The sequence below is a fragment of the Hylaeus anthracinus genome, unplaced genomic scaffold, assembly GCF_026225885.1.
Source record: "Hylaeus anthracinus isolate JK02 unplaced genomic scaffold, UHH_iyHylAnth1.0_haploid 11997, whole genome shotgun sequence".
Taxonomy (NCBI): domain Eukaryota; kingdom Metazoa; phylum Arthropoda; class Insecta; order Hymenoptera; family Colletidae; genus Hylaeus; species Hylaeus anthracinus.
The window spans coordinates 7,262,952-7,751,987 of NW_026534344.1; the positions used below are offsets into that span (position 1 = coordinate 7,262,952).

At 36.2% G+C, this 489,036-nt stretch overlaps 13 protein-coding genes and 3 non-coding genes across 38 annotated transcripts in view; 5 read left to right on the plus strand and 11 right to left on the minus strand.

Annotated features, from left to right (window-relative positions):
- Positions 1 to 5,135, minus strand: part of LOC128889695 (uncharacterized) — a 16,759-nt gene extending 11,624 nt beyond the window's left edge. The window contains exons 1-8 of the mRNA XM_054147551.1: positions 4,931 to 5,135; positions 4,223 to 4,464; positions 3,899 to 3,982; positions 3,698 to 3,814; positions 3,425 to 3,565; positions 3,212 to 3,335; positions 725 to 917; positions 125 to 368 (exon numbers count right to left, since the gene is read on the minus strand). Coding sequence (XP_054003526.1) covers positions 125 to 368; positions 725 to 917; positions 3,212 to 3,335; positions 3,425 to 3,565; positions 3,698 to 3,814; positions 3,899 to 3,982; positions 4,223 to 4,464; positions 4,931 to 5,135 — 1,350 coding nt within the window. The remainder of the gene's footprint in view (positions 1 to 124; positions 369 to 724; positions 918 to 3,211; positions 3,336 to 3,424; positions 3,566 to 3,697; positions 3,815 to 3,898; positions 3,983 to 4,222; positions 4,465 to 4,930) is intronic.
- An 8,086-nt stretch (positions 5,136 to 13,221) lies between these two features.
- LOC128889696 (cadherin-23) lies at positions 13,222 to 36,099 on the minus strand. The gene is made up of 26 exons (XM_054147552.1): positions 35,878 to 36,099; positions 34,695 to 35,277; positions 25,586 to 25,904; positions 25,116 to 25,267; positions 23,673 to 24,053; positions 23,062 to 23,191; positions 22,097 to 22,464; positions 21,545 to 21,683; positions 21,185 to 21,440; positions 20,548 to 20,822; positions 20,070 to 20,395; positions 19,448 to 19,759; positions 19,077 to 19,350; positions 18,633 to 18,933; positions 18,246 to 18,441; positions 17,902 to 18,059; positions 17,542 to 17,723; positions 17,206 to 17,429; positions 16,881 to 17,069; positions 16,284 to 16,577; positions 15,827 to 16,069; positions 15,570 to 15,755; positions 15,227 to 15,363; positions 14,738 to 15,129; positions 14,174 to 14,438; positions 13,222 to 13,742 (listed from the first exon to the last, which is right to left on the minus strand). The coding sequence occupies exons 3-26, from the start codon at positions 25,800 to 25,802 to the stop codon at positions 13,628 to 13,630; spliced, it is 5,712 nt and encodes a 1,903-aa protein (XP_054003527.1). The 5' UTR covers positions 25,803 to 25,904; positions 34,695 to 35,277; positions 35,878 to 36,099; the 3' UTR covers positions 13,222 to 13,627.
- A 10,730-nt stretch (positions 36,100 to 46,829) lies between these two features.
- On the plus strand, positions 46,830 to 243,926 carry LOC128889700 (EGFR adapter protein-like). Of its 13 annotated transcripts, none has more exons than XM_054147564.1 (11): positions 46,830 to 47,095; positions 47,346 to 47,869; positions 66,095 to 66,175; positions 158,822 to 158,896; positions 190,901 to 191,047; positions 231,732 to 231,878; positions 233,507 to 233,695; positions 236,599 to 237,038; positions 237,364 to 237,582; positions 238,396 to 238,567; positions 240,576 to 243,926. In XM_054147564.1, the coding sequence occupies exons 2-11, from the start codon at positions 47,831 to 47,833 to the stop codon at positions 240,783 to 240,785; spliced, it is 1,719 nt and encodes a 572-aa protein (XP_054003539.1). In that variant the 5' UTR covers positions 46,830 to 47,095; positions 47,346 to 47,830; the 3' UTR covers positions 240,786 to 243,926. The 13 variants fall into 13 exon arrangements, with proteins under 13 accessions (XP_054003539.1, XP_054003533.1, XP_054003535.1 ...); XM_054147558.1 differs by having other exon boundaries at positions 158,827 to 158,896; XM_054147560.1 differs by having other exon boundaries at positions 47,361 to 47,869; positions 158,827 to 158,896.
- A 392-nt stretch (positions 243,927 to 244,318) lies between these two features.
- LOC128889777 (DDB1- and CUL4-associated factor 13) lies at positions 244,319 to 246,423 on the minus strand. Its single transcript, XM_054147747.1, has 7 exons — positions 246,247 to 246,423; positions 245,707 to 246,104; positions 245,461 to 245,629; positions 245,231 to 245,378; positions 244,859 to 245,159; positions 244,611 to 244,774; positions 244,319 to 244,516 (listed from the first exon to the last, which is right to left on the minus strand). Exons 1-7 carry the CDS (start codon positions 246,314 to 246,316, stop codon positions 244,429 to 244,431), a joined length of 1,338 nt encoding a protein of 445 aa, XP_054003722.1. The 5' UTR covers positions 246,317 to 246,423; the 3' UTR covers positions 244,319 to 244,428.
- A 1,362-nt stretch (positions 246,424 to 247,785) lies between these two features.
- On the plus strand, positions 247,786 to 249,606 carry LOC128889748 (protein FAM162A-like). Its single transcript, XM_054147684.1, has 4 exons — positions 247,786 to 247,862; positions 248,589 to 248,737; positions 248,812 to 248,905; positions 249,064 to 249,606. Exons 2-4 carry the CDS (start codon positions 248,590 to 248,592, stop codon positions 249,284 to 249,286), a joined length of 465 nt encoding a protein of 154 aa, XP_054003659.1. The 5' UTR covers positions 247,786 to 247,862; position 248,589; the 3' UTR covers positions 249,287 to 249,606.
- Positions 249,607 to 249,716: 110 nt separating this feature from the next.
- Positions 249,717 to 250,967, minus strand: LOC128889749 (protein MIX23). Of its 3 annotated transcripts, none has more exons than XM_054147685.1 (2): positions 250,789 to 250,967; positions 249,717 to 250,289 (listed from the first exon to the last, which is right to left on the minus strand). In XM_054147685.1, exons 1-2 carry the CDS (start codon positions 250,831 to 250,833, stop codon positions 249,903 to 249,905), a joined length of 432 nt encoding a protein of 143 aa, XP_054003660.1. In that variant the 5' UTR covers positions 250,834 to 250,967; the 3' UTR covers positions 249,717 to 249,902. The 3 variants fall into 3 exon arrangements, with proteins under 3 accessions (XP_054003660.1, XP_054003661.1, XP_054003662.1); XM_054147686.1 differs by lacking the exon at positions 250,789 to 250,967 and adding an exon at positions 250,637 to 250,775; XM_054147687.1 differs by lacking the exon at positions 250,789 to 250,967 and adding an exon at positions 250,714 to 250,737.
- A 1,013-nt stretch (positions 250,968 to 251,980) lies between these two features.
- Positions 251,981 to 255,247, minus strand: LOC128889823 (N-acetylneuraminate lyase-like). Its single transcript, XM_054147825.1, has 8 exons — positions 254,989 to 255,247; positions 254,366 to 254,427; positions 254,167 to 254,243; positions 253,833 to 253,978; positions 253,505 to 253,673; positions 253,243 to 253,388; positions 252,382 to 252,553; positions 251,981 to 252,215 (listed from the first exon to the last, which is right to left on the minus strand). Exons 1-8 carry the CDS (start codon positions 255,178 to 255,180, stop codon positions 252,064 to 252,066), a joined length of 1,116 nt encoding a protein of 371 aa, XP_054003800.1. The 5' UTR covers positions 255,181 to 255,247; the 3' UTR covers positions 251,981 to 252,063.
- A 9,852-nt stretch (positions 255,248 to 265,099) lies between these two features.
- LOC128889672 (1-phosphatidylinositol 4,5-bisphosphate phosphodiesterase epsilon-1-like) lies at positions 265,100 to 381,081 on the minus strand. 3 transcript variants are annotated; one of them, XM_054147508.1, is made up of 22 exons: positions 379,257 to 381,081; positions 361,081 to 361,126; positions 348,336 to 348,376; positions 323,592 to 323,671; positions 301,590 to 301,883; positions 296,590 to 296,921; positions 294,916 to 295,061; positions 291,170 to 291,365; positions 284,930 to 285,148; positions 279,765 to 279,992; positions 276,244 to 276,701; positions 274,680 to 274,968; positions 274,174 to 274,382; positions 272,957 to 273,252; positions 271,617 to 271,843; positions 270,772 to 270,999; positions 269,847 to 270,071; positions 269,284 to 269,587; positions 268,441 to 268,795; positions 267,949 to 268,272; positions 266,366 to 267,630; positions 265,100 to 266,296 (listed from the first exon to the last, which is right to left on the minus strand). In XM_054147508.1, the coding sequence occupies exons 7-22, from the start codon at positions 294,936 to 294,938 to the stop codon at positions 266,127 to 266,129; spliced, it is 5,016 nt and encodes a 1,671-aa protein (XP_054003483.1). In that variant the 5' UTR covers positions 294,939 to 295,061; positions 296,590 to 296,921; positions 301,590 to 301,883; positions 323,592 to 323,671; positions 348,336 to 348,376; positions 361,081 to 361,126; positions 379,257 to 381,081; the 3' UTR covers positions 265,100 to 266,126. The 3 variants fall into 3 exon arrangements, with proteins under 3 accessions (XP_054003483.1, XP_054003481.1, XP_054003482.1); XM_054147506.1 differs by having other exon boundaries at positions 265,100 to 267,630; positions 379,257 to 381,080; XM_054147507.1 differs by lacking the exon at positions 379,257 to 381,081 and adding an exon at positions 378,756 to 379,250 and having other exon boundaries at positions 265,100 to 267,630.
- A 15,628-nt stretch (positions 381,082 to 396,709) lies between these two features.
- Positions 396,710 to 415,814, minus strand: LOC128889675 (glycoprotein 3-alpha-L-fucosyltransferase A). 4 transcript variants are annotated; one of them, XM_054147515.1, is made up of 8 exons: positions 415,698 to 415,814; positions 415,465 to 415,598; positions 404,537 to 404,780; positions 401,293 to 401,484; positions 400,882 to 401,100; positions 400,344 to 400,532; positions 399,783 to 400,018; positions 396,710 to 399,454 (listed from the first exon to the last, which is right to left on the minus strand). In XM_054147515.1, exons 3-8 carry the CDS (start codon positions 404,696 to 404,698, stop codon positions 399,106 to 399,108), a joined length of 1,347 nt encoding a protein of 448 aa, XP_054003490.1. In that variant the 5' UTR covers positions 404,699 to 404,780; positions 415,465 to 415,598; positions 415,698 to 415,814; the 3' UTR covers positions 396,710 to 399,105. The 4 variants fall into 4 exon arrangements, with proteins under 4 accessions (XP_054003490.1, XP_054003489.1, XP_054003492.1 ...); XM_054147514.1 differs by lacking the exon at positions 415,698 to 415,814 and having other exon boundaries at positions 415,465 to 415,663; XM_054147517.1 differs by lacking the exon at positions 415,698 to 415,814 and having other exon boundaries at positions 415,560 to 415,661.
- A 2,322-nt stretch (positions 415,815 to 418,136) lies between these two features.
- Positions 418,137 to 419,098, plus strand: LOC128889676 (protein NDUFAF4 homolog). Its single transcript, XM_054147518.1, has 4 exons — positions 418,137 to 418,289; positions 418,403 to 418,494; positions 418,609 to 418,828; positions 418,924 to 419,098. The coding sequence occupies exons 1-4, from the start codon at positions 418,145 to 418,147 to the stop codon at positions 419,001 to 419,003; spliced, it is 537 nt and encodes a 178-aa protein (XP_054003493.1). The 5' UTR covers positions 418,137 to 418,144; the 3' UTR covers positions 419,004 to 419,098.
- Positions 419,099 to 419,149: 51 nt separating this feature from the next.
- Positions 419,150 to 460,715, minus strand: LOC128889673 (xaa-Pro aminopeptidase 1-like). 3 transcript variants are annotated; one of them, XM_054147509.1, is made up of 14 exons: positions 460,251 to 460,715; positions 459,282 to 460,145; positions 426,859 to 427,082; positions 426,575 to 426,616; positions 425,956 to 426,135; positions 424,604 to 424,721; positions 423,932 to 424,310; positions 423,704 to 423,824; positions 421,931 to 422,294; positions 421,252 to 421,485; positions 420,709 to 420,875; positions 420,525 to 420,617; positions 419,835 to 420,066; positions 419,150 to 419,762 (listed from the first exon to the last, which is right to left on the minus strand). In XM_054147509.1, the coding sequence occupies exons 2-14, from the start codon at positions 459,328 to 459,330 to the stop codon at positions 419,740 to 419,742; spliced, it is 2,226 nt and encodes a 741-aa protein (XP_054003484.1). In that variant the 5' UTR covers positions 459,331 to 460,145; positions 460,251 to 460,715; the 3' UTR covers positions 419,150 to 419,739. The 3 variants fall into 3 exon arrangements, with proteins under 3 accessions (XP_054003484.1, XP_054003486.1, XP_054003487.1); XM_054147511.1 differs by having other exon boundaries at positions 459,282 to 459,374; positions 459,470 to 460,715; XM_054147512.1 differs by lacking the exon at positions 426,575 to 426,616 and having other exon boundaries at positions 459,282 to 460,714.
- LOC128889908 (small nucleolar RNA U3) lies at positions 425,165 to 425,379 on the minus strand. The gene has a single exon (XR_008460514.1). It is a non-coding gene; the product is annotated as a small nucleolar RNA U3 (small nucleolar RNA).
- Trnaa-agc (transfer RNA alanine (anticodon AGC)) lies at positions 427,664 to 427,736 on the minus strand. The gene has a single exon. It is a non-coding gene; the product is annotated as a tRNA-Ala (tRNA).
- Positions 430,134 to 434,246, plus strand: LOC128889674 (esterase FE4-like). Its single transcript, XM_054147513.1, has 9 exons — positions 430,134 to 430,359; positions 431,156 to 431,444; positions 431,614 to 431,799; positions 432,268 to 432,467; positions 432,548 to 432,716; positions 433,144 to 433,310; positions 433,370 to 433,514; positions 433,680 to 433,812; positions 433,959 to 434,246. The coding sequence occupies exons 1-9, from the start codon at positions 430,168 to 430,170 to the stop codon at positions 434,119 to 434,121; spliced, it is 1,644 nt and encodes a 547-aa protein (XP_054003488.1). The 5' UTR covers positions 430,134 to 430,167; the 3' UTR covers positions 434,122 to 434,246.
- Trnaa-agc (transfer RNA alanine (anticodon AGC)) lies at positions 449,518 to 449,590 on the minus strand. The gene has a single exon. It is a non-coding gene; the product is annotated as a tRNA-Ala (tRNA).
- A 9,571-nt stretch (positions 460,716 to 470,286) lies between the features above and the next one.
- Positions 470,287 to 487,151, plus strand: LOC128889475 (calcium uptake protein 1 homolog, mitochondrial). Of its 2 annotated transcripts, none has more exons than XM_054147143.1 (11): positions 470,287 to 470,805; positions 471,768 to 471,918; positions 477,936 to 478,095; positions 480,543 to 480,580; positions 481,156 to 481,270; positions 481,416 to 481,576; positions 483,008 to 483,124; positions 484,111 to 484,235; positions 484,973 to 485,100; positions 485,978 to 486,067; positions 486,253 to 487,151. In XM_054147143.1, the coding sequence occupies exons 1-11, from the start codon at positions 470,579 to 470,581 to the stop codon at positions 486,405 to 486,407; spliced, it is 1,467 nt and encodes a 488-aa protein (XP_054003118.1). In that variant the 5' UTR covers positions 470,287 to 470,578; the 3' UTR covers positions 486,408 to 487,151. The 2 variants fall into 2 exon arrangements, with proteins under 2 accessions (XP_054003118.1, XP_054003117.1); XM_054147142.1 differs by lacking the exon at positions 477,936 to 478,095 and adding an exon at positions 473,303 to 473,462 and having other exon boundaries at positions 470,288 to 470,805; positions 486,253 to 487,149.
- The last annotated feature ends 1,885 nt before the right edge of the window (positions 487,152 to 489,036 follow it).

The following is a 489,036-nucleotide window of genomic DNA, read 5'->3' on the forward strand; positions in this document are numbered from 1 at the left end:
ATAAAAAATAATTAAATATAACGAATTATAGATCGGTTTGAAAAATGTGTATGCAGTAGCCCATTCTGTTCGAAGTGGACAACAGTACTACAGACATCACATGATTTTATACTGTCGTGTTTACCTTAAACGATAAAGTTTTGTGTAATTCATAATCAATGAGCGTGTTGTCTCGGACGATAATTACGAAGTCTGCAGTTCGTTCTGCAACCGTTGGGTTTATTTCGAAGGTGCCATTATTATTTTCCAACTTTAACGCAAATACCCCCGCTTTTCCAATATCTTCGTCCTTCACTTTGGTCGAGTATTGCTCGCCAAAGTTGATCACGGTGCCTGGTTCCAAATTCTCATTGACCGTAGCAAGGTAACTGCAACGACAGAATATCATTTCAAATTTATTTAGAAGTAGTAATAATAAAAGTATGAAAATAGTTATTATAGATCTTTTATTACAAATCAATTAATTCACAATTCTGTAAATATTATATTTTTACTGTGTAACGTTATAATATCTTTTTCTATTTCTGTCACACAAGGATTTCCATTTTTACTTTTATAAATTTCAATGAAGATATCATTTTTATTTGCACCTTTACTTTGAAGATATTGTGAGAACTTTTATTACAAAAATATCTGGTTCCAAGTGTTTAATCTGGAGAATGTTGAAATCATTCGTTTCGATACAAAATTCATTCGAATAGGAAATTGTGTCTCAGGTACCAACTTATCGCTTTCGAAATAGGGTGGAGTGTTGCCTGGTTCCCCGAGGAGGAAGCCAACGTCGACGATCGTAGCCTGCGCCGGAGGCTCGTCTCTGCTTCTTCGTATCTCTTCAGCAACCACTGTAAGCACCACCGGTGCACCGACGTGTGTAATTTGCGTCAATTCCTCCAAAGGTCTAGCAAGAACGATTTCACCTGGCAATCAAACAGGAACTTCCAGAATTTCTAATCCTTACTTATCAGTTTTTATTAATCAGAAGAATTTATTTTCTTTTTAATAATATTCCTCTATTTCCGTAATATTATTCTATTAATAATATTCATTTTAATTTTCTTTCATTCTATATTCACTATTCCCCGGTATCAAATTATTTTTATTATGAATAAAACATTTCGGTCAACGCTCTCTCTCTTCGTGCAGACATACTAACCACGCATGTCCGGTGGTGGAAATTTTGCATAGTACATCACGAAATGAAACTCGACATACAGATTGCTTCTATTAGCGTATCCTTGTTATGTACCCAATGAAATTTTGCATTATATAACATTTACTTCGCTTAATACTCATTTCTTAGCTTTGCTGTAATTCAAATAATTATCGAGCCTTAGAAAATAACGGTGTTTCGAATGAAAAGCCGTTTGTCCTAAATGGCGAATACTAATTTCTCAATAAATGTAAATTCTGTAGCCGCGATTAAAAAGTTAAAGTTGTCCTTATCGCACTCTTCGCCGTGTTATCGCTCAAAGTTATCGCCGACTGTTAATATTCCTCGACGATAATACGGCCAAAAGTAGACGCGTTTATCTCCTTTATTCCTTCTGGCCCTGCTCGTTCCTTTTTACCGTTTCTCCACGGTGGCTACATTTGCACATACACACACCTGCGAGGAGGTCGCATGCTTCACGTCACGAAATGATAAGCATCGCAGCCTGAAAAGCAGATACTGACCCCTAAGGACGATCGATACTCCGCCGTAGACCGTCAAGACCTCACTCTGACCACTTCTATTCTGGCCACTTCCTCGGCTGACTCATTTTCGGTTCCGCGAAAAAAATCGGTATCACCGATCTGAGACGCCGGATAACACGCCGGAGCCGTAATTGCACGCAAACAAGCGCGTAACGGTTGACCCCCTTCGTGGTTCACGGACCCTTACGTAAACTTTTATTTTTCCAAGAACATGAAATCCTGATTTTAGGAAACGCGAAGCGATAAAGACGGATATTTTATCGGTATCAAATATAACGTCAGCCTTGAAAGAATTTTTTTTGACCGTAGAAAACATTAAATAAAATACAGTAACGTCTTGAATGATGTGCGTTAATTGCACGGATGAAGGAAAATAATAAAAGGAAGCAAATATTCATCCGAAGATCACTAAATATGTAATCTCAAACTTTCGTGAATATTTATTTAATCAATGAATATTAAATGGAATGCTCTATGAATATCAAATTTCATTTGATATTATCGTGGATCAATAATATTTTGAATGTTTCTATATTTCAACCGTTTCTGGAATGGTTAATAGATCCAACCATAACGTGGTTCGCATGTAAAAATGGTTTCAGTTACGTCGCGTCAGATTGAAGTGGCAAAGGTAATTATCTTTTATGTATCGATTTGGTACGTGACAAGAAAACATGAATCATTCCATGGCGTTTCACTGCTAGAAGCGGAGATTAAAGAAGCAGTAAATTAATTTAAAAGGTTAGCGGTCTACTTGATCATTCTTGGAGAACCAGATTGTACATTGACGTGTATAAGTGTGTATGGTTGTGTACCTTCAGCTAATTTATTTACTCACGCCAACGCTGTGAGCTATAATTATTCTGCCTGTAATACATTGGCACATCCAATGTGGCGACAGTAGTGTTTAGGTTTATTATTGTTCCATGAAGAATGTAAAATCGCGTAGATCGTAGATAAATGCAGACTGAACTCTTAACGTTTCGAATGTATGTGTTTAATAGTTATCGATAGAAAAAATTTAGTTAATTAATTAAAGTAATTATCATTATTCATTAATGACAGTATATAATATTCCACGACATTTTTAAACACATTTACTTGGCTCCTAATACTTCTGCCTAAAGTACAACCATACCTTTATCGATGTAGTACTTTTAGAACACATTTTACCGAGCACAATAATCACTATTAATCAAAATATTTCGAAAAATTATTTTCAATTCACCGTGATAAAGAGTGTTAGCGACCTTTATTGATTGCAGTATTCCGTGTAACACAAGTTTATGTAGGAACTAATTGCAACCTTTCGTGTAAAACCATATGCACTAGGAAAGTATAAACTATAAAAAGCAATGCGTGATTAATAAGCATTACTACAATTCTCTGCGGCATAAGCAACAAAACCTCATGAATATTATTTCAATAAATGTTTCAATTCATGACTACTATTAAAATTTATTTAATATAATTCTAAATCATATTAATAAAATAAATATTTAGCATAATTCCTTACCACTTGTCTCCGAAACATTAAAAAATGGGGTGAAAGGATTGCCCTCGGATACGAGGCCGTACACGATTTCTCGTGGAACCCCCTTATCCCCGTCTTCTGCATGAACTCGTAAAACTATATCGCCCTAAGATTAATACATGAACAGTCTGTATCTTAAATAAAATTAACACCTTGGAGATCGAAACAGGTAATGCTCAGACAAAATACACTTACTGGCTGTACAGAATTATTAATTCTAGTGAGGGGTGGTGCTAACGTAAAAATCGGTGGGACATCTTGAACGTCCTGAACTATCACCACCAGGTTCAAGCCTGCAATATTTCTAGTATCTTTTCCAGGCTCGGTGTACGGATCCTAGCAAACGAAGTATTCGATTTGAAGACGTTTTAAATATTATGTGAAACTAAGTTTAATATTAAATTAAATCGAATAGTAAGCTCTTTGTAACGACTATCGTTTAAAAGCAATCGTCTAAATATTTCGTACCGTAGCGTACATGGTGAGCGTGTACACAGATTGTGTCTCGAAATCTAATTCTCCTATCAAAGTAATTACTCCACGTGTCTGAGTGGGCGTTTGTCGCTGCCTTATAGTGAACAGTTCCTTCGGTTGCTGAAACAATGGTATCCAGTTGCTATAACTATTTTCAAATAGATAAATAAAAATCACTATACATGTAAAACGCACCCAGAGTTCGATGTAAACTGGTTTTCCACTCCACGAATTGGCTCTTACTAGAAGATAATCCAATTCCTTTCCTGGCTTGGTATCCTAAATAAGTAAGCAATCGACCAATTCATCTTACCTAATTAAAAAGGTGAATATTGTAAAGAGTTTCGTTTATTTGAACGATAAATGCAATCTGTCGTATGACAGATTAGTTTCACCACCCCGCACCATATTGTATTTCACCTGGTAGGGGTAGATCCGTTTCTCGCGACGAACGTGATAAAATTGCTGATGATTCGAATGGACGTGCTAATCGATTTAATTTGGCTAATAAATAATTACCTCAGGTACCATTATGAGGGATGGTATGTGCGGGAATATTTTATCGCGCGGAGTCGTGGCGTTTGTAACAGAAATAGTAGCTTGCATCGAGTTCGAATCACCCTTCGTGTCCCTAACCCTCACAGCAAAATCGTGAAGACGGCCGGCGACTAGTCGTTTCGTTAGAATCACATTAGCCTGACACACTTTGTTGTACAACGTGCACGGCAGATTGTCGATCCTTACAACAGGTGTGATTGTAGCTAAACAAACAAAAATAAAAATACCTGTATTTAATTCAACGTTAAACAAGTAGACACTTCTACAATTAAATTTTAATTTGTTGGCATTGATATTTGCACAAGTAAGAAAATTTTGTTTTTTGATAATAAAATACGTCTATCAGCATTGTCATGGTGGAAATTTAATTATAATCCTGTGTGCTTTCATTTAAAACTAAAAATGGATATATTCTAATACCATTTAAAATATATTTAAACTAATATCGACTATTCAGAAAACCAATTATTAATAAACTGCGTATTCTATGTATTTATGTGATATACAAATATGAAAAACATGAGCTAAACATATACAGAACGTATACACTTCTGAGAAATTAAATCATATCCTTATTAAATTATTTTATACACATTTAATTTACGTTTTGATATCACTATATTTCACAAATATATAAAATCCTCAGTCTGATTATAAACAAAAGATTACCAGTTATTTCAAAAACAAGTGGAAAATCTGCATCCTGATCAGTCGCACGAAGACGAAAAATGACTGAATCTACTTCCGCATCCGAAGGGACCAGAACTAAACCCATGTCAGTGGAAGTATCAAAACGTGGACGAGCCCCCTTCGTCCATGCAAAAACGAATCCGAAATAAATCCATATTTTGCACCATGCTCCTGAAAAGGGCATTCTGGAAAGAGAATATTATTTGCTCCAGTGTTTTGTTCCACTCGATTACAATAATAAATTTATCTGCAGACGATGTGGAAAAGTAAAGTCCATACGGGAAGAGAAACTAATATTTAATATGTTTACTCAATCGCTGAGAAAATTTAGTAATAATTTATTTCGTAATCGATAATCGTCCAATGTTACCGGTTACGTCGCGTTGATGATAAAATCGATACCTCGTTATACGGGCTCCCCTGTTTCTTTTCTAAATATTACAGGGATAATCGAATGAGTTCAAACCTTCTCAACTGACTTACAACCACTCCACTTATCGAGCCAGTAATTATTTAGGAAGATCGGTAGTCATTCCTCTAGACCGCGTGATAGGGCGTACATCCATCCCTTCTGTGGATGGTAAACTTAATTTACTCACGATTGATTCTACAGTACATAGTTTCTCTAGATGTACTTTGTTTAATACTTTCTTGGTCTCCTTAAAAATAATTTCAGAAATATCTTCCTAAACTATTTCCTCGTTTTAGGCATTTAAAATTTAGTTTACCACACATTTAGGTGGTTCAATGATATAGTGTTAAAAAGTACATCTTTCACTGCTAAAGTATTCGAGCAACACCAGAGATCGAACAATATTATAACATTTCTCTTCGACTGAACCGCAAAAAGAATTTGTGTCAAGGGTCTAATGTATTGCGGCACAAGTTGACGGAATAGGAACAATTCGCGAAATTTATGCCCGATTCGGCGATAAAATTGATAATTCTATCACCGTTACTAGTGAGCAATTTATATTAACAGCAAAGAAATTCTCACTTTTGATTAAATCGCAATATCGATTTTATGATCAAGAAACGGGGTCGTGACCATTGCTGGCGATTACAACATATTGTACATCGTACAGAGTTCGTCGAGTCATCGGTCAGTTCTACACGTCACCTGTAAATTTCACTGGGCTTCTTCGAAAATCGAATAGATACGAGGAAAATCGCATACATACACACTTTGATATACATCAGTCAGTTAGATGCTAATAAAATGAATGTCGAATGACATAGTTTCCTATTTTGAATTTATTATTTTTTTTTTTCAGTTTAAGTTTCATGCTTCGATGTCCTCTTTTCTATGTACCTCTTATATTTTTCTTTGTTGTAAATTAGTGAAGAAATGTTTTAGAAGAACCACGTGTAATAAATTAAATTTCGAGTACCTGTATTCTATGTATTCTATAGACATTATTATATTTTTAATTCAACGTGTGTCTCATCTTTATAATCTATTATCTTGATAAGATTTGTAATAAATGTTACTATATATGATACAGAATATAATTCTGAGACATTTAGAAATAAACCCTTCGCTTGAATTTAATCCATCCCTTCCATTTTGAGAAGTAATTTAATTCCGTGATTTGATAGTGAGCTGAGAACAAACGACTCATTTAGGTCAATGGAAATTGAAATTAGTGATTGACTTCAGAAGTCATGTTCCCATGATTCTTAGAAGCATCCTGCAATTACCATGAATGGAGCATCAATTCAATGCGATTAATGTTTGCCTTCTCGCTTTTGTTTAAAAGTGCTGAAATAATTGAACTATTAAGTACAGCTGTCATCACGAGCCACTTTTCCTATGGCGATGTAGTAGTTTACGTACTTCCCTTTGACATACTCCTGCCACGTGCCGGTGACATCACTAATTTATTAGAATGGGGAATACAAGATATCGCGTATAGTATGCGCAAATGTAGGTTATCGACTGTTATCAGGAAATGGACAACAATTTTTCAGATGAATCGTTGAAAAATATTTCCCTAGATATCGAGAATATTTTCTAGCATCAGTCCTATACAATGACCTTTTGACATTCTAAAGAATAAGTTGTTTAGATTATTCGAAAAATATTGTACAGCACGAGATTTTACTTTCGATAAACGTTTCAACTATTTATGTAATATTCTATATCTTACACTATGTAGACTGAACTTTATTTAAAATGCTTAAGTAACTGGTATGACAAAGTTTACTTAGAATACCTAACTCAGACCTAACTCAGGCCTAATTCAAAATTAACTGGAATCATCTGTTTCTTTAAAGTTTATTAGTTATATCTATTGTTTCAAAATTTGAGAATATCATTGTCACTCAAAAGACAGTTAATTTCGAAACAAAACAATTACATCAACGAACCGAATATGGTTAAAGTTTCGAAGTTGAAACTTAAGCAATAGCTTCGCATCTGTATTAATAATAAATGTAGTAAGAGTTGTGATAGTCCTTTCCCTTAGAGTTCAAAGAACCCTAATGAAACATCCACCAATCATACGGTTCGAAGCACCGTTATTAACAATTCACATCTCATTAAAATTGTACTGCTTGTTTCGCGAGCATCGGAAACGTTGGATAAATATTTAAAGATTCTAGTTTCACGTTAATATAAAAACGCGGATGCACGTCCCTGAAGACGAGCTTGAACTCTTCTATCGTGTATAAGAGTTTAATGATATCGCTGCCGGTCAATGTCCACTCTAGATGGATCGATTTGCCTTTCTTTTTTCCCTTGGCGTTTAACACGCACCTGTATTATCAAATACTCGCGTATAACCCGCGTTTGCACAAACCACGGTCAGAATATAAAATTTCTTAAGATCGACAAACGTGTCGTTACTATAGATTGTGCATGCTCTACCATTGACATTTGTATCAAAGTGATCGAAGAAGGGTAACTTTTAAGATGAATGAGTGACTTGTCACATTGGCGACATTTTTGAACAATGGAGTTTGCATCGATTAATAATATATATGAATATATAGGTGTTAAATACATCGAACATTGAAATTAAAAAGTTAACAATTACTGCGAATATTGATAGATTTTCTTATAGCATCCATTTACAATGGACAATGTACAGTAAAGTAACTTCTTACAAAGAATTATAAAGTCCAATTTGAATGAAACGTAATGGATAAAAATTGTCAACGGTTATTTATTCGCAACGTTTATTCGATTTAATAGTTACTCAGATAAGCTTGTATTCGTTCAGCATAAATATAACTGTAACGAGTTTCAAAATGATTATCATGAATTTCATTGAAAAGCTGTTAACCATGTTGAAAAATTATTGTGAATATTAGTTTAACTAATTTTATATATAGTTAATTACAAATAAAAAGTATTAAATTATTAATTTCTATTCGTCAGGCTCATTTGAATCCAACATATAACAGAATGAGAAGATCATGAACTCTTGTAATTCTCTAATTACAGCGATGTAATTATATATACAAAACTGTGATTTATCATGTAAAGAATCATATAGAGAAATGTAATTAAAACAAAACTAATTGAAGTGAATCGTGTGGTGGAGTTAATTTCGGTGGGACAGGATGTGTATCATTAATTAATCAAACGATTAGACACCCTTTGCGTTACCAAATGTGGGACGATCAAATAACTTTGTCAGTGGGAAACGCAATGTCGTGTCGGCATGCTACAAGGTACACGATACGTGTCAAGTAAAGCATTTAGTTTGTGTCTGTCGTACTCATTAGATAAACTTATCGAAAATTCAGATCAAACGAAAAAGAAGGTAATCGAACATAGCAATAAAATACAACTACTTTACAATATTTGTAATTCTTATCAAATTTAATGATGATAAATTTAAACTGCCTGTAGGTATAAAAATAAAAACAGTATCCAACAGTAATTTTCAAAGGTTTAAAATTAATACTTCACTTCCCCTTGTAATACTTCAATTTTTAATACGTCTACAACATATAGTTTTTATTTATCATTTAAAATATTATTTAATTAATCAAATTAAACAAAACATAAACTGTCAATTAATTATATTAACATCTGAAAAAGATGTTCGAGCAACACTTACCTGATCGTAGAATCATTCAACACCTCAAAACCGTGAAGCAATGCATGTTCCCATCGACATCCATCGACCGTTCGTTTAACGCATCCTTCAAGGATACATTTCCCGCGCAAAATGATTCATGCACTCCGCAATACGCACTTTCGCCGGATCATTCCCTTTTCTACCTCGAGAACTGTTTCTCTCAAAAATAACAATGACCCACCTCTCGAAGTTTCAGGAAGATAACGAATTAAATTGTCGTAGCAAGAAAATACTGTTAACATCTTGTCGGAACGAGTAACTTTGTCACTTGACACTGAAACGATAGGTTAACAACACTCGTCACTTGGAATTTCCATTGTTGTTTCTCTTTTTGCGATCTTTGACTCTGGACACCACTTAGGCTCTGTCGATTAATATCGTTTCGTCGCGTTGCGGTTTACCCTCTTGGTTGAAAGCCCGGCGTCCGCTTCGGAAATCAACCGTGGTCGAGGGTCGACATTTTCGAGGGTTGTGGAAGAACGCAACACTTCACGTGGCCGCGAACGTCGCGCATGTGAAGGGGTTCACCCGTTCAACCCCCGACACCAACGTCGTGCGTTGGTGTTACGTACTCGCCGCGTCACACAAACCATCCCCTCCACAGGATGCTGAAAGTGCATCTACCTTTCCTCCTTATAGTATCATTCCTCCTTAGAGGAAAAGTAGATGCAAATACGGTTTTTATTTTAGGTCTTGCCACCATGATTTCTATTCCCAACGAAGAACGAAATTCTTTCTCTCGGGGGAAAATAATCAGAGTCCGCACGCTTTTTATATTAAAGTAACAGTAGAGAAAGCCTCGAGTTCTAAAAACAGTCTTACTTTAATCAAATGCATGAACTAGGAGCCCATTACAAGAAAAGGAAAGTATTTCATTGAGGATCTTTTATATGGTAGAAAATTTTCAGAACGTTTATTTTCTTTTCAACTGGAACTCTTATCTTGGACTGCTTTGGAGATGGATATTTTGTAAAAAATTCTGTCATTGTCAGAAAAATACTTACTATTTTTGATATATAGAATTTATAAAACATATTCTATTTATTACTAATAGTTACTCTATTACAATAAAAGAAACTTATGTATTAAAGCGTGTATAATGTACAATGGAACTGGCAGCTATCGATGTAATACCAAAAGGTAGCATAACGTTGATGAGTCAGGACTTGAGAAGTCGGGGTATCAGTACGCACACAACCCCTAATAAGAAGGGTTCACTAACGCAGGGGTTGCGTGATTGATTCGAAACGGAGTACAAATTTCAGCAATTGATGTCTTACACCCATTTTTTGTTGTTAATCACCAGTCCTGAACGAGATAAGGATTATCTAATTATACATGTTGATAAATAATGTCGATAGTAATACGAGTGAGATTTAATTACAGTGTAGATATAGTACTTACACGTCACAGTATTAATATTTAATAGATCGCGAGATCCACATCGATCGAAGGACCCGCGAAGAATAAATCCTCACCCCTCGGAGTCCTGTGACGGTTGCTTATACCTGGCGAAGAAGAGGAGAAGACTGAACAGTAATCGCTTGACGGTTGATTTGAGCGATACTGGAAACATTAACTTTACAGCAAAATCATATTTCCCATAATCGTTTAAACTATAAGAATTAATTTAAATATTGTCATAAATTAGTTTTTAGTTGTTCTAATCAATAGATATCAATATATAGAAAAAATTCTCATGATTAATGTCTTCGATGAATACTTATTCTGAACTGTGATTGTTATACATTATAAATGTTTAATTAATTCGGAGATGTTAATTTTAATTCCATCACGAAGCGCCAGATTGTTATTCCAATGTTTATTAAAAGAGTAACATTCTCGAACATGAGTAAAATTAATTGAGCAAAAACTGATTTGACGATTTCAAAAATTTCGTCCACTTTACGTTGGGCTTCTAACTTCGTTCCGTTACTGATTTCTGATATATGTACGTGTTGACATTCTAAGGGCGAATATGTGCGCCCTTCGTGGTCAAAGGGTTAATCCTACGCTTTATACAATTTAGTTTGACAGTTTCAAGAGTTTGCACCGGTAGAAGTGGGCAAGGAATTTTGCGATTAACGATTCTAACGGAATGAGGACGTTTGGGGAACTGTTATGGCGTGTCGAGCTTGCGGTACGTACACATAAAGAGCCATGTATGCAAATCGCGCGTAGAATGAATGCATCGCCGTGTGTGTCCGTAGTGGTGTTGTACAGGATCGGGACTAGCAACAGCATTGCCCTAGGAAATAACGATTATTTATCATTTACTCGAACATACTGCGTAAGAAATTGCAGGTTCTTAGTATACGAGTACAGATGGGACACTCTTTAGTGGTAAGATTAAGAACTTGATCCATATTCGAAGGATAATCCTGACGCAACACGCGCACAAGTCATAAACAACGGCTAATCTGAATTTATTGTTTACTCTTCGGAGAGAAACTGCATAGCACATAACTACGAAATAGAATTTAATAATAAAAATGTTTGTGGTTTAATTGTATTATATTATTATACAGGTAATGTATCAGTAAGATTGCTTTGGAATTTTCAAAGGAATAATGTAAATGCTTTTTCACCATTCGCAAGATTTAGAGTATACCTTCCAAATGCTAACTCATAACCATATCATTAAAGAAACAGATTCACCTAATTGGTATCTATTCATTCCAACCCGTTGATGATATCTACTTGTCTCTGAAGCATAAGATAAAGGTGTTGAACACACAAAAGGGTTCATCCACCTCAAAGGACTGCGAAACCTATTGAGCACAACCACCAAAAGGAATTCTACGTTAATAAATATAATGGAAATGCAGATTATAATTTTTTGTACGATGTCATAAAATCTTTATATCGTAATTTTAATTTTTTAGTTGAGTATTTCTATTCATTAAATATTGCTACGCTACTGATTTCTGCTGGAAACGCCACTAGGTTACTCCGCAAGGCAGTCTCGGTCAGTGAAGGATTGAAAAGGAGCGGTGCAGGGGAGTGACTCGAACATTGACCAGTCGCTTATATAGCTACCCGAAGATTAGCATAAAGTTACACGCGAGGCTGACGTTCAGGAACACGATAAGGGAGTACGTGCCCTGTTTCCACGACTCCTTACCTTTCAACCTACAACCAACTGTGCGTATTCCTTCGATCATAATTCTGGCTTGCTCATTTTCCGTCTTATACACTTGGCATTCGACGGAAACTTTAAACATATACATACTTGTATGAAATTAATTTTATAGGCTAAATTAATATTCACTATTATCCTTAAGATTGATATTTTGAATATTTATGAACTTATTTGTATCGTACTCCTTAGGTCTTTTGTCTTAACTTGCATTTTTTAATAGCTGAGAGAAATAAAGTTTTATTCTTTTTTTTTGCCACCTTTATTGTCCTCCCATAAAATAAGAAGAATGTTACATGAAATTACTTGTAATTACATTCTTTTCTATGTAATTCAAAGTGAGGAGGAACTATGTGCCTGCGTGGTAAATGTGTTTTAAATCACAAAAGTAGAAGGTATGTGTGTATGTGTGTGTCTCCAATGCGCAATGCATTGTTAAGACTAGTAGAAATGGTAAGAATAGCACCCCTTTATGGTTATCAGGATAATGTATGGGGAGAGTCTTTCCACGCGTATTTTTCGTTCACGCGTGTGTGTATATGTCTCGCCGTAGAGGCAACCCCTTGACATTTAACCCCTTGTCACATGGCGTGCCAACATTTTTATTCCAATTTCCAACCTTCATTATTCAAAGACACTTTAGTGCACGGTTGGATAAATATCTGTCGTATAGACGAATGGTGAACGAACTTGTTATGTTATCAAGATATATTAAAAGCTTATTTCAGAATTTTGTGCAAAAATTCTTACAAAACATCGTTAAATAGCAGTCAATTGTGGTCACGTAGTACTTATGATTTTAATAGATTATTTTACGTTGAAAATAAATGTTAAAGTAAATGAATTCCAGTAAAATTGATCCACGGGTTTGACTTCATTATAGTATATACTAGCTCAAACTACTTGTATTAATTTTCAGCAAGTCAGCGTCATGAGACGCTCTATACTCGATTCGAGGTAGTATAAGTAAGGTGAAGCTGAAGAATACACAACAATGTGGCCTGGTATTACTTATATTATTCACTTACAAAAATTTGAAGTATTATGAAATTATTTTTTATTCCTCAGAAAAATATACAAAGGTGTAGAAAATGTTCTAACTTGGGAGTTAACGTGCAGAGATCATTAGTACACATTCGTTTCATGGATTGACTTGAGTCAACCTTTATGCACCTAAAACATGAGATTCGTTGGAATAATCATTTGGCTTTATTCTAGATTCGATGTAGAGCATGAGTTATGGATAATAAGATTCTGACGGTGTAAAAGTATTCGCTAATGTCGCGTTTAAAATTATTATAAAATAAATATTAAATATTTCTATCGTTTGTACGAGGTGTGACTATTTACACGATCACTTCTAAATTTACAGTTCTCTTGCGAAGTGTTTATATATTAGCACTTAAAGAAACGTATTTATTGGAAGTGTTGCCCATCCTCATTCGATTACAACTCCGTTGTCTCGATTTTCTTGCCCAGTGGATTAACAATCGTGTTGTGAGCTCGGTGCAGCGACGAGGTTTGATGGAAATTGTTTGGTATGTTTGCTATACTTTCCAGGCTACAAAGATAATCTCTGTTAACGAATACGGAAAACAAAATTTCGTATTAAAAAATATCGGTGAACATGATAAGCTTCTGTCAATGCAATGCAAAAAATTTCAAGAGGTATCATAATTTTGCAAATTCGTAATTATACTTCAAAACATGATGCAAATTTGTTGTGATATCGTAAATATTATACTGAAATAAATTGCAACATAAATTGAAAAATAAATGATTTTTTTGTAATTTACTATTTACCAATATAATTAATATTTAATAGTTGATCTTTGTTGTATACTTAATTTGCAAAATAAAATCTTAAGATAAGAGGAAACATAAAAGTGATGAATGTATTTCCTTTCAAATGTGCCTGATTTTGAATATATTATTAATATATACATTTTTACGGTTGGTCGCTTTATTTATGAAAAAAAAAAACGCATTTACCTTGAAATAGAAGAGACCCTAGGCTCGATATAGTACGGTTTATCTTCGTGTCTTTGGTTTGTGTTCACTTCGTTCATTAATTCTTCGTTGTTCAGTGCATTCTCGTCAAGAGAATCTCTCTCGGATGTGTGGCTCACGGATTCGTCGCTTTTGAACCATTCGTTCTCGTAAGCATGCATCCATATCGGATTAGAACCTTCCACGCTATGTTTATTCGTGTTTGGAACGCGGCCAGGTCCTCTGATAAATTCTGCATCTGATGTACCTTAACGAAAACAACGTATTTATTAATTAAAGGTGTACAATTTATGAGTGTTTTAGTTTTTATAACTGTTATTACAGCCTCCTTTTAGAATAAAATACACGATACGTGAAAAATATGTAATGTCTTCAAGATTCCTAAATAATATAAGAAAAGAGAAAGAAAACTGTATCAAGACTTTGTTGTAAGAATAGAAATTTAAAAAGGAACCTATAAAAACAAACAAGTTCTATATTAAAAATATTCAAAACCCAGAAACTACCTGAACAACCCCTTATATAATCATTGCGATTGACACTTACCGAAAGGAGACGCGTTAGCTGCCTTCAATTGCCTTCGAAACGAGGCCCTCTGCGAAAGGCACAGTGCGATGCACAAAATTAGCAATGCGCCCAGAAACAAGGTCAAAGTCAATAGCCAAAAAGTCGTCCCTGCTTGTTCGTACTGAACAATTGGCTGATACTGCGCCGCTTGCGTGTCGAGCACGTTGAATTCCTTGAACAGGGTATCGAGTTTCTCGATGTTTCTATCGACTAATTCGAGAACCTCGGATACTTCCAAAATGGAGTTGTCGCGGCGATTCACGAGATGCAAATATAGATCCGTTTTCGTTCGATCGACCGAACCGTCGTGATTCTCGTGGATTTTGTACTCGTCGATATTGACTATCGCGCCAGTCACGTTGCCTAGCGTCCTGAAAGTTTAGTATCGTTAACGCTAGGTTTACAGAGCACGCTCCCAATTTTGACATTTTTTCTGCTCATTTTACAACTACAATTGTTCATATTTACTCTCTAAACGTTTCTATTCGGTTGCGAATTTCCGGTGGATGTTGCCGCAATACAAAACGAACTCTCTGATCCTCCCGTAACAAATATATGAACACCCTTGCTGAATCTTGAAGATCTTGCGTATCGTTGGCTATGACCTGTTTAAATCAATCAACAGATGTCAATTATTATTATTAATAACATATTCTGAAATCATACTTATAGGTATATTATAAGAACTCATCAAATGACCAAGAAAGCATGTGGAACAAAGTCGGCATTAAATAATTATTAATTACAAACTGCTACTATTTGTTTAAATAAATATTATGATGTCCATTTTATTAAAGTCGATCAAACGTACCATGAAATCGAAATACCCTTTCATTCCTCTCTGGGGATCGAAATTTAGGCTGACTACACCAGTGAGTTTGTTAACGAGGAATGGTTGTAACTGAATATCGTCCAGACCCTCCGTTAAAGTCATGTGAATCTTGCCAACTTGGTAATAATTAATCATTGCATTCTCGCCTGCATCCAAATCGATCGCCTAGAACAATCGTGCAACTTTTATATGTACTTATTTTCTCTATGAATTTCATTCAGATGATATTGCGTTACCTGCACGCGCATAAATTGAGTGCCAAAGTCAGCATCCGTGGTAACGCCTCCCGTGAATATTTTGCTAACAAACTTTGGCGGATTATCGTTTACGTCAATTACATCTATAATAACTTTTAAAGTAGTGTCGTCGGTGGTCTCGTCGTAAAAACTCTCGTTTGCTGGAACCGTATTGCAATCCTCCGTAGCTTTTATAATTAACAAGTGTTGCTGCTGTTGCTCTCGATCCAACTGTTTCGCAGTCTGAAATAATTATTTTTAAATTATTTTTAATAATTCTTTCAATCATCGAGCCAGAATTTACACCAGAGCGGAGTATAGATTGCAAAAATTCTTTTTCATAGTAGGTAATTAGAATTCAGAATATCAGAAATGTGATATAAAATTAGAATTTTAATTAATAGTAGCTAATTTCTACATAGTAAACATTGTTTATGTCACACTTATCGAAACTTACGGTCAATTCGTGCTTATAAATATCGAGAGTGAATAAACCATCATCGTTCCCACCAACTATGAAATAACAGACTTGAACAGGAGGATCATCGAGATCATCGACTTCGTCTCGATCGACAGTCTGTGGAAGTAAGACCATTTCCGATCCAGGAAGTTGCTCTTCGGTGAAGTTGGTATTGAAAATGTCCAGTAAGAATTGCGGCTCGTAGTCGTTGATGTTCCTAACGTAAATTATTAGATCCAGATCCGAACTGAGAGGAGTCGGGGTACCTAAATCGTATGCTTCCACTCTGATCTGTGTATGAAATATAACTTCCATCACTTTGTGGTAAATTTAATCGACATTCGATACAACATGTTAAATACTACAATAAATTTATCTCTTTTATTGTAATATTAATTATTTTGAACATCATTTATTCAATTATGAACAACATTTCAAAGAATTTTTATTATATCTGATACATCTATATTTTAATAATAAATTTATTCTTTCTGTTGGAGCCAAAATCGTTTTAATCTTAATTCATTGTTACATTAATATTTTAATTTGATCGTTTAAAATCTTCAGTTTGTTATTTCTGTACATTTACAGTACCTCGTACAGTTTTTGTGTTTCTCTGTCCAATGGAAGTTTCAATGAAATAATTCCACTTATGTCGTCGATGTGAAAGGTCCTCCAATGGCCAGCCAAATCTTGCTTCAAACGAAAATGAACGTCACCGTTTGGACCAGTGTCGGCATCGTGGGCTTCAATTTGAATAATTTGCGTTCCAACTGTTACATTCTGCAAATTGTTGCATTTCCAATGTTATATTAACGAAGGTATCGTAATTAGAACGTGTTTCTTTTTTTCTTTTCTATTTAAAAGTTTAACGTTGCATTAACTGCACTTAATTCCGGTATAAATGATGGATAATCACCTCTGGCACACGAATCGTTGTATTATGTTGCGGACTAATAAACATCGGAGGATTGTCGTTGTAATCAGTAACGCAAATATTTAGGATAGACGTGTCTTTGTTAGAAGGGCTGCCAAGATCTCGTACTTCCACGACCAGAGAATAATTTCCGAACTTCCCTCGAAGTGAATGAGCCGCTTTTAGATTTGCTGCCCAATGATCCGTCTGCTCTAGGATGAATAAACCTAAAATATTAATTTTACATTATCTATTCGCGGAATTTGTATACCAGAAGTTTTTTCATAATCATTTTATAATTTAATCGTGGATATATTTGTCAAAATTGCTTGTACAAACCTAACTCGTTCCCAGAAAGAATTCTAATCTTCACACGGCCATTAGGTGTCGTTGGATCGTCGGCATCTTTCGCTTTAATGACAAAAATTAAGTCTTTGACGTCGTGAAACTCCGATATAGTGATGCACGATGCTGGTATGTCCATTTTCGGTGGATTGTCATTAACATCTGTTACTGTCACTCTTTAAAAATGAGATTTTTATTTTCTGTTCAATTCGCTTCTGAATGTATTCACCAGTTTAATTATTGATGATATTATTAATGAAAGTTAGTAATTTTCGCATAGAAAACAGTAATATAATATCAATTACTTTTTCTCGTTTACTTTAATCAGGTAATTACGACAGCAATACAACTTACTGAATTTGCTTGAACGCGTTTCTGGATTCTCCAGCTGTGTAACCGAACTGATAATTATCCCACGCCTCTATGACTAGAACATAATTTTGTTTAGTTTCCCAATCGATGGAATCAGCTACAGTCAAAGCACCACATTCGGGATGAATAGCAAAAGCACCCTGTATCGAAAAATGTTTTTTGAATTATTGCTTTATTTAATTTAATGATTCAATGTATCGCTCTTTTTCATTGAAATTCGCAATAAAAGCTCGAGAGAGTAATTATACATGTCAGAGTTAAATAAGAAAACGTGGTTCGAGTTATTTATTAATATTCCAATGAGAAAGAATAATTTTACTGCATACTTGGGACGACATTCTGTCCAGTAAATACGTGATTTTTCCATAATCACCGCTGTCAGAATCTTTTGCTTGAATAACAGCGATCTCTGTACCAATCTTAGCATTCTCCATGACAGTCAAATTGCTGATATCGGTCACAAAATATGGATTGTTGTCATTTTCATCCAGTACCTGAACGTATACTTCGGAGAGACTTGATCTGCAAATGTTATTCGTTCATCATACGACGTAATAATTTTGTTTGAATTATAAAAATAACTGTAGTAACAGAAACAATCATTTAAGAACAGTTCTTTATTAGGAACTTTCTTCTTAAAGAAAATTGTACAAGTCGTAATAATGAAAGTGAAAAGGTAAGTAGTTTTCCGAAAATTGCAAACGTAATTTTACCTTGGCGGTATTCCCGAGTCGGTGGCCCTAACTGTTAGATTGAGCCAGGAATATTGCTCCCTATCAATTTTATTCGCCACGACCATTTCGCCAGTTTCAGAATCAAGATGTACTAAATCCGTTAATTCCTTCGGACTTTCCAATGAATACGTAATGCTGCGATTCTTATCAGCGTCATCAGCCACGATACTGGCGATATTGACGCCATTTTTACTGTTCTCCGTCACCGACCGCCTGTAAAATGGCCTTCGAAACCTTGGGTTGTTATCATTTTCATCCTCGATTATTATGTTTAGGGTAGCTGAAATTTAAGGCGAAATCTAAATGAAATAGTTGCGTTGGAATTTTATATTATGAGGACGTTTGTATGTGAATTGTATTAATGTAGAATGAGTTTCAGAGCTTTTTAAATACCACTCGTTCATGTAGATAATGTGTACTAACCGAATGCAGTTTGTACGCCTTTAATTGCGGCTAAATCTTCAACAACGAGACCCAACCTTATCGTCTCTACTCTTTCCCTGTCTATCAGTTTGACTACTCGAAGCAATCCATCGAGTGCGTTTAATTCTAAAGCAGATAAATAATCGTATTCCTGAATTTTAATTAGCGTTCCTTCCTCGTTTCTTGCCTCGGATGAGTTTGGATCGATGCGGTAGCGCAAAATTGGTGCGATATCTGGATCATTGGCGACTACACGATGCACGTACGCCCCAACCTGATGAATAACCAATTAAATACACATATTATAGATGTTTTAGCTCTATATTCTTTGAATGCAATCTCCATGAGATAATATCAATTATTTTACGCACCTGAGTATTTTCGCGAATAGTAACTGTACCGGGCTCGATGAAAATAGGTGGTTTATTGTTAACATCCACGATGGTGATATTGACGAGAACTTCAGCGGTTCTTTGAATTTCCGTCCCACTGTCTATCGCGAGAACGTTCAAGCTGTACCTCGTAGTCTTTGGCGAAGTGAGATCTGGATCTAAATTAGAGCCAGGAGCGACTCGAATTACTCCTGTCTCCGGACTGATGACGAATTTATCGCCTGCGCCACTTTGAATTCGGTAAACCAATTTGTTGTTTGGCGATGATAAGTCTTTGTCCCAAGCTTTCACCTGTAATAAGAATTTTCTTCTTTCTATATCGTTACCATCTGTATTTTTTTTAAATAAAGATAATTAAATTCTACCTAATGAAGTTCTGTAATTTTTCCCCCTATCTTCTATAATAAAAAACAATTTCATGAAATTCTAGATTTTCGCGTATTCTATCTATTTATTTTTTATTTATTTATTTTGTCTTGTTAATTCTTGTTTATGTTTCTTTGAAAATTTTTCTCAAATTAATAACACAAAAATACAAGGCCTCTGGTGTTAAACCGTAAGAGCATTTAATAAACGATCATAAAACAATAATTGACGTTACCTGAACTACGCTGGTACCGCCAGCCAAGTCTTCGGTAATGCTTCTCTTGTACAGTGTTCTCTCGAAGGCAGGCGCGTTGTCGTTAATATCCTTTAAGTAAATAATTAATGGCGCGTCGGAGCTCAAGCTCGGCGTGCCCGCGTCTCTGGCTCGTACTGTCAATCTCAACGGACGTACAGATGTTTCTTTATGCCCTTGGCTGATAGGTAATGCTTCATAATCCAACGGTCTTGCTGGAACGATTATACCGCGCTTCGGATCGATACTGAAGTTCCGCGAAAATTCACCTGACACTATAGCATACACCACTTCGCTATTTTTAGTACCTGTGAAAGAGTGAACGTAATTAATTTTTGAAAATAAGTTTTTAACCAATGACACTTGTTATATAAAGGGAGGAACTGTGATATTTTAATCTGTGAATTTGATCTTATAATTTAGTAAGAAGTCGAATGAAAAGATTTTCTATTTATCGTACCATTCAAGTCGATGTCGAAGGCTTCGATGATCAGCGGTGATTCGAAATGATCCTCGTTCTCCAAAAGTACAGCCTCGTATTTGTTGTGCAGAAATACAGGCGCGTTATCGTTGACATCGTTCACGTTCACAATTAATTGAACTGTGTTTTGGTTACCTTTTCCGAGATCGTCTCTCGCTTCGATCGTTAAATAATGCCGGGATACTAGTTCTCGATCAAAACTCGGACCCGCCATTTTAACTGTGATCACGCCAGTCAGGGAATCCATTAATAGTCTAGAATTAAAGAAACAAATGTAAACAAATGCTACAACTCTCGTTATTTACTGTATCTCTGTTATTATCAATACTTCTCGACATCTGTTGAGATTCTTTTTTGTAACGGGGGAAAGAAAAATCAAAATAAATTGAGAGGATTTCATAAACGATTAATAACCCCTAAATTATACACCGAGTCAAACAAATTTTACCGATTAATAGCAGTTTTATTATCCTAAATTTGTATTGTGTCCAATGAATATATTGACTCGTTTGTTTTCAAATGTTTTGACTTGATACATAGAAAGCTGAAAATGTTACTTCAAGTAGTTACTTTTTATTTTCACTTAAAATATGGTACTTGAGATTTTGTAGCTTACGCGTGCGCAATACTGCCTCCCAAATGTGTGTATCTGATTCCACGAGTTCCAAAATTGCCACTGTCCTCGTCCAATGCCTGAACCCATGCTACCGTAGTTCCAACAGCACAATTTTCTGGTATCGATACCTCGTATATGTTTTGAGTGAACTCTGGATAATTGTCGTTTTGATCTTTAATAAAAACGGTCACTGGTACCATGCTATACTTCGGCGCCACTGATACGACTTCTTTCGCGATTAATGTAAAATTTATCTCTGAAAATGTGAATTATAAATCATCTCATGTTTGAAATCATATATGTACGTATGAAATAATCAAAAGTTTTTGAACTGTGGACACAATTAAAAAATATGAATACCTGATTTCACTTCAAAATCGAGTTTGCTGGAATTCTTGACTCTGATTAAAAATGGAGCTTCATTGATTCCTCTAAACGGTGTCACATCGAACATTCCATCATCACCTTCGATGAATATTCGGAAAGTACCATTAGATCCCTGAAAAATTGTTCTCTATTAAAAGAACAGTATTTGTTTGAACTCTAATTTCAGAAATCTGTATTATATAATAAGTTTCTGAATGATATAATGTATATACCTACTAATTACTTTTATATAAAGTAAATATTAACTACAAGAATACATTATGTGGATGTGTTTCCTACTTCTACACTTCTTTACTTATAATAAAATTACTTTTTTAAACGAAAATCGAGTACAACGTTTTCTCTATTTATTGAATGCACTCTTATTTCAACGATAATATTATCCCCTCAAAGTTAATAATAGTAATTTCATAACAACAATATGTTCCTGCTCTGCATACACGGAGAGTTTCATAAAAATCGATGTCGAACACTTGAATATGTTTTGCAATCGTCTCACGAAATTCTTTAGCGTCAGTTTCTCACCAAGTCATGATCGTACACTTCCGGTATCGCATCCCCGATGAAATTAACCGGCGTATTGTGCGGCGCATTTTCATTTATCTCGGCTCGGTATCTCGTACTTCGGAACTTGGGAGTCTCATCGTTAACGTCCGTAAGAATAATAGTGACTTCGGTCGATACCGACGGCGCAGGCACTATTTTCGACACTTCCCTCACGGTAATTTCCAAGACAAAGGCGCCTTCCGCGTTTTCTTCCGCTTCCCTGTCGAGTTGCGCCCTGGTAAACACCAAGCCAGATGTTGCGTCAATGTCGAACAGGTATCTCGGCCCTCGCGTAATGCTGTACGTGACTTTGTTATTTATCCCTTTGTCGCCGTCAACTGCGCGAACTGTAAGACATTCGAAACGATTTTTGAAAAATTACAACGATTTCTGTATCATGAAACTTCGTATCGATCGAGAAGACTTATTCGATCACTGACTAATAAATCTAAGATGAGATTTACTGAAGGCTGTCAATTTGTTGGACTTATAGGCTATACTACTAGGAACAATATATGCAAAGTGTATGGAGAATATTTGTACTTGTGTAAAATAAAATGTTGTCATATTAACTTTTGATATTTATTTTGTATAAATATGAATTATCACACATTTTGAACGTGTTATGTATCGGTATATGCCAAAAATGCATTAAATTCATAATTTAATGATGATAAATGTTTTCGATCATGAGTCTTCCACTGTAAATCGAAAGTATTCATTATGACCAATTAATAAATAAAGCTTATCAGACCATACAATATATCATTTTTTATAACCATTAAAGCGAAGATTTCAAATTCGTTTCATGAATTATTTACTTTTTTTTAATGAATTAGTCCTCTAATTATTTGTATCAGTTTTGCAATAGGAAGTTGATTAGAATTTATTGTTTCCATACTAAAAAACATCTATGTTGTATTAGTAGCAGTGATTAGACAGACCTTGAAGAACGGACGTGCCGATCCGAGCATTTTCACTGATCCTAGCAACAGGCGTCATGGTTATGAATTCCGGCGGTTGATCCTCGACGTCTTGAACCTTAACGAGTATCGCGGTTGTTCCTGTATTTACCTGTAATAATTACCAACGAATCTGAAGATAAGCTAAAAATATTTACAGAGATTTCAATCCTTAAATTGCTTACAATGCGTTTCAATTACACGACACTCGTTAAAAATCTATTTATTGTAACATTTGAATTTAATGCCATATTATTCCGAACTTGTTCATTGCTTTCAGAATATCTCACAATTTTCCACCATAGAGATAACTATTGTAGCGGATGGGGGTTCTATCTTGACTAGAATGCAAATAGTACCCTTATATTTACGTTAACAAAGATATATTCAAAATGGAGAATTTTAATTGATAGTTGCCTGTAGATAACTTGTGCGAAATAGTTGAACTCTGAACTTCATTTTAATACAAATAAAACAAGAAGTTTTGTGAAATAAAAATGTCAAAATATTAACTTTATTTGATACCTATTTATAAATTTTATATGTTCATACAATCCGCTGTTGCATGAAGTACTCCAAATCTAGAAACTAACCTTTTCATTGATCGCTCGATCGATTGCCAATATCCTCAGTTGGTACAAATATTTTCTTTCGTAGTCCAAACGACCAACCAAGCGGATGACACCTTTCCCATTGATGGTTGTGACGCTGAACACGTCATTTTCTCCGTCCAGTTCCTGCAGATAGTAAACCACCTGTCCGTGTACTCCCAGATCCGCATCATACGCTTCGACCGTCGTTAAAACACCAGGTCCAGAGTCCTCTCGTATCGTCAAAGATGTTGGATGTGGCCGAAAAATTGGCACGTTGTCGTTAACATCTTCCACCAGTAGCAGTAAACTTTGCGTGAGGAAATTACCCTCTCCGAGCCTTCCATCCGTCAGAGTCAGCACCAACGCATACTCATCCCTGGTCTAGGGATACATCAACAACTTAGACTCTACAAAAATTTATTTAAATACCGTTTTGTGCTGTTTCAAAAGATTTCCATATGAATGAAAATTTATAATATTTCTGCAGGAGATCTCATACTCTTACGCATCCCTTGTTAAATCAAATTATCGTTTCATGAATGATACCAGAGGGTTATTAAATATTAATATTTCTGACACAAGGTGATTTTTCTATATTCATATTAAAGTATCAATTCTTCTTACTAAATTTCATCAAGTAACAATGCTTCGACTTTTTTGCTTCCTAATTATTTTTAATATACCAAAATCCATTCTTAATCAAATAAAATTGACCTTCACCCTCTAAACGAAAGAAAATGGTTCTATTCCGAAACAATGCAAGTCAAACTTAAAAATGAATTGAATGCGCTATATATTTAGAGAATCTAGGTTACACGCGTGTGATTTTGTTGCTCAGAAAATGAGATCGTCGTCTCAATTTTACAAAACCATCCCAATAATCTGTGTCACGATACACGAGGCACCAAACTAGTAATTTTGAGAACTGGCGTATCCTTTAGCAGGAAATTAACTCGCACGCTAACGGTCACGTTTAAAGGAGATGATGATGACAAAATAACGACTTCCACAAGCGATGATCCACCCTGGATCGTTATTTCCATGTTTCTTATGCTCGGTACTCGTTCCCGAGTTTCTCTTTTGCGTTCGACACCGCTGTTACCATGATCAGACACGTTCTGCGTGGAAGTATTCAAGAATTTAGGATTACTCGTGCGAGATGCAAAAGAAACACAATACCGGTGAAATGATCGTAGAAATTAGTTTCTTCTGCTGACTGTTGTGCAAAGTAAGCCAAGGGAAACATGTTTTTCAAGGGTTTCTTACAGGTTTAACGAAATGGAAACCTTTTTGTTTAAACTATGTCTTCAATTAAAATTAAAAACAATTTAATCGGTCACAAGCAAATGTATATCGTAGACGTTTCAACTATTGTATTAGAGATTCGACGGGCGATCGAGCGGAATCATTGGAACGAAATGGATCATCACGTAGCTGAATTACCTCTCTGTCCAGCAATTTGTTCAGGTAAATATTGGCCTCGTTTGGGCTGAAATTCTCGACCCGAATCACGTCGCTGCCAGGTTGATCTCTAACGCCGAACGTCAGGCTGTCACCGTCAGGATCGACGCCGCGAAGCCTGTAAATTAAACTGCCTGCAACAGAAACCAGCCAACACGAATGGCAACACGATGCGTCAGCGAATAAAAGGTGTAATTAATTTAAATGCGCAGAAGCGCTGATTATACTGTACATATTGCGAGTGGCTATGCGACTACCGAAAGAATGTTAACTGTTTACTTTTTAACAACTGACAGATGGATGAAAAGTAATCAGATTAGTTACTTTACATTCGCAAAATATAGCATGATTTATTCTTAATGATCCTTTATATTTTTTGCTAAATGCTTTGCAAGTTCTCGAAAGCTGTCCAATTATTTTCGAAGCAGTACGAGTTCTTCATGTATTCTTACCGACTGGTGTATCAGGTCCTTCCTTGAGTCTGAGAATAATTTCCGTTTGGCCATCGGTGAGAAAACGAGGTGGATTGTTCCTAGCCGAACAGCTCGACAGAAAACAGATGAATACGAACACAAGCCACCCAGACTTAAATCTGCGTCTCTTGTAACATCTTAACAGCCACGAAATTGTGGTGATCGGTTTCGTGGAGATCATCTTGACGGCGAGCATCCCCTAATTGACATGATTGCTACCATCCCCCAACGAATGGTTGTTTGCACGGTACAAATCACCGTTACGTTTCTGATTGGCTACCTGGTGGTGTTCTCGATGCTGAAATAAAAACAATTCATTACTTGACTATTGCGTTCCAAAACTGAAATTATCATAGTGTTACTATATCCCTACATTGTTTTGAAAAGATACAATATATATGAATCTTAATACACAAAAAATGGAGGAATAGAAAGATAGCATATATTTATGATCGTGAAACTAATATCTCTCGTGTATATTCGATTAAGTTAATTTAAATAATAAATATTATAACCAGATAAAAATTTCCCTGGTTCATCCACTGAGAACTTTTTAACACTTTCGAGTTTGCATTGGAGAAGAACGAACCTGAATGTATCATCTTCTCCGAAGAATTTTCTTATTAAAAGCATCTAAATGAATTACATATTATGTCTTGCGCACCACTTTCGCACACATGTTACTTTCACGCTCGTATTAATTCGCCGACGTGTGATTTTCCTTGGTGAAACTGTGTTCGAAGCATTGTAACGAGACTCGACTCGAGAAGTCCAACGATAATTAACCCAACCGTGCAACATTAGAGCCATGTCTTCTCGGAGCGCGATAATTGGCGGCGAGGAGAAAACACGGAGGGAAGATCGGGAACCGAGCCAAAGCGCATTGCACCCCACTGTAAAGGTAACTCGGGCAGAAGGAAAGTACAAATAAACCGGTTACGAGAAGAAAAATGTTATGGATTTTCTCGTGGCACGCGACTGATTTCTCTAGAATAGAGAAAATTCATCTGTGGATCACTGGGGTACTCCAAAGTTGCCTATACATGCGATTCGTTATACTTTAGTCATTATTCCCCATGTTAACTTTCCCTTCCTCTTCATTGTCACGTAATAGTATTAAGTCTATACATTTTTTTATTAGATCAGGTGGCAGTATTGCAAAACTGCAGAATTTCCATAAGAAAATCATATTTTGAGAAAAATAGACTTCAATTTAAATTTAGATTAGATATAAACATATTGTAAACACTCTTGTTGCTACAATATGAAATTTATATGCTTTGCAGCATTTGTTATGAAACAAACTTCACTTACACGGAATAGTCTGATAATGCAGCAATAATACCTTCAGCATCCCGTTAGCAACTCGCTTCGTTTGCTTCAGTGAGTAATCATTTTCTACTTGCTAATCATCTGTTCAACTACGTTAACGTATAATTAATTCGATATACATGATAATAACTGTATACCTGGATACTATAAAGTTAATTCTACTGTAACAATTAAATGTAAGTGATTGCTAAATAGATAATTTTATATCATGATCATGATCAATAATTAGCTCAGACTAGCATCTACTATTTAATTACTCTAAAAAATTTTTAATCAGAAATAAACAAATGAGAAAATAAAATTCTTTTAACTTTCAGTTCAATTTTATATCTAGGTTGCAAGAACGGAATTTCTACGTAATTACATATTACATACAGAACGATACACATGATACACAATGATATACAGTTATGAATTCATTAAAATGTAACAAAGTGTAAATGTAAATCTAAAATCCATAAATTAAGATATCTTATAATTTGCATCAATATCTCTTCATAAAACATATGATTTATTTGCTCAGGCGTTAATAACCGAAACAGTAGTAGAATTAAGATAAACATTTCTATTACCAATTCACATATGCATTAATTAATACGTCAAGGGTTGATATATCGAATCTCGAGTAAATTATTCATGTCTACTCGTTTTACAACTTCCGATTCGGTATTATAATTCAACCCTACTCAAAGAAAAATTCATCTGCAGATATCTTTAATTAAAATTTGTTTAAATGAAAATAAAAGACCAGAAATGATTCGTTATTTAAAATTAGCTGTACCTTGGCAGAAATGTCAACATTCGGTTCTTGAAATGACATTCAGCTTCTTCGAGTAACAAAGCTGACTCGTTGCCAATTGTCTCTGTAACCGTTACGTTTAATTCGACAACTGACAAACGGGGATCCGAATGCTTTCTCTCTGCCACGACCTGTTCTTCGTTCAATGTCAAGATTGTCAAGCGCTCCGAGCAACCATAAGGACAATTAACCGAAGTGAAAGCTCGCCGGAAGTCGCAGTTGGTTTCCCACGATCTCGGTATTATACCACATAACCGTAATACAAGCGTGAAAAGTAAAGCGAATTCTCGTTCCTTGGGAAGCTGTGCCTAATAACACAGATCGTTTGCTTCGCGTTCATTGAATTTTCATTAGAAGTAATTACTTCGAAGATGTCTCCTTCCGCCTATTACAGTTCATTAGTCTCTACTTCGTTCAGTTTTTTCTGTTTTTATTGATTAATATTATTAAAGGTACCTCTATGAACCTGATCCAACACATTTCTAGATTATCTATAATTTAATAGTATGATTAATAAAGGAGGTAGAATATGTAGAAATTAATTTGAAGATGATTTGAAAAATTACTGTCGGAAGAAAGTACATATATCTTACTGAACCGAGTAACATAAATGTTTATCATTTTGTAATCAGTAATTTAATTTTCGCACTAATCTTTCTAAGGACTTTTCAACATGCCCAGTGCATTAAATCTAATTAATTTTAATTATTAATTTATTGTTCAAGGACCTCGTACGGCAACACTAGCAATTATTCTGGTTAGGGTTTCGAAGAAATTACTTTCATTCGTGGTGCATAAGGTTAAACAAGGTGGTCCGAGAAACAATGCTAGAAACGACTGTTTCATTTCTAATGTAAGTCAAACCGGAACTTGGCATCAGAAGAACTTTCTACTATACTTAAAGTAGATTCAGATTTATAAGGAACGTTATCTAATACTTTGATGCGGTTGAAACTCTTTGAGCAGCAATTTTGTAACAAATGCAGATACATATTTCATAGTTGTTTTCCTTTGTTTCGATTAGAAACTCTATAGCTGAAAGTTGATCTTTTCCGGAATTGCGAATGAAGCAACCGCAGATAGCTCTACTTTCAAGCATGCACACCGGCGCTTATTGGACCATGAATGAAACTGATTTTACTGAAATTGAAATCTAAACAATAGAGAAGGGAAACATAAAATACGTAAGCTCATATATAACAATCTTATATTATAGAATAATTCTAAATATTTCTAGTTGATATAAAAATTGTCCCATTTAATATACGCGATAAATATTCCGTTATTGTTTGAATTTATATAAAATATATGTCTATTAAATTACACTTTGTAATCTAAACACTTTTATTCGCTTAAAATGACAAATCAAAGCAATTCCATATCACTCCATTACCTTACTTGTCTAGCTCGACACGTGATCAGATCTGAATCACGCAACTTCAACAATGTTTTCGACAGGTAATCAAAATCTTTCGTTCTTGCTGCATGTATGCAACGTCACAGTCAGACTTTAACTTTGCAGTTGAAATTTTCATGCATGCCCATCAATAAGTTTGACAAATATTTCTCGATCTATTTTTAGAAGAAAGTGAACTTACTATGAATTAATAACTTACAATGAATTAATATTTCACGATAGTACCATTTATAATAGATGTTGACCAAGAATAATTTACAATCAATTTTTAGTCTATTATTACCTCGGAAGGAAGAAAATATAATAAATTTTTCATCTACTTCCTGGTGTAAATACAGTTCCGTTCAGGTTGTACCATATAATGCACAACATCCTGTGTAGTTGATTTGTTAGTTAGCTGACTAATTAGTAGCGGTACAGGTTATTAGAGTAACTTCAAATAACAGTTTCAAATTCCTTCGATCACGAAAAGTATTGTTAATTTTTCTGATAATAACAGCTGATTGCAGGATACCGCACCGGGATCGTTAAAGCCTTGTTCAACGGCTCCTTCTCGGTAGTTATTCATTCTCGCTCTTTGTAGACAAGAGCATCCGGCCGTGGTCAGTGGTCTGCAAGGCCGATTCCCGGAAACCAGATAGTTCAACGAGATTACAAAACATCATTAATTCAGTCTTCAAGAGCATCTTGATTACGGAAGAAGTCGTGACCGAGATGACCAGTTCGTTTTTCAAATTATGCTTCACACTCGACCACTTCTCCTATCGCATATCCTATCGTATAATAATTACATCGAAGAGAGAGTGGGCCATGTCTTTGATATTTGATAACAAGGGCTTAAGTGAAAATAACATCTCTCTTCGAAGAAGTAAATGTATATTTTATAAAATGTAAATCCTGTAATATGTGTATTAATATGCAAATAATAACATTTTGTTTCTTGTATGAAACTAGGTGTCTGCAGAGTGACGAGAAGAGTTACCTACTTCTCATTGTCTGATATCACAATTATTTCACCTTACTTTCTTCGTTATCAAAATATTCAAATTTAAATTTTAAAAGAAAAGAAGGGACAGAATTTTACAGAAACTTTCTCAGAGGAAATCATGTTTGCGATGGCGATAAATTTCGATAGTTGTTAAGTATTCATTGTTTATATAAATCTCACTTTCTATAGTACTGTATTTAAATTCTGTGTCAAGGTTACTCCAGTCTCAATTCGGCACAGCAAAATGTTGATGGGAGGAAGTGTGTGGCAACAACGAAGTGTCTCCGAACGATGCAACAAACGATTAAGGTAATAATAGCTGGTTTGAATGCACGTGTCGAGATGTTCCTTTTGGATAGCACGACACTTCAGGAAGACTTGGAGTTGTATGCCCAGTGGTGTTCTTCTTGCCAACAGAGTGTGTCGGCTACGCTCTTGACTTTTAAGTCTGGTTAATAGGAGACCATTCTGAAGGTTCGCCATTTTCAGGTGGCCCCAAAAGGGAAACGTAACAACTGGGGCGATAATACGTTGATTATGCTGTACAGTTACTTTTTTTATTGAGACTCTTTTACAGAAAAATCTTCTACGTCCAGCGAACCTTTGCCTCCATCTTTTTTAATTATTTGTAAGATTGAAGAGAGCAATATCGAAATCGACAGGAAGAAAACCGTTAATAAAACATAACTTAAAAAAAGAGAAGTTATATGGTTATCAAACATTAGAAATTCATATTTCTTAGAGAAATTAACGATAGAATGGAACTTCTGCTAAGAATCCGCTTGCTTAGTTTATCGAACTAATAAATCAATATAAAGTGAAGTTTTAAGAACTCACCTAATTCCATCGAGGCAAACTAATTTTTAAACGAAATTGTGTAGTTGTTTCTGTTCCAAGGTTCTTCAAAGTTAATGTCAGGGATTCGTTATAGTGGAAACAAAGTTTAAAGTTTAAATACTATCAAAATCAGAAGAGAAATTAAGTCTTCAACTCAAGGACTTAGTCTACCACAAAACTTTGTTGAAGGCACTACGAAAAGGCAACCACTTACGAAAGCTTAATCATTATTAGGGCGGTCCAGAAGTTTCTGCGCCTTTAGAACCTAGTATTATTTTTGCATAGTGCTTTTAATCGACAAAACATATATTATTTCCCATTCTACTCTTAATTTATTACTAGTGCGTTGACTTAAATAGAAGACGAATGAAACTAATAATTAATACAAAGTATTAGGTCGTCCTAAAAGTTCGTGCCATTTATACTTCTATTTCTTAAATTAATATGTGAAACATACTCTTAAGTGTCATAGGAAAAGATAATCTGTCTCATTTCACAATAGTTTCTCACCTCTCTCAGATAGTCATTATACCGTTACTAGAAAATTTCTGTGATTTTTTTATTAAATTTCGACACAGTCTTCGGCACGAACTTATGGGACGACCTAATATAATTTATTAGTTATTTCATTTGCAATATGTCTCAATCGCCATAAATTCATCATATATTATAGAATATTATAAGTTATGACGACTTTGTAATTGTTTAACAGTAACTTCGTGTCGTTAATAAAAATTAAAAATACAAACAAACGGAAGAACATCATCGGTACGTATCTCACAGCGAAGAAACATACAGCAATTGCCAATTAACAATGGCAGAATAAACCAACCAACAATCGTCCTTAAAGGGGACAAACGAAAGTTCCCATTTTAATTTCTAACCAGTCTCGCAATTATAGTACGCGGCGTTGTTAGTCCAGAAGGCAAGGATATCCTTTGTTGCGTTTCACATGGGTAGACCAGAGGAAGTTTTTATGCATGGTGGTCCGACGAAAACAGACAGTAAGGTCGAGTTTCGAACGGGTATACTCCGAGGTGCGTGACGTCACTTCCTACACCTGCCATGCATGCTTCCGAATGATAACACCGCACGGGGTATTGACACACCCCATACCACCGTCTGCTGCTCTTGCTCACCCCATACTGAAAATCGTTGCGTGACGTATCCCTTCCACTTTCCCGGTGTGGTGCACGCACGGTCGTCCACCTAACGTGGCGCACATGCACCAGCGATACCTTGCCATTTACGATGATAATTATTTGAGCTTGTGCCAAGTGACTTCAGAAATTTCCATTTTCATGCCGTGGTACAGTTACCTGCATCGCTTTTCGTTGCGTTAGAATCATCTTTATAACACTTAAGTGTTTAGTGTTTAATTAGTTGAATTAATTAATTCGCTAACGTCAAATAGAATCTCAACTGTTCTGAATACACTGCTGGTCAAAAGTTCTGGAAAAGTTTAATGACAAAAAAAAAGAAATGAAAGATAAATTAGATTTGCTGTATTATTAAGTATCAATAATAAAACCATTTTGGTTAACGAATGAATAAATAATTAAGAAGGAAGGGGCTTTCTAAGAGCATATTTAATTGAGGACAATACTTCAAAAATTCTTATATAGAATGTTAAATTTATACAAATGCTTTCGATATATGTATTATTAGATAAAATTCGTTAAAATTGATGATTGTTAACTTAATGGAGCCTTCTTTTATTAATTTACTTTTTAAGAAAAGAATATATGAAAAATAACAAAGTGAAATCTTCCCTGAGGCGTAATGCCTTGCAGTAAACGGTAGTAGTTTCTAATGAAATTATATTTCTTTCGAGAAACTTTTGAGCGGTAGTGTACGCGTGTACCGATGCATTTGCTCGGGATAATTTATCGCTTCGAATACGATCTATAGTTTGGAAAATTTATACGAGTACTCAGAGTGTACAAGTTCCGGGTATGAAAAATATTATCAATAATGAATAATTCGGATTACTTCCTCATTTTTGCTGGAGGATAATTTCAAAGAATTAACTCTACTTAATGTTAAAACCAAATGAATTATTCCAAAACAACTACCATTTTGATCGTATATTCTAAATGAGATAATAGATGATCTTTAGTTTCAAGCATGAGAGTACAGGAATTTAGTTTCCCCGCACTTCCGCAGTCACTTCACTTTTCAGAAGTAGTCATTTTACATGGAAGGTTCGTGCAATCAGGCGCTTTTTTCCATTTAAATGGAGCATTGTTGGAAAGATAGATGAGAACAGGATAAATTATTAACTATGAAATTTTGCCTCAGACTTTATTTAGAAGGCATGACAATGTTGAAGTTGAATATTTTATTTATACTGTTCCTTGAAATTGTCTTTTATATGAGAGAGATTCATATTGAAGATGTTCTCTTACGCGGTAATAAAACCAGAATATTCCCACGCTAATTAGAAACTCGCGATAATTGTACATATAGCGTATGTCATAGAAACCAATGGGCGAGCGGGAATGGTGGACGATTTTCAGTGTGAGCGACTGCGTAATCCATTCATCCGTGCTCGCGAAGATATCAATTGCACCATCTCCATTGCACCGATCGTGTTACACACTTCAAGAAGACCCTCCTGCGACAAGTTACTTAATGTGAAATGTGCATATACTTGTATGCAGATACACATTTCATATTTTGTCACATACATTCAGTCCCATTAGTATCTGTACTTTCTATGTCCATTGCTTTAAACAAAATATGAGTTATGTGTTTATAGAAAATATTTACTCTTACAAGACACAAAAATTGACATCCAATTGTTATTCAATATAACTGGTTATTTTCAAGTAAATAACTTTACGAAAGTCGTGACGAAACATTGTACATGAACAATCGCCCAACTCCTGTTTAATTAAGTATTAATTTGTTTTGAATATTAATATAAAAGAAAATTGTAATATATTGATGTTTTATTTGTAATGGGAATGTGTGTGGACCAGAAAATTCCTTCCACGTTCCCGTTACTGTCATGTAGCACTTGGCATTGTTTTCAATTCGAAGTAGGTATTCAAATAAAAATGGAGCAATCACATGATTCGGAGGAACGAGGTGTTCCATGTGAGAACGAATTCACGTATGAAACAATACTCTCGCACAAATAATTCTAACACAATTTTTTTGCAGTTAATGAAAAAGAGAAATGAGATTACGTAATGTCATTGTGTTAAGTGGCACAGGAGAAAAGTGATTACAATGACATCCTTACGCAGCATTCAAATTGCATCACGATTATTAGTAGCCGATTATTAAAGAAATTGAGGACATCGGTAATCGCAATCGGTGCCCGCAGTGTCTGTTGTATCGTAATTTTCATTTTACGTCAACCAAAAAATGAAAAATGTACAAAGTGCAAATAATAACTGTGTTTGTTACTTTTGTTAAATTTTTCATGTAAGTAATTATGATATTTGATGAACCAATTTTTCATGGAAACGTATTTATTACAATCTTCTAAATAAATTTAAACGCTGATTTAACGTGGCAAATTTGAATTGCCTTTCATCGAATTTACGTTCCACTCGTATACTGTGTAGAACACGTCCGCGTGGTACTAGTTTCAGTCACAGTTTAAAAGAGTTAGCCATCTTTCAAAAAATTACTGACAGCCAAGAATTAGAAACTTTATGGTGAAAGCATGCAGATTAATAGACTTTGATTGACTGGTACTTACGATTTCCATAAAACTCATATAGAGGATGCATTAACTCTTCTCTTGCTCTTCGTTAATTTCCTGCCTCACACTAAGCCATATTCCTCTTTCATTTTCTAATACCAGGACATTTCGGTGTCTCAGTTCAATAGTTTCCTCGTTCGTAGACCCTTCAACATCACTGTGCAACAAAGTATTTTATATTTCCATTGATAACACGTCACTTCGCCCAAAATTCACGTATTTCTTTCACTCCCGTTTTTGTTTAGAAACTTATTCTCGCACCGAGAGTCAAATATGATGTTTCTTATTAACGATGATGCATTATGTCGAAGACTATTTGTCGAGTTCGCCACACGAGAAACGCGAGAGTTTATTTGAGCAGCGTCGTTCCACGGGTCCGTGCGGACTGTCAGCACGTTACTGATAAACTGCTGAGCACACGAGCATGTTCACCTACCCAGGTAAGCTCTCGGCGTTACATGGAACATACGCTTACGGCGATAAACTTGATTTTACCCACGATAGTCGATCATCCTCTTCACTTTCTTTACAGGTGCCGCAAGTTTCGCACAGTCCTAAAGAATTATTCGAATTCTAGCCTCTGTTTTTAGGCAAAAGTTCCATCATATTTAAAAGGACCTCTTAAAAATTTGTGAAAATTCAATTTATTTTTAAGATTTATTTTTTCGAAGGTAATAAATAGTATGGATTAAGAAAATTGATTGATTCCTATTTGAACTGAATTGAAGATAATTGAAAATAATACATTTTGCAGAAACGCTGATGGCAATTATAATTAAATTAAATTGTCGTATATCTTGTAGTTTATTATTCGATAATGATGGTTAACTATAAAAGTGTGTGATCGTGAAATTATTTAAATACTAAAGAGATTTTTGATTAACCCGTAAATAAGTAAACAAAGTGGTGTCTGCATCGTCGTACAGAGACGCTTATATTTTCTATAAATATTAATATCTTTTTACGAAACTCTTCAGGAATATTGTTCAACTATGGATGTTTATGTGTATGAAATATTTATATTAGTCATTTAGTATCGTCAGACAACGGATTTTATTTCCATATTACCATGCACTATAAATAAATAAAACCCAAAATCCATTGATTATGACAAGCAAAAAGAAAACGGCTCAACTTTTACATTTCTTTTTTCGTTAGCACAGGTGACAATTATAATTACGTTTGCGGCGAGTAATCGAGATTTTTAAGAGATCGACTTGTCCTAGGCGTTGTGAACAATAATAGCATGAAGATCGAAGTTTCAGCGTCTAACGATCGACGATGAAACGCCGAGAGCGAGGTTTATCGAACGATCGAGTCGGTCACCTGTTCAGGTGTGCTCACGACAGCAAACTGAAGCCAGAGTCGAGACAGCCGCGCAGAGATCGGTGCCTGGTGTTCGTTCTGCGGCGTGAGCACTAACCGTACACAGAACACCACAAAACGTACGGTTGTCGGAGTTAAATTCAACCCATCGTGTTCCCCGAGGCGTGCACCGATGGATTTCCCCTCTTCGCATCCTCTGGTCACCTGTGCTTCGACACCCTTCCACCTATACTTTTCATTACTCTCTTCAGGGTCACTGGCGCGTATGTGTATGTTCAGCTTCTTTTTATAATTAAGCTATTTAAGTGGAAAAGAATTTTTAATTTGTTGGAGAACTATCAATTATAGAAACTCTCGACAATCAAATAAATAGCCAAAACTAATGAATTCTCAAAGTAGTAAATAATTCTTATAGTATAACAATATAATGTATGATATATTATAATATAATACATACAAATAATGTAATAATTAATGCCAGTAAATCTTTGAGGAACACGATTTAAAATCAAAATAAATCTCAGGCTTCACCCAAGGAGATAGTTAACAACTTATTAATGTGTCTTGACTTGTATAAATTTCTATCCTCATTTATTTAATATTTAACGATAGTTATGTAATTGCATAATTGAAAGTTGGAGCAATTTTTAAACTACTTAACTTCAACATGTCGATAGAAATTTAAAAAATAAAACAAGTAGAAAGGTTGTTCTTTAGAAATGAAACAATTAAAAATATAGCTTTGTATATTTGCTTTTTCATAAATGTATTGATATTTTTTTTTTATTTTTCAGTTGTATTTTACTTTATTTTTCATTTAAATAAATAAAAGAAACGAAGTAACTTTCACGTAAATCGGGGTAAAGGTATATCTATAATTACAGACGCAAACCTGCTTCACATTCCAGTTTATGTAGGACGAAGGTAAACCAGTTTGGTTCTCGAACCATGAAATTTCCTGCTTTATCGTGCGCAGATGTTATCCACAAACGAGATAACATACCGACAATTCTTTTACCATGGACGTGGTTGCGTGTCTGCATAGAAGACATGGAAGATTATTTACAACAGGTTTGTGGTAAAAGAGTGGAGTAAGCGTGTCACGTTACATGTACATGCATGTAGACGATTTTATCAGCTTCTAATCCTGTTAGCTTGCATCCTCGTACCTACAGTTACTCAGGATCACCGTCTTGGCTAGAAAGTGAACGACATTTCACGAGTTTCTCTCAGATGTCGCGTATTGTATTTGCCTAGCATTTCAATCTAAGCGCGAAAGAATGTTTAAATAAAAGATATACAATATTCCCAATATTTCCAACAAACATCAACATATAAATACTTATTTTACTTTATTGTTTAGCATTGTTTCTGTCTAACACATGCCAGAAGATTCGTAATTAGTTCCTTCTATGTAAGAAATAATTAAAAATAAACAACTGTATTTTAAACCTAATTAGCAAGGCAACAACGGAATTTATACTTATTTACTCAAATAAAATGCTGAGAATCCAACGTTCCATAATTAAACTCCATAATAAAACACTTTCATAATAAAAAATATACAAAATGGACTGGGATAGAACAGAATCGTCTGGACAGAATTGTCAGTAGTGGTACCACTTCGAGTGGAATGACCTCGATAGTTATCCAAGCAGTACTGACAATCGGAACGCGAAGGGTTAATTTATTTATCAATCATCCCCCAGGTTTGAATTTTGACGATCACCTCGTCCAAATGAAAATTGAACGTCTGACGAAAGATGAAATCTTTTCCCTTTGATGAAGCTCAGGTCTGTCGAAGGAGGAATACAGGAATTAAAGGGTCTCGTCACGTCTGCTATTTCAATTGCTCGTTAATGCATAGTATTCTTCGGTGAGTCAGAGGATCGGACTTCACGGTCACACATACGCACACGTGTGTCTAGCTCCAGGATAGCGAGCAGATTTTATTTAAGGAAGACAGGTCTTTCTTCTCGCAGGACTTGTTCCCTGCTCAAGCGTTACGTGACGTTACTGTAAGTGCTTCCTCGGTCAAAAACTACGTGCATGTGAATTCCAAGAGGGTTGACCTTCCGTGTCCTTTTACGTACTTGAAGATGAGGTAACTGTACGGGCTTTTTATTTGTACCATGTTCACAATGGATTTCCTGTGTACCGATCCTTCTTGAACGTAACGTGTATGCGCATTCATCTTGAAAGCTGAATTCTCGTTTGCGAGTACAGTAGAGCGCCGATCATTCGAAGGGCCATTGCGTATCTGTGCTTGGATTCATATATGCATAATTTAATTACTTATACATTGTACAAGTTTCTTCTTGATCTTCTTGATAACTGTAACATAATTACAAAATCATGTAACCATGCCTATTTTTGAAATTATATAATTACACGTGTACTTTTAAAATTATAAAATTATATGATGATTATGAAATAATACAACGATCCATTTGGGCAAATAAAACAGTCTTAACTATGTTTCACTTGTTACTTCCACGTCACGCTCCCTTATTACAAAAAGGTGGAAGAGAAGCATATTTGGTCCAAGAAGTGGTTTCGCCGCTGGCTTCTCCGGAATAGAGTAATTTCCATTTGACATTCGAGTTATTTCAACGACATACGTATTCCGCTCGGGTACAGATATGTGCTCGTATTTGCGATTTTCTTTTCCATTATCCAATTCTTCGCAGTAATCTGTGGATAGCAACGAGATCTTCCCGATCGTGAAATGCAACCCGTAAACCTTGGTTACTCTTATATAGAATGCCAAGCATAAGAAAGTATCCGAGAAATTCAATGATATTCACCTAGAGAAGAAACTCGTTTCCGTGGGCGGAATGAATGAAATGTCAAGGATGAACCGAAGAAAAAGATTTCTAAAGTCTTCTAAAGTCTATTTATTAGCGGAAGTTAATTTATGACAATGTAATTGAAATTATTTTAAAATGATATTTCTGAAGTATTCTTTTCTTGACTCTTCTACTTGTAACATCGAGGCAGGCCTTTGTTCCTTATTCCCTTTTGATTCAATATTCCTATTTTTATATTGTAACCTTCCATTTCTTACTTATTAGCACCATTAGGTTTTTAATTATCTCCTTTATATTTTAATTAATATTAACCACACATTGGCCAAAAGTGTTCTTATTTTTCATTACAGTTTTATCATCTGATACGTGGTTGGTTGGTTGACGTAACTATAAACAATTGATATATAAGAAAAAAAAATAACATTATACAAGAAAGTCATTCAAATGCATTACTAAATGAAAATGTATAATTGCTTTAACAGAAGGTATAGACAGGTCACTTTGACTCATTCTGAATTTTACAAGGAAAGTTACACAAATCATTTGCATTTGTCGTCAACCACTTATGCTGACTTCTGTCCACAAGCATACGTTTAAAGTACTTCAGTAACATGGTCAAAAAGTTTCTAGAGAGTAAACGTCAAATACAAGCCAATGCAGCAAAAATACTTCCACCCAAGAGAGCATGAAATGATCAATTAAAATTCATCATACAATATCCACATATTATCTTCCTAAAGATTGTCAAACAAATATCAAACGCAATTCCTTTTGAGCGAAAACCGCGACGAAAAAGAGCAAACGGTGGGAACCGTGCTCCTTGGCGGGCGACAGGAAACCTCCTTGCAACTTTTGCTCCTTAGCAGTATCTTTCTTTGTATCTTCTTTTGCATACATAGCTGGTCCACGTATCGCCGATCGGGCATTACTATCCCTCCGCAACCGCGCATCATTTCTCTGAAAACATCTCCAATTAGTCGCCTGCACGGTGCAACCATAATTCGTTCCTCATATTCCCCATTTATCCAGTTTCGCGAGCTTTCGTTCCACGGCTGCCCGCTGAAACAAAAAGTGAAAGATGAACGTTACCAAAAAGAGCTCGTTGGTACCACCAGAAGGAGTAGCGGGTCGGATGAAGGAAAATAAAAAAAAAAAAAGAAAGGAAAAAAAAGAGAAAAAAAGAAAAAGGAAAGAAAGAAGGAATGACGCTGGACGTCCTTTCTTCCAATGCATAAGCGTGCCTTGGTACAGGTATTAACCTCTCCCTCTCATCCCCTCTTTCTCGCTCCCTCGCGTGTGCACTCTGACTATAGTCATCGGATTCTCTTTTAGGCACCGTGTTAAGACTGCCAGATGAAAGTATATAACCGGTTCGCAGCTGCAGCCAGACTGGAGACTGGGCATCGGCCGGCAACCAACAACCACACACCATGGCGCCAGGGGCGGATTCATCGCTTCGGTTACGTACGAACCGTGTGCATTTCGAAACTTTAATCCCCCATCGACCTTTGGAGACGGATCGGTCGAACCTTGATAAGATATGGGACCGTGAGAGATGAAATGCGACGTTCCTCGTTAAACGTTTCGGATGATGTCCGGCCGAGAGTGACCCCTTGGGGTTGCACTGCCACGAATCTAACGATGGACAGGGCTGGGCTAAATTTAGGTCCTGTAACGTATGGGAATTTTTAATCGACTTGTGAATCAGTTCCTCTAATTACGTTTCAGTTGAATAATCAGTAACTTGGAGGTCATCGAAAGAATTTTTTAAGATATTTGCTTCTAGAAATTCGTTCTCAGCCAACTCATTGTAAACGTGCGTCACATTTTTATGAAAGGTAATAAGCAGATTGGAAAGTAAAACGAAAATAGAAATATTGAAAAAATTACACTACTGCTCGTGATAAACCAAACCAACAACTTTGAGGGTAGTTTTCATCCCTTAAACAAGATGCCCTAGTAAATGTGTATGTAATATTTTTTTACGACCTACATGTGTGCCAAGTTTGATCAAAATTGAAGATTCATGGTAAACATTGTAATTTACTTTAGCTCTTGGGTTTGCTCTAAAAGTATAGAAAGCTGAACCCCTTCATCTTTTTGGCATCTAAGAAACTAAGCACAATTTTTTAATACTATGAACACTTCTATCCAACCATCCGTTCGATTTTTTATTGTTTCAGTGATGTTTTATACTCTCCTTGAATGATTTCGTTAGATCCTTGGGAAGATTGCTGAAATACTTTCTGGAACGTGAAAGTTTATTACATAATACAGTTCCAAGCATTAATGCAAACAAGGAGAAGGAAATATTGCTAAATATGTTACGTCCCGTTGGTCATTTCAATGTACCGATGTTATCGGCGATTAATTGCCTCGTTTCGGGTATATGCTTTCGCATCGTGCTTACTTTGCAACGTTATTGAATACTTGGTTTCTTTAGACCATTCCAACTGTGTAGCACAAACTGGACAATCAACTTTTTGCGGTGATAAAAAGGACGGCAGAAATGAGCGAAGCGTTTGGTAAACGTGCGCGGGTCAAACTTCGGGAATGCCTTTGCGGTATAGTTCTTCGTGATTCCGAAAGTTACGTGAGAAATGAAAACGAGGCGAAGGTTAAACGTATCCCGTTCTAAGCGGATTCGAGTTAGAATCTGGCCGAATCGAGGCTATTTTTGCGTGCAGCAAACCCAGATGAAATATACAAAGTTTGTACAAGTAACACGATACTTTTATTTATAAAAATCAAAGTTCTTGTAAACACAGAGAATGAAAGCTATTCAATTATCGACATGTGCTTAACTTAGAATTTCTATTTGAATTATGTATATTAATCTTATGAACATAGAAACAATTGAATTTCTCTAATTTTCGTAATTTCTTCATTTTGTCGTTTCATCGACTAATAACCTTATGGAACTAAACATTATTTAACTAGGCCTGTTATACTTTCTCCTCTGTTCTTTTTAACTATGAATGAAACAATTTTGTAGAAAATAAAACCGTATTTTCCTGAGTCGCACAAAACAAGTAAACTGAAATTAGGAGAAACTTGCTTGAAATGGTTCCTTTGTAAAATTGCACAGCGTTGAATTAAATAAAAACATTCTACAAACACTATATTATACAATTATATAGTTTACATTCAAAAGTGTACTCCCATCGCGGAATCATGAAAGATTCGTGTATCTACTTTATTATGCAACCAACAATAAAAAATACTTGATTTATTAATATACTTTAAGAATTATAGACAATTTATGAATCGACTTAACAGATTAATACGAGGAAATATGTACAATTTTTACTCACCGCAGATAAAGAGTAAAAAGTTTGGAGTAGCCGTCGAAGGACTCGAAAGCCATAGTCCATCAACCGAACTTTGCAGATGTGCTCGTTACGAAACCGATTGCGATAAACGCGTACAACGTTGTAAGTGGCGAAGGACACGAGAATGCATGGTGGTTATCATCGACACATTAACATGCTCGCTTACAAAGATAATGATGCGTGGTGGTTCTCGTATCCTTATGTTTAATGGTCGACGCGAACCAAACAAGCATGGTCCTCGATGATGGAACGAGAGGCAAAGACCAGCGAAACGTTATATCAACATTCGAGAAACGGTCGAATAATCGTCACTCATCATTTTTCTCTACTCATAAAATTCATTAAAGCTGTGCACTTTAACGTGCGGTATGTAAATCGTTGAAAATTGAAAGATCACTCTGCAAGAAATGCGAGTTTCCAGTTGAAAATGCAGAAAAGTTTGTATAAACTTCTCGCTATTCAGAACGCTCAAATATTTATGTAAAATTAGCGGACATACTGATAATACCTATTTGCTAAAAAGGCACGCGATAAAATTTAAAGAAATTATAAATTTATAATTCTTCTATTCTCGAATCAATTTTATTCTTTATTTACCCTCAAATATTTCATGTGTTAATGATGTTTTAAAATTAATAATTATTGTAATATAGAATACAAATATATTCTCACATGTGAGTTATGACCAAACTGTTTAAAAAAATTATTACTCAACGAAATTTCTCTTAAAAATTACATCTAAATTTCAATTGCGAAAAAATGAATCCCCTTCATTCTACCACGTCAATAATTAAAATAAAATAATGCGATTAAAAAGCAGCATTTATATACGCTATGTTTTCTTTGAACTTTGCTTCAATTGATTCATCATCCTGTTTTCTTACCAAACATTAACCGAAACATCAAAGGGACGTTGTCTGAACTGTTGTATTGTATTTCATACATAAATATTATCCGAAGTACGAGCGAAAAGTATTGCGACAATAACCTGTTGAATACGTTTCGTACAAATGGCGCGAGTGAATGTACGTCCCTGTTTTAGTACCGGGGCCGATTAGGGTACACGGATCGCGACAGTGAACATTTTAGTGCTTCTTAATACTCTTCGTGTCGGACAGATATTAAATTGATAAAAGATTTTATTGGGCTATATTAACGGTGATGGCGGACGTAAAAAGTCAGCAACGTATCCCGGCCTCGACTTTTACAGTGTCATTCAGCTTTGTAACCTTCAACATTGTAACTCGACTGTCTTTGATAAAATCGCGATAATGTTCAGCGAATGGGTAAATTATCTTACTGTGATGATTTCTTTTCGGTAACTTTATGACTTTAAGGATGGATGGAATACATGAGAAATGTTTGCACGTTACAGAAGCACGATCGAATAGTACTGATTCACTGCAGAAGATCTAACGAAATATCTAATTAAGGGTACCAGTGAATAGTGGAATTATCAACGGGGTAACTAATTTAACATGAAATATAAATTTAGCCAATTATAAATTGAACCAGGATTGAACATTTTTAGTTTAGACACGCATACCTGATGACTGGACTGTTGATCTTATTTAGGACATACAATAATCTATATCAAAGCTGAATGACACTGTAAAAGTCGAGGCCGGGATACGTTGCTGACTTTTTATGTCCGCCATCACCGTTAATATAGCCCAATAAAATCTTTTAGAAAATACACGTAGAATATACTCAACATGCATTACGTATATTTTATAATTAATATTTTGTATTCTACACGACGTGTATACACGTAACCCGCACCGCAGTAGAGATTTAGTCCGACGTGTATACACAATCTCCCTCGTCACTTCACTCACAGTAATATTTTTTACTCCGAATAATGTCCCCCTAATGTACCAAACATCTTTCGTAAAACCATTTCTCTGTGTATCCAACCACGAAGAAAATATACGATATAAAATTACCGACATCGTCGCAAGATAAATAGCACGTTTCCCGGAGTGAAGCCTTTCCAGAAATCAGGAAGCGTTTGGAACCCCGCACGAGGCGGCTCACGAACGAAAGGGACCACGTTAGGGCACCGAGAACAGCACACGAGAGAGCAGTCGTGGAAGAGGTGAGGAGGTAGTGTCGCCCAGGTGCCCGACCAGCCTTTGCCGAACTCACCTCCACCTCTTTCACCAGTCCGAGTTCTCTCCTCGCCCATTCTCTCTCCAGGGCACGCTCCTCTGGCTGTTTCTTGCTCGCTAGCTTCGTTCGCTCCCTCAGTTCATCTTTCTCCATCCCGGCAGCTTCTTCCTAACCTCTCGACGCTCTCGTCTTTTCCTCTTATCCGTGCCATTGGCCATTAGCGATTGCCGTCCACCGTATCATCAGGCCCCGCAGTAATGGGACCTCTTACGATCCTCCGGGCCCAGTCGTTCGTCGCGCGTTCGCCGAGGCTTTCCCGCGTCCTGGTCATCCGTGGACCGCCACCGTCGCTCCTGCCACGTGATTTAGCGGATTATGTTTAACCGTTCGCGACCTTCCGTTTGTCGGATCAGCATCGTCGATAACCCGGTCACCGCGGAGTTCACCGATCCGTCTGGCCAGTTTGGCTCGTGCCTAAGGTCGGACGAGCCGCCCGGGACCGTACCGCCGTCGGATTCGTCGCGTTCTACCTGGTGTCGCGAGTTTTTCTGGCATCGACGTTTCACCGTGACTCGAGGATGGCCCGTGAGTGATCACCCAGCGAGCATACGCGGTCTCTGCTTCTTACCGCCGCTCCCGGTGTCCAGTTGATGGAAATCGTCGTACCAACGCCTTTCTTGCCGCGGAGTGATAGCGTCGCGATGTGGCTCGGGTTTCTTCGTCGACGGAACGCGGGCTTGTGAACGGTGATAGTGCAAGTGTCCTGTGGAGAACGCGGCCGAAGGTGCGGCGTTTGTTTAGTGGGAGGAGATATAGTTTCGTGGGAGTTTCCGTTGTTAGACAATTTAACGGTTTGGGTGATTTATGGATCTCTTTTTGGGGGGTGAAAGATGCTATTGAAGGGAGCAGTTAAATATTTTGTCGAATATATCGGGAGTGTACAGTATTAAGTCTAGGGGAAATAGAACGTGTAGGTATTTTTGGTGGATATAAATGAGAGAATATGGAGTATGGGCAAAGAGTATACGACTGTAACTGTAATTGTACCGGAGTTGTGTACTGAAAAATTTAGGAAGAACTGAATGGAATATCGATTAAATTAGAACGAAGACTAGTGAAGGTGTTCCATATTAATAATACCGATACAAGTTAAAGAATCGCGCGACGCGTACCGCAGGTTGTTTTAATTTACGTTGATTAGTTAATTAACCATGGAAATAATTTCGAATCGAGCTGTCGGTAAAAAGCTTCCGAGCGCTGCCTCCGCGAGCATTTTCATCAATCAATCTCGCGTCTTGGCACGCCCGCCAGTCATATTAGCGTGAGAACACTCCGGATTTCAATTTGCATAAACGCAGGCACGCTCGAGTTTCTCTTATTCTGGCTCGCGAACGTGTTTACGGAATAACGCAAAACGGAAACCCGTTCCACGGTAGGCGCGGGTCTAACAACGCTTGCTGACACTGGCTAATTGATCGCATGATCGATAGCAGGACTGCCAGAGGTTTAGCTCTTATCACTCGTAGGGTATCGTTTCATTTAAATTGGCTATCGAAGATGTTTGTACTACTCGGGTCGTCGAGAGTTGAACGCTTCGATTTCTCGGTAGAGGATGACTTTTCAAGTCCCGTTCAAACGGATGACATTCCCGTCGCACGTGTCACGGTGATTTAATGATGGTTGACCCAGAATGGCGATAGCTTGTGTCGACTGACTTCTCACTTCGACTGGTCGCGGATGAACAGTTGACCTTGGCCGGTGAACAGTTCGACAGGTTCGACAGCATTCTGCGTTTTCCAACGTTCACTTTTAGGTTCTAGTGTTTTGACACGTTCTGTATTTCTGGTAGCGATTGTGTTTTCTCGGGATTGCTTGTCTCTCGAGATTTGGAAATTTCCAAATTCCAATGGTTTTACTGATTGGGCCTTCGGAATCCCGTCTGAAAATTGTAGGAAATTTTTTAAGTGATATGTTGATTGAAATTAAAATTACGGAGGAAAATGACACATTGAACATTGAATTCTCCAAGAAACAGTTGACATACCGTTGTTGAATTTTTTGGGACATTTCGTAGTTGAAATAAAATTTATCGCTCGAGTGGATTCTTATATTTGCATACAAATATTCCAGAACCGAAAAAATTTCTTACGTTTCGTGCCGACATCAGTTTTATCAAAAATAATGCATTTCTCAACATTTAATTTGCCTCTTGATTCATAAATATTTATTTCTTTGGTCAATAGTCCAAAGTCATTATCGATTGGTTTTTTGTTGGCATAGGCGTGTATAGTAATTCATAGTGGCATGTGTAGAATAGAAAGATTTCTAAAATTCTCGAGTTTGCGAGGAATTTGAAAATTGATGACAGATAGTTTAAATATTTAAACAAAGTGTAATTAAATGTTTCCCCACATAGATGTGTACTTAGTCCGTGTTGCTGTTTCAATATTCGAAACGAAAGCGTCCTTGTTGGATATAATGGAACGGAACAAACAAATCTCTAGCCGTGCGTATTTAAGCATGTTGTTATTGTCGCATTCAATATTCGAGCAGGTATCTAGACCGTTGATGGTTCAGTATCTTCGTGTCCGCCGCGACGTATGAACGTTCTGTGAACAATTACGGTCTGTCGTTATGTTTAGATTTTATTTTCGTGCAATGTAATATTAAAATTCACGTGCACAATTATTAAACTAAAATAAATAATTCGTATTCGATTAAATATATCTGCACTAGCTTTCATCTTTGAATCTAATAAAAAAAATAATTGAAAGGCACATGTGTTAGAATACTTTTTGCAAATATTAAACAAGATAAGGTAAATTAAAAATTAAACAGATCGTGTTCTATAACAAGATTATTGGAGATATTTATTATCCTGAAAATATAGAATCGTAAAGTAAATAAATGTCAATCGTGACAACGTAAGAATCGTGTTTGAAAATCTTTTTTCATCCGTCAACCGAGAAATCTTCCTTCGTCGGCCAATAAATCTAAATGAAATATTTCCCTCTGACAATGTAACGCGCGAGTCGAAAGAAATTAATATTTGCAAAAATGATTTACAGGACGCGTTTGAAAAGTTTATAGTTCTTCCAAGGTTTCAGCTAACAGTGATTTATTTCGTACCTTTCATACAATTGAAAAAATTCAAGAATCGGTGACGTCGAGCGTGATCGGTTTATGCGCACTCCAGGGATCTTTGGGGGTGGCACTCTTTCACACAAAGAATCTGAAAAATAATTCATAGGATTTTCATCCGCTTTATTTAGAAAAATCGATATTCCCGATCGAACAGTCTCGATTTCAAGTAAGTGCAGATGCGGAGTTAAAGTTCCATCAAAGTGCTACGTGAAACCAGGATATATAGTGAAACGTGGGAGTAATTCTGAACATCGTTACAAATAGTGTGGAAAGTTTGGACTTCGATTAAGTGATGCAGTGTTGTGCAACGAGTGGGCAAAAGACTTTGGAAAGTGTGTAACGTGATCGACGTTTTTGTGAAAAATATCGGAAACAGTGACGATCAGATGGGAAGTGATGTCTACCTATTATGGCAGAACCGTTCTCAAAGAGATTCATCACAGCTAAGGTAAGCTTAATTTTGCACAAACAATTTTCGTTTTTGAAGTTCTGATCAATAGGTTTAGAGTACACTTCAAAAATTAATGTTTACAGGAATAGTTTTGGAATTTGTTTTTTTTTATATTTGATAACGAAGGTCTCTCACTTCATATAGTAAAAATAGAATTTAATCATCATATTTCAAAAATGTATTTTACATGAAAATTTCAAGGCATTCCATTTGCCAAATAAATTATTTTCATGTGTATTCTTCGTTAAAATGTTATCCTTTCATGAAAATTAAAATTATCGACCCCCCTTTAGAATTCTCCATAAATTTCCATAGCTACACAAAAATACTAAATTAGATGCAAATATTCATATTGCAATCGCGACTGGCATTATATAAACTATCGTTGGAATCTAAAAATCCTGGTGTCTTTAATAATTGCGCAGATTTAACAAAATATTCCGTGTATAATTTAAACAATTTCAAATAGAAGAACATAACACGAGAAGAATTTTATTCAGCATTTATTCTAAGTATTTATTCTTATCTCTTGCAGGATGATTTCATCTCCAAACGAGTTTAGCTTGTTACAGCGAACCGCCACAAAGTTGAGACTCGATCATTTACAATCATCGAAGAAATTAGTTGGAGTGCAACGTAGTTTTATTCGATTTACATTAAATGGTCAATATAATAACAGGATTCAAAACTGACATTAAGATGGGTAATGTCCTTTCGATTTTTTTTTTTAAATACTTGTAGTACAAAATTGTAATCATTCATCGTTCTGCTCATGTTTTACTGGAAAACCTTGAAATGGTTTACGTTCCAAGAATTTTAGATCCTGAAAACAGATACACAACACGCATATCTGAAAGTGTTCATATTAAATTAGATCCTTGCTCTATTTTACAAAATTGGTACACGTATGGTAAAACCGGTTAAATATTATGCTAACATTTTAAAACTGTGGTAAATATCGATGGTAACCGTATGTAACAGATCATTTCTTATGCATATCGTTGGAAATCCCTGTGATTAAGAGTCCCCAACACATTTATCTACATTGAAGCCACTGTCGCAAACTCTCTTATTGATTCGCAGTCGAACTCCACCAGTCGATCAGCCAGTGTGTTCAGCATTTTTATACAATGTTAAATTAAACTTTCGCAAAAAGATTATAAAATGATGTAAAGCGCAAATATTGGTCTTTTACTTTTTTCTATAATTCAGGAAATATTAATAACTTGATTATTGTTGCTTGTCGACTCTAGAGCTTTTCACAGCGATACGTGATCGACACCGTGAGCTGGTGCTATTTATCTGCAAAAAATTAATTACACAGGGCCCAAGGTCTCACTTGAAGGTAACTTTTTACGTCGATGGTTCGACAGCAGTGGCACCGGAGAACAATTTTTACTTAAACCACGCGGGTTACGAAATATCACGGACCTGGCATTGACGTATGCGAAGCTTTTAGCTGCCTGGTTATACGTTCGAGGGCTTTTAAGTGCAGGTCCCAAAGAGTATGTAATTTTCATGTACGAATCCCTTCCTCCCCTTTACCTCCCCAAAGCCTTTTCTTCTTTTTCCGAATGGTCCGAGCGAAACGATCAAGTACGCGGCCACGAGCACGTGATCCTGAATTTACGCTTAAATTTACGCGTTTGCATGAATCGTCGCGCGTATGTATACGTGAGTCTGCAAATTGAATGGCTCGGCGCGCCCAAAGGTTTCCCTTCTTTCAAATCCTTCTCGTTTTCCGGTGTTCGAAAATGAAAAGGGAATAAATTTGAGGATTTGCGTAATTGCCAACTTAGTCCGGCGTAAACGATCCTTTTCCTCCATCTTCGTCCTCCTCCCTTCTCTTTGTTTTCGAAGACGGTCTTATCGGATAATCTACAATTCACATCGAGCTCCGAGATTGGAGAATTACGAAATACTTTGACCAGACGATTTTTCCTGTAGCTTCTGCTCGGGTGGTGTTTCGCGAAGCAAAGGAATAATTTCTTGCTCGAAAAGTGAAGGACGATTCGTGCGCAAGGGGGGTGTAATTGCCTCTTACGTCTTGAAGTGTTTTCTTTGAATAAATAACGGGTATATTTGTATAACTTTAATTTTAATCTTCGCTAAATGTATTTTTTTATTCTTATGAATCAACTACTATTCATTATTGTCACTTCAAAGGACAATGAACTGCACTGGGTATTTTTTTAAATTTATCGCACGCATTAAACTCGATTATGTCCTGTATAAAATTCATGTAAACGTCGCTTGTTTTATGCATTACTATTCCGCGTTCAACATGCCGAATAGAAAATCATGTTTCGTTCAGTGAAACGAGACGTGCATATTTAATTGCTGATGCTTGGGCAGACGTTGTACCTTTGTAGGTAGAATGCGGTAGTAAATAGCATTTAGGTACTGGCTCCAGCAGTAGCTTACATTAACCGTTAAGTGCAACCAGTAATTACAACGGTTTTCGATATTTCATTTTCACGGTACTTTTAGCAGATTTCAATTCTTATGCAACGATCATTGCATACTAATTGCTCGAAATGGAGATTTAAAGCCTCTTCAAGATAGTCACGTTTTAAAAGTAGTACGATTTACAAAATAGCTACAATGAAGTTTTAAAGATAAGAAATAATCTTTGTAAAAAGAATGATAATTCTTTTTTGGATATATTTTGATATACTAAATCATTTCATTTTCTATAGATTCATTAATTTATTAAGTGATTAATTGCAATACTAACGTTATTTTAACCTACACTACTGAAGAAAATCCAAAACAACAAAATTGAACTCTGTTTACAATAAAAACCACAATAATGCTTTGAGGAGACTCTCTACTTAGAAGATTATTTTTGAAAAATGACTGGAAAACCAGAATATTATGTAGTATTACTAATTGTAACTTCAACGTAAAATTATACAAAAATTCAGATGAGGATGTCTTCGTTGCATTAATTCCGTTCATTTTCGCAATAGGTTTAATTTCACGTTAAAATATTCGACTCTCCGCTGATACGCTATCCGCACGAGAGATTTGACTTCGACTTCCTTAACCTCTTGGCGAAGACTCTTCCTCGCCCACGCGAGTACATTTGAATTCCCTGCGCGTGAACAGCCAGTTACGTCCTCGCGTCTACATTTCGTGCTGAGAGTATGTTCTTTTTTCTTTTTTTTCTTCCTTTCAGCTTGTGTGCCGTTGAGATTAATGAGGAACTCTTTTCCTTTTTCACGTAAGTTGTTCACATCAGCCTTGGACACAGCGATCCCATAACAACGTAGCATACGCTGCTTTCAGCAGAAATTCTGTCGCGGGTCCGACTTCGACCCACGATCATTTGGGGCTTTCAACTGGATCTGTGCCCTTTCGGATCAGCTTACATCAGTGGTGCACAACCTATGAATATAAAAAGTATTAAGAAGTCAGTTTTTGTGTAATTTTAACAGAAGACTTTTTGAACAGACAACCATAGAACTATTTTAAACATAACTAACAGGTATTTAATATAACTTTCTGTATGTGGATTTATGTTTACATTAATTTAAACCGTGTCCACATTGAAATATAGAAGTTGAGTGACAGCTATTCGGTATAATTTTCTGTACGCGCAGTTGTATTTGCATAGAATGGTCCTTATTTCACGTTCATTTCTCGCAATAATTTATCTTTTACTTTCAATTAAAGTCACACCCTTAAGTACTGCAATTTGAAAGGTAACTAATAGCTGCGCAATACAGCTTTTCATACTTACAATTTTATTTAGACTGTTCCTAATTTTACCATCACTTTTCCTCGATAATTTATCCTTTACTTCCAATTATCGTCAGACCCATGAATACCGCCAATTCGAGAGATAACTAATAGCTCTTTAACATAACTTTTAATATTCACAGTTTTATTTAGATAATTCCAAGTGTGACTATCACCAAACCTCGATAATTCATCTTTGACTTTCAATTTACGTTACACCTATAAAAATTCAATTTTAAATATTAATCAACAACTGTTCAACAAAACTATTTAAAATTCCTTATGTTAACTTAATTTTCTCCCTATAATTTATTTTTTATTTTCATTTCATGTTATAAACATTTACTGTACATTTAGCTGAATAATTATTCACTTTTACTCGAAGCCATAAATATTGCTTGAAGTTTCTTAATGTTAATCAGAATTTGCGATGGATGCTCACGAATTTACGCGAAAATTTTTCATAAAATTGAGTATATTCCATCGGAACTAGTGTGCGTGTGGCAACATGCGCCGACGACCAGCCAATTCTGTCTTTTTTCGGGACATAAAAATTCTCATGCGGCAACTTCTTCGTTCCTCCACTTCAAAGAATGCGTGTACGGTAAATCTTGCCGCAGCTCCACAGCGGGGAATGTAATTGATTTCACTGTACACGACTGCTAAATGAGAATAGATGCTCGACGTACATGCTACAGCTATTGCATGCTTTCGCAAGTTCCGAAGACGCATGCGACCGATTACCATAGATATGTTTTCGATTTCCTAGTGTGTAGACGCAACAGTTGAAAACCACTCCAAAACAGAGTAAACAAAAGTCAAACTTGAACTGACTGCAGAACTAACTGATGTTAACTCAGTGGTGCAAGACTGTCTCCATCACTGGGACAGATGACATAAGATAGAATCAAATTATACCTAATCATTCGTTGACATTTACTACTAGCTCGTGTAAATGTCAAGATAGGGATGATTTTAGGAGCCTATGCAGTAGTAAAATTATGAAAGGTACGTTAATTGTAGATTGAATTCTTGTTATTTTTGTTCAATTGACAATTTCTTAGTCATCTAAAATGTATATCAAACAAGATAAAAGGGAGGCAATACAAAAATGCTGAATGATATATTTAAAAACAACTAGAGAAAAGAAGAGCAAGAAGGTGAGGAAACAATAATGAAATTCTTAGAGAAAATGACTTTGTACGTTTACTATTGAAATGTAGAAATATACCATGTGTTAGGACAACAGAAACTCCACAAGTTTTTGTAAGATGAATTCCTTTGAAGATCAACGTTGTTGAAGATAATTCGTTTTTACAAAGTAAAGAAGGATATAAATATATTTAGGACGTATTAGAACTCTTGTATTAAATTAATTGACAAAATACTCGAAATTTATTGTGCAATAAATTAAATGGAAATTTTGAATTATAATTCAGGTAATAAGATTATATCAGTATATTCCGAACACATTTCACAATGTGTTTCTCCATTTATTGACATGTCATAACAGGTTTCACCTATGTTAGATATAAATTACACCTCGACATGCTCTACCCGCACAAGCATCCTCAGTCTATTAGTAACAGGTGCGAATACGAGGTTTCCTCGCCCGTTTCCAAGCCTCTCAACACCAATTTCCGCTCGTTCATGCTCGATCTTTAATCTGCATCGCAATCGTAGATAAAGCACAGTTACAAATAATTGGCGTTGCCTTCGTTCCTTTTCGCATTCCTCATCCTAGACTTTGAACTGCATTCCACGGAGGTGCTCGAACACCCGAGACCGAACACCAATCAATTTCCTTTCCGCGTTATTCAGGCGACTCGAGGCGCCTCCAATAAACTATTTTTACGTGTCTGAAACATTCGTCTAGCCCGCGCGAGTCGCGATACGCACCGGTAGTTACCCACGCGAACTCTCCTATTTGCATATATGCAAATCATATTTTCAAAGGCTGTGACTCGTGACAGGCGGCCCCTTCCACCCATTCCCTTATTTTTCAGAGGCTAATGAATGCCGATCATTAGAGGACTGGATGGTAACTAATAAGTGTGCTCTGCCATGCTTTGTAGGAAAATATGTGCTGGCTGCTGTTAACATGAATTGCTGTTGAAATGAGTTGCCACGTAATCTTACGCATAATTGCTTCGAATAGAGTATCACGTGATTACGCTTCAAGTTCGGTGAACGACAAGAAAATTATTTTATTATGTTTTTGTTTATCACAGTAGGAAACGAGTAGTAGTGAAACGAGTTTTAGGTTTAAAGAAGACCATAGGACCTAATTAAATAGATAATTTGTTGAGAAGATTGATGGTTTGCATAAAGCGATTGTAGTAATATATCTATTAATTCAAATAAATTCAGAAATTTTAATATCCTTGCTATACTGGCCAAATATTTATTATGCTTTTGAAAGAATTATTCGTAATATTAAAGATGTTAATATTTATATGAAGTATAATAATTCATATAATTGCAGCTGTTACATACTTTATCTGTATATGTATAGATTGACTGAGCAATTTAATATCACTCATTTAAATTTATTCATGTATGATATATTAGCGTATAAGTTATAAATACACAATAACTGTGCGTATTAAACACATGTAATATGTGTATATTTAATTTTTATTGCTTTTAGAATTTATGACAACATCGTAAATATGTAAAGTCACGCGACGTTATTAATAATTAACATCAATTATCTTGCTTTGTTCACACATATTTTAATATTACTATATTGTAACATACTCACCACATTTCTTTTATTATGTAAATATTATGGAACATACGAAAATATTCTGCAATTATAAAGTACGTTGAATTTAAAGCATGGATTCACGCACCACACATAAATTTTATTCATATAAGGTACAAGCATTTAATCGATAAATTTATATTATAATTAATTTCAATTAAATTTCCAATAGAAAATTCTCAGTATTACCAACAGTATTAAAAGTCAGTAACGTAATTTCTTAAACAACTTTTCAACATAATTTATCGTCTGTTTTCAAGATTCAATTCAATTTTACGTTCAATTGACTTTCTGCCAAAGTTATTTGCTAAACTTTCATCATTGTTGTGAGCATTATTGCGTTCATGGCAGAGATATATTCACCATTATTCTGGTAATTCCCGACATACGGACAGCACATTGTTCTTGTACAATGTCCGCGTAATTTAACACTTCTCGATGAGCATCATTCAGAATAAAAGCTGCTCTCGAACCATTCAACTATTCCAGTTACGCAAATGTTCTTCCTTCCCTCTGTTGCTGTTTTCTATTGTTCGAGCGATGGTAATTTCTAATTTTCACTTTATTTTTACTAACGAGTACATCACGATAAATATACAGCGTCATTGTTAACAGATAAAACGAAGATAGAAGCATTTTTATTATCAACTACGTTAAGTAACTATTTTCCGTTGGATTTTATTGGTGCCTGATATTAAATTCATTTAAGCTGTTTTATAGAAGTGAGAGTAAAGTTGTGAAATTTTGTAAGAATATTTATGCAGCTTAGAACAATGAAATGTCATGTACAAGGTGTCCCATTTTAATTGACCAAGATGAATTCGTTGAAATTAGGAATGATGTCTAGAAATAATTCGAATGACAGTTAAACAATGGACTATTCCAAAGTAAAAATATACGTTCAACCTTATATTTTCATGAAAAATTACACCCTTTCCGACTTTGCTAGAATTATCAAGACACCACGTAGATTAGAGTGCTTGGTGAAGGGAGTATAGCCTCAGTAGATGAGTCAGACAGACAATGTGAGAATGTAGACTTTTCATTTGTTCATAGATTTGTTTGTGAGCCTATAATATTCTTCGATAAAAGTAATCATACATTAATAAACACATATCTTGTACAATAACTATCCAAAATCGGTTATCACAAATTTCCAAGGTACCAAAAACCAAACCACCCCCAGCTACAACTATATCTTCATAATTAAAAGCAGAAAGAGAAAACAAATTTCTCAATTGATTTAAGACTTCGTTACAATAATTGCCTTCGAAATCTATACAAAACACATTGCCAACAATCGAGTAACCTTACAAAAACTTTTAAAGTACCCCGATTAAAATAACCAATTTAATAGTTTTCATCACTAATTACCTAAACGAATAAAATATACGAAATTTTTGACCGTCGCTGCACGCCGATATCCTCGATTGGATCAGAAAACCGAGCAAGGAGATCCCCTCCTCGCGCGCGATTCAGAAACGTTCGTATTTCAGCGCTATTGGGCCCCGTGCTGGCGACAGAGTGGGAGAAAAAGGGCCCAGCGGTCAGGAAAGTAGGATGATTGAAGTAATGGTGGTGGGAGTCATGGGAGCTCCGACGGGGACGACCTTGCTGAGCGTGTGTGACGTATATGAGAGCGGCCAACCACACGGTTGTACGCGGGGGTTTCGAAGCGGGACGCTGCGGACCCGTCGACTGTCCCCATAGTACTCCGCTGAGACGGCCCTGTGCAAGAGCACCGGTTAGGTCTGGGCTGCAGTCTCTTATTACGCACGTTGCAGCGCTTACTGCGCGCGGGAGTGCATGGACGCGCGTGCTCTGAGAGCGATAACGCGGTTCCTCAGGGAAACGCAACGCGCGCGATGCAGAATGCACCCGTGACGCGCGTATTTCCGTGACGCGCGCGCACGCCCCGCACCGGATTTCTCGATGGGTGAACGTTCGAAGGCTGTTCGTCGGCAAACGAATCGGGATTCGTGGAACGGGACCAACGTCTCGAAACGAGAGGAATTCTTTTCCTTTCGCGCGTTTATGCAACGATTGCCGCGAGGCTCGCGGGTTGGATCGTTTGCTCCGGAAACACATGCGCACCAGCTAAACAGATGAGAATATCACGTGTCAATCACTTCGTATGTCTTCCTCTTTCGCTTGAACGAACTTTGTCGTCTTTCTTCCGGGACAGCTGAAGTTTTTACATGTACAGAAGTAGGTACGATTCTGGTGTAACGAATGTAAATAACGATTATGGGAAAAGTGTAGAAAATGCACAGTGGTCTAAACTGAATTTCATCACGAAACATTGATAAAAGGACAACACTTTAACAGTGGCAATTATTAGAGAAGCTACACATTCCTATGTATCGAGTTTATCGTCTGACTATCTAATCGCGAAACTACTTATATTTTCAAACGAGACGTGCAGAAACAAATTAATCGATTATGACAATTATCCGTACGTCGTTAGATGGATTTGATAAAAGAGCAGAGAAACATTTCTCGGTTTGTTTGCCGGTGAAAGGCAGCGTGCATTGCAAAATTGACAGAGTTGTTTCCCTCGACAATGCGTGCATGCCTGTATTTCTGAATGAGTAGACAATCGAGTGACGTTCGCGCATATTTAATAAAAGGATCGGATAATCTTGATTAATGGCGGTGGAGTGAAGTGTGTGTAACTCGATCGGAGGAGAATTCCTTTATTTTGATGAGGATAAGTGATGAAATGTATTATTATGCAGTGTGTGTTATAATGTTAAACGTTACCATTTTTTTGCTAGAGTCCGCGCATGTCCGACGGGATTCCTTGATAAGTGGATAATTAACTCTCGTTCGTGGACGTATACGGACGTAATTATTCCATCCTCATTAATCGATACGGAGTAATTGTGTGATCCCGACTTAAAAAGAAAAAAACGTGCAATTGTGATCTTCATGTTTAATAGAATAATTACCGTAGTGGCACTATGCAGGGTACCGATACACCAGAAAGAAAATAAACTGATTTTACTACCTAAACAAAAGTTTAATAACTCGATTAAAAAAATTAGTTTATTAAATTCGATTAAAGAAATTGAATTTCAACGAGGAATTGGAAATCTTTGCGTCTCGGAGGTAATCGGACACGTTCTCGTCTATAAGCTTTCTATTCGGTTTGCGACTGAGGTACCTGAAATGCCGTGATATCTGCATCATAATTCGCTAGGAAAGTGTTTACCGAATGGGATGCAAATGCACCGTTCATACGCAATGTGTCTTCTTTCCTTCGTGTGCGCTTTCCATTCGAAAGTGAAACTAATCTCGGAATCAGACTGGACGAGAATGAAACGCCCTGAAATCGATGGGGTCGCAGTTTTTGTTCGACATCAAATACAAAAAGTAACGTCAGCAAAAGAAGTACGATAGATTTCATCGTTACAATTATTCAAAAAATTCAATTTATATCAACTTTATTTTAATTACGTATTAATTAAATTATGATAAGTAATAAACAAGTTAATGATGATTACTGTATCAGCAAAGAATAAAGTTCAATGTGAAACGAGAAAGGACGCCTTTGCAACTGTGTTCGCTTCATAAAAATTTATTAATTCAAAATAGTAATGAATTTTCACCCAATTTTGCACGCAACGTGCATTTTATACCTTTGCGCTCCTTAATTCGATGCCAAAATTTAATGCTCGGGTTTTCGTAAACGCACAATTAAGAACAGATTAAAAGTTCGTTGTAAGATGGTTTTAAGGAACGTATTTAACGATCCTTCGAGAGAAGATATTAGCGATTGTTAGATTAAACCGTGGCTGATTTCGTCGAAATAATTGAAATTGCCTCACCGCGAGAAATTTAAAATAGGATCGTCGGGCCATTATTAATATTACCAGAGATCGCATTCGAATTGAACGCTGGTTGTAATTAAAGCGCATACCATAATCCAATGAAACGTGTGCAACGCACATACATAATTAGATGAATGACAATTAATTAAACCAGGGAAGTGTACGTGATTGTACGAGTGTCGATTAATTAAAACGATCCTCGTGAATATTTGCGTGTGATACGATTTGACTTTCGCATTAAAAATCATCGCTCGCGTGATCACGATAATAACAGGTATTTCGTTGATAGATGTTTTGCTTATTAATTGCTTCTGTTGAGGATCAATTACAAGCTACCGTACGAACTCGAAATTGATTTTACAGAGCCCTCCGTGTCGACGATACTTGACGTGCAAACTTTCGGTGCTATGGAAAGTTAATTAACCCATGGCAAATGAAATTGCTTGCGGTTATTCAAGATTTAGTGTTATATACGTAAGAACCAAATATTTAGTTAATCTTTATTTATAATTTCCTTAAACTATGATATTTTTAAAAACAATCTTCTGCATGTGAAAAGGGCTTCCTGTCGCAAGTTTCACTATATTATTCTGCTAAATGTAATTTTGGAGTCATTGGAGCCATTAACATGATACATCCCTTAATTACTTTATCCTTCAGCATTAACAGAGTTATTAAGAGAGATGTTAAAAAAAATTCGTGCCTACCGACCTCGGTCACGTTGCAACCGTTGACATTTTCGAGTATCCCATTCTGGCGGTCGTGACGAAGAATCTCCAGGGAGAAGAGTCGGTATGTTGCGCAAAACGTGAACAGCATTTAGGCTAGGCTGGATGCATTGCGCAACGAAAGATCCGCGGCTAGCGTCAATGAGGTCGCGATGCTCGATCCCTAGGTATTTCGGTCAGCTTGCAGAGATTTTAAAAATGCAATAATCGAACCGTTCATTATGAAACTGGTATAAGTTCATCTTCCTACATGAAATACATAAACCTTAGAGTTTAATAGTACATATTCCTCAGTTATATTGACAAAATAAATATTGTACAGTGTTCGAATATTAAAGTTAGTCTTTGTAAGTAGCCCACACTTTGGGGATGCAATTTCACCTGTAATAACCTGGCGAACGCACCGGCCTGAAGGAAACACGCGTACTTTTGCTCGATTACAACACCTACCGCTAATAATCTGGAGCGTGTCGGACCATTTTCGAACGTGATTCATTGCTTCGTTGGCCTCTCGACGTTGGTACAAGTGTATCGCTTCACTGGGGCTTTCACTTCCTCTTCGATATCGCTTGCAACGATTACCACGAAACTTGATAGCCTAATTAAACGTATAGATTTCGAAAAGGTGTCTGCGTTGAAGTATCCGAGCAGAAATTATTTCCAGAGAAGCGCGCATGCCAAGGAGAGTTCATTGTGCAATAAGGTTTCGGATCGCTTCTTTCGCGCTCTCATCGGCTGAGAAATATAATGTAGCAATGAACCTTCTATATGGAAACTAACATACATCTTCTCGTTTATTAATGGACTTATTAATTTTAATCTTCAAATTTTTTCGAATTTGTTTTGAATTATTTTTATTTTCTCATTTCTTAATTGGTTAGTAAATCTATCTGAGTAAATCTATCTTATTATACAGATTTGTTCCTTTTTGATCGAATTCTGTATAATTTTTGGATTTTTTCTGGAATAATTTCAACTTTGTTTCACTTTTCAGACTAGGATTCGTATCACGATAAATCAATACTTTTTAATAACCATAAAAACTGTATATGAGATACTTAAATACATCAATAATCTAAATAATCTATATGATCTAGAGATCGTATCCCAGAATCTAGATTCAGTTTCCTAGATTCAGCTAATTTTGATCAATTAAGGCTTAAACAATTATCGTCGAATTCTACCCACTTTGGATATCTAGCTATATGGAAACTTAAATAGCGTTAAATTGCCTGTAAACTGATTAGTACCGTCGTTCGACAATTTTAAACATCACGTTGGTTGCTTTACACTCGTGCCGCCTTTATAATTATTCTACGATCAAGTCCACTTGCGAAACGCTTCAACGAGTTTCTCGAAACTAGTTTTCGTGGTCAGTAGGATTAATGACGCACAAGTGATCACGTAGATCTGCACAGAGAATGTAGCATTGAACGGAACGTTTGTCAAACGTGTTTAGGCGAGAGTGACAGTGATTAGTGATCGCCGCGTGCATATCTCGGTGCGCTCGCAATAGGACAATTTCAAAAAAATGTCATTTTTCACATTTGATAGATAGAAATCGGAATAGTTTTTGTACTAAATGTAGCTCACTACGATACGTCTAGAAACAAGAATGTAATTGCATTGGTCTTAACTAGATTGCGAACGTTTAATGAATTTATGGTAATTGATAATATGGAGAAATGTGAGCCATGGTTTCGAGAAAACTGAGCTAAGAAAGGATTTGAGTTTGCACGTTTATCTGAGAAAGGAATGGCTTGCTCGTTTCTTTGACAATAAGTGTGCAATATAATATTGTATACTAATAATGTTAATATTCTTGCTTTAATTTTCAGTTACAAAGGTTGTGTAACTCTCTTCAGGATAAACTTTATATGTATATATACTTTATAATATTTACAAATTAAACCTATTAATACACAAATATTATCAACTCTAGCTCGAAGAGCACAAGCTTATAGTTAAACCGTAGAACAAATGAACAAAAGAAACCAAGAACACGTTCATTCCTCTTATTATCCTCCATATCACGTAACCAAAGGAACAAAAAAATTAAAATTTAAATATGTACATTTCTCCTCTGTATACGAATCCAACAGAGATATCCGGATATTCTGTTACAAGTGACTCTCCATGCGCAACTTCTACAAAGTACAACAGTGAAATATCTCGTGTTCAGTGTTCATAAAATATGAAAAATGTGGTGACAAATATTCCGTGATTGAAGAACCTGAAACTGTTCGGTGTACCAGTGAGACACGAGTCGAAACATTCGAATCGACTTAAGGGATCGACTATCGGCGCTTGATCGCAACAATGAGAGACCGGAAGAAGAATGAGCACTTCCGCTCGACACGTCCACCCCACCACGTCGATCGCTGGCGAACGAGACGCCGGGATTTAACGAAATATACAATTAAAAAACAGATAACCGAGGATAATTAAAATATCCATGGGTGGAAAGGAGGGAGAGAAGGCCGGGGACGTAGCCAACAAAATGCCGGAGGCCAGTCTGAAAATATTCAACAGTGTACAGGTAGGCATTTCCGCGATTCCCTTTCCCAGAAAAAAAAATCCAATTTAATTCGGCAAATTGCGAGCGCGTCGATTTTAGGGAGCATTCCAAATTCGTTTACGCGAACATTTTTCTCTTTAATTGATTCGAGCCGCTTTTACGTTCTAATTCCCTGTTCGTATGAGTACGCGGCACTATGAGAAAAACTGTATCTTTTAATGGAATTGTACCCTTTGTCTGTTCCTTTGAAAATGTATTGAAATTGTAAATAATATTTGATTAAAAATTTAATTCAAATTTCGAACGACGTTTTCGACCAATGGGTGTATAGCTTTTAATTTAACGTTGTTTGTGTAAAAATGTAGTAAAAGAGCGTAGTAACGAGGAGCGTGAAATTTTATTTATGTTTTTTTAACAATTTAATCATATTCGGTCTAACTCTAAACTCTAAATTCTAAACTCAATAGCTTATAAATATTTGAGAAAGAAGAGTGTTTCCTAAAAGCAAATATTTAAATCTTCGAAATTAATTTAATTCAATTTAATTTTTAATTTAATTTTTATTAACAAATTTTTTAAAAAAACCTTTAGTATTAATTTTTGTTTCAATAATAATAATGTAACCTTAACCTACAGCGAGAGAGTAACATTTATATTGCATTTTAAAATTAATTCATGCAATAATTCCCAATTCAACCGATACCAAAGTAAAGGTTATTCGAAATGAAGCTTAAATTTAAGTCGCACTGTCTAGTTATTAATAACTGCATATAAAAAATGGATGTGCATCATATCTTCAAATAGTGAATTGTGAGGAAGGGATATCTCTGAAGGGAGACCAGAAGGTGTACCTATAAGCTATATATAAGTCATAATGCATACGTATTCTGAAGGTATGTCGTAAGTCATGCGTAATAGCTTCTTTCTATTCTCTGACACTTTCTATTGCACGTCATCTTTTTTCGTTTATCGTTCTTCTCATCTTGCCTGTCTAATATTATGGGCAGTTCTGCATTCTCTTCTTTTACTGCTCATCAGTTTTTGCCATCGTTCCCCTTATTTTATTTTGCCCACCGAGTTCTCAGATTCGCTAAATGGAAATTGTCCGCAATTCACGAGAGCTCTGGCGAATATCTTATTTACATTAACGCGATGCGTAAGTTGATTGATGACAACCACGAACGAGCAACATTTCTTCACACGCAATTGTGTACAAGCTTCTCCTTCGTTTGCAATTTTATGCGACGAAAAAAAAGTCGAATACAGAAGAGTAATGTTTCTTTTACTCGTCAGTATAATTAAATCATTCTGTTGTGCAGTTTCTTCTCTTTTTTTTATACTATTTTGAGAGCCAATTCATTACGATGCGATTATTGTCCTCTTTTTAATCTAATATTTCTACATTATTTATGCTTTATTTAGGAATAATTAATTATTTAAAAGTATTAAAGAATAAGATCTCTGTATTCATTAACAAGGATGTTATACAAACTTCTATTCCTTCTAAGAAGCTTTTCAGTAACTTGAAATCCTATTAAATTATAAGTAACCTGGTATTAATTAATAAAAATGGAATATGTGTCATTAATAACAATTCTTATTTTTGAATGGGAGTTCTTCAATCATAATAAATTTGTACACTTCAAGCGTTTACCTGGTTTAAATAACGAAGGAATGTAATGAATACCTATCTAACATTTAGAATTTCTTATGAAATATAAGATTTCACCCTTAAGAATGTAAAACACTTTAAACCTCACTAGATTGAAATACCACTTTCACATTTTTTAAATATTTAATGAAATGGGAAATTTATGCATCAAGCATTTGCACGTTTAGAATAACGAGGTGAAAAAATGTTATGGATATCGATTTGACATATAAAAGTTTCCATGGAGATAGTTTCAGTCTGAACGATTCACTGCATTTTATACTTTACCAGTTGGAAATATCTACACTTTTACATTCTTCGAATATTAGTATCATTTGCATCCGTTGCCATGTTAATTACGCAATTCAATTTCCAGCAAACAAATTTCCTTTTTCCTTTTAAATGAAATTATGCAACTCTTACGCAAGGGAGAATATTCACTCCTACAATTCTGACACACTGTAGAATCGTATTCACGTTAAGATCTGCATAGTATAAATACAGCAGTATTTACATTCACGTCCTTTGACGTCATGGTACAAAGAGGAGAATACATGAATCGTTACTCTTCCGAGAAGCTCCGATAATTTCAAGAAGAGCTATCCTCACAAAGGAATGACCTAATCACTTAATAATACCAATCATGTAATCGCCAAGCTTTGGTTGGCGCAACGATATTATTCCACCCCTTAATTCGTTACGATTACTCTTAAATTGACATTTACCAAGAACTTTTCATTCATTCTTAACTATATTAGCGCCTCTTTCATATTATGCTATACTGAAAATTCGAAAAATAATTGTGGGAACTACTTATATGTGCTTTCAATGATGTCTAGACATGTTCCATTCAAGAGAGTTGGACGTGATCGTAAGGTTAACATTAATAGATTTCTATCTACGTGTTTTACATAGTAGTGGTGGGTATGCTGGTATGCTGGACCTCGTATGTGAGATGTGCAGTAGCGGTCGATATTGAACAAGAGGGAAAGTCTCTGGCTTTCACATTAGCGTATATTTTTTTTAGGATTCTTGGAAATCTGTTAAAGCTAATTGGTTGAATAACCCATGCTTGCATGAGTCAAGAACATGGAGTGTAGTTGTAAACGAATCCCCTATTAAGAGTACCATAGTTAATAAAACGGTTGACTAAGAGCAACAGTCTTCGTGGCCTTAGCATACCAGCTTGTGTAAAGATGTACCAAAACGATTACGACTATCGTTAAACGTGTATTAATGGAAAATTAATGGTTGCTATTAATTTATAAATATTTTGACTTCTCAGGTTACATACGTGTAAGCTTAGAATTTCCAAAATAAATCTAAACTAAATCAAATTGACGAAATTTCTGGGGAAGAGCAAAAAAAAACTGAATAATAAATTGTATAAAATAAAATATAAAATAAATTACTTTCATTCGAATAAATCAAAATTCAACTCGATTAACTCATAATGTCTATTGGTACTACTTATACTGCTTTAATTTCAAAATGCTGTTAATTTTGTGTGGTGTAATATGTAAGTTGATCAACTATAATCAATACTATTTTTCATAATTGACTATTTGAATAATTTGTATTGCTCTTCCATTAAAAAGCTGCCAATTTAAATAAATCAAGGTTCTCACGTGTAATTTCACTACACTTTCTGTCGAGTAACTAATCCCAATGCTGGATGAATAAAATAATAAAGAATATGCTTCCGGTCTGGCGCTGTATACGTTTCGAACTTTCGATATTACAGGGAATTTTGCGAGATTGTTTCCGCTGCGCGTAGAGAGGTATAATATTTCTGGAAAATCCCTGTGATTCCGCGAGGAGATCCTCCCAGAGAGAATTTCGATGAAACAACAATGAGAATCATACGGGTGGGGGGGAGGGGATTAAAGCGGGGATTATTTTGTGGCACGAGTATCTGAATCGAAATGACGCCTGGAGAAAAGATTTTCAGACATGAAAACAGGGATTGAAGCACAAATTATATGTACACTGGGCGTATAAAGCACTCGGGCAACGACTAATATCAACAAAAACTATGTGCAATTCCGTGAAATGAATAATGTATTACCTGGAATAATTAGACGGGGCATTTTATGCATTTACGTCGAATGCTACTATGAAAGGGAACATACGACGCGTGCGCAGATAAATATTTCATAAATTGTTATAATGATATTAATATTTTATTTGTAAAATATTTGCATGTTTTTTTAGATGTTTTACGTGTTTGCAAAATATTTACAGTTATGTGTTACATAACTGTGTACGACAGAAGTGGCGTTCGAATTATCAAGAACAGACCACAGACACATAATTGCATTAGATACCGTAATTTATCGTGCTCTGGATTTTATCCCCTTCCCGCCCTGGATGCTTTTATTTATTGTCGTTCCGAGAGGGGTCGCTATTTTTATCGGCCATATAATCATGAGGCGTCGTGTTTAACCGAGGAAGAGGGAAGCCTCCGAAACTCTTCGGAACTTCGCTGGTATGCCGGCCACACGTTTCGTCAGCCCCTTCAGCCCTTTATTAAAGGTGGAGAAATATTTGATACAATTTGGGGACGGACATTCTTGAGAGTGTCAATATCTGATCCACGTAATAAATTAATCAGCGATTCATCTTGAAAGTTTTGGTACTTAACGTATGGGTTGTTAAAACATTATATCGAGTTAGGTTCGAAAGCAGCCTTCAATTTAACCACTCACACCTATCAGTCAAAATGCTAAATAATTAGATAATTCAAGGATACAGTTTTCGGCATTTGAACTTCATGATACTGATTAAAAAATAGTATTAATAATATTTTTCTAATATTTTATCATCTTGATAACAGCGACTCAAATTCTGTAAATGGCAACAACACATTGAATTCAGCTACATGTCTAATGTGTAAATATCGTTTGCACAATTACAAACATCATAATAACTTCGAAAAGTATGCATAAATATTGAACTAAACGAAATTTTTATTTTTGCAGTACATGGGTTCGTTTCCCGTGGCGATTCCCGACATTGCCAGCCGTGCTGAGTACGTGCGCACCCAATTGGAGACTCTCAGAGTGAGTACCGAATAAAATTTAGTTTTCCAATAAAATTTCGCCCCTCGAAGATAACCGTTTCGGAAGGAAAATAAGTATCGCGTGATGGAAATATTTGTCGATTTGAAACTCGTTGCTTGTCACTAAAATGACACGACTTCGAATACTGAGATTTTTAGGGGAGGAGACAAATTATAATATCGGTAACAAAACTGAGAAGTAACTTTTATTTTTATAGCAATTTTGTATCGTCACATCAGCCACTTTATAGGGTTATTCGTTACTTGAAGAAAGCTACTTGATTAGAAGTTAGAATTTATGGAAGAATTGGATTCGCTTGAAAAACTTGAGGGGTTGAAATAAATTGGAGCGCTTGAAATTATATTTAATCGGAAGAATAGTCTATGACTGCCTCTCGTGGCGATGATACGGTACAGAGAAAGGTAGATTATTCTGGTACGCCTCGTCGCATAATAAGAATCAATAAGATAGCAGCATAATGACCTGACATGTCCCAGGCCCTATTTTAAGTCTGTTTATTTTCCGGTTTTGCATGCATGATGAATCGCGAGTTTTATATTCAAATCAAAGCAAACGACTAAAGTTACGCAACACCCGTTATTTCTTCACTGACAGCGAAAGTGGCATATCGAAAGGCATGCTTAAAGGTTGTTAGAATTTTCATAAAACTGTCGAACGGAATTGTGCAAAATGAATTTTTATTCCCGCTGAACTCTCCGGCGAATCTGCATATCATGTGCTCGTTTGTTTGTTCTGATTAAGCAGCTTCAGCAACGAAGCATGTGTTTGCGGGTGAAATAGTGGAATAGTTGCTTATGATAAACGTAGGTTGGAATCCAACTATCGGAAACAGGAAGTTTAAATCTGTACATACTGTGCACTCGACGATTATTGTTTATGAATTAATTATGATTAAAATAAATAAAAATAAATTATGAATTAATTAATTAAATTACTATTTTCATGTTTTGACATTATATCGCTTTAGACTATTACTAACGCTTTAACTATCGATCTGCTTAAAAAGAATCTGCACCGTAGAAGTGAATTTACTACATTATTAATCTAGGCTGATAATAACTCTCGTACATTGTTATTAGGAATAGCAAAAGCCTTAGCTATTTCGAACAATTAAGCACCGTAATATATATAATCACTATATATAATCCACAACAGGATTATCAGGTGCTAGACAGGTGACTGTGGAGTTAACAAGTCTATAAATAATCTTCCAGTAGATGAAATGAAAAGTTACTTACGGTTCGTGAAATCGCAAGTGAGTAACGCGTAATACCGTAACGTCTCGTTAAGCAATCCTGGAATGAAGCTTATCGAAACGTGTAAACCATGCTATCTTCGGTGTTACCCTTTCGCATGAAAGGAAGCGAGACGGTAACAGTGGGCTGGAATCGCGGAGTGTATTCATGGAAATCTGTCCATCAGGCTCTAATGGAATACCACCACGACGAAAAGTGCCACGAGATGTTCTTTAATGCCTTCATAAAATTCAGGTTCATAATACCCGTTTCACAGTCAAGAACACGCTTCACACAGGCGCCGGCAGACGCGTGCGTACACACGCGTAAAAGATTAGACCGACAACTCTCTGGCACGAGTTGCTCTCGCTTCCAGGCAAATATTCAACTCCGATGAAACTCCGTACCGAAATTCTGCTGATCCCTTCAGGGTCGGTAGTCATTACTAGGTTTACAGTAATAACGCGGCTTACAATAATAAGCCTGGCGAACGAAGTTCATTTCGAGCCGCAAATCTGTTGTTTGATTCCCTTGGTACGTGATTACCAAGCCGGGTAAGTTCAGGCTAATTAGTCGAAGGAATGTTCTCAACGTTAATTGCGTCACGAGGCGCGCAGCGACAGACAATTTGCTCGTTTAGAAAAGGCTGCCGAAGTGAGCGATACTTGCGGCCGTTTCGGGGGTATTGTGCGTTACGGATTTTTTCTTTTGGTCAGGGTTTCTTTACTTTGAGTAGATCTGATGCATCCATATTCGATATACAACGTAGATGATTTAAATTGTGACACTTACTATTTAACCCATTCATTGCAATAGCCATACTAGTTTGGATTGGGTGTAATTGGTCAGGGAAGAAGTTTATAGCCATTTGAGTTAGGAATTATGAATATCACTGTCAATATTTAAAATCTGTAACTTTTGTTCAGATCGTTACCATTGGGTGATCGAGTTGACTTCTGAGAAACCGTTTTATCGTTCCCTAAGCGTCCACTTGAATTATTTCCATGAGGTAAATTTCGATGAATTTGAAACCCAATCTCCCCTGTGTCAAATGAAATCTAAAATTTCATCGAAGAATTTAGTGGGAGGCATAAACTACACTCGCCAAAATATATAGTTTGGATATAGGAAATTTATTTCCTTTGTTTCGATAACAATAATTTATCGAACATTTTATTAAACACTACCGTTGCAATACGACACGATTTTGATAGAAATGCTTCTATCGAGCAAGTCCTTAAACCTAGAAGAGGCTACTTTTATTGGCAGAACTGTCGTTTATTGTTGCGTTTCACGGTGAACGTCGAAAGGAAATCGTTATCGTGGGAAGCTGTTATGTGTTTGCAGAGGTACGTAATATTTGGCTGCATATTCAACGACGAAAGTTATTTACCGTTAGTCTACGTTTTCCAGGGTTCATAGATGCCCTCCACGAAGATCCGACATGTAAAACCGTGCTTAATGTAAGCGCACTGCGAATGTACACTACTGGTCAAAAGTTTCACATCGACGACTAATTTTTACTAAAATTTACTTTCATTGAAGTTATGATACTCATTTGGATTCCTTCAGATTGTAATTGTTTAATATAAAAAATTTTCTAATCGTGACTTTAGATTTTTTTTCTGTTGAAACAACATCATCTTTCAGATTTCGTTGCAATGTTAATTTATTTTAAACCCTTCGAGTCCTGAATTTGAGTCATCTTCACTATCTACAAACGAAGGGTTTTCCAAAGGGGTCTTGGAATTTTTTCTGACTTGTTCGTAACAGACTTTGAAAATTTATCCACTTGTCACAACTGGAAATATGGAAATATGTACAAGGATATGCATAAATTCAAAAATATATAAAAATATTTTATCTAAAAAGTACTTGTGTCACTGTACTCATAGTGAACAGTTAAACATCATTTTTTATACTTAATTGTGCTCACACGTACTTTTATTTAAAATGTGTAAAAAATCGTATTTATTCTATTCTATAATATTTGTGTTCTTGGTAAGGACATTTTTACGTTCCTTAACTCGCCTAGAGGTTCCAAACATTTGACTGGCAATGTATATCCATCTCATCACTCCGGCGGCGCTCATATTTTATTTGCCAGGACTAAATGAGGCGAATGGGTACAAGACGCGACGAGGATTATTCGCGGCTATCAACGTAGCAAAGTCCTCTTCTATGCATTCTATGTAAATGCTAAACCTACGAATGAAACTCGACAGGGCGAGAGATTGTGACAAGAATGGTACTACTATATTTTTATATCCAGGATTTAAATTGTACGATATTTTCGTCACAATGTTGGCTCAGTCCATCTTTTCATTTTCGACTTTATTACATCATTAAAAGGTAGGCTAGAAACAGGTATCAATCGAGCGTTAATATTTCTTCTTCAGTTTACAAGACAATACGGTGCCGGTGTTCGAATAAGGAACAAAGGATGCAAAACGAAAAGAAGAGTAAGAGACGAGTATAAATCAGACTGTTGAGTAGCCTCCGTTTGCTCCATTATTATACTGCGCAGCTTCGTGACAGGGAGTCAGAAATAACGTCCTTAGTGTATCTATGACTTCTCCATTTGTAAAGCTCAACCTTTCTTATTTATCACTTTGAATTTCCGATGAAAATGCAAAGGTATATAAATATAATGTAAATATCTCATTAGTTCATAGTACCGCCACATGAATGGAAAACTTTAAATAAAATAGTATAGCTAAGGAAAAAGGGGGATACTTTTTAAGCCACCTAACTTCAAAGAGTTAAATTAATTTAATATTTCCTGGAAGGTATACGTGCACTGTCATCTTCTAGTTCACTTTGCATTATACCCGAGAAGTATTAAAGAACTTTTCGAACGAGACTTCGTTGGCCTAAAATGACGGGATTCCGTGACGCCCCGAAATTTCATTACGGTGTCTAGAAACTTTATTGCTTCGTTCAAAAATACCATCGCGCCAGTTAGAAAGTCTATCGTAGAGTTTCGGAGTTCCACCGCGGAGCCCGAAATTTCATCGCGGAGCCCGATGTTTTTCCACGTCTCACCCTCCCAACCAATTTATGTGCTCGCCCGTCAAAGAATTCTAGGTTAACCGCTGAAGTCATTAATATCGACGGGGACCAGCTCCTATAAGTTTAAGCTGTTCTCTGGCCTCAAAGAGAACTTAAAGAGCTCCACTTTAAAGGATCACGGAGAACGGGAAACTTCTGGCTTCCGTTGCATGTGTTCGCGCTAAAACGAAAGGCAACATGCTTGGGCAAGAATAAGCTTCGTTGAACTCGTGAAACTGGGAAGACGGTGTGCCGGCGAATGTGAAGCGTAATGTAACGTGATTACATTAACTTGGGTACAAAGTGGCGCGTCTACTGGGAAATGAAAAATGACAATAAGCTAAGTGATGTATTTAATGCTACGATCTGAGCTGTTCTTTTTTAGTATTATATTATTTTATAGTATTACTGTTATGTCAGACTGTTTAATATTAATTAATAATAATAATAATAATAATTACTATATAAATTAATAATAATAATATGGGTTGAATATAAATTAATAATAATAATATGGGACTTTTGAGGCAATAGTCTTCTCCAGGCAAAATACTATTCCTTCCATAAATTAAATTTATGTATTTATTCCAACATATCCGATATTTCGTTCCAATCACGATCACAAAATGCTCGATTGAGATTCAAAGGAATTAAAATATGACATTAGTAAATCAAGCAACGTCTTTCAGTACATATCTTTTGGACAACGATTAGAAACATCTGTTCAAAGGCCATTAACTCATACGCGTAATTATTCCTTTTATCAGGCAATATAAAGCCATCGATTTGCACGCAAGCTGTCGCAGGCGCACCGTTATCATTACGAATTAGCGATCATCTTGTGGCTGGTCAATTTTCGCGGAATCCTCGCTGGTAGAACGTCATTATAGTACTCGCCGAGGTAAGGAACATATGCAAAGGCGAGGCTTGCGCAAGGTCAACGAGTTTCAGCACAAATAAGGAGCATAATTGACGAGGGTTCCGCGGGATGGTGCACAGGCCCATGCGCGTACTAAATTGTATGTCTCTGTGGCCGAGTTCGAAATTAATGAAACGCGATAAAAGACCCAGTTGTACGGAGCGTGTTTAAAATTCCAACCGTGCCGAATCTGAATTCGCGTGATTACCGAGTTTGCGTTTCGCTAAACTTCGCCGCGTTTGTGTAACGTACTGAACTACTGATGTAAACTGATTTGTTCGGCCTGGGGAAACTTTAGTTTGGAATCGTAGTATGGGAACGAAGATTCGTTTTATACCCGACACGGAAATTTGCTGAATTTTTAGAACAAAGCAAGTAATTGGTGTATTAACTCTTTTCACGAATGGTCAGTTAGAAATAAATTTTGTTTGTATTACGTTTCATCTAATCCCAAAGTGTTGATGGAAGAAAGTTTGAGATAATCATGTTGCTATTTTAAATTCTATGTTGTTACAAATATTTTGGTACTCTGTAAAAATGGATTACTGATGAGTTTTTTTTTTCAAAAGAAGCTTTAGAATTTTATTTTTTAGTAAACATAAATGAATTCGTAGTAAATACATAACTAACATCACCGTTTATGTCCTTATTTAAAACAGAATCTATATATTCGATTATCTTAAATTTGAATAATGAATTGAAATTTTATGTATAGAAAAAATATCTTAAACATGATACAATCACGATGAATAAAATAGATGGCAAGATAACAAGATAAGAAAATGGTTAACGAGGTAATGCATAAATTATAAAGAAAGGAAACTTTCAGAGATACAGTATAGGTTTTGAATGGGATTTGAACTTTCATTGGAAGTTACAATTAAACTTTAATTCGAGCTTAAACTTGTTATAAATGTTAAATCGACGACTGTACAAATTCAAATTTAATTTCCCGATAAAACACTAGCACGACCTACACCTCGTCTTTAAACTTCAGTATTGAACCTGCAACTTCCTTGTTAAACTTACAAGAAAGCATGAAAACTTTATCACTTAACGGAAACGAACCCCTTCTAAATGGATATCAAATCTACCCTATAACAGTAACTTGAAATACGTTTCTGTAATTTCTATTTGTGGTGGTTATTATGAAAGTGGTATAAATTTATCTTTGGATTTCAAATATGATTGATTCTCATTTTAAGATAGTTCTAGTGTCAACGTGGTAATTTCTCTATGAACGTATTTTGTAATTTTTGTTTTCAATTCAACATAGAAATATATTATATAATTTTTACGAACAAAATATCATGGAAAAATGCCTATCGAAAGTAATCGTAACGTCAGTGTAATTGATCATAACCAACTTTTCCTTCGTGTATTTAGCTAAAATTGTACAGGTCAATAAACAAAGTTCTTTTTGTAAATTATTACGATTCAAAGTCAACATATTATTTATGTACATATTGAAGCACTATAGACTGTAAACACACGCTGTATATAATAAATATGCTCTTTATTTGATGCTGTGTAACTAAAGACTGCAATCCCAGAAACAATATTTATTCCTTCGACCACGTTACAAGCAGCTTTCTTCTACATCCTGCGTTCATCTTTTTCGCAGTCCCTAATTTCTGTTACCCCCTACTTTCTTCTCTGTCTTGGTAATATTTCGATTTCGTCCTTTGTTCCTTTTGTTCTGTAGAATGTGCAAGGGTGGGTTGGTGTTTTGCAGAAGATAATAAAGCGTATTCTGCCCTTTTCCATTCTCCGATTTCCTCCCTGCTTCCAACAAAAACGGTACGCAGTTCCTGCCTAAAAATCCTTCGCCGCGGAACAAGGCTGAAACGTTCGCGTCATTTCTGGGTACACTCTAATTATTCACGCACAACGAATCAAATGTGGCGAAATAAAGGAGGGCTAAATATTTCCATCAAACTCGCGGCACAAGATTCTCCCTACAGAGCGTGGTAAAATCACGGGACACATTAAATAATGGTTCGTGTGGAAACTATTAACGGTAATGTTGCAATAAAATGATTTATGAAGAGACTGACGATGTTCTTCTAAATGATGTTTTTTTTTTTTAATATTGTATGTATTTTTTCATGTATGTATACTTATGCATTTTTGTATATTTACATTAGTCATAGATGCATAAATATCTACAGTATATTCATGACTTATCCGTATTATGAACAATCATGGAGAACATTTAGTATGATCATAAATTTGTCAAGATTTAAAACAAAAACTAGATGTTTCTGTTAATAATTCTGAATTGTTCCAATTTCTTTTAAATTCTATAATTCTTACATTATTCTATTTTCTTCCCTTCCGTTAATTTACGTTTTCGAGCAGTTTTATCTGAAAAACTTTTCATCCATTGTCTACGCAAAGAATTTTACTACTCCGGACATTTATGGCTAATAAAATGCTGAGAAAGAATTCGCGCACGATAATTTAGTCGATTCTGAATCGTCAGCTCTGACTCTCCGCCGGTCTTCCTCTATCTACCCCCAATCGCGAGCTTTAATCTGTCTGCACTCCTTTTCCTTCCCATCGGTTACCCTTCCCGTCCTCCTGAGGGCGAATCGAAGCAGCCGTAGTCCGATTCGAATAAACGAAACTCGATTATTATCGGTCGCTTCCGCGGGATATTACGAGTATCAATATTTGCACGGACGAAATAAAATTGTGTTTGCTAAATATTAAATGATGCCTGAATGATGGAAACGTTGAGTGGGGGATGGCCGAGGATAAATTTGACGAGTCGACTTGAAATGCGAGGAACGTAATTCGAATATTGTGATATTTACCCAACCCGCGAGATTGCGAGGATTTGTTTACCGTGCTTGTTGTTATTTCCTTTTTCTGCACGAATTGGCGCGTCTATATTAATGGCGCAACGGATCGTGTATTCTTTATTGTTGCATTTTATATTACCTAGCGAGTGTCTGACTTGAAGTTCAACATAATTATGACGTATTTTCGGATGCTGCAAAGTATAATGTTGTTAAATTATTTTACGTGACGATGTATGCAAACTCTTGTATTCAGTTTAATTCGATATTAATTTTTTTTCCTAAAAGGTCTTCCATAAAATTCCTCAATTTCTTTGAAGTTGAAACATAAAATTGATTTGATTTTTCTTTATGTTTGTTGTAATCTAATGATAGCACTACCAGATTCAGAATTATTTTGAAACAAGTGTGCTTTACACATCTTCACTACTCAGAATGCTCTCACGTTATTGGGAGATAACAGAATCGTTCGCAATTTTTTGTCCAATCTGTCATCGAGAGGCAGGCTATGGAGACCACGAAACTTGCAATCGGTGCCAAATGAAAATTCCAGGCGGAAACGACGAACGGTTCAATTTGGATCCATACACCGGGATTCGAATTAAATTACGAGCGTTTAGCACAAACGAGGGAAAAATTACGGTGTAAATTAACAGGAATTGATTCGTCGAGCTGAAATCAATCCTACGAACAATTTCGCTGGTCCCTTTAAACCGGACAAATTTCGAGCACTGCGAATAGGTTGTCAAAGCCACCTGCTGTAATTGCCAATTACATTGGCCGCTTTCACGAAGTGTCAAACGACGTTCCTCGTTTTTTTCCGAAATATCCAATTGCCGAGTACTTTGTCTGCCACCTTTAATCTCCCCGAGCTTAGCAACAGCGCATTAAACAGTGTATTAAGATCATTAAATTACATTAATCTCTTCAGAAATGATGGCACATCGTGCATATTCATTTAGCTATCCAGGCTAAGTTGTTTTCAAACTTCTTAATAAGCTTTTCCATTCAAAGTAAAGGATGTAGAAAAAGGAACTGCGTTTTATTTATTCTTATTCAAGCAAAATAAAGCCATTTTTATTGTGTTTGATGCGTTGAATGATTGGAAATGGATATTCGATATAAAAAATTATATTCTGTTGTATCGAGGCAGTTCTTTTCAATCTTTTTAATAAGCTCCCTCGTCCAAAGTGAGGGAGAATTTCCGTGTCTGAGGTATGTAGAAAAAGGAATCGTAAATACGCTTCGACGTTAATATTAGATGCAAATCAACGATCTTTGGAGCACAGCCGAACAGAAATATACGTATTCACAACAGACAGAAGGCTGAGACGAAGAAAGCCGTTTTATGCTAATGCGCCATGGCATCGTGGAATGTGTTTATTGCATTTTTCTTTCGATCGAATTGCATTCTTCCATAGTAGTACCATCGATTTGATTTTGAATTCTCATCGCAAGATCGGATTCTTCTTGAAGCTAATTTCGCTCAACTCAACGTGTTCATTCATTCAAATTCAAGTTTATATATTTCGAAGAATGCTTAATTTATAAGCTTGACTATATATTCACTTAATAATACACATACATACATACATACATAATTCCTTCAGGAGTAAAAGCCAAAACTGCATTAATTTCCTTGAAATTAATTTTCAAAACATATTTTATTCTGTGGCAATTTGACTTCAGGTCAAACTTGGTAATTACAATTAATTGTCACCGATAACTATGTCGAGGCTTGATTAGAAGAATTTCTGGATGATATTTACCACGAAATGTGTTAAATTTCGAAGCCACAACGTGGTCTAGCGACGTGAAAGCAGAATCGTGATCCCTAAACGCCGTTCGCATGCAGGCTAATCACCAGAGTGGCATGTCGACGTGCATCTCTGATGAGATTCTCCTCTTTGGATCGGGACGTAGGACAACCTGTCGCACAAGAAACTTCTGGGGGAGGCTTATGCCTCCTTTGTGCAAGACGTGGCGCAATTACACGCAATTGCAATGGAGCTGTCATTTTCCCCTCCCCTTGTCCGTCCCGCTCATTTGTCTCCTACCACTCGGTTCTACTTTATTCTTCGCTCTCTGTTTCTCTCTACTTCTCCGAACAGATCTTTTGTAGGCGTTTTTATTGCCGTGAACCTACGTATCCCTTTCCCTCTGTCCTTTTTTTTTTCTACTCCCTGTCGAATTCATCCGATTCCTCCCTCATCAAAGTCTTTCAAATTTAACAGTGGAGCGTCACAGGGCTTTAGGTATTATCGCTGTTGGGTAAGAGTGAAACACTTTACGGGAAATTGTAGTCGATCATATTTTGGCAAGTAGGATGCAACTATAAGCTTAGTTTGTACGATGTTATTTACAATATTTACTTTGTCACAGTCACTGAGGAATATGTAGCATTAAAGTCTAGTTAACAAAAGTATAAAGTTTATACATAGAATTTATAACGTTTACACTGCAGATGTTTATTTGAATTCATATTTTTGTATACCCAGATGAAGAGCAAAAACTTCAAGTGCATGTTGTCCTTTAAATATTGTAACGTGTATTTTATGTTTTATACACATTCCTGTATAATTTTCTACATTTACACTTGAGGTACAACCAGCACCATAAGTATTCATACCTCCTATGCATATTACAGAAGATTCCCTAAGTTAAATGATAAACGTGACGTCTCCAAATAAATTTTTCATTATTAATAAATACATACGTAAAGTTTATTCATATACATATTTAAAGTCAAACATTGATTTGGAAACGTCAGACCTATATACGCAGTCCAGTAATAACGTACCTAAGTGACAGGAAGCTCGGTTTTCCATTATCCGACAAACAGCAGAGATTAGATCTACGACCAAACCTTCATATTTTATTAAAAAATGATCTTTTTTATTTTATTTTTATGAGCACCCTCGTAACATGGCGCCCAGAGTCGCGCACCCCGTTCCAGTTACTCCGTTCGCGGATCAGAAGTCGAAACCTCGTTCATCCTCATTGCCGAACGCGATCCTTTTAATGGCATTACGCGTTTACGACGCAGTAAGCTCTTTACTACGTCGTTTGCGAACGAAAGCAGTCGAGGTTTAATACAACACGCTCGATTTATGACTTCCTGAACGTGCACGCCGAGCTTCTGGGAAGACAACTTCCTGATAGCCCGCCCGCTGAATTATCCGTATGAAAGTTCGCCTTTTTGCATTGTCACGAGTGCGCCAGACGTCGCTTGCGGTACACCGCTGACGTCGACATACTCAGCGATGCATCGACGCTACCTTGGGAAAGTTCCCCGTTCCAAAGTTTTCTTATTAGAAATTTCTTTGACCCGAGTCCCCGGTGTGGCCTGCCTGCGTCGCGCAATCACCCGTTTGCACTTTAAATTTGTCCCACTCTTTTAATCTTTCACGTGGAAGTCCTGCGATGGGAACTACTTTTACTTAAGTTGATGAATGGTAAGCAGCGAGTCGTTTGATGCTTGTATATAAGAAAATAGGCCGCGAAGAGAATGATGTGGTATGTGAAACAGAGTAAAGGGAAAATGACATCACACCAAATCGGGACCATTATGCAAATTTTGCGACGAGCCCCTTACAGCAAAACATTTAATTGAAGAATGTCAAGGAATAGAACACGATTGAATAGAATTGAAACTTTTAACAGAACAAGCACTTGGACGGTACTTACTCTCTTCACATCCCTAACTCTTCGTTCCTGACATCTTCAAAATGTAAAACATTTACGGAATCCCGTGCCAGCTTATCAGTCCCACGCCTCGATCGACAAGCTCGTTGCGAATTCGCAAAGTCAATTTCCTTCGAATCGCCTTTTCTGTCTCGCTTCCGGTCGTTCTTCGTTCTCCAATTCCACTGACTACCACGTCGAGTCCCAGACGAAATATTAGAATTGATTCGAATCCGATTTAGCTCCGTAAAATGAGACGAGTAGAATCCTAATCTCCTCGACGAGCGTCCCGAGCTGGGAACGGTGAAAATAAAAATCGACGGACCGTTTGACCAGCTCGCCGAATTCGAATTCCCATTGTTCGCGAAACCATTGAGGAACGGTGGAAAGTCGGAGAACCGGCTCCTCTCATCTAGACATCGGTGCAGTTTCGTAGTCGGGTTTCCCGCTACCAGACGGTCGTCATCCTCGTCGTCGTTGACGTTTACGACGTCATCTGCGTCTGATAATGCAGGTCAAGCGTGTCTTGTAGCGAGCTGGGCTGTTCTCATTAAACACCTCTAGGCTGGGTTCAATGGGTGCGGAGACTGCCATCTTTCGCACATCCATCGTCAGGTCTAGTTGTTCTCTTCCAATTTTCTCTACCTTCAGGAGGTCTCCACGCGCCCTCTCCACAGTTTTTTAGTATCTTCATTACTGTGTTCGCGCTGTTTCGTGAATCTGAATATGTCTTCGCGCCTCTTCCATCGCTTCGACGTTACCATCGTCACAGGTTTGCTTGTGTAGTATTGTTCACTTCTTGTTCCCTTCCTGCTGCAAGCGCTTTTTTTAGTGCTTCTTGGCGTATTTATCCTTAGGACAGTATTTTAAAGGGACTACTTGTGGAGAAGAAAAAGCTGTAGCATTCCAAAAAAGCGTTCTTGAAAATTAATATGTACGTATTTACATAATTGTTGTAATAAACCGGCGATGAAAAGTAGGAAAGAAAAAGTAGTAGAAATTCCGTTCTTCACTTTGAATTTTGTTTGAACCAAATCCAACGATTCCACGTTGAGCTACGACATTTTAAAGTTTTTAGTGGAGCAATAAACAAAATGATTCTTTAAAAATATCTCACACTGATAATAAGTATTTATTAGGTAGTAGAAATTCTGCTTTTTAATATGAATTTTGTTTGAATCGAATCCAACGATCCCATGCTGAGCTACGACACCTCAAAGTTTCCTATCTAATAGACAATCATGAATGAGTGACTGTTCCATGACCTACATTCTCACCCGAAAGTGCGTACGCACTATCTAGTAAAGTAGTGAAAATCGTAAACACAGGGTCTAGCGTAGCATTTCTTGGAAGAAAGGTTTAGGAATAACTTGACAACAATTCCTTTAGATTGTTTGTTTTGAATATTTAATGAACCATTTGAACGATTTTTATGAAACTTGGTATACTAGGGTTTTTGGGGTCGCTGATTCCAAATCTGAACTCAAAATGTATTAATCCAAAATGCCGGTCCGGATATAGTGGCACAAAATGTAAAAAGTGATTCGATTTTGATGAAACTTGGTATACTAGGGTTTTTGGGTGTCGCTGATTCCAAATCTGAACATAATATTTATATATTTCAAATGACAGATCCGTATTGTAAATAGAAAACCAACAATAAAAGTAACCAATTCCGTCTGTAAAACCAAATAAGAAAGGTTTGCAAGGTTACTGAGTTACAAATATTACGAAAGTTTCAGCGTTTATGGGGTTATAATTACTATCTTCCGAAGATTATAAAGAATAGCAAAGGAACTCCCTGACTCTTCAAACAAGTCAACCTCGTCTTGCTCTAGAAATAGATATATCTGCGAGCACCTTTATTCACATTTAAGCGTTTCCCCAGATCTCTGCAGCGTTTCAAAATAATAATCATCGAACAACACTTGATCGTTGCTTCTTAGACTCATCCATTTCTCTTGAAGATTTTATGCCTTTAATAAATAACTGCTAGTTTGCTATTTTCATCGGTAGTCGTTCGCCTTTCCCGAAGGGCATATTTTTCTGATTCCCGTTGCTCTAGAAATACATCTGCGAGGATCTTCGTTCACAGTTGAGCGTCTCCCCCAGGTTTCTGCGGCGCTTTGGGGGTATCCATGCATCGACACATATCCAGGCGATCTTGCACATTTGGAACGACACGTACGTAGGCTGTCGCACACCTGCACACGCGTCCCCAAACGCAGTCGCATCTACGCGATCTCCAGGCACGGTTTAAGACGGCAGTCTGCTGGTGCCCTGGCATTCCCGCGGGTCGTTGAACTTCGTGATCATGCTGGAAGCTTGTGTGAGAATATCTCCTCCCTTTCGTCTTCCTTTCTTGAACGTGCACGGCCTGGCCGTGTGCAGTGGTACACGAGCGATCCTAAGAAGATCGAATACGCGCGTCGAAGGGCCAACGTGTCAGTGTGGGAGGAGATTCAGATGTTTTGGCGCTTAGGATTGCTATGTGAAGGACTCCACGAGATTCGAACGTAATATAGTGTTTTATGAGTGTTTAACCACCGTCGCTAGTTTAAGTAGGTTTCATCTGGTTCCAGGCGTAATATAGTTGTGAGTTTTCAGGTATTAATTGCAGTGGAGCAATGTATTTGGTTTTGGGCTTATTTGTAATTTGTAAGTTGCGAGTAATTTACAAAAATGCTTTGTCGTAACAAAATCCTAAATGGCTAAGAATCAGATGAAGACTAATACTATCGTAGCAGTAAACAAAAATATTTCTCGCGCGTTACATTGCTTGTATATTACACTTTTTTGTAACTCAAGCTGAAAAGTGTTGCATTCGTCAGTATCTACCAACGTTAAACAGCATCGATCGTCGTGCAACGATGTACGAGTTCTACCATGGTTGCACTTCGTGCTGCATTTGTATTTGTATGGGTGTAAACTGATGGGCGATCGTGATCTGTATAGGGTGAAAGCCTCATCGCTGTTCCTCCTTTTTTTTTTCTGTTCCGATTGGAAGGAAGCGTTTAAAATGACTCTCTGGATGGTTGCTGACTTCACCGTTCTGATGTCGAGCGTGTAACGATCCCTGTAATGATCGGTCGCGTTGATGACGCATTTAGTTCTCGGAAATCAATCTCAGTTTACGCGAAAATGGGAGTGGATCTCTTCTCATGTTTGAATTTCTTTTTTTTCCCACGTGGAAACCGTTTTTTTCGGCGGACAAATAAATAAATTCGACAAAAAAAAAGTTGGATTGACCGGTTAATCCGTTTCCCAGTATCGCGAATGCATTTTCCGCTTGCTGCTGTTTAAATGCACACTCGCGCAGACCATTGGAGAAATAAAAGCTTTAGGGTGTATTTAACCTCTTCAGGGATGAATTGTTTCATTCGGCGAAAATAAAAATTTAAAGTGATACCGGTCCATTACATTTATTGATTCAGTGTGAATATTTATTTAAAATTTTAGTGATAACTTCCGTGATTCGATATTAAAAATATCCTTCAAGAAGAATTCAACTCACTATGTTAATTTTAATGCCAATTTCGATTTACAATTTACAATTTCAATTTTCAATTTCATTCTCTATTTTAAATTCAATTTACAATATCAATTGCAATTTATAATTTCAACTTTCAACTTCAACTCCAATTCATACTTTCAATTTCAACTTACAATTTTACTTTGACTTGACAATTTCCATTTGTCGATGTGAAGGTAACACAATACCACGAATACAGACAGCACTAAATGCTTGAACTACAAGCTGCATAATTCTGTATTTTCTTAATTTAATACCTCTTTGCAAAAGAGAATAATATTCATGCAATATTGAGTTAATATAAAAGCACATACGTCCCAATTTGACCATCAAATATTCAACATCTATTCGAATATTACCTCTTCCAATTTGATTCTGTGGTATTTACCAATCCGCAGAAAATTTTCGAAATTGATAGAGAAAGTCCTCTCGATTTTTCGATGGGGAAACTTGCAGCTTTATGTGATTTCTATAGCGCAGCGGGTTATTCGAATGGTCGGTGGAGCTCTTTGCTGGCGAAATTCAAACGGAATCGCGGCATACTGGGACATATTCCTCGCAATTTCTCGGCACACGCGTCACAGGAATATGACGCCGATCGAACGGCAATACGAAACGGCTTATCTGTCGCTCTTTTTATTACCGTCTCGGGCTCACTTTCGCGAGAACATCTCGACAGGTCTGCCTATAGAGAATCCCGCGACTAGATCTATTCCTTTTTTTCCTGGCCACAGTTATTTCACCGCCTGTACGGTGCCATAGTTTGCGAGACGCGATGTCTCCTGTCTAGTTTCTTAATCCGGATTAACAACGTGAAAAGCGGCTAACAGTACGAAACGTTTTTATACAAAACGAGGCTTCAGTTATTCCAGCCCGACGGATGAGAGCCGTGTAACGTCACTTTTTATCATACTTGGTGACGTGCAATCGCGTGCACCTCGTCGGAAACCTTTCCTACACTTTTATCCCTATCCCTATATTGCAACTGTCGCGATAAGGAACTTACGGATCTTCTTTGGTGCCTGGCTTGGACTCGTTTAAAATACTACTATTTCAAATGATTAATTTGATCTGTATTTTGTATGTAGTATAACCCAAAAATTCAGTAAATTGGCTAATAACGCACGATTATAATACGCTGAACTGTTCCAATTTTGCTTGTTATACATTTTGATACTCTTGGAAACATTCTGTCGGAATCACGATTACGAAATAATAGTAATCTAGCTAGATTTGACTATCATTGCACGGCCCGCGATCTAATTATGGTTTTTAAATGAATTTCACGGGAGAATCGCGAAATTGCTGTTTCAATATTCATACTGTACTGTCAATTTAATGCAGTTATACGACATCCGTTTGCGTATTGTCATAAATATGTTTTCGTGAATTAATTTTAGTATTTGTTATTGTCTCGTGTGTTTCACTTAAAATATACCAAATACAAAAATTATAAAACATGTATGAAATATGTAAATTCTTCTTTTTGCTGCTGTTTACAAACATACGATTGTCACCACATTATGTCTGTCTCACTTTCAAAGGTATTTCATTAACAATACCTTTTCCAGTTATTTAAAAGTAGCGGTAATATTAAAGTACTAGTTGCTAGTACAACTGTAGCTGGCCTTTACTGTTATTTAAAGAAATTGTACAAAAATTATTCCAGAGAGATGTACAATCTTATATGGCCGTCGCTTGGCATTCGAAGTCGTTCGGTATGAGAGTTGTAGGATGATTAGGAATCGTTAGAGATAGAATTCAAGTTAATTTTTCCTCCCGTACCTTGTAATTCTGGTTTCTAATGGGCTCTCTTCGAGAAACTGAAACTTGTTAGTATTTGGATGATTCCCGTCTCCGGATACAGAAATTGGATGCCTTGATTAGCAGGTTAGGAGTTGGACAAACTTCGTAATGAAGCGAAGAAGAGGAAAACCTGATAACACGGCAGGTGGAAGCGTGCGTCGAACGCACGAAAAAGGACGAAGAGTATTTGCTATCATTAGATTGCAGATGTTTACGCTAACCTATATTGAAAATTAATGGAAACTAAGAAAGTAAGCGGTGATGGGAAAAAGAATAATTAGTAGCAAATATGTGAAGTTAATTTCCTTTTAAAATTATATCTTAATATAAGGGTAATTTTCAGAGATAAAAATAAATCAAAATGAATAAAAATATCCTCAAACTTGATTAAGAAGCTGGAGAACCCACTGAACTCGAGCTTCATCAAATTCATGGCTGTTCTTCAAATATTTTAAATCATTGTTATATCCTTCACCTAAAAGTGTTATGTGTGATATACTTAAGAAAAATCGCTTCGAACAGAGAAGCAATTGCGTAGGGGCAAGTGACGTTTATAGACTTCAGTATGATCGAAAATTTCGTCAACAAGGAGAAGCAGAGGGAATACTCCCATTTTCAGAGAGACGTCAGAGGTTCCTGGTTGCCTTGTCCAACCTCGTTGGCTCAACCTGTTCATTGCGAGCAAGCTCGAGCTCCACCGGATATTTACAGTCTGCAGTCTACTCGCTGTTCCTACTTTAATATCCTGTCATTGCCTCCGACAAACGTGAAAGGAGAAACAGGAGATGAGCGGAGGACAGGGAAATTGGTAGAAAGGGAAAAAGAGAGCTGGTTTAGACAGTTGTGAAATGCTCGATTGCAAGCCTTTATAACACAGTATACATCTAGTTTCTGACGATTGACCGCTGGAGTGCTCGACTATTCAGAAAAAAAGAAAATTTCATGTTTCGTTTCCTGGGATTATTCCTGGGATTCTGTCGAAATAATAAGACTTACGATCTAACGATAGCAAATGTTTGATTATGCTTTTGTTGATTTCAATTTAGACGAAAATCTTCGTATTTTCATGGTGCTCAGAATTTGTTAGCTTCTTTGATCTTAGAGGCAAGAGCAAGGCTTTGCTAGTTTGAAATGCCAAGTAATTTAGCATGTATACAAAATGAAGATTTTTGAAATTGAATTGGGTTAATTCCTTAAACGAAGTTTATTTATAATTATACTTATATATTCTACGTGTTTCTTAATTTTATACTAACTTCTACGTTGCAGTATAGTCGTTTCATGCATATCTCACAAACGCTTTGCACTTGAACTTGGAGTATCAGACTAATCGATTGCACGGTACTCCAACTGCATGGAAATTCGCAAAGCAGGTGTTCAAATAATTGTTTGGTTAGCAGGTGTCTGTGTCACGAACAGCTTAATTCCTAAAGCGCCATTCTCTAATTACTTCTAAATGCAGTTAGCATACCAATAATTCTTTATTCATGAATTGGTGGAAGAAAGGAAGGACCAAGAAAATGGGAATACTCCAATAATATTCCTTATTATTTTTCCACAGTCTTCCTAGCACATACGAGCCATCTTGCACGAATCGATTAACTCCACTTTTTGACAAATCTGAAATTTAAATGTCAAAGCACTTGGTACAGTCACTTTGTATAGTCTTTTTTTTTTTACAATAGAATTTTTCCTATTTTGTAAGAACATTCTCCAATATATATTTGAATTTATATTATAAAAAGAGTTTTAGAAAACAATGTACATTGTTTCATCGGAATTCTCAGCTTTTTGTTTTATGGAGTTAATCGATTTGTGCGGTAAACAGCTCACAGCACAAGGGCGTGATTAACGCATTAATTTTTATTCGTGAATTGGCGTACGTATATTGAGTTAGACAGGCGAGGTGGAAAAAAAGGAGCAAAGAAATGGGAATACGATACACGCGATACAGAGTGACAGGCACGCATGCGTAAGTAGGTATGTATAATGCGATCGTGTGTATTCAGAAATGTGCAGAGACGAGTCCATGTGTGGACACACGAGAGGAGCCATCGAGAGGTCCTAGAGCAGAATAGAGATCGGGACGCGATGTCTGTGTCTGCCATCTCGGTTCCACTCCCTGCTCGTCCCCTCGTTCTCCTTCTCCGCTGCTGGACACGAGCCCATCCTTTGAAAATATCTCCGAGTATCCCGAATATTACGCTGAAACTCGCTCGCCTTCGAAGTAGCTCTCCACCCCGTGGCTCCTCTCTTTTCTTCCGGGATTCTTATTTCTCTTGCGGGTTAGACTCGAGACCGGGGCGGAAGTTGGACTTAATGTATTCAGAATAGTTTTGATGAAAACTGGAAAGACCTCCGAATATTCGCCGGCGCATAGTTTCGATAAAAACGATTATCTCGCAGCGGTAAACCGTTTTTATGGATACCTCAGACATCGTAAAAGAAGGGCGGTAGGAAACGATTCAATTTTAGGTACTTCACCCTTTGCACTCGAGGCGGTTTTTTCTGGTATCTACCAGCAACTCGCGATGCTTTCTTAGCATTCTATTGCCACGAATGCTAAGCTTAGATTGATCTCGAAGCCCGATTGTTAAATTTATTAACACTTCGAGTTTCAAAAAAATTAAACCAAAAGAAACATTATCGCTGGTAGATTTACTGCGTGAAACCTAGTGGTGACTGAGAGTCACCTCTCAGAATATTTCATGAAACATTACTGAATTAAATTCAATTTAGAGATATAAATTCTTCATATCCTTCAATTTGTGCGATTTCCTAAAACTTCATCCACCTTGAAAATGTACAAATTTTAGTTGAAACAAACACTTCATGACCTACATACGTGTACAATATTTTGAAGATTGTACTTTTTACCTCTAAAAAATTGTTTCTTTTAAGAACTAATAGATTCAATGGCAAAGTATATACAATACAAGGAAACAGTGATATTACACGAAATAAATAGGAAAGGGAAAAATGGGCGAGCCTTGCTTGTGTCGAAGTAATAAATTGCAGACCACCGAGGTTTCATAAAAATGCGAATTCCATTTTAAAATCTTGCGTTATACATATAGCCGCGCCTTCATCTCGTACCGACTTTCGTCTCCTTTGGAACATAGCGGTCTGTTCGAGCTCCAGCCGCATTACGTAACTCCACATACGTGAAACCAGTGAATACTCGCTTTAACGTAATCATAGGAAATGTTTCCACCTGGGATTTAACCCTCAGCGTCGGGCTCCTTACGTGGCACGAACTCCTGTTTCCTCACATGGATAATTACGCTACTCGACAGCAAAATCCACCCCTCAGACAATAACAGGTGTTCTGTATAGTGCTTATGCTGAATCCATATTTAGAATTAGAATTTGTTTATCACGTGCGAAACATAAGGAACCTTTTCATGCTAAGAAGTAATATTAAGAAACATTTTTATGCTTGGAACTGGAATTATTATTTGAAATATCTATTTTGAACCAGAATATCATGAGAAATAGTAAATAAAATTTTCTTCAGCAAAAATCAGAATCACCATGACACTTTTAAATGAAACCATTTATTTCTAACTTGGCAGTTTCGTAGATATATAATGTTAAATATTCACCTATTTCATATTTGATACTCTATGTGCAACGTAACCTCCAAATAATTTATACTCCTTTTATTTCACGTTCCTTTAAGCATTAAGTAAAATTACCCCCAACCACTCGTTGTTCTATTATGTGAAAATTCTCTTATCCGACCACTTTTGTCCCCCAATTGATTCACATAATGGATGTTCTACCGTGCTCCGTCCCTGAATAAGTTAAAATGCCAATTTATCCACGTATGCGGCTTCGTGCGAGTGGAATCCGATTCGAATATACAACTCCCAGCTTTCGCAATAATTCAGGGACCTTAAAAAACTGCAGCACGGCTGCGACGGTCTCCCCGGCGCACCGTCTACTTTCGTTTTCCGAGTTAATGCAAATTATAAATTCGTGTGTTTCGTCGTGGGTGGCTACGTTTAACGTAAACGAGGTACGAGCCTTTCTTGCGTTTTTATTCAGCCGCTGCTCACGGCCGTCTTGCACTTTTTCCACGGGTACACTCAGAGAGAACGATTTCATCGAAGAAAAAGGAGAATGAAAAGAGTCGGTGGGAAAGAGAGAGAAAACGAGAGAAGGTAGAATTGAATTTCGTCCTCTCGTTTGTTTCTTCTCGAATGACGCGGATTATACGGCAAAAGGACATTCGCATTTTTCTATTCGACGAGATATATAATATTAATAATTAAAATATTTCAAATAAACAGACCCGCGGATGTCAAATTAAATCGACGAGTTCTTTTTTCCATTGGCAGATATCGTCAATTTAAAGCATATATTTTCAACGTCTACAATATCGATTAATATTTTTAAACCATACTGTAGGACTTATGACAATGTATAATATACTTATAATTTAGTATACAGTTTAGTATGCAGTTTAGTATACAGTTATTATTATTAATTACAGGTTTATGCTAGAAACATAATTATAAAAGCGTACAAATTCTCAATATTTAAATTTAATACTCATTATTGCTCATTTATATACTCTTCCCAGCACGTATTATAAAAAAATGATTGAAACCATAGTTCGTATTCATTAATTGGCACAAGTTCACAAAAAGTTCGTGCCAAAATGTTAATTCTGATCAATAAATAAAAGAACTTGCAAGGTTTGAAAAAGTTTATTTAATTTATAACTTTCGTCGAACATTAATTTTCTTTTTCGTCGTGTGTGTCACTTTACGTGCGTTTCCCCCTTATGCGTAATTTCCAGACACGTGGAATACCTACAAGGTGCTCGAGAACACGTTTAATATATGTAATGTTAATACGAAGTTCGAGACTCTCCGTTTAAATGATGAAAGCGCAGCTAGCCGTTATTACGACGGGGCATTATATCAGATTTTTAATTTCTCAAGTTTATCTCCGGCAAGAAATTTTATTATAATTGCCTCAAATTATTCTCACGGCAGCCCGCGGTGTCTGTAACGTATTGCGCGTTCCTTTTTTCTCTCGTTGCTGACTTTGCGGATCATGCCACGAACATCTCGTAATCGTCGGCATTAACGAGACTCTACTAAATCAACAAAAATCGAGGCTTAATTTAGATTCGATTTATTGAAGGTAGAGAGTCCTTTCGATTATAATTACTTTCGGTATGATATTTTTGCAACTATTTTTTGTTCGAGTATATTACAATCTGAGAACGAAAATGATGCGTAGCGGAGAATAAGTAACGCGAACGCTTTTGGATTATTGTGTGTGGTAAGGAAATTCTATACTTACGGTAATGCAGAGGATATTAAACTCGCCGGACGTCAAGCTAGATTCTAATTTCGAGGATTAGAGGTTTAATTGATAAACTAAGAAAAGAACAATTAGTTTTTTCTGCCGCGTGAGTCGACGAAGCACATGGGTTTCAATTCCACGAATATTTTCGCTTTTATGATGAATTTTACGAGTAAAAAGTCTTGCTAAATGAGTAGAAACATAATACGTATACTTTAATTACATACAAACGAGAGAAATAAGAGACACAAAATATTTTATTCGTGGCTATGGAATTCTTCGTGCCTGAATCACCGATGAGTACTTGCACGGATGTTCCTTTGTTATTTCGTAAATTTAAACTACAAGCTTTTTTGTCGTTGAATATGTTGAAATAGTTGAAAACAAATAGCATCTCTTAAAAAGTGGAAAGGTTGTGGTAATTCAATAAATATATATCCAAATTCAAACTCAATCCAATATTTTCCAAATTTATTTAGAGGATATAATTAAAGTCATATCATTTTCTTCTGTAATAATAATAATAATAATAATAATAATAATAATAAATAATTGATCGATTTCGTAGTTGTTACAAAGTAGAGGTAAATAATTTCCTTTGCATGTTAAATATTCAACGAGAGAATCTCGTGATCGAAGGTCTCACAGCAAGCACGAAATTCGATTCTGGATAAGTAATTTTGCAATTTCATTGGGGGAAGCAAACAATCGAAGTATACCCGTCGAAGAAAATAATGGAACACCGAATACCGGCCTGTTATCCCGGAGGAGAGCGAAGCTCGTTTCAGTCGTGAACTCTCGGCAACGTCTGTAACAGAGCGGAGGAAGACCGAGGGAGATATAAGAAGAAGAAAGGAGTATTTACACATGAATACAGGCACTACGTGAATGGAGCCACGGGGATATATTGGTTTGACGAAGATTCGATGAAGGCGCGGCGCACGGTATCGAACTTATGTGCCCAGGGATGACGACGGGAACCGAAACGTCTGCTTGCTCCCGATATTAGAATCCAGGGATACTTTTTTGAGCTCTTATGGCACGTTACTTTATGGCGGTGCGTCGCCAACAAATTATTCCCTGGTAATAACGTCGCTGGAAAAGCGACGGCTGAAATTTTTCCCAACGAAAGTTATTTTTGATGACATCTCGTTACACGCTCCCCTCTGCCTTAATACAATATTTGTGAAAGATCGGCTTTTAGAAGAGCTCCAAATGCGACGGGTACCTGCGGATCTTTCTATTTGTTTTTTAAAATTCTGTCAAGGGAAAAGAGGCTTTCCAAGATTTTTGGTAGTAAAGGATGACAGCTGGGAGCTTAGAAGAGATGTGATGTTCTAAGGGAAGTTGTATCGTGGAAATTATAGAGAAATTATTTACAGATGAAGAAAACAAAGATGATAGTAATTAGAATAGAAGAGATGTGGTATTAGAAGAGATGGTTTAATAAGAATAATAAATAAGTGGCGTTTAACTGAGTTAAACGTAACGCCAATCTATATATGACATGATTAAATATTTTCATCGAAGAAGTTTCTTATTTATCAGAGCCTCCATCCTGTAAAAGAAATTTCAATTGTTGTTTTCTCGTGGATTAGATGTTTAATTCACCCTTCACGAAATTGCATCCACGACTTTTGTTAAAACAATCGTGAAATGGTGTACACAGAGATATTGGCGTAAATAGGAGCACTCCTGGAAATGGGTCCACGTAATTTGGGGTGACCTGTAGACCACGGTTGGGCACACAGTACTTAGGGGACGTCGAGCACTCATTGACCGTCCGGGAAGATGTCCAGGAGAGGCTGAATGATTCTATTGTTTGAAAAACTTTTACGTCCATTGTGTACTTATACACCCCTAGACGAAGGAATTATTTCGTATTCTTCTACCTTTGAAAGACGTTCGATCTTTAATATGGCTCTTCTAAGTAGTTTCGTCAAAGTGCAGCGAGAGATTCTATTCAAAGTTTCAATATCGGCCCCTTGCGTATTACGAAACTTGCCGTTTGTGGCACAATAAAGTATACAGGCATCGATCAACGATTTCATGAATAATGAACGGAACTTCGATTCGGTTAATAAAGAAGAAACTTGCCAGCGTCCGCTATTATCGTTCACGCTGTCTTAGGTGTAATCGAAATTTCTTCCACGTTGCGTAATTGCTGGGCGATATAAACGTTACTCGTAACATGCTTGTAGCTTATATATGTATTATTATAAAAGAGAAGTTTTACGTGTTCACTCTTACTTTTTTTATTTTGATTTATTAAACTGCTGTAATAACAAAATATTATACATCATCCTTCTTGAAATTATATTACTTAATAACTATTGCTCGTAAAAGATTACTAAAGAATCATTACGTTGCATCCGTGTAATTGCGCGAACGCAATTAATTGCGGGATGTGTATTTTGACATTTTTAACCGAGATTGGTATTGTAATTGAAAGCTTATATGTTTAAATAATGATACGTTCTTAATTAAATTTTATTATTTTAGAGCATTCGTGTGTTTTCCCTTGATGCAAAATTTATTAAATTTGTTTTGTACTTAAATTAGTAAACCTACGATATCTAGAAATTAGGAAATCATCGACTACAACATATTAACTAACCAGTCAAATTAAAGATAGAAGAGAATTACCATTCTAATGATAATTTATAAACTTTCCAACTCCACGCACTTGTTCATAAAGTAACCAACAGTAAAAAAAACCGTAAAAATTGATAAACATCAGAGTGGATTTTATGAAAATGTATGAATTGTATCTAATGCTTTAATGTGGCAGGATTAATTAATACGACGTCGAATTTAATTGAAAAGTAAACAAATTGGGGGTTGGAACGTACATTCACGAGGATTCCTTTGCAAACGGTAAACGAGCTACGACGATAGCAAGTTCTATGGCAAAGGCTATTCGTCCCCAAGTCACCACCATTTGTATTCATTTTCCGTCAGCGTAGTTGTTCACGGCAAAGTAATTCGGCTTTTGGTTGAGCATTTTGATTTATCGTCGCGATAAAAGCAACATTAGACCCGTCGGAACAGCCACGCCACGTAGTGTTCGAGTCCCAGGAGTGCAGCGTATTATCTACTCTTAACAACCTTCGAAAGCGAGCGGTAACGAGGTGACACACAGCAGCTGTGGTTTATACACTCTTATAATAAGGGTTTGATACAGAGATAGTAACATCATCAACTATCTAGATGGCGGCTATAATATCAGTTTTGGCATCGTAAAGGATCTCCTTTTCGTTACACGTATAAGGTAAATGGAACCATTACCGAACATGCGAGATTGTAATCGTTTGATGGAATGTATTTCTTATGATCGTGTTTGAAAAATTTGGGTGGATTATGAATAATGAAGACACGAATAAAGGTGTTCATTAAATAAAAGAAATAATGGCCTTTACTTTTCTCAAATTAAATTAAAATTTTGATTAACGGAGTAAAGCATATTGGTGACGTTTACAGAAAATTTTGCAACGTCACCAGCGAGTAGAACGTTCTCACGTTTACTCGACTACTTTCCAACCATGATTAGTCAGCATCCGAAATTTACGCGAATGCTCCTCAGGAGTGGCTTCGTGTCCGCGGCTGGTTCAATTTATTTCAGACGTGCCGCCTCCCCTCGCACTTTTATTAGTATTTACGAAGCAACGAACGGTTCACGATACGATGCGCGAGGTACGATGCGCGGAGTTAAAGCGATTGCATCGTGTTTGGCGTACGTTCAACAGCCTTGAACCGCGGCATCAACTAGGTTCGATACATTACTTCGGATTAATATTTTCTAGACGTACTACTTTCCAAGGGGTATAAATCCACGTGAAAGCAACCACGGTAATTTCCGTTTGGTTGGATCTGCCATGTCCAGTGCCAGATATTCAAAACGAAGCAAATCCGATTTCGTAAAAAAGTTAAATCCTGAAACATGTCCCGGATGTTAATCTCTTGGGCTGGTGTGATGTGTCACGTTAGAGTTTTTTGTCTCATCATTGAAAGTGACTTGCTATACGCGTTGATAGTCAGTTTGAAAAAGGAATACAGGGAAAAATAAAGATTATTACTTTTCATAATTACATAACATAGTTACGCATAGTATACCATACTTTTCGAAATTACATAATTCGCATCGTTTTAAAGTTCTGCATTCTGCAAAAGTGAATGGTAAATAGAATTATAACATGAAAAATTGAAAAATTAATAAGGAATCGTAGTTGAGTGTTAACTACACTTTAGTCTAGATAAATAATTAAAATCATTGAAGATAGTATTTACTATCTGCTAGTTGCATCCTTCAGATAGAATCGTGAATCGTATTGGATAAGACTTTTCAGTTAGCCTTGAAAGGTCTTCAACTAAGCAAAAATTGTTCGACATTGCCCACATTCGTCTTATTAGTGCTACCACATTCCCCTTGCACAGGAAACCATATTTCCAGCTTCCAGGCACAGGGTACTAATCCTTAGGACGATGTGCACGGAAATTCCGCAGGCACTTATAAATAGTTTTACAGGTTATAAATCCACGCGAGAGACGGATCTAAAATACATGTAAATGGAGTTGGATGACTTCTGCTCAGTACGTGCCTTCGTGGACATGAACATGTGAGGTACGAGCGACTAAAATTACAGGCCAAAATGCATATTCTAAAAGTTTGCATAGCTGCATCTGTTGCTTCCAGACTCCCGTATCAAATCGTGCATTTCAATTAAATACGTATAAGAAAGAGCTACATTATCTTTTGTTAAGACTCTTTCGTGACTATTATTTTTTCCGTAGTTTTTTATAGGAAGAGGGGGGGGGGAGGGTGGAGAATCTTTCAAAACTGCCATTGTGAAAGAATGGACTGCGAAATATGTTTGAGACATCTCGGTACTTCAAAAATATATTAATTGCGATAGTTTACTCGAAGAAAACAGAGGTGTAGATAAACTCGTTTAAAGAAAGGGTCTATCGAAGATGTCATGGAAGAAGAACAAAACTGCAAGAAGTTTGAAGACATCAAAATGACAACCGATGCGGTATGGTCAACACTGATCTGTCAACCGTGAACGAGATCTATTATAAGTCTATTATTCTGGTTGGAGAGCGCGTCCCTGCGATTTGAGGAGGTCGAAGTGGCTGGTTCCATCGAAGGGCGTACTTCGCGCCCCCGCTGCGAAGAAAGGGGATGATGGACGCTCGCGAACACACCGAAGAATCGCTTCCATGACCGTTGCCAGGAAAACAGTTTTGCAGGAAATGTGAATGGGGGTCGACGAAGAAAAACCGGAAGCCGGGACCACCCGCCATGGATTTTCTTTACACCGAACGACGGGGTTCCCCTTGCATGGGAGATCGAGAAGGTGGAGAAACTCGTGCGGCGAGGGTGCCAAGATCGTCGTTTTACATCGAATAAAGAGGCTGCAACGCTTGAGGTATACATATTTCTTCGTGCACATTTTTAGGTTCTGGCTGAATTCTATATTGGCTGCTGATCAAGCACTGAACTTGGGGAATGTTACCGCCATTTAAATGTCCTTTTCGCGAGACGTCTCGAGTTAAATGAAAAGTTAGAATCCGTTTCTCTTTTCTTGTAACTTCTTGCTTCCTTTCCTTTACATGAAAAACTTGGACTTGTTCTTCTTCAATTTGTAACTTCCTATTTTAGGGGAAAAAATTGGAAATGTAAGTTTCCGTTCTGTGTCGTTTTTCATGTAGTGGAAAATTATAATAAATTAAATACGCCACAGCATACGTTTAATTAACAATTGAAAAGTGACTTGTACGAGTTTGTTCTAACTGAAAACTCCCTTGGTGTTTTATCCGGCGAAACAGATGTAACAGGAAGCGTTAGACGCGAACAGATGTTCCGTTTTTTAATGAAACCCCACAATCGCGGTGCAACGGTGATATCAGTTGTGCTCTGTGCAAAATATTAGGTCACATTCAGAGAACACCTGACAATCTCCACTGTCGGTCGTTGAGAGTTTTGGGATGCGTGCCAAGTGCAAGCTTTGTGCCGAAAGCTCGAGGAGTAGGAGTTAAAAGGAGCGGAAGGAGACGCGAAAGTGAAGAAGGGAGAAGAACGAAAGAGTACGTCGGTGGTAATCGTACCTTTCTTTGTTTCCGTAGTTAAAAGCTATTACACACCGATCGAATGCACTTAAAGCGTCAGCCTTCGGTATTTTCTGTTCCGTTCGGTTCATATCTCCCTTCTTTACGAGCGCAAATTACGAACGAGTTAAAGATAAATCGACTGTAATCCCTTACACCAATTAGAAGAAGAGGAGAACGTCATTTTGCGGTACAGTTTGCAATTGCAGGATAATTTCGTCATAATAATTACTTGCAAATGTATCGCACAATTAGTATCGCCAAAAATAAATATGAAACAAATTTTAATTGAAGGTAGAAAGAGTGGTGCATAACACTGTCGGAAATTCACATTGTTTAACATGTTTTATTTACCATGAGAGAGCAAAGATGTAGGGAAAGGGAACCGGATAAGGGAGAAGGAGTTAAAGGGAAAGGCTTTAAACGAAGGTAAATAAGAGAAAAGAAGAAACGATGGAAAGAAGAAAAGAAAGAGGAAAAGATACGTGGTAGATGTACTTTCTGCCCTTTTCCGAGGTTAAAAGGTACTACATCGCGATCGAAAACGCCCACCTAAAGCGCCTGCTAAGAGCCTTTTCTAACCCATTACTACACACGCCACTGGAATGGCATGTTGCACCCTGCACAAGTTTAAAAGGTTTAAAGCACGCCTGCTCGATACACACATGGCATTTAATGATAATAGTGAAACAGTGCTCTTGTTTCGAAGGAAGAAGAGTCATATTCGACGCCTGCAATCGAAAGAACGTCTAGATCTAGAGATATAGAGAGGTATAGAGAGTTCAGTTCAATGTGTAATATTCCCAAATTTCTCGAATTTCGGCTTTAGAAGTTGAATATTTTTCACAGATCGAAAGTATCGATCATCGAGTACATTCACGGTCACATACGCTTACGAATGTCCAGTTTTTCATACCATTGTCTGACAAAAGAGGCGAACGGGGAGCTACTCTTTCACGGTTATCGTCTTATCTGACCTCTGAAAGTCTTCGCGAAGAGCAGTTATCGTGGCTCCAATTGCAGGGCGATTTCACCCCCGTCAGTCGATCTGATATTCACCAAGTTCTGGAACAAATGGGGGAGTCGGTTAACTGCGTCGTTGGCAGCAGTCAAGTTTGCCCATTCGAATTTCGACGACAACGGTCAATGACGCAGCGATCCTGTCCTCGTAAAATCGTCGATCCGTGAGACGGACATGCGAAGACGAACAGCGTTTCCGCAGAACTAATTTCCGTGAGAGAACTAGGGGAAAATGGTGGAATTAATCTTGAAAGAGAGAACTCGAGACTGCTTGATCGCTTGCCGGATCGCTTGACACTGTGTGAAAATTATTCTATGACATAATATTGTTTATTCTCGAAAGAAGAGTAGTGGTTTGTATATCTTTTTCTAGTCAATTTAACATTCTAACATTACGTATTCGTACTTTAAATATGATCATATTAAAAATATCCCATTCAAGGTAACCGGTTGCTACTGCTAACCACAAATTTTAAATTAATTTTTAAGTGCCTACTGATTTCTTCTCATTTCATTTATACGGATATTTTTAAATAATTTGTAACAATAAAAATGTGTTACGTAAAATATTTTTAACTCTGTCCTTACAGGGTTAATAATAGTAATATAGAATATATTGAGAGGATTGGGACTGAAAGATATTAGAGTTTACTTTGACCTTCTTCAAGAACAATTCAATCAGGCGTTATTTTAATTAATTATATGCATGTCTAAAATATAAACGAGTAAGATTAAATGTAAACTAATACATGAATTAACCGAAGAGGATAGTATTTAAAAAGTATTAATTAATAAATATTAATGCATCTTACATTTTGGGTAGGGCACTGTGACCAAGTGTCAACGTTAATATCACTGACTCGACCTATAATAAAATCAGTGATCCATGTAGCACGTGGGGGAAATATAGTGCTCGATCACTCTTCGGGAGACAACATAAACCAATTCTTTATTCCACATGACATTAATGTTTTAAAATGTACGAAACATGGAACATTTGTAGGGGTAACCAAGATTAGTTTACATATTCTATTTAAATCGAAATTGAAAATGTTATTCTTTAATTCCCCTGTGACATTAATATTTAAAAACGTTCAAGATGCGAAGTATCCTCTATTACATTTTTGATATTACTGGTAATATCGAAAATATTTGCACACGTCCAGCAAAACGGGATACTCTGTGTAGTGGTCAATATCAAGGGTGACCTCATCGACTTCCTCATAAAGTTCCAAAGTATCGGTCTACGATCAATTTCGGGAGCTCATTTCCGCCGGTAAAACAGGGGGATAACAGCACTTTAATCTCTTTCTTGATGCATCACAAAGATCTTCCCAAACCAATTTCTCCCTCATTTTACTGATTCTTCCGGCGATTTCGGGTAGCACTTTACGCGAATAAAGGTCAATAGAAAGGGACATATTCGATGACAAATAGAATCTCGTATGTCTTACATACGGTCTCCCATATTTCAAATATAATTAACGCTACAAGTTAGTAAAAAATTACAGAACACAACTTTATTCTTTCTTGTGCAATACTATTTTATACAAAGCATAATGGTAATAGAGCGAAACGGTTTCATAATTTCAAACCTGGAATCAACATTCATATCGTCCATTTTAAATGTTCAGCCGGGTGTAAATCGTGTTATTACACCAGGAACGTTATTGACGTTTCATGCTGCAACGAAGTGATTGATGTAGCGTGAACGATAGATTTCTTTCAAACCGTACCGTAATATATTCCCTGGTACCATATTTACGATTCTTCACGGTATTTTGATCGTTGACAACTCCACGAGCAAAATATTACACGTATTTATGGAAGCCATCGTCGGATGAAATCGCGAAATGTGCCGTGGAAGAAGCTGCGCGGGTTGGTTTTGTGTATCTTATGCGAGGATACATCCATCATCTGCACAGTTCTGCTGCTCGAATCGAGGAGGAACCAATGACAGATGAGCTTAATCGTATTAAATAAAATTTGCTGAAACTAAATGTTTGAATTATTTGAAACTGTTATCCCTTCTACTTATATTTTAAATTAGATTCGTACCGTTTAAAACTGAGAGATACAAGACAAAAAAAAGGCGTAGCTTTTTAAACAGTAACGTAGCAATAGTTATTCTATAAAAATTTGAAGGAAGATGATAGTGCGTCACGTTCCGCAATGGGAGAGCCTTTTTTTCTTGCATTTTGCAATGGTTGCTGAAGCTGCGCGTTTTAACGAGCACAGAAACATTCCACTTTTCCTCTTCCTCTCGCTCTTCCCTCCTCCCCTCCCCTTTTGTTTCTTCCTTTCGCTCGTTTCCGTTCCTTCCATCGATTTGCGGAATTTCCCGGAATATTATACCGGGGTTTCGTTTTCCGAGTTTTTCTTCTCCCTAAAGGGAGATTCTTTTCAGCCCTGTCGTCCCCTTTCTTCTGATTTCTTTTTCACCTTCATTTGCCTGACTCTTCCGTAGATCCTTGAATTGCCTGGCCGATTAATCGATCGAGGGTATTACTAATGGGTTCAAATTCCCGTGAATTGCAATAAAGCAGAAAATCGGATTGATCGAGCTCTCTCCTCTCTCTTAATACGATTTCATGAATTTGTAAAGTCGTCACTGAACAGATTCATTCGTCAAGGGGAATCGAAGACTGGTCGTAACACAGACACTATGCGACGAGCCTAAACTTTTCAAGAAAATTATTTTTTTATCTCCAACGCGTCATCTATGTACGAAACAGAATTTCTTTTTGCAACAGCAAATACGCACGAATTTGAATAATCAAATAACGTTACTAACATCGACTTAGCGGCAGACCGCAGTTCTACCATTTACTATGAAATTTCGTTCCTAATCGCGTAGTTAATGCCACGTGCCTCTTATTTCAGTCAGGGAAGACGCGTTCCTGACACGAAAGGACGCGGAGATATTAAGTCACAAAACTGGGGAAATCTTCATCTCCTTCGACTCAACCCTCACCTCTTTCCCTTCCTCTCGCTCGCCATGTTCCCGCTCTTTCGTCCTCCACCTCCATTGGAGGTTGCAGTCTGACTGAGCCCACCATCAAACTCCTTCCCAAGAACACGCTGGATGTTTACAGTTCAATTATCCGAAGCCTCGCCCGTGCCATTATTAGTATTTGCATGATTTAGTACCTGAAGAAGCATGCCCTGAGACGTCTAGAGCTATCTCTGATTCGCCAATTATCGGAATGTATTCTGACAACGGTGTAGGGCTGTGTTTATCCGACGTTTGAAACAATTAGCTGTTGAGACTATTAGGAAATTTGAGTGGGATACGAATATAATTCAGCTACGAGATTCAATTCGTTATAATAATAATTCTGCTGTAAACATGTAATGTATTATACTAAAAGATTACCAAATAACTTCATAGTCACTTATTTGCATGCTTTCCATCATTGTGTGTTTTAATTTTAAATTTAACAAAATTGCTTGGGTGGCCTCTCTTCTTTTCATTTTACAAATCGTTCAAAGATACATTTAAATTGTTTACCTGAAACGGAAACTTTGAGTCACTTTTAAAATTCTGAAAACATAATGAACACGAGGAAAATATGATTTACTAAAAGTTTTAAGCTAGACCTTAAAGCTTTAAGTTAATAGAAAATATTTCAAAGTAATTTTAAAGGGTTCGAAAATTATACTTTAACGGAATAGAGATATATTTACGAACAAAACGTTATGATTCCATAATGAACATTTGTCGCAGCAAGCAGGCAAATATACATACAGTATTTTATCCAATATTCGTACTATTGTCTCGAAGATACCAAGAAATTGAGTAGCTCATTGGTAACACTAAACTATTCCCGTCTTTAGAGGCTCAATGTACCGTCGCAAATGCAATGTCATGACAGTTTTGTTAAATGTTGGCGACAATGAATGGACGTCGGTACGAAATCCAATTTATAAATATTTCATTAACGAATCATTTCGGGGAAGGGACACATGACTATGTAACTTTGACAAAGCATCACGTGTATGCATGTTTGCGGCGGGAGGGAAAGAGAAAAGGAAATGTAGAGGCGAAGCTTAAATTAAACCACACGATTTTGAACTGGCAGAGAGACTCGTGAGTAAACTCAAAAAGCAAAAATAAACAGAAATAGAAAGCAACTATGATCGACATTGTAACAGATATTCAACAGTTTTATTGTTCCTTTGGTTGCTTTAGAATATTTCTGTGCCATTATAGAAACAATCGTTACTTTTATTTTTCTGTGTTGTATTACGTTGTATTACATTGTACTTTGACAAATATGAATAAAATACATCTAATGCAAGGCCAATTTTCCTTAAAAATAAAAGTAAAAATCTAACTGATCAGGCTTTTGTAAAGCATTCAATTAATTTTCCAGCCTTTCATTCATATTAATAATCAGAATTCAGAATTTAGAATAGTTTATATGTTATTTCGCACTGTTAAGTCTAGACCCATTAGTTCTACTTCATTACCGCTAAAATTTGGTTTCTCTTGTAAAATTATACACGTGAAATAGAAATTGGATTAATTCGAATAGTTCACGTTCCTTGTGTTGGTATAAGGTGTCCAACGCTAAAGGGGATGAGTTCGCTGACGATGAACAGTGAATCGAGTATAACGAATGCAACAATGACTTCATATACCCACCACTCTAGTGCTGTTAAAACACTCCAACAAAATAAATAAAAAAACGAACCATGAGAGGAATGTGTTGAAATTCAATGTTTGCATGATAGACCAACAATCATAGAAATTACACCACCATCAAAAATTCAGTTTTCAGAAGATCCATTCTAAATATTATAGTTTCACTAAATTGTATCATTCTAACTTAAAAAAATTCTCATGTAGCTCAGTCAACATTATCGTACCTGTTAACAATTTCGAATTGAGAACCATCGTCGGTCGTGCCATGTTTTACTCACATACCAACGATATTCACATGAAAACGTGTATTACACGCTCTATGTTAAACGGTACTGCAGTCAATCTTCACTGTTCAGAGTAGATTGTTCATCGGGTTGTGCAGAGGACAGCCGAATTCAAAGCACTGTCTGATCCCCCCTTATGAAGCCTCCGTACCAACCCACGGCATAAATAATTCTTGTAACAGCGGTTGCGACACCAACTGAAAGACAAAATTCGAGGGTCGTTCCACCGTTCATATTTGCCTCATTTGAGTTCCTACTGAGGAAACAAAGGCGCGTCTAATTAACACGCTTGAGATAGAAACGGGGCCTTTCTCGTTTCGCGTGGCTGGCCTGAATGCAGACCAGTCTCAGCGCTGCAAAAGGGTGCAGATGGTCCAGGAGATGGAAGCCAGTTGAAGGTAAAAGAAACGGACCCGATAGCCACTTTAACGACTCAGACAAGCCTCGGTAATTAGCAGCCCGCCGTGGAACCCCTAAAACACTGCACATACCTTCGCCCCTACCTTGTACCTTCCATCGAAAGGACAAGACCCGAACTAAACCAACTGTCCACGCGGATTTCGGCAGACTACCATTCGAGTAATTGCGGTGCATCCGCCTTTGGAATCGTGATCGATTCTTATATCCAGAATTCTACCGAAAAGCGTGGTGCGGCGTCTAGTAGCTTCAAAAATTTGTCGAGATACTTATTATTTTTCTTTTGTATCAGTAATTTATAGCATCAACCACTTTATAGGGGTGTTAGTGACTCGTTGAAAGCTAGGTAGTTATCAGTTACAATTTTTGGACCGTCTTCCAATTTCATGAAACATGTCCGATTGGTAAGTAAGACGTTCAGAGGGTTGATGGTTTTAGCCACGGAGTTTCCACGCGAGCTGTCCCGTACAATTCAATATATTTAGTATATGATTAATATATACACTAGAGATTAACCTCTGTCTTTTCAGGAACAATTTCTTACGAATCGCTTTAAATTTCTGGGTCTGAACAGATTCACCAACGAGCTACTGTCGATCCTTCCATTACAATAAGACATGATCCCAAGGGTAGCCATTTAGGAAATAGAATTAATACGCAATACATTTAGAGGGTTGATAAAATTCTAGCCACAATTTGAGCACAGTCTCTTACAAATCAATTTAAACTGGGTCTGGAAAAGTCCACCAACGAGCCACTGTCGATCCTTCCATTACAATAAGACGTTACCGTCGTCCCAAGCTCCCTTGGGAGCTATTTAGGAAATGGAATCAGGTAAGAAGTAAGCATCAAGCGGCAGGGATTGCATTCCATAACCAATTATCGGCCACCGAAGCCGCGGATTGCCGCTAATTACGCGTTTACCAAGAAAAGGGGGGAAAAAAAGAGTGGAAGTTCGAATCCCAGAAAGCTCTGGCAACGCGCATGATCGCAGCCCCCTCCCGATGGTTACGTCGGTGTGCGTTACGGACACGTCTGCGCTCCGTCACGCGGATGTGTGGGTTCCGTGGGGTGGTTGGAGCCCACGTGGAGCAACACGGTACTGTCAGTCGCACCCGGCGAGTCATTCGTGTATCACGGTTTCCCATAGGAGTGGATTTTTCGTCGGGCCGCAAATTTTTCGCGAGTTTCATGTGCGTTACGTCAAGATCGACGCGCGACGCCAGTGTGAGTTGGACTGCGAGCTCGTCGTTTTAATAAACGAGGTAAGGTATGGTTGTTAATCATTCTCATCGACGATATCGGGTGTGATCGACGAGTATCGTGACGGTGATTTTGGTGGAGGACAGGTTGAGGCGTACGTGACAACCTGATTTGTTTTCCATGTTGTACGTTAGGAAAATCTCATTGGGAATTTACGAGACTCGGTGAATACGCGAATAAATGTTTTTAAGATTTTTATGGATTAAGATATTTGAGGACTTCATGGTTTGGTGCTTCAGAATTTATTTTAAACGAGGCTAATCGTGTTCTGTGAGTGAGATTCTATGATGCTTCGTTAGCATTGCAGTTAGCTTCTTCGGGGATTAAGTGACATATTTATATTAGACTGGTATTAGAATATAATTGACTGTTACAATTGATTATTAGAAATAGTCTTCGACTCAGAACATGATTTACTGCATTAGTAATTATTAATCTAGGCTGACATTAATTTCTGCATATCTTTTCTAGATATATCAAAAGTCTTGTTCCTATCCTCAAACCAAGCATTGCAAGTAGATAACTAAGAACTCAGTTAATCGGTTCCTATAGATAACAAATAAAATTTAAAAGATTTTAAATAGACTCCCTGGTGAAAAAGTGTTACAATATGTTATCATAATATGAGGGTGTCCTTTGATCCTTGAAAAAGTTTTAACACAAAATATTCGAGAAAATTTCCTTCATTATAAAATCCTCATGTCCCTAAATTAATATTATCGTACCTGTTAATAATTTGAATTGTAAACCACCGTAACACGTATTGTCTCGTTCTCAATGCAACAGTTTCTACATGAAAATGTGTACCTATGATTTCGATACAAAATCAGCCGTTCGCCGCCAAAGCGGATGCTCCCTGACGCGGTTCGCCCGAACGTTGAATCGCACGAAGAACACGTTTAAAAATAGTGCAGATCCCTGTGCATGACCGGGAGCAACAAAGCCAATCAATCGTCATCAATCAACGCAGTTTTTCAAAAACCCAGCCGTTGTCGCAGCGCAAAAACGATTTTATACGCGGCGAGGATTCGCGCGGACACATAAATTACGTGCTTTTCAGCCGGTCAATGGCTTTTTTCTATCGTTAATTTCACTGTCACATTAATGAGATTCCGCCGGGGTCGAGAATTAATTAGTTTGAGTAACCCAATTAAAAATAAAAATGTCCCGTGGTCGATTGGATGGGGGACCGTACCGTTCGTTCGTTAACCCGCGACGGTGTTGCACTGTTCTTTTGCAAACTGGTGACGTCACATCCCGTAAAAATGCATCGCACTTCACCAAAACGATGAATCGTTGCTAATGATTTCGCGATGAAAAAGGCCCTCGCGCCGTTCGTTTACAAGTGCCGAATCGACGCGAGGGGGCCAATAAAAATTCATTACATTCGCTCGAACAGCCATTGGAAATAAACGGTCTCATAGTGAAAAGCGCTCGGGTTTGCGAATTTTTTAAATAACTCCGTAATGCCGTGTATGGAAAAAATGAAATCGTTGGTTTTAGTAAGCGTCAGGAATCGAACGATCGTAGTACGTTGTACATAGAGGCAATTTTTACTGTCAAGTCTTGTTACTCCTGTTTCGGTATTGTTATTTCAAAACAGAACGATATTGGTTTCTATTTTGATATTCAACCTTTCTCTGAAAACTCTAAAACCTCCAGTTCTGAATCACTCTGTGTAACTTGGTTTGAAAATATGTTACCGGAGTATCAAAAATAAGTCTTTAAGCTATATATTAATGAAGGTGTCCAATTACAACATATTGTCAATTTTGAAAATTTTTCGCATGATTCTAATTTGACAAAGAAATTGTCAATTAGTAGATAAAGTCTTTTTTACACGTTTAACACGCTTTTTAAACTGTATTGTACAAACAGAATTAGAAAAACAGTAATAGTGAACGGTTTTCAAGTTGAGCCATCGCATATACTTTGTGATCCATTTATTTCTAATCTCAACATCTTCATACGCATCAAAGTGACGCAAAAACGCGACTTTAAAGCTAGATTTTTATTATTTTTGCACTTTCCTGTTCTTTTATTTTAATTCTTTTCCATTTTCATTCATAGTGTACCTGGATCGAACGCGTGAGATGTTTCATCAAGAAAATTTGATCACGAGATATGTCGATACATAACGACTCCCAACCACATCTCATCCATCTCTAACCAAATTGAAACAAATTATAACCCATTGCAATTTACAAACATTTTTTATTCCTGATAAATAATATGATTCGAAATATTTTCGCTTCATTCCATTAAACGCTTTCTAGTATCCAAATTAATGTGAGATAAGTATTAAAATTATTTCTTTTATTCATTTAGTATTTGGTATTATGTAAGTGATCGTTTAAATATATTTATCATGTAATCTGAACTCAAAAGTGAAAACTACATACAAAACCGAAGGCAGGGTATATTTCATAAAATAATCTAATGTTATTAATATTTTATTTTGCATAATAAGCGTACACATGCTATACGCGTTCAGCATGTTATTCATATTTGCACACGCTATGAATACGTAAAGTCCCGCAGATTAATGATATGCAATTCTGTAAATATGATATAAACTGTAATTTTGATTTGTCCAATTTGAAAGGTAACGATCTTCTTCGTTCTTTTTGTTTATTTTTTCATCTTGTTTTTTATTGCGCAATTATTCTCTCTAAACATCCTCACACCTTAAAAGCGCTGATGATCATCAAAAATATTTTTTTTAAGTGCGATGAATCAAATTGAATACAGATTCGAAGATCATAAAGTATGCTCTACTACCATTCGATTGCTCGTGACACATGGGTTTAATCTATAAAATTAAAAACAATCTTTCACATCGCTATCATCCATTGCTGAAATCCTACTTAAGTGAAAGATGGTTCTGCGCAAATTATGATGGTAATAATTCTACACGAATCTCATAAGAGCTGGAGGTTCACCAGGCAGCGTAGTATTATATCAGCTTTTTAAAGCAGATCTTCCCCGTGGAGGAAATATGCTAATAACCACGTACACTGATAATACCAGGAACGAGTAAAATTTCATTCGAATAATGGATAATTTATGAAAACAACGTAAATGCAAATTATCCGTGACATTTGGTCCATTAAACAGATATTCAAACGCATTTCAATTTGTTCAGAATGTAACATAATATCTTTTTACAAATGAAAATCTTTAATTTTTATTGAAACATTAGAATCAAACTACATTTGAAAATATTTTAATAAATTAACTTAATAAATGAACTTCTTGAGTCCAAAAGGTGGATAGTCAACATTAATGAACGTTGTCTTCAGTATAAAATATAAAAATACAAATGTTAAACATTTAGGTATGCATCTAAATAAAAATTTCATTTGAAAAACTATCTTATTACCAAAAGAAAACAACTGGACGTCAAAGTTAGAAAGATACCGTTGCTGCTGTGTTATAAATCGTAGCCAACGCACTATAAATTATGACTCTATAAGGCTATGATAATACTAATTTGGACATATGGACTGCCCTGGGGCTGTGCCAAAACCCAAACAGTGAAATAATACAACGCTTCCGCAACAAAGCATTAAGAACAGCATTGGCTGCTCCATGGTACGTTAGTAACGAAACATTACACGAGGATCTCTAAGTAAATAAACACATTCAGGTTAAGTTCAGAGATAGTGATTCATCAGTAGCTCACCTCCACTGTACACTTTACCTTCTCATATGTATACCCAGGTAACATTATAAATTCAGTCTAATAAAGACGTTAAATTGATTTAAAAAAGTGCAAAATACATTCCGTTTGATAACAAATGAAAAAACACGTTATATAAAAGCGTGTTGTATAATCATCTAAACAAATTGGCAATTAAATTCAAAATAATAAGAATGGCATTAAACGACTGAAAAGACGAAAACTTTTAGCTCTAAATAGTTACGAATGAAACGAAGCCAAAGTTTCTAAATTTAAAATTGAGATAATATTCAGGTAAGTGTTATTTTTGGTTCGTATTTAATCGTCATACGCCAGAATTATTGATTTACCTAACAATAGCTTCAAATAGAATGGAAACAGAAATGGAATTAAACGACCGAAGAAAAGAAAACCTTTAACCTTAGACAGTGACGAATGGAACGAAGCTAAATAGAGTTTCTAAATTTAAAATTGAAAAAAGAACTCATGAGTTTTATTTTTGACTGGGCAAAGGCTCCAAATGGAATATCAAGTAGGAGAACTTAATTTAAATAAATGCATTGAAATACTAGATGATATTTCAGGATAATTTTTTACTCAGAGCCATTATTTTGAAAATCATTCAGATTAGGGAATTTAGGTTTTGTTGAGATTGGTCTCTGGAGATTTTAACCCTTTGTGGTCCTATGTCGATTGAGGTTCGACAAAAATATACTGAAATCAGAAAATTTGGACCGCAAAGGCTTAAGTGTATGATGTGAATTAAAGGAAGTATCGATTGATGTTATGTTAATGCAACTTGTTAAAGAATGAGTCATACGTATGCTCCTTAACCGTAATTAACGCGAAACTGGTTTTTGCAACTCGCGAATGTAATGTTGGAGTGTTCTACAGTGCCCCAGTAAAAATGGAGGGAGACACGACCTACATAGGCCAAGTACTCGCCTGACACAAGAACGGCAAAGGGAATTGTTTTGGCACGGTTTACAGCGATTCGTTCCGATACTGAAATATAAAGGCGATATATCTCACTGAGGAAACGTTGAGAGGAATCTAAGTAAATTCTTTTGATGTCCTTTTATTTTTCTAACATTTATTTGCGACTTGGTACAGGCTTTGTTATTGAGGTAATTTAATCATTTTTATACAGACAAAGGTAAATACAATTGTAAATCTTTTTGATTCATTTGTAACATTTTTGATGTCTCTCTTAATTTGCCGTTAGTTTCTTAAATTTTCTAAAGCAAATATAGCAAATAAAAAGTAAAAAGTAAAAATTAAATAAATATTAGTGAGCAATACATAGAATTCTCTACTATTCGAAAACGAATTAAATCATTTTTAAATACTGATTCCATTTTTCTCGTATCAAACAACAACCTGTATATCATAAAAATCCCAGGTAACTATTTTAACAATGACATCTAAATTCAACAACAAAATCAGTCTACCAGAATTCCAACAATTTTGCCCACTTTTTAGCTCAACGTTAAGCAAGCCAATAAATCCTCCCTCTGCGTGAAGTTTATACGCGAATCATAATTTTCTACTAGAAGAAGTGGCATTTTTTTTTATTCTTAAGAAACTTTCACAGAGAAGTCCGTGTTTATTTGATGTTATGCAAACCGCAGTCCGTTCCCGGGCGAGTTTTTTGTATCCCGTGTTTCACATTCATCCAAGTACGAATGTTAAAAGCTGCCGACTACATGATCAACTACAGAAACCGTGTTAAGCGCTTTCTTTGAAATTGAACCCAAGGCAGAAAGTTTGCATACGCGTTATTCATCGTCAATTTTCCTGGCGATTATACGTTTGAAAATAATTATACTCGCAGGATTTCCGGTCTTTTTTTTCCCCTCGAAAAACGTTCCCAGTTGCCAGAAATATTCGCGTCAATTATGCAGATTTCAAGTTTCACTTATGGAGGAGTTTCTAAAGAAAGTTTTCATTTCAAAGAAACTTCTGGTTTGTGCCTACGGAATATTGCTTCGTCATAAATTCCCATTTTAAGCTTGCGGCTGCCTCATAAATCGGATATCTGGGTCTATCATTAGCATACGGTTCTATACCGGGTGTATCAGAACTGTTGGGTAAGAGCCTAATTAGTTGGCGAAACTCGGGTGGAAAATTTGAAACGGTCGTATTAAATGTGGATTAGCAAACTGATCGCTTCCGAGGTAAACATTTTGTTTGGTAAGTAAACAAACTGCAACGCTGTGTTTATGGTTGTTCGCAAACTGCGCGGAGTGATTTGCATTTCGCGTTATCGTTTACACGAGTTTTAAATAGTTTTAAAGGGGCCTGTAATTTAAGAGAATTCGAGGGAAGTCGCTGCAGGTGGAAAAATGATAAGACGTGAAATTGGCAAGCGTAGAATCGAGATCATTTATAAGTACAGCGACCTTTTCGAATAAATTTCGACATTATCAAAGGCAAAAATGAATAAATCCATAAAGGACGTACTTATCATGAAGGCTGCTTGGTAGAGATTCATTCGCTAAACTCTCGAGATATCGATCCGTGGAACCGTGCAAAGAGCTACTAACTTGCAAACTAAACTAAAATATTAAAGCCCTCGTGATACTTGTTATGAAATTTATTAATTAATTAAGTTTACACTTGTAGTTCTGAAACACTCTGTATAACTTGACCTCTTTATAAACATTCTATCAGATATTCAAAACTATTTATGTTTTTCAGTTTGTAAGTGAAAATTACTGTAGGTTAAGTTGACTGTTAGATAAAATTACTGTAACTTTAAATTTCTGTAGATTAAAATTGCTGCAAGTCAATATAAGTATAGGTTAAAATTACTGTAGATTAAAATTACCGCGGGTTGATATGAGTGTAGTTTAAAATAATTGTAGAATATTGCAAAAAAATGTTTGCACTCGGAACCATCTCGTTGTAAAACGTGCGAACAGAAATCGTATCATAACCATATTTTGATTTTCTTTCTTGTGCCATTTGAAAGGAAAACTTAAAGGAAACTATAATTATTGAACGATTTACGTCTACCTAAATTTATCAGGGGACGTCCGAAAGCAAAGGGTCAAGAAATACACGAATTGTTCTCATTATCAAAAAAAAAAGCTACTATCTCAATTCACAATTACACCGTAATTGTGAGCGGAAACGAGGTTCCATCGATGAAATTCTCGCGAGAGAAAAATCTCAATTAATGTGGTAGTTGAATTGCACGTAATAGCTCCGCCAATTTCGCCGAATATGCAAGAGTCCGCGCGGAACCCGGGCAGGACATCAATTTGCGCTATGCAGCGTGCTCGTTCAATCTCCTTCGGAGGTCCTGCCGACGGAATCACATTCCTGGACGGCCTCGTTCCTGCCTTCAGGAAAATTCAGGGGGGCCACTGAAGGTTTTCGCTAAATTATTCAGAACCACGGCTCGACCCGTGGAAGAGCGATTTCCTTCCGGGTGATCGGTCAATTATGTCGACGACCTTCCCGAAACAATCGTGCTTTATTATCTGACGAATCCTGAATCCGTTTCATTGCGGCCATTCATCTTCCTGTGCTCTACAATCACGGAATTTAATTTTTTCGTCTCTCCCAACGTTTTCACTGTTTAAGAGAATGTTGTTTCTGTTATTATCGTGTATTGTCCTTTAATTGTAGAGTATTTTTACTAGTTAAGTACTCTTAAATATATTCAGTGAACTACTCCAAGCAAAAATGTTTTCGGTGTTTCCCGAAGAGCTTTGGAAAGTAACTTTTTGTACTCGGCTGAATTGATAGAGAACGCAGGTATTTCGCCAAAGAATAGCAGAGTTTAGAAGCTGAATGGAACGAGAATTGCGTTGAAACGGAAAAAGAAAGGAGTCGCGTTTGAAACAGATCTCGCACAGAGCAACGTTCTACGTTTACAAGTTTGGGCGAAAAATACGTTTTCACGCAAAATCACGCGGAACAAGCGGCAATTTCTGTACGGATTTTCGGAATTTGCGTAATATTTTGTTCGTTTTTCGAGCAGCAGCTCTTTGTGCACCTGCCGAGCCTTCCATTCGAGCGGGTTACACTGATTGGTTTCGTAACCATCGACCTGTGAAACAAATAGATTGCAGTGCGGAAGGAATAAAAAAGAGGAGGAAGGCAAGATCGCGTTTTGTAAAGGAATAACTAGAGGGCTGCAAAACAGCTACTTGTATCTCGAGCCTCTTAAACGGTTATGCTTGATCAAGAGAGCGAAAAAATGATTCTTCCAAAAATTTGTTTACAGAAGCTTTTCTATTTATTTTATTGAATATTTCTACATTGAATTAAGTAGATCTTTGCGTATATACTTATATTTTCTTTTTTTTACAAAAATATTAATTTTTCGAGATTCTACGAACGATTTTTGAAAGTATCTTCAAAAAAAGGTATTTTGTGGTAGTCAAGATATGTTTGTCTGTGTTTGTAATATAGTAATACAGATTTAGTTAATATAAGGTACAATTTTGTCTTTAATTAAGGAATAAGCAAAATATTACATTCGATCAAAATTTAAATATTGATATGCAATTTTATTCATCCAATAAAACAAGAAGAGCACGAACAGGAAACAGTTATCAAATATAACTCTGTATTTCAATATTCGTTTGCAGATACGTAAACATACGTAAAATCAATGACCATGAATCATTGCTGCAACGAAACAAAATGCTATGCAAATACGTGTGTTTAGTCTACTGTTGAAAATGTGAATACAATCAATATGGAAACGAAAGGAGCGTGAAATAATGGAAAAAATGATACGACGGATAAAATTTATATCTGTTCTTCAATAAACTATTGGAAAAATTGTATGCATGTCCAGCTGATAGTGTATTCAAATGAATTTCAATATGCAGCGAGAGAATAATTGAAATGAACTACAAACAAAAATATAGTAAACGATACGAATATTATTTTACACAAATTCTGCGATGCTGATAACGGCAGGATATCATTGAACATGATCTTTGTAACAAAATTGAGTATAGTAGCGGTTGGAGATACCTTGAATAAAAATTTGTTTTACTATTTCGGTATTAGATTTTACTTTCTGAAGTGTGAAATATGCAAAACAGACAATAAATTAACATTTAATAGCATCCAAGATCGATTTTTCATACAAACACGCCACGCATGCATGAAATATTTAATAAAAATGTGCACGTATTTAAATGTAATATGTTAGGCTTGCATGAAATTTACAATAAAATGGTTAACATCCTTAAATACAACCTGCTACGCATGCATGAAATATGCAAAAAATATGTGCACATGTTTAAATATAAATATGCGTAACAAGCACAGTATGCAAAATATATGCAAAATACGAAATAAATTTCTCAAACTCTTTAATTACGAAGTAGATATTTGTTAACGTTCCGTTTTATCCAGTTTTAATTTCCAACCTACGAGAGAGGAAAGTTTCGTATTTACGGAGAAGATCGAAGACTCGAAAATATTTTAAGTAGATCTCAAAGGGAATTAAGTGTAACTTACAAAATTTAAATACACATTTCCTTCATCTCGTCGAATATGAAAATTCCACCATTAGCACCGAATATACGATTTTGTTAAAATATTTATGAAAATATAGTTTAACTTAAGCAATCATTTTCCACAATTGAAATTGTAACAACACCGACAGTAAAGCCTTGATATATCCGAGAATACTAGGACTAGTGTCTCGTGTCTATTAATTTAAATACAATTTGCATTCGTATGGATACCCACAGCTCGATGGCAACGACGTTGATAAATCGTCAAAGGATTGCTTGCCCTCCATCCTGAGGGGGGGAGGGAACTTGACATATCCGTAGTTTCGCAACGTTGAACACGACAAGTTCAGTTTTCCTAGGAAGCCTGCAATCGATGAAATGATAAGAGGAGATTTAAACCGACGCCGTAGCAGCTTTCGGCATTAACTATAGACAAACGTTTGTAGTGTGTACGGGAAATGAAGCGTGCGTGGAAATGAGGGAACGAGGAGGAGGCTTCCGAGAGCAATTCTGCTTTTGATAGGCTGCCTGTGCATGACGTTTCGATAAACAGCCACCGTTTATATACTTTCGTTCTCCTGTACGTTCCTCTTCCGTTCTGCTTGTTTCGGCTTGCCGGATCATGCGAAACACGGCGTGTAACTTGTCACGGATTATCCTGCCCGTTTTTTTGTCGCTCACCATTGTACGGGAATGTCGCCAACATGCCAAACAACACGACGAAATAAACTCCCCTTGTAAATTCGGAGCTTCTAACATATAATGGAGCCTTCGATTGTGCGAATTGCTACAACGAACTCGACTCGCATTGTGCGTATGTTTAGTTTTCTTTTGTATCAGTTGTTTGTAGTCGCATCACTTTATTAGGCCTGTTAGCTAGTGAACGGTAGAATCTTTATAAATATATCGCCACTGCTATTTGGAAAGTATTCATCTCAACCGTTTAGAACAATTAAGACGCTGGTGAAACGACACAAGACACGTTGAAATTGTCACTTTAATTTTCCTAAATTCGTGATCAAAATAATTTAAAACGTCCATCTCAATACTATTACTTTTCTTGGTAATTATTCTCACGCTGTTACACGTTGATTTATACTACTTTACACATCATTGAAATATTGCTGATGAGCAACACGATGAGAATGAAGGATTAAAATATTGTATAATAGCCAAACGCATTTTTATTTTATATAGATAAACATTGTGCCCAACTTTGATTGCGAGCATATCTGTTATTTACTCTATTTTCAGCGTCCATTGTACGGATTATATTTTTACAATATTCGGAGAGAGATTTGACAGATTTCAGAGAAATTCATTATTGTGCTCCAAACGTACAATCAAATAACGAAAATTGAAGCTGCTGATTGTTTTTTAGTAAAAAATTCGGTCGTATTTCCGTGGCAATGCGAAACGGCGAACGTTTTGGCAAATTGGAAACCGTTTGGTCGAAATAGTGTCGATGGAGAAGAGACGCGTTAATCGGTTCATAATGAATATTTGAACTGGCATGACGATTAACTCATCGACCGATATAACGACCAAAGCGGAGCCAAACGCGTCGATGCTACAACAGTGTAATAATGATTTTATCTGTTTGTTAACGACGATGCATTACAAACGGAGAGAAAATTTCAGGCGTATTGCGTTCTGTATGGAAGACAATTCTGTAACGTAAAAGAAGCTGTCTGAAAACAATGATTACGTATTATAAGGTAATGCTAATCAGATGTGAGATGAACACGTGTGACTCGTAAGAGGAAGTGTTTAGTTTTATCTTACAAACATTAATATTGTATTTTTCTAAACATCACTAGAGATCGCAAGAATATACGATTACAATATTAGACAATATGTATGTCAACCAGGGTTAAAAAGACATATTATTGTTTATAAAATTACATCATAATGATAAAATTACATGCACCGTCCCATTTTCTTTTTGGTGGAGAAACTATGCAGCAAAACTGGTTAATTGTTTGGCCGCTTATTTTACAAATACCTTGTGTACCTATATTCAATCTAAAATTAATTACAAGATGGGCAAATTGCATTTGAATATTAATGCTTTCGATTTAGAATCACCAAATTACTGTATCGAATAAATTATTACAAACTGTATTGGACGCAAATCGTCCAGATAATTAGGGTGTTTCACTAATTGAATATAACTAACATATCACACTAAATGCTGTTAACAGCAATCGATATTCACCGGCAAACATAATTAAATGTAGTAGAAAGAGCTGTATTTGGTATCTATAATAAGAAGTAAATATTTGTAGCTACCTGCGACATAAATAGTGATCCAATGAAACATGTAAAAATTGTGCAACTATCATTAAATCATTGAAATCAATTTGCATTGACAAATAAATAATCGTTTTTAGGAATGAAAAGGTTTTACTTTATTTTTTTACCATATTGGGCTAAGTTCGTTTCGTTATCAAGCAGAACAATTATTATAAATTAATGTATAACAATTTCATTATGCAAAATATTATACAAATAATTAATAATAATTTCCTCTATAGATTTATCTGTACACAAATGTAGAAAATTAATAATGGATGAACAGGAAAGTCATTCTCGTTAGCCAGCGAATAATGAACAATAATGTGATTTACATATCATCTATACCTCATTAAGAACAAACAGAATTACCGAAAACGAAAATTAACTGAAAAGTGCAATCATGGAATGTTTCGTATATGTAACAATGCTTCCTGTTTGGCTTTCATTTTTCGCCTCTATGGAACACAAATACAGTAATGTTGTTACAAACTGCAAGCAAACAGTCAATATTAATGAATAAACCTCCTGTGTGCAATTGATTACAACCAGATAATTTGGCAACAGGTGAGACTATTGTTTACTTGAAATTGAATAGAAAGAACAATTTGAAATAAAATGTACGTGTCTTAATGATAGAACTCTGATAACTTATCTAAAATCGTATTTTAACAGTGATATTATTGAAACCATATTTTAACTGTGAGGAAGCTTGAACCTGTGTATTGATTTTAGAAACTTGATAAATGGTCAAAGCTTACCTGGAAAGAATAGAAAATTGCATTGTTCTCTTAAGACTGTAAATCATCGCCTGCATAATTTTCGTATTTGTTATGAAAAACAACACAACACTTCTTACGGTTTAAAGTGAACCCATTCTGCTAAGTTATATACGTTTATATTAATTAAAATTACTTAGAGCATGAAAATTGCTACATAATTCTATTTATGCATTTAATGTGCACAATGAATGATGAAGAAACACGAAAATATAACAGTTTAAGGATCAAAGTAGTTTGATTTATCGAATCCACGATCGAATATTTTTGAGCAGTACTGTACATGCGTCATAAATAATTTTTTTATATACGAGAAGAAGTGCCTGCTGGACACCAACCAGATGGGCATCAACCGAGTTGCTTAATGGACGTTGCTAAATGTCATATCAATATTTATTACACATTGCAGTCAATATTTGAGTTCCGTTAATGTAAAAACTTATTCATGGAACACACGGTTTTATGGAAATATTTGGACGAGCAGTAAAACATCCATTACAGGACCCACGTTATTTAAATATTCAAGAATGAATATTTTACTATTTAACTATAACACTAATCTCCTGCACAGATTTTACTTCTGCCAGGAATTTCACTTTCACGTAAAGTGTTTCTGCGTGTAATGCTCCAGATTAAAAGTCCGGATTAAAAGTAATAAAAACTAAGTCAAATATAAATAAAAAATTAACACACTTTTCAGTCACTAGTGTTGGTAAAGGCCCTACTGTTTTACTTACATGTTGTACTTACTTAAGAAGACTTCAATTAACAGTGTCAGCTGTACCGGTAAAGTGTCGATAAATGGTGCTCTTATCTAACTGTTAACGCACGTTAAACTACGTAAACAGAAATCTTCACGCGTATCGGTTCACCTTCGTATCGCACTTATTGGAACAGCGATTATGATAACGTCGTTATTGTACTTGGCATCGCAGTGGCCCGAAACATAGTAAACCGAATAATGAGTTTGGTTGGATACAGGAAGACTCCTCGGTGGCACCGTTTTCCTTATGTAACGATGAACCTATATAGTTGACCTTCCCGATCCCATGCACGTCGTTGATCCTATTCACCCTGTTTGCACAGCAAGTCAGCACTGTCGCTATCAAAAGCCATTGTACTGTGCAGTCTGTATTAGCATAAGATGCCTTAGGATGCTGCTACCGAGCAAATCGAGCGATCCTGATTCTCTCGTGGCGTGCACCTGCAACAGCCCAGATCTGTTTGCTCCTTCAAACGATTATGCAAATTTCCGACAGCCCACAACTTAATGAATCGATGGTAAACCACAATTCGCGTACCGATCGGCAGTTAAATTGCCATATGGTATACCTATTATTCGCTTGCGTACGCACGGAATGCGTCGAATACCGATTTCATTTGTTGATTGATTTCTGAAAATAATAAAATCAATAAATAGCCTCGGTGAGCTTCGAAACGGAACGTTTATTAAACATTTTCGACCGTTTCGTGCGACCCCCTTTGGGAGGTGAATAAATAAATTTAAATACGTACAGTTCACAGTTGGGAAGCTTAAAAAGATCATATTTTAATATATCATTTTAATATATCATTTTAATATATCATTTTAATATATCATTTTAATATACATTTCGTTTTAATAGTTTAATCATTAAAGACTGCAGAATTTAATCTCTGTAAAGACGTGTGTACGAAATGTATTTACAGAAATCGTTTTTGGAAAATATATAGCGTAGAAGCATTGTTAATCAGTTTGATTTATAAATATAATGGAGATCAGAAAATAAATTTAAATACACGTAATTGAAAATCTACGAACGAATATATATGTAATTTTATATTCTTTAATATATATTTTGCTCTATATAATCATGTTAACCGTTTACACATTAGAATTCATGAAAAAAATCTTTCTTCAAGGACAAACATTGCAGAAGTGTTGTTAATCGATTTAGCCATAGGTTATACTCTTTCGCAATCAGGCACAGTAGAAATTGAAGCGGCTGCTATGGGCACAGTGTCCCGTCAACAAGATTAAATTAAGGGAGTCAAAAGTTATCAAGAGTATTCCCGTAGCATTTATTTGCGATTACCTTGAAAACCAATAAAAACTGTTTCAATACACTCGCATCTCCTTCTTCTTTGATCGTGTCTTATTGGATTTCCTCTGTCTAGTCTCAGTTGTGGTAACTTCAGCTCCATGGTAAAAAAAAACTATTAAGAGAATATTTCATCTCGTAGTATTAATGGTGTACTACTCTGTATTTTCCAGTGCAATTTAACTGAAAGTTCTCAGCGATCCGTCTCTTCTTATAAAACGTTAACATTCTTTTTTTTCGTTTTCGAACACTTATTCGGATTGTCGCGGCAAGTCTATGGAGACCTACTGACAGAAACGATTTCCTGTAACTCGAAATATACGGTCCTGAGTCGAAGACGATCAAGGGTAGGCAATCTAATCTAGCCGCGGGGAACAGAAGGAGCTACCCTTACCTTCATTTTCTATTCGGATCGATCACTCACTCGATCATCCCACCCCGTTTTATCATCTAGTATCCCTGATGGCGTTTCACCTTCGCTCAGAGTGACCGTCGTGCGTCTGGGTCCATGTTCATCCTCCTCTTTTTCGTTCAACGACATAACCCTCGTAAAAGGGCCCATTCATGATTAACCTTACCGTTATCTTCTTCCTCCCCCGTACTCCCGACCCAATGGATAACTTTTCGGGATTATGGGTACATAAAGTAGAAACGGATTTTTAAGCGCTTGTAAACCTAACGGGGGATTAATTATAAATGAAATTCTGGAAGAGGGTTAAGAAAGTTCTTCGATAGATCCGTAATATAAAAACTAATTAAAGAACTACTTCTCAATTTTATGTTTCTGTGAACGTCGAATCTCTTCAAGTTGGTACTATTAATATGTAGTTAGTGTTCTATTTTAATTAATTTTAATATTCAGATAGGTCCACTTGTTACAATACATTTCAGGACTGTTTTTTAAAACAATGTGTTTGTATTTTGAAAAGTAGAATTAAATTTAAATGCTTGAATAATGTTTTCGAGATAAAGAAAATTCAAATAAACTTGTTATCTTCTATTACCTTATAAATAGAAGCAGCAAATACAAAAAATGTAACATCTCTAAATTACACTACAAAAAGAATCTACTTATTTTTAGTAGTAATTTTAGCTCTAGCTAACTTTGTCAGGAGAATATTAAATAAACACACGCGTTACATATAGACGACGTTTACTTCAGCAATTCTTTCCTCTGGTGACACTGTGACCGCAATTTATTTATGTGGTTCGAAGGGCTGACGTAGGAATGCCAGAACGTTAGTGGTCCAACAAAAGAGGGGAGCAGGTAATTTCAGTACAGATTTCTCGTTACCTTTTTCTACCCAAATTCGATGAAATCCCGTCCCTTGGAGAATGTCTAGCAAGCTCGTTTTCACCCCAATCGTTTCAATCACCTCGACACGGTGACAATAGCTCGGACTCTTCGTCTATTCAACGCTATCTTTCTGTTTCAGCGTTTTACCGAGGTAAAACGAGAACTAGAACCTGTTATGGAATCCAATAATGAAATATTCATGGAAGCCCTATTGTTTTTACACATTTAAAAAATTTCACATGACATGACAAATTTATGGGAACTAATAGTAATTATACAACACCCTCTTAAATAAAGTAAATAAATATTTATATCGATGTTACAACTTTTTTCTTTTATAAGAATGGTACAAGCATTTTCACTTATGTTTAAATTAAACTTCAAATGTAAATTGAAATATGTCATTCAAGAAATAAATTGATTCCGACTGATACAAACTTCAATATGCTCTATTTCGATTTTAACAATTGACACAAAATGAAATTTTTTGACGATTTTGAGGTACAAGTATACATAAATATAATTTAAATACTCGGTACAATAATTCATAATATCGATTTAATTTTCGTTACCATAACTACTTTCTATTTAGAATATATCTCATCCATGGATCCACATGATGGTTAATTAAATTGACCTAATACAGATACGGAGATTCTACTTCGGATAAAATGTCGCTTCAATTGAGATACTTGCTTGAACAACCGAACAAGTTAGCGGTTCAACTTCATATATCTTCGATAATCGGCCGGATGTTCCCGATTCAGTCGACATGAGTGATCCCATGGGCCACTCTATTCCACTTGTCCCTCTGGAGTCTTCTCTAATAGCGTGAGACCACCTTCTGATTCATACCTCATTACTCTTAGGATTTGGTATCGACTGGAAGAAATTACGCTGCGTAACATTCCCCCACATAAAAGGAGAAGCGTAGATCGAAAGTTGTCGAATCTGAAAACGGAAGTCTGACAGCTCACGAATCTAGAAACACTTGGAACTTGACAGAAATTTAGTTCATACGATAATAATAACACAAAATATTTTTTTGTTTCGGCAATCAAAGTTTGATTTTTATTTAACCAGGTAAAACTTGTTTAATTTATTCTCGTTATTCTAGATTCGCATCTAGAGAGATACTTCGCGTGTCTCTGTGTAGTTCACATTCAAAAGTAATTGTTCCTACTGCCCTTTGTAGCATTGTTCACCTTTCTTTCAATAGAGAGCCCTTTGACAGCCTGGCCGTTGGAATTTTTATACATTTTCAAACATATACAGTAGCAGAAAAACATAATACAATTAAAACACAAAAAGCAACGCTGTATTCATGTTTCTTCCTTTCATGTCTTTTCAGTCCTTTCTTAGTTTTATTTCCGTTTAAATTTTATCTTCGATTCTACGGATGTTTATCAACCCAAAGATCCCGTGTTTGTATAAGTTCACCCATAGAAGTTTTCCCTGTTCAAGGAAAAATTATTCGATGCAATAGCACGAAACGACACCCTGCGATGCCAGGTAGAAGTCATCGATATCGTCGAACGCGCACTTCTGTAATTCCTGTGCATTGTCGCCATTCTTCTTCGAAGTCTGTCCTGGATATCGAATGTTTTACGATCACCAGGGACGTGACCGCAGAAGGGGTGTCTGTTCCCGATCGTAAATCAAGTTTCTTTCGCGAGATCCACGGGGAAAGGAACGTTCAGCCACTTGGACTTTTATATCGCCACGAAATGACAAATAATGCGTGTTCTGTGATTGTTCGCTGTTGGAGAATTGGCGAATCCTCCGCTAGAGACACCGCGATTCAACGCGTGAAGGACACGTGCAGCACGCGGCCAAAAGACAGACGGATAGTATGAAAGAACTGACAGATTTTTTTGCCACCCCGATGTTCGAGTTGGCGAGTTACCATTAAGTACCGTGGTCTTCTATCATCATACTTTGGCGAGCAGATCATAAATTTAAAGACCCATTCAACACTGTCGGGCTCCTATCTTTTGTATTTTCTTGCGCTTTTCTTACGCGTGAAGTCCGCAACGATCGATTGCACCTATACGTCATTACCTCGTTGCCCTGTGTAATGTAATGTATCATCAATTATACGGGGTCATGAAACGATAACTGTAACTCATCTGTAACTAACCGATTCATGGGATTGCTCCCTTTGCTCGTAATTTGAATTTTTCACGCGGTACATTTATTTTAATCATTTTGCAGAGAAAAATTTGTTAAAGTCACACTATCAAAGATCCACCAGATCTCCGGATGATGTTAAATTAAAAACATTTTAATTAGTGTATTTTAATTGGTCATAATCTGGAATGTATTAGATTCCGATACACACAGAATAATAAAAATATGCATATTTTTCAGTCGTTTGTTTCGAAATATCGAAATTTAAAACAATTTAAAACTGTTATGTAAAAATAATTCTTAATTGTTTGTTATAAATATTATAATTTCTAAAAGTATAGAAAGTCACAATTTAAGTAATCTCCCTCGTTACTATAGAATATTGCACTAACTATATCTTGACAAAAATACAGTTCACGCACCATAATAAAGTGCTTGCTAGCGTAAGAAATCATATTACAAATTACGGTTCCGATTCGCCATAATTTGTATCCTGAATTTCTTTTATTATGTATCTGGCGATGTCTCAAAAAAACTTGCTTACGGAGAACCAACCAACTGCCATTGTACGAAATCTTCACGATCTCGTTACGGTTTAACCAGTTGAAACTCCAAGCGAATTCATAACTTTTCAAACTTGTTCAGAAATGCCCGAAGCAATAACGCGAAGTTTATGTTGTAGGTACGCGAGAGAAACCTTAACAATTTTTACCTACTCCGCGGAATTAAAGTTCGACTCGGATTTGTTGTGAACATCCTGTACGGGCGGCGCATACATTAAATTATGAAAACAGGTTCAATTTGCATAGGGCAACGGGTTCAATTCTTTAATTCCGCGTCGTACTAAATTCACCATCTCGCGTCCGTCGCGTTTCGCAGTCGGCTTTAAGATATTCGCGGAAAAGGTTTGCGCTGTAAATGCAGAAATGTTTCGAGAACAAAAGGAAACGTGGAAGACTGAAACGGTATCCGCTTTTTACGGCGTTGCGAGAAGCAACTACTAAAAGCACCTTCATTATCGTATCTCTGTACATAAAAGGTTGACGAATATACCGTGATATTTCTTCCCTGTTATGATCAAACGCTGATCGTCAGCTTTCATTGAAATTCTTCTATAATAAAATGCTAGTATTTTTAGCATTAACAAGAAATCAAATTCTTTATTTTATTACAAACATCGTAACTATTAAGCTACACTCTTTTCTGAACGTAGCCATTTTGTCCCAAAACAAAATTAATTACAAATACGTAATTGACTTTTCATCATACACCGTAATTTGTTTAAAAATGTAATTTTCTTATGTTAAGAGAAATTATCGACGAACTGTTGCTATTACGTTACCGAACGTAACTCTTCATAACTCTCCACTAAAAAACTGTAATAAATTATCCAAAGAGACGCGGAGCTACTATGGATTTGTTAGATCAACTGTTTTGTAAATGATACATAATTCGAGAGGAAAAATTGCGTTCACCATGGAGCGCCAGCACGTACAAAAGAATCGGTTCTGAAAGACGTGCGCCATTCGTGTTGACCAACACGCCAAACATACGTCGAACCGAAGTAGCTGTTTTTGGCGCGTTTCCCCCTACGGGGAACGAATTTTTGTTGCAGCTTCGGTATGGCGGAGGGTAGTAGGGGGTTGTTCACGTGAAAAAGCTCGGTTGACGTGGATCGCCTGCGGGCCTGCCAGACTGGACCGCAATGTTTTCCTCCAATTTCACCCAAACAAACAGTCCGTTATAGATTTGCAGCGACTGCTCGCTCGTCAATTTATAATGACAAGCATTGTGTAACGAGAAATGAGAATACGAGGTTGGCTGCAAGTAAATACGCAGCCCGACGGAAGGAAATGTCACGTTGAAACGTCAGGAGACCATTACTGATTCTCCTTCTATGGATTTTTGAATGTACAGAGTTCGGATATGTACCTGTTCCATTCTTGTCGATTTCCTCGAGGAGAAATTGTTTGCGAAGGAACGTCGGTGAAAGAAGCATTTTAATTTTTTCTCGTTAATTTGTTTGGCGATAGAGTAGTTGACGTTTGAGAAATTGCATTCGACAAATAAGTTAAGCACGTACGATATGGAATATCAGATTTATTAAAGCTTGACGTGTGCCGAGAAATATTCTTTGTAATGAAAGTAAAGTCAAAACGTGACGAAATTACTTAATAATATATTCAAGTATTTGAATGTTTAAACTTAACGACGAAGAAGCTAAAACCTGGCAAAATTGGTAATTTAGAAGAATGATAATATATATATATATTATCTTAGTTAAAACAAGAACAAAAAAGGGGCAAATATGTTTTTCTCGAAACAACGAAATTGTAATTCTGACTTGATTCTTGATAACGGTAGCAGTACTCTGAGAATGCTCAGATATCTAGAAAAACAAAGTTTTTTGAAACATCAAAGAACAATTAGAAAATTATATAATCGTTATTATTTTATTCCTTTTCCTTCACTTAAAATAATACAAAATACAAACCTGATACAGCTTCAAGAAAAAAGTCCGTAAACGTTTCTCTTAGAATTCTGTCCACCTAGATTGTTTTAACCTCGCTTTTATGCGCCGGTTTCGAAGTAGAGAGTACTGTTTCTTCTCATAATTGCTTCAACCTCATCGAAATTGCAGCTAAAGTGCAATGAAGGAAAGTTACGAGTCCGGTGTATTTAAGAGGCAGCTGAACGTTCGTACGCTACATTTTATTAATATGCTCTTTAGAGTGCCGGGTTAAAGAGAATGTATAAATATTCGTTCTCAAAAGATTCATCTTGGTCCTCGATCTGAAGTGAACTAGAGATTGAATTTCCAAAGACATTTCATTTCACCGAACCATCTTTACTTGGGCGCCACTTTATTTTCTTTTTTTCGATTTTCCCGTTCCCTTTCTCTTTCGCTTTCGATGAGCAGCAAAGCGCATTAGCTACTCGGAACCTTAATTGACTATAAACGCAGTGTCTTGTTTCTGAGAAATATGCCCTTGAGAGGACTGAATGTACCTTTCGACGGGGCCATTGCCGATGAAAAGAGAACGTGAAAAGGAAGTCGGAAAAGTCTCTTGCTCTTAAAGAGAGGATGGAAAACTGAAAAAGATGTTTCACTTTCCCTCGTTCTAGATGCCAGCCTATATTCGTCTTTCTCTACTTAAGTTTCTGGGTGCTCTTGTCTTCTTCCGTTCTCTCCCTTCCTGCAGACAAAAAATTAATTTATACTATCTTGGTTAACGATAAATTAGATTCTTTAATATTAAATTTATTATTAATTCAAGATAACAATTATGTTTGGAAGTCGACTTGAACCAATTGCAGAAATATGTCAAATATATTCTGGATAAAGATAAACACACAAAAATATAATCGTATATTACATATGCTCATACATATGTAGTTTTGCTTCCCTTTTAAATATTCGAAGATTTGTTAACATTGCAATGATGGATAATAAATGGATAATAAATAAAAATAGCAAAAGTGTATACTTGTGTGCAGTATATTTGTTTATTTCTAAACAATTTGGCATCTAAAACATGCATATATCATATGCATATGATAAACCAAGGTTCGTTAACCTTGCATAATGATGCATAATAAAATAAAAGTAGCAAAAGTGTGCGATATAGAAAGCCTACGTTTATTTCTGAGCAAGTCGACATCTGAAATATTCTTGTGAAGCGCCATTATTTCAGTGTGTGATTAATAGAAAATGAGGCCAATCATTTGTATTTTCCACTTGGCTCTTCTCTCTGTCTGTAAAAAATATCTCGTGTACTCGTCCCCCCTAGATCCTTAGCTTCCATCTTTCAGCTTTCCGTCGTCCGTAATGCGCGTTGGATCCCTGTCGGTGCCAACGAGTGCCTATTTGCAGGATCAGCTTATTCCTCGGCTTCGTATTATGAATATTCGCAGCTTTCGTTCTTCCTCCTTCGTCCTCCTCTTGTTCCTTTGGCCGTTCCCTCATCGTCGTCGTCTCTCTTTCGGAGCGCCCTCCACGGTTATTCTGGCTCTTCGATAGCGCCGGTTTAAAGCATATTAGACCTGCTCTCGACTCGGGTCCACTGCAAATGGGGAGGCCTAGCTGTACCCCTTCGAGGTAGGAGACTGGCCAGCCCTTGAAAAACCCCTCGGACTTTGGGCTCGGCCGAATATTCGAGCTCTCGAGTTATCGTCTGGAACAATCGCCGAATACTGCCTTTAAACGTTTAAAGTAACACGGGGTTGACGTTAATGGATTGCTTCGATGAGATTCGATATTGTTTCATCTGTCGTATCCGAGCTATTGAACCTTCTCGTTCAATCCTTTTCGCTAGGGAGTACCAGGATTTCTTTTTTCACTGAGGATTTTACATCAGTAATGCAACCTTAAATCGATGTCACTCTTTTAATTTTAGTTTGTATTTTATTATTTTATTAAAAATATTAATTCATGTATTTCAGTTCTGATACCACTTGTTGATTACTAACGCGAGATAACGTCATTCGTATCATGTTTGAAACGTTCCCGTTACCTACTTTTTCGAAGCGATCGATACAACCCCCTGAAAGATGTATCGTTCAGTACATTTTTCAGCACGAAGAATTTAAGTTTCTGACACATCGTGATTGCGTACATTGTAAACGAGAGGCGCGTAACTGTAATTTATCACAAATATTGACAATGGACATCATCTGGGTGTACATAATTAATTTTAAAAATGAAGAATGATACTAGTTTATTTGTTTCGTTGAACTTCATGAGAACACTATCAGCATTTGTTCATCTCATAAATAATTCATAATTAACTTGACGATAATTTAAATTAAATCGTTACTATTAGTAATTGATAGATTTAAAACTTATATATAAAAAATAAACAACAATCAAGGTAAAATTCCCTGCGTCGTATGGTCGTTGCTTTAATGATTCTGTGCAGCCTCTTATTGTTAAAGCATAAGACCGAGAAACGTTCCATAAAGTAGAAGAGGGTATGGTGAAGTGAGCCGCTTGCCCTTACGATGTAATGGAACCGTGTCACTGGGTGCACACACAGCAGCATTTATTTCTGCAGTATGTCTGGAATACGTCATCCGAAATGCATCTCCATTTTCTCGACAAGCTTTCCAATGTACTGCCGAAACGCTACATGGCGCCATTTAAATCCTATAACAGGTTATCGATCCAACAAACAGGTTATTATTTGGTAAAATCGATTTTTTGTGTATATATTACCTGAGTACACGCTACTATAGATTTGTCTTCATATACGATAAACAATTCCATTGGTACATTCATCCACGTCTCGTTTTATTTAAATAGTTTCCTTAATAAAACCAGTAATAAAAACCTTTCATAGTTTGCATACCGATATATAAACACGGACTATCGAGTCTGGCACGCGGGGCGTAGTTTACCTACGCAATTCTTCACTAGGAAAATTAAAACGGAGTCAATCAATTGTTATTGTCTCTCGCGCAACGCTAAGTATTTTCACTGAATCAACATTCCATCCTGCGTACCAAACAAACCGACTACGAATATTAATTTCGAGCCCGGCTCTCCCCTATATTAAAAACAATCCAAACTCTCGACAGCGGTGGAGCGAATATCAATCGTACCCTTTCGATAACAACGTTCCCATTCAGGCTTCGTAAGTGCGCAGATTGGTTTCGGTTCTTCAAAACTAAAACGGCCCCGGGACCTATCCAATCCGACGCAAGAAACTCATCGAATAATCCTTGACCAGCACAATGTGCCGCGACGACGCGACGTCCCTAGCCAACCTCGCAGGTATTTTTTGTACCCTATTAAACGGCACAAAAAGAGTCTGTACGCAGCGTGTACGCGTTCCAGACGAAGCCGATCTTTGCAGATTCAATAGAAAGTTCATATGAGAGTCGCGCCAGTCCGACGTCCCGGTTTTTTGCATGGGAAATAATGAGGGGTCGAGGAAAGGGGCTGCGCGATTATTCCTTACGACATTAACGTGTTCCTGCGTCGAACGGTTGTTATTCGACGCGGAGATCGTCTTTCATTCGACGGGAAATCGCGATCGAGGATACGTTTTCGTGCTGTGATTGTTTGCGCTCGTTAATTAACGCGATATGTTATGAGGAAACCATGGATTGGGTGAAACTTGGAGGAGGAAAGATTCAAATTTTATTTCAGTTTATAGTGTGCGCTAGGTCCAGATGTTGACAATTTTTGATAAATTGAACATTAATAATATTATTACCTTTTAATGCGCGAGTTTCCACGCTATTGATTTTCAAATTTCGAGTTCAGATTTTAAATCAGCGACCTTAAAAATCACGATATACAAAGTTTCATTCGGATCCAGTCACTTTTCGCATTTTCGTCCGAAATATTGCAGCCGCCATTTTGAATTCCGAAATTCTAAGTTCAGATTTGGAATCAGCGACCCCAAATACCCCTATATACCTAGTTTCGTCAAAATCGATGAAAAGGTAAAAAAGATGTACTTCTATCTCTTCTAAAGAACTTTGAGGGGTTGTCCATCCAGAAAATAGAGGGGTTTTGCTTCGAGAAAATACTACAATGTTTACTAGTATTTCTTGAAATTTCGTAATACGCACTTCCAGGAATTTATGTAGGCCACTGGGTCTGTCATTCGTCATATTACTATTACGTGTCGTTACTATGAAGCATTAAATAGAAACTGTCGTAACTCGATATAGAATCGTCCGATTCTAGTCTACCAAAAACCAAATTGAATGGCGGAATTTCTACTATCTATTAGACGGTTATTGTCATTGTTAAATACTCTTAAACAATTTTTTTTTTATAAAAATAAATGTGACTTTGAAGTATCATAACTCGGTGTGGAATTGTTCGATTCGGTTCAAATAAAATTCAGATTGAAGAACAAAATATCTACTATCTAATAAATAGTTACTATCGTTGTTATTATCTCCATCTCTACGAAGAGATACTCACGAGCGCAGATTCAAATCCACCAACATAAAGTTAAACGCCGCTGCCCGGATCGATGAGCGCAGGAGAAAAATTCATGTGCCCACGTTAACGACATCGTAAATAATATCTACATACGAATAATGCGAATTTCGATCGTTCTTCGTCTTTGTTGGACATCGTCCCACGTATTCCTTCCTCTCCTTTTCCCTCTCACTTGTTGCTCGAGCCGCTTCGAAGCCGTTAGTCATTCGCGACTGGTAACAACTCACTTCGAGCTCCCGTCCGTGGTGCTTCAAATAAAATTACATTCATTATGTCAATTGCTCTGCAGTGTTGTCCGATGAAGAGCTTCCGTTCGTTAAAATCATCATTCTCCTTCACTGACAGCGAGCCAATCGATCGTTATCGCGTCGATAGCGTCATTGTTTTACGCTAAAGCTTTACATTGCTCTAAAACGAAGCTTCTCGTGTTTTTGTCGCTATAAGACTTTCATAGCGCAGAAAGAAAAGTAAACCATTATTTCCTAGATGTATTACGATTTTTTGTGCATCCTTCATGAAAAAGAACATTTGTTTTTGCCATTCAATATAACAATTAAATCAATTTCTACAACAGATATTTGTAGTTGTGTCTTTTTCAACACGTATGAACTAATGATACGTGTATGCCCCATCAACATGTTGCATAATATATCTAATTAATCTTCATTTTATTTAAGCTTTGAAAGTTTCTCTTTCCCTCATCTCCAGTTTCATTGCTGGGTTCCGCAACAATGCACTTTGACGTCAATTCATTTTTCATCTTCTTATCCTCATTTCTTCTGGTTAATTAGAGCCTCGAACGCTTAAAAACACAGACACACAAAGGAACTGTCTTACGCCGACGACACTTGACCAATTGGAAAAGAAATCCTTTGAGCAGGGCTGCAAAGTAAACTTTGGTCTCCGACATGTAACTGGGGATAGTAAGCCCGGCACTGCCACAGTTGTGAAAGCGAAGATTCTTTCAGGATTCACGTTGTTTTCCAGAAACGAAATGAGAGCAGCGACGCCAACGCCTCGAGGCCCAGACAGATTACGTCGTCGACTGACTAGAGCTGAATGATCCGTCAAAGAAACGGTTCATCCACTCCATGAAGGAGTTCTTCGTCTGTAACGTCTCTCAGGATCACTTTGGAATCCTACCAAAGTTTCTTGACTGTGCATCCCGCTGTGCTCTACCTCTATTGACAATCGATTGATCTCAGTAATCTGTTATCGGGGCTTTCTTCGATTTTATATTGCGACTAACACATCTTCCGAAGCTAACTACAATTTTTGCCTGGAGTAGTTTGGTACAATTTGAACAATTCGCAACATCGTCTGCAGGAATTGTAAATGCATTTAGTCTATTATACTTTTGAATCTACAATCTTGTACATTTATAATAATTATTGATATGTGTACATAGTCGTACATTCTTATTTGTTCTTTTCTAAAGTTTAGTTTCATCAACGATTTGGATGTGTGGGAGTTATTACATCAAACGTGATTGGGATAGGAAGGCAAAAATTCCTATGTGTACGAACTCATGGATATTTACTATTTTTAAGACTTTATTGGCATCAATGTCTATCATATCAAAGTCATCGCATAATTAATCGATGAACTGAGACTGAAAGCAAAAGAGAGACCAAACACGTTCATACATACTGAATTTTTCGAAAAGTTTAATAGCATCATTGTCCCATATAAAAATATATAACAGAATACAACATGACATAACACAACAGTAAACTGTACCAGATTTTCTAATAGATTCCTCTTAAACTATAAAGCAAATCAGAGGCCATCATAAATTTACACACACAAAAGTGTAATCAACGCTTCTACTTCTCATAACACAGACTCCGAGAAACACCAACAGAAATGACGAAGAATAAATAAATTTTGATCGATAACAAAGCTTCCTTTCCATTGTCTTCGCCAACCAAGAAAGTAACAGGACAAAAACGCGTTCTCTCCACCCAGAAAATTGTCAAGTGCCCAATTCGTCCCTTCATCGAAACAAAATGATACCGGCAAATATTCCCAATCAGCGATCACGCAAGACGGTGGCGGGGGACGCGTCTTGGTGCCTCGACTTAATTGCAAAGTCCAATCGCATGCACCAAGGGAAACAGCGGCCCGATAAAAAGAGATGCCGAGCGAGCAAGGGAGGAGGGGCGGGGCGGGGCGGCGGGAGAAAAGAAGGAAAGAAGAAAACGTCAAGAGGGTGAATCAGTTGAGCGCTCCGTCGGGCACATTATTAAAGGAATCCGTCTGTCTGAGTATTTCTGCGACACAATTAAGCGCCCAGTGTACGGTGACCGTGAGCTGTCCGCCCTCTTCGTTTGCTCGCGTTCTTCTCTTTTCCCTCTGCCTACTGCCCACCCTAGTTTGACTCCTGCCTGGAGCCGAGCGTCAAGGAAACCCGGGTGCATTCTCATCCCGCGCCGCCATCTTCGATCCCCCTGTAACGTGGCCCGAAGCCACCAGTGCAATCTACCCGTTAGGACCCAATAGCGTCTCATCCCTGCGGTATTCTCTGCACGAGGACATGCTGTCCGACGGCTTTCTTTGCAACCAGTTCTATCAGTTCGAGTCGGTGCTGCGGTTCGGGGCAGAAGGGGGGGGGGCGGGGGAGGCACTGTCTGCCTTTATAATGCATCTGGACTTTCCGTTTCTCTTTGGATGTTGCCCATTTTCTCTTTTTTTTTTTCTTCTTCGTCGTCTCCCTCTCCTTGTGTTTGGGAGCTGCTTCTTCGAAACTAGCCGGCAATACTTTCCGCGTGCACTTTAGTTTCGAGTTACACGGTCCTTTGAGTCGGAAATTCGGAGCTCGTCGGGTATTAGTATTGTCTGTAGACCGACTACGCAACGCTACCCCCTTGTGCTGCAGTGTAAATTTAATGGATGGCATCCATCTTTAAATAGTTTCGCGTCTTCTCTGTGTTTTGTTGCTGTTTCATACTTTCTTCTGACTCGTTGCTTATATTCTATCTAGTGATGTATAATTAATTATCTATATACACGTTTAAAGGATTGTATTGTATTGTACGTGTGTACATAATTATATTGATATGCAATATTTATTACAAAAATATATTATACATATAGAATAAACGTAAATCGAATCCATCGATCCATGATGCATAGGAACTAGGTATCGTATTGTTAACAAATTGCATAAAAAATTTGAGACATTAGAGCGATGAGATATGAATCAAAGCTTTCGAGTATAATTTTCTGGACATCAAGCCAATCTGTTTATAATTTGTAATAGCATATAAATATTTTCTTTGGAAAGGAAGATTGTAGCACCTACCAGTCGAGACGTCAAGTAAAAGTTGGTTTAAAAATGTTCACGGAGTTAGCTGGCGGTTTTTCAGCACACTTTTCATCGCAATTGCGAGATGGTCGGGCGACGTTGCTTTCTCTTCAAATTCAATGTCAGCTTATACATGCAAGAACACGGCCCGGGGTTCCCTTTCCCTCAGTAGTATTATCAGTCTAGCTCGAACTGGTCAGACACTTGTCCGTCCCAATAAGGAAACCTGTCACTCTACTCTCTATGTCCGCCGCGTTTTCCATTTTCCTCTTTTTCGTTTACTACGATTTCATTCTCGGTCTCCTCCACTTCGTCATCTTCGTTACCTCCTTCGCCTTTTTTTATAGCATTCGACCAATGACCCTAGGAGAAGAAGAGGGTTAGACCAGACAATCACGTCGAAATGTCTTTGTCCCTGACAGCGGTTCGTCTGCAAATACCGCGTCTTTCTCGACGGTCATTCAACGAAGTACGTCATTGTCACGCGACCACATTGTTCGAGGGTTCTCTAGAACCAACCAGGAAAAAGCGGAGAAAAAGGAGCTTGTTCGTTTGTCTGTTTGTTTGGTAATTATCATGGCCAGTAACGGAGAGCTGGTCCCTGAATCGCGGACACTTGTTCTTTAAGCATTATCTAAGCATCGGGACCGTGCGACACGGTAAATATGTATTTTGAGAAATTTATTTCGGCCATTCAGCTGAGTTTTCCATTGTAGAATTTTTCTTTGAGATTTAAGAAGGCTTACTTCAACGTCGTACATATTTTTATCAGAACACATCGTCGAAACTATTAGTGATATGAATAAATGTTCTGAATGGAAGTTAGGAGATTTCAAAGTATGATTTTTAATTAAAGTATTGTATTGATGTCTACATAAATTATTTCCTCTCTGTACGTACCTAGATTTATAATATCTCTTATGAATTTTGTTTCAAGAGTATTCAAATTAGAATTGTGATTACAATTCTGTGGTTCTATAATATTTACATCAATAATTAATACTATTTACTTCTCTATAATATCTTATATTAAAGGTTTAATATACATCATCCTTGCAAAGACACGTGATGATGTCTATATTTTATTAATATATCATAACAAGCATTCTGTAGCCTCACATGAATTTTAATCTTCGCTAAAACAAGAGGGGAATGTATATTGTTAACGACACGTTGTCATTCCACAGAGATTTACCGCGGTGCAAAAGGGATACCCGTCTCCGAATTCCTTCATTAAGGCCACGCAATGCAAATGAGCAATTAGTCGCCGTTCCAAACGCAATTTAACACCGCGCCGATAACGTTTCGCTGTTCCCTTTTTTTTTCTTTTTCTTTTTTTTTTTTTTTTGTTCTTGCACCGCGCACGATCCCGTGGTTTAATAGATCGCGGGTGATAAATTCGCACCATCTTATTGTCCCGTTTCCTTCTAAGTGGCGTCTTCTTTTCTCCTCAAGTCTGGTGACTGCTTATCCAGAAAGCAATCGAATTACGCGCAGCGTAAGGACGTTATTCAATTACTGGCGGACCGGGCCGGAGGTGGAAAGTAATTTGCAGGCTCGATTCGATTACCCTTATCGCGAGTTGTTATCGGCACAACCGTTGCGTGCTAATTACTTTTCGACGACGATGCCACGTCGACGCCTCTTTCTCGCCTCCGGTACGGCGCGGGCCTATCTCGCAATCCTAGCCGTTCGCGTAATCAGCCACTCTGGGGGAACTATAAAAAGGCGGGGGTCGATGAGCATCGGGATTAATAGTTCCGAAAAGGCCATGCTGGTGGACCAAGAGTGAGCGTGATGTTGGCAAATAGGTTCGGAATAACTGCGTTAGTTGCCTAAGAAGAGAACCAAGTGGAAGAGTGAGAATACTTGTGCGATCAGTCAGGCTAAGGGATGAATTCGTGATATAAACGGTTATAACATTAATAATTTTAGAATGCTTAAAAATATAATTCGATGGAATGGTTTTAAGGATCTTAAGTAATCAGAATATTTAAAAATATCTACTTTTTGACCCAAAATAAAAGAGGGTACACTCAAGTCGTGATCCAAGCAAATTGAAAAATCACAGATCGAACCCTAATAATAATCTCAGTAAAATATTTTCGTGCTGTATCCTATTATTTATTCAAATATATTCGTTATACCGTATTTACCTAAAGTTTAATTTGATACAAAATATATCTCACATCCAGCGACGAAAAATCTCTCGTGTAATCGAGTATTTCCGAGCAGCTGCAAACACAATCGTTTAGTTATTCGATTATACGCTTCCCTGCTTTATCCCCTTCGTTCGCCTCTTCTACAGCTTCATGCTAATCTCCCAGGAAGCTGAAGAGCCAAACGAAGACAGAGGAGGGGATTGTGCCTCGACATCAAGGGCATCGGAAAATCCTTCTAGCTTTCATTATTGTTATTGCTATGTCGACGAGCGCGGTACAATATTACCATCTCCATCGTCGTCTTTGACATTGTCCTTGTCTCCGTGCTTCTCGTCGTGCTTTTCTTTACCTTGACGACAGCGTCGCCGTACGCCTGTACGTATTCGTCTACGTCATGTTTGGCCTCGGCTTTGATTTTATTCAGGCTTACCTCCATTGTGTTACCTAGGCGTTCTAATCAAAATTTCGGAGACATATTAGTGTGCATATTAAATTTAACGAGAGACTCTTGTTATCATTCGTGCAATTTTGGGTTAATTAACCCTTTAAGTCCCTATCCAAGAAATTGAATACCTGAGAGAAATACTGGGATAATCTGATGTGGTTCATTCAGGTTTGAAACGATAAATATAAAAATTTTGTTTTACGTGGCAATTACAAAATTTAAAAACAAACATTTTAAGAAATCAAGTGAAAATTGATTAACGATTTTTAAAATTGAAATTAGAATCGACACTTTACAAGTTTCTATACATACATATGTAAAATTGCATAATGAATATTCTTTTCTACGTAAAAATTATGTTAAAGTACATAAGATTTAGTGGATAAATATATTTTTAATAGTTTAAAATCGAAGTATTTGAGCATTTAACGTACATAACAAGTTTTGAAATATTTTCATAAATGTTAATGTTAACCCGTTATCCGTACCACATTGCTGTTTCGAAACGAGAATTCGACTTTTCCATGAATGCCGATACGGATTCAGAATAGATGTGGCTTTCGTGGAAATCGTAAAACTCGAGACTTTCTCCCGTATCAATATTGCCGCCGCGAACCTCATGTTTCTCAAGAGACTTATTATGTTTAGGAAAAATATTTGAATCTCGAAATTTCCGACGCGTCTGTCAAGTTGTCATCCGCGATGCTATGTATTAACATAAGTTGAAATAAGTTTGTTCTCTTCTAATCTTTATGTGCAGGAGATTTTATTACTATAACACTATATTATAGCAACTGATTACTATAACAATTCTATTTACTTCAATAATTTCCCTAAAATTTATTCTATCGATCATATCAAATCAAATCAAACTTTCCTCGTTAAAATCACGCAATAAAAGTTCGAAATTTTTAAAGGTTATTCTTGAAAACTACTTGTATCTTTTCGTTCGTGTCAAGTAATGAAACGAAGGTGGAATCGCGATGTGATAACTTCGAGCCATTAAACCACGAAATGATTACGAGGAAGAGAAGATCGGTAATTGAGGACAAAGAAAAGGAGAGAGGAAGAGAGAAGATAGAACAGGATAAAGGGAAGCCGGAGTGGCTTCATAATAAAATGACGGTAATTGAACAAGAGAGACCCACATCCTAATTAGCTGGGACGCTGACATTAAGAGTACACTGTTATTATCAATTAACCGCGCGGATTGATACACTTGATCGCCGTGGACCGGACGTAACCACGACCCGCTTTTTATAATCACGAGAAACGCCGCGATTCGACGTTATCATAGGAATTTATTTGTCCCATAATCATCCTTTATCAATATTTAATCGATATTGGATAAACTGGATCAAGAATCTAGTTTATTTTATGCAAAGCAAGAGGGTGCATCCACATAGATGCTTCACTTAGCATATGTACGCATATATTAATTTTTTCAAAAGTTATTTCACTAAACATATTTTTAATTACAATATGCCCAGTATATGGATTTACTAAATCTATCGATGAATTTGAAATATTCGCTTTTGTTATTAAAAATTAGCTGTGCATCAAACTGTACGCGACTGTGATTACTGTTAGCGCTAAAATTGATGTTTTTAGCACATATTCCATTCCGCTTGTGTTTTATTAAAAAAAGGAAATCCTAATCCTATCATTTGTCTGCGTAAAAAGTACACTTCACAGTCTACTTATATCGTAAGGTTCCTATGTTATCTTAATGTCGTAAATTTGTATAAATCGAAAGGAAGGTAACAGGATCACGAGTAACAATATTCCGAAGAATGTCTAGCCTCGCATTTATATCAAATTTCATTGTTCGAGAACAAACGACATCCAACAAAACGGGACTAGCTATAAGAGAAAACTAGAGAATGAAAAGAGATTGCACAGAATTGGCTTTGGAACACGGTTCGATTATCTATTCTCAATTCTTTCGAAACGATCCGACAGCTTGATTCTATTAAATGGGGGCGCCATTGCTATCCGTTTCTCTATGAACCCTCCAGCTCTACCATCAATAGGACACGGATTTGCGTTTGTTATCGGAAAGCTAGGCTCTTTTATAGGCGCATGTCCACCTCGAAATTGTACCCGTGCATCGGTTATTTTCGCGATACTTTTCGATTGTTTCTTTAAATTCCTCATGTTCCTTGAAATTGTTCTAGGTGTACAGAATTCTTATACAGGTTAGGGCACATTAAATATTATGACCGTATGTTGTATAAAATTCGCAAGTTCTTTTATCAAAAAGAAAATACATTTCGATAATACATATAAATACTGAAGGTAGTATAATCGATCCAGTGACCAGTATTAACAAAAGAATATCACACTATGATAATAACTAGATTACGAATTTTATGGATTTATGGCAAGTGCAAATATGGAAAACATACGTTAAATCTATACATAATATATATACTTATTCGAAACAAAATATTAATATTACTTAATTAATTTATAAAATATATTCTGTGCATTTCTTAATATACATATATTGATTTCATATTACCATACAATAAAAATATATAAAATCTGCAGTCTAATAATGACTACGAGTGCTGAACTAATTATTATTAGAACTTCCCTATAGTGTTTTACCTAAAAATATTCCACACCTCCAGCAACCATAAACAATTTTAAAACAGCATTATCGCTGTGAAGTTTCGCATTAAAAATTCAGCTAGAATGGAAACTGTCGAACCGCTTTACCCTCTTTTCGCTCCAGTATGAAAGCATAATATAAAAAGGAAATTCTGCACGTAGTCGAAGAAAGTTTTGTATTTTAAACGATTCGTGTAACGTGCATTCATCGGCCGCGATGCGTTCTTAAGTTCTGCGGAACGATCTGGAAAACATTCGATCCGGTAATGTATTCTCTTTTTCCGAGTTATCCATCCGGAATTAAATTACTTTCGATAGCTACGGAAGGATGAGCTGTTATACCACCTCGATCGATCCCGGCCGGAAATCAGATTACCAACGATTCCAAGCGATTCCGAGGGACTCGATGTCCACGAAGATGTTGGATTGCGCATTTCCCCATTCTCGATGTCGCAAGTTACTTTTTCGTTCCTTCCGCGGATTCAGAAAGCTTTTTAGAAAGTTTCAATCCACATGTTAGAAACCTCGATCACGTGAAATCTTATTGCAATGTGTTATCAATGTTTACAAAATAGAGTTTATTTAAGCCGTAATGTTCCTTACAAACAATATCTAATTTTGACGTTACTTTAATATATCGTGCAGTATGTGTTCTATATACATCTTGGGTTTTAAAGTCGGTCTCAAATTAACCCTCTATAGGGTAAATTTCAGGTTACATGCTAATATATCGATATTTTACCAAATAATTTTAACTTTCTCACAACATAACGTACTTAATAGTGAAATATAATGTCTCTCGTAACCATTAACAACATTGATGGCGGTTAACAAGACCATCAGCTTTAAATGTCAAAGTAAATGCCTTGGAAGGTGTCTGCGAAAAAAAAGTTTGATCCATAGAAGGACCAAACCGAACCTGTTAATTTTTTTTATTACGATTGTGTTCTTTTCAAAGATACTTTTAGTTTTAATTTAATATCGAAAGCGAATATTGAATTTACACCCTGTTCAGTAAAGATCAGCTCAGATTTGAAATTAACTTTGAACGCAAACAAACGTTATTTCACGGGAAATATTGCAGCAAGCCAAATGTAAATTTCGTATCGCGACGACGGATCGAAGGGATTTGCAATTAAATGGTTCCCAGGGGAAACGTAAACACGATTATTTCTTGGTTCTTTTATTAGCCGGCAAAACGGTCGGGAAAATTAATATCGCGGTTTTGTCCGGCCGCAAATCGTTGCGTACGTGACGCACAAAATAGAAGAGGCAATTAAATCCCGGCCCCACAAATGTTTGCGGGGAAGGGAAAGAGGTGTTGTCCAGATAACCTGCGGTCCTGCAGTCCACGCCTGCGTGTTACAGCGTTCAGTATTTACGGGAGTGAAATAGATAACCTCCGTAAACCTCCGCGAGCTCGTACGAAATTAGTTCCCTCTTGTCCACCGCGCCGGCCATTAAACGAAAGAAATACACATGCTGATTAAAAGCTAAGAAACAAAGGAATTACTTTGACATTTTCGTTTAAAGAGATACTCCCTTATACGTACCAGTTTCGAAGCGATATTCATGATTCTTTTTCAATCGGAGGCTATAATAAAATATTTTTCTTTTTATTACCTAAAGTATAGAATAAAACACTTCTGCGTAATGAAAATGTGTTAAAGAAAAAAATATATTATAGGACAAGAAGGAAGAATATCTAGCAAAGTAAATACACTTTTATTCTAAGGCTACGAAAGATTGATGAAGATGCAGCATTATTATTCGATCATATATTAATGTCGTCAGTTTTTTATCAAGATCTTCCCCAACTCTGATTATCCGTGGGATATTCAGGAGCGACATCCAAAAGTTGCTCTTCACGTATGCAGGCGCAATGGAGAACGCATTGAGGTAGCTCCATTAATTATACCAGCCAGTCCTGTCTAACATAAGCTCCAAAGCTTAGAAATCTTCCTCCACTGTGTCTCTGTTACAAAAGTACGGAAGCCTTGGCCGACACCGCGCCATGTGCGCGCTCCCCATATCAACGCAGCATGTAGAAGAGGATAAAGCCGTGTAAGGCGCTCCTTCTGTTGACAGTTCTGAATTACCTGTACAGCCTTGTTATTAATTCTGTTCAGAAGTGTATTCAGCTATTCGATACAAATAATAAACATCGTCTTTAACTATTCAAAATCTTGTTATTCTCTATAACATGTTATTCTTAAAAGATTGTTGAATTTAATAATTTCATCCACTTCACGCAAGGCTCCGACCTTCGTTTCGTTTCTGGACTCCAATATATAAATGTTGACTCTTTATGAATAAATGTATACGCCCCTCGCAGACAAAGGGTTAACAGGTTGAAATCGTGAAGACAGCTTATTGTTAGTTGGAGAGGGTCGAAGTCAGAGTTCCTTCCGGACGTCTCGAGGCTCTTTTTGGGTGGAAACAATGAAGCCAGCGAAATTCCGTGGCGTGTACTTTGCACGCTATTAGCGTGTAAATACTTACGAACGGTTGGAAACGCAGAGCAGTTGTTTTCGAGAAAGCCCTGAACGCGTAAAAGAGAGTTTCGAGGAAGTGTAGCTAAAACGTTGCTCCGAATATCGCTTCGAAACACGCGTGCTTTGTATCGAACCTTCATTTCATTCTCCTTCTCATTCTTCTTTTTTTTTCTCGTTCTACACGTGTGTATTATTTATTTAAATTTGTGTGTTTCAAGAGTGTTCCTTTAAATTATTATTTTATTTTAAGTATGTTGTAAACCTACAACGTCGTCTGTTTAGTTGAATAAAGTGCTTATTATTACTTATTATTTCGTAACAATAAACTTCTTACGATATGCTTCAACGAAGTGCGCGGTGCACAGGTACCAATGTCATACAAACGACGACGAAAATTCGTCGTCGTGGGAGAGGGTGAGCTTTCCAAATGCGCGCGTCAAAAGCTCGTAGAAATCCAAAAATAATTTTGCCCCGGAAGGGAATTAAGAAGAATTCATGAAAGACCTCTTCCTCATCTGAAAAGTACTCGAAAGAGCCGAAGAGGTCTCAAACGGCGGTAATGCTGGATAAAGAAAGAAAAAGAAAAAGAAAAATTCCCCGATTCAGTAATATCACGTTGTTCCTGTACCTTTCAAAGTACATTTTCAGGATCCCCTTAGCAGCGAGAATTCTTCGCGAAGGTTGATACGCGAGGTGTCCTTGTTTATCAAACAGAAAGAGAGTGACGTAGGGAAATCGCGTACAAGTTACGACGATAATTAGGCGGAAGGTAACAAAGAAGAAAACAAGTCGGGCAGAGATCAGAGGAGCGTAAGAAGCTTGGGAGAATGCCAAAATGGCGTGTACTTTACTCGAGAAAGCTTCTGAAAGGCGCCTGAAAATATAGAAGGTTCCACCGAGGAGCGAGGCTAAGAACACTATTGTGGAAGTCGCTCGTCGACATGTGTACTCGCGCCTTTACGTAGTCTGAGTCAACCCCCCCGTTTCTGCCCCTTTCTTAAAAAAAAAATCCTTTTCGCTGAAGAATATCCGGTAGACTCTCGAGGAGTGCTGCCTCCGTGTAAAGTTGCCTCGTTAAACCACCCCAGCTGCTTGCTTCAAAGAATGATCCGCGTACATCGGAATTTTTGATACCGCACTACGCACTTGCGATCTGGCCCGGTTCTCAGGGATGTGAAGAATTAATGTTTAAACGTGGAATTGAAATATTTCATTGGGTAGCGACGAATTCTTTAACTTTGAAAATCTACTTTCGAAAATCTATTGTTCCCTCGCAAGTAACGCAACACGTGAAACTTTGTACAGATATTCAATTCCAGAAACCTATTTGCTTTGTGTTCTAATATTCGCTGTTATCATAAAGTTGTTAACAGAACACCAATGTTTATTTTTTTCAGTTTTCACATCCACACCCTAACAAACCGACGCCATGTGAATGGCGTAATAAAACCGGTTTTTGTTTCTTTAAATGTTCAATAAAACGTACTGAAAATTCGAAAACATTTCATCGTATAGCTTTGATATAAAAAGTTTTTGAAAATACCTCTCGCTTTATGTGACCGTTGCCGTATTGTGTCCCCTTCATCAACGTGGACATGTGTGCCTGTAACAGGAGCAGTTTTCAAAGTTTAATCATTTTCGTGGGGGAACCCAGTCAAGCAAATTTATCGACGTAACAGGATAGGGGTTGGAACGGGCCAGCCGACAGGTCAGCGTAGTTCGCTGAATTCTTCATCGAGACCCTAAACAACTCGCGATACTGTTTTGTCCGTACCGATGAATAAATTTCGCGTGCGAATGGCTCAAACATGTTTGGTAACGTACAAGCGTTTGTGCGGGGGTGGATTGCGAACCGTCGACGAGGGTGCCACCAGAAAAGGGACGCGGATGGTTACCACGCCTCTTCCACGTATTCCCAACCACGTCTGGCGGTTTCCTTAAACAAACCGAAAGTGTGCTGGATGCTCTTTGTGCGTAGCATTGGCTTGCCTGGGTTTCGCTCACTCTAGAATGATTATCACATCGATGGCGATTTTTGACATCCTCTCATCTGAAAACTTTAGAGGGGGGCGAAAGGATGAAATTTTAGGTCTTCTTATTTTCTGATTCGAGGGTTACACAATCTTGAAGACGAAATTGCAATGCAACTAAATAAAATGGAACTAAATATACATATAATATTATAAGGCTATCATGAGAATATAATAATATAATTAGATTTGAAATGTGTGGAAAGGATGTGTTGAGTTTAATAATTTGTATTCGCCACGAAGAAGATGACGATTGGAGGGGGCCAGATAAAATAAAAGTAAAAAGTAAATAATGTCTGGAATATAATTTTGAGTTAATAAAAATATTGAACGAATTTTGCTTTCAATAATAGTCAATTATAAATTACGAATAAAATGAATTTATTTGAATCAGTTTTTATTCATACTTCGACAATTTGCAATATGCAACTGCTTAGAGACGTCATTAATAAATCTGATTTGAATAAGAGATTTATTTGCGAATAACGAATGTTTCCTCGAATAGGGTCGTTATTCGTCGTTCACTAATAATTCTTGAAACCTTGTTCGTTAGTCATTATTCGCATTAAAATTATTTCAACTTTCACGAAAGTTGAAATTTGTTGAAAATTGTAGAACGATGGAAGAAGAACTCCAAAACGTTGAAATTTATATTTAACTTACATGGTTCGCGTAATTGGTGGAGCATTGCACTCGGCAACGCTCGAATAACGTATATAACTGGCAAAACTCGTAAGACGACAAGTCGGCGAAGCGACAAGTTTTAATTTGCCGTAGACGCGTCTGTTTGTTCACAGGTGTCTTGAGTAACGGAAGCACGAAGTTTAAACTTATTTCCCTTTCGAGGAGTTTCGAAACTTTCCTCTGACCGTCTCTGATACGAAACTTCCTAGGTGGGCGCTTAAGTCACAGTATCCCTTAATAATTCGTTGGCATTCATTTTTAATTGATTCCTTCGGTCTCCTCAGACTCTGCTTATCAGCCTCCTTCTTAGCGAATGACTAGGGAACTTACCCAACCTCCATCTCGAAGATTATTACGAAGAATCTTCCGCGACTTTGTAATTGCCGCTAAGAATTGCTCATTCATTTAATTGAATCACGTGTCCGGTTTGATCAGACGACAATTACGGAAAGAGCAATCGACGCCTTCCATCGGGCAGTTAAAAGATATCTCCGTTAATTTAGAAATGAGCTTCTATTCCGTGGAGTTGGTCAAGTATGCATGTTTAAGTTTGTAGTTACCATTATAAATTATTTGCGTGCCGGTTTTGATATAATAATTCTCAAACACTCTTTTTACTTTGTCAGGTGTCGTTTAATAATTAAATGTGTGACGTTATTATGTTATAGTTTCGTTTCGTCTTTCCAGAAATTTGATGTTTCATCCTCATTTTTAAGTTCTCTTTAGAAGTATCTACATACAATTTACTTTGCATATAATAATTTGAGATATTTAAGTATAAAATGGGATGTATATTTGCAGCAATGAAAAGTCGAGTGACAATTTCGCCTGGACAAGATATAATAAACTCTGTTTCCCTCAATTTTACAAAGTGTAAAGAATTGAATGGCTCTTAACGCCTGATCAAGTGAAACTTTTCCGCGTTATCGATTACTCTAACCATGGCTCGCAGCGCGAATAAATGAACTCACATATCAGCTTTCAATCTTTTCTACGCACATGACAAATTGTTCCACTCCAATTACGGTCGTTTAAAACGATCGTTAATTAAATGTTCGTCCCCGAGGGTGTAATAACTCAGTATTATAAGCACTCTCTGGTGACACCCATTAAATCGTTCGCAAATACAAAGCACTATTTATTATTTTTTTGTGAGAGCCACTGCATTATATTATTTAAAACTGTAATGAAAAGAAAATGTTGGGCTAGATAATAGAATCGATTAACGCCAAACATGGAAGTTTCGACCGTTTCAATAGACCCGTTAGCAACAATGATGCGCTTTCATGGTTTGGCTTTATGTCTCGTGTCAACGGCTTTTTGGTTAAAACTGAAAGCAACCAAAGTTTTGCATAGAACTCGGTGCAATTGTCAGACAAATACTCACAGAAACATTCACCGATCTATAATATATTTCATGTATTTAAACAGTTACCGAGATAGAATTCAATTTAATACAAACCTTAATAATATATTGTACATTAAAAGAGAGCGGAATAAACGGGGAGAAATGTAAAGAAGAAGGGACGATGGACATCGACCACTTACTCAAACCAATGCATACGTTACACTGCGACAAGGAGGCGACTCGCTCTCGATTGTGGATTCAATTTCAGAAGCGTCCAGCCAGTACGACCATCTTCCCCCGTTCGAAGATTGCGAGGTTACGGGTCGCTGAATATGAAACATGCTCCGCTGATTATCTACGGATATTCTTACCCTTCCATGCCGTCGAACAGGGCAGTTTTCATAAACGGCAGTCTGTGACTTCAAAATCCTTGCTTGGAAATTTCAAGCAACACGGTGATACCTACCTTCAAGCAATTCGAAAGGTTTACATACATGGGAAGGCTGAAAATCATTTCATAACTTTCAAAAATTTGGCAATGCAATTTTAATCCTACATTACGGATTGATTTATTAACGCATCGCATGGTTACATTTAGTATTATTTCTCATTTACAAAACAGAATGCGTAGTATATGTATCAACCATATGTAAGGGTTGGTAAATGGCAAGGGGAGAACAATCCAACCAGCACAAAATCATTTTCCATAATATGAATCAAAGAGTGAATTTAGGAATTCAAAGTATATACTTTGAAATTTGACAGTCCTGAGAATCGCAAATTTTAAATAACTCTCGCTAATTTTTATAAATTAACCCCTTGCTGGAGAAATCCTTTAGTATGTCTCTGTAGGAAACAAGAATCGCATCGAGATACCATCTAAATAAAAGATACAACCGCAGTTTCCAACTACACGCACGTACCTAAATAGCAGTGCCATAAAAGTTTAGAGTACCCAAGACCATTCAATCCTACTTTATAAGTACCTTTTTCTCGTATCTCAAATTCCATTCCATTTCCGTAGACCACCCCACATAACTTGATAGGCTATAATACCACCTTGCATCCGCGCCACCAATGAAAATATTGCTCTACGTTGGGGACGCAATTATGTGGGTTGAAAGTTCTGACGTATAATACCGGGAGAAGTAACGTTCCACTATTATACCACTGGGTCAGTAGTATAACTTTTATGCGCGCCCGACGAGATTTTATACTCACTAGGAAATGCTTTTTTGGTGTTCGCCTCCGATTGTCTTGAAACTTTTCATGTATGTGGTGAGACTTTTCATCGAATATTTGACATTTTGGATTTCGCAGGTTTTTTGAAATTTTTGAAATTTGAGCTCAGATTTGTAATCACCGATCTTAGAAACTTTTCAATACTAATTTTCAACCAAATCGAGTCACTTTTCGTATTTTGTTCCGCCATATTGGATCAGCCATGTTGAACTTCTAAATTTTGAGTTCAGATTTAGATTCAGCATCCCTAAAATATAAAAATTTTAAAAGCAGTTGCCTAAAACGTACTTTCCTGTTGTAAAATTTTTTACACAAATAACAAACAGTAACTTTAATTATTGCAGACAATTAAAGAGACGTATGACTGCTAACTTCAATGAATGTACAATGTACATCCTTCTTACAACAAATTATGCAATGCTTTTAATTAGAACTTTCCAAATGTTTAACAATTAATTTCAATCGATCTGACGAATATTCTTCCTTAATATCAGTAAATGAAAGTTCTACCGTTAGCGACTGCATCCTTTAAGGAATGTTAACCTTAATTTCTAACGTGAACACAAACTGGAGTCGTATTTTTCCGACGTCTGTACTACCGTCAATTTTCGAAAGGCTTAGGTAGCATGCATGCATGCGTCCTTTCGTGGAACACCATTTGCTCAGTTCTCGCTCTGTAGATTTACCTTCGGTTTTCCCGTTCTCCATCGTTCGCTTTTACGATCGGCTAAGCTCCCATAGAGAAGTCGATGTTTCCATCGATGAGTACAATAGAAAGGTCTGAGACTTTCTGTTAATACTGCGTGAATTTCGTGGCAGCTGATACAAGTTGTACTGACGCAAATTAAAATAACAAAAAACATGATTTGTAAAGCATACGGTTGAAAAATGTCAAGAATAGAGTTAAAACTTGTAAATATTATACAGGCAATTTTATACAAAGCAACAAAGTCCGTAAATAAATATATCGTCCATAATATCGAGTGCTTTGCAAGTGTTCTTTTTTTTTTATATAAATCCATTCTAGGCATTACGTAGGATGAATATAATTCAAAGTATCGATACACCATTCATCGCTTTCGATTATGAATTGATTGTGCTTCTCCCCTGCTCCATCGATTGCTTCGTCTTGAGCCATTCTTCTCTCGTCCTATCCCTTACTGCGCAGACTTGTTAAAGCTCGGTTAATCGTAATAATTAAAAGGAAGGCGCAGGTAACGGTTCAAGACAGAATGACGGAGGTTGCTTCAGGCGTGCTCCACGTTTCATTATGCAAAATTTCACTTACGACGAGGGACTACGTTGACAAGAATGGTCGACGTGGAGGGTGAGCGAATGCGTGCTGTTAGCTCTCATAGTTGGCAGAGCCAATTATTTAGCAAGCAAGAAATATTAGTCGAGTGCACAACGTTTACCAATAACTAAGACGTTTGAATATTAAAGCAAGTAAAAGCATTACAAGGAAATATAATGGAGGTTGAAGATGATTTGAAATCAGTCTTTGACAACGCGTTGTATTTGAGAAAAACTCGTACCAAAATTTTATTCAAAGATTTTTAGTAAGTTTTAAAAGAGTTTAAAAATGATACGTCGAAGCCCTTAAGCCCTTAAAACAGCTAAATTGCACATCGTATAAAAAGATTTGCTTTTACGAAATTGTATTATGATCTACGGTGCATTTGTTTCAGCAGGATCCGCAAACTGATTGCAGGAATTCGTCACGACGAATTCGCCAATTACAGAACTGCATCCGTAATGTGTATTGACTGTCATGCATAATTGGCAGGACAGCCATCATGTTGGTATCACGCCATTACGGTGGTGCATAGCGCCGATACTGCTAATGATGATCTATTAGACATCGATAACCTATTCACGAATAACATTATTAGTAGTCCTAGTCGGCAATGAATATGAAGCAATATTCAACACAGAAACACTTAAACAGTCATGTATTTTAACAACTGGGCTAATCAACAACCACGTTGACTTACACAATTCATCAATACATTAGAATAATGTAATTAAATTTTTCGTGCTCTTCATCACGTCTTGATATCTTTAGGTTATCGTGTCTTCGTATCATCATAATTATACATATTTATTTCTATCACCTTGAACATTGTTACGATCATACATAATCCTCGAATGTGCAGAATCGCCCTCTCTACTCGCTTGTACCACCATTTACGAGACACCCTGTATAATATCTTCGATAACCAATAACAATATCGACGGCTGTTGACAGCACCTTCAACCTAAAATATCAAGGTAAAATATCAAGGTAAATGCCTCGCAAGTTGTTCGCAGAAGGAAAAGAATTCAACCCACAGAGGGTTGACATCTTTTACGCGCACAAATCTTCTCAGGCTAATGCCGTTTATTAAAAATTAGTAACAACAGAATGAAGGTACCAAAGGAAATTCGATTAAATGCAAAATCGTCTCCACTCCATTTCCTTAGAGATATTTTGTTCTCCCGAAATCAAGAGAAACGAAAAGAGTGACTATCGGTGATACGACGCGATCCCGATTCTCTGATCGTTACGGCAGAATGTCAGACGTCCCTCATTCGTGACGAAAGGGAAGCGGAGGAAATGGAAAAAATTTGCGCAGTGAATGGTACGTCTGTAGTCTAGCAATGAGGGTCGAATGGATGAACGAGCAAGGAACTTGTCTGGATTTCTGGTTCGGGACGAACCAGCGCCGTTTTGCGTTCGTTTCGAGGCGTGTAATTCTTACCAGTTATCGCGCAAACATTCAAATCAGCTATGCAAATTGTATACAAATCAAATACGAGGTGAATAATTACCGCAACCGTTTGCTAACTCATCGAAATAAAGTGGATGGTGAACTTATATCGTGGTTTAACACGAATCGGAGAAGCAGGGATAGTAGGTGGAATTGCAGCATAAATTAAAGATTGATAATTTAAGCGACTCTCCATTATGAATAAACGTATTTTTTAACTTTTTGTTTGTTAAGAACAACTTGCATTGTAATTGGCAATAATTGAAAAATGAGTACCTTAAATGAATTTCAGTAACTAGTAGTTGATGACGATGGCGACTACATAATCGATTAAAAATAAAGGCTCGTTATAAATTTATTTGTTTGAATTTAATGTAAAAGAAACGACATTAATTTCTGGTGGCCCTATAAAATACCAAATATGTTATTCGGTATAGAATGCAAATTTAGAGGAAATGAATCTTAAAAAAAAATTGAAAAATGTAATACAGCTGTAACTTTAAAAATGATGATTTTACATCGGAATAAACGAATTTAATTAAATAACTAACTAAAGTTTACCCATTTCGTTTTCTCTTTCAATTTACACAATTTCTGGTACGGATACTCATAAATTCGATTTACACAGTTTTTTGTGAAATCCGCTGTGTAAATCGCCGGATGGGTGTACACTTTAATTCCACACGCACGCATAATGTAGTTACGAAGCGACAACTGTGTAAACGTGTAAACGACTCCCTCCTCGAGGATGCAAATTCGCTGAAGCGTCGTGCAGCAAAAATATAAGCATCGCGAACGCGTAACCGCGCACGTGCACACACAGAATAAAAGAGTATCTTAACTCCGAGATTTCTCAAGACAGTCGAAGGCGTAATTTAATGTACTCGTAGTGGCTCGAAGGAGCCAAGAGTCCTTCTTCCTCGGGGGACGACAATAATTAGGGGACCTCCTTATAATAAGAATTCCCTATAATAAGGAACAGCAGCATCCCTCTCTCGTTCCGTTTCTCTTTCTCCAGCGTGTTTCATCTTCGCGACGCGGTCTTACGACGAGTTTCACGGAATCGCGGAAGGCGGCCATTCGCTAATGATTTCCACAAATTGTTGTAGAACGGGCTTAATTACATTTCGCAACAACATAGCCCGCCCATGGATCTCTTCCATTATCTCGGCCGGGGATTCTTACTTAACTCTCCTAATTGGTCGTTAATTCTTGTTCGCCTTTGTGTACACCGAATGCTGTTGCAACTACTGGAAGAAAACGCCATTTACTTGGGGCATTTATAATGTATCTGGGCCGCTTTGTTTCTCGTATGATGTACCCTCCCCCCGAATGAACGATCTCGCGACGAAGAATTTCCAAGAGACACTTTCGAAGAGGTTCGGAGCGGTTTAAAAGGGTTCGTCCTTATACTACCGCGGTATATTTCTTATCGTTTTAATAAAACGCTCGGTCCAAGTTTCGCGACTTCATTGTTTGCGAGAACTCCCATTCGGTTCGAGGTGCCTGGCGCTTTACAGTCGTGGAAATCGTGACCGTATAATTGTCCTGGCATCTTTCGAACGAGAAACGTGGAAGTCCCGCGTTGAATGAACTCAACGAACGTTCCCACTGAACATAAATTTCAGTGGAACACCTCCAGCTCAATACAGAATCGCGGGCTCTCTCGCAATATAATCCATCCTATTGTTCTCGCGCTAACCCCCTTGGATATAGAATCGTCGAGTCTTTTCGTTCTAACGAGAATATAGGTGAACCCCGTGATTTATAATGCGAAATTTCCAGCCCCTCGCGGTACTCTCTTCTTCGCGAGGTTTTGTCGAGTGAAACATATCCGCAGCGTTATTAAATTCTTGCCTAATATGCCGGAATAATGACTTCTCGGGGCACGGTAACTAGCCGAAATGTTGCAAGGACGCTTCTTGACGGTCCGCTTCGGGCAAGTTTAGTGAAATTTACCTGCGATCGAACGTTGTCGTAGCGTTTACAGACTGTGTAAGTGGAAATAAGTGTAATTTCATTCGTGTTGGAGGTGAAAATGGAGACGTAGGTTAAAAATAATCGAACGATAGCAAAACTGTAGAGAGATTCATTAACGTTTGTATAGAAAATAAAAATCTAAGCGATAAGTTGAATAGCAACGAATGGAAGACGAACGGGGTATATAGTCACAATAAAATTAAAATACATAGGTCTTTCATAATTTTATTCTTGTTTAGGATGGGAAAAGGGAGGATGGATTCACAAAACCTACATATAGGAAGGTTTGTCAATGTGCGCATGTGAAATAAAAATGTAAGTGATCAACGAATAAAAAAGCAACAGTGCGTATAGTCACGATAAAATAAGGAAAAAGCTTATCGCTTAACCATAACCAGTTTTGTGTATTTTTGACGATATGTTTAAAACGTGGAATGGATAGTCATATAGCGTTGGATCCAGTAGATTGAATTTCGTTAATGGATCACGCTAAAGTTACCGAAGGCGTGAGTCACGGTGGATGTTACATAAATGGTTCTGCTGTCAGCGGGGAGTCTAATACAAATATCCGGAAGTTAACAGCAGACGCAATTTCGCCACTCCTCGTACTTAAGTCCAGCATACCCATCGTCGAATGAAACGATTAATAACGTTCAGTGGTATAATTATAAAATTCTGTTTCAAGACCTCCTTTTTGTATCTTGTACGGTAATTATTTTTATGCTTCATTGTCCTTTAAACATTGTACATATATATTCGCGAAATTATTACAAACACTCTTTAAAATATTCTTTGCTTCGTTGTGTTATAGAGCTAAACATTTTCATGCAACTGAAAAGAGCCGAAATATGTTTATATTCCTAATATAATTTTAAACCAAGCAACAACTCAAGCGATTATATTTTTGTACCCTCTACTAACGTACAAGAAAGTTTATTTCAAATAATTTTCTTGAAGCTAATACAGAATCATACTTGAACGTAATACATTTTAATATTTTCGTCAGCTTCCAGTCATTATTAAAATTTAGTGGCAATTGAGAATCACCTCTCGAGTGCAAAGGGTTCATTTCCATCCTATTGTAAGTGAATTATTATATTTTGATTATTTTAATCTGTTCGTTCGTGATTTATATTTCAACATTTTCCGCATGTTCCAAGTATCGGGAAAGTTTCCACACGTTTGAAAACATAACGCCCTGACAATGAGGTCGCATCGTAAATCGATAAGATTGGAAGTATGTGGAACGATATATCTTATGGCTTAGAGTCGCCTGATATTCTACGGTAGGTAAGCGGTGCCAAGCAAATAATATTCCTGTCTGGCAAGCAGTATACAGCAAATACATCCCGATAGCGAAAAGTGAGAACGAATTGTCGACTCGCAACCACCAGAAACCCTCCGGAGTCTGTCGACGCATCAATCAGCTGATGACTGCTCCGTTACGCCCTATTACGCCGATAAATAGCCCTAACGTTTCAGCCAAAGTGCCTGTCGCTCGTTTCGATCATGTCGAACGAATGCTGCGATCGATTTCTACATCAACCCCTGATGTTCCATCGCTTCTTGTACGCGAGTGAATATTAAAAATAGAACTTTCATTTGCAAGAATATTCCTCTCCATAATTCGTCAAATGTTATCTCCTTCGCATACAGTATTTTTGTCTTCCATTAGACATTTAATCGTTCAAACCGAGCGCATGAAAAGTGATCGTAAAAATGCGACTGCAACGTTGAATGTTGCACGACAAATTTCTACGCAAAAGTCGTCGATAACAGCGTGCCCCACTGTTCAAGTGGAGGACGCTAAAGCCAATATGTACTTTGCTTGGTGAATTACACTCGACGTTCCAAGCACTGCGGAAAGAAGGAAAGAAAAACGAAACGCATAAAGATGATGCGCTTGAAATCGCAACAGTCAACGTAACATTGGACGAAACATTTCGAAACCTCGCCCCGTCATAGGACGTGGCCGTCGATGCAGAAATCCATCTCTATTAGAGGTCGCTGGCTTATTCCCATGGCAACCTTGCCTTGCCAAGCATAATTGTAAGTCCGTATATTTTCCCTGAAAATCTGCAGGACGCGTAAACACGTGTGAGCTGTCGGGCACACGAACGTGCGCTATTTCTGGTCTCGTAACGTTTAATACTTGCGGCCACGCAGCCGTGCAATATCGGATATGTCCATTAATCGGCTCTGGATCCTGGACCGCTCTGAAAGTTTCGAATTGACGACCCTACCCGACTATTACGCGTACATTGCGTGCCCTCGCGATAGAGGTAGTCCTTATTTCTTGATTTTCGACTCTGTTTTTCCTCGATTCCTAAAAATTGTGGCGCATCGTCGAGCGAAAATAATTTCTATTCAAGCTCAGCTGAAATGAGACATAGCTCTTTGAATAGGAATTGAAAGATCTCGAAACGAATGGTGGGTTTATGAAAATTCCTCAAAGATGGAAGCAAAAAACAGGGTACAACACTGAATTGAATTTTACAATTAAATAATGAATACTCAAAGTATCAAAAATTATCCTTGGGTAGGAATTGAAAAATATTGAAACAAATGGTGATCTTATGAAAATTCCTCAAAAATCACTTCTATTGATTGTCTCTTTCTACAAGTAAGTAATATTTTTTGATCACATTTTCGAGCGAATGTTCGCAGCATGTATTTTATGTTTAAAGTTACCTAGATTTTCTACGTGCTCATAGCTCTGTAATAAGCATTAGCCGACACACCCATGTAGCCAGCTATTCATTCATTTTCTTGTTTCGAAGTAGAAGAATTTCTTCCTGCTGTTCGGTAGTAATATACTTTGCTCCACCTATTCCTATTTTTAAACTATACAATATGTAGCATGAGGTGGCGCATATTCATTATGAAATAAACTTGAAGTTAGAATACTTACATATTATCTCATTACATTGTAAAAAAAAAGGAGTATACATCATTACTGTTTTCGTCTAATAATGCAAATTAATTATTTTGCATATAGACGTGTTAAGGCATGACCATCGAAAAATTCAGAAGCATTTACAATGTAAATATTCAAAAAACATTCCATTCTATGGTTATAATTTATCTTGACAATTCTCATATTAAAAGCATTTTTAAATAATGCATTTTATTAATATTCTGCAACAAGTGATTTCTTCATTCCTGAGAAAAGTTTAAAAATAATTGTGCAACAGTAATAGTTACAGACATTTCGCAACAGTCAGTAATTCGGCCAACAATAATACTACCAACCTTTTTGATTTCACAATCTTTCAATAATCACATCTACCCTAAAGATAAAATTTTATCTTTCATCGAATGTTACTAAATTACACTCGTACTTAACGCCGTCGCGCCTAAATCCGTATTTTCCACGATATTCCAGACAAATTTAATCAAAATAATTAATGCAACCGGAAGTATTTCGAACTGAAAATACAGGATACAACCGTGCACGAGGTTATAATTAGTTAATTTAAATTATAATAAATGAGACGTTCTTGTCATCGTCGTCCAACGTTCTCTCCCATTTTCCAATTATAGTCAACAGCCTCGCGTTTTCCGGCATCTCGGACGACATAACAAGCGGAAGAGTAACAATCAGAGAGTCTAGTTGTGACGGCATCAAAATAATTTCTTCGTCGCTCCGCGAGCCGTCTTCTTCATCTGAACCGGTCCGCATAATAATTATTCGCGAGTGCACGATAATTGATTTCATTTAAAAGCTCGCGCAGCGGAACAAAGCGTCGGGGATACACATAAATGTACGTACATGTATGCGGAATCTGGCTCCCATGCATCTCGAAACAAAATTAAATTCGTCTGTACCTCTGTCACTTGTCTATTTCCGTGAAACCGCGGCTACCTGAAATTCGATGCGGCGGAGGGGAAGGAGGGGGGGGGGGCAGAGGACGAATAACAATTATATCGTGGCAAGGGTGGAAAATTATTTTCTCGTAGGGACCGTTTCTGCTACCTTCCTTCCTTTCTGTTGCAATTCTTTCTTTTTTGTCTCTCTTTTCTGTCTCAGGAGGAATTACCACACTGTTATGAGAAATAATTCTACAATAAAAGGGGAAACTGAGTCGGAAAAACGGTGCTCTTCTGCGTTAAATAGGTTAATGTTTATGCTGTTCTTGGCGGAGAATTAATATAATGCTGCGTCCATGGCGTCTCTCTTTTTTGGAAGTGGAGACAGCTCTGTCCAGAAGCAGAAATGGTTGTTTACTTGCAGGCATAAAAATGAGGAGTATTTTATTGTTATGACGCGGAAAGTAAAAGTAAATTTTACAGCGTAATAATCATGGAGATGTATATAAGATATCGGAGGTATGTGGTATTGCTGAAAGTAGACTGATGCCTTATGAAATTAAGAGAGATGGATACACCAAGATACATTCCAATACAGCATCGTGTTTAGTGTTACTTCGAATATTCAGAATAGAAAACAAAAAGTAGGGAATAAAGGTAAAGTTATAAATTCCCTCTTGTATAAATTCCCTCCTGTATCCACAAATACTGAAAATAGAAAAAGGACGAGTTTCATGGAAAAATGCTTGATATAAAATGAGTAGAAATGAAAAATATTAAACAATATTACAAGAAAACATTATGAAAGCATTATGAAAAGTATTACAAATGTATATAGTTATTTAATTTGACTAATTTCGGGACCACTATTTTATTAGGACTCCAGGCAAATATTTTCTCTGCTCGCAGTATAATGCGTCAATAATTTTGATTTATTTTCGTTAGGAATAGTTAACAGTTTAAAATTATTTTAAATAACCGCGTACTGAACGAAAGAGGTGGTAGGAATGTTGAAATAAGTGGGTTTCATCTACATGTGCTGAAGAGGGCGAGGGATGGAGAACCGGAGGTGGCCGAAATCGAAGTACACGAGGAGCAGAATCGATTTAATTTCCGTCCAGCGTTTCCGATATCTGGCCAGTTCTGTCAGACGTCAGTACATTTCATAATAGTGGATTAAAACCAGTCCCACGCATACCTTCGGAGAGCTTTTCGTCATTCGTCCTCTCTGTTACAACGTTTTGCTTTTATTTCGAGCTGGATGCGTCACGCAGTCCTGTTGCATTTTTCGGAGATTTTTCTCTTTTTCATTACGCTTGTTCAACGTTGTTATTTATAAACATTTCTTGGTGTTTATAAATGATTTCGATGTTGATATCGATGGCTGGGCGTAGAATATAAAATGTGAATGTATTGGACGAATTTTATGAATTTATCATACTCATCTGGGAATATTAACATCTTCATAGTAAAAGATTTATTTATTACATTCGATTTACAGTTATTCGCGAAGTAAATTTGAACTACCGAAGGTCTAAAACTCTGCTAGCCATTAGTTGATTAGTAAATTACCGATTGGTTACTCGAGTGCTATCGCTATTCCAAACCCAGCTTTCAAAGCAGTTGTGGGTACAGTCGACTTTGAGTGTTCTGCTGTGAAAAATCATTCAAAAATCAATTGATAAAGTACATGTGGTTCAGCAATATTTTTAACGAAAATATTTTTAAAAGTTAATATATGAAAGGATTTATATTTTCTTCTCCTTGTATATGCATAATACATCTACGATCTTCATTTTTATTATTTAATGGAATTCATAATTCTCAAACATGATAATCCTTGTGTTTTCATAATAGTCTTTTTTTCCAAGCAATGCAAGATAATCTTATTTTCATTATTGCAATAACAATAATTTTCATTAAATAATAAAAATGCAGAACATATATTATGTATAGAAATATACGAATGTCCGCATATTATTTGCATAAAGTGTGAAAAGTGCGGAATCCTTATTGATGTAATACCCACAGCTTACTAAATGAATAGCCTCAATTATACTTCCCACGTAAACGTCCGACAAAAAATATTTCAATATCACCGCGATTAAAAAACGACGCGGCAAATTGTAATTGCTGCTAATAATTGCTGCTCGTGCAGCTCTCCTTTAGAAATCTGTTAATCGTTCTGAAAAAGAAAGACGACGAATGCGAAAAGGAGCATAAGAGTTCAAATCAATGTACTCCTTCTCTTTAGGCGTATTCACCCTTCGTTTTTCATGCTCGGAAGCCTCGAGTGCTCTCCTTTCTTCAGTCTTGCGATCACGAGGGGATGGTGCTTGATATGCACCCTATATGGTATGTGGACCGTATTTGTAGAAACGATTCCCCGGCTGATAAATTCATAAATCCGTGAGCAGTCGGTGTGGCAAGGCAAAGAACGATCCTTTCGAAATGCCACGTCAAGAAAACCCCAACAGCACGTTTCACCCTTGTTTCAGGCGATATTTTGAGTCACATCATGAGTCATTGACAATCGCGGTCCTCGTAACCATTCCCTTTATTACCCGTGGCAGATTTGATGGGCGACATTATCTGAACGGTAACTGTGCGTTGTTCAGTGATTCGGATGACGGAGAAAGAATCCTTGGGCTCATTTTGGAATAAACAGAACCGAGGAACAGTGTTTGCTTCGGTGATATATGTCACGATCGAAAATGAGTATGTTCATAGAATGAACTGATAAATAAACTTAGTAGTAGTTTTACATTTTTGCTCTTGTAAATATCATAGATATGTTGTAAATTGTTTAGTAATATTAAGCGGTAAGACTTGCGTTGCGAACGTTGATTATTAGGCAGGAAGTACAACCTTATCAAAAACAGTTTCATATAGAAAATAATATTTTTAATAAAAAAGAAAAGTCATCCAATACATAGAATTGACTAGAATTTAATATGATTATTAACAATTAAATCTACGTACAGAGATTGATCTTAGCCAGAAAATAAAATTGGTAAGTTTCCAATACATTTGAAAATAATTAATTTAAATATTTCAATGCGTACGAAGCATATATTTAAACTAGCTTCAGTACTTTAAATCCATTGAAATTTGATTCTACTATCGCATGAAGAACTTGATACCTTTGAAAATTCTGCTATTTCTAATTTAGGATTATCGTGAACCTTAATTTCAATGCGTACCTGGAAAGTCTGAGGTCTGCTGCAAAATGAGAAAGAGCGAGCCTGCAGACGACAAACCAATTAATTTCCAATTCCGTCTCATTCGAGGTACCGGTTCAGACACGATTCTGTGTCTTCCAATCTGTACATATGCAAATGGTGTTTGCATAGAAAACTCTGGACATTAACGAAGCGAACAAAAGCAATATAAAATATTATTATAACAGAGAATTATATAAAATGATAGACTAGTTTTCTCCTTCTTCCTCTAATTACAAAGATATGGTTGTAAAAATATAGGTATGCGCCGACTTTTACATTTTTGAAGTTAATAAACCTCAAAGAATTATAGAATTAATCCCATCGAATTACATTTACATATGCACATTTTAAGTACACTTTGTCTTTGAACTAAATTGCAGTGGTTAAAAAATATTCGTAGCAGAAGGGACTGCAATTTGTCCCATTCTCCTCTTTGATGGCGACATCGCTGGTCATTCGATAGATTAGGCGGGAACATTACAGGTGTTATCACGACTAACGGAAAACTTCAATCTGAAAGATAAGGGTTGAAGGGGCGGGTGAAATGACTACGCTCGTGGTAAATCGAGCGAGGGTAACTTCGTGTTGAGCTGAGTGAACAGGAACAGAGGTAAGAGACGCGCCCAAGGAAGAATGGGGTAAACTAAGGCAAGTAGAGGGCCGTGGAAAAATGGATGGAACCGTGGTGCACACGGTTGGATATTTAGCGTTGCAGGAAACAAAGGAAATTTAAGCACGAGGAAAATGGTGATCACGCCAAAAGCTCATCCGGGTTTGAACTTCATACATTGGTTCACACACCGAGCAACCAGTCATCCCGACCTTTCGACCCGCCCTTCCGGGGGTGCATACTCATTCGCGCACTCTGTCTCTCCCTTTCTCTGTCTACCTGCCTACCTGTCCATTTCGTCTGTCTTTTTCTCATCCACTCGTATCTCTATCCCTTTCATTTGTCTCAAATAGTCCCCGTCGCAACCACTGTCTCCTTTCGTCCTTGATCTTGCATCTTTCTTCCCACACACATCTCTTCTCTCTTCCCTACTCGTTTTTTCCTTCAACCCACATCGCACTCCATCTTTCTTCCACGGACCATCGTCTTTCTTCTCGTCACCGCGTTACTCCTTTTCCTACCCTCTTGCTTCTTTCTATCTCACCATTTTTTCCTCTATCTTTCACTTTTACCGTCCCTCTATATCTGCTTCGCTCCGTATCCTCCTGTCGGCAAGACTCACTCAGCAACTTTTTAATCACCCCCGTCGAACAAAGCTGCGGGAACCAACGGGTGTCCTCGAACGAACGTCGCACAATGTTCATCCTTGGGCTCGTCGACTGGTACGATGGTGCCTGTGGGTGACTTTGATATACCCTGCGTGGTTCGAAAGACGCGTCACTCGAGAAAGTTAGTCTTTTTACGGGGGCGAGAAAGTATTTGTGAATTCAGAGGGAAATATCTGTTGCAGCTATCGACGGCTAACTTTTGTAGTAGCTTGTTTTAAAAAGAATAATGCTATCGTCTATTGTACATTTATTAGTGGCTAAAGGAAGAATTGTTAACATTTTTTTCAATGGTACGGTACTCGAGCCAGTAGTACGTTTTTGTTTGAAAAGGAAAAATTAAATTGTCTATTTCGTATTTATTTTATGCAAAAGGGACAGCTATCATGAACCTTATTTTATCAGTTTTACGGTGAAACTGTGACTGTCACGCTTATACAAGGTGGTATGTTTTTGTTTGAAAAGGAAAAATTCAAATAGTCATTACACATTTATTATTGGCAACAGAAATAGCTACCGACAGCTACCATTATTATCAGTTGTAAAATGTTTTTCATAAATTTATTATTATATCACTCTTATAGAGGATGGTGTGCTTTTGTATGAAACATTAAAAATGTCACAGGAGCGACGAGTTCCCAAATTAATGCACTTTTGATAATTAATAGTGGACCGTTCACTGTTCAGCAAACTCATACACGATGGCACCTAACATTCTCGTTTGTCGACTTGTGTCACTTTAAATAATACATGGGCGATTTATTCTTGTGTTCGTGAGGCGATTATGCTGTCTTTGATACGTCTCGATTTGCGCGGTCATTCGTGACCGAGGGGAAAAGTGGACGAATCACTGGGTCAATGGATCTGTCTTAGGGCGAGGGTCTTCTGTTTGATGCTCTTCTATACAACAGTAACAGAATCACTATGAATCACTAAGCTTACATTAAAAACACTTAAAATAACATGCGTACACTGTCACACGATTGACAAACTTTGTCTCATAAAAAAAGCAAAGGTGCACAGCAATTACCCTTTAGAGTATCGGATAAAAATAAGGGTGAAATAATTAAGGAAATTCCCATCGTTCGTCAAATTTCCATTATTGCGTTTAATATTTATTCTACTTTCACAGCGTGAAACAATTACTTAGAGAGCAGGGAACTGAGAATGGGGGTAAGAGAACCCGACGAAGGGGAGAGTTAAAAATATTCAAGACATGCGAATATAATCTGCAAGAAATCGAGGTTTCATTAATCGCTTTCTGATGCTTTGCGGAGCATATTCGTTTGAAGTGCTTCAATAAATTAATTTTTTAATTGCTTCAATAAAACTGCTGCAATAAATTAAATTTACCGCCACCCCTTTCAGCGAGGTAGCAGGTTCGGGGATCGAGGGACAACTTTCACTCAATTTGTTGATTCGTATTTGTTTTTAATACCACTGATTGGGAACTTATATTCAACGTTAGAATTTGTTTATTCGGATAAGTAATTTTGAAACCTTGTTTCGAAAAATATTGTGCGACTCGAAATAGAATTGTGTAATAAAGTAATCGTTTACGTTTGACTAGAAACATACTTAAACATATTTATACGTTACACCAGTTACCAAAGAACGAGGTATCTCTTTAATATGTGCTTCTTATTTCGTTGGATGTGTTATATTTCACTCTTCATTTCGCTGACAAGATTGTGATGGCAAAAAGGAAAGGAAGAAAAGACTTCGCGAGTCACCCAGTATAAAAAGAATGCACTGGCGTCCGTTATCGAAAACCATCCCTTGCTTTATAGTAATTATACCGGCGATCCCCTTTCCCACTCAGGCTACGTCTAACCACCTCAGTGGGTTTTTAAGACAATGAGCCGTGTCTGCAACGGAAAATAGGGAATATTCTGCCGTTGCTAGTACCACTTTCAATCATTTCGCCCGCTTTGCCAACTTTCTTGTTGTTGTGCAGCGGCGAAAGTTCTCCAACACGCCGCGTAACTCGAAAATGGCGATTAGCCGCCTCGTCAGACTGATGTTTACCTACCTTCACCTACCATTGAAATATAAAACTCACTACAAATTGATAAAGAACAGTTATCAGTTTTCGTGAAGGTTTTTTAAATGATGCAGTTTATAAGGAAATTCCATAAATAAATTGAAGTGCAAAAATAATCTTCCCCAAATCTTAACCATTGTTGTTTTTATACACTACATTATATGATTCTGACGATGGTCAAAAACGTTAAATAATTACATATTTATCGAATGTATAAGATTCAATCTTTGGGTACCAACAAAATTGATGTTCCCTCATTATTGTTCCTGATTATTTCTCTAGCATTCTCTGTATTTTAATCGAACCCAGTCAATAACTTTAGTTATATTTTTACCTTTAAGTTTCTAGTATGTAACAAATTCGAATAATTTTCAATCGTTATATGAAAACGTCTGTTTCCTTTCAGTACAGCGATCGGTCTACGCCTGTTCTTCTGATAGTCTCGCTAGCGGGTATCAAAGTATGCAGTCCAGATGGAAAAGTGAGTATAAGTGATATATGTACGTAGACGCTATTTCATGTGCAAGGGAACGTGGTAAAGAGAACGGGAATGTGAGCGAAGAACGAAGTGGGGGAAGGGAGGAAGATCCTTTTGCATTTACATGTCCATGAGATGCAAATTAACACTGTGTGCTGTTTCGTGTGTCCCCAAAGTACGACCCACAAAGAAACTCGGTCAACGCGCCTTAAAAACGACGTTCCCTGATTGAAATATATCTACGCTGAGCCGAGCGACGCTCTTTTGCGATACCTTTTAGTTCCGACTATTTTGGTGCGAATGCTTTGTACCTCTGACGAATATTTCCCAACGAAAATGTCATGTATGTATATTAAATGCCAAGTCTTTTATAAAATACTGTCCGTCAAACGATTTTCGTGGAACATAAATGGAACAATTTCTCCCTTTAAATGTTAAATGAGTGTATTTGGACAAAGAACCACGATTATTGAGTCTCTGTTTATGTCGTTTAACGGTTTAAATTTTAACATTCGGGTAATTAATTTATTTCAAATAAATGTTTGTATCATCACTCTACCGGTAATATAGAACACTAGTTAGCTACAGATTTGATCAGTATAGTGTACAACATTATCGCCAGGGCAACCAACATTATCAACAGAATGCACTACTTTATCGACAGATTACTATACCTTATCAACTCGGCACCCATTTCCCTTTTTTTCGTGCAAAGTAACAACATTCATGAAATGAATCACCTCGCTAAATTTAACATTTCAATAACCCAAGAAAATAATATTTTACAATCATGTATATGACTCACATTTTACATCATATTAATAATTTTATAAAATTAGTGATCGTTCCTTACTTTAAATTACTGATGCAAATATTCGTACAAATGCATTCTGCTACGCATAATATTCACGAATCCGTTGGATAGTATTAATCCACTTACTTCAAATTAAATGTAAACTGTCCACTGCCAAATATTACAGAGTCTCTTCAATTATAAATGAAATAAAAACCCCATGTCTCGTCGCCAAGGAAGTTTTACGTTCATCATTTCGCTTTCCCTGGTATAAACCGGAATGCATAGGAGATCTGTACACAGCCATTTCTCATCACTTTGAGAGCCAAAGTTATCAAAAAAAAAAATTCATCCGTAATTAATTACCTCCCTTTAAAAAAGGGAAACTCTTAATAAAAAACATTGCCAATATTCGAGGTATGAAGCGTCCGAAGAGCAAATTTTTCGCCCCTATTGATTTTATTGGAGTTTATTGTTTTCTGCAGAAACCTACGCGAATTGGTTTTCGCGAGTGCACATTCAATCCACCGAAATTCTCGGCAATTAATTAGCCAATGACTGTTGAACTTTCTCATATATCGAATGATAACGTGAACGTTATATTTCAACGATATCAGTATCCAGACGGTTTAATTTCATTTACCAACGTTTCTCGTTCAAATATGAATCACAGCAACGAATCTACAATGAACGAGTGCAATACAAATATCTTTGTTTATCGTTTCGAATCGTTTGGGAAATGCTCCTGTTTGTATGTCTCGCTTCATTTTCATCGCGCTTAATTGTTTAAACGTTGCATCGCTTTGGCTACATACTTTAGCATAATATTTGTTGATCTCTGAAAACTCAAGTTCAATTTTTCTTGGCACAAATCATACCTTTTTGAAGTGTCCAAAGGCCATATCTATATTTAACAAAATATGAAAAGACTTGTTTTAATTTTATCTTCATCTATATTTTCATAATTATTATATTCACGTTTGAATTATGAGATCAATTTTTGTATGCACAATTGCACACTCTTAGAGTAATTTTTTAATAGTTGGAAAATGTAAAATAAAATTTCTGATTTAATGATTTAATTTATACCCATAGTTTCATTTGACTTGAAATGCAGAGTTTGAAGAAAATTATAATAGACCAAACCTAATTCCATTATTGTCCTGTACACAGTATACTGAACAGTGAGCTTAAGAAACAGCAGCGATCAAATTTCACCTACTTTCCTGACTAATAGCTCGCTCCAAAGAGGGCCAGTGTTTCTCAAAACCCTCTGTATCTACATCTAGCGTCGAACATACCTATCCACACGGAGTATATGCGAACGCCGTGCTAGATGACAGTGTAAAAGGAAGCCGCGAAACCTCAAACGTTCAAACCCGTGATCCTGGTTAGAACTCCAATCAGTTCTATTTGAATCTGGCAGATTGCAACTACGCTCTGGGAATTGAGCATTAACCACTTCCCTTGGAGGTGACTTGAAACCTTTGTGGATTTCAACCCAGTATCAGCCTTAGACGTGTTGCTTTGATAATGACTTGAACTCTCGTAGACCATTAGCTTTAGGCTATCCAAATGTAACCGTTTCGGATCTAGCAGATCGCAACCACATATCAGACGTGGGGAAATCAAATTTGTATTTTATCACGAGACGATTTTCAGCGGATTTTAAAGCATCTACTTGACAAGAGTAGAGGCCATGGACCGTCTCTCACGAGACATACTATCACATTTGATTATGAGACTATGTTAATTTGGCATACTTGTATAGGTATAAAATCCAGGAAAATGAGAGTAGAGCTTGCAGGGAATAAACTAAGAAAACAGTTATAGTGCAAGGGGTTAATAAAATCACTACTTATACACAATTTCGATCGGTCGTAATTTCTAAAAGATAATATTTTCAGGACAGAAATTCATTGTGGGAGTCGTGGTAGACAATAATAAATTATTCGGGAAACAACAATTTCCAATTCTGTTATTCTTTGTAACAAACCGTTGCGAGGAGTTCCCTTGATTCCTCGGGGATTTCAAAGTGCTACCGTGATAGACAGCTCGAATGAATCCATCGGACGGAGACTAATGTGGTCTAGCTCTTTTCTATATCGCTGTCATTCTGATTGATAATCCTTGTTTCTCTCTCGGTCGTCTAATGTCGTTTTTTGTTTTCGCTCTTCTCTTCTGCGAACTTTCGACTTCTCAGGCCGCCGTGTCCCGAACCTTCCGCCGTACCGTACCCACGAAAGTTTTAAGAAGTGTTTTCGTGTCGCGCGTCAAAAGAAAAATTCCACGGAAAGAAAGGAAGACACGGCCGGAAGGCCTATTTCGCTATATCTCTGGCGATGAGCGAATAAAAATTTTATTCCTCTCACCCTTTGTTTCCACGATCTCTAAACGACGTTTCGTGCCTCGTGAAACTTAGGAGGGTATTTTTTTATTTTGCGTAAAAAAGCAGATTTTTAAAGTGAGACTTTTTATCGGATGTTAGAATAAATAATACATAATAGAAAATTAATTTTATACGAAATTCATGTCAGTGTCAAGAATGGACCATTGAAAAAAAATATTTAATTCTCAATATTAAACAATATCAACGAAACAATGGAATTCGACAGTTTCTCTTCAGTGTATTATTTACAACAATTCCTGTTCACATACATAAAGTGTCAATCGATACTTGGCGGCTTTCCGTGACCATTTCGACGAACGATATCCAGGAAATGAGAAACTTCAACATCGGATGCACTATCGGCTGTTAGGTGACATTTCATGATCTATTGATTCGATTTCCGTGACTGTCCGAGACTTTTCTAATATAAGTGAATAAGAGTGTTTTGAAGGGAACCAACCCATGGCTTATGTCACTCTGTGCCACCTGTTACGCAACTTACGTGACATGAAACCCAACAGGAAATCGTGCGTGTCACTCTCATAAAGGATTCCACGAACCCCAACTGGGGTTGCGGCTCTCACCCGTGCAGATCTTAATTGGCTTTCCACGTTAATCACTTCTTTGATTCGTGATATTTACGGTAAATCCAGGGTTGGAAGTCCGTGATATAAACTTTCGTTATTAAATTAATCTGAACTAGCCTTTACCTAACAATAAGTTGACTTGGATATTTTTAGAACATAATGAGGTATTTCTAAATCAATGATCATCAACTTTAAAGAGTACGAGAGCTGTTACGTGCTTTTTACAATTTTCTGTGGGCAAGTTATCTAAATCTTACAGTTAGTATGTGTGTTTATTAGATGTTCTCGTGGGTTTTTTCTCTTCGCCTACTATGTACACTTCGCTACATCTACTCATCAACACTTTTAAACAGAGGAACTGTATTTTTATCGTACTTGGGAGAATTTGTTTAACGAGTGTACAATTTTACTGATATTTAGTAAATATGTTGCTTGTAACTTCCATTAAAAGGATCTGTTTTGACTTCGAAGAATTGATATTAAATTAACTCCAAGCTGAGTTTGGTTTTTGAATTTTTGACTTTTCTTTTCTTTTATCGTAAGACGCATGTTAGGGAGCATTACAAACCGCGATAAAGTTGGCCCGTCTGTAGTCGCACAGAAGTCCGGATTTCCCTTGGAAGCTCTCCTTTTCCCGAATCAAAGAAAGTTCCAGGTATAGCGTAGTCGTTCAGGGACGTATCAAGGCTGGCGGCAAAGACGGATTCTCTCATTCCACCTTCTGCTTAAACTGGCCCCTCGCAATGGTCGCAAGTTTTGAACAATGTACGCTACTCATCTCCATTCACCAGCCCAGTCACTGTCTTTTCTTCGGGTTTCCGCTCGGCGACCAGAGGAACCTACCTATAACTCGTCCTGCGTTTGAATCTAAAAGTTTTTAAAAGATCGCCCGACGACGCGATTTAAGATCCGAGAGGGTGGGAAGTCGATGTCACTCGAAAATCGAGAATCAGGAGTGGAAAATAATATTTATTCATAACAGAAGAATTAGAGTTGAGGTTAAAGAAAAATTTATTTAGTAGACTTCCCAATATATGATGTCAAGTGATGTCACATTTGTTTTTAAACTCACTCCATAGAGAGAATGTAACCTAAGCTAATGCTAGCCAATGTAATAACGACAACGACAATTAAAAGAAACTCCAAGTATGAATTTCAACAACGTATGAAACCAATTTCATTTAAAATGTAATTCATGAACTGTCCTAAGAATTTACAAAATCATCTTTTTCGGTACTCCATTCTTTCTGTAATAACTTTCGAGATATCTTCACAGTAAAAACACAAAGAGTTTATCGTGCCGCGTACGTATCGTTGCACAATCGTCATTTCCATATTAGAGAAATGTCTTGGGAAGATAGTTCGTCGCTTCCAGCCACAATTCCGTCCTTACGCAACTGCCAGACGAAACCACCCTCGAACGCTCCTGTTTGCGTGTAAAACTTTTTAAAAGATTGTCTGTAAACAGTCCGCATTTCATACTCCCCGACGAAAAGAAAGTGAAGTACGAGGAAGGTCCACGGAGGGATGCGTGCAATCTTCCTTTCAACTCCCTATCTGTTTGTATTGTCAACGTTTTTTTCAGCTTGAAACTCCTCGCAAAGTGATTCGGCGATAATACTTGAATAGTCATCCACGATGAATTACGATAAAGGGAACGCATTTATGTTTGATTTCACCTACGTTGAATATTCGATGATACTGCAAGCTACTTATTGAATGTTCTACGAGGTGTACAATTCGTTTTCATATTCTAGAATTGAATGATCTTTACATTTCAACAGCAATTTCAATAAAATACCTGCTTTAAGGACTTGTATGTAGTATTTTCAATCGTATGTGCAGAATTTGTAATTTTTACTGGGACAGTTACGATTATAACTAATACTTATAACTAACTAATTTAACTATAGCAAAAATGAAGTCGACATCTTCATTACCTCGCAAGAAATAGTAAAATGGTTTTGCTTCAACTTCGCACCCCATGGGGTATCGTTGCACCGAAACCTGAAAAAGATTAATCCGTCTATTTCGTCGTGTAAAACCATAACCAATCCATATTAGGATCAGTGTTGAGATACCCCATAAGGTGCTAAGTAACCCCACTATACGATATAATATTACCTTGTTAACTGTAACCGAATCGTGCCTGCTCCTTCTCAGTTATTTTAGGAAGGTAGCTGTTTTCCAAGAATCAACTTCTCTTTAATGAAATTTAACGTTTGTATACTTCTAATTGTATGTTGTAGTGGTAATTTGTAGACTATTAATGGTAATGGTAATTTGTAGACTATTTACTTTTGTCCAGTCACATGTAACTCCACATGCGATAAAAAATCCGATCGAATCTACGATCTAACAGAATTACAGATGAAGAATATTTTTGAATAACGATTAAAAATTACAATTACAGGCATTATCACGCACTGAAGATAGAAAGAGTCCCTCCACGATAGTGAAATTTAAATTGTAGTGACGTCGAGTAAAACGTTGAGCGTTATTTAGAATAAAAGAAGACTCTGTCGAAGGAAGAGCAATTAGTGCTTGTTAGCGTTGTCCACCAAGTTGAGACTCAAGGTCAGGAGGTCTTGTCAACGTTGTTCCGTCGTAACGAGAAGAGCTCCGTTGCCACTACCGCGAGGACCAACTCGTCTCCTTCATCAAGCGACAAGGGACGACGCTCTGCTCTACTCGTTCTCCCGCATGTTTCGTAATTATTTCACGTAGTCGCGGCAGCAGCTTCAATTAATTGCGAGCCGAAACGAAAGGAGCGTGGCGCGGTGCTTTAATAATGCGACATTCTCTCTCTCCTTTCCCCCAGCTGGCCATTTGCTTTTTCCGCTGTTCCTGTCGTTCTCCTACTGATGCGTGCGTACTTCTCTGACGGGCATCAGAGACGAACTTTAGAGCACAGCGTCATGGAGAGCAAATGGAGTTAACGACCGCTAAAGAATAGGAGACGTAAATGAACAGAGTCGCATATTCCAGTAACAAGACAACGGATTGTTTTCACTCGGAAGCCTTGTTTGTCGGTTAACGATCGGTTGTAGCTTTTGAATGGAGCTTTGGAACGCCGAGGAGCACTTTTATCTTACGATTACACCAAAGGAAACGCTAATAACAGATTCTAGTAAAGAAAATTATTATTTGCGCCGATGAGATACCAACTACTTCACGAAGACCTTCAACTTTAATATTCCTAATCTGTTAAATATATTCAATTTTACTAACGCGTTAGAATTATTTTGAAAATATTTGCAAGGAATTATTCCTAAAACGTGACCTAGCGTCCAAAGAGGCCAATCACTATATCAGACGAGTAACTATACTTGCTGTCATCCAAGCCTGATCACCTGATTTGCTATATACAACGGCACAAATGTTTAATATATTAATGCACACTGAAGATACAAAATGAGAAAAAAAGTAACGCGAATAAATAAACAGAATCTTTCACCTCGAAGAATAATCAGACCACGATGAAATCAGAAATATGAGATGCCCATGCAAGCATGACATTACTAAGAGTAGAGACATGTCTTTGAACGAAGTAAGCCCGTTAAAACACGTGCTGTGGAATAGTAATCAGCGGAATGCTTGGTCACATTCGCTTTACGAACTCATTGATGCGATGGAAACAGTTGCAATCAAGGTTAGAAACGTCGGATTAAAGTACGCGCCACGAGCAATGCGACAGAGCCTGGAGAGTCGAACAAGGAGAACCGACAAGCTTTAATCCTTACGCAGGATTTGGTTGGATTTAAAGTGTCTGACACACGAGTGGGAATTAACCCTCACCTGTGGCAGTGATTTTCCTGCTCATCATGCGACATCAAGTGAGCTTATGTGATTAACATGTTTAAAGCGCAGAAGGCCACCTTCTACATAGTTTCAGATTTTCCACGTACCATAAACACAGGCTGCTGAATATTATGAGAAATTCGTTGGACCTCTGTGAAACGGACTCAAAAACAGTAAACATATTACATATAAACGTATAATCTATTCGATCTCGTTCGTGAATTATTAACAAAATTTATAAATTTGTTATTATCTGAAATATTCTTTCAAAGAAATTTGTGGTCGCTTTAGATATAACATTATTTGGAATATTATGTTAAATAACATATTTTATTCTGTGATCATTTGAAATAATTGACATTGATCTTCAAAATTATATCAGGTAAATCGTAAGAACATTACGATTTCGAATGTGAAGAATGAAGATGAAATACCAAACAATTGTGATTCACGTTTCTTATCCAAACTCAAAGAGAAATCAATTTTTTTTTCGCCAATGCTAGATGGACCTGGACAGAAATTTCTTATGAATAAATTCAAATCAAGTTGTTATAAATTCTATTCTCTTCAAATAAATTCTATTCGATCCATATTATTTTGAGAATTGTATGTTTCGTTAAACAACTGAAAAAGTAACGAAGTAATTCGCTATTTGAAATAAATAAGTTCCATTATTTTAAGTGAATTGATATTATCGTCGTTCACAAATAACTATATCGAAAGTAACATTCCGAAATAAGTTATTCCAATCAGTCATTCCTTATTTTCGTTTTAATTAAAGTTTGACCAGACCTGGTTGATAATTATTTTTCTGCTATGATAATATACAACTGCTTATACTTATAGGAAGTGATTGAAGTAGCCATCTTCAGTCTGCAAGTCGTCGTGTCAAAGATTTTTTCAATCCTTCGCGAAGCCTAGGTGTCATTTGCAGCTGAGAAGAATGCCTCTGAGGGATACGCACGCTTCAAATGATTCTTTACTACCACAGATCCACGGAAGCCTTCTGCTTTCCAATTAGTAGAATGCACGTCACCAATCTGAGTCTACCAATCGGAAGCCTTAAGCCTTTCATGTATCCGCGGTAGTACGGACAGACTCGCATGAACAGAGCATACCCCTCAGAGGCATACATGTCAGTTGCTAATGATATTTGTCGGATTCGTTGGCTGACATGTATACGTTGACGAGGTATTTCAACCCTAGCAATGAATATATAACAAACAATTATATTTAAACGTCCCAAAAATGGGGAATTGAGGAATGAGCAAATCAGGCAATATCTCCTAAACCGCGTATCCATTTATCATGAAATCATTTGTTCGAGATCTGTCTGATTACTTGATTAAAATGTGCCTGTAAATTGAATGACATGACTCAACATACCGAAATAGTGATTATTAAAATGTGAATTATGTTTTATAAGAGTATAAATACTTTTCAGATTATCAATCTATTTAGAGTTTATTCAAATTTCTATTTCTGTTGATATCAATTGAAAGCTTAAGTAATAATTTCCATATTTTCATGGTGAATCGTAATAATTCTAAATAGATGAACCCAGTAACTACGTTCCAAATATGCGGGAAATATTGTTTCACATAATCGGGTTGACTCGTATTTGTTAAACAATGCAAACAGGAATAGATGGATTTCATTAAATCATGCAATATATTCCTGTGCCCAATTTGTTTCATCTTCGTTCGGAATAATACTATACCTATATAGTTGTGCCACGAAAAGCAATTACTCAGTGTGCACGAACTGTTGCACATACATATTCATCGTCAAATTGTACATTCATATTACACTTGTTATATACATTGTAATATATCTATCAAACTCCAGAGGCCTCGATTGTTTTTCCAAAAAAAAAAAAAAAAAAAAAGTTAAAGGAGGTCCAGGCTACATCTACAGGCATTTTTAAGGCTTCCTATTTAATTGTAAAAGTATAAGCATTAATATTGATCGATTCAATGATCTCACTTTTGATTAAAACCCTTCTTCATATAATCTAATAAAACTACCTGAGAGACATAATGTGATGATACAAATGCATTTCAAGTAATACAGAAGGATACAAGCATACAGAATCCAGTATGACGCTCTAGGATAGAAGCACGAGATCTCGGCAGAAGTGGAATTATCTTTTTGGAACCATCTGTATAGATGTCGAGAAGCCAAGTAGACTGTGAGGCTATAAATGATTTAAATTTCAGATTACGAATGGTTCAATCTTGTAAAGTGCGTTCTGTGGTGGCGTTAATATTGACTACCGCAAGCTGTTATGAACACATGTATCTATACTATCGCATGGTAGAGTTTCGTATTCTCTGTTTGTTCTACAGACAATGCAACTTCGTTTCAACAGAGTCGATTCAAACAGTTACGTGGAGTTTGTGGAAGTGCTGCAGTTGAGAAAATGGAGTTGTTTAACACGTTCATTGCCAGACTAATACTTCTGAAACATCTGACCCTAACGATTCGTTTTTATACAATTGGAACTTATTTGTATTGAATTTAAACTTATATTTAATTTTGCGACTTCGTCAAACTCACAACTTCTATGCAGATTTATTTTCTTTAACTCCTCATATTCAGAATTAATTTATTCAGTTCAACGTGATACTTTAGGTATTACTTTGGCTATGCGGTTGGGTGGTTTGCTGTATGTTCTCTTTGCATACTTTGATCCCAAAAAGTAGACTCGACGGATTATGCAAATGAAAAAATTTGATACAAACTAGAACAATCACCTCCGGATGATCTTGAACGCCAAAATAGTACTAAACATCTACAAAACTGTTAGGTTGGAGATCACTCTGTACAGGAGTGTATCTCTGGTGAAAGTGCAGGAAAAGTCTGATACCAGAGCGATACATTACCAATTTGGCAGGAGGATGCTCCACGACACTGGACAGCGATACCTTAATCGCGAATCGAGGGAAGCCACAGTGTCCTTTCTCCAGGACTTTAGACACCATAAAATAGCGTGATGTAGTGTCGGAGACACCACTGACAAAGATACAGCACCCAGGGGCCTGTAGAAGCTATAAGTGAGTGCTCAGCCGCAGGCACTCTCGGATTCTCTACTCCCTTACACCCTTTCCTCGCAATTTCTAGCTACTACTTTCCTCCTTCAACCCATTCGACCCCCTTCGCGCGAAGCTCTTCGACCCTTAACCCATCCTCGAAGGAGCTGGAAACCGATAGGGATCTTCGGACCATAACCCGCTCACTTCTCTGGTTATCCCATGTGAATACCAGCAGAAAAATCCTTCGCGACATAGAGCACGATTTTATGTGCCCTATCTAGAAACTGTCTCTCTCTCTTCGCGACGAGCCTTCCTTTACACGTCGATCCGTCTTCGAGGGTTATCTTTAACGTTATTGATAGATTTGCGATGAGAATATCGAATCCCGAGGGTCGGCAAATTGATACGGAAGACAACGAAGAGGTCTTTCGATTGCTGGAAATTAGAAGGGGTGCCACTCGAACGAAGTCGCGAATGTAGTTTTATACATCTCGCATAAGTGGCGAGATCTTTGAATTCGTCAAAAGAATCTTTGAAGAACGTCATTTTATGACAAGACGAAACTATTTGTATTTACCGCCGAAAATATTCATTTCAGTTGCGTCCTGAAATTTCAGATTTCCTGTTTGAAATGAAACAATTCATATAAAATCGAATTGATCTTAATACTAGTAGATAAAAAACAATGATTCTTGTATGATTTTGCATAAATTCCAAGCAGACCCATGCGTTTGGGTACAGCCTCGTTTCTAATGGAATATTGACAGCAGAACGTCGCGAGGATTAACAATATGAATTAAGTGACGTGCATCCAGTCGATAAATGTCATATGTTGCGCGGAAGGGAAAGGAATTCGTTCGTCCGAGTCTCGCAAAAGCGGCAAGCATTAGGGATTGAAGTAGACACGACTGGAGTGTGCATTAAGGGGTGATTGAGAGAGAAACGAGTGAGAGGGGGTTCGTACGAGAGGGTAAAAAGCGTGTACGTACCAAGAGGGTTGGCTGCCGGTAAAGGCGTACAGGTATACGTATAGATGCCGCGTGCCGGCAGTCTTTCCGTTTGGAAACGCAAGAACTTCTTAGAAGAGTGTCTGTCAAAGGGGTTCAACGAGTAAAAGAGTAAAGGAACACGGTTAGATAGACAGCGAGGAAAGCGGGCACCGAGAGGGAGAGAATAGAGAGCAAGGAGGGAATTCCCAAGTATTGAAAATCAAGATGAAATCGCAGTCGCATACCGAGAAGCCAAATTTTTCGCGTTCTTGAACCGGAAGTTCAATAATTCTTCCGACACATTTTCTGTCTTCCACCCTTTTAAGTCCACCATAGGATACGCGAAGCAACCCCTCCGGCCAAACGTTGTCTACCCGTACACTGACATATTACGTGACCTTACTTTTCGATACAATCTTAAACTATCTGGAAAAATATAGATTTCTGACAGTTTTGTTCCATTTTAATAATTTTATATTTTGTAACTCGAATCTTTTCTACGTTATTTAATAAACCACTGCGCCGCAGGTGTCAACAAAAATTTATAAACTTACACGAACCCCTCGTTTTCGATTATATTGTATTTTAACACAAATATTCATTATTTTAACAACTTCAAACACGACTGATATTTAAATGCCAGAAGGCTGGACATATACATTGTCTATTTCAACAGAATTATTTTCTTCACTTTCACGACTGCTCTCTAAAAGTACTAAAATGAACTGCTTTTCCAACGATGCACATGTTACGAGTAATTACGTAAAAGCTTCAGAAATAATATTGCTTTCTATTTGCAGCTTTGCGTCGCAAACAAAAGTTTGGAACTCAAGTAGAACGGACCACGTTATTTTTTTTGTTTTCCTCGAAACACGGCACAGCATTAAGGTTGCTTTCATCCTGCGCATGTATTATGCACGCGTGCATACCGTTATCTGTACTAACAGAATTAATTTCTTTATTTCCTTCGTTATTTTCTCGCAATATCATATTACGACCAACTCCTCTCCTGAAAATGTCTGTGTTAAACATCAAAGAACTTTAGAACTTCGGAACGAACCATTAATTTAATTCTAATTTAATGGTAATATTTATGTTTTGCGTTTTGTTCTACGAATTCTTTAGTTTGTGTATTATAGCAACATGAACATAAAATATGAACAACGTTCCCGCGCGATATCTCTTTACTGTTCCTCGAATTTTAATTGGGATAGAGGATACGTAATCCCCTGGCGCATCTCAGCCACTAATATTTTGAAGTCGGTTCGACATGCACCACCCTCGCGCATATATCTCTCCCCCTCGAGGCTACCCTCGCCGTTCCGTCGGTCTCTCGTTGACGAACTCTAGAGAACGCATCGATCCACCGAATTAGTGTTTTATTTCGAGGGCTTCTCCTAAGCTCTTGCTTTAATTTTCTACTCGAAAAATTTCTTACATTTATCGTCCCCTCGTCATCTCCTCGATGCAAGAATCTTAAGAGGAAATAATTCGGTCCGGGAGAAATGCACATTCCTAATTATGGTAAATTCGGTTGGTCGCTCTGCTTATAGCACGAAGCAATAGTGACAATTTTTAATTATATCAGAGACATCAAGTTTTAATTGTTCCAAACAATGGATATAGAGTTTGATTAAAACGTCAAAATACAATAAAAAATAACATCGTGATTCCAAAATTACCGAAATTCGGAAACTCCTGGCGATTTAAAGTAGCCCTCTAATTTGATTAAGGAGCGTGTACGTATTTGATAGTTGATAACGTTGCACCCGCGAAATTCAATGCAGAAACCTGAGAGTGTAAATAGGGGTTGGAGGTTAAACGTAACTCAAGGGACAGTGCACCGCTTGACCATGGAGTGGATGGAACTACGGAACCATCGTCGATTGATAGTAATTACTGTAGATTATTGCGGTCGTGATTTATACAGAAAGCTAAAATTACCCTTCAATTACAATTTGCTTCGTGCTCAATTTCGAACGGCGTTGATTAATGGCGCAGTGGATGGCTGTGCAACCATCGATGACGACGAACACGAATGAAACTATTGCGCAAAAACATCCAGAATTTACTCCAAATTACGTTACTTGGCGTCCCCGATGAACGACAATTTCAACGAAAATACCACAAACTGAGTCTGTAAAAACAAACAGAATTTATTCATCTGAAAAAATATTAGCCCTTTGTAATATTTTATCTATCATTACATCTTGAAAAACATATGTTTTTAGTATTGAGCTCTGTATTTATTATACAAGTAACTTCGTCTTGTGACTGAGAAAAATCAAATTCATGATCGCTTGAACTGATTTCGCTCCAATTGGTCTCTCCATGTTAGGAAGGGTGAATTGATTAAAACGTTGATCGAGTTGCTCCATATCTCTTGTTTGTGGGATCCTCTAAAGTCTTGTGCTGGAACCTTTCAAAAGGATTAAGGATAACTGTTGCTTGCTTCTTTGGCAAATTTATTCGTCAAAGTTTATTCCTTTTTTTTAATTAATTCCAGATGCTTTCTCTGTTCCACTGTATCGTATAGTCGTAGTAACTCCATCTAGCGATTCAGTCGTGCGGCATCTGGAAGCTTGCCGATAGGAATAAGGGATGAATGTGATATGAGAGGCTTGCCCTTCAAACGGTACAAATCGCAGACACCAGGTGTATATATCACGAATTACACCCCACCAGTGACGAATACGAAGTAGGGAGGCTACAAGGGTTGGGAGACCTCTCGCATTCACCAAACAAATACCTATTCAAGGGATTCCTTCATTAATAATTCATAAGTGTAAATATTAATTAATTGTTATTATTCTTGGGGTTGGGGTACTCGAATCCTCCAATCTTTTCACGATTACTACATGCTTCCTCCCACCTTTGAACTCTTTTACATTCGCTACTACATTGTATTTGTATACATACTATTTGCATAGATTTTATATCCACATTACAAAGGCAAGTACGTCAAGTTCAAACTTGATGTGAAAAGAAACATAATTAATCAGAAAAATCTCGTTTAATTTGGTTTTGATTTGAAATTGTGACTATTAGCCTGACTTTCAAGAGCTACGATTAGGTCTACGAGCTACCAAGAATCGTTTAATTTTGTTTTACTTGGAAGAAACATGATTTGGTCATGACTTAGGTCTAAAGGGTACCGAGAATCTCTTCGCTTGATTTGGACTTGATTCGAAGAAACATAATTGATCAGCTTTCAGGCCTTCGGGGCAGTGGTAACCTCGATCGAATTCCACTCGCGTTTAAGTTACATGAACAGCTTCCAGGCTCACGGAGTACTGGGAAACCAGGGATGGTCAACTCGTTTCCCACACGGGCAGCTTCGCTGCTCCTGATAAATAGCTTCCTGTGGACACGAAACCACACCTCCGTAGGGCAAAGATCCCATGATCGAGTACTGTACGAATGCAAAAGAGTGTATGATAGACTGTGAGACTCATTTAACTAACAGCAACCCTCTAAAATATCATATAAGCACGTGATGTAATGCCTGAACCATAGCTAAGGAACTTAAAATTGTCGAGCATAATTCTTCGAGATGATCCTGATCGTTTGTAAATCATACGGTTTCAATCATTACGCATCGAGTCACGCCTTTACAATTCCAAAGGTTTCTCATCCACGACCTGAACCGAAACAAAGGATGACATAAATTGAGTGGACGATGATATAGCGGTTGGAAAAGTAATAACACACGCATGTAACAGGGGCAGATAGTCGCTGGTGGCTGAAATTGCACATGTGTACAGCGGCTGTCAGTGTTAAGCGCGCGACGCTGCATCCCTACTACTGCACTTGATCCCCAACCGTCATTTCCTGTTGTGACGTTACTTGCTCGAAGCAATACCCGAAGCTTTGCCGTGGGGCAACGATGGGTGCCCGAGGTCGTGAGAAGCCCAGTTGGTCATATCTGGACTAGGCTGTGGTGCTTTGACTGTAAATTGAACAAGCTGTGGGCTTAAAAGGCACTGACCTTTCTGCTTTTGTTATATTACCAACAAAGCAATGTTATTTGGGATTCTCGGATGTGTAAACACCTGAAGCGTTAAGATCCTGGTCGTATAATGATTTAATAATCATTTCAGAAAACTTCGATCACTATCTGCACGTATTTAGAAGGGATAGAGAGGGATACATAGAACAGCGCCTAGCAATATTTCCCCTCGCATTCTAGAAATTCAGCAACATACTTCAGAGACCCAAACTTCGCATTGTTCGTTATGCGAGGTAAACTATAGGATTCTGGGGTGTGATTTGTTTAAATTGAACGAAGCTCTGTTTGTGCTGGTCGAATAGTTTCCCTCCACGAGGAAATAATCGACTTCCTTAATATGACCAGCTGAAATATAGGTAGATGGGAAGTTTGCCGAGCAATACCGACTGAACGCATCCGCCTAAGATGATTAAAGCAAATGGAAACTTGTTGTAGCCAGTATTAGAGTCACTGTGCTAAAGTTCGTGCCGCCGAGCCACGCTCAAGTTAATCATGCGTGGCTGGTGCGGTTCGACGAGCAGAAACAGGATCCAAGTTTTTACGGTCCAAGTTCAATCGATCAACAGATCAATTACAGTTGTTTGGTAACAGCTCGGCGATTAAACGTAATCAGAGCTGAAATAAATTCTGGGCAGTATAGTTTATTGGATTTTGGCAGATAACTTGCCACATTCATCGATAATATGTAGCTTCATATCACTCGCTGCAGACGAAACATTCGCGTAAACTTTATCCTTTAAATAGCCTCATAAGAAAACGTCGAGCAGGGTATTATCGATGAATGTGGCAAAATATCAGCTGATACAACATTAAATAACGTAGTCCTTACTTCAACGATTTCAAAAATGCTCTTTTGCGATTTGAAGTCTTCGTACATAACTGTTACCGAACAAGTTAATTTTTCACCCAAACAAACCTGTACAGTGGCTTAAACGGTGCTCCATCGCCATAGTCGTGAACATCCTTCAGAGAAATACCGTATATCATTTCGCATCGACTTCCCTTCTAGAATTTATCGATATTCCCATGAAGGCTGAGTTTACTCGAACGAGCCTAACATCAAATTATAAAGGAATAGTTGAATATAAATGAAAATGGATCGTGAATTCCTGTCGCACAAAAGTATCCCACGCTCGTACAAATAAAAATATCGCGCCTTTGCAGTCCACGACGGCGTATACACGACGTACAGCTAACAAGCAACAGGATAAACGGGGACGTTTTGCAGAGTAAATCGGAAAGAAACAGAGATACCGAGGGAAAATGATGAAGATAAAGCAGTAACAATCGTAACAAGCGAACAGATTTATATATATATATACCGGTAGAAACGTCCCTCCTTGTGCTTGTCAGACGTTTTAAGGCGAATAAAGTTACAAAGAGAAAACGAGAAGAGGAATCAAACGTGCACCCTCCAGACAGAACAGGAATTTTTCTGGTGATAACACTTTGACTGACTTTCCCCGTGTCAAAGGGATCAAGTTAGCAAAATGACATTCGCAGCGATAAAAGATGACACAATGTCTTGACGAAAGTATCAATTTAAAGTTGTTTTCTGCACCAATCCTAATTAGATTGACTTATAACTAGTTCCCGGATTTTATGCAGTTGTGATACTAGTTGATATAATAAATAACTAAAGTTAAAGCACTAAAGCAAAATAAAATAATATTACTTTCCAAAAAAGGAGAAACTTTTGAGAACATCTCGCAGTAGAATTAAATCCTGTTTCGTAGAAATAGGTACTTACGTTTCATCAAGTTGTATACAATTTCTGATCAATTTGAATGTTTTTATATTTTCCTTGAACGTTATAATTTCTCTGTAAATGGATACAGGTTTGTTGATTTTGTTGACTCTTTTGCGATCGAGTTCTGAATATTCAACGCAGGATCTAAAGAAAAGCTCACCGATACATGTCCCCTTCGAGGTTCTTCCGGCACACACGTAAACATCAAAAGCCCACTCAACGACATGAACGTTAACGTTCATAATAGAAGTCACGATCTTTGCTTCCTGCGTTTTTTTTTTCTTTTTTTGTATTTCTCGTTCCCAAGAGCGTCACATTTACCAGGAACAAGAAAGGATACCGACGTGTAAACAGCGTGGAAAAATAAAGAGAACGCGCTTTGAGATACCAGTGACGCACAGGGTTGAAACAGGCTTGATTAACGACTCGATTCTTTCATTCTCCATCTAGTAACTCGCTTGTTATGATAAGACTATATGCACCTGAACAAGTATTTGTATAAACAAAGCACGTCACTTCTAATCTATATTTTTGTGATAATTTGCGTAAAATTTAGCAAAATCATAAACCGCATCGACTCGTACAGTGTTCCAGCAAATGAGGTTACCCGCGAGTGCGATATGTCGAATTCATCGATTCCTCTTACGTAGCGTGCCTCTTTGCGGAATTCCGAACGATTCGGCAGGACCTTGAACGACGAAGGGTCAAACGAAATCCCGATTGGGAAGTCTTACTTACCGTTCGAGGAGATCATACCATCTGATGAACCTCCAGAAGGGAACGATCATCTCGAGACAACAGGGCGGCAGGTTGAATGGGAATAGACCGGGCTAGCGATAGGGGAATACAGTATCAATGAGGCACACGTGAATGCACACACGAGAAAACGAAAGAGGCTGGTACCGGGCAAACAGACGAGACGACGAAAAAGGGCGCCAACCTTTGAAAACGGCAGCGGCATAAGGGATGGCTGGTCCCGAGCAGACCTTTCCAGCCGCGATCACCGAGGGCGATGTTTACCCTCCACCTGCGGATTTACTCGTGCATACACGGAACAGCACTCCGGGATAAAATGCATCTCCCGAGCATCCAGGAACGTCGAACAGTGTCCATTCGTGGGTTGTATGCCAGATTCCGCGCCGACGATACTCCATTATTTTAGCCCCATTAAAAGATCCTTGACTCTTTCATGTGCCGGAAACTTTCTATAAACCCTTTCTTCCGCTCCTCGAAGCCACTTTCATCCAATTTTGGCATAGGCCAACGATATTTTCGGGAATTTAAAGCTCCTGTCGTCACTTACAAATCATTCAATCATTAGCCAAATCGGTAGCCCTTAAATGCCCTGAGTGTCAAATTTGATGCCGAACTTTTGAATCGAATTGTACACTTGCAATTTTGTATTTTAATATTTGGCTGTATATATCGAATCGTGTATTAGTTCTTTCAAAGGATATTCTTCTATAAGAATACTTTCTATAAGATTTTCTTAGCCCTTTGTCGTATTTACTATTGCCCAGGGCACCAAAATACCTATGCACTGCTCTATATGTACCAACAAGCTTATTGATATATTGCGTTAGCATCTTATAACGCAAGTAAACTACACGTGATCTTGTAAAGCCTATCCATGGAGTTTCGCGAAAGTTACTTCGTACGGATATACCCACCACAAGCGCTTAAAGGGCGAACATACTTGAAAAATCCAATAAAGCAGCAACTACATCTCTGCACGTATCTTGATTATAAAACCTTGATTGTTTTCCTACATTCAATTAGTAATTATAAGCATTCATCGATTTCATTTATTGTACAATTCTGAATTAAATTCCTTTTACGTACTAGGGACTCGTTGATATTAATACTTCCAATAAAGCATCAAATAACCAAACAGTATACACTTTTATTTTTCAATATTCAATGAGTAATCCTGCGGATGCATCGATTACATTCATCGTTCCGACATTTCCAATTAAATTCCTTTTAAACGCACTAAGGTTTCACCGATATCGATACATTTCAGTAAACATTTCAGTTTTTAATTTTGCTGTATTCAATCATTGATCACACGGATTCATAGATTGTATTCATCGTGCAACTCTGAATTAAATTCCTTTTAAACGTACCAGGGTTTCGCTGATATTAATACTACCAATAAAGCGTGTCGGAGAGCATTGACGTTGCTGCAATGTACGATTAACAAAAAAACAGACGAACCCACTTCGTGCCTATACTTCGCCCACGATCGTGGAATATATTTGCCCTCCACCTGCGGATTTACTCGTGCATACACGAAACAGCACTCACGCTGGAAACGCATATCTCTTTCGCATCCTGTCTTCGCTCTCCGCCATCATCGACTACTGTCCGTCTACGCTGTCTATACAATATTTGTCAAATAACTGCACAACACATGATTTGTTCTAGCTTCCCGTTTACATAACAGTGAACTGCGTGGTATTTCCACAATAGTTTGATGTAAATAAAATTGCTTTCGTCTCGTTTCATTTTTTTTGCAGTACTGAAACATGAGATAGTTCTATCGCTTCAGAGAATTTTGGATCAGTAAAATATTTGTAGAGAGTTCTATTATTTTCCAATCTTCAAATTCTTTTTAAGCGTCTTTTAAATTATTATTTGAGTGATGAAGTATCGTAACATGTGGGATACACTTTAGCAGAGATTTATTTTTGAGAAAACTTATATTTATTTATAGCTTCAGAAGTCCCACGTAATGACCGTAAAATGAAATCTACCGATATTTCAAGATTAGATTATAAAAGAATTACTCGCAGTAAACGTTGAAACATAACAATCAATTAAAACTGAAATTCGAAACAGTAAGTACAAATTTTCGTTTTCACTCACTGTTTAGTGAAACACATCGCGAAGTCGCAGAACACTGGGTTACCCTTGAAAGCTTTCAGAGCTTGAGTGCCGCTGTCGTAGTTAAGCTTTTGTTGCTTACCAAACATGAAAAGATCAAGCGGTACGTCACGCATGGGTTTCACCCCGTCGAAGGGGTTGCATGGTATCCAAAGGCACGCCGTCCCTACAAGAATCTGCACGGAGTAAACACTGTCTACGTTTAGCGACAATAAATAATTTCACTGGAGCGTTCTTTTCTACGCCAGATGTTATCTCTGTTCCATGGACCAAAGGAAGATTAGCTCTACGGCCCACAGGCGTCAGACAAAATCCAACAACTAGGGAAACGAAACGTGAACCTTGAAAGCAACATGGTTCCAGCAGTTTCTCAACTAAAAAAGGTTTTAAACGCATGTAGTAGATTCGAACATTATCGTTTAAAATAATGTAACATGTTTACCTAGTCGATTCAAGATTTTATTGCAAAATATTTTCGACCCACTAGTTATTTTCAGTACATATATTATTTTACAAAATAATTATTTAAGATTACAAGAGAACATTTATGTTCATATGTTGTTGAGTAGTAACGAAGTATTTCTTCGATATAAAACGTAATAATTAAATCGGAACCACATGCAAAATATTTATAGTTGCGTTATAAAATAATTTATAATGAAACAGCTATAAGCTAGTAAAATAATTTGATGAAATAACTAGTAATAATAATTGATTGATGAATCATATTTCAGTCTTATTTCTCCACTAAACTATGCAGGACTACGGCTAGTCAGCGTCACATATAATATACACAATGTATATTGAATATATTTTACAATTATTATAATGATATTGTTATTTCATTTTGCATAAGTGCACATACATTTTGATTACGTTTAGAATGTGTTTATTATATTAGTTTGCATCATAAATGCATAAAGTACGCAGTCTACTTGTCACCATTAGTGTAACATTTTTCACCCCTTATTTCTCTTACCTTTTCCAATTTCAAATTTTTACTTCAAATTTTTACTTTAGCTGTGCTGTAGACGTTTTCTCTATTTACATGCTCGTCACTACATCTTCGATTTAGCTGTCCAACCAGTTTCGTCTAGTGTGGACAATTCCATCAGGAGACAGCTCTTGACGCAACCCCTCGCTCGTTGCGCGAGTGCGGTGTTAGACCAAGGCGGAAAGGGCTGGTTGGATTTCAAGAAAAAGGCGAAAAGTGGTGCATTAGCCGGAGTACTGATCCTCGACCTCGTCTACGACTGTTTATCTTACTACTTGCCGATGAGTCCCGACGTGGCCGTACATGTCTAAACACACCGTAATCAACTGTAATGCAATACACGCGTTCGCAGTGCACGCACAAAGGGTGTTTATGGCGAAAGTTGTACACACGGTGACCAGACCGCCCTTAACGCACGTCCCCTTTGAGTTACGAGTCACGTTGTTGCAAATTTGTTTGCGCCCGTCTCGTTAGCGAAAGATTTCGCCCAGCACGTGTCCCTAGTTTTTCCTTCGGCGTCTGTCCTCGAGTGTCCTTCGCAAATTTTCACCGTAATTTGCTGCCCGTCGTTTGCGAGAGCCTCCGACGAAATTAACAGTTGACGGCTACTAACCTTAGAAAGACTGAACCGTCACTTTAAACGCTAAAGGGGAGCTCCTCGAACCCACTTATCCATAATTCTATGTACAAAATTATATTTTGTGAGCAATAGTAGGTTTGTATTTTTATTTGGAATGAATCAGTACGAATTGAATGGAGTGTACCAATTTTGTTAGTATTAAAGACCGTGGGCCAACAGATGTAATTGAACTGTGTAATAAAAATATAATCGTGGGGATTCAATCTCGAATTGTCGTCACTCTGCGACTATGCGAAATATGCGGAAATACGATGCGAGTAAATATTCTTCAGTTTTATAAGAACTAGCCAAGTAAAGAAACCATCTTCCATTTAAGAAAATTTGCAACATGTAATAGTTGGATCTTTCAAATCTTTTGTATATACATAACACATGAAAATCGAGCATACTTCAACACCTTAGATAAACTTACATCAATATAAATATTAATGAAAGTAAAATTAAACTCAAATATACAATCGTCAAATCCCCCATTCAGTCCACTTTCTCAAGGTGCAACTGTATAATAACAGCAAACCTCAATCGTCCATTTCGTTAATTATTCAACGCATAAGACGTTGATCAATTACTGTCGAACAGAGATGTAATAACGAATGACTCCATCGAACGTCGAAGGAATGTTGACCGTGTTCGGATACTGGCAAGAATTTGACGAAACCGTGGAAACGATCCTCTCGAAAGGGTCGTTTGTCGCACGCCAAAACCGATTGGTATCGCGCATAGTTGCCAGGACATAGTTGGTTCGTTGCTCAGCTGCCGGACACCGTTAAGAGCCCTCCACTCCACTTCGAGGACTAACAACTTGCCGAAAGTTTCCACGAGCTCGTAACTATGCACGATGTTAAGGAAATTTCAAACCAAGTGGCACGTACAGCTGCCATTGTTCCTCAAAATTGGCCAACGGGGCCGGGAACCTAATTGAAATTAACGTAATTCTCGAAATTACTGCACGCAGCTCTAACCAGCTAAAAACAATTCGAAGAGAAACTTTTAACGGACCTTGCTCGACAGTTCTGTAATTTCCGTGTTGTGATATTTATTTTTATATCGAGATACGTGTTAAAAATGTTAGCAACACTGCTTAGGAATGGTGCAATTGTAGTCCACCGTACAGAGATTGTAAATATCGTGCGGCAATTTCATATCTCGCACCTAGAACATAAATAATAATATTAGTCGTATCGTCGATATTGCGCTTTTGATAATAATCATATAATGCGAACGGTACACCATTCGATTTAATCATTTAATTAATACGACGATTAATTATTGTTACAGTAATAGCCATTAAAGGGATCGCCGTACTGGTTCAATCGAATTATAATAAATTCAGATATTAATTAAGCATGACGAAATCCTGGCAATGCACATTTGTGGCTCGAAACAATGCTACTTTTACCGTAATTGTTTCATTATTATCAGCGTAATGGGATCAAAATCCATTCGAATTAAAACCATGCGAAAATAAGGGAGGCTTCCTCATCATTATACTCTTTTCAAAATTGTTTGAAAAATCAGCTCCGCGAAATTGATGTGCTAATTTTTATTTTCACAATTGTTAAATATAGAATCGAAGGCTACAATCCTTTCTTAAAACAAAACGAAATCGAAACTTCTATGTTTAACAATTTCAGAAATTAAAATTCACTTTTGAAAACATTTTTCATGAAAATCACTGAAAACTTTAGTCTTTGAAAGTTTTGATTCTTTAACCAATTTCTAACTCGGCAAAGTGACGATGTAAACGTCCCTAACTTTCACACGAGGTGTAAATTATTTGACATTGAACAGTATCACTCGTACCGAGTTCAAGAGCGATGGGATTGGCATAAAATGGTCCGTGCACGTGGAAAAGCATCTTGAAACGCAAGAATCTCGGCGTGTTACTGTATAGTTGTCGCGATCGGCACTCGCCTAGGGCTAGGTTATCGATTTTGCCGTAATGGCGGTATACTGCACACACATTATGCAAATATCGGTGTACGTAATAATTCACTGTTTATTGAAACGCAAGCGCGGGCGGCGGCGGTTTCCCGATTATATCGCGCTAGAACACGATACTTACGCTACGTAATGTTGCACTATAACGATGGTAAATTAGGTTCACCGATCGCGAAATTAGATCGGCTAGCTGGCACGTTAACGAAATTGCACCGCGTCTCATTCTGCGTCTTGCAGTTAATAGCGGTCATTGGTGTCGCGTTCCCCTAACATTTATTATTCGTAGATTCTGTTACAGAGTTATACAAGTATTTGGCCAGAGGGATGATATTTTATTTATATCAGTTTCTAGGCTTTTTTTATAATGATTGGTTTATTTATGTACGTACGTGCAAGATTCTATTAAATTAAACCACTTTTCTGCTAAATTATTAAAATTTATCGAACACACCATGCCATTGAAAATATAAACAGAGACGATACACCTAAACTATTGTGCGTAATATATCATTTTCTAATGCAATTTTCCTTTTTCTTGTTGTTTCCTTTCTTTATACAATTCTGTAATTCTTGTTTCATCTTAGTATAATTTCTTTTTGTTATTACTCATTACCCACTTTATCGTCATAGTCTTTATTTGTTTCTCATTTGCATTGATTTCAATTCCAGTATCATTAATTTGTAATTTAATAATTATTGAACTAAAGATGACATACGACAAAAAGTTGATATGTAATTAAATGTTTATCATTAATTATAATATGGTGCATCTGTTATTCTGTGTAACGAAACTCCGTATTTATCGTTTTACAATGAAAAAAAATATAAGCCAGGGTTCAACGCGCATTCCTGTCGTCAAGGTCGATCAAGAAGCACGCAGGATGAAGAACCTTTTTCTTAGAGCTCGTTAAAAAGTTCCACGACGGAAATGGACCGCAGCGAGGTACTACGGAATTCCGGGGGATTCAGAAATCCCGAAGGAATCCCATTGCTCCCTTTACGCGAGTTTGCTGCATCGACACCTCTTTTAAAAGACAGTAATGGGCAGCCCTCGATTCTTTTTCTTTTCTTTGCTGTAAGCTCTTTGATAAGAAAATATTCTTATCCTCGCGTTCACATTATTCAGATAAAATTACACGGATCGTTAGATTTTTGTATACTTATTTCTTTGCACAATATGTGTTTCATGCCGTTTTACTCGATACAACAAACATATGAGACTTCGTTATATTACTCACAATTCTATTGTTAGGTATGTTTTCCTCATCTTTCTTCGTTCATGGTATAGGCTTTGAACAGTACTTTATTTAACACTCCTTTATTGAAAAGTCATCCTCTGCTCGATAAATTATAATGATTCTGTAACAAGTTTAACCGCCTATAACTAAACAGAGATATTTTAACGAAGAATCAAGTACATTTAAAAGATATATAGTTTAGAATAATGCATCTAACTTTGACAGAAATTGAGAAAATCAGTTGCAAATTTAACAGAATCTGGTGTAGACATATAGAAATAAACATACCAGATTTCAAATGTTCATGTCGACTACTTTGATCACAAAAAAGTCGCGACAATTGCCTCGAAGCTTTTGTATGTATTGTGACCAAAAGTGTACCCCCTTAATGAATTTCAACAGAGGCCCATCAAAATTCTCCGTACGCTCACGAATGGGCGAGGGCGATAAGGTCGCGGAACGATGCCTGAAAAACCGTATGGTGAAAGCCGGTCTGAAAAGGTACAAAGACGAAGGACAACGGCTTACCTACATAGACGATACTTCCTGTACAAACGGAACAGGCCGAGAACAGAGGGAGGAGAAGTTATTGATGGTCCTTGCTCCGTGGCATCGTTTATATCTTCCGCGCGCACAGTCACCACTTGAAGTGAATACACAGATCGCGGCTCTACCGTAAGAGATTCTCGGCAACGGAGTCCATATTTGTTCCTCCGCATCTATCATCTTCCTTCCAGTTTCTTTGGTTCTCTCCGCGACAACTCGGAGATGAGAATTGCCCACTTGTAGGGGAACGGAATTGATTCTTTCGGATTTCCTTCCGCTGTCCCAAGCAAACAATTTTTCAATGCGGCAGAAAAAAAAAAGGAAAATGAATTTAATCGATTTCATTCGGATGTCTGAATCTGTAATGTCGTTTTTGCAATTTTAGATACTTGTTTATCACTCATCAGCTGTTTGATCTGGTATTCAAAATTTGCACACTAGATGGCAAAAGGCCCATTTTTGATAATTAGAAATTTGTTTGAATTTAATGTAAAAGAAATGACATTGTTTTCGTATACTAAATTTCACTAGACATTTCTATTTAGAACCAATCGCGTTCTTTGCCCTTCATCATTGACTAGAATTTCAGCCACGTGTACAAACGAGAAATTGAACGATAAAAACACGTAGACGATGATCCCGTCGCTAAACGTTCCATCCAAAAATTTCATTGTCTTCTTTGTGCTACGCGTCGATGATACTAATAAGGATAGATTACATCTTTTCGCAAGCACGATATCGAGTTCGTGTTCGTGTTTCTATTCATGAAAATCATTCGTAACTTTCTCACGTAGAACCTTGGCGCTTGGAGCAAGCCGTGTTATGAAGATGAAAAATTCACGGGGAAAGAACGAAAAAGTGTTCCCTTCCAAAAATGACTTCTTCAAAATATTTTACTCGGAATTTAGGAACGATGCACAATGTAGTAGCAATCACTGGACAACATTCTAGAAGCTCTTCGACATCCGTGTGACCGTATGAGACTTTATTGAAATCCTAGAAAATGGTTACTGTTACTAAAAACACGTAGTAAATAAATATGTTTATTAGGTCACTTTTTAACATTGTTAGTTGCGACTTGATACTTTATACTGTTTTATATCTGTTGTTCCAATTTATTTCTGAGATTACTTTTCATAATGGAAAATTCTCATCAAGATGTGTATATCATTTTATGTATTAATATATTATGAGGAAATTGAATTTCTATAGCTGCATGGCTAAACATTGTCAATTTTAATATAGTCTCTATGTAACCATATTAATATGTGTGAGAAAGTGGCTTGGATTTTTAACATTTTTCGATTCGTTACTTTATTTGAATAATTTAATAGATTAATCCACTGCAAATTACTATACCCAGTTTTGATGAGTTTTATGTGGAACAGACTTCTTTCTAGTTCAGTTCTTTATTTCGATACGAGTGCCTACCCCACCATTTGACCCCCTTTTTAAAGCTCCATACACTTGACCTCACCATTTTCTAATTTTTTATTTAGAGTCCAGATTCAGAATTTAAAACTCAAAACTAATTGATGTGTGGATTTTCAGGAACAAAATTGAGAAGATATCGAGACATTAAAATTAATACAGATTCAAACATCAATGAATGTTATGATTCACAAGAAGTAGTGAATACTCCTCTTTAAATTTTAATAAATGCCGAAACTGATAAAAATATTCATAAATAATAGATTTTAAAAAATCCTAAAAAATTTCTGAAAAACGAATATACTTCAAATAAATTCCAATATTTTGATATCGATCACTGAGTGTAAATTTTCTATTCAAATGCCATCATGCCGCGATGAGGGTAGTACGGTGAGAAAGGGGACTTGGAAAATCGATGAAAATGTTGCTCGTCGAATAACGCGTCTAGGGAACGAGTTGTTTACGATGCGCCAGTGATAGTCGCGGAAATACAAATATTTTCCAGAGCAGGTATCCTTCGATATAAAAATATTTTATGTCGCCGCGGATACCGCTATGATGCGGATGCGCCGGCTTATAAACATTATGCATACTGAAGTGCACACGTGTATACATAGAGGGAGGCTGTGCAAAGCATACGTGACCTCACGTTTTCCGTAGGGTTCAGGTGAGAATACATCTTCCTCGTGGCAGCGTAGTGGCATAATCATAACTTTTCCCGGGGAAAGAATGCAGGGAAAAGGATCTTGGTACCTTCGCCAGGAGGTATCATTGTGGGAAGAATTCAATACGCGCTTAGTTTCGATTTATTAAATTCCAGAGGGCATATAACCAACGCCTTGATGTCGCGGAATTCTGTGGGAGAATATACGACCGAACCGAAGTGAAACGTTATGGAATTTAGCAGCTGGAAATTCCCGCTTTGAAGCCGGACTTTATTTCTCACGAGTGCAATTGTTTCTCGCCCAACGATCCGTCATACATCGGTTCCTTCTAGGATTACCGTCTTTGGGTCGCGAGGATAGATTACGCAAGACTCTTTTTAACCTCCTATCGCGGGGGTGGCAAATATATGGCACCATGGTGGCGGTACGATTTAATTGCCAAGGAGTTGAATTCTAAATAAAATTTAGTTTGTACCGTAAGCTTATGACATATATGACAATTTTTGAGCGCATCATTGGAAACTCCAAATAAATCTTTGAAAGTTTATTTCTTCAAAGAATTCTTTAATGATTTTACTACTTTTAATCATTTACTCGGCTTCTTCAGTTTAAGCAATTTCTGTACTTAAACTTTCAAGCAGTAACTTATAATTCTAATCCAAATAATTAATTAAATAAAAATTCATTTTAACAGTACTCAGCTCTGGTCTAAAGAGTGTATTAAAGTTGTTGCAGAGTCGAGCACAGTTTACTTCCGTGTAAATAGTGTTATATTAATTCCTAAACTGGTGTATGTTGCATTCGTAAATTAATTTTTTAATTGAAATCAGTATCCAGAAATAAATATTCTCGGCGAACTATGTAACGATGCAACGAGTAATAATTTAAAATGATAGGTCGTGTTAGCATTCGTAATTACAAGTCCAGGACTATTCAGTAACTCGCAACGAAGTCGAACAATATCTCGAAATCGCTTGAAACTTCGGGAGCATACTTCGCGCGGCAGGAGCGACGAACTTCCTGCCGGATTTTTCTGCGAACGGCGCACCGACGCTGTGAGCCATTAAAAGTTCCGTGGTGCTGAACGAATTCGATGAACGAAACTTCATCTCGACCCGAAGTGGCCAATAATTGTGATTTATTCGTTCCTTTTCGCCCTCACGTTAATCGACATAGCGCTATAACAATGCCTTGCCGCCGATGTAGAATTAATCGTCTAATTATCAAACTGCCCCCTCAAACGGAAATGTCAAAGGCACTTATTCTTCCATGATTCGCGAGAGAGTTGTTATTCGATAACAATATAAAGTGAAGTATATGTCTTCTTTTTATACATTGATAGTGTAGCAAAGCACTGTTTTACAACTAAAGGGAAGAGGATCTAATTATAAATTAGATAAAAGAGTACCAATAACCAACTTTCCGAGTGAAGAAATGGAATTATTATAAATATTATTTATTCGATACATGAATATTAGTTATCTTCATTTCGAACAAGATAAATGCTTCGTAGTGAACAGCGAACTCTGCCGACGATCAACGAAACTAAAACCTTTAGGGTAAAATATCTCGGCTCATATGCGTCGGTATTATAGTCACTTCCACGATAGTAAACTATTCGAATATTGCATCGCGACTTAGAAGAAACAATATATCAATTGATATATTTATAAGCAAGTTCTAAATCGTATTAATGACACTTTTTAAAACTTATAAAGTTAATTATTAAAGTATAGAAGATTTATAAACGTGAACAGTTTTGATCAAGCAAACGATACATTTTATTCCGGTTTTTTTAAAAAATATTCAATGTATCCTAAAACATCTTTAAATATTTATATACGAACCTACACAAACTTCATGCAAAATCTATAAGTACATAAATAAATGAATAAAAATTTATTTTCATTATAATAAGCACTTAATTTCTACTTATTAACTTTTGTAAACTTTTATTTCTGAAAAAATAATCGATTCGTTATTTCATATTTAACGATGTATTCTTCTCTGTTACTTTACAACATTACGCCATCTTACATGTAACTTCTCAGAAGAAAGACTCCAATTTTGATGTAAAGTATACACAAGCATCGCTGTTTCAACTTCACTTTTGTTTAAAGATTCCTTTTCTACTAGACAGTTATGTAAACTACGAAACAGACGGTAATCACTTCGTGCAATGTCTGTGGGATAACAAGTTCCCAGTTAAACTCTTTAATTTTCTGCCGCGTTGCTTGCGCAGTGTGCGTTCGTGCATTATAACAGCGGAATAAAACTTTTCCTCTGTTTGCTAATGCTGATCGTTTCTTTTTACAAAAGCTGCGTTCAATGCTTAAAGCTTACGACACTAGACTGGTGCATTTATGATTGAATTACTTTCAAACAGCGTGAAATAGATGATGTCACTTAGATAAAAGTGCTTTCTTCGAATGCAAACATCATTTCGGTGTCGCCTCCGATTCTTTATTCACGTAACTCGCCGCGTGAATAATACCACGCTCATTTTATTTAATTATCTCGTACTCAAATCTCAGCCCACACTCATCATATCAGTCTTAGAAGTAACAAGATGCGATACCTCTGGCACTTTGCTGTAGCTAAGTGATATTTATGAGTTACTCACTTTAATGAGGATGCTATTTTCTTGTGCCGTTTTAAAATAGAACTCATGCATCAGTCGTTATGCTTCGTAACGGAACTCATCGATTTAACGTTGTTTAATCATTCGATTCAGCAAGAACAAAGCGATAATGAAACAGCATTTTACCAATTCCCGCTGAGAAAATTGAAAAGGGCAGATGCTAGCATTACTCTATTATAGTAAATGATATCATTGTGTCTCTAATATACATCACACATATTCTTTCATGAATTATTGTTTCGTCGTTTAAGAAATTCATTTTATCAACATAAGTTATAGTAACGATTTTATTTGGTTACAAATTCGTCAGTATGATAATTAAATTTTCATTTATCAAGTTGATTACAGAAAGAGGTATTACAATAAAGTTAACATTTTGAAATAGAAAATTTTGATAACCTTGGCGTGCGAAATAAAATTAAACATTATTATAGTTATATAAAACATAAACAATAAAAACTGAACCGATATAATCACACGTCTTTACGTAATAAACTAAACAATTTGTTATTCAAATTTAATCGTCACGTTCATAGTCCCTAAAGAGGATTAAAAAAGCTAGATTCGAAACGTAGTAAGTAATGGTTATTTGGAGCCCAGCAAATATTGGTCCTCGGGTAGCAGAAAATTCGAATAATTTCTATATTCAAAGCAAAGGCATGCATTTTATTAGCATTACCTAGAACCGCGAGATAAACCACCGTTTGAGGTACGCTGGAGATATACCTGACTTCAAAGGCACGCGAAAGTTTGAAAACCCACGCGAAGAGGAGCCAGAGCCACGGTGGAAGCAAGCAAACGGTGAAAACTAGTAAGAACGCATAAAATCGCAAAGAGAAATTCAACGAGCCCCGCAATATATAACACAAGATAACACGCGGGAACGGTGTCGCGAGAGACGTCGCTACTTTATGCTTGAGAAATGTTCCTGGTACCTCCAGACTAAAACGTAACAAGCTGCTTTGATCTCCTGACCTTCCGTGCGTTCGGAGTGGCGGATCATTATTCGGTAGACGTTTTTATTTAGTATTCAAAAGGGCAGGAAAGCTCGCAATTACCATCTGTTTTGCAAATAGGGAGAACCCGACGTGGTAAACACGGGGAAAATTGTTTAATTTACGATCCTTGAGGACGCAACGATTACCACATGATATCAATGATTTTTGATAATATTTGAGATCGTCGGAACACTGCTGGTAAAGCATCGTGTGAACGGTATTTCTTTTTTTTCGAAAGCTAATACAATGTGTATAGTAGCAGAGTCGATGGTGAACATTATCCTAATAAATTCTTTAAAAGAAATTTTACTGTAGTACATTATTCGAGAATGTTTTCTTTAAAAATATTACAACTCCAATTTTTTAAAGCTGAGTTAATGCATTTTCGATTAAACATAGATGACAATATTTATTAAGGATCACTATAAAAGTATGAGTTTAATATGATTTGAAAATAACTTCTGTAGTTACCCGTACAAGTTTGTTTCTTTCAAAAACTCGTAGCTTCCGAATTAAAGAATTTTGTTTGCTTTCCAAACAATTGTAATTTCCTGATTTCATGTGTAAACAATACCAACCATACATGTATACTTTAAATAAAATTTTCGTAACATTTCGCCCCATTTTCGTAAGTACACGACTGTTAAAGTAGGACGTTCATTTTTATTTTTTAGTGCGTGCAAATGGCGCACGCGTTGAGGCGCATCTCGTACGCAACCTGTGAACCTCAGCACGCTCAATTCAGCTTCCTCGCTCGAGAGCCGAGAGCGCACTTCAGCATACAATATTGCCATTCTTTCATCACCGAATCTGCAGAACAGGTGAGTACACTTTCCCATTTTCCACCTGCTCCTATAACCCACAATCGCGATTGCACGTTTACAAAGTTCCCAAGAATTACAAATGTATACTATACATATAATTTTGTGTAGTGCAAGCATAAAACTCAAAATAATTAGAAAATGACTGACATTTATCGAGTTAACCAACTGTCTAATTTAATTGACTTGTCTAAAGATGTCTTACTGTATATTAGTTTGATATTTAGGGGGTTACACGATAATATAGAAGACAATAAAAGTTTGTGAAATATTTTACATAGTATATGTATACTTCTCAAAATAATTAGGAATATCTGATATTTATTGACTTATACTGACCATAGAGTTAAAAAGAATATAGTAAAGTTGTTTTCTATAGTAAAGAAAACAAGATGCACATCGAGTGAAATTATGCTCGAACATGGCCAGCTGGCGAGTGTATTTCTTTGTAGGACTTAAAGATTCGATACATGTGAACGATCTGTAAAACGACACGAGTTCTTTAGAATGGGAAAATCTTTCACGCGACACATGTCGTGGTGGGATAAAAAAAATTCCTCCACGTCCGCTTTATATCGCTGATCGACACAATCTGCGGTAACGCGTACCGGATGGAAAAAGAAAAGAGGCGGGAAAAAAGGGAGTCACAAGTTGTCCTTGGTGATATTGCAATAGTGCATCGCCATCATCCAGGATAAATTGCACCGACACACGGAAAAGACAGACGCGTGCAGGATATTACTCGTCGCACGGATCCACTATGCGAATAAATCGTGTACACACGTGTCATAAGATCTTGATGTTCCCCGTAGACACCAGCGAAATCTGTTTTAGAGCGAAGACCATTACGATTTTGACGTATTTACTTTTGCAAAATGCAAATGCGAACAGTTTGTGTTCTATTATTTATAGACCCGTGATGTTTGTATAATTCACTGAACGTAAGTGTAACTATTTTAAACAAATACGAACAAATAAATAGCATGTATTATTAATCTGGAAATCTTAATTTAAAGTTCCTGAAAAATAAGCAATGTTATAATATACATTAAAAACACTTCCATAATAACGAAAGTTGGTATTATGACTTCATTTCTAATTGCAAAGTTAATTTCAAAGTGTCGATAATTAATTCCTCCTCGGGATACTTGATCCGTGAAAATATACGAATTAATATTCCACAGTAGATGTTTCTCCGAGAGAATACGAACGCTGTTTCCTTGAATCTTAATTGGTTAATTAATTAGATAGAAGAAACTGCTTTTCGCCGAGCTAAATAAACTACCGACCGGCTGGGGTAATTGCGTTACGTCTTTCTATAAAATAAATAGATTTTTTTACAAAATTTGCGTATAAAAATCTGAAACTATTGTTTACTGCATACAAATAATACAAATTAAAGTTTGAATTATAGAATGAAATTATATTTTGTATTTATTAAGAAAAAGTGTTGTCTTGCTTATTTCTAATCAACTTCTACGCTTCCAGTTTTGCAATATTAATCGCAATATCGTGCCATATTAAATATTGATTCTCTGTTTTCATTATTTCACTATCATTATTGTATTATCGATTATTAATTTTATCTTTAGGAATATAAAAGCTTGAAGGAGACTGTTGTCAACCTAATCGTTGTCATTGTAATATTATACAAAAATTAAATTATCCTTCTCTGTTATTTAATAGAATTAATTACAGTCTTGACTTTTACATCTTTGACTTTTAGTTTCATTTTCAAATGAATTTGGGTTTGTCCATCAGCCACATTGCCATTACAATATTAACAACTTAAATTCAATGCAAAACCACAATTTACTGTAAAATTAAAACAAGTTGACTCTCTTCAACCGTTTCTACAAGGAAGCAAGACAATACATCCACTCGTATACTTTCCAATAGCATAACAAACGCGCGAGCTAATTAAACTTTTTTTTTGCATATTTCTTCATGTTTGGGGGGCACAGTATTTTCAACGCGATTTGCACGAGCTGGCAATTAGAACGAACGCGACATAACAAAACGTATCCACTATGCCATTGTGCCGTCTACGGCCGCCTTATAGAAGCGTTCGTGTAATTTCACTCCTTTCACGTACTACGGACAAATTACTTTTCACTGTGTACGCATGGGCTTAATGAAAACGTAAAGTGTGCGGGCTGCGTGCCAACTGCCACGTTTTAATTTCGCCAATTTTTCTTCTAAACTCTTCGGGCGAACACATCAATTAAAACGATCAGAATTTTTCTTTACTGGTAATACGTCCACTTTTCGTGACAATTTATCCATTTTCGAAATGGTAAACACTTCTCACACTACTGCAGTTTACACTGATTACAGTGAAAATATTTAATAACACTCGATAAGGATTGAGATACTGTAATCAAAATTTGTTTCCGATAAGAACAGAAAACTATGATAGTCCACTTGTCGTTTCACGTAACTTAGGAAAAGTGATTCAACGTGGTTCTAATTTCAAAAAGTCAAGCATTAAGTTTTACGATTTTCATCTGGTTAATGATATTGTAATATTCCACACGGATACGTCCGTGTTTTTCTGATATTCGAAAGAAAAAATGTTTGCCAAAAGTCTAATCACTGGAACATGCTCGTTTAATAGAACAGGTACCCTAGCTATTAACATGAAGAGACGGGTCTGTCACATTATCGATTTTCGAAGGCACAAGCCGACGCAGAAACCATGAGAGAGGATTACGTTATAATGAATTGGGTTCGCTAATTGGACAGTCATCAATGGTACGGGGCACGAGTTCCTCGGGCACGCAACGAAGGAAGCGAGAAGAGTAAAAGTAGAAACCGGGAGTCAGAGACCTGTTATACTGTGAGGGATTCGACTGACCGTAATCGTCCGGTCGTTGACACGTCAGTCTCTGTAGCTGGTGCAAAAATTTCGTCGATACTACTGTTTCTGTAGCGGCCTGTCCCCTCTAAAAACCAAAAACAGCTGTAGTAGGGTGCACCACTTTATTGGATTCAAAAAACCAAAAATGTTATTCGTTTGATATAAAAGCTTCAGTGTATACAATATTGTGTTAAAAGAATTTTCTCAATAATTAAAGATTTTTCATCAAAGACAGCAACATGCTCAAATTTGTACAAAAGCTGAGATACTGCTCCATTTTAATGTCCGATATCGCGTGGATTGACCCTGATAGTGTTTCCAGAAAGTGCTGCAGCTGGTACAGAAGTTGTAAATAATGCTTAGAAGAAGTGGAATTAACAGGTTTTATTTTAGGAAGTTTACGGATGCAATAATAATCCTGTAGCGATAGATTTATCATAAAATAGAATAGGGAAGACGAGTACAGAACACATTCAGAACCATTTGGTCGGAGGGAACCTAGAACAGGGAGTCATTTAGATAACGCGCATTCCAACGAATGATAACCCTGTGGATATGGTACCCAACGGCCTGAGATTCGCGAGTCATAATCGTTGCATCAAATTAATGAGAGAATTTACTCCGCTAGTTGGCGATACCAGCAGTAGTAACCATTTCAAACTCCCTTACATTGGGATATGAGAGAAGAATGATGGCGAAACGAATGGAAATTTCTTTTTCTAAATGTTGTAGTTTGTAAAAAGCGCACCGCGTCATTTACGAGGATTTTAACGTAAATATTTTGTACAATAACAAAATTAATTTTCAAAGTAAGATAAAATTTACATTTCAACGAACTGTAAACTTTTATAGGTTGATAAACAGAATTGTAAGAAAGTTACTTAAAAAATAATTGTTTAATTAAAATTAAATGTTTTATATGTATATATATTGTTTACATGGATTTAAATGAATGTCAGTCTCTCTGGATATTATCACAGCAACATCGAAAACGACCGAATCTCTTCAATCACTGTCAGATGTCTCTGTAGACAACGCACGTACCTCAGAGTATTTTGGTTAATTGGGCAACTAATAGATCCACGAAAGTGTAGCATCGCTAGGGATCTTGTCCAAAGTATTGTACGTGACCGACCTCCTCTACATCTAACGAACAACCGTAGGTTTCAAGAGGAAACTAGGACTGTGTCGTTGCTTAAAGCTGACGCATCGTTTACATTATGCGTTCTAGAAAACCTTTTCCTTGAATTTCAGTTCAAACAGTCAATGAAGAAGACTATCTTCAGTGCTTAAATAATTCTAGATTGATTTTTACTTTAAGGGAGCATTAGGGGATATTCTTAAACAATAATTTGTATTTAAAACTCTGATGTTGCGATGTTGTAGAGCATTAGAAATAACGAAATTTTGTAATTAAAAAAATGGAACAAACTTTTAGCACACTGGACAGGCTTTACTTGAGTGTGTTACACTCTAAAGACTGAACTCGGCCTTACTACTCGAGCCGTTCATTATTAAAGTAGTGGATGCCCATCTTCCCTTGTTTCTAGGAACATAATGTTGCAGAAAAAATATCCTTTTTCCAACGTAAAAAAAAAAATATAAAAAATATATTCAATCGATTCTTACACTTGTGGAATATGTTTTATTTTTCTTATGTTAGGCGTTGATTATATAAGAAATATATTTATGATTTCGTAGCTATGGAATTCGAAAGTTAAATTGAACAAAACAATCTCGTAGGTTGCCACGCTATTAACTTATATCACAGTGATTCATAGTTGGAATTAATGACAGTTCGGTATTGAGATTCCATTACACCACGGAATGCTTATCAGCTACGTCCTAGGAAACCTCAGGACCGTGCATGACGTAATTTCAGTCTACTGAAATTGGAGTATAACAAGATTTTACGGTATTTGAAATTATATTGTTATGAAAGTAAGAATTACAATTAGAACCCTGCTTTTCTAATAGTTCCGTTCATGTTATGCACTAAAAGATCAATAACCCCGTGGCATTTATTTGTAGCAAAAATGACACCGATATCTTCATTAAATTCTGAGAAAAACAGCTTGTAACTCTTCAGTACGGGACACCCTGTATATGTATGTATATGCTCCCAGTGACTTCCCATGTGTATCAATTATTCAGTTGAGTGTCTCCTTGAATAATTCATCGGCGTTTTAAAGTTATAAGTTCGGGTTGAACGGCGTCCGTAAACCGTTTACCTTCGCTTTAACGTGTAAGTTCTGAACACCGTTCCCCGTTGACGTGAAAAGATACTTTGCCTGGTCACCTATCCTTTTATTCTATACAGTTTCGGTATCAATCATCGGAAACTTTGAGTAAACGAGCCAACCAGTATTACTTAGTTGTAAATTACGTATTCTTTTTAAGTATTAATATTATACAGACACTGTACGAATTGTGGTCATTAAAGTATCGATTTGATTATTATTTTTCGTATTCAATTATACAAATTTTAAACTTGTCATCAAGATGTATCATAACTGTAAATGTAAATTATATGTATATGTCACTTCAACTGCACTCATATTTAATATGCATTTAATCAGCTGCATTTAATTATAATTACATTCGTCGTCTTTACGTATTCTTACAACTCGCAAAAACTCTGTGTATTTAAATTTCTTAAGGAACAATTTATATAAAAGTGCGACGAGTAACACGTTTAAGATTTATTAGGACAATAACACCAAAACATAAAGCCAGTATTACACGTCGTGTAATGAGACCTATTTTATTTGACACACTCTTAATGAAATACAGAAATTTGAACTCTTAGGGATATACATACGTATAACTCGATCACTCCATCTTTCATCACAGACACAGTTAGAAACCGACGAACTAAAAATTGTAGTGTCCAAACATTAAAGTTACTCACCGTAACCATATGTAACTGTAGTTTAATTGCGGATACATTACAGAACCCAAATAGCATCCTGATGGACTGATGATGACCATCGGCTGTGCTGGATTCAGTAATACGTTCGGTGTTTCCAGCCATAGGTATCCGATAATATCCACTACTTAAACGTAGCACGGAGTAATACGTAGCTTCCTTCGGACGGTCGGGATAATCGTTGATTCCCGAGCATGGGTTAACCGTGTTTAATAGTTTTACGATTATAGCTCTATAATCAATACGCATACATACATCAACCGTCTTCTCCCGAACAAGTAGAACAGGATTTGAGGAATGGTGATTGACCGTCTTCAATTATATCGGCGTCCAGCAGTTCTTGAGTTACATCCCGCTGTTGGTGCCGTTTGTAACGCGATACCTAGTACAGTCGATAGCGCGTGTATCAGCACTGAATCCATCGGGGTTATGCTCATTTTCGCCTTATTTGCTTAGTATACTTAACGTGGATTCCTGGCGAGCAGATCCTTTAATTCACCGAGCACATGCACGAGCTTCTGGGCTTATTAGGACTATTGGAATAACACTTTGTTCTCATTTGACAGACGAATGAATGGAATGAATAAGCGTAGATTAGCACAAGTCGCGATCTACAAGGAGTCAGGTAAAAATTTGTCAGGTAGCAGACTTGAAGATATTTACGTTAGTAGTTCTACTAACGAGTCGTAATGTAACAACAGAAGAGGTTCAAATTTTTGCTTGTTGACATTTATTTGAATATATCAAACCTATTATTTAATTTAGACAGATTTCTTTAATAGACATAGAAGGTACGAATATTTATAGGACTGACTGCACGTCGTTAAACATGATTAAAATTATCCTTTCCTGTTATCATTATTTTTGATCGATTAATGTTATTCTCACAAAACATGCAACAATCTGTCCGTTACATTTCACAATATACTGAACACTAGTTCAAAAATCAATCGCCTCGATCACCAGTCAGCGAAACTCGATCAGCAACCGTATTCGAATTCCAACCCTCGAAAGAGCTAAAACCCACAAAGGAACAGCTAATTTCCTTTGACCACCATCGCAGGAGCATTCAAACGCACCAGTCTGCAGCACGCGCAACCCGCGACGTAACTTTGGCTTCGCAGGAGGCGAGGAGCATCCGCCTCCGTGATCCACCCGAGGCACGATCTAAAAGCATCTTCCTGTTGTCTGAAAGATTTTGCCGCCTGCCTAAGGCTTCGGTGTCCGTTGGCAGCAAAGGAGACGGGCACGGACTCTTTTTCTTCGGGATTACTAAGAATGGCAGGAGCAACTTCTTTGGGCGAAGGCCTCCAAAGTGGCGAGTAGTAGACTTTGCACTTCGAACTTTGCGCTCGGTCTGTGCCAAGCGTTTAGTCAATCCTAATGGCACTCCTCGGATTAAACTTTAAATACCTTCCGGTGAATTAAGAACGCCGTCGTTCGTGAAACTCGTAAATGTCTAGGCATAAGAGCAACGTCTTATTCACGGGAAATGCTTTGTGAGAATGAACACACATCGGGGACGGATTAATTGGGAGATCTTAGCAGGGAGGTCTCGGGATTCGAGGGCGGATCGATTCTTGATGAGAACTCGTCAGGCTGCTGATTTACAACTATTATGTGAGCCGTTCACTTGCGTAAATCAATTAACCCCACCAGTCGCATAAAAATTGTAATTACTGACGATTAGTTTTTGGCTATTCTTTTTTATTAATTTGTATTTATGCATTCTATAATATTCGAATTTATATTATAAAGGGAATTTTTAAAAAACAATTTACATTATTTCATCGCATTCCTCAACTTTTTCTTTCATGGAGTTAATCGATTTGTGCGATGAGCGGCTCATACAGTGGTGGGCAAGATGATTGCTCATTCAACGTTTTTGGTGGTAGTTAGACAAATAATATTCAACAATGAGATGAAATCCAATACACTTGATTTCTTCCTTCAAAATAACAAGAAGATAGATTAAAATGACTACATTAAAAATGGTAGAAGTTCCATAAATATTAGATTACCACGTATTCGAAAGCTATTTCAACATTTTTAATACAAAGAACTATGCAAAGTCCGTGCCAATCGAGAAACTGTCCTTTGAAGTCCGTTTCAAATAAAACCCCATAAAATAATAGGTAGTTATCGGTGAGAGAATCGAAAGAAATTCAAAGTGGAAAAGATTAATGGACGTGTTACCCTCGTTCACCGTAATTCTTCCGTGACCCCTTGTAATACCAGCATCAAAGGGCGTAGTTCGCGTCGATCTCAGACTTCGAATTAAATTTTTCCGCGAACTTGGAAACGAGTTTTCGGATCTCATTTCCGAAGCGAATTCCAGGATCTCGGTGAAGCCTTTGCGCGTTCATTTCGTCCGTGGCACAATGCATCCTGGCCGATCTCAAGATGTTATTCGACCTCCAGAGACGAAGGGAACGATCAGCTTCATGAACTATCTTTCCTCCTCTTCTGCGTTTTCGGCTGCTGCCTCTTTCGAAAGCAGAAAAAGCGAGACAAGACCGCGAAGTTGAAGCGAGACGATCGGGATGACGGAGAAGGAAGGATGTACCAACGGAATTCGAGGTATTTTCCTGTCGCCCCGAAACGACCACGCGGCCCATTGAACCTTTTATTTACTTGGCAGCCTGCAAGAGTGGTCCGTCTTAGCAACTGATCGCTCGAAACTACTCTGACAGCTCTTAACGCGCGACACACTGACACCACGGTTGTCGAGTACCGCCGTCGTTTCGGACTTTTTTCCGATCATTAAACCTTTAATGCAGGATGATTTTACTAGAAATCGAAAAAGTATCGAGGGAAGTTGGAGCTAGAGAGAAGAGAGTTAAAGAATGGGAATAGATCGGTTAAATATAAATACACGATAAGTGATATGATGAAATAACCTGAAATATGAATAGAAAACTATTAGTGAAAATATGGAGTTATTCATCAAGTTGGCGGTTGAAATTTAATTATATCTGAAACATGAAAGGAAAAAAGTCAGTAACCTCTCTTTGGAACCGCTGTGGTCAGTGATCAATCTACGGTCACCCTCGATCCATAGATCGCCAGGAGGATCGTCGGAGACCTGTGGCGATCTCTAAACGTACCAAATTTGAAATATTTATTTCAATTACTTAGTATAGTGTTGCACGACGTCCTAAGTCATCGTAAGTTGTTCAGTTTACAATCAGCCAATTATATCGTCAGAGTGCAGCGATAAGAAAATGAGATTGTTAAAGTTTACGACAATTAACTAAAATTATGCTACAATCGCGACTTTTGTTATTGTTGGGATTTAGAGTTTGAATGATCCTTGATCTTAACGCTCTTCAAGTTTGTTATTTGCGGATAAGAAAACCCCAACTTCTAATTAAAACTTGGCGATCTTGAGGTATCTCCTTGTTTCTCGATGTAGCGATTGGGGTAGAGTGAATTCGCCAGAACGTCTGGTTTCAGACAGAAACAATGGGATTGCAGTAGAATTTTATAAATTAACCTTTTCAAGAATAAGTTAGCTCGAAATGAACGGAAATCACTCCGTTACCAAGTTAAATATTTTCGCATTCAATTCAACTATCTTTAAGACTGGAAATTGTTGGTAGATTTACTGTTAAAAATCTCAAATTGAAATGCATTTGGAACTGACATTGATGAAATGCTGTCTATGCGTTTTGCAGTCATTTTACAAATTATTAACTTTCCCTCGGCAGCAAATGCAGAATCATTTGGTTTGTATTGAAAGACGCTTCCTTTCTTTGTATGGCTCGCATAAAATGCCATTTTCTGCGCACTCAATTTTTATTCACGGTGCCAATACTATTATTGCTGTCTTATTACCAATCAGTCAAGGTACGAAACAGCTGCAGAAGATTGAAATAAAGACATAAAGGCATTGAAAGGCAGTGTGCGATGAAATGCTCGAGGTCAGCTGTATATCGCAACGTATTACAGAAATTCAGTACTAGTTTCCAGATCCAGCATCGATTAATTATTTACAGCACCACACATTTATTTCCCATTGATTTTTCTCTGTTCGAGCGTTCACATACTCCATGTGTTGAATTTGCAAGCGGTCGAATTTGTTACAGAGCTTTGTTGGCGAAAAGTTGCGAAGTTAGATAGAGTACAGTTCAATGACTTCCGTTAGAAACTTCAGAAGTTTGATTATCGAAGTTCAAAACTAATTTCATTGAAAACTCTTACATTGCGCCATGCAACCTCGTCGTATAGCTTCCTTTGATTTGCCTTTTCATCCAGATACAATCGAGAAATGTTTTGTATTCACGAAACGGACAAAGTCCATATTGGTATTCCAATCTTTCATTAGTACCCTCGTCCATAATAAAGTATCCTGCGCCTGATCTGTGATTAAACTACAAGCACACTTGGGCATTTCCCTTCGTTATCGACTTTTTAAAACAGCGAAACGTTCGATAAAGCTCCTTGGTGACTGCTGAATCAGTCTTTTTCTCCGCTCCTCTTCTTTTTCATCTTTTACGAAGACTGAAATAGTTCGGGTTTATTTCTTTTTCCTGCACGGTAGCTGGTACGATTTGTCGTGCATTTGCTCCGAGCATGCATCGGCCTAACAGTCGTCACGCCGGATTGTTTCCCCATTTCTCAACGGAAGGAAAGAAATCTGGAACGTGCAGGACGAGAGTAAAAATAATTCTGGGCTCGTCACTCAGACAATTTTGAAATGCAACACGAATATTCGGTGGAAGTGATATAGCGAACTCCTCGGGAGTCACTCCAGCCTAAAATACTCGGGACATTGTGAACATGTTTTTACCGAACTAATTTTATGCCTTATACGTTTATCAAATCGTTTGAGACAACGTTATTGTATTTTATTGAATCGTACTAGGTGTAATCAGAATATTTCTTGGTAGATATCTTAGAAAATATTTCACAATATATCAAATATTGTTACTGAGCAGAACAAAAATACATCCTATCGTAAAATTATATTTTGATACTAGAAAGATCACTGACCCAACGACACGTCGTATTGCTCTCGTTAATAATTGAGTACAACGAGAATCCGTGTAAACATTCATTAGTAAACATGCAATGGAGAATTGCAGGAAATAAGTTTGAATGAACGGAAGCCTAGATTAATGAATAGAGAAATGAAGTATAGGGCTGTATTGAAACGCGAATATTACACGCGGAAATCAACAACTAGTTTCAATGATGCTCAATGTTTCTAGCACATTTCTCTAGAGGAATATCACCGCACAATGTATAGACGGTTAATGAATAGAAATATGTTGAATGAAAAGTATTCTTTTCTCATATTGAAGACACATTTTTTTACAAATAATATAACGAGGGTTGTTTTACACCGATAACTATCCTGGATAATTTGAATGGATAAATAATTTCGAACAAATGAATAAGAATGTTAAAGCACTAAAGTACACAAACTTACAGCATTAAATTATTTCTTTTTTTAAACTGAATAACATGGAAAAATACAAATTAAACTTCCAAAATGTATGAGATTCTGAATTTAAAACTGCCATGAACTTTAATCTTTTTTTGTTGTATCCTTTTTAACAATTTTTTTGTTTTTTCATTCACACAATTAACAACTGCGAATATGACAATCCTTTTGCAAATGCAGTTTAAAAAAAAAATCCGTAATATCTGTCTGCTTTGTGTGTCTGTATACTTTAAACAATTTTGAAACCAGCGAAACGATGACATAAACCCTCCCTACTTTTGCATGGACTGCAATATACGGTACTTCAATTGGAACAAAAGTCTCGAGTTCATAAGATTTCTACGTTTCCATTTTATTATACTATATCATATATCCGAATTGCGCATCATTATTTCCAATAGCGCTCGATCCGCGCAGTTAATAGTCTATCATGCCGCGGGAGATGCTACCCTTGTCGCTTTTGAAGACGGCGAAACATTCTTCCGCATATTAACAGTCTTCCGTGTTCCGCGATGGAAGGCAATTCTGCGGTGTTTGTGGTTTTGTTTGATGTCAAAAGTGCGCAATGATAACGGTGCAACCTTAGCCAGGCTTTCATAGTAATCGTTCGGCGCTGTTCGCGATGCCAAATGCCAACACTATGCACCTGCACAAATGGCAGTTACTTTTCATAGGAACCTCTATCCGCGCCGGCCATAGCCGGGCGCGAAAGTTGAATAGAAAACCACCTGTTTCGTTCCACTATCTGTTTGCCATCGTTTCCTTTCCAACGGCGTAACACTGATGACTGTCCAGAGAACAGTACTCCACGAAGGTCAATGCTAATCAGCGTCGATTACACTTCGAACATAAAATTCTACTAATTATCTTTTACAGTCGAATCAAGCGTTCTATTTCGTCCATAAAATGGTTTCTAAAACATTTCTTACTCCTTAGTTCTACAGTCATTTTAAATTTTTACTTGACAAAAAAAAAGGACGTGAAAAGGAACACTGTAAGTATAAAGGGAAAAAATAATCGAGAAATAAGTGATGAGAAAATAAATTCGTAACTAATTCTGCAATTAGTTAATATAAAAAAGAAACATCAAAATCATCAAAACCAGTTTGATATATGTAGATACCAATTATCATATGTCTGATATGAGATATATTGTTCAAATCTTGTAATGGAAAATATTTGTAGTTATCATTTTTCATGGTGTAATCTACAGTAACTGGACTACTTGGATGAAATGCTATAGCAACACGATAGGTCTCCGGAATTTGCCACTTATATTTCTAGGAATCCGAGACTTGCTGTCCCTTATAAAGAAATACTGTGGGTAACAACCAATTAGATCGTGGACTGAAACTTTCTCTACAAATAGCAAGGATTTTTACTAGTTCTATAGGGTGTTCCTACAATTGTAATACAATCGAGAAATCGAAGTAGAATTGTTCTATTTCTCCTTTATTATCGTGAAATATCTTCGGTATGCAAGCAAGAGATTCTTCATTTTCATCACGACATAGCTCTCCGATCAAAAGTCGCTTCTATGGTATTAACTTGTCGTAAAGACAGTATAGTTGTGTTTCCACATGGTACACTGTGGTATCAGACAAAGTAACTATTACTTCAATACCCGACGACACGTAACAACTGACAGAGTTTTCAAAGAAACGTGGAGAAATGGATCTCAAAAAAAAAAAAAAATCATGAAAAATCATTGGCGCAGGTAACTTCAAGGCAGAATGATGTCAGTAAGCGGGTACATACACCGATACTTGCCACTGTTTCCTCGGAATGAGGTTGACCTTGGCATTCTCCGTACAGATAATAGTGGTATCTAGTTGGTGGCTACATACGCTCCATTCTTTTGGATGTTGGTACCCTCGTTTCGCTTCGTGCGACCTCACTCTGCAGGTACAGTGGGTAAAAGTAGTATTGCCATGCTCGCTTCTCTTTCGATACCTTTATGTATTAAAGTAGAATATTAATAGAAAATATATATTCTGGTGTTTTATGTCAAACAGAAGTGGAGAATTTTGTTCGAATTCGAGATAATGTTGTTTAAAGGAATAAGAGGATAAAGGATAATTTTTTTTTGGATGTAGTAAAGAAGATCTTCTGTGTCAAAAAATTATGAAAAAGTGAATATGTACCTGAAATTTGAAAATGTATAAATGAGTTTATTAGATTATCTGTTGCGTAGTTAGAAGATTAGAAAAGTGAAGGAACTATGTAGAAAAAGAAGTATTTGACTTAAGGGTGGAAATATTCATCTAATAACTGGAATGAAAAAGGATATAAAATATAATACTGTTTCACAACTTGAGCTCTACCAGTCGAAGACGTTCCAAAGAGTGATCGATGAAGGTGCAACAACAAAAAGTGCAAATTACATCCTCGTCATTTATGCAAGAACTGGCATTATTGAACCCAAGAAAAAATTAATCGATCATACTTACTAGAAGAGTAAGTGTGCTTGCCTTTGCTATTAACAGTGTGGACTATTTGAAGAACTGTTCAATCATAAACAGCCATAAGTTAATGTAGCGATCACGAGATAATTTCTTATTCTCAGACCAATTAAAGTACTCGTTAAAACATTTCTAATTATCAGTACTAAAAACAGTTATCCCTCTTTAACATACAAGTTCAAACTCACATTAGCTACTAATGGTTACTAGCGATTTATTATAAGTTGTCAAATATTGTTTAATAGATTAATGTCTTGAAACTAACCTGTGGATATTAATGCAAATTCATATTTTCATAGATACAGAAAAAGAATTGAATCTTAAACGGAAGTATTTCTTATCTTCTAAATGGTATAACACGTACATTATTGTCAATGTTGTATGTATTATTGCGTTTGTACAAATTCTCATAAAGAAGTATAATTAAATATTCTATTCCACTTTGAATTAATTCTACTTTTATTTAATCTTGGACAATCATTTTTAAATGACCAGTTCTTAATCTAGTCCAAGCTCATGTCCGTTCCTGTTTTTGTGTTTCGATGCTTCGATTGTTACTAGATAAGGTTTGTCAACCGAAAGAGATGAATCAAATTTCTTTTTTCGTTCTTGCTGCCGACAATTACCAGCACCTTTGGCCACGCGTAAGTCAACTTGTCCGCGACATCAAAGGTGGCATTAAACACACCGAAACCCCTCGAGGGTTCTGGCTAAATAAAGATTTGAGAGCGAGGTTCAAAGTGCATGGTGTAAGGCGTCCCAACCGGCGGAACCGTTAGGATGAACAGAACAGAGCACCGCGGACGGTTTGCAGGACACGAGTCGCGTGGAGGCGTGCGACTATGTAAGGTATGCAGCCTCGAACCTTTTTGTAACTTTTTATTAACCCTACCATGGGCATCCCCGCCGTTGCACACAACGAAAAAGACGAAGACGGCGATGTGACAAAAAGTAACATCCTCATCCTTTGCTGCGAGTTCGTATGAGAAAAAGGATTCGCTAGAGCCGTCCTAGAGGTTATTTCGTTAACGGTACCATATTCTATTTGCAATTATACACTTGTATGCAGATTGTATATAAATTTGTAGGAAAGATGCGGAAGGGCAAGATACATGCAAATATAATCAATATCGTCACTGTCATCGTCACACGTAACCATCGTCGTCGTTACTGCCATCGTTATACTAGTTACAGCCATCACCATCAACATTGGCATATGTCAATTCAGATACATGCTAATAAATTATCTTTATACATGTTTAATATACGACAACGATAAAACATTCTGTTACAGACAATGTATTCCGACTACTAAACTTTTCGAAAGAAACCAACCTCCTCCATAAATTATAACTGATGACCAAATAACTTCCCATTGAGTTGCTAATAATTCTACAAGATGCTTCACGAGACTGTAAATCACTGATAAAAAAAAATCCGATTCAATCCTAATATACGAATATCGAAAAGATGATTTTGCATATGTGTATGCTCTAATGCAACAGCATAACGATCATAAAACATGCAGTTGTTAGTTGGGATACTCTTGCATTCTGCATAATTACTCAACAAATCCAAAATATTTCCTACAGTATTATCGTAAAAGAAAGTTGATCTTATGCATGACCGAGTCAACAGTGCACAACAACCCAATGGAACAATATGCCTGAATCGTAAAACGCGCGATAAAGCGTCGAACAATTGGCTACATAAAATAACTCTCCGTAGCAATCACCCATTTCACACCCCGTCGACAGACGTTTCATGAAATAAAATTCTTCTCGGAACAATCTAATCCATCAAATTTGGTTCCGCCGTCAAACACATAAAATGCTATCGACCTTTGATCCACCGGTACGCGCGCTCGCAAGCGCATTCATTCCGCCGAGTCATAAGCGCATTCAGAATATTAATACTAGTACTAGGTACTCCTCCACGCACGATTAGCCTCTTTCGAGTCGTGGCTACGGAATCCACCTATCCAACGGTACTCGCCACTGCTTCCAGCCATCGCGACAATTACTATCGGATCGTCTCGAAACGAGTCGATCCCCTCGAATAAATTTCTTCCACCCACTTTACGACCTAAACTTTGAAGCAGTGGATATAGTTCGTAGCACGATAAAAATCGAGCAGATTTCTATTACCGAAGTAATGTTTCAGTAAGTGAAGTCGATTTACTAAAATTGAATAGGAAGCTTAAGGGTGCAATTTTGATCAATAGTCAGAAGAATGTTATTTTAATTTAGACGAAATGGACTTGGCGTAGCATAATCTTTTACTTCTACATTTATGAAGATCTACTTGCCGAAATAATCGAGTACTATTTAGGAAGTTCGAAAATTGACAAGGTTGCGTTGTCATATTGGTCATCCTACCAACACTTGACTGTTTATTACGACTCCTAATGGTGTTAATGATTACATTTAATGTTATTTAAGAGAACTACGCCAACATGAATCCCTAATTAATCGATTAGCGTTATTTTACAACAGCTCGAAAATCATAGGACCTGGAAGACTAATTCGTCTGTAAAAAGTTAAACGTACCTTATCAAAAAAGAATTCGACTTCGCAAGCTACTTACCTCTCGCCGTTTAAAAAAGAATTTTCGTCACGCTACGATTATGACCCACAGTGGCTCGTTTTCCTAAAAAGCGTCGAGAACAACCCCGGTCGAGGGTCGAAGTCGTCGACCGGCGGAGACACGAACGCCGCGAAAAATGCGCTCGATCGAAGGTTCCCTTGATCCTTGTTCGTGGATCCCTGCGACGATCGATCCTCGCCGATGACGTCGGAACGTCGCGCGTCGTGCACCGAAGTGGATTGCATCAAAAGTAACGTCCGTAGTCAGACACGAGTCCGCGATCGTGCCGGCAGGAGGTCAAAGAACGCGAATCGCAAACTCATGCGATCGGCGCGTTGCCGGCTCTCTCGAGAGTGGTGTACTCTTGGCGCGAGAGAGCCGAGCGAGGAGAGCCGGGCAGATGTCGAGGTAGGACGAGGATAGAGACAGCTGGTATTCGCCAGCTGCCGTTGAACGTGTTCAATGCCGCAGTTGGAGCAAGAAAGCGGTCGGAGAGAAGAGATCGGCCGGTCGCTCCGCTCGGTTTCGCGGTTATGGTGGGGATAGAACCGTGTGGGCCGCGACGGTGCTACCCCTGCTTCGTGTTCCTCTTCGACTTCAGTTTCTCTCTATACGTACCGGGAGGTATTGCCATTGCCAAGCGGGACTAGCATGCTCTAGGCCGCTTGACTCGCTTGATTGGACCACCACCTGGACCTGGCTTCCGTCAGGTACGACCGAAACCGAGACGTCCAGAGGTGGGGGGTTTGGAGCGAGGTTCCACCATTTCTTCTGGCAGAGCATCTCCGGTTGACAGTAGAAAGGCAGACCCGCGAAAGGCCGCTGTCGACTCCGTGAATCAATCCATAAAACGGAGATTAGCCGAGGCGACGTGACCCGTTTTGAGACTTCTCCTTCTCCCGATCGTTGTTAATTGGCTCGATCGGTTATCCCGCGAAGATAACATCGACGAAGATAGATCGAGTACGTCGGTAGTGTCCGTGAAAGATCCAGTGAAATCGTGTCTCGCGGCGAGAATCTCTCGACTCCGACACCGTTTCCATCCGCGGTGAAAATGTCGTCGAATTGAGAGCGTGTTTTCATGGTCGGTGTGGTCGGCTGCGGTTGGTATCGTTACGGTATAACGGAATCGTATCCGGCAGCGGTCGCTGCAAAAAAAAAAAGAAGGGAAAATGTGTAAAGCTAATAGCGAAGTCGAGCTTACCTTGTTCGAGTCTGGATCATTGATCCCGAGATAAGACGACACGGATATTCCGGAGCGCGGATGCGCTTAAATATTATTTCATGCGACGGTTATCATTAGCGGAGTCGCTCGAAGCCAGCTTGAAGCTTGAATGGGAATAATCCTAGCCGATTCCTGGTCACGTCAGCCGAGTTGTAAAGGTAAAACAAAACCGTGAAGGAGAGAGCGGAAGAGAGAAGTGCCGCGGACTTAACGTGCCAGTGGTGGACGCAAGTATGGTTGACAGTCGACGAGGACGAAGCGAAAGGCAGCTCCGAACTCGTTAACCGGTTTCCGCGGATCGGCATGCAGAACGACACTCGGTGAAGACTACGTACGCCACGAAGTGGAGCCCTCGATCTTCCGTGCGTGTACCACGCGTAAAGCGATCGGACCGGTCCACTGGATCGGAGACGGATGATCACCTGCCAACGATAATATATCTCGCCGCGACTGTGTTGGACCTGGATAATTCTTAAACCTCGTCCCTGATAAGCGTTAACTGGAATAAGGTATAATCGTGGTCGTCGAGTATATCTCGCTCGCGATAGCGAGGAAACTCGAGCGCCGTTTGAAAATAGAAATTATAACGTAAGCGCTCGTTGACGGGGTTGTTGTCCTAGCAGTCGTAGCACGAAGGGTAAACGAGGGGACGTCAACCCGTAACAGAAACGCGCGTGTCAATCATCGAAACGTGCCTACGTTGCGGTTCGGTGGGATATTTTTAACCGTTCGTGATCCAAGTTCCCGAGATTTCCAAGGAGACGAGCTGAAGTGATCCTGCGTCGATTTACCTTCGAAAGTGTGTTTGGAGGAATTCGTTAATGAGAGAGGCGCCAGTGATATGACGCGATTCGTCGCAGTTCTCGGCAAAGTGAATTTCTCGGGATGTGCGTTCGCTAGCTGATAAGTGAATGAAGATTCCACACGGCGGTGTTGAGTGCGTGGCTACCGGATTGAAGCCGGTATGCCATTACTATACGAATTAGAAAGTGTGTTCGGTGATGCCGTGAACAAATGGGTGCCGGTTGAAACAACGACGGATTTAGAGGGAAGCTCGCACGCCTATTGTGAACGAATTGGATTTATAGGTTTCGTGGAATATTCTAAGTGAACGACGAACGTGTACGAAGTATGAAAAATCGCGTCCAACTGCTGTGTTCGACCATCTTCGACAGTTAAAAGGGTACTCTTTTTTCTGAGTTGAATAATAGATTTTTTTTACGGTTAATATTTTTGTCTTTTAAGGTCTCTGAAATATTTCCACAAAATTATTAGTTGTAATAATTAATTCCGTGCCACTCGAAGGTGAACTCACTATTTATTTAGAAAAGAAAGAGTATGCAAGTGCTAATCTATCCTTAGTCACATAATCCAAAAGGGCACATATGACTGTAAAATCAAATCTCGAAGTAAATATTTTTGTTTAAACTGGAGTTACAAATAATTAAATGTAAAGTAATAAATAGTACTAATGAATATTATAAAAATAATGCAACTACCGAATGCACATGCACAATTGCACTTATACAAAAAAATGAACCTACAAGTATAATACTCTTTGAGCCATACATCATTTCACTTTGATATTTTTCTCTAGAGGTACTGATAACGGAATTACGACTTATCACCTTTACTTTGCCCACTCTGTATATCTAAGTGTAAATAGATCTGTCAACAAAAGTTTACGTCGAGTACTTTGACCGCATTGAAATAAAAAGAATTATCTCGGAACTGCTCCAAAAAGAAAAGTACCCACTTAACGATTTCTTTTTTAAAAGGGATTATAAACATACGCGAACGGTGCGCCATGACGGATCCATGCTCGTTTTTCGAGCCGTCAGCGAACCATGTAACGCGTCCAACTGGAACAATGATCGGTGGAACAAAGACGCGTCCGTTGTGTAACTGAAACCAGGGTTTCCGGCGTGTCGAAAAAATTTCGAAAATTCGGCGAAAGCCACGAGCCGTGCGCTTCGAATCGAGTTGGAAGACGAAGAGGTGCAACGGTCGCCGTGGCATGAGGAGGTTCACACGCAGGCGCAAAACCCTGGCCGCATTCTCTGCGATTATGGGACGCCTTGGTAAAGCCTCGCAGAGCACGACGAGGCCCATCTTCAGGGTGCAGTATCGCAAACTTGTAGACGAGTACTCGCAGCAACAAGAACAGCTGAAGTTTATGCCAGCGTTGCCCGACTACATGTCGTACTGCTGTTGTCGATGTGGTCACACTCAGAAACTCAAAGTAAGTTTTTTTTACGTCTTTCTCACCTGACGGAATATTCAGCGGTAGCGTCAAACACCTGGCGCCGCGCTAAGAAACGTCGATGACGTTAGGACTTATTCATTTCGTCGAATCTTAATCGCGGTGATTAGATAATCGTGGACGAAGAGAAAGTTGTTTTATTGATTCTATCTTCGATTAAACGGCGTGGGAAGCTAGATGTTTTAGAGCATGTACTTTTTGATCACTGTGCTGTACATGTTTGGCTGAAATAGTGGTCTATATTTGCTCTATTTGAAAGAAGCAGCAGTTTAACTAGCTGGTCCATGAATTGGATTTTATCTTCCAAACATGAAATTATTTTCTAATTACTTAAACAACTGAGCATTATTCTCAAACATAAATAATAGATGGTCGCGTATGCAAAGGCTATTAAACGTTTCTATAAATATTACTATGATTTAATAAAGATACAAAATCGAATCTGAAACAAGCACGAGTTTAACTCTCTATCGTATAAATAAAATTTACTCAAAGTATAGAATAAATAGAAAAATCTGCAGGTTTCGTAATACAGGGTTGAATATAAATATAAATATTTTTCAAATATTTACTTTTTGATAAAAGAAGCAAGTAGGACAGACAGTTTTCACGAGAGCAAACGCTGGTTGCGTCATTAAGATAGCCCTAAGGTTTCGTAACGTCAGATTTATCTCCTTTTTTATCTACCCTTTCTTTCGCAAAGCTGTCGTCGCTCGTTCTGCGCGCTTCTGAGAGTCACTGAGAACACCTTGCGATATATATTAACCAATCGCTATTAAGTTGCAGTAATACGACTCCAAACACTGCCGGTGCATATGGCAGGTAGGGCTTCACGAGAGCGAGTCCCTGTCATTTCGCCGAGAAGAAACACGCAAATTAATGTTTATCGACAAGTTTTGACGTTTTTGTTCCAACACTTTATCTACCAGCAGTTTATTTACAGGCTTTTTTATTCAAATATCTACCTGTTGGAATTTATTAACTGTGTTGTTGTAAAAGTATACAATTTTTATTGTAAATGTTTCAGAAAAATAGTATAAGTAAAAACAGTAACATTAAATAGGAAGATGGTTAAGTTCTACAGGGCCCTTGTAGAAATGTAATTGCCTTATATCAATTTCTATATCTAGATATTTATAAACTTAAGAAAATTTTGCAGTCGTAATTTAATTAATTCACCCAATTCCTAAAGGGTGCTTAAAGTACACAATTTTCTAATCAACATCATTCACTCTGTAAAGTCTAAATAAGCACGATATGCACAAATATTTTATGAATTGATATTCAAGAGACAATTTCAACAAACAACGTGGAATTTTAACGGAAGAAATATCGCGCAATGATCGCCACGTATCCAACGGAAAGCGCATAGAAACAACAACCTGTCACTTCTCGTGCTGTTTTCTACCTGTTCGACCGGTTGACGTGTTAAATAGATCCGCTATCCTAGTAAATCTTAAACGAACTGGTTAATCCAAACATGGTTACGGTGAAAAAGGCACAAGAAAATCTGGAGAGCCACGGATCGCTTTCAAGACGTACGATGCAACGAGAACCCCGTGGAAGAAGTTGGAATTCCAAGAAAGTCGAAGAAATAAATATTGTATCTAAACTGGCGAAGGAATTTCTTGCAGGAAAAAAGATTCCGTGGCATACTAAGAAACTCTCCTATCTGCTTGAAATGCATCCGAAAGGGACAGATTAAAGTTACCTTAAAGAGGCGCAGCAGAAAGTGTCTAACAGCTAATCTCTAACGCTATGAACACTTTAGACGTAAAGTGCTTTTATCAGTGAAATATATAATTACGCAGTTGTACCCTTGTTCGAGCATATTCGTCGATGACAAAAGATTGGAATTGCGTTAAGACATTAAGGGACTACATACTAAATATTGTTGCATTCTGATAGATAATAAAACGACTAAAAAGATTTTAGACAGCTGGGAAATCCCGAACACCATGATAAAAATATAGAGAAACACAGGGTTTTATATTTCAACTATTTGAGGAGGATGAAGATGACCGGGACCTTAGTTACTAGCTGAGTTGAAGATTTCTGGAAGCTGAGACTTGAACTTTGAATTGGAAAGCACGTAAGGTGTTTTTCCTGGTCAGCCAATTTGATTGGAGTATCTAAGATGATTAAATGTGCACATTTGAAGAAGTCTGGCTATCGTCGGAACTGTCTTTGACGAATCAGGGCAAATATAGATAAATGGACAACTGGACTTCGAACACATGATTTCCTAAGTTCTAACATTAAATTCCTTAACAAGTCTGTCGGAGTCCATTAAACTCCCTCTAGGTAGGGTACATCGGGATCGCTGAGCTCACACTGTAGCTATAATCAAACGTAGCTACAGACCCTGCGGGTTAACCCTTTCGGACCTGAATTAATTTTACCTGAAATAATATCGAACGGTGTTGGCCACTTTACCGATTTAATTGGCACCCGGAACAATTAGAAAGATCGACTTAGCCGCAAATAGAACGTCGGATCCGCCGATCCTGAAGAGTCCTCGATTATTCAAATCCGCACAGGAGCCTTCGAGCAGCCTAACCTTAGTGATATTGCCGTCCAGGACAGACGAGAGAGAGAAAGAGAAAGTGAGAGAGAAAAGAGAAAGAGCAAGGAGGGGATAAGCCGTGGGATCGGACGGGCACATTCCTCAGGTCCGTAAGTACTTATAGCTGCTCATGGCATCGGATGCCTATGCTTGCTGCCTCGTGCTTCTTTACCGATAGACTACCTGCATAATACATACTGATATTTCAGCAGTCTCCTTCGTGCTCTTCAAGCACACACTTATGAGAGTTCTTCGTGATCGAGAGACTCCGGTGGTGCTTGGAAACGCGACGAAATTCGGGAACCAAAGTCGGAGTAGCTCGCGAGTTTAATTCCCAAAAGTATTGACTATTTGGTTAAAGTATAATGAGGCAAAGTAAGACACATTAGAAGACCGTTTGAAACTGTTTATTCGATTAATGCTCCGTTTATAAATGATGATAAAATTAATATGCCCTCAGGTTTGAAGAAACTATTTTTATTTTCGTTTCAACTCGTCGTCAGAATTAACATAATGTGAGAGCAATATTTTAATATTTCGTATAAACTGTATGTACAATAAAATTATGTTCCGTTCTTTGTGCCATGTTACGTTCAATAAATTTTGAAAAATCTCAGAGTTACACTTCAAAATCTATTTAAATTTACAACTTAGTGTTGTCAAGGACCTACTTTGAACATGAAATTTAGTTTGTGTCAAAGTAGACATAGCTAGCTAAAAGCGGGTTAAAAGGAGAATAGAACATTGGCCAGTTTTCTTCCTATAATATGTTTACAAAAATTTGAAAAACTCAGGAGTACCCTTCGAAACCTTTCTGACTAAAAATACGCAACTTGGTGTTATCAAGTCCCTACTTTGAACATGAAATTTATCTTGCGTCAAAAAACACCGAGCTGGCTGATAGAAGGTTAACGTAGTTCACTTTTCGACGGCTCTGGCATAAGTTCGATCAACGAACGTTCCCATGCGCGGGCATAAAAATAGATAAAATAAATAAATAGCGGGGAGTGGTGCTGTTAAGGCACTTATCGCTACCGTTCATGTAAATCGTCTTCAATCCTTTTTTAGCTCCGCCCTTTAAAGTCATGCTCAGCCCAGACGCATTTATCGCGATGCGTTCGCTCTATTTCCTCCCCGTGACACTTCGTGTACACCATTCCCACACTACCGACTAGCACAATTTAGATAAACCCAGCGTAGCGGAGAGATTAAAAGGTTAGCCGAGAAAACAGAGTACGTTAATTGCCGCCACTTGAACCATGACCTTACCAGAAGTTACGAATAGACTGGGACACAACTCACGGACATAATCGGAAAGGGACCATCTTTTTTAAAAAAAAAAAAGAAAAAAAACTTATTTATTGGACATTGTTATCGATGATAGAACACAAAGAAATTTATTAGAAATGCATCGATTTAATTCTAGAAATATATTTACATTGCCTTCGAAGTAAAATGCTCGTGAAAATTATTTTCTTATTTGTACGAGCCTCCATGAATTAATTAATACACAAACTAAAAAGTAAATGGTTAATTCTGCAGAGTTATATAATTCTTGTATAACTGTTACTGTGATTTAATAAAACGCATAATTTCTATGTATGGCTACTGTCTTTTTCCTGCTATATATTTTGACACTAATAACATAATGTCAGTCTCGTGAGTATTCGTACCCCCTTTGTCTATTAAAGAAATTTGTCTAAATTAAATGATGACTTTGATGTTTCGAACTCAGGCTGAGTAAATACACCTAGTATTGCAATTTCAAAAGTTATTAAAAATAATCCAATTCGTCCAACGTTTCTCTAAAAGATAATTTGGTACGATCTCCACAGTGTATCGGTAAAAGTTCTTACAATTCTGATCTCATCTTACCCCGTCCCAGCAATTACGCAACTATCACGATTCGATGAAATGTTAGTAGGTCTCCATAAGTTGGATCGCCTCTTCACCCTGAGATTAACCGAGAGTGATAGCAAATGAAACTCCGGCATACTCTTATTCCTGTTCACGTGAGAACGTACAATCGGTATCCTTCGCGAAGAACGACTGGCTCCTTCTCCGTCTTCTCGTTGCCCAACGTGTTCGAGTGGGACGAGCGTTGCAGAATATTCTAATAAGACGAACGGATAACGACGCTTCGCCCTCGCATATTTTGCTATGAAAGAAACATCAATGCCCGCGGGCCGCTTGCATCGGGCTCTGTTATCTTTAGCTTTCGAATCAACCGTTTCCGTTGTCGTAAATTTTGCATTGTTCTGTAGACATGGAAATAATTTCAAACTTCCCCAAAATATTAATATTTCAATCATTCAAATTCTGCTATGTATTCAGTAGTGAACAAAAAGTCAAAATATTAGGTTATTCTTTTGATCATTTGAATAAATATTTATTTGAAAAGTCAGCCCCATAATTATTCGTACTCTCTTTGTCTGTTAAAGAAATTTGTCTAGATTGAATGATAGGTTTGATGCTACCAAACAAATTTTTCATTATGAGTATATGCATGCGTAAAGTTTGTTAATGTACATATTCATAATGAAAGATTTATTTGGATATATGAAACCTATCATTTAATTTAGAATCTCCAAATTGCACCCTGCCACCCAACAATCGTTCCCAATACATCATTCCCGGAGATAACGAGTTCAACAATCGTGCTTTTCTCGTAAGAATATCGAACACGTCCTCAAATGTTTCGCCTACACAAGAGATATTTTGAATGACGTCGTCAAGAGTTATTCCACCACCGTGAAGACTTCCCGTGGCTGTCGAAGCAACCCTCGGGGACCCATTGAAACGGCATTCTGGACACCCTCGCCGACGTTGACAATGGAAAGCACGAGATTGATCTCACTCCAGCGTGTCCGCAGACAAAACCCCGAAGTCTTTTAACGAGCCCTTAGATAATAGAGTCCGAATTCGATCGGGACACACGAGGCCCCCTCTAATGGATGCCTCGATGGAGTCGACAGTCTTGAAAGATCCAGGTGGGTCTAGGTAACTCGGCTCTTGTGCCACGACAATAGCATGCGGCCCGTATACGATACTCGTTTTCGTCCTCAACGTGGACCGCAGTCGAAACGTAGATATTTCAGGTTAAGAAAAGAACCAGATACCCCAGGTGAGCCAGAGGGATCGAGGGAGATAGAGCGAAAGAAACGAGGAGCACAGAGAGGGAGAGACCGAGCCCGCTTCCAGGTCGCAGACGTTACGGAATTCCTCTCGACATCAATAGAGCATCATGCACAAAGGGTGGCCCATTATTGTCGGGGCACTTCATAGGAGCCCCAGGTACAATATGAACTCTCGAGCCTTGGTGCAGGCATAAGTTACACCTGGTAGCTCCTCAATAACACATTACTTCCCCGGCAAAGAACGTAGTAATGGCTTCGTCGTGGATTCGTCGTGCCACTCGAACTCACTCGCTCATTCTCCCTTTCTCGTTTTGTTGTAGAACTGAAAGCACCTTTTTGTGGTATTTTCCTCTGCTTGGAAGCTTCTCGCCCAAGTACGAGAAACCCATGAGAATATAATTGGCGCCCCGGCACACAGGTATCCTGACCTTCGTTTCGGTCCCTGGATCCATTGGACGTTCCTATAGGAGCGATAAGTTACGCAGTCGTTGTCGTGGACCTAGGAATATAGGGACGGAGCATTTCTACAAGGGAAGGTGATAATAATGGGGGGAGGAAGGGGGGGGAGAGTATAGCGCGGCGCGGAAATATTGAATGCTACCTTTGATTGGGTGACACTTGACCAATGAACGTGTTGTAATTTAACTATAATAGACAACTATTGAAATTTATTAAGTAAGAATATATTAAGTATTCGTACTCTATACATATTGAAGAAAGTCTAAATTAAATGTCAAGTTTGATGCCTCCAAATAAATTTTTGTATGAAATATATACGTGTGTAAAGCCTGTGCATGTACATATCCATAATGAAACATTTGTTTGGAAACATCAAGACTATCATTTAATTTAGGCAAACTACTTCAATATACATAGAGGGTACGAATACTTATGGGATTGACTGTATATGTTTCAACAATTCCTTTGAATAATACGTATCTACCCTATCATGAAAAACATATGGAATATATATGCTCCATCCCCTTCCACGGTTCTCCGAACATTATCATTTCCGAAACTAATATCAATTTGAACATTTGAAATTAAATTTGAAGAATACAACTGCCCAACAAATATCCAATCCTGAGTGAATTTGAATGTCACTATGGAAGGCTAAAAGAAATTACACTTTCAAACAAATATAAGAAAGAAACGATCGATTTTCGTTGACTATCATCTTATCTTCTTTAAGAGCACAACAAAGGGGTGTCGGTGTGTACGCAGTGTGATGGGGGCGTTGGGCCGAGAAAGATTTGGTAAAGGGGCGTTGGACCGAAAAAGGCTGAGAAACGATGGTCTAGTTGCACGCTACGTGACTCCTGATCTTTATGTATTTTTATTTTTACACACTTTGGTGGCTGTAGAAATACGAGACGCAAGAAGGTTTCAAGTTTTGAAAATTCTCGAGGACGACACGACGACGGCCGTGGCTACTGTCCACTCGGGATTTCCACGATGTGTAAACAGTATGTTTAAATGCAGCACACGCCACCCTCTGCGTGCACATTACGCCACTACGTTTATCCACTTTGCTTCTTTCGAGCGGAGAACATTTTCAAACATTACTTTGCTACTTGTTGCGACCGATGTGAGTGGTGTCCCTAATTGAAGCCTTTCTTGCAACTCCCACGCTCGGCAAACACTTATTACAAAGAAAATGAAATGCTTATTAAATACTATGTTGGGGTGTGATTCTGTGTAATATTATTAAATCAGTGGTATAAAGTGCACTTTATCATTGTAACGTATGTTCCATTAATTACACATGTTCCTGTAGCTGTTGGAATATGCACGCGAATGAGAACGAAGTTGGAATTTAGTTACGAATGAAAAAATAATTATTGAGTGTTCATTATGTAAGCAGTTTAAATATTTTACTATAAATTAAATATTTTTAATATTGTCTGGTAATAACTAAAGCCAGCTTTGTTTGTGTTCAATGATATTGACTATATAAATAATTAATACAAGAAGACATTCTAATTAAATTTAGTATAAAACAGTGAGAACACAATTAATTCGAATATTTGAAATCATACTTATTTTTCATGAAGGTGTCTTCGTCTGTAAGTCTGTCCAGTTATTTGAACATTATTAAACAGAGAATGGTCGATGTTAGAAATAGAAGTGTTCTATCAGCAAAGCATTCTCTTACCCAACCACTCGTATCTTCCTATTAGTTTGAGTAATGGAGGTTCTAGCGTAATTTTTGTATTTAGTGATTGCTTGTCTGGAAAAGGAGAAGAGAAACAGTAAACCAGACTTGTCCTGGAAACAAAAATACAGTGTTTCTTTGTGGGGTAAAATGTTAGGCGGAGTGGACCCTTAGGCGAGGCATCAAGTGACTTCAGATCCTCGTAATATCCTTATACGTTTCTTGTATGAAGACATTCCACGTGTACACTGCAACCTTCCGGCGGTTTAAGTTTGCCATTCCGCGGTAACCATCGTGTCGGCACTTAACAAAAGATTTCAAGCGCATACATAACAAACTTATGGTATGGTAATGGGGCGTTTTAGCTCGTAGCGTGAGGAGTTTCAATTTTACAAGGTATTCAAAGATGTTACCGCTCTTCTTGTAAAATACAATATGTACACGCTACAATGTAGTCGCAAACACGACACAAGTATGTCCCTCGTATGGTTGATAATAAAGGAAAGTGACAGGGGAAGAAATTTAACTGTTTTATTATCAAGCGTACGACATTACTTTATCTGATATTGTGGTTATGGAAAATTGTGACTTTTCTAAGAAGAATTATTGTAATCACGTGCATTGAGTTTTTCAAATTGCTTTGTTCATAAAAAGTATTAAACATTGGAAAAATATTGGTCAAATATTTTGAAATGTCTGAACATTTTCAACGAACGACAAACATAATTGTAAAATACTTTAAAAAGTATTTCAACTTTGTTACTTTTCTTTTAACCAACACTATAGAAAGTTATTCAGAAGAATAATTACCAATCTATTCGAATCAACACCTGTTTTAAACAGCTCGATGTCTTAGTAGGAAATTCTGTGAAACCAAACAGATAAGAATAACGCTTTTCGCAACGATGGCCGTTTCCAGAAAGCTAAGTTGGGTAAGATGGAATTTTCTTCCCGTGTTTTTCGCTGTTCTGCCACAGTTCTTTCCTCCCTTCTAGAATTTATACGGTGTACGCACTCCCTTTGACAACGCCAGTGCGTGTTCCCTCTGTATGCGCAACGCACCATTACGCTTATCCACTTTACTCGAGTGCACTTCCGGTTTTGTCTCGTGGTTTCACTCCTCTCTGGGTAATAACAATTATTCATACTGACATTCACGGCCACACACAATTTCTTCCTTTTCCCGTCGCACGTTGTTAGCCCCGATACGATTGATATTTTTCTGTTCTAATAATATCATTCCACGGGAAGTCCCCGATTAGGCTCGAATAAAAATCATAAAACGAATGTTACGGTAGCCTATAAAGGCTGTTTACGACGCGAGAAGATAGGATAGCACAATTTATGATTTTTGAAGTTCAGTTCAATTGCCAGGGGAAAATGTAAAGAGCGTTTACTTAGCTTAGGTTTGTTAAATTTAAAAACTCGTTTTTATTGAAATATATGATTACGTCTATTTAGACGTTGAAGCATTTTAGGAAGAAAAATATAGGTTTTATTTAAAATTTCTTTATAGACTCAAAAGCATCGATAACATGGAAATTGATATTACTATATTATGCTACTTGATAAAAACAGCTTGGCATACATAGAAATATACACACAAATATTCTTACTTATACGTTTGTAAATAAAGTTCAAATATCAGTTTTCACTCTTACATGTTTGCAAAATCGTTAATAATATTTCAAGTAAATCCATCGTGGCTTATCTTGGCTTATCTATAGTCGACGGCCAACAAAACAAGATTGCACAGTTTATTTTCACTGATAACATTTTTTCTGTATGTTTTTGCTATTCGTAAAATAATTAAAAAATTTTAGTAGACATTTCGGAAAAGTCACTTTCCTTTCACCAATATTTGAAAATCAATAAACTAACGTAACTATAAACAATAAAAATCAACAAATAATTAATAAATTCATGCCTTCCTCGATGTCCTGATTCAGTTTCCGACACGTGAGGGCTTTCATCTGACCGCTTATGGTTATTATGCAAATTTGTCTCCCATTGCTTGGAAGAGTCTTCACGAATGCCCGCATGATTTCTAGCTAATACAACTCCTGGCTTCTTCTCATTATCCACCAGACAAGATGTTTCGTCAACAGACTCTCACAGAACGTGGTGAAAATCGGTCCTTTGCAACTGACATTTAGCATTACAAGGCATTATGGCATTATAAAGATTCATGATACCCATATACGAGTGGACCCCTATGTTATTATTGAATCAGAACGTCAGCAACGAATTTCTTTGAACGTCTGAGTGGCCGTTTTAGGCGACCAATTAATTGGACTATTTATTCTTTTGAACGAATTTGTTTCAAACACTGTATCAGACTATATCTGAACATAGTTCATCGTGTTTGGATAAAAGTGGATTGATTGGATTGTTCGGAAAATAATTTCGTTTCTCTGTTCATGCAAAACAATCATTTTCTTTTTTAATATCAAAATATTTTATTGAATTATATGTATATTGGATCCTTCTGGTGGTACCACAATTCCATGCTACCAACACGATCGACTTTTCCTATCAACAAGAAAACAATAAAACACCAAGTAGAACTTACCCATCGGCGATACAAGGTGACTGTTCGTTTTACGTGGACGAAATGATTGCAGGTCTTCGGTTTACCTCTATCTTCGCCGATTCCCCACCAATAAATTACTCCATCCATTAACTGTCAATAATCTGGCTATATTTACTCTGTGTTTACTATTAATAATCCATCAGAAGCTACTACGAGCGATAGTCTCAGAAGACAAATGCCAGCCCCTGCTGATTACGAGGCTACCAGAACGATGCATAACAGCCTACGCGCATGTTTCTGATAGACAGAGACGAGGGCAAGCTTTCTTTTATCATTATTCCGAGAATAATCAGCGACCGCTGAATTTTAGCCTCGTAGAAACTTTCACGGGTACTAACCTGGCGGTCATCGTTCTAAACATAAATACATCAAATTTCAAATTATAATTACCGAACGAGTCAACGTTCTCTAATTTTATCTAATCGCACACAAGATAATGAATACAAATGTTTCAAGCTCGTTTCACAAGAAACATCGAAGAGCATTTTTAATTTTCAAGATTAAAGAATAAGCTGCATGGAAGCATGCAGAACAAAAACACCAGAAAATGTGGAATTTCGTGAAATGTTTTTCGTCAGATTTAATTAACCCGTGACACGCATAGTGCCGTTAAGAAGGAGGGGTTAGGGGGAGCGGTTGCGACAGGAAAGAGGGGCTTAATTTCGTCAGTTATGAGTACTAATGAAACTGTAGTTTGTGTTTCGACGGGGGACCATTGTTCCTGAGTTGCCGGTATCGCCTGGGGCCACTAGAAAGGGCCAAGGTGGTGGTAGGACCATTGTCCCCCGAATACGTGGTCTAATATATGTACGAACCCTTAGGCTCTTTGCGTTGCTCGAAAACAACACAATTCTGCAAAAAACTATGCTGAACAATAACAATAACTGGGACAGTAAAAATTCTTTCCCCTTTCATGTAGCATTAATGCTAATTGCTAATTAGTCAAATGTAGAGGAAACTCGGGTAATTTCGCCATACTAAAACATTCTTTTCCTTTTTCCCGAAGAAAATAAAAGGATAAATATAACGGCGGCTAAGCTTCGGTGTTATATACACATGAGTGGCACAAGGTATATCCAGCAAGGTATACCATCATTGATATTCTTGTAATTGTGTATTTTATGACCGCACATAATTAAAATATTGTTTCTGGAGTGTGTATATTTTAATTCAAACCTTTAACAAATCTTTATCTCGATAATGTAACTTTCTATGAATTATTATTAATTTAAAATAAATGGTTGAATTTAATAAAACTCAATTGCATACTGCATTTTAGATAAAGATAGGAAGAAGTGTCGAAAATTATAGTTGCATGTATTTGAAGAAACAATAATACAGTGGAAAGAGTCCCTGTTTGAAAGCCATGTCTCAACAACAACTATCAATTTTAGAATAACTGTATATCTGTCTTCGTAGGTATAATGTATACGAATATTCTTAACTATTTTTTGGTTTCCTCAGTCATCAGTGTATTCATGGTTTGGACCCCACAAATTTGTACAATCGTTCAAACCATAAATAAATGTTTGTACGGAACCTAAAAAGTTAGTATTTAAATCTATCGTTTGTTATTCGCAAAAATCATTCCCCTTAAAACGTTTACGTTGATTGCTAGACGAAAATTGAAAGAAACTTGCGCAAGTCTAAAGTGATTCCTCAATCCTCGTGCCCTAACCGTGTCTCCCGATCTAATCTTGCTACAGCGTCTAATGCCGGCGTTACAGCCTCTGCCAGTCTCGAAGGAAAACTAGCGCAAGAAAAAAGGAACCCAAAGACGACACGTTCCATAGGTTACTATGTAGGCGACCGTGTGTTACGTAAGGAAACGCCATCTTGCACATTGGATCTCGATTGGATGCGCCAGCAGTTTGGTCCAGACGGGATTTTCTGAAAAGAATCCGGAATCGGATAGACGATATCGTGTATCGTGTATCGCTCCTATTGAACATTGGCTTCGCGAGGGGATCGCAACTAAAATAATCTGTCACGATAGCTCTGACCTTTCAACAATACTAACTAACCGTTCGACATAGCGAATTGCTAAGAACAATCATACTGGTTTACGTTACAAACGGATAGTGATAATAAATTGCACTGGAATTTCGATTTACTGTTCCAAGAAAATTAATTATTGTTTTCGGACATAAAATCTAGTCGCTTCGCTATTAAACTACGTGTGTACGTTAAGCATTGTGATATTAAAATTCTCTTTAGCGCCATCTCAAAAACAGAACATACGTTATGTATTTAAGCTAAGCAAAATTGCTTAATTCTGACTTGGCCAAATTATCAAAATCAACAAAGAATTAAACATTACAAAATTAAACTCTCTAAAGATTCGCGAAGTATTTTACTTCAAAATCCAAAACACTTAAATCTTGTTAATTTACCAAATAATCGGAACGACAATAAAGTGCACATACATTAAACGGAACAAAACGTATAAAATCGTGCATAGCATAGTTTCCAGAATAAATATATAAAAGCTCGCCACAGGCACTTTCTTATCACGAACACCCTGGCTAAGGTCGAAGAAATAAGCCCGACTCCATCGCAATTGGAACTCTGGGCAGCAATTTTCCAGAAAGCTTCGCTTCTGACTGTACTGAACAGCTCTTGGCCAACGCATTCGGAAACATGATCAATCAGAAGCGTGACCAGACTATGCTGGCGTGTGCAAGCAACTACCTACCGATATCTTGCAAAGCCCGTCAGGTGCAACGAAGGATGATGAAACAGGTGAACCATTCGATTTGCGAGGAGACTAACCAGAGGAAAATCGCTCTGGTGTCTCGAGAGAGGGTTCATCCAATGAGCATACGGAAGATCGAGCTCAGAGCTGCGAGTGGTGTTAATTGCTGATCAAAGAACCGGCTTCAACTAGAACTGGCGCCCAATCCGTACGCCTCTGTGAACTGAATCTCCCTCCACCGTGTACAGAGTGACCAGCATAAAGCGTTGTGAGCTGTTCATTCGAAAATTAAACAGAAAAGGAGTCTCTGTCTTGCTGGGCAATATCATTAGACCGTTTGCTTTCAGGTTTCCTATTGGGTCATGGGATTAAATTCGAAAAATAGCGCGTAAGACCGGCATCTACGTTGGAATACTCCCTTAACCCTTCAACCACGGGACGATTTTTGCTGGAAATTCTAAGAGGTGTGGAGGTGTCAATTTAAAAAACATATCAGCTTATAGGGAATGATAAGACGAAATTTTGTTATATATACAGTTAATTCATAGGACGTTTAGTTACAGAGATAAAAATTAAAAACTTAGAACACCTGTATCCTGAAATTCAATTTTTCCAACGAACTTCTAAATTTTCAATTTTTATCTTCGAAAGAAAGCATCCTATAAATAAACTGTAAATATAAAAAAATTTCGTCTCATTATTCCCTGTAAGATGATATTTTTTTTAAATTGCTTCTGTTCATTCGAAAATTACACAGAAAAGGAGTCTTAGGATCATTAGACCGTTTGCTTTTAGATTTCTTATTTGGTCATAGGGATAAACTCGATTTCGATGGCAAAGAACTCTCTTCCTGAATGTGGTGTTCCATATTATTAGGTCATATCGCAGATTGTGGTTAGATTTAATTAAAGAGCTTCATTTAAAAATGAAAACAAAAAGGAAGTATACCCAACGATGATACATCATTGTTTGCCACTTAATCCAGACTGTGATTAATTACGAAGTGATCAATTATGAAGGCACAGAATTGATTTCTACACACCTGATAATGCAGTAATCGAATGTTTTTGTCGGATATTTCGTTATACTCTTGCATTGTTTAGAAAAAATTCATAAGTGGGAGGGGAAGGTAAATAACATATGGATATTCCAGGCGTGGGTGATGTATGAAAAGAGTAGGCTAGAGTGCACGGTGAGAGGTGGTGGCGCTGGTGAAGAGGATGGTGTCGGTGGTGGCGATGGTACCGATGGCTGCTGGTGGGACGAGAAATCTAGAGGAATGGGAGATATGGCCGTGACCGCGTGGAATGCGTGGAATGTGGCCCGTCACGCCGGGGTAAAGCCACGGCAGCCCGCCATCCTCTCGATCCACTTCGATCCTCGTTTCCCCCGTCTTTACGCTCAGACGTCCACGTGAAATTGCGTATCAATCGAACGCAATTCCTCCACCGTGCATTTAATTCGTACTATTTAACCCTTTGCACTCGGAGCCATTTCGTTGCAGAATGTGCAAACAGCCAAACAGAAATCGCGTTCCGATAACGTAACTTATACGCCATGTAAATTATTGTAATGCTTCTGGAGCTTAATGATGAAAAAATAATCGAACTGTAACATTTCTTTAAACGAGACTTCCATGAAGCTTGTCATTAAATGAATTTATTATTTTTTATTTAATTTTCGTTTAATAATGAATTTTAATTTAAGGAGTTAACAAATTTGCATTTAATTATTATTTACTCTAACGAAATAACACTTGGTCAAAGAACATGTTACCACGGTTTGCTTGGAAAATCCTGGCTTACGCTGTACGATGACCTCTCGGCGCAGTTTACACTAGATATAATTCTCTCATTATTAAATCATGTCTTCTCGGAACCATAAATAGATCATGATGCGTAGCTGGGGTCGCCAAACTATGACTCGCTAGTCGAATTCAGCCCGCTAGTTATAATTAGGCTGCCTCCGAGCCAAGGATGAATGCTTTGGACGAAGCTTTGAATGAATTTCGTGACATAATCGTGATATTGTTTTTTCCATATCCATGCAATAGTGTTTTTTCGATTGAAAAAACTTGAAAAAAGATTGTAAACAATTGTACTCATTTTACTCCACGGATATGATAAACTTAACTCTTACTTCTTAATTCCACTGTCCAAGAATCGAGTAATACTTAATATTTGAAGTTCTACTGTACTATAAAATAAGAAGGCTAACATCGATACTGGTCATGATATACTTCCACTAAATCTAGACCGAGTTTCTCAGGAGAAAAGAACACCAGCAACTCTTAGGTTCGTACTATTTAGGTGAAGAATTCAACAACGGGAAGTCGACGTTAACCAGTGATTACTCAAAGAAACCCAAGATCTAAGAACGTTGAAGAGGGTCCGACGTCAACGCCCATAAGAAAATCGCCCTCGAATTCGTGGCAGAGAGTGGGAGCGTTCTTTTCTAGGTGAAATCTCTTTTTGGTCGGAAATCTCGAGACTTTTCCTTTGTCGGCGAACATAACTGTTCCTGCACCGCCTACAACGGGGATAAATTTTTCTCAACACAACCCGTAACCCACCGTGAAGTAATATAACCTTTGTTGCCAAAAACTTGTTCCATTTCTCTCGTTACTCTTCACGTAATTCGAGCTTGGACATCTGACCTTTCGACAACCATTAATCGTGTAAACTGACAGATAAAATCAGGCTAATCGTGAAGTATTCAGCCGGATAAATTGACCTAGAATTATTCCCACGCCAACGATTCACCGCGATAGTTCCCTTCTTTCGATCATTCTATTCACCAGACGTACGAGTAGTAAAGAGATAGCTCACAGCATAAAATTAATATTTTTTAAAATTTCCACGTGGTAGATTTATTTTCTTTTAATCTTTATAAGGAGCTTATGATCTCGATCATAATGAACGAGGGCGAATTATTTTATTCTAACAAAATTGTATGAATCAATTTGAAAATGTAATGTTGAAATTATAGTGAGGCTTATAGTGAGGTTCATTTTTATTTTATAATAATATCTGCTTGTATTACTTTTTCTAATTCATATATTCTGATGCTAGTTATAATTTATGATTTCAACCGTCACTTGTAATCAAAACATCGATACCTCTCGTCTAATAACACCCTTGACGAGTTACGTATAATAATTGTGTCTGAATGCACATTTTTTTTTTACTCAATGTTGCAAATTGAAATATTTATGTTGTCGTCCGCATAAAAATGGAGGATGTTGAAATATGAAATGTATGTCAGTTTTTACTCATATTAAAACATGTAATGACATTCAGGCGCTTACATTTAAAATAAATCGTCGTATTCCATTTGCACTATTATCAAGAGCGTTACAATTATTTTTACGCGAATATTTACGCACTGGAACGGTGCATTATCGCGTTATTAGATTGACGCAGCTCTAAATTCTAGCACGAATGTATTATTTTTTTTTAATACAATATGATATGATTTCTTATGGTTTGTATTCCTATTAAAACTGAATTATTTTGTATTTTTGAATCGAGCATGTGTACGCGTACCTATAATTGTTTTCGAATAAATTATGCGTCAGATATTCCTATTAGCCGTTCGCAATTCACTTAACGTAGCCTAGACATTTATTAATCACACAATCTTCTTTATGCTGAACTTTCATCGTTAAACAAAATAAACAGTCGACCTTAGATTTCCAATTATTAGCTTTTATTATCCGAACTAATAAAAAGAATTGAAGAAAATTTGTACCCAAGCTCTATACATAAAACTGTTCGCTTGTCCCTCGACCTGTTCAGACATCGCTATAGGTATTTCAATTAGACCGAAATCCCTGACATCGACCCCTAAAAGTGATCGATTTATCGCAATACGACCCCCTATCAATCCCTCTCGGTGAGGAATAAAAGATTTTCGTTGACCTCCGCGAAAGCGTCAGGGACCAAACGGAGATGGAAAACAGGCTCGGAGGGGTGCAGCGGTGAAAGGAAATGAAAATGTCGAGGAAAAGAATCTCGGTTGCGCGCGGCGGTGGATCTTTTTGTCGGATCCTCGGCAATGGCCGTGGCATGTCGTATGTAACGAAACGCCCTTAGTCGTACGAGAAGGAATAGAAAGAAGAAGAGTGACCAGGGTGGCGTAGAACCGACGATGGCCGCGGTGGGGTAGGGGGGGAAATGGCGTACAGCTTTCCAGCGGGGTACAGTGCAAATGCAAGCCTTGAATGTGTAATAAGCACTCACGTCGCAACCCTTGGCTAGACCAGCGGCTCGTGTCTGCGTTTAGAAAGGTCCTGGCACGCACACGCGGGCAACGGTTAGTCGTGCGCGGGATCGCGTCGACCACACGCGGATGCTTGTCCCGTGTGCATAGTTCAGAATGATACGGCACTGTCGACGCAAGTTTGATTGCGAACGGACGACGACGCCGTTGCCTGCCAGGCCGTGAGGCAAACACGCATCGCCGAGGCACCCGCGCTAGGGATGAAAACAGGGTGAAATTGCCGGTGGAGGGGCAGAACGCTATCGCTCTCTTTTCCAAAGCTCATAAAAGCCACGGTAGTGCGTATTAATGCGCGATGTTGACTGTGTGTTGCACGAGAGCCACCTAAAAGACGACGCATTGTGCGAACAGGAATGAGAGTATACCACCCTTCTACTTTTTACATTCGCCTTACCCGCTACACGGCCGCCTATACACGAGACATATTGTGCGCGATGCCGGCTCCCCATCTACCCCCTTACCGGATTTCGCGAATTCCTTTCCTGGTCTTGCTTTCTTTGCTTCCTTTTTGCGCGAGGGGGTGGGGGGGGGGGGCACAGCCACCTTTTGTGAGATTTATCGTCCATTTCTGAACGAGGATCGGCTTCAAAGGCTTCTGATGTTATGAGCGATCGTGACTCTTCTTCCAGTCGCGGTGTGGATTTTTCGAGTCATTTTTTATGTATCGAGTACCCGCAGATAGTGCGGAATTGTATATTTAAATCTCAGAAAGATCTGTGTTTAAAAACGCGAATATATTTAGAAATTGGAAGCTTTCGTTTTGTCGTCACGCTTACAGAAAAATTACTATCTCAGTAGGTAACAGGTCTCATTATTCCCTGTAAGCTGATATTTTTTAAAAATTCATTCAACGAATACAAACATTTCTCCGAACCCATTTCTCGAGAGCGTATATACATATACACCCTTCGCAGTCAAAGGATTAAGTCGCCAGTAGCCCTATAAACTGGTACATGCAACTACAGTCAGTCCGATAAACATTCGTACCCTCTGTATCTATTGAAGGAATTTGTCTAAATTAAACGATAGTTTCAATGTTTCCAAATAAATTTTCCATTATGTATATACAAGTGAGAAGTTTATCCATGTACATATTTATAATGAAACATTTATTTGAAAACATCAAAATCTATCGTTTAATTCAGACAAATTCTTTAATAGACGAAGAGGGTACGAATATTTATGAGACTGGCTGTATGCATGAACAGCTAATAGGAAAAAAGAATCCAGAATGGTCGTAGTGTCACCGTAATAGAATGTTGATTTTACACCTGCCCATGTGCGTGTTCCAATGAAACGGTAGGACTGGGCTCGTAAAACACGCGATAAAGCGTCGAACAATTGGCCGGGTAAAATAACTTTCAGTAGCGATCACCCGTTTCGACCGGCTGCCCGGCAGACGTTCCGCGGAATAAAATTCTTGTCGACGGTCGACGCGGGTCAATCCCGCGGCATCGCCTAAATCGCAAATATCAAACATGCCGTATTCTGGCCGCAGACACGTGGAATGCGCGCGTCACACCAGCGCCGGCATCGTGTTCACATTCGGTTTCCATTTCGAATATCCGGCTTAGGCAAGTGCCGACCGCAGCCTCCGGGATAGTATCGAATGCGGCTGCCGTCCCCACGCCCCTTACATCCCTTCCACCCCCTGCCATCTCCATTTCCCTTTTCCGTTGATCTGTCTTACTCCTTCCTTTTTTCAGTCACGTCTCTGCTCCCTTTATTTTTCCCCGCGTCTCGTCCTCTTTTCCGCTTTCTGGCTTGTTACCATCGTGTCTCATTTCTCTCTGCGCTTCCTCTGCGAACGCCACGGTACCGCCGCGATACGCATACACCTACGGGTTCTTTGGCGTAGTTTATTTTCCGTATCGACTCCGCTTCCGTTAGCGTCTCCTCAGCCGTGATGTATGGAATAGATATAGATTACGCCCCGGTGTCCGTTTCTCATCGTCCTTTTTTCGTTATGCATACTAGTTCGAAGATAATTCGCGCTTTCGAGTGACGACTCTCTCACTAGATTCGAGTAATAGAGACGTACCTTTCGCTTGGTAGCATAAATATTGCGTAGCGAAAGTAGACGGAGGTTAACCCAAAAGAGACTCAAGTTACACGTCGTACCCCAATATCAGCGTGTCGTTCGAAGAACGAGATACAACGCTGACGAAACGTAGAAGTAGTTTCGTCATTTGTAGGGTCCCTACTTCACTGTTGTCTCTATTAACCCTTTGCGCTCGAAATCTTTTTTTCTGGTATCTACCAGCAATAGAATTCGAGTAACAGAATCATCCCCTCCGTTCATTAGCATAGATATTAAGTAGAAAAAGTAAAAATAGGTTACATAGGGTCAACATAGGGTCTCCAATGAATTGAGGGCACGATAGTTGATACCAACTGAGAGACTTCCGTGTGTAAGCCCCGTCCTTTGAGAAAGATACTCCTGTGACACGCTAATATTGACGTGCGTCGAGTAACTTGAGTCCTTTTAACGCTAAACCTACCACGACTGGTCAAATGACCGTTTTCAAATTTTTTTATACAGTTCTTAAATGCTACATATGAATTATATACATGCATTATTCAATTTAGTTTTACGAGAAATATTTTTGCATTTCATTGAAAAAAGTGTCTCCGAGTCCTAATGTTAAGGTACCTGCGCTCATTAAACTCGAGCTTATGCCAGTACAAGAAAACTACTAATGATGTTTCGATAGTGAGACTGAATAATCAATAAATCAAGAGGATCGTGTTGCAGATAGGGCTCAAATTATATCTCGTGTCCCTACCAGTGTTGTTAGGATGTTTCAAAATTATCAAAGAAAGCGAATTGAACTAGAAGCTATAAACACGAAGTTCGATTTCTAGTCCTGATCGACCCTAGATTAGAGTTTGAAATCCATCCTTGACATGGATCGGAACGCAGAGGGGTAAAGGGTGGTTAGCGAATTAATTGAAATTCCCTGGTTCAATATTAATTAGTTCACCAGCTTGCGTTTAGGTCAATCGTTGGATCACCGTCATAAACGCAGCACCATTTCATTATATTATTAAAGTGACCGTCAAACAGATGATTTCTTCCTCTTACAATATAATAAATACATTAATATCGTTTTGTGTAACAAGACACACTTAACAAATATCTCGAGTCTGTCGAATACTCAACATTACATAACAAGATTTAACCACTTCGTACTCTCCACTCCTAACAGTCGTCAGTAATAACCATACTAAAGCTGTTGATGCGACTTTAAATCTACTGAACAAGACAGTAACGAACAATAATATTAAGTTTGAACATGTAGAATCCGAAAGTATGATAGCTGATGTTTTTAACCAAAGCTCGAACAGGAGATAAAATACGAGCAAGTATTCGATCATTAAATATGTATGAATGAATGACGCGTAGTCATCATAGGTTGTCAAACAAAGTCTACACAAAAAACAAATATATTTAAATAGTTTCTTTCTCCTTTTCTGTCGCAGGCGGAGGAGTTGAACACCCTAGTCGGCAATGCTTTTCGTATGGCATACGTGGCGCAACTTCAGCGCCAGCCGATCCTTCACGATGTGATCTCACAGCAATCAGCGCCACCCTATCGCAAGGACAAACAGGAGACTCGGTCTTCGTGGGTGCGTACCTTTTTTAATTTCCACACCTTCGTTTTCATGTTAACAGAGACCAAATAACATAATGGCTACCTCAATATCACTCGGTCGTAACGTTTGTCTAACCTGACATAACAAGCAAGGTATTTCTCCGTTCTCTGACGGAGTAAAAGTTGCGGAATGTCCGAATGCTAAAGGACCTGTGCTTTGATCGGCCTTCGTTTTGCAGCAATTTTTCACGTTCGGACGTTAGAAATGACTGGCTGTCACCAATATTTAGTGGAACAATTCCTCAAAAATAAAATTCTGTTACAACCAGACAAGGGAGCAGGAAGGAACGTGGAAATAATTTCGAAGTCCCAGCGAGATGTTCCCGTACACAGGAAATGGAATAAATTTATGCCCGTTAAGGGGAGACGTGAAAATCATAGCTATATCCAACAATTTATTTTTCGGAAGCAATTGACTTAATGAAAGATCTGTTTACTGGAGTTTATTATACATATATTCAGAGATACAAAAATAATTTTTATTGATATTTTGTAAATAAAATAGTTCGACGCTGGAGTCATTACACTTGAGAATCCTGCTAGGTCGATTAAAAAGTCATCCTTGCTCCAACATCGCTATTTTATTTAAATAATCCGAATAAAAATAATTTTTATATTATTCAATATATATAATAAATCCCAGGGAATAGAACTTTCATTAAGTCAATTGTTTTCGAAAAAAGAATTGTTACAGCTGTGATTTTCATATGTTATGGGAAGTTTCCACCTTAAAGGGAAAAAATTCGTTGTTTTTCTTCGAATACCTAAACGTTGGGAGGAAAGGAAACGACGTCTAGCGCGTTTTCATAGGGGCATCCGGCTCCAGTGGATGTGTCCCATTTACTGGCCGTGTTAATTATAAATTCGACCTGAGTCTCTTGGCCGCGTCGCGTCTCCAAGTAAACGGTCAGCTCATCGCCGCCTGTCGGCTAGTTCTACCTACGCAATTGTCCTGGAAATTGTAGGATTCTGTCGATAAACTATTCATCGGCTTCCAAGTTTCGTCGCCTACCTTCGAATGAATAGCGTTCCAACTATTCCCGAGACAAAATTGGTAAGTAAACTTCGAGACCGCCACACGATCCCTGACAGAGGTCCTGTAGAACGTGATAAATATTCAGTGCAATCCCGTTCTCACCTTTCCTTCCGGGATTCTCTGAAATGCTCGTGCTCGCTTCTGATTCTAACTTCGTTCTTTGTGGATACAATTAGGAGAAAAATGTTCTCTGTTATTTGGACGCAAAGTGTCTTCCCAGACGATTGTACGATTAACGTTAGTCTAACATTATTCTGACCTTTGTTTTAGTTGGTTTTTGGAAAATTAGGCTGCTAAAGGTTAATATATAATATTATCTTATTAATATATAAGATAAAAAATCTACAAAATATATTTCAAAAGACTGCCGGTTCCCTCTTTTCTAGAATAGCTCAATCGAAGAAATGTATTTAAAAAGAAAAAATACCATGACGATAATCTAATACACGCGACACAAGGATTGGATGTAACAAAGAGCAACTGTAACATTTTTGAAAAGTAACGACGTATAAAATAACACATTCTCGAACGTATTGTATTTAATCGATAATTTGTTTCTGTTGCAGAACCAATCGCTAGCTGGCGACAATTCGATCGCCGGTGTGGGCGGTGGTTGCAGAAATTCATCCTCGAATTCGTGGCTAAAAAGTCGAACGTCGCCCACGTCCAGAAGTGGAAGCGGTTCGTCTGTGGCGGACATGAACGTACAGCTTGGCAGTGCCGGCTCGCCCACGCTGCGACTCGCCAGCGTGAAGGTAGCTTACGCATTTTGTTCCTCCATATTTCCCCGTGATGGCTTTTTCAAGAAACATACGATGTTATTTCACGCCTCTATTCGCCACGCTTTTCGGTCTGAACTTAAATAGAGACGTTCTTGCGTCGCTTTGGTGGCGTCATTTACGCGAAATCTTGCATGATGATAACTACACTGCGGATTTTTAGACATTTTTAAGAAATTTGAATGTACGAGGAACCACGAAATGCACACAGTATGCAAGAATATAAAAAAAATATTGAAAGTCAAGTTCACATTATAATATTTGCAGAGTAAAATAAATTTCCGTTTAGATTCAATTTTCTTAGGTTCGTTTGCAAAGATTTTATTAATCCTGAAACTTTTGATTTTTTTTGTTTACGTTTTCTTAAAGTGTATAATGCTAGAAATAATCGCTGAATGTTTGAAGACAATCCGTGTAAGGTGGCGAAGATGTATGAATGTATACATAGGACACTCCAACAGGCGTTTCTTTTTATTTTTCAAACATTAATCTCTGGTAGGCGATTATTTGAATAAGAGAAAGTGTGGAGTTCCACGGAGTCCGAAGGTAGAGATCATGGTAAATTTCATATCCGAGGTCATTCAGTTTCGACAGTATCAAGCATCAGACCTTTAAATAAGTGCTGCCACGCATAAGGACTCTTTGGGAATATTTACAATTGCTTGACGGCCTGTGCCTACTATTTTGTACTTCAAAACGGTTGCGAGCCTATGTTTAAACAATTCCTTCGAAAGGTCTTCTTATTACATAATTCGTGGGTCCGTTCTATTTACCACGACGAACACGTATGGAAAGAGCACGTAAAGCTCATAGCGGACAGGTGCTGAAACCTGTCCCTCGATCATCTACTGGTATCTCATCCGGAACTCGAATCGTCCTTTTTCTCAGAAACTGGTCATCCTTGGTACGGAGGAAGATTGCTTCTCTGCAAATTTGCATCTGCGTGGCTGCAAATTTGTATTCACTGAAATGCGTGCGCCTAAATCAAACTCAACTTCTGTCTGATGAACTTGGTTGACAACGCTGCTTTATCGTTTATAATTGATCAACAACCGACAAAGAAAGAAGCTTTTAGTAGAACTTGGGATTAAAGTCACTTTGGTAGTAGTTACTTGTAATCGGTTCTCTTATCATCTTCATACGAATAGCAAATTATATTTTATTTAGTTACAGCGCTTGGGAATTAAACTCTTCTTCGTTAACGCGAGGGAAACTGCAGTATGAAGAGAAATTTTATAAGCACTTTCTAGATGGATTTACAAGCCTCTAGAGCTCTATTGCGTAACCTTGCTTCCTTCTGAAGAACACTGTTCATTAAATACATGCAGTGGAAGAGAAACTTTCCTCAAAGGAGAAGTTTAAACAGACTTTCTATGAAAATGGTCGAGATGACATGTACTAAATTTTCCAATATAATTGTCGCCACTTCCTGAATGTAAGGCAATACTGCGAACAAGTAGGGCTGGCATACTTGCTGAATTTTATATTTTATTTATTTAATATTTATTTTTATTTAATATTTTAGAGAATACCTTTGTAATATACAATATATATTTTGATATCTTTTTAACCTTAAATATTCATATCGTGTTATTTTATCGTAGATAACTGTGGATAATAATAATACATTTGTATGAATTTGTGTTTACGTGTTTTAAATTTATAAAAATTTGTTTATATACGTTCATTTCAAATTTCATGCATCTTTCTATGTAATATACATTTTTTCTTTGTTCACGATATTTGAAAATGATCGAATATATTATACCATCGTTATACATCTCGTTTAAATTAATTTTCTTTGTAATATTTATTTCATATTACTATTATGGCCATTTTGTTTTACAAAGAACACTGTTTCTGGTTTCTACCATAAAATTAAATAAAACATCCCACTGAGCACAAATAGAAAATAATGGTAATTAGAACATTATAATTCGCTGCATTAACCGGCTGACTGTATTTCATCGGTTAACCATATCGTGCGTTTATTCGGGTAACCATAATCGTATTATCCCTATACTCGAGTTCGATTTGGTTTACCGAGTACCCGGTTACCCAGATATCAAAAGCTCTGATTAAGTGATGAAACTCGATAAACAACAATGTCCAGTATAATGCAAATAACCGGTTGAAAAGATTTATCCAAGCGTGTAGAAATAATTTTCCCTTATGAAATACAGTTATTTACAAAAGTATCCACACACCCTGCATGATATTATTACTTATTTTTAAATATAAAAGTATCATATTTTACCCATTTGAACAATTTCAGTCAGAATTGCCAATTCTAATTCACTTTAATGTGAACCCTAATATACTTTAAGTAGTAAACTATTTGTAATAATTGTAACGTATTTCTACTGTTTTGCGTCAAATTTCATAAATAATGCAATCCCTCAAAAATTAATGATCGTTTACTTACATAAGAAACTAAGAACTCCAAAATGAACATTATTTTGATTGACACTGTTCTCACACTTCCCCCAAACATCATCATCATCCTTGAAATTAGCAACATTTTAAATATAACGAGGAATGTAATAATTGTCAAAAAATATTCAGTGTACCCATATATGGGTGATAGGGCTTCTCACTAAAGAAATAAATAAATCAATTCCGAACATGAAAAGTTGAGGAAAATAAATTTGCGTAGAATTCGTGAATTTTGCGAAATCGCAAAAATAAGTACAAGTTTAAATTCGATAAAAATAAGTTTCAGTCGTATAGAGACGAAGCGTTAGACTGATATTTTTCCTAATTGTTAATCCGGCTGCCAACGTGTTAAAGTTCCCGCGACCTAAGACGTTAGACGTCCCCTGAACGTCGACAAGCTGTACTATGGTAATTAATCACTTTCTCGTTTGTCCCTAAACCAGACACCGAACTCGATCCCAGGACTACGGCCGACGCACAATTTCACGAACGTTCTCGGCCCTATAACGAACGAGGACGAGCCAAAGAGTATCTCTCAGCAAAGTACACCGAGCAGCGATGAGAGCAACTCCCCGACGGAACTGAACTCGTACAAGAGGCTAACGGACAAGCCGCCTCTGATAAAGCGGCTGGCGATGGGTTTGACAGGTGGACGTGACGTTCTTGGACTAAACGGTGAGGATGACAGCTGCCCCCTCGTCAGCGGTAGCAGTACGCCGACGAGCCCATCGAATAGGCCCCATTCGGGGGGTTACATAAACGAGGCGATCATCGACTCGGAGGGCACCAGACCTACCTACAACAAAATACCCCCGTCCGAGAGTCTGGACAACACTATCAATGCCTCCATTACCGCGAAAAACTTCAACATCGAGAACAACAGGTAATTCCAAAACGGCTGATGATGACTGGTTGTCGCTTCACTGCGAATGTTTACGCAAATTTATATTTCTACAGATATACAATTAATACCGAATCTTCCAATATTTCTTTATACGAATTTTACTGTGATTTATCAAATGACTGGTCTTAAAGAGACTTCTTTCAATTTAGGTAAAAAATAAAATTTAACTCGATGATTCTTACTTGATAGAAATAGAAGGGAACGATAGTTGTTTTGAAAAATGATGAAATAATGGTGAAAATGTAAAGGGTGCAAGCACAGGTAAAAGAGAGTTGGTGATTATTAACAATTATTAAACCTTCAGGATAGGACATAACTCTCCAAGTTCGGGTACGGAAACAGAATTCAAGTCGAAGAGAAGATCCCAAATTAGTACTTCGAGCAGTTCGGTACCTGCTGACGGAAGTACTCACGGATCGACACCCACACCTCCACCCCTGCCTGAAAGAACGGATAGCTTGAACAATCGTAGCGAGGAGGCTGAATTGCGTAAAGCTCCCTGGTTCCAGGCTGGAATACCAAGGTTTTTGATTATTCTTTTAAATTATTCTAAATTTATTTGATAAGAACTCACAAAGTTCTGAATAACAACTTGGAAAAAATATCTTCTATAGAATATATTAGAATCGTGTTAAAAGAATTCAAGAAATGTACGTTTTTGCAAATTATTAACGAAAAGATTTTAATAATTGACTCACTTCCCGATGAATAATTAACATACGTAACGAGCAATCGTTTGTGTCTATGTAACGTCTCAGTATAATGTGAAATTAAGTGATGAAAGACTTGTAATATTTTTGAGGTGATAACTTTTTCTATTTGTAAATACTGTTTATCAAGAATACCCAACGATTAAAATTATAAATAAACATTATCAACATAATCTTCACCAAACATTAAAATATTTCAGTCATCGATTAATTCTCCCTCAGAATTTCTCAACATATATCTTTCTCAATTTTCCAATTATCATCTAAAACTAAATTTGTATAATTTTCGTCTCAAACTTTATCAAGCTACATCAGTTATGCTCAGCATTTCTCGTTCATGTTCCAATTCCTTGGCTCGGCCACTAAAAGAGATGAGACGTCTCTACGTATTCGCGTGATATTGCCAGATTCATAAATAATTAATTCGGTTATTTAGCCTGTACACGGTTCGCGCTCGATTCTCGTCCACGGAATTTTGCAAACAAAATAGCTACTTTTTATAGTTGCGCGATATATACGGTGTCGTTACGCAGAATTATGATCGGGGTTCCGTTGCGGTCGTTATTTTTGTCGCTTATTTATACGGATTTGCATTTTCACGGTGCGACGGTCATTTATGATTCCAGGGAAATAACGTTGGAAGTATTGAGCCAGGAGCCGGAAGGAGCCTTCATGGTGAGGGAAAGCACCAGTAAACCCGGATGTTATGCCCTCTCGCTTCGAGTACCGCGCGAATTCCAACCGAGCGGAATAGCCCATTATCTTATAATGCGTACGAACAAAGGCTACAAAATCAAGGTAAATCTTCCTGCAAGTCTTCGCGAGATGGTCGTTTCTATGAAAGGCCTTAAACACCTGTAAACTATCTATATCTTAACCGCGGTAATCGCAACTTTCGCTTGAGACTAGGCCTGTAACTATTCGAATGGCTTAACAATGCTTCCATCGAGTATACGAATACCACTGATAAAGTTCAATTACACGAGTGCTCGAAACATTCATGCTTTCGAATTTTATGCTTCGAATTTTATGTAAGATTTGACATTTTATAGCATATACAGTCAGTTCCATATATATTCGTATCCTCTGTGTCCATTGAAAAAATTTGATTAAATTAAATGACGAGTTTGATGTACCAAATAAATTTTCTGTAATAAATACGTACATAAATATATTTTACATGTACATGTATCCATAATGAAAAATTTATTTGGAAACATCAAACCTCTCATTTAATTTAAACAAACTTCTTTGATAAACACCGAGGGTACGAATATTTATAGGACTGACTGTATGTGTCCTTCAATTTTAAGTGAATAAATTTCGAATTCTATTCGATATTTTCAATGAAAAAATGTCCATATGTATTCCATTCCTAATCGTGGACACTGTTAGAGTATTTAAATACTTTGTGTATTGATCAAGTATCTGAGTATTCGTAGTGTAGAATATAAAGTTTTCTAACTTTATCGTGTATTTATTCTGTATCACATTTTCTTTACGATTATATTGTAAAAATAAGCTGTTCAAATCAGTCTCCCAATTGAAAACAGAGATAATCTAAAAAATAAAGAAACGAAGTGTTCGAATATTAAAGTTCCATTAATAGAAGTCAGCAAGAATTGCTTGAAAATAATAGCAGCAGTTTCTGGAATGACGCTAATGAAATCCGAAAATCTATCGTCCAGTTTGTATCTCTGTAATTAAACCTACACGTCCTTCATTTTATGGCTGTTCCACGAGCGTGCGGCTTTTCATAAAAATCGACGTCGAACGCTGAACGGAAGTTCGTTGGGAGTCACTTTGTGTGCGGTTATTAATCTCTACAGAGTAATGTCGCATTTATACCAGAGCTTCCAGCACCGAAAACATCATAATAGAGATACCGTGCAAGTATGAAGTTACTACGGTATTGCGAATTTTGCCGTTTGAGCATGCGTATTTAAATGATCGAACTTTCCTTGTAGGAGGATAAATTAAATGGGTCCGCGGACTTTGATAATCTCTGAAACCAGTATAAATGAGTTTCGTTGGGCCGCAGGGAAATCAAAACTCCCCCTCTCTTTTCGTCTGGGATTGCATTGCCGTAGCAACACGCCATGAGATTCGAATACCTACGACACATGATAATTTTGACGTTGGCTCATTTGATGGACAAATAATACATCGCGTGGACCCCCTAGTTACCCTGTATGACGACAGAAATAAAGAACATTGGGGATATTTCATGGCGTACACCCTTGAATTACTTTTTTACCACTATACCACTATTCATAATAAAAAATGGGGATATAATTTAGACTGTTACATTAATTTATTTGAATGTGAAATAAAATTAAATACGAATAAAAAATAGAGACACAGAAATGGAAATTGTCGAATTTGAATTGAAATGGTGTTGCATTATGATGTTGGCATCTGTGTATAAAATAATTTATAAAATCTTTAACATGTCAAAATACACTTCATAGTGGAAATAAATATAATATGGATGAATAGATATATTATGTAACGTATATATACTTCGGATCCAGGAGGAAGTAGAGGAAAAGGAGATACCCTTGAATTAATTTTACAATCATTATACAAAAATTCGAAAAGTCGATCGAGGAAAAAGATGATTAAATTTGTCAAACGATTTAAATTGAAAATTTCAAAAGGTGTCCTCTAACAACTTTTATAGAAATAATGTTAAAGAATATCGAATATTGCTCTATAAGCTCCTGCAGCCACGATAGTAAACATTATTTCTCACAATAATAATCGATACCAAACGATAATTCTGTTTCTTTCGCTTATGTTTCAGGGTTTCACGAAGGAGTTCACGACGCTCACTGCCCTAATTACTCATCACTCGGTGATGCCAGAGTTGTTGCCGTGCCCACTGTCTCTAAGCCGGTACAATCCCAGCTTCGTGAAGAGTGATTCCAACAAGGACTTTGCGGACATCGATTCGGATCCTGATTACAACACCCTGGCCGACTTCCGGAAGATGATGGCCGATTTGAACGTCTAGAATGAATCTCTGGGGAACCGAAATGACCCGGAAGGCGATTTGGAACAATCGATTCGTTCAACGACGCTTTCAAACTTCGAACAACCGTGGCAAGCTCGTTCCAAGAGACCACGCGAGACTGAATCACGCTTTGGAAAGAAAACGCGTTTACAGACACGAGGAATACGCGAAATCGAGAGGGAAAAACGCGCGTTCGCGTTGAATTCCGCGTCGATCGTGCTCGTTAAAAGGGGCATTGTGATCGATAGCGTACGAGAACAATGCGCTGTGTACTCGAAAACGAAACTGTATGTTCTCGCGGTGATAAGTATTCGTAAGTCGTCGATATCGCTAAGGTACTATTAACGAGTAAATAATAGCAAATCAAAAGTCGAAGGACGTACAGCAGGGAAACTGACTCCTTATTTTGTAGATCGATTCGCAGAGTTTTGCTATTAAATCGAGACCGTTTGATATCGACGTCGCTCGATTGAAATGCCAACGAATATATCGCGGTTGCAACGGATGTGTTCGTTGGCATGAGTCCCTTAGGAGCGTCGCTCTGTTTGCGCGTTAACATATCCTGACACCAGCTCTGCGAAGGGGAGTCCTGGAGAATAACTAGTTCGCAGCATCCTTTCGTGTGAAGTGAAGAATTACCGCAAGAATGGGATGAGTATATTTTTGAATGTTACTGTGAATGTATTTTGAATGGATTTCGTATTGAGTGGACTCTGTAAAACTGTATCGGTGTCACGATACGGTCGCGTTTAGTTTACGAATCGAAGTTTAACCGACACCATTGCGTTGACAACGATCGTTATAGGTCTGGACAAATTGGTAGCACATGTGTGTTATATGACATTTCTCGAAAACAACGTACAGTTTTTTTAATCGTGGCGCGAGGAAGAAGGAAACTTGGATTAAATCAGTTTGTGCCCACTGACTTTCACAATAAATAAGGTACACAGATAAATAACAAAGACGAAATGATAACACGCTAACTTAAATTTAATGAAATAGTTTCAATTATTCAGCAGCCTCTGGTTCAACACAGATACAGGAATCTGATTTTCAAGTAAAATATTCTCTTTAGAAAAGTTCTCTTTTGTCAAGCAACGTGTCTTCTAGATGAGGAACAATTGTTTAAAAGTGTCTAACAATGATAATAAATATTTATTAAGTAGAAGAAACTCCGCGCTTCGGTCTGCATTTCGTTAAAATCGAATGGGATGGTTCTAAACCGAGTTACAACACTTTAAAGTTTCTTATTTAACAGACACTTTAATCGTAATGTGTAAGAACGACCGACAAAAATAGTAGTAAACATTGTAGTATTTCCTGGATGGAAAACCCTTCAAGTTCTGTAGAAGAGATACGAGTATATCTTTTTTTCCTTTTGATCGCTGATTCTGAATTTGAACTCAAAATGTAGAAATTCAAAATGGCGGACCCAATATCGCGGAATATAATACGAAAGTGACTGGTTTTGAATGAAACTTTATTCAACATAGATTAATAAAACTAGAAAATTCCATGTCCAGAGATTAAATATAGCACACATGTACTATCCTTATTTCCAGTACTATAAAAATTCCACTACATCTTGTGATTCGGTGCTGGAATACTATCAGGAAAGAGCAACGCGTACAGACCGATGTATGATTTTGTATTTGTTTGAATGCGTCGACACTGCGATTATGTTTTCGTTGATTTTTCGATCGATCGTTGAGAGGTGAAAGCAACTAAACAGTGTGTTCCAAAATTAATGTACATGTGTTTATATGTATATAAATTATAATTATTGTTATACCATACTACTTATATTTAATTAAACGAACTCGGCGGTGGAGCGTTAGAAGGGGCTGTATTCCTTGGAATATCGACAAGACGTAGAATTCCGGGAGCGTCGAAGCCGATGGAGAAAATAACTTTGCAGTGGTAATTTAATCGATCGACTCACCTAGTCTTGTACAGAATTTGCGTGCGCATAGTGATTAATTAAGACGAAAGAAGGGGGAAGAATAGGGAAATTACACACGCGTTATCAACATCGACCAGCGAAACGGAGAAATGTGTGCCGCTTTTTGTACGCCCATGAGCATAGAACTGTAAGGGAACACTTCGTGCAATTCCTACTCCTCAATTTTTGTTTGTTTGTCAATATGTAACGAAACGACTTATCGAGACAACTGCCGCCCTTCTATATCCGATGATACGGAACACATCAGATCAAACTACACGAACGGCCGTCAATTTATCCTACGAAGCAACGTCGTTGAGACGTACGCTAACCGACAAACGACAAAATAATATTTTACTAAGAAGTTTACGCGCGTTCAAGTACATCTGGCAACGAAATTGTATACAACTCACTCCCTGCCATGTTAGGATTTACATATAAAAATCGATAAATGTGGTTTTACATTCATTTATTTAAATCGAATCAACCGGACGCATGTAAGCTATAATGCGGACTTCAATGAGCAAATGTAAGCAAAATCGCGAAGATAAAATTCGCTTATCGTCATCCTTCGAGAAACGAATAGGATAAAACTTCAGCGTGATTTAGTTAGTTAACGAACCATTCATTGTAACTTCGATATCGAGATTAGGGTACAGGAAAAATCTTTGTATCGCCAAATTGATTAACGTTCTGCTAAGATGAATGCGCAAAGAAAACGAAAGGAAATCAATTAATCGTTGTAATCTACGCTAAGCGAGACATTAATCACTGCTTGAAGTTTGTAACGTTTTACGAATCATTATAGCAATGCGTTGTATAATTTCAATAAAATTATTTATTAAAATAAACGATAAATAAAAATAATATAATTTAGTCTATAAACTAACGTCCGAAATAGTTTACCCACTATAATAATAATTAGCCTTCTAGGCTACAGGCAGTGAGAAGTCCACGGTAATATTTTCAAAAGGAAGAAGTGAATAAGTGAGTTTAATTTATAAGGGTGCGAAGTGATATAACATGACTATAACACCTAATGTACCAATCTTTCATTCCTTCGTTTTTTACATTCAATTCTTGCTTTACGTTACTTTGCATTTGTATAAGTAGTTTCTAAGGGTCATATGTCCCTTATAGCTCGGGTACCTCGGGATCGCTAAACCCGTACTGTAGCTACCATAGCTACAGCCCCTGAGGGCAACAAAAAGAACTGTCCACTTTCAGACAAGTTTCACATCCTGATGTCATTTTCATAAATTTCAGGAGAACAGGAATCCCAAGAATAAACGTTCCTACAATGCATAACATTGGGATTTAATAGGCGCTTTTCAAGTACACGATCTCGATAAATCAAAGACGGAAGAGCAAGTCTTCCGACTGCGGCCTTCGATAGAACATGTTCAGAATGACCTCTGAGTCTAAAAAGTATAGTCAATATTTGGCTCGGGTAGAAACTGGGGTAATTTTTCGTTATATCCAAATTTATTTAATGAAGGAAGGATTAGCTAAGCACGATGTTTGTAAAAGTATAGACTTCGCGTAGCCTATGGTTATTTATCGTATCGGGATTCGGGAAATATAGATTCAACGACTAAAGTTTATAATATTAGGTTTTATAAATTTTTATTTAGCAAGGAATAATGTTATTTTTATTATAATTGTACAAAAACTTGTAGTAATACAATAGATATTTCTTTATTAAACATCTTGGTTAACGACATGTTTTCGTCTCTCTGGAACGAAAGGTACTGTTCCAGGTTTGGAATGGGCACGCCTGTTAGCCTCCCTAAAAGAACAGATGAACATACATAGAAAAGTGCTCTATTAAGCGATATATGTATGTATATCTTATATCAGTTTTCTGTTCCAATGATACGTACTTCCGGCTACTTTTCTCGCGGATTGTGCGTAATTCGGCTTTAGCGTTATAAATATGTTTCGGAACCTGTCTATGCCGAGCGATTCTTTTAATTTGGGGATGCGCAGCGAACTTTTCTTTTAACGCTTCGCTGTAATATAAAGCTGATCTCTCTCTAGGTTTCAGCTATAGCGACATATTTCATTAATTGTTTTAATATATCAAACCATACAGAAAAAAATTACATAAGAAATTATTTCGATTACATACTACACCCAATTTTTCTGATGCTCTTGCCTTCCATATTCTAATATTCATCTCGTCGCTACCGCTAAGAATATATTTATTATCTAGAGACCATGCTGTGCATGTCAGTCTTTGCATACGTTTTGTGTGATAAACTTCTCGAGAATGACCTTTATTGGCTTCAAAAATACGAATAGATTTATCATAACTACCCGATACAAATTCTTTTCCTGTCGGTGAATAATCAACATCTATCACAGCTTCTACATGGTCCATATGCACGTTTACTGGTGTGTGTAGCTTGCGAATATCGTAAGTATATAGACTAATGAAAATATTAATAATTCATTATTAGAAATTCTTGTGCACTGAATAATACATTTTTTTAAAACATACTTATAATCTTCATTAGCACATGTAAAAGTTACAGCTTCCATGGGATTCCAAGACAGTTTATTAGTTCTTAACTTCATGAACACTTTTCTCAGGGGACCTGTTTCTCTGGCATCATACAAGATGATACTACGATCGCTTGCACAAGCAGCTACCAAGTAGAAATTTATAATATTTATAACTTTTAAATACAACACTATCCGATAGACAACACAATATTGAAAAATATTTACCAAATAAATTTGGCTGAACAGGATTATATTTAATGTCATATAAGCTATCAACACCCCATTTAAAAGTTTTAATTGGTTCATTTCGAGTTTCCTCCCATAGATTACATACTTCACCACATGTTGCAAATATGGGGTCTGTTTTATGATGAGAGATTCCAGTTATAATAGTCTATAAAATGTTCATAATGTTAAACTTGATATTTTGTACAAAATAATTTGTTTATCTTCTAATACTTCAGATCTTACTTTACTGAGAACTGTATTTATAGGTTCTTCCTCTTCACCTAATGATGGCTTTTCTACTTTCCATATTTTAATGGTTTTGTCGTCACCAACAGTAATAAAATGTTCAGCATTTACATCATACACAATTCCACGTACTGTACCATCGTGTGCCAAAATCGATCGTTCACAAGTTCTTTGAGTAATATTCCATTCCTTTACTTCACCATCAAAAGCTCCACTGAGAAGCACAGATAGTTCTTGGGGATGTTTACACAAACTGGTCACTCCATCCTTATGACCTTCCAAACATCCTATGAAAGGCTTTGCAAATACTCTTTCTAATTTCACTGCATTTAGAGCTCTAGTATATTCTCTTGCTGCTTCAAAGGGATGTAGTGCTGGATCATAATTCCTAGGAACTACATGCAGTGTAAATAATTAGTTAAGACGGTCAATAACGAATAATTTAAACCAGTCGCACATTAAAATATGAAAACGTTTATATTAACGAATATATTTGCTACTTGAAAGGTTATGTATGCGTGCTTAAATATAACTAACCTTTATGAATGTCACGTTTCGTTTCTCGTAAGTATTCATCCGGATTTCTCTTTAGAATTTTCACCTTCATTTTCACACAAAAAAACACAAGAAAGATTGAAGTCAACGAAAAATTATCAAATCACATTGAACAGCATGGACGTATGCAACACGCGCGACATATTTCAAAACCTATCAACATACAACACCCTATGTCGAATAAACCTAAGTAACATTTTCCACAGTTACAACAATAATATCAAGTTGTTTTACATTTTGTGTAAGCACAGTCAGAGTATTATGTAATAAATGACAATTAAATGATTAAATAACAATGATATAAATGTTATTCTTTTTGTAATTTTTAAACTATCACGGTTTCACTTGTGGGTTCCCGGTATTTTCGCTTAAATTAATAGCCATCTAGCAATGAAAGTACCGAACTAATTTTTGGACTTTGTCAGCGCCTCTATCAGGAAAATGCTCAAGTTTGTCCTCAATAGTTCATATGGGCAACGATAGATGGCGCGAATTCCACGGTATTTACCGACAGAATGGTAATACCATAAAAATTGCGCCATCTATCGTTGCCCATTTGAACTATTGAGGACAAACTTGAGTGTTTTCCTGATAGAGGCGCTGACCAATCTCCGAATTTAGTTCGGCATATTCACCATTAGATAGAGACACCAATTTCCCCCGGGAAATTTGAATTTCTTTTACAAGCATTTGTAGATACTATTGATTAGTCTACGAGTTTTTTCTGGATAAATTAATACGCTAATCAATTTATTTTTCACTAGCGATCTGTCCCGACTTCGCATGAGAGTAATTTTAAATTTTTCTATTGTTCTTATAAGATTTCCTTATAGACGCATTAATCGCTTTTCCTCTTGATGTAATCACGAAAAAATACTAAATTATTTCATTGTTAAGTATACATAAATTGTTTAATTATTGACAGTTAATGAAGGTGAAATTAAATTTTGTTTTTAAACAGCTACAAAAAAATAGTAGTCAGGAACAACTGTAATGAAATAAACGTACAAAAGATATTCTTCAAGTCATAAGAAACAAGTTGAGTAATAGTAGATGACAAGAATAAAGAGAAAGGTAAGAATACTATCGTAAACGAATTAACGTTACGCTGGAATTCTTTGTAGTAAGGTTACGGTTGAATGGGTCAGTAGCTCTTTACGAAGAACTGTTTCGTACGTGACACCTTGCACATAACATTTATATAAAATCATAAACTGTAATTAAGCGAATCCTATTACTTCGTAAACCATTTCCAGGAAGTGTAAACTCTACATAAGACAGTAGTTTCATTCGAAATGGCAATACAATAATTTATTACAACTCGTAAATTACTACTGAAAATAATTCATCAACTAAAAATTTTAATCAACAGTTATTTTCACATGAGTAACTCATTTTGAAATATGGATACATTATATATAATGCGTGTTCAAAAAAGGAATATAATAGTGGAATTACAGACACAACGTTTTAAGAATTGGTGTCCGTGAAGAGTATATAAGTATCACGCGCAGTCATGCGCGTCAGTATCATCGGTAACAAGTGAAAGAGATTCACTTTGTTTGTTATCAAACAGTGAACAGTGTCAATCATTTCAAGTAAGTAATTACCTTTTATAAAGTGGCTACTGATACTTGATAAACAAGATTGGACAAGAATGTGACGTTTAAAGCGGATATTACTTATCGGAGATGAATATGATAAAAAAATAAGACTAAATTTCAATTAAAGAACTTGGTTATAAAACTAGTCGGGCAAGGTCAATGTGTAACCATCGCGATGACTTCTAGATTTTGTCACGAAAATGGTTTATTTATAGGCGTACAACCTATAAAAATCATATGATAGGAAAGATTTCAATGTTTGATGTAATACCTGTACAATTCTTAAAAATGATATGTGTGGAATGTATAAAACATTAATTATTTGTAGAATATAGAAACTGTAAATTTGAGTACTGTTTAGAAAATAAAAAATTTCCAAATTAATTGATTAAGAGTTTTAATATTTTTAGTATAAGCAGAATAAATTAAAATAATTTAAGTTTTATTGGTAGAGCAGAATGCATTAAGATTAAATTAAAATATAGGTCTTATATTAATATCTCTCTGTTAATCCTATTGACATTTGTTAGAACATATAAGTGACATATTAAGATGTTTGCAATGATTTGAACTATATTTCAATTTTATAAGATATATACATTATAAATCTGCTTCTTATAAAGTTGAAATTAACATAAGTATCATTTATAATTACACTGAAACATAAAAATATATGTTTACAAATGTATTTATTGTAATTAAAAATTTGAAATATTATAGAATGTTTCGTACATTAGTGATGAGGCAATTAAAATTGTCAAGAATTAGACAATTACATTCTACACCTATGAGTAAAAATAAAGGTGTAATAGAAAAAGAGGCATCAAAGCCTAAGGTTTCAGAAGCAGAGCAAGAAGAAAATTTGTTAGGTAAAATACACTCAATATACTTTTTTATATAATTCAGTTACACAAAAAATAAATTATTTTTTATATACTTATAGGAGCACCTATGCATCTTGTAACTAATTTTGATAAAAGAATATTAGTATTAGTTAAACGTTATCCAAGTATGGATGCTGTTCCCAGAAAAGTATCGTAAGTAAATATATTGAAGTAGACATGTTTATCTTAAGATTTTTTATACACATTACATTATTGTTTCAAGTGCACGTGTGTATTGTACTTTCAATAAATTGAAAGTATTACCTTAAGAATTTACATATTAAGTATTACTTATGTTCCCTATTCATTAGGTACGACTGTATAAAGAATGCACACTCCAAGGCAAGAATTTATGCATGTAATTGCATGATTGTTTTTGCAATAGTGGGCTTCATTTGGTCTGCTATGAGTGGAAAAAGGGAACTAGCATCTGGAAGACACATAATATCGGATAGAATGAAGTTTATTGCTGAACAACAAGCAAAAGGAAAGGCTGAAGCTGAAGCACGTGCTGCTGCTGCTTCAAAGTCATAAATCAGTCTAGTCTATATTTTAGTGTCCAATGAAATACTTCAAAATTCTAATGACTAACTATTGTCCAGTAAAAGGTTTATAAAATCTCAAATAGTTCCCTGATGTACTATTAAACATGATTACTATGTCTATAATACTTTTAAATCAATAATAATTTAATTTATAAATTAACATTTAGGAAAAATTGTTTTTGTTATGTAAAATGTACGCGGCATACGGTAAATACTCTTCTAACGTTTTAAAATTAATTTATAGCAAATGTATGAATTAGAGTAATTTTCAAACATCAGGCTAATAAACTATTGTATTATATTTAAATATATGTTGAAGTTTCTATGGTTTCCTTTACTTACATATAATACATTGATGGATTAGAAATAATTTTAATAGGTTATAAAGAGATGTCAAAAAAAAATGGTTTAATGATCATTTTCACATATAACAAATCTTATGTATTTACTATTTCAAAAATGCAGTAACTAACTATATTTATACATCTAATTACAATTTATCATGATTCTGTCAGGTTATAATAGCCTACACAACTATAAATGCGGTTAGGCTTATAACCACTTAATTAAATGAGGAGTTCAAAAAGGTGATCAATGACATATTATTAAGATCCTATGTTCGATGGTTTATAAAAACTGCGGCATCTTTCATAATACACTTGAAATGTGCGGTTTTTTACAACTTCTTCTACATTTAATTCTGATTGTAATAATCTCATTGTACTCTGTTCTTTTCTTAATGTTTTAAGAAGCTCTGGACTCTCATCACCATTATCTCGTTGATTCCTCAATTGTTTTACTTTTTCTTTAGTAGCATTTAAACATTTTGTAATAGCCAGTTCTCTTTTTCTATGACCTGACTGAATTTGTTCAAAGAGATCCTTACATTTCGCTGTTGGATCAATTTGACTTTTAAAAGATTCTGTTGGAACTGTTGTGTTCAACATATAAATAATTTTGTCATCAATCTGTCGCATTTTCTGCAATGCATCCTGGAAGAAAACAATTATGATTAAATAACTTAATAAAAATATTTCAATTAATCAATATTCCATTATTCTGATGTTAAATTCCTTAATAATTTAATCGTTTTTATTTTAAACATTTTAAATACAACTATATAAAGGTAAACTATTAAACATGTTCTAAATAAATACTATTGTTACATGTTCGGTTCTTTATGAACATGCGGCAACCTAACCTAAACTAGACTCAAAATATTAATACGGCAAATGATAAATTAAATTTAATATTTTATATTATATTAATATATTAGTATAATCTCCATAATGTTTCATAACTTAAATGGTTTTTAATGCGTAAATATTATATAAATTACTTTATAATCGTAAACAAGTTGAAGATATATTAGGTTGACATCGTAAAGATTTCAAGTAATATTCGTTAAATAATAACTAAAATAATCTAATAAAAATTGGGAATATTGTTATTTAATATCCTTTGTGTTATTTTCATTTATTTTAGAAATACCTGAAACTCTAGAAAATCACCACATGCAAGAGTCATGGCTGCCATATTAAATGAAGCTTGTTGAACACGGAGTTACGACTAAATACTGTAGGCGGTCGATTTGATGTAACGTAGAATTTATAATTTGATATAATATTAAATATTAATTATTCCGTAAACTCTATTGAATATTAATTCTTAGTGCAAACAATAATCATTTAAATTATATTGTTAAATTGTACGGTCTTCAGGTAATTTCAAATGACTTATTGAATATTACTCTTATTGTTACATAAGAATATTAACAAATGCTAAACTTAACAAAAAATATGAGCATTCCATTACGCACGCAAGAGTGTTTTTTAAACCGAGTTCTTATAAGATTTTCTTATAGACAACATTAGTCGTTTTTATATTTCAAAACCTATCAACGTACAGCACCCTATGCCGAATAAACCTTAGTAACATTTTTCACGGTTGTAGAAATAATATCAAGTTGTTTTACATTTTGTGTAAATATAGTCAGAGTATTATCTAATAAATGACAATTAAATAATTAAATAACAATGATATAATTGTTATTCTTTTTGTAATTTTTAAACTATCACGGTTTCACTTGTGGGTTTCCGGTATTTTCGCTCAAATTAATAGCTATCTAGTGGTGAAGATGCCGAACTAATTTTTGGACTTTGGTCAGGGCCTCTATCAGGAAAACGCTCAAGTTTGTCCTTAATAGTTCAAATGGGCAACGATAGATGGCGCGAATTCCACGGTATTTACCGACAGAATGATAATGTACCAACCGACGTCGGTAAAGACCAAACTCCGAAATTAGTTCGGTATGTTCATCGTTAGATAGAGACACTAATGTCCCCCGGGAAATTTAAATTTCTTTTTATTTAATTAAATTAAAATCCATTACAAGCATTTGTAGATACTATTGAGTAGCTTACGAGTCTTTTCTGGATAAATTAATACGCTAATTAATTTATTTTTCACTAGCGACCTGTCCCGGCTTCACCTGAGAGCAATTTTAAATTTTCTACCAAGCTTTCTTTTAACCGAGTTCTTGTAAAATCTCCTTATAGGCGACATTAGTCGTTTTTTCTCTTGAAGTCATCATGAAAAAATACTAAATTATTTCGTTGTTGAGCATACACAAATCATTTAATTATTGATAGTTGATGGGGGTGAAATCGATGCTCTGAATGAAAATTAGTCTGTAAATTTTTGAGTATTTTAGAAGACTTTATTTGAAAATAAAAGATTTCGATTCCTCTCTGTTTCCTCAATTAATTACATTGTTACTTGGAATCCTAACGTTTGTAACTCTTTTGCCATTGTTTCTGTAACTTCACGTGATAGAGTTTTCAGGGGTGCACGTGTTGGTCCAACGTTGATATTTGTTAGTAAAGACATTGCTACTTTCATAGTTTCTACCCAGTTACCTGTAATTTAACATTTAATATTAATTTTTTAAAAAGCAATCAAATTTTTCCAATCACACCCTTTAAGTGGCATTGTTCTAATCTCTGCAGGTGCCACTTAGACAGATCTACACTGTGTATTCTTCAAATACAAATACGCGAAATAATAATCTGCAAATAGTTTTACCATGTTTCGATATAGCGAGGACAGCCCTCGACAATTTATCCTGCAATTCTCTTGCTTTCAAGCTATTTCCTTTTTTTCCTTCTGCAAGAATTTCAAGCGTAAGTTCTGGGAACATATTTATACTTGTTGCTATAACCGAATCCATCCCTAAGGCAGTGGCAGCACATATCAGCTAAAAAGTAAAAACATTTGAAGGAAGATAGAATAGTGTGTACAAGAATAAAATAGTGAAAGAATGCAAATAATGCATATTGTTTAATGTACATTATATTCATAGATCTCGTATTAAAATTTGTTTAAATCGGAAGTTAAGAAACGTGTGGTATAATATCAAATTAATTGATGTCTACTTTCGTGTATTTGGTTTATTACTTCGGGGAATTTTCAACTTCTCGAGAAAATTGCGGTGACGTCCTACTATGTTGAAATTTCAGAGATTGAGAGAGGCTTATCCGGGAAATCCTTCCCTAGACGCAACGTTATTAATTGTTTGAAAATCTCCAATTACTCGACAGGGTAATCTAGCAGGATCTACTGGATAAGCTTTACCGATAATTCCAACTAACAGATTCAGGAAGAAACAATAATATTGCTTTCTGTACAAAAATTGTTATCATTACCCAAGCATGAACTAATTATAAGAAGATATAAATTGTTTAAGGATCTTTTTTGTGTTTGGAACTTGTGTGAATATGAGGTTCAGGCCAATTGGCTTATCCTGTGATAGAGTTGAAAGATTATATTTCTAATAATATTAATTCAAAGGTTTAAATATAGTGCTATAGTTAAATATATAACTATGGAATTACTTCCTTAACTGGTATTGCCAGTGTTTATAATAAAATATGTATTCGACGATACCTGATCATTTCCAAGGAAAATCACATATTTCTTGTTATCAGCGTGTAGAGCTAGAGCACCTTCTTCCAAATTGGGACTTGTGAATTTTATTCCAACGAAATTTGGAATTCTTTTGCCGAGAGATTCAAGAAATTGTCCCATATTCACTAAAGGAGAAGTATTTATATTAATACGTCATATGCTTACTGTCGAAAACAATGATACAATACATAAATTCCCACTATTTACAAATGACTTAATTTTATTTAAATAATTAATTTACCATTAACGTTAGTGAACATTGGGATGTGATAATAAAGAAGTGGCGTATTTGGAGCTGCCGCGCCGACTAATTTTAAATATTCGGCCAGCTGATCTGACGTTGTTGGTTTAAAGTATAATTCTGGTAAGCACAACAAAGAATCCGCTTTGATACTTTCGGCGTGTTTCGCCTATAAATGAAAGGGATAATTTGATTTACAATATGTTAAGAAGGCGACCGAAGTAAGGAAGAGTTCAAAGTTCAACTTAAAGCGTTAATAATTTATATGCAATTTTACTAGACTTTGTTCTCTGTAAATGTGTGTTGTAATAGTGCAGTTTACACGTACAAGTTCAAGAACGTCCGGAAGAGGAGCACCGCCTACTTGAACCATCAAGTGTTGCTTTGTTGTTTTTACAGCGTTTGCCCATGCCTCGACAATTAATTTCCTTTCCGTTACGGACATAGACATACCTTCCCCGGTCGTTCCATTTACTGTTGATTAACGATTACATGTCTTTACCATTCGAAAGGTTTCGTGTATTTATGTACTCCTAAATTATTTAGCTTAGAAGTAATGGAATCGATACCATTTTGTTTTCATTTATTAAGCTTGAGAAATTCTTCCAGCAGTACTGTACAGTGATTTGAACAAATACAATTAAAATATAATTGTTACTTACCAAGCACCCCCGTGATTTTTTTTTTAGCTAAATATTCGGCGTACTGTGGTATAAGTGACAAGTTCAGAGTTCTTTTGCTAGAACGATAACGGATTAAATCATATCAATATATTCCACATTGTATTTCCATATGTTCGTAAATATTAGCTTTCTTGTAGTCTGTATAGTAATGTTGTCTAATGAATTTCAAACAAATTACCTGTCATTATTAAAGGGTGTTAATACAGGAACTACGAGTCCTCTGAAAGTGAACGGTGTTCTCTATAATTAAAAAATGAACAAAGTTTTGTTATTTAAAATACAATTACATTTTAAGTAGTACAATTGATGTCACGAAGTTTTACAAATATGAAATTAAAAATTCATCAAGAAGTTGGAATTTGTTTATGAATAAGAGTTACGAGAGTTAGAGTTTCTAATTAAAACTACCTATTGTTAAAATTGATTATATCCAGTATTATAACATGATTATACCTATCCGGTATTATAAAAGAAAATTGTGACATTTCCCCCTTGTAAGTCTACAGCTGTAAACTTACTATAACTATAACTAGTGGAATATTATGATAACACAGCTTCCAGTTTTCAAGATGATTTCCATTTACTACTAGGGCAATTCAAGCTATGACTTAACGTCACGTGAACATGAACAGTGCTTGTGATAACAGCAGTATCGCGAAGCAAACGTTGATTTTACCATCTACCGAACGTAATATTTTAAAGGATATTAGAATAACGAAGATTGGACTAATCCCATTGAGCGTTTTATAGTTTGAGAACGACTTTTGAAAAATTGTAATTAATGCACGCGAGAATACGTACCGGCATCGTGGAGTGTGAAACGACGAGTATGCACAAAACTAATTGGCTTACTATACGAAACTGAACGCCGTGGAATATTTTCAGTTCGCCTCTGATAAGATTGTATCCAAGCCGTATCAGTATCTTCTCCGATGTTTTCGATGCTTTTTTTTTTATCATGCCACCGTCATTCATTTGCATAACTTTCTCCATTTTTCTCAGTTACACGAATATAACAAATTTATTGTTAGCTTAGCTTATGAAATATTTTATGTGCCGACAGTGTGCATTGTACGTTATGCATAAAACATTAACTGTAGTAGAAATGCTGATTAATACGATTGAGATTTAAAATCGGACACGAACGCATTACAAGTTTATGCAATTTTACAGTGCAGTTTTACTTTTATTGGATTAGTTAATTAATTCCAATATTCGCGAAATAGTTGCTTTATTAGTTCGCAATTTTTATATTGCAGTTAGTAATTTTACCAACAGTCAAGATTTATTGGATATACGTAGGTAGGGTTGAATAAATAACAAAGATTCTGGGCTATTTATAAAAATGCTTTTATGTTTATTTACATGTAGATTTTCTTTCTCTCAACAATGCCGATGATATATTAACACAGTATCGTTAGTGATAAATTATATATTAAATTCAAGACGGTCGCATGCGTTTTCGGTTTTTAATAGTTAATACGTGTACGTTTGTTCCTCGAAACGAGAACGTAGACTACTCAAGAGTTTATTATAGTAACGCCAAAGAGAATTCTATGCAATGTTACACGCTATTCGCGCAACGTCGTCCATTTGTTTCGTCGTTTCAAATTTACACAAGTATCACTTAAATGCAACGTAATCCCTTCTACGACGTTCTGGCGTGTACTAGTAAAATAATTGTTCGTTTATCGATACGTTTACCCTCTTTATCCTGGTACTTTTCGATAACTGTCGCAACACGCCTGGACTCGACGTCGTGGCAAATATTATGATAACTACTAATACAGTTTTAGGACTTGCCCTCACGGACTTTCCCTTTTAAATAATGACTTCCACGTATACCCTACGAAAACATTTCCTTTTAACGTACATTTTGCCATTACCGTTATTAATACAATTCTTAATTCTTTTTCAATCACCTTTTTCTGTGAGTTCTTCGCCGAGTTTTGCTCGTATTAATTGATCGACAAGGAACTAAACATGTACAATTAAGGATTTATGCATTCGAAAGAGGGCGATTATCGATCCGTAGGAGACTAGTCACAGGAACTAAAGATCACTAGAGTATCAACGTAATTACGTAATAATAGGAACAAATTGAAACTGACTAGAATATGATTACAAATTCGCCAATTGAGATGTTTAACTTTCTGAGAACATATGAAACGTCGAGAAACTCTTATGCGTGCTTGAAATTGTGATCGAATTCATCCTCGGGATGAAAATGGAATCTTCTTTCAAACAAACATTTGTATTTTGATGTGGCTTCGAATTGGTGTAAATATTTGAGCTTCGATGAAATTTTAATTGAAATTTACGCAGACGTCTTTAAGAGAAATTGGCAAATTTATCGATTACATTCTAAATTTGTGGCACAAAATCGAACCTTCAAGTTTTAATTGCAATTCATTTTGACTCGAACGTCGACGTCGATTCGTGAGATTGTTGTTCTGTAATTGCTTCGAATTTATACTTATTTCCAGATAAATACAGTGTTAACACTTACGCAAGAAGGATACATTTAAGTGGTGACGTAACCAGAAGATGTATTTACCAGAGAAAATACCTCTTCGATGAAATGGTATTTTGCAATACTAAAAAACGGATTTAAAAGTAGAATACAACGTGTACGCGTTACAAATTACTATTAGAAAATCAGTATAAACGAATAAACGAGAAGACTTGAGTTGAAGCTAGTTTCAAACATAAAGTCATCATTTAATTATTCTTAAGCAATTTATATCTAAAATCATTAAAAATTCTTATAAAGAATATAGAAATTTAGCTGTTAAACAGAATTGCAAATATGCTTACTTTAAAAGAAATCCAAATTCATTCACAGTCAACTAAACAAACAACATTTTATTCAGATAACGCTTATCAAAATAAAATGATGGAACCAATTAATATTTTTAATCGAACCATAAATCTTTGAATATCCAAAAGTAAAAAAATTTAGATTTACATAAAAACATTAAACGTAAGTACCTATAGATAAATGTATAAAATAAAATAAAAAATTAATCTTCCGTTTGTTTATGCGATGAGCAAAATCAACATATGCGTCTAAGTATAGTCTTCGTGGATATATGCTTTAAAAGAAAGTCACTTGGGAATTTCAATTAAATTTTAATAGGCACGATCGTTTGTGGCACTATTTTAAAATCGTTACTTCTCAGCTGGTTAAGTTACAATTATTCGACGAAGACTTTACTAATCGATTAACCATTTAACGATTTTTTCACGCGACCCATACCAACTGTTACAACGACCGAATTTCCTTGACAATGCAACAAAAAACCGTCGATGAGAATGCAGTGGAAACGAACCACGATCAATTAAATTCACGCGTACGCGCGCGCGCACGTGTGCGTTTGCACCTTGTGTGTTTGTGTGTGTGTGTGTGTTGTGTTGAATGTGTACTTACGTACTTTAGGTAATACATATATATTTAATATATGTATCTATATCGTAAAATTCACACTTATGAAAAAGACATCTTATTTCAATATTAATAGATAGATTAACAACCGTGGCCGGGCCAGCCTGGCCACATGGCAGAAACGGCTACTTAAACTGCTTTTATCAACTTTTATTTTATCCTTAGAGCTTTTCATCTTTGGCTTCGAACCCGCGCCCCGTAAAAAAGTGTCGTGCATAATTCATAGCCGTTGAAAGTAACGTGTACGACTTGATTCGACAACAATCGCCGCGCTGAATGTCAGTTTCCATTTCGTTAAACAATTTCTGTGTCTTACGTTCACATTTCTTTTTTTTTTTTTTAAATATTTCATGACGAAAGTTTGAAGTCTCTAATAATAGTAGAAAAACTCCCGAGATTTCGTAACGTTTTCCACCCACGATATGCAATAATTCGAACAGAAAATAATTGTACCGTCTCTTAGGTTGTCACAATTTCTCAAGTTGAGTTATCACCACCACCACTGTTAACAACATCTTGGTCTTATTCAAATTGTACCCGCACGCTTCTCAAGTTGTTACAAGTAGCCTCAAAATATATAACAATCCGAGAGACAGTACTGCCTCTCAGTTTGTCGCAACTCCTGTCTTTAAACTTGTCACGGAATCATCCTATCCGCCGTTAATTACATCTCGCTCCGGTTCAAACTGTACCTATCGGCCGTTGCTCAAGAGTTGGCGAAGTACCGACAAACCAGAGGAGACCGAGGGGGCAGAGGATCACGTTCGCTCCGCCTAAACCTTCCCAGGGTCTCCTCTTTTTTTCGAGCAGTCACACTGCATAGTCAGAGAGTTAACGTTACGCCAGTGGTTACTAATGCTTTCTCGCTCTATTTTGTTCAATGCCTTCGTCACGCGACAGCCAATTGAGCTGGTTCGCCAACTCCTGAGCAACGGACAATACATGCTCTTCGAGTGGTCGCAACTAGATTTTAAACCTGTGACAATCCAAAAGGCGGAACTGTACTTGAAAAATGGAAACTGGTCTAGATTTTCCGACTTCGGTACGCTCTTGCCGAGCCTCGCTCGACGTAGAACCGCGAAGCGTTTAATCGTGCAATTCTTCAAAGACCGTCCACTTTGAGATTTGTTGTATCACAAAATGACAATGTACTTCAGCGACCAATTGTTATCGAACCGCTCGTTACATATATAGACGCACGCATGCATCGCCGTATGCGTACATATACGTATCCGTGTGCAGATACATTTTCACATTCGAGCATACGTATACGTACGGATGCGTATAATCTATCTATTTATTTATCGTTTAGGTATTACGCGCACATATTTAATGTAACAGCTATCGAAGAACCACGGATATGTACAATAGGGATATGCCCGATCAATACAAGGTATATGTGTATCTCTTTCGTATATGCGCAACGCGCTTTATATATATATATATGTATATTCCTCGTCGAATTCGATTCGATCAAAAAGGATAATCGAGTTGGCTGACTGAACTCACTCGTTTCTTTTACGTTGATTTAGATACTAGCGATCCTCTTGGTCTCGAGTGGGATAATTTGAAAAATTCAGGATTTACGCGAGTCTGTTGCCACGTATAGTACGGTACCAATGAAACAGTGATAACGGTTACAAGTGTCTGTGAATGGCCAAACGTAAGCGATAGTATTATATAGTCTGTCAAGGAAGAATATATTTTCCTTTGAATCTAATAACAGAGGCGGCTGTGAATGCATTCCATATATAAAAAGAAGAAATACAAATAGAAATAAAAAAGATCATATTATTGTAATACACAATTCTCATACTAATATTTTTGGAATACTTAACAGTTCTCAAATTATTAAACCACATAGGTCTTACAAAAGAACCGTGTTGAATACTTTTCTAAAGACAACTGAAAAAATAAACAGTTAAAAAAATACGTCGATCACATTCTTCCTCGACAAACTGCACCCCACGAACACTGTATTTTGCACAAAAGTTTGTTTCGAAAGCTGGAAAAGATTAAACGGCGCATGGATGACGAGCAATTCACGAAACTCGATTGCGTCTTTTTAAATCTCGTCGAATACCGATCTCGAAACCTCGTTCTCATTTCTCTTCGTCCTCTCCGATTACCCTTAAGTTCCTACATCTTTATCGACGAAAAGAAACTTAATATTGCATCGTTTACGTTGAAGTGGCCCTTGAGAGAGCACGTTCGAACATATACTTAATGAGAATGGTCCCAAAAGTTTTAACAAGTAGTTGTTTCTTTCTGATGGTGTGCAATGTACGTAGTTTTTCGTCTTATAATTATCTTCAACAAATCTTTCGGAATCAGCCGTAAAGAATAGTCTTTCGAGCATAAGCGCCGTTACGATCACCGATTCAACGGGAATTTTTGAAAAGAAATCCGAAAGAATTCTTGCCTTTGCAACATAAACTATGCTAATTCTGAATATAAAGGAAAGCGAGTTTTATTTAAAATCATTCAATTTCAAACGAATTCGTTGATCATCGGAATTCATAGTTGGCACCGTCGAGTTTACGTTCTTTTTTTAATTTTTGTTTTCTTCCCATAACTACGTAGCGACGCCAATGCTTCTGAAAAGTTTAACAACAAATAGCAGCTTGATTCGAGAACTACTGCAGTATTTGTAGCTGCTTTCTAAGTTTCGAAAGACGTCCGTTGTAGTCGATGATATTCTCGATGCGGGGGTTTTGTCCGAGACACAAGGAGCATTGGAATTAATCGTAAGAATTAATTATCGTCATTAGTAGCCATTGTTTGATCTATATACACAATGTTCCATGATTCTGTTATACGCTACGTTACTTACTATAAGACGTTACTTATCGTGTCGTATCATCGTAAAAAATTCAAGTATTGAAATAAATGTAACGATAACGTGAAGTAACAAAGCGAATAGTCAAATAAGTGACGTATAAATACTCGTTAACAGTGTACATGTTTGTTATTTAAGTATTTATATAATATATGTTCAAGAAACTGTAAAGAAATAGTACTATTGCAGCAATTTGTAACAATTTGTTGCAAATCTAGATAGGTTCTGTGAGATCAATTATGGATGTAATTGTAGAACAGTTTGAGAATTACTCATTTTATGAGACTAACGTAAAGGTATTTTCGTATATAAATATTTCAACAGCTGCATAACTAGCCACTTGTTTCGGAATTCGACAAACACGATCAATACTGTCCGAACGTATAAAGAAATCAGTATAGTTTTACACTAGAAACTTAAACGAAACGTCAAGTTAATTACATTTTAAAATATCAGTCAATCGACAGACACTGTTTTTGTGTTTGCTATTAATTTCATATTTGGTAATTGTCAATTATCGAATATCACTTTCGAGCTAGTCCGATTTGGACAAATTTAACTGTTCAACGGTTTATTCTTCTCGGGTTCTATATTTTAACTTCGTGGCCTGTTTTAGGATACGTTATTACGTAGTTTGAAAACACGGGGAGAAGATACGCGAAGGAAGTGGCGTCCAAAAATATATCAGGGTGCTCAGCGGTGCCACGAAGATCATCGAAGAAGCTATTCTACGCCGCACAGCGCCATTTAACCCTTCGTGGTCCAGATTTTATGATTTCAGTGCATTTTTGTCGAGCCTCACTCAACGTCGGGCCGCGAGGGGTTAATTCTAGAAACGGCAGAGAAAAAATGTCTCATTGCAAGATTTCATCCCGCGACCACTTATTTCTTTTATAGTATTTGTCAATTTGCAATAGTGAGAGCTGATGAAGTTATAAATTGTATACTATTTCCAAATCTTCAAATGCTAAATCCTTATTGTGCGTGGATCGCCCAAGATCGAAATGTTTACAAAAGTATTAGATTAATAAAGACTTGGAATAACCAAGGTTCTATTTTATGTGATATAATACGCTTTCTAGAAAGGTCTTTCTTTCTCCTTGCAATATACAAACGTTCTCCAAATGAATTTTCGCCGCTTCCAGAATTAAAATGAGCTCCGTCCGACGTAGGACTGCGTAAAATTAATGCAGAACTGTCAGGTAAGGTTTGTTGAGACTATAAAATACCGTAGAGTGTATACTAGAATATGAAATACGTTAAACAACGTGTTCGTGGCGTCTCTGGCCCGCGGTAAATAGATTTCATGTTACTCTTTACGTTAATACTTGCACCTATACGTACATATAGAATAGTATCGTGAAAATTAGGCGGAAGGTTTCGATGGAAGTACCGAAACCGAGTGGTGTGCTGTCCTTCGAGCGATCGAAATGAGATGTTTACAAGTGAAAGAACGACCCGACGCTCCTTGGTCTCGTATTTACAATCTACAAGTATCCTCGTTTAACAGTCCAGGGGTATGGGCAACGATTGTAAAAGTAACACCGATCTAACCTTTCTCCTCTTCAGTATCAACAATATATAATAAATATTACTACGAAGCGAGCACGCGACGCTTGAGTTACCAATTTGACTCCATTTTCACGTAGTTATGCTCTTACACGGAGTACATCGCAATTTCATTCGACTGAAAAGTGTCGATTCATTCGTGATTTGTATGTTTCTAAACGCAGAATACGCTATTTAGATTTCGTAATGGTGACACTATGGCTGTCATGGTACTCTTTACATTCGCAGTAAAATGACTAGAATTTCATTTTACTGTATGCATATTCCTTGTGAATAGATTTTGGTTAGATCCGTTAGGCTACCATTAGATCTTCACAACTTATATTTGGATATTCCTGGCTTAATATCGAAAAGTATCGAAAGAATTTCAAAAAAATTGTATACCATTCCTTTATGTAATAAACATCATATATTTTAACTTTTATACTTCATGCAACATTGTATTCGTTATTTCATCAGCTTGTAGACGTACCAGTTTGCGTTATAAAATATTGTTTATCTTTTTTCTTTCTCTTATACTTATTCCACATGAAAATGAATGACGAAGCCATAGAAAAACTTTTTAGACCTAAAACTTAAGGAATGCAATAAATAACATGTCAAAAAATATTCAATTAAATATTAAATCAAACAAATATTAAATTTGTACAAGGTGTAAATACTTAAAGCGACATAAAATAACCGATTATGACTAGAATTAAAAATTGGAAAACGTGTCTTAGTATTCTACATAGCTCTTTACTTGTGATTCTATGTCACGAGTAATTTTTAGTCAAACTGGTGCCACAAACGTGACGTTCTTCCTTCACGAGTAGCAAGAATCTACGCGCGTTGAGATTTGTCATCCGATCGTATGCTTGATTGGATATAATAACGGAAAGGATAATGTAATATGTACAAATATTGGCCGCACTGCATTCTCTTAACAAATCTGTAATAAATTTAATCTCCAAACGTACAAGTGTATGTCGTTTGCCGTTTCATAGGCAAGTTTAACCGGCATCGATTGTGCTGATGGCTATTAGCCAGGGAGCTACGGTTTCGCGTGGGTTCCTAATCACCGACGCCATCGTTACACGGGAATCGTTAAGGTCCTGCAACCGAAAGAATCGACTTGGCTAGGCCCTCAGAGGGTCAATGGGTCTTGACTATTGGCATTCTTAATGGAGATGCCAGCGTGTTATGAAGATAATAGTAACGTAAAGCAAGAATTAAACGAATTTTACATTAGGTGCTATAGTCAAGTTATACGACATCGCACGCTTATAAATAAAATTCACCCACTCACTTGGCTAGGTGAGAAAGTTCTAGGAATAAGAACTCCTTCTTTCTCAGCTTCAAGACAGCCAATTGTTGTTTCACTCTAATCCGCAGTAGAGACAATGAGAAGTTGGAATTCTCTTCGACATGACATTTAATGAGAGGACGACCAAGTCGACTCCTTCGTTTCCCGTACTTTAAATAGTCCGTGTGAACTAAACATTAGGGTAAACTAAAAGTTTTGTCCAATTTTTTTCTCTTCTCTCTGCGTTTTATGTTAACAAATGTTTAAACTGGATATATATACGTTTTGTGTTATATATACACCAATTTATAGGTTTCAGATAAGGTATTAGATAAGTATGACTGAACTATTGTGTATCTCTGATTTGATCAAATTAAAAAGATTAGAAGATTAAATAAAACTGCTTTCGCCTAATTTGAACATAGAAGAAAGAAAAAAATCGGAAAAAACTTTCGGTTCACCCTAATAGTACAATAGTTGCGCCGAACGTAATTCACGCAATCGTCGAGAATGTGTATATATATGTACATATATATGCAAATAATACTGTTCTTTATACTTGGTTTTACCAAAGACTCGCGGTAGCAAGAAACGTTAACTTACTCCATCGCGAATTCAAGAATTTTGTCCTACGATGAACCTCTTAGTTAAAATGCAGTCGTTTAATTTGCGGACGAGTCACATCTATAAGCATCGCATCTATAAAATAATTTAAATACACCGTACTTGGGAGCGTACCTCTAAGCATACATCGATGATAGAGCTTGACTAGACGTCTTCATTTGTCATTTAAAAATGGTAGACCATTCGGTCGCTTCTCGCTTTGTTTCACTTGGTGTCGTTACTATTTCTACCTTTCATTTTACGCGAGAACGGAGGCGTCGATAACACCAATCGATAATCAATGTTTAACCATAACGCGAACTCGATCAAACGGACACGTCGCAATAAATCATCGGTCCAACTAAACTGAGAATAAATTGTACCGCGGGAAAAGTAGATTTGCATAAAGATAATATCGTTAACACTTTAGCTTCTGGATCATGCATCATTCGGATTTTCACATACATGCTTAAAAATAAAAAAAAATACTTTATAAATTGTTCGTGAATGCCATAATTGATATTTCTGGATTCAGAATAATTTTACACGTTTACAATTTATTGTTTTATTTCATCTTGGATAGTTTCAGTTTTAAAATTTCATTGAAAAATGTAATTAATGAAAAACTTATAACATTTTTTTTGCAAAGTAAAGCCAAAGTGTTAATCTTTATTGCGCCTATTACGCGAAGAAGACTTTGTAAAAAAAAAGAAACGTAAGAAAAGAATCAAAATTTCACGAGGTGTGAAAAATTTGCTAGTAGATTGAAAATTAGCTACCAGCGTTGTACATCTTATAGAAAAGATAATTGTTATTGTCGTCGAGTGAAGTCTTTCGTCAATTACAAGCAACGGAAACGGAAACGGGCCAAAAATGATAGTCAACGCGTGAAAAGATACCTTCTATCTCTGATTTCGAAATTCGGGAACTTTTCTTCTTCAATTCTCATCTTTTTCGTATTTTAAAATAATCGTTCAGAATGATACTACTCGAACGTTGTTCGCGAATAAAGAAGGACTTCTACGGATAAGTCAGGTACACAAAGTGCAAGCGTTAATAACTCGAGGGTTAAGTAAATGCTTATAAAAAAGAATCAGGTCCCGGTGTAAGTTACATCGATATTGGAGTTTGATGTTTGGCTTCGTATTCAAATTAAAAATGAATTGACTAGTTTTGTTTTTTCTTTTTCTTTTTCTTTTTTTCTTAATCTGTGCCGTGAAACTCTTTCGATCGCTGATGAATTTAGCGAAGCCCCTCCTGTGGTATTGCGCACAGATTCTTTGAATACAATGTATCCGTTAAATACAAATATATACATGTATTAAAATATATAGTTTAGATTAAAAATATGTACACGTGTATACAAAAATATGGAAAACAGGGTTTGTGTTAATCTACCAACCAAACGAACCGATCGATCGAACTAAACCTTCGCGATGAAAAATATCTCTGCGTATCATTTCGAGAAAGTCCTTTGGGAAGTGTCGAATTCAGTGGCTCCGTGTGCTCATTGAGGAACTCGTTCTCTTGAAGATTACCATTTGTACGTTGTTACAGTATCAATAATGACTAGAAAAGTGTGGCGATCGTGAAAATCGAGACTGGCGAAAGATACTATTATAAAATTCGCTTTCAGCGAAACATCCAAGACTACCTGCGGATATGTACACAACTATTAATTTAGTCATTGGAATTGAACGATTTGAAGCTACGTAGATAACAGCACATAAAATAATCATATAATTTTTCACTTCAAACGCTATCGATAAGATCAGTTGAACATAATTTGGGTTCGTTTCGTTTCACCTCGGAGGCTGTCCAATTTCGAATATCTATTATACGACATTACGTCCAATCAAACTCTGTATCAACCAATCGTACTATTTACTAATAATGGTTTGTTTCCAAGCGATGATGCGAAGACTCGGATCGTGCGTATCGAAGTGGTGTCGCATATAATTAGGCTTCCGTTATTTTTACGTTAAATTTATTTCCATCGGTTGCGCGTCGGTGTTCCAAATGATGGCCAACGAAGCTCTCTAGAGTGGACGCGAATGATCCTCGAGATCCCTCGAGCCAAACAGTCGGCCTCGTTACATTTTTCTACGTCTCAAATGCAATGATCTGGTCTCGTTAACTTACGATTCGTTTCTCCGAGCGGCGAAGATCGATGATATCGACGTCGCCCGTGACTGCCACTATGACCTCCAAACCCTTAGCTTTCTAAGCGACACTTTCTTCAAGTGAAGGGCCGCGTTCAGTATGTCGGACTCGCGGGTGTCTTCGCCATCGGAGTGGACCTCCCTCCTGCGGCCAGACATTAGCAGGCGATGCCTGAGGCCTCTGGAAGTCGGATCAGATAGCGCTTCTGAAACAGGCACCTTTTCCTTGCTGGAACCTGGCAAGGAAACCGATCTCCCAACAGAAAAACCCTTACTGAGTCTGTCCAAGGTGGCTGGCAGCAGGTGTCGCCTGGGTATCGCCTGTTCTCGTTCGCGTAAAATGAATCTCCCAAGGGTTTTCCAGAAGGCTTGGGTGCTGTAGACGTTTTCGTCGTCGCGCAGGACTCTCAGCTGACGATTGCCGCTTCCGACGGCCCCGGTGCCGCCCCACTCGAGCTCCTCGACCAGAGCGAACTTCATCGGGTCCTCCATTCTTCTAGCTTTCACCAAAGCCTGCGCTAGGACGTCCTGGGCGGAGCTGCTGACGGGAACTCGAAGAATCGCGTAAGGTATATCGGGTGAGACGTTGTAAATGCAAACTAGGAAGGTGTCGGCTTCGTCCCATATGTGGGTGGACGTGTCCCTATCGGAATCGAGCTTCGAGTGACCCGCGGTGCTTCTGATGGACGCCAGCCAGGCTCTGCTGCTGGGATCGTCGCCCACTCTTTTCAGCAGGAAACGTCCCTGGCCCTTCCACAGAGCCTGCGCTTGCAGAGGATGTTCCGTTGGATCCAGCACGCGTTGGGTCGGCAGTTCCTCTCTGTCTCTCTTTTCCCAGCCTCGGGACACTTCCTCGACGAGGATGTACTCGTCGACGCGGTCCGCGGATATCCCAGCCTTCTGAAGAGCTTGTAGCATCACCTCTTGTGTCGTGCTCTCTTGGGTGACTTTTAAAATAGTGTACGGCTCGTCCGGTATCACGTGGTAAACCATTAAGAAAAACATTCTCCTCTTCAATGTTACCCCGCCCAATCCGGGATCCACGGTGGTCAGTTTTTCTGGCTCTTTGCCTGATAACGGACGTTTCGATGACTCCTTGCGGTCGCGACAGCAAGTGTTGTAGTCGAGGCTTTCCTCTTCCAAACGAGAGTAAATGAAGAGGGTTGACAGAGCTAACGGTTTGTTTTTGCAAGAACGTAAACGAACGTGCCTGTAGCCAGGCCTCAGGCATTTCAGAGGGATGACTCTTTGAGCGATCAAATGGTGGGAGCTCGCCTCGACGATACCGAAGCGCAGAAATACGAGGTCTTTGAACATCACTTGGAAGCAGAATTTTTCGTTCCAGATCGGATTCAGGGCGTTGTTCTGTATTACTTTTGTTTTATGCTTGGCACAGTCGATCGGTATGCCGACCAGCTCGACCTCAACGTAGGTACTGGCGACGAAATTCGTTGGGGAAACGTACTGGCCAGAGACTATCGACAGAGTTAAATGCGCCGAGTGCAGCCCGTCGAACTCCTTGTCCCATGGATTGAAGCGTCTAGAAATTAAGAGCACGTTCTTGTAGAATATGTTTGCACGTGTATCTTTAATTTAGAAATATGGAATATATTATAGAATATAACGGTGGCACGAGATGAAGAACAATCGTATCGGGCATCAAATATTTCTACATTTACTTTTTTTACATTTATCTGACCTAATTAATGTACATATAATTAACATCGTTTAATATTTTAAGACGATATTACACTGTACGAATTAGCTCAAATAATAATAAACAATTCACAGGCTACGTGTAATGACATTATAGTAGGAAACTGTTTTTATTTAAATGTAAAGGTGTCGTCGTATGTACCTGTACATCATGTGGCCCTTGTCCCACATCACCGAAGGTTTCCTGACATATCCGCACTGTCCATTTTGCTCGAACATGGCAGCGTTTAGGTTCAATCCAGCATCGTCGGTTTGGTAATTTAGCGCCACCATTTGAATGCCAAAGGCCCAGAAGATTACTGGATTGAAGTTCGTGGAGTCGATACGCATTCCAGCTGGATAGGTTCGAATTAACTGGGTCTCGGCGTGAGCAACAACGCCCAACGGCTGTTTCCTACAGATTTTCTTGGCTGTACTTTCATTTAACGAGGAGCACTGGAAGCAGGCAGGTACTCCGCGATTGGACCTGAAATATTTCAACGAAATTTTATTCGCTTCGTGTCTTATGCAACGTTTGTACATGAATATACAGACTGAAGCAATAGATTAAAAATATTTCACTGTGTGAATATTCGTGTGCGCCAAGTCTGTAAATGTTTTACTTATACAGTATATTATCGCATAAAGAACAAACCTGAAGAGATTGTCAATGTTGCTGCCACCGCTGGCTAGCGAAGCTGATGTCGATAATGACTGCGGTGATCCCGAAGCACCAGCTATGGTGTTGGTTCCAATTCCTGCGATACTATGCCTCTGGACGGGTCCTATGTGCGGCTGATGGCGCGCTTTTCCAGTCGCAGCGTTCCCCGGCGTCGTGTTTAATCCACGGAATTTAATGGCCTGCAAGTATATCACCAGGTCCGATAGTTCCTTGGCAATTTGGCTGCTTTGCTTCTGCGACTTGTCATCGACCGCAGAATCCGACTTTAATCGACCGTGCGGCACCTGCATTCCGCCCAAGTACCTCTCGTAACTGGAAATCGAGTTATCTGGAAGGTAAAAGTTTTGCGTTAACTCCGTCGTCAATTAAGTAATTGCATAACTTTGTTTATTCGATAGTTTCGAATCCATTTGCAGGGTTCGTTTGACCAAGTTCTAATACGACATACACGATATGTATTGAAAGTTGGATTTTCTCGAAACTTTACTGGCAAATATACAAGATTTTATGTATAGAATAGTATCAACAGTTTAGTCTCTCCTTTTTGAGTATAGTATCACTTTTAATATTACTATATCTGAATGTGTTTTTTATCCCTTACATCATACTGTCTTAGTAATTACAAATTACAAATCAGACATAAAATTCAAATATTTGCATTATAAATCAACTGTCAATGTTTTCCAAGCATTTTCTATTTTACAACAGAAATTAACTGTTCAGAAAGAATGTCAAACAATTGAATGACTATTATATTCGATTGTAAAATACATGAATCGAGATGCAAAGTAGTAATGAAAGAAACGTAAGAATTACCATCGATATTATCGTCCTCGTCGTCGTCTTCCTCGTCGTCATCGTCCTCGCTGAAATATTCAACGACCGATGCAGTGCTCACATCGGTGCGCATCTGTTTCATAGACGATGCACGATCGGACATCAGCATTTTTCCGCGGTGACTCAAGGGAGGGTGCGCTAGGGGGCCGGTGGGATCCATCACTAGTTTCTTGTTTTTGATTAGTATTTTATAGCGCAACTGAGATGGCGATGGCAGCTGAGGATCGTCGCCGAAATCGGTCTCAAACAGGAATTTTGTGACTAATTTCTCTCCGAAAACCGACTGAAACAACATCGATACAAGTTTATCCAAATGCCCATTTTCTGAATCAATTGAAGTAATTATTTCAATTTTAATGATAACTATTTTGATATATAAAAAATACTGTAGCAATAAAAGTTTGTGATATTCCCAAAAATTTCCATCAATTTAATACAAAAATTAATACATTTTGACATGAAAAGTAAACTAATGTGAAAATGATTTCTGTAAGGAAATGTTTCCTATGAAATATTTAAAAACATAATAATTAACGACGTACTTGGAAGATTTGAGCCATTCGAGCTTGTTGAGTCTGCGAACAATGATTCTCAATGGAGAGAATCACGGGGTAAGGGGAGCTTACAAAAGCACTTCTATCAATCGCTTCTACGACTGAACGGAACGGTATCTTGGTAGTGAAGGTGTGCCCATGATAGATGACAGGAGACCCGTCATCGCCATCCCAACAATCGAGTTCTACGCATCTACATCCTGTTTGCAGTACCTACAAAGCAAACTTTTTGTCATGTGAAGTACTCTATATAGCGGATAATGGTGGTATCGCAAAAATATCAGATTTTCGTAAAAACTTCTGATTTCTGATTTCGGACAAAGTTTTCGTGTAAATTCTAATCGTATTTTCGAAAATATTATTATGACAGAGATTTGTCAGATTACAGGTAATGTATTAAATGTATTGATCGCAGTTGGAGTGAACATTTGCAATGAAAAGTATTGGATTTACACGGTGACGAATTATTATGTATTATTAATTGACTTTTCGCCATTGCTAATTATTCTCGGTTATTTGACATCCATGTTTACTGTCGATCCACAATTTTAACGAGCATCACCCACATTTGACAAATACCATTCAAATTTCAATATGAATATTTTTATTCACTTTACAAATCATAAAATCGCAAATAAATACACGAATTAGATATACTAGATATACGAACTAGACACTCTTAAAACATTGTTAAATACTACTAACTTTAATATTTAAATAAACCACCTTTAACATTGTTTTTATCAAGGTATTACCTAAGATCTTTGATCTGTATATTTTTAATATCTTGATTATTCATTTCAATTACTGAAAAGTATTAAGAAAAATACGTAAAAATACTAAAGCTCCTCATTTATGACTAAATGTTGAACCACATGATATAACGTATTACACGAAAAAAAATTCTATTTACTTGGGAGTAAAGCTGAACTGAAGATTCCCCCTTCAGTTGATGCCCAGTTAAATAGGTGTTGTGCGAGCTGGCGATGTAATATTGGGACAATGGCTGTTGCATTTCAGTCTCGGACGGCGTCGCATACTCGTTTGGGAAAGCATAATTGTCCTTGTCCATCATGTACCTCGCAAAGCCCTCGAAAGACAAACACCATTGTGTACGTAGTGCTGGGTCCGGTTCGTGTCGCTAGAATCAGAGCAAATCGTCCTGGGTGATTGTGATATCCGGCATATCTTCATATGCGTATTGTAATACAATGGCGTAACCCCGTTATAACGACAAATACCATTAAATACACTGGGAATTATCGGTATACAATTTTTAATCTGTTAGAGATTTTCATAACTAATATGCATCAGGGAAACCAAAACACTTCAACAGATAATAAATATGTATAAGTAAATAATTTCATTGTTTATATAAATAAATATTTGTTTATGAATAGGATTAATTTTTCCATGGATAGATACTTAAAATTGAATACAATCATAGGATAAGAGTAGAATGTTTAAAATAACTTAAAAAGTAAAGGCTAAATTAATAGGCTATAGACCATCGCAACATATTGTTTTTATTCCTTTCCTTGTGAAAATGGTTTGTTTGAAACTAGCATGTCTGATCATTACTCGCTACTTCTATTGGCGCCGCTAGTAGCAGCGGACTCCAAGCGCAAGTAGTAGTAACCAGTAATGGTCAGACACGTTCGTCATGCCCTACTCATTGTCAGTCAGAGAATTAAATTTTGCATTAAAAATTTACTTCAATTTTAAGAAAAGTAAATGCAGATATAAAATGAACCGTACCTTAACGAGTGTCTTAATCTCATCGTCGGTTAATTTCTCCTGTTGTCGTGACTCCAAAAATTTTGTGAACGTCGTCAGAGTGATCACTTGCGATTTAGAAGTGTCTACGCCGGAACAATTATTAACGATGCTAGCGGCAGCGACTGCGTCGAAAACTTGTTTTTTCTGAAGGTTGCTACTGGTTTTGTACTCGTGACAGTCGATGGAGTTGTTTCTCGTTAGGAGACCTTTAATTTTTTTTATTATTTCATTGTAATGTCAAGATGTATTATATTGCGATTTGATAATATTCACAACATATTTATATAAATTATAATATCATCCCCCTCGTTGACTAATAACTCCAATTAACATTATTAGGTAACTGGTACATACAAAGACAGTTTTCACCCTTTATTTAATACAAAACAAAATTAATTTGCCACAACACCTTATAAAACAATTAAAAAGAAAATGATTTAGCTGTTATATTTAAATCGTGAATGTTTAATCTGTGGAATGATTCAAGCATAGAAATCAATGAGATAAGCTCGAACGGAAAACGTGATTGCGAACACTATGAAAAAGGAATTTTTGTATACAATAGAATGTCTATGCTGCTCGATATTTAGCTGAAAAACATATACTTGACATCCCTGCAAAGGGTTGATTGTAATGAAACGGTATGTGCAACATGGCCATCGAGCGCGGATTGAAGTTTATCGAGCGCTGTCGACTACAATATGACAGAAACCTGGGCTGTTATTCGGTCCGCGTTTGAAGGCAACATGTAAACACTTGTTTCTATGTCGAGTGATCGTTTTCAACAGGGAGAACGTGTAAATACTACTGGTTGTGAAGCTAGAGCACCTTGTTTCACGTGAACTAAGCACATAAATGCAAATATGAAATATTAGATTAGAAAGAAGAAAAACGGAAACGCGATATTAAAAATTATTTATAGACGCCTCTTCAAGTTAAGAAACTTTAGGGGAAGATATCGATTTGAATGTTTTTGTATTTCAGTGGTTCTCCCAACGCAGAAACAAAGTAAGAGATCCATAAAAACTTCGAGAATTAATTTCTTGAATTTCATTAAAAGGTGGGATTGTGCAATAGTGTTTCTTTTTCGTTTTCCATTCCATGCACAAAGTCATTTATAAACGAATTGCGTTCACTCTACCTCATTTTGTCTCAAGTACTAAGTAAAATTGAGTTCTGACCACTTGTTGTCCAATTACTTGACAATTCCCTCGACTAAACAGTTTCGTCCCCTAATTAATCCACGTAATAGAGCTTCTACTGTGCTCGCCCGAGATTCGTAAAGTTTTATACCGCGGAGGAATGCCAAGAAAACCAACCGATTCTTTGAGGTGTCGCATCGCTGGTTTGCCTCAACACCGGCGGACGTATATTGAAGTCTCTCAAGGAACCGTCGCTCTGGCTGCGGCAAGTGATCGCTAGTTGGCTGAATAGATCCCGTAGATCCTTTCGGGCTCTCAGGCTGAACGAACGGAACAGTGCGACGAACTCAACGAAGTTTAACTGAGTTTCGTACATTATAGAAGTTGTGCGTGACTTCACTTGCCACGGTGCTTCCATTCCGCTCGACACTCCGGATCCGTTTTTGTCCTTCTCTCTGGTGACGCATAGTAGGCTGTGCGAATATAATTGGAGAAAAGGAAAAAAAGACAATGATTACATTCAGGTTGCGTCACGGTGTACGTTGGGAGGAACTGCTCGGTAAATATCACAGCAAAGCGTCGTGACAATAAATCAAGAGATACGAAACGTGTTTGATAAATCGCAGTGCAACCAGCCAGCGAAACATGAAAAAAAAGCAAATAGAAAGTGTAGAATAAGATTCTTTGTCTTGGTGACGTGGAAATAAATCTGAACATAAATTTATACGAGTTTAATTTTGAAGATCAGCTAGCATCAGAAATGTGATAATGCAGTAATTGTACGTAAGCTATATTTGCATAGATCTAATTGTGCATTTACTTCTTTTAAAGTTGATCTTCAAGTTAGTCATTTATTAAAATTGCGATACTGAAATTAAAGAAATTTTTCTGACTACTTTAGAGTCGAGAAGTTTCAAGATTACGAGAATCTTCATTATACAGTTGTACTTATCGAAGTATTTAAAATCTTCTGGTAATCATTTATTTGCTATTATTTTAAGGTGTAACTGTTGCAAGTAACTTAGAGAGCTATGCTTATGAACCGATGGTAAAGTGAGTAGCGTATAGGCAAACATTTCTCGAGGCATTGCTTGAAATATTTGGCAATAGACAAAACTGTGGATCGTGATTATAATATAGTAATTCGCATATACAGAATAATGAGATTATTACCTTGGAATTGCAATCATTCCATAAATTAGAGTACTAAAATAAAGGCAAAATATTTTTCATTTTCACTTTCTACAGTTGCGATTCAAAGAAACAGTAATGCACTTAATCGATAGCGTTGCGTAATTATCGCGAATGTTTGGAGATCCAACAAAAAATGTTCTATAATATGTTTCGCATCCACTTGTCGCGTATATGAGATGGTAAATTATTGAAATCCCTACCTCTGAAAGCTGGAGTAAGGCAAGTTGGAGCTAAGAATTCGTTCAGCAGTAGCGGGGGGGCTGCGAGGGGGAACTCGATCTCTGCTAGACCGTGGAGATGCCGGTATGATTTTCGTCAAGGATTCTCTGCTGCCCGTAATCTGCCGAAGAGGGGCCGCTGACAAGGCTCCATCCGAGGATGAAGAGTCGTACTGTTTTAGGCTCAAATCCTGTTTCGAACAACCACGACATTGTCAGACTCGGGTGCAAGCACACGTGTCAACTTTATTTCAAGAAAATACAACACTCCAAAATTCATATTTTTAAAGTAACGAAGTGATTGTTCTCATGAAATAAGATAATTATTTATTAAAAAAATATATATATATACATGTCGAATTGAGTAAACTCCTCCTTTTCGAAGTCGGTTAAAAATGCAAGAATTTGTTCCAAGAAAGAAGGCTCGTGCGAAAGTATGGTTTGCTGGAAAAGTGACATCTAAAGTGTATTTTAAAATTGTTACGAACCTTTGTTAATGCATGAATATTGCCAATGGATTTCGTTTTTTTCCCCTTAACGTTAATGGTTCGTTTACGAAGGGTGCTACTCGTTGGCGAAAGTGTCCCAATGTTTTCAGTCATCGACCAATCGCGACCGCCGAATGCTCTTATAGCGTCCGCAGTCATTGGCTCAAGGCAAGCTTCTTCGAAATAAAGCTGAAGGTATTTTTCTTTCAACCACCGTGACCTACGGTCCGTTAATTGTTGTTGTCGTTTCAGGCCTCGCAATATCCAACAGAGACCCATGTACCAAATTCTGCAATCGACAATAGCAATCATTATTTTACGTCCAGTAACCCTGGTTTCCAAGTTTCCAAGTCATTTTGTTGAACAATCTTCTAATTTATTTAATTTCAAAGAATTATTTCTCTAGTGCAATTTCCTTCAATTTCCAAGATAATATCTAATACTATCACAGAAGCTAACGTTAATAATTAATTTGTATAGCTGTTATTTATGGCGACAATATAAATTGTTTGGTATTTTTGTACATTTAACAGCCAGTAAACTAACTGTAATTTAATTGGACAAATGAAAAAGCATATTACCACTGAAACATTCTTAGATAATAATCATTTCCATTGCCTCTGCAACAGACCACACGCGTAGAAGTTATTCGAATTCACGAACATTCGTAGACCAGCACTGGATAATTACACATTTACATTTCGAGCTGAGTTTGCTCAGCATACATGTAAAGTAAGTTAATTTATCAGATTCAATTAATTCAAGTAAGTGTTTAGAGAACCTCCATGAAGATTACATGAGAGATTTATCATTTGCTTTGCAACAAAAGCGTCGACAACTAACGCATGATATGCACACGTGTACGAATCGCTGCGTTAATTACTAAGTTATGAGTTAAGCCGTATACAAAGCATGATCTCACTAAATATTCAAATAATTAATTAAGTAGGAGTAATCAGCTTTATCAAGGTTAGAGGCTTCTACATAAAAAATTAACCCAGGATGGTATATATTACAGTATGGTAGTAGTACCAATGTACCTTATTAACAAGGTCATTCATTAAAAGTTAATTTAGGTGAGAGTTACGCAGTTCCAGAGCCGTGTGGATTTTTTATGTACTTGACTGAATAGTCATACTTCATTTGTCCGATTAGCAGCTTTCAATTGACACTGACAATGGTTTGACGACTATACAAACGTCTTAGCATGTTCATGAGAACCTTAACCTTTAACTACTATTAACCACTATTAATGCCCACTTGGTCGTATGTAACTTCACAAAAGAGAGTTGTGCTGTGTAAAAACAAATGATCAGAGTTCATGTCCATCGCTCTAGGTATTCCTTTCCCTAAAATAGAGGCACAGGAATACCTAGATTGAGTATTAATTCAGATACCCCTCTGTCTAAAATTGAGCCAGAAGAAGATACTATCTTTAATTGCTTCTCTTCAAACAGAAACTTCCTTCTCTCGACAAAAACACGATCCAGTGATAGTGGTTAAAGATTAAATATTCACCAGCAAATCTCCCCTCATGCAATGCTTGAATTGTCGATATACTCACTTGCTAAGGGCAGGAGGGCAAAGGATAAAGATCAGTCGATTGTCCGGCAAGCTTGAGCCGTACATGAGGCCGATGCACGAGTCGGATCCAGGTAGACCGTACCTCTTGCAGATGCTTCTGAGATCGGTTTCTCTGTCGCGATCACAGCAGCCGATCATCACTTCCTTGACCAGGCTTAGGTCCAAAACTCCTTCTTCCAGGGTCACGGAAGCGCACTCCAACTGTTGAGTCCCATATCTCGTTGATAAACCGGCTGGTACCACGTCCTCTGGATTGGCAGTTAGCGAGAAATCCGTGGAGGCTGCGCCGCCGATCTGAGCAGTCTTCAGGGGACTCCAAGGTGGCTTTTCCCAAACGAAGGTACCACAAGCACGATCTACTCGCGCGAATACCAAGGCCGTCCTCGTAGTACCGCTTTCGGAGTCCCAATGCACCAAGGTTGTTCCATGGTGCAGCATCTGATGAGCAAACAAATTTTTGTTTTCATTAGCAACAGCTGTTTAAATGGACGGAGTGAATTTAATGTACACATATAGTCAGTCCTATAAATATTTGTACTCTCTGTGTTTATTGAAGGAATTTGTCTAAATTAAATGACAAGATGTTCTCAAATAAATTGTTCATTATATATATGACGTTTATGTGTGACGTTTATCCATGTACATATTTATAATGAAACATTTATTTGAAAACATCAAAATCTATCGTTTAATTCAGACAAATTCTTTAATAGACGAAGAGGGTATGAATATTTACGAGACTGACTGTGAATAATTTTCATAAGTAAATGGTTTTCTAAGAAGTGCTTTAGGATTATGCCTTTTAGCACTAAAGTCTGTCAATTTGACCCGTGTACTGCACACTTCTTCTTAAAATCGCTCGATTATTCACGATAACTTTTACTGGAATTTTATTGAACAACTATTGTAACAGAGAAGGAATTTTATTGAAAAATTGAGTTGTTCCTCCCTTCTTTAATTAAAAAGACATAAATATGCGTTGACTTTGATAGAAGATAGTATTTCGGTAGTACTAATTTTATTCAGCATTACATTTTAATTTATTTAATTGCATCAACACTACCAGAAATGTCGAGTACAACCTAATCGATGCCAGTGCCGTATTTCGATAACTGACTGATACCTCTACACAATATTTGCAAATTGATGCGTATGCATATTAATGAGTAATCATTTGATTAGTTTCATAACCAAGTATAATTCGTGATACATATATGTAAATGGACAGGCTTAAAATTCTCAGTAATACGAAACGAGAAATCATATTGACCCAGAGATGGGCGAAATTCGTAGATGGATTTAAATTTTGAATTACGAATAATATAAACAATTATTTGCCTGTTATTTAATATTAAGAATTTATAGACTATATGGATTTACACATTTTTGTAACTTTCTTGAATTATGAATTTAATACATTCAAAGTTGAATATTCACATCTTAAAGTTACTTGAACATTCATCTTTAGTGTAATTTGGCGTCTCAATATTACGTATTCAACGACAATATTGATTCTTTTAGTGCGACACTATTCGAAAGCACGAGATTTGATACTTCATGATTAAGTTGCAGAATGGAAGATGAGTTAAGGTTTAATCTCGGCGCAGCAAGTGAAGGAAAAAGAAGGAATCGTCTAAAAAAACCTGGCCACACGATTCGGTCGATGGTAATCTATGGTCCATTAAAGATAGCTTCTGTGGTATCTGGTTCGGTTGCGGTGCACCAAATCGTCCTATGACGTGTAGCACGCGGGCAATAGCAGCGTGCATCGCGCGTGTGTTTATAACGCTGATGGAATTTCTAATGCACTTAGAACAGCTTTTATGCGGTCGGCTCTGAGTGCAGTTTGTGTGGACATTAACAGAAGCACGCGAGGGATGCGCGTGTTTAAGTGAAATTATTTATCTTTGCCGGAAGGCGAGGGCTATCTCGATTTAACGGACCCCAATTCAACGGATTTTCGATTTAGCGCGTGTTAAATCAGTCATTAGACTCATTAGGTAAATTAATTTAATTTGGTTTAAGGTATCTCATACGTTTCGTGAATGGTGTTCATTAAACTGCACATCTTAGAGAGGTTGTTTTATCATGATATATTATCATGTTGATATAGTATACGTGTTGAAACGTATTGACATAGTGGCATAGTCACAAGTTGACATGTTACCATAATCACACATGAACTGACTATAATATGTAGTATTGATTTCTTGTGTTGATATTATCATAGTTACACATTAATGATTTATCATATTGTGGTTTTGATTTGTTGAAATATTTACATTTTGACAGGTTGAGAAACTGATCCTTGTTTGATTCCTGTCCCGAGGTTGTCGAATTTGTTATAGATTCCCCGATATTATGGCCAATTAACAAAGAAGACAGTTTCTTCGCGAGGATGACCCGGTTTTGCCTTTCTAACTTCCCACCTCGTCGTTTTCCACTTTTAATCCTTTTCATTTCTGGCTGCCTTCCTTTCTTACACACGGACCATCTTCTGTCTCTCTTCTTCGCGAATTTCTATGCGATATACACGAGGCAGCAGGGCCAGGCTTTGCCTCTTTGAAATCCTTTTGAGGCTCAAGAGAACTGACGGTGCCTTTTATCCGAGTGCTACGACATGTCCAGCGACTAGGAAAATAGCTGGACGCTGGGATATTAATATTTCGAAATCATGCGAGGGTAAGGTCGCGTCTTTATGCTCGTTCCTCTTCAAGGTCCGTATAGTAGCTGCTTGCGTACAAACATCACGCGATGCGAATAAATAACTAGCTCATATACGATACTTTTCGTTGTAATAAATTCCATTTAGTCTGAATCGAATGGACTTCGCTGAATGATACTTAACAACTTGTTGCAGCCAACTAAATTTCTGTTTTGATTCATGCTACACGATGTATACGAATGTTATGAAAGCATAATATATCGACCCTTTCAAAAGTAATAAATAGGACAGGAATTGCTCGTACCTCAAGCACGAAAGAATTTCATTTACTAGAAACGTAGTAAAGGAATGTAATGGAGTGCTATCTAAAATGTTGATTTCGGATTACTGCGAATTTGATGCATTTATGATACAAACTAATATAATAAATACATACTAAAAATTTCACCAAAAGATATGTGCACTTATCCAAAGCAAAGTAACGATATTATTTTATTAAATGAAAATTATGTTTAACATGTATTATCTATATTTTTGGTATGCCTTCTAGAATATTTTTCGCGATAAATGCATACAATACGCAGTATATCTTTGCAGGATAAATGCTACGTGATCCTTGTCGATAAGAAGGTTTATAAATCTAAAATTTCTTAATTACGTAAATTATGATGTAATTACGATATAATATACGAACACTGAAGAAATGAAGAATATGCAAATCTAATTAGAAAAGATTTCAGTTAAAACGATGAAGCAAAAAGAAGAAATATCGTATCAAGGATTAAATGGTATCGGGGAAGTGTTTCGTCCAAGTATGACATAATCTGAATTTTCACCTGGAGAAGATGCAGATCCATTCCGGAGTGAGGAGCAGCAACAGGAAATAACGCAACCCCATGGTCGATTGCGATTGGCTGCACCGGCTTGTAGGAATCGAGATCAAGGTGGTAGTCGTTTTCGTCGCATTCTTCAGCCATGTAGGTTTGCTCGATCGCGGTCGTATGGATGCTCAGCGTGCGATGGAGCGAACCAGTTGTGGCATCTCTGCCTCGAGCATGTCGATGCTAAACGGAAATACAATAATTTCATGAATATTTAGAGATATCTCGACAATACGGTACATGAATTTTACACGGGCTTGCACAATCTGCGAAGGAAAACTTTCACGGATGAAATGGAGTTCAGCGATTTCCGCGAATTTTATACGTAGAATAGAGGGTTGAAAGAACAGCCGGTGGTTGAATAAAAGATAATAATTGCTTAAAAATTCTGCTATGGCTTCTACATGTTTCTTTAAAAGATATCTGTTCATGAGATATTTTTTGAGGTGATTTTATAAATTTATCATTTATCTGAATGAATAATTGGGAACAAATACTCTTGAATAATTTTGTATTTATTATTTAAGTAAAGTAAATAATATATGTAATTTACAATATATAGTATATAATACATACAAGGTTTCGAATGCAACAGACATTCGATATATGCTACGATTCAACGGACGTAACAATCATTACAACCGGGGTTAAGTGCAACTTGATATGAACTAGGCTTTCCCAAAACTGTAACTACAACAGAAACTGGATATTTTTTATACGCAATATTTGTTACATATTCGTAGACAATTCAATATTCTTAATTTCCTTCAAAACCAGATTGCAATAAAAGCACCACTAGTGCGAATATATAAACGGCAGGTAAAATAATAAACAACTCTTCTTGAATAAACTCCTTTTTTGCATTAACAATTCAAGGATTAAGAAGTTGCAATCCGTTACACGTTAAACGGGAATTATAATTTGAATTGGAGATTGGTATTACGTCTTACGTCGAACGAACAGAAACTGGTCTGTATAATTATTCGATCGAGTAGTCGTCGTGAATCGCTATACAGTGTTTTCATTCGGCATCTATAATTCGAATAAACTATCGCCAATCTCCGAGACCCAGATTGCACGATTCCGAAGCATCGACCGTAGCCGCGAGGCCATAACTTTACTTTGAATAATATCGTTGCCATGGGTACTTGTCGGACCAGCGGGCGGAACGCCCATCTTTATTGCTCAATATCTCATAAACTGTTGAATGTTCGAGCAAACGGCTGAACGTGGGTCAAATATTTTTTGGTCCTTCAGATACCCACCAAGTCCCATTAAAATCAGTGCTGGACACGTTATGTGGATCTCCCGTTAAATATTAGAGCTTATCGGGATACCTCGGAGTAGGCGTGTTAAGTGCGCGAGTCACGAATGATATCAATCACATTTTATTGCCGGCTTGAATTTTTTATTATGGACATTATTATTGCCTTGGAATAATAATACTTCAACCCTTTGCACCTTAATTGTTTTTTTATTTTGTTTTCGTTCAATTCTGATTTAATCTTTCTTGGTTGCGATATATCACTTCGAGGGTAAAGAAATTGCAGTTATTTAAAGTTTAGTGATATAGTGATGAAATAAATGTTTAGAAGAATATCTTCGCGTTCTGTAATGTAATTGATGATTATAGTATTAATTTGGACTATATTGTAATTCTGAATAGCGTGGTTTGGAAAATTACATCGATGAGACTAACGAATGGCTTTGAAGTAGTTGAGACAGCAGTGATTATGGCTTCCTGCATGTTTAATAATGGGTATGATAGTGTTTTGAAATTAATGGAAGTTCTCAATTTACAAATCGGCCTAAATGCTGTGGATATGTATGACGAGAATTTCTACCAGACAAGACAGTTACGTCATGCTAGAAAAATTGATAGCATAACTCGAATACTATCGAAACGTTGTCAAACTTCATAGTTCCATGACTTTGTTAAAATTATATGAAACATAATTGTAATATAGTTCTAAATACAATTGAACTCAAAAGTGTAAATACAATTATCATATATAAATAAATATATAAAAGGAAAACGATCGATCATTAATAACACTATACACCAAAATAAGAAAAGGTGTCGCTTCCACGGTGCAACACTCGTTAAACGTCAAGAAATTTGTACAATTTGATAACTCCCTCTTGCGTCACGACCTAAATAAAGTCAGCCAAAAGGTCAACAAGTGGAAGGTTCAAGCTTTAATTTAGTTTCTGTCGTAACAGTTTTGGGGAATTTTAACAAAATTATGGAACTGTCAAGTTTGACAGCTTCTCAATAGTACTCAATGGTACGAGTGACGCAATAAATTATTCTAGCAATGCAGGTAACATTAGGATTATAGCATTGCAACATCATTAAAAATATATTTGAAGCTTTAAGTCAAATTTTCTGTCGACCACAGCTTCTCGAGTTTGCAAGCTAATTTGAAATAAATATAACTTATTTAAAAAACAAATAAAAATTGTCCCTTTGACAAATTTTCCAGGTGTACGAAAAACTGAAAATTTGTTGGCAACATGTGCGGAGGGTATGGAGGACGAGCTGAAGTTTCATATCGCAGCTGGGTCAGTTTCTGAACAGTGATGTGTGATATATGTGATCGGGCGTAGTTATACAGTAGTCAGGGTCGTCTTCTATTGATCAATGCAGGCCATATTTGATCAAGTTTCTTGCGCATATGGTCCAACTGTGTCAAAAAGGAAAAAGAGTGGGAAAACTTGAAAAAGTGACTGAAAAATTAGCAATAAAAATAAAAATAGAAAAGAATAGTTTTGAATAGTTTGTTATTGAGTTAATGGGTTGGATTTATGGATTTACCATTGCGTCGGTACAATATGCAAATTTAGAAAGGAATTTCCACGTGATACTGTAAAACCAAATCTCGCAATTTAAAAATAAATATTTCAAGTGATCAGAGTTCATAAATCTGAAGTACGATCCATTAAAGTAAGGAAGTTGCTATATGACGAAGTATTTTCATGGCATAAGCGCATAAGCGAAAATTCGAGTTTCAAAAGTGTGAAACTTACATGACCTGGGTTTATGGATTTACCATTACGTCGCTACAATATGCAAATTTAGAAAGGAATTTTCACGTGATGTTGTAAAACCAGATTTCGCAATTTAACCCCCTATGGGCCCATGTAACTTTCAGGTCACGTGCTAACGTATCGACCTTTTTCCAAAGAATTTTAGCTTTTTTCACAAGATAACGCGTAAGTCTTAATTATATATTGTCTCTGATTACCAATAAGAATATTGATGACGATTGGCAGAACCATCAACTTGAAATATAAAAATAAATGACTCGCAAGTTGTCTGCAAAGAAAAACATTCGAATAGAGGGTTGAAAATAAATACTTTGAGTCATCGATGCTCATGAATCTGAAGGACGATCCATTAAAGTAAGAAAATTTGCTATGGAACGAAGTGTTTTCGTCACATAGATGTGTGAACGAAAATTCGAGTTTCTAAAGTGTGAAAATTGTACATGGGTTGAGTTTATGGACGTACCACGACGTCGCTACAATATGCAAATTCAAAAAGGAATATCCACGTGGCACTGAAATAAAATTTATATTGCATGTTCAGAACTACATATTCGTTTTATTACCGTTTTCTTTTTTATCTTTTTATACAGGTTGTTGTTTCAGATAGCGCAGTCCAGGTAACGCACTTCTGACGCAGGAAGCAGTATGGATTCATTTCGAGCGAACGAGGAAGGCATTCAATTTGTAAAAGTAGAGTCTAATGAATCTAATTTGAATAAATTCCGTTCTTTATCCATCTCTCGTGTTCGCGAACACTGCCTGATGCTGTCAATGCTAGATTAGCAATCACATTTTTACACGCGTTGCAATCTACCCATTCGAGGGAAATGATGGAAGCAATTTCCTCACATTATAAAGTATTCCTACACATACGGTAGCCCTCAGATCTTTGGAATTGCGCAGTATTTTCCATTTCCAATTTGAATTATTAAGTAAAAAAAATTGTTGTTGAGCTGTCAGTATTTTCAAATGTACCAAGTACGACACGAAAATATTTATGAAATTGTTGAAATACATCTGTATATATCTTATGGATATCTTCTATTATTTTAAAATAAGAAGACAAGAAGTAACAGAATTTAAATTTCAAGTTTCGAGTTATGAAAAATGATCTGACTTTTGAATCATAATTATTACGATAGAAATATAACAAAAAAAAAAACATGAAATAAATCAAATGATACAAGAGTTAATTGAATTGTTTATTAATATACAGGACGTGGCAATCTGTATACTATTACTATATTTTTATTCCGTGTTCTTTATGTTATAGTCTATCCATGTTGCTTTAAAATCTAATACCATTTAATTTAGGAAAGTATCTACAGTCAACTATATCGTCAGTTGTATCTCGATTTAATTCGTTTATTTTATCCACTACTGGCCACAGAAACAATTTTTGGCCCATCGATGGAAATTGAATAAATTTTTCCATTTATAGAAATTCACATCTGAAAAATATAATCTCGATCCGATATTTATATCGACAGGGCGACTGTGCGGATAGAAATAAATTACGCAAACATAATATTTCAATATTCATAAAATACTGAATTTAAAAATTCCGGATGAATGAATGGGGTGGATGATTTCATTACATTAGCATTCTCGCGAAAGACGCCGTACCGACGGCAAGCAAAAATTTCTGCTGGAAACGTGCAGCTATAAAAATGGTAAAAGGTTCCGCTATCTTACTGAAGTTGTAATGAACTAATTAAATTAACATTGATTATTGCACTATAGACAAATGGAGAAGTCTTGTACAATAGTTTATTAATAATATAGCATTCAAAATACGGGTTTGTGATTTTCTCGAAATAAGAGGATAATTTAATGCCACTATTAACAAACCAACGATACTAAAAGATAACCGGGAACGCACCTGCAGCTCGTATATATTTCCTTCTAACAGTTTTCAATTTTACAAATCGGTTATTTTTAAAATCGTGCGAATAGACTGTCGTGTAGATCGGAGGATTCGATTTGGGGTGGAATGGCCCGTGCACACAGAAACGGTCGGTCACTCTTCTGTCTTACGTCGCGAGGATGGTCGAGTAAACTTACTTTACCTTATGAAATTCGGCAACTTTCTCGAGGATGGAGTTCGTATCACGGAGAGGAGTGTTATCCTGTTTCTTCAAGGAACTATTTCTTGAGTTACATTCCGATGGCGATTCCGTGATACTATCCAGTGTGATCTTCGTGGAATGGCCCGAGGATGACACGTTTTCAGAATCCGTATCTCTGCTGCGCGAGGATTCCCGATTGTCCTTGCAGCCCTGCTGAGACTGGAACAGAAATTAATTTTTTCATCGAGTATTTCATCGTGTTTCTATTTTTTTTTATTGTACAATATTGAACTTCGATGAGCCCGGGAATGTATACAAGGAGACGTAAAGACGTCCTCTGGCCTAAAACGTCGGTCGAAATTTCATCCGTTGACGTCCCATTAACGTCCAGTGTTCTATTACGAAAGCAATTCCCTTTTATGAACTCAATGATCGTTTGCACTTTGAGTCTTGGGTAAGTGACCATTTTGCTAATAGATTGTTGAATTTAATCACTTTAACGCTGCAATAGAATTGCCAGAAACCACCACACAATTTGTAAAGACGTTTATTTTACTTCCCTCGATTCAATTTTGAATATAGTCTTTATTTTCATCAAGTTTTCTTTCTTCGAATAAATAGCAGTACAGTTTAACCAATTAAATGTCAAATGACATTATTACAGGGATACAAAAAATCCATTGTATATAACTTTATTATTGTGTGCGCAAGTACTTATGAGGTATTATGCTAGAAACGAATAAAACTTCATCTAATCGAAACTAATTTGAATAAATTTGTATTCCTTAAACAATTTCCATCGTCAAGTGGCGACAACAATTCATTCATCCTTCCTAATAATTCCGCAACAGACATACTTCAATCGTATCGGCCATAAAGATCACAATAAAATTGCATTATCACGTTGTGGGTGGCGCAAAATCGATAGCGGTTAAATAGGTAACATCCCGCGATAGCAATTTTAACGTTCAACTGGAAATTGTTGCTCGTATCGCGGTTGAAAGTACGTCAGGATTTTCGTCTGCTGTACTATTCAAAATTAGCTGTCACGCGGTGCTGGCGATACCGTTCGCAAAACACGATTTGTTGGGGGGATAAACAAGAGACGAGAGAGATTGATTTTGCTGCGCGTGGCATGAGTAATGAAGTTACTCTTCCTCTCCCCCAACCCCTGTTGTGGCGGACTTCTCGACGGTCTGGCTTATGATGCGGATGCCTGGTGTGTGGATCAATCGATTAGCTAAACAAGGTGTCAAGGTCCTTGAAATTGCTTTATTGTCACGGGATACTTCCGCGTTTCTGCTGATCACGTGTACGTTCGGATTGCCCTTTGATCTACCATACCGAGTGACGTATCGTGTGTCTGAGGGACGACAGTGGCTCGAACGGATGTGGAAACACGTCTCGCAGTCAAAGGGTTAAAAGTATTGAAGGAAGTAAGTCCAGTACTCGGAGTTCTTCGAGGCGTCGATCTTCAGCAACAAGAGCAAGTAGTTTCCGCCGGCCTACAACCGTCATTGCTGCTGGAGGCCGATAGAAACCCCTAACCTTGTCGCTGCATACATTTCTTCTTCATTCTTCGGTCTCGTTGCTTCAATCTTCTCAAGGTAAGTACAGTTTCACATTTTTCTATATCAAAATAAACGAGACACTGCCCTATATACATATTTATAGGTTTTGACTCTCTGATCAAAGACTGAGGGCAATATTTTAACGAAATCTAACAATCAAACAATTATTAACATATGGAAAATATAAGGAAAGTTATTACTTCCTTGAAACATAGCAATTTTACTTGTTTTAGTGTAGAAGTGAAAGTATATTTTATGAAACGGAGATCCACTTTTGTATAATTCTCTAACACAAAATGGAAATATTAAACGTTGTAAACCTGACATTGTATGCAATGTAAAAACTGCAATCCGACGGCTCATAACACATTGTAAACTGTAATCGCGGTATGCCGTGTAAACCATATGTAATTAGAAGCAGAAGAGGAATTAATTAATGAAATAATGTCTGCTATTGAAAACTGGAGTAAAACGAAACTCGAAATGCGAGACAAAGTTATAACGTGAACAAGAATGGTTAATTGAACTGTCCAACAAATATTCAAACTGAGACTTTTTGTTTCCCAGGTGACAGATACATCAATACATTTTCCCAGTTAGTAAACAAATTTTTCTTTTTCTGATTCTGATATTCAGAATTTGATTTTTTTTTTATTGGAAGGAAAATCGTAAGTAAAACTCACATTAGTGTTAAAAATCTTAAACAATTAATATTAGTAACTAAGTTACAATATCTAATATACTATTACCCACATGACGGAATCGCACATTATTGCTATTCAAATTATCCTAATGCAGTATTTTGTAAAACACAGTCTACCAATCATCGTCTTTAAACGTTGCAGATGTTTAACAGTAATTCAAAATGCATTCTCGATTTCTTTTCCAATCGCAGGCGGATCGCCGAAAGTGGTTGTAAAATCGCGAAGAGCGCAAAGCCTGGAATGTACACGTATCTTCTGGATTCAATGATTCAGCGCATAGTAGTTCGTATCGATGTTTTTTTTTCGCTTCAGAGTACTCAAACGAAAGGAAAGGGTTGGTAATTTGAGTAGCCTTCGCATCTCTGGGTAACCTTTGCCCTCGTTCGATGCTCGTATCCCATGGTTCGACGCTTCGTCAGAGACACGGCGAATGTTCGGATTTTATCGAAGAACTTCCTTGGCCGGCTGCCAAATCGTACGTGTAGCTCACTGTAAAATCATTCGATCTCACGGCTTCTCGCTTTCTCCCTTTCTACCTCTCTGTTATACGACAGGGGTGAATAAGTGATAGGAAAACAGTGACACGTCGGACAGCATTGTCACGTGTGACTATTTAGACTGGAGGTTGACAAACTTTTCGTGAAAATCTACACGACGATATAAAATAATCCACGTGCCTATTTTTGTTAACCGTGCCAGTTAAGTGTATTATTAGTAACCTTGAATATAAAATTTATTTATTCCTAAAAGAATTTTAATATGTATGAAATGGTACAATTTAAGAAAAATAAACAAGCAAGTTTGAGACTGTAGTCTTAAAGTGATTTTTTTATACATTACCACACATTAAAAAAAAATATAATATTTCTCTTAAACGTGTACCTCGATGCCTAAAGATTCATATAAATAAAATATCATTCGAATGAATTGCATGGTTCCAAAGGTACATTATTTAATGCAACGCAATTCAAGTTTGCACGTTTTGTAATGACATGGCTCTGACTGCAAAGAGTTATTAACTATTACACATACTACTATAGTTGGCAATGCTAATGTTAACGAGATATTATTAAATTTTGCAGAAATATCACAATTATTAATGATACATAGAAACTGTGTCAGACCACCATTAAAATTTGTATAGTTATCAGTGACCGTAGCAATTGCTATAACATTAAACGTTATTTAAAATGTATATACATATTCGCTAGAAGTGAAACACGTATTCTGCATATTTCAAATGATCGATTTACGTTTAAAAACGTTTTCTCAAAAACGTGGGAATTCTTTAAAAAATTACAATCCGACTTACGAGTGGATCATGCTAACGTGAATTGTTTTTATAATAGATTATAAATCTAACGAATAAATTGTTATTTATTGAATACGTGTTATTGAATTTCGAGAATCAATTCTGACAGATATAAAAGAACAAACAAACTAATATACCGGTAGGATAGCGATAATTAAGTAACTATTCAAGTACATTAAGCGTCGTGTGAGTAAAGTGTACTTCATTATACATAATACTTATCATGGCATTTCGCGGATGAATTTGGTTGTATGTAATGGACGTACTGCATACTTTATTCAAATTGCGCATACAGAATTTTGATTTTACTGCATATTCTGCACATTTCGTAGTATTTTGGATATACCGCTATAGTTTACATATTCTGGTGTACTAAATATGTGTAATATATTTATGCTACCTTTTGAAAGTTCAAACCACCTAATGGTATTTAAAATAAATGAACGTTTTCTCCTGAATTTGCATATGCTTCGCTAAAAACTTCCTTGAATATTATTTGATTATCACTTAAGTATAATTATATATGAAAATAATAAATGTATATGAATTCAGGTGCTTCATGGTTGTTAGTTCTGAATCATTTACCTGTAGGTAAATCTCGCCTTCTCAGGCGTGGTAAGCTACTCTGTGGACGTATTGTTTAAGGATAGCAATTGTAGAATCTATTTCAAATTTCAATTTCTATCTGTAAACAACATAATTTCGTTTGTTTTGTTTCTTATGTACAGCGATCGTACGATAGGATGGCGAAGTTTTCAATAGAAGACATGGGAGAATCAACCTCTTCTAAGAAGGTGAGATGAAAAGAACACAGGGAGCGTGCGTCACTCTTGGGTAACCATTCCATATTGTCGGGGAAATTACTTTACCTCTTCTTGAGAATTTTGAAGTGGTACTACAGCCTGTTAGCGTATGAAAAGCTGGTAGAACTTAAGATCTTTCTGTTCCTAATGCTCCAGTCATTCCATTCATATGTCAACGAGGCAAAAGCTTTCTTATATGCCGAAAGGAATTCACAGACGACGACTTAGAATACTTAATTAAGTAACTCAGTGCAAAAGCTACAACATCCGTACTCGTTTTGCGAGGCTGAAGTTTAGAGAAGAATTTGTGTAGATTAAAATGTTTCGTCTCGAAGAGAATTTTTCACAAAACAGGAGAAATCGAAATCCGATAATCCATTCAATAGTTATTAAGTGTAATAATAGTTATCAACGATTAGGATGACTAATTAAATATGGATAATAGGCTTGCAAAGTTTCACGCTTTTATCAATAAAATTTTAACTTAATCGCTTGGAGTACATAGCCTTGCCTCGATCTTGCGAGCATTATGCTCCACTATATTCTATATAAATACTCATTTGCATGCTATTAACCTTATTTTACTCAAATTTAAATTGAAATGTAAATTTAATTTTAAACTAATTCCAAACTTAAATGTATCCTCTGAGCCTTGCATTAGTTTCTTTCATTTAGTTTAGCTCTATTGTTGATGAATCTATACACGGTAGTCCATGAATAATTAGTTTGTATTAGGTGACTGTGAAGCGTACCATACTTTAATTCCCCTAGAGACAGTACAATATTATATTACCTTTTCGTAGATGAAATTATTAATACAAAAACCAGAAGTGGTACTCGTTGATACGGTGCGTGTGAATGACTGGCAACACGAGTGCCATCGAACTTTACAATTCGCGTTTCGATAAAATAATTAATCCATGAGAATTTAATACCTTCAGCATTTCCTCTTTAATTAATAATTTGTTTTACTCTTCAGTGTCTCACCTGAACGTGGGTCGTGATATTGTGTTCCAAATTTCAATAATCACATTAGAAATATTCTAAATGTTTTCAAATTAATCTCTTATTCCTCAAATGCAATTCTTTTGCATGTGAAGAGTAAATATTAAAAAACTGAGTGATCTATTTATCATTGAAAATGTAGTAAACTCTAGCTTTCTAATACAGCAAAAACAAAACAAATAATAAAAATTAAATCCTAAATACAAATTGTTATACTTTTGAGTGAATGTATCATCGATATGAATCTTCATCCAGACAAAATTTTGAAGTGACTAATAAACGACCAGCAGTTTTTCACTCGTTAAGCGTTGAAAAGAAATTAGAATTAGAAATGAAATTGTTTCACGCTGAAATGTTTGAAACGCAACCGATAAATCAAATAAACGTCACGAACAGATCACCGTACGTTGTTTTCAATCGTCATCGATTATTTGAATAAAATTCTACCCATCTTCGACCACGTGGGTGCATACGAATTTTTCAACTCGATTTGCTCGCAAACACAGTCCTACTCGAAAAGAATTTATTTTTTGTTCCCACATTTTTGTTTACAATGGGATCCGTTACTTTTCAATCACTTTCATAAGCTAGAATTATTAATTAAGCGAATGTTCGATACGATTTTAGTTTCTCTGAATCTAAATTTGTTACCTTCGAGACAAATATTAATTTACGTATATTAGGTACGACGCAATAAATGCTAAGCACGGTCTTGTTTTGACTTTGAAACTTCGATTCGTTGGCAGAATTCCCCCAATGATCTATGCAAAAGTTTCAAGGTTCCAGTGCGGCAATCCCCTTGATAAGGTCTAGTAATTACGGAGAAGTAAAATTTAATGGGTTACCTTGGACTCGGAAGCGATGACTTCCCGCAATTCCCGCAGGAAGGCTCCGAAGAACGGTATCACAGGACATTCTGGCATCGCTAAAGCGCGAGCGAGGGCGAAGTCATATTCAGGAGACAACAGGGCGGAGGAGAGGTTTTCCAAAACTGGAATGGGCTCGTTCACGCTATGCCAAAATGGCTTTAACTTGTTGGACCTGGAAAGAGAATGTTCCACTTTACTCAATGTACAAACTTTAATATAAGTAAACGCTTTGTAGTGTACAAACTTTAATAAGTGCGTATTTCATATTGTCGAATGTATATCATAGACGTTAATACACGAACATTACACATTATTGAATGTTATAAATGCTAATAAGCACCTACTCCGGAAATGCATAATTTCAAATTAATTCATTGCTTTGGAGGTACGTTTGCACTCGATTGCTGGAATTTTTATGAATTTTGCAAGTTTGAAAACTGACAAATATTTTGTCAATCTCAATGCAAACTTTGATATATACATATATATTTACATGTTTGCAAAAGTGTGGTTAATATCTTTTTCTCACGAAAAAATTAATTGAATTTGATTTATTACTGAAATGAATTTATGAAATGTATAGTGTGCGTACATACAAAGAGCGGTCAATATTAAACCTTAAATATCATACTTGTATATAAACTCTATTAACAAAGATATATTCAAATAACAAAAAGGATAGAAACGTGCAACAAAACGTGGATTTGTAACCATGATTCTAAAAAAAAGCCATGCAAGATATAATCCAATGTCATGGCCAATTGATTGCTGAGGCGTTGATTACTTTCATTTGTTTTGGCTCCACCAATGCTATTTTGTTCAAATATATTTTTTTATTCATATTATTTTCTTATTTCTCGATATACGTGTAATGAACCCCACCAAACGGATCTTCTATTGAGCCAATGGTTTACGAGAAAATAATTCTTGAATATAGGTGTAGCTATAATTTCCACGCGTCCAACGTGACTTCTACTCTTAAGACACCATTGAGATACTTTGAATTGATAGGTCACGGTGCCACGGCGTAGATAAAATTCCAGCCATTCGGTTCGTTGCATATTTCTCGAAACCGTAACACGTCCGGATATGTACATATACCGAGGGGTGCGTAAATTGTGAACACGTTCAAGGTATACGGTCATTGAAAACAATGGCCTGGTCTAAGACGATGCTCCAGCAGGAAGGTTTTATTCTCTCGTTCGCGGTTGCAAGGGTTGCTGGTTTTACAGTGCCGGCAATAAAAACTACTTTATTTCTAGATTCCTTCGCAAACCGACCACCAGGGTGCCACTGAAAGCGGACTTTGTTTCCTTGGCAGACATGTAAAAAGCTGGATGCTTTTAATGACAAGAAGATACCGGTGAATTCTTCAGCGCCGGATGCGATGATTTGGCGTTGCGGCCGTACCTTCGTTGAATGATTACTGGGGAACATTTCGTTTGCACCTTTGATGTCGGACCGTTCTCGTAACGATGCGCATGTAGTTGAGCTTTACGTAACTCCCTGGGTTGCCTTTAAGCGTGCCTTTTTTTTCTTATTCAAGCTTCAACAACACGACATAAAAGTGATTTCATTCGAAAGGAATCTTATTTGCTCTGCATTCGCCTTGTATGATGAAAGTTGTATCTCTCGGTTCTGAGAGAAAAATTAATATGTTTCATTAAAGAAAATGGAATGTACTGTTATTTTTACAATGTCATACTGCCTTAGGTAGCGTATCACTGTAATTTATTTTGTTCAATATTAATTATACTTTAGACAGAGATGAAATTGGTTTGGGGGATAAATTATAAATTATTAATTAGTGTTTATTCTGTTCAGTTAACTTTTTTGTTGTTTATAAGATGCAAAACAAAACATAATTTTCATCTGGTTATTTGGACGTAAATTACTATTATACGTTGATAAGAATTGTCAACAATATTTTCTTCTTATGACTGTAGAATTATTTTTATCAGGGCCCGACACCTGGAATCTACTAATTTAATTGAGTCAGGGATTGACAGGCTCTCCTATGCTTTCTATCGATAATGAATACGGACTCAAAAATACAACAGACTTTTTAACGTGGCCTTGCATTTGACTCGAGAAAATTGTTCGACGTCGAATACTGTTTCCATTGCTTGCGAGATGATGAAAAGCTCGAAATTGCCTTTAACGCGTCTACTGTCACGTAATGCATACATGTATGTATCGTAATAATGTTAATACTTTCCTAACCCCCGGATTTTTCCTAAACTGCACACAATAACATGGGATAACTTCAATTTCCATAACACGCGCAATATGGGTATTCATAACATGCCATTTTTAAATACAATTTTTCATTTCCATTACTTTTTAGTTGTAAATTTCTTCCGTGACGTTCTGGTTAAGTAAAAATAATTTCCATTTCCCTTCCTATTCCATCATACGCACGACATAATCTTTTTTAGGGGGTAACCCTTGTTTCGTAATGGGCGCGGCAGTTTCTCCGATGTTTATCCACCGACTTGCGAGAAACATTACCGTGCAATATCCATTTCTCATCCCCTGTAACAAGCCTGTCCAAAAGTGGCTCAATTTTCCGCCTGGACAACAAGGAAGCGGCGACGGTTTCACGGTGGGCACGATTTGTCTCACTCAATTTGTGCGCCACTCATTTACCGAGTTTAGACGCCTCTGGATGGCGAAATAGTGTCGCGATTGATGAATCGATAGTTTTTTTCGACAAGCTCGTGGCTCTTTCCACGCGACCATGCTTCGATCGTGATCTTGAAAAGGTTACTTCTTTTTCTCTTGACCAGTTTTGAGGCAACCATCAACTCTTACAACTTGGTACGTTTAATTGTATATTTGTATATGCAAGAATTTCTAAAATTTTCGACCGTTCTGTTGAATTTGTTTATAAGTTACATACGATATTCTACGTCACGTTAAGCGAGTCTAGTCAATGGATCAGTCTAGCAGAATGGCTCGTGATATAAACAGTTATAACCTTGGCAATTTTGAAATGTCTCTAATATAATTTGGTAAAAATATTGCGAAGACCTTAGGCAACAAGAATATTAACAAAAACAATGTATTTGTAAACTCAGGAAAAAATAATGCCCCCTGAGACGTTCATTGTCACCATTCAATGGATTCCTTTACAGCCCCTCGTCTCTGACACTGTAAACTCAATTACACAGTTTCGATAATCGATTCTAACAAATTTTCAATCTCGCTACATCTGGGTAGCACAATTTATTAGCAATTTCAGGCAAATTGAATTACACGTTTCTTCGTGGGCGTATCGTCTATACGGCGAAACGAGGGGCAGTGTTTTTAAATGCAGGGATTAATCTGCACGTTGATCCACGTTAATGGCGTGAGGAATCTGGGTTAATTGTGTGTTTACCGAATAATTGGTCTTTAATTAAAAAGCTCATGTTCGGCTGAAATTGTGGTACACGATTTAGTATGTTACCATTAAGATAATCATATCCAACGGACTCGTGTGAACATTATTGGAATTTTACGACTTGGAATAGCCTTTGGACATTTTGTTGATTGTCACATTTTCTTAGGCGAAAAGGTTCTTCGCAACTTGTCAAGAAAAGTTGCGAAAAATAAATAAATTGCAAAGGATTAGAATCAACACTTGCTAACGAAACGAATACTACCATGCAGTTACAATTTAACATTCGAAATAATAGAAACAGAGTGACAACCAAGTAAATAAGGCAATTAATCCTTACTTGAGGCCGGCAACAATTTCCATGGCTGAGTTAAAGTTTCCAATGTTCCAACAGGTCTGAGCCACTCGGAGAAGGCAGGACAGCACTGCCTGTTTTTCTTCTATCGTCGCGCCGTTTAGTATCGTTTGGGTGACCCATGAGCTCACCTGAGTAACATACAACAATAACAGCGGTTAAGATGGATGCCATAACGTATGAGACAGAACGAACGTCGTCTATCATTTATCCTTTTATAAAATTTTGTAGAAAAATAGGTAATTCTTCTAATGCGTTTTTGACAGTTTACTAACTCCACAAGTTTTTCAAACTATAAACATTTTTCTAAATTCATTGTTAAACTTTATCATAATACACGAGCGTTTGCTAAATTAATACATTAACAATATTTCTGCTTTGTGTTCTGCTTCTGAATGTTTTTAGTTAGCCGAACAAATATAGAGGATTATTTTCTCTGCAGTCAGGACGTGAAACAAAAGTTAATTTGCAAAGCTAAATTGGATACGGGAATATATTATTTCGATCGCGAATCGTATTGAGACATTATGAATGAAGCGGTGTATGCTTCTTACAAAGTGTACAGATTATAAAGAAATGAATTTTCATAAGCTGCATAGAGACGTGGTGCATTTTGATTTGTGACCTGAATGCAAATTTGAAGGAAGTAAAAATAAGTATACGTGAAAGCAGTTTCGCATAATGCAATTTTAAATCTAGATGTCTTCTATGGAAGTATATTCGATAGAAATTATGGGAAATAAAGAAAATATATAGTTTGTTGATCGGCGAATGTTAAAGTAAGCTTGATACTTTTCTGCGTTATTAATTTTTGTTTAAATTAAACATTATGAAATACATTTTAAGCTATAATTACCTTCAAGTAAAGAAACAAAACATGTTACACTCTCAAAATTGAATGGAATCAATTATTTTATATATACATTGTTTGCACGTTAATACTGATTACTCGCTGGTATCTCTGTTTTATATGATTGGGACTGAAGTGCCCTGAAATAATATTTACATTGATCACAATTCGATATTTCAATGATTGTGTACTTTTAATGAGAACGGTTTTTCCAATCATAATACCGCCTGCTGAACGTTGCCGTATTTAAATTTCCAGTAAATGTAATTTTGCACGAATGGTTCTACCATTTCCAATCAATTTGAAAATTATTTACCATCGATTAATATTTTATTATATTCATTTCCCATTGATTCATATTTGTTATGCTATTGTGGTGGAATGAATAACGAGAAAAAATTAATTTCAAGCTCTCTTTTTGCAAACTTTTTCACAACATACGAGAATACAGTACGAAAGAATATAGTGTTACCACGTTAAAGAGATTGACTGTGTCTGAACGGAAGTAAAAAGAAAGAGATTTGTATACAGAAAAATTCTATAAGGGATGATTCGAATAAAAATCCATAAAAGTGCAAAAATGTTTTTCGAAATATTTTGTTTAATATAGATTTACCTCTTTAAACGTCGACTGACGTCGTAAAGTTGACGAGTATCTGAACGAAAAGAAGAAGGCGAGTAAGCAAGAAAAAACCGAAGAGAAAAAGAAGAATGTAGTTTTTAAGGAAGCTCTGCATAGGAAGATTCGAATGTAAATATGTAAAAATAATAAAATGTTTTTCGAAATATTTCATCAAGTATTGAATTACCTCGTTAAAGCGATTGATGAGTGTCTGAACGGAAGAAAAAATGTTGGGAACAGGCCAATTCGACTCTTCCTCGGTCTGGGTCGAGCTGTTGGCGGTGCTGGGAGTGCTGAAGCTGTGACTCGGCGACGGGGGTGGCCTGGCAGGTGGTTTCTGCGTGTTCTGATCTTGTGCCACGTGCCTTAGGTACTCCTGGGGCGGTACCTGGTAGAACAGCTGGTATTCGGTCTCCGTCAACCTGAGCGCCACCTCCTCGGGGAAGTGCAATAACTTGTGCAGATCCTCCAGCTCCTCAGAGCTCCGAGGCGGCTGCGGCTGCGGCCGCTTCTCCAGCTCTAATTAAACAATGTAGCCCGACATTAATGTTAGTGCACGTTATTTTTTTACCAGCGTAACGAGTTACATGAAAAGATTTCTTCGGTGTTTTATTGCGAAATTAATTTCCCTTGGCATGTTATTCTTTTCCTTCTCGTTAAAGCAAACAAAAGATGGAATTGCGCCGTCGAAAATTCTCAACATTCCGTTTTGATAGCTCTGAAGCAGCGGTCTACAGTCTAATAAGTCAACTCGGTGTTTTCATCGAGGTTATTTCAAGTAGAGTTAGAAATAAATTTACACCTAATACGCTCGCAATGTTTCTACTCGTAACAATATATGCATTATATTTAGCAAATATGTGGTAAGGAATTTTCGATAATTTATAAACGCTGAAACGAGCAATTTCCTATTGTGGTTTAACTATTTAACGGATGGCTGTTCCTGCTAGAAAGTGTTTTAATCATTTTCAATTATTGCGGAATATAACGTGCTTGTGCTCTCAACGTTACTAATTCATATTTTGATCATTTGTGGCTCGATTTGTTATTTTCAATTACCACCGTACAGTTAACACTACGCGAATGGACTCGATAGAGAATATCCATTCTTAAAAAAGCATTGATGACGCTCTCTTCCTATTGTTCTTGTCCTGATATAAACATCCCAAACACTTCGGGAAGTAAAGCTTTCGAAAAATGTTTTGTAAAATGTTACTGGACAGGTTAAAAAGTAAATTGAAACGGTCGCAGTTAAAAAAAAAATAACGAAAAATGTTTTTTTCCTTCTAGCACTGTAGTCCACGGGAAGAAAAAAAGGGGGATATTAAAATGTTATTCAAAGCGCAGCGACAATTTTGAATCTGACCTAGTTTCGTTAAAAGTAATTAAGATTGGCGCGACATGCTGAACAGGACGTGTAGGAGCATAATACGTATACACGAGGACCTGGAAAATGTGCGAGTGGCATCCATTTGCTACGACAAGAAGGAACTTTCAAGTAATTCGACGTATTCGGGGTATTACGAACTGCGTTGTTATTAAAGCAATTCATAACACCGAATTGTCTACTTTAACGCGGAATATGGCATTGCGTATTTAATGACAAAACTGTATTTAACGCAAATAGCCTGGTGTTTATGGTATGGTAATATTTATTACTTAATTGTATTCATCGTTATTGCAGTAGAAAAGCAATTATCAAATATTGGAGAAAACGCCAAAAACCCGTATATAAAACAATAAAAAATAAAAAAAAAGGAATTTTGTCCAGCCTGTATCTGTTATTGAAGACCTATGGCAGCGCTGTGAAATGTTTGCTAGTTAGAATTGCTTCGGTTCACTTCCCTCGACAAACACCGGTTGGTTTTTCCATTATAACAATGTTCACTATCACAAAGCCCCCAGTGTGAGCAACTTTTCGACTTCAAAAGATGTCGTAACGTTCACCCACCCGCTGCATTCTTTTGATTCGACGCCTTGAATTTAGTTTTCCCTTTCACGCATTGAAAATAGGGTTGAAAGGAGAGTAGCTCGATACGATCTTGGACATCCAACACCTTCGACCGCCGAGTTCTCTGTCATTTCGAAAAACGAGTATCAAGTACAGCTTTTATAGCTGTTGTAAACACTATCTTTTTTATGGGAATGTATTTGGAATAATTATTAAATATGCATTCTATTGTAAGTATCTGAAGAGAGAGACTTCTTTGAAAATTAAAAAAAAGAAAAACTATATAATCGTACGATAATAAATAATCCTGTATTTAAAAATACATATCTTAAAAGATAAATAAATATTTTTCACGAGTCATTTTATTATTAATGTTTTAATAAAACATTTAATATTATTCGTCAAGCGTACAAGATCTTTTAATAGTATTTAAATGATACTCTTTTCTGAAATTCTGAACTTGTCTGTTTGAGATTTTTTTATAATTCCTAGTGCTTTTGAAATTTATTTTAGTTTTTCTATATATTTCAGTGTGAAGTACAAACCTCTTAATTTGCGAATATATTAGCTACGAAGTAATGGGTTCTGTGTCAAATGACTATCGTAACTCTACAAAGTTCTACCGATAAGAAACATTAGTATCTTATAAAATATACGGTTTTCGATGTTCGAGAAAAATTGCTCGCGCAAATTTCGCGAAATATTATTGCAAAAATCGAAAAGTGAAATAAACACGCTTCGCGAATGTTTCGTGTTTTAATGACTACTTGAAGACTTTTGAACCTCATCTGATGCACGTACTGCCTGAGGCGTCATATCGGTTTTTAAAGACAGATGAAGGAGATCCAATAATTTCATAGTTTGCGAAATGCCGGGGGCTAACGGTAGTTTATCAAACTCGAAAACTTTTTGAAAGGGATATGTCCAACCAATTGTGACCCAGTTCTATTTCCCAGAAATATGGAGGATGAAATCGACTCCTTCAACTTAGTAATTTATCATTGAATGTAAATTATAGGTGAATTGTCTGTGGACGATAAGAAATTACAATTGAATGGATCTTAGAATGCATTTCCTTTTTACTCTTCCCTTTTACCTGGTTCCTTGGTTGGACGTAACCTTCACGTTTAATTTTAATCCCGTGTAGTTTAATTGTGAATGAAATAATTTGGTTTATTTCATATCACTATTTAATCTCTTTTTGGAAAACCGTTTGCAATTGATGATTCGCATTCCGGTACAACGTAGAGTTGTAATTTTACACTGCGGAAACTCGTACGCTGATGTAATTTCACGAGCGCGATATAAACAAGATAGGAGGAAGGAATGCGAACTTTTTCAATCGAAAGCCGTCCGGTTGCGAACAGAATGAATTTTCATTTGTTTTCGTGTCCCTGTGGGACTGTGGACGAAGGCATATGGAATGAATGAAATTTTGTTCATCGACGCCACGGTGCAAAGGCGGTTTCAGTTAGATTATTGTACTCGTAGGGAACGTTTTTCTGCTTAACAATATAAAATGTGTTACACGCTAACTGAAACTGGGGAGCTGTATTACGTACGCTCAGTAGTTTTTGGCATGTGGCGGAAATATCGATGAGAGAAAAGCGGAAAAATGAAAGAAACGAAATTAAATATTGTGTGAATATTTAAAATATTCAAAGGAAAATGGCGTTGTAGTCATCTCGAGCGTACATATATCTCGTTGATACTCGTATATCGATAACTCGAGTACTTTTTTAATATTTTACATTCTGTGAACAGAGTTAAAAACATATTCGAGTTCAGTTTCGTATTTAACCAAGTTTGTAAATGCCAGTAAAGTATTCATACAAAGATTTATTTCCATTTATACATATTTAATAATAATTAGTTTCACAAATGGTTCGAATAAAATTTTTGGAAATTCATATTATTAATAATAAACAATATTCAAAGTTCAAAATTGTATGACAATCCACAATCACACGGACCATAATTTATGCAATAAAGATACGTTTCAGAATTTACAAGTTACCATAATTGTTCAATAATTTCAAACATTTTTTGTAAATTTCAAACATTTGCAACAATGCCTTCTCTTTCCTGGCATGATCGTGTATCCTCTTTCCAAACTTTTAAAGGCTATCGACCACTCCAATCATATTATCGGTGAAGGAGATTATTAACGCGGCGATAAAAGCACTTTAATAATTGAATTCACACTGAAGTGTTTCGATGTTCTGTTACGAGATAGACAAATACGAGCGCATTATTATAGTTTACGTTCTCCAACTGAAAGAAAATATGCAACATGCTGGAAAACGTAACGACTGATAAACTAGAAACTTATATACATATAGAAATTACAACTTTAATGTTTTGAATGGTAAATTATCCACTTGGTAAAACAAGATTTCAGCCATTACACTGATCGTAGAAATGGTCCTGGTAATTTATATTTTTAGATCGCGAAAACACGTTGAATCATTGATTACCGAAACTATCGGGTTCGAGTGGATTTTCATAGTCTCATTTCACTAAAGACGCAATTACCCTCTGTCTGCTTGAATAGTGATAAACATTTTATGTGAGCAATGCTAGATCAAAGGAAAGTCGAGGTGGAAGCTATTATTGGACACACGTGCAAACGCAAGGTCAATAAACGAATTCTTGGATGCTGGTAATACTTAGCGAAAACTTTATGGTTTTTCGCTTTTGCTCGAAAGCGACCTGCTAAAAATATACCTGTGGATTTCTTCAATAATGATTTCAGAAATTGATCGTCATTTCGAGGAAATATGAGTAAAATATATGGATAAAAATCTCGAAAATAACGAATAAGACATAAACCATCCATGAAATAGCAAATATACAATGCTCTATTCTTATAATTTCAATTTCAGTATCCAAAAATATGAATTTTCATTGCAGTAGTATTTTGTTTTTAATTTCTTTCAACGCGTTAAAACTCGTAAATAAATCGATCAATGAAAATGCTACAAGAATCATGCTGATCCCAAACCATTGAATATAATTTAAAAAATTTCCAATCAGAAAATTATTCATTAATTAATGAGTAAATAGTGAATTAAGTGTATGATAACGGTTGCACGAGACCGTATTTATTTGTGCAATATATCTCCTATGGACGTTAATCGAATCAATTATCATAAATCACGATAGAAGATGAAATCGTAGCCGCTAGCTGTAGTTAAAGAAACCTTTTGCAAGTGCGATTAAATTGTTGGACCAACCTTATCAGGTAATGGTTCGGCCACGTGGGGTGGAGGAAGCGGAAGTGGCTGTACTATTCGCCGTTGGCGGTGATGAAAACGGCGCTTCCACCCGAAGGTGGAATCGCCACCTGCTCACCGTTGAAATCAGCCCGATGACAACGACGGGTAATCCCCACGTAGTTTTGCAGCCTGCATCAGGATGGCTCCATTGACCTCTATTCGGCAGGATCACACGGACAGTTTTCGCCTTCTCCTTTTCTCCGTTGGGTTCCTTCTATTGTCTTTCAAGGATTCCCGGGGCCCTCCGTTGACCTGCAAGCCAAAAGATGAAAGTCGGTTGGTAACTTATTCTCAAAGAAGCGAGAGACAAAGCAACGAATAAAGAACGCAAACTTGCATAAGAAAAGGAATTACTTGGTAAAAACATATTTCGAAACTTCGACTGTTGACGAGAAAAGTTCGGCAATAGGTTTGGAAGAAAGTGATTCTTGAGAAATATTCGTTACTCGAAAAAACATATTCGACAAGAATTTTGTATCTCATCGAGATCTACAACTCTTGTTTAAAATATTTGTTCAAAGGACTACTTTTTTTTATATCGTTTTTCTCCTTGGAAATTTGTTTTTCATAAATAATAAAAGTTGCTCTTAAATTTTATTTAACGAAGTATGCTTGATTTTAATCGAGGAAGTAAAAAATACATTTTGTAGATAATTTTAAAGAAAATTTGAAAAAAAATTAACCTTGAATTTCGAGGAAGTAATGGATTGCAGAAGGTTTTATTTAACAAATGTTCACTGACTCAGGTCTGTAGAGATTCAACCCTGTCCAATAATTTTGTTACACCCTGGAATACAAATTCGATTCGCATAACGCGAACAATATTATGTTTCATTACAGGAAATTCTCTACTGATACTCCTCTATAAAACACAAGTTGAACCATACCAATAACACATCAAATAATCTCTTTCAATTCTGTTTCAGTAAAATAATGTTTCCTCAGTACTATTGCAACAGTCAGTCATGTATCCTAATTGATGTCTATATATGTTTTCAACGTTCGATGCATTAAATCGACGTTCTGTGTGATTTAGTGGAACAAAGTACTATTGTGTTCAGATTACGCATTGCATGCAACATCATTGCTCGATAGATTGCCTTAACGTATTGTTGCATACAGAGTATTGAATACTTTCCATTCTGGCGGTCGTTTGCCAATAGATGTAATCGATACAATTCGAGTTGCAATTTATACGTGTTATATATGATAATAATGTTGTACAATGAGCTGCTTCAAAACAATGAATACATAGCATTTACGAATCGTCGATTCACATAAACTCGATTCATACCCTCCCATTTGGATAATAAAAACGTTACATAAAACGTGTCAATATTAATTAAATAATTAAAATCAGAATTTAATTCTGTTTTGGAGCTCGCGTTTCATATTATGTTAAATTCTGCTTCAGAATTACGTTCATTTGAATACATGATGGACATCTAATCTCTGGTTTGCAAGGCTTTCAATATGACAGATTTCAAAAGTAGAAACTGTCAGATTCAAACATTTATGCTTTGCGAATGTTTGTTCGTTAGTTAACGCTGGCGCCAAAACTAAAAAATAATTTTCCCCTTTTTGGCAATAAATCTGCAACAACAGAATTTAAGACCTCGTATTGAATGGTTTGTTATAAATAATTATATACATTTTTTGTTTTACGATTTGTCATGCAAAAAGACATAATTTCGATTTACACAGTTTTATGAGGAACCCATCGACCATGTAAATTGGTGACAGATGAATCTTATGCTTTATCTAATTACATTTCTGTACATTCTTACATTTGCATACTGATCAGGTTAGCTCTGCAAAGTGGTATTAAGGTATAACTACTCTGACAAATCGTGTGAAATACATACCATTTGAGATTGTGAAATAACCGCAAGAAACATTGACACATATAGATTTAAAAAAAAAACGAAAAGAAGATATAACTTGAACGCATCAAATATTACATGCGAAAAAGGAGACACGATTTAACTATTTCAACAGAAAGTGTCAACATCAATTACACTATTGGAATTACAGTTGCATTATTCACGCGAATATAATTCAGCTTTGCACTGCGCATGGAATATCATGCTAAATTCTGTTACAGAGTTGTGTTCATTTGAATACGCGAAGTAATATTAAATTGCGCAGTGGGACAACAGGAACAAGTTACAACGAAACGCGTATCTATCGAAAATTGTGTGAGCGTATATCCTACATAGAAGTTGCCAGTATATTTCGGTAATATGTACCAGGAGGAACTTTTCGACCGTGCAACCCACGTAATCCTTAAAACGACGTTGGCCTTAGCAGAGGTAGCTGCAAATTGTCGTCGACAGAACGTGTTAATTTACCGCGCAGCGGTGAATTTAACGACTCTCTTAGGACCAACGTTAATTCCTGCTTCGTCGTTCTTTCTGGATTAATCATCGTCTGCTGTAGCAAAGGAGTCATCAAGAAACTTTCACAAGCGTCTGGGAGATTTTGTCGGCGATTCTTGTCGAAAGAAAATTTAATTTCCTTTCTGTACTGTTGTTTTCAGCCCCTTTAATGATAATACATTCGTTATCTTACAATTCGGTAGGGTAAAATGCAGGCAAGTCTTATGAGGATTAATCGAGAGACGAAAGTATTTAGATAAGAGAACTTTCAGATAATAGAAGTTGTTTTGATGTCAAGGACAGAGTAAATGGAAATACAAGAATATAAAATATAAAGGAGACAATATTGTTCAATCCTGTCTCTTTCTAACGTATTTAACAAAATGAATCCTGTGGATCCCAAATTTTAGAGCTTTTTCACAAAAAATAATTAACCTACTAACAGCCTACTTGTGCTCCTCCTTTTCTGCATTGAACAATCACTGGGATACTCGTTGAAATATTTGCTCTAAATGGTTTTTATTAACGCATTTTCGTTCCTTTTTTTATTAGAGGTGGTATGAGATATCGGAGTTTATATATACATCTCGAAAAATAAAAATAAAATATGATTTATCGATTGTAGCTCATCTAAATCATTTGAAAATAGAGACATGACTATTTCAGTTAGGAATGAAGAGAAGAACGAGTCCAAAAATAAAGCAGTCTCGATTAAGAAAAGAAATTAAAGAAGCTGAAAGTGCGTAAGGGTAGACTTTTCTCCTGCGTACGATGAACTTCCCATTATGTTCTTTTGTCAGGAAACTGGGATTTTTTCAGAAGGGTTGGCACTCAGCGGTTAATGGTATACGAATGGGCACGAAAGTCAAGTGTCGGTCATCGGAGACGTTTCCTAATGTTTCCGGTTGCGAAAGCTCACTGAGGCTTCCCAATTGCTACAGCACAGGAGTCGAGTGATCGATGAAGATTTCTGGAGACACGTAACTCCAAAATCTAGCATTCGAATGACAACAAAAAATACTAAGGAAAAAGTCGTATGCTACATGGACATGTATAAAAATATGTAAGGTTTCATTTAACAATATTAATTTGCATTTAAATCTCCTTCATCGCTTCACTCAGAAAAAAAATGATTCGCTAATTAATTTGTTTGTTAAATCTTCGCCATCACTTCACTTACAACAAATTATTTACTCCATATGGTGTCCCCTTTGTACAGAATAACTTTTGGAAAAGGATATTTTTGATAGCTTCGTCCTCTCGTGAGATATTTTATTATCTTTCATTCAAGGAAACACTCTGTATAACATCTGTCCATAAACAGGATTATCGTATGAAATCGATTCCCCTTAGTATCACTTTCAAGGATAAGAAGAGTCAGAATGTGGTTCAAGATACCAGAACAAGATATTTCCATCGAGTCCCTTCGTGTTTGTTTACGCATCGGTGAACAGTCAACTGGAAACACTAAGGACGATTTTAAATGCGATTGCCATGCTTTAACGCGGTTGCTTTAATCCCACCGAGAAGAGTTGGAAGAACAGAGGGAGAAACAGAAACTCGGAATGCAATTTCACGTCTGTCCACGTACGCCGGCAAGGGATACGATTTCAATAGTACAAGGGATCGATTTTGCCAGTACTTTCAAAGTTCAATGGAATAGAGTCGATAAGATTCTCTATTTGTGTTTAAGAAAAATAGTTACTTAACAATAATTTTTCTTAATAAAATGATATTAAATTATTGTCTTTCTCAAATTTACTTTCACTTTATAGATTCTTTTTGAGGTATTGGTAAAATTATACTCGAAATAGTCTGTTTTAATAATCTTCAGAAATGATTGAATTTTAACATTATTCCAATGTTCGCAGTTCAATCATTCGCTGGAAATCTCCAAGTTATAATATATTTTTACCGGGAAACGTATTATTGATCCACGAAGTCAGCCACGTCAGCAGCTTTCAGAAACATCCAATTGTTTTGAGAATAGATTAAGAATTAACGCAACTTAACATATTATAATATCACTTACTAACTATTACTTCATTACATATTATGACATTATTATACTAACATTCAGAACATTATCATTCATACAAATGGATATTTCTGAACTCTGTACGTATAAAATGTAAGTCCTTCATTACAATCTTAAAACTTTATCTATCCGAGGCCTATTCGTAGATTTTTTAATTATAATATTTATCTACAGAAAGCATTTAACTGTCTTGTTGATTGTCTATACACAATGCACAATTTGAGAAGCACAATTGCAAATACCGTAATCGATACACCTAGTAACAGTATACACAAATTAATATCAGGTTAGATTAATGTATACCACTGTAGAAAATCATCTTCCTAATTGTAAACTGTTTCTGGATAGATCAGTAGTTAAATTGTTGACAGTGGTTTTCGTAACAATAAATGTTGAATATATCAATAAGACTAATTTCACGCAAAACATTATATCTTTTTCGAGTACTGTAATTATCTTTACGTTTAAGTGATTTAAGGAATGCTATTATCGTTATCAATGATGTAAGTTATACTTGAATGAGCATGAATACTATTATTTATCACACTTTCTTTCACTGTAGATATTTGGTGAATATTAATAAAATTCCTGTAAATAGTAAATTCAAATGAGAAGTGCATTTATGCTAAATAACAACAGTTATTCATTTCAAATGATACTGTTCCACGAGGCTGGTATTATCTCGAAATTCGAGATTGCGCATAAATGATGCGTTGGTCGATCTGCTTCTGATACGATCTCGAAACGATACATACATATTAGTCACTACCTGTAATTATCTTTTCGCTATAATTTAGTTTACCAATTTTCGCCGGAACGCAATTATTGATACACATATAATTACTATAAACATTTGCGTCAAACGTTAATACGATCTAGTTATTTAAAGGTTGATGAGATTCAATGCAGAGATAGTAAACGGTAAAGTAAGGTAGGTAATGTATGAAATAACTTTTTAAAGTTGCTTTAATCTTGACAGCATACTTCTATTACTTACATAAAATTACTTAAGGGCAACATAAATACACCCAGATGCCACTAAAGTTAAGAACGAAGCTTAGGATGTGGTTGTAAATCGTATGACGCTGTTATATTATAAAGAAAAGATAGATTTAAAATATTTTTTATAGTAACACATTTCAAACCCTATTTTTATCCGTGCAATCAACGAATTTGTTACTTTGTGTCAGTACAGAACGTTACGAAATGTTCTACTTGTAATTTCTAAAGTTTCTTATTTTTCACCGATTGAAAAGTAACCTATGACAGGTTCACCTGTCTGATATCAAGGTTCGCCAGAGTTGTACACGCGACAATGAAACCATTCAAGGTATCGTTTGCAATCCAAATTAAGGTCAGTTCCGAAGAGTACGTGTATTATATACGTGGAGATAGTTGCAGTTCGTACGCACGAGATAAGTTATCAAAATGAACAGGTAAGGGAGGTAAAATAATTCCTTGGTATTCCATTTAAGCTCATTTTGCGCTAAAGAAGTTTATCTCGTTTACACTTGGTACGGTGGACGATATTGTACCACGTCCTGTTTTTCCGCCGCAGATTTTATGAAAGCAGCGAGCGTGCATTGGCAAGGAAAACCCTGCGGAGGTGGGGAATGTTCAGCAACTTTTCAAGTTTATTAGTCTCGAGGGTGGTGCTTGGGTTCTTATTGAAACAAAGTTCTAGCATCGTTGACTAATTGGAAGACATGTTTCTTTCAAACACGACTGCACCGATGGCTCGGATCTCTATGCGCAATTCTAATAAATGCATCGGTCGTGCGATTTTCGCTAACGAAATAAATAGAATAAGTTCAAACGATTCTGATGGTAGAAAAAGATAGTGATAATTGAATGTATATTGACAATCCTCTTTTTAATTGGTATAGCAGCAAAGTTTTGAATGGCAAAAGAGCAGCTTCAAGGCTTTTATGGTTATAAAAATAAAATTAATAATTTTTAGCACGATGATATTCAATAAAGTAAATATTTTACTAATAAGTACTGTGAATAGTGTTGTTGATAGTTGTTGTCTTTCTATTGGAGATGATTTTTGTCAATTAATTGCAAACAAAACAAATAGTAGTTATTCATCGAATAAAGAAAAATTTGGTTGATAAACTAAATTTCATCATACTCATACTTGATGGATTAGAATTTGTTAATATATAATTAGTTTCCTATGCCAATAGTTGCCATCAAATATTACGACAAAACCACGCTTAATAATTGAGTAGTCTTTTTTCAAAAGTTTGAGATACCTACGTGAGTCTAATTGACCAGCTCGATAGTTTTAGTGTTAAGGGATTCTTTGATGTAGAACTTGAACAAAATAAGTAAAGTTTACTCGGACTACATGAATTATGAAACACAATTATAAAAGTTGAACTTTCCTTTATATTTTCTCGAAGTTTTAGATGTTACAAACATTGTAAGTAAAAGGCAGGCAAATAACAAAGCTCTTTGAGCACGTAAAATACTTATTTAAACGTTGAAAATAAAAGAGACTCGTGGTCAATTTAATATGTTTAAAATAGCTGAATCTTTCGTCGCGAGTAATAGTAAAAAAATCTTTATTATCTATAAATATAAAAACTCTAGCACTCGAGGAACGTGAATATTTTTCGTGGGAATTCTTCAGTTAACACTTCTTTTATAATTCAATTCTATTTCCATTTAAAAGTGTAAATTTGTTCTATATTCAATCACGAACGTGTACAATAAAATAAAGAAATCAATAAAAGTGCTTCCTTAAAATTGCATATATTCAAAAGCTTTCCATCAATATTTAAAATTCTCACTTGCAACTGTACATTTCCAAAACCTCTTTATTAAAGAAACGACTTCAGCAATCATATTTTTACGAAATATTAAACATTAGTTATTTACTGTGCCATTTAGCTATCATTACGCCAACCCAATTTTGAATGTTTTATTAATAAAAATACAAACTCACAATAAACTACGACTTTTATATAATTATATTATTTGATACTATTGAAAGGGAATGCTTAGATACTATTCGTTGAATTTTGACAACTTTGAATCCATTCTGGAGAACTTAATGGTATTTCTCTCGCTTCGTGATCCATACTTTCCTCCAATGAAGATAAACTGTACAAATAAACGTTTAAAGATCATTAGACACAAGACTATTGCGAGCATTGCATCACGCGATGCTTCCTTCAATGGCCAATTTATTTCTCGTTTCGAAAATTCTCGCAGACTGTATATATTACATTACTTGCCTGCGTCAACTTCACTTCCTTCCGCACTGTCATATTTTCTGCCTCGAGATTCTAACGAAAGCTTTTATAAAATCGTGCTTAAATCTCATCATGAGACAGCTTTTTTCCTCTGGTGAAACATTGTTCCTGGCATCAACACGGAGGAGCATCAAAGTGTATGAGAAGCGCACCGAGGGAGAAGACGTGTTCTTTCGTTGCGTGCATCGCGAAAGATGTTAATACCATTTCTTCAGGTTAGCCTATATTTCCTCGGCGAGGGCTTGGTGTTCAGGTAGTACTGCGATAACAAAGTACTGAAACATCTTGCGGCTAACAAATGAAATCTTACAGCAATGCATTAGAATGAAGAATTTACACGCACACGTTTAAACAGTATAATGGCGGAGGAACTTCACTGCTCAGAATGTATTTGCGAGCGGAAAATAAAGTACTTCTTATGCAAATGGCGTAGCACTGAGGTGTGAAGAAGATATACATACTTCACGCTATTTTGATCAAAGGCGTCGAAAGACACCTTTTGAAATTTTCATTCAAAATTAATTCTTAAGTTTATTCAATTTCCCACGATTTTCTCACTTCTCCAGTAACAATTTTATGTTTATTATTTATTTTATTTTTATCAGGTAGTGTGTTTTCACACTTTAAGGAATTTACAATATTGTTTGATTTTAAATTATTTTACCAATAAATACGAACACACTGAGGCAATGCCAATTCTACCAAGTAATTCACTGTCATAACTACCAATTGAATTTATTTACTGCTTTTGAGTTGTTGTTTAGAACAAATTTATCATGTTAATAAATCCAACACCTTCTTTCCATGTTTCAAATATACGTGATGTCTGCAAGACACTATATATATATATACATTCAATGGAATTAATAATAATCTGAACTTGAAATTGTCTTAAGGGAGACCTGTTCTTAAGGGAGAAACTGTAATAGATCAGGTGTGTACACAGAGCCGAGACAAGGTAAGGGCAGAAGCAGCACGTAGCCCTGGGAGTCATTTTACGAGGCAGCAAACGGAACCCATCTGCTACCCAGGAAAGACATCTACCCATATTCAACTACAAAAGGCTGTAGCTCTAGATCCACTAGCTTGCAAGTTACGAATTCATGATACCAAAGCGGATATTAATACCCACGCCATATAAAAATTGTAATTTGCAATTTACAAATCTAGTTGGGACATCTAATTGGTTAAAAATTATATTTTCCTACACAATATCAATAAATTATGGTTTATTACGTACGTGTCCATGTAGGACGTATCCACTGTGTAAATTCAACGATAGATTGCTATTAAATCTGACCCGATTCTGACCCCTGAGCTGCCTATTTATGGACTGGTATACGCCCAGTCTGAATTAGTATGAAGGTGAATTTGAAGGACATTGCACGCAGAATGAACTGAACAAAGCGTACATTGAAGTATTTCGCAAGTATAGCGAATCCTGCGTAATCGTCTCTGAAATGTATCACGTATGGGTCGCGTGATTATCCCCACCACTTCTTGGAGCTACTGGCTTGGGGTGAGTTTCGGCGTTAGGCCATCATCCCTCATCTGTAAGGCGGAGCGCAAATGCTTCCGAGGGGTCGAGAGCGTACGATACGTAATAAAAATCCACCCTTTTCGACCCTCTTACCGAGCCTTCGTGCTGCCTCTCAGAGATTTGGAACGGCAGCTTTACTATCAAATATTGGTAACGTTTTTCTCCACGTGATCTATGATTCTAAATCGTTCGATTTCTAAACTTAAATCATTTCTGTTACAGTGAGAATGTGTGTGCGAGTTCATATTTTTACAGATGCAGCAATAAAAAGAATTCGAAACTTAAATCAAAGTATGAACATAGGATACGTCAAACCAAGAAAACTTTAAAATTCTAGAAATATTTATTTACAAAGAACTGTAAGTAAATTCGATAACGTAGCTTCCATATATAATTACAAATAAAGAAAACCGAAGATGATTGTCAAAATCAATCTCAAATCCATAAAGAATTATAAGTTGCTTTTTTCTGTATATATTTTCCACGAGGAAAATATTAGATCTGTAAAATTGTTTGGCTTGTATTATAAAGATAGTGTAGGTTTTAAAAGTATTGTTCTAAATATTGTGAACATATGTTATAATATTGAATTTATTCCGATGAGTGCCGAAATTGCAACAGAACGTATCAAGCTTTTTATACGCGGAATAGATTTTTGAGCTATCAACCAAAAAACGTAGCGAGAATGCAATCAGGCGTCAAAATGTTTTTCATATGAAAATTGCCAATATTCGGTATGTAATCGGCTTATGTTATGGACGCAGGTAAAATTTAAACGGACACGTGAGCAAATATTCCAAATATCCGATAGCAACGGCGAATGGATGTGAATACAAATATGAACAATACTTTTTGATATACTGTTCCTTCATACGTGCTACATATTTACCTAAACATATTTATGTATAAATATATTATACAACATATTATTTATTATGTATTATACAAATATATGCATATTATATTTGACATGTAATATTATTGTTTTGTGGAATGCAATTCACGACAAGAGTGTTTCCTTTCTTCAATAATACATTAGGTGTAGAAATTAATTCTGTGCTTTTCTAAAGTAAACATACCATTTATTTATAAAAAAAAGAAAACATACAACTTTTCCATACGGGTAAATAATTATGTAAATCTAAAGACATGGAATTAATTTCAACATCTAATAATTGTCAAGTATACTTGTAATCTGATAAAAGATCAACAATAAGTAACTGGGCAACTGAACTTCGAATATATTTATAAATAAATTGTAATGGTCATCAAGTTAATACTTAGGGGATGTTTAGATTTATTCCAATCTACATAAGATCAAATTCAGAACTTAGAAGTTCGATAATTGAATTTAAAAAAAATGACGAGTAAATATTGTTACTTATTCGATTAGTAATAATGAATAATCCCTTAATATTACTACATATAGTAATAACAAAAATGTAAAACCTATCAAGATCAATAGCTTATGAGCAAAGAAATCAAAAAGTCCTGTACCGTTTTCCAATGAGATCATTGGTTACGGAGATAGAAGCAATTAAAGTTTGCCGTTGGGACTCTCGACGCGGCCCGCTCGTGCCCGGGGTTTGTTTACCTCTGGGTAGTGCGCGAGTGCTCCGCACGTAACACATGCGCGCGCGCGCGCACGCGGTCACGAGACTTACAGGGTTCAGCACTCGCGCCACGCAATACAGGGCTCAGCGCTCGCTCTCCACGTGGTCCGTGCGTTCGAACGCGTAGATGCTTTAACTCCGAATATCTCCATAACGAAGAGTCGGATTGAAAAGTGGTACAGGACTTTTCGATTCGTATTGGCACTAGGTATTCATCATGTATTGTTATTAATAGCTGATGTACCTCCGTAACGAAATCTTGGATTGAAAAATGAAAAAGGACTTTTCGATTCGTACTGGCACTAAGTATTCATCATCAAGGAGTATTCCTTATTTTTACTAACCATTGAAAGATGGAACTTGCTTTTAAGAACTTTTACTATGTCTAAGGAATGTTTGTTGGGCGAAAAAAAATTGTTTTAGTATCCTTTGCATTTGGTATGTGGCGTTACAGTCACACATCAAGTAAATTGCATTGAGATTGACATATGAATTTGGTATGCAGTTTATAACAACAGTATTTTTTTCTTGAATAGAGTGGTTTAGAGAACAAGGAAACATTTGCAATGAGGCTGAACAACGTTAGCCGAGTCCAACTAGTATATATGTTTCTATAATATGTATTATTATATATTTCAGGATATTCCTCTATGCTTGAAAATGTGTACAATATTATATGAAATGCTCGATATAATTAGAGTAAATGTTTTATTGTCGAAACATTTATGCGAACTGAACAACCTATTGTGTACTATATGCTATAAACAAACATTGTGTATTACCTTTGATGTCCAACAATGCGGATAGAATCGAGAGTAATTTACAGAATTCCTACAAAGAACACATAATGAATTCAAGTCGTATAAAGCAAGTTTGAAGAAATGTACAAATACTAGTAGAGTTGAAAGGAATGGGATAAGATGATTGGATTGCAGAGGCAGAGATTCGAACACGCTTCTTCCGCTTACCGACCAGCTACTTTCACCAAATACGTGATCCAGGCTTTTCGGTCAGGAATTCTCTGTCTAAAGTCTAATACCCAAAGCGACTTTTAAATCAGCATAAAAACAATTTGGTACATTCCTCATTATTATTACTAAACACTTAGACGTTGCAAATTTATCAATATCCATACAACAGAGTTAGGTGAAAAAAAGAAATTGCGTAATAATTAATCTTGGACGAAACACCGTTCGAAAGATAAGATTACATTTGATGGGGAGTTCATTTACCATTCATTTTTGTTGTGTTTTGTTAACCAACTTAAAGAATGTTCAAATTAAACTATTTACACTTAATAGAAATGATTAAACCACTCGATTTCGAAGAAAGAAAATTGCAACCAGCGTATCGAGGAAATAGCAAAGTTGAATCTGGACATGTGCCTACCAACACATTTATGAATAGGCGCATTGACCGTAGTTTAGGCGTATGTACGAGGTATGAGAAAACGACAGGAGGACCCAATATGTGGGCGGTATATACTGCGTAACCTGTCCAGAGGTACCTTTATGCGCGCTTGGAGGTTTCGCATTGGCGTGTTTCTACGTACATTACCAGTAGAAGCAAATTAACAAAGGACGATGTATGCGCGCACACGTTTGAAGCGGGAGGAGCACGGAATGCATAAAGAAGGAGAAGCCACATATGCGCATACCACGTGGCACCGCACATGCGATGGTAAACTATTAGATTCTAAGTTGCCGCTGGACGGAACTTATTGCTGTCCATAGCTACATATCTCACGCTTTGTTGTATCCTGCGAAATACGGTATAAAAAATCTTGGCGAAACTGGTTGTCGCAGAATTTTTCCGATATTTGTTTAGAATGTGTTACACTTGATCATTTTTAATAGTTAAAATTTTTTAAAATAAATTCTACTATTGTATGAGCGATTTCTCCTTTATTCATTTCTTTTATCAAACAAAACAGAAGCAATAGTCAAGAACTTTTGCAGCTTTTTAAATTTTCGAAATAGTAAAAAATTGATTTGTAACGATTTTCACTCCAGCATATAACAATTAATTAATAGTCCACATTCGAGGATGGTTTCACTTCTGAAACATGAGTCGTGGCCGTTATAAAAAAAAAAATACGTATCAAATATTTTTGCAAACTTTACGTATATGTAAATGTCATAACCAGTCACTTTGTACACCATTTGTTAATTTAATGTTAAAATATGCAACTACAGCTTCAGTTGTATCATGAAGACAATGATAATAGTGGCATTTCTATACCCTTTGCAAGTACAGCTTTTGCTATATTCTTTCAAATGTTGATTTCGTTCGCTGAATAACTTTCTATAGGTTGCTTCGGCAACGTCCAAGCAATAGGAATTTTCTGATGCGTTCCCCGCGGGGCCATGAGCCGAAATTTACACAATCGAAGTTCTCAGTGTACACGTCACGCTTTGATGGAATTCCAGAGACCCTCGTGTTGCTGCAGAAACACGGTTTCAACACAGATGGAGTGTGAATGTACGGGTCTGGGATAATTGAAAATGAAATAGAACCTCATTTCCTTCGAAATAAATTAAATGGAATGAGCTGTTTCGACTTTTTTTCCAGCCATATTGAATTTTCCTCGACTGTTGAACGATCTGTCGAACGAGCGATGGGGAACGGACAATTGGATAAAAGGAATTATTTAACGAATAATTTCATCGTTTAATGCTCTCTATACTTGTGTATCTATTATGTAGTATCCAAAATTAGTGGTTTCAATGGAGATTTACAAATGTAATGGAATTCATTGGATTTTAAACTCTGCAACCTTTTCAGGACCTCTGTGTCCTTTACATTACTTTGGGTAATGATAGTATTTAAAAAAAACTGTACTAATATGTCTTAATTGAATTATGAGTGTGAGTAGAACTTAAAATTAAAGAGGCTGTTTTATCTATATTTTAAGGATGTCGATCTACAAGCTCAACTGTAAACTTCGACTAATTAAATAGTTACAAATTGCACGAGTTTCGTCTGATTAAGTTATTATAGTACGTAGAATATTCCATATTATTTTAAAGGAACCTTCATTTCTTGAATAAACAAAAATGATAGAGTTACAAAACTCTTCTCTGCAGGAAGCTAAAGGTCGTAGCATGATATATTCACCTAGCTTTAAATTTATCAGTTGCATGGGGAGTACTATCGCAGAATCGACTTTGTTTATTATATGTTTAAATTACCTATTACGTTCGCATCGCTGTTTCGATTTTATCGAACATCAGAATGTATCCGAAGCGATCGTTAGACAAATGTTGAAGAATCTATATAATTTTAGGAACGTAAATGGAAGCGTTTGAACGTGTACTTAGGTGCGTCCCTAACGTGCAGGCATCCGTGATATAAAGTGATACATCTACAGTAGCTTCTCGACGATGGACACGTTATCACCGTTGCCATTGGAGGTCCATGATCGATCCTATCAACTATCAAACTCCATTAACTCGTTCGTTCACCTGCTGCCTGTTATGCGGCAATACTCACAGATGTCAGCTATACTATAGATGCGATGTAGAAATTAATTAGGTTATGGATCATTAGGACACTCCAACCTGTCTGGAATACGTGATGGAATTAGTATTCAAAATTTCAGATTTGTTCCCCCATGTATACTTGTTCACTTTGATCTCATTTCGTTTTAATTAATTGATTAGTTCGTATCAGCTTAATGTTGATTTGCGTCATTTGTTGATCAGTATCAGTTGATGAGTTGCCTTATTTCGATGCAATGCTGGTAATATTCTAAGAAATAAGTATAATAAATGTTAACGATCAGGGGAATGAACGACTGGATTTGTAGCTGACTGTAAGTAACGTTTACAAACAAACTTGATTTTATAGAAAAAATGGTCGAAGTACCATTACAGGCAAACAAGTAAGTTGTAATATATTTTGCTGATCGAACAATGGTTTCTCTTAAAAAGTTTACTATCATTTTTATATCTAACCATTGATTTACAGAGTCGTCGATTGAAAAAGCATTTTCAGAAGATATATCATTATTTATAGGGACATCTTTGCCCTCTGCGATTTCCTGCGCTATAGGCTCGTCGAAAACTTTCAATGACTTTTAAAGTGAGTTCAGCAAACAAGTTAGAAGAACTTTCGGAACTATGAATGAGTACTTTGAGAAATACTTAATTGGAACGCAGTTTCAATTCAGTTTAGAACTTTTCTCGTAAAAATATTCTGCACTTATCGTATTCGAATTAATATTTATAATATTTTGCATCATTATATACGATAAATGAATACAAAAATATTTTCGATTATGTTTGGCAACAGATAAGGTTAACTTTTGACTCGCTTTGAATTATGTTAATATCGACTGTAATATGTATACTGCAAAAGCGTAAAATTCTGTGATACATACACTTACTATCAAACAAGCTTTTGAATAAATTTGTATGCTACCACGTTTAATGTTGCTGGCAAACGTATACAGTCATTAATAAACGTAGGCATTTAATGATGCACGTTGGTAAAAGCATACCAATGAGTTCACAATTTTATGAAAACATTTTCTTTAAATTTATTTCCAACGTACACGTAATCTTTTCACTCCAGGGAAGGCAAATCATTAAAGTTAAATTATTAGGATATCTGACTACATATTCTTAAATGTCTATAAAACCTTCAGTTTTTAATACTATTTCTAATAAATTCTAGCGAAAGTATTTTTTTTTAATTCTCATGTTGAAATCAATAATCGTATATAAATATTTAATATGTCTAGGAGCCAAATTATTGTATAAATTATTATTCTGTAATCCAAAATACAATAAACTTAATTACTATACGAAAGTAGACAAAATTCAACTTATTTGAACTTACTGTAAATACATCTTGAAATTCCAGTAGGCTTTATAGGCATTTTGCATGTCTAATGGCCTGCTATTTATATTCAATTTACTATTGAAAATAATACGTATTTATAGGGCAAGAGTTATAAAAGGTAGACGATTGTACACAAAACTCTTCAGATTTGCATTTGATTTGACTGTCAAAGTGTCTTGAAACAATGAACCAACGAAGTCGCTTTGGTAATATGAACGTGGATGCAACTACAGCCGCAATTGTCGAGTTCTGACAGACATTAAACTGCAAACCCGTGCTTTGACGTCTTATTAAGCATTCGCCAGTCGTTTTAGACTACTTTAAAGGTTTCACTGACTAATTAATTAAGGATACGAAATTGGACGACAGGGTTTTATCCTTCACTCACAAGTAATCAAGGAATATTAAGCATCGAGCAATGGTTTTTAAACTGTTACTGATATCTAAAAAAAAAGACGCTTCGAATTAAAAAAAAAAAAATTTAGTGTTTATATAAACCACTACTTTATGTTAAAGTATTTATATATATGTATATAATTATCACAATACACATATATTTCAGAGGCGAATGCGTCGAAATTATCGCAATAGAAACGGCAATAAAATATTGAAGTAATATTGAACGATCAAAATAAAATATTACGTAAAAGCGTATGCTGGATGGACTGTTAGAGTTTTATATAATCTAGTTTATTTGAATATTGGAATTCGTACTGTACATATAAAGCAAAAGAGGATAATATAAAACTGGAATATTCGGAACGCGATCTAAATATATTTAAAGCGATGTGGCTAGTTTAAACAAATTAGGCTTTAATGTGTGATTACTTGTCAGTGAACTAGTATGCGCAATTCTGTTTTTATGAAAATTTAAAGAATGGAAGAAGAGTCAAGAAACAATAGCCTGTTATACAAAGAATGCTTCTTGCTAGGCATTTGATTTTTACCTGGACAATTTGCCGAAACAAATCCGTTGAATAATATTCATTCAAAATCGATATTCCATAACCCGAATATAAAATTTGATTTTAACGATCTCTTGTACCACCTCTCATCTTTGAATAAATTTCATAACGAATTTCCATAATGCACGTTTGATAACCTTTTTATATCGATTACGAATATTTATTTTTTTAAATATCGTTGTGCGTTTGATATCCGCTTTGAACCTAATTGAAAAAGGAAATTTCAAATCAATATTCATACCAATACATGTTTCAAGAGAAATTGTTACTTAGTATCCACGATGAAATTTCAATATTTTATTACATAATAAATAATAAATAAATATAAGTCAAAAGTAGTTGTTCACTACGTAATAAATAAAAAAAGTGATTTATATACAAGTATCCTTTGGCAAATTTTCTTTTCTTCCAAATAATTTATCCCCATCATCGTAAAATTAGCATAAACGAAATTGTCGAAATTTCTGTTCATAATTTAATTTCAAATACAAAAATAATATCAAATATATCAAACGATATCAACATTAATTTACATCCCCAATTTCCTCTTTTCTGCGATAAATTAAGAATATTCCATATATAAGGTAAAGTGAAAAGTTGAACGTAATGAGTATTGCACTATGCACTAAAAACGAATAATGTTTCAGTGGGGAGCAGGGAAAAATGTTGAAACGTAAACCTTAAATGAAATACACACCCCAAGAGGGATGAAATGTTACCGGATAAACAGAAGCCACACGAAATGCAACTTCGTTTAATTCGAACGCCTAATGTTGCCAATTTTGTAGTTTTGATCTCACGATGGGGAAAATATAACGAATATTATCCTTTTGTTCAGAGTTCCTGGAACCACGCCCAAGCAGGAAGTTCTCAGATCGATATCAAGTATATGTGTCGTCTGTGAGTGTTTCCATAATCTTCTTAAAAATCTTATAAATTGTGTGGGTTTCATGTCTCTTAAAAACAAATATTGCACAATATTAAGGGGAATACTCCGTATGCAAAACAGATCACGAAATTTCAATATTTCACATACTTCATGGTCATTTCTCTTTGAAGATTTGTTCAGCGTTTCATTTTAGCATTTTCTTACTTGCATAAAAAGCAATAAAAATAGATACAAATTTTAATTTGATAACAAAAACATATATTTTTCTTACTACTTTTTTTTTTTATCAATTTCACAGATTCTGACGGATTTGTTATCACACTTATCGTTGGCTTCGTGCCATTCTCATTTTGTTTCAATCCATTCTACACCTGCTCCGCCAAGAAAAACATTCGGTATTATTTTGATTATGAATATTTTTTAAGGTTATTTTTATTTCAGTATTTTCTATGCGCAGGACTCAACCTATATATTTGCTGCAGTTAAATGGAAAATATTGTAATGTTGTTAACTGCTTCGTACTAGAATATTTTCTGTAGATTTTGACAAGTACATAGCCATCATCATTACACTTATTGTAAAGAAGAAACATCTCCAGTTGACCTTGTTGCTACGCTTCAACTGAGGAATGCGCGGAGTGAGTAAACATGCAATAGGGTCAGTTTTATTTGATATTAATAAATGTAAATTTTATTGTCAATATTTCGTAAAATTCGTTTGTAAATATATTTTTTCGTTAAATATCCTTCTTCTATTTTTCAACATTTCCAAGTATTACTTTTAATTGATTGTTTGTCTATGCTTCTTCTATATTTTGTACGATTTCATATTTATCCTATCGATTTGAGTTATCTGCACCACTGACCACGCTCATAGGGTCTATATAGACATGTGTACCAAATAAGGATGTGCTAAAGCAGATTCAGAACGGGCACGTAGTCCTAGACGCTACGTTGCGCAAACAGTACCCATCTACTACTCGGTAAGGACCCTCAACCATATTTGTCTGGAAAGTCAACTGTTAACTACACTTCCACCAGTTCATGAATCAGAAACTCGTATTGACAACATTGAAATCTATATATGCGTCGTACTAATGATCTGTTACTAATTTCTCTACAACATCAGCGTCAATCAACTAAACAAAAATTACAAAAGAACCTAATTACATTTAACTGAAAAAATCTGCGACAGTAAGCCTACCAATATACAAGTCACAAATTCACAGTGCTCACGTAAATTCATGGCTGTCGTTCAAGGTGTACTTTTTCCTTGTCTACGTTTGTTGGGCAGCATTATTTCCACTCCGAAAGCACCCGGATATTTGGAACGGCTAATGTAAAATAGAGCTGGTAGCTGGGATTTTCTTATGTATAATTCTGTATATCTGTTGTTGATGTAGGAGGGGTCGTTAGGGGTGGAATCAAATTTTCGTTGCATACTTTGGGTACGAGAGCTTTCTTCTCTTCCCGAGTGCTGTTTCGTTGGCTTCAAACAGAATACTCTATATACATAGAACTCGCCCGATAGCTTCTAGAAATAATCCATAACACTGTACTTTGTATTGGTTCCATCGCCTATAACGTATAACATTTTGCTTAGTTATACACTACAGTAGGGTGGGTTTTTATTTTAATAATTTTTGAAATTTAAGTTACGCACCGCCTAAATACTTTGCAAATATATAAAAAAAAATTCCTGTAATATTTGGGCTTTTAACTTTGGCATTGACACGCCCTCCAAACCTTCGAATGTTTTAAATGGAAAATAGATGTAATTTTTTTTTTATAACTTCGGTGAAAATCGATGAAACGATTTGAAATTTGCCAGAGTTGTTATTTACAATAATAGGAACAAGTCCTGAACATTTCAAATATTTATTTTAATTGTTTCCTTACATATAAGGTCAGTAAATATGAAGCTATTTTCTCTTCTTAAAATATTCTGTAATATTATTTCAAATGTTTAAAACACAAATTATTTTCTATAAAAGTTTCACGAATAAAAATTTTTCTTCGGGTAGTTGAAAAATGTAGTAAATCAAAATTCTTCTTTCAATAAAAATTCAGATTTTATCCAATAACTAATTATATATGTATGTAAATTCATACGAGCATCATTGTTTATTAGAGCACTTCGCTTGTTATCCAGGTTAAGGTATATGCGAGAACAGAATTATTTATTAACAATATGGTAGACCAGCGTGAGGAAAAATAATATCACAGATGTTGCCTTCGAGCTTTACTAACGTGCTCATAAGTTAGTTGAAAAAGCACGTTGCAACGGATTTCATATTATATATTTTAGTTATTCGGAAAATATATTCAGGAGATTTACCAGGTCTCGTTATTACAGGAAAGGTCTGTTGGATAAAACAACGAAGAATATTTTATGTTACTGGTGACATTACTGTTTTCAACATTCCATGGAAGTTGTTTTAAATATGTTATATACTTGTTTGTAAAATCTATTTAAAATAGGTGATGTGGGGACTTACTTCTTCTGTGTTTTTATAATTGTTAAAAATGAGAAAAATATAATTTCCCCTTTTATCATAAATCTGTTTTAATGGCCATAAAATTATAGCGTGTGAGATAAAATAAAGGAAAAAGATTTCATCTTATTACTGACGTTACTTTTTCCAAGATTTGTTACATTTTGGAACTATTTTTATACAAAAATATTATATAGTTGCTCCTTAAATTTGGTTATTAAACTAGATTTTGTGAACACTTCCTTCTTCTTTGTTCTTAATATTCTTATCATTATTTAGTTCAACCAAAATATAGTTTTCTCTATAGTTTTCATGATAAATTTTCTGAACACTCAATTTTCGTTGTTTTCCACTTCGTTTTTGAATGACTGCTCAACCTAATCCACAAGTGGATAGTGCTCTTTCGGAAAATACCTTTCGGATGTTGGTCAGTGAACGTGTGCAAAATTTGAAAGTCCTTCGAATACACGGAATTTCCGCTGGCAGGGCACGTCTAACCCACGCAAACATGTAAATTAGATTAGTTTGCGTCCGCGGTTACACACGTTGATTGTCGACAATTCCTATGCCTACGGAATTTACCACCTACTCGTTACCCAGGCGCATATGCCATGATCTTAACGAAAAAATTGATCATACTGTCGTGCGTGCTGCTTAATTTCATCAAGTCAGCAAAATGAACGATATCTATCTTAACGAGATGCGTAATTTCACTGAAGCATATGAAAGTAGATCCATTCATGAGTTTATTCAGAATGTACCGTGAGTCTACATTTCTTTTTAAAAAGTAAGCTTTTACGATCAATGCTTGAGAACATTTTCAATTCGACAAATTCAGTCGTTAAACACAGCAAGAAAAGTGTCATGAATAATCCAAGAACGTGAATAATTTTTCACAAAAATTGCGCAACGTTCCTGACAAACGCGATGAAACGCGAAGGAGAATTTACGTATTCTTTATTTCGGCATCGCATGAAACTACGCATTGTTTTCAGTAAAAGAGTTACGTTGAAGAATTAAACAAAGAAAACAGAGAATAATTGAAGCCAAATGTTACAAAGAGAACGAATTCAGGACTTTTCGCGCTGTGAAAATGCTTCATCGAACAAAAGATAAAGAAAGCCAAGAGAGGACGAAAAATGTGGGAAAAGATCTAACAAAAGACCTCGGATCAGGAACGATACATACAGAAATTTTCAAAAGCTGATGTAACGCAGAAGCCGAGGAAAAGAAAGGAATAAGTGTAGAGAATAAAAGACGATAGATAAAAACGGGCTTACCCGTTCAAAGAAAAGATGTCACAGTACATAGAAAAATAAAACCAGCGCAAAATCCAAAGTATCGATTAGGTATAGGAATTAATTCTGTGCCTTTGCATTCAATTATTTGTAACTGTAGTTTAAGTAAAAATATCTACTTTTCATTTAATTATAATAATGTTCATTATAATGTAACTAATCATTAATATAAAAATAATTATAAAAAATATTTCATATATAATAATAATTATGTTTTCGTACTTCAATTCAAACAATCTGGACAATTATAAACATAAAGTTCAACGGTCATAAAATTTGAGAATTATGCCTGACAACTGTCAATGCAAGAATAGTGATAATTAGTTAAAAAGAAAGTAGAACTTCACGTTACATGAAAATATTATTTATAATTTTCCGATTGCCTCGTTATTAATGTTAATTTAATCCGTTCTTATACACTTGAAAAGTCTCTGGTGTATACCAAGGATGGAAATATCTTTCGTCGATGAAACTTTCATAAGAATTTAACAGAGTATCAGGGAGCTCTTTAAATGCTAATTTTATTGTAATTAATGAAATATGAGTTCTGTAACATGGTTGTAAAATTATTAAAAGCTCTTTGAACTATACTCACTGCTCGCATAGTATTACTAATTACTCGCATAAAGCTACTCACCCTCTTAAATTTAGTGCACACGTCATCAACAATGTCTGTTCGTCATAATTTGAGCACTGCTCGCAACAATCTCACTTGATCTGTAACATAAAGAAGAAAAGAAAATTTACTTTTCTATCTACAACAAAAACTTGTTCAATAAGATTATGATGTACAGAGAAATGATTCTGAAATTGTATCGCGCGTATACGATTGCTATACAGTGTCAGAGTCGGCGACTATGTCTGATCATTACTCACTGTTTCTACTTGTGTCTGTCTCTAGAAACATTCTGATTCCACTGGAACAACAAACAGTTTCCAACCAGACGAAACATAGTAGCACCGACAGAAAACAGATACCACACCATCGTGTATATTTATAAACGTAAGTATTAATAACGAACGTGTTAATAAAAAAAGAAATGTTTTTAAAAAGATGCAAAACCTAACACAAGAGTTCCTAAATTTATTAAGCGACGATTGCAACGAAACAAAACAAACTACTGTTGTTATCGTACGAATATTAATTACATTTTTCTATTATAAAAATAATATAAACTTCGTTGAATTAAAATAAAATATTTATCCTGTTTTTAAAAATAAACGAATATTCTCTTTCTTCTTGTTACGTTATTCAGCTCTTCCTTTAATATTCTTATTAAAAATTGTAGATTATTCGGTAAAGTACTTTCAAAACAACTATTCAACTGCGCAATAAAATATCCCCGGTCACGACTCCACCTCGACTCGCCAAGTTAATAACTATTTTCCGCGAGACATCCTTTTTTAACGGCTCGTTCGTTTGCACCCTCTTTTCTTAGAAAGACCTGTCATTGCTGGACCTGATGACGCATAGCTCACGAGTCACAAGTTTTTCCACCGAGTCAAGATCTAACCGTTTTCTTTTACCTGGAGGCCACTTTCGCAATATTACACATTATAACAGAAAATTAAACAAATCATGACTGAACTACTCCATGCCTATTATTCATTCCGTGTAATATGCAATTATTGTTTAACAATTGAGAATATAATTTTTATGGAGTAAATTACAGATCAAAATTTCATCCTTTTCATTGTTATTTCATTTTAATTCGATTCCGTATAGAACAAACGATTCGATTGGACAAGGTGGTACAAACTATAGACTTGGCTCGCCACGAGGCGCCTCTATCTCTCTCGGTGATGCTTAATGCAACGACTATAACGTGTTAATTACTGCAATTGAATTCCAATATGGATCCATTAATTTGTCCAATCTGAATTACGAGTCGTTCCAAAATTGTCGTACCAGAGGGAAGGCTCAGTTTTCACGTTTGTCACGGAGATCGATGGCTCAGATGGCTATTGCGGAAACAGGTGCGCTACTTCTCAGTTTGTAATTGTCTTTGTGAACGAGGAAGTGAGCAATTTACACATTTGAGGGCGATCGTTAAAGGTGACCCGCGAATGGGAGCCGTTAACTGTGCCGTGAGATTTCTCAAAATCAGAGCTCCTACATAAATTACAATCACATTTTGTTTGCCGAAGAGAAATCTTGTTTGCTTTGTAGACAGACAGGGCCACTTTCGACGATGCATCACCGATCTAGAGAGAAGTTCAAGAAATCAGCGACAAAGGTGAATCGTGGTTGCCCGGAGGGAGTGAAGAGGAGCGTCATTTGTCAAGAGGAGAGGTCTTGTTGCGTTATAATATTTCCGGTGAAATTGCATGACAGGATTGCAGCGCAAGATATTTTACTCGTAGTCGAGGATGCTCTGACGCTACTTCTTGTCAATGTCGTGTGAACAGAGATACGGTAACCACCCGCTTAATTGTCGGCGAACGTGTACGTTTGTTTACAGTTATTATTTTCATTTATTGGAGGCCATGATTCTTACAATCATGACTTATATCAAATTTGCAATAAGGATCCATATATGTAACTTTACATGATAAAATGAAAAAACGTACATTTGCTAAAAAATATGTAAACGAAGATTCCAAATTCTTGAAAAATGTGATTTTTACGAACGAGTCGAAATTCAATGTCTGTACTTTGGATGGAATAGTAATACTGTGGAGAGAAGCGAATGTTGCAATGAATATTAAACATCTTCGATCCGCGACCAAAGGTGCACAGGGACAGAAAGGTGGATAATAAATTGTACGGGGTTATATATCATCCTCTAAATCGGAAATATAATTGTTTGTCAATGGAGATAGTGTAAAAATTTCAAAATGCTCAAAATTAGGGAGTCCATTCTACTCATAGCTACAAAGATTGCATGCATCGCTATGAGGCATTAACTAATGATATTTTAATTTAATATCATTTCACCTAACACATTCTCAAAGAAAGAATCTTTCTTGTGGAAAGAGAAGTCAAGACAAAACCCCATCGTTCCATCATACGAGAACGTGATCAAAGTTAATGACCCATTACGTAATATCAGCAGAGGATAAAATTGCGTATAAAAGCTGAGTGTACGCGAAGCAATGTTCGCTTTAACGTGGCTCGTAATTGTAAATTAACATTCTCGTGTGACTAACGTTAACGAAATTTATATCACGTTAACGGTTACTTCTATGCGCTATTCTATGAAACTGGATGAACTGGTTAAGCGAAGAACTTTTCTATTCGGCATTTTCACAAGTAACGAGCGAATAAACTTCGCCATAGAAACATGGAAAATAGAAATATTAAATGAAGAAAAATGTGATGCACAAAGTAAGGATTAATGTCCATTTTGAATATACTCTAATTACATATTACCATGAGTATAATATATTCCTTCAAACGAAACTAAGATGTCGTTTGTATTTCTAGCGAAGTTGCTTAATAAATGTTTCTAATAAGCAACTTTCTTCCCCGTAAGGTCGAAAACGACGCTTTACCCAAAGAAGGGGAGAGCTATAAACTTGATCAGTTGTTGAACTTAAATACAGAAATGCAATTACAACTTTGCCAATGGCAGAAAACTTGAAGATAGTTAAATTATGAAAGCAGATACCTGCGTTTCAATGATTACCGAGTGGTAGGACGTTTAAATCGGCTGCTTTCTTCGGAAAGAAAAATCCACAATAGTAGTGGCAGTCATTGTAGGTTAAGGAACTTTGGAAACTCTTGTCGATATTATAAATACCTTTATATTTAATTAAGTAGGATTCAATGAAAATACGAATTATACTTAGAGTTTTCAAGATTCATTGTTTATAAATACTCGTCACTCCTAAGCAATCCGATCGACCGATTCCATTTCTTTCGCAACGCGCTGTAAACGATCGCTTTATCGACAAAAATTTCGTGGCAAACTTGTATCAGATCACCTGGGAACCACGTGAACGTCGAAGCACTATGACATTTCTGTCGAAGAAGAAAGTCTCGGCGGAAAAGGACGAGCCACAGGAACTAAAAAGAGACCGAGTCCAGGTCATGCTGAAAGTTACAGTAAGATAAGTGTTCGAGCCTGAACTTGCTGCTCGATTTCCGTCCCGAAACTTGCCGCGTTCTATGTACATGTAGCTGTAAATATTGCACAAAAAGTAGAACGCTTTTAAAAATCTCCATCCCGTTTAACCAGATTCATTCTTTAGGGAAATTGAATCACATTAACGTAATCTTTCAAATTTATTGAGTGACATTTTGATTTCTCTGAAATCTCCACGAAGTCACATAATATAATATGAAACAAAATAAATTCAGGAGGTATTGGAAGATAATCGAACGACTCCAAACGTATCAGTTTCAGGTAGATAAATTCGACAAAAGCTAACCCTGGCAAATAATTTCAAATTAATTCGACATCCATGAGATTTTATGGGTATAGTTGCTTATTCAATTTATATAATATCCCGCGCAACAAAAGGTTCTGGTCAATCGATTTTCTTCTTCTGAATGAATGGTCTGGAAGGCGAAAGGGTTATTGTGGAGACTGCAACGTGGGGCTCGCTATAGTCACGGTAGATAAGAACTCCTGTCAAACTCAATGTAGTGATGAAACACGAACGAAGTACACTATTATTGGCTTGCAAAAAGTTTTGCTCTGCCTACTGTTCCAAAAGGTGAAGCTTTCTCGCATGTCCATGGCAATTATCATATTCATATACATAACATATAGAATACATCAACAATATCCTACGGAGTATAGTGAATTTCATAATTCATCAATTTGTTTGATCAAATTCGTGTGAAAACTGTAAGAAACATGTTTGTATATTTCTAACATATCGTTGGAATTTCAAACATTACATGTACGGTAATTTCTATAGATCATCCAAAAAATCGAACATATGCAACAATATTGCGCGTTACAGAACTCGGTCACCATCGACGTGACACAGGAAATATAAATAATGATAAACTAAACATTTGTTATTACGTACTCATTCCATGTAATCATTTCATTAATAAACACTAAATTTTAGAGAATTGCAAAAAAATGTCCATACATTTAACATTGAGATATTAAAACGAAAATAATTAAATCAAATAATTAAACGGTTGATATTACAGTTGAAATATGTTGTGGTATCGAATTTGTAGGAATTCCAATAACACTTCAAACAAAAAAATAGCTCGTGTAAGTTTGCAGTCGCCGCATATAGCAGATACGTATCATTATATTTTTCAAAGTGGAACAAATTTCCGGTCTCGCGCGCCCTACTAGTAAAGAGGGAAGATAAGCCAGCAGAGAAGAAAAAGGAAGGGACAAGCAGACGGAAAACCTGGCAGACAGGAAGGTGAAGGGAGAAAATGAAAAATCGCAACAGGAACCTCCCTGGGAACCCCCAAGATGCGTGGATGTCGTCGGTGATAACACGATATTATTTCACTACACAAACAGGACCGTACGTGACCACGATGTTAACTATCCCATTTTCTTCTCGACGGTATCGACGCTATACCGTGATGGGCTATTAATCAATTTCCAGCAGGTAATACGATTCTGCTACCGACCAAGACGGAACGTGGTTGCACAATCTTGGCGAATCGCCAGCCGTGACTTCCTATAGATTGGACGAGTTCTTGTGCCCTCTATTTCTCTCTTTTTTTTTTTTACTCCACGAAAGGAGTTGAAATGTGCATAATAAGAAAAAGGGATTCGTGTTCGTCTTGTTTCTTCGCGTATCAAAACAACTGTTGCACCTCGTTGTTTATTTCTTCTTCAACTTTTTAAGAACAAACAAGTAAATAGGATATTTATGGTAAATATTTTGTGGAACAATTCGTCAGAGTAAAGTAGGATGAAAATAAAAAATGACGATATTTCATTTAAAATCTTTCTACGTGACATTATACCAAATTTCTTTTAATATTTTTTCCTCTAGGTGCATGCTATAACCACGCTGATAATAAATAGAACAAAATCAGTTTTCATTGGTTTGGACTATCAGGATGGTCTGCGAAACAAATTGAGCTAGACAGTTGTGAATTTAACAAAATCTTGTATATACACACCAAATTGCAAAAGTTTCTATTAAGTACTTTGGCTGTAAACAAATCATAACAATTGCCTCGGAACTAGTTGAAAAAAAGTGTAATCCGTTAATATCTTGCAGGAAAATATTTTGCATATAACGATTGTGCCCGTTTGTTGCACGATTAGCGAAATAATTTCAGAATAACAAATCAAATACACTAATTTAAAAATAATGTGTACGAACGCCATCCCCGCTAATAACTGAGTTATATCAGGGCAAAATTACTTTCCGATAGCTTTAATGACACCGCTATCGGCGTGACGCGAATTACTTAAGCCACAGCGTATTATAGTTGAAATAAGTTTGCAGAGAAGGAAATACGATTCATGAGAATACGGCTCTTTCTGATCGATAACCAACCCCATCTGTATTCATTAACATATAAAGTGGCGGTTTCAATTTCTTTATATCATTGTGCAATTTCAACATAATTACGTGCCATTCATAGCAATACTTATATACGCTCGATACATAATGGACCATGGAATACTGTAGCCCGTTATCTGCTTATCGATCATTGTCTAAGTATACATACCGCAATATCAACGAAGCACTCAGTTTTAATTGGTAATTACGGTTCTAGAAAAGAGCATTTAATGAATTAAACTTCAGTTACTTTATGAATTGCGAGATATTTTCATTTATAGATAAAACGTGAGAGAAAATTTAAGCTTTCATTATTTTCTTATTTTTAATTTTTTCAAATCAAATGGTTAATAGTGAATAATACATTCATAAATAAGAATCTCTTTTCAAGTTTTAAATTCATATCGATGGAAGACAGAAATCAACAATGCTAACATGTAATGTACATGAAAACAGTAATTTAAATAAGGACCACCATTTTGAATAAAAATCAACTTTTTGAGAATAATAAAAATATTCTTGTACTCTACTTGCAATGCACATTCGTATATTACAAGCACAACATTTTTTAATGAATAGTTCCACTACAATTAATTATCAGATAATCACAACAACTAAAGTACAAATGGAACAGTTTGAAATAAAAGAGCTATTTTCTCAGCGTTTTCGAATGTAACCGAGCACTAATTTGAACAGTTACCTTCCATGTGGATGATGAGAATTTCAAGTTAATATGGTCCGGAATTCAGGATTTAGAAAGTGAAGCAATCACTGCGTTTAATTGGTTAAAGACTATCAATCTGTTAAAGTGAAATGGTCGTCCTCAACTAGGTCGATCATCACAGAAATTCTAAGTGTCCCTACAGTTGAACTTGCAAGTTGGAAACTCATAAAGCGTCTGGATCTCGGAATCATACGGGTAATTCAAGCAAATTCCTGTTCAATTAGAAGTCTTAATAGCAGCGGGCAGTAAACGAAAATTTGAACGTCTAAAGCACGAATATGATAACCATGAATTCGAATTGAATTATCGACAGAAAAGTGCCAGGGGCTGAATCTACCACAGCCAATGGCACAGAAGTACCCACTTTCGAGTAACAATTTTTATTTAAACCTCTGTACCTGTTTATATAAACCTCTGTACTTATTATGTTCCTTTAGTGCACGCGATTTACCGACTGAAAAATCTCCGGTTGCACGTGAATTTGATCTTTATTGGCATCTGTTCGATGTAGAAATCGCTATTTACCTCTTCTAGGTGAATTGGCGGTACCGATTTTATTACTGGAAAGCGGGTGCTACCGTATATGATTTTGGTGTCGGATTTCTGATAGCTCGCGAGATATTTACTAGTAACGATTGGCTAGTATTACAGCTTGAAGTACAGCTGCAATTAGTAACTGAGAGCGCAGCGTAGTTAGTAGCGTGGTAAGCTAAGACTTGCCCACCAAATTGATGCTCCTTTGGAGCAGGTTCGAACCACCTTTGGCGCTTGTTCTCAAGATGCAATTTGTTTTGCTGCCCACGTTTTTCGGGTTATACATGGACTCTATTATTCACATTTAAACGTGACCTTTACGTAATCGGTGGGTTTAATTAATAGGAACTTTAATAGTAAATGCTATTAAAAACACAAAGTTATGTTGCGTGCAATATTTATATCCATGGTCAATGATAGTCACAGCTTTTGTAGTCATTTTATGACGGGATTAAAATTTAATATATTTTCCCATGTTAAGAGAAATTCTGAAAAATAAACAAGAATGAAAGCAATTTAAAAACACACTATTTAAAAACAAAATCCCCTAACTCGATTAAAATCAATTTACAAACGTTCAGTGTCGATGCAATATTTCTTAAAACCTGCCATTATCATCAATAAAATTGAAACTTACCTTTGTCTACACATACTGTAACTTGACTATCAAAAGTTAATACATCGCTTTTATCTATCGTGGAAATACGCATCGTCGTCCTTTTCATTTCCCAATAATATTAAACAATCGTCGATAATTTTCCTAAAAGCCTTCAGTCGAGTGATACTTTATACACGGTAATTTCGTAATAATTAAAGGTAAATTCAGGTCGCTATGTTGCGATTAATAAGCTATCGCGTGCGTCAAATTAACGTGTCGGCGAACACCGTAAATAGTTTCTACGAAGCCAAGGAATTTCCTGTACGTAAATGGACCGCGTATTTATCGAGTTTTCCACATTCTATGCGCGTAAGAAAAACGTGTTTGATGCAGACGGTGCTCCATTGCGTAATGTCAGCCCGCATACAGTGTCAATCACTCTATTCACTTCTTGCTAGAAACGATGATATACATTTATCAGTCGAATTTTAGTTTATCACTATTTCAGATACAGCAGAACAATTTTCATCGGTATATCGATCAATTAAGCGGACCATGAAACACTCGTTTTTCTGAAGTTGATAAATAATTATGAGAAAAGTATATTCTTTTGATGTCTCAAGTTTCGAAACTCTATAAATTTTGTTGTCAATAGTATAAATGTTACAAAGACTATTCATGAAAGCATGTTTAGTAGTAAACATTTTTGCTAATTCTGCACAGTTTTAAGCTTTCATACTATTTCTACTTTAACATCGCTATCAGATTGTGAACACGAATACTGCAATGTTTACATATGTTGTAAAATGATTGGAGACTATTCTTGCTTTTATAACAAGGTTTCGATAACAAAAGGTACGCAAATCGCCGTGTTTGAATAACGGCTACATGTCTATCCGTGATGTACACGCATAAAAATAAAATACGTCGTTTCGACCCTTTGACAAGACCCTTGTCAGATGTTACAAAGAATCGTTTCCATGCGATGTTGCAAAAGAAACGGTACAGCTTTGTCATAGGAAGAAAAGAGCGAGAAACGGAGCAATAACTATAGCGTATGATTCGAAGGATATTGACAATTTTTAAAGATTGGAAACAAACGAGAATTTATTAAAAAATTAATTATAAATGGTTTTAAAAGGAATACTACAAACGATCATATCTGTAACTCGAATCTGATTTTGTTCAAATTAAATATTTCATTGACTAACTTATAAACGTTTGTATATTGTTGTATTGTTTCACTGATTACTAGTTAAGCAAATAATTTCGATTTTTTCTTTGAATTAAACGTTAACTGCAATATCTTTTAAAACGTTAGAGCATATAAAATATCGTAACAATAATTTGTTTTATAAATCGGTGGACCAGAATGCAGTATATTTCACAGCAAACATAAAAGACTCGAGTATTAAATACTTTATACCCCATACTTTTTGCATTAATTGACAAACCGTCTTTTGTTACGACTAACTTTATCAACCAATTCGGAATATCGACGAGCAACAGAATAATCTCCATTCGAAAGGTATTTTTGCATAGAATAAAGCTTCCGTTGAATTTATAGGCACTCGGATATAAAATAGAAGACAAGCTACGCATATAAAATAATTTGTTGAAACAATCGTAAATATGCACAAACAAAGTTATTGTACATTGTAGCGGTAACTAAACGGCAAACAAAATTATATAGCTAACTGTAGATTTAAGTATATGCATATTGTGCTATGTGTAGCTAAAAATAATAGTGTTTAATATAAATAATCGATGTACTAGTGCACCAATTTATACTTTTTAACCAATGTTTAAATGAAAATTTTAATGAGAGCAGCTTTCTCTGCAGCTGTTTAACACGTAGATATTATCTGTGCAGCTTCTTCCTTTTCTACAGATGATATGTTCTAAATAGTAGAAAATACATTAAAAAATTAATAATTTTGGTAGTATCTAAAATTTGTGATTTGCATTGCCAAGAATTAAGAACGAACCACTGTGGCATGAACTCGTGGCATTTGACGTCTCTTAAACCAGCCACGAAATTAAGAAATAATGGGCATTTGTAGGAATCTGTCTATAGCTATGCTACTGAAGAGATGTGGCTGCCAGTGCGTTAAAAACGGCTGGAGGTTAATGCTGCGGAAATCGATAACGGGAACACGTGTACCACGAGATTACAAAGGAGAGGGTAAAAAGAGAACGAACCGCAAAATTGCAATGTTACTGCCTGCGCGACGCTTCAAGTGTAACGATTAATCAATCTTAAACGTTGTTTCATCTTTGTAACGCCTTTAAACGAAGGAGACCTCAATTGACACTCCATCGTGGAAAAAATCTGTAAAATACTTGGAAAACAAAATTCCTATTGCCACATACAACATATTATGATAACAATTTTTTTTTAAATTTTGACATGTACAGTCTTTAACGAGTAGTCTTTAATTATTGACGCAATGGAACGTCGATTCAAGAATAGCTACCCTGGACTTCAAGCATGAAAATGCTTGCGACAGCAAAGCAAAATATATTTAACGAAGGACAAAGTTAGTCCTGATATGGAGCGAAATCGATAAGGGGTCAGACTCAAGGTAGGAACTCTAATAAAAGGAACCGAATAAATCCATGTAAATATTGTAGGACGAGTGAAAAAGTCATACGTTTAATAAACGAGCAAAAAATTAAAAAAATTGCAATATAATCGTCAGTGTAAGGAAACTAGGCTAGATGTAGAAATTAATTACATCCAATAATATTTTAACATTTTAATTATATACATCATGTAAGAACAGATTGGTTTCATAATTAAGCCATTAAACTTAACACCAACTTCGATCGTGCGGAGTATCTTTAAACAAATTTAAACACTAAAATGCAGGAACATGTTTCATATGAAACGATTTCACATTTAATATTTTTCTTTCCATTTCCTTTTTCCTTTTTCTCAACGGCAAACCACATTATCCTCATGGGAAGTGTGCCCTTCTCAATCAGTTTCAAGAAGATTCGGGGTAAGCTCTATCGACAATGTCTCCTCTTTTCCTTGGGTGACCCTTTCTTTATAAAAACGGATAAAATACGCGAGGAAAACTTTAAATACGTTTATCACGACTGTGAAGAAGTATATAACACTCTGAAATACAAATTGTACATATAACAGCTCCAAGAAATTCCATGAAAGTTGTATAATTTCTATTGGAACAAAATTGTTCACTTCACTTTCTCTTATCAAGTGAAGCGTTTATGTTTAAATACAAGGAAAAATTATATAATTTTTTAGTAAAAGGATTTTATAGAAAAATAATAGTTTACGCAACATTCCTAACAATGAGATGATAGAATGTTTTAGAACAAAGGTAGACGAAGAATACTACATTGCATTACAAATAACCCCTTTTTAGATATACCTTGCAATTTTCACTTTATCAGCTAACGAAATAGATTTTCTCAAAAATGTATAGACCTTTCAAGTGCGTTAGCTTAGAAATAGTAAAGTGGCGCAGTTTACTAATGAATTTTAAAGAGTAAATACATCTACATGATATTTCAGCTACTTTTATTACTTGAAATATTTCTTCCACTCTCGGTGTTTCAAAGAATCTTTTCCAGAAAAGTTGTACCGTTCCGCGAGAGATACTTTATCATGAAAATATTTTCATCCTAGGTGGAGATGTCAAGGTGGAAAGGTCAATCTGGTGTTTTTTTATGCAGTATGTTCTATAGCGTGTATCCTAACATGGGGACCCACTCCAGCGGTCGATCGAGGACGCAAACATAATGAAAAAAGTTTGTATAAACATGTGCCGTGTCTAACCTTATTTCCTGAGTTACAGCTATCCTAGTACTCTGAAGATTCTTAATCGCAAACTAAGCTGACTCGAGCATACAATGTTCAACAAACGTTGCTGAGTTTCGATAACAAACAAAATCAAAATTGACCATCTCCTCTTGCTTGCAACGTTTAGAATTTCATCATCAGGAAGCATGTTCCTCGTAATATCCTTTTAAAAAATAATAATCCAATGATACAACCAAGTTTTACGTAAACATAGGACAAAAATTCTGCGAAAATAGTAAAAATTGTACATGAAAATTAAGCGAAGAATTTTATATTAATTGCTTGAATAATCAGTTGCATAAATTATTGAAAGAAGCTCCATTGATATTGATGCATTTATGACGAGTATAAATACATAAAAATATGCAAAGACATGCACAGATGCATGAATGTATAAAATATACAAAATAAAATACACGTTACAACATTTAGAAGACAACAAAAAAAATACTTTAATTTAAGTCTCTGCTCTTCATTCGTGTATATAAAGATACGAATACGCATAAACATCCGGAGTCTATTCGTCACATTCGATTTATGCGTGATCTATTTCAGTCGACTAGCCAGACACTGCTTGAACGAACAATTTTTCGACACATGAATAGGTTCTCGCCTCAGCTACTTGTTTCCCAGACTTTTATTTTTGGAGCTATTTGTTTATTCAACACTGATTGCCAGTGTTAGAACAAGCAGGCTCATAACGAATCAAGGCAAAATACATAGAATATTCAAAAGATTGAGGAACTTTACGACTGGACAACCGCGTGCTTTTATTTGGGGCGAAACACTTGGTGGCCATTTGGAGCACTTCTTGCGAAGGTAAACAACTGCACATTACTGAAGTACTAAAACGACCATAACTAGACAACAAGGAGAAATGCGCCACATGTTTCGATGAATTTTTTTGCACTGTTTTTGTGGGCTTGATCACTTGTTAAAAGGACATCAACTGCAACATTATAACTTAATTATAACAATTCTTCAGTATATTATATTTTCTTAATATATGTATTAATGTGAAGAGCTCGTTCTTGTTATTAAGAATTAATTAGAATTATTTGAAAGTCTTAACTCCACTCGAACTGATATAGTGTCATTGATTCCTAAAGGAATTTTTCTACTCCAGAAATATGATTTTCATCAAATTTCGTTTCGAACTCAGGATACTTTAGCCTTGATTGGCTCTTAATTTTTCTGGTTTGGACCAATTTTATTTCACATCATATCCCAGTCAAATAATATTCTCTAAGCTCCAACAATGCTACCATCTTAATTTTGATAAAAAATAGACGATGATCGTCCGCCTTCTGACTTCTTCATACGTGTCCAACCAGCCGCGAAATTGTCAACACAAACACTCAACCTGCTACACGTTTCCACATTTTCCACCTAACCGGTGACACAGTCGGCGCCTCTATTGTTCCATGTAGGTGTCCCCCTCCGTTTTTTAATTTGTCGCTACCTATTTCCGCCGCTCTTATTGTGATTGAACTTACACGTAATGTATAACTCTTTTTAATTACTTAGAAAACGCCGAGACTGAAATTCTTGGTCCGTTTAAAACGAGTTTACGTTCATTCTGCGTATATCTCCGTAAGACCTGGATTCTTTGATAATGGAGAAGGTGACCCAGAAAACACGACACCCACACAAGATATGTATCTTGCACATGCACTAACTCCGTATTGTGCTAGCGCGCGTGCGATCGCGAATGCAACGTACTACGAGGAATGCAATTGCATCGTGTGTACCACGCATTCATCCTAAGCGTACGTAACGGCCCGTCCGAAGAGACACCGATTTCTGCTTTGTAATGTTATTCTCGATACTTGAGAACCCGTTGCCTCTACTTAGTACGTATGATACATGGACGAGTAAAATGACGTTTGAATTTGGAACGATTTACCTTCCATGAAAAATGAACGAGGTGATTAGTGTTCTTCCTATCGGAGCATGTTTAAAGATAATTAGTTGTATTTAAAGGCTACTTATAATATGGTTTAGTTAGTTGGGAGATTCATAGTTATTTTATGGGTAACTAACGCGAATTACCGGTTGAATTAAAATTTTTATTAAAGTTTTTATTAAAATAAAGTTTTTCGGAAAAATTTATTATAGCAATGATTGAAAAATATCGATTTAGCATTGATTGATAATTTTTTAAGCAAGCTAAAGTTAAGATTCAATATTTTCTAGCAATTTCTTAGAAAAAATTAAATTTGTGAACACCTAGGTACAACGATTGACGAAATTATTTTTATCCTAAGGCCATTAAAATTAAATAAAATCTTAGAAATAGAATTTTGTGGAGAAATGTAATCCAGGACTGATTAAGAAACATTGATTAATTAATATTTTAAAATATTCCTTCCAGAGAGAGATCCCCAAGATTTCACCAAACTGTCAATGAAATTCTGTGAAACAAAAAGTTTACAAAGGTTTGTATGTGCAACGCAGCCGTATAAGGGTTAATTAAAATAATTTTCCAAATGCTATAGTACAATTTTAAAAGGATGCAAATGCATAAAATTGACGCTGGCCCGTGTTCTATGTAAACAACATAAAGTCCACCTGACGCAACTCATAACGATGTAAATTTTCTTTTCCGTTATTTCGAAAGTTCTATTATTTCTGGACTTAAATTGTTTCAATGAAATCTCTTTACTCTTGTAAAGAAAAACAACAAAAGGAATCCGCTATTGAACAACACTATCAAGAGATTGGATTAAGTTCGAACATTCAAAATATTGGAATAATATCCTTTATATTTTTTAAATTCATATGCTTTCAGATACAAAACAGGTACAGAGTAAAATTATTAGGTAGGATGCACTATGGCAGCGATGGTATTTGGATGGAACGCATGCCAAACCTGGCACGCAAGAGATTTTCGATGGAATGCCAGAGAATTTAATGTGTCTCAGAGTACTTACCATTCACTTCCATAATATATAGGTACTAATTCTAGATGGGATCATTTTTTCATAGTGTTACGAGAAATGTAGGATTTCCTTGGAAATGAATTCATCATAAAAATTCTGATTAAAAAGTACTTTACCATTTTGAAATCCGAGGCTTCATTATCGAGATACAAGCAGTTAAATTCTACATATATCAAAGCGTGGGCGCATGCGCCACCACGCGATCAGCTGTTTGGAATACAAAATGGCACGTATTGAGAGTCACGTGAAACTTTCATTGCCCATATCTGGGAAACGAAGCTTCAGATTGCGAAATGGTAAAGGACTTTTCGATTCATTTTTATAAACAGAATTAATCCTCATGAAAGGTTCCATGTTTTTATTAATATTCTATGTACTAAATAATGATAAATGCAGATGTCTATAACTAATGAAGGCATTGGAAAGGGAGAAGAGGAACATTATTTTCTGATTTATATTTACAGATTAATCAACACAATTTGCCATTTCTGTCCTATGGTCACAGCGGTGCTAATCGATTACGCTATAATTAAATTACGTAATTTAATTACATTATGTAAGTCAAACTTCTTAATTAATTCAATGCTAATTACAGCAATCATGAACCTAATTGAATCACAATGTAATTGAGGTAATATTTATTTTTGTTTAGACATTATGAATTTATGTCAAAATTAAATTCTGCATAACTCTGGCTACAGTCATATCATACTATCTAGTACCGTAAAGTCTTGTCAAGCGATTTATCAAAGACCTTGTTAGAGATCGACTACTCCCATTTTCCTCGCTTTAAATACAGTCACGTGTGGATCAGAAATACATTTACACGTTACGTTCAGAACGATCAGTGAAGTTCATCAACTCGAGAAACACTAGTGAAAAGCATTTCATTGAATGGGACACGTGTTTGCCAGGAACGCGACGAGAAAAGAACCTACGAGAAGTCGGTTTGTTATACACTCTGACGAGCTCAGTGTCCCACCAGCCCGACGAAGGGAAGTTAAAAGGAAGATATCCTTTGTTACACCCATCAACCGATTCAACTACCTTCTTACAGAAACGACAGATGTTCTTGATATAACGTGTACCAAGACAAACAATCGAAAACTTCCTTTCATCGTGATCCGATATACCGGTGCGTTTCCAACGTTTATTGTTCTGCGCATCGTAAATTTCGCTTGAATAGACTGATCAATAGGTCGGCTTGCATTTAAAGCGATTTATAAACCTTTAGCCATCTCGTTGTACTTACTCATCACTGGCGTGTATCGATGCACTCACTTGTCGGAGGATCCACGACGTTTTATGGGACAATTATGGAAATGTACTCGAGAGACACGCTCCGGTGGACAAGAAGAAAAAATACAGTGGGACGGCAAGGAATTTGCTGACTCTTTTTATTGAAGAGTTTGTTTACGCGCTAAGGAAGTCATACATCCGGATGATGTATATGTTTAGTACTTCGTTATACACAGTAGCAATGTCTTCAGTCAGAGGTGGCTAGACAATTGACATTTTAAGAAGTCTTGAGAAACTGAATCAAAAAATAACATGAATGACGTTATAACTTGTTATAGTCAGGTGATACGAAATTATTCCAAGTCCACCGAGGATATACAGTGGGTCAAAAATGAATTTCCACGGTCAGTTTTTTGAAAATAACTGTTTATACATAAGTATTCATTATACACAGAAATAATATGTGATTTAGAATACAACAAAAAAAAAAAAAAAACACGAAAATCTCCCAGTGAAGAAAGTATGTACACGCTGATCTACGCTGGCAATCTCACATTGCAGATACATACATCAAGCCATGCACAAGCAGTTTGTACATGTGACTTAATTAATAAATTAATATTTGTTTAAAATCAAAATGAACCATCGAAGAATTCTCGAACAAAAGGAGAAACTTTTTGAAATTCTCATTTTTAAACTCAAACAGATTGCTCAATTGAGGACTACTTTTGTTCCTATTTCCGTGTACTGTTTCAAGCATAGTTTTCCACGGAAAAGCAAAGTTACAGTAGAATTTTTTAAATTGCTTCCAGTACGGTTAATTGATTAAGGACATGCCGCCAAAGTGGCTGCCCTTCGTTAACTGGCACCCTCAGTTATAGGATCGATCCTTCGGATGCCGCAGGCGGAAATTTCGCATGTCTGTGCAGCTGGTCTTGCAGGTTGTAAACTCACGAAGCTAGATCAGGAAAATATGTGGACGAAACGAATAGATGCTGATGAAAATAGTTGTATATTTACTAGCATCTACTATGCGAAGACGTAACCGAATAATTTTGTTCGTCCAACCAAAAAAAAAAAAAAAAAAATCTTGCATTACGAATCTGCTATTGCGAGCTAATTTTAGCAAATTCATCAGTGCCTAATCAATCCAACAGCAATCTGGCGCCAGAGACTTTAGTACACCGGTTAAAAATAAAAAATAGAAGACAATATATGGAAATATTCAACTTCTTGACAATTGCTAGTTGTGAAAATTAATTCTAAGTAAATAATGTCTTGTGTTTTTACATTAGATTATTTATAATTCAATTTTAAATAAAAAAATATTTGTATTAGTTAAATGTGTGGCTATTCTTATGGCTGAGCATTCAGCAATAAACGCAGAAGGGTTGGCATTAAGACTAGAAGTTCTCGCGCATTCAAGTTAAATGCAAATACGTGAGAGACCTGCAGAGATGGAGTTCTCCATGTTGGAACCGCTCGTATGTACGTGAACTTGGTTTGAGAACTGTGATACTATGAATGAGTCGAATTCAGTGTTAGACGCTGTTGAGATTTCGAATGTCCAATGGTTGTATTAATGTTGGTTGTTGCGACATGCACAGATTTATCTACCAGATTGCATAATCAGTGTACGTTTCTAGTTGACGAAGGTATTGACTTCGTTTCAGCTGGATAATATTATTGTTACGTCTTCTTCTTATGATTATGGTTGGACTGTGTATGTTTATGCAAATTATTATTTTTATGGATACAGGTGATGAATTAAAAGTGAAAAAAAAGTACGTTTCCTCTTGTAAACAGTGCACCATCCACCTTATCGTTGATATTTTACATATTTTAAGTGTAGAAATTAATTTTGTGCCCTTGTAAAGTAAATTTACCATCTATTAATAAAGGAAAACTTTTAATCTTCCTTCAGTTACACATTCCAAGAGAGCACATATTCTTGCAAAATCAAATGAATCTGTGTGATTCATTACTTGAAGGTTCATACTTTAATGTAACTAAATGGATGGTAAATATGTTTGATTAAACTAGAATTATAAATAAATGTAAAGGCAGAGCAAGCGAGGCAAGTAAAGAACTTAGAAGATTGGTAATTTAACATAACAAAATAACGAGTTAATGTTAATAAATTGTAATATTTAAAATTGCAATAAATTGGAATACGAAGGCACAGAACTAATGTTAACACTTAATATTCAACCATCCCTATTAAACAATCAACAAAGCCGCGAGGGCATCTCTAATTCGAAAATTTCGATAAATTCTCCAGAAAATCATGGTTTCCCAATTGTTACCCTTCCGGACGAGTTGTGTTTTAGGCATGTAGATACAATAATAATTATCACAAAATTGATGCTTCTGTTTACGGAGTGGGCAATCCACAAAGCAGCACATGTGGGCGCGGTCATGGCATACAGGACGTCAATTACGTACTTTGGATTTGCTCACCCTGTAATCAAACCAGGGAATCATTGGAAACGAAAATTAAGCCAATTTGAATGGACACCAAGGTTGCACCCTTTCTGTGCGCAGACTTAATACAACAGTCAGAGAAGAGGTTACCGAGTTTTTATCAATCAATAGTCTTCAGATTTGGGTGTTGACGAAGTCTGCGCCGTGAATGCACGGCTATGTGCATATAAGCTGAATGCTTTGGATGTGGAATGCATGGAAGTGTACATGCATTCATATGCAGAATGTGAGCACATACTACTCTCGGTAAAGTAACCTAGATTAACCGAAGTTCCTAAACACTTTGGTAACTCGAAAGACGTGAGCTTGGGTGGTACCTGTTTACATAGAAACATTATAACGTTAGATATTATTAAGTATCGCGGAATGAGATGTATTATATATTAGTTTAATTATGGACCAGGCCTCAAGTTTAATTCTCGTTTTGTAATGGAGAATAAACAAGTAACTAATGTTCAAATTCAATTACAGTTAAAATTCCATTGTTTTCTAAAATGTTTCTTCGTTATTTTCACTGAGTAATAGTGATTCTATAATTGTTAAGTAGCGATTATAGCTAATATTTCCACAAATTACACAAGTGTTAGACAAAAATAGTAGAAGTTGGTACAGAAATCATACGTGCATCAATTGTGAATTTTCCGCTATTAGTTAATATATCACCGTACACTGAAGGCAACTCAAGATAAAAATTGAATGATAATAATGCTTAAAACAGAATGAATTTAGATGTTATTGTTATGAGAACAATTCGACAAGCGTTTTATATATATTTGGTATAAATTGAAGATCTATTACAGTATGGCTCCATGCAATTTCGAAACAAATTAAAGTCACAATTAAAAAAGGTAACGACAATGTACACCGCTATGTTTTCTTGAGCCATTTTTGTTGTAATATTTGTTTCCGCAAGGACACTGATTATTCTACGCTTCTGTTTACTTTGAATCAACAGAAAATTAATATCGAATGCTGCGGGATCTCTCCAGGAGAGAAGCATTTTCTTCAGAAAAACCCATAAGCTCGCAGAAGAAAAATAGCCAAGAAAATCAGACATCGCGAGCGACTTCGACGGCCGCAGTGATTTACGCCTCTTAGGATGACGGAGAATGACTACTGCTCGGCCCCGAATCCCAACAGAATAGACCTGATTGCCTTTCTCCTTGTACGCTTGCACTACTTCGAGAGAAAAAAAAAAATTGGAAAACCATTCAGCCAACACGGTGGAATCGTATAAGTACATTGTCTAGTACTTGAAGCGTTCTATTGCGCTAAATGAAGCATTTTACAACAATTTTATATACAGCACTGTGCAAAAGTCTTAGACCACTTGTAGTATGTTACATCTTTTACGTTTTGATACATTCTTTTTTCCAATATTATTGTACTTGTCTTACATGTTTGATATTCTGAGATATTTATTTTACAATAATTCCAATGTATATTTTAACACTTTTTCGATTCAATTTTTACTTTTTTTCCTATACTCCATTTAGATACGTTTCAATATGTAATATGTAATAAACTTCAACCCTGACCTCACTTATACTACTCTCAGTCGTCCAATAATTCGATTCGCTGATATAAAACCATACCCTCGAGATTATCAATAAATATAAAACACCATGGCGTTACTCTTCCGTCTTCTCTGGACAGATCTATTCATGAAAACTTCCAACGAACTCGATAGCGATACGTGATAAAAATTGGCAATCCTATTGGCGAAAACTTTCGACGACCTCGATAGCGATACGTGATAAAAATAGGGATAATAGTTCTTTTGTTTCCGTGTCAAAGTGGGATTTTTCGCAATATTACCCTCTGATATAGATTGCCATGTTTCGGTTCGAAACGATTCAGATAAAAATTGAATTATCCGCTCTACGGAAGGGTGTGCATTTCTTTTTACAATGTTTCTTAGGGAAAAAAAAAACGAAATTGATTAAAATGTTCTCAAGCAGAAAATAACTTTATGAATCAATTCTTCTGCCTTATTGTGAGCTTTCTTCTTTCAATTGGCTACTCGCGCGACGAAGAAAAATCGTCCCTTTCGATGAAATTTCCTGACAACAGAAATTTATTGGAACGTTTGGGAAATATAAGCCGATGACAGACGGCTCGAAGACAGCTGTCGGAAAACGTATCACGGGAAACTCATTTTCTACAATTTTCCCCTTTTGCGCATCAATCACCGCAAAGCGCGCGTCAATTTGGAACAAATTAGACGTTACTTTTAAAGATCTTCGCAGACGTAACTTTAGAAACCGCGTCAAACGTGAATTTGCATAAATTTTTATGATTAATGATGGAGAGATCCAATGTATAATGCAAGCGTTCAAGGAAATTACGCTTCTGAAATTTTCATGGAACACTTCAAGCTGAAAATGTAATGTTGAAAGTTAAGAATTGAAAACTGCTAAGAATACCATCAAAATCAAAATCAATACGAAAGTAAGCAAATATGAAACATGAGGATAAGAATTTCTATTGATAATATAACAAAAACTTGGACTAATTTACAAAATTTAAGAAAATATTTGAAAAACGATCAGTTTCATTTGGAAGTGATAAGATATATTAATTCTAATTTTCATGTAACGAAGGTTTTACTTATATAAATTAATCTATTATACATGAAAACGTACGTAACATAGTTAGCTTAAAAAATTTAAGTTCATTTGCAAAGAAAAATTAAACTTGAGGAATATTAAATTGTGTTTACGATTCGTCTACGCAATTCTTAACAGAAATATTACTATAATTGTTATGGAATAATCCATTGCAAGTTCCAGAATTTACATTCATACTAACGTACTCCGATGAGAAGATGAGACCCGAGGGGTAGCAGAGATATGCACAATTTAGGCAGTGTTCTAAGCCCCTGCGGTCTCATCTTCTCATTCGTACATTATACCACTTTGGAGGATACCCTATTCACCCTTTCTTAGGAACAATAGATACTACATTTGCAGTTTCAAAGCTCGATACATTCTGCAGCCTCTTAAAATAAAAAATTTCACAATAATGTCATACAATACCGAAGCAAAATTCAAAATTGTAATAAAAGTAGGTCATTCCAAAGCCTGGCCTATTTGAAAACATCGATATTTAAAATAAATCCGTGTTTCTGATATAAGAAGATATTCATCTAGTTCATAAATGTAACATTTATAGAATAATATCATAAAATATAAAGCAAAACTAAAACGATTATATTTATTGACTTAGAACGTTTTATTTTATTTTATAAATATTATTATACTGTTTCATTTTTTTCATTAACACTTTTATATTTAGAAGGATTGAGGATCTTTCTATAGGAATTGACACATCCCGAGGTCACACCAGACGATAGGACGCAGGATTTATGTCCCTGTTCCCCAGGACAAAGAATTCATTGCGCAATGTCTCTGCTGGCTACATGCAGCAGACTTTGTAAGTGTTGCAAGATTTAGGAAACTGTCCCAAATGTTTATTGGTTTTCTATCAGTCTCCACCTACGCGTCCAGTCCTCCGAGACAATCTTAAAGGGAGCAACAAAAGAGCTTAGAAATAGTACACGACCGGTTTCGTGAATCAGGCACTTTATATTCCAACTTTGTATTAAAATTCCGTCTTTGTTTAAGCACTTGCCAGGTAAATATGCAAGTATGAATATAAAGATGAGTATAATTAATAGATAGCGTATGCGTGTGCAAATTCATATTTTTATATGCACAGATAAAGAACAGAAAGTTGAATTAAAGTATATTATAGTATATATGTACTTCTTGTATCAATGCATTTGTTCACATCCTTGTCTGGTAATTAATAACCATTTTATAATATCCGAGAGATTTACTTAAAACAATCTAATAATTCACCTTTTTATTTGATTAAAATTTATTATTTTAACGGAGTACCCATTGCTGAACATTGAAACGATTAATATTTAAGAGCATCGTTCTAAAAGCAAGTCCTGCAAGCTTTACTAGACCGATCGTTGAACAAAAAGAACAAGAATCACAGTTCTGGGTAATTTCCTTTATCTGTTCTTTATGCAATGTTGCAAGAATTTGATCGCCAGCTTCGAATAGGATTCCTTTCCGAGAAAAACAGTAAAATGTACGTAAGAGGATAGTTTCTATGCGAAAGAGGACGTTACATTTTGCACAAGCTGTTAAAAGCACGTTGCAGCAACTGCGTATATCGCCGTTGTGATAGTCACGAAAGATACAAAATTTGTGTTGCATTTAGCGTATCAAGGCTATACGCACATACAACTTGGTACTGTTATTACGTCTTCATTTTTAACAGGAAGGAAAGGACTAGGTAATCCAGTTTCTGCTGCTGCCTCTGCACAGAAGCAGCTAATCGGATTTCTAGCTCTCATTACGCTGTAAACAGTTACGTTTCTGATTGTGGAACGATTCAAATAATCGCATTTGTATGGTACATACAATGAACAAAATAAATGCAAAAAATGTTTTTTGTTAATGCAATTCTTTTTCATTACATTACCACTTATTCGATACTGCAATTAAAATGTTTAATTAACGTTTTTAAGAAGCAATCGAAGAAAAATCGTGTCACACGTTTTATAAACATTTCATTTTTGGTTGTGAAAGGAATCCAATAATAAATATAATGAACAAAATAAATCTATAAGGTGATCTACACGTTAATACAAATTATTATCCAGGAAGTTGTTTCGAACATGGACTTCCCTTTTAACTGAAGGAAAAATTAAGTCGATAGCTGTCATAGTTTTTTTAGAAAACAGCTTGAAATAGTTTATACGGGTCACCCTGTATACGAAAACGTTTCGAAATTAATGGCGCCATGCTATTCTTATACGAACAACATCCTGTTTCGATCGTTGTGCAATAAACTGCGCATTCAGTCATCATTAGTGTGTGAAAGGTATTGAAATTTTAACAAGGCGATGAATACAGACGTCAAGATACTCTAAAACTGATGAACTATTTAATTGCTTGAATCATGAGGCGTTTTAAAACTTGCTTCGCTGGAATCGTTCCGTTTTCGATAAGGCACACTTTTAAATCTTTGAAGTCAAATGAAAACGAAACAATTGCTCGGGAATATTTCGAATAAATCTGTGGGAATGATTAAAAGAATTTATATTAAAGTAAAAACAAAGTAAAAATCTTATTCGAGGTTGGAGAAAAATTTAATTTCTTCACTGCGGAGTTTTAATCGGTGGTGAGAGAATCTATTTATTTCTAAATAATTGTTGTTGTAAATATCAATTTAAATAACAAAGCGCAAAATCTTTGTAAAAAGGACTCGTTGGATAACCCAATAATAGTGATAAGTTTACGAGACATTAATCTTATCGTGACGAGCCGACGAATACCTTTTTGCCTGTGGTGTAATGCGCCACTGATTGCGAATATTTGAAAGTATCTCCAAAGTAAGTAGAGAAAGGCATTCTCCCTAAAAAGATCTGAATAATGGAACAGAGACGATCCGAAGGAACAGTGAAATCCACTTTTCCAATAACGTGTAAAATTGAACAAGTAATATTCGCGTTTCTATCGACTTCATTAAGTGAGAATACGTTCGACTGGTAATCCGGAAGTAGCGTAGGTACGACGTGACACGGTGGCCATTAATAATTTCTGGCTCGTTCTCCGAAATTTCCAGCCGGTCCGATATCCATGGACCGCGAATACCAAAGTTTGCATAGACACAGAAAATCGCATCGTTTCCGATGCAGTGCCGTCTAACTCAACTAAAAACCGCAAATTCGAAAATCGATCGTTGCGCGGCTTTGAGACGAGTGCCGCGACACACGGTATGGTTCAGTTTAGTTGGACAATTTCCTCCATCAATGACCGTTATGAAATTCGCAATTTTCGGTTGCGCCGTTGCATTATGCCACGAGTATTCGTTAATTGATCCTGCAATTAGGAGAGCGATAATTACGAATGGAAACTTCAGATAAATGGAGCTAATACAGTTACGGTGTTTTCAGCAAACCCCTAACGACACACGTCCGATGTTTTTCCTTGTGTTTAGTGGAAAACAGAATTGGAAATTTATCGAGTATCCTATTTATATATAAATATATTAATCAATGTATCATTTTTCATTGTAAATTCATAATGCGTGTCGTACACAATTTATATTCTTTGACAAACTTACTGTCCAAGTGAAAAGTGCACTATAACATAGATTCTCTTTCTCTGTAAACTATACCATTAAGCATTATATGGTTGATCAATGATAGGTCTTCGATTTTATCGAGTAGATTTTCCTTTCAATCAAATTTTAATAATGGGATATTACAGTATAACGGTGGAATGTTAGCGGAATTTAATGGATAATTCAATATCTCCCTGAAATATTAAAGGCAGGTTTAATCAGAAATTGTGATTGTAATTTTTCTTTGAAAAAATTCGTTAGCTCGATCCATGAATATTCAAACTCAAATACGTTTATATTATAACTCTATATTTTATATCACTTGATTATCGTGATTTATCATTACTTCGTTCCATATTATTATATGTAATTTGATTGGATTCAGACACTGAATGCAAAATATAATTAAATAGAAGAAATGAGTGTATACTTACAGCAATGTATATTCCTTCCCAGCAAATATGTCCGACTCTATCTGTAAATAATAAAATACTAAGATATAAACATTGTATAATATAAGAACTGTATAACTGTATATGTTTTACAATAATTAATAAAAGATAAACAACTATTCATACGTTATCTTTGAAATAAAAATTAAAGTTTAAATTATAGATTAAAATATTTTAATAAAAGTAAACAAAAATTGAACTATTTCAATTACAGAATGAAATATTCAATAAGCATACGAAAGATAAACAGTTCAATCGAATAAACGTCACCAATAAATTCCTCTACGTTGGTTTTATTATCGTCTATTATCCGAATAAAAATTTGCCTATCTCTATCGTATATCTTTCTCGATAGTAGTTGACACATCGTACATCAACACGCGGGGAAGGAGGACTCTGGTTATAGGACGTTTTTGTAGATCTGGAGAGCGTGCCAGCTAATAAATGTGTCCTCTTGTCCCTGTTCATCGTTTCGGAGACATTGGTATCTATTATAAAACGGTTCGTGCAGGTAACGCATTATGAGCGGGACAGCCGTCATGCTGGTACCACGTACACATGCTCAAGATAATACTTTGAGCGATCACGATACACAGACCATCGAATATAGCGAGCATCAAAATGGTTTAGCTACGTGACTGCGATTCTAAGGAAAGAATACTTCACATCAATTCGTACGAATAGCCTCATAAGACACGAATCAGTTTTAAAATACCTACGCAAGCGATACGTTCCATTGAGAAATTCTTTACGATCCTACGAAGTGCCTAATAAATTAAAAACGATTTTTAAATATTTTGTTGTAATCCGATGACTTATTATCTAACGAAATTAAGAATCGACCACACGAATCTAACACACTGCTTCATAATCACAAAATATTTAAAAGTAATATTCTCAAAGAGAAAAATATTGATTTTATTAGAAGGACGTTCTAGAAGTAACGACTTGGAACACACCTGCGACTGTATTTATGTGTCAAATGAAATTATATAATTCCGACACGATAAACCTATTCTAGGAAATTTACAGATAAGAGCACACGAATCGATGAGTAAATATAAATTCTCAGCACGTTTGGAAACAAAGAACACCTAAACTTGTATGAGAGTGTTACAAAAACAAAGAGGATACGGTCTACTGGTTAAAGTTTTGTGTTTCAAATACAGAGACAGACGAATAGAGGGTTGGTTACCCGCAGAGAAAACTTTTATCCCTGTATAAATTTCGAATAACAAATAAATGTTAAAAGATCTTCAGTCTCTATTTTATCATTTTCAACCCCTAAAATTCTAATAATGCAATATCAAACACAAGATTAATAATACAACGCGTTGCCTGTGACAAGAAAAATGTATTATAAAATTGTTAACACATTTTCTTCGTGCTCGGCATTAAAATATTCCTTATACAACTCTAACGAATGTATATTTCTGCAATTATTTCAAGTGCCACTTCATCGATGTGGCACGAAATAAACGTCCTAACGATTAAATCGACCATGCGTTCGCTTCGCCTCAAAACTGAAAAACGATTCAACGTATCGATGCGCATTGTTCATCGCCATTAGCCAAGGACGACTTTAATTGATTTCTTAAATTAGCTTCGATGCTGTTGCCCCAAACGTGCGGGGCTGAATGAAACGTGCCAGCCCGACAAGTTGAATTTGAATAGCCAGCACGCGAGTAAGGGAAGGGAGGGGAGGAAGACGGACGCAAAAATACAGGGACATTCGACGACAGAGCGAAAGAGAATGGAACAGAGGGGCCAAAGGGAAAAAGGAAAAAAAAGGTTTCGATATGAAAAGGTGAATTGTACGAGGAGAGAAAAACAGAAATGGGTTCAGCAGTTAATATCGAAGCGAATGGAAGAGCAATCGGTATGAAACGAAGCGGAATGACCTTATTGCCTGGGCTGAGTGTAATCTACAATTGATTCGATCTGTTACTACAATTGGCTATTACCGATTTGTGAACTTGAATTTGGTACTAGTTTTCTGTTCTTTTCGACGCTTTGTTACACGTAACGTTGATGAGGTATCGAACGATATCAGCTTGGTATTTATTACAACTATTGTTTCGAGTGAACCGTACATTAATTTCCAATGACAATTTTACCGACGTCGTAAATATAAGGAGGACACCGGCAGGAACCGGAATCTATGGCATGGACTCTGCATGTACGTGAGATTAATATTCGTCCCACTTATACGTAGGTTTATAATCAATTTAGTACCACCGCTTGACAAAGTGGTGAGACTAAACATTAACAGATACGAACGCGTTATTCTACTTTCCAATACATTATTGAATATTATTTGAAAATATAAAGAAAATGTAGTAGGCCAATCGTTGATCAATTATCGTTGATTCTCTTCTCTTTCATTGTGTGTATTGTAATGTAAACACACTTTGAAATTATTCATATTCCCCATGTACGACACTCACGCACATGTATGCTTGTTCTAACTAAGCAATGATTCTTCCCAACTTATAGCGATCTGAAAATCACAATACTGTAAATAAAAAAAGAATAAAATATTGAACTACACTCTTACTTCGCACAATATTTGGAATATAAAATTATGTCATAGTTCCGCATTTACTTCTCTTTACTCGCATCGCCGTAATTCTCAGCACGTCATACGTTACACCGGGCATTCAAAGTCTGTCCAAAACTGCCCCAAGAAAGCTCGCTAACCCATTCACGGAGAGCGCCATACAATTTAGACCGGGCGTTCAGCGTAAACGTATGACGCCCGTACTGAATAGTTTAATTAGCGAAACCCGACCGAGAACCGCGCTTAAATTTCACGTTCGAGATGGTTAAACCGCAACCAGTGCGAATTACGACACTTGGAAGACGGACACAGCGTTTCTCGGCGAAAAACGATGCACGGTGGCGTAAAGTAAAACCCACCGCCGCAGGCGATAATAATGCCACCGTGTAATCATGGAAGTCCGGCGACCAAAAAAAAACGAGGTCGAACCAGAAAAAACAAGCGAAGAAGTGAAAAATGTCTGGAAAACTGTGGCTCGGTGCTGGGGAAGAGATTTACTCAACGGGACCCGGGAGGAAGGCAATATTGCTCCCCGGCACAGCGTATTGCGCCGAATACAAGATGGCATAAATCCCCGCGAACACGTAAAGAAATTTTTTGATGCAGTCGACAAACTCGTGGAAATGCATGTAATCGTAAACCCAGTTACCTGGAATAATATTACCGCGCCCCTTCTACTACTTCCTCTTTAAAGAGGCACCGCTTTTATTTGCACCAGTTTCGCGCCAATTTCCACGATTTTCTATTTTTCCAGCCGAACTAATTGACAGTGAATTGACATTTTTATGTCGAATTGGGAAGTAATAATTGCGATTGTTTCCGTCGGTATTTTACATGATGATATTTTTACCACAAACATTGAAGGTAATTTATTTGTTGATTTCCTTCGGTTTATCATCGAGTAATAAAATATGCATTCGCTCATTTCACGACAAATATTTGTGCATAATTTATCTGTAAATCGTATCAATTAATGAATAATATAATAAATCTAGTGTTATATAAGAAATAAAATAAATAGATATATTACATCAAGGGTTTCAGAAGTTTGATTTTTTATAACAAAATATGCGTCAGGATAATCATGGTAAAAACTTAAGTACATTCGTTTAAAATATACAAATTGAATATATTTCGTATCATGAATGATCTTTAATGATCTTGAATAAGGATTCCACAATTTTGGTAAAACGTTATATTTCGTGTATACCTCTAAGATCATGTGGAAATTGATTTTCTGCGATTATTTAAAAGAGTAACCTCTTCACAATTTTGTTAAAACTAATTCTGCGTTATAAAGGACCCACTTAGCGATATACAGTCTGCCTAATAGGATTATGCATTTCTATTTTAAAAGTTATCCACCCTTGTATAAACAGTCGCGAGAAAAGAAATTTCTTTAGAAATTAAAAATCAGCCCTGTTGTGAAATTGCTTGAAGCTTTATTCAAAGAATTCAAATGCCCGGTAGTGGTAACCCTCGAATTTAGTGCAATGCAATCTGTGCACGTTCTCCTCGCGAACCATGTGAGTATTGGCTTTGTGGAAACGGGAACAAGGAGGATTCTCGTAAGACGGTTCACGATCTCAGACAATGATATAGTGTCCCGAAGGACGTTATCTGTGTACAAATGCTGTCATGAATCTGATTTCGACTAGAATAATGACAACCCTGAAACTGTTCTCTCGAAATCTATAGAAACATTTACTATAATTACTGGACGTGATAAAGCCTTGAAATAATCCTATTGGAAATGATCTAATACTATATTTACATAGTCTGTAACGTAATTTCACTCTGTAATTCAAATTCTAATTTTTACTCAACAAGCAACGGATGAACGGTCGTTTATCTCCAATTGTGTGCTCGAAATCCCTATCTAGATAGGAATATTGCTCGCCTCTGGTGTCAGGATTAGATACCGCCTTTCCAACCGAGCTTTCACGGATTCGTCGGGTTTCTTGCCGTACTTTTTTATGATCTCGTGATATGGAAAATGCGGTGCACGTTCGCGTTCGAGGTCTGCACATGACAAGCTGTTTAAACACGCACATCTGTAGACATCGAGTACACCAGGAAAAGGAGAGACAGGTGGACATTCGGAAACAGACAGCGAAACGAGGAGAATATGAGAAAAGGAACCGTTCCATCGAGATAGACACCAAGTATTGCAAATACTAAATAAAGATTAATTGAATGAAAGTTTGTTTCGTTTCACAGTTAAACATTTTTACAAATTTTTATGGCAAATACGTAAAAGGATTGTAAAAATGTGAAGCGTTTTATGAGTCCATAATAAAATGACAAAGTTGTAAAATTATGTATCACATTCCTCTTACAAATGAATGAAAATGAATGAAAGGGGTTCTTAATTACATTAAGAAAACGATTACTTTTTATGAGTATTAATCTTGAAAAATGTAAACTGAAATTGCACCTTCGTTATAACTTGGAATGATAATTGTATACATGAATCATCGAAATGTAGTGGACTACGGTACTACTATCAGTTACCAATAAAAGCGGAGATTTTACAAAGAGTTACTTTCAAACAATCGATCTTGTGGATTTAAGGATTAGGGAGACTTTCTGTAATTGCTCTCGATTGCTGAAATTTTTCTTCGATTGCATTGTACTTAAAAGAAACAGAACGCCGTAAGTTCGTTAAGTACAACACGCTTATCTCCGTCAATGAGCAATCGAGTTTCGATAGAAATTTTTTTACTAAACGTTGGACAAAAAGGTGGGTTAGATAAAAGTGTCAAAGTATGAGTACAAGATAAATAACCTTCTTTTTGATATTTCATACTACAGAAATTAGTGTTAGAATTGTAAAATAAAATAATTGTCAAAGAACACAAAATTAAACTATTCAATTTGTTTTCCACATTGTCTATTATCCAAATTTTTGTCCATCATTGTTCATTTCTCGCTCAAATATGTGATAATGTAATCACATTTCTCATAATTCCGTTGCGTTAAAGTTTATAACGAGTGAACGAAATATGGCATGGTCACATATTATTAATCTGTTGGCTTCTATTGTGCAAGGCAGGGCAGTTTTTATAACTCATATACTGTTTCATTGTTCGTGACCCAATTTTACGGATTCCAGTGTAAATCCGTTGAAACAGTGTAATAAAACTACCTATAGACCCATGATCCCTCTTTATTCTAATTCATCTACCCCATCCGCGATTACGATTGTATACAACGAGGTCGCAGTTTATTACCGCTTGAAAAACGACGAGTTTCTTTCCATCTACTTCGTACTTGCTTATGTATCTATGAAAGATTTCCCAATAAAGACATTAAGATTTTGATTTTTAATAAAAGATTAAAGGTATGGAATATATTCTAACTTCTAGCTAACTTCTCTCATCTTACAGTTCTATCTAGAAGGATAGAAGATCTTCTCAGTTGAAAGTTACGTAAAACTTTCATCTCATTCAACCATATTTATTCAGTCCGCCTAACTCTAGCAAAGCGCTGAGAACATTGGCAAACCATTAATTCAAGAAATATACATAGTATTGTCCTCGTCGTGTCGCATGGTGACGGTCGTCCTCTTAGATCACACCGGATGAAGTTGGGTTTATATGAGAGTCTGAATTAGACCCCAGAGTTCAAGTTCCGGATGGAAACTCGATTGACTCGATTATAGATGTTTGAACAATACTCGGCTTATAGAAATACGAGAGTCGGTACAGGACTTGGAAGAAGAAAACTTGGTTGGTAGGCGTTACAGCGTCGTAACAATACTGACTGTCTTCCTACAAACTGTTTAAGACGTAGTTTCGAAGCGAGCGTGGCTGAATTGAACGCGGGGAAACTTGCGAAAATATTTTGCCACATAATTAGTGGAGGAATAGTTGCCAGGGGAAAGGCGAAGAATGAAAGAAAATGGAGGTAAGTGGTGTGAAAATAACGTTAGTGGAATTTTGATGCAGAATCATTTAGTCTACTGCTCCTAAGCTTTGACAAATCTTGTATTTAGAATATTTCGTATATTTGGCACGTTTGGAGTATTTAAAACATTAATAATGTTTAGGATATCTAATATCGTAGAAGTGACTGAAATACCAAGGTTGTCCAAAAATGCATATTACGAGTCAGTGGCCGAATTAACGAAACCAACCCTTCAAGAGAGTTATCTTCGTTAAATAAAGAAACAAGGAGTACCGTTGAATGTAAACCACAGGGATTTTGTAATGATGCTCACCCGTATTTCACCCGGACAAGTTTCTGGTAAATTATCCTGAGAGAGAACTTCATAAACAGGTTTCTCCGCCGGCTTTAATTTTTCTTTGCATTTCAAAGCCTTCATTCGCCCGTTTTCCAATATACTTGCCACACTCTCTTTGCGTAACAATGATATCCAACACGGAGTTCTGCTATTTTTACGAATTTCAAGGAAATCCGTCAGGTTCATACACGCTTCCAAGACCTCGTAAGCAAAGACAGATGAATCGATTTTTTGGAAGCCCTGGAGTATAGCACCTCATTAAAATGTTAACTGCCATAGTTTTTTCGCAATGCTTAAAATTATTTATGTTTTAACCTACATTAATTGATCCAATATTTATTAAAATAATTTTCTTGCGTGTACGTGATTTGAAAAACAGAACAATTATTTATTGATATTTGTTATTCCAAATAGTAATAGATAGTATTGTAATAAATAATATGATGTAACAATTTTATAGTGCAGAATATAGATTAGACTAGATTGATAAAAATGATCCTAGAAAAAAAAATCTACTAGTTAATACAATACTAGTTTTAACAAGTTCCCGAAAGTTTCACCAGAGGCCACACCTTGGAGGCATCATCGGATTTTGTCATAGCGTTTTTGACGTGGCGTACTCACATTCTCGAGGCGCTTGTCGACGAATATCAAGAACTGTAAGAAGATAACTTGTCTGAAAATGGTTGCTGACGGTCCCACGAAACCTTTTACTATGGCTTAACAGGTACCGCGAGGTCGACGTAAGAGGTTGACAGGGTTGAGTGTGCCCCAATCCCGCCCAAGCCTAGCTTGACAGGGTGCCTAGTCTCCAGACTGTTAAGCCGACTGATTAGGTTGGACTATCGTGGTGGTAAATGGTGGACATATATCGCGAGTTAGAGTTTCGCACTGTACATAGATAATAGAAGTGTTAAAACCTGCCTCAAGGGCGCGTGGCTAGATTAACGCTATTAGTATGGTTCTGCTTTGTATCATCCTCTGTTATTCGTTCTTGGAGTAGTGAAGAGAAAAGTTTTTAACATGCGAATTTATAGAAATTCAATTAAAATGTATGTTATTCTTGATCAAATATCTATTTATAGATATTTTGTATATTTTCGAATTTGTACACATCCTCATATACATTCCCATATTTTCAGTTGCCATAAATACATAAACTCCCGTTCACAGATTTCAATTTTTCTTTCTTTGTTTTAAAACTCTTTTTAAAACAAAAGTTTCGAATCATAAAAAATTCCTCTTCAAACCTTTTGCACAATTTTTAAAAACTGAAAGTACAGGTCCGAAAATAGGTCACGTTGTTTACACCAATAAGGAATAAATTAGATCCACGTATAAGCTTATTACTAATAAATAGGACAAACACGCTCGAGACCAAAAGCTATTTCACACTAGTAAATATTTCAGGCGTTCCAAGCTGTAAAGCTTCATTTTTTATTTCATGAATTATACACTTCGACTTTTGAGAACTCATGGTACAATATATTAAAATAAAAATCACAAACTGGCTTGCGTGATTTATCCTTCCTTTGGTCAACTCTAATACACTTATCACATATTTAAAAATAATAATAATTATAGAGTGAAAAACTCATATCTACATTTAAAAGTGCCCTCGAAATATAAAATTTACCCTTTGTAATAACCTCGAAACAATCACAGATGATTGCAAGTCACCCATTATACCTTGTATATGATTTTTTACACTTTCATCTGAATGGCTCTCGACATTCAGCGCCAGGTCGCGCGATCCATGCTGGTTTGCCAGGGGGGAGACTCTGAAACTCGAGTCCAATCAAATGTTTACAAAGCAAGCAACTTCTGGAACTTTTTAAAGTGTCTGTCCCCAGACGTGGCTTGCTTGTCACTCTACTCCGAAGACGCGATGGCTGCTGGCAAGAAGCATAGATGAAATGTTACCTAAGATTCTATGTTTCGGTGCAAACAGCGAAAGTGTGTCGTTGTTTGTGTTTGATTTCTATCCAGCGGGACCAAATGAACCGATGACAGACATTTCGATAGACAGAATTTCGTTTCGCTTCTATTTTACGCTATTAACATCTTTTACGGAGGGTGGGCTGAAAGGAACGCAGAGAGCATGCGTCGCTCCTGGGGGTAGCCGTTTTATATTGTGCACCAAGTTACTTTACCTCTTCCTGAGAATTTAGAAGTGGTAACACAGCCCGTTAGAGCTTGGAGAGCTGTTAGAACTTGACATCTTTCTCTTCCCCGATGCTTCAGCCATTTCTTTTGCATCAAGGGTGCGAAAGGATTTCCCTGTGCCAAAAACAACCCGCAGACGACAATTTGGAACACTTAAGCAGTCTAGTGCCAAATCTAACACTCTTGTATACGCCACTCGTCACGATTCTTTACATATGTACATAGACTGCGTGTACCGTTGTGTGGTGATATTGCTGTATACATTGTTTTATGTTGTTTTATATTCTGTTCACTTGTAGGTTGTGTGATGTTGTTTTATCTTTTGTTACGCTGTGTTATATGTATATTAGGGGGACCGAAAAGTAATCAAAATTTTATCAACATTTTAAATATATCTTAAATACTAATCAACAAAGTAATTTTCATAATTTTCTAGAACTTTTTGCCAGCGTAAAAGCAGTTGTTCGATTCCCTTTACAAAAGTTCTTCGATTTCTCATTGACAAACCTTTCCAAGTGGAAGATATTTTTATTACTTTTCGGTCCCCCTAATATATGGAATATATAACAGCAAAACACACATAACAATGACGCAATATAACACAACATAATACAACATGTACAGGCAAATTGTGTCTGCGAATAGGCACTTTAAAAAGCTCTAGTGTCGTCTGGTTGTTTGAGTGAACTCGAGTTGTTGAATCTTCCTGTAGACAATGAAACCTTCTGCTAGTGAGGATACTAAAGATCTAATCAGACTCAAATGTAAGAAGTCACGTACGATGTGTGAAAGCTTGTTTACCTTGTAGTATTTGTTTCGTTAACTTTTCTATTTTCAGTACAGTTTTGTATATGAATACGTGAAACTGTTACTTCACGAGTAGTATCATTAAACGTTTAAAGATAGATATGTTGAATTTTGTTCACGAAAACTTATTTTTATAATTATCATTCAATTTAATCTTCATTCATCCAAGTAACTACATAGATCTACTTTTAGAATTAAATACTTTTTTCTTTTAATTGTATGAAACTATTTAGATTTAAAGAAAAATTTGTAACGATTAAAAGCGTTTGCCTTAAAAATAGGTTTAAAGTGAATAAAGGAAAATTGAAATCCGATCACCCATTTAGAAGTTACAGGCTGGTAATGGATTTTGGACGCCATTCGCCGATATGGCGCCCCAAAGTGCATTCCATCCTACAACGCTTAAAAAGACTAATTATCTATAAATAACACGCGTGCAAAGTTACGTGCTTTTACCTATAAAATGCGCAACTCTGATGTAATCATTCATACTATAAAGCAAAATTATTGCACGTTGTTCATATTCTGCTAACTTGTATAACACCACATACCAGTTTTGGCGAAGTGGAATCCAATTTTGATTATTTATTAACGCTTTAGGTATCGGCGTTAGAAAAGATTTATTAAAAACACAAATAATTATAATGCAGTATAATATTCATGAAAGACATTACAGTAAGTAGTGTAATAAAGAACAATGAAATTAAAAATCTTACAAGTAGTAAATAAAGCGTTAAAATCTCTTTTTAAATTAAAGACTCTACAAAATTTCTACAAAAATACAAATAATTAAATAATAATCATCGCTCAACCCTCATACTCCTTAATCTTCGACTGTCCTTTCTTCATCTCTCCAGTGACTATCTCGTCACTCGAAACTACATTCTAGAATATCGCGATACATTCAATTTCTCTTCAATTTAATTTTTGGGCACGTTATTTTCCGTCTGTATAGAATCGCCATATCTCCGTTCGTTCGTTTTCGCGTGTTTCTGGCGAGGTTTTATTTCCAACCGATAGACACGCACAAATCAATTAATTTAAAGAGAAACGAAGGCAATACACGTTACATATTTCCACTGCGACTCGGTTTCCTCTAACTGCGCACGGACGGCCGAGTGTACATTTAGTAACAACTGACCGAGCAAACGAGATTGTCACAAAATAGAAAATAAAATGCTCCGTTCGATTTGCAATCGTTCTGAAAAAAAATATTTAAACAAATTTCGAAAATGACGGAGGATAAGTAACAAGTTAATAGCGGGTGTTCCACTGTTGTTTCATTAAAATTGTTCAGATGGAGAAGCGCAGAAAAATATTAAATGTTGTTATCCAAACGCTCGTTTTATCGACCAACTGAATTTCGTGCTGTTTATTTGTTTACGTTCCACGCACTTCCTCTGTTGTGGACAATACCTCACTTTCTCGTTGTTTTGCGTTTATCTACATTCTTTTCCTCACCTATATCATTCATTTTTAAATTAATAGTTAATACGTTTAAATAAGCCAGATTTCGTATTCTATAGCTGACGATAACGTTCCAACACCAAAATATGAAATGCAATCCCTCACAATTCGTCATCCAGCTTCAAATTTAACCGTCGATCGAAGATATTTCATATTCATTGCAATATTCAGTTTTCTCCCACGCAATTATTTTTCCATTTGCACCGGAAATATTGAATTTGAACTCGTCGTTATAAATTACGTATTTTTAAAGATTGGAATCCTCTTTTATATATTTTTCAGCAAAATTCGCAACTGTTCCCTTTTATTTTATGAATTCTTCATACTGTTTGTTTCAAACATTTATATCGTGACAGTCGCGTTTAATTAATATTCTCCAACTAATCGAGATATGTACCTTTCTATTCAAATATTTCCCAGGATAGATATTGACTTTTAAACTAAGTAGTTAACAAAAGTTAACTTGGAAGTATTGACCTAATAAGAACGAATTTTAATTTATTCGAGAGTCTATCAACCTCCGGATTCAACTCACTGTTTAATTTCTTATTTGGTTCATTTACATAAAACTATCGTATCCTATGCAAGTCATTTTATATTTCGGATCAAAGAATATTTGCTACTTCAAAGCGGTGAAGCATGCATATATAATTTATTATGCTTTAATTCCTGTTATAATGATCTTCATGAGCATATCATCAACGAATAGCAGAGTTTTTCCGATGAAAACGAACCCGAAAATGACCTAATTCGGTAAATACGTATAAAATTTTGTATATGTATATACCTTCATACCTTTGTGAGATAATCCTCAATACGCTGACAGAATTTTCCCGCTGAAAACACGTCCAAGCACGACCTCGTCAACATTCCTCATATTTATTTTTCATTAAAAGTGTTTTTACGATAGTACTACCAATGAATTAGGGAAGTTCTTTTCAGCAAAAATCAATTCAGAGACAACTTGGTACGGAATACCTTCAATTATACGATACCACAAAGTGATGCCACGCGCGTATACGATTGTTTAATATTTACATTCCATTATAAATACCTTCATGAGAGAATTTATTAATGGATCGACGAGGTTCTACCGACGGAAATAAATCCAATCACGACCTCTGAATACTGTACAATAAGACATTTTTGCAAAAGAATAATCAGAAGATTTACAAGAAACTAATTAAAAGTTCTGTCACTGATTTGTTTTTTTAAACATTTACAAGAATTACTCTTTTTCGTGGAGAATGATTTTTAAGTCCAATCGAAATTGCTGGTTTTTTAATCAAAATTAAACAGGAACAATGACGAGTAGTGCGTTATCTTCTAGGTGAAAGTCCTATTAGCAAAATTCCGATGTCGCTAAGCTATTTGTATTCGGTTCGCGCTTCGAAGGTTCGCGACTTATTGTTAGTCGAAAGACGAACGCTCCATTCTAATGCGCTTTAATGTGTCTAACAAGTTGTAAGTAAGGTACGTACCTCTATGTTCTTGCTCTGCAGACGTCTCGGGTAAACGTCATGTTACCTGTGAACAACAAAAATAATACCATTATTAGTGTTTGTAATGATTATTTATACATTGTATATTGTAATGTATTATTACGTATTGTTTATGACGAAAGAAAAGAAAAAATGAAGGCCTTAGGATTTCCATCGTAACACAAAAGTATTTGTTCATGCATCTGATACAATTAATTATTATTTACTCAAGGAACGTATAAGGCACCTTTGTACTAACACATACCAACACAAATTAAAATAAATTTACATGTATACAAAGTATATTTACATATTAAGGGGTTTTCAATTGAGGCTTCAAGATTTTATTTTTTAATCAAACAGAAATTGTATGAAATATTATATATACAATTTTTTATACATAATTTTATATGTACAAAGCAACAAAATGCTTTTCAGCTTATCAACCAAAGCTTACTCACAAACCGTTTTCTCAAAATGCTTACTCGCACAAGATTAAAAATGCTGTACCTTGCAAGAATAGCAGGAGTTGTTCTAAATAGTTTATTAAGCTTCCTAGGACGCCGATTAAGGTGGTTAAGCTGCCTGAGAAACTGGTTAAGCACCCTGAAGAGCTTATTAAGCTGCCCACGGACCTGATTAACCTATCTCGGGTAGCTTTAATAGCAGACACATAGTAGTGCCTAAATATCCTGCATTTAACTTGGATATCCCCACATATTGTTTTAGGAGACAGATTGGGTACACTGCTAGCCACTCTCGTATTACACCATGCGATTCCTTCTACTAATCGTAATTGTTCTGTACCTACACTTAACCGACTACTATCACAACCAAGGCCTTTCTTTCCCTGCCATTAGCTAACAATACGTCATTATTGATTGCTAATCCTTAAACTGCGTATGTGAATATTTTTCTTTATGCAAGTATTGTTTTGTATGCTAATACTTGCTTTACATGAAGTTGCACAAACTATGCATTTATACGCCGAATACAGTATGGTTAATCTTTTACGTCATGAGAAAATTAAAAATTGAAATTTAAAACGTACCTTAAATTATTCTCAAAGTTAAAAAGGATTAACAAAATTTTTCTTTGTAAATAAAAAATAACGGAAAACACTTAATATTTGGTCCTTCTTCTTAATCCCTATTAAATGTAACTAAATTTAAATTTAACTTAGCCTTCGATTTAACCATTCCTGGTTCAGAATGTTATCCCAAGGGTAGGTTTCTCATTCCTCTACATTTCCAAAGAGATACTTGATAAAAATCTCAAGAATGAACTATTGAAATTCTTTAAAACTGCGAATTTCGATAAGGTCCCATCCATCGACGGTGGACGTAAGCGGAAATAGTTGGTTCCGATTAAAGCGGAGGTCGCATTAGATCCCTGAAATTCAATATCCCTGGGGAATTTTACGTCTCAGAATCATTAATCTCAGTTCGTACTCATGTAACACATCAAATTAGTAAAACGCCCAGGAAATTCTTTGGTACAATCTTTAAAGAGTTAGCCTGTTTAAACACCCTCAGAAATAACCCATTTTTGTGAATTTATTTCCCGGAAATTATGAAACTTCTAGGAAATCTCTTGAAATGTATTTATTACACAAGTCTTAAAGTATATAAAAATATTTTTTCAAGAGTTTCAATTCTTTGAAAAATAGTCGAGAGCAAAAAGTATCATTTATTGTCATAAAAATGTAGATTCCACAGTTTTTGGTATTTCGTAAAATCGATAGACATTCCCATTCGTAATGTAAAAATAAAGTCTCTCTCAGAATTTGATTTTAAACAAAGTTGAATAAAGCGTTTACAATTACAAGAAATTTATTTGAAAACGCCAATCCTATTATTTAATTGAGGCTTTCCATAGAAGCTTTCTAATTTTTAATTAGAACTAACAGTATTTTCTTTTAGAAGTTTAAAGCACCGTTTGAACACACCCAAAATTCGATTTTGTTCAAGTTTTAAAGTGGGCTAACCCCTTAAGGAATTATTTTGCAGACACGGTATCTATTCCACCAAAGACGTGCTTGACCCTGCGGAAAATCTTTAAAATTCGATTCAGCTAACCTCGATGTTCGCCCGCTGCACTCGAGTGGTTTATGTGCTTACATCGTGTAAGTACCTACAGTCAGAATATATGTACGCGGATATTAGGTTCGAACGACGGAGAGGTACAATTAAATGCAGACTAAACGGCATACTAACATCGAAAGAACACAGAAAACCTTGCTGGAGGAATTCGATCTTCATTAGCTGCCGTATTTTTAAGTTGCTGCATATAAAACGTCGATTATATAAATGAAACTTTAATTAAACTTGGTATTTCTGAAACATCACATATATAATCTAAAAAAATTACCATACGATTCTTGACGCTTCTTCCAACAATTAATTATTTATTTGCTACTACTGTGTGATGATATTATTTATACTATAACATTATACAATTATAATACCGTAAGAATCGTTCATTGTAATATTAACTGAGCATACATCACATAAGTAATACAATATTATAAAAGCATTCATATTGTCGAAGACTCGGACAGTATTCGTTTTTCGTCTTCCATTCGATAACCAATCAGTGCATTGTATAATACTCCAATAAAGTCTGTAACACCGTCTTGGCACATTTCATTTTGTACCACTTCACATCTACACACGTGTGCACAAGTCATTTCACGGGACAAGTCAACCTGTCATTCTCATGGAGATACTTACGAAAAGATTAAACTGTAGTTTGAAACATTAAGGACAAGTTGGAGCTTTGGCCAGCTTTCCGTAACAAGATGCTCCCAGAGTCATGTTAGCCCATCAAGCAGTTACTTGTCGGGGTTGCCTCTGCTGCAAACTTTGTCCACGTACACGTTTGGAGGAAATTCAATTGAACTAACTACCAATGAAATGTTGGAAAAGAAATGTCGCGAAATTCGCCCGTGAGAAAACTGCGCGCGTAACTTCCTGGCAATCCTAACTTTACGTACCTCTGTTCGCCTGGCGTCGATACAATTTTTAACGGACTTTGCTCTTTATGCGATAACCTCATCTCAACTAAACATGCTCTAGTTTTCAGTTAAACTTTTATTTTAAGGAGTAAGTGTTATGCCAAAGTTTCTACGATATTAATCCTTTGATTTGTTGAAGCGCGAGGTATTGAGAAAGTGTGTTTTTATGGCGATTGCCAAACAGCTGATTGATCACACTGTTGTTATTTTTTTTAAATTGTATATGTTATTTAAAATTTTTTGGAGAGAAGTACTAATAAGAATAGAAAATGTACCAAGTAATAATAACTTCCTTTTCTAATAGAGAATCCTATTTAAAATGTTGAAGCAACATTAAGTGATAAAATGAAATCTTAATGTATATAAACAACATTTATATAAATATCTAAATATACGTAGAATAAAATTCATGAGAATTCACTCATTGTACCATTCGCATTAATTGTACTAATTGTACATTAATTTAATACTAAACCATATAGATTTCTATTTTTCTCCATAAATATATTTTCATTAAAATTGTTATATACGTCTGTTGTCTCAAATACTAAGGGAGGTACAATTATTTAAAGATTTTCATCTACTTATAAGCAATCGCAGAGCATAAAAAGAAATTCCATCTTGACAGATGATTTGACTTGTTCTCGTCTGAAAACATCCCCTATCAAACGTAATCTCTAATTCTATCTTAAATGAAAGTGAACTCGCGTAGTATTATTTAAGCGTGGAGAGAGTAGACATATCAGGTAAACGTGAATTGGCTCTCGGCCAGTTCTGGAAGCTAGTCTTTCAGAACCTCTTTACTCTCGCGATAGACGTTGTGTAGATCTCTTTGGATGCGTGCCATTTCATTATTTTCACAATGCTGTCATCGGTATCACGGGATCCATCAACTTTTGTTTCTTCGCCGCTTAAAACGAAAACATGAATATTACGTTTACATGTTGCTTCGGGACTTCGAGAACTCGATACGTCAGAGCCGAAAGAGTCGAGTCAGCATTGACATTAAAGATTTTCTGGTAAGCATCCTCGTATTCCAAAATTCAAAACTTGGTTCTTTTTAGAAATTTATAAGCTAAACTATAATCGTAATGTAATATAAGTAGTATGAGAATGACGGAATAAATAATGCGCGTATAATCAAATGAATAATATAAATATAATATTATTGTCTATATATAATCTACTTCATTTGTGCACCTTTTTTATATTCCCAATAACTCTGTGCAAATACATTCACGTACTTGCGTATTTGAATATTTTTACCCTCAGAACGTTTCATAAAATTACGCTGAACAATTTTCATCTCCATTATTGTCTTCGAATATGTTTTTTTGCAACGGCAACAATAATGAGCTCGAAAGAAAGAAGAAATTGTTTTTAATTCGAGATGCATTTAAGTTAATTTAAACGGAGATGTTGAACATTAATTACCGAATCTACGGAGTGCAGAGATAGGAAGTAAGACCTCCCACATCATCAAATATCCACGAGGTTAAAGATTCAGCGGAACGTCACTTGGCTTTCACCTGCTAATTATTAACGTTTACCGTGAATTAATATGTATGTGGAAGAAGTATCGAAGAAAGGGCTTCTACTCAACCGTTTTGAAAGTTAAATATTAACAACTCTTAAGTGAAACGTTCAAAGAATTCCAAAGGTATACAAAGTCTGGAATTTTTTAAATATAGCTTTCCCTAATATTTGTCCAAGTAAAGTTCATTTCAATTCATTGAAGTTTCAGTTCAGATATTACTGCAATAGTACTATAACAAAAATCCTCTAGGCTTTTATTTATTGGAACAATCTAATACTTAATGTACAATTTATTCTGTGGATCCTACAGAGCAAATGAAAATATCTTTATTCCATTCGCAAGAAAATCTAAAGGCTTTAAATCATGGGAACGCGCAAGCTGTGCAATTGATCCTCCTGTGCCAATCCATCGATCGCAGCAATTATTACAAGAAACGAGTAGATTGAAAAACGGATCATTCTCGTACCTTCGCTAGTATCTCATTCCAATTGGAAGGCTCGATATTAATAAAACTCGACCAGTGTACTTAACATTGTACTTGCACTATCGTTTCATTCCAATCCTACGATTGGTCCACCTGTGCAAATTCATCGATTGTGGTACTTATTGCTGGGAATGTTCAGGTAACGATGGGTAATTTTTCTACTTGCATCATCGGTCTAAAGTTTATACCACTTGCCGATTTGTATTGATATCGAGTCTTCGGATAATGTTACTGTTAATTCAGAGTTAATCCTACAAGTAGCTATCGATAACGATTACAGCACACTATATTTTAAAGGATTTCAGTATTTGTTTACCTCAATAGTAACCTCTTCAGATTACAAGTCCAATTATCGAAATAAACCTGTACTTTATGACCATGTATGGATGACAAGGATTTTCACTAGGAAAACAAATAAATTAATTTCAAAGGTGAGAATGTTAATGAAAACAAATCTGGGTAGAACTGGTAAATTTGAAACGGGTTGTAAAAATAAGTACTATTGCAAATGGTAAACTATATAATGTCTAATTGCACAGAAACAATATTTTAGTCTCATAGACATTTTCACAATTGTTAATCTTGGCAGTTAAGCTGTTAAATTTCTGATGGTTCCATTTCGTACTAGAAATATGTATAAAATAGACATTATCTATATTGTAACAATTCCTAAGAATTAGTGGTATCTCTGAAAATCTAATAGAACGCTCACTACAAAGAAAAATATTCCAATATCAAAGTAATAATAAATGTTTTTTCAGAAAAAGTTTCAGTGCAGCATTTACAGGTATTGGAAGTCCGCGGAACGAACAGGGGTTACAAGCATTTAAAATAACGTTTCCCAGAATGAGGGGCGCAATCCCTAGGGGATGTTACACAATCCCGGAGAGCGGGGGAGGATTATGCGTCGAATGCATATAATGTTTCAATCCAGAATCTTCGTACTGTAACTGTAACGATAATGAGAATCAGAAACATACATATAAATATTGGTGTAACAACATCAATCGAAATATATAGTTTATAATTTTTTAAATCATCTATTCTTTTCCCTTTAAAACCTCGCCCCTCCCGCTCTATCCCATTACCCCTCAGAGAACATGAACGTTGATGAAATTTGAAAATTATGAAATAATTATCACTTGGTAATCTGGGAAAAAGATTAGTTTCCCCAAAAGACGTCGGATATCGAATCGATCCACTGTTGGTTAGATGTCGGCCATGAGAAGTGACGGGTTAGCCGTGATGGCGAATATCTACAGTTTCATTTCCTGTTGCACAAAATTTATTCCAGACCACTCGAATGCAAACATTGCATTTCCTGACATGGTTGTTTGGATAGGTTGAATGATTTAATAAGTATTAAATAAAGATTTTAACAGCTTTCAGATTGATCCCACGAATTAAACATATAGAAATCGTAATATATGTTACGGTATCAGCTTAATAATCAATCTTAATAAATACCGAGCATAAAAGGGGGTACTCGTTTTCTTCTGGTTTAAAAAAAAAATAGATTTCTTGAGGCCGTTAAAAAATTTCTAGCAAATTATATTTAAGGTTACATTGGCTCAGACTACCAGGTGACTTCTAGACAAATTCAGCAGAACAGTTGACAATTTTAGAGAATCTTCTATACAGAATGTATAAATAAATGTACTACAATTCAAAATTTTATGTCAAGTATTTTGGCTGCAAACAAATCATGAAAGTTTCCTCGAAACTGGTCCAAAGAAAGAGAGTATCCTCTTTAATTTTACTTAAAAAATGGACCTTTTAAGAAATCTAGAGTGGTCCCTGATTCGTTGGTCATTCGCCGTACACGTTTTCGTCAAGCTTCTTGCTGCGTTTTAAATCATTTTTTTCCCCAGTTCCAAAACGTTTCTCAAAATTCCATGCGTAAATGTCCTCTCATATTCCATTTCGAATTCAACGTGAGACATTTACACGGTGCACTGTTCCTGTACTTTTTGGAATCCACCGGGAAAATTCAGAATGCCATTGAATCATTGATGACCTTGCTCTCCACTATCCCTCCGTTCCGTCTCCATTGTCGCATTACGTGAAGAATAATATTCCCTATTTCCCAGTCACTCCAATACGTAACGATCCAAAATGGAATATATTATAGTATATTTGATCAAAGTTTCCTCTATGCTCTTTCGAGTGATATACATCTCTGTGCCTCCTATAACCTTTTCAAGTAATCGACTACTCCGTGGACACCCATGATGTACTTCTTCTGCGCTAAGAACTCGAGATATCCTCTAGTAGCGAGGTGTTAAGGAATATTTACACTATTCGCTAAATGAAAATCATCTTTCGCTACTTTAAATAAAAATAAATTTTATGAAACTATGTTTCCTGTAAAATTCTATCTATTTACAGAATCTGAGAGATGGTTACAGCAACCCACGTACAAGTTTGCAAAAAATATGAAGGCTCAGAAGAAACGTTAATTAATCTCGATGTAGGTTACAAAGAGCCTTGAGGATTTTATTTTTTAATAAAACGATAAATGGCACAATGATATATACCCAATGTTTTCATTTTAAACGAAAGTCTACATTAATAAAATTACACGTGATATAAATTATTGTTTAAAAGTGATAAAAGGTCATGCCTGTAATTTATATAATTCTCTACTATCTTATATTTTAATGTGGAACAAAGTATAGCATTTACCTAGAGCTTTCAACTGTTTTTAAAATGACGGTTATCAAAAAGTGTCCCGATAATTAGAACGTGAATAAATAAAATTTCAAAACAACATTTCAACTAAACCGTATCTCTTATCCTCGTGTTAGTTTATATTCACTGAAAAAAGGTGTAATTTACTATTGCAAAACAAAATCTCAAAGCACTCCTCAGGACGCACATCATAATTGAAATTGTACGATCAGTCTGACGTAGCATTCAACCCCTAAATAAATTAAAAAGCTATGAGCGAGTGACTGTTACGCGTCTCACAGAGATTCATCGTTTATTATCAAAATTAATCCATCCGATCAGGCGCCTGGTTAATACGGTACGCGTCGAATAATCTTGGGAATTGCTCATTCGTCCAGGAGAAAGGAAAGTTTAATTTACATGGGTAATTACATAACTTAATATTTCGTTACGTTCGCCACGTATACTAGGTGCGAAGCTGCCACACGAGATATTCCGTATTCGTCTCTCGTTTCAAGTTACGATGGAGCAACATAGAATATTTATGGTGTTCCGAGTCGCTGGCAGGCTTCGTCGTTTGCCAGAGGGACATGGGGTTCTATGAATATTTAGAAAATTAAATCAGTCAACTTCGCCGTCCCCTTTCATTCGTTGGCTACGCCTACGCTTAAAAACACGCGAGTAAGCATAATTTCTTTGAAATAGATCTCCAACGGCATGAAATTACCCTCTTTGCGACGGGCTACCGTTTCCAATGATTCTCCCTTTTTCTTCGAGCGCCTCAAAGAGTTTTACGCGGTCAAATCATTGGCTTCTTTTCGAATTTCCTTACAGGTCGTAGACTTAAGAATGCTCTGATAAAACTTGGCTCGAGGAGTTATGGGAGTTTGGAAGATAGTCTGCGGTGGCAAAGAGTAAAGATCAAGAGCTTTAAAGCAGTTTTTCTCGAATACTTCTCATCTTAACGTTTTTACTCTTATAGAAAATATTTATGTGCAAGTGGTATTTTAACATCTCACACTGTTATTATTAATATAAAAAAAAGTTGGAGATTTTCCTTCTTTTTCGTATAAAAATTACAGAATTTTATGAATTTCTAGATTTATTCTAGCTAATAATAATCAATCTTATGCTCGATTAAATCTCGTTAATATTTTTGTTCCAGATATTATGTAATACTGGAAATCATTTCTATCAAAGAAAATTATTATTCTCAGATGCACCTCTTTCAAAAATGTTTTCTAAAAATATACAAATTGCATTATCGCAAGATAATTTCTAGGCATTCCTCTATAGTTGGTAAAAGAGCGAGACAAAATTTTAAACAATCGATCGAGTAGTTTTTTCTTCATAAATTCCTTGACACCCCTCGTTTTAGAACATCCACGAGTAAATCCCCCTTTATTGCGTCGAGTGCCGAACAAGTTTTGCTTGTCTTTCCATCCACGCCAAACACCGCAAAGATGTTTTAGGGTTATCCTCAAAGTTTGCTTAAATTATTATGAAAACGATAGAACGATTCGATCCCACGATTATTTACTAACTATTTTGCAGCATTTCTAATGATCCTGCCCTTATTTATAAGATTGCAAGTACCTCAACTTATAAACTACAAATTCATATTCGGGAGTCTAGAGCATTTTTTATGATTTATTTCATGAAAATTATAATCAAATGTTAATATTGAGCATTTCATGTTACACGTTAAAAATATCGAGAGAGTTTTGGTTCAATTATTTCAAGCAATGTTGTGTTCATGTAAAATAATATTATATTATATCAAACATGGCATTTGGACTTACGAGATGATGTAACATGGAAGTATGATTTAGATACGCAAGATCTAACCAATGTATTATGTAACATCGTAAGGGAGGGATAATCCTTAAAGTCTGACGAAACAATTTGAAGTGTCTTAGGGTTCTGTCAGCTTAAGGTTGATACTTAGATAAGCTCAAGAATACCTAAATCACGAAACTTAGGAATCTGATATATATTCAAGTAAATAATAACAATAAATCTACCAATAAGTTTTTGTTATTGTTCAATTACCTACATGTTATACCATTTAAAAGATAAGACATACTTTCATCTAGGTTTCCATTATTTTTTCTATATCTGTGAAAACATGAACTTGCATATACATCCATAGCCTAATTATCACAATTACTTATGTATCGATTTATGCTGTTCCTGTTATGCCAGTCACGCGGAACATCAGTTGATGTCTGTATTATAAGACTACGTTATGCTAATTAAGTTTGTGAACCGATACATAAATTGAATAAATAAACAAGCAATACTTATGAAAGTGGTATGCACTGGTCATACCCAAGAGAAGAAAAGGGAGTAAAAAATACAGCGAAACGTACAACCCTAATATAACCTGAATAAAGCAGAGAGGTAGAAATTTACGATAGAAAGCAGACGAACAGCAGAACATGACAGGTTAAATCGTGGACTACATACTTAAAAACTGAGCAACAATTCGAATAATAAAAGCAAGACGTGAATAAGGTCCAACGTGATGGATGCGGAATGCGTTTATTTTATTGCAATTGTAGGGGAATTGATGTTATATTTACACAATGAAAATACGGTGCCGAAACGGAATCTTATTGTGTATTTTCAAAAATATTCAAAGACAAGAAAGTGGTTGCATCTTAGTATTTATAACTTTAAATATTCTTATTTAACAGTTTTAAATATAATAATTTTATATTTTAATTATTTTGTTACATTTATAAATTTCAATCGTCAAGAGTAAAAACATATTTTGGAAGAAATGAAAATTTGTTGCTAAATTTTTATTTTTTTAGTTCAAAGTTTATAAACTGAATGTGACAGAACTTCCACCATGACGTTTTGTTAAGTTTGAACTAATCATTAATATTATCAATGTCTGTGTCTATTTGAGGAATGAAATGTCATCGAAAGGTGAATATTAACGAAATACTAGTTTTGATAATGGCCACACGTAGTTCATCACAGAGAAAAGTAAAAAAGGATCTATAACGGACTTCGTTATAAGCTTCAAACAAAAGAATCTGTTCTACTTTGATGTTCAAAAAATAATTCTACCTATATCCAACGTTAGAGAGGACTGAACGATTTTAATACAGAAAAATCAGTTAACTACAGAACTGTTATACACACATGAAAAACGTGGAAATCCACGAAGAATTGGTCAAGTACTAAAATAATATGGTTATAATGGGCGTTCCGTTTGAAAAAAGCCGTTAATGAGGCAAATAGAAGAAAAAGATTAAATTATATAAGAGTTCACATTAAAAGAGGAAAATGGTTGACTGACGTAATCGTCCTCTGCGAGAGCAAATACAATGTCTTTGGCTCCTATAATACAGACATCTAATGAAAAATTATAGAAAATAAGAGAGTCAGTAGAAATGAATAAATGTGTCAAAGCACACCAAAGTATTTTTAATTATTTTGTTACGTTTATAAATTTCAATCACCAAGAGGATACAGTAATTGCATTATTAATTTAAAGAATATTAATACTACTATTGGTTTTGTAAAAATACATTTTGCAACGGATCAAAACTTCCAATTCACCTCTTTTAAAGTATCGAGTAGAGTATCGACATTTCCTAGAATGGTATTAATAAAATAATTTGTTTATCAGTTCCTATTTTGAACACATCAGAAGGAAAGTCACCTCTGCGAATCGACAATTATATTAACTATTCCATTGGATAAGGAAAGCTCAGTAATTTGTCGATAATATGTATCTAAAAAATTGTTTAACGAAACTGATAAATAATTTACCAAGCCGAAGAGTCCAACTAAATAGTCAAAAATACCGAAGACCAAACTAAATAATTTTGTTTTGCTACCGAAATAAAATGAGATTGAATTTCGAAAATGCTTTCTATTCAATTGTCTCTTTGTACGTGGCCCCCAAATGGCATTCTACCTTACATGTACGTCACGACGGTATAATGCTCCACTGCATATTAGCACTGATAAACTCGTTTTCGTCCTCGATTCAGTTATCCCGACATTAGATGGTCGGCGTAATGCCATAGACAGGCTGTCAACAAAATGTCCTACAAGCGGAAAATAAGGAGGGTGAGTGGCACACATGTGTGTGCGCGCGGCCGTGGTTTTATGTAGTTACCACTCCACGTTTAAACGCCTACACAGCAGTGTGAGTATAATTTTGCGATACGAAGCTTTTACTAACTTTGAAGAATCAGGTCAAAGTTAATATTTCAACCTTGATCGATCAGTTGCACTTTGCCGACTTCAAATATTTAACCGAAAATGTATAATTAAAGGAGGAAACCACATTACGAGTCCATGTATCAAGTGTTTCTTCGGATAATTTTTTTTTTACAAACAAAGAATTTATGTTATGTTTCTGTACCTTCGAAAATAGATTAAGCAAGTTTCGAAGTACATTTGGTAATTTCTCCACTTCATCTCACACGGAATACTTTGAAATATCGCGTTTTCTTTTTTCATTATTTTTTGACATCAATGTTTGAAGTATCAAGCATCGTACGCCGTTATTTTCTGTAATGAATACCAACAGGAAAAACTATTCTGCGTTCCTCCACAATATTAGATCAGAACTTTTTCAGTGATATTGCACGAAATATTAAAGACTGCCTGCGGTTTTAACCAGATGGCATGTGACAGTAGAACTGCGAGCACAGTATTGGATATCAGTTTTGTTCAACGTTGAATCGGATAACAGGCAACTATGGAGTGGCCAGTCCGTTTCGCCGATCTCACTCCGTTAGATTTTTAACAATGGTATCAAATAAAAATGTTGTTTAACGCGAAAAATCTAAATCAAATCATTAGTCCAAGTGTATACGTGAAAACTCATTTCTAGTGAATGATAAAATTTAATAAATATTATAAATATTAAAATTAATTGTTTGGAAGGAAAATGGTGAAAATGAAAAGAATCTAAAGATTGAAAAGTGAATTTAACATGTATATAATATAATCTTGGTGTAATTATTGTAACAGGTAACAGACAGCCAATTAATTACATCAAGTATTAGGTGTACTGGAAAGTTGTGTCGTCTCTTTTACATTAAATTCAAACAAATTTTTTATAAATTTCTATTTGTAATTGTTAATTGTATAATCGCTCCCGTTATCAACAGCGTTTTGCCATCTAGTGTGCGAATTGTCAATGCCAGATTGATAAAAATCAATGAGCTTATGAATGATAAACAAGTATTTAAAATTGCGAAAACGATATTATTTTCCGGTTCACCTAATATTATATAATCAACTTGTAGTTTCATCACTTATCACCTCTACACCACTTTGACATTGCAACTGTTGCGTAATTGTTAGTCAGCATTTTAACGGGAAGCAAACATTTCTTATAGTAAATAATTGTACGTTCTTATTCTTATTTCCAATAGACATTACCGATACCGTTTCTGATTGATCAAGAACTAAATTATTAGCATCAATGAAAAATTAGAAAATATTTTATTACCTATTCAAAAATAAATAATAAAACGATATCACATTTGATAAAAATTCAGTTTTTAACAAATTCTCACTAGGTTTGAATAAAAATTGTTATAAATCGCACCGACACAAATATGATCACCTTTTTGTACAAACGTTTTGATTTATCACAATACTGCCATTTATAATTTTACGCAATATTTATTCAAACCTTGTGATATTTCATAAAAAATCAAATCATTCTCATTTTCAACGTACTTCCGTCTCTATTAATTAAAAAAATCTTTAACTCAATAAGTCGTTAGTCGTCGTTAAACAGTTGTAAATTGCCGATAGCATTAATGGCGTGATTTGTGAATCGACGTATTGGTTTTAAATAACCAACACAGCTATTATAAATGAGCTACAAAATGAATTTCTATGCGTCCAGATATCGGCAGTTTTAATTAATTCGTTTTCTTGTGGCTCCCCGCTACGTACGAGTTAACAAAGTTGAAAAAAAATTTGGCGTTTGACTGACAGTGAGGCTATTACCATATTATGAAAAAAAAAAGATTTTTTTCTTCTAACCTCTTTAGAGTAATTTAGCTAACTTTGAGCAAATAATTATTCTATGCGGATAAGTTGAAAAAAAGATATCGAACCCGCAGGCGAAATTTTCGCTTCCGGGTATTTTAAATAATTTTCCAACGTAATAAATACTGCTCGACCGCTTGCAAACGAGCTCGACCGATTTTTAATAAATCTGTGGCATGAAAGGAAATTTATAAATCCGCATTTATCGTATTACAAACAAAGCTAATCAGCCTCCGTGCCGTTAAAATACTGTTCCCTCGTCGAAATGTACTCAAAATTAATTTACTTAATTCAGCGCAGGAACATTGATTATAGGAATAAAAGATACTCAGAAAAAAAGAATACCTTTTTACTCTTACGAACTGTCACGAATTTGAAATGAATTAAAATATCATCGGTCCCAAGTACTTTCTGAAAACGCTTCTAATTCACTAATACCTCTGTTTCGAATGGCTTTCTTGGTAAAAGTATTGCGTGTTACCAGCCCATAATTCCTTCCTTGGGGAAGTGTTATTAACGGAATTACAAACGTGTTCTCTATGCGTCCATGGATACAATGGTATGAAAATAAGGTCAAAGTAAGCTTTATTTTTAATTAAGAAGTAAACTGGTACTCTTAGTTAGACCGGAATGATCAAATTCGTTAAAGCGTTGAATTGTTTTTATGTGTATTATAAATTAAATTCGAAAAACGAATGTATGAATATGGCCACGTTAAAGGAATGTTTAAAAAGATTTTCTACATGAGTTTTTCCTTGTATTTAACAAAAAATTACTTCTGGTGCTTTAACATTATTTACTCTGCCTAAAATAATTGCAGTAAGTACTATTAACAATCACTTGATTTACTATAAATATAACTTTAACGTTATACAGAATATCAAAAGCTATCGCAATATTATTTTTCTCGTTCTTACGTTAGCGTTATTTGTAAACTGCGGTAAGTTTCATGAAAAGGTAATATTTTCATTACGCTAACGTGATTTTAAGCGTGTTCAATTGCGAAACATGAGCCCCTTTATATGATAATTGCACTTCACGAGTTTTTACGAGCTTCCACATTCTGTAATTCATACTACATATTTTCGCGCCATTTAATATAATATTTTATGGGAATTCATTATGCGTGTAAATTTGTTCAAGTGAAAGAAAACGGGATGGTGTCAGGCGAGCTAAAGCAGCTTAACGATTTTCGCACCGTGAAACGTTCGGTGATCACTAAAATAGATTCAAAATTACAAGGACATGAGCAGTTGCCCTTGATAACATTACTACTATCCGTTGCTTAATGTATATTAAATATTAAAAGGATAATGTTAATGCCTAACATATCTAACTTTTCAACAGAATTTTCAATGTTTGCATTAAATAGTCTTCAAATTTTTGTGCTTACGTACTTTGAGTGGCTAGAATTAAATTACTATTAATTTAATTAATTTAAAAATCAGTTTTCCAATAAACTGTACTGAAAACGCTTATGAATTTTTAATTGAATTTAAATTGTTTCATATTTTTGAAATAAAACTTTTTATCCGTTGTTTATTAAACCAATGCGCAAACGTATTCACCGTTAACTGACAGTAAATAAATTTTTCAATTAAACTGTATGTAAATATTCTTATTACTGCAGATTAAATCAACAGACAGAATTAATATAATTTGCAGTTTATTTATTTAATACCACTATTAATTATTATTCCTTTTCCAAAATTTTATTTTTTAATCTACTATATATATCCACTTTCATCTAATTAAAGTAAATACACAAATTGTTTGTGACATCATGCGAGATTGATTACAGTTAAAACATTTCCTATACATTTTCCTACCAATTTGTAAATTAATTACAAATTATTTTATTATTTTTGTTTCTTTTTTTTTAGAACAAGCACGAAAACCATGATCGAACTAAATACCGACAGTATCTTTAATTTCATTTGAAAGCAACGAGTAACCAATAAAAACGATGAAAATTGCTCCAAGAACTTCATTAGCATTTCATTGCTTCTCCGTTAATGGGTCATACGATTTAAGTGTTACGGCAAAAACGTATTTTCGCACTGACTGACTGTTACGGTTCATATTGTCAAGTACAGAATTGGACAATGGTAGAATGGACTCAAAGTTGGATAAAGAGATAGCTCATGCACAATGGCATCACAATAACGCGGAAATCGAATTCCTTCTATGTAGGCATATACCACACTCGCAATGCCACAACTTATCTTTATCAGCTTATTTCTGAACAATTTTTCATAGAAGCTATAACCACCATATTCTTTACCTTTCATTCCTTTCAAAGCGCACGCTAAACTCCTAATGCAATCATTTTAAAGGAGTTTCTGAGAATGATACACTTGTTCGATTTTAAATACTCTATAAAATGTGAAAATTGTTCGTGACAAATTTGTGTAATCTGGGATAATCTGTATGCAAGGCAATCGAAATACCAAGAATATTCGATAATGAATTTAATCGAATTGAGAGCAATGATCGATTATGTAGTAATTCCGAATAAAAGAAACAAAACATCATTTCATGAAAGAAACAAGTATGAATAAATAAAAGAAACATTAAAAATATTTTCCAACGAGGGAATATGTTGGTTGAATATGTTTAACATATTGTCGCTAAAAAGTTATTAACTCTTAAAACAATTCTAAAATTGAATCCAACGTAATTTTCGTAGAAAGCTATTTTTCTCTCTTCGTTGATGTATTGAAGCAATTGGAATAATAAATGAAGATGTATTAATGGATGAATTGTTTGTTCACGCGACCAGGTGATATTTCGACCTACTTCTTCGAAACACCCTTTAAGCTTTAATATACTTTAAGAAATAATTAAAGTAAAACTAAAGCTAGCTGTTCTATAGTACAATAATTCTCAATAAATACTATTCTCACCATCGCCAAATAAAAGGAGCATAACTTTTCAAATCACGTGCGTTCAAAAATATGTACATTTTGTATTTTAATTTGTGTCTTATTATTTGTGTTCTATTGTTCTAGTCAAACAAAATTTTGTGTTTAAAACCACGCCATAGAAATAAACAATTCATTCGTTAATAGAAAATCTCAATTTAATATCATTCCTATTGCTTTCACGAATTAATGGGTAGGGGAAAATAATTTGTTGCTACAAACTCGAGTAACTAATAGGGGATGTAAAGTTACAAAGCTGTTACAAGTGGTACAATACATATACCACTACTCGTTTGCACGATAGCTGTAATTTCCTCGAGTCTATTAACATGATCTTACCCGGAGTAGATTGGTAAGAGGTAATAGATCCATCAAAGAAGTCAATATTGTTGCTGATAGAATCACTATGCTCTATCGTTGAATTATAACGTCGAGGCGTGGACAATCGGAAAATTTCTAACCTGTCTAATAAACACGTTCAAACATATTTTAGTTAGCCGATGTGGGTTGGAAATTTGTCCTTTCAGAAGTTTGTTCAGGTTCGTTAGATCAACTACTGTTTTCCTATCGGCCGAATTATCCTTCAAACGAAATTCTGGTCTACTGACATAATCTTTTGCGGTGTAGATTGACGAGAGGTAATGGATCCATCAAAGAATTCAATATTATTGTTATGCCAATTCGCGAGGTTACATATCCTACCGACAGGATAACTATATTCTCAGAATTATAACGTCAAAGCACGAACATTGGAAAATTTCTAATAAACACGTTCAATCGTGTATTCTTTAGCAAGAATCGTAATGCATGAACATGAATCATAAATTCGTCCTTTCAGAAGTTTGTTTAGGTCCATTAAATCCAACTACCTCCTATACGTTCTCCTATCAACCAGATTATCCTTCAAAAGCAAATTACATTCGAAGGGCAATCCCCATCCCAGAGTACAGCAAAAAAAGAAAAGGTGCACGATACAACATATAGGCGGATCGCAAGATTGCATACCTGGTTCTGTCCCATCGGCGGCTCCGCGCTCCGAAATCAGTTTTGGTCTCTATTCCGGTGACTTTTCACGCAACGCGAGAATGTCAACTAATATTGCGCATTCGGTAAAGGTCCTAGCATTTGCTCGGACGGTGATTCACCCTCTATTATCACGGCGTCGGTGGCGAAACGAGTGCATTCAGTCCACCGATCTTGTTACTCCGTCGAAACGCTCGATACTCGAGATCCAACGAGAACCTGACAATCCCACGGCAATTACCGGCAATCATTCGTAGGCCAGGTCGATCCAGTCACGGCGTTATCCATCCAAATAGCGCGAGAGATCGCGTCGCGTTGCGTGAAAATCGAAAGTCACTCGATCGGAGGGGAGGCTCGTGGGAGTGGGCCATGCAAGTGGTGCGAGAATTTAAAGGGTAGAAAACGAAGATCCTTCGCGCAAGGCAGTGCAAGCAGGAACGAAACCACACCAACGATCACGCAAAACAACACTATTCTACTCACTCTTCGGGCCGTCGACACTTCGCGGACTCCTCCGTGTTGTTGTTTTTTTTTTTTTTTTGTTTTGTTTTCGTTATTCGCGATAAACACGGATCGCGAGACACGTAGTTATGCGAAACGGAGCACGGTAGAAAATCGGGAATCCGGGGATGGTATAAACGTTGGAAACGCTTGGTGACACCGTGAAAAAAAAAAGAGTACAGATATAGACGAACAGAGGCGGGTAAACAGAGAGAAAGAGAGAGTAGACGAGAGAGGGAAAGAACGAGAGAACTAGTAGAGTAAGCTGGCCAAGGTACGACCAACGAGGAGTGAAAGCGACGTTCTCGGTGCAGACGCACTCGCGGGTCTAAACACGTAGTAAAAGCACGAAAAATCGACGTGCACGCGACGGCGGTCGCGACGATACTGCGCCCTATCGGGCAGCTCTGCGCAAATATAATGTCACCCCTCTCCTCCGACCACACTGTTCTCCTCTCCGGTTCTGCCACCAGCGAATCGAACCCACCCCCCTTAGACCGACCGGTTTCTCTTCCTACCCTTTTATCTGCCATCCTCTTCCATCCCTTCGCGTTCCACAGGCCTTTCCCAACCCCTGCCCTCGTCGCGTTTCTTTTTTTTTACCCTACTCCCCTCCTCCTCTTTCCGCGGTGTTGGCTACTCTTGTCACGCTACCGCAGAAATCGCTACAGGGATCCCTTTTCTAAAACGGAGGGCAAAGGGGTGGAGGACTTTGCCGTGAGCTTCCGGTACACGCCGATGGGTATTTCCGTTCACGCTCGAAGGACTCAAGATGACGGAGAGAGAGAGGACTTCGAAGCTCGGCTAACCGTGCCAGTGCCGATCCCGGCGAGGTAATCGTACGTGCCGCCCCCGATCGCGGTTCGTGTGTACCGATTATATCCAACCACCGGCAAGATTTCTTCCCTGGACGCCGCCGCTATTTCCAGCCTCTTTGAGCCCCGTGTTGCCTACGGACGCGCGGTTGTTCATCCTGGTTTATTGGATATTCCGCCGATACGCGTTGCGTACCATCGAGGGTTCACCCCCAGCACTTGTCATTATTGTGCCGAGCAACGGGTGAAGGACTGTAGCCAGGGCGAGGGATGAGTGGCACGCGGTGGCTCGTACAGGTGAATTGTCGCGAAGGCATGATTATAATTAATGCTTTTAATTGTTAGGCGTATCGTTGAGATGTAAGGTGTTTTTTGGTAAGGGAAGATTTGGTACAATGGGGTGAATAGATTACTTCTGTATCTTCGGGGTCCTGTCTTTATTCGTGCTTATTTTGCTTTATAACATTTTGAAATTTCGATTCAAAATATATTCAATTAAGGCGAAATCGAAAGACTATCTTCATTATTATTAATGAAATAGCACTGTGTAAACGTAGATCTAGGAATTTCGCATCCTTTGTTCATACGTGTCGCTCCACAGTTCCTACAGAGAGACACTTAGACATCACTGACTGTATAATTAACTCCCCGTATTTCAGCTAAATATACAAAGTTTGCCAATATTGCCAATATTTCTAGAAAAGATCTTTTGATGAGATGTTTATACAGAGACATATAGAATCCAAATGAGAGTTTCAACTAGACAGGATCACTTTTGTTTCTAAAAGATTTGAATTGTGGCTTCTAACCAGTAGAAATCACTGCTTCTTTCATCGCTAATATTTTGAACGAAGCCTATTGTTCGACGGTAAAAGTAACGCAAACTTTGAATATTGTTATTGAGCAGCAGTGTGAAATATTCAACGAACATTATCAGACAATAGTCGGGGAGAGAGGAACGCCACCACCTAAACAGTACAAACAAGACTCGATCGGATCGCAGAGAGAAGAATGTGCCTTAGAGGAATTTCTCAAAGAAACAGAAAGTTTATTGTATAGACTGGAATGGCAGAGTAACGCGATGCAGCTCTAGCTTTCCGAAAATATTTGTTACCATTTGTATGTAGACTTTCTTTGAGTGACTTGTTTCTGTACGTAGGCCTACACAAATATTACCCTCATAATTTGTATTTCAATAAAAGATCTAAAGGAACTAAATTTATTTTGAAAATTCTTTAAAGTACAGAGAGCTGAATTTTCCAACGGAAAATAAGCACATTCCACGATAACTAGGAAATTATTTATTTTAAAAGTACACGTCTATGGTATATTTCCATTAAATCATTTTATCGTTTTAGTAATTATCAAAAAAGTAGTTCACCACAGTATTTCATCACCAACTCGACTTCCTTTTTTGATCAATAAGAACACCTGCAGAAATATACATTGCTAATTGACAAATAAATGGAGGAAGCATTTCCTTATTCTGAATTAATGTTTCAAGACTGATTGCAGTTTATCTAATAGGCTTCTTAAGATCCAATTATACTTGACGTTCAAATTAAATCAATACTACAAGAAATGTCAACAATGCCACTTAATTAATACGAAACACCAACTGATTTTAATCTCTGCTCGATACCAAGCCAGAATGATTGGAAATTGACACGCATCGACATTAATGAGCATTCCTAGGGATTAATTCCGTTTGGTATTGCATGACTTTCGTGTATTCTGCGTAAAACAAATGAAGCCTTACCAACAGCCGTACCGCTGTGAGACAAAACTAGTGAATACAAATGGTATACGACCAACAATTATACGTTTCTTCGAAAGACTGATTGTGAGATATCACCCGTCTCACGTTTTCCCGCACAATTACGGTGAATTACTGTGCCAAGGACAAATGGTCGCATCGGTTGATTCAGTATTTTGTAAATATAGATAACTCGTAGAGGACTTCCCTTTGTTGCTAACAATTATTTTGAAAGTGAGATTTCAGAAAGAACTTTTACAAAAGAATCACATTGTGATTGTAATTGTGATATTACAAAATATAAACTATATGTAGTTAAAACCGATATTTCAATATTTATTTAAATGATATTTCCAAAGAAAGAAATATAAACTAGTGATTATGCCATTACTTAATGTAATGCAATTGGATCTGTTTTAATATTCCTTTCCATTTTCACGAAGGAAGTTTCTGAAAACCGTTTATTTTTCGATCACCCAATCCACAACACCTAATAGCGGTCACGCAAAGAAACCTCATAGTTCTTTTGGCCAGAAGCGATACTACTGCGTCATCTCATTCTATAGTGTCATATTTTCTCACTTTTTCAGTGTAATGCACTTTGGTTTTTCTTTCATAAGACTCGATCAAAACATAATCTCCCACTTTTTGTTTACCTTTAAGTTTCTCATCATCTTCCTATATAAACATTCGTGTTTGTAGGTCTTCCAAAGTTTCGTCACTTTCAGTTCAATGAACTTGAGCATCACTTACAGAACTAAGCAAATCTTCTCTAACACCTACCCCTTTCCTTTTTTTCTGTTTCTTTATAGTGTTTTTTCTTTGTAAATGTGAATTTAACGTCGCTTCAAATACGTGGTAATTAGTGGCAAATTAGAGGAATTCTGAGTAGGCACGTTGAAATATTCCCATTAAGCTATTAAAGTTTGTTATCCAATTAGGTTTCACTTTTGAAGTTTGATAAGTTTTGGACCTTACCGTCCTCAACATTGTATTTAACCCATTCGCTGCCAGGCAAATTTAAAGCGTTTTACCTAGGGCGCCAAGATTTATAATATTTAAAATTATAATATCTAAAATTTATCGCAACAGTTAGCATACGAAGCCACTATGTCTCCCAACAATACTAAACATTTCCAGCAATATACACACTTTTCCATATTTTACATACATCTTTTACACATGCCTGCATTTTCCATATTACTTCATTCCGTATCAATTTTCCCATAACAATTTATTAGACGGAATAAAAAGAAAATAAATATACATGTCGAATTGAGTAACCTCCTCCTTTTCGAAGTCGGTTAAAAATGACGATAGACGTCAGACTAATGACTTTGAATAATGACGACGAAACTTGCACAGTTTACAAACACCTACTATACTTGCGTTTATTTTCTATATGCGTGTATGTATTATGCATACTTGCACGTAGTATAACTCCGTATACAAACAGGGAAAGGTGAGGCTAGTTATTACAGACTCAAGTTATTACAATCTGTTTTGAAACAAAAACAATATCTCACGCGATGTCACGTGCAAAATAGAATATGTTCGAACTTCGAGCATCGTATATGTCACCCATCGCACGTGTTGCAACGCGAGACTTTTTTTTTTTTTTTTTTGAAAGAACATTGTGACAACTTGCCTCTGGAATTTTTAGCCTCGTCTCCCGCTAAGTATACTTCGCGTATTTGCATGCAAAACACGCATTCGCGTAAACATCAGTCCAACGATGTGTTACCATCGTATTGGCAGTTTTCGCAGCATTAATCGGGAACAGGTGCAAATGATGGATTTTAAATCCAATCATCGCAAACGATTGATGTTGGAAATGTACACATTAAAGCATTTGATTCTGCAGTATTAAATTTACAGACTGATACTTCCAAATTGGACTTCTGGCACAGTTACAGTAGAATGTTATGTAAACTAATTGGGGGGGGGGGGGGCAAATATGCAGACAGGAGAATTTTCATATGGTAGTACGATGAATGGTCAGCACTCGATTTTACTTGCTGTTAAAGACAAAAGTAAATGAAATAAATGCAATTTTAATGTAGCTCACTTTATATGTAGAGTACAAATTAATACTGCTTCACATTTATGTACTTCAGAAAATAAATTCAGTGGATAACAAATATTTCATTGATTATATTCAGATAAAGTTATCGGATAAGACTGTTGCGTGTGTAATTTTATCGATGTTACAAGAAATGGCTTATTGTAATGAAATATTGTATAAATAAATGTTTTTCTTACATGCAAATTGGGAATCTAATAAATTGTATTTGACGAAAGTGCTTAGCATTCAATTTTAATAAATATTTAAGTAACTTCGTTGAAATAGTGTTCTCGATTATATCAATTTATAGCAAATGCCACTCCATTATGCTAGGCTTATCACGATTATTTCATTCTGTTATTCTGTATAAGTCTAGCTTTATCTATCTCATTTCCGTTTAATTTTAGCTCACCATTCCTCTTCCTCTGCCATTTCAAACAGCAGAAATTTCTTCCAAGCTTTCGTTTGTTACATTCAAGCAATATCCCTTAAATTTTATAAGTTTCTCCCATATTTTTATCAGCCTTTCATTTTTTTACATTTAATCAAATATTAGCTACCATGATATTAGTCTCCCAAATTTAATTTCGCATGTATTTTAACTACGTTTATGCAATATTGTAACAGAAAACATACGATTCACATAATAGGATGTTCGCATAACGGAGATTTTGCTGTACCTGATCTCACGATTCAAATTTCCCCACGGAAAATAATATTATTTTGCCATTAGCTTACGCAATACTCCTCCTTCCCCATTACATGTTCTAGTTGTTTCGGGTTGCTGTTTCGTGCCGTATTGTGTGTTCACGTGTCGCTCAATAATGATCGATCGGCTGCGATTTACACGTCCATTCACTAACAAGAACCATTATTTTGTTTTTAATATCTGTCACAGGAGAGAAATAATATATATTTATCGAAGTGGTAGCTTGTGTAATGGTGTTTATGACGTCATCCCTGACGAAAAGATAATATGAAAATTTCTCTTATATTTTCGTAATAAATAATGAATTGCCAAAAGACAAATATTCGTATATTTGCGTATATAATGGTATGACTTCAACGAAACTTACTATTCTGTATTATGTGCACCTTGGCGAAGAAGGCCGCAATATCATAACAATATTACAGTTACAATGTTGCTTCTGTACTGGTAGACCCAGATAATCATGCTCCTTGGTAGATTACGATTATGGAACCAAAGTTTCACGAACGTTCTAAAAGTAGAACTTTCCTTTCTGTGGAGCTTCGACGATCCAAGTTTTTTTCCACATTTAACCACATTACTCTTTTGTGAGAATTGGAAAAGATTCGTGGGCAGGAACGAAGCATCTGATTTCCAGGAAATCCTCGGAAATATCCAATAATTGATTCCTTTCTATTTCATGGTTTGGAGGAATCTACATGATATCAATCTAGTTTCCTGAAGTGAAGAGTTATTCCAATTCCATTACCCCTCTTTGAACTTTATACAATATATAGTTATATAGTCTTTCATATGATAATTGAAGATTGCCCAGATTATTGTTATATCTAAGGATATTATTACTATTTCGCAGTGATTGACTTTTCATAGACGAATATAGTCTGAGCCTAATTTTCAAGGACGGATGTACACGCCCTTCGTAGTCAAAGGGTTTATCCTTCTTAAGTGAATGCGCCGAGGACAAATGCATGAAACTTATGTGAAAGTGGAATCATCTTCTTTAGACCCATATAAAAACGAATGCATGACTCTTGTTGAAATGGAAACTTCTCCTTTGGAACCATGTGCTTGGTTACTACAAGTTTCTAAGCAACTAAAGCACTAAATTAGGACCAGCAGCAGTTTGCAGAGTACCTAGAGTATCTTTCTGGTTGCATGCATCTCTATTTGATTTAGATATGGCGCGACATCCTTCCAGGAAAACTGAATCAGGCCACAGTTGCGTGGAATCAGTGTAATTACTGCGAATGGGGTGTCGTTGACGAATTCGATTATCGCCTTGGGTTCAGAGTTGAATGGATTGCTGTAGGTTCTTATTATATACTTCATTCGTACAAATTTGGCTCTATCGAGTATGCTCGATTTTTTCTGCAGGAACAACATTGATAAGGGACGTCGATTAACGCCAGATACTCGCGACGCTATCTGTGAATTTCTCTGTGAACTTCTTTACGAATTAGAAGGTCATTAGTGTTCAGGTGTACCATCATTATCGATAAATTGATAGTTTCAGTTCATCGGAGGTAAGTAAGAAACACCACATACTGCCATAATCAATTTTTGATTTAACTAATGATTTATATATATCAACAGAATAGATTAAGTGTCACATCTCTAGCCTCCTACAGTCTTCATTACACTATACTAAAATGTTCCTAATGTAAATTTTAAATTCCAACTCGTTGCCAATGTAAATACCCAGAAATCTGATTGAGGGTTTATTCTGTATTGCTCTCAATGTAAATATTTGGGTTTAATGATTCGTAAAAAGAGTTACCAAAAGATGGAACTTCCATTTCAATTGATGGTAGTCGTAGACCAGTCTTTTGTAAGTTATTGCTCTCGACAGCCTCTTCAATCTTAGTAGTGGTTGCGACCGGATCGTTTTCCTGAACCATTAATGCAATATCATCGATGTATTGGCTGATATCGATCTCTTTCGAGGGGTTATCCATTATACCAGTAATGCAGATATTGAACATTAATGGGTTAAGTGATCCTTGAGTCAGACTGTTACATCCTCGGAGATTCGAGGAGTCGATGATAGGTGTTGCACCCTTCTCAGCGCTAGTCTCTTATTCCTTGCGAGTATTCACTTGTCTCGTCGTTATTATACATACAAATTTCAATGTAAAGTCACTCATTCCTGCAGTTTGTGCGTCTGATAAAACTAAAATTTATTGTAATGTAAAATACAAACTTACTTTCTTCAATATAGAACAACGGAATATAATAGTAATAATTGAAATTAATACCAATAGCAACTTATTATGTAGGGGTGGAATGGGAGTTCGTCTTAAGATCGTTATAGTACCATAAACAAGAGGTCGAATCTGTGACGTCTGTTTCCTGTTTACATTTGTTGTTACTTGATTGTTGACCATTCACGCGACGGGAATCTGTATTGTCGGATGTATTTGCATAGACGACAACGTTTCAAATCTATCACGCCACCCATTTATGTCAACAGTGATATTCCGCATCGATGCACTTATGGTAATAAAGAAAATTGATAATTAAAACATGCGTTCTTCAAAATGTTTATTTTTTACTATAAGTATATATATATAACTCGATCCATCATTTCTTGCACGATTGAATATTTATTCAATAAAATATTCGACGTTACATGGACAATACCTAAACATAAGTTTCGAGTGAAATATTAAGGTGACATGAATACCTGCTGCTTCTGTAGATTTTACTTTATTATTAGCCCAAGACAAAAATTAACTTTCTTCTGAGTTCAAATTTGGTTTTTATTGTGATGTGGATTAAAACTAAAATTTTCGATTGAGAAATAGAATACTTTCGGCAATAATGCATTTGATAGTATAATATTTATATTTCAATCAATGATTGCGTATATGCCACGAGCCTAACAGGTATTCCTTTCGGTATACATACAGAAGGTGTACATATTTTATGTACTTGACCTGGATACTCTTGCGTCACAGGTATTTTCGATCGTCCCAAAGTATTACTATTCCGATTTCCTTCCTAAGACCAAATTTTTCCTTTTTTCTGAACCAAACTCTCTTAGAAATATCTATGACTACTTTCAACGATAAGACTTACTTTCAACTGGAGCAGAAAAAATTTATTAACGTTTCGAAAATGTTTGACATTTGATTAGATTTATATTATCCAGACGACTGAGTTAATTGATTGAGTTAACTAACTTTGAATTAATTGCAAATAAATAAACATGAATTCCGACGTTTCTGTTAAAAATTATTTTTTAGTTTCACATGTGAGAACTAAAAATGGCGTTGCATGTAATCTTAGAATGAAATATTAATAAGTGGCACGGTTTAGAATAAGTATTCATCGAAGCCACTAATCGTAAGAAATTTTTTTATATTTTTATATCTATTGATTCGAATAAATGAAAATTAATTTCTGAGTGAATATGAGTTTTCTATGAAATTTTGTGTTTTTTTTTATCTCCATGGTTTCGTGCTTAGTATTAAGCTCGTCGATTGTATAATCCATGTAGAGGGAGATCGAAGGAACTCTGATTCCTTTTATCTCCCTCGCGAGTCTACTCGCAGCAACCTCTTCGTGGTGAGACTTGGTAATCGGTATTATTCGCGGTTAACGATCCTTCGAGTAATAGCGAGCTAATGGCTGCGAACTCCTAATAAGATCTTTAGATATAAAAAGTGACGTATTTCAAGTTGGATGAAGAGTAATTAAATTAGTTACTTTATATTTGTAAAATATAGTGATTCATTCTTAATGATTATTGACATTTTTACTAACATCTCTGAAACCGTGAGAAATCTGGAACAATGTTTAGATACAAACTCTAACAATTCATCGGTGTTTCAGAACGCTAAAATTCTATCTAATAACTATCTAATTTTGTATTTAAAATTTGTTCAACTCGCTGTGGTATATTTACCAATACCGATAACGAGTTTTCTAAATATTGATTTCGAAGGCTCCCTTGATCGAGGCCCATAAGCAAATTCCTTTTTCGCTTATAACCTTTTTTACCGCGAACCTTTAATATGATGATAAACAATGCTTTGAGGGTCTCCTTTTAAGCTGGAAGCGGCTGACCCACGATACTAATAATACGTGGACATAAATCACAGAAGACTGAGTAATCCTGTTAGTGCAGTGGTTGGAGCCCAACGAGGTGCGTTCTTAACAACTTATCGAAGCATACGAGGGATAAGCTCGGCTCAGTGATCACTGTGTGTAATCAGGTATGGCGTTACACGATGCTTACACGGATCCGAAAGCCGGTCTCTACTATTTTGCGCGCTAGCAGAGCTGTGAAAATGTCTTTTTACGAAGCAACCGAGCATATCCGCATATCCGCCATCGTAGCTCAACCATACGCTGTCACAGCCTCATGGTCCGAGTGAGACATTGCACGGGTGAGGTGTTCCACGTACGAGACTCAAAGGATAGTTAACAACCATATGCATCCCGCTATCCTACCGTCTCTGCACGCTGCATGCCCTCGTACCCTTTGTCCTCTTTTTCTCGCTTTGTGTTTTACCGTATTTTTTTTCTCTCGAAACCCTCCTTGTTTAGTTGTTTTACACTTTGATAGATGTCGCGCTGGCGCTTATTTGCACGGGGCAACAAAACGAGTCGGTGATAGCGTGGAACGTCGCATTCTGGGCGATAAGTTACATGTAGGTCACGGGGCAAAAGGATATTTTTGTCATTTTTAGGAGGCTTTTACCTGCTGTTAATAATTAAGGCTATATAGTTCCTTTGTAAATGTTTCCTTTTACTGTGAAATAATAGATGGAAGCTAGAAAATAGTGTAGAATAAATTTTGTTTAGATAGTTGCGATAATAATAAAAACGAGATGACTGAAGTGTCGATGCGACGCAGAGTATTATGGAAATTTGATTTTCGTCAGATTATATTAATATTTTTATTCTCAAGTTAAAATATGCTCGAAAACGTTTATAAATTGAACTCTTTTATTGGCGATGAACCACTGCAGGTGTTGTCAAATTTTTCATACTGCATTTCATTTGTTCATTTTGCATAATGTTTTGAACTTTAGTGCTTCTGTAACAGTACTTCAAGGCACTCACATTGAAGATCACAAGAAGATACAGGATAGATGGTACTTATTGAGGAAACTGGATTACAATTCTCATAGGTCAAAAAATGAAGAAGATAATGAAGATTTTTGGTCTAGATTGTCATTTCTTTCATCATTTATAAATTGCGGCTTAATTTGTTTTCCAGTAGTAGCTAAACACCCTGTATAGTGATGCAATAACCCTCAGTTTCCGTCGGCTCTCGCACGTCAAGCTAAGATAAGAGAACTCTGGTTGATTTACGCGAGCCTGCTCTTCTCCCGTAAAAGATTAATCTTTGAAAACGTATGAAGCCATGAAAAAAGGGGACAAACAACAACGATGCGACAGTAATTCAGTTCTGTTTGATTCAGGAGAGGCAGTTAAACGGAGAGATATGTGTACCTTTATAAACTTCAACGTAAATTCTACATTACTTTCCACTCGTGCTTCTTCTGTTTTGCACCTGTACAGAAATTACTGTAACATTTTCAAACGCTTCGTGTATATTTTATATTAATTTTATAATGTTTCGATAAACGCTATAAATTTATGTTATGTTTTATTTATACGTTACCTATGAACAATAATTTCAAAAGTTTCAAATTAAAAAAGAGTCGTCATCGTGAACCATGGTTGTTCAGAACACGCTTCTAAATTTTACTTAGTATCTACCTTTCAAATAAACCATTTATTAAATGGATTACGATTCAAAGTTTTGTTTAAATGAGTTTCATCTACATTGACTAAATGTTTACTATTTAAAATAAATAAATTCGTGTTACGATTCTATCAACAACGTAATTTCTGTTTCTAAAAATACCAAACTTGACAATGTACCTACGCGTTATAAATTTGAACCGCTAACGGTTAAAATAATTACCAACAGTATGGACAAAAGTTCAAAGCGGAAGGGAAGGGACCGCGAGGGGAAGGTTATTTTAAAAGGCAAAGGGACAACCGAGGTTGCGGTATAGTCTTGTTATCTTCCAAAGTTCGCTTCGCAGAAAATAGTGTAAAACCACGTATATTAGCGACCGATCCTGAAATAGGGTGTAAACTGAAGACACCTCGACGGGGCTGCACGACGTATAACTAAGGGAACGTAGATAAGCTCGACTAAGCACTAATCGAGAGTACCGCGTGTCTCTTTCATCACAGGCGTAAGTAATTCGTTTAGGAATTTACTGAGCGGAGCGAATAAGAGTTAGGATGTGTCCTCGCATGAATTAGCAAATGGTTCTGATGAGAAGACCCGTGTTAAAATAACCATTAGAGCATCATACTGCCATAATCGATGCATGTCGCAACCCCGATGCCTCGTTTACCCTAGAAAAGTTTAACGTCGTTTATAGAACGCTGCAGCTTTTATGGCTTTTTATTTGGTCGACTTGATTCATTCAAACATTAACTAATTTTCGTTAGAACCATTTGTAACACTTTAAACAGAACCCACTGTGTATAGGCTAGTATAAGATCCAAGAATAATAAATACCGTTATCACTGTTAAATCCTTGAGGAATCAAATGTTCGCCCGTTATCTTTGTTTTTCAATTTTACGGCCATCGTTTCTACCTGAAATATCCTCGTCAGAGAGATAAGAGGTTCGATGACCTTCTTTTTAGAAGTACAGGTTACAGTGGGGTGGGTAAGGCATTCCTTTCTCCCTAACTTCGATAGGTCGATTAATTAATGAATTATGATTCATCGTTTAAGGACTTGTTTCGCGGAAGTGGAAGAAACATAACAATCTGGAGAACTCGTGAGTAAATACTGAGGTGTACATTCTTCATTCGTTCACGTGTTCCTAAACATCGTTCTCGAAATACTTCACTGACTATTAGTGATTTTATCTAATATTAATAACTTTTCATTATGAATTTAATCGATATTAAAGTATGTTTATTTAATTAATGTTGTATGTTTACAATCGTCAGTAATTCATCGATAAGTGAGTAATTCAATCACTTTTTACTCTAATTTGCGTGACAATTCAAATTGGAATCATGTTACCTCAATTTCGTCGCGATTGGATGCTTTTTGGTAGCATTTTGTACAATGTAATTGACCGTTTGACCGATCTATATGCTTTATAAAGTCGATGCAATTGCGTTTGCACTCAATTAGGATGCAAACTCGAATTCCCGTAGTAATTGCGCAATTGCATGTTAACATTATCGAAGCATAAACTAGTAACGAACTTTGATTTTCCAACGAGCTTCCTAATATTTCTCAAAATCTCTATATATTTCAGGATACGGTAAGACAATCACGCTTTCTACTCTAATAAAGGAAACTTGTGCAATATTTTCTATTGTATTTACAAATAATATTTTGTCGTTAAAATTGACAAGTATTCATATGAATTAGAAATGTTTAACATTTGAGATAACGACCTCGCGTTTCGGTATACATTTAATTAAAGATAAATGTTTGACATGCGTGACAGGGAATAGAAACAGAAAATATTTCAAAAGTAAGAATAGTGTTCAATTTTATTCCCATAATCAAGAACTCGGGTAACATCGATACAAGCACGCATAACACCACAATTATATCGAACAAAATATTCTTCGGGTACTAACACACCAGCATTTATAATGAAATAACGCATTTAGTAAATATTCATGCCTAACAAAAGTAATTCAATTTAGAGTACGTTTCGTTCGCGCAGTGTCCACGTAACAATCCACGATGACACCACTTTCGATTCTTTACACCTTGTTTGAAAGTAGATTCACGGTTTAATTTATAATAAAACTAATTGATGACGAACATACTGCGAAAATGGAATTTAATTGAAACATTTTTAAATAAATTCATCTGTTTCAACGCTGACAATGAAAACGATTTTAAATATATTAATGAACATGAAGTGTTTTTTATATTGATATGACTGGTCAAATTGCATCTAAACAATTGAATAACAAATCATATTTATGACATAACTTCGTTTTTAGTTTGTTTGAAAAGTGTAGATTCCATTTAATTAATAAAAGAAATTAATACAAAAATCTACAAAACTTAAGCATACATCTAATAAATCCTGAGGAATCGTGTACAAATAAGACCACAACGCAACGACGTAACGTTTGCTTGTTTATTCATCATGATTTCGATGGATCGGTATAAATTACTGCATGTTTTTTTCTGGTGGAACAAAACGAAAGAGTACGTGCATCTCTCGCAGTACGCAATACGATTTTATCTACAAATCTCAAATATTAATATGACATTACATATCATTACATTGTACGGTTGAATTTCTTTTTACAGGTAATGTTCCGTTATAACCATATGAGTTACTATTTACAAATTCTGTCGCTATCTAGTCTCACAACATACATTGTAAGTTTCAACATTGTTATTACATAATCGAAAGATGCCTTGACAGATGAACGTGACAATAACAATTGAAATACCTTCTAAGAACTGAACACTTCTCACCGTATAAATTATTTTCACAAAGCAACAGAAAATTTACTAGTTACCTAATATCATTGCAGTTCCCTTGAGCTCTTCAAATTTTTATTACGTTTATTTCAATATGTTTTTTAGCAAGAATATTCAAGCAATTGGTTGTTTTCATCAACTGATACAACTAATTAGGCTTCTTCAATTCTTCGTCACTCGTTTTTATAATACTCTGCTTTGGTTTATGTTGTCCAGTGAATAAAAGCTTTACGTGAGATTAAAATGAAGAAAACAGTACATATCCCTCTTTACGCTCTCGCTGTCGCGCATTTCAATGCTTACACGCTAACTTCGCATGATTATGAATGAACACTTGCCGTTGTAAACAAATTTCACCGTCTGGTCGAATTTATACAATGTACACACGCCAGCACCAACTATTACAATCAGCACCAATAATTAGTAATACATTTATCGAAACCGCAAGTCAAGATTCGTGGCGCACACTTTCTCAAGCACAAAGTTCTTTCTGTTTCGTTCAGATTTTCGAATTTCACAGTATGCACTGTGCTTTTATCACATGCAGAGTGTCTTGATCTATGGATGGAACCTACTCTGTTTCGGGGAAGTAAATCAATTTCAATGATCACTGCAATCATTGCAATCGTCACAACTGCATGATTATGATCTGATAATAGTCTGATAATTGTCTATTAATCGACGTGATTGTGACGACTGTGTCAATTATAACGATCGTTTAAATCGTCTCAATTATCCTAGTTGTTACAATCGCCATAGTCATCAAAAATACTGTTAAACGTACAATTATCAAGTAAAAAGTTTTAATTAACAATAAGCACCAATATGCGTATAGAAAATACCACATATGCAACAAGAGATCAATGTAACCCCATCTTTTGAAACCCAATTTTGACCCTGAATTTAAGAATTGTAATTATCCTAATCAGCTTAATCTCTATTGACTAGCTGTCGAATGGTGGTCCCAATTATGTTCTTAAATTTGGAAACTTCTCCATACAGATAGAAGCTATAAGATATACTCTCGAAATAGAGTGAGTTTCATCTTGTAAGACGTATGTTTGAATAATCAATAGTTTGGAAGCCAATTGCGCGGAAAGATTGTAATGTGACACCCTGTATAATAGGAGATCTCTTACAAAAAACACTCCGCAATCCTAAGAACTCTGATTGTTCGCAAAACAACTTATTTATCGTCCTTCATTACCGCCATACATTGCGTATCTTATTCTATTATACCTTTTTTTTTTCAAGATTATTAGAACCTTAATAGCCAACTATCAGACTTTAGTTAACCAACTGTATAATAAATTAAGATATAATTATCATTAACTTAATACCACAGGCAAAGGAACAGTAACAGAAGATCGTTACGATAAATAATTGCGATAATAAATATTAATGACCAAACACTTAATTTAGTAGACTAGTTGATCGCTACTGCTTTTAACTTTTCTGGAAATCAGAATTTTTCGAACCAGACTTTCTCGTTCAACGTAGTGCACTGTTAAACTATCTGTACCTTGAAAATATTATCAACAACATACAACAATATACACAACAAATATATGTAAATAGTTTGGAGTTATTACATCGAATCAAACTTTCCTAAAAAAAAATGTTTCATGACAAAAAAAGTCTTAAAAGTTATACTTAAGAAATTGTTCACCTCCACATCCTTCGTGTATCACTCACATATATATTTTCTTCTTATCGTTTTAAATAAAATATTCCTTAATTTCGAATAGCCGAATATTTAAATTAGACTTAATAAACTTTTCTTTAAATTAAGTGCTTATAGTCTTCAAAGCGATTGAAACGTGTGAAAAATCGCTTTGATTGCCGTACTTGATACCATTGGTGTCCCGTTTCGAGTTCAATCGCTCAATTTCTAAGAAATAATCAATCAGTCAATTAATTACCTAAATATGAATCTAGCTTGCTTGTGCGCACTCTGAAAGATCGACATTACATAGGAACCGATTGAAAGCAGTGGCAGTATCCACCATGAAGTAACTTGATCGTGGATCATTTCACGCCAAATAGATCACTTTTGATATCGATACGTAGAGACGAAACGTTATCAATAAATTGTTTACTATGGCACACGATGCAAAGGACTTTGATCAAACTAGCAAAGCCTTTTCCAAAAGTGGCTTTTGTGTTTCGTTTTTTAATAACAAAACACATATGTCGATGTATAGTTATTACTAGTAAATTTATATTTCATTTTTCATTTATTTATTTACTCGATTTAACATTTTTATTATACGATTATAGAGAAAGTAAATGTGCAAAAGTTCTTACGTTCGAACGATTTCATGAAATATTTTTAACATCGAGTACAAAAGTGATCGTTTTGGCGTAGATTGATTTTTATACATTTATGCGTGCATTTCACGTGTGCAAGATTTTTATCAGAGAGGGGCAAAATTCTTATCTAGATTAAAGTGTCAACGAATAAAAAATACGTGAATAAAAATTTGAACTCGAATTATAGAATGAAATATTTCATAACGAACAACTGAAAATTTAACTATTCAATGGAACAAACGTCACGAATAAATCACTGTTCGTTGGTTTTATCCGTTATCCATTGTTCGAATAAAATTTTGCCTATCTCCAATTTTTGTACTACTTCTGTAAAAATGTACTTTTAAGCTACACGCGTTGAGCTATGTTACTCTTAGCGCCGAATTTTTTGCATTAGCAATAACTTTTCTCTATTGCAATTTCATAATTACTTGAGATAACAAATATACAAATAATATCTTAAATAATTCGTTAAATTTGAAAAATCACTGTATTGAAACAGGTATTTCTGGTATTCGTGTCAATTAAAATTTGTCTCGGTGCGATTCATATAAAATAAAACATAGATGCTTTTATTTAGTGTAAACATTCGTTGGAAAAAAACGAAGAAAATTTCGGAAAAAACTTTTGTTTCACCGCGATATTAACTGAGACTTAGACTTGGAAGCTTCAGTTAATACAAAATATATTATATTAACGTAATCGAAAGTAAGTTGTACTTTCGAAGGAATAAATTGAACAAGCACTCTCCATGTATATAGAGTTCAGAATGATTCGAAGTCGTCCTTCGACAAAACTGCATTTCACTAGATCTCGTAAAAATCTCACATACGTGACGACATATTTCACGAACAACAATTGTATATTTACAATCCGTTATACATACACCGATGCATAAATAATTTACTTAAGAGAAATATCATTTACTTAAAAGAAATATCATTTATACAAAAATGACCGTTTCTCGCGATTGTGGTCGTAGTACGACTGAACAATCAATTTCACAATTTTTGTTTACGTGTACCATGAATGAAAATAGATTTTGGATTACACGAATAATAATATAAAACGTTGTTATTTTGTCCTCTTGCATAGTTAAAAACAGTAGATGAATAAAAGTAGAGCCGAGAAGAAATTAATTATTACAAAAAGATCACTAAAAAATTGAAAATTTGTCACTGTTGTATAGTGATTATGTGCTAATCTACATTATTCGTGGCTTATCCGTGTAGGTTCGAATCTAAGGAAGTAATAAATTCCATACTCTCTTATATAAACAGTAAACACTTTTCACTTACGAGCAAAAATTTTCCTTAGATATTGTACAGTTATGTCAATTCCACTCTTAATGAATAATCTAGGGACTTCAGAAGCCATCTTACAGAATTGCAGTCACGCTCTAAAGTACGTACAAGAGTATGCTAAAAAAATTATTATCCTAGTCATTGTACATTAATTTTAATACTTATGCGAACTACTGGCATCTGTCGACGAATAAAGCTGTATACGTTGCATCTCGAAATTCTTGATTTACAGGTGTCTCGTTAGCTCAATGTTATTTTCAGTTGTAAGAATTGTTTAATGTAATATCAACGCGCGTCACGCGGTGGTTATAGATTTATTACAACAATAAGCGCTATTACTTTTAAACAAAAATCGTTAATTAAGGGAATCTTGCACTTTAGAAGTTTAGTAATCTTAATTTACTCGTTTGCGTAATTTCTTCCAATTACGATACAATCGCACTAAATTTCTAAACTCAATATCCACAATCTAAAATTGCTAGTATTTTACAAGTGACAAACCATTTCCGCATAAGAACTGATACTGTAAATCAAGAACATTTAGCGAAAATAATATCAACAAGCACTATCGAATTAAATCTAAGAGTATAGTGCCCCATGAATCAACAACAAATGGAATTAATACTTTTTGTTCTTCTGTGCCTAAAACAAATATTACCAGCACATACCACGTTATTTGACATTAATCTGTGTCATTTTTCCATATTATCAAATGCGATGGAAACATTTCACATGGGATAAACTATCGTCGTACGATACAGTCTGAGAAAATAAATAAAATAGTGAAATTTGCTGCTTCATACAACATATTAATTTCACATCTCCGCCACTGATAGTAAATAAATAATATTACAATTCGAAAGTGAAGTACGCTGTAAATTCAAGCCCACGTGAACATTAACATGGTTTAACTATGGTGTTCCTTTGCACTTGTATATCTGAATGTTTACAAATATTCATTAACGTGGCCGCGCAATCACTCGAATGTTTATTTAATCACTGGACGAGCGTTTAAATCGTCGACGTTCCAGGAACATTTAAAACTACGTTAACCTGTATACCGCCGAATTCTATGTTATTATTCGTTATCCTTCCACGTACCGAACGCAAAAATATTTCATTATCTCTATCGAACGTAGGAACCAATATATTAATAAAATTCAATTACATTATCTCAATTTTGAACGAATCTCTAGGAACCCTATTAGAGAGAAAATGTAATTATTGCTTCGCGCTTCCTGTCCATGAGAAATGAAAACGGCTCAATGCGCAGCATTCGTGTTTCATTTACAGAAATTTAATTTAAATCGAAATTTTTCAACGCGCTTTAAAAAAAGCAGTTGTAATTTCTTCACGCCGTTTTATATTCCTTACGGCACTTATTTCACCAACTTTTTTACACCAATGCAAAATACCGTCGCGTATTTCATACCTGCATTACGATATCGTTTCGTTCTTGACAGCGTTAAATTTAATTAATTAATAATTTTGCATTAACCGTACATCGACGCGAGTCCCTTATAAATTATTTTGTAAAACATTTCGCTCTTAAAATCGTCAGTCGCGTTAATACATTTTACGAAAATAACGTTTCGGAAAATTTTAAATCGAATCTCGGTGGGGCCTTTAACACGTAAGAGGTTCTAATTCAAATCGTTTAGAGCATCCGTACAATCGTTAAAGGAACGCTATACAAATTCACGTTAAGTGATATGCCGGCGCTGTTTACTACGTCCGTAACCGTCTCCGCTAACCAACGATTAAAATAGTTCAGCATCAACGATCATACGTAAATTTTTCACCAAGAAAAATAATCCCGTATCGAGCGATCCTAAACATTAGAAATAAAAGGCTCGTACCTGTTAAAACTATGAAGTACGTTTAACCGCAGGTAATTGACCGTGATCAAAATATCAATTGAATCGGTTATACGGCGATCGTTGTCCTCGATGGATCGACGGTCCCGTAATCTTAGTAAAAACATGCGCATATTTGTTTCGTCTAGAGTAACGAGTTAATTCTATAGTGACGTGTAAAAGTCCACGATGTTCGTCGAAAAAGTACAAATTCGAGTACACCTAGCGCTTTATGTTTCGACAAATTCATACTCGGCAGTCTTTCTCCCGTTTACGGACTACCCCAGACTTCTCGTCAACTCGCGAGGCTCCCTCGAAATCTTCCAACCGCTGAACATATTCGTTAGAAAATGAAAGAAAAGCGAACAGAACTCCGCCACTCGTACGAGTAATACTCTCCGCGCCCATTGGAAGTCCAGATGATTCTTCAGACGATAGCGTATGTAAATTCGAATGCGTCGCATTATTTCACAGGTTTCAACGAGTCCGCGGCGAGGTTTCTTCAAGTATTTTTGAGGTTCGTGCGGACCAGGTCGTGCTCGCGCCACGAGCTCGCTGTGCATATACCGTCGCCTCTCCACCATTCGTTCACATCCTTGTAGGACTTCGGTCGTCGATCGTCGTGCAGCATCGCGCAAACGCGGCACCAAAAGAACGTGTTGATGAATTCCCCGGTGCCCTTCCAACGGAAGTACGAGTTGTACAGTTCTTCGTCGCGATCCAAGCGGTGGAGGTACTCCGCCAGCTCTTTAGGCGACTCGAACTCGTCCACGTGAATGTAGGAACGATATGGCGCGCTTCGAGCGTAGTCTGTTGGATGCGCGCCCATTACTATCGGCAGAACGTTGTGTCTGAATGAAAGAAAAGAATCGTTTCGATATTCGTATAAAATGAAAGGAAGTATAGGTATCGTTTCTTTTTCTTTGCCAGATCGTAGCCAGTTGAGCGCGTGCTGCTTTGGGGCTGTGATTGGTCGGTAGTTTTTTGTTAGTAATTCAAAAATGAAGCTTAATCCGACATTTTTGCAAAAGAAATTTGTGGTTCGGAATCGTTTCAGCTTCTTCCCATTACCGGTTCTTACACTAATTCTGGGACTTTCTTTATATACAAAGGGCATCTTTTTCCCCAGGCTACTAATAACTTTCACACATTAACGATAATATTATGAATGCAACGTACCCAAGACCGTTGACGAAGAACTTTTCCGTGATGTAATCCTTGCAATTAGAGTTCTCGAATGCTAGATAGAATTTGTAGTCCTCGTCAAGCATATCAAAGCATGCTTGAGACTGTGAACGCGGACACCGTAGAGTACCGCAAGTACCATAAATGTCCACTTGTATGTATTTCGATAGCTCCCTGGCATAATTCATACGTTGATTTCGAGGATGGCAATTGGAAACGAACCACGCCACCTGAAATAATTGCAAGCAACAGATGAACTGTATTACTAATCATGATCTTAAATTTTATTCAATTCAAATTTGAGTTCATATCATTACACATTATGTTTTAGCTTCTCAATAAACAATATAAGCAAGAAGAGAACGTTTTGTTTATTTTTCGTTAAGCATGTCAACATAGGTAATCAAATTTGAATATCTCACATGAAGTTTTTAAATCACAGATTGTAACTCAAAAGAGTAAACTGAATACATTCGGTATTTTGAAATGTGTATTTCAATTTGAAACACTTTTCAAAGTATTTAAGAATTGCGAGAAAAGTAAAAACGTTTTTACCTTCTTACTCTTGTTGGCTGCGTAATTAAAAGTCTGCGGTATTTGCGTAACACTAGAATCGTAATACTGCCACCTTTCATAGGGTGCGACTATATCGCTATCACGACGATAGGTTGCCGTCCAATTGATGACGGCGTTCTTCACACTTTGAGTGTGATAGGGACATTCTAATAAATACAGCATCCATACCTGTTGAAAATCGTACAAGTCTCATTCAATGTGCGTTAGCTTCCTTTTTAACAGTAACATAAACGTGAGTTTCATTTACTCGTTTCGTTCACGTTACTTCAAAATTCGTTTACCTTGTTTCAACACAATATAATAATATTATACATTATAAAGTAACAAATATTAAGTAAGTTATAATAAGATATAATAAGGTAAGTAAACTAGTCTATGTGGTCTTGACAATCAATTTATTGCTAAATGCATTCCACCACCTTTAACAGGTAATGATAATTTTTCACTTTGCTTCGCATAGTGATTTCTTAGGTATCGTTCAAATAAATCAAAGTAGAACATGACTCGTGCTACGTACTTGCTTTGGAGATTTTCTTCGGACATGAGTTACATAATCCTTAAAAAGGATTAAATCGGCGTCGTCCGGATTTTCCCTGACAATCGTACACGTATTTACTGGGCAGCGATGCTGATGAAATATGTCGGGACCAACTTTTGCTTCGGGCATACCATGCGGAACCATTATTTTTTTCAACGGCTGCTCCGTCTTATTATAATCATTGGGCACAAACATCAACTGTAAACATGAGACACGATACAAATTAAGACGTTTATTTCATTGTTTAGAACAATAGTATTGTTTAGAACAGCGTTAGAACAATAGTATGCAAGTTTATAAATAAAATAGAAGAATATCGTTATGATGTTGCCAAAATCTCGAAGCTCCTTTCGAAAAACGCTTTACATGAAAATTCTCATCGACTCTTACTTGATTTGTGACACGATCATCGTACACATCTTCTTCGGGCCATAAATGTGCCATTCGTCGACCGGTGCGATTGGATTTTAAGGCAGGAAAAGGTCTCCTGCTTCCTCCTTTCATGTACCAAGGTCGTCTTAATGGTTCCAGGGTGGCTATAGTAATGCGTGACAGAATCGTCGTGCCGGGTGGATTGGTTACCTTTAATTAAAAGAAATAAATAGATTTAGGTACTGTCTGGTTATGTCATAAATAGACTGCGGATTTTATGCATTCATGATATAAACCGATATAATAAACATATACTAAACATAACCAAAAGGTATGTCCACATATACACAATGAAATAACAATGTCATTTTAACAATTGTAGAATGTATTCAACATACATTATGTATGGGGATTTTCTATTCTTTTGTGATTTATTTGATAATACTCTTTTTGATAATACTCTTTTCTACTTATTAGTTTTCTTATTCTTTTTTTTTTTTTAATTTTTTTTTAAGTGAGTCTCCCTGAAGTTTTTCGATTGCTTTACAATAATTTACAAAGTGTTTCGTTCAATAATGGCGTGGAACTGAGAAACCGGTTGGTCGAATTCTTAGCGTCAACATGTCGCATAGCGATAATGACGATAATTGTGTATAATGACGGTGACGATGATGAAGAAGCTACATCATGTAGGTACGAGATACGAGTGAGTTTAGATGATGAGGTATAAACGAAGAATATTTAGAAGAGAGTAGATGGTTTAGAAAAAGATGCCAAAGTAATATTTATTACTGACAAAAACATGATTAAAACATCAATACGAAATAAAAGCAAATTTAAAATAATGTATGGATAATGATAAAATATAAATATATAATACTAGGTATTTTGGAAAAGTTATTGAATTAAGAAAAGGACAAAAGCAATCATTATTCGTTCGATAAGTATTATAGATGCCAAGTACACTGGCACTTCTCACGCAGCTACAACAGAACTTCAAATTGTGCAAAGTGAACGAGTCAACATGACACGAATAACTGTACCAAGCCATAACAACTCCAGCAACATGCTAAAATCGTAAAAGAAACTTCAGCGTAAGAATATAATTTTAATCGCAAGGAGAAGGAATATAGAACAAATTTCTAAGAGTAATCCTAAACAATAAAGAAACTTTTCGATTAAAAATTTGTACGAAGTACTTTAGAATCCTTTTATTTTTCAGAAAAATACGTTCGATAACATTTGATTTACACAAAAATCTAACGTTTCTTCTGCTTTCTCTTCTTCCTCTACTTTTTTCACTCTTTTTAATTGACGTTTAAAGTTGTTTTGACTGCTAAAATCATCAGCAGTTATACATTAGCAGTGAGCATTGAACCATAATGTTTATGTTCAATAATAGTTGAAAAATTGCAATTATTTCGATGGTGTTACACCTATAAAATGAATTTCAGCGTAAAACAGAATGTCTAAGCTAATGAAAGTAATTCGTTTTCTGTTACCTTATGTATATGATTTAAATTGTATCTGATGTTCCAACAATGGTGTTATTTTGAGTTTCTCGTTCATTCTATGACACATCGGTATCAGGTCTGTTTAGTTTCATTTTTAACTGCGCGATTGCTTGTCGCTGGTGTTGTCTGGGTAAAAGTCTATCCTCGAAACGCGGATCAACGACGATTGATTGCACAAATATGTCGTTGTTTATTATGGTTCAAACCGCTCCTACAAATAAAATATTTCATTAACTGCAGCTTTTTCGTTTTAAGCTTAATATCCATAGAATTTAAAATTACTTTTAATTCATGTTTTTCAATAATAAACAGTTCACGATAAATACAGACATACTTGTGCGATCAATTATAGTAGACTCGATTTTCAGTAACAGACTTTCTATTTAGACTATGGCAACAATAAATAACACAGCAATTAAAAACGAAGAAGGAGAAACTTAAACTAACTTGGCATTTTTGGTACACCAGGTATAATTTCAAAGCCATATTAACACAATAGAATGAATTAATTTCATTAAATTAAACATAATTTTACATTAAACGTGTTCTTTAAACGATATACCAGCAGAATTAATAAATCCCTTGAAGCAGAGGAAAAATAATTAGGAAAAAGTAGAAGAAATATTTCAATTTCGTAAACATCGAGGAACATTGATGTATCTCTGACAGTATTTTAAAAACATTATGTTAATGTTACGCGATATATGTACATACGTAGAAAGTGTTACTAGTATTTTCATTATTATCAATTATTGGCAGTAAGGCTGCACGTGGTCGGTTGAAAACTGTGGCAAATGTCTGGACTTTGAAGAAATTGTATTATAAAATGTTGGAAACTTGGTCTGCACACATCCATGTATCTAGATTAATAGAAAACGCGAAAATTATTTGCCGGGGCAAACTAATCTATGTTATATGACCCCGATGTTGTTGTATCAAATCTTCTTCAGTAAGAAATAACACAAAAGAATATATCCTTAAGGGGGCACAACACTGTAAAAACATTTTTAAGAGGGGTACATTCAGAAAATATTTATAAAGAAACGATGAATTGTTTTCACACTGTCCGTATGTTTTATTCGACATGTAAACAAACAAAAACCTCTCATTAATATCATTAACGTGGCGTTACTCGATTCTAGAGCGAAAGTGAGCACTGCAAAAAATACACTGGTAACCGATCGGCAGCTTTGTGACCACTGGGTATATCTGAGATAAAAAAAAATTTTCTTAAACTACGTAAATACTTATGGCTACAACCTGACATAGGATTTGTTTGATATCTCAACAAATTTCCGAATGTCACGAAAAATTGTTATTATTTGATTGAAGAAGGTAGACAAACTTTTAAATAAATGACTACGTCGTAACAACTAGTTTTCTGAAGAGAACGTGACTTGGATCGTATCAATCGGACGCACAGTTCTCTCCGAAAGCTGTCAACCAGGTTGATACGTGTCATTTAAAGATAAATGCTATACGAGATACTTAAAGTTTCGGTAGCTTTCGATTGAACGCTTAGCACTGCTTAATATATGTATGTATGTACGTGCACCTCGTTTCCTATTCCAAGAGTCCTTACAAAAATATACAACAAAAAACGTTGCCAATAATCTAGTAATTTTAAAATGAAGTCTAAGGTGATAGTAATGTTAATTGAATGTTAAAGATAATTCTAATATTGATTCAACATTTGAATTCAGTATATCTATATTCAAATTATTATATAAACTTCAACTAGACGATACCTTTGGGGTGTCTGGAGCACGAACAAGTTGATCTTGTCCGGGATGAGGTCGCATACGGTGCCATATTTCGACCTTTAATAGATTTTGGAAAGCCAACAGTAAACCCATCAAGCATAGTAGGTAGAAAATGAGTCCCCTCACAGAGAAACGCGGCAAACCCATGCCGCACGTTTCCTTCGTGACAAAAAACTTTATCTATCCATGTGCTGTTGTCCGATCGGCGCTCAATGTCCATTCAGATGAGCTGAAAGCACAACAAAATTTAGAGTTCACAACGGGGAGATCATTGATTTCTAAAAAAAATTTCAGAGGTCAACGACAAGGGAAGGATTTTTATCAAATTATGCGTAAATATTCATTAATATTGTGTAATTGTTTGGATTACTATAAATACTGTATTGGATGAATTCGATGATATAACTACTATATTATAATATGATACAGATCATATAATTGAAGGATTAAATTTAATCTTTCATCTATAATATATGTAGCTAATTAACTACATAAATATTTTAATTTATATAATTCCTACATTATAACAGTAATATAACATGATCCTGTAGATCATGTATTTGACGGATTAAATTCAATTTTGAATGCATAATATGTAGCTAACCACCTACTTTAGTTCCTGTAGGTACAGCAGTAATTATTACTGCTGAAGTAAAATATGCTCGAGTACCTATACGAGCAAGAAAGAAAAACACTTCTACTTGCCACTACACTGCAGAGTATCATGTACTCTTCGTCCCCTGTGTGTCTTCGTTATACCGAAGTCCTCAACCTATTCCACCTACCAATCTGGTCATTGCTCTAATTTGTTTCTCTCGGTGACCTACTTAATACTCCTTTCTTTCCCTCCCTACCTACGTTCTTAACCTAATTACTCGACACTCTGTCACCCTGTTCTTTGTCTTAACGTTCTTTCCAACTCGCACCACTTTTGAACTGTGACCTGTATGTTTGCAAGAGCTAACCCTCGATTTCACCCTTCACGAGTGCAGTGTATTTTCACTCGTCGTCGATAAAGTCTGTCGCGAGTATGTTCACCCTCTACACTTGGTACCATCTTACTGCACGATGTGCAAACAGGAATCGCCTACCAGAAATTTTCTACCGAATCCAACACATGACCCGCGTAAGAATTTTTATAGTCGGACGCTGCGGTTTATATATTGTACTGACTGCGCAAAAATAAGAGGAATGTCTGCAAAAACGTGAAATCACATATTTTTATCCAGATTTATCATAAAAAAGATAAATATTCATTTGAAAACCGTGCATTCTTACCGTGAAATTGATAGCAAGCTTTTCTGTGTCTTACGATATATGAGCAAGATAAGATACCATGAAAGCGATTCTTAAAAAATGTATTTTTTAACGTACTGTTACTGTGATTTAAATAGAGAACCCACGGCGACTGAAAAAAGAAAATTTATTTTGGGAAAGTATTGTCGCTGTAATGTGACCGCTAAGAAATTGATACGTAAATAGTATTTTTTACGCGTGTAATAGAAATTATGTATATCGCGTTATTAAATATGTGATTGGAGTACGTTATCATGGAACGTAAATGTAAGTACGTAAACGTATGAGTGTGTATGGATTATTGTTTTAAGAACTAGAGATACGGAAATGACCTAAATAAATTGCTTTCTTTTATATTTTAATAGATCGTTCTCGTGCAAATTAAATTTTGTATTGAAAATAATTGGAAAATTAATCTCCTTACATGAATGAGTCGCAAACTTTTTTCTGTATTAATTTTCTGTTTATGTATATTGATGTCACATAAAGCCGAAGCATGGAGGAATCATTAATCATTTAGAGCTAAAATCAAAGCGAGCGTATAAAAGGTACGACGCGAATCGGGAGACCAGTACATATTATCGAATAAACTTGCACACGTAAGCAAGTCACCATAGAAACAGGAAGAGCTGCTTATAGATACACCCTATTACTCGTTAATGCGGGATTCCTCGTTAGATTCAAGGTGTGGTTTGCACTGGCTATTAGTAACGTAAACATTTCTCTTCGGTAAACAATATTCACACGTGCGAAGACAAGATGAAACTAGACCAGTCCAATGGTTTCGCAGTACAGAGTACACTTTGTAAAATAATTCTGCAAGGATTTTATAAATATACATAATACGGGTACCGTCGGAATACTTATGCGGCGCATCGTGCATCAATGATGAATGATACGGTTCGAAGGCAAATATATACATTGACGTGCCTGATTATTCAAATTAGTTACTATTTTTAGAACATTTCAACGCTGTTGATTGACACAACGCTAACGATGGTCTACAAATTATGTGATAAGGAGGAACAAATGTACGTTGGTGCGTGTTTGGTTGCGTTGAGTAAGGATCTATTTTTAATCAATGTTTCCGTCAATTATCGTTCGTGAAGACACACGCGAAAACATATCTTTTTGCAACTTTGCAGTTCGTAGAGTATCGAAAAATATTAAGTCGATGCATAATTAATAAAATTATCCGTCGTATTTTAAAAAGAAAATCTGTCCGAAAACTGAACATGAAAATACAATCGGAACATGTTGGAATGATTATTCTGCAGCATATTCGCCGTCTACTTCTGGTTCTTCGAGACTTCATCGAAGTTGTCTACCTTATTAGTCTATCACGTTAAATATCTACTTTAGTGACTTCGGGGGTGGTGTTCACCCTTCAAAGTGAATTTGGACAGCTACAAAAAAAAAACATGTTTAATATTTTTCAATACACTACGAACCTGTTTTGAATAAATTACCACAGACAAATTTTGGATGCTTCAGGAGCAGATTGAGTGAACAATGTCGCGGATAATCCTTTAGGTCTCGAGCTAGGTACTTATGGTCTGCTGAAGGGTTGATGGATTCTGTCCAAAAGAAGATTTTCTACCGTTCTCTACTAGATAACGTTACTTGGCTCAAAATTTATTATCCTCGAATCACTAAAAAAGATTTTGGGAAGACTCGGCAGAACCTTGAAATAAAAGACGCAGTCCTGAGACTGAGAATGGCGATGGACTACCTACCATTGTTACTATAAATACCATGAAACGTTCTGATCCCTTTTTTGTAACAACCTTTATACGTCAGATTTAACACGTTGATTGCCACGTGAATATTTCGTGAACATTTTTATGAGAATAAAATGTTGTTTTAAGACAATCGAAGCCTACGTAATCTAACATTTGTCGGAGTACTTAGTTTTATAACGTTATCGATGTTCATGAGTCCTAACCTGGTTTATTTTCTTTAACATTTTGTCTTCAACATTATGTTATTCAGTTCTACAGTGAATAAATATAAAATAAATATGCTATATGTGGTGGTGCAAGATTTTCCTTTCAGACTCTGGTAACAACCGTGTTAAAAAGCAGTTCCGTAACTTCTTAATTCCCTCGTAACTTCCTCTGTTCCTATGGACAATTATTAATCCTTTAGCAACTGGATCGAAATGAATTGATTAGCGAATGTGAAATAATCATCATGCGATGAGCCCCTATATCTCATTTGCGTAGATAATGCATGCTACGGGTTATTTACGATATCTACACTTGACAGTCGGCCCGTATTACGGACAGTTTCATTTCCTTCAAACTGCCACACTATTTGCGAATTGTTCCGCATTTGGTGACATAGGTATTCCAAAAAACGGGAACATCAATCTCATTCCAGTGTAGACACTTATGTTCGATGTGATTTTTAGGAATTCAAAACGCATTTAGAATTCGTTATATGTAAACTCCGGACGTTTATACAAATTCGTGTTTTGCAGATACAGATAATAAATTGAAGTTTCCGTAAGTTTATGTCTTGTTATTTAAATAGCGTATGAGTTATGTTATTGTTGATATTTTATGCATTTTTGCATTTCTGCATAATCTCATAAATTTTCCCATATTTTAACATTTTTCGTTTAAACATTTTCTTCGAACGATGAATATTTTGCGAGATAATCGCGTGGAAATATTATAATGGGACACCCTATATATATTCTAATTGACAAGAAACTATTTTTCGATTTAAACCGGACACACTGACCTTAGCGTGCTCTATTTATATGGAATTAATTTTTTACTCGTAATGTTAACTCGTATTCCTAACGTTAATATTTTAGCAATCACGTACAGTATTAATGTACGTACTCTATGATAAGAATCGACATATTACAATGTCACCGAATACAGGTTTCTCTTATCACTAACATAGCGAAGATAAAATGGCCATGTATTATTATAGAAATGGTATGCATAATATGTATAAAATATATTCCATAAATTAATACAACTATATCAATATCTAATTTTGTATAAGTGCAACATAATATTCTGAATACAGTTGTTAAATATTTTTTAGATTTACGATACGCCATAAATGCATAAAATTTATTATCTATTAATTCCATTAAAATAAATTTATACGTCATACCCATTGTTACCCAAACAACGATTTTTAATGTACTTCGTAAATGCATATTTCTTGCAGTTACGATTTTATTAGTACACTGAAATTATGTTACGGCACGGCACACATCAACGGAAACGAATGTTCACTCACTGGCCACCTGAGTATTACTAATAGCCATGAGCTTCGGCGTTATAGTGTTTCGGTCAGTTATCAGCGACGAGGATAACGCATATTACCAACCACAATAATATGACCTTTAATTTCAATATTTTTTATGTTCTATCGTACTATATGCATTTTGTAGTTTCTTGAACATTCAAATTTTCTATGAATGCATACAAATTCCCAGTCCAATTGTAATCAAAGCAAAACAAGAGCTCATACCCTTCCTCCATTGATGAAAATAAAATCTGTTAAAGGAATTTTATTCTTCGATAAATTTCGAGTACGAAAGTTCCCTTTCAATAAATTTTAACCAACAAAGTAATGATTTAAACACACGTCAATTAAACAAACATCTATATGATGAAACGGTACTCTTGCACCGAATGTGCAAATATTATTTTCTAACGTTACGTTAAAATATTACACGTATATGAAACAACTGAACGCAATTTGAACAGAGAAATGCTTTAGATACGAGTAAAAGTGCAATCTGTAAATACACATGCAAATTCACATCATAGGCCTGCAAGTGATATGTCATTGAGTAGGTTAAGAAGACATCATTTCTCGTTAAATACATTCAAAGAAACAAATTTTATTAGAAGTATTATTCGATTATTTGTTATAATGATGAGACGTACCTATTGGAATCTCTCGTGACTAAAAATTCATTTTACTTCCACGTTTCGTTCCATTTCAATTGGCTACCAAACTAAAAGAACTCGTTACGACTAAATCAACAGAGAAGTTGTCAAAAGGTACATACATTACAGATGTAAATAGAATATAGAAAAAATTTGTAAACCGAATTTGTAAAATTCCTTTTAAACCTGTACCACGTCGTGTGAAGATACCATTTCTATATATACATAAATTAATTCTACAAAAAAGAAACAAATCATTGGAAGTGTTACCTTAAAATGTCAAGTATACTGCTATCGAGTACTACATTTACTATCACAATAACTTTCCATGATTTTAAAGATAGTAATAGCTTCTGGGTTGATTGCTGATACAATAGCTTAACTACATATATCAATATAGTAAAGATATTCCTTATTGAGTTAAAACTAGTTTACATTAATATTCAAACGGTTTGATAAGCACATGACCGGCTTCGTGAACGTGCGGTCTGTGACAGAGTACTGCATTCAGAAGAGTTTACAAATTCACAATTATTACTATTAAATTCAAACATTATTACAACCTATATATTTATAATATAATAATATTTAAATTAAAAAAACATTTAAATATTCAAGAACTGAACAAAGAAATATTTAACGAACCTAATATTTAAAACCTACGTTAAGTAAATAAATAATAAAGTCAAAATCATTATTTGATAATACTAAAATTATCCTCTTTTAATATATTTAAACAATATTTCATCTAGATCCTAAGAATAAAATAATAAGACCAAGCTGCTTGTATTTCCACAAAGTAGTAAGCACATGAGAAATGTTTATGATAAAAGTGGGTGGATGCTCAGTATAATGGCAGCGGTTAAATAGAGCGTAATCCGAACACGCATTTTAATGATATCAAGATGACACAAATAAGGTGACATTTGGATTATTTCCGATTACTGCATTCCCGGAAATAACGACAAAGAGTGTATACAGCGAACCATGTAACAGGAAACTAATAGATTTCACCTCTTTTACATAGGTATGGCTTTATATCTGAGAGAGTTGCTACGGTACATACTCGTAAATTTTATTTTGCTTTTCAACAGTCCGAAAGTGAGCTGTTCGCTGAACTACAATAACCCACGAAATTCATGAAATGACACTATTGTTCCAAGTTTTCTTGAAACACAGGCTTCCTTAGTACAATTTAAATTCGAACAATGTCACTTTATTAATTTGTTTATTCTTAAAGACAGAGCTCTGTAAATAGTTTATCGAAACACTTCGTAGTGAATGTAATCAATTTTCTGGCTTCGTATCGTGAGATAAAATTTGTCTTCAATTGATGTTTACGATTGTGTAATTATTGTTAGCAATACGCACGTCCGTGTAATAATATGATATTATTTTTCTAAACAAAATTTTGGAATGCAACTAAGAAGAAGATAAAAATAATAAAAGAAAACTTGTGACATGCAATGGGACTTTTTGAAGTGGATACTATATAAATATAATTTATACAGTTAAATGATGGTTCGTTAAATTTCCCTGGAATTGATCTTATGTAATCAAGCTTCCGTCTTCATAGTTCTTCGAATATTTCAAACATGGGAATAAAAGAGAGTGAGAAAGAGAGAATTAAGATCTCCCCTAGACGAAGTATTACAAATAAAGAAAATTTGTTACTTACATTTGTTATACAGTGAGCGCATCCCGTATAATTTTCGAAGGCGGACGTATTTTGAATGTAGCAGTTTATTTCGACTATACAATTGAGGTTCTAGAAACCAGAATCTATTCCTAGTCTACCCTAGAATGAAGGAGAGAGTGCGAAAGCGCGACTATGCCAAACTGCACAGTGGAAATAGATTAGTATAAATGCTCGACTCCAATATTCTTCTGTTCGTAGATTTTTATTGATTTATCTGGTTACATCAAAATATTTTTTTTTTCTGACAACTCGACAATTCAGTCTACTCCTACCATGTCTACTATATGCCAATATAAAAGATACTTTCATTTGAAAATTAAGCAAGTTTGCACTGTTCGATGATATCATTCCAGTGAAGCATGAATTGCCCATTAATTGCAGTTATTCGGGACTATCTCACTAATTAATGGAATATAATAGATAGACGCTAGAAAACAAGATGAAATTTCTGCAAGCACGGTGGCTCGTGCAATTATCGAGGTAACTAATCCAATAAGAACGAGCCCCACTTACGCAATGCGTCTTCGTTACCTGTGACCTATGCTTGATCTCTCCTGTAATCGTAAGTCTATTACCAACGATTTGCATCTATTTTAAACAGACACTTGTTGCTAAGTGGTCGTTCCTCCTACTTGTTGACACGGACAAACGATGCTCGTAAATATCAAGATTGAATTTATTAATCTTCTATTTTTATAGAAGTTCTCTGGAAATATATCTAAGAATAGTAAGTACTCGTAAGAGAATCTTATACTATACGCTATAAACCGGATAAGAGATCACGAAGACAATATAATTTATTTTTATTTTTATAGTATGCAATAAATAATAAGTTAAGATAATTAATTCTTTTAAGATAAGTAATTTTGTTAGTCTGCCTATTTAATAAAATCATATTCGATTGTTATAAATGAAAAGTTGAAGTAGATTGTATTACGACTCGAAAAAAGAGTGGACACTCTTAAAAGGGAAAAATTGGTAGGATTAGAAAAATTTCAATGATCGCTGACATTTTCTTACGTTTAACTTGGCAACAATAGTAGCCAATTGTTCCCGATTTTAATCTTTAAACTGCTATTAGCGTTTATTGAAGCTCAACAAAATCGCTCACGGTAATGCTATTGCCGCCTATAGGCGCTCAAGAGATTAGGACACCGCATGCGGTGGACACCTCCAGACGTTCAACGAATGTATCTACAGTGTGAGACAAAACAATAGCCAACGTTCATGTTTATATCTAAATATACACGCAAGATTTTATTATGTATCTTGTGCACCCTATATTCACCTGCGTGGTCTCCTGAATTAAATATTCTTAAAAATGTTAGGCTTATTTGCTTAGAAATGTTTATTCACTTTTAAATAGTGAAAGAGTTGTGAGTGGTATAATTTACAGCGAAAAATAATTTTAAATACTCTATAAGCCGATACCGAAACTTGTAATTAAAGTTTTTAAAAGAAACGTAGAATTGTGTTATATGTATGTGTAAAATATGTTAATACCAATACAATATTATGTAAAATGACGAAAACTTTGACCCTTTGACATTTCACTCTGAATGCACTGATAACGGAGTTGTGACTTATCGCATTTACTTGGCCCACCCTGTATATTCGGCGCCTGAAAAAGTCTTCCGCACAGCATTAGCTACTGCTGCAAGCTAGAAATTCGTCGTACACAACTTGCTGTGCATCGAAGTCTCCCGTAAGCAAAGAGTTAATTTCATGCAGCATGCAATACCACTTATTAATTTAATTCGTATTCATTTCTATAACTATCATAAGAGAACAAAAATTATTACATTAAGGAGATTTTATTATTTTTTACATTGTAATAAGTAGACGAAAGGATTTTACGCATTAATGGTGTCACCTAACCCAAAATTTGTAAAAGTTTTATCAAGTAAGATTTTCTGGTAAAAAGATATGAAATCATTGTTTGATAATACTAAAATATTTCCTTTTAGAACATATATATATATATATATGTATAATCTTTTATCTAGATTCTGAGAATGAAATTAACTGGATTGATTCTCATCCATATCATTGAAAAAAAAAATAGTATACTGAAAATTGAACATTTTAGAAACAATTAAAAAATCGATTTTAAAATCATCGTATCAATTTAATAATTTGCATTTTTCTGTATATTCATAATATATGTTCATGTATATTAGATATAATTCATGCAAAGAACGTGTTCCACGAAGAAAACAAAAAACTAGTGGCCATGGCCAAGGTTCTAATAAATATTCAATACAACATTCTGCTATAACGCGGAACACAGTAGCCAAAGACAGGGCTATAGAACGGCGTAGTTAGCAGTATGAATAAACTTTCACGCCTACTTCCTAATTCACCCCTTTGTACTTTCAACGGCAACCCCAATACTTCACTTACAATCATCTGATAAGTACTAGTACAAAGTACGCCAATATAACATGACGCGTTGTAATACTTCAGGCGAATTTTACAGGAATATAAATATATATGTTCATTAATCGAGTAAACATAAAAATCAAAAAACAGAATGACTCTTCGAGTGAAAATTAAATGAAATCTTAGGATTAATTTTATGCGTGAAATATCTATAGAAATATTAAAATTCTAACAAGGATAATGTGAGAAAATATAAATAAATCTTGTACTTTTTTAACTGAGAATACTTCCTAATATAGTATTTTTAAGCGTAAATTTTTGATACTCAAGTCAAAGTGACGTTTTCTTTCAACCAAACAGATGTTTATCTTATTTAATCAAATAAATGTTCAATGTATTTAATATTATAGGCTACCAGTTGTGGGTTTTATCAGATCGTATCTTCGAACTTATTTGAAACGCAGATTTTGATTTATTATCAATATAATTGAACTGTTTCGAATAAGTTTTTTAATGCCAACATCGCAGTATATTCATTAGACGCGTTTATTCTACTTTTAATATATTTTATTAATATATTTAATATATTTAATTTATTCTACTTATAAACATACTTGACCGTTTTAAGTACACTACTATTTCTTTGTCTATTTTTTGAAATAAAAGTTTCGTTTAAATACAACTCATCACACATGGAAGAATACAAACACTTTTTGAAGTATTAAAATTACATTATAATTTGAATCATGAATTAAATTTTAATTGGGTTGTACAATATATATCATACTACTATTAAATCGAGTTTGTTCCTATGTAATCTTGTTTTTTAGAATTCCGTTCACATATGCAATAAATACATTTAATATTAATGTCTTTTCACAAAAAAAAACTAATTTTCTATTATACCAAATTGTACTTTAAAGTCAATGTTTGCGAAACCCCGCCCAAAAGTCAAATATCAATACGAGTGCAACATAAATTATACGAAATCTATAAAAATGAATATAAAACTTCGTAACGTAGAAAATTCTTATAGAAAAATCGCGACGAAAACACGAGACGATATGCTTAAAAAACATATACCCTCCAAATGAATGTTTCAGAACCAACATTTAATGAATCACGATTATACGTGATTCCTTATATAAATCTACGCTACGCAATGCATAATAACAAGAACCAGAGAATGATTTATAAACACTGTACGAATGTTAACAGTATAGCATAAAACAGTATAAGGAATGTCACGAGCTGACGTCCAGAGATGAGCAAAATTTCTTTTCAATTAATAGCAAACAAATAAAACCAACGCACGGTAATTTATTCATAACAAGAATGTAATGGATCGATTAACATTCGTTCGTTGTGAAGTATCCAAAGACAAAGTGAAATTACCAAACTGTACCAAGCAAGGGCGAAAGGACGAGGTTCAACGAATAAGGGCTGTTTTCCAACCTAACTCAAAATTTCATTTTACATTCTACATTCAATCCAAGCTCTAATTGTTATCCAATCAGTAAGAAATACCTATTTTTGTACATGGATAATTTGTACATAGACAAGAATTCTGCCCATCTTCGATCAACGCGCGAATAATGAAAGAAGAAACTCACCTTTTGAGTAATGCATTGGAGAACGGTACCACATGTTTGTCCGCATAAAACGAGTAACAGTGCACCACGAAGATACACCTCGATGATGCACCCACCCTTGGTCACATGTCCTAATCCTTCACGTCGGGCACCATCTATGCACGAGATTATTCAGTCCCGATCGAGCGGTTCGCGTTGTAGACGGTTGGCCTAGCCCGTCGCTTCTGTCCTCTCGCTACTATATCATACTCTACCTCTTTTTACCTCCTCTTCCGCCTCCACCTTCTCGTCCTCCTAGCCTCTACCACCTCTGGGTGTGCGCAGTTCCTTTCCCTTCCGTGGACGCTGCGCGTGGAACGCAAACCACCCCCAACGTCAGCACCCTGAACTTTGTCGGTATTACACATACTGAGGTAACAAGGGGAAAATCTATAAGAGCCGCGACTGCGCCCTCGCCACGGCGTGGGGCGAATTTGCGCGGTTAAGCCTTCTTCAGCTTCGCGAGCTTAATCGCCGTACAAAGATGTTCTGTGCGGCTGCAGAAGATCCTTGCCCTTTGATCGGTTGGTTGCCAAAAAATAAACAACCTCCAAAATGGCTCGCGTAATGATGCTTCAGTGTCTAAAAGCCGGTGATGATTTTACTTTAGTCATTTTCAAACGAAAATAACAGCTTTGTTTATGAAAGTATACACTGTTGAGGATTCTGTGTTAAATTCGACACAAATTGCACACGATCCACCAATATTTTTGTGTTAATTTAACATATCATACTTGTGTCAATGAAACAAGCTCTTTGTTGAACGGATTAACACAAATAGTCAGTAACTTTAACGTAATTGTTATCTTAATTACCTGTAGTATTTTATTTCGCGAAGTTGCATTTTTTTCAGTGTTACTTACGTCAATTTGCGCATCTGGCGCCCCTGTGTTCCACGCAAAACATCTGGCAATATTCTTTTGCTGTTCAATGGTATGCAATTAATCACTGTCCAAAAATCAACTATTTCAAAATGATATAACATCGATTCTTTTTTTTTTTTTTTGCATGTTTCAAAATACACCCACATGTCGTTGTAACGACTGTTTACCAGCCGACAGTTTTCGTGATTGTCAGCTATTATTAGTTTCATAAAAAAAATTTTAGATATCTTACTTTCAAAGTGGGGTAAGTAAAATCGTCACTGGCTCTCCGACTATTAAGGGTAGTTGAACTCTACTGTGATCAAACGTATACGTGTTAACACTCCGACATGGCTTGACTTACACATCTGTAACTCTTCCAATACGAATATAAATAACTTTGGAAATTGTTGATAATAATAATTATCAGACCTCTGTGGAACTGTTCAAGGAACGAACTTCTTCAAATATTTTATCACCTTCTAATAGTTATAAAATATTCAATAATGCATAATAAATTTAAATTAAGATAAAGTGAAATAAAATGAATACAATTTGATTGCAGATAACTTTATATATTAAATACAAAATAAAAAAAAAAAAACACGTTGTGGTTTAATCCTCCTTTGTAACAAAATTAAAGAAATGAATCCTATGATTCCCAATTCCTTTTAGACCTTTAACAATCTAAATTTTATCTAAATTTTATCACAATGGTTGCATTGTGGTATCCTGTATAACACCGCAGTGACTTTGTCTATCTCATTTCCGCTTAATCCCAATTCCTTATATTTCTCTATTATTACTTCAAACAACAAAAGATTTTCTTACGTTTTCTTCAATGTTTTTGTTCTACATTCAGCCAGGCATTTATTATCATATCGATGTGATGTTTCAAATTTAAGAATTGCTGAACATAAAAAGTTCAACAAAAAAGTCCGCAACAGCATATATCTATCTTTAAAAGACAACTCACAGTTAACGTTTTTATGTTATGGTTCGTAGTACCAAATCAATGTAAAATATACAAATCATTCTTTAAAGTAATCACTTGATCTCTTAAAAAAAAAAGACTCTTAAACTACTCAATAGTATCTACAAATGCTTCTAATAAACTTTAATTAAAAAGAGCAATTCAAATCTCCCGCTGGAAATTAGTGTCGCCAACTAGCGGTCAACATACCGAACTAATTTCGGAGTATGATCAGCGCCCCTATCGGAAAATTGCCCAAGTTTGTCCTCGAATTTTCACTACAAACTTGGACGTTTTGCCACCGATGGCGCCACCAAGAACTATTAATCATTTATTTTTTAATACGATTACTTGCTTTATAACACTACAATATATTACTTAATATGTCAAACAAATCATTTTTATGAATAGTTATTTAATGCAGCGACAATTTTAGACCCCTTTAGTTAGTCGCGCTATCTAATAGCAACGGCGGGAACCATTTTCACTACAATCTTGGGCATTTTGCCACCGATAGCGCCACTGTAAAACTAAGAAGTATAGTACACCAAGAACAACCAAGAGTAGCGCTTATGAAGAGCCGGTGTGGGTTATGAGGTTATGTCATTAACCTAATTCTTACATACAAAAGTACATTAACTCTGTTATACTATAGTTTATTTATATCTGTTTGTATATATTAAATCCTGTATTTTTCCCATAAGATCTAAATTATGTTACCAGTTCCCTTTTAGAAAATGTAGAACAAAGTGAATTTTAGGTTATGATTATCGCAAACTCGTTACCACTCTTATCCAGTAGTAATCTTATGATAAAAAATTAAGAAATGGGAAAAGTATATTCTACTTTGATGCGACCAATTCGCACATTTAACATAGTGCATCGTGCGCATGATGTTATTTCAAAAGAGAAACCAACAGCTGCACCACAATATCCTTCGACAGCTAAGCAAAAAGAACTTGTAGATAAGTGTGAGTTAACAAATCTAGTGTATTTCATTTGATTACAAAAATAAATATTACTATACAGAGCTATATCACTCTTGGAATAACATTGTTTTTAATTTTTGGGTTCTTTGTTTCAGTGGATCCGGATTTTATGAAAAAACATTATGAAAAGAATGCTCAATTAGACAGTCGCTTGAAAGAGGTTTATGTCACCTCCAATGATCCAAATGTATGTTCTCTTCTAACAAGGCTTCTATAAATTCATGATTTATATTATTGGCAGTAACTTGGTAGTGATAATGTTTACTTGTGAAAAAAAAAATAATTTTCCATATATCACCAGAATGAATCAGCAAAGCAGCCAGCCTCATCTAGGCCATTACCATTAGACAGAACTATCTCTCCTTCGTTTGAATTTGGATTCTATGAGTCTCGTGTGATTCCTGAGGGTAAATGTTCTCTAAGGCAGGCTTTGACTTTTCTTGGAGATCATAATAATAACCCTACTGAATATACCACAGAAAAAATAGCACTTGAGTATAAGTTAGATAAACAAGTAGTAGGTGAGTTTATGTCCAGAAAAATAGATATTGGTACATCAATGTCAAGGATAGTTATATATTAGATATTTATTAATGCTCTACTACTTTTGTTGCAGCGAATATTATTGAACATTTTAGTGTTCCTAGGATGGTTACAGCACAAAAAAATGAGGAAAAGAGCATACAAAAAAAGTAATCTGTAGTCATTGTATCCAAAAATAATATAAGTATTTAGATATTGTTGTGTAAATAATAACATGTTAAAGGTAATAAAAACTGTGTTTACTTCAATTTAATTAATCTTACCTCAAATGGCACAATGTGTAATAAACAGCGAATTAGAATAGCTTACAATTTATTTATGATAATTCTTTATTCCATTTCTCGTACAACATTAACAACACAATAAGGTAAGAAATACAGAGTCGCATTCAGACAAAAATAAAATGTATCGTTACGTCTTCTATGGCAGTTAGGAAATAATCCTCATTAATCTGACTGAAAGTTTGTTTTTCTTCAACACCCGATTTACTTTTCGATATAAATAAAGTTCTTCGTTCGAAAGCTCTGCACTTTTAGTTCTATACCTTTTCATTGCTAAAATACAATATTCGCTTATATCTACGCTTTTTTATACAATAAATTACGTGTATTTACAAAAAAAAAACATTACACATGAACATTCACATGGCTATGCACAATACCATTTTTTGTTCGTAGACATTCACTACACCTACGATTTTTTAATTTCTCTACCATTTCTATTTTTTTGTACCTAGTATTGGCAGTAACATAAAAAAATAATATATATTTATAAGTCTACATACAGTTTACGAAATAAATTCTTCTTTGTATAATTAAGTTAATAACGACATAACGTTTCATGTTACTCACTAAATTTTTACAAATTTCAATACCTTTCTTCCTCCTAATTAACTCCACGAATTTAGAGAATCTAAAACACGGAAGAACAATATGTATTATATATTTTTTATCTATAAAGAAAATTCATCCGGATTTTACTTACTGGATAAAACATGATAAATGACCGTAATAAACGCTAATAGATGGAACTTTTCGAAAGTGGAAGGCGCCGAGCGAGAATGGTCGAAAAGTAATCCTTCATCGACAGGACTCGGTTCCGGAATGGTTACAGTTTTCCTCATCATCCAGTCGAAAGCATTCATTCTCAATCTTTTTTTCAATTCTGGACCTACTTCCTCCCTGATACGCCGATAGTAATTGTTCAACCACCGTATCTGTATCGTGGGAAAAATTTCTTAACGATTAATATCAATGAAAAGTCTATTAACTATGAAATAGAAACATTTCTGTTTCCATTCCCTAGTGCATTTATTACTGAAAATTAACATTTCCAAGAAGCATTAGACCAAACATAATCTTATTCGAATTATATTTAATTACACGTAAAACGGAACATTTTAGAGTTCAACAAATGAGTTTTTGTATTAGATTGTGTTTGGACTCATTTTTATTCGGAAAGTCTCATCGATCTATTAAAATTGATAGTTTACATATAAGTGACTTCGATACGATAATTCTAATACAAGGCTTATTCTTTATTCTTCTCTTGCACTTACAATATTTTCTTTAATTCTGATGCAGAAAATCTTCATCCAGGTCTCTTTCAAGTGAATTTATCATTCGAAAGTGGGCCTCATGCAAATTCCTCTCAAGAAACCAAGAATAGACTTACGTGTGACGGATTCAACATGCTCGTGTCGATCAGCTTAGGCTCGTAAGGAACCAAGGTGACATCCCTGAATTTCAAAAACGGTTCCGTCCTTCTCTGGAAGATTATACAATTACATTAACACTGGCGTCGTCGAATCAATCGATATTAATTGAATTATTCGAATAATTATTTGAATTATTTTCACCGATTTGCCCGCTTCGATGACTTCAAGAATGTTCTCCAAGCGAACGCCGAAGTCTCCTTCTTTGTAGTATCCTGGCTCATTGGACAGGAAGTATCCTGGTTTTAGTTCCACAGGACCACACACTTTGTCCGATGATGGATCTTGCGCGTACGATACGCTGATGGGCGCTGGAAATGTGAACGTTATGATTATACGTCTATATTGTTAATTACTCAGGAATATCGTAGCTTTCTATTCCTTAACAAATTTTAAGAATCGGTTCAGTTGTTCCAGAGATTACTCGCTACATATACAATTTTTCCTCTTTATAATATTAGTAAAGGTATAGGTGTTAATTTTGATAATAATTGAATACTTTAACGGAACGATACAAACATTCATGGACGGACAAAAAGTGACCGATCCCTTAACAAATTTTAAGAATCGGTTCAGTTGTTCCAGAGATTACTCGCTACATATACAATTTTTCCTTTTTATAATATTAGTAAAGGTATAGGTGTTAATTTTGATAATAATTGAATACTTTAACGGAACGATACAAACATTCATGGACGGACAAAAAGTGACCGATCCCGTGACCAGTTCCGTGCAAGTAATCGTATCCGACGTTCCACAAAGGTGATCTTGCTAGGACATCCATATGGTTGGATTTCAGACCGCTGGGGAAAACCAACGATGACAATTGTATCGCACCGATTAGCACCCTCGTGTACGCCTTCTTCTGCTTCTCCGTTGGTGTTCCAAAATGAAGAGTTCTCGTTACATCGGTCGTCCCGTCTGTTGAGAAATAGTTATTGTTTAATAAATAACTGTAACTCTTCGTTGTATAAGATCATATTGGTTATTGGAGTTAGAAAATAATTATCACTCATTTATTCCTTTTTATAAGACACTCTTTATTTAGACCAGAGAGTTAGGAGCTGGGATGTTGCTCTCAAGAAGACTACGATCGAACCGAGTATTTCGACGTCAGTGAAAAAATGCAACGAAAATTATCGGTGCCCTCTTGTCTCAGAAAAAGGTCTGCTGACTTTCTCTTTCAGATCATAAACTAACTCCAAGAGACCTTTTCCGGTGTAGGTTTATTTTTGACCGTCAGGATTTTAGACTTCGAATCGCCAAGGGCTCGAAGTATCCAACAGATCAAGTACCCATTTTAAATAAGCAAGTCTACGACTCAAAGCTTAAAGCCGCGAAAATCTAAAATGAAGAAGCTGTTTACCTAGATACTGTCCCCCAGAATCCACCACCAAGGTAGACGTTTTCCCAATCTTGAGGTTCGTGAGATTATTAGGTTCGTAATGAGGGATCGCCGCGTGTGGACCGTATCCAGCAATGGTTGGAAAGGAGATGCCTTTATTGTTGTCCTGCTCGTAACGAAATTCGTTAGCCAAACGCGCAACCTGCATTTCGTCCCATCCTTCGGAATTCAGCTCGTATTGTTCCTCCATGTACGCTAGAAAATCGCACATCGCCGCTGCGTCACGAAGATGAGACCTTCTCATTCCCTCCGCCTCGACGTTGTTCTTTTGCGCTCGAAAGCTGAGCACTGGCGATGGTTTTGGCAAGCGTTTCTCCTGGGGGATCTGTAAGGGTGATTGTCTTAACCTTATGCCAGAATTTGTTATAGTTTCAATACATAAATACTGAGACTTTGGTAATCGAAGGAATTTTCTTTTCTTTGATATGAAGCGTAACTTCTTAGACGCGACAGCGAAATTTTATTAACTCTTCGCAGATATTTGGCTGATAATGCAGGTACTTGCAATAGAGGGATGAGTTGAAGGGATCAAGATAAGGTGGGGATAAAATTGCGTTTACTAATTTAATTAATTAATAATATTTATTCCTCAATGATTCGCGTGGAGCCGGAAGAGCCTTTGTCCGATATTCGAACGTAACACAACGAGTGCTCGAGGATAATTGTCCCTTCTGGGACGAGGGTGTGTGCATCGAGGAACATTGCAGGGAAAACTTTCTCCTAGTCAAGGCCAACGGAAATGGTACTTTATGACCCGGCGACCCTCTCGAATATTCGAAGACTCAAAATTCGAATGTTTAGCCGTGGGCCTGACCGTTCCGACTGCCTTAACGATTTTCAGGTGCACACTACGCGTTCCTTCTCCTGCTGAGGATCAAACAGCACCGACGTTTTTCTATCCATATCGTCGTTTGAAGTGAATTTAGCCGCTCGTTTCATAAAATATAACATAAAATATTGACTCTTAGCAGCGTATTTCCGCACATTTGTCATCGCGAGTCGCAATCACAATGTGGTATCCATTTGTTTCATTATTTCAGAAAAACCTCGCCTACATATGTGGTATCCATTTGTAACGAGCGAAGCACTGCTCCCTGATTTCTGGTGCCGCGGGCGTCCAGGCGTCCCGTAGCTCCGGCTATCATGCTGAGAAGAAAGTGAAATCATTCCCCACCAGTTGCAACCTCGGCCACGCGTACACGTAACCACTTAGCAGCGTTTCGTTCAATCTGTTTTGCCCTCCCCCCTCGCAGCATTCTAATGATGAGAATACATACTGTGCGTCGTTAGAAAGGGAACCGTCCGTGTTTGGACTATGTCTACGAAGGTGTGTCAGCCCGTCACGCGGCGATCAAGCTAAGCTCAACAAGCTCTACGGGGCAGGGTAACATGTTGGAGAAGATGTTTCTTCGTCTAGGATTATCCGCTCTAATGGTCGCGCGGTTGAACTCGATAAATTGGCACGCAACCGAGTTGACGTTGCTTAGATCAGTGTTTCTCAAACTCTATTCGTTACAGTGCTAAACAGTGTTACGTGGACAATCGTGATTAACAATCGGAAGAATCAAATAAATGAATTTTGCATAGTTTCGATGCACGAAAATAAAAATGTAGGCATGTGTATTAAATTGGTTGGAGATTGGAACCTTGGTCTGAATTATGATTTGTGAAAGGGAAACAAGAGCATGTTGCATAGAAATACTGTATGGGTGAATAATTCGAGTTCATACGTACAGAGTTGAATATTTCCATGGAAGCGCCTGGACTGTAACCGCACCTCGTTGGCAGCCACACAAGGTTCCAGGCTTGAGACATTGTTCGCAGATCGTACCAAATACTTGTATAATTGTGCCATCTAAACAACAATAAAAATTAATTTTCTTGGATCATTTTCTTAGGCCAGTGATTTAATTCTCACGAGAATGAAGTAGATATTATATATGTATTTATTTGGTCACTTACTTTACGCAGCTCTCGTGACTGCAAAAGTCCATTTTCAGGTGCTCGTCGACTGATCGCAGAAGTTTCTGTCGCGGCGCGTACAGGTGAATAGATCTATGCGTGATCACAGCGTACGCCCTTAAAACGGGCGTGTTTGGTAGATCGTATCCGCGAATGTTGAAGATCCACGCGATCTCGTCGAGAGCTGTGAGGACGAGGGCGTCTGCCCTCCAGACCTCCATTTCCATTCGTACCATCTGGACTTTCTCCTGCCAGGCTTTTCCAGAGTATTTGTCCTGGAGCGGATAAGCCGCGTGCGGATTGTAATTCGGTCGACCGACCTGCCAGATCAAGTCCACCAGGTTGTTATGGACAGGAACCAATCTTACGGACGAATTTGCTGAACACGAACGCTAGCGTTAATTTAGGGAAAATCTCTCTGGAAGGACGTGGGAGATGATTTGATTTCTAGTAGGGTCACTTAATGATTGATAAATCTATTAGCTAAAGAATCCTCCTGAAGAATCATTTGAACGACAGACATTAATTTCTTTGAAGCTCTGAATTGCTTAATTTGCGATGCAATAATAATGTTTACGCGATGTAAATATGAGAAATAGTATGAGAGTGTGTATAAATTGCAGCGTTTATTTATTTTGAAGGATTTAAGGCTTTTACGTCAAGTTTCATTACCTAATTCATATTCCCACGTTTCCCAGTCGACGGCAGATACGAGTGTTGGATCAGCGCCAATACGCACTCGTACTCGACTTTGAAACTCGTGTCTCAACCATTCTGTTATGGATGGAACCTATACAAAAGAATTTGTTTATTGAATGGAGCATAAGTGGTAAACTTCATTCAACACGAGTTGCGTAGTGTTGAAAGTATAACAAGTTATCTCCATTTTTGTTTGTTTACACGCTTACAACTTCTTATGTCAGGATACACAAGTAAACATAACAACATAAACAAGTGTCGTTGAAGTATTAACAAACATTATTTTGGATAAGGATACTATAAATATTATATAGTTCCTATTTCCTAAACAGAACCTCAATAAAATGTGTCATTAATGTTTGCAGTAGCGATGCACGGCAAAATAAAGTAATTAAAAAAAGAATTTATTTAAAATAAAGTGTTGCAACTGCAAACTAATGTTACACAATCTCAATCAGTAAATGAATATTCTTCATTTACACGTTCCATACAAAAAAGAGGAATTTTTACGTTTGTAATTAAATTAAAAAAGCGACCACTCAGAACGCCCCACTTCCCAGGCCTCTCGTACTGAGTACAAGAGGTGAACGATCATCGATGACTGAGAAATTGAACGAAGCCAACTTCTCGAGTCTTCCTCACGCTCAGGGAAAGGAGCTACGTCTCCTCATCGTGGCTGCATCAACTCTGCTTTTGAGGACAGAGCTAGTTAGATCTACTACAGAAATGATCCTGTGAAGTATGATCTTAACTTTTCTCGTCGAGCGTGGCTCCTATGTATCATTCGGTGCACAACTTCAACAGCGAGAGAGCGCTGAGCCTCCTTGCCCTCTGACGGCGCAAAGCGTAAGTCAAGGGAGTACGTCACAGCTTCATTGAGGAGGCCACTATGCGTAATACTACTGAATGACCAGTGCCGTCTCAACGAATCTATGCGCCCCACAGACTAATAATAAGGAACTTCAAGCTAATTTGTGCAACGTTGACATTATCATTAAAATTTGTTATTGCTTGCCACACTATGTCGAGGTTTGCTTGGCAAATGACGAAATTGTAAATGAAGGCAATTATTTTTTAGTCTACAATATCTAAACGAGTTTAGTTTTTTATTTATACCGTTGTTCTAGATCAAAAGCATAGACCACGACATATCTTAACGAAATAAATTTAATGGACTCTTTGCACTGATTTGCCCAGAGATCCACAATTTTGTTAAGACGACGATTATTTAATAATAATAGATTACCTTAATAGTAATAGAACCTTTTGATAATTTGTATATACACAATTTTCGAGTTTTGGAAACATATTCAGGTTGAACTTACTTCTTCTCTGCCGCGTTTCATGAGTATCCAATTGCAATCCAGCTGATTATCTGCCTGAACGTGATACCTTCCGTCAGTCCAAAATACAGCCTTGTCCAGTGTGATAACAGCTTCTCCAGCACTTCCGTAGAACCCAGTGATAAATTCTCTTCTCATGTCTCGAGGATCCAACGATTCGCTCTGACGATATATATCTCAATTTAATAGTACATTCATATGTAAGATGTCAAGGGTTTAAATTCACCACGCTCTGGGATCGCGAAGCATGAGTGGTTCAAAACGAAAGAGGGAAGGCAAAAAATGAGGAAAAAAATGTCCCGTCTACGGAAAATCATTAAGTATGGTATAGCAGGTGGTGGTTCTCGATTAGTTAGTTTAGTTAGTTAGATTTTCAATCTCTCCAAGTCTTGCGTGTGCGCGAAGTCTGTAAATTGTATTCGAAATTTTATCCAGCTCCTCCTCCCTGGATACGGCCATGTCGCTAAGCTTTAATCGAGATGGAGCAGCACTCGTGATTAGAAAACACTGCGATTAAATTAGTTCGTTTAGACAAACACAAAAACTCAATACGTGACAAGCTTGAGAAATTTGCAAACGCGATGTCTTACGCGCATTATACCTCCAATGGGCTCTCTCGGCCATGACTAACGTAGTTCACTGTCTGAAATGTTAAGTGTACAGCGTCCATAAATCGATGTACGAATGTTTCGTGCGACAACATTTCTTTCCATGCTACACTTTCGATTTTCTTAGCAATTAGAAATTAGATTTATTCGATTGTTTTGCCGAGTGCAATAATTACATACTTTATTTATACATATAGCAGATGAGAATCGATGTGATTATTATATACTGTGTCCATGGTATTAAAAGCATAGAATTTTAATTTGAAAATGTAATTACCTGATGCGCGTCATCCGAAGTGACAATATATCCGTCGAGAACTTCTCCTTTGACCGAAGTGGTGCGACGCATTTCTGATCTTAATTGTCTCAATCTTATCGAAGTGTTTTGCCTATCGGGGGGCTGTTCGTAATCCTTCGCGGGGCAGTAAGATCTTTTCGCCCCTTTGTAGTTCATGAGCGGCTCCTTAACTTCACCTTGGAGGAGGTACGCATTCGTCAAACCTGAGCATAAGTATAAATGTTATTACATCTGGAAAAATAGACAGCATTTGAAATACAGTTAGTTTGTTGCAATGGAATATAATATTTACACATTCGTCGTATTTTATATATGAAAGATTAAATACAGGTTTCATATTATTGTATGTATGAAAAAATATGTTTTTATATTTTCAATATAATAATAGTGAATATGCTTGAAAGTGTGAAGTGTTACAAATTAACATCTTGAGAGATATTGACACAATTGCTTTTGCTGTACGTTTGTTTTTATGTCATAATTATTATTACTTATGATCGCAATACCTTTTAGAATTAATTCGTGAACCACATTAAAGTGACACAGCATATTTGTATGTTAAATGCGATTTTGAGATAAAAATTGCTTTGGTTTGCATGTACTCGATTAGAACACAAAGAAAGTGCATTTAAGATTCGTCCCTCGAGAGATTAACTGCATTTGTGGCACTGATAAACTAATGTTTCGTTATATTATGTTTATTGTATTAAAAATATTTATTACTTTTCGCTGTTTAATGTACAAAAAAATATTTTAAAATAAAAAAATAAACAGTTAAAATTTTTGGAGGCGCCGGGTATCGATCCCGGTACCTCTCGCATGCTAAGCGAGCGCTCTACCATCTGAGCTACGCCCCCAGTTGGAAACTACGTTCAAAAATACATTTATTTATTAGCTTCTTATAAATAACTCGTTTGGTATGAAGCATCCCTATTTATTTTATTTTAACACCTTCATTTTAGGAGACCTTAGGTATTTTTTTTCTTTCTTTATACACCATTGTCTAATATTAGATTTATACTTAATACTCTTAAGTGACTATTTACATTATAATTTACACCTCCAACATGGTAATCATATATTGTAAACTTTCATAAAATATAATCTATATGCCTCCCTTAGCTCGTCACACTTATTTCTGTTTCTTGTCTATATTTTTTTATTGTTCCATCATAATCTTAATTTTTGATTACATTGCTTCATCATGTCCTGTGTGAATCCTGAATCCAGACTGATTGATTGATTTATTTTTTAAATGCGGAACTAATTAAAATAGTTATGACACTCATATTTCTTCTTATCCTAGATATAAACATGCCTCGCAAACTATCGATATAATACTGTACCTTTAATATTACGAATCCTGTTTCAAAGTCACACACTCTCTCGCATTCCATATACATATATATATATCCATATAACCACTTGTAAATACATATATATAAATACATATTCATTCTTTAATAGAATTTTGTTCACAGCACAAAATTTGTATCTTATCTCTCTAGCTGATTGACGGCGTTTCTTAATTGCACTTATATCTCAACTTCGTCATATCTGTGGCTGGCCACTTCAACATTGAATGCATGCTTGTATTGTTTTATTTCAGGTTAAAACTGTCGTTATACTTTCCTCACTGATGCTGTATTATTTACACTTTACCGCACTGGAGTACAGATATATGTTATCTCATAAAAGATTGTCCTTAAACCTGAATCCAGAGGGTGTGCTGAGTGGTGCTCATACACCAGGAAAGCAGATATCTCAAAGAGGTGAACCGACTGAAATTTGCGTTTCGATCGGTTCGAATATTGACCCTAAACGTTTCACGCGATTCCCGCCAATTTCCACGCGGGAACGTCCGCGAGACCGTCGCGTTATGCTTCTCCGCGAAGTTTCCCACTTTGTTGCTATAGTTTACAAAATACTTACATCACCTCCGCCGTTAACTATACGGAAAATCGATACACAGCGACGAATAAGCCGAGAACGGGCATTTTGCAGGGACTGTATCGCGTATCCAGGGTAACCGGGTCATCGAATTGTTTAATTTAATAATTTAACGTAAATATCAAGTAATATTAAATATGTTACTAGGGTAGTAGGAACGCGTCGAAGCCGTGTATTACTCTGTTGTAACTTTACAATTTTCACCGTGCAAGTTTTCCGTCCCTACACTCCTGTAAACGTCACAGGACGTCGCGCTTTTCCTTCGTCGTTTCCCTTGCGGATCATGTATGGATGTCTCTCAGACGTTTTCCTTCCTTTCGTGCCTACCTCGCATTCTTTCATCACGACAGAGAATTCGAGAAGTGAATTTCCATTTTGCATAGGAAGTAGGTTTTCGTAAATTTCAAACATTAGTGCGAGAATTTTACTTCGTTTGGCTCTTGTGAAAATTACTTCTGGAGAACCTATCACTAATTACTATTGAATTATGCAACGAAGATCGATGTAGCCCTAACAAATTGTACAGCGTTACTTTTAACAATGGCCATCATCTTCACCAATCATTATCAACGTCAATAATGCCCGAGGCAATCATAAATATGGAATCGTCTCGAAAATTGTCCAAAACAGCGGTCATATGATCTAGAACAGTGCTTCTCAATCTTTTTAATCTCATGGAGTCCTTCTGGACTTTACTTATCCCTCATCACTCTGCTTATTACTATTATTATTTACATTATCATTATTATTTCTGTGCGTCCTATTTATTACGATTCAACATAGCCATTGCTCAATAGAATTCTTAAAAAATTCTTCCACAATTTTCATTCATTGTCCCGTAGTAACCAATATGGCTGCTATCGAGGATCCCTGATCCAGAATATTTCAGGCTTGATTCGAGCTAGTTTCGCTACCCCGATGCTCGTCGTGATCATGCATGCGTGTCTAATGGCAGCCCTGAGTAATGCACAATAATTCGATTTAATCGCGAAAACATTTAGCCTGACGTTCGAGTTTGCTGGTTGCTTTGTTTAATAATTCCGGAAACATTTTCTTCGAGTCACGATGGGGATAATTCGATCGTAGGTCGGGATAACGTCAGGATATCCGATACTTAGTTATCCGAAAATCATTTTCATGTATTATTGCAAGCCACGAATACAAATTTGTCCCGTGGATAATCCATGGGCTACGCGGATCACGCTCGCGCTCGATTACGTAATCTATTCTTTCCAGAGGTTGTTGTTCAGAGCGTCGACGATTGATTTCGCGCTATTCTCCTCTATAAAAGCATCGCTGTAAGCGTCGACCAAGGACTCGCGAGTCAGAAACATCGACATGTGGATGAATAAGTGGGTGCTTTTTTGTTTCGTGCTCGCCTGGGTGCATGCGGAACAGGACGTGCAATTGGAGATCCCTCAGGGGATCCTGAAGGGCCTGAAAACGGAGACTATTCTCCGTAATAAACCCTACTACATTTTCAAGGGAATACCTTACGCGAAACCAAATGTTGGCCCCAACAAGTTTAGAGTAAGTAGAGATAAATGCGAGCATTAGATGAGAGTGAAGAATTCAGTTGTGATAGTCACTAGTAGGAGATAATTCATGGATCGATAATGATCAGTTGCTCTTGATATGTAACTTTAGTTTTGACAAGGCAACATCATGAATTTTTAGAAAGCAAGTAGAATTTTCATGAATTTTTAGAAAGCAATAGAAGGGCTAAGTGCAAAGATTTGAGAGATTAAGAATCTAACTCTAGAAAATGGTAAGGGGTCGTTTCTTAATTACTTAAGGACTATTTGGGCTATTTTTTACCCCCATCCCCCTCACGTAACGACACGTAAGATTTCACAGACATCCCTTCTTAAGACTTCATCTAGTTTCCCTCAAAAAGAGTTAAATAGTTAAATGTCGTTAGAAAAGATTCTATTAAACACGTTATTTATTATTCGAAATTAATTTAAAGATTTTTCGACTCGTAGTAAAATATTACGTAAGAATGGCTTTGCCTCGGTATTAATATCTCGCGGATCCTCTACATGCAACTCCTAATGTTACGTAATCTAGAACATTACTTTGATATATCTTTAATTTGTGTTGATATTTGCTTTCACGTACTATAATTAGGCTTGTAGTACTCGGATGAGAAACATGAGTCGTCGTCATGCGACAGAGTTAGTTTACAACACTAATTACAAAATTAATTTAAATCACACTTCACAGAGATATTAATATTTTTGAACGCACCATTTTGATTAGAAAAATTGTAAATACTGATGACTTAAACATCCCGTTCGCTATGAATTATTTGTACGATTCGTAGATATCAGAGCCTGCTGATCCTTGGGAAGGCGTTTACGACGCAACCCAACATCGTTCGACGTGTCCGTTTTATTGTATGATTAAAAAGGGCCTTATCGGCGATGAGGACTGTCTGTATCTCAACGTTTACACTCCCGCCCTCGATAAAGAAGCTCGTAAAGCCGTTATGGTATGGTTCCACCCCGGTGGGTTTAATTCTGGCATGGCTGATGATGCACTTTTTGGACCAGACTTCTTGCTCGAGAACGATGTGGTAGTTGTTACTGTAAATTACAGGCTTGGCGCACTTGGTAAATAATCTGACTAAATAATAAAATCCTATCAACCCTCTATTACATAATTGGTGTATATATCTATTCATTACTTAGCAGGAATCTCTCGTAGATAATTCATCGAATTGTTTGAAAAATTCTTAGTTAATCATTCTAACTCTTTCATATGTTTACTTTCGTATTTCAGGCTTCTTGAACACTGGGGACAAGAGTGCTCCCGGGAATGCTGGCATGAAAGACCAGGTTATGGCGCTCAAATGGGTGAAAGATAACATTCACTTTTTCGGTGGTTGCCCAAACAGAGTGACTATCTTCGGTCAAAGTTCTGGAGCAGCTTGCGTTCAATTCCACATGCTGTCCCCCATGTCTGAAGGTGACGCAGAACCACTCCAATCGCTAGATTCGTAAATAGACCGTGGATTTTCATGCATTTACGGCAAATGAAAATATAAGGAAATCCATGAAGATTTATCCATGTTAGATTTATCAGTAGACTGTGGAATTTGATGCATTAATGGCAAATAAAAATATGAAGAAATCTATGAAAATGTGTATAAATACAAAAGTATACAAAATATGAAAGATAATATACATGTTACACTACTTAGAATATACTATATTCAATACAGAACTAGCTTTTATATAAGCTTAACTTCTTTTTCTGGGTCTATGAAAATACGAATTTTGCATAAACATTTGCTGTCTATTTACGAGGATGTGAGATGCATGGTCTTGACATTAAAAGCTTCTTCAATTAAATGAATTTTTAGCCACTTCTCTGTGTTCACAATCTATTACGATTTTGACTTTCACCGTGTTGTTCACCGTGTTGTTTCATTAGGTTTATTCAGCGGCGCCATTCAGGAAAGCGGAAGTGCGATCAATCCGTGGGCGATGTCGTATAATCCAAGAGATCAAGCTTTCATGTTAGGAGAGGCTCTTGGGATACACACCACAGATTCAGCTGAATTGGTCGAGAAATTAACAGAGTTCCACGTTAAAGACATCATCGCAGCCTCTAATCAAATAATGACTAATCAGGTGAAGTGTCTCGATAACATAATGCACAGGTATTTAAATACACAACGAGAGTGATCATTTTAATTCTTGCTCTGTTACAGAACACTCTGAATGGGAACATGTTCGCTTTCGTTCCATCGGTCGAAGTTGACCTAGGGCAGGATATATTTTTATCAAACGATCCATGGACGCTGTTGAAGTCTGGAAAAATTGCTGACGTGCCATTGATGGCTGGAGTCGTTGCTGAGGAAGCTCTGTTCTATGGCCAACGTATGTAACGCAACAATCAAAGACAGGAACGAGTCTTTTAAGAAACACTCAATGATGGTTTTCTTTCACCCTTTGCACTCGAGAGTCAGTCACCGCTAGGTTTCCTATAGGTTCAATTTCTTTGGAACTTGAAGTGTCAATAAAATGATTGAGGCAAAGGTTACCTGATTTTCAAATCTCAAATTAGAGATCTCATTTTCGAAGTCAATCTAAGCTTAGCATTCGTGACGATAGAATGCTAAGAAAGCATCTCGAGTTGCTGATAGATACCAAAAAAAAGGCCTCGAGTGCAAAGGGTTAATAATTATGAATATTTAAACATGAAACTTTGAACACTCAAATCAAGCCTATCGAAGTAATCAAAAACAAGCGAAAAAGTATGTCAATTTTCTTATAACGGTTAATAAACACGATATGAATTTTACAGAGATGTTAGACGCCATTGATATGTTAAACACCGAGCCAGAATTATTCGTGCCACTGGATCTGAATTACACCGACTCGAACTCGAGAAGGGAATCTGGCGAGTGTTTGAGAAGATTTTATTTCGGAGACAAACATGTATCGAAGGAGAATATAAACGAATACACTAAGGTAAATCAGTTCTTCGATGGTTGATATCACTCTGAATTAATTTTGTTTACTTGTGACAGATGTTAAGCGACGTTTTGTTCAATGCTGGTGAAATTCTGTCACTTGATATTTTAAGGAATCGACTTTCAGCCCCGATTTATGAATACATGTTTAACTATGAGGGACCATTTGGTTTCATGAAGAGCTTGTTTGGCATCAGTGATGGTGAGCTAGATTAAATTATAACGTTTGGAAAATTGGAGTGGATTATGATTTTCATAACACTGTTTCACTTCGATTAGATACATTGTACAATTCATATTATAATAGATATTGGTGGTAGCAACATTTGAAAATTTATTAAAATATCTGTCTGTTTATACCGATCAGGAATTGCACATGGCGACGAATTGAGTTACTTGTTCTACTCGAACGCCTTTAAAAATCTACCTGAACCAGGTTCCTCCGCGGAGAAGATGACAAACATTATGACTAAATTATGGACGAATTTCGCCAAAGACAGGTCGGTTATAATTGTCAACACTGTTTAGCATTAAATATTAAATTACAATTTAATACTTATTTTAATAACAGTTTTTAAACATTCTCTTATTAGTAAGCAAGCTAAACATTTTCTATAGGCTAACAATAGATCGTTTTCTTTTTCAGAAATCCAACTTCGAATATGGACGACGACATAACAGTCAGTTGGGAACCAAGAGGAACCGACAACAATTACTTGATCATTAACCAGGAATTAAAGATGGAGAAGAATCTAATGGCAGACAGATCTGACTATTGGAAAAGGAAATATAAAGACGTGCTTCCATGAGCTTTTCTACGTGTAATATAAGTACCATTGTTCAAAATTCGGTAGAAGTAATTGAATCGCAACTATAACGATTATAATCACATAAAAACATTATAGAATGCAACTGCATTAAAAAATGTACTCTATCCCTTCTTCCTCGTTAAATTCATTGATTACCATTCTACTCGCGTTCTTCTCGTCTCGCTTCGTCCTCGGCTATTGGTTCACCACTCGCATTCCTATCCCGTGTGTACCAGGATTGCATGAGTACGCAGAAACAAGTTTTACCTATATGGACCAACGACGCGACAGAGTTCAACGCGGCACAAGCCTCGAAGAGGCGAAAGAAGAGGAAACGAGCACCCGCCATCTTAACGAGACCGTGAAGTGACCAACGCGATTCGTTTCCTTTCTTCTAGTCGTTACCACGTTGCCATCGCGGCGTCGTTGATCTACAATTTGTTCACCACTCACTTTTGTGCTTCGTTTATATCAGGCTACCAGAAACGCGAGGATGCTCTACTGAGAACCACGTGCTTGCGCAGTATCAACCGCTTTCGTTTTCATTCGGGCGCCACGTGATCGGTGTTAGATATGTAGAATCATTTTGTAACATTCGTGTACTTACCAAGGAATGATTGCAATCGTTAAAATAGTTAGGAATATTAATTACTTTGCGGTAATACAGTGCAAAATAGAGATAGGCAGAGTTTTGGTCGAATATGTTTGCTTCAATGTTTTTTAGAAGCCTGTTGAAGGTAAATGATTCGTCGCTGAGTTGGTATTTTTCTTCCATTTGGGAAAAATCTTCAGTAAATGTTCCTTGGTTGAGAGAGAAGGGGAGTATGTAAAATTATTACTCACTAAAACCCTAGGGATCACCATCCTTATTTTCGACCACTTTGTAAATTTCACACTGTAAATTTTGGAAGAAAAATTGAGCCGTTCATTGCACAAATCGATTAACTTTCATAAAACAAAAAGTTGAGAAATGCGATGAAATAATGTACATGTGATTTGTTCAGTGACCAGTTCAATTGTCTCACTGGAAGTTATTTCGAACGCGAATTACCTTCGATACTTTTTCAGGATGAAAATAAAAAGGTTGCAATTACTTATTAACAATTAAATATTATTAAACAGTATCTTCGGTTTAAACTAGAACTTTAGGCGACTTCAGCGCCATAGGTCGGCTATCCTTGAAAAGAAAGCTACTCTTGTGGCGGTCGGAAAAACGCGCAGTTCAGTTGTCGATAGGCGGTTGACGAGTGTAGGTCGATACTTGTAACGGCTGTAACCTCTTGAGGGACGAATTCTAACTTCCACGTTTCTTACAACAAAAATGTTCTACAGTTCATTTTATTTCATGTATAATAACAATACAGAGTCTACAGAGATTATGTGCTGTCTTACATTAATACATGTTTTTTTATTTTTAATTCTAAAAGGTACTGTGATCGCAAATAATGTTAACATCGATACAAAAGCAACCGTTTCACGTATGAGCCAATATCTCTCAAGAAGTTAAGACTCCTCGAAGCGTCTTGCATTGTAATTATCTAAAAATTTTAAAGTGTGATGAAGAACATGTTTTTTTTATTGGTGACTAGTGGCCTCGTGCAGTTTTGATTTCGTCTTCAGTGGGTGATCAAATTATTGTGAACACTTCCAAAAGTCACATATTGCGTATGAAGAAAAGCAGAACAAATATTTCTATCGCATGTGAAACAATCACACGCTCACAGCGTAGGAAAGCTTCTCAAGATCGCTGAATTAATCACACGATTGATGGATTTTGATGCCAAAGAAACGAAATTTAAAAACATGTATAAATACATAAAATTCTAGACATTATAAACAGAATATAGAAACACGAAATAATGAGCAGCATTTGCCTATCGACGATATTCCACTGTTCCGAAGAAATGAACGACGAGACACGTGAAAGGAAACAGTTTGATTCTCTTCAGGAGGTCGACGGATCAGGAGCGAAACGTTTAAGGTTTCTCGCAATGTTTTATACCGCCGTTACCTGCATTATCAATATTAATTGCTTAAATAATCGATTCATTGAATAGCAATGTCATTGTTACTATTATCAGTATCGATTCCTCGCGTTTTTATCGCGTATTACCGTACCGACGTTCTACGTAATATCTAGATACAAGAAGAGAAAAACTGTCGTATCGCTTAAATTTACCCGCCACTTGTTACTTGACTTCGCAGTAAGATGTCGGGCAATAAAATGATCTCAAGGCACGGGGGGGAGAGATGATCGAGATGCTGTGACAGTGAACCGTTTCTCGAGATGATCTTCAACATCTTCGGACCAGGCTCGCATGAAAGGACAGCTGGTAGTTTCATCTTACGAGTTGTTAGATCTCTGGACCAGTTAGACTGCTCACGCCACTTCTCTTTCATTCATCCCTACCACCGCTCTGTCGAGTGGATTGAAGTATGTATATACCAGAGTTGGGCGCCATTCGTACGCCTTACTCCTTACTATTCAATTATTCTTCGAATAAAAGTTTACACGTTTATTATACATTTCTTATACACTTCTTATCTTTTTGTTGCTTGACAATTCATCTCTGTGGGGGTCCACTGACCTCCCATTAACTCGGATACCTCGGCGATGCTAAGCCCGTACTGTAGCTTACAAAAACACTGCTACAACCCCTGAGGGCTCGTACGTCTGGGCTACGTGACGAGATGATGTTCAGTTTCTTCCTAACAGGTTCTCATGACGTCGACTTGCTCTCTTTCATCTCTTCCGACTGGACCACTTTTTCCACTGGATCGCTCTTCTATCATTTTCCTCATTCACGTCTCGCTTGCCAGATGCGTGTATCAGGCGTCTTCGTTGTACCGTCCCGTCCAAGGAGATGGTTTCTGGATGTCGTTGTCTCTTACGGACTCGTCAGAGTCGATATCTCGTCGGCAGTCGAAAGAAGGAATGCCGGATCAGCGGCTCATGTCGTCGAGAAAGTAGTCGTGTGCTCGAAAAATGTTTGGTTATCCCCTTTGTTCGGCTAGCAGGGATGTATATTGGTTTTGCGGTCAAACGGGCTTCGATTTGGGATGGCTCGAGGCTTTTTACAACAGGAGACCAAAAGGGGAACCTGGGTGCTCCTCGAGGGTGGTTTTACAGCAGCAATGTTTTCTGCAAGCTTCGATATCGTTACTATGCATCGATAGAAGGAAATGGGGTATACTAAATCAGTGTCTCATCGTGTGCTATGTATTACTGGAGAGATTCAGTTTACTTCGTGGATACAGACCGTAGTGATTTTTAGAAGGACTATAAATAGATTCGAAACAGTTTTATAATTGTTGAACTTCAAGTACGGGACTGGATCCTTTAGGAATCTTTTGAAAGAAAATATTCGTGGCTATTTGGTAGGCGACAGTTTTATGGCAGGGTCAGGACTCTCGAGCGGACTCTCGAAAGCCAGGCGCCTCCACGGGCGGTCGAAGAGGCTTAATGACTGTGTCAGGCGGCCATCGAGTGCCGCAGGCCTGGTTGTTTACAACAGACCTTGATGTCTCGATTGCCAGGTAACTCGAGGTTCCACTACCTAGAAGAAAAGAGACATTGTCCTGAAGTTGGAGGTTAAGGCCTACATGATGGTTAAGGCCTTGCCTTCTTAATAAGAGGACTCCGAGGAAGAGTAGGACACCCAGCCCAGTATCACCAAGTGAGAGTGATTTCTAAATGTCAAATATCAGACTTTTACCTACGTATAACATATACGCTTAATTTTTAACAATCATCTCGTCTCTCAATTTTCCCTCATATATTCTTTACACCTCTGCAAATATGCAAATAATTTTCCCATTAATCGAAGTTAGCAATCGACGCAGAATTAACAGTGACACGAAAAAAAAGAAATCGGTGACCACGAATGGAGCGACAGGCGCGTCGAAACGCATCGCGAGGGCGTCGCGAATCGGAACGCGGGGGCGGATGTGCACGCGGAGATATGCGCGCGACGGGGGTGGCGCGCTGGCGCTGTCAGCCATCATCGGCAGAGATCGATAACCCTGGATCGGTGTGCGTGCACACGTTCGACGACCGCCCAAGGAAATGCGAAAAAAAAGGGATCGAAGAAAAAACGAAGAAGGGTGTGGTGTCAGGGGTAAAAAGACATCATAAATCGCGCGGGACCGAATCCGCGACACCGCCTCGCGAACCCCCTTGTTCGCCATACGATCCTGGCCGCAGTGAGACGGACGGTTGCTTAAGTGGCCGAACCCGGGGCTCTCCAAGGTCTCCCCGCCCTGTGTCTCCAGGCGATTCGTCCATTGAAAGTACGCCCGGAGAAAAAGATGCTGCGGAGGTTTTTATCGGCTCCTTTCGAGGGACGAAGCGTCGCCGGTGCCCGCCACCCTGCCAGGCGAGCATGCAACGACGGAGGTAGTTTACTGTCACAAGTCGCTGGAGGGGCATCTGCGTCCACGCTGCGCTTCGATTGGGAGGGTGAACTCGACCCTGTCCGGGGGATGTTTCGCAGTTGCGCCGTGACGCCGCGTTCGATGTTTGCGTAAACATGGCCCCTTCATTGAGGGTGGGTAATGGAGAAAGTGGATTCGTGGAGAGTAGGAAGTAGCTTCGAAGGAGGTTTTTCATTTTAGATGGTGAATCTATAGCGAGAAAATTCATGAACTGGAGGCATTAGGTTTCTTTTGTAGGTGTTGGTTTATGTTTCAAGAAATTAATTTGGATATTCTATGGACGAGAGAACTTCATGTATATTGTGGTTTGAACAGGAAAGTTTTATTAGCGACTTTGATCGACACTAAAACTACCAACGTTCGGGTTATAGTTCTCACGCACAATTGCACGTTACTATATGTTTGAAAGTAGAGAATGAAGAGTAGGAGAGGAGAGGAGAGTAATTCAAAACATGTTAGCGCTTTCCCATCCCTCTGGTTCGTTGCCAAGTTCATTGCATTTTAGTACTCTGTAAACTAGGGTCATTCGTGATTGGGCGAATTTGAAAAGTAGAGGTACCTCATAAACTAATTGGAAGAGACCCCCTGGTATTTTATGTCATTCTTAAAATGTTTCGTTCTAAACTAAAGGTTTGAAAAAAGACATTTGCACAATGAAAAGGCTGGAATGAATGTCCCTCGTTTAGAGTTTGATGTAATCGAAAGAACGTTTACAGAGTAGGGGTTTAATTGGTCGTCGATTTGATGGTGCGAAGCAGTGGATCAGGGATAATCGGAAACCAATGGACAGAAAGAGGTTTGCCAATAGCATTACCACTTGAACAGGGTTACAGAATCATTAATAGGAGTAATGACCCTCGTAGTCCTTGGCATCATTTAGAAGGGTTAGAAGTGGGGTGAGATTATATCAAAAAGTTTTTCAAGTTAACATTTTCATTGATCTTCATACTTTCAATTACTACACACATACATTGACAATATGTGTTCCAGTAGCGGTCTCTGATCACAAGGCAGCGGCACGTTTGTCGGCACCATTGTTAATGACAAAGGCCTTTGAGGACATCTGGTGCTCGAGACACGTGCAAAGGCTTCGTAAAGTCTCGTGCTGATGACTATAATTTCTTTTCTAAATATTTTACATTCATCTACCTCGATGCTGATGAAATTTGATTTCGAGAGGGGTCTCAAGTGACCCGAGATGGTGATACAAAGACAGTCCAGATGTTTATCATTTCTTTTCGAAATACATTCGTCTGGTTCGATGCTGATACAATTTAATTTGAAGAGGAGTCTTAAGTGACTTGAGAAGGTGACCCATGGAAGATTCGAGTGTGGTGAAATAAGTGAATTAAGTGTTGTGTCACGATGGAACAAATTATTGAGCATTTATACAAAATTACAATTGAGCCTAGTGGATTACTTGTGACAGTGGAACAGTGTATTCGAGTGTGGAGAACGTCATAATGAAGTTCATTGAAAAAGACTTTGCTTTTAGGTAAGAGGACTGTGAGGAACACCTTGCCCTGTAAGAAGTATTCATATATCTAATTTTTAACATCATAACTCACCCCCTCCCAATCTCTACTCCTAAAAAAAGATTTCAACCCTAAAAACATCAAATATTCTAAGTTCTACTAATTAACCCCTACTCAACAACCTACTTACCCCTTATTTCAATTTAAGATTCCATCCGGCATCTTTATTGACACCACAAGCGCTCGAAATTCCACCTACCCCGCCTCTCTCTCTCTCTCTCTCTCTCTCTCTCTCTCTCTCTCTCTCTCTCCCTCTCTCCCTCCCCACCGAGTGAAGACCTATTTTAAATCAGGTTTCAATTCTCCCTCAATGAATATTTTCCACCATTCCCTTCCACCCTTCGTTGGCGCGGGTCGATGCGTCATCCACGTAAGACAATCGACGCCCAGGCGAATCTTGGTAGAACTTGAGGTATCGAGAGTTCATCAGCGCGCCGGGGGTGCGAATCGGCGGTTCGATAGCCAATAAATACGGGGTCCTCGACGATCGGGAATAGGAATTCCCGATTGGTTCGCGGAACGGGGCTGCATACGGAACCTAGAGGTTAGTACCTCGCTTGGGAATCGATAAATCGAACGTGTACGCTCGCACGCTCGGCGTAGACTCGACCGGAAATGGAGCAGGCCGCCATCAATCCCAGAAGGTCGAACCAATATTTCCGATAGGCGTCTTATCGGTTTCCGATTGGGACGAGTCCTGGGGTAGTCGTCGAAGGACGACGAAAGGGTTCCATCCTCCCAAGGGTGGACGACAACGCGAGTTTTCTAGTGGCCACCCTTGTCCAAGGGCCGCACACTTTGTGTTTATTGGAAAACAAGGGCGGTTCGGTAGCAGGATAACACGAGGCTGCAGGGGGGGATTTTCAACCCCTGCGAAGGGTGGTTGCTCCCGTTATTCATTAAATGGAGTCACGTCACAGTCATCGACCGACACGCGTACTCGTGGATCCTGTTTCTCTGCTGGGGTTTCGCGCAGCTGGCGTCACTTTAGGGGCGTCGCAGCTGAGCCCCGTTGTATAGCAGTCGGTGGATGGAAACGACTTTCGAATGTTCAGTGATTGAAGAGTTCTTGTTTCAATGTTTTTGATGGGTAGTAGTTTGTAACAGTGGACCAAACCTTGTGATAGCTATGTCGTGACAAAGGCAGGTGACCTGAAGTAACGAAGTTAAATAATATACGGAATAGGATGGAAGTAAGTAAAGTAAATGGATGCAAGTAAAGAAAATGAAAATTAATTAAAATAGCCAAAGGATATCAGACTCCACGGTTTGCTACGATGGATAGTCCATCTTTTAAAAACATCGACTTTTTGCGGAAGGCTGAGGATTTTCTAGGATTCCCTGCACTGTTTATTTGGAGATACAGAACCTATCCACATTAGGGGTTGCCCGAGGACACCAACGGCACAGCTTCTAGTGCGTAGATAGTTCACTCACGGTGATAGAGGAGTTGAATATCTCATGAAATTCTAAAATGCGACCTCGGACTAACTTTTCCTGGTTTCCAAGATGCACTTTCCAGAAAAGGTACGCCCTTGACCACACGCAACTTCGATCTTGACGACCCATTTCGTCACATTCAAGTGCCTGAGAATACACACAATGCCTGGCATGGAAGAAAGCCGATGCAACGTCGAAATCCTAAGGTAATAAACCGAGAAAACGCCTTTCGATGTTCGAATGGTTACAATAAAGAGAGGTCTAGGCTCAAAGTTATGCCTTTTGAAGATTCTACTCCCTGTCGCAACATATAATTTGGAAATACTAAAAGCGTACATTTTGACCTCTAATTTAGGTACTACTTAAAAATCCTGTTATACAAATGCCTATAAATTACACCGAAACCCCCTTTCCGAAGGTGTCAAGTATTTTTCTTTGGGCATCAAAAGATAAACCGTTTCAAAGGAACTACAGGCTAAACCTAATTCCCAAATAAAAATAACGTTGTCTAATTTCGAGATGTCAGCTGTCCCGGCCTCCTGTTGTCCCTGTCAAACCGTCTCCAAGAGAAACACGTGGACACAAAAAGCTCGTACTTCAAAGGTTCTGAAATAACCGGGGAGCAACACGCGTTTCTTTGATCTTAAAAAGCGGACGAGATGTGCCAAACAGATTAAACCGACGTCAAGGAGGTGGCCCGCGCACGTTGTCATGATATTAGAGAAGTATCAACATTGCGGGAGTTTATTCTGATCCCCTTCAATGAGTTCGATGATGACGTTGCGAGAGCCGTGGGTTGGGAATGATTGGACCACCTCCGAAGAGACCTGCGCTCTAAAGGGGAGGAGGCACCAAGACTGAAGGGAGCCATTCATGGAAAGAAATGGGTTAGAACAGACGAGACATGCGATTATTAGGAACGTAGAACCGTCGAGCAACGAATTCAGTCATGGTTTCGATCGACAATGGAACAGCTGTAGGTTGTACGCGATCTTGAGGAGTGTCAGGTGTTCGCGAACCTTAGACCAAGACCCAGAACCTTATAAATGACTAGTTTATTTATTAAACAAATAACTTGTTTGTATGAAGAGACACTGGGAATTTTATTAAATGAATAACATTCATAACTCAAACGTGTTTATTATCGAATAAATAATGTATGTATGCAATTCAAACAAGCATAGTCCTCTTACTAAAGAGGAAAAACCTTCGAATTTGTCAGGACAACCTCTATTCATTCAGGAAAATAAACGGTTGCCTGGCAATCGACACATCTGGGCCTGTTATAAACAAGTAGACACTAGTGAGTAATAATCTGAGATACCCTCTATCCACCCTTAAGGGACAGGGTGATTGAAGAGATACTGGTGACTTTATACCTGTTTTCTAAGTGCCTATAATGGCTCCATTGGACTAAAAACCATTAACAGTAGTCACTGAAACGAATAATATGTTATTTAGCCTCATGTAAAAAGAAATACCAAACAGTCACGAACTATGTACCTTCAAAAAGTTTCTAAAAAACGTTGCCGCTAACAAACTTAAACAAAGTTAAACACACACACCCAACTTACTCTCTTATCGATAAATGACATACTGTATCTTTGTATCCTCACCTGACCTAGAATTTCCAATGTTCCAGGCGAATTTCCTAGTTGCAAAATAAATTTTGCAGTTAAGTAATATTGCAAAAGACACCGTTTTTAACCAGCTGATCGCAAGAGTTGTATGTCCTCCAAAAATTTGGGAAGACCGCAGGCCGGGTGGTCGCGACACGCGGCTCGTTGGATGTTGTATTGCAATTTTCGACGAATTCGCTACCGGGATGTAACAAATCGTTGTAAACGAAGTAAAGTTTGCAATTACCCAGGAAAACAGAAGGTACAGCGATGTATTATCGATAAACGTGGCCGCGTTACATTTGTAAAGTTCACCTACTCGCCGCGTGCTAACCTGTTACGCGACGCGACATTTTGTATTTAAAAAAAGCTGCCGACGACGATTATTGAACGTACAAGTGTGACTGTTCGATACGTCGCCCCACCTCTTCCGCATTCGACTCGATAATTTATCGGTGTCGTTTGTTTTATCGGTGTAACCTCCTCTGATAACTCCGCATACCTCCTGTACTCTCTGAGCACGTGCAAATCATTATACATGTACATTGGTCATATCAGTTAGTTAATTACTGGCAGACTACTGAAGCGACACAATATATAAACAAACTAATAACACTTAAATGTAATTATTTTACGATATAATGCAATGACAACGCAATCCTAACTTCGTTTACTTCAGATTTTCTTGAGATAATCCTGTTCAATTGACTGTACAAAAACAAAGACACAATCTACAATAATTACGAATTAGATAATAACACTCACTCACACCACCATATACTGTACAAGTGTCACATCATAGAATGAACACAAGACACACAAAATAAATATTTTTTAGTCTAACCAACCCGATAATCGAAAGATGCGCTATGTACTAAAGAATCGTTACAGCGAAATTGTCAATATGTCAGTATGAAGGACGTCCTAAAATAAAAAATGCTCCGGAGGGTGCGAAGAGGATTATGGGCGTTTCTTCGTGACGTCGTTATAATTTCCTGTCATGGGCGTACGCATATGTTGAAACACGTGTGCACGCACGTGTAGCGCATGCAGTATACACGCAGAGGGCCCATTCATCTTATCCCGCGCGTTGTCAATGACCATTTTTTGTTTACAGATATTGGATAAGTGACAGCGTGAGGTAGCAGGGACGTATGACACGCAGGTGTACGCGCTGCATAGCGACGTGGGGCGTAGACCCGCTGTTGCGGACATTAATTAGGGTGGAACAATAGAGAACGAGATTTTTCACCAGGAACACATCGCGCAAAAGAGGTCGAGGCGTGGGAGTAGCGTTGCTGCTCGATGCCTGCAAATCGAACGGTGGTAGCTCCCACGCAGCAATCGATCGCGTGATTCCTGCCTTCTAAACAGTTTCTGACAAAACTTCCTGCGATTTCGTTAATTTCTCCACCATTCCACGCATTATTATTGTCGCGTTAGTTAATTCTTCGAAAGACTTCGCTTCGCTAAGTCGTAAAACACTAAGTTCACCTCTTTTTCGCTTGTCCTAAGTGTACGTACATCTTTAAGGGATCTTTTCACTTTAGAGGTCCCAAAAAATTGAATTTAGAATTTGTAAGCATGAAGTGTTTAGGATATTCCTGTAAAACCTTTATATTACGTAGCTACATTAGTATTTATTATATGATACAGTCACTGCCAACGATAGTTGACGATCTATGGCGTTTTTCTTCTGTCCTGTAACAGTAAAACCAGCTCGATTTTCAGCGTTTTTCTTTTGTTCGTGTAACTATGAAGCCAAGCGAATCTGAAGATCGAGCCTGGTCGTGTTTCAACTCAAATGTATCTCTTGGGTATATAAATACGACTAGCTGGAATTTATTGAGAAAGGTAAACACGCCGTTGGGTGAAAGAAAAGAGGGCTCGGCGCGCTTGACATTTTGTTTAGACAGGTTGCGACACTTGCGACGAATGCGTGGGTGATAAGGGCGTTAGGGTGATAGAGAGAGTGTTTGGATCGCGTGACAGTTTGAATGAGTAGCGTCAAAGGCCCGAATGAAGAGTGTTTTGGGAAGAATTTATGTTAAGCCGAGGTACGAGAATAATAAAATTGATTGGAAATCAAAAAACATCGCTGTAAACGTGCTTAGCTATAAAACTTTTGTATTTTTGTATGTCAATGTAAAAACGTAATAAAACTGTGCAACTCCATCGTAATTTAATTCCTCTCCACAGTGATAGTGCGTTGTGACAGATAATTTCTTCTTGACTTGTACAGCAATTCTTCACTAATCACCGCAATTAAAAGAAGAATCCCATAGTTGTATCCTACGTGTATCTAGAATGTAATACGTGCGCGTTACACACGTGGACATTGTAAGGACACGAAGGAATAAAGGGCTTGAGAGGCAATGCGTGGCCTTACCAAGGAATCAGCCCCCATAGGGAGTGTTCAAAGGGTTCGACCGCGTTCCATGTATACCATATATAAATACACACATCCAGAAGACGCACGTACGCACACTTTATTATGTACAGTACCGATTAAAAGTTCGCGATACCATTCCCTTCAAAGGAAACATGTTTAGTGATGAAACAATTCTATAAAGGAAGTTCTACGTGCAAAATGGATTCAAAATGAATGAATTGAAAAAGTTACATCGCATTAACTAACAATATTTCATACATATGCGATGATGGATCGGAGATGGAACACGTTAAGTCTCAGGTAGACTTGAAACTTTGTCGTTAGAATTTAAAACAGAAGTGTCGATTAGCTTCTTATTCTACCAGATTGACATGTATTAGAAGCGCTGTTAAAAAGATTCAACGACCAATTTGTTATATTTCACAGTAGAGAAAAATGTGTCACGAGTTCAATTTGGAGAGATCAAATGGTACCTCAACATGAGTGGAACAAGACTATGCCAACACCAAAAGTTTTTATATATCCAGTCACTTTGTATATCAATGCGTAAATAAATTCCTTTCTCTAGTTATTTCTAATGCCAATTTTTATTACCCGTTCAACTTTCAATGCTGCTTTAACTCCCGTTCGAACCTCTTCGCGACTTCGATGTTCGACCTCACCCACCATTCGTGTTCGATTAAACAACTCGAGGACTCGACAAACTCCTGAAATTCGAGCTGGCAACTTTTTAGTCGACACTGTACGCTCGCACGCGGCAACACCATAACTTTGCCATGCTTTGCGGACTGGTTAGGCTCACGCACTGCTGTACGAGCGTGAGTTATCGGGGAAGCATGATCTCTGCTGCCTCGCTCCTTTGACTCCTCCTTTGGCTCCTCCTTTGCTCCTTTTTGGGGCCGAGGCCAAAGCCTGACTGCGGTCCAACTGTGCAAGGGACGCATAAACAACGAGTATCCTGGATATACATCATGCGACATCCGATTCAGGGAAACACTTCCTCGAGCATGAGTAGGCGGAAGAGGTATGACAATGTCGCGAGCGAAGCGTGGAGGAAGCGTTAGGCTTGCGCGAACAGGAGCATCGGTGAAAAAGAGACAATTGCTACATGGATAACCTCTTGGTTCTTTCCGTATGCCATTCTGTACCTAGACGAGTAACGTTCCTGGAATTAGCGTCTGATTATCGCTACTTCTTTTTATTAACAACTTCTCACTAATACTTCTTCTTGAGGTGCTTGTCCTCGGGAGGTGGGCAACATTATATTCGAACGAATAGGTAAAAAGGACTCAACGAAGGTTACTCGAGGAAGTAACTACACTCTTTAATCTGACTCTTTAATTATTATTATATTACTACTATACCTTCAAGTTCAGGCACAGTGTAGGCAATGTTCTCACTGTTGGAACTCAAGAAGAGACTTCATAAAAACAATATATAAAAGTGAAAAGATTGATATACTTGGGTACAAAGTAAGAAAACAACCAAGATTGAAAAGAAAAAAAAAATCACTGAAGATTTATATTCGTTTCTGTCGGATTAACGCCTGACAGACAGTCCACGGCTGTGTCATCACATGCTCCACACGTTTGTTGCTCGATGCCCACAGATGCAACGCACGTAACCCCTTTCGAGACGATTTTCCATTCGTCGGAGGAATGTGCACGTGGCACGCACATTACGTCACCTTATCTACACACGCATTATTAGGATTTCAGGACGTGTTTCGGTCTTCCCTTATACGCTTGGAGCACGTGATCGTGGCGGGTTGTGCGTGGTCTAAACGTTCAAAGAAGTGCAAGACACGTGCACGAGTGTCTGCAATAATGGGTGGTAAATTATGAATCGTTGAACAAAGAAAAAACATGCGGAGCAACAGGAGAACACGAAACGAGGGTGGTTGCACGGTGAGTCTGTGTGCGTTGGTGATTCTTTTATTGTGACCTTCTTGTGCCCATTTGGGTCAACCGAGGGGGGCTGAAATCCGCTCCTGCATTGGAACGGAAGACATCCAACAAGGAGGTTCGATGGAATTCTTGGTTGGTCGACAATAGGTGACCATGGGACAATAGGTGCGTTCATTTTGTCGCAGGAATGAGAACGTAAATTTCTTTTGCAAGCGTGTTAATAATTTCTAAAGGTAGTCCACCCTAAACGCATGGTATGTAGGCGTTGAAAATAAAAATGGACACAAGGGTGAATTCGGTTCTTTCCTTAAGGGGGTAGGATCTAGTGACCAACCACACTGTGCTTAAGAAAAGAGAAAGTGGAAAGCCCAAGTGGGAAGCATCGACCACTCGAGATAAGGTCACGTTGTAACAGCCTAGGCGACGTTAGGGCACGAATGGAAGAGAAAGTGGATGACAAACAGATGTGGGTAGTTGTGTCGAAGTTTCCTTTTCGATAAAGGCAGAGTTGGACTGTTCAGCGAACAAAAGAAACTTCATTAAAATTTTGAAGAGGACCCAAACCTTAAGGACCAGAAATCTATTGTTAATTGCTTGTTGAGACCAATAAACATTTCATTTTTTTACCCCCATAATCTCCGGACATTTCGTAACTGATTTCATACGAAATGTTTGGGTCGTTGGTTCCCCTCGATGAAAGTGTAGTGTATTCCAAGGAAGTTCCCTGAGTTCTCCTGCTACTTGAGCAGTGGTCACGCGGAATGCTCTCTAAAGGACGCTTGACCGCATCCGAACAATGGCGCTGAGAACATAGATCGTGGTAAGAACCAGGATCACAGAACAGGAGAGGGATGAATGATGCACCAGCCCATGAAGCTACTATTTTTTTCACCACCATTTCATGGGAAGAATGGCAAAGTAATAAGTGGTCATCGAACTACCTAGACCAACTTCTTATAGGTCTTCAAATCAAATTCATCTACTTATTAATTATTTCTCAGTGATAACATTTGTTTGCAGAATCTTTTTATCAAATTCCATCTACGTGTCTTTTTCTTGAAGCAATATATTCTTGACGATATATCAATTATAAACTATTGATCAACACGTTGCCACTACATATAATTTACAACTAAAATTAATTCTTTCATTTACTTCCTAATATACAACCACGTTTTAAAATAGCCTTTACTGTTAATACAATTACTGTTTTATTATTATATACACTTTGCAAAGAAAAATATAGTGGTTCATTTTTAATTATTACTTTTACGAAGTTATATTTTGCGTATGACTAATTACTGTTCAATAGATGTTTAATTTGGTAGGTATGGTCACGTAGCGTTCCAAGAGCTGTTACCAAGCGTGGAGATTAGGAAGGGGATTAGGAAGGATATGTGGACGGCGAACCAGCACTAGTTTCTCCGCCGGTTGTTGGTAAATCGTGGTTTAGAATCAACCGGGCACCAGACTCGACGTGGAGGTAGCCAGAGGAGCTAAACGAGCTTAGGATAGCGCCACAGAGAACGCCTAAACGCTGTACCTGGCTGCGATGTTTGCGTGTGTTGATATTGCTATGCCACCACAGATGGTCATTTCGTAGTTGGTCGTTTCTTATTCCTCGCCCGTCAATCACCTCATTCATAATTCGATACTCATAACGACGATACCTTCTGTTCATTTTTATTTAACTACAACTGTGATTCCTGTACATTGTTTACAAAATATATTAAACATTCTGGTAAAGGAATGTTTATTCAAACGACACTTAGTTTAAACAATTTTTCTGAGAACGTAATTCAAGAACTCTGTGATGAGATCATACTTTTATAAAAAATGTGATGTACAGGAAATATTAATTAGAATTCATTCTTGATATCATTTTTATTCTTTTAATAAGGCTTCTTTTTAATAGATAATGGAAATTATGAATTAATATTAGTAAATACAGAACGATTGCTCAAACTTGAACGGAAAATCCGTATAGATGTGGCTTATGATGTTTTGGATTAAAATGATTGAAGTTGCATGGTGTTTCTAATGAAAAGAAAAGATAAAAAAAATGAATTTGGAGGCGCCGGGTATCGATCCCGGTACCTCTCGCATGCTAAGCGAGCGCTCTACCATCTGAGCTACGCCCCCTTGTGAGAAACCCGTGATCTTTGCCAATCACGAGACCACGAGCCCAGGTGAACAATTTACCTGTCTTCAACGATACAATTAACAAATGCTAAATTAAATTGCAAGTTTAAGTAGATCAGTTTGTCAGTTCAAGTTATCACCAACTCACAATATCATTTGCTTTCACTGGTTAAAGAATTGTTAAATTAAAAAACGAATAATAGTAATTATAATGGCATATTCTTCTTATAATTTCTCCACTCGAAACGTCGAGTAACGTATTCGAGTAATCGAATGCAATTCGAATTTATATTCAATTCGAATTCGAATTTCTCGCGCTTCAACGCGTGTCGTGCGATTCACGCCCCTCTCCATTCGTTTCGTTTGCTTTCTCATTTGATCACGTGGCGCCACCAAGTTGCCAGGATCCCAGAAAAGTAAAAGAGGAGCACTGTTCAAGAATACATACTACATCTTAGACCATGAGTTACTTATCTACCTGAAGAGCAAGTGGCCTTCTCAGGTAGTTTAGTTAAAATTCCGGAGTCCAAACAAAAACATTCAAAATTTCATTTGTTTCTGTCTGACTATACATTGTAATTTTTGTTAAACCTCTTCAGGTATGTATAATAAATAATAAATGTCATATTTCAACAAGTGGTCTCTGTTTAAGTCTTTCCTTCAAGTAGTATGTAAATAAAAAAATGGAGCTATGACTTTAGGATCTTTACATTGCCTTCGATTTGAATAGCTGAAGTGCTGCTATAAATTAAAAGTTTTCGAAGGAGGCACTTAAATAAGGGACACAAGCCTTGGTTTCATCTGGAGGAAATTGAGGTTTACTGAGCCTTAGAGTTTTTCACGTCTTCAGGTCACTTTTTCACCCTCTTACCAAATTTGATCTCGTCTTAAATTGGGGTGAAACTGGATGGAAGTTACTCTTAGATATAACTAAAATTTGTCGGTGATCGATGGCCGCTACTTAACTCGTGTCACCGAGCACCAAGTTGTGTGTATGCATGAGTGTATGTGTGAAATAATATTTAAAAGAACCGAGAAAAGGCCCAAGTCTTAGCTCGGACTCCTTAAGGACCACTTTTATTAATAAAGTTTTCTTATAAAACTTACGTTGTTTTTGCTCAACCACTCTACACAAGAGAATATCAATTAAATAATTGGACAACAGTTCCCCTAACATATAACCAAGTTCGAATCGAAAAGTACTAAGCACTAAGTACTAAGCACTCGAAAGGGTAACCAGTGTGATCTAAAGAATACGCGATTGTAAAGCACATTGGACGAAACTCATCGGTCCGATGGCAAGGGATGAAGTTGCCAGGGGGTGAGTAATCGATCAGGGCCGCAGCATTCGATCCCTTATCCCTGGTGTTTCGATTTTCGTGCCGTGCGACCCGATAGCGAGCCGTTCGATCGGGACAAATGGGTATCGCTCGACGATAACCATAAACGCGGAGCCAGCCGCGTTTATCGGATTTCGAGGTGGCGTAGTGAAAAGAGAGATCCGATCGGGGGTGGAAAGTGCAACCGAGAGAAAGAGGTCCTGTGAACCTCTGTACATGTATGACAGCCTGCTACGTCAACTGGTCTCTTTTCCGATAATTTGCCACTCATTAACATAAACGAAAGCCCGCGCTGGAAGGGGAACGAGTTTTGGATTTTACGTGCTCACAGGGGTGGCCTGGCGCACCTGGCTCCTTTCAATGGCTGCGGCCCTGCTCACGGTTTGCTCTTATTTTCCGATACCACCGTTCATTTGCCTCTTTTTATCCCCTTCCCCTTTCAACTTCTTTTGCGCTGGTTCCACTCATTCCTGGATTTTCCGCCGGTCCTTTAATAATATCGTGGAACTTCGTTGGACCAGCGTTTTATTGATCGTTCGATTATCTAAATGTGTATAATATTGTATAATATACCTTTTATAAGAGATTAATTAGAGTATTCTATTATCCAAGTGGAAAGGAAAACTTGACGTATCTTTTTTTTTTTTTTTTTTTTTTTAATCAACTATAATCAAGTATAACCAGTTATGTATAATAATTCGAGGTTGTCAAAAAGTGCACATTTCGAGTAAACAAATAAAATAATGTACCCGGAGGAATCGTCGCGATATTGGCCCGATTTTCGAGGTATTTCTAGGCTACGCCGGCGACACAAATCATGTTTTGACGTCGCGGTATGTGGCCTGAAAGATTCATATGCAAAAATAGATGAGGCTAATTCTGTAGAATAATTGTTTCGAATAGTCACTTGGGAATGTTTGGATCACGGTTACATTCCTCACGATGACCAGCGGGAAATGTTACTGAATCACCATCTCTGTTTAAAATGGAAAGTCACTTAGTTCTACAATGCGGTTATCGGTACATTTATACATTGTTCCGATACTAAGAATCATATGACACATTAGTGACGACTGGGTTTTGTTATTAACCTTCAAGAATTTCGTCAGAACGAAGATACATCATTTTAATTTAATCTGTGTGTTAATTTTGAATGCATTCAATGAAATTCACGTCTTCAGAAGAATTTCGGATGTGAAGAAATTATTACGCGTGGAAACTGATTCTGTACATTTCTAAATTTAACATTTATTCATAAAGAAAAACTGTGGTCTTTTGATATTGTTTTAGTCGCACATTCCAAAAGAGTACATGCGCTATTGTTCCATCGTTATAATACGAAGGTTTATACTTCAACATAACGAAATGGTAAGTAAATATTCCTATTTAAACTCCAGTCACGTGTATTGTAAATATAAAGGTACATAATTAATTTCTACACGTAATAAAGAAGCCTACAAACAAGCCTTTTCGAACGTACAGCAACACGTGAATGCCATAATCGTAACGTTCATTTTCCGCGGCTCGAACGTAGAATCTGGGTCTGTTTGCCAGGTGAACGCACTCGAGAACAAATAGTTGGTCAGGCCGTACTATAAATAACGGAAGTTTGCGAGCACGTTGGCGCTTACTAAGTTATTCCTGTGGCGCCGTGGTTCGAGCATGCACTTGACTCGAGGATGCGTTTCGTGACATAACTTTCGCCACGTGTTTGATACACGTAACCCTTGACTGCGCTTTGACTATCGATTGACCGCCAAAAATAACCATCCCTCTGTCGTAACCTTCGTCTCTATAACCTTAATCTAAATAAACATACTTTAATAAGCGTAGAAAGTTTCAAGAAGAATCATTTTATCTTTATCGAAACTCTGCATTTGTTCCATCCATAAATGGGAGTAATAAAACTCAAATAATAAATTTGATAGTTACGAATCAATGAAGAATTTTAAAAATTCTTTTTACAAATTTTCAAATTTTTGCTAACGAATTTATTAAATATTCTAATTTTAGTGGTTCGTGATTCTCAAAGCATGAAGATTATAGAATGTTTCCAACCTGCAGTTGAGATCCACCTTAGCGATAAGAAATGTAGAAGTAAATGCTAAAATAAAAACATAATGCTTGACGAATTAATTAAGAAGATACTCCGATTGCTTGCTTATTTTTTAGATTGACATTGTAGCATGGATGTTGAAACCATCGTCTGTCGATGGAAAACCTTGAGATTACTCGCATAAAGAACATTTTATACGGACAAGGCGATATTGAAACAGCACATGAACGATTAAAAGGCATTTAATGGCGCCTTAAAGGATTCTTTGAAGTCGAAGCAAGCATTAATTTGTTGTAATTGCTACTAAATGCTCGAATGAATAATTTCTTGCACTTAGGATTGCTTCAATGTTACATAATATCGTGATTCCTGGATGAAACGAAACATTGATTTATGGATTACTCCGCAGCAGCGATTCAGGTTTAGATATATAGCAGCAGCAGTGATCGTGTAAACGTTTCTAAATGTCGATACTCGTAATATTAAAAATAATTCTATAGTCGGTTCCTACGAAGAATTAGTTGGAGAATTATTTTATATGAATTACAAAATGATGGAATTTTAAGGATACAATCCACATGATCTGTATTATTAGTACAAGTTTGTTTTTTATTTCAAGTGAATGAATTTCAATTATTACCTAAAAATAGAGAGAATCACCAAAATGTTGAATGATAAAATTTCATCCTTCTTTCCTCTCCATTGTTTACCCAAGGATTTTGCAACAGACGTGTTTAGACACATAATGTCAGACATTATATCGTATCATCTGTCACAGACTGGAATACGTCAGGAACGTTAAACATTTCCACGTCTAAAAATGTTTCATTATATTTAGAATCTGCTTAGTCATTTATAATCTCGAGCCCAGCCAAGATTGTTCGCACAGGTTGCAATTATTCTGTATATGTTTCTGCACATTCGGTCAATGTGCCGATAGAAATAAATTTCAAGTTGGTCGCAATGTCGGCAATGACATAAACTATACCGATGAAAAAGACGTAGGTGGTGATTTTAGGGTCAGCTTTACTAGCATGAATTTTCGTCTGATCCATAGCACTAGGAATTGAGTACATAAATCGTCAAAGAAGGTGAATCATTCTATCCAGATTTAATTGCTTTCCTTACCGAGAAAATGAGATGAATGCATACCTGATAAATGCTTTGCACTCCGTAAATTTCATTGTATTACACTGGATTTTTTTTATATGGATCAATTTTGCGTTATCTTCAAATTTTAAATGTTTGAAAATTAAAGACATTATAGTGCAATTTTTGGTACAGATCAATTTTGTGATACCTTCAATTTTAAGTACGTTGAAATATAAAGGTAGTCTTCATTTCAAGTTAGTTGATTAATTCATTATAATACATTTTATAAGGAAGCTCCGTGGAAAATGTTATTGAAAAGTGACGATAAGTTTTCTCAGAAGACGAGCGTGATATCTAAGAAAATAAATCAAACATGTTTACAGCACGCTCCTCCATTTCGTATCTGTATTTGACGACGTATTCGAGGAAACGCTTTTAAAATTTTTTCGAGAACTCGAATGACTTCGCGTTTAAATATAAATCATCTTCCGCAGGATTTTTGGTAAATCTGCCTCCGCGAAATTCTTTCTCGCGTTCAATTTCTCGAATTAGAACTGACGTAACGCCTTATGCGATCCCCGCGGTTGCTGATACGAATCTTCAGCTATTGAGAATTACCGATTGACAGAGCTATTATCTCACTAAACAATCGACGTCATTACGCATTCTAGGAAGAAAAACAATTGCTCATAAATAGATTTGCTTATAGACGCCTGGGATACGTAACGAAATTTTTTTAGAACGTTACCGTTTCTCTGAGCTGATTTTAAAATTTATTAATAGACTTGTTTGATCACTCTTGGGTGTGTACGTACGCCAAGAAGAATGTAATTGGAAAGATTAAAAAATTTACCTTTTAGAAGCTTTTAGAATCTTTAAAAGAAATCATGTTAAAATTATTTGTTCAAAGTAGAACGCACGATTGATGCTTTTTGTCATTTTCAATTTTATTTTTTTTTTTTCTAAATTTCGTTGCTTTACATTTTTAGTTAATGCAATTTATTTGATTTCGTTTAATGAAGGTGAGAGTTTGAAAGAGATTGCAATGGTCGCTGTAATATTTTATTAAAACTAGTAACCAGAAATAAAGTAGAACATGCCTCAGATGTGAAATGGTGCACGCGTTCCGTGCAGTAGGCCAATTATTAAATGGAGCGGGAGTCACCTTTAAATAACAATATTCGTTTGTGTGACATGTTCCTGTTCTTGTTGCATCCTGTTCGTTCAAGTCTGACTAATGTCTCTGACTATTAATGTACCATCGTCTGGAACTACTTTGTAGCTAATTCATTGTCACATACAAAGTTCTCATGTACACGTTAAAATATTTCCGAATACACATGAAGAAACGTAGAAGTTACCGTTTAATATTTCTTAACTTAACGAAGGAATGGTATTTTTCTCCTACACTTATTCTGTTTGAAATTAAATTTGTTTAAATTAGGTAGTAGTATTATATTATTGATATATTATTAGATTTAATGTATTATTTAAATACTTGATTACACTAGATTATATTTTATTCAATATACTTGATTCGTCATAATAAGGAGAAAAATAATTAAATTCAAGTATTCGAGCAGCGAAAGCAAGGTACTGCTTTGCAACATAACATAAAATTCTAGTTCAGATGTGAAAACAATATTCCTGCATGCTTAACTATTCTTCACCTTTTACCAATGATATTTCCTGGAACATTTAATATTCTTGTTCCAAAATGATGTCCACGAGCTGATCGAACTGGATAGGTTGATGGCTTCGTTAAAACGATACGCGGACTGCCATTGTATGGTTACATTTGCTCGCGAGACCAGGAAGTGATAAAACAACAATATCGACGGGAGTAAGCGACGCGGTCATAACAGATTATCTGAGCAACGTCAAAGATAGTTAGGGAGTGCTGGGACCTTCTGTAACGCTCAGAGAGGATGTAACATTGAACTTAACTGGCTAATAACCTCCGGCCATATGCAATCTATAGACAAACTTCAGATGTTTCGCTACGGATCGTGACGTGCAGTTTCGTTCTAAATTGCAAATGATTCGTAACAAATACACGCGAGTAAATTGAAAATATAAATGAAGAAACCTCCCATTTAGATCTGGATCTTCAAAATTGCGTTATTACAATTCAAATTAAAATGTTTAAATTTACGAGCTTCGATGTGCAAAAGAATTATGATGATTACTTCTTCCAAGCTACATTCATATCGAGGCAACAATTTTTGATACAAATTTCTTTGGAATAATACATATTATTTTGTAAATATTGATTCGGTTGTTGGTAGTTCAGTTGGATAAAGGAACTGTTGGTAGTAAAAAGAAATATTTATTATTTATTTTTGCAGTTAAAAAAATCCCACGGGGAACGTTGAATAGCAAATCACTCGAACCCTTCGACACTTCGTGCACGCGCAAAACGTTTCTGTAGTTAAACACTTGTCACGTTTTTCTCGTTATTAAAAAATGACACGGTGCGCTAAGTGTGACAGATGACGAGGGGCAGATTCGCGAATGATTTGCCCGGGACACTTGCAGAAGCGACGAATAGGATGGTATTGAACGCGTTAACCCTCTGCAACCCAAATTACTTTTTATTTTTGAAACACTCGCAAAGGGTTTTTCCAAAAGGGGTTCAGGATTTTGTTTTTTAATAAAAACATACGCCTATTAGCGTAGTCGTCGTGAACATCATCTTTAACGTTTAATTATAATCATGTGTACTTTCATTTAAAGTAAAAAAAAAAAAAATTGTATATATTGTATACCATTTGTGTTTTATTAATAAACAAAATTTTAGAGCCTCTTCTGGAAAACTCTTTATAATATGACACTGATAAACATTAAGAATGTGGTGTTAATCTAATCACGAGCTCAGCTAGTGTGGCTGACTCTACTGAGTTGTCTGTACATGACGTTCCGTAACCCCTTATGTACTTCAATGGGAAATCAGCAGGGCAATCTTAAAACTTCAAACGCATGATTTCACATAGTTTCAACAAGCAATTATCGAACGTGAGGATAGTACGGATAACGAAACCGAGGAAGTCTGATAGTAATTGTTTCGTACGACCTTGTGTGATCATGTATTTTAATTGCATGAATTATTGGAAGAGATTCCATTAGATTACAGGTGACTCATACATGACAATGCATTTCAATGGAGTAACTAGACAGGATTCGTACGAATAAGCTACTTTTGGTATCAGAAAAAAAAACATTAGACCACTCATCCTTCAAAACTAATTTTTAGAATTTTCTGAAGATTGGAACTCCTTTCATTTACCACGTTCCGACCTTTCGATTCAGGTTATTTATCTAAATATCATGCAAAAGTGGCGAATTGAATAAAAGTGCTGATTTCAAACTCGATATTTTTCACAGGTTTCAATTATCAATGTGTAGCACGTTTAAAGTCCGCATGGTTAATGGAAGACACGCTTTTTTTAGACTGCAATCATGCTCGAAAATGTTATCAATTACGCTGCCGTTGAAAACCGTGGTCGTATTATTATTTCGAAAAGAAAACGCGTCTTTACCCGATTTCACGCGTGAATGAAGTGTAATTAATTCATCATTGACGTTTAAGGTGCTCGCTAGCGCAGTTACCAACGAACACGAATCCTCTCGCTCTGAAGTCTTTCAAGATTTCTGACATTTATTAAAACCGCTAACGCGTCGCATCTAGGGGCTGCTGAAAACACACATTTCCTTAAATACGGCTCACATTTGAATGGGCTGTACGTGTTCTTGTTTGCTGTTACTCTTTCTGCGCTTCCAAACCCTTTTCACAGTGCTTTTTTATTTTTTCTTGTTGATGACACAAAACACCTTGGAATTATTTTTACTTATCACTAAGAATTCATGCAGGACGTTATCAGGGTGACTCCAGGTTTTCTTTTAATGTTATTTCTGCATGAAAATTTTCATTGACTAAATGTATTTTATTTTAGGTTATATATTACTTGTAATTAATTATTCTTGAGTTATCTTAACAGATGTTAAGAAAAAAATATGTGGTGAAATTCGAAATGCAGACACAGAGAAACACACAAATTAAAGTAAGGAAATGTATGTAACATTAATACGAAGGAATAAAACATTGTTTAGATTTGTAAATGGAAATCAAACGTGTAAAATGAGTGATTGTGTCTTGGAATGGTCTTGATGTTTATGTTTAAATTTCTAGTAGGAACCAAAGACTTGTGAATCATTTTTTCTATTGTTAACTTTTCGTCACTTTTATTATCTATAGTACCATTATGTTGAACGGAGGACTTTCTTTCCGGTGTGAATTCAAATTCACCGGTTTGTAGTGGTTTCCTCTTTTAAAGGTCGGCTTTGTACGGTGAATGGGTACGTTGTCACTTATGCGAGCGTCTTTTGACGTATTTCCGTAGCATTACGTTACTATGGAGAATGCAATAATACCTCTACATAGCGACGTGGGCTCTCGCATAATTTCTGACAACTATGCGCCCAACTGGGACCACGTACATTATACTTTCGAGTAAAGTACGAAAAGAATTTTTAATATGTTCTTCGCAGACTAATTTTAAATTTGGTTTGTCGTTGAAGCGACCGAATATTCAATGTCATTTACAGTTATTCATGAAAATATCCGTCCACTCGGTATGTATAATGTGTTTTACATATTTAAACAAGTCAGGGCTGGGATAACCAATTTCATTCGATTTTAATATAAACCTACATTAATATATTTTAATTTTTATGGAAGAAAAAAAGTAGTCGTAATTTTATTTTTATTTTATGTTTTGCATTTGATAGTTTAGTGGATATTGTTGCCCTATCACACACAACCTAGTTAATGAATATTCTTGAAGATCCAATTTCGACCACTATATTTATTCTAGTAAAATTAACTATACTTTTCATTTTACACAGCATACTCTTACTTAACATACAAAATTACAACCAAGTCGTTCCTTCCATAAATTTAAATTTCTCCTTTACTATCATGACTTTTCATCAGCGCTCAATTTATAGCACTGTATATTATTCAAGCTTCACTATCTAAAGAGACTCAGCGCACTCCATCTATCACAGATTAAATAATCAGACAATCTCCGATTAAAAACAAACGTTCGCCACACGCATTATCTGAAATATTTCCCAGAGGCAACGCAGTAAATTCGAAAATGTTCCACAACAGATTCAAACTGAAACAAAACCGTGGACTCACCGAAAACGCACATCGAGGTCAGGATCCAGTGGATCGATTCCTTCTTCATGGTGTCGGTCGTCCCCGTGAGCACTGGTCGGCTGAACAAAATAACTGACACGTCGCGAAATACCGCACGCGTCGAAATAAAAATGCGAACGCGCGTTTATAGGTACTGTTTTCGATTTGCGTCCAGCATACGCTCTCACCTATATTTAGGCGGCACTGCAATAATAGCACCGGCCACGTTGAGGAAGGGAGAAACTGGAGAACGCGAGGAGAGGAACGCGATGGTTTTCCAGTGGCAGGGTTCGAATCATCGACAGCCAGACCAATCGCAACGGGCCCCCTTCCTCTTCCGGTACCAACTGCTCCGTAGACGTTATCTTCCTTCTTATTGGACTCTTGCGGACACCTCGACCCCTTCTGACCCTGAACTAATGTTTGCTCGATCGTTTGGGATCAAGAGAGATTTGAAAGCTTTAATTTTGGAAGCTTTGATTTTGGAAGCTTTGGTTTGGAAGCTTTGATTTGGTAGAAATTAGAAGCTTGAATGAAACAAAGACTTCCAAGGATGTATAAATGCGAAAAAATTGCTTTCGTCACTAGTCGAATACATATGCAAAACTTTGTTTCAATGGTCTAGGAATGTTCTTGGAATAGTAGATTTGGGATGTTTGTAAACCTTTAAAATGGGCACTGTTAATCACGGATGTATATGTTCCGGTTTCAACCACTGAAATACTCGAAGGCTACTGTTCCCCATTGAACACTAAAGGTGTCACTCACAGGGCACCACCGGAAGGACCAGGTATTCGAGTAATCTTCGGCGCATCCAAAGAAGGCGGAATTGCGCAAGACCGTGGCGGGACACTGACGTTCGAGCTTGAATGGAAAAGCAGACTTCTGAGGATGTTTAAGATTGTTTTCGTCACTAGTTGAATACCTATGCAAAACTTTCTTCCAATGGTCACACGAAGATAGACACACCTTCACAATGAAACTCGTTAGTAACAGTAGAAGCAAGAATAATAAAGCCAGTGACGTGTTCAAACATCCGTTCTACTTCGATCCCTTTGAAGTCAAGAGAATAGAACAGTTAAGAGAATAGAAACACTGTTGTCACACTCTGGAGAACTCTCAGGGTTCGACCTTGAACCTAGGACCTGAGATCCAACCGTTTCGCTGCTAAGTTTGGACCAGGAAGAGATCTCGAGGTGTAGTCTTCGGGTACCGCGCGTTTCGGAGAAGTCTTCTTCAACGGATTAAATGACAACGCGACGATCGAACAACGGAACCAGACAAACCAGCGCGACGGAGTTTGTTTGGAGAGCGGTGTTTGAACGACGAGGAAACGAAAGGCAAGGGAGGGCGACTGGTTCAGCCTCGAATTCTCTGTCTCGCTCCCAGTTGTCCCCGGCCGCCTCCGTCTCTTGATCTTCCTCCACCGCCACCTACGCCACTGACATCGACGGTGCCGTCGTCGACGAACACTTCCCCTTCTACCACCCGTTGCCACCGCGTCACGACGGGGATTCACGATATTTTCGTACCCTCGTTACACAGACACGACGTCGGAGGCCTGTCGAAGAGATGGGCTAGAGAGCACGATGCTGCGGAGGACAGAGGAACCCTTTGGAGGACTGGAGACGTGAACCTGACGAGTGGTACGTGCGAGGAAGCTTTGTAAGCGAAGAGGAGTAGGTTGGTGTTCGAGAAATCCTTAACGGGGGGCTGTCAAGGGTTGTTATTGTCAGGGGATCGTTTTTTTATATGATAGGCGTGATAAGGTAGGTAATTCAGGGTCGAATAGAGATTGTAGGTATCTGATGTTTGCACGGATGCATATTTTAGGTGGGAGATTGTAAAATGCGTGCAAGAGGAGTGGGGAGATGTGTTAAGAAAATGTTCAACATTGACATGGCTTCTTCATTCTTATCTTCTTACCTCTGTCATCTACCTTCTTCAGTGTCTTCATTACTTTCGTTATCTTCGTGTTCGTCATCCTCATCATATTCATCATCTTTCATTTACACCCAAAATACACATATTTATTCAGAAGATCTTCATCGTTTTCATCACCATCATTATTTACTATATTCATTGTCCTCATTACTTTCGTTATATTCGTCATGTTCATCATCTTTAATTTACACCCAATACATACATACATTCAGAAAACACGCAAAATAAATCAACATCGTCGTTGCCATTGCAAACTTCACCATCTTCTTCATCATTGTCATCTTCATTGTCAATGTTGAATCCTCAATTCATTATCCCATTAAACTTCTCTATTAATATATTAACTCCAAGCATTGTCCTCAACGCATTGCCATTTGTCAAGATATTGACATAGATCTATCATCCGCCTGTCAATCTTTTATATCATATTTTACATTTGTTTACGTTTTTGCACCTCTGGATTGTCAAAATATGTCTAAGAACAGTTAGACTAACAGTGACTTAAAACAAAAAAAAAAAAAGATTGGTGGTGGTATAGATTCAGGTCATCAGCTGTGGTTTTATATTTCAGAGGACAAGCATTATTGTATTTAACTACTAAATTATCATTGCAAGGAACTTTTTATAGGATACTCAGACTGACAATATCAAGCAACTGATAATTCCAGTTGTCGAAACACTTCAAGATTCTATTACCTTCTGTTTACTACAGTTCCATTATCTTGTACGTTTTATTACAAAACGTAACGGTGCCATCGTACACAGTTTAAGGGATAACATTTATAGAAATATCGCAATTTCAATAATTCACTTGAACAGTCTGACCTAATAACTTCCCCAAACATTGGTCAGTTTATAATTAATCGCCTCAACGTGTCCTGTGCACGGGGAATTCCTGATTGGTTATCAACAGTATCTAGGGACGTGACCATTGATTGTAAGGGGATTCGAGCGTCCATCAAAGGGATTTGTTACTTCAAAGACAATGGATTTCTCTATCTTTCGTGGTCTTAATTAGCACCTGATGCAGTTGCATCTCAATTCCGTAATTGGACAATAATTCTATTGGTCGTCGATGTTCAAGACTCTTGATTACAAAACTGGAGTGCTTTGGCAAAACTTGATCAAACGAAGCCTATCATTCCAATCAATAATTAAAAGCTTCACATAATTAACATCTTTATTTCTGAAATCTTAGAACTTTCTAGATTAAACGTCAATTTAGTTAAATCTTCGATATCATCATGAAATGATCCGTCGTTGATCATAACAAAGTATTAGCATCGATCATTTACTTCACTGTTTGTGTCAAAGTAATAATCACTTGGTGCTGATAAGAACAAAGCTCTTTTATCTCTAAACGTTGTATTTGAGAGTCTGTGCATAATCTTGACGTTTATATATAGACGTCGTTTTATCGTTGAGATAATAAAACGGGGTAAACCGTCTGACAATACTAAAATTAAAAAGTTTTACCGAAAAAATGTAACAAATTTTATGGCTGATCTGATTTAATTATGTTATTTACTATTAATTATGCTCAATAATAATTGAATTTTACACCAGGTGGTGTAAACAAGAAGAAGATGCTTGTTTTCACTTTCTGCGAGTTATTATTTTCAATATTTAATACAAATTAATTGTTTAAGAATGCGATATGCTTTGGGAATTAATCTAGGTGATTTAAATCAATTTTGCCACCAAAATGTAGTATCGCCATCTAGCGATGAAAAGGCTGAACTCAAATTTCGACCCTTGGTCAGCACCTCTATCGGGAAAACGCTCAAGTTTGTCCTCGAATAGTTTCTTTTTTCGTCGTTAGATGGCGCCATTTTAGTGGGTACTTACCGACATACCGACATTATAGTTATTTATATATTTTATCTTTATTTCCACTTAAATGTTAAACATATTATGCAATAATGTGAGCTTACCATGTAATACATCGAAATTGACATTTATCATTACTTATTCAACTGAATAAAATGATAATTAATTTCAATGCTTCATATTGCAATAGTTTATTTTAAGCCTTGTTAAATAAGGTAAAGGCCAAAGAACATTTTTTTTAGTTCATTCTTAACATTATAATGCATGAAGTATACTTATAAAGCCGTTATTTAATGTGAAAAAGGATTAGATAATAATAATTTATGGTAAGGTATCGGCTTTGCCATCTAGCGTCGGAAAGCAGAAACTATTTCTCGACAAACTTGGACGGTTTGCCACCGATGGCGCAACTTTATACTGTTTAAAAAAAAATATGAATTTAAATTAAAATACGAACGTAAAGTAATGCGTGTTTGTAACACAAAAAATGCCCACGAAAACAACATGAAAAACATATTACACATTCACACATTTCTGTACTCAATGATCCCCTACAGTGTGTTTCACTATATTATACAATTATTAGCTAATAAATCTATATCCTGTACATTTTCAGAGATAATATTTAGACGAATAACGCAACTGTAATGACACACCTGCCTTGCTACCTGACCAGAGGTTCAATCAATCCCTAATTAATCGTGTAACTGTATTCTGCACACACACATATAATATCTAATTGATTATTAGCAGTGCTCAGGAGTGCGATCATCAATAGTAAGAGGATTCAGACGTCTACCAAAGGGATTTGTTACCTCAAAGACGAAGGATTTCTCTATTTTCCGTGGTCTTAATTAACATCCTTGATCCAATTGCATTTCAATGCTGTAATTGGGCTATCATTCTATTGGACCATTGATGTTAAAGGTTCTTAGCTAGAAGACTGGAGGACTTCGAGAAGATGTGCAATCAGGAGAAGCCATTCATGCCATGGATAATTAAAATATTTCGTCGTCTACTATCAGTCGTCAACGTGAAAATGAGGAGGACACTAATGAAAACATAAGTAGAAATTAAATCAAACTAGAAATTATCCCCTCCCCTACATCCAAAATCATACAGCTACGCGGTTTAAAGTATTATCATCATTTATTTATTTCACTGATCATGACAAAGTAGTAATCACATAAAGCTGATAAAAGTAAAACCTCGTTATCGCTAAATCGTGTATTGTATTTACAAGTATATAGTTTTTTTTTTATCGCGTCGTCGTTTTATCATTCATCTTTGTTCACCGTCTCATTTTCTCGACCAACGATAAATATATATAATATATATATATTTTCTTTTTCTTTTTTTTTTCATCATTTTTGTGTCTGCATCGATCTGCCTTACAAAAATTACGTAGATAAAGCTAAAAACAGTTTACTATCTTTCTCGGTTCTTTGACAAAAGCGCACCGTACGAACTGTCTTTCATACTTTTTTCTCTCTCTCTCTCTCTCTCTCTCTCACACAGACTCTCTCTCATTGACTTACTCCCTCAATCAGTCGAACCACTCGCTCGTTCACTTCCAGATTCGCTCTCCAACTCACTCAATTCCTTTTCGTACAATGCCGTGTTTATTGTTTGCATCAACATAATTTGATTGCGCCGTTTTAACTTGCGCATCCTTTCGACTAAACACACTCCGAACGCCTGTATGGAATCTCTCTTCTTCACATTCCTTATGATCTCCATAGCTTCGTCAATGACAGCATTATCAGAAGTTGTTCTACTAGTCCTTCTTGTCCTGCTAGCGGCTCTTCTACCGTAGGGTGGTGTAGACGTATCCCTGTCCGTTAAAACGACTTCGGGTTCTGCTTTTCTTTCTGCTTCTGCTTCTGCTTCCGTTTCTGTTTCCCTTTTCGTTTTCACTACCACTTCCACTTCAGCATCCGCATCCGCATCCGCATCCGCATCCGCATCCGCATCCGCATCCGCATCCGCATCCGCATCCGCATCCGCATCCGCATTTGCGATGAAATGTTGTACATTTGAATCATCTTTCTGTTTATTTTAGAATAATTACAACCCGAATATTAGATATTGCACACATTCTTTTGGTAAAGTCATATGATACAAGAATTACAATGTAAATTAAAAAAAAAGATCAATAGACCAACGTAACTAATTTCAGATGCCATGAGGTAAATAGTGAAGTAAAACGTAATAATACTATGAAACGTAATTGGCAAAGGTTTAAAGATTCATTAAAATATATTTAGCTTTTAAAATTTCTATGTTTATTTTTTGCCTCAATGTCCAATATTTATACAGCGTCGCCCCACTGTGTGGCGTCAGGGGAAGTCATTCGTAAGAAATTCATGGACTATTTTATGCAAGAAGGTCGCCTTTCAAGAAGAAGGTATGTAATAACGAAGACACTCACGATAGTAGTCGAAAAGATCTTTGTCACTGTACGTTTTCTGTCGTTTAAAAACTCCAGGCTTTTGAAAGCAAACCACTTGCTTTTGTAAACATCATTGATACCTATCATATAAACGTACATAAATTATTAAGTTGAAATGATCAAACTATTGTACATTAAAATACCACAAGTAGTAAATGACTCATAGAAAGTGTCCCAAAAATGTTGGAGGTCCTTGGGAGGGGTTCGGGGACGATTTGAAACAACTTTTTCCTTAGCGAAAATGTTGTCCGACGCTTCGGTGAGGAGATATTAATAAAAAACCCCGAACAATCAGAGTGCGGCAGCGACGCCACTGCGGGTGCTCCACTGGTATACTCGCGCTCTGATTGGTCGTAGTTTTCTGTTAATATCTCCTTAACGAAGCCTCGGACAACATTTTCGTTATGGAAAAAGTTGTTTCAAATCGCCCCTAGAACCACGTCTTTCAAGGACCTCTAACATTTTTGAGACACCCTGTATATTTTCAACAATTAGGCTGCAATATCCTTATATGTCATGTTACAATTAAATTCGTACAACAAATTTACTTACAAAAAGAATTGACGGTATTAATCACCACCATTGGGCCATTTCCCCCCAAATCTGGCAATTTTTAGAGAAAGCTACATATTCTTATAATTGATTGCGTACCAAAGGATCAAAATTTTGAAAAATACTTTGGGGTACACGTTTAAATCTCACTAAAGACTACAACATATTCAAATTTCAGCGATCTACGAAAACTTCCATCAAAAACTATCCGATTTCACGGGGAATAATCTATATTTAAGGGATAAAACCACTCTAGGATTTTCAAAAAATCGATTTTTTTTTGTTGCTTAAACGATACTTTAGGGTCATGAAAATAATACGTCATTTGATTTATAGTGAAAAACAAATGTTAAAAGGTTCAATTATCGATTTTGCCGCAGCGCCACACAGCGCGATTAAAGTGTTTATAAAACTTTAAACGCGTTTTTCTCGAAACCAGTTTTTTCAATACTGGAAGGACGGATTTCTCAGTGACTATTAGATGGATCGATTTGAAATTTTTACAATAGTTTCACAACAATATTCTCTTTGGAAGTACGTAGCCGTTTTTTGATTGAATGTAAACTATTTTCTTTATAAACAATTTAATGCTCATTTTTAGGGCAAAAAGTCGATTCATTGCTTAAAACGTGCGCCACTTCCACAAAAATTGATTAAAAAGAAAAACCCTACGTACTTCCAAAGCCAATTGTATAAACAGTGGGTGTAGATAGTATTCGTACACCGATCAATTTCCAAAAAAACGATGTGAATTGTAACTTATTAACTTATTTTTTATAAACAATGATATTCTACATATTTTTGGAAATGTCTAGAGTAGATACAGTACGAAAAGATTAGGTATTTTGTATAAGTGAGAAATCAACAAGAAAAAACAATATATCGATAGAAATACAGAAGCAATAAGTATTCGTACAAGTGTTAAATATTTAAACCTTCATTTAAAAAAAAAAACGAAATTTACATTAATTTACAAATAATTAATACTTCGTGGGATTTCCTTTTGATTTTATAATTACTGCAATTCTTCTAGGCATTAAATTAACTATCATGAATGTCGATGTTATTCGAAGTGAGATCTTGTTTCATTCCTTTTTTACAGCATTTTTTAAGTCTTTTTTACTGGAAATTTAATGTTTTCTAATTCCCACGAAGCAATAAACTGATGCACTTATTGTTACAAATTCTACTGTAAATTGTTCGTGAATTTTTCGTATTTTTTTGTTAATTTCGCAAATTATATAAACTAGTAATTGTTGTTTGAACTATATTCTAGAGATTTCCGAGAATATGTGGAATATCATTATTTAAAAAAAAAGCAGTTAATAAACTACAATTTTACACAAAAGTATTTTGAGGAAATTGATGAATGTACGAATACATTCTACACCTACTGTAGATTATAAATTTTCTTTAGTTTTTGTTCCATAACTCATAGATGTCGAGAAATCCGTCTCCCGTGACGGTGTTTTCAAAAAAGCTGTTTTCGACGACGGGCTCTGTAGCCGCCATTTTGTATGAAAATGACAATAAAAAAATTGTTTCTCGTTCTTCAATATGTGTTAAATAAACCCTCTGAAAAGAAATTCTATTCCATTTGTCACACACCCAAAATAAATTGTCAAATTTAGGTCTTTTTTTCTGCCTCTGGAGTGGTTTTACCCCTTAAGCGTATGTACGAATATTAAATTGTACTTGCCTCTTCCAGCCCCGCTAGATTTCTTCACCTTCCCCCTTTCCCGTCTGAACGACGCCAGTAACGATACCATTTTCGTATAACATATGTCAACTGGAACTTCTAGTCTCTCTGCAATTTCGCGCCATCCGTCGCATTTCAAATTCTTTATATGGTACAGGTTCGACTGGGGGTTCCATAACTCCTCCCGCTTTCTGTACAACTCAATTAGTTCAAGACATTTCTCCTTGCTCCACACGTATTTTACCCTTCGATTTTCACTAGCCATTTTCGACTAACTTCACTCACTACCGATGTACTTCTAAGCTGGCGGTGCGATTTTTACTTGTCTATATACCCTCGCCCGAATACCGTCCCAATATGTCACCTAAGGCTGGTTTTCCACTCGTGTAACGGGCAGGTTCTGTAATAAATTGTCTGTGGTTGCCGAATTTTGTCCGAAAACACGTTCCTACTAGCGAGAAAAAGGTCGCTAAATGCGACGACGAACGGTTGGAACCACTTAAAAGGGTCGATTTTTACGAGCGTTTGGGTCTCGACCCATGCTCTAGGCTCGCGAGCACGGGGACTATTCACGTCGACAGGCTCGCTGTCACAGTCGAGACCGTGCCACGCGAGCCTGGATCGAACGCTCAAAAAAATCGACCTTTTCGAGTGGTTCGAAGCGAGACTCCCAATACTTGTATTCACCGAGACCGTAGGCGCCTACCTGGGTTCGCCCAAGGGTCTGGGGTCAAACGGGCGATCGACTCATCAGTTTTTGATAAAATCGAATTCTTTATTCTTCATCGTAGCAACGTGAACGCGATGCCATTGGATTCTTGGTGTTCTCCCGATTAAAATGATATCTCACGTCGCGTAAATCGAACTATTTTTAACGAAATAACTTTTCAATTATGCAATCAGATTTTGCATATAATTTCGTTAAAAATAGTCCGATTTACGCGATGTGAGATATCATTTTGATCGTAGAAGCAATAGGAATCGATTGAAGTTACTTCCACAAAGTTCTGATAAAAATTGTCGAGGTTGGTATTTTCAATTCTTTATGGCATCCCTTTGCCGACCGCCCGCGGCGGCGACAGCGATGATGGTGCGTGGCCTTTTTCAGAATTCCGTGCTCGTTTCGGTGTTCCCGGCTCGCTGTTCTAGCTCGCCTGGGTCCTTCAGACAGTCCGGCTACGCCGGAGAATGGGAAGTCTACAGTAACAATAGTTATAAACAGTAAGTAATTTATACATTTTCTACATGGGAACATCATGAAATCATCTCGATTGGTTACTCGTTACCGAGTTTGATCATAAAATAGGAATTTTACAATAACAATAGTTATAAACATTTAAAAGGACCATAATTTATATCTACAGTACACGTCAATATGCACAAATATACACTTCCTTACTTCTGTATAAATTTGTTTATATTATACCTATTTAACTATGTGTAATTATGTATAACTATACTTTACAACCGCCGACTAAACAGTAAACACCGCTTGAAAAGTTATTCGATCCTTATCCGATAATTTCGGATAAAGATAAAAGTTAGAAAGTTATCCCACGCGGCGAGTGAAACTTCAGTTAAAGATACAAATACGAAAATAACCTACGGGTGAATATCTCTGGAGAGAAACCAGGCAACTCTAGCCATCGAATAAAGATACAAATGCGGAAAAGTATCTTAAGGTTAAAACTCTCGGGGAGAAGCCAGGTATCTCTAGCGGTCAGTTAAAGTTAAAAAGGGGAAAACTACCCAACGAGTGAAACTCTCTGCAGTTAAAGCAGGTATCTTTACCCATTCGATAAAGTTAAAAGTGCGAAAAGTATCTTACGATTGAAAGTTTCTGCAGATAAGGCAGGTATCTTTAATCTTCGGATAAAAATAATTTAAGTTATCTTTATCCTTTGAGTACATTTACCTCGAATACATTTTTTATCTGGCAGTCATCGAATAAAGATAAAATTATGTATTTTTATTCGACGAGTAATAGATAAAAAATTTTCATCTTTATTCGATATTTGAAATTTTTATTTAGATAAAGATTTTGCCCATCTCTGCAATTGGAACGCAACTTATATCATGATGTGTATTGTAGCGCGGCCAATTCGGAAAATTTCGTTTTTGGGAAACAGAAATGGGCAAAACCCTAGGTTTCGAATAAATCTCAAGTTTGTCGATGTGTTTGTCGCGTTTTCTCTTTTGAACATTTTCCAAAGAAAGAAACAAGACAAACACACCGGAAAACTTCAGATTTATTCGAAGCCTAGGGTTTTGCCCATCTCTGCCTGTGAGACAGAGGGATGCCCCGTTTTTTCACCTTAGGAAACCCTAACGAAATTCCGACCTAGCGACACAAAGTGAAAGAGAGCTATTGCTCTATATTGATAAGGTTTTTAATTGTCGAATAAATTATTATTTAAAACATAACCACCGGTGAACAGATAATTTCTGTGTTGAGCGTACCTTTATTTATAACGCGCGCCCCCATGTATTTGCTAACGTGAAGCCATCTAGCGAACGTATGAAATAACTATAAAGACGTCTATGGAAATAACGCCATTCCTTTTCTTCCTTCTATTGCTAATAAATGGTTTGCTGTAATTCAAATTGTCCATATCGATTGTAGCAAAAAAACATTGAAATTACAGTTAAATTTGTAATTCGAACGAAATGAAACAAGTGTGTAAAGATGTGGTGTTAAAAAAATGAATGTAAATTGAAGTTGTAATTTGTTGCCAAACTTAATTTTTAAGTAAATAATTTATTTAAATAATATAAATTAAGAAATATATTTTGTCCAAGTTCGTGTAGTATTTATTAAAAATGTTTATTGATAATCTAATGCGCGTTTTAAGTTTAAACATTTCGGGCAAAAGTGCTAAAGTGTTCAAGACAGTTTCAGTGATTCATAATAGTAATAGATTTCAATATCAAATTCCAAGGAGATTTACAAGTTTTTCTTATGGAAGAGAGAAACGCAAAGAGCGTTACTTATACTTGCCATTTTTCATCCCGATTTGTGCCGTAATAAGCTTCATTTATTGGACAAAGTAAGTTATTTATTATCATGCATTTATCGTTCACCATTTGAATAGTTTATCACAGAAAAAAAAAATAAATATATACAATAGATTTACTTTTTGTGAATCTGAAATTGTGGAGACCATATAATGCAAAATTATGACTATATATCAATGAAAACAATTATATTCCTTTTTAATGTTAGTGAAAAGGAATTTATAAATTAAGTATATAAAATCTTTTAAAATCAATGAAGAATCAGACTTGTGGATTTCACGAACACTGTAGGACTTGAATCGATCAGGTCATTCTTTATAATTTCTATTTTATTGTACAAGGTTCAATCGAATCAAATGGTTGTAGTATAACAATATTCTTCACATATACATTGTTAAAAGCAAAAACTAGATAATTACATGATACATGATAATTAATTGATATATTTCCAACCATAACTAACATGTTAAGCGCTCAAGTGGTGACACTCGGTTACCATCTAACTTGATATATTAACTCAAGAGATGACTCTCAGTCATCACTAAGTTTCAAAATGTTTATTTATGTTTAATTTCTATGAAACTTGAACTGTCAGTACAATCATTGCCTGTCACACATCTTTGTCTATCATACATCCTTTTTATTTAGATTACACATCAAATTATGTTAGGTGGTCAAAAAAGTTACGAAACATTCTATAATGTCGAAATTCAAAAGCAATATCATGCATTGATATGATAATTAATTTTGTTTTTATATGTTTGTTATACTCTATTAATGCTGGCCATTTCACAAGAAAACACATTCACATGACCTGACACTGCCCTTATAGTTTCCCATATCTCTATTTTTTTTTTTATAGTTTTATTGTTATCAATCTTGCTTGTACCTTTAATTACTTAGTAATTTTCCACTCTCTATGGTATCTTTTCCACTTCTATAAGCTAAAAATATGTGTCATAATTATCAACTTTTTTAATAAACTTTGTTTCAGTTTGAGAAAAAAATATTTATCTACTGTGAATGCAGCAGAAATTATGTCCGAAGAAGAGCATGATGATGATGAGAAAAATGATAGCTTGAGCCCTATGCAAGAAGATCAAAGCAAAAAGACAAAAGAAAAAGTCGGTTTTCGAGTTCAAAGGGTTAGTATCAAGATAATGCTTCTTTTTTACTTTATATTTAACTTTTATATTTATTAAAGTAATTAACTTTGAAACACTGTTTCCAAGCCTAAAATACGTCATTAAAGGTTATTTCTACTGTAGATACACAAAAGATATTAAATATTGAATAAAACTATTAAATAGATATTAAATTCATATTGACTAATCGCTTTACTATACAGAGTGAGTCATTTAAGATTTCTTCTTAAAATATTTTTATTACTTTTAAGGATACAAAGATATGTCTCAATAGGTATGTCTCAAGACATACAGTGAATGTCAATTAAAATCGTATACCTTTTCATAACACATTAAAATCGTACTTACTGACTGAAAACTGTATACTACCATAGAATCTAATGTTCTTTTATTTGATACGTTACAAAAATATTACAGAAATTATAGTAATGTTTAATCAATTAAATCAAATTTCCGATTACATAAGAAACTTAGCGATCAATAAACATCATACACAAGAAATTAGATATTATTAGATCTAACACAAAATCGAACACAAAATTCATGTTTCTCTTTTAGCATTTTCGCTTCTATTTTTAAGTATTTTTTATTTTCATGTGATTTAAGTTTGACAGATGTTTTGACGAGTCAATAAATTGTCATGAATTGTCGATACTTGTCATTACTTTGTTTGTACTAAATTAACGCAACTAAATGCTCATTCATGGAGAGCATTAGAATGAGGTAAAGAAAAAAAGGTAAACCTTTCGTTTACGGGAGGCAGCTCCGATGACTTAGACGTTGACATATAATATGTTTCAAGGTCAACCTCCTGAGTAACATCTAAGAGGTTTTAGCCGTCGCTCGTTTTCTATATCCTTCCCCTAAACATAAGATTTATCAAAAATATATTTAGAATGAATGATGCGACGTTTTCAGAATTAAATTATCCTACATTTTAATTATGAAATAGTATCAAAAATTTATCTATAGGACCGTTTGTATTAATTTTTCCATCTTTAAATACATAGTTTGATAGCAAGCATCCATTCATTATCAGTTGACCATATATTTTCTTATCGGTGCGTCTCTTAAAATTACTAAAATAATTTCATAATGATGGAACTTGATTGAATGATTTGGCTTCTCTAGGCTTAAATACATAAAGCTTTTGTCGGAAATTATTTTTAAAATCAAATCTTGTTTTTATTTTCTGGCAGAATTTTAATACAAACTCAAAATATTTTTGTCAAAAGAAATTTTTCACTGCGATTCCATAGACGAATCTTTAATATAACATTCTTATTTACATACGGATGTTTCAGAAAATAATAGAAGTTATTTTATGTTCATTAATTTTCTATTATTGGGGATTGGATGATATATTAGTAATAAATGATTGCAGATTACTGAGTATGAAAATCGTTTGAGAGCATATTCGACTCCCGACAAAATTTTTCGTTATTTTGCGACCGTTAAAGTGTCAAGCTTAGAAGGTACTGAAGTTTTCATGACACCTGATGATTTTCTCCGAGCCATTACTCCCGGCATGAAACAACCAGATGGTATTATTTTATTCATTTTTATGCTATATTTGTTTTTTGTCACCACTACGATCTGATTAACATTAATCTTTTGTTTAAGTTGAATTTAATTTTAATAGAAATTAATTTTTCTTGCATCCTGCTTAACATTATGACGAGTTTGACCGTTTGTTTGAACATTTAGTTGTTTATTGAACATACAATGCGATTCACGAAAATCTGAACAGTCGTGACATTCGACAAAGGTATAAAAGATGTTACAGCATGTGATTATTCGCGACTTTAAATTAGTATACAACGATATAATATTTCATATAATGAACGTTTCTTTATGCTGAACTATATGCTCGTCACTAATATGCTTGATATTAAATCACAATGTTGTTGGTTATTTGTATTTGTCACGAGAGATGTGTTAATATTTTCACTAATATCTTCTTTACATCTTTTCGTGTGAAGCACAGAAGTATGCGAAGTTATCCTTTTTCAACAAATTATAATTTTCGAACTAGGCTGCGAATGAAAATGAGTTTTCGCAGGTTGACAAATACCGAAGTACTAGACCAGGGGTGGCCAAGCTATAGCACACTATGTGGCAATTTTTTTCACAGAATCAGTTCCACCATACAATTCAAGCACCTTTTCTATCTTCTTATGTTCATGGTTAAGATAAAAAAAAAGGATAGGTGTAGGATCTTCATCGCTTAGGGGCGGAAAAGGAATAACTCAATCACGCAACTAAATTAATTAATTTACGCCAGTTCAAAACACACATCGTTATTGGATTACTAATCTACAATTGCCAGAAATGATATTTTGTCCGAAAGGGTGATCGTTGATGTGGACCTCGCTGATGGTGCTAAAATTCTAAACTGACAAAAAAATACTTCAAAAGAATACATAAACCCAAGAATGTATTGTGCCAGGGGTTGGTCACCCCTGTACTAGACAATAGCAATATACTACAGAGTGAAAGACATAAAAGTACCAAATAAAAATAATTTCAGTTTAAACAAAAATTTTGTTAAACATTCCAAAAAAAATTGTTTTAATTGTTTTCTCTTCTTTATGGAAGAATTTCCAAAAAGATAGAGAGATTTAAATTCACTGAATAAAAATTAATTTAAGCGGTTTGTTAATCGTATCGCGCAAACGAAGTAGCAAATCGTTGAAATCTAAGACAAAAGTGGCACAAAGACAGAACTACGATAAACGATACATGGATTCGCATTAGCAAGATTATGGGGACACCAGTACCAGAAATGTAAAGAAAAAGGATTCTTTATTAGCGTCATTTAGACATCACTTAAGGCGCCTGGCCACTCTGAGCGCTCGCCAGATGGGTACTATTTTCAAAAAAAAAATTAATTAAAAAATTAATCAAGTAATCGAAAAAATCTATTGCTATTCTTCAGATAATGTATCTAAACGTAGCGTGTACAAATTTCAGAGCAATCGGACCGCACGTTTACTTTTCTTTTGGGATTATCTCGAAACTACATTTTTCGAAATGGTACAACGTAAATCTCGTAAACTATCGGTCCGATTGCTCTGAAATGTGTACACACTGCTTTTAGATACATTATCTGAAGAGTAGCAATGGATTTTTGCGATTACTTGATTATTTTTTTTTTAGAGAAACAATCCTCCAGAAACAATCTAATATTTTTTTTTTCTTTTTCACATGCAATCTAAAGAATATAATGATGGCACAATCCACGCGCGTTTCGTGCTGAAGGCCTTCACCAAAATTTTCGAACAGCCGCCATTTTTTTTTTATTATTTCAAAAAATTTTTCATGTGTTCATTAAATCGTTCTTTAGTATGTGTCAAAACATACAAATATTTTTTTCTATACTTTCGCATTTATGAATTTTTTAAGAATAGTACCCATCTGGCGAGGGCTCATAGCGTGAAAATCATAGCTATATTCAAAATTTGTTTTTTCGAGAACAATTGAGTCAATAGAACTTTTTAATGGGATTTATTATACATAATATTTAAACAATATTTATTACAAATTAATTACTTGCTGCTGTATTTTCTAAGCTACATGCATATTATATACTATATGTATACGTACATATTTATGCAGTTAATTCAGTTTTTGTATTTCATACCAATGAGATAAAGTATTTACTACAGAGATATAAAATAAAAAAGCAGTAGAAAAGAGCATGAAAAATATTTGAAATATACTTAGATCGTTCGAATCGTTCAATTCTCTCAAACCGCTTGCTGCAATCCGAGTTACTCGGTTCTTTCGAGGCGCTCACTTCGGTCCGAGTTACTCAGTCCTTTCGAGCTATTCGCTTCGGTTCGAGCTACTCGAAAGTTTCGAGCCGCTCGTTGCTTTCGAGTACTCGGCTCGGATTGGTCATTCGATCCTGAGTAAAACTCAGCTCGCCTTTTTCGAGAACTCGAACAGCTCTACGTTTAAAATTTTTTTCATTCACGACCCCATTTATGATTGCGATCTTTTTCGCAACCCAAAAAATATAAAATAAAGATATATAAATATCTTGTGATGATTTATTGATTAAATAACAATATATATACATAAAAAGAATGTAGTTGTAGAATTTGTTTAAAAACATACAAAAATATGATATTAAAAATTGCACAAAATATTTAAAGATTGTATTTATTATAGTTACAAAAAATATACAGCCTATCTTTTATCAAAACTGCATTTTTTGAAATAACATATATAAAAGAGAATATTAAATATTTTACATTAAAATCTCGCGACCCCGAAATTTCCTCCATTTGGGGTCGCGACCCATAGTTTAAGAAGCCCTGTTCTAAAGAATATATTATCATTATTATTCAAAGTATAAGCTGGTTTTTATCCATGCAAGATTTATAGCTTGAGCAAAATCTTTGTTTTAAAAATATATTATTTATGCTGATATGTTCAATGTTTTATGGACACCTTCGTTCGTAAATTTTACAAAGACGTTATACCTTTTATTACGTATACGTCTGTTTTCTTGAATTCAATCTCATTGTCAGACCACTTCTGGCCATATCATAGTTTCGAACACAATTTCAGTTTTAATTGTTACAAGACAACACAAAATTACAAGAGCATCTCAGAGCATTATTTCTGAAATGCTTGCAGCTTTACAGAACAGTTTCTGGCCGAGGAAACAAAGCTACATACGTATTAGAATAAAAGCACTTTTACCTTTGTTAGTATTGTGGAAAAAATGAAACAGATCCATTTTTTTTTTAAACGTATTAAAGTCATCAATTCTTAAATATGTTCATAACTTTTCAATGAACCATTGTATTGTATCAGTTATATGTTAAATGTTTAAATTATAAGTAGCTCTAATTAAATTTAATAATTTTAACACGTTCGTTGCGAGTCGGAAAATAAGACTTCGGCATTGTTTAAATTTCAATTAACTAATTTTAATGTGGTTGGGTTCTTTTGACGTATAGACGTCAGAATTTGACGTGTAGAATTTCTTTCGAGAGGTAAATTTACTTCCTTCGACAAAGAGGAAATAGGACATTTATAATAACTTTGTGGAACAACATTACAAGAAATAAAAATTAACATATATTAACTTTTTTTGGAAACCAATACTAAAAAACATTCTAAAGATATTGTGAATAATACCAATGAATACAATCTTAATTACTCTATGGTTATCTATATGCAGAAATTTTATGATAAATTTATAGTATAATATCTTTATCATAACTCGATCGGTATGTATTTTATATCTAATTTAATTGTTTTATAACAAACACGTATACTTATATAATTCATAAATGAACTATAGTCTCTAGTGATGCGCACGAGACGAGATAAATCACGATCTCATCACGATCTCGTCTCGATTTCGAGATGGGATTCGAGATCGAGATTCCTTGTAACATATCGAGATCTGGATGAGTTCAAGATTATTTCAAATTCTCGTCGAGATCTCGACAAAATGTTTTGTTATATTGCGGATCGGCAACACATATGACGCTGTGATTGCTGCGCTAACAAACTATGCCACATTCAACAAGCTGGTTAAAATAAATTACTTAAACATTATGATAAATGTAAGTGGATCTATTGTATTTGCCTCGTGTTAGATCCGAGGCACAAAATTGAAAGTTTTAATGCCACAATCTGGGGGAAAGAAATGAAAGATCGGAGTGTTAACAAATTTGAAGACTTATATAAGAACAAATATTTTATTCCTTCAGATAGTTCTCTAAACCAGTGCTCGGAATTACTTGTACAATTCCTTGCGCAGTCAGTATTTTTTGTTTTCACAGATAATTAAAGTTATTAATATTATGTTTAGATCTATAAACATCTTCTATATATACATATAATAACAATAATATAAAATAGGTGAGATAAACTTACTTCATCCGATGGACGAGCGAAGTCTAAGGAGGCACATTTATTTCCTTCGCAACGAACATGTTAAAATACGATATTGTTGTCTCTAATTAAATACATAACAAATGTTTGCAATACAGATAATAGGATATGAAAATCGCATAAGGAATTATTCTACACCTGACAAAGTATTTCGATATTTTGCTACACTCCAAGTGATCAACAATGACATCCATGAAATCTTCATGACACCCGATGACTTCTTGAGATCCATAACGCCTGGTGTTAGACAACCAGATGGTAACATTTTTAAAAATGTAATATATATTGTGTGTATATATATACAGTCGATTCCACTTGATTGGGACACTTCGGGATCAGAACAATTTGCTCCCATTGAGCGGCTATCTTCTTTGACGTCTCGTGTAAAAAACGTCCTGAATTTCTTCTTAAATTCTTCAGTAAAACTGTATTTTAACAAATTCTACCTTAGATGTGTCTATAAATGGGAAATAGTTTCCCATATATAGAGATTTTAGATCAAACTCAGCAACAAGTGAAATTTTAATCTTTATTAAACAAACCAGTACAACACCAAGTACCAGTAATCCTGTTAAGTTTAAGTCAGCATTCTACTCGAATCGACAGTAGTACAGGTAGAATTTTATTATTATTATGTTTAGTTTATTGTAAGCCAGCGTATATTATACATCGTGCCCCTATATCGTATACGTATATGATAAATTTATTCTTTGTACTCTTATTCTGTCTTTACCCAACATTTACAAATATCTTTATAAATAAAAATCTATCTTACAAAACTTATGGAGCATCTTTTCGTTTAGTAATATGGCAATTCGCTGCACCAAGAGTACTTGGAAAAATGAGTGGATAGTATAACCAGGATATACTAAGCAGTCTAGTAGTAATTAAATTAATAGCAAGTTATTTTATTTAATTATGTTACGGCGCCGGCGTACACGCTCTTGTGAGACACACTGTAGCAGACTGGTTTCAAGTTCTATTCCAACTTATTTCTTATTTTTCATGATTATATACATCTCTCGAAGGGTTGATATCATTTATTCCGATTAAACGACACGGTAATCCAAGTAACCGAAGCTAATTTTGGATAGTTTTTTTTATTTCGCTATTTGAGATTTATCCTAAATAATCAGCTGGAGGAATTAACTAATGGTCAAACAACAGGCATCTTCTGTATGTATATATACGTATACATTGACTCACAAATTCGTCCACATGTGCCCAATGTCTTATCTCATGGTTATAGATATATTTTTCGTGTTAGACCTACAAAAGTTTCGCAAACATATGCATATTTTTTTTTTTAATCAATGATATTTTACATACTCTTGGACATAATTGGACAATAACAATAGATAAATAAACATTTAAAAAGAGCATAATTTATATCTACAGTACACGTCAATATGCACAAATATACACTTCCTTACTTCTGTATAAATTTGTTTATATTATATCTATTTAACTATGTGTAATTATGTATAACTATACTTTACAACCACCGACTAAACAGTAAACACCGCTTGAAAAGTTATTCGATCCTTATCCGATAATTTCGGATAAAGATAAAAGTTAGAAAGTTATCCCACGCGGCGAGTGAAACTTCAGTTAAAGATACAAATACGAAAATAACCTACGGGTGAATATCTCTGGAGAGAAACCAGGCAACTCTAGCCATCGAATAAAGATACAAATGCGGAAAAGTATCTTAGGGTTAAAACTCTCGGGGAGAAGCCAGGTATCTCTAGCGGTCAGTTAAAGTTAAAAAGGGGAAAACTACCCAACGAGTGAAACTCTCTGCAGTTAAAGCAGGTATCTTTACCCATTCGATAAAGTTAAAAGTGCGAAAAGTATCTTACGATTGAAAGTTTCTGCAGATAAGGCAGGTATCTTTAACCTTCGGATAAAAATAATTTAAGTTATCTTTATCCTTTGAGTACATTTACCTCGAATACATTTTTTATCTGGCAGTCATCGAATAAAGATAAAGTTATGTATCTTTATTCGATTTTCTATTTAAATAATTTTTTATCTAAATAATGCCCATCTCTGGTGAGCGCCCTAGTCCCTTTGCCCTGATCCCCTTCAGTTTCTCGACACTCGGAAATTTAATGTGGCACCACTGTACTATTCATTATGGAAAATGCCACTTGATTATTTTGCGAAGTATCGAATAGTATGAAATATTGATATACTCTATCAATATCCTTCGTGAAAGTATTATACAGGGTGTAGCAGGACGGGTGGTACAACCCAACAGGGGGTGATACTACATGTAAAAATAAGTCGAAAAAAAGGAATAACATTTTTTCGTTTGACGCTTCGTTTTCGAGAGAATCGAGTTTTAAAATTCCCACTGTTGGGTTGTACCACCCGTCCTGCTACACCCTGTATTTGTCGATACGAATAGGCTTTGATTTATATTCCACTATCTCGATATACATATTTTATCAAATGTGTTATCATCATGAATCAAAGTCCCCTGTTTACCCTGATAGTTAAACATACCACTAATGCCCTAAATTCGATAAATTTACAGTAATTTTTTTCGTTATTATAATAATTATCGTGATATACATCGTGTCACTGATCAAGGTACGGTTGTAATACAGAAAATCAAAAATTTTCGAAATTTTAGCCTTCCTCTTCTTTTATTTCAGATAAAAGTGTTCAGTATTTTTAATTTATATAATTATTTTTAGGACTTGGATTAGACAAGTATAAAAGATACGATCCAAAGGTGAGTTAACTATTGAGAACTCTTACTCTTATTCTAAATCTATTATTGTCCCCTGCTAGACTATTTGTTCTGCTTAACATTTTTGGATATCCCAAAAAAATCAAGTTCTACCATTTTCTTTGCTACATTCTTGTTTTTCTTTATTAAATTCATTCGAGAAAATAATTCGCGCGATATAGTGTTGAACTGCAGGAAATTGTGGAAAGATACTTATTTTTTTCGGATCTCGATCTTAGTCGTAGTTTTTCTTCGGATTTTGTTCAGATCATTTTTTTTAAGTAGTTATTGACACATTGTAAATAAACAATGCAAGACATATCGAGAATCTTGTAATGACATACATACACAATTACACATGTATACATATTTTGATGATAGTGATATATGTTGTAGTCCATATGAAACCTGATGGAAGGATGAAATCATTTTTTTCTAGTCTTACAATTGTTTAACAATACAAGCCGTTAAAAATATAATTCCTATTAAAGTACGAAATCATTAGGTCCATTTTAGAAAACTTTTTATATAATAGTCATACATAACATAATTAATATGTATAATAATCTTCTATACAGAATGTTCATACGAAATTAGAATTGGCTTTGGACGAAGACAGTATTTTTTATAAACTTGGGAGTGCTGGCTTAATCACTTTCTCTGATTATATATTTCTTCTTACCGTATTATCTAGTGAGTAATATTTATATAATTGTTTATTAATTTGCTGGCATAAGAGATATTTAATAAGACGAAGAAGCTTTATTTCTTTAATGGATTGTGATAGTATTAAAAAAATATTATGCACAATTTACATTTTACGTATTTCTTTTTATAGCTTCTAGAAGACATTTTGAAATTGCCTTCAGAATGTTCGATTTTAATGGTGATGGCGATGTGGACTCTGACGAATTTGGTAAAGTTGCTACCTTGATACGACAGCAAACTAGTATTGGAAGTCGACATCGCGATCATGTTACTACTGGTAATATGTTCAAGGTACTGAAGATTATTTTTATTTTTTTATTAGTTCAGATTTAGAGGGAGTATGATATTTACTACTTACTGCGATTCTAGTCACTATACTAACTGATTATATTAGGTTGGTGCAAAAATAATCTCGTTTTTTGTATTATTCAACTTAAGTATTTGATATTGCTTAATAATAAGATAAATTCTGGTTTTATTTTTTATGTTAAGATTGACAGAGAAGATGGTAAAAATTCGTAAAAAATAATTAACCCATAATATGATACAAACCTGGTTATAAGTCAATATATTTAAAAACCAAATTAGATTTTTTACATACAGGGTGTTTTATTTAAATTAGAATGACAAAATATCTCAAGAGCGAATGAATCTATAAAAAATATGCTTTTATAAAAATTATATGGTACAAAAGAGCATTAATTAAATTACATAGGCTAAATAATTTTGTTGTAAGTGGAGTCGTGGGGGAAATTTAACAAACAAATTATTTTTTTTAATGGAATATTATATATTCTTATTTCTAAGAATACTAAATAATAATTTATTTATTTATTGTTGCATCAGCTTGTAAGGCATTAGTGGCCACTGTGAATTACATTTTCTACACTTATGTCCATATGTGAGTCATAAATGATTTACACAGATAATTACTTATGTTTAGAAAACTAATTTCTTACATCCAGCAATAATTATAAATAATATTTAGAATTCACAATTTTTTTTTAGGGGGTTGTAGTGTCCTGTTAATTTCTTGTTTATATTTATTCGGATCTTTTTCCTTTGTAAATATGATATAATTTTTAATGTGTATTTCTTGTCTTCTAACATACGTTTAATTGTAATTTTTCGATTGTAGTATGTGCAGTATAGAGGATTTTTTTTTGTAATTAGATGGCTATGAGTTAGTCTTGCGTGACCTACAATGTATACAATAATTTCTTCCAAGAACGAATTTTATGATAATTATGATATTTGCGCGAACTTCCTTGTACCGTATAAATGTCTTTATTACACAAACTATACTATACAAAAAAGTCGCTTTCGTGTAGACAGCGCTTTAGAGATTAATCCGTGCAATTTTGTTTAGTACCGGTTCTGTAAGTTCTTTTAAGGTGTAACAGAAGCGGACAATTTAAACTTTTTCGAATCAAACTTTTGTTTTGATAACTTCCACAAGTCAATATTTTTGTTATACTCAAATACTATAGAAAACTAAAAACAACGAATTCTCTAATTAATGTTTTTTTTTTAAATCTAAAGTTGAACATTTCGTCGATAAAAGTTAAAGAATAAAAATTCTTTTTGATCAAATAATTGAAATATATTATTTGTCATGTAGTTATATGTATTTATCGATAGTCTTATTTACAATTACTGCATTTGACATTCTCGGTTTTATTATTGATAATTTAATTTATTGCATTCCATATACTCATATAGGGTGTTAATTCCGCATTAACTACATACTTCTTCGGGCCAAACATGAAAGGAAAGCTGACTATTGAGAAATTCTTGGAGTTTCAGCAGCAATTGCAAAAAGAAATACTCAGCCTGGAGGTAAGTTTAATTTAAATATTTAATTATTCACTAAAATCTATGAGTGCAGATTATTGAATAAAATTACTTTTTTTTACAAACATTATACGTATACTGCTCATGAAAATTAAATATTAATAATATATTAAGTTTATGGAATAGCATGCATCAATTTAAATAATTATTTTGCAATTTCGGTAACCTTATTTTATTAGTAAGTCTTATTTTACATAACCAAGTGATGTATGGATAATATGTAAGACAATCACGTTGAATTTCCTACTCATTATCCACGTAATAAATTGATATAATAAGAATTATCACTAGTAAGCGTAAATATGTAATTTTTATTTTTAATGGTATTATTTATAATATTAACAAGATATTAATAAGATATGCAATCGATACAGAGGCGCTTCTATAGTACAATAGTTTTCTTCGGGTGCTTATATCGGTTAAAGATGTAATAATGCTTTGTTGAGAGTGGGCCTTTGGGAGTTTATGCAGAAGATATTCGCCCGTCTATTAATTTCAGGGCTATAGTTTTTGAAATTTTTAAAAATCCTTTGAGATACGTTTAAGTATCACTTATTACTAAAGACTGCAACATACTCAAATTTGTACAAAATCCGAGGTGCTGTTTCATTTAGTGTCCGATTTCGCGTAGGATGACTTATAAGACAGTATACTAAAGTTCGGTATGGTTAAACCTTCAATTCTGATCTGATCGGCAGAGAGATCAGACGTTTCATTGATTCGTGTAAAAAGAAAAAGCATTATCACTACGTTTGCTTTAAAGCGTTATAATAAAATCGTATTAAATGAGTGTGATAATAAAATAAAAATTATTGTAAGAAGGTGTGGTAGCTTGACCGATGGGACGTTAAGTTAAGACCTTCAGTTATTCCTTTATAAATAGTACTAATTAATATTTAAAATGATCATCACCAATTGTTTTAAAAGTCATACAAAAAGAGATATAATTAAATGTAACAAAATTGTTACAGTTCGAGAGAAGAAATCCCGATGAGAATGGTAAAATAACAGAAGTAGATTTCACAGAATTATTGTTAGCATACGCTGGATACCCTGCCAAGAAAAAAGAAAGAATTTTAAAGACCATAAAGAAACGGTGAGTAGCTGCGTGTATATCATTAAAGGGTCTAAACAATTTTTTGATATTAATTAATTAAGTGGGTAAAAAAGTTCTAAGCTTTAATTTGCAAAATTTAATCTACGAAATATTCCTCGTTTGTTTCGATGACATTTTGCCATCTTCTGGATAGCTTGGGAATATCTTGATGAGAAAAGTTTATCGATGTCGAGATGATGAAGTTGTCAATGCAGTTTTGTATATCTTCAAGCATCCTGAAATATATACTAGCCATAATCTGTGTTATACGATCCGTGCAGAAGAAGTTTCCAACCTAACGTCATAAAGCAGGATCACTTTACGGCGTCCTTGTCCAGTAAATGGTCTCTTTTCTTTTAACACATCATTCAACTCTTGGTCAACTCTTGTTTTGCACGATTGTAACAATTGTTAAGGCAACACACATTTCCAATGCAAAGCAAAATTTCTACATTTAGCGTTATTATAAAGAATATACTTTTCACCGTCCGTAGCGATTTCGTGCAGATAATCTTTTTTCAGTGGTTTCAGCAGCATTTTTTTTCAAACGAAACTGCATAACATTTTAAACATGTGAATGTCGACGTTTCACAACAGCAAAAAAGCAGGAATATAAAATAAATTTTAATAATAGTTTCAGTTATATAAAATCTACTGCTCAGAACTTTGTTGCTCTTCTAATAGTATGATATATATATATATATATAACTACTCAGTACAGAACTGTGTATTTTCAGTTTCAAAGAGAGTCCAAAGGGAATAACCAAGGATGATTATTTGAAGTTTTTCCACTTTTTAAACAATATTAACGACGTGGACACTGCACTGACATTCTATCATATCGCGGGAGCGTCGATTGATCAAGGTTTTCAAAATTATTACTAATGATATTACTAATATCAAAATTTAGTCTTTTTTACTAGTTTAAATGCACTTCATTCGCTGTGTAATTTTTACACATTTCAAACGCTAGTGATGAAAGTATGAAGGGGGTAGGCCACATTCGAATTTTTCATAAATCGAAATAATTTTTATTTGCTTAAACGCTGTATTAAAGTTTCACAAACATGTCAAAATATTATAGGCCGCACAAATCTCTAAAAGCTTCGATTCTATCGCAGTGTTACATTCGGCCCTGCCAAAGAGTGCCCTTTTCATTAATTGCAGGCACAGACTCTGCGAAATTATTGGAAACGCACTCGATTCGCGATTCGGAAACTATTTCTTGTAATCCGAATGACACAAACTAAGTATGAACAATCTTTTCATCGTCTTACAAACGACACAATGCTCGACAATGTTGTAGGTTATTCTATTATTCCTTATAAATATTATTCCTCGTGTTAAATTATTCCTTATATTCCTTCGAATAATTACACGATATTTTGAGAAACATGATAAACGGTTTATTTGACCGGCGTCTCCGGCCAATTTTTATGCTGCCGCCATTTTGTTAGAAATTACTAAGAAAAAATTTTTCTTTTGTAATTCGTTTACAACTTAACATACTCTTATTTACAGAATTTCGATTGACCCTTTTATTTCTCTGAAGCATATTCCTAAAATGTGTCTATTTGCACCTGTTCTACAGTGGCCTACCCCGTTAACTTACTTGCATTCTCTATATGAAAGAAACTCGTTAAGATTGATTGATGGTCAGATTTGTCTTTTTCTAGTTAGTGCCAAACAATTATTACCACAACATTTTATAGATAAACTTATACTCATTAAAATTATTTCAGCTACGCTAAAACACGTGGCAAAAACTGTGGCGCACGTTGATTTGGCTGATCACGTTATACAAGTTGTTTACACAATTTTTGACGAAAACAGTAAGTATTCGAATACTGTTTAAAATTTTACCGACATCGTATTTATTTTGGGTAATTGCTAACATCACTAATGTCTTCCATACACAACGGATATATTTTAAAAAGATAACCACATCCTGTATTATTATATTGTATATTCTAGAAAAATAATACAATTATTGAATCTTTTTTATTTAAACTTCTAGTGGATGGACAGTTAAGTAACAAAGAATTTGTTGCTGTAATGAAGAACAGAGTTTTAAGAGGACTAGAGAAACCAAAGGATACTGGTTTTGTAAAACTGATAGAATCAATGGCAAAGTGCATAAAAAGCAGTTATAGCGTGTCTTTTGATAATTAAAATAAACGAAATTCAAATTAATAGCAGCCTTTGCCTCTATAACGTGTTTGAATAACCAAACAGAATTAATTTTCCAATTATCTAATTTGAAATACCTGTGTATGATTATGCTATGAGTAAAGATACATGCAACAACAAACACGATTCTTCTTAATACAATCCTAAATAAACACACACACACACACACACACAATATATAAATATTATGTGTATATATTGTGATGTTGCGAAGCTCTATAGCAAAACGTCGAATTTGTAATTAATTATATTATGACTAGGCAGTTTTCTCACTTTTCGATTAGCATTGTCCGTTTTTCTAAAACTTGATTTTTAATACACTCATTTAATAAGTTTTTTTTCATATAGCATTTCATTAATCCTGATAACTTGTATTGTTTTCTTGCCGTTAAACGTATTTTTATCATTTCTCAAAAGCGAAATTGCAAAGTCGGGTTTTTTTTGTGATTTATTTGGTAATTCTCCTTTTCGTCCTCGACTTTTTCGTGTATTTGACGTAATTGTTTTACTTTTTTGGAGTTTTTTATGGGGATTCTGACTCTACCAAACGAAGGCTCAGATATCACTGAAAACACCGAAGACCTTAGATTATCGACGTTTCTTATTTGCCTTCAGAAAAATAACCCCTTTGCAGTTGGTTTCCCTTCAGTTTCGCAAGCTATATGTTTATCGTAATAATGGAGAGCATGACGACACTATTTACGTATTTATATTTTTGTGAGAAACAATACACATCTTACGATCCGCAGTTCTACCTTATTGTATGTATTCTGATTTGCATTGTAAACTCTGGTACCAAGTAGTATTTTGTGTAAAATCAAATATGTCAAATATTTCTATGGAAAGGGGAACATAAGTGTTTAAACAGCGCAAGTCAACGTTCTCGTGTCAGGGTTCTTACGGTCATTATATGCATTTAACATTGATTGTAGATTTCTATTTTATCTCAGAAACGACGTAAGAAGTGATTGTATCGTAGGCAAATTATGCAGGGTGTCCCAGCCTAAGTGATACGGAGCTCAAACTCCGAAACTATCGGTCAAATGCAACATTTCAAATATGGAAATTGGATGCTAAAATGGGACTCATGTTTTAGCGAGAAGAAATTTTTGTTAACTTTGTTATTTAACGAGATATGATGGTCAAGTTTCGTTTTTCAAATGGAACTATTTATTCTTTTTGATACCATGCGGTAACATGGTATCAAAGTTCCGTACCACTTAGGCTGGGACACCCTGTATAATAACATTGCAGTGTTAACAGTTCGGAATAACATTTATTCTATACATACTATACATACTATACATACTATACATACTCCTTCTAATCGTATCTTTCTGGAGGATCGGAAAACAACAATTTTAAGATTTTGACATTATTCATATGATTTCTACTGATGAAGCATGTTGTACGCCGAGTAAGCCGTCTTCATTATCTAAAATGATAAGCTAATTAACTTGCAGTGTGGATCATTTCATGCTTAATGTGTTAGATTTGCAATATACGTTAAAGAATTTGATACATTTAAATTATAATGTAGTTCACTTTAGTTACTAATTTTTATTCTCTAGACTACGAATTATACTGACACTTGCAGGGCCAATTTATTTACTTTGATTTCAACTTGTATAAATGGTAAAATTCAGTCCTTATTGTTAAGTGGAAACACTTGATAATTTTGAAAACATTTGTAGCTCAAGAAGGAGTCAACCTCGTCATTCTTTATATTCTTTAATTCATGCAACTGTTGAAACAGGCGGATAATAGTTGTGATAATAAAATCTGACAGGGCAAATTTTATCTGATTACATTACATTCCTTGACTTGTTCGAGCAACCCCATTCAGTCTAACTAATTTGAAAATTATGTTTGTCAAAGCTTTTCAGAAGTAGAGAGAGATCCTACTCTATTAAAACAATACGAACAATACGAATAGTTTTGTAGTGTCCCCTGGGCGTGTGTAAAGTTACATGAGCGTGGGTTGATGCGAAGGGGTTACTTCACCCCCCCCCCTAAAGGGGAGGGTGTAGAAAAACGCCTCTTTGAAACAGACCAGGGATGACGGAAGGGGTTGAAAAATTCAAAAAAACCTTTGGGGCGACTCTCCTTGATGCTCTCTACAAAATGCACCCCTTGAAATCCCTCTCGGACAAACCAACCCCCTCTAAAATCCACAATTTTTGGACGACGATGAATTAACTCCTTCGCATCAACCCTCGCCAATGCAACTTTGCACACACCCAGAAGACACTTGAAGACACTTGATTCCTCACGGAGTTTCAGCGAAATCGGTTGAAAACTCTCATAGTTACGACGGTTTGAAAAAGTGTCCCCTAAGTATTGCAAGTCAGCGTACTTCGAAGCTCTTGTCTCAAGTGAAAATATACGCTTAACTGATTAAATTTGAAGGTTTCACTTGAAGAGATTTAACAATAGACTACACTAATTAGACATTGAGTGAATACAAACATCTTTTGACCTCTCATATTTAAAAGGCTGGCCTACTCAACGTCAATAGCAGTTGAAATCATAATTAGTTCGTACTAACTGTCATAAAAGAATTAAGGTTCATCGAGAAGATTTGAGCGCTTGAAAATTCGATGGGAGACGT

Coding starts and splice junctions, on each gene's coding strand:
- LOC128889749 (XM_054147685.1), bottom strand. CDS start 250,833: ATGGCAGCCATGACTCTTGCATGTGGTGATTTTCTAGAGTTTCAG. Junction 250,290..250,788: donor GTGATTTTCTAGAGTTTCAG/GTATTTCTAAAA, acceptor GTTTTCTTCCAG/GATGCATTGCAGAAAATGCG.
- LOC128889675 (XM_054147515.1), bottom strand. CDS start 404,698: ATGGGTTTGCCGCGTTTCTCTGTGAGGGGACTCATTTTCTACCTACTA. Junction 401,485..404,536: donor GTGCTCCAGACACCCCAAAG/GTATCGTCTAGT, acceptor TTTTAATTAAAG/GTAACCAATCCACCCGGCAC. Junction 401,101..401,292: donor ATGATCGTGTCACAAATCAA/GTAAGAGTCGAT, acceptor TCATGTTTACAG/TTGATGTTTGTGCCCAATGA.
- LOC128889777 (XM_054147747.1), bottom strand. CDS start 246,316: ATGAAGGTGAAAATTCTAAAGAGAAATCCGGATGAATACTTACGAGAA. Junction 244,775..244,858: donor CATCAGAAAAATTGGGTGTA/GTATGTAATCGA, acceptor ATGTCGCTATAG/CTGAAACCTAGAGAGAGATC. Junction 244,517..244,610: donor CGCGAGAAAAGTAGCCGGAA/GTACGTATCATT, acceptor CTGTTCTTTTAG/GGAGGCTAACAGGCGTGCCC.
- LOC128889700 (XM_054147557.1), top strand. CDS start 61,400: ATGGGTGGAAAGGAGGGAGAGAAGGCCGGGGACGTAGCCAACAAAATG. Junction 158,897..190,900: donor TATGCAGTCCAGATGGAAAA/GTGAGTATAAGT, acceptor TTTATTTTTTAG/TGCGTGCAAATGGCGCACGC. Junction 231,879..233,506: donor AGGAGACTCGGTCTTCGTGG/GTGCGTACCTTT, acceptor TTTCTGTTGCAG/AACCAATCGCTAGCTGGCGA.
- LOC128889475 (XM_054147143.1), top strand. CDS start 470,579: ATGTTTATTGATAATCTAATGCGCGTTTTAAGTTTAAACATTTCGGGC. Junction 471,919..477,935: donor TCGGTTTTCGAGTTCAAAGG/GTTAGTATCAAG, acceptor TTTGCAATACAG/ATAATAGGATATGAAAATCG. Junction 486,068..486,252: donor CACAATTTTTGACGAAAACA/GTAAGTATTCGA, acceptor TTAAACTTCTAG/TGGATGGACAGTTAAGTAAC.
- LOC128889696 (XM_054147552.1), bottom strand. CDS start 25,802: ATGCTCGCCGTCAAGATGATCTCCACGAAACCGATCACCACAATTTCG. Junction 19,760..20,069: donor GCGGTACCAGCGTAGTTCAG/GTAACGTCAATT, acceptor TTCTTATTACAG/GTGAAAGCTTGGGACAAAGA. Junction 17,724..17,901: donor AACGCGTTCAAGCAAATTCA/GTAAGTTGTATT, acceptor TCATTTTTAAAG/AGTGACAGTAACAGATGTTA.
- LOC128889673 (XM_054147509.1), bottom strand. CDS start 459,330: ATGAAGAAGGAATCGATCCACTGGATCCTGACCTCGATGTGCGTTTTC. Junction 427,083..459,281: donor GACCTCGATGTGCGTTTTCG/GTGAGTCCACGG, acceptor ACTTATGCTCAG/GTTTGACGAATGCGTACCTC. Junction 426,136..426,574: donor GCCGAGAGAGCCCATTGGAG/GTATAATGCGCG, acceptor ATATATCGTCAG/AGCGAATCGTTGGATCCTCG.
- LOC128889672 (XM_054147506.1), bottom strand. CDS start 294,938: ATGGAAATTGTTGCCGGCCTCAA. Junction 291,366..294,915: donor GAAATTGTTGCCGGCCTCAA/GTAAGGATTAAT, acceptor TTCTCTTTCCAG/GTCCAACAAGTTAAAGCCAT. Junction 273,253..274,173: donor CCTTACTCCAGCTTTCAGAG/GTAGGGATTTCA, acceptor ATATTCGCACAG/CCTACTATGCGTCACCAGAG.
- LOC128889676 (XM_054147518.1), top strand. CDS start 418,145: ATGGGAAAAGTATATTCTACTTTGATGCGACCAATTCGCACATTTAAC. Junction 418,290..418,402: donor AAAAGAACTTGTAGATAAGT/GTGAGTTAACAA, acceptor TCTTTGTTTCAG/TGGATCCGGATTTTATGAAA. Junction 418,495..418,608: donor TCACCTCCAATGATCCAAAT/GTATGTTCTCTT, acceptor ATATATCACCAG/AATGAATCAGCAAAGCAGCC.
- LOC128889823 (XM_054147825.1), bottom strand. CDS start 255,180: ATGGAGAAAGTTATGCAAATGAATGACGGTGGCATGATAAAAAAAAAA. Junction 253,674..253,832: donor TTCCGGACGTTCTTGAACTT/GTACGTGTAAAC, acceptor TTTCATTTATAG/GCGAAACACGCCGAAAGTAT. Junction 253,389..253,504: donor AATGTTCACTAACGTTAATG/GTAAATTAATTA, acceptor CTTCTCCTTTAG/TGAATATGGGACAATTTCTT.
- LOC128889748 (XM_054147684.1), top strand. CDS start 248,590: ATGTTTCGTACATTAGTGATGAGGCAATTAAAATTGTCAAGAATTAGA. Junction 248,738..248,811: donor GCAAGAAGAAAATTTGTTAG/GTAAAATACACT, acceptor ATATACTTATAG/GAGCACCTATGCATCTTGTA. Junction 248,906..249,063: donor GCTGTTCCCAGAAAAGTATC/GTAAGTAAATAT, acceptor CCTATTCATTAG/GTACGACTGTATAAAGAATG.
- LOC128889674 (XM_054147513.1), top strand. CDS start 430,168: ATGTGGATGAATAAGTGGGTGCTTTTTTGTTTCGTGCTCGCCTGGGTG. Junction 430,360..431,155: donor TTGGCCCCAACAAGTTTAGA/GTAAGTAGAGAT, acceptor TACGATTCGTAG/ATATCAGAGCCTGCTGATCC. Junction 433,813..433,958: donor ACGAATTTCGCCAAAGACAG/GTCGGTTATAAT, acceptor TTTCTTTTTCAG/AAATCCAACTTCGAATATGG.